The following is a 541,256-nucleotide window of genomic DNA, read 5'->3' as shown; positions in this document are numbered from 1 at the left end:
GCCCTTGGGCAAGGATGGTGCTTGGGACAGGGATCAACCCTCCCTGCTATGGGGATGCAGAGAGGGGCTCTTCATCAGGGGCTGCAGTGATAGGACAAGGGGTGATGGGTTCAGACTGAAACAGGGGAAGTTCAGGTTGGATCTAAGGCAGAAGCTGTTCCCTGTGAGGGTGCTGAGGAGCTGGCACAGGGTGCCCAGAGAAGCTGTGGCTGCCCCATCCCTGGCAGTGCTCAAGGCCAGGTTGGACACAGGGGCTTGGAGCATCCTGCTCCAGTGGAAGGGGTCCCTGGTTGGGCCTGGATGAGCTTTGAGGTCCCTTCCAGCCCATTCCATGGTTCTATGTGAGCACTGAGGTGCAGGAACCACGGAGCTGCTTTACATCCCCACTGCACCTCCAGGGTCTATCTGAGCTCCCCCAGCTCCCACTGCCCCTGTTGATATGGGGCAGGTTCAAGAGCATCACCTCTTGCCCACCCTCCTGTGGTCCCTGCCCCATTGCTGGCCCCACAGCCCCCGCGGGGCTGTCTCCCTCGGTGCTGACACCGGGGCAGTTTCCCATCGTAAAACTTCCTCCTGCTGTGCTTTTAAAGCTGGAGAGCCACAAAGGACAACTTAATGAGGCTCATCGTTTTCCCAAGCAAACAAACCTGCCCGCTGTGTGTGTGTGGATGTGGGGGGCAACACTCGCTGCCAGGGAGGCCGCTCTTTCGAAAGCCCAACAAATGGAAACCATCAGTATTCCAATGGAGCAGCCGCGACTTCCCAAGCTCCAGCAAACATCCTTCCTTGCCCTGTAGGCTTCGAGCTCCAGCAGAGCTTTGGCATTAGGGTCCTGCTGTCCCCAGAGCCCTGCGCCTGCCTCCCAGCTCCATCCCAGCTCCATCCACGGCCGGTGGTCCCTTGCTGCTGGCAGCAGTATCACAATGGGGGTAGATGGTCTCTCCCCTCAGCTCAATGGCTGGGACGTTGCATTCTTCCTTCCTTTGGCAAAGGGTGATGGGTTGGAAACACTGGGCAGAGTCCCCAGCATTGGAGCCAAGGGTGTAATAAGGGAAAGGACAGGATTTGGCCCATGTCTGTGCAGCAAGACAAAGGCTGCAGCAAGCAGAGGGAGCAGAACAGCACAGACAGGCAGGGCTGTCCCATCTGCACCAGTCCCCAGGCAGTGGCTGGCACTGGTCCTGTGCTGTCCCTGGGTGTGAGTGCTCAGCATCCCTCTGCCACATCCCTCTGCCACATCCATGGTGCTGTGGCCCAGACCCACCAGGACAGCATTGAAAAGCCTGGAGACAGGAGTGCTGTCATAGCACATCGTGGCCCTTCCTTCAAAGGATCTGGCAAGAGATGACGTGACAGCATCTTGGTCTGCAAAAAGCATCCCTCCTTTCCGGAGGCGAAGCACACACAGTGCAAAGGTGGGTGTTTGGGAAGGACCCAAGGAGCGCAGGAAGGGAGTGGGAATGATTGGAAATCCAGATGTTTTCCCCAACATGGAAAGCTGGCAAAGCAGGAGCTTTTTCCGAGTGGGGATCACATCACCACACCCATGGAAGCAGGGATGAGCTCAGGCAGGCTGGGGTGCTGGCAGCTGCATGCATTAGTGGGTTGCTGGCAGAGGGCAAGAGGTGTTATAGGGGCAGGCAGCAGTGGGATCTGGAACCCACCTCATCCTTCCATGGAACAAGGATGGGACAGAGCAGATTGATGCAGCTCCAGGTGAGAGGGACCCACTGCTCTCCCTCACTTCCCCACCTCACCCTGGACACCACAGAGCCCTGTCTGTCCATCTCACATGTGGCAGATCCCTGCTGCCAACACAGAGCCATGGACCCCAGCCCCATGTCCCTCTCTCCTTTGGGCATGTGCATGGTGGAGGCATGATGAGATGAAGATGTCCTGGCCCATTCCCAAGCTGGATATTGGCTGGAAGAGCCAAGGAGAAGAATGCAAGCAAGAGCATTTGCTCCAGAGCAAACAGATCCACAGCCACTAACTCAAATGAGACAGCCCTCTGCAGTATGTAATCCGAGAGGGGATCGGAGGAGGGATCCCTCTTTCTATCCCAGGGCTGGAAGGCAGCAGGGAAAAGCCAGACCCATGGATCGTGTGCATTCCTCCCCTGGGCAGTGCCTGCTCACTCCCCATTGAAAGGGGCCTGGGGTGTCCTGGCAGCCCCTGTTCCTTCCCAGCTCCTCCATGACTCACCCACTCCAGGGGGAAAAGCCAGTCATTCAGCACACATGGAAAGGACCGAGGGCAGCATTCCATGGGAAAGGGGATGAGCGGATGCTTCTCGCATGCCTCATCCCAGCGTCTCGCCCTTGGGTCTCTGCCTCTTGGCTGGCTGTGGGAATGGCACTTGATTCCCTTCCTGCTGCACGGTCCTGGACCCTACAGCACCAGTGGGGATCAGGGTTAAGCTCTACAGCCCCAGAGCCCTCAGTGCATCCATAGCCCAGGTATGAGGTGCTGAGTGTGATGTGGATGGGATAACTGGAGAAGAGACCAGTGGGTGAAGTTCCCTCTGTGGATGTCACCCCAAGAAGCAAGCACCTCCAAACTGAAGGACACGGGCAGTGCTGCTTTGCTTGGGGACCATCCCAGCCTCCCTGAGGTTGTTCACTTCCCTCTCCCAGCCTGTGCTCAGCATCTCCCCATGAGAGGAATGGTCAGCTTGACTCAGCTGGGAACAACAAAATGAGGAATTAAAGTCCTTTGCTCCAGCACAAAAGACTCAAAATAGGAGCTATTTTCCACCCTGGGAAGAGGAAATTCCCCAGCTCCCCATGGAGGAGCTTGTGCTGGATGGCTCTGCTGACTGCCTCAGTGCCTGGATGCCCTCTGGTTCTGCCTCTCCATGACAGGATGCACAGGAGCTGGGAAGGATTCCTTCCATAGATAGCCATGCTTGAGGACCCTCATACTCATCCTGCATACGGAAGCATCGGGAGCTGACCATGGGCCTGTTGACTTGAGCCCTATCACTGTCTGGCCACCCCTGAGCTGTCAAGGCTTCACTGACATTGCATGGATCACACAATCCCAGCCTGGATTGGGTGGAAGGGACCTTAAAGCTCATCCTCACAGGAAGAGTTGTCTAAGAGCTCATCTCAGTCTCCCCTGTTCTGGCAGGTTAAAGCCATTCCCCTTGGCCTGTCCCTACAGGCCCTTGTCCTAAGCCCCTCTCCAGGTATCCTACACCTTTAGGTGTTGGAAGAATGCTGTAAGGACTCCCTGGAGCCTTCTTTCCTTTATCTGTATGGCTTCTCTCCTTTATCATATGTTTTGCCCCCAGACACTTCAATCCAGTCCTCAGGTAGGTACCTCAAGTGTCCCCTTGTTACAGCCTCCCCTAAGATCCTGAAGTATCTGGCTCTAAGGGTCTGATACAGTGGGTTTCCCACAAGAACAACATCTCTGTTGCCCAGACATGTGCAGGCTGCTCTGTGGCATTGCAGGGGAGTTCATTTCCCATCCTCATTTACTGCAGTCCTGTCCTTTTACTGTCCTGTTGAAGTGCTCTGAACATGAGCTGCTTTTCCCCCATCAGACCAGATCCTCTCCCTCAACCTCAGTGAGAGAGCCAGGCTGAAACATTGGGGCTGTTCAGCCTGGAGAAGAGAAGCTGCATGGAGACCTCAGAGCAGCTTCCATGTCTGAATGGGGCTACAAGGATGCAGAGAGGGCTCTTCATCAGGGACTGCAGTGATAGGACAAGGGGTGATGTTTCAGACTGAAACAGGGGAAGTTCAGGTTGGAGATAAGGCAGAAGCTGTTCCCTGTGAGGGTGCTGAGGCGCTGGCACAGGGTGCCCAGAGAAGCTGTGGCTGCCCCATCCCTGGCAGTGCTCAAGGCCAGGTTGGACACAGGGCTGGGAGCAGCTGCTCCAGTGGAAGGTGTCCCCTGCCTGTGGCAGGGGTTGGAGCTGGATGAGCTTTAAGGTCCCTTCCAACACAAACCATGCTATGGTTCTATGAGCCACCTGCTCCTGCTCTAAATACTCATTGACACTGCCGCTATCAGTGCCAGCATCCTGCTTCTGGTACGAGGAAGGAACAGCATCTTTGTCCCATGCATATCTCTGTACTCCAAGAGCTGCTCCAAGTCCTACTGGAGCTGAACATCCCCTCTTTAACCCTTTTCCCATCCCAACTCACAGACTCCAGCTCCCTGCCTGTTTCCAGGTATAACTACTGGAAGTGAGTCAGGAAGCACCACAGGCAGGTCCTGGGCACCACTGTGCGGCCGAGCAGTCCATATACACCTATACATCTCTATATATGGGTGAGCTTGACCTCCTGCCCAACCCTGGTGATGGGAAACCCATTCTCTCCCAGCACTTCAGAGCTGCCTTTGGCTCGTCTTCACTTGCTCAGCAAACGCCCCTGTAACAGGTCAGCACTTTCTTCCCAGCAAAGCTATGTGAGGAATGTCTCCTAAGGCAGCTGGAGCCTTTCCAAAGAGGGGGAGCTGCCAAACACCCATTTCCCCCACTCAATCACTGAAAGAAGGTGCAGACTTGGCCCTTGAAGCCTTGCTGGGCACTTCCACTTGGGCTCCTGTGCCCTCCTGAGCTGGGAAAGGAGAGGTCTCTTCACTCCCCTCCCATGCCTGCCTTGAGTGCCCTTAGGGACAGGGCTGGGTCTGCCATATCTCTCCCACAAAGAGCTTGAGGTGCAGCAGGTAGAAGACACAGGTCAGGGGTTGGAGGTCCCCAGGCATCCCTCTCCTCTGGTACATGACAGCAGGCAAGAGGAAGATCCTGATGTGCAGGCTGCATGGGGCTCCTTGGCCACCTGCTGGTATCCTTGCCTGCTGTGGTTTAGTCCTGCCTTTAATCCCTTAGGCCAGGCCTTAGGTTCACGTGACACACTGGGATTTCCCATCAGATCCCAGCCCTGCGGGCATGGAAAGATGTTCACGCATGTGCTCCCTTGGGCCTGCTTTCCACCTGCTCCAATCCAGCTGGCTGGGCTCCTGCAGAGCTGTTGCCAGCTAAGCCCACAGCCCATCTCCAGCCCTGCTGGCACTGGGAGCAATGCCCTCCAGCCAGGAATACCAAACCACTCCCTGCATGTGCAAACCCAGCTGCAGCTGAAATTGCTCATCCAGGCACCAGGACCTTCCTGCTCTTTAGGAGCACAGAATCACCGACAGGGTTAGGAAGGGACTCTCTGTTCCATCCCCATGATAGTGGGCTGGGGATGGCCTCGGTCTTGTGGAACAGGCAGTTTCCCTATCTCAGGTGTTGTGTGGACCTCACACGTGTATGGTAGAGAGCTTGTGCTCCAAGAGCTGGAACACCCTTGGGCTGATGATGGAGCTCATTGTGTCTGGCCCAATTGCCTGGACAGAGCCCTCACATCCACACTGCAGCCTTGCTCCTGTCTGGAGCTCACCCTGCTCCATCCTCCTGCTGTGGCTGCTCACAGAGCCTGGTACCCACACACAGCATGGCATGGACTGAGCTCCTGCAAAGCAGCTCAGGGCTGGAGCATGGGGGCACTCAGCCTGGGGAACATGTGCAGGGGCTGCTCTGCCTGCCTCTTCTTGTTCCCTCTCAGCCAAAGGACGCAGGCATTAGGCTGAGGGCAGGATCTCTGGCACCTGCAAGAGCACCCTGACCTCTCCTCCTCATCCATGCTGCTGGGCTGGGATGCTCCAAGGAATGATCCTCGCTCACCCTTGGGTGCTATTGCCCTGCCCTCTGCTGACCTCTGCAGCTGAGGAATGGGGCTGGCAGGCAGCAGCCGGCCTGGGCTCCCAGGCAACGGATGCAGGGCAGGAAACGCCTAAGGGTGCTTGAGGGATAAATACGCTGCAATTGCCCCTGCGCTGGCCATTCTCTGCAGGGCGCTCAGGTAGAAAAGCAGGGACCCTTTTCCCGGCCTCCGCATGGAAAACCACAGCATCAGAGCCTGTCAGGCCGCACACATCCCATCCCCACTGCAGGACTCCAGATGTGTTGTTTCCTCAGGGATATGTTTATTAGCTACCTCAGACTTGTATCAAAGAACCCAACCAGGGCTCAGCTTAATAGAAACTGGTGACTGCACCTACTTACAGTGCAAACAGAGCCCTCAAACACCACAGCCTCTGCCTGTCGAGAGCACCCCATGGGAACAACACTGGTCCTCCACCCCACTTCAGACTGGTCCAGCCTGTCACCAGCATCACTTTGCTCCCACCATGAAGCTGGGGTTCAACCATTCCCAAGTCCCATCTTGCCCTTCAGGCACCCCCAGCAGAGTGAGGCAAAGCAGGGCATGAAGGAAAGGATGCAGGGAGATGAACCACTCCACACCAGGACACTTTATTTTACTCACTGGCAAACCATACCTGCTTACCGCTGGTGTGAGAGGCAGAAGGGATGATGCTCCCAACCACACTGACCTAAGGAGGAGCTTGGCTGGGACTTCCTCACCCTCCTGACCAGAAAGGTCTCAACAGGTTGGTCCCTACCTCTCCCAGAAGTCCATGTTGAATAGCCCAAACCTGGCTTCCTCTGCTCTCACCAACTCCATATCCCATAGAGACCCTGCAGATGCTGCTGAGCTTCTCCAAGTGCTTGGTAGCATCCCCTTTTCCAGAGGAACAGGGAGAGGAGATGAAGAGTGAAGGACATGGGGAGCAAGCACACTCAGGCAGGCTGGAATGCTACAGGGAGCCCAACATAGTGAGGGTGATCCTCATCACCTCAGTTGCATTGAGAAACAGCAATCCAGTGCTACATTGCACATAAAGCAGCAGGTCCATCTGCACAAGGTTGCCATGAGCCCATAGGCCAGCAAACAGTGTGTCCTTCCTTGGATCCTAAAAGTCTGCCATCCTCCTTGCTGCCATGGCTGCATCTCCCTGAAAGACCTGTTAAAAACCCAACTAAATGAACAAACAAAACACTTCATCCTAGGCTGCCTGAAAGCTCTGCATTTCAGACACTGGAAAGACACAATTCCTGACACCAGGAAGCACAGGGCACCACTCAGAGGTATGCATGGCCACAATGCTCCCAATTGCTGGTGGCTCTTAGTTCACAGTGAGGCTTCAAACCCAGGCTGCCCACAAAGGATGCTGCGCCTGCATCCCCTGGGTACCACTGCTTGCTCCATCCATGAGAGCTGGGGCACCCCTCAGGTCCTGCAGCCCTCACACCTCACCTTAAGCTGGACCTCACAGGCACACGGAGGTTGCTGATGGGAAGCCAGGACCCTGCTCAAGTGCTCCTGCACCCACCTTTGTAGGGAGAGATGCTGAGAACCTCAAAACAGAGCCTGGTGATGCTCCAGCGTGGCTTTCACTGGGGCAAGGCAAAGCAACAGGATGCTGGGGAAGGGATATCTTAGGGGTATCCCTAAGGAAGTTGCTTTCATGTCTAAAAAGGCTATTTCCATACTGGCACTCAGGCAGCACAACATGGTCTGGCAGTGTGAGACCAACATTGGATCCCAGCAGGAGGCTGCTGTGTTGTGCTGGACCTGCCCCACTGCAACAAGGAGGTGTCCCAGCCTGCAGCAGCCACTGCATGGACCAGTTATCCTCTTGGAACACTGCCTGCTCCCCTTCCCAGGACAAACTGGGCTCTAGGTGGGATATATGGGGCTCTTTGGGAAAGCCCCCATCCTCTGGTGATGCTCTTGCAGGGAGAACAGCCTCCTCCTCATGGAGGTCCCCATGGGAGAGCAAGGGCTCATGCAAGCCCTGTGCAGGGTAAGGAGCAGGCTGGGAGGGCAGCAACCACAACTCAGTCCCTGGGAGGCTCTCGGGGCTGCCAGGCAGCACAGGCTGGGGCTCCAGATGTGCTCCTGCTGCTTCCAGATGTTTTGGAGCTATCCAAACCTCCGGCTGGCAGCCTCCAGAAGTGCTCTGCCCCAGAGCATTGCCTGGGTTTGCCTGGACAGAGACATTGTGCCACTGGGTCTCTGGTGTGTTTGAGTGCAATGGTGGTGGGCAGGCTGAGCCCAGCAGCTTGCCCACAGGCTGGATGTCATCATTAGGAACAGCGTTATCCATAGGAGCAGAGGTGGGAACTCCTGCTTGAAACCCTTGTCCTGGCTTTGCCAGCTCAAGTGGGGCATCCAGAACAGTGCCCCCCACCAGCCCAGCTGGGTTAGACAGAACCTGCTGGTCCAGTTGAGCAGAGCTGATGGAGACCAGAGGGACCACAGCATCTTGGCCTTGGGCACTGGGTGCTTGGGGCTGTGCTGGGGCTTGAAACACTGAATGAGCTGCCCAGCAGTGCTGGAGATGACCTATAGCATCATCTTCCCCATTGCAGGGTGGGAATGCCATGCTCTTCCCAGCATCCTGCCCAAGGAGCATCTCCTCCATGTAGGATGTCACTTCTGTGCCAACCTCCTGAACTGTTGACTTCTCCACACCCAAGCTGAGCAGAACATCCTCCCACCACTGCAGCTCTGCAGTGTCCATGTTGAGGCTCTGCAGGGCCTGGGAGATGCTTCCATCCACCTCACTCTTCTCAAAGAGGGTCTCAATAATGACCAGGAGGGAGTCACTGTCCTTGGCATCACTGATTCCTTCATCCTGGCTCAGTCCATCGAGCTCAGCAATGAGCTGAAGCACATTATCAGCATAGGAGCTGTATATGGATGCATCCTGCTTCATCATGGGCCCAAGAAGAGGGTTGGGGTCCATCAGGCACTGCTTTGGGTGAGATGGTGCTTGTGTCTGTGTCTCCTCCTTAGCCTGGAAGGAGTCCAGGGGCTCAGGAAGGTCATTCCTGTATAGGATTGCTTCCCCCGTCACAAAGGTAAAAGGCAGCTGCAGGTTTCTCTTCCACAGATTCTCCTCTCCTTCTTCATCCCTTCAGAATGGGGGATAAACAATGGGAAACAGCATGAGCATCTCCTCTACAAGGGACCAGACCAAACCACCCTCTCAACAGTGAGACAGGCTCACAGCCCTGCCCTGCCTTTCTAAAGCACATGGACTGGCTACAATGCTGCTGGTGGAGGACGGGGGCTCTAGGAAGGGCTTAGGGAAGGGCTGTGTGTCCATAGCTTATCCCAGGCAGGAATGAGTGTAGAATCATGGAATGGTTTGGGTTGGAAGGGACCTTAAAGCTCATCCAGTTCCAACCCCAACTTCTGCCTAAGGTCTAATCTAACACTGAGAGCACTGAGGGCAGATGGAGACCCAGAGATACTCACGAGAGGACTCGCTGCTGGGCAATGATGCAGTCGGGTTTGCCCCCCTTGTACACCAGCCAGGCACTGCCCTGCACCCATACCCAGGCACCTTTCTTGGTCAGCAGCCGGAAGACTATCAGCCCACTCTCCCCTGTCTTCATCACTAGGGCAGGCAGACAAGAGAGGGAGCAGGGACATGGTTATTGCGTATGGATAAGGTGCCAGAGCTTGAGCATCACCTCATGCCCATGCTACAGGGGCAATGTGGGATGCAAGCAGCACGGCACATCCAGCGCTGTCTGCACAGCCCCATCGAGGAGCAAGAGTGCTGGGGAACCATAAGAACCCCCCCAAGCCCCCTCATCCCAATGTGTCTCTCCCCAACACTCACTTCTTATGTGGCTCTCGGCACAGTACATCATGTCAGCGGCATGCACAAACTGGTACCCGGACCCAATCCTGCAGAGCTCCGTTTCCGAGTACCCCAGAACAACTGTTCCCCTGGAAATATGGGGACCAACAGGGATACAAGGGATGGACTCCCCAGTTGCATCCCACCAGCCAGATGTGATCCCCTACCCAACAGCTTCCCACTCTGGGTACCACAGCTCTCCATCCCTGAGGGGGATGCTGACCTGCATCCCTTCTCCCACAGAGCCACCCCATGCTGGGTTGGCTGGGCTAAAACCCAGCAGCCAAGAAGTGCTGGCACCCAGTTAATCTGCTCCTCATGGCACTGGGGGACTGCAGTGGAGGGACAGAAGCATCGGACACCTTGCCATGGGGGTGGGGTCAGAAGCACCCTGCTCCCATGGGCTCTGGTTTTCCATCCATTTTGCCATAGGGAAGGTGAGATGCCTTACTGGGAATCACAGGCCACAGGGGTGAAGTCCAGCTTGTGCTTTGTCTGGAAGATGAGCGTCTCGGTCCGGAGCTCCAGGATGGAGAATGGCTGAAGGACAGTTGCGATGGCAAAGAAGACAAATGGGGACCTGTCTGATGGTGTCTTCTGCTGCCCAAGGAGGCATTTCAAGCGCCCATGGAAACGCAAGGCCTTGGATGGGGTTAGAGAACAGGGGTGTGAAGTGAACAGGGTGATGGGAACTGGCTGCGTTGCCTCCCATAGGACACCAGGGGTCTCTCGGGAACACCACAGAACCATGGAGGGTATCCCAGCTTTACCAGAAATCCCGAGGAGTTATCCAGCAAGCAGCGGAAGCGGCAGGTGAAGCTCCTCTCCATGAAGAGGGGCTCCTCGGGGCTGGATGTGGTGCTGCATCCAGACAGCAGCTCCATGGGAAAGGCTGGGAAACCAAAGGGAAGATGAAACCTTCCAAGCTGTACATACCTCAAAGCCTTCTGGAACTGTTCATGGGGGAGACTTTGATGCTCAGATGAGGCATGGAATGGTGTGGGTTGAAGGGACCTTAAAGCTCATCCAGCTCCAACCCCTGCCACGGGCAGGGACACCTTCCACTAGAGCAGGGTGCTCCAAGCCCCTGTGTCCAACCTGGCCATGGGAAGGCAAAGTCCTCTTGCCCCTTCACACAAGAGCAAGGCAACAACCTGCTCCCATTGAAATCAATAGGATTTCAAACCCTAAAAACCGAAAGGGTTTGGAAAAGCATCCCCATCCCTATAGCACAGCACAAACCTGTTGGTGATAACCATGGGATGGCTGCCAGTCCCAGAGGGAAGGCTATGGGATGCTCCCTGTGCTTGGTGGCTCTAAACACCAGCAGGAGGGTTTTCCTGCATGGAATGGCCATGCAGAGGGATCACCCTGGCACTCACCATGCTGGCTGCTGCTGGACACTGGAGCCCTGTGCAGTTGGTGGTGGAAGGCAGCTCTGTCATCCGCATGGATCAGCTCATACACGCTCTGGTGAATGAGATCCGACTGGAATGACATGAGGAGAGTGCTTGTTGAAGAAGGGCCTGGAAGAGATGTCTGGAGAAGGATACAGTAGGAGCCTTTCCTTCATGGATATGCACAGGGATAGAGCATAAAGAGGTGAACACAAAGCTCTGTGTGCCTTGAGAGCAAGGACCAGGAGCCTGCTGGCTATAAAGAAGGGTGGCTCAGGAAGAAGGAAAAGGGAGCAGAGAGGGGGAAATGCCTCTGGCACTGTGGGAACAGCTCAGTGGTTTCTATAATGGAAATGGCAATGTCCAAGGAAGTGCGGCGGCTCAGGAGCATCACAGTGCCTGTATCCCCAGCATCTTCCAGCCACAGCTAAACAGAGCTTTCCAGCCTGCTCCCCACAGGTTCTCCTGGTGTCCCCTAGCCCTTTCAAGGATGCCACACACTGGCTCTAGCTCCTGATCCCTAACCACAGTCCATGTGGAATGGACTCCCAGCCTGCTCTTTGGGAAGCTTTGCTCCCCATCTGCGGGTGCATGGTACCGCAGTGGCATTTACCTGGCATGTCTTAGGCTCTAGCATCACCTGAGGACCAAACCAGACCCAGGGCCACAAGGGTTGTGGGTTGTCAGAGGGGAATGTGTTGGTGGGGTACAAACTGCAGCCTCCTGCAGCACACAAGCTCCCTCTTTGCATTGCCATCCCTGGCTCTCTGCTTTGTTCCTCCCACAGGATCAATGCACAAAGTCATTCCAAGGTGGATCAAACAACATTGACCAAACTAATCTATTTTCCTCACCCACTTATGCAGAGGGGTTTGGTGGCTGAAAAGGTAGGTTTGTATGGGGTTTAACTCCCAGCCTGTGGCAATCTGTATCCCAGCACAAACCAGCTTCCTGAAGTGGGTCACAGCAAAACCACCACATCTGCCTCCCAACACAGCCCCCTTCTTCTAGGGCCATGCCTTACCCATCCTAGTCCTGCACACTGTGATGGTCAGCATGGTCCTGACCATCCATGGGCAGCTCAGGGCACTCCATTAGGACCGTGCCAGAGCAGAGCATCCTGCTTAACCAGACACCCAGGTACATTGAGAAGATCACTCCCTGCCTGACAACTGCCCTGGCTTTGGGGCATCAGCCCAAGGCACAAGGAATGGGACAAGAGAAAACAGCCTCAAGCTGCACCAGGGCAGGTTTAGATGGAGCTGAGGAACAATTCCTGCCCCAGAGGGTGCTCAGCCATTGGAACAGGCTGCCCAGGGCAGGGCTGCAGGCACCACATCAGTCCCTACAGGTACACCAGCACCTATGCAGGTTTGGCAGCCCCACAGCCCTGCTGTGGGCTCAGTCCTTTGGCCAGCACTGGAGGTAACAGGGTGGATGTGGGCTGAGACCTGCTTGTCCTTGGCATCCATGTAAGCCGTGGTACTGACCCTGATGCCAAGATGCCCTCAGAGCACAAGTGCTCAGCAGTGTGATCTGAGACAGCCCTCACACTGCCCTTCCACAGGGAGATAAGAAGCTAAAGCCTGTCATTGCTCAACTTGCATCTGGTCCTAAATCACAAGCAGCCTTGTTGGCTTTCACAGCCCCCCAGAGGACGTGAGTCATGTGAAAACATACATCCAGAATGACCCAAGGGAGCTGGGAAGGAAGAATAAAGCCCTGGCATCGCTTTTAGCATCACCTCCTTCCCAGAGCTGGGCTGCATCCCTCCGGTTACAGCCATGGTACCCACCTGATGAAAGCCCAGGTAGTCCTGCACAGTAGGGGAGATGTAGAGGATACAACCATCTCCTGTCACAGCGATGACAAATCCATTGAGTGCCTGAAAGCAGAAGTTGAACCCAGAGTTACTCTCCCCAGCTCCAATGCAACTGCTGAAGATGAACTTCTCCAAGTGTTTCTTCAGCATTTGGAGACAGGATGGGACCTTCTTCCTCAGCAGGATGATGGAAGCACCTTGGGATCATGCAAGGCTTTAATCCTGGTAAGTTGGTGGATTTGGGGGGGGGGTCTTTGGTGTTAGCATGAGCAATGACCCAAAGCAGACTGACCACTTCTAGACCCATCACTGCTATAGAAAGTATAGCTACGCTCTTCTGTGGCAAACATGGACTTTGCCCTTACTGCCCTACTCAACTGCACTGAGCTGCCCCTGGGGGGGACCATAGGGACATGATGTGGCATAGAATGGTTTGGGTTGGAAAGGACTTAAAGCTCATCCAGTTCCAACCCCTGCCATGGGCAGGGACACCTCCCACTAGAGCAGCTTGCTCCAAGTCCCATCCATCCTGGCCTTGAGCACTGCCAGGGATGGAGACCAGGCTGGAGAGAAGGCTCTTGCCTCCCAAGCTGCTCCTTTGGCTCTGTCCCTCCTGGCAAGAGGAGGCAGGAGCAATCTGATGCTGCAGCTCATGCACTTGCCCATTTACAGTGACACTGAGGCTTGTGGGAGCTGGCTTTATTTAGCAACTGGGATTACATGAATGGGGGCCTGATCCTGCACAAATCCAGCCTGCAGCAGCACCAGTCCCTTTCCCTTGTGTCCCAAGAGTCCCTGACTCCGCAGATGTCAGTATGTGACTCATACACTCTTCAAAGCAGAACCAACCCAAAGCATCAGGCTGGGGGATTTGTGCCCCATTAACACCCCACAAGCTGTCCAGATGCCTCCAGTCACCCAAAGGTGCCAATGCTCAACAAATTGCCATCATATGGCTCAGTTCAAGCCTCCAAAGAGCTGCTCCATCATGGGACTGGGGCAACCACAGGCTCCCTCCTGGCTATCATAGAACCATAGAATACTTAGAGTCGGAAAGGACTTGAAGATCATCAAGTTCCAATGGGTTGGAAGGCAACAAAGGCAGAGTTTAAGGAGAGCCAAACACCCATCTGCTGGTGGAAGAAGAGAGAAGATGACTGAAGGCCCATAAAGCACAGACACGTGCGGTGTCAGAAACAGCCATGGAACAACTCCAGGTCTTGCATGGACTTGTCCTGCAGCCCCAAGGAGTGGCACATTTAGAGCTGACATGCCCAGATGTTTGTTCTGTAACCAGCTTTTCCTTGTGACTTTGCCAACCTCATTTCCTTCCCACTTCCATTGGCAGCCCAAAGGAGCAGCATTCAGCTGAGTCACCAGCTCCTCTGAGGGTCACTGACAGCTGTTTCATTACACTCACATGCTCTGGCCTCTCTACAAAGCAGAGCTCCCATCACCCTGTGATTCTGTCCTCCTGTCTCTTCCAAGACCCAGCTTTCCATCCCCAAACTAAACCATCTCCCATCCCAGGAGCTCATCCTAAGGAGTTCATGCAATGCCTCAGGTAGAGCAACATGCTCCTGGTGGATGTTTTACCCTACTGCTATCACCATTCTCCTCTTGGCATTGACTGGAGCATAAGGAACCCATCACCTGAGACACTAACCAGGGATCTGCAGGATAGGGCACAATCCACTACCCCAGGCCCTGCTCTGTTACAGATGCAGTTTATGGGACAAATACACTGAAAAGGGGCACCAAATTGTGTGGGGTGAAAAGAGTGGGTCCAGGGCCCCATCCCAGCCAGGCAGGGTCACTGCTCCCTGCCCCAGGGTGCTCAGTACCTATGGAATAGCAGCAAAGGTAAAGCAGGGTCTCCTTGCTGATGGAACCATGTGCTCCATTGCATGGGACCATGGCTGAGTGGCAGGAGCCAGGGGAAGAGCCCACACAACCCAAGCTACAGCATCATACCTGGAGCAGCAGTTCCCCCTCAGGAAACAGCTCCCTCTTGACCTGTGGCTCCATCCATCTGCTCCCTTCCAGGGCTTGGGGCTGCTCCAGCACATGGTCACCAACATCTGTAGCTGTGGGTAAGAGGGCAAGTTAAGGAGCATGGAAGGGATAAACTGGGAGCCTCTTCCTCCTTCTCCTCCTCATCCTCATCCCAGCCTCAGGATTACTCATGCATGGCTGCACCACTGCACATGGATGCAGCCTGCAGGAGGATGGGAGCAGTGGGGACTGGAGCAGAGCCCCTTTACGGAGACATGGAGACACATGCCAACCTTGCCCAATGCTTCCTCCAAGGGATTATCATCCCATTGCTTGGAAACCTCATTTCTGCCAAGGCCTGAGCAGAGGTGCAAAGGATAGGAGGGAGGAAACAACACCCAACACAGCAAGTAACCTCCAGGTTAGAGCCTGGAAGAGCTGAAGATGCCTTTAGGCCACCCCACTGCCACAGCGTCTTCTTTCCTGCCTTCCATGGATGACAAAAGACAATGGAAAACCTTCCCAAAGCATCCCAGATGACACCAAAGCATCCACACTTCTTCCTGCTGCCTTTGGCTGCTCGGAAGCAGAATGCCATGACATTCCCAATGAGACACTGAGCAGCTCTTGGCTCCCCATTGGCATGACCTCCCCATGCTGCTTCGCATGTCCTCACCGGATGCCTTCAAGGCAGCACCCATGGTTAGAGGACCTGAAGCATCCCAGGACACCCAGAACTGGTCGCTCAGGGCACAGGGAACAGGAATGAGGACAGCAGCTCCCCAGGGATATCCCCAATGTGGTACTTCCTCAGCTGGGGAATCCTCATTGAGCAAACTCAATCCAGACTCAGCTTCCAGCAAAACCTCAGGCATGGCTTTGCTCCACCTCAACCAAAACCACACAGGAGAAGGCTCAAAGCAGCTCTCACATAGCGATCACCCCACTGCTGCAAGCTTCTGCAGCAACCCACTGTTGGCTAGAGCTCAACATTGGCCCTGGTTTTCCAATGGTGCTGCATGGCCTTGGCCGGATCCAGAGGGAAAAGGTCTTTGGAATTGAGAGAAGTGATGGGAAATGAGGAACAAGCACAAACCATCCCAAGTCTGACCAGGCAGTTGACTTTTAACATGGCAGAAGCTCTCACCTTCCCACTGAACAGCTTTCAAGGTTTGTTGGTCTATTTCCCAACCCCAATAGCCCAGCATTCAAAGCCAAAGTAAACCCAGACCAAACCAGGTTCCACCTGAAACTTCTGGAATGAGGCAACCTGCTCCTCCAACCGTCACCAGCCATGTTTGCATTAAAACTAGCCCCAGGGCAAAACATTGATCAGAGCTATTGACAAGTGGAGCCCACAGGCTCACGGCACTGCCAGTAGCCAGGCACAGGGTTAAAGACACTTCCCTGGAGGTCTTGCATAAGGTGGCACAGAGCAGAGGATGCTCTGAGGCCATTAAGCAGAATTAACCTCAATCTCCATCACTGATAGAGCCAGGCTACTTCATAGAATCATGGAATGGTTTGGGTTGGAAGGGACCTTAAAGCTCATCTGGTTCCAACCCCTGCCATGGGCAGGGACACCTTCCACTGGAGCAGGGTGCTCCAAGCCCCTGTGTCCAACCTCATTTCAATCTCCCCTGTGCCAGGTTAAAGCCATGCCCCTTGTCCTGTTGGTCACTTCAGCCTTCCATCATGAGCCTCCATTGCGCCCCATATGAGCTCCCATTCCCTCTGCACAGACACTTCCTAAATCAGCAAAAGGAGGATCGGCCCATCCAGGTGATGAGAGACCATTGGGAAAGGCTGGGAAAGAGGAGGATCAGTGTGAGGAAAGCAGTCTCTGTGCTCAGCTTATCCATCAGCCAGGGAAAAGCACAGCAAAAGGCAGGTTTGAGGCACCCACCCAGCAAAAAGCCTCCTCGCACCATTGCCAAGCAATCCCCAAGGACAAACATCCAAATCCCATCTGGATCACGGGTATGGCTTCAATTCGCACATGATGGAGCAGAATAGTTTTGACATGAGACAGCAGTTCTGCCTTTAAACCTTCTGGATTCTTTGGAAAGGCTGACTCGTCTCCAAAGCATTTCAATGGGATAAGATGGCAGGGTGATCCAAAAGGAAACCAGCTCTTCCAACTCTAAGCTCCAAAAGGGCAGAGAGCATTTCGCAAGGATGCACATCCTGAAGGCACATGGTCTCCAGCTCTCTCCCAGTGTCCACCAGGAGCATTTGTGCAAGGAGAGCTGCTCTGGGCTTATAGGATCCAACAGGAAACACCTATTTGCTATATGACACTTCCCAGTAGAATGACTGCTTCCAACTCTCCCACCAATCTTAGCAGAGGACTTTTCATCTTCCACCAGGGATACCCCCATTTCCTCCTCTCAAACACAGAGTGGTCCATTCCTGAGCTAGGAAACCTGCAGACTGTATCTCCCATAGGACACAGTATGATGTCCTGGCTTGGGGAGAAAGCCTGGAACACAGGGAAAGGGCAGGAAAACCAAAGAGATGGTGTCTTAACTGCTTTGCCATCAAGCATCACTGCACAAGGGTTACAAGGTTCGAAGTGCAGGGCATGTCTTGTAATGGTGCATCTGAGCATTGGTGGTGCAGAGCAGCTGCGTTCACATAAAGCCCAGAAGCCAAGGAGATGGTCACACGTCCCTCTCCCATTAGGATACATGGGATACCCTTACTTTCATCATGAATTCAACACATGGTGCCTGGCCTTGTTCTTGCAGAGGGGTACAGAGACTTTGTGGCTTGAAAAGGGGAAAACAGTGCCTTTAAAGGGCAGAAAGCAGCCCCCACCATGGGTAACCTCATGGGAGGGAGGAATCACGCCTGAAACATTCCCCATTCGTTTGAGAAGCTATTGGTCTCTGTGGGATTTCACCAGCACATAAATCCACACACACCAGCAATGATCACACCATGAGAGCCCATCACAGGGTGATGGCTTTGAGCATCCTGCTGCCTCCCCAACACAGCTGGGTGAAGGTGATGCAGGGAACATCTCCAGGATGTGCTGACACTGCAGAGCAGAGCTTGGCCAAGATGGTGCCAGCATTACCAGGAACAGGGAGGTCTAAGGGTTCTCCATCCCAGCTTTGTGGTCACAGAATCCCAGCCTGGACTCAAGAGATGCTTGGAAAAAGCAACTCTCCATCAACATGGCAGCAATTCGAGTTGCCTGGAGACAAGGCAATGGGCTTGAGCTGCTGATGGAGGCAGCAGAGCACAGGGATGCTCAGGCAATGTCATGCTCTCCTGCTGCAGGAATGAAGCCTGCACAAAGCAGAAAGCACAGCCCAAGGGCTTCCACCATCTCCCCTTGAAACCTCTGATGTGCTATACCATGAGTAGGCTGCAGATGATACAGGTCTTCATCAGGCAGGGCTTGAGGCTGCCCTTGATGAATCAATGGGATGATGCGAAGTCAAACAAGATGAGCTTCACAGGAGCGATGCAGGCAAAGAGATTGGAATGAGCTGGGAATCACAGGCACCATGGCCAAATGGGAGTAATTGGCCTAGCAAGAAGGGGCAAGGGGTGAAATTGAACTTGCCACTCCACATGAAGCCATTCAGTGGTGATTGCTTCTCCATAGCAGCTCTCATGCTGGGAAGCACATGCTGAGCGCATCCCAGCGGGAATCGCATGCATCCCAGCTGGAGAGCTTGGCATAAGGGTCTCTTATTGGCAACCAGCAACCCCAGCTGGAAAAGGTCCTGGTACAGTCCCAACAGGCTTTGTATGGGGCAAAAGTGAAGGCAGCCAAGTTTATTCAGTTATGGAATAGGAGGCAATAGGATGCCATTAAGTATGTTGATGGCTTCCTGCCCTCTACATGCTGTGCCTTCATCAGGGCCCATCTATCGCCCATGCCATCAAGCCCAAGGCACTGGAGATGAAACCTGTCCATACCGCCATGCCAGACACAAACACACACCAGTCCATTCATCCCCAGCCCTCAAGCACTGCTCTGCAACAGCATTTAAGCCACTGCTGATAAGCAGGTTGCAAAAGCAACCCCTGGCTATGTTGCAGGCTTCACCTGCACTCCCATTTTCCCCCTTCAGCACCAGAGATGCTCTGGGTGATGAAGAACCTGGTCCTGTCAGTTAAAGAGCCCATCAAGGTGCCTCTTCCTGCCCCATCGCATCCTTTGTCACCTAGTACTAACACAACCTTCAAGCAGGCAGGAACTCCAGTGATGTGCCAGAGGTAAAACCTTGACCAGGGCTGAGCTAAGACTGGATTCAGCTGCACTTAGACTCCTAGAGAGTAATAGGGCCTAATCTGAACCTCATGCTTCAACAGGAGGGTCTCCCTTATTCCTTTGTACCTACTTTAGGGAGATCTTGGGTGGAAGCTCTTCCCTGTGAGGGTGGTGAGGTTATTCTATGGTTCTATTTCTGCACATACTATTTCAATTCATCTCTGTATAAATCACTGTAACCCAATCCTGTATGAATCACCAGCAATCCAGGCACCTTTTAGTGTGGAATAGAGTGGACCTTGCCATTGAATGCTGTTAAATCACACATTCATAGGTTTCTATTAAAATTACTGTATTAATAGCTCAGCATGATTCTTTAAGTGATGCTAAACATTCAGTTCCATGACACCAGCAGAACAGCAGCAGTGTCCAGCCACAATCCTACTGTGGTATCCAGGTCTCCATAGTTAGCAAGGAGGCAAACCTAAGGAGCTCAGTTCTCCAGGTGTATCAGCTCAATGCTCCATCCCACAGAAATTAACTGGGATCTCTGGGCATGAAGCATCACCCTCCATCTCCTGGAAGCCCTCATTAGAACAGACATCACCACAGCCGAGCCCAGCAGGACCAGGGTGGGAAGTAGAGCACTGAGCTACCAACGTGACACACACCATCCCCACCTTGGCCTGTCCCTACAGGCCCTTGTCCCAAGCCCCTCTCCAGGTATCCTGTAGCCCCTTTAGGCACTGAGAGCTGCTCTCAGGTCTCCCCTTCAGGAACCTTCTCATCTCCAGGCTGACCCAAGCTCAGCTCTCTCAATCTCTTGACCTGTTTCAGCTGAATTCATTTAGCTATAAATCACAGTTCCAGCTAAATGAGGGAGATGCCACTGCTCAATGTAGTTTTACCTATTGGCCCTTTTTTCACTCCAGGCTGGTGGGAGCAGGACACAGGAGGCACTTTGGGCATAAAGGAGAGGAATGGTTGCTAATGAGAAGCAGATGGAGAAGCTGCCAGACCCCCAACTCCTACCTACAGGAGACCCAACTTCCCACCCCCAAACAAGCATGGATGGGGGTGGGATGCGAGCTGCTCAGTGGGGATTGACCCCAGGGGCTTTATCACCCTTCCCAACGCATGGACACTCACCCAACAAGTAGCTCTTCACCTTCAGGTACCCAACAGCCAGACGTAGAATGGAGAGCTTGTCGAGCCTGGCACGCACATCCTCAGGGAAGGGCAGCAATCCAGTCAGCTTGCTCAGCTCCTGGTTGAGCCGGTCCCGGTGCCGCTTGGAAGGGTTGGACTTCACACCCTCAATGGGTGGTGGTTTGGGGCTGAAAGAGGCAAAGGAGAGGTTAATCCAAGTGGGCTCATTCCAGACTCATGTTGGCTTTAGAGTGGCCACAACAGTAAAACATTAGGAAGCCAAGGGGAAGCCATGTGGCAGCAAAAGGCAACGGCTGGAAGAGTAATGGCCATGCCAGCAGGATACCTTGGGGGGCTCTGGGTGTGATGCTCATATGGTCACCTCTATGTGCAATAGAACTGGGATACTACAGCCTTGCTCCCACCACTGAGCCCTAGCAGGGAAAGGGACACAGAGGGCAGAGACCTACGAGCCATGAGAGCATCTCTTGGCACTCTGGTGAAGACTTTTCCACCCATCCTCTGCTCTGTCCTTCATCATCTTCTTCCTCATTCCACCCACCCTTCCTACACAGCAGGTCTCTCCATGGCCATGTTCCACATGCTCCCACCAGGTCCTCACCACAGAGGCAGGGTCCACACAAGCAGCTCTTTAGCATCTATGGGGACCTGCCTCCATCAGCTGCAGTTATTTCACACACTACAATTGAAGCTCCATCCACAGGAGGAAGAGGTTAGTTGATAACCTTATAATGAGTCTTGGGTGTCACCTTGTCTCCTTTGGTTGTTAATGCCAGCTTAGTTTCTGTAGCTTGAAGCAAAACCCTTCAGGCTCTCCTTTCTCCCTGTATTTGGTTCAAGTGCATCCCCTACCATACAACTCATTGCCTTGATGTAATTCCTCTAACCACAACCTCCCTCTCTGCAGGCATCTTTGCTTCCTAAAGTAGCTTCAGGTAACAGGGTCTGCCAGTGGTTAGCAGCAATTTAAGCTCTCCCCTCTACTCCCACCCTCAAATCTTGCCTGTCAGGACTGCTCCCATGTGTGACAAGGGAGGAAACGAGCATTAAATGAGGTGCTTGCACTGCCCAAATGGGCTTTCAAAGCATGAATTGGAGCATTGCTCCAGGAAACCTCAATCATGTTGGTTTCTAATGTAAGCATCAGAAGGGATATACCCTGCTGGTATCAGAGGGGCTGGGTACCACCCATCACTGAACTTGTCCCTTTGAGCTGGGCAAAACACACTAGCATCAGTGCCTTTATTAACCAATGGCCTTGTTGAACTCTATGAGGTTCTCATGGTCCCACCACTCCAGCCTATCCAGGTCCCTTTGGATCCCATCCCTTTCCTTCAGCGTGTCACTGCACCACACAGCTCAATGCCATCAGCAACCTTGCTGATTGTGCATCAGTCAGTGCTGGTCCCAATAGCAATCCCTGAGGAACACCACTCCAAGGTGTCCTTTTATGGGTGCTGGGGCCCTAATGCAGCACAGCCTTAACACATGGATACAGCACAAAGCTCAGCATGGCTGTGCCATGGAGAGTTGCTCTGACAAGCCCTGTGCATTCAGGCTGGAGCAGAGCCATAGGGAAAGCTGTGCTCCCGGCAGGGCAAAGGCTATGCCACTGCATACACAGTTGTTTTCCATCAGCTGCCCTTTGAACTGGTAACACAGTGGGAAGCTGATCCCTTTGGAAGGTATGGAAGGACATTAACCATGAACAGAGATGAGGGTGCCCCAGCTGATACATTGCCTCCTAATTACTATTAATTGGTTTTGAACAAGTAACAAGCTCTGAGCAAACAGCAAAGGGACCAGAGCATCCCCCAAGGCTCCATCCTTCCCTCCTCAACCAGCTGGCTGCAGATCCCACCATCCCAGCCCCACTCGGATCTCCCAGCAGGACCCTGCTGCAAGATGTGCCCAGGCACAGAGGAAAAGAATCAGTTCTGATTCCCATGTTGGCCCTGCAGTACCAGGGATCAAGGTCTCTCCTGCTCCAAAAGGACACCTTCTCCCGCATGCAGCACCACACAGATCCAACCCAATCCCTCAGTCTGGCCACACCACAGGGCTAAATCACTGCTTCAAAGTGAGCAGGTGGAAGCATGAGGAGGAGCAATAACCATTTGCATTCGCACACTTCAAGACTCCCTAGGAAACATCCAAGAGAGGCTCCAGCTCACCTTCTTTCCATAGGTTTGTTATGGTGATGTTCACTCCTTTATCCCAGCCTTGGGTTCAGCTCACCTGCCTCTGAGAAATACACACCATAGAGTGGTTTGGGTTGAAGGGAGCTTAAAGCTCACCCAGTTCCAACCCCTGCCACAGGCAGGGACACCTTCCACTGGAGCAGGGTGCTCCAAGCCCCTGTGTCCAACCTGGCCTTGAACACTGCCAGGGATGGAGCAGCCACAGCTTCTCTGGGCACCCTGTGCCAGCACCTCAGCACCCTCACAGGGAACAGCTTCTGCCTAAGTGCTCAGCTCAGTCTCCCTATATTGACACCTTCATGTCCTATCCACACCTGAGGTAACCAGGCTGATGTGACTTCAGAGCGAGGAATCCCAAAGCCAGGAAACTCCAAAAACACATCTGAGCGTTGTGCAACAGCCACTGAGCAGCATGCAAAGTCACCATTAAGCAATAGGGATCTTTAGGTAAGGAGTCGGTGTGCATTTGACTTACACGGGCACTGAAACAGAAACCAGCCTACACCTCAAACTCGCCAACAAGCTTTCCCAAAGGAACACTGGGCATCCAGGACAATCAGCACTGGGATCGTTACTCCTCCACCAGCACGCATGCCAGAGCCTACAGAGTATCAGCTCCAATTAACCCTCATTAAAACACAGCAGCCCAAGCACGCTGCCTCCCTATCTCTTCCCCTTCTTCAACGCTCCCATCAGCGCAGCTTCACATAGCTCCACCATAACCAGTTTGCCTCTCACTATCAGTTTTCACGCCTCCCTGCCCGGTCCCGCACAGCGCATCCCACATTCCCCATCATTCCCATTTCCCATAGAGGAAAACGAGGGCAAGCCAACCCCCCGCCCCGGACCGACCCTCGCTGCACCCACCGCTTAGGCACCGGCTTCTTCCTCTTCCTCCCCGCGTACATCCCGCACGCCGCCGGCACCGGCCGCAGCCCGAGGCACGGAGCGGGCAGCCGCGCCCGGGGCGGGGTTTAACACGGACCGCGACGGGGCGGCCCCGGCCCGGCACCGCCCCCCGGGACCGCGGCCCGGGGGCAGCGTCCAGAGGGAGCCAATGGATCCCTATGGGAACAGCTGCTGCCGTCCGTAAGGGGTGGTCAGAGGCAGGGACAGGCCAAGGGGAATGGCTTTAACCTGCCAGAACAGGGGAGATTGAGATGAGCTCTTAGGCAGAAGCTGTTCCCTGTGAGGGTGCTGAGGCGCTGGCACAGGGTGCCCAGAGAAGCTGTGGCTGCCCCGTCCCTGGCAGTGCTCAAGGCCAGGTTGGACACAGGGGCTTGGAGCAGCTGCTCCAGTGGAAGGTGTCCCTGCCCGTGGCAGGGGTTGGAGCGGGAGGAGCTTTAAGGTCCCTTCCAACCCAAACTAGGCTGGGATTCCATGATTCCCACCTGCATCACTTTACAGTGGCCTATAGTGAACAGGACCTGCTGCTTTATTGCTGTATTCTCTAACATAATCCCTAAGATGTGTAACTGCCACTAAACACAAGTCTGCTCCCATTCACACCCTATTCAGTACATTGGTGTCAAACACCAGAGCTTGACCTGCTGATGCTCACTCCCATACAGGTCCATGGAGCCATGGTCATCAAGAGTCACTCTGGTCACCCCTTCAGCATCCTGACAGCCCTACAGCCTCCACTACTGCATTGTCCCTACCCTCTCACTGGGCAGACTTGCCTGAAGTGCCAGCTATGATATTCAGAGCTATTAGGGACAGCAAGCCAGACCCAGACACAACATACATGGGTTGTTTGGGGTTGTTTTCAAGCTGTTTGCAAATCCCAAGGATGAATTGTTGAAATGAAACCTGATCGCTTCTTGCCAAGGGGCAAAGCAGCAGCAGCAGCTAATGGCATCAGAAACAGCCCAGCTCAGCAGAGCTGATGGCAACTTGATGGGAAACGTGTTAATATGTTCGGTTGTGACCTCCACAGACCCTATAGAAAGACCTCATCATTTAGTCATGTCCTTCAATAAGGCAGGCAAGGATTCAGCTCAGCCCTGGAATCATGCTCCGGTGTCTCCATCACATGGAGAAGGAGGCTGCAGGAGCAGTGTCTCAGCAGCAGAGCCCATGGACACCCCCAGGTTTGGGAAGGACACACATAGATCAGCCTTTCTTTGAGCCCAATGCTCTCCTCATGGATTTCTCCTCCCCAGCTTCTACAAACGCCTTTCCAAAGCAGTTCTGCATCACTCTTCTACATCTGCTGCCTCCTTTCCTTTGGGAAAACCACCTAATTTACCTCTTTCCACCCATTAGGAATGGACGTTGTGTCAGAGATAGAGCAGCTTTGAGCATCTACTGTAAGGCACAGCCAGGCTTGGGGCACTGCACATGTTTCCAGCCTGAAAAGCAGGAACCTTTCAGGGGTGTCTCTGGCACTACTGAATGCAGCAGGAATGGGGCTGTGAATGTTCTACCTGAGCTAAAGGCCCTAAATTCGTATGCCTGGAGCTGTATTGAGCAGGTAAAGCCATGCAGCTATAGCTGTATTCTACCTGTTGGGGATGGAGAAGTGAATCACTGTGAAATACGAATCCACTTCTCTAAACAAGATAACAAGGTTTTATTAAGGGACAAAGTCAATAAAGCAAAAGCAAACAGCGCTGGGAGCATGACCATAGCCAGAGGCGCGAGTGATCAGTGTTTGTTACAGGTTTATATACTTTCACAATTCCATTAATCACATGCATATTCATAATTATAATTAAGTCCAGTAATTTATTATCATAAGTCTCCTCCTCTTGGCATCTGCGCACTGCTCTTCAATGATTGTGGGCAGGGGTCTTGAGGATGAAGTAAGCAGTCTTCCTCATGTGTGCTTTTCACCTTTGGCCCAGTTGGATGTCCCAGTAATTACACAACTCACTAAAACCAGCTATATCTGTAATTATTGTGATAACTAACAAAGATTTGAAACAGTGTGACCTTCCTGCACAGTTTATAGCAGGACAGGAGCATCCCAAGCTAGCAGATGTTTGGGAGGCTCTGTCTCTAAACTAACTGATAAGTGGAAGGATGGTGTGAAATAACTCATTCATGTTTAGGTCACTAAATCTTGTTATCTCACCCCAGACTTACAACACAAACATTGTTCTTTAAAACTAAAGGTACTTTAGAGGACCAGTGTGAAACGATTAACTCACATTTAGTGGGGGCACTGAATTCCACAGGCTAACAACATTGTTCTCTTTCTACAACCTGAGTTAAGCTAAAAAGTACTTTAACTCTATATTTTATAGGCATTAGCTTTTCTTTTATCAAGCATGCAAACCCCCCCTCCCCTTTTCTTCTTTTTAACTTTACAGATTCTTCTACTATATGACTCCAGTTTACTCATCTTATGTCTTTATTGAGTTTTGGTTTTGTTACTATGAACTTGTATAGTTATATCCCCATAATCACATCTATGATTTGTGAAAGCCAATACATTTATGTATTTATCACAATCACTTATCAGGCAGAAGTAAGAGCATGGTTATTGATGTAAAACAGTGATTTAACACAGTTTGATAGTGAATGTGACAGTGGTTTAACAAGATTCGATGGTGAGATTTGGGTTAGACCTAGGAAAGAAGTTCCCAAGCCAGAGAGCTGGGAACCACAAGCTTTTGCCTCCTTGGGCACTCAAGGAAAGGATTAGCTTGAAGGTGCATGAATTAGCACCCGAGTTTGACATTTGATGCTTTGGGATTGAATTCCAACACTGAATCATGGAATGGTTTGGTTTGAGGGGATCCTAAAGCTCATCCAGTTCCAACCCCCTGCTATGTACAGGGACACTTCCCATTAGAGCAGGTTGCTCCAGTGGAACTGGATGAGCTTTAAGGTCTCTTTCAACCCAAACCATTCCATGATCCCATGATCCCGGACACAGGGATGCTGTTTTGCAGGGCACAGCATCCAGTAGAGACTGGGATAGGAGAGAACACTCCTCACTCTGCCTGGTCCCTGCCTGCAGAGGGGGCGTGGCCTACGGGAAAGGGCGTGGCCTCCGACCATGGAGGCGTGGTCACAGAGCGATACGCCCCGCCTCCCTTCCTTGACGTCATCCCCTTGCGCCCTCCCTTCCCGTCGCGCCGAGGCCATGTCCTTGTGGCTGGGGAAGCTGCGGCCTGCGGCGGCCGCCGCCGCCCGGGCCCGGCCGGGGAGCGCTGCGCTGCCGGCGGTGAGCGGGGCCGGTACCGGTACGGGGGGTTCATGGGCTCTGTGCCGCTGCCATGGCTGCTGCGGACGGGGCTCACCTTGGGGTAACCCCCGCGGGGGTGGCGGCGGTTCGGCCCCCGTAGGAGCGGGATTGCGGCTCCGGGGGCAGTGTCGGTGGGGCTGGTTCTGCTTGGGGGAGGCATGAGGTGAATGGGGTCTTTGGTGCGAGCAGGGTATGCAGTCAGAGGTGATGTGTAAGTGAGGCCTTTACGTTGTTTAGGAAAAGGGTTATTTGGTTGTTCCGAGGCTGGCATCGCTGAGCGGGGCTCAGTGAGGATGTGCCTCCGGGTTTACGGGCCAGGTGGATGTGTTTGCACTCATAAGGAGCTGTGTTGTGCACAGCTGAAGCTGTTTCCCTCCTGAGAGACTGGAAGAGGGGTTGGTGTTAACATACACCCACCAGGAAGCAACAGTAAGCAAAAGCCTGCTGCTCCCTTTAGAATGGAGGTCACATCGTCTATCCATGGTCTTCAGTAAGCCTGGGGAGTTTCAATCACTGGATAGGCTCCAGAGCAGCGTTCTGGCTTCGGGTTTAAAAGCACTGGAAATGGTTGTTCTCCTCTGTTCTTAAAGAGCTTCCCAGCCTAAATACAGCCTCAGCTGCTAAGCTGAAGTGGCAGCACCAACTTCCTGTATGGAAACACCTTGTCTTTGGTGTGTGAGTGTTTATCTGCCTGCAAAAGCCCCACGTTTGAGGTGAGAAAAGTGAAACATGCTTTACTGTTTGTGTTTTCTTGCAGGCAAGAATCCATCTGAGCCCCCTGCGGAACCTGGAGTATGGGTGGCTGGCTTATATGTTGGGAGACAAAGCTACAAAGAGGTTCACTGAATACAGCAAGGTCTTTACGGTGGAGGGGAACTTATCTTCTGGGAAGGGCAAGCTTGCACAACAGATAGCAGAAAAACTAGGTACTGCTTTGGCCTGTTTCCCTAACAACTAATAGGACTTAATAGGAGGGGTTTTGTGTAAAACAAGTTCACTGAACCAGCAGTTACTGACTAGCAAGTTCTTAGGGAATACCATAGTTCATGTGGAGGGGAGAATGTTGGTGAGGCTTTAGATGACAACAGGTTGTTTGTTGGATCTGTGGGATATTTGTCTCACTGCGCTCCTTGGGAGGCAGGATTTTCTGCATGAGTCCATGCAGAGCATCAGGGTGGCAAAAAGCTTTGGTTTAGGGCAGAGCTCAGCTCTCCCTGGTGAGGTGAAAGGTGGCAATAGTTCAGATAAGGGTTTGTCTGCCCTCCATGATGTGATTGACCAAAGGATTTTGGGCTGTTCTCAAGAGCTGTTTTGAGACCCAGCCGTACATTTACATCAAGTGAATAGATGCTTACTGTGAAAGAGGATTTCTGATGTGGTGGTTTCTGTTTTGTCAGGCATGAAGTATTTCCCAGAAGCTGACATCCATTACCTGAACAGGATCACAGGAGATGGAACCCTGCTGCCTGAGAAGTTTAATGGCTTCTGTAACCTGGAGAGGTTTTACAACGACCCCAAATGCTCTGATGGACACTCGTATAGGCTGCAGGCCTGGCTGTTTGGCAATCGTGTTTTGCAGTATGCTGATGCCTTGGAGCATCTGCTGAGCACAGGTTAGACTTCACAGCAGATAAATTCTAGTTCTAAACTAACTTCTGAGTACAAGGTGTGAGTAAGCTGCTTTGAAGGGCTTAGTACAAGTTAACAGCCCATTTAGAAAACCATCTTGCACTTTCTCTATTAAAAAGTATCCTATGTCCTTTCTAGCAAAGGAAATGCCAATTACCAATTTAGTTAGTACTTTGGCAATCATAGACTGGTTTGGGTTGGAAAGGACCTTAAAATCATGCAGTTCCAACTCCCTGCCATGGGGGGTTCTCTTCTTCAGGCTGAACAGCTCCAGTTTTCTCAGCCTGGCTTTATATGGGAGGTGCTCCAGCCCTTGATCATCCTCGTGGCCTCCTCTGGAAAATAAAGCTTAATCCATGGTCTTTCTTTTCAAAAAGACATTTTAAATGTGCCAGGATGGCTGTGGGTTGTACAGCCCTTCCAAACCTCTCCCTAGGCTTGGTTCCTGGTGGTGTCTTTGGTTCAGTCTTTTGGTTTCTATTAAGTACTGTATTGTCATTGTATTGTTGTGATTTGAGTGTCTTCTTGTGCAAAGAGATTTCCTGTGCCAACCCTGATTTACCTGCTGCTTGTTCTTTAGGAAGTGCTTTCTGAAAAGGGTCGAAAGCTGTGAATGCCAGAAAGTTTCAGGCACATACATAAATATACTCCTTAAATAGAGTAGTACATGAGCACAAAAGAATACATGAGTGAGACAGGCATGTTCCACACATGTACCCAATATGTTTCTGTGAGCCAAAACCTTGTTCTTCTATTTGGTTTAACAAAGACATTCAGAAAATAGACTGTAAGAGCAGTATTGTCTCTATTTTTCCATGTCTTTGAGCTGTGCTGACTGGAAACTCCCTTCCATTGCAGGACAAGGTGTGGTCTTGGAGCGCTCTCCCTACAGTGACTTTGTGTTCCTGGATGCAATGTTCAAACAAGGCTATATCCACAAGCGATGTAAGTTCCTTGCACTCATCTCTGAAGTGTGTTGAGTTCTCCAAAAAGGAATAAGAATGCCTGCTGGGAAGATGGACTCCTTTTAAACATTCAGAGTTGTTCATAAGGTGCTTAGCATCTTGCAGTTGCAGGCATCAAGGACTAATCTCAAGCCATGAGACTTTATTCAATGCTTTCCTTCTGCTTATCATAGAATCACAGGATGGTTTGGGCTGGAAGGGACCTTAAAGCTCATCCAGTTCCAATCCCTGCCACAGGCAGGGACACCTTCCACTGGAGCAGCTGCTCCAAGCCCCTGTGTCCAACCTGGCCTTGAGCACTGCCAGGGATGGGGCAGCCACAGCTTCTCTGGGCACCCTGTGCCAGCGCCTCAGCACCCTCACAGGGAACAGCTTCTGCCTAAGAGCTCAGCTCAGTCTCCCCTGTTCTGGCAGGTTCAGGCCATTCCCCTTGGCCTGTCCCTACAGGCCCTTGTCCAAAGCTCCTCTCCAGGTTTCTGGAAACCCCTATAGGCACTGGAGCTGCTCTAAGGTCTGTCTGGAGGGGACTCAGTCCAACAGCTCCACATGCTTCCTATGTTGGGGGCCCCAGAGCTGGATACAGGGCTGTGGGGAAGAGGAGTTGTCTCTGTATGATAGAACCACTCAGTTGCACAGACCCAATCTATTCCTGTTTAGATCCATTTTTCTGTATGGGAAGATGAGGTACTTTATTTCTGTCCTCCAAAGTGGAGTCTGGTGGTTGTGGTTTTGGAGAGATCTGCTGTTGCTCAATAGCTTTATGGTCTACACGAGCAACAAAAAACACTCCAAAAATGATTGTAGATTCATAACCCAGTAGGTTATAATTTTAATGCTATTCCTATTGCACTTGTCCTCATTTGCAATAAATCTTCAGCTGGGTTGCCTTTAGCTCTGCAGTGTGTTTGGTTTTGTTTTTTTATATAGGTCTTGATCACTACAAGGAAATCAAAGAGATCAGCATTTGTGAATTCCTGCCCCCTCACTTGGTTATTTATATAGATGTACCCGTTCCAGAGGTGCAGAAGAGGATTCAAGAGAAAGGCGAGGTAATTTTACCTCTTGCTGCTACTGCTGCCTCTTACTATTTGTTTGTAGTTGTGCCTTGTGCTTTAGTGCTCTGGGTTTTTATAGAATCAGAGAATGATTTGGGTTGGAAGGGACCTTAAAGCTCATCCAGTTCCACCCCCCTGCCACAGGCAGGGACCCCTTCCACTGGAGCAGGGTACTCCAAGCCCCTGTGTCCAACCTGGCCTTGAACACTGCCAGGGATGGGGCAGCCACAGCTTCTCTGGGCACCCTGTGCCAGCGCCTCAGCACCCTCACAGGGAACAGCTTCTGCCTAAGAGCTCAGCTCAGTCTCCCCTGTTCTGGCAGGTTCAAGCCATTCCCCTTGTCCTGTCCCTACAGGCCCTTGTCCAAAGCCCCTCTCCAGGTTTCCTGTAGCCTCTTTAGGCACTGGGAGCTGCTTTAAGATCTTTCTGTAGCTTTCTCTTCTCCAGGCTGAACCAGCCCAGCTTTCTCAGCCTTGCTCTAAGGAGAGCAGAGGCTCCAGCCCTTGGAGCATCTTCTGTTACTGAAGTTGCTAACATTGAAAAGCTGTGGTTTTCCTATCAGGAGCAGTATCTTGTTTTGAAAGCACAGACACATTCAGTCATTGTCTAAACTGCTGGAGGGCGGAAGGGCAGAATCACTGAAGCAGCAAACTAAGCAACTCCAGCCACGCAGATAATGAAGCAGCAAGGGCAACCTTACATCTATGGCTTTGAATTCACATCAGCAATCACCAGCTTCCCTCTTAAATGAGCAGGAAACTGCAAACCAAACTGCTACAAGCTCACCCTAATAAGGATCATTTTATTACACTAGCCAAAAAGCACCCTGGATTTTCTGTCTCACGGATTACCTCTAGAACATTAGTTTTAAGTTTAAAGTGGGTTGTTTTGCTGTGTTAATACAAAAGCACCAAGCAGTAATTTTATTCATCTAAGAAAATGAACTGAATTTGCTGATCACAGGTGACCCACACATTAATATCAACACAGGCCTGAAAACCCTGGCAACTGGGGAACCTGGAGATGGGGACCAAATCTGGGACTTCTGTCTCTCAGGAAGTACAGATGATCTTAGAGTATTGTGATAGAACAGGGGGGAATGGCTTTAACCTGCTAGAGGGGAGATGGAGATGAGCTCTTAGGCAGAAGCTGTTCCCTGTGAGGGTGCTGAGGCGCTGGCACAGGGTGCCCAGAGAAGCTGTGGCTGCCCCATCCCTGGCAGTGTTCAAGGCCAGATTGGACAGAGGGGCTTGGAGCACCCTGCTCCAGTGGAAGGTATCCCTCTTTGTGGCAGGGGTTGGAACTGGGTGAGCTTTAAGGTTCCTTCCAACCCAAACCAGGCTGGGATTCGATGGATCTGGGAGTTCTTGTGAACACAAGTTTTGATGGGAATTTTGAGACCTTTAGGCAGAAACTGCTGGTGTAACTTTTTGGGTCAGTGTTATTGCTAAAGACTGTAGTGCTTGTTTGAGGCTGGTATTTTGGGGAATTCTGTCTCCTCAGTGAATGGAGTGTTGGGTATTTAGTATACTGGTGTTGCAGAGCGGTGGAAAAGGAAAAGCCAACTAACAGAGCATTCCGATATGATGGGCATCTTGGATGAGCATCTCAAGCAGGAAAGGTACTGAAATTTTAGGATTGAACTGAAGGAACACATGGTTCATTAGAGAAATTCTTGGTATTTTGCATTAAACTACACTGTGTGGAAAAGAAACCGTTTGACAGTAGGTATGATATCCGTGTAATTAAAAGCTTTTGGATGGGGTGGTTGCCCACTCGCCTGGCCCCTCTAGGCACTGGAAGTTGCTCCAATGGCACATTTGCCCGCTTATTGGAAAGGCAAAAGTGAGAGTTTCCAGTTTTCTGGATATGACTTCCTTGAGCATACAGGTAGGTAGGGTTGCTCAGGCCTTAGAAAGCTGGTATTTTCGGTGCTGGTGATGTATGGTTCTCTTATCTTATGTGAATTCAAGGAAAATGAGATGTTTCCTGTTACAAGCTGAAATTGGAAGAAACCTTTTCACTTTGATATTCTTTTCTTGAACCTGCTTTTCCCTTGCTGTATTCACAAGCATACGAGAAGAACTGTACTCCTATGGCTAATCATTCAAACCGTGGCTGTAACGGTGCAGGGCAAAGCAGAGATTAACACAAACTGCCTTGATTTTTAGGGCACTTTCAATGTTTAATGCCACATAAGAGATTCTGAACACTCCAAATGTCTTAATTCTCCTAACGTCCATTAATGTGTATGTGGTTCACTTGGATGTTTGACTGCTAATACAGGGCAAGCTGGTGTAGCAGCACTTTCTGCTTAGGCTGGTGTCTGTACTGGGGGGAGAAGAAAGAAAGCTCATTTTACGACCTTGTTTTCTGCTTCCCTTTTAGCCATATGAGAAAAAGGTGTCTCCTTCCTATCTCCAGCACATTGAGGATGCTTACAAGAAAACCTTCTTACCAGAGATCAGGTGAGCAAACCCGAATGTTCTGTCTGTTAAACCTTTGAGTAAAACATGTGCAGATCCTCAGATCTCTGCCAGTAGAAGTAAGTTATACTCATGTCATGCGAGAAATCCTCCTTGTGCCGTGTACAATGTTATTTCTTAGTGATGTGGTATCACATTCATGGCATCATAACTGTGTTCTTGTGTGTAGTTACCTCTGGCACTAGGAAGCCTGATGCCACTGTTACAAGGTTGGAAGCTTAAAAATGAAGTCATTTTAGGTGTAAGCCTTCTAAAGCAATGCTTTGTTTGATTCTTAATGGGTTCAGAGTGGGGAAAGTGTCATGCAATAGTAAATGAATTGGATTTCATTGATTTACATGTTACAAAGCTGAAGAGCCTTCATCTGCAGTAAGGTGTCATCCTGCTGGCTTGAGGCATTGCAACTTTGCTGTCACAGAGTCAGATACAAAGAATCATCAACTTGTTCATAGTTAAAAGAGCACTTCAGGAGCAAAGCTGGTCTGTTTGCCCTGCACAACCAAGTTCTGTCTCTCTGACAGCACTCAGCATGTGCTTGGCATCAATACCTTTCATTCTGTTAGCTTGCAGGAGTGGCTGGAATGCTCTCTTGGCACGATGTCCAAAATGCCATATCTGTAGCTGTGTGTTTGAATGACCTTAGGAGAGTGTGATGCAATCCAAGGTCTTTTGGGAGCATTTGAATGCTTTCTTTCCTAAAAACTCCTTTCAGTTGGCATAGCTTTGGCTGGTTTCTTGGTAGTGGTGTGGAGGAATGGGAAGAGGATTGTCAGGGAAGGGACTGTTCCCTCTTCTAGCTTTGGTTCCCCACCTCCTGAGGCATACCCCGATAGCCTTCCACATTGAAAAGGGTTTGATGGACTTTTTAGTGCTGGTAATTAAAGACTGTGCTGCTACCTGTTTGTTCTGAGAGACTGAAGATGCTTTACTCTGGGCTCCCCTGGCTTTCTCTTGCTCCCGTGTTGGAATGTGGTCCCTGTGGAGTGGGGATGACACTACTACAGTTTGCCAGTTCTCCCAATTGTTATGAAAGAGCTCTATTCAGAATCAAATAATCCTAAAATTCTTAAACTAATAGCTTTGTAGGAAGGGAAGCTCTTACAGGTCACAGAGCCAGGCCTACTATACATGAAAACAATCTGTAATCACTCAAGGTTCATGTGTGCATGAAGCTGACCAAGTTACACTTAGGTGTAAGTACATCTTCGGGTATGTTGTGGCCTGCTTGTTTCCCTCTTGCTTTTTTGCTCCATCTCCCAGTTTAACTGCACTGTCAGCAGTTGACTGAATAACTTTGTACAGAGCTTGTCATTCACATAAGGTGGTGTGATGTCTGGTCAGCTGCATCCCAGTGTGCTGGCGGCCAGCACATGGCTCTCAGGAGGGAATGACTGGGCCTAAGGGTGGAGAGGAAGAGTGAGAAGCCTTGAGTCTGTCATCCCCCTTAGGGGAGAACTGGTTTGAATGTATTGGTGAGGAGCAAAACGCTGCTTGTTCTTTGAATCAAATCAAGTGGTGTTGCACGAGGCTAAAGCTAGAGCTGGTCCTGCTGTGATTTCAACTCTTTCCCCTTTGTCTCTACATGGTCAGTACACTTGGAAAGCAAACACCTGGTCGGCACCCTCCTCAGCAGGTGGGCTTGCAGGAGCTTGTCAGATCAATCTTTGTGCTTGGATCTGAAGGATGCCTCTGCCCTCCTGACGTAGGGGAGTTGTGATGGTGTGAAGCTTGAGCTTTGTGCATCTCTGGACCTCACTGCTGGCTTGTGTATTGGATAAATGTATCCAAGCTTCAACTGTCTTTAACTGTTGGTTTGCTGAAGTGATCTAAAGGCTGTTAGTCTTTGGGCAGACAATGTATTTTATTCTGTAACTCTTGAGAATGACCAAAAGCTGATTAAAATGGGCTTTCCTGGACCAAAGCCTTAAGATTCCTAATGTTCTTTTCCATAGCCAATACTGCCTCTACTGAGCAGCTCTTTGGTCTTAATGAAAGCTCTAAGAAGCTGCAGAGTCAAAACAGGAGCTCAAATCAAGTAATTATAAATGAGCTTTCTTATCAGAGCAGTTTTGACTGACCAATGTCCATGCAGACCAGCAATTAGTTTGGCCTGCTGCAGTTATGAGTTGTTTGATACTGTGACTACTTAGAGCAACCAAGGTCACTGGCTTTAATCTGATTGAACCTGGGAGTGCTTGGGCTAAGCAGAAGCCTCCATGCTCTTCAGCTTTTCAGTGTGTGTCTGATCCACTGCACATTTGGCAGCTATTTTAGTTTCTCTTCAGTTTTTGTTAGATAAAGGGAAGGTTTTCCAGGGCAACGGGTGCAGGTTTGGGATCAGCTCTTGGAGCAGCTCTGCTCTGGAGCCAGGCTGAGAGAGCTGGGCTGGGTCAGCCTGGAGAAGACCAAGGCCCCTGGAGGGGAGAGTTTAGAGCAGCTCCAGTGCCTAAAGGGGCTGCAGAAAACCTGGAGAGGGGCTTGGGACAAGGGCCTGTAGGGGCAGGCCAAGGGGAATGGCTTTAACCTGCCAGAACAGGGGAGACTGAGATGAGCTCTTAGGCAGAAGCTGTTCCCTCCACAGGGTGCCCAGAGAAGCTGTGGCTGCCCCATCCCTTCTCTTAAAAATTACCCCCAAGTACTAATGTGCTTTTAAATAGGAAGGTCTGTGGCAGTTTGGAGTTAGACTGGTTGGAAGTTTCACTTGGCTTCAGACAGATTGGGAATTGTAACTGTGGCCAAGTATCCCCAGTAGTGAAATGGAAATAAAGGAATAGGTGGGATTTTGATCAATTTTCAAGTTTGAACTGGAACTCTGTAGGTACCATAAGCCATTTGTCCTTTAAAAGCTATTTTCCACCAGGAAAGAAGCAACTTACAGGTCTAAGAGGAATTCAGTGACAAGACCTCCATAAGTACTCTGAAATAATGGTTCTGGTTCTGTGTTTGGGCCCTTTCACTTCATTTCTGCTTCATTTTGAAGCAGGGGGAGAGGATGGGTAGAGCAATGGGATCAGGGCAATTCACTCTTTCTCCTCTTTGCAGTGAGACCAGTGAAGTTCTGCAGTACACAGCAGGTGAAGCAGAGGATGTGGAGAAGGTAAGAGATTGTTGTGTATACCGATTAGTTGTTAAGCTTCTAAGACTGGAATGTAAAGAGGACACAATGGGAAGAGGTGAGTCATCCCCAGCGTTCAGCTGAGACTTTGTCTTCCAGTCTAAGGTCTGTCTGTCTTGGCTTCCATCACTGTGCAGCTTCCTGTGATCCAGGTTGGTGCAGAGGTTCCTATGTGATCAGGTAGCTGTTATCTAAAAGCTAGTCATGATTTGGTTATAGCAAAGAGCTGGATATCCAAAGCTGCTACTAGCTCTGTAACCTTGGGTCATTCATCTGTATGATGTAGCACATGGTATCTAAACTGCTGTTCTGTCTCCAAATGGTTTTGCCATGCACTTTAGCCCTGGACCAAGCCAGATAAATTGCCTTCTCACTGCTAGAAATGAGCCATCTCTTATGTGGCAGGATTTACATGAGATCAATGCTTCCTCCTACATAAGTGTGTTAGTTTTTGGAGTATATGTAATACATTTCCCTTATTTCAGCAAACATTCTTGTTCATGGAGAGTTACTAATGGTAACAGAAGCTTTTTCCTTCTCCACTGTTAACTTTTCTGTGTAGCTGCTGTCCCCTGCTGTTAAGAGCAACAAGCTTTGTGTAATTTGGGATAGGTTTGTAGGGGGCCTCTTTCAGTTCTAGGGATGAATGGTCCATGGTGAATCCCTACTTGAATTCTGTAGTAGCAATAAGGATCTCAGCTTGCACTAAAAGTACCTTTTCATGTATGTCTTACTGATTCTAGTATTTTTATCCTCTGTTTCTTGTTTGAAGATTGATAATCCTTCTAGAGTCCACTTTGTGCTCTCCTTTCTTCTGTTAAAGGGGAAGAGAAATATGAGGCTGGTTGTATTGCTTTAGGATATTGGTCCATCCCCCAGTGTAAGGGAGGTGTGTGTTAGAGTGAGTTCAGAGAAGGGACACAAATATGCCCCGAGGGCTGGAGCAGCTCTGCTCTGGAGCCAGGCTGAGAGAGCTGGGCTGGGGCAGCCTGGACAAGAGAAGGCTCCTGAAGGGGAGACCTGAGAGCAGCTCCAGTGCCTAAAGGGGCTGCAGGAAACCTGGAGAAGGGCTTGGGACAAGGGCCTGTAGGGACAGGCCAAGGGGAATGGCTTGAACCTGCCAGAACAGGGGAGACTGAGCTGAGCTCTTAGGCAGAAGCTGTTCCCTGTGAGGGTGCTGAGGCGCTGGCACAGGGTGCCCAGAGAAGCTCTGGCTGCCCCATCCCTGGCAGTGCTCAAGGCCAGGTTGGACACAGGGGCTTGGAGCAGCTGCTCCAGTGGAAGGTGTCCCTGCCTGTGGCAGGGGTTGGAACTGGATGAACTTTAAGGTCCCTTCCAACCATTGCCATTCTCTGATTCTGTGGTTTTTGTTTGCAACCTATGATGGTTAAATTTAGACTAATTCCCATTCTCATTCTGCCTTAGCATTGGGGCTCTCCCTTCTGTCTTTCCTTTCAGCCCCAGCAGCAGTTTGGAGAAGGTAAGAGGGAAGTATTTGGAAATAAGGCACCTCTCAGGTGATGTGTTTGCTGCCATCCTCTGCTGGCCAGTGCTGAAAGCACCAGCAGCTCTGGTGCTGGCCTCTATGTGCTTGCCCAGGGAAGAAATATGACTGGGAGATAATGTGTTAGCTTCAAATGTTGGCATTGTGAATACAGCTTTAACAGCAAAGTGTCTCTGCTGGGTGACTGAATAGGAGATTTTTAACATCCCACTGATTTTGGGGGGCGTGTTCATTGATGATCATGTTCATGATCAAACCATGTCTCAGATGTGACTTTTGTTTACTGATTCCAGATTGTTGAAGACATCGAGTACCTGAAATTTGACAAGGGGCCATGGCTGGAGCAGGATGATGTTTCTTTCCATCATTTGAGACTTTAGTAAGTATGATGTCTGGGCTGCATCAAAAGGAGTGTGACCAGCAGGTCAAAGGAGGTGATCCTGCCCCTCTACTGTGCTCTTGTGAGACCTCACTTGGAGCATTGTGTGCAGTTCTGGTGTCCTCAACATAAAAAGGACATGGAACTGTTAGAACAAGTCCAGAGGAGGCCATGAGGATGATCAGGGACTGGAGCACCTCCTGTATGAAGACAGGCTGAGAACATTGGGGCTGTTCAGCCTGGAGAAGAGAAGCTGCAATGAGACCTCAGAGCAGCTTCCAGTGTCTGAAGGGGCCTATAGGGATGCTGGACAGGGACTATTCATGAGGGACTGTAGTGATAGAACAAGGGGTAATGGGTTAAAACTTAAACAGGGGAAGTTTAGATTGGATATAAGGAGGAAGTTCTTTACTGTAAGGGTGCTGAGGCACTGGAATGGGTTGCCCAGGGAGGTGGTGAATGCTCCATCCCTGGCAGTGCTCAAGGCCAGGCTGGACAGAGCCTTGGGTGCCCTGGTTTAGTGTGACGTGCCCCTGCGCATGGCAGAGGGGTTGGAACTGGATGATCTTAAGGTCCTTTCCAACCCAAACTATTCTATAATGTCTTCCATGAACTGCACGTGACTTAGCATCAGATCTCATGGAAAATGATGAAAGCCTTGAGTTTCTAAAGGAATGCTTATATTTGTATCCTGACTTGGTTTTTGTCAGAAGGTAGCAATGATAATAGCAGGCTTTTGTAATATAGGTGCTTGGCACTATAATATGCTGTGGCATTTTGCTGCTGCTGCTAATCAGACAAGAGACTCTTGATGAACAGATTCCATCCCATTCACAAAGCACAAGAACTCTCTAGTCATTTTCTCTGTGCGGTGATCTGTGGCCCTTAGGAAGGTTTTGCTGTGAGCACTTCTGTTCCTGGGTAATCATAGAAAAGCATTTTAAACCAGAACACCTCTATGGTTGCTTTATCTGGAACACATGGATGAAAGTGTAGGTCAGAGCCCTCTACATACACATCAGTGGTTTGGTTCAACATGTTTTGGAGTTGAAGGACTGGGGGTATTTTAGTTTGTGAGCTTGCAGCCCACAAAGCCAGTGATATCTTAGGCTGCATCCAAAGGAGCATGTGCAGCAGGTGAAGGCAGGGGATTCTGCCCCTCTGCCCCAGTGAGCCCCTGTCTGTAAAATGCATCCAGCTCTGAAGTCCTCAGTACAGGAAAGACATGGACATGTTGGAGAGGGCCACAATAATCAGAGGATTGGATCACATCTCCTATGAGGAAAGGCTGAAGATTGGGGTTGTGCAGCCTAGAGAAGAGAAAACTCCAGGGAAACCTTATTGCAGCCTTTCAGGTGAGAAGAGGCACCTATAGGAAAGATGGGGAGAGACTTTTATCAGGGCCTGTTGCAGCAGGATGAGGGGTGATGGTTTTAAACCAAGAGAGGGAGATTCAGGTTGATGTGAGGAAGGAATTCTTTACAATGAGTGTGGTAAAACACTAGCACAGGTTGCCCAGAGTGGTGGTGGATGCCCCATCCCTGTAGACATTCCAGGCTGGATGTGGTTCTGAGCCACCTGATGTAGTTGAAGATGTCCCTGCTCATTGCAGGGGGGTTGGACCAGCTGAGCTCTGAAGGTCCCTTGCAACCCAAAGCATTCTGTGACTCTGGGGTGCGTTTTCCATATGCTGGCACGTGCTGCCCTCTCGTGGGTGTTCCTGGAATGCTGTACCCCGTATTTATTGTGTTCCTCTTCACTGCTTCCTTCACCGACCTCATCGTTTTGCACAGCCCACTGCTGCCTTGGGCTGTCTCACATGTGATGCTTGGCAGAGGAGCAGTATGCTCTATATGAGAGGGTGCTGCAGTTGTAATCCCACTCCGGTGCTCCTTGGCTGTTGTCACTTTTGCCTCTTCGACCTTCAGCTGGCTGCAGCATGTTTGGGCAAAGGGATTGATCAATGTATCAGAATAACCTTTTCATTGTGTGTTCATAGGCTCTAATGTGTACAGAAACAAGGCCAGGTTGGACACAGGGGCTTGGAGCAAGCTGCTCTAGTGGAAGGTGTCCCTGCCCTGTGGCAGGGGATTGGAACTGGATGAGCTTTAAGGTCCCAACCCAAACCAGACTTGAGCAGGGCTTCTGACTAACTTTGTAATGTAAATAAGTTAAACTGGTGAGGCACACCTGTATAAAACTCATTTACACAATGACACCTTTCATCTCCCTGCCTTGCTCTCTCTTTCCCTAATAGAATAGTGTGTTTGTGGGGTATAACATTCCTTGGTAAAAGGTTAAACGTATTTGTGTATGGAAGCTGCAGGGAATCTTCCAGAGGATGCACTTCACAATCCTCCTTTCTCTCCAAGTGCTGAGCCCAACAGAAGCCATTCAAGGAGTTCCTCTGTTGCCACTGCACTGTCTCAGGCATGTTTCTTACTGTGCCCTTGGCAGTGAAATTGGGTGTCTGTCAAAGCATTGCAAAATCAATGGCTTGGAATGAAGAGCTGTAGTTGGTGTGGTGTTGCCTTTGTTACTTTACTAACTGTTGGAGGGACCTTATTGCATTGGACTTGTTTCATCAGACAGAGCAGAACATATTTTGTATGGGCCAATCTCTGGCTTTTTTCAGCCACCACTAATTTAATTAACAAAAGAAAGAGGCAGGTATTAGCATTTGTTTCAGCTTGATGAAGTAGGAATCTAGTTCCATTTGGAAACAATCTAGCCATCAAATAGCTTGCCATTCTCATCTGTTCAGTTGTGTTTAGTAAGAACTGTTAAGTGTGCCCCAAACCCTGTGTATCAAATCCTCCAGTGTTGTATTTGATGGGACATAAGGTGTAGATACTGAGGTTGTTTCTGCAGTAACTTGTAATGTCTAAGTTCTCTTAGTGTTTCTTTAGCTTCTTGGAGCTATTGCTGACCCCTGAGCCTTACTCCTGTTCCCTTCCTCTGCGTTTTGTTCTGGTTAAAGGAAATCTTGCAACAGGGAAGCATGGGAGGGAATGAAGGTGACCCTTCAGTGCTGTTTCACTGTGCCATCAAGCACGCTTAGCTAAGGGAAGAAGTGTCCAGGTGTGAATGTCTGTCGTGGCTGATTTCAGATAGGATTGTGCTTGCCAGAGGGAGACTTTTGAAGCTCTTCATCCTGGAAACTCCAATATCTCATAAAGCAATTGTAAAACTGACAACATTGAAAACAGCTTCATAGAATCCCAGCCTGGTTTGGGTTGGAAGGGACCTTAAAGCTCATCCAGTTCCAACCTCTGCCACAGGCAGGGACACCTTCCACTGGAGCAGGGTGCTCCAAGCCCCTGTGTCCAACCTGGCCTTGAACACTTCCATCTCTGTCACCCAGCTCTAGGTGCCCATAGCATGAATCAGGAGCATTTCTCCTTCCCCCTGTTCTCACAGACATGCACAAAATGGAGAGGATATCACATGCTGACAGGCTCACTTCCATGTGTTGGACCTTTCCCATGGGAGGCAGGGAAGCTGATGGCAGCAGCGGTTGAGGAGCTGTGGCTGAGGTGATAAGGGTGTGAATAGCAGAGGAATGAATGCCACCCACTTGCTCAGATTCCAGCCTGGAACACAAGAACCACTTAGTGGGAACCTGCTTTCAAGGTGTGCAAGGGAACTGTCTGTTTTCCAGTGGGATTTGCTTGCCATTTCTCAAGTTACTTTCATGTATAAAGGCAGGATTTAACTAGATATGTTTTTGTGTCTAGGCCTCTCAGACCAGTGAATGCTTCTAGGTAGGAAGAGTGGTTTTCTTATCCTGTGTATTGTCACTTGAGGCTTTGTGACTATGCCAACATCATCAGTTGAGAAATCATGGCTCAGGCGATGTAAGCTGTGCTTTGTTTGGCTGAGTGGTTTGTTTTTCTTCTTCTTTCCAGTCCCTGCTTCCTTTACCCTTCCTTGTTCAGAAGCCTTTGCAGTGTCCTTAGTGGCAGGCAATCTTGGGACATTGTTTTGTACATAGGTGGAAGAATAAGCTGAATTATTGGTGGGTTAGCAGGTTTCTTCAGCGCCAGCATCCTCTAAGCTGCCTGGAAGGGAAACAGGACCTGCTTCCCAAAAGGATGCAGGAGTGCATCACTCCCAGTTCCTGCTGCCTTCACATGTGTGTACTGCTCAATGTAATGGATGCAGTAGGTGTGTGATGGGTGCTTTTGGAGATGAGCTACCCATTGCTAAAGCGTACTTACAAATGGGATTCCTGTGTAGGAATGGGAAGAACCTTTCCTAATAGGATTATGGATGGTTGCAATGATCGTGAGCTGAAATGTAATGTTCCTGCAGCGTTAGGATCACGCAGTCACTTACATGCTCTTTAAGTTTGAAGTGTGACATAATATTATGGGTATGTAAAGCATGCTCTGGGAAGCTGTGCTGCTGCATGGGGAGAGCTGCTTCAAGAAAACACAGTTAGGTGCCAGGAAAGGATAAATAGTGCTCATTTAGTGCTGGGAGAGATTGAAAATGAAGGAAACAAAAGGTGCCTTTAAACATTTCCTGCTGAACAATGAATTAGTTCTGGCAAGCCAAGGTGCCTCTGTGGTTAAAGGCATTGTTGTGGCAGGTATCTTTGGGTGGTGCTTTCAGTTAGTGTTCAGAGTTACTTAAGGTACAGAGCAGAGCTGAATGTGGAGGAGCCCCCTTGGGTTGCACTAGGTTTGTATGTTTTTGTGGTGCAGTGGTTGTCAGAGCAGTAATGTTTTAGGAGCAAAAGGTTTCCCTCCTTATCATTATCTGAGCTATATTACGCCTGGGAATTGGCCTCTCTTGTTGTCTTTTGGCTGAGGTTCATGGAAGAATGCATTAATTGTAGACTGGTTGACTAGTGTCAGGTTCTGCTTTACATATGCCTGGACACATCTGCTTTCTCCTACAGACTTGGAAGGTCTAGAACATCTGCTGCTACTTGGCAGGGAAGAAGGGCTGGAGATGTTTATTCAACTGAGAGATGAGTGGATCTGCCACAGCCTGTGCTGTTAAGCCTGAGCTCAATGAGAGGTCTTCAAGCATTGCCTGCACTTAGGGAATGAAGAGCTGGTACCTGAAGGGCTGCTTTCTACTGGGGCCTGTTTCTTGTAGTTCCAGGTTCATCAGCAGTGTTAGAGCTGATACCTGCTCAGCAAAGCCCCAGGAGAGGAGACTTTGCAGGGGCAAAGCTGCTCTTCCTGAAGGATGCTGGCATTTAGAATACAAACCAATTGCATTGTCACATCACTATTCTGGGCTATTCCAAGCTGGCATGGGGTGGGAAGGCTGGCGCTGGCCAACAGGAGGAGCAGTGCTAATGAAAAGAGCTCTTTCTGTGTTGGAGAGGAGGCAAAGGAGGGCTCATTTCCTTTGCTTGCAGCATATGTGAAATATAGATTTAATGTTGGTGAAGATAATGTGCTAGTTGATGGGAATCCTCTTTGGTGTTCATCCTGCTCTTGTAAAAGGACATTTACTCTTCTCCTATCTCTATTTCCACTAGATTATTGCATTTCATTATTAATTTGTCTGTAGTAGGATAAGTTACAGTGATTTATCCATCAGGCTACTTTAGCAGACAGAGTTTACCTCTTGAAACTCTTCAGTGCTGTGAGATAAGGTCCCAAAAGCTGGGATTTAGGGGGAAACAATGATTTGCCTCAAGATGATGAAATGTGTGTCGCTGAGGGTGTTTGCGTTGTGTGTATGTGTTTGTAAATGCCATTCACTAAACCCAACACAATTTACAGTTTCAAGTGCTCAGTTTGATCACTACTGATTGCAGATGGATGTACTTTGCCCCCAAAACATGCAGGTGGCACTGTTGCTCTATGCATAACACCAGAATGCAGAATGTGGCTTTCTAGCAGTTTCTCAGACATCTTAAATGGGGGGATGTTTGAAACGGCTGGTGCTGTGCAGGATAGAGTTTTGGTGACCCCTGTTATCTGTTTTGATGCAGTAAGCTTCTCCCAGTTAGAGCCAGGGAAGATGCTAGAGGCGCTGCTTCCAAAGGCTGGCATTGCCTCAGTATCCAGCCATTTAGGCTGGGAATGTGGGGAAGAGCATCACCTTAAATGAACCCTGAAAAGGAGTAAAGCGTGCTAGTTAATCAAACAGGAGGGAATGAAATGAAGCTGATTTAGCAAGATAGTGTGTGGGATTCAGCTTTTCCTTTGCTTTTCTAGGAAAGCAGAAAGCTTAGAGGTGCCTTAAGGAGAAGGCTCCCAGGAATGACAGTGTCTCTATGGAGGGAAGGGAGAAGCAGGGAGAAGTTGGGACAGGAGCAAACTGGAGGCAAGGCAGAAGGGAAGAAACGCAGTATCTGTGTGAGGAAAAGGACCAAGTATGCATCATAACCAGGAAAGAGCCAAACCTTGCACAAGTACTTAACAAAAAAGGGAGTTCTTTAATATTTGATCCAACTCAGAATTGATGTCATTTTGGGGCAGGATGTGGACTTAACTGCTCCTTTTCCTTTCTTTTCCTTCTTGTTTCCCCTGCAGTGTTCAGGACAAAGACAAAGTTCTGGATCCTGCAGCTGTCCCCCTCTTCATTCCAGAGATCACAATTGGAGGCACTGAGTTTGATAAGATCTACTATGAGTATCGCTCGGTAAGTGATCCTGGGAGTGATGAGAGCCAAGGGATGAGCCACATGTTCCTAGCTGGCCTGTGCACATCCTGGCTCTCAATCCCATGTACAGGGATACCCAAAGGTGTGGATTTTGCCCAGATCCCCACCTTTTGAAAGCCTGGCTTACTCACAAGGGGATTAATGAAGCAGGTTGTGTGGAGACCTCAGGGCAGCTTCCGGTGTCTGAAGGGGGCTACAAGGATGCTGGAGAGGGACTCTTCATCACAGACTGTAGCGGTAGGACAAGGAGTGATGGGTTCAAACTGGATCAGGTTAGATGTAAGGCAGTTCTTCCCTATGAGGGTGCTGAGGTGCTGGCACAGGAGCTGCCCAGGAAAGTAAATGCTCCATCCCTGGTAGTGTTCAAGGCCAGGTTGGACAGAGCCTTGGGTGACATGGATTAGTGTGAGCTGTCCCTGCCCATGGCAGGCTGTTGGAACTGGAGGATCTTACGGTCCTTTCCAACCCAAACCATTTGATGATGCTATAAGCTGTTTTTTTGGTTTTGATCTTTAGATGTGGGTTAAAGGATAAGTGGCTTTCATTTGGTTCTGTTTGTCCTGCTCCGATTAGTCTTTGACCTCTGACATGTAAAATAATCCTTTGAGTCAAAGAAAAGAACTAAAACTTCTATAAAGGGCACTTCTAAAATCCTGAGGGATGCATTGTTTTTCCTGGAGTAGGCTGTGAAGGAATGAATGTTACATTGCTTCCCAAAATTGGTGCTGCTTTAAATAGTGGGTTTCTCTAGGAAAAGCCTAATGTGGCCCAGTGCTCCCTTACATCTCAATGTTTTAACTACCTGCTTGCCTTTCTGGTTCTGGAGACAACCAGTCAACCTGGCTTCCAGTTGACTTAGGACTTTGCCCTATTGCTTACTGTTATTTACATGGGATCCTCTCATACTGTGTGCTCAGGCATGGTAAATTCTCATTAGAGAGCTTGTGGCACTGCTGACAGTTGCAGGTGATGGTCCAGCTCAAGTTGGGTTGAAATCTCTGCTGCTGCATTGGTTTTTCCTTCCCCCTCTTGAAGCAATTACTGAAGACAAATGAAGATCTATATGAAGTGTTGTAAACTATGATATCCTTAGTCAAAATGCTCCCATTTTTTCTGTTCCTGTCACTATACAGTCTCTTCCTGAAATGAAAGTCATAGAATAATAGAATGGTTTGTGTTGGAAAGGACCCTAAGATCATCCAGTTCCATGGGCAGGGACAAATCTGCACTAGGCAGGTTGGTTTGGAAACTCTGACCTACCAGTGTGTTCCTCTTGGAATATCAGTTCAGAAATCCTCATGGATATGTAACATAATTTGTTTCTCTTCATTTAGCTATGTAATAAAGAGGCTTCTGAATTCACCCTGTTCTGCCTCAATCCAGGTTTAGTCTTTCCAACTTGCAAACTGGGCTCAATCTAAAGGTTGGAACAGCAGGAAGCATCTCAGCAGTCCTTGAGGTTCCCTAATGGGTCTGAAAACTCCCTGGTCCATGTGGGAAATTGCCATCAGAATTCCCTGCTTCTTGCTACCACGTTTTGAAGTCCAAAACCTGAAGCTCAGACTGAGGGTTTTTGGAGCCCTTCTCTCCAAGAGACGTCTGTGCTTGTGCAGCACATATTTCAGAGGGATCTGCTACATGACTGGTTGCCAGCATGCAACATCCATCTGTACTGGCAGTGCCTTTCTTCCTGAAGATGAGAGGGTTTGGGGGGCTGGAATAGCACTTTGCAGTGGAGCTGGGAATTGTTGAGGCTGCCTGACACACAGCTAGATGTGACCTCGGTGCTGTGTGCTCAGAACCAGTGGTAATACTTCTGACAGCTAGAGGCTGTACAACAGCACGGTCCTCTTTGTCCCCTGGCTCATCAAATAGCTGCCTTCCAGGCAAGAACTGTGCCTTGCCTTGCAGAGGTAGCAAAAGGGATGCTTAGGAGGAGGAATGTGGCTACCTGGGATGGAAAGCTGCACTCTTGGATTGTTCTGCTCCATGCCAGTGAGTTGGCAGCGGAAGCTGAGTGCTGTCAGTGCAAAAAGACTTGCCAGAATTTAATCTCCCTTCTGCAGGCATGCTTTTAGGCCCTGGATGAGGAAACTACTGTGGAAAGTGATAATGTCCTTTGGAATAAGGAGGAGTTGTACACTTTATGAAGCATTCTGTTCAATTCAGGCAACACTAGCTACTCACTGGATGCTTAGACACTTGAAATCCTTCAAGGATGGGGAATCTGTAGGGATGCAGTACAGTGCAAACAATGCTGAGTTTTCCTGCTCCTATAAGCTACTGGAAGGGGAAGCACAAAGGCAGCCACACACACTGTGTCATGTTCTAGGAGTTAAATTCTTTGTGTTGAAAGGTCTTAAAGCTGCTCCAATGCCTAAAGGGGCTTCAAGAAACCTGGAGAGGGGCTTGGGACAAGGATCTCTAAGGACAAGACAAGGGGAATGGGTTTAACCTGCCAGAACAGGGGAGACTGATATGAGCTCTTAGGCAGAAGCTCTTCCCTGTGAGGGTGCTGAGGCGCTGGCACAGGGTGCCCAGAGAAGCTGTGGCTGCCCCATCCCTGGCAGTGCTCAAGGCCAGGTTGGACACAGGAGCTTGGAGCAGCTGCTCCAGTGGAAGGTGGACAGGGATGAGGTTTAAGGTCCCTTGAGCCTAAACCTGTCTGGGATTGTATGAAACTTTGATGATCTATGTTTTTCCCTGCAGCTTTGTTTAGCAAATGAAGGTGGGGATTTCTTTGTAAGACAAGCCCTATGTTCAGAGGTGATACAGCATGAGACCAACTGGTGCAGGATGAACTTCTAGACATGCAAATCTTGGCTATGAGGTTGCTGGATCTAACAAGAGGGAACCCTAAGTCCTTGTAACCTTGTCTATGGTTACAGCAGTGCAATTGGAGACAGTGGGATTATAACTCACATGACTTGTAAGTGAAGCCTTAATGATGGTATAATTACAGAACTTTAAGTTTTCCTTGTGGGAAAGGCGTGCTTTGAAAGTGCCTGTAATGATGTTTACCCCAGAAACACAATGCTTTGCGGAGGGGATTTTTGTCCTCTAACTATTCATAAACCCTTGATCATACCAGTAGGCAGCAGAGTGCTGTGTTTTGCAGAGGTGCATGTACACACTTCATGCTGTCTAATAATGGTGCTTTTCAGGGATCTACAAATTCCAGCAGAAGCTGGGTTTGCTTCGTTATACTCATTAGTCAGGAGCAACCAAGAAGGAGGAGGAGGAGGAAACACTCTTCAGAGTCCAAGGTTTGCCTAATGCGTGCTTTTACACAAGCGAATGAGGTAGCCACAGAGAGCTCTGGATCCTAGAAACGTGCTGGTTTGCAATGTAAATCCTCTAAGTGTTCTGTTTGCACGCAAGGAGGTGGCTTTCTGCAGCCTTCCCTTAGCATCAAGTCATCTGGCAGGGTTCAGCTGCTCTGCTCAAGCAGTTGTAAACTTCTAAAGATGCTTTTCTGGCAAGGGAAGAGTAACCTTTTAGTCAGGATCTGTAGATCAGAGATAAGCATGTTCATTCCTCACTGAAGCAACAGTATTTTAGGAACTGTCAGACTAGTAAAGACTTGACTACTCCCTTCCACCCCCCCTTAACAACTGCTGTATCTCTGCTTTCTTCCAACTGCACACAATCCCTATGGATAATGCTCCAAACTCCATGTGCGCCCTGCGAAGCTGGAGCACTTAAGCAGATGTGTTTGCAGAGTGGATGAAAACAAATGGTTCTGTTTAATGGAATCGGTGTACTTAAATAATGTACTTATGTACTTCACACTCCTGAATGCTGTTGGCAAGTCCTGCTGCATCTCCTAGGGGTGCTGAAAAAAGGCTTCTTTGACGTGTGCAGGCTCTTTGCTGTATACCTAAAAGTACAGCTGTGCTGTCTAAGGTTCATATTCAAGTCATCACCTCTGTCTTTAGCTCTGAAAACAAAGCTGGAGACGTTTAAAATAACCTTTGCCACTTCCTTCACTGCACAACATAAGGAAGTGATCAGCTTATCACAAAGTGTTCCACAGCCTGGAGTCCTGGACATCACTTTGTCCATAGGAATGGGGAACTCCTTCACTTTGAAGAGCTGATAGCTTCCTTCCTTATGTCACTAGAGAAGCTGTGGCTGCCCCATCCCTAGCATTGTTCAAAGCCAGGTTGGATGGGGCTTGGAGCAGCCTGGTCCAAGGTATCCCTGACCATGGCAGAGGGTTGGAACTGGATGAGCTTTAAGGTCCTTTAGGATTTGGTTGTTTTTCTTACCTCGGCTTTTCTCTGATGTGGATTAGATTGTGCAGTAGGAAAAGTATCCCATCCTCTTTAGAGTTTGATGGGATTGTGTAAGTATATGTGCTGAGGTGTATATTAAAATGCCCAAATGCTTGGGCACAGATTCTTCTTCAGACAGGCCTAGGAATCTAAAAGCTCCCTTTGTGCTAAGGCAGATCCTGTATCAAAATGTTGTATCTTTTGTTAGCCTGACTTCCAAAGGAAGTGAGGGATTCGTACGGATCCTTGAAGCAGGCAGTCGAGATGAATCCTTTGAAGGATTTATTCCATCCTCTTGAACTACCTTCAAAGTCTCTTCCTATCCCAACATGACTTCCAGCTCCAGCGAGTGCCTGTGCTTGTGTGTGTAGGGCTTTCTTACAATAGCTTTAGTTGGCATCTTTCAGCCTCAAGTGCTCTTGCCCTGTTGAGCCATGTGCTTCCCTTGCTTGCTTTGCCCTCTCCCTGCTTTTCCCTGCTCTGCACTGGCTAGTTGCTGATCATGGCACACTGTAACTTTGATCCTCTGACTCCCTTCCTTAATGATTCTCATTGTCCTCCTTCAAACCATCTCTTCGTGCAGTGTCACTTGCTGTGGTGAGCTAAACTTTGCATGTGGACTATATCCCATATGTGAGGAAAGCAGAGCCTTATTGAGCAGCAGTAATGATCCTGCTTTGTCCATCCTTGTCAGTGCAGCTCTGGATTGAGCAGGGACAAAAGGAGTGGCTTAGATTTTTCCACCTAATATTTCAAGCAAAAGGTAGAGAGGCTCTTATTTTGTTTCCCTGCCCTTTTCTCTTGATGGAAGACTGCTTTTGGATTATAGGGATGCTGACCGTGTGGCAAGGAAAGCCTGAGCTAGCTACTGCTATGAGGTGCAGCCCTGCTCCCATAACTGTGTCTCTGGCAAGTCCCTTCAGCTTGCTAACCTAGCAGAGATACGGTTTTTATTCCTTACATCAGCTCAGCTGCCTTGTTATCCTGCTCCTCATCCTCCTCCTTTTGGCCTCAGGACCTGGGAGTGTGGTTGGCAGACCCTGCAGCCTTGCATAGCAACCAGTGCAGAAGAGGCAACAGGTTAGAGGGGAGGAGAGTCCCATGCTTTTCCCCAGGCTTTTTGTTACCTTCTTTTTCATAAGGATGCAACCTTAGGAGGGGAAATCCTCACGTGTGCAACATCTGCCAGGCCTCCAGGTGTTTAGGGAGATGCAGAGAGCTACCTGTAACACAGAGTGAGCTTTTGAGTGATGGGAAGGTTGAGCCTGCAACATCTCTTAGCCTCACAATCACCTCTTAGCCTCACAACCTGAACTCGTGAGTGTTATAAGAGCATGTGAAGATCTTAACTAGCCCAAGAGGGAGAACATTAAGGGCAGACTTCCTCCAGAGTGCAGAGCACTCCTGGCTTGCACACAAATCTCCCATTTAAAAGACCCTGAACTACGAAAGAAATCCTTGAGCTTTGAGGAAGCCGAAGTCTTGCTGAGCAGCAGGGAGTGTTTGTGTCCAAATGATGCAGTGTGAGGTTCAGTGTGCTGATGCTCTGTGCATCACTTTGGCCTTGGACTGTTGTATTGGGTTACAATAAAAGCTACAGGCTTCCCTAAAAAACAACCAGTTTGACTAGTTATACTTGTATGCACAGGTGATATTACCCATGCATGCATATAAAGCACAGCTTCTCTTCCTACTCTGCAGGAGTAGGGAGATTGGGATATCTTTGTTCTCCATGCTTATGACTATTACCAGAGTGGCTGTCTTTGATACAGTCTGTTTTCTCTCTTTTGCTATCTTGGCTTGATGAAGATCCTTTTGTTTAGGGTCAAGGTCTTCCTTTCTAATTCTTATATTACTGGAGGGATCTGACAGCTGTAATAGCCAGCTCTCTGCTCTTGAATCCAGGGAGGAATGAAAACAGCCCCATGATAAATAAGGAAAGGCTTAATTTAAGTTGTTCTTTTTAATCTGTTTTATCTCTGCAAAAATATTTTTAGCCCTTTCTAAAGTAACAGGATGCTGCCTGGCTTAATATTGGTAAGAGCAGAAGATCCAGAAGGATAACTAAAACCTAGGAATGACAAAACTGGAATAGGTTGCCCAGAGAAGCTGTGGCTGCCCCATCCCTGGCAGTGTTCAAGGCCAGGTTGGACACAGGGGCTTGGAGCACCCTGCTCCAGTGGAAGGTGTCCCTGCCCATGGCAGGGGTTGGAGCTGGATGAGCTTTAAGGTCCCTTCAACCCAAACCAGGCTGGGATTCCATGAACCTAAGGAAAGGTATTGTAAGAGACTTGATGCATTTTACCTGTCCTGTTAGAAAAGCAACCTTGTGGTTAGTGTAACACTTTATCTGGCTTGGATATACTTACTTGGCTTTTTCCTGTAGTCAGTTTGCTGTCTGTAATGGGTAATGGGTATTTCTAACATATTTGTTAAGGAAAAACAAAGTACAGGTTATTTTGGACATACTTGGACATATATGGACATATTTGGACATATATGGACAATAGTCTTAAGGGGAAGTAGGCAGTGTGGAGGAACACTGCAATAGAATATTTAGCTGGGCTCTGTTGCTTGCTTTGTCCTACAAAAGCAAGGCTAGAGATACACCTTAGATTGCTTGTGGTATCCGTAGTTGTCCAAATTGTCACCCATTCACTTGTCCAAAAGGGATTCCTGCTTAAGCTCCTGTGTCCCCCTTATGGACAGTTCTCTTTCCAATAGGTTTCTATTGTCTTGCTTGTCTTTTCCACTACCTGAATGAAGGGTTAGGCCAGCATTCACTGAGCAATTTCAGCAAATTGGATTGGTTTTAAGTTCAGTTCAGTACAGGTTTGGGGTCCTCTTGTTACTTGGCCCTTAATGAATGTTAACAGCCTGAAGAGCTTTTGTGTAAGTAAAGAAAGGCAGGAGTGAAGCTGTAAACAAGCATCATTCCAATGCTGTGCCAATCCTTTGGAAACCGAACCAGATCCACCTTGAATGTGTGTTTGGGGAGTGTTACACTCCCCTGCCCTTCTTTGGAGCTGTTGCTCTGTTACACAGGACCCAAACTCTTCCAGAATACAGCCAACACATGAAGCTACATGCTCCTAGATTATAGGTGTGTGCCAACAGCAAACACTGACAACAAACATCTGGAAGTCAGGATTTCTACTGGGAAAAGCAATAGCCTTAGTTAACAGCAGTGCTGGAAGACTCTGTTATTGTGCTCATTAGAAACAGCCACTAACCAAAAGGATTTGGTTATTGATGAAAGAGCCCATGCTTGCAGAGCAACGACTCTGGTTTCAAGTGCTCTTTGATCAGTGCTGCTCCAAACATGCTATTTATAGATCTAATTTAGCCGTTAAGCTCAGCCATGAGTAGAAAGCAGCCTAGGAACAGAAGGAAAAAACCTAGGAATTCCTTGTGCTCCTGGACTCCTGGCAAACCACAGACTCTGCCCTGATGGATGGAGACCTTTTCAGGTTGTTGAGACTCTCCAGAGCTCTCCCTGTACCTGTCTGCTTGGCAGTCACTGTGAGGAGCTCCGAAATGCAGGCGCAGCGTGTAGCAAACAGCCGGCTGCTGCTGTGTGCTGCTCTGCAGCCTGAACCACTTGATAGTGCTTTTCATCATGTTTATAGCTTTGAGAGACACTTCCATGGCAGGGATCTTCATTTAACTGAGGAGAGGATCTTGTTTTCATCTTTTTCCTAATGCTCTTTTTCAAGTTGAGCAGTTTCATTCCTTTGAGCTGGCTCTACCTTTGGGTACAGCTCATTTCATTAGTTTCATGCTCTGTGTGGTAGATTTTATCACATCCTTTTGGAGCTAATCCTTGCTGCCAAGTGCAAGTTCTGCCCAGTGTAATGCAGCAAAGCAGGACTTGAGTCTCTGTCTCATCCATTTCCATGGAGTGGAAAAATGTGTGACCTTACAAGAGCTCACATTCGCCTCCTGCCATGGAGATGTGTGTGAGCTGTTGGGTTTGTCCACTGGGATCTCTGCTCTATTTGCTGCTTTGAAGAGCAGAGACTTAATTCTTGCATTGCAAAGCATGTGTCTAGGTGGCTGCTGTGATAATAACATGGCTTTTCTTGCTCTTCCTGGGAAGGATGGTTACGCTTTGGTGTGATGGTCAGTGATGGCCTTCTGTGCCACTTGCTGCTGGACCTGTTGGTGGCTCCGTAGGTCTCTTTGGGCTGATGTTAGTGCAGGACCTTTGAGGTTTTGAAGGGATTTAGTTGACCCTGTATTCTGCTCCTTACCTGTGGAGATGTGGTGTTAATAATTGATCATGCATCATAGAATACACTACTGTTATTATTAACATGGCCATTAAGTCACACCTTTTCTTTGGTCTTATTCAGGTGTGATTTGCAGGTAACGCATGTGGAGTGTTCCTGTGAATGTGCCAGCCACTTGCAAATGATGAAGTGATGTGGCTTTGATGACTGTCATTATAGTTCTGAGTTGTAAAGCATAAGGCTTGTGGAAGAGCCAAGTCTCTTCCAAATCCCTACTTGGTTTCCCGTAAAACCTTCTAGTTTTGTCAGTAGTATCCTTCGGTGAGGAGTCCTTCAAGCCATTGACTACCTGGATCTTGTTCTCAGGGCTGGCCACTTGGTCTGTGCTAAGCAGCTATGAGCAGAACAGGCTGGGAACTTAAGCTTTGTGCCCTTTGGAACACCAGTTTAACCATTTCCTGTCACAAAAAGCAGCACTTTCTCCATGCCCACATCATCCTTGGTGCTCCCACCACTCTGCAAGCTCAGTGAGCCAAACAGATACCAGGCCACTGCAGAGCCACCTAAAACTAACCTAGCCAGGAGAAGTGAATAGCTTCTCCCTGGGCAAGGGGGTTGATGGAGCTTGTGCAATGATCCAGCCTAGCTGCAGAGCTGACTTGAGCTGTGCAGCAGAGAGATAAGAGGATGGGTACTGTAGGAGCTGCTCTTGTAGGCATTGTGCTCTTCATTCCATTCGGCCATGCTGGGCAGAGTGTTTTAATTTGGCTGGTTTAATCCAGGCTCCTTGTGATGTTGGGCAAACGTTTGTTCTGGCAGGAGGAGGCAGAAGACCTCAAGAACAGGAATGAACCCTGCTCCAGTAGTTTTCCACATCATAGATTCATGGAATGGGTTGGATTGGAAGGGAGCTTAAAGCTCATCCAGCTCCAACCCCTGCCACAGGCAGGGACACCTTCCACTGGAGCAGCTGCTCCAAGCCCCTGTGTCCAACCTGGCCTTGAGCACTGCCAGGGATGGGGCAGCCACAGCTTCTCTGGACAACCTAATGCTCAAGAAGTGCTAAAAGATCCCCAGCTTCCTCCCCTCTGGAATGACTTGCTCCTAGTAGTGCAGCTTCTTTGCTGCAGTACATAAGTGAGCTTTGAAGAGCCTCTTCTTGGGAACTCATCTGTTCCTTGTACCTGATGCAGGCCATAAATTCACATCCATCTGCTTGCTGGGTAATATGGGATTTGCTTATTCTGCCTTCCTCTTCCCAGTTCTTTTTGGGGGGGGGCTGTTCTGAAAGCTTGGGTGTAACATACCCCCAGACTGGACTGCTGCTGCCAAACCCCACTGTGAACACTGGAATATGAATGAATACTTATTCTAAAATTGGCTTTGATGTAGTGCATGTCTTTAAGCAAAGGCACATGGGGGGTTTGTTTTGGACAATGCCTGGAATTCCATTGGGATTTGTATTGTGCCTCGTAAAGAGGGCACATTTACCCAAGAAACAAAACTGTCAACTCCTGTGTTTTCCCAGCGAGCTCCTGTTGCTTTAATTATGCACTTATCTGGGAGTCTCTTCAAGTGTCAAAAGGCCAATCATGTGGTGCCTGGAGAGGCCCAGGGAGAGCTGGGTTTGTGCTTGAATTAATAGATACAGGCTGGTCACAGCGGGTCTGATGTCCTCCCCAGCTCAGCACTGTACTTGCAGGGCAGAGATAGCAATCATTTGCTTTCATCTCTCATCTCCTCTTTGCTCAGCTGGAGGGGCTCTTAGCAGGGCTGCATGGGTTCTGCTGCTGTTTAGACAAGGCATTAAAGGCAACTTTAAATGAAACCCCTTGGGAAGAGCAATCAGGAATGGCTTGTGACAAGGCAGGGAAGGGGATGCCTCATGAAGGAGGTGGAATGTGTCTTTTAGGCTGATGTTTTAGGGCAAGAAGTGTCTTGTTTTCTGACCTTCAGCTGAATAATAAAGCTCACCCCATCAAACATCACTCCCCCCTTTTCCTCAACCCAACAGGCTTCATCCTGGATTCAATAGCTGGGGTTGTGGAGTTGAGTATAGATTTCATCAAGTTGAGCTTTGCTTCTCTCTGCAGGGGCTGCTCACAAACAGGATCCTCTTACAGCCTTTTGAAAGGGGAAATCATCAGGCCAAGTCAGGGGTCCTGTGTGAAACCAGCACTTATGTGGAGATGAGCAGATGATCTGTGCTTCATTATTTGTAAAGGCTGCCAGTGGAGAGCTTATTTATAGAGGAAGAGTTTCATTAGAACAGCATTGCTGGCTTCAGGCTTTCTCCCAAAACTCATTTCCTTTTGCTTGGTGGCTTTCTTCTTGATTCCACGTTTGTATCTTGAAGATGAACACTGTGTTATCCTCCCTGGAGATAGGAAGGAGAAGAGGCTCTGGATGTAGATTCTGCTTTTGGAGCTGGGACCTTTGCAGCTCTGACATTCAGGTCATGGTCAGTGCGGTCTGAAGGGGATTGCTACAACACCTGAGACTCCATAGGATCCCTCAGCTCAGAACAATTGTCAGAGCAGCTCTTTCATGGTGCTGGCTGGGTTGGTTCCCATGGCTCTGTTATGTAGTGGGTACAGAGCCTGGTTTCTGTGTATTCAGGCTGAAACTGCACTGCAAATGTGTGTTGCAAAGCAACTTGTGAGGAGATGGTTTGATGACAGCATTGTTGGCACGCTTGTGGGGAGTCTTCTGTCGCAGGAGTGGGTTTCTGCTGACCCAACACAGCCTGCCTTGCCTGGAGGAGCTCTTCCATCCCCTGCAGAGAGAGCCCATACACTGTGTTAAAGGAGCTTGCTATTTCAACCATCCAGGCTTTCTCTTGCAGTCCTGGGTGTGCTGGGTCTGTAACCTCTGAAAATGGCCACTACTTCAACAGCCGCTTTGCCTGCATCCTTAAAGCTGGAGGTAGAACAGCTTGGCCACTGGCTTTTGTGTCTGGAACACTCCCTGGATGCTTTTGCACTGTGTCTGCATGTGGCAGCAGGCTGAGAGGGCCAGGCTGGGCCTCCTGTTCCTATGCACCATCCACATTGTTGTGTTGGCCTGATGGACCCCTCATCTCAGTGATAACTTGCTTTGCCTCTGTGATGAGAGTGCAGGCTCTCCAGCTTCCCTGGTACATCTAATGTCCCCCTTCCAGTGCTGCAGTACATTTAATGTCGCCCTTCCAGTGCTCTGGTACATGTGATATCCCCTCTGAGCACTCCAGTCCATGCAGTAGGTTCAAAACTGCTCCTTGCATGCCAGCTCTTGTAACCTGTACCATCAGCCCAAGCTGCTGAGATGCTGCCAGAAGGAAACGCTTCCTGCTGTGCTCCCCAGCCACAGTGAGGTGCAAATAAGCTGTCCAGAGGGATAACTTGGTGTGGCATTACTGTGGTTCATCATGCCCTGGTTTGGGAGCTGTGGCTAAAGGCATGTCCATGCTGCTGAGTTTTGGGTAGGGGGTGAGTAGTGGTTTCTGGCCTTGCTTTTGGAGACAGGCAGATGATGCTTTTGCTCTAATGAGGTTAAGTTCAGCTCTTGAAGCCTAAAGATGTGATTTCATTTGAATGGTTTAATTTAATGTTGTCATTAAGTCAGTATTTCGTGCCTGAAATATTTCATGTATTTAATAATGTATTCCTATTATGGCATGAGGTTCTAGTGAGTGATTGCTGTGTGCTGTGGTTAGAGGTGTCATCTCTTCCTAGAACTGGGGACAAGGGTATGTAGGGGAGAAGAGCTGGATGAATCCAGGTGCTGTTCTGCTGTAGAGGTTATCAGCCTAGTTTTAGTAGCCATTATAGCATAGTGAGTTTTGTGGGTCCCCCCTACAACTGCACAGCTTGGTTCTTTCAAAGACTGAAGTTTCAATCATTGTGCGGTGAAAACAAATGTAAAGGTTTCCATAAAGAGCCATGTTTCTGACTGCCCTTTCTGCTTTCTCCAGCTTCCTGGTCGCAACTTCAGGCAAGGCTACAATGCTGATGTTGGTGACAAGTGGATCTGGCTGAAGTGAAGTCCGCTCCCTTCGGAGCCCGAACAGCGATGGACCACAGCACTTGAGTGAAGCAGTCGAGTTCAGTGCGCGCCTGCTCTCCATCAGTTGTGTAGCATGAAGAGAATACTGCTTAAATCATCTTCCAGCTTAAGAGAATAAGCTCTTAGAAGGGAAATCACTTTATTCTGCTTGGTTCTTCCCTGATGAATTTGGGGGGCTTTGAATGTTGGCTGGTTTATGTGTGATAGCAAAGTGATCTGGGGTTACAGGGGCAGACTGGAGATCAGCGCTGGACTTGCTCTTCATCAAGGCTGTGGTTTTTTATCCAGGATTCTTGTTGTTTTGCTGAATCAAAAGAAATTAAACCTGTCTCTTCCTGGCTCTCACAAGTGAATTTCTTGCTGTGTCATGCATGGGGTTTTCTTAGTTTCATTAGGAGAGTGCACATGCTAAGGAACCCCAAGCTTGGATCGTGTTCTGAAGGCCTCTTACTGGACATCAGCATCAAAGGAGGAAAGCAGAGTGTTCATTGAGAGAAGGGAATAGAAGTTGATCTCAACTGAAACAGCATAAACCCCCCTCCAAACCAGTTGTACTCCGAGCTTCTTCCATTGCATGGGTATGACAGGAAATGTTTGTTGGGTATGAGAGACAAATGTAATTATTATTTTTGCAAGCCCCTGAAACTCCAAGTTGGAATTCTTTGTGAAGAGATGATTCATTTGGTATGAGTTAGCCCCAGAGCTGAAGCATCTTGGCACGGGTTCAAGCAAGGCTGTCCAGAGTTAGGCTGCAGTGATTCTGTGTTTCCAACAAGGGGCTAACTCCTTCCCTCCCTGAGTACAAGTGCTGCCAGGCATTCTGCTGCCTTTGGATTCAGCTGAGCCTCTTTCCATAGCAAAAAACTTAGGATGAAAAGGTTCCTTCCTTGAGGGCCTGCTTGGATACCGGAGCAGTGGGATAGAAACGTGGCTCATCCCACTGATCCCTTAGCATTTTCTTTCTGGGTTTTATGGCTTTAAGGAAGCCAAAGGGCCGATTGCTTTGATGCCACAGGGCCAATCCTGCACTAATGCAGCTGGTGTCCTCACAGTGATGAGCAAGTGCTGGGCTGCAGGTGAAATCACAGCAGAACTGGTGCAGTTCTATAGTCCTGTGTGTTTCTTGAACTGCTGCAAGATGATCTGTGCCTCTTCACCTTCCAGAGGCTGGTTCTTGGTGCAGCTCAGCAATGGGCTTCCTTATCCCATATCTCCTACAGGAAGGTGCATCTTGGTGCACTCATGCCTGAGGAGCTGCCAGCCCCACTGTCTGTTGTCTTCTGTGCAATGAGGTCCGGAGCAGTTAGTGTGAGCTGTTCTTTCCCTATCCAGAGCAGCATCTCCCAGCAGTGAGTCATGAGCATGGAGATGAGAGGACCATCTGCTGTGGCTTGAGGTTGCCTTTGGAGCAGCCCAGCTCTGTGTTTACAGGTGGCCTCCACCTCAGCCTTGCTGTGTCCTCCAGGTACTGTAACTCACTTGGGTAATGGATCTCCTAGGAAGGTAAAAGCACTGTTTGGGCTGGGTGTAGTGCTGAGGAAGCTCTTGGCTTCAACGTTGCCATAGTGGGGTGCAAGAGGGGGTGCAGAGCACTCCTAAAAGCCTGCTCCAGCAGCACACTGAGAGCTGACCTGAGCTTTGGATGGGAAGGCCTTGAATTCCAAGCAGGAAAAGCAGTGGGATAAGACAAACTGCGTGTTGAGATTCCTTTTTTGTCCTAATCCAGGGTTTAACTCTGCTTTAGAAGTAAAACTGTTTATAAAGTGAATCTGTAAAGGAAATGACTTTGTGTCCCCTTGCTGTAGGAAGGAGCTGTGTTCTTCCCTCCTTCCCACTCCAACACCTCGGAAAAACCCATCCCTCAGCAAACCAGCTGTGAAGATTCTGCCTTTGGAGGACTGTGCTGTGCCAGTTGGATCCATCTGTCTTCATGGGAGGCTGGAGAAGCTAAAATGGCCCAAGTCCTCTCTGCTCTTCCGCGTAGGTGCGCGTGTGATAGCATCTGTGGTCTGTCCTCTTCTCCCGAGTTCCCACTGCTTGTGTTAATGTGTGGGGAAGTCTCCCTCTTGCCTATCACATCCCATGCTTGGTTCTGCCTGCTTTACAAAGGCAGATCCTGGGGGAATGGTGGTGGTTCTGTTACAGCCATCAAACCATAGGCAGAACCATCGGTGTTCGTGGTGGCTGCAGTCCTGCAGGTGACTTCACCTTGGATTTGCTTTTTGGTGGCATAGAAAGGGGAGATGGGTGGGAATGGGTTCCTACCACTAAGATGAAGGCTTGACATGCTACAGCCTCACATGAGGTGGTGAAGATTGCTTCCAAGCCTCGGGAACCTGGGAGTTCATGCCAACACCCATCCCACTCCAAGGACTCTGCTTACTGCTTTTTAGGTTTGGTCTCTTCACCATCCACCCATTGCCTTTCCTAGGGTTGAATGGTGCATGTTTGTGCTTTCCCAGTATGTCCATTACAAGCTTCCTTGTCAGCTGGGTGGTGAGGATGTGCCATACATCCTTGCTGCAGTAATGAGCAAAGCCTTGGCTCCCCAGCAGCCTGCTTCACCCTGCTTTGGTGGCATGAGTTGGGATTCCTCTTTCACACTAAAGGAGCTTCCATGAGCAAGGGAGATGATTTCCCAGTGGAAAGCTCTTGGAAGCCTCTATTCCCCCTGTAAAGAGGTCTGCATTCACTCCATAGCTGCTGCTCAGTGTCACGGCGGTGGCAGGATGCAGGGAACAGGCAGGTTTTGCTCCGGTTCCCACCTTTCCAAGTCTTTATTTGCCAAATCCACATTCACAGCGAGATCAAACCAAGCCTGTTGCCTGTTGTGATTCTCCTGCAGGTGCTGGAGCCCAGCCTAGCTGCTTCTCTATCTGATGGGCCCACTCCTGGCTCTTTGATCCCTGCTGATGTTCTCCACGCTCCCAAACAAAAGCTGCAGGTACAAATGATACCTGAACTCGATGTGTCTGAGAGAGGCAGACACCACACCTCATTCCTCCACCTGCTTGTGGATCACCTCTGATCCACATGGAGCATGGCCTGGAGACACAATCCCAGACACCGGTGCTGCTGCATGGGGGATGAAGGCTGCGTCAGTTGGCATGCAGGATGCTGCACCTCCGGGACAACGTTCCTGTGTCTCCACACATTGCTGTATGTGGGAATGTGAGTGTGTGGTCAAGGAAGGGTTGCTGATGGATTGGGCTGTGTGTGTTATCTTTGTTGGGTGCAGGTAGAGCTTGGGCTCCTGTTGTCCTCAGTGGCCAACTGGAACAGTCCTGGGAGTCAGGCTGGGGCTGGACCTTCAATGAGGATGGGAAAGCAGAGCCACTGTGGTCCATGAGAGGTCTCAAATCCCTGCTGACTTCTCCATAGGGATGAAGTGATCACTTGGGTGATGGATACTGCAGCTTGACAGCAGAAGGGAGGTGAGGGACTCAAGTGGAGCCAGACATCCAAGGTTAGGGGGATGAGCAAACCCTGCTGGCAGGGCATTGAGCTCAAGCATTGCGTTCAGCGGACTCACTCAAGTATCCAGATAATCCTTGCATCAATGTGTCCCAACACAGCAAGGATGGTCCTTCCCAGTGTTGCTTTCCATATGGTGATGAAGGGTGGAAGACTGTGCATTCAGTATTGTGGGTGCAGCTTACATGAGCCAGCGTGTCTGATGGCTCCTCATGACCTGCCCATACATTAAGCATCTCTCAGGAGATGAGCTTCCAGATCCTTCCACCACTCCAATGGATAGCCCCAAGTGTTCCCTGTGCAAAGCAAGTCCCGGTTGGTGAGTCCTGGGGTTGCTCCCATGTAACTTTCTGCTTCCCTTTGGGCTGGTGAGGTTGGGTGAAGCACACCTGGTGTTGCAGCAGGCACAGCACATTGATCTCTGTGCTTTGGGGCACAACCTCTCCTCTTTATCCCTGGCCATGGTGATTCCCACCCCATGGACTGCTGTGGGGCTGGTTTTCCCCTTGGTGTCTGTTATTCCTCTGCAGGGCTTCAGCCTGCCTGGGAGGAGCTGAGCTTCACACATGGGCCTGCAGGTTGCTGTGGGGTGGGCTGGGCAGCCAGGCTGTGAACATGGAGGAGAACAGATCTTTGCTCCATGCTTTTAACTCTGCTTTGGCTGCTGACACCCAGAACAACCCCAGAATTCCCCATTTTATAGGATCATAGAATCATGGAATGGTTTGGGTTGGAAGGGACTTTAAAGCTCATCCAGCTCCAACCCCTGCCACAGGCAGGGACACCTTCCCCTAGAGGAGGGTGCTCAAGCCCCATTCAGCCTAGCCTTGAGCACTGCCAGGGATGGAGCTTTGAGGTGCTCAGTAGCACATGGTCAGCTTGGGCCAGCCCCACACAGGATGCGGCTCCTGCTCCCCATCCTTCCCAGCAGGCTTTCCCAGGCTCTCAGAGCATGAAGGAGGCACTTGCACTGCCCTTAGCCACGATGCTCCAGCTCTTGCTCAAGAAATGGGTGAGTAAAGAGCTCATCTGGCCAAGGGCTGACAGGCTGCTGGCCAGGGGACTTCCAGCATGGCCACAGACGGCAGTGATGCAACAGGGAACCACAGAGGAGCTGTGGCTGCCCCATCCCTGGCAGTGTTCAAGGCCAGGTTGGACACAGGGGCTTGGAGCACCCTGCTGTAGTGGAAGGTGTTCCTGGGGTTGGGAATAGATGAGCTTTGAGGTCCTTTCCCATTCCATGACTATGAGCCATGAGGAGCATCACCTCTGTAAGTGCCCTATGTAGTGGTGGTGAGGAACTGCCTGGATGTCAAACAGCCTAGGGGCTGCATGGGCCCCCCCAAGGGAAAACACGAGGAATGGGAAGACCCCATATGGTTGTGGATGCACCCAGCTGTAGCCCTGTGCTCCATCACCTGCTTCCCTGTGCTCTGCTGGGGTCATGCACCCCATTACCTGCCTCTCCCTTGTTTAGGTAGGATGTTATCGGGAGCTTGCCCCGGATCTGCAGCAGAGCAGCATTCCAAAGGGCAACGAAGTGATATTGGAAGTGCGATGTTTCATTGCTGTGTAATTAACTTCAGCTCCAACGCATCCCCCTCCGAACCCGTGTTCGTACCAGGGAGAGCTTTGACCTGGGTTAGCACAGCCCTTGTGTTGTCTGGGAGGCTGCTGCCTGTGTGTGGGTTCCAGCCCCGCTGGGACGGGTGTGCCAGCACCCCGGAGCTGTTGGCTGTGATTAACCCTTAATGGAGAGCCCCCAGGCATGGGAAACCACCGCAGCATCCCAGAAGAGAGAGCCTTTGCCTCCTCCTTTGGTGGCTTCCCTGCTGGGCTGAGGTGGGTGGGAAGGGCTGACTGCTTGGAATGGTTCTGCCACCATCCCCAGGGTGTCCCGTGTTGCTCTGTGCAGACTAATTCGGTTGGTTGGGAGAGGGAATGCGGCTTGAGATGCAGCAAGAGCTGTGTGAGCAGCAGGTCAGAGGAGAGCATCCTGCCCCTCTGCTCTGGTGAGACCCCCCCTTGCAGCACTGTGTGCAGTGCTGGTGGCCTCAGCATAAGAAGCACATGGAACTGTTGGAGCAAGTCCAGAGGAGGCCATGAGGATGCTCAGGGGCTGGAGCAGCTCCTGTATGGAGCCAGGCTGAGAACATTGGGGCTGTTCAGCCTGGAGAAGAGAAGCTGCGTGGAGACCTCAGAGCAGCTTCCAGTGTCTGAAGGGGGCTACAAGGATGCAGAGAGGGGCTCTTCATCAGGGACTGTAGTGATAGGACAAGGGGTGATGGGTTCAGACTGAAACAGGACAAGGTCAGGTTGGATACAAGGCAGAAGCTGTTCCCTGTGAGGGTGCTGAGGCGCTGGCACAGGGTGCCCAGAGAAGCTGTGGCTGCCCCATCCCTGGCAGTGTTCAAGGCCAGGTTGGACACAGGGGCTTGGAGCAGCTGCTCCAGTGGGAGGTGTCCCTGCCTGTGGCAGGGGTTGGAGCTGGATGAGCTTGAAGGTCCCTTCTAACCCAAACCACTCCATGGTTCTGTGACAGCTGCACAAGTCCTGCCGCCTGTAACCACCTGTTCCCAGATTGTATTCCCAGGAAAGGAATTTTCTCCTTGTGAAGACTTCTCCCGTGTGGTGCCTCCTGTGCAGGGCAGCCCAGGTGGGTTTGATGTCTGTGTGTGGCTCCCTCAGCAGCTTTCCCCACTTGTGTTCTGGAGTTCAGTGTTTGGTTTGCATCACAGGAGCTCAGCAGCGGTTTGTTCCCTGCCCTTGCCTGCATCAGATGACATTGAGCTCCCCCGGAGGCAAATCGTGTCAAAAGATGCTTTTTCCTTTCCACCACTGGTGAATTTACTGTCTCTGCACTTGTGCTGAATGCCCCCTTGTCTGCAGAGCATCAATACAAGCCCTGTCCCTCACCGCAACCATTGGGCACCAGAGGAGCCTCAAAGATGCATGTTGTTGAATGCACTGATTTTCAGAGGCAGCGCCATTGCCCTGGCTTTGTGCAGCATCCTCAATGCAGGAGGTGACCCAAGAGGAAGATGGAGATGGAGGAAGAGCTCTGAGCCCTTTGTGGTGCTGCACTGTGCAGCAGTGACCCCGTCCTTCCTCTGCCCTCCAATGGTGTGATGCTCATTCCCTCCTCTGCAGGCTGCTCTCTCCCCCTTTGCTTCTCACCGGACTCTATCTGTTCATCCACTTGGAATCTGAGTGCTCTCTGCCTTTGCTCCAGCACCGAGAGACCAGCCCCTGAGCCCCACAGCATGGATGGATGGATGGATGCTCCCTGGGGCACACAGCCTGCTCCACACATGGCTTGGCCCCATTCTGTGATCAGCTCCTGCTTTGGTACCTCCTTGGGGACCACAGCATCCCCTCAGCTGCTCTGGGAATGGCTGCCCTGGTTGAGATGCTCTGTTTAGTGCAGCTCTTGTCCATGCCCCATTGCTGGCAGTGTTCAAGGCCAGGTTGGACACAGGGGCTTGGAGCAGCTGCTCCAGTGGAAGGTGTCCCTGCCTGTGGCAGGGGTTGGAGCTGAATGAGCTTTAAGGTTCCTTCAACCCAAACCAGTCTGTTCCATTGCTGACTCACCTGAGCAGAAAGGGAATCCTTCCTCCTGGTGACACAGGAGCAAAGGGCGATGGATTCTTCAGAGGAGCAACATAAGGCTCATGTATTTCCCACCTCTTGGACTTCAGCAGGTACGTGGGCATCAGGAGGGGGCTGCACTGTGATGGGGACCCATGGGCAAGGTCAGCATCCTTCCTGGTAGCCTGTGGCCAGCTCTTCGTCCCTACCCCCTTGATATGGGGACCGAGAAGAGTCACTAGAGGTCACTGCCGCACTAGAGCCGGAACCTGCTCCCTACCGGAGCTAAGGGGGGGGCAAAGGCAGAGAGCCCCGAAGCACTGGGACCATACTCCATAGCCTGGTGCAGGAGATGCTGGCACGGACAGAACTCATGTCCTGGAGGTGCTGAGCAGGGAAGTGATGCTGCTGGGCACCCTTGGGCCGTGTCCCATCCCATTGGAGCTCCAGGAGCCAAATGTGGCCCCTCATGGCTCTGAACAGAGAAGAGTGTGGAGAGCAGGGAGCAGGGGATGCGCTGCCTCTGTGGGCATGGGGAGTGAATGGCTTGTTGCTCTCCTCCTTAGGGAAGGAGATAGGGCTAAGGAGCAGCCGGGTGTCCTCCTGCGAGTGAGGGTTGGGAAGAAGCTGGATCTGGTCCATCTTTATGGATAAATATGGGCAGAGTTAGGGGGAAAACTGGGAGCAGACAGGTTGGATGTGGCTGTAGTGAATGTTGTCCCTGCTTATGGCGCTGGATGAGCTTTAAGCCCCCTTCCAACCCAAACCAGTCTGGGATCCTATGATTCTGTGTAATAGTGTTATGCTCTAAGTATTGGGAGCCCATGTAGGGCTGGGTTTGCTGTGTTTGTACAGTTATCTGCTTGTAAAGGGGGGGAGTTTGTCAGTTCTTCCTTCAGCAGCATCGAGGTAAAACCTCTCCAATGCCTTTGATCCATGGGGATTCGGTTGGTTTACCCTGATGTGTCTTTTACCTTTCAGTCCCCTGACAGAGCTGCAGTCACAGGTGGGATCACATCTCCCTTGTCCCACCTGCACAGGGATGCTCAAAGCAGCATCCAGCTGGATGAAGGACAGCGGGTACCCACTGAGGAGCATCCTGAAACCGAAGGCATGTGAGGAGCATGATGGATGGAGGAGAGTGGATGGATGGAGCTGTCGCTCTCCTCTCCTTGTGTCTCATCCCTGTGTGCTGCTTGCTGTCACCAAGGTGAAGCCATGGTGAGGTTTTGGAGGCGTTTCTCACCTCTATGGAGACAAACAGGGCTCATTTGTTCCTGCATTGCTTGTCCAGGGGAGCTGAAGGGCTCTGTGTGGGGTGGGAGCTGCCAGCTTTGCTCCCTTTGATCGGGTGCTCTTTTGCCCCAGCTTCAAAGATCTCTTTGCTTTTCTGCCCCCTTTTACATCCCATTTCTTGCCGCTCCACTCCTGCACTAAGGCACAAGCCCATGATGGCTGAAGGTTCCAAATGCAGGGTGTTTCAACCCATCAGCAGCTCCTTCTTTGCCAGGCAGTGCTTTGCTTTTCAGCTGTGGTATGTGTTGGACATAGGGATGCCAGCTTGGGAGGATGGAACAGGGCATCATTAACTGGGATTCAGCCTTTGGATGGCACTCAGTGCAGCTTTTAACCCAGTCAAACAATACTGTGTGAGCTCATCTCGGTTGGAGGCAGCTGCAGGTTGGAGTTTGCCATGTAGAGACGAGTTGTTCCATCCAAGGAGTTGCCCTGTGCAATGGGAATGCCAAGTCCCAGTGTTCGGAGCGGGAGGAGGGTTGGCACCGAGCATCGGCTCATAGGGTTTTTGTTCTAATAGCCTTTTATTTATGCAGCTACTTCAGAGGCTGATTCACTCGCTTTGCTCGATATTTATTAGTGCTTCACCTGCCCTGAACTGGGAACTGGGAGCACTTTGATAAATGGATTGCATTTCCTGGAATGAGGGCCCAGCATCAGCTAATCCATGTCCTCAGCGTGGCTGCCAAAGCACCACTCTTGTAAATCAAGGGTGGCAAGGATGAAACCCCCACGTGCCAGTAGCACAAGGCAGAGGTAGCTGCATCCCCATATGCAGGGCCTGGAGCACAGTGTGATGGGGAATGGGTAAAGGACCTGGGGGGTCAGATGGAGAAGAGAAGGCTCAGGGGGGACCTGATGGCTCCCTACAAGTGCCTGACAGGAGGATGGAGCCAGGAGGGGCTGGGCTCTGCTCCCAAGGAACAAGGGATGGGACAAGAGGAAACGGCTCGGGATGCAGACAGTGCCAGGACTACTCAGTAGGTGCTTTCCCATCCTCCTTCTGGAGGTGGGTAAGCAGGAGATGTGGTACTCCCTGTCTGTGGTGAGGGGATGCATCTATAGCTAATGTCTAAGTGTTGCTATGGTGAAGCTGGATGGAGGCCACCAGGAAACAGCACCTGGGTGAAAAGGGACCAGGGCCCCACGAGGATGCTCTTGTGCAGCTTTCTGCTTGCCAAGGGGCTGGTGCTGGTCCCCCAGGGCAGGGGTGTCCATGCAGGTGTGATGCAGGCCCCGGTGCCCTTGGTTCTAGGTGCTGTGGACTCTGATCAGAGAGGATGGGCAAGCAGAGGAACTACAGACACATGCCAGGAGCATCCAGTGACAGCAGCACAGCACCCATGGCTGTCCCCTCTGCATGCTGAGCTTTGCTTTAAGGAAAGAAATCTGTCATTTAACACAACTGTTTCAGGCCTTTGGGGTTTTTCCCTGTGATTAAGTCTAAGGAGAAGAGACAGCAGAGCATGTATCAGTATCTGCTCACTGACTTCAGCTTTCCCTCTGTTGTGACATGAGATCTAATGCTGTTATCCCTGCGCAAGGACTTCATGTGATGTGATCGCAGCCCTGATGGCAAAGCAGTGTCCTAACCCTGTCCTGCTGCACCAGTGTGGCTAGGGGGGAAATGAGGATTTGGGATGGAGGAGAATGTTATCTGGACCTTGGCAGCATTGCCATGGTAACGGGGGAGCTGCCAGCAGATGCTGCAGGCTGGCACTGTGGGCAGCATGGCACTGCGGGCAGTGTGGCACACTGTTATCCGGGCTGCAGAGGGATGGAGGGATGGGGGGAAGCTGTGATTTCCCTTAGGGGACTTGGGAAGATGCTCTGGGAGGTGATGGCAGGGGGGGATGAAGGTCTGGGATATCATAGACTCATAGAATCCCAGGCTGGTTTGGCTTGAAGGGACCTTAAAGCATGGTCATCCCCATCTCCTTCCCCACCTCCCTGCCAGGCTTTGCTTGAAGGCAGACAGGCAGAGGAGTTCATATTCCTAATGGACCCACACAGTGCCTTGGTTCTTGCCCTGCTGATGGCTTGTGGCCAGGCTTCAGCAATGAATGCAGCCCCTTTGGCTTGCTCCAGCACCCTATTGCCTTCCTGTGTGATAGAAGAGAGGGTCAGCATGAATTGTGCCCCTTGGGGTGGTAGTGTCAGGATGGGAGTGCATTTGGCTGGAGGTCTCTATCAATAGGGCTGGGTGGTGGTGGCTGGAATAACCTCCCTGTATTCCCAGTGGGAATAACCCATGGAGCAAAGTTGCAAGCAGCAATTGATTGATGCTGCACTGTAATTAGCAGCACATTTGCCCCCAGCCCTGCTGTGCTGTAGAGGGAGAAAGCGCCCTTCCATCCGCTCCTGTGGGGTGGGGGATGCTCCCTTTACAGCCATGTGAGAGGCAATGTAGGAAAGACTTGAAGTAAAAATAAACCAGGGTAAAAATAGTCCCACGTGTGCTGCTTGCCACAGGAAACGAGGGGAATGTTCGTCTGAAGCAGAAGAAAGGAGAGCAAAATTCACCCTCTGGATGCAGGGGAGAAGTGGTCCACAGCCCTTGGGTGATGGGCAGAAGCAGGCAGCATCAGCTGCAGTGAGTGTCCATCACTGCATGTGGGGAGCTGCACCCCAGTGATGCAGGCAGCACATCTGGGCTGATGTTCCCCAGGTAACTGCTATGGGTAAGGGGCAATGAGAGCTGCATCAGGCACCTCTTGTGCAGTGCTCCTGGTACACCTGAGCGCATCCCTATTGATGCGGCCAATGTGAAAGGCGGCTCATGGGCAGTTTGCTCAGGTCCTGCCTTAGCTCCAGGTGGATGCAGGCTGCACTTTGCAATGCAGGCAGTGCTGCTCTGTCCTGAATACAGTTATTACACACCCAAATAGGACAAGGTGGAAAACCTCTGCTATTAAGGTAAAATCTGGGGTGGTTTCTTAGGAATTTCACATCGGAAGGTGCCAAGTCTGAACTGAGGATGCCACAGGGGAAAGACTCCATCTCAGCCTGTGCTAATTCCTAAGGTATGTGAATGCACCTCTCCCCTCTGCCTTGCTGCATCCCTCTTCTCCCTAAGCTGCTGTAACCTTCCTTTCTGCCCAGCTGAGCTGTCTTAAGCAATGCTCCTGGACTGACCTAACTGTTTTGTACTAAAGGAAACATCAGGATTCATCCCTAACTGCACCACTGGGAAAAGGAAGTGTGGATGGTGTTATAATGGCAACAACCCTGCCTAGGTTTGTATGCAGCCCAGGCAACAGAGGCTGGGCATACAGACAGTATTGGTAAGGTGTTAATAACCCCAGGCAGAATTCCCATCCCAGATCCATGCAGGATAGTTATGCCTATGTAGGATTGCTGGTTTGCCTTTTGCTTTGCCATGGGTTGTTTCCTGGGTATCTTTATTAGGAAGCAAACATCACCATAGACTTAGATAGGCTATGCAGGGAGTTATGGGGGTACCCTGAGTGTCCTCAGTCCCTTTGTTCCGGGTATGATGCAGATGCCTCCAACTTCTTGATAGGTGCTTGGATCCCACATTATAGAATCCCAGCCTGGTTTGCATTGGAAGGGACCTTAAAGCTCATCCAGCTCCAACCCCTGCCACAGGCAGGGACACCTTCCACTGGAGCAGCTGCTCCAAGCCCCTGTGTCCAACCTGACCTTGAACACTGCCAATCCCTGGCCTTCCAACCCAAATCAGTCTGGGATTCTATGGCCATGCAGCAGCAAATCTGAAGCCACTTGGGCTGAGTAATGGTCTGGGTCCCTACTTATGCTAAGGTGGCAGAGATGACTTTGCAGTGAGAACCATGACAGCCTCTTGCTGAGGGTACCTTCAGTACTGCTTCCCCCCATCAGTGTGCCCTCCAGAGACACAAGAGCTTTTGTCATCCCATGCTTTGGGATGTATGAGCCTGCCCGCTGCCACCAGATGGTCCTAGCTGTGTGTGGCTGGAGACACGTGCCAAGGATGCCTGATGGATGCTGACCTAGTGGTTTCTTTCTGGTTCCTAGCTTTAAAGCTTTAGTTGCACCCTGTAAGGAGTTGCCTTTGCTCTCCCTTGGGGTCTCCTTTTGCAGGCAAAGAGAGGGATGCATTTGGCCCCATTAAGAAAGAGTTGAGTAGGAATTCCCATCATGAACCACAGCACAGGAATGGCGCCCCAAAATCATATCCCCAGCTCACACGGAGGAAAGGCTCCTACAGTTACTTACCTATGGGCTCATAAAGATGCTCACCTATCTACCTATCCATCTACCATCTAGCAACCGTCATGTATGTCCCTTTGGTTAGCTCAGCAGCAAACAAGCTGGTTTACTCCTGGATAGCAGTAGCTAAGAACTGACCTCAGTGAGGGATTAACCTTAGGGTTTAGAGATGGAGGTGTTGTCACAGCTTTGGGGGGGGAAACCCCATTTAAAACGTAATGGGGAGGATACCCTGCCCCAGACAGGGGGTATTTTTGCCCAGAGGCTCTAATCTGAGGTTTGGGTGTCTTAGTTTAAGCTGGCTGAGCCATGGGGGTGAGCCTGTGCCCTTCAGCTTCACTATGTTTTGGGCAGAGAAAGTGTGTTTATCTTTAAGTCAATAAGATAACATACATCATCCATGTAGTTCCTTATGTCCTCAGCCTCCCTGGCAAGCCCAGCCCCATTAGTGTGTATGAAAACCATTTACAACCCTTTGTTGCTGGCATCTTCTTCCACATTTAGTGCATTACCCAAGTATTTTATAGCTGTTCAAAATAAGCTAAGGGCTTGGGAAGAGCTGTGGGTTATATTCAAGGCTTCTGAATGTGTGCAAATGGGTTTTATTAGAACTGGAGGGTTTAAAATAGAATTACTGCTCTCTTCTCTGAAGGCTCTGCCCATGGGAGGGCATCCTGTAGTGGGGTGATGGGGGTGCTGTCAAGATGTGCTCTTACATCCACTTCCCATGGCCTGCATGGGCTTGAATGTGGGCTTCACAGCTTGATGCTTTAGCCAAGGCAAGGGCTCAGGTTAAATAGTTCAACCTCCTGTTGAAATAGGTTCATTTTCCTTCCTTGGAATGATGGGGGTATGACAGAATAGGTCGTTAAGTGAATGAATTAAGATGCTTGGGTTATTTGTGGGCTTCCTGGGGTCAATCCATGGTCTCAAAGAGCATCCAAGAGCTCTATACCTTTGAAGCCTGGACAGAGCCATCGTAGTCCAAGCTGCCTGTTGGGAAGTCCAATGGGGAACAGCATCTCTTCTGGGGCAGCCAATCTTCACCTGAGCAGGCCACAGTGTGCAGGCTTTGCTCCCATCTCTTGTGCCAGGGTACCAAGGATGCTACACTGCAGCTTGTGGGGTGGCTTGTGTAGCCATATGCCCTCACCTGAGCTGGTGCTGTTCTACACACAGAGCATCCCTTTTACCTTTTCCAGCATGGAAAGTGTGATAAATCTCTGAGCTCCTCTGCCTGGATGCACAATGCAGATGATCCCACATCGCCTCCATCCAGCCAAGCTGCTCTTGGGATGCTGTAAGCCCTGTGTGAGTGGAGGGCTGCTGGGAGCACAGCTGTGGTCCAGATCTCCCCCCACCTCGTCTCGCTGGCACGTGTCCCTGATAAACGAGCTGCTACAATGGGGAGCAGAGTGGGGAGGAGGATCCATTGCTCAGACCTCACGCAATGGCTGTGATCTCGACACGGGCCCCCCTCAAGGCTGAAGCACTCTCTCTTCATGGGGGTCCCACTTGGTAGGGGACCCGCAGCCTCCCCTAGACCTCAAATCCCCCAGTGTGTTGGAAGAGAGGGTGCTCTCCCGCAGAGCTTGGCTCCATCATCAGCTGTGGGTCTCTGCTCTGTACTGGTGCTGAGGCTCTGCACTGGGTTGCTCTGGTTTTTCTGCCATTCAAGTAGCTTTGACCCAGGCAAAAGGGTGCAAGGGACAACTTGTGTCCCCTAAGGCTGGTTCATTGACCCAACTGATGGCAGGCATCGGCTGAGAGGAGCGGGCAGGTAATTTTCCATGTCCATGATGTGGATATCCATGTGGATAAAATTAGGGAAAAGAGAAGACTGGAAAAGAAACAGGCTGTTTCTGCAGGAACAAATGAGTGTATTGAAAGGGAAGGAAGGGGAGGGAGGAGAAACTCTGCCCTATTCCCAGCTCCTTTGCAGATTGAATAAGATGACCAGTGCCCTGAGTACCGAATGGTCTCAATTTGCTCCTGCGTCAAATAGAGCTGGGGCTTTGGCAGGGCCGTTAGGATGCGTTTCATAACAGCAGCTCTTGTCAAGAACAACAACAACAGCATCAAAAACCTGTTGAAACTGTGCTATGCTCGGAACAGAAAACACATGCAAAGAGGGGAAAAAATCCCTCAATGAGAAGGCCAATGCAATTAGCCCTGACAAGCTCTGCAGGCCAGAGGCAGCCAAGTGGTAGGAAGAGGAGTGGAGAAATAACCCAATGTCGTTTCATAGGCAGATGTGAATGGGTCATTAGCTGTCTTCGAACAAAGTGTTCCTTGGTGGAGAAAGCAAGGGCCTGGCTGTAGGGAACAGTGCAGAAAGCCTGGCAGGGCTTCCTATGGAAGCAGCTTTTGTGGGATGCTGGGTGGAAAGGTTGCTCTCGTTGCAAGGAGAGGGCCTGGGATCTGTGGTTTGGAGCTAAGGTTAAGCATTTGGAGCATTAGGTGAAGGGGATTGCTCTAAGCCTCTTCACATGGTGTTCTCCATCAGTAGAAGTCTTAACCTGCTCTAGGGTCTCCTGAATGACTGACTGCAGGTGAAGGTCCTCCTGATTGGGATGCTGTGCTGAAGATCTCTTCCGATGTTTGAGCTCAGCTGGAGCAATGTGAGAGTACTGGGAACAAGAGGAGGATTGCATCCAAACCCAATGCATGCTTGTCCAGACTCTGACTCAAAACCCACCTGAATGAATGGGACCTGATCCCCTGCAACCCACAGCTCTTCTCTCCAATGGAGACAGGACATCAGTGCCACAGCTTTCAGCTTCTATTTCTATGCCTAGCAAGGAGGAACCTTTAGGCTTTTTAGCTGAGATCAAGCTCAATCCCTGCTTATGGTCTCAGTAGAGAGGCTGACGTTATCTTTCCATGTTGTTAACAGATATACCCTAGGAAGAGTGACCCTGGTGGATTCTGCTTCTCTTGGATTTATCTCATTTCCACCTCAGTGATAAAGGCACATTCAGGAATGGTTCCAAACTGAAGAGATGGACTTGGTTGCTGTACATCTATTCAGCCTGTTTGATACATTATCTAACCTGTGTGGTCCTATCAAGGCCACCCAAGCCAGCATCTGAAGCCTTATATAGCAGAAGCATATCTAAGACTGCTGCACACTATAGCTTCCAGTTCAGCTTCCAGCATCACTCTTTTGGGGGATGTCCAGGCCTGGAAGTTTCCATCAGATCCCAGTATTTAATAGGCATTGTTAGATCTATTGTCTTCACATGGGTTTAATTCTTATTGAGCCCTCTTATATTCTTGATTCCCACAAAGTCTTGTGGGAATGAGTTCTGCTGTTCAACTGTGTGCTGAGAGAGATGCTTCCTTTTGCAGTGTTAAACCCATTGCCTGATCCTGGCACTGTGGGTCCCTTAGGCCTTGGGCTGTATGGAATAATGACCAGCTTTTGTCTCCCTTCAGAGCTGGTTTTGGTCTCTCTTCATTCCCTTTCTGTTCTTATGTTCTCCAGGCTGAAGAACAGTATCCTGGTAACACTTGGGTTGGCCACCATTGCATTTTCTACCATCTCCTCCCTTTATGTGTGGACCTTAATTTAGTTACAAGGATATCTCCCTGCATCTTCCACTCTGCTCTCTTGCATCTCCCCCTGTCTAGCTTGACATCAACTACTTATAGTGCCCAAGACTTCTCCTGAAGCTCTTTGGATGGTCTAGTGTGAGGCATCCCTGCCCATGGCAGAGGGTTGGAACTGGATGACCTTAAGGTCCTTTCCAACCCAAACCATTCTATGATCCTATGTTGCATTTGCCACTTTGGATGTGGGTTTGATTCAACTGTAGCAGCACTTCCCATTTTCATGTCTGGGGTCTATCAGAGCTCTTTGGTGAGCCCACACCTTGGGTTCAGGCAGCTCAGGTCTCTCGTGACCTCTTTACCACCAACACAGATTACAATTACCTTTCCTGTGCTGGTCTTAGTTCCCTGGGTGTATTTGACAATCAAGTGTCTATCACATGCAAGTGTTTGATGCGAACAGAGCCAGCATCTCCTTGGGTGCTTTGCTTCTGGTGTCCCCATGGGTGATCTGAAAGGTTCAGTTTCTTTGGCCTGCAAGGAGGATGCAAGAGCTGGATTCAGATCATCGCCTCTTGAACTGACCCATACACCTTCCCCTTTGTCATGGTGCAGGAATGCTGATGGGTGGCTTTATTCCCATTTTAAACCTCAGCTACTTCTACTCGCCTATTGCAAACAACAGATGAGCTGCAGGTACCAAGCATGACCAGTACGAACACCCTACTGACCCATGTTTGGAAGTACACAAATGAGGTGCTTGCACTAGCATCACTTCTGCCGTGGTCAGTGATGTGCCTGGATGCTTCCTGACATCTGGAACTCTGGGAAATCTCCTGTGCTCCCCTATAGCCACAGGGAGATGTTGTACAAACTGATCTGGCTGAAAGTCTTGGCTGGAGCTTTCCAGGAACACAACCTGAATGAACAGGGCTTGGCACCAGTTTGCACCTGAATGTACAGTAATCAGGCAATGAATCCTGCTTGTCAAGGGAATAAAAATTCCCTTCAATGGGGCAGGAATTTCATTCCCAGGTTTCACGTGTTTTAACAATGACTTTGAGGACAGGGAATACTGGCCCTAGGAGGTCCCAGCCTAATGCCAGTGAGAGCAGTGGGAACTGAACAGCACCACTGATGTGTTGTCCAGGCCACATGCAGCTCACGTCCCACCTTGGCTTGTTGTTGGGGTTTTCCCATCCCCATCCACTGCCAGACAGTGCATCCCAAGGGAAACAAAGAACCAATGAACCCACAAAGAAGCACACAAATAGATGAACATTGGTGAGCTGCTGCTTTTATGTGGGCTCTGTTTCTCTTGGGTTTCCTTCTTGGGCTTCCATTCCTTCTTCCTTGGAGACTTCTACTGCCTGCAAACAGGTCTCAGTTGGTTGTTTTCATGCTCCTACCATGTTGCATCTTCTCATAGCTCATTGAAGGAGCCCGTTGTTTCCTATGGAACTGCTGGAATGTTGAACCATCTGGTTCCTCCTTCCAGCCCATGCAGCCTCAGGATAGGACATTGAGTGAAGTAGCTTTGGGTGAACACCATGTTCAGATGGTGTGCATGATGCTGCCACTGTGGCATGGCTTCAGGGGGGTGATTATAGTGGCCTAAAGAGCTTCTGGATGCTTGCTTATTCCTCCCTATGTCTTTTCATCACCTAAAGCTTAAGGTTTGTATGAAATACACCCTCTTGCCGCTTCATCTCGCCTGCACCTCATTCTGAAGACCACTGGGAATAGCTTGATTTAAACCACAATGGTGATGTTTGGCTCCAAGTAAGAGCCTGCCCATTCTGCCCTGAGGGTTTAGTCTGTTGATGTTTTGCTGTCGCAGGGGAGGTTTTCCTAATGCTCTCCAGCTGAGCCTGCTCATACCCCGATATTGGCATGTGGCTCTTGAGGCTATAGACTTCCAGGAATTTGTAGGTGGGATTTGGACTTGCTTGTGTTATCAGAACTTGGTGCTGCTGGTGGTGAACACAGAGGATGCTGCTCAAGCTGTGCTCTGCTAGCATGGGATGCTCCAGTTTAATAACAGCTTTGGAGTCAAGGGGAGAGCAGCTATTGTTCTCAGGGCTTTTTCATGCCTGCTCCAAGGTTTTCCCCCCTCCTTTCAGCTTAAGTACTCGGGGATGGAGGAAAGAGGGAAGCAGTGCTGAATGTGTGTTTCTTGGAGCAAATGGGTTGGTTTATTTTGTTTTAAACAGCTTATTGCAAATGCGGAGCAGCTGTGGATTTTGTGATGACTTTGGGGAGGTTTTGTTTAGGGAAACACAGGGTCATCTTCCTCTTATATTTATAGCATGCCTGCTATAGGGAAACCTCTGACACTGAAGGGTTTCAAAGCAGTTAAACTCAACTAACTGCTTTATGTTCTTCATTCCCTCATCTATTCAAGTCTACTCAGCCTGGTGAGGAAGGATCTGGGGTTTCCTCAGGACTCCCTCCTGCACTTCCCTTCTGAGGCTGAATTAAGACAGCTCATGGTTCCACAGGTCAGATCCATAAAGGGATTTAGGTACTTGAGTCTTGGCTCTGAATATGGTCTCATTTATGTAGAATGGTTTGGGTTGAAGGGACCTTAAACCTCATCCAGTTCCAACCCCCTGGAAGGGAAGAGCTTCTGCCTTGTATCCAACCTGACCTTGCCCTGTTTCAGTCTGAACCCATCACCCCTTGTCCTATCACTGCAGTCCCTGATGAAGAGCTCCTCTCTGCATCCTTGTTACCCATTTCAGACACTAGAAGCTGCTCTGAGGTCTCCAAGCAGCTTCTCTTCTCCTTATCTCCTGTTCTCTTCTGCAACAGGGAGGTAACAGTGAGCCTTGCAGGGCCAGCCATGGCCTGTGGACCTGGGAGCCTCGGTGGTTGTTAAGTTCTGCAGCACAGGAGATGTGGGAACCCCCACTTCCAGCTCACAGCACCTCTCAGAGCTGTTTCCTAAAGGAATTTAATCTGGATCTGAAGTGACGGCTGCTGCAATCACTGCTGTGGACTCACCTCCACATGCCTTCTGCAAGGATGCTCTGGGGATGCCATGATCTTAAAGGTGTTTTCCAACCTTGTTGGTTCTATGCCTTGCACAAGACCTGGGGAGGAGGAGGAATGGGACAGTTTGCTCCCCAGGGTTCACATCAGCCTTCATAAATCCTTTGCCACCCTCAGTTCCGTGATGCACTCGCCTCCGAAGTTTGGGAATGCTGGCCTCTAACTTCTGACCTCCCACACAACTCCAGTTCCAAGAAACAATGCCCTAAATCTGCTTCATTCCTCCAGCACGGCTTGTTAGGAGATCTGAATCTCCTAATAGGAGCTGGCCTGATAAAAGTGGCTGTTTTACCTCCCCACTTAGCAGCTATATGCAGCCCGGGGAATCTAGAAATGAAGTTGGCTTGGCTTCAAACCTCTTCTGTGCACCAGAAACGGGTCCCCTGCAGCGCAGCGCAGTGTTTCCAATTATATTCTGGGGCATGTTGCTGAGTTTTGGCAGGCAGAAGAGAAACAGGCCAGGCAAATGGCAGGTGGCTGTTTTCATGGGGGACGGGAGAGGGGAGAAGGAGCTCGGAGCTCTCTGCTGAGAGCTACGACCTAGTGTGAGTGGAATGGTGTTGGCACATGCTGTGGGATGGAGGGATGGGCAGGAATGCCTGGGCCCCGTTTACATAGGGAACACGTGTGCACAGCACTGAAATTAGCATGTTGATGCTCCACATCTGGATTTGAGCATCTCTTGGTCCATGTGATGCTCCACTGATGGGGATCGTGGCGCACACTCGAGATGCAGCATCGTCTGTGGGGTCGTGCTCCACCACTCTGCTGTTATGTGTGTCTCCTCTGCCTTCACCACATAGGGAGGGAAGAAAAAAGGAAGGCTTGGCTTTTGTTCATTCATTTGTTCATAACACAGCTAATGGGTTCAAGATGGCACTGTCTCCGGAGGGCCTGGATGGTTTTCCAAACCTATTACGCAATCTGCATCTATGTGCATGCAAATGTGGAGCGAGGGATTTAATAACCAGAAGCTAGTACCCAGGATCTGAACCTATTCCAATGTGTCTTCTCCTCCCCTTTAGGACAGTGAATGGAGGAGCCAGAAAGGTGGCTGTGGTTGGGAGGAGCAGTCAGAGCTGGCCTGTCTTCAACATGGATCAGGAGCAGAGCATCCAGTGATACCCCAGCACAGGAGGACTCTGGGGGGCAAAAGCACCAGGATTTGGCATGGAGGCTTCTAGGTGCTTAATTTAGGAGATAAATCCCCAAAACAAAGTGGAAAAGCCATGAAAGACAGTTTGGAGATACCTTAACCCAAGATTTCCTTGGGCTGGATTTATATTGGTGTGGATTGTGTTCTCATTGCTGAATTTGGGGTTACTGCAGACAAGCAGAAGTCTTTCCTTTTGGAAAGCCTGTAAGGAGAGACTGGATATGGGAAGATGGGAAAAACATTGGTGAAGCAGGCATGGTGTTGCCATTTTGTTTTGGTGGAATTGCATTTTCTGTAGGGGATGTGCTGAAGCTTTATTTCAAGCTGGCTTTGCTCCTGTGTGCTTACATGATCTATTGTGGAACTGGATGAGCTTTAAGGTCCCTTCCCACCCAAACCAGCCTGGGATTCTATGTCAGCTCTGTCTACAGTGGGATGAGGGGAGCGTGCCTGGCCATGTTTCCCTGTTTGTAGTAGGAAAACCACCCTGCAAGCTCTTCGGTTGGGCCTTTTAAACAGCTCTTGGAGGTCTATAGGGATTTGCAAAGCAGTGAGTTCCCAATGATGCATCCAACCCTTGCGCTGCCACATCCCCTTCTGGTTTATTCATCCTGGTGATGGGATTATCCCAACAAACAAGATCCCAACAGCTCACTGCTGCCTATTCAGTGACATTTTATCCTCAGCCTCCTTCTCCTGCTGCTGTTTTGCCTTAGGGACAAGGCTGGATATTTTTGGCACCGGTGCTAATGTTCTTGCGATGTCTTTGAGCTGATGGCAAGCCAGCTAGTTAGGAACTTGCAGGCTTCTCAGTGACCTGATTTCAACCTGTTAATGTGCTTCATCCTGTTAAATGCTGCTAATGGTAACGTGGAGGGCCTGTAAGCTGGGGTTCTGGTCTGCTTAAAGCCTGGCAGTGTGCTTGCAGGAGGAGGTGCTGCCTGGGCATGGAGGGATGTTGGTATTGGCTTGTTCCACTGCTGATGGGAGCGTGGTTAATAGATTGCAACCTTCTGTTAAATATTTTCCAATCACATGTCTGGAATGGGATGACAAACAGTCTGCCATTAGACCTTCTGTATAGTTATAGGCTAAACCTAGCTCTGGGCTTCACTGGTTAGGTTCAGAAATGCTCTATTGACTGAGGGATGCGGGAGGAGAAGGTGGGTTTGATGCTTTATTGTTGAGTCTGTCTCCTGTAATCCATTTGCTGTCAGTGCTGAGGAGCAGTGTTGTGGTATATGGCCTATGTATGGTTCTCTGAAGGGAATTCAGCCCTTTTTCACTTATAGAGCTGAAAAACCTTGTAAAAATCTATGGCCCATCTGCTCTGGCTTTGGTTAGGGAGATTTGGCCTTTTATATCCCATCCATACTGTGGGAATCATGCCTGTGACAGTGGTTCCAAGCCATTCCCCATGGTCCTGTCCCTACAGGCCCTTGTCCAAAACCCCTCTCCAGGTTTCTAGTAGCCCCTTTAGGCACTGGATACCCCACCACAAGGTGGTTTTCATCTGGGAATGGTCTATGATGGAAGGTGGAATATACCAGATGTTCTGGAAAAAGACTTCTGGACCTGATGAGTCTGATGTATGGAGCCAAGTGGTTCCTTAGGGCTGGGGCAATCGATCACCCCCACATATACACACCCATGTTGGGGTCTGTGGCTTGAGATCTCCAACCTGCTGGTGTCAGAATAGTTATGGTTGGCTTCAGAGCTGCTGTTCTCTCTACCCTTCCCTCTGCCATAAGGGAAGGGTTTGTGTTACCAATCCCTATTAGCATACATTGAGCCCTGGCGAGCCTGATCCACCGCCTGCAGTCCTTCCCAGCCTCCCAGATCCATTTGTGTGGAAGTCTTATCACTAACCACATATTTACTTTGCTCTGCTTCCAAATGGTAACCACTGATTTATAAAGCCTGTTTGATCCTGAAGAGAGGCTCAGTGCCACTGAAGGCTTTGCCTTATCTGCAGGGAGGACTGTTCTGTCCCAGCCATAAGGCCTGTTGCACATCTGGACAGCATAGAGATTGCTGGCCAGCATCAGGCTGTCTGCTCCCATTTCCTGTCTGTGACAGTGACCTGCACTAGACTCTTTAAGATTATCCACCCCAAGGAAGCCAAATCCTTATTCCTAATCAGGGTTATTCCAAATCCTCAACCAAAGATGGAAAAGATAGGTTCAGTGAACGCTTAATTAGATGTGAAGAGTGCCATTGTCCCTATGAATGGCCAATGCAGCTTCAAATGCATCCTTCCTTTTCCTTTCCTTTGCAAAGGTATAGACTGAAAACCTTACTGTCTTCTACAAGCTGTCTTTGCTGCTCTGCTCTTGAGGCCATTGGAATTCACTCAGGACTCTCAGGCACATTTGATCTCCAAAATGCCTTGAATTCATCAGCTTAGCTGCCAAACCCCATGATGCTGTGCTCAGTCTCTACTTCCCAGCATCTTTATCCCCTTTCCCCTTGCTCATTTCTGGAGTGAACATAACCAAATAGCAGCATGCTTGCACTGATACCTGGAGCCTTGTGACCCAGTGGAGATTGTATTCCGTTTGCTTAGGGAGCTGCTTGTAATAGCCTTAGGAAAGAAAGGCAAAGCACTTGGAAATGATCAGGGGAGAAGCAGGATATATCCTCAATTCCTCCTCCTCATGAAGATCTTCGTATCTCTCTCCCTGCACCTATGGTTTGCAAACCTCTACCAGTTCCATAAGGAAACTGGGGAGCTCCCCATCTGCAGCCTTTTTGGGTTGGTTTTCTTCTTTTGCTGTAGTTTCCAAGCTGTGATTGAAAGTATGAAAGCTTCAGCTCTGCTGCCTGTGTTTGTGTTGGCATTTGAGCTGGAATCGAGTCGTCTTCATTAGGAACCAAAGCAAAGTTGTGGGGGGGTGTAGGGAAGGGAATATACCCCTGGAATGATAATAGCTAAGCACTTGCAAACTAATAAATTTAGGTGTTAATGCCTTGGGTTTGTGCTGTTTGGTTGCCATAGAGATGGGCCCTGACTAATGGGCTTGTTGTGAGAAGTTCAATGCACATTTGCCAAGCGTTCTGTTTCTCCAGTTACCTCTCTGCTTTCTTCCCATGCAATAAGCAAATGGGTTTGGAACCAGACCCCTTCTTGCCCTCTGTCAGCTGGGGGTGGGTGAGAGCATCCAAGGAAAGAGGGATTGCTGCAAAGCTATGGAAATAGATGCAGGAAACATCAGGGAGCAGCCCTGTTTACTGTGCAACCCTGGAAGGCTATTTTGGAAGCTGGCATATATATTTATAGCACATATTCCATGAAAGGCTGCAAATCAATGTCAGTATGAAGGGAACAAGCAAGGGGGAGTGTTTACCTCGCAGGTAGGGGCAGAGATTTCTCCTCCTACTCCATAAGGACCTGCAGTATAGAAACCTTGATGGATCCACTGGGAAGAAATTCCAACTACACTGGGGTAGATCTCGTTGCATGTACTTGGTATTCCCTCTGTTTTGCACTGTTTCTTGCTCCTCTTGCCTAAAAAGAGACCTCTATAACGTGGGTCCCAGCCTGCTCGGATGCCTGTGGTGAGCTGATGCTTCCGAGTTGGATGCTTCCATGTGATGACATCTGAGGTTTAGCTGCAGTCATTTGGAAAAGCCCTTCTTGATTCTGGGAGTGAATTTATCCAGTTCTTGGGATGGATTTTTATGGAGATGAGGATGGCAGCTTTCTGGGTTTGTTTTGAAAGGCCAAAAGAGGTTGGTTTACCCCATTCTATACATTACACACAAAAGAAGACCAAGAGGTGTGCCAGGGGCACCTTTCTTTCTGCACCCATTTCATTCCTACACGCAGCGTTTCCATTGTTCACCTTAGCTGACGTATGGAATGCCTCATTAGGAACAGTGTTTGTGCCACGGAACACTCACCATGAGCATTTTCCTTCTGACAGCCTTGAGAAATGAAATAAATAGGTGCTTATTCCTTGGAACAATGACTTCCCTGTTCCTGCTTTGTGATAAACCTCATCCCTGCTCTGTTTACAAAGCTCCATTTCCACTCTAAGGTTGGAGCCGCTCTCTGCCCACTTATCCCACAGCCAAAAGAGGCCTTGACTCATTCATCTCTGCTGCAAAGGAAACGGTGTTCCAGGGAATTGGGGAGTGTTGCAGGAGAAGGTGATGGAGGAGGTGAAAGGAAGAGGAAACCATTGAGATGTTGCTTTTGTGGGTCTCTGACATCCATTTCAATGCCCTTTGGTGCACGCTGGGAGGTATCTGTTGAGGGGGAAATAAGCTCCTGCAGCTACGTGTGGTCCTCATGGCAATTCAGGCTCAGGCATTAGATTTACATATCTCTTGACTTAGAAATCCCTGCCAAATCACTGCACATTCACTGCTGGTGAGTTGTTGTGGGCTGGTTTTTAGTCAGAACCTCCTCCCTCCCAACGTGTGTTTAAACAGGGAGGGGGGAAAGCAGCAGCAAGATCCAAAGCTCTGAAACAAGTTCCCAAAGCTCAATATCCGGCGGCTGCCAAGCACTGAGCTCAAGGGTTTGTTGCCAAAAGATCCTGTTCCAAACTCGCCTTCTTTAAGTTGTTTTAAAAACCCAACAACAACAACAACCAAAAAGGACATTTTCTGATGCAGAACGTTCTCCGCATCGTTTCTTCTGCTGTGCTTATCATAGCGTGTCTGCAAAGCTTGGTCCAAAAGCAGAAGATGTCTTGTTTTAAAAGCTATTTTGTTCTAGTTGACATCCTCGGTGGTTTTGTCCCTGTTGGAGGCATGGGGTTTTTTGTGTGCTTGGGGAAGGTTTTCCATATCTCCTGGTAAAAAGCAGTCAGTGCGTTTTGGTGCTAGGTTAAGTGATTCACTAACTGATGCAGGGTGATGGGGCTGAGCGCTGCCTGCTCCTGCCCTTTGGCTTCTTTGGGAGCATTTTTGGGTTGTTGTTCAGCTCTGTGGCTGCCCGGAAGCCCCATCTGCAGTCTCATAGAGAAAAAGACACCACCCAAAGCAATGCCTGAGCCAGCATTGCTGGATGCAGGATGTCCACACGGGTCTGTGTGCCACCAGAGCAGGGAGTCACCACCTCAACAGCCCCAGTCAGTTCAGCCTTATCAATGACCAGTGAACCAGGAAGCAGGCACAGCATCTACAGGACAAACAGCAGGGGAAGATAGGGCTGATAGCACAATGAACTGGGGGTTAACTGCTGCTGGGGGAGCTCATGGGCTGTGTTGGTAAAGGGTTTCAATAGAGATGGGGACTCCAACAACAGGGTCCTTTGAGCTGGCTGGGGACAATACCAGTCCAGGGAGGGACTGGTTGCTTGGTGCATGTCCATAGGCTGGAGGAGGGAGGAGACCCAATGCCAATACAAGCAGAATTGCTCTCTCTTGCCTTACAGATGCAGCACTGGTGCCATTATGTGACCCAGCAAGGCAGAGGACTTGCAGAAGGACCTGGGGTTAAAAACCTGGAGGCAAACACTGTGCCCTGTATCCTGATTTGAGGATGCTATGAGGAACTGGGGCTTGAAGATGGGTTGTGCTGGGCTCAGTCTGTGTTCCCTTGATGTTCCAGGCCACCTCCCACGGGAATTTTAGAGCAATATCTCTAAAATCCGTGGCTTTCCTGGGATAAAAGGCTGGCTGATGTTGGTAACGGTGAGAATGGGAGTGAACTAGGTAAGAGGACAATTCCGGATGCCAACAGATGTGCTGATCATTAAGGTGTGTACCACACAACTTGCTTTCCCTTTCCCAGCTAAAAGCAATGCTTTTCAACCAGGTTCTTTCTTTGTAGTGGGATGTTTCTGACCACTGGTTAAGGTTAATTCATCAGTGGCTTGTGAGGGGTTGATGGGATACGCTTGTTCCAGATGCCATCTGAAGCTCCTGATACTGCCTCCTTCAGCCCAGAAGCTGGCGGTGGCAGCACATTCCCTGGCCCAGGATGGGATTTGTTTTGGAGGCAGAGATGGGGAAACGACTGACTTGTCAGGAAACTTGGCTTGGGTTACTTGAGCAAAGCATAAGGCTGCCTGGAAAACAACAGCCCATGCGGAAAGCAGAGCCTTCACTCTGCACTGACAAGATGGGACTGAAGAAGAGTCCTCTCCCCTGCTTTTCCATAAGGAGAAATGCAACAAGGCATGACTGGGAGCCTGGGAGGCAGGGACCTGTGGTCCCTCATGCAAGCATCCTAAACCACAAGTCAGTCTCTTGAGGTCTCTCTTCCATCAAGAGTAACAGCAAGCAAAGTGATGCCACTCCTTGTAAGGCTGGTTCGGAGTGAAACTGGAGGCCAAGTGCTTGCTGTGGTTTGAAGGCAAGGTTAGAAGGAGTAGGTGAGAAGTGACCTCTGCTTTTAAACCCCTTTGTATGTAAGTATATATAAATCAAATCAGATAAACCCAAACTGTCCAGTCACGCTAAGGCCTCAGCCAACACTGTGCGAAGCCTTTGACTTACTTCAGATGGTAGATGAACACCTAATAAACTTAATTAAAGCTTAATTAGTGTAAGTAGGCTGAATGTGGTAGGTCAGCAGGCGCAGCAGAAGCTTGGATCCTTTTGGAATAGCCAACCTGACCAAAGCAAGGGAGAAAATTCCCTTCTTACAAGGGGACTTGAAGGGACTAGTTGAGACGAGCTGCTTCGTCCCTCAGTGTTCTTTGGGGTTTCATTGCCTTCATCTTTTCTTTCCCCAGGCAATACTGACCAGTGAAAAGCAAAGGCTGTTTCCTCACATCAGGGCCTAAAATCTGGTTTCATCCTTCCCATTCCTACTGCTCTGTGCTCTGGAATTTTCCCCAACCCAGGCTTCTTGAAGTCTTGGCATCTGGCATGGAGAGGTATGTGTCACTGGTTTCTGCTGTTCTTTGCTCTCCAATGAGGTGCTAGATGATGAGAGCTGTGGTTAGACAGCCCAGCTGCATCTATTAAAGAGCTGATAGTCATTTATTAAAGGGCTTAAATGAAATGAAATAAGACAGAGCCTCACCATTCTTGCCAGCCATGGTTGGTTAGGGTGTTCTTCACAGCTAAGGATAATGTGTACTTTGCTTTTGGGTTTAATGTGTGCATTTTGTCATGCAAATGCCTGTGTTTGGCCTATGGTGATCTCACCTTTTTGTCCTAACCCTAACTGGGCTGCTCACTGGGTGCTGGTAGGCAGCACAACTGAGCCAGCAAGGTCTGGTGATGCTTACTTGGCCTCTTCAGTTGATTCTATGTGAAGGTGGATTCTTGTTGGCCATAAGAAAACTTATGGATGGCAAGCTAATGAAAGGAAGCTTGCCCATGGCTTGTTGGGCCAGTAGGTTGTATTGTCTTTCATACAATACAACCTAGCACCACCAAGAGCGTGATCCCAGTTGCTTTCAAATGCTTATTTGGACCGGAGTATTGGGCTGCCTATTGTATCCTACCAACATCAGCCTTTGTGCATCAGCACACACATCACCCCGCTGCTGTTCTTCAGCTCAGCTTCCCATTCAGAGCTGTTGCACATTCTCTTGAGAGGCCACAGGCTGCAGGGAATTCTCTAGCTCATAAACAGGACATACCTGATACCCAGGAAGCAAGATACCAGGGAGAAGGTCTCATTTGATAGCATGGTCTGAGAGCTGCTGGGTTCAAGGCCCCACTCTGAATGAGGTCCATCAGGAATATGTGTTCATCTTTCATGTCCCAGTGATCCCACTGTGGCCAGGAGACCAAGTGCTGGTAAATCACAGTGTTTTGCAGTCAGCCCTAGCAAAGATTCAGCTCGTTTCTTATTTTATCTGTCTTGATTTGATCATCCCTAAAAATAAGCTGCAAGGCAAGATACCGCAGTGCTGAATTCCCCAGCTGAGCAAGTGGAACATGCTGAGAAGAGTTTCTTGGATCAAAGTCCTAGGAGAGGAGCCAAAACCAAAAGTCAGGCTAAAGTTCAGGAGTATCCTTCAGATATAGAAAGTAACAGCACACAAAAAGCTGTTGTTCTCATGAGGCTTTATTAGGTGCTGGAAGAGGCAACGTGAGTCTCCGGCTCTGCTGCAGTGAAGTCGGAGGGAATGTGAAGTGCCCTTTGGGATCATATAATGTCTGGGAAAAACGAGAGGAGGAGGAAGTATTTAGGGCAACGGTCTCAGACACAACAGATGAAACCCTCTGCCCCCAAAAGCCATGTGTCAGACACAGGCTAAAGATTCCAGTGACCAAAGTCTGCTCTTGTATCACGCTAAAGCCCTCTTGTTGAGTCAGTATCATTAAGCATAGGGGGGAGAAGTATCAGGTTTTATTATGGATATTTTTTTATTATTTATTATTATTTATTTATTATTTTTAGTGGTTTTTATTATGGATAATTAAAGGAGTCTCAAATAAACAGAAATCTCAGCCTTCAGAAGCAGACAAGGAAATGGATGGGTTGTGGGCTATAATCCCTTTTAAAGTGTTCTTAAACTTAAGCACAATAAACTCCCATGGCAGCTGGAGATGTATACAGCCATACAGCTATTTCCCAGTTGTAATGATGGGCAAGGGATGGTGGGAAAGCTGCTCTCTGGGATGCTGGAAGGGGCTGAAAGGAAACTGCAGTGTGGGAGATGAAGTAGAGCCACTAATGCATTAATGCTTCTCCAGGTGTCCTTCTCTAGCAAGTGAAACCATAAGCCCTGGTGCATTGTAGGCTCTTCCAGATCAAGCAGCAATCACTGGACTCCAGCTCTTGTTGTGTATTGTGGAGCCTTTCCCTGTTTACATCTGTTTCCTTCTGCCTTGCCATCATTTGAGTTTACTTCTGCAAGCATCAGCTGAAGAGAGCATTTATGCTTATCTCCAAGTATCTGATGAGTATACATGTATCAGCCATGTCCCACATGCCTACCACCAGTATTGTCACACAGTCCCAGACTGGTTGGGTTGGAAGGGACCTTAAAGCTCATCCAGCTCCAACCCCTGCCACAGGCAGGGACACCTTCCACTGGAGCAGCTGCTCCAAGCCCCTGTGTCCAACCTGGCCTTGAGCACTGCCAGGGATGGGGCAGCCACAGCTTCTCTGGGCACCCTGTGCCAGCGCCTCAGCACCCTCACAGGGAACAGCTTCTGCCTAAGAGCTCAGCTCAGCCTCCCCTGTTCTGGCAGGTTCAAGCCATTCCCCTTGGCCTGTCCCTACAGGCCCTTGTCCCAAGCCCCTCTCCAGGTTTCCTGTAGCCCCTTGAGGCACTGGAGCTGCTCTGAGGTGTCCCCAGAGCCTTCTCTTCTCCAGGCTCAACAACTGCTCCTTAAGGAAGGCCATTTCCTACCCAGGTATCACCCACCCTGTCCATTTGGCCAAGGAAGAGATGAGACATTCAGTGTGAGCACAGATTGATGCTCATCTATCAGTGCTTATGATTGTCACTTGCCTCAAACCCACATGTGTAAGTGCTTCTGCCCACCCTGCTCCCACCCACCATGAAATGTGGTTTTCCAACAGGGAAAACCTCATCTGGAAATGAACATCTTCTGCAAACAGCCTCCCCAGTAGCGCAGCAGGACACAAGGTCACTCGCTACTTAATGATGTGCTCCAAGGAAAAGCTTGGTTCCAGCATTGCAAATCCATCCTGAGCCTTGGGATGCCTTTGAAACAGGTTGAAAATGCCAAGTGGGCAGCTAACCACAATGGTATGGAATAGGGTAAAATAACCAAAGGCTTTTTATTCACAGTGTTGGGAGTCTTTCAATTTGTCCTAAGTGCTTTTCTTTCAAGTGAAATCAGTTTGATGCATATCTGCAAAGGACTTTCATCAGTCCAAACCCTTGCAAACGATTCTTGTGTTTCACATCTGTTTATTCCCTCCCAAAACATATGGCAAAAGTAGCCTGTTCTCTTCTGGCCCTTTACATTCTGCTGCTCACTTATGTCCTTAATAGCCTGATGAAAGTCCAAAAGCAGTTCCTCTTTGGAAGGAAGTCCCTGAAGCATGGAGAGACCGGACCTGGAACAACCTAACTGAAGAAGGAAAAGGAAATCAGCCATCTCTATTTCTATTTCACCATCACAGGCAAGGGCATGGTTGGTGCTGGTGAGGCCAGAGCTTTGGTGCAGTTAGCAAGAGAGAATCACATCACATGTCAGTTGAAATGTCCATTGCAAGACGTGGGGAGCCCATAGAGAGATGTGAAATGATGCATCCCACTTGTTCTGCTGGCAGGGCTCAACCTTTAGCTAGAAACATGATTTTGGTCAGGCTAAGCAAGTGCAAGTGAGGCTTTAGAAGGGAACAGATACCCTGGCTGAAAAGCTGCTTGTTTGAGATGCTCACCTGGAGCTGATACATTGCTCTAAGCAGCCTGCAGGGGATGAACAACCTCTGCTTGCAGATGGTTAGATGGTACCCAGGCATCCCAGGGATGCAGGAGAAGCATGAGTGTAAGTGTAGCCTGCACTTGTACTTTGCTATTTGAGCTGCAAACCTTCTCTTTACATCTTTAACTTGGCTGTTTCTGGTCATGATGGCTGGGATGCTGTGTGATGGAGCACAGGGGAACAGCACCATGGCTCAGTCAGAAGGAGAAATAACAAGCTGGGTTGTTTGTCTTTCTGGATGGTAATGTGAGCATCTCTTGTTTGAAGGCATCTCCTTGGATAGCTTGTTTTATGCTGCTTTGAGCCTGGCTTTCTGAGTGCCAAAAGCATACATGGTATAGAAGAATACTTACTTCATAAATTAAGTACTCAGTGCCCTATGCAGAGTAGTTACTTTCCATACACAGCCCATACCTATTTTCCTATTGAAGAGCTTCTGCCTATGAGCTCATCTCAGTCTCCCCTGTTCTGGCAGGTTCAAGCCATTCCCCTTGGCCTGTCCCTGCAGGCCCTTGTCCCAAGCCCCTCTCCAGGTTTCCTGCAGCCCCTTCAGGCACTGGAGCTGCTCTCAGGTCTCCCCTTCAGGAGCCTTCTCTTGTCCAGGCTGCCCCAGCCCAGCTCTCCCAGCATGAAGAGAGCTGCTGTGAGGGGACCTGGAGTGTTTGAATGTCTTTAGTGCTTTACATATAAGTTCTCAGCATTAAAGTGCATAAATAGAAGGCTTTGCATTTACTAATTCATTGCTCAGCCCAATAAGTGTACTGATACCTTGATCAGAATGATATGTGTTGTTCAACACACCAAAGCAGAAGTCACTGAGGAATAGGCAGGCACTAATGGCTGCTGTTCTTCCTCCCTTCCTAAGCATCTTAGATGGGACCTGGTGAAGGTCTGGTGACAAGGCAGTGAAATAAGGATGCTCAATGGGATGAACCAACCTCAGCTCAAGAGATTGCACTTGAATGATGCTCTAGCATGTATAGAGGTGGTGGAGAAGCTTCTATGTGAGCAGCAAAGATGGGCTTGGGAGCCACCCAAAGAACTTCAGCTTAAAGCTTGCTTCAGGAAGCATTTTGGGAACCCTGTCATGGATCAGGTCCGGATGATGCAGCTGGGCTCAGAGGAAGCAGCTCAACCCATGCTGTGAAAGACCTCTGATGTGAGGTACCTGTGCTAGGCACAGAGCCCCAGGGTGCTCCAGCATGGTTTCCACCAGGAATCTGGCCAGCAACATTCACTCTCCAGCGCATGGAACAGAGGCAGGAAAGAAAACCACTTGGGAATGAGTGCTCATGTACTTGCCAGAGTTGCTGTAGCCAAAATATCCTGGGAAGTATGGCACATGCCCGTGATTCATTTAACACAGCCCCAGGCTAAGGAGAAAACAGACACTGCCCTTCTGAAACCCACTAAGGGACCTTCTCCTGCAGTCTCCTGTTGCTGATAAAGCCCAACTTCATGAGCCACAGGAGATGTCATAAAACTGGTGTCACGAGCCCAGTGCTTGAGCCAAAGGCAGTTGAAGCCAATGGAGAGGATCTCATTGACTCAAGGGTACTGTGAAGCTGGAGCTTTGTGCCATTAAACCTTTACGAGGAAAGACAAGGGGAGAGGAAAATGTGTGGGATTAGGACTGCAAGTCCTCACTGAAACAGTTTGTTCCTTTATTTTCCCTCTCCAGCATCACTGGACACAGCTCATCTGGAGGTGCTGCCTCCATCCCTGCCCACCAGGCACCCTCTTCCTGGAGGGAAGTGGGAAACTTGCATTTATCCCATTATTTTTACCCATGCCAAAGTCTATTTAACATCATCTTCACTGTGTTTTGTAGGTGTTGGTCCCACAAATGCCTCCAGGGCAGATACATCTCCCAGCCTTCCACTTTGCTATGTCTTTGGAGCTTGCAGTCTCCATCATTCAGCCTGAACATCACTCCCCATTCGAGACTCAGATGGTGGGAGCATTCAAGCACATTATTGACAAACGATAGATGTCTGCTGGAGACACTGATTATTATCCTGGTACCAAAGGCTGCTGCATCCTATGTGATAATTCCCCTTTCTTCCCCTCCTTGTTGGCTTTGTGGTTTGGTGATTTAGTTGCGGGCTGGCAAGCGGCCACAGCCCTGCAGGAAATGGATGTCTGCTATTGTGTTTGGGGGGGGAACACTGTCTAAATGTGTCATTTTCCCACTACATTAATTATAGATGTTTCTCCCTCCCTGGAGCTGCTCCAGACCCTTTGGGTCTGGAGAAAGAACATTCCACAACCTAAGCTGTGGGTGTTTATAAGGAACCCCAACTCTGACATCCTCAGCTGAGTGGGTCATTCCTGTTGTCATTCCAACTTGGCCTGGTCACAAACACCATAGAGGGGATGCTCACTGGCTTCTTTACCTGATACTAATAGCTCCAGAATGGCAGCACAGCCAGGTTTTCCCTGGCTATTCCTCTTGCTGACACTTTGCTCAGGAATAAAAGTGCTTTGCCCTAAGAAAACGACTGGCTTCTTATGGAAAAGCAATTGTAGAGCGATTGAATTTGGAACAGCTATGCTGTATGTACGTATATACAGGAATATACTTGATGTATATACTTATTAAGTATGATATATGGATAATATATATAATATACATAATACATAAGGAATATACTTGATATATATATAAAAATATATACTTATTAAGTATAATACGATAATATAATATACATAATACATAAAGAATATACTTAATATACCTATACATACATATATATATATGTGTATATATATAGGAATATACTTAATTCCTGACTTCTGGACATAGACCCAGTTTGGAGCAAAGCCATTGAACCCAAGGCAACATTCAGGGTGGTTATATCAGCTTCTGTTCAAGAAAAGGATGGAGGGAGAGATTACATTGAGGTGTTCATTATCCCTGTGCTCTGCTTGCTTGGCTCTACACTGTCAACCAGGTCTGGTCATAGAGTTTTCAGCCTGAATGGGCTGGAAAAGCATCTGACTCTTTCTGTTTCTCTCCTAGGAAAATGTGGCTAAAATGAGGAATTCCTCAATGGAAACCTGCATGTGCAAAAGGCATTTTGAAAGGGGATTTTGTTAAGATCTCTGGCTGAAGAGCAGGTTTTGTCCCCTGCAAGGACAACCATGCATCACAGTGTCTGGTTGGATTCACAGCTTGTGCCTCCTATCTCACAGGACCCCTCTTGAGGTTCCCATTCAGGATGCTGTCTCCCATCATCACATTTTGGAGCAGCAGTGGAGCCCCATGGTAAGTATGTGCCTGCAGACTTAGATGGGAAATCATCCATCAAGGGATCCCAGAGAACAGAGGGTAACAAGGAAACCATACTTACAGCTTCACACATCCAACCTGGCTGATTGTGTTCCTATGATAGTGAGTTTTGGCTCATGGTGTCCCTTGCTTGTTTCTGACCCAGGAAGTGTTAAACCTTAGAAACACAACCATGCAGACTGGGACAGGGAGAAGCAAACATCTGCTCTTATTTTAGAGGGCATGCCTGCCAATGAGAAGGCTTGCTGATGAATCATGTTCTTCCTGTCTTGAGCTACACATAAGAAACCTGGCCATATCTATAGCAGGTGCTGCATCTCTGCCTGAACAGAGAGCAGCTCTGCTGAGCATCCCTGGAATCTCTGCAGAGAAGAGGTCATCTGATTTCCAGCTGCATGTACCTGAGTGTCCTTTGGCTTGTAATGAGGGTTCCCCATAGACTTCTAATGGAACACTGTGATTTCCCTTAGGCTTTGCCTGTAGGAAGTGGGCATGTGGTTCACACAGGGTATGCTGGCAAGTACAAAACAGGTTAGGTTTATCACAAGCAGATAGTCCGTGACCATCCCTGCATCTCCTATGGAGACAGCTGATGCACATGGGGTATAAGGGCACACTCAGTTACCACATGCCAGGGACTGGGAGCCAGAGCAATGGGAGATGGCTCTGACTCACCACTGCTCTCCTCCTTCAACACCCACACCACACAGACCCTCAGAGGGCAGTGAAAACCTGCTTCTTGCCTCAGCCCTGTGAATCTGAAGCACTTGCCATGCTCTCTCTTGCATCTGACCCTCGGAACACAACTGCTGCATGGTCCATGCAGATCCATGTGTGCAGATGGAGCGCTGTGGGCTGCTGTTGTGTACCTGTGGTTGATGCAGCAGGTTGGGACAGTGCTGTCAGAAGCCACATTTCCTGACTGAGCATTGCTTGGCTGAGTCTGTACATGCAGAGTCCAGAAGGTTGCAGTGTTATGTATACACATATATATGTATATATATATATATATATATATACACATGTAGTCTGGCCCCATTGGGTGATGGGAATCTTCCTGGATGCCCTCATGAACACTTGTCCTCTCTCCAGTTCTTCTCTTTTGAGAACAGCACCAGGAGGGAAAGGTCCCAGAAGGGGATGCTGCAGTGCCCAGCACCAGGGGAAACACAGCTCATCTCTTTAACAGAAGAAACACCCTTTACTTCCAGCTCATCTCTACACTGACCATTGACAAGGTAGGATAACCCTTAAGTGACTAAGCTTGTCCCTGATTCTTGCTGCTGCTGCCCTGTGGGGTGTTATGTGTGTCCAGGGGTGAGAACTGGCTGTGAGCAGTTGTTTGGAGTGGGGATGAAGGGCTGGGAGTGGAGCTGAACTCCCTTTTAGGACTCTCATTTCCACCCATAAGGCTGTTCAGCACTGCCACTGGCTCCTCTTCCCCATAGATTTGGGTGAGGAGAGGGGGTTGGGCCGTTGACTGCTTGCCCACCCTCCCTGGGATGCTGTTGCTCATCATTTTGAGCAATGGAAAGGCAGCATTAACAGCAAGCACTTCACAGCATGCCCAGCACATCCGAACACGGAGCAGTTCTGCATCTGAGTACCAAAAGCTAAGCAGCAGGTGAGGCTGGGTTAACAGCCTGAGCTCGGCAGTTTCTAAAGCAACGCCTGGGGAGCTCTAAACACAAACACAATTAGCAATAACAGGAGCTGTGCACTTAACTCCCTGCCCTGCTCTAAAAGCAGCAGCCCCAGTAGCAACCATCCTCCTCTTTAGCCTCCTGGTCCAGCTCAGTGCTCAGCAGCCCAAGGAGCTGGACCACCTGCTAGTTTAAATCTCATCCCTTTTCCATCCTGCCCTTGTTTGTCCATTTGCTTCCACGTTTTGGAGGCTACTCCCTGTTAAAGGCCTTCGTTTGACACACCACAAAGTTATGGATTCATGCGTGCCATGAATTTACTGCCCTTGTCAGCAGCAAGGAGGTGCTGCTGTGATGCTGATAGAGCCGTCAGCATGTGGCCAACAGCATCCATATGAATACTGGGGAAAGAATTGCAGAGGAGGTGTAAATGTGGGCCAGATAGAATAGAGGAGGACAAGTGTCTGCTTCCAGAGAGCCACAGAAAGAGGCTAAGCAGGAACTGCAGCAGGACAGCAAAGGTGGTGGAGGGAGGCAGAGCAACATCCATTATTTATGTACCCTCTGCAGTGAGCTCACAGCAAGTGAGGATTGGACAGGAACTGGGTCAGGATGAAGCAAACAAAACCTGAAGTCCTTGAGCAAGGCTCCCTGCTGAGCCTATGCTGGTGCCTTCGTGCTCTTGGCTGCTGTATCAGCCTCCAGCCAGGTTATCAGCAGCCACCACACTGTGGTAGGGCCAGTATCTGCAGCCCCAGCATGGTGAGTGCATGGAAACAGGGATGGTTACTGCACAGTAACACACACTGGGCACTTCTCAGATTAATGATGCCCATAAATGTTTTCATCTCATCCAGTTCTGGATTACAGAATAGCTTGCTGCATTGATTGTGTCATGCCAGGGTATTTAGCAAACCCACAGCTGATGGAGGGGAGTTGATGTGTCCACCATGGGTGGGAGGTGCAGTGAGTCAACAGAGACCTGATGCTTTGGTTCACCCCTTGGTCTCCCTGCATGGCTGGGGGGAAGATGGATTCATGCATCAGGCAAGGTCTGGTGCTCAAGCATGTAGAGAAGAAGCCTACGATTGTTCTACCAAGACATGCATGAGTGTGGTGGGACATTGGTACAGGGTGCCCAGAGAAGCTGTGGCTGCCCCATCCCTGGCAGTGTTCAAGGCCAGGTTGGACACAGGGGCTTGGAGCAGCTGCTCCAGTGGAAGGTGTCCCTGCCCATGGCAGAAGTTGGAGCTGGATGAGCTTTAAGGTCCCTTCCAACACCTATGAAATGCAAGAGTAGCAGTAAACTGAGGCAGAGCACACACGAAGTGCTGCAGACCGCAGCAGGTAATCCCACAATTGCATAGCACAGGGTTTCTTGGTTGGCTCTGAAACTGCTTGTTTCAGGCATGAAATAGGGAAAACACTGCCCTGGATTGACTTAGGTTCCCTTCAGTGCTGGCAATCTGCTTTATTCTGAAGAGAGGGGACAAGAAATGAACACTCACACACACTGCTACAACAATGTGAAGTGTTTCCCTCTTCAAGAGCTCTTCCATGCTATCCAATGCCTAAAGAATGGTGCAGATGTCAAGCAGAGCTGTGCATCATCCAGAAAGCACGCAGCACTCAACCCAAGCGCTCAAGGATTCCTAGAAGCCAGTGCTGCACAGGGAAAGCTAAACTGCAGCAAGGAACAAGGGATGGGACAAGAGGAAACGGCCTCAAGCTGCACCAGGGCAGGTTTAGATGGAGCTGAGGAACAATTCCTGCCCCACAGGGTGCTCAGGCATTGGAACAGGCTGCCCAGGGCAGGGCTGCAGGCACCGGCCCTGCAAGTGTTCACACAGCGTGGAGACGAGGCCTCAGTGCCATGGGGCAGTGGTGGCCTTGGCAGTGCTGGGAATGGTTGGACTGGATGAGCTTAAAGGGCTTTTCCAACCTGGTTGATGCTGTGAATCTATGATTTTAAGTGTGTGGCTGATTTTCCCATCCAGGGAAGCAGGGCTTGGAGGTGATGCTGGGGGTTTGCAATCTGGCAACAGGCACCTTCCACTTGGAGCAAAACATGTCAAGGAGAATTAGCGAGGTGACTGGAGACTGAGGCTGCAGTGGGAAGCAACTGCTGCTCATGAGCAGGCTGTGACTACTCAGCCTTGCTAATCAGATTGCAGAAGATGCTCAGCTGGCTCGTGCTGTAGGGTGCTCCCTGTGTGTTTTGCTCTCAATGCTGTGCTGGGAGGATCTGTATTTCAGTGAGAAAGGATGATTTAATGCCTGGAGACCTGGTTTTGTCAGTGTGGGAGGGAAAAGGCCGTTTGGAAATTACTCTGCTCCCTGCTCTGTAGGTCATTTAAAACAAGCAGGACAGGACCAGATGCTCCTCTGAGCAGTGAGGCTCCCACAACTCCCCCTTACCTGAACAGATCTGTTGGTTGGGGGTGACCAACAACAACCTGCCCATCTGCAGGGCAGCTGATGCCAGAGTCATGGTTGGTCCTTATGTGCCAAGAGGAAAAGCAACCACATCCAGCAGCTTCACCGCTGCTTGGCCAGCCCAGCTCGCTTCAGCATCCAATGCACTAGGGAGCACGGATCAGTCTTGGAACCAAGGCAAACATGGATCCTTTGCACCAGATCAAGGGTTTCATTAGGAAAGGATCGATTTTGATGAGGAAAGACTATTTCCTTGATTGCTATAAGGAATAGAAGGAGTTTTACTTCCATTTCCCATCCCTCGCTCCGTGCGGCTTCCGCTAGCGCTGCCTGTGCTCTCAACTGTGCTGTATATGGCACTGCTATTTTTAGGTACCAGGGTTGCCATAGCAACCCAGTGTAGTTTAAGTTAAATATAGCAGCCGTTGCAGGGAACTCTTGTCCTCGGGATGCAAAGGCTGTGGTTCTGCCCTCTGACAGAGCTCAGGGGATTAAATGCAGATGAGAAAAGGATGATTAAATAAGTGGAAGCCCAGAAGAAACCATGGATGTGTAATTACACAGAGGGGTTTTGAATGAAGCTGTATGTGTGTGTGTGTCTGCTGCTTCACAAGCAGCCCTTCTGCATTAGGAATGGTGTGGAAACAGGGATGTGGAGCTTTGCAGTGTGGGCTCCATGTCTCTCACCAGCAGGGATGCTCGCTTGCTGGCTGCCCAGTTCACCTCTCTTTTGCCCATCCTGGTCTCTGCCCCTTCCAAGTGTGCTCATGGCTCTACTCGCCAGAACTCATCCCATCCGGAAGAAGATGCCAAATAGGCTTTGCCATCAGAAGATTCCTGCAGGAAGGAAGGAGCCTATTTTTGGAAAAGCAAGTTTTCCCTCTACCCACACTTAAGGAGCTCCAGGAAGATGGTTGTGATGCAAGCTTAGGAGCTGGAGCTGCACCTCCACCTGGGTGATGGAGACCTCAGTGGAAGACGTGCCAATGCACAGGAGGAGATCCCAACCTTCAGTGTTTAAAGGGAAATAAGCAGGCCCTGTTTCAGCTTTATTCTTGTTTCTTTTACTTGGCTTTGTTACTTCTTCCTGGATCCCTGTCTGGTGCAAACACATCCCCTTATAGGGCTGCTTTTCACCCCTTTGGAAGAGGGAAAAGAAGAGGGAGCTCCCCTTCTGCTGGGTTCAGTCTCCATCAGCACAGCCTGTGCTTTGCAATTCCCCTTGTGCAGCCATAGCTCCATGCACAGGGTGTGGAGCATCATTACTTGGGCAATGTTTCAACTGGGAGATGGAGATCTTTGTTCACTGAACTGGTATTTGCCTCCTTCAATGCAAAAGGAAACCCAACAGATACATAGCAGGGCTTAGGGCCTTCAAAGGATTTCTTTATAAGGCAGATGCAACAACAAACAATGAAGGAACCGGGGTTAAAACATCCATGGAGGTCACTGTGACCAGGACTTTTGAGCAGGAATATCCTATCCCTGGGATTCTTATCTGTTCCCTGTGCTATCTCGAGCAGCATCTATTACTGAGGGTGTTATTGCTATTCTGCATTTAATAGCATCAACGTTGCTCAGGCAAGCAGGAAGCTACAGGGGAAAGGATCTCCTCTTGCACACTGCAGGGATTTAGGAGGCAGTGGGATGCACTCAGATGCTGGCTATGCTACCCACTGTCTACAGAGTCCATTCACTGCCTGTTTCCATATGTGCTAGGGTATCATGCTCGAGCTGAGGGCATACAAATAAGGGGTAATCCCTGAGGAAGTGCTGCCTGGAAGGAAGGAAGCAGAGTAGCTGGTCCATTCAATGTTCCCTCTCCCCACCCTGGCTCTGCTTAGCTGCATCCCTGGATGTGCACAGCTTTTAAAGGCAGCATCAAGCCCTCAGTAAACACTTTGGTGAAGCCCAGTCCCAAGCAGTTGAACCTAAATGATCCTTTGGAGTGACCTTGTCTGACAGACAAACCAAAGACAACCCAAAGGCTTAGGGCAAAGCTGCTCTGTGGCCTTCACTATGCCTCCTCCAAGGTCAGTGCTCCAGGACTTGCCATGGAAGTCTGCATTTTTATGGGCTCCTTTGGCTTGTATCTAGTCCCTCATCTAGTGGGAATGATGCTTCCTATTCCTCATGTTGATGCCTCTGACACAGAAAAGCTGCTACCCAGGACAAGCTCAGGGCTGTGGAAGGGGTGGACATGGATGGTACAGGGGCAAAGTAACACCGATCCTATACAGGCTTTGGAATGATGCTGTGTACTAGCAGCTGACCCTGCTGAGCTGCCCAGGACGGGACAGACATTCCCTGCCCACATCAGCCAGCATCCCTATACATTGGCTGTACACAGGGGGAGCAGGGCCTGAGCTCCATTCCTTCTCCTCTGTGGGTGATGTGCTGGTTCATCCCTCAGCCATTGGCAGCTCTTGGTGTGAGGAAGGACCACGCTGCAGCTGCAGACCATTGCCCACATTGATGAGGGTTTGGATTCAATCCCTTCCAGGATGCTCTCCAGGCAGTTAGGTTTTCCCAGCAGAGGTGGAAGCTGCTGTGAAGGATGGAATGCTTCTCACCTGTGCAGGAGGTGGGTAAGGCTCTCAGCTGCACCTCTGAAATACAAGCAGGCCATTCCCTTCTTGGAGTTAAGGGCTTGTTTGCAGCCTGTTATTGAAGCCACTTGCAAGTAGGTGTGTGTTTGGATACTTAACAGCCTGTTGAGGCAGGAAGGGGTTATTTATTGCCTCTCTCCTTGGCTTCTCATCACTCCTCACATCTGAACCATGGGTGAGAAGCTGCAGCTATCAGGAGCATGTCTGTGGGTCCCTGCCAAGGAAAAGGGGTGAGTGGCTCCCTGGAAACCCCTGTTTGTGGGATGTTTCCTTGCCTGCTCTTTTTCTTTCTTTCTGCCATGTTTCCCTATGGAGATGCCTTTGCACCCTGCAGCCAGTCATGAAGCTCGTGGCTGGGGCTGGTAAAGGAAGCTTTGAGCATCTCCCCTGCTCTGAGATGGGGAAAAGAAGGACTGCTGGGAGCCAACTTCCCACAGGCACAGAGGGAAGAGGGGATGGTATCCCAAAGCCTCTAGAAATGGGGCCCATATTGCCTTGTCATCAGGCATGTACCTAAATGGTAAGGATGCCTAGTGGAAGGTGTCCCTGCCTGTGGCAGAGAGTTGGAGCTGGATAAGCTTTAAGGTCCCTTCCAACACAAACCAGGCTGGGATTCTATGATCCATGACTGAGGACCAAAGTAGAAATCCCAAGCCCAGCGAATGCTGTCTCCTGCCTCGGTGGAGGATTCAGAGGGAGAGCATCCCCTCTATAGCAAGAGGATGGGCTCAGCAAGCTCCTTGCTACCTGTCAGGCATCATTCCCCTTCCCAATGTGTGAGAAGGCCCATGGAGAGCTCCAAGAGCAGGACAAGGAGTGAATTACAATCAGATTTGCCCACAGTCTATAGAGCAGCAGAGATTTCCATCACCCCCATAGGAATGTGAGCTCTGAACCAGAGCTGTGGCAGGAGCTAAGGAAGCAGCAAGCCCAGTTTGATGTAGGCTTGCAACCCTGTTTGGTAAAGCCCATGGCAAGCATGGAGGTGCTGCAACCACCTGTGCCTCTTGCAAGGAATGGGAGGCCAGAACAGAGGAGGTGAAGGGGATGATCCCCAGTGAGCCTTGTGTTTGTGCTAATAGGAAAGCCTGCCCTGCGATCCAGACACGACCACAGCCCATGTTTGCCTTGCTCTTGTTCCAGGTATGGGGGGCACTGGGGAGACAGATGCCAAACCCTCTCCTCCTCCCATCCCGTGCTCCTCAAAGGCAGCTGCATCTCTGTAGGAGAAGCAGCTGGAGCAAAAACAAGGCCAAATGAGACGATGCCATTGGGATTATTTCATCTCCCTGTTGAACAGGAGCCCAGAGCAGTCCCGTTGTCAGTGGTGCAGTTACAGCATCGCAGGGCAAGGGCCACAAACACATGCAAAGTCCTGGAGAGGTCCATGCTTCGGGAAGGACAGGATGTCCTGGAGGAATGGCCACAAGGGACTTCTTCATCCCTCTGTCATGAGGAGGATGCTGTGCTAAAACCAGGGTGCGTTTGACATGCAAACAGCTTGGCAAAAGGTAGCTGGTACCCCAGGGTACCCTGTTGGGATGCTTGGCTAAATGATGCTATGATAACATCATAACAATGATAACAACATCTCCCTTCCCCACAGAGAGTCTCCCATGTCCAACCTGAAACCTGCTGGGTTGGTTGCTTTCTTCCTTTCATTCCTTGGTTTGTGGTTTCCTTTGTCTCTCTGTTTTCCCAATGAGTGACCCCTTTCCTGGAGTCTGGCACAGCTGTGATGTCAGGGTGTCCTTGTGCTTCCCAAAAGGCTCATTCTTGTTGGGTTCTACCTCTAGTGCTTCTGGCATCTTTATTGGCTCCATCTGCAGGATGCAAGGGCCTGGAAAGGGCTTAGAAGAGGGAAGCATTAGGTAGAGGTAATTGTTAATGGTAATAAGAGCAACTGTGAGAGGGACCCTAATTGGGCTGCATTATAAAGACCCTCTGAAACCACCCACCCCTGCAAAGTAACCTCTGTGCCTGACCTGCTTTGTCTTTCATGCTCCTGTGTACCAATTACTTAACTCACGTCATGCTTCTCATTTCCCTCCCTGGAATTTGGATCGAGTGCCTTGTTCTGTGGGTCACGATGTGCCTCTTCCCTATGCTCCTCCTCCCCTATTATGTGCAAAGAGGAAGGAGGGGGAATAACTCCTTTAATCCCCTGTGAGTCCTCTGATGCCACTCGCTGCATCTTCTGCCCCACAAGGCACAGAAAGCAGCTCGGTTCTAAAGCTGGAGGCAGTTGTTACAGGCTGTTGGTAGGATGCACACAGTGAGGAATAATGATCCCATCTCTCCTCCCCTAGAGCCTGGGAAGCTTTCCCAGCTTCCCTGCCACCAACCCTGCCCTTTGCAAGCTCCCAGCATCTGGTTGCTGCCAACCCCCACTGATCCCAGTGGATCAGGCAGATGGGTCCTGCCAGGGATGCTCTGTATTTCCCCATGCAGAGGGTGGCTCACAGTGCAACCTCATCTTGACAGCATCCTTGCAACAGGCTCCATCTCTTGTTAGGGGATGCTGGTCCTTGGCACCCTCACCTCCACCTGCAGGCGGCAGAAAGCCTCTACAAAAGCCAAACGCTTCGTGGGAAGCACATCTCTGCATAAGCATCGGGATGGAGCCCGGCTGGGACCGATGCTGAGTGTGGGTCCTGGTGCCAAACTGCCCTCAGGAAGTTCATCTTCAGCAGCAAAGGGCTGACCCCGCAGGTGCTGTGTTTTGTTCGGGTGGGCAATCCCTGCTGTGGCCCATGGGTACGAGCAGGTACACAGCAGTTTCTGCTATCCTTTGAAGCCAGGGATGCTCCTCTGCTGCAGCCATCCCCAGTGCAAGAGGGACGTGGAGCTGCTGGATGAGGCCAGAGGAGGCCATGGAGATGCTGCGAGGGCTGGAGCAGCTCTGCTCTGGAGCCAGGCTGAGAGAGCTGGGCTGGGGCAGCCTGGACAAGAGAAGGCTCCTGAAGGGGAGACCTGAGAGCAGCTCCAGTGCCTAAAGGGGCTGCAGGAAACCTGGAGAGGGGCTTGGGACAAGGGCCTGTAGGGACAGGACAAGGGGAATGGCTTGAACCTGCCAGAACAGGGGAGAGTGAGCTGAGCTCTTAGGCAGAAGCTGTTCCCTGTGAGGGTGCTGAGGCGCAGGGGTCAGAGGATGCAGTTATGAACAGGGTTTCTTAGGGGAAGGAAGAGGAAGAGATTTCCTTCCTCCCTGTGTCCTGGATGGTTATTCTTGCCCTAACACTGCAGTTCGACTGCAGTCGTGTTGGTAACTCCCACTGTAGCCCCCAAAATGCACATGCAGGATGAAGCACTGCAATAGGCCAAATAGCAAAATCTGTCCAGAGCAGTTTATTATTGACTTTTAAAAGCAGATCCTATCCACCAGGGGATGCTATCCAGGAGCATATATGTCTGTGTGTATATATATATGTATATATATATATATATATAGTCTTAATATAGCTTTGCTACCGCAAACCCCAGCTATTCCCATGCCCCACACTCGGTGCCAGCCAGCATTTGTCAGTGGGGCTGTGGTCCAAGAGCTAAGCACACAGCTCCCATTCCTGAGGGCTGGATTTGCCATCACCCCCTTTGTGTCCTGGGCTGCTGCTGGCTGGTGGGACCTCTGTGTGATGGGGCTGTGGGGCATGCACACAGCCTGCATTGACCTCCTCATGCTGGAAAAGGGGAGGTGAGGATGTCAAGGGGATGCAGGTTGATGGGCTCTCATCAGGTGTGCCCAGGCTGTGCTCTATTGCTCCCATAGCCTCTGATGAAGCCAGACACTAAAACCTAAGGCAGAATGTGTCCCTGGAGCAGGAGGAAGGGGGACACTGGTGGGGCTGGGTGGCAGAGGAGATGGAGAGGTGCCACTTTACAGCCCGCATGTGCCAAGGCAGATAATAAAAGCCAACCCTTGGCAGCATCAGTTGTGTGCCAAAGGGACCATCTGCTCCCACCAGCCAGCAGACCCAGAGTGTGGCCACCCATAAAATGGGAGCTGGCAGGAACGGTCCCAGTGAGATCACATCCATTGGGGAGACCCCAAAACCACTGTGTGGTGGGGGGGGCTGCCACTTGAGGTCCCAGTCCTGCACTGACCCAAAGGAATCTCATCTATCAACTAGAGCCATTTGAGGGGAATTTCTCTGGTGCCTTCACTCAGTTACCACATGGAAATCTGGGATTATAGCAAATTCCATCCAATAGTTAATACTATTATTACCATACTTCCTGATTCTGCTGTAAATAAGATTGGGTCTCTTGTTGGAGCAGGATGGGTGTAAATCACTGCTCAGAATTGCACAGGAGAGACCATGTGGTCCTTTTCTGCCTCGGGTTTGGGACAGCAATAGACTGGGGTGATGATGGGTGGCTGAAGGATCATAGACCATAAGCAGTTGGGCAAGGAGAGACGGTGCTGCTTGTACTGGGTGTTGTGGATTGATGCTGCAAAGGCTCTATCACCAGTGATGGGGCTTGGTGACAATGACTGGTTCATCCTAGAGGATGGTTGAGCATCAAAAGGGGTCTGACCTCTTGTCCCCATCAGCCTGCATTCCATCTGTGTGCAACCCAGACCATGATTTGATGCATTGAGTTGTCCCAAAACTTGATGGCAAACATCTGTGAGCTCTGAAATGAGTGGCAGTGACCACTGTGGGATGGGATGGTTGCTACCGCTCATTTGGGACCCATGTTGCCTCATGGGAAGAGGCTCTCCATGTATTTGTGCCAGCTCCCAGAAACCCTAAATCAAGCCCTGGGATGCCTTCCACTAGACCAGGTTGCTCAAAGCCCCATCCAACCTGGCCTCATCTTGTCTGAGGAGCACGAGGGGAGAAAATCCAGCCACCAAGTGGATGCTGCAATGATCAAGTGTGTAATTGAGCTTTAATTGTTCATTTAAACTAATGAAACTATCAAGCCCAAGGCATTTGGATAGTGTCGTGAGGAGTCCATCCCTCCCTCCTCCCAAGCACATGTGCAGGGGACCAGGTAGCACAGTGACTGTCAGCCACAGTGACTGCAGCATCCTCTGGAGCCACTGAAGGTGCCTCGCATCAGGAGCACATAATGCAAGGCCAATGTAAATCTGCTCCGGCAATTCCCTTGTCTCCAAGCATCATTCCCCCCTCTCTCTCCTGGAAAACAAGCATGTTTAGCATTACCCGGTTTCGGCATCCGAGTTGCCTGACGGCTTTAAAAGGGAGTAAACATCCATCCTGCTGACAAGGCAATAAAACCGGTGCATCTGGAAGAGAGGAGTCAGCAGCAGATGTGCCCCTGCAAACTGCTTGCTTGTGATGAATGCTCTTCCCAGATACTGCTAATCCCTTTTCTCTTGCTCCTAGGCCTCCTTAATTGTGCTCCCTTTGATTCAACAGCTCTTTGAAGACATCACAAGAAGTTGTTTCTTCCACATGGGAATGTCACTCGCCAGGTTTGTAGCCTTTGGCTCTGGTGTCTGGAGCTTGTTTCGCAAGGGAGCTGGGGAGAACAGTGCCTGGGATGCTCTGGGGACCCCAAAGTGCTCTAGGGAGAAGCCTCAGGACCAAGCAGGAGGGTTAGTGGGCTTGGTGGAGATGCACTCAGATGCACAGCAAGAACCCAGGGATGCCAAATTCCCAGGGATTTGCTGCTTGCCTGTTGGGGCTTCCTCCTCCAGCCATTCAGGAAGACCAAGGGGCTCTGGTCAGTGAGAGCAGGGGTGCTATAGCTGGTGTAATGTGTTAAATCGGGTTGATTGGAGGTGGAAGCTGGTTTCCAGCCTCCACAGGGTTCCCCCTAAGCATGATACATAAAGCCTGTTCTTTGGAAGGATGCTGAAGCTTTGGTCTGTGGAGGGACTAAAGAGCCAAACAGGGGGTTCAAGAGTATCTGAAAGGCTTTGCCAAAATGAGCTTTAAGGCCCTTTCCAACCCAAACCAGGCTGGGATTCTAGGAACCTCTGATTTTCTGCTGGATAGGCCCTATTGTGGCAGGGAGCCGGCAATGGTGGTGCTCCATCATCTGCACCCCAAGCTCCCAGCCCCATTGTTGCCCAGCCTGGAGCTTTTGTGCTTCCCTGAGCCAGAAGAGGCAGGTCCCTATAGATAGAGGCAAGTGATTGCCTAAATATTCATGTATCGGCAGGCAAGCTACAGCAGGCCCTTGTTACAAAGTGCTTACATCCAGAAAGGAGGGAAATAAATAAACAGATGCTTGTTAATTGATTTAATTACCCACCAGCAAACAGGAGAGTGAGAGCACATCAATAAAAACTGGTTCAGAAAGCAACTCATAGTAATTCTGTTCCCTATGCAAACCATGCTGGTCTACTTCTGGCTCCAGTAGGTTCTCCAAAGAGAAGAAATGGATTTCCACTATGTGGGAAGGAGAGATCCAAGTCTGAATGTTAGGCTTGTGGCCCAAAATATGGCCTAAATTGATGCCCTCTTTGCAACCCAGGGCCAGTATTTAACTTACAGCAATGCCAGGAGTTATTGCACACAACCTTTCTTGAGCAAGAGCAGTCCAGCAGCTGAAGTGATCCTTGTTATAGCCCATAAAGGAGAAGAAGGCAGAGCTGTGGAATCCTTTTGGATTGATTTCTTTACTCCCCCTCCACAAAGATGCTTTAGGGAAATGGAGAAATGGGAAGACCCATTCCCCTCATTCCCCTCATTCCCCTCATTCCCCTCATTCCCCTCATTCCCCTCATTCCCCTCATTCCCCTCATTCCCCTCATTCCCCTCATTCCCCTCATTCCCCTCATTGCACATGGTTGTGTCCAACCTAAGAGTTCTGATGTGCTCCTGATGGGGCTGATGCTCAGTGTGGATACCCAGGGCACTGAGTTGGCAGAATGGGATGGATAAGTCAGTGTCCAAACAGAGGCTTGTGGCTGGACCCCTGAGCCCTGTCCTCAGGCTCCAGCCTTTAGCATGCCTCTTCCTGGAAGCCCATAGCCTTGCATGGGGAATGTCTGTAGGAGTCCATTGGAATGAGCCCAGCCTGGAGAAGGCTCCTGAAGGGGAGACCTTAGAGCAGCTCCAGTGCCTAAAGGGGCTGCAGGAAACCTGAAGAGGGGCTTGGGACAAGGGCCTGCAGGGACAGACCAAGGGGAATGGCTTGAACCTGCCAGAACAGGGGAGACTGAGATGAGACATTAGGCAGAAGAGCTTTAAGGTCCCTTTCAAACTCAAACCATGCTAGGAATCTCTGACCAGACCTGCAGCTGCTGTCACCTCCTGCAGCTTCACTTGATCATAACAGCACCAAAACATTCCCTGTGGGAATGGCTCTGAATCCTTCACAAACTTGAGGTTCAAACTCTTTCTCCTCCCTTTATAGCAGTGCTTCCTCCCTGCACATACAAATCCCTTCAGCAAGCTGCCTTGTGCACGCACCCTGAGCTCCACTGTCCAAGAGCAATACCTGCCCTTTCCCAGCCTCCTTTCTCCATACATTCCCTCTGTTCCCTGGCTGGTGGTGAGGAGAAACCAGTGTGGTTCCCCTAGGACTGCTTGCAACCAGCCTGCAGTGCAGTTATCGGTGTATTGTGCAGCTCCAACGTTTAACAAGTGCCCCCGGGGCAGGCAGGTTATGAAAGAAGCCCCATTAACATGCCCCTTGCTGCCTCCCTGACGTCAATGTGACGCTGTCACAGGGGCAAACCTGCTTGCAGAGCAGGGTACAGAGCCCTGAGGAGCACAGGGGGGTTTGGGTGCAACCTGGGAAGCAAGGGAGGAATGAAGGGGTGGAGTAAGCAGCAGTAGGAGATGAAGGGAGATTGCCTTATCACACAGCTGCAGTGAGTTTCCTTTCCCCTCTGCAGACTCTGCAGGTTTGGGTGATGTTCTCCTGTTGTGCAGGTCCTGTAGATCCGGCCCTGGGCACCAGGGTGGCTGCAACAGAGAGGGTTAGGTGCTGTCCTTGCTTAGATCTGATGGCATGTGGGTTTTAAAGTGCGCAGGGATGGTGTTATGTTGTGATGCCCTTTAATTCTGCACCTGGGTTTTGAACAGGGTTTAAAGGTTATTTGTTGGAGGATGGCTGCAGGAAACAGCTACAGCATCTGCATCAGCAGGAAGATGCTCAGATGGCTACATCTGTCCTGTTAATGGTGGGAAACTGTCTCTCTGACAGCACCTGAGCAGCAGGCACACTAGGGATGGTCCCACTTGAACTATAGGGTGGCATTATGCAGAAGACCTGATGTTCATCCCAAACTCTGCCACATCTGAGCTATCCCCATCAGTGCTTCTGGGTTTGTCTGTGTCCTGATGGGTTGGCTGGTTGGTTATTCTTTTCCCCTGGGGCTCACAGCAGTTGCTGAATGCAGGTGATGCTGGGCACATGGGATGGAAGCAATACTTGCACTGTGCTGACCTACCTGGCTTTGGGTGGGCATCACCCAGTGAGCACCATATGGTGGGGTTGAAAAGCATGGGAGCCAATCTGAGGACAGAGAGAGGCAGTGAAAGGCAATGGGGATGCTTTGTTACTCCTGTTTGGGAATATCAAGCCCACGTGTCTGCAGTTAGTCAGACTTAGCGATGGCATCTGGTACTTGCTCCATCCATCCCTTGGTCTCCCACTAAGCCTGTTGTGGGACACAAGCAATGATCCCCCTAAAGCTGAGGGCACGCTGTAGCCCCAGGGCTGGCCCTGCTCTGCAGCATGAAGGATGGAGCTGTGCACTGCACCTTGAGCCCACGCAAGGCAAGCAGCAGCACCATAGGCTCTCCATGCCCTGCCAGGCACAAAGCCACTCTGCCATCTGGCCTGGGGAATAGAATGAGAGGCTCAACTACAGGAGAGGGACTATTGCACATCCCTCCCTTCTGAAAGAGCTGCAGGAACCCACCAGGGGATGATGGGGAGAGACGCAGAGCATGACCAGGTGGTCACGATAGGAGCAGGCTTGAAGTGCTTGGTCATGCCCTGGGGCAAAGCAGCGTGTTTGAGGCTCTCTGAAGGAGCCCTGCCATCCTTGCACAACCAGTTTCCAAGCCCAAGGTGCCTTTCAGTGCGGTTTCACCACTGCAGGTTCAGGCCTCTGGCTGCCACCTTACCTCTGAACTGCGCCTGTCCGGCTCCTCGGGTACCCAACGTGCTGCTGCCTGCCCCATGTTCCTCCTTGGAAGCATCCACATTGCCAGCTATTTTTGGAACAGAGGCATCTATTGTCTTGTGCTGTTCCCTGCTGGGTTCACAGCTCCCCAGGCTCCTGTTCCCATGACATGAGTTCAGTGTGCCCAGCAGCATCTGTGGTACACGGCACTGCTGGAGCCCCACGAGGCAGGGCCATCGTTCTGTGGATGCTCTGAGCTTATCATAGCCTTGCATTGCCTGCAATGGTGATGGATAGCAGGACCTTGCAGAGATGGAAAAGCCTTTGGATTTCAAACCAGTATTTAAATAGTGTCTATTTTAAAAGGAGGCAGAGAGCTGGAGTCTTTCTCCACTGAAGAGAAGCATTGGAACTGAAATAATGATTTACCAGATATAAATCAGATATTAAACAGATACCATCTTCCACGAGACCTGAAATAGTTCAAGAGGTGACCGAGCCAACTAAGATGTATTTCTCATTTAAAGGTGGCCTCAGCATAAGAAGCACATGGAGCTGTTGGAGCAAGTCCAGAGGAGGTCACGAGGATGAGCAGGGCCTGGAGCAGCTCCTGTATGGAGCCAGGCTGGGAACATTGGGGCTGTTCAGCCTGGAGAAGAGAAGCTGCATGGAGACCTCAGAGCAGCTTCCAGTGTCTGAAGGGGGCTACAAGGATGCAGAGAGGGGCTCTTCATCAGGGACTGCAGTGATAGGACAAGGGGTGATGGGTTCAGACTGAAACAGGGCAAGTTCAGGTTGGATACAAGGAAGAAGCTGTTCCCTGTGAGGGTGCTGAGGCGCTGGCACAGGGTGCCCAGAGAAGCTGTGGCTGCCCCATCCCTGGCAGTGCTCAAGGCCAGGTTGGACACAGGGGCTTGGAGCAACTGCTCCAGTGGAAGGTGTCCCTGCCTGTGGCAGGGGTTGGAACTGGATGAGCTTTAAGGTCCTTTCCAACCCAAACCATTCCATGATTCTATGTCTGCCCCCTGTTGTCAATGGGGTCTCTAGGAGCCAAGTGGGATGGGATGTGTCCACCTCTACAGGCTGCAGCAGGCTGGTGGGATCCTGCTGTGAGGTCCAGCCAAGACGAGAGATAGCCATCCAGCAGCATGGGTTGGATAGTGGAGGACCAGGTTCTCCAGCTCTCCAGGTAAGGTCTGCAAACAGGATGGGTGAGAGCTGGATTTAGGATCAGCCCCTGCACCAGACAACACAGAGATTGCCAGATAGGCTGGATGCTATTGGCAGGTTGGAGGCTACACTGCAGCCCATGGGCTGTCGCTGCTTGCTATAGTCTTCAGAGTTGGGCTGAGCTCTGCAGCCATGATGTCCATAGCAAACAGGCTGGGTTCCATAGAATCATAGAATAGTTAGGGTTGGAAAGGACCTTAAGATCATCTCGGAGACACCATTAACCAAAAGGTACAGCTTTTTGTCCCCTTTGCTGCCAATCTATTTGTGCCTCTTCCAGCAAGCCAGTCAACAGCTTTCAGCTCTGTCAGCTTGCAGGAGATACAAGTTGGGGGTGGGAAGGAGAAACAGGACAGAGCTATTTCAGTCTAAGTCCATCTGCGTTGATAATTCCCCTTCCAGCCCCAATCATTACTGGAGCAGGATTTGCCAGGTGGCCTGGCCAAGGAAGGACCTTGCATGCTTTGCAAAGCTCTCCCATCTCCATGTGCTTGCAGCAGGATGGGGCAGCGTGTCCCTCAGCACCACCACTGTTCCATAGATAGGGGGGCAAACAGCACCAGCAGCTCCTTCCCACCACACGTCCCTCTCCCTCAGTCAGCTCCACATCTCAGGAAGAGAGATTTCAGCACTGATGGCCCCTCAGCATGTTAGGGAAGTTGCATGCAATCTGTTTACTTTTGGACATATGCTGTGTTCATGCTAACTGGAGGCTTGCTGCTTCTGATAACTTGGGGTGTCATTCCCTCCACTGATTGACCCCTATGGAAATGGGCCTCCAAGGGGGTGCAAGTCACCTTTGTTCCTCTGTGCTACAATAAATGGCACATGTTTGCCCCTGAGGTGCATGGGAATTATGGATCTTGTCCTCCTGAGGTGATCATCCTCTATGGGAAGTCAGAGGATGGAGATGGAAGGGGCAGGACCACACTACACTTCACCACCTTAGGAAGCCTGAGGTATCTGCATCCGTGTGGACCCTTTGCTCTCTACAACTGCCTGAAAGGAGGTTGTAGTGAGGTGGGGTCAGTCTCCTCTCCCAAGGGATAAGAGGAAACAGAGCACAGCAACCTGTGGTTTTCCAGCTTTCCTAACGTTCTGAGTGCTGTTCCATAACAAAGCTCCGATGGGAATCCCCTGAGCCCCCAGCTCTGTGCCATGGTGACGGACAGCTCTATGCACCCAGATCACCACCTTTGCTGCAGCTCAGTTGCACCAACAGGGATGATGCCAAATGAAAGCAGGTTTAAAAGAGCTCTATTTCAGGGCTAGGAAAACCAGGGGGTTTCCAGTAGAAGTGAAGCCGATGGGATAATGCTCTTCCAGCATCGTTTCTCATGGCAGGTGAAGCGTTTGGGCTGTGCCTGTACCCTGTGAGCCAGGTAAAGCAGCCTCCCACAGAACTGGCTGTTCAATGTATATATATTAGAGTGTATTTGCAATGTAAATTAATAAGTGCCATCTGCTTACCTCTAATGTTATGGGAATGTTGTCTTGTGAGTGGCTACAAACAAGACAACATTGAAGAGGTAACACCTGCTGGTGCATATTACTGCCATTTATTTCCAAACATTACAGGTTTATTTTGGATGGGAGAAATAGGTATAATCTCCTCTTGCTGTGTATTAAGTGCTAATGAGAGGCACGTGCGCGGGTTGCCTGATCCTCGAGGAATAAAGCAATAAGGATGGGGGAAACTGCATCCAAGGGCAGAGGGACCTCGACAAGGATGCATCTTCCTGCTGAAGATGGAAGGGGTGAGAAGCTGCTGCTTGTCAAATGTAAAGCTTGCTTGCAGGGATAGAGGGATCTCAGGCAAAAAGGGCCCAAGAGGGAATAAAACAAGGAGAAAAGGTCTATCAGAGCATCCCGCTTTGGGGATGGGTGGTCTGACCTTTCATTTCAAAATCACAGCCTGCTTTTGAAATGGAAATCGTTCTAATGCTGGGGCAGGGATGAAATCTTTCTGGTTTAGCAACATAAAATGCTCCCTTTCACCCCAGATATGTTTTTTCCCAGTTATTCCAGAATAGACGTAGAACAGACAGTAGATAAAACCTGGGATCCTTGCAGACCACCAGCTTTATTTCCTCTCCGATGTCCTTGAGCTGACATCCATCCTCCCATCACACCTCTTTCTTTTCCTCATCCCTTTATTTTCCTGCAGATAGGCATTACCACAGGGCAAGGACTCACAGGCTTTAATACCTGACAGCAGGCAGGTTATGAATTAGAGTGTGGCTATAGAGGTATTTAGGTAGGTAATTGTTATGTTGGTGACTAGCTTGTATTTCATGCTGCCTGAAGCATCCTGCGGTGGAAGGGCGGGAGCATGGTGCCAGTGTGTCCGATGGGGAAAAGCTCCATTGGGAAAGGTATAGCAGCTGAAATGCTCTTACCAGGGAGAAGGGAATGCTAGCTTTCCCAATTGTCTGCTTAGAGATGGGTGTGCAGGACATGGGGCTTTCCCCAGGGCAGAGCTAGGATGGATCTCCTGCCCTAACCTGCAGAGATGGAGGAGTTCCTGATGAGCATGGGAGGAAAGGAGCCAAGGTGGGGTTTAACATAGGAGTGGGCTTCCCTAATGAAGGGGCAAGGTGAGGAAAGGAGAAACTGGCTGCAGAAGGATAGGGGACTCACTGCTGGGAATAGGAAGAGTTGGAAACGTTCATGGTGCTGTCCAAAGAAAGGAGTGAGGGAGTTTGGGGATGCTCTGTGGAGATGGGGTGCACATTGGCTTCTGCAGAGAGGTCGATATGGGGATAAGTGTCCTGTAGGGACAGGACAAGGAGAATGGCTTTAACCTGTCTGAGGGGAGACTGGGATGAGATCTCAGGCAGAAGCTCTTCTGGATGAGCTTTAAGGTCCCTTCCAACCCAAACCAGCCTGGGATTCTGGGATTCTGTTATACTTGGTACCGCTTGGAAGCAGCAACTGGAGCAGACCCCTCATGGAAGCCAGTTGCACAAGTAATTGGAGCTGGAGGAAGCAGAAATGAACTAGAGCACAGCCAAATCCATCTGGGAAGAGTATCACTGTGTATTCACCTGGACATCACGGTCTATTCCTAAACATACACCCCTGCTATAGACCATAACTGGCAGAGAAACTGCCAGAGCCATTGCTGTTACACAGGCCCCTGGGCTGAGCAGATCTGAGTCAAGAATTGCTTTCTGTCACTGTCAGGAAAGGCTTTTGTGCTTATTCCTTATTTTAAGAAGCATTTTTACAAAGAAAAGGCACTGGTGGTAATTTTCTGCCATCTGAAGGGCATCCCCATGCCCATCCACCACTGCCCCGTGTTTAAAATGACACAGAAGTCACTCAGATGGCTGCTACTGTTGCTTTCACCAAGGTTTTGGGGCAAAGCAGAGAAGCCTGGAGCATCTGGAGCATCACCAGGGTGCTCACGCTTGCTGTCTCAGATGCATTTGAAGCACCATTGTCTCCTGGACATCCTTCCTTGTCCCAACTCACCCATGGCTCTTGGTGGAACAGATGGGGGATGAATTCATTGATAAAGCCTTTCCTGAATGATAAAGTCCTGTAAGTGATGTTCAGCTGCCTCTCTGCCCCTTGGCAGACTCAGATCATGGGCTGGGGAGGTAAAGGGGTGTCAATGGCAGCCTCAGGCACTGCTGCTCACCACTGGCACAGTCCTGCACCATGGGACATCAGCAGCTGATGCTGATGTGGAGGATGCTTGGGGCAGGGATGGGTACCACAGCTCATGGCAGAGCAGCAGGTTATCAGTGCTCCTCATCCCCAGGGCTGCCAGAAGGGGGTTGACCCCAGCTGGATTGCTGGTAAAAGGAACTCCAAGGCACAACCTTCCACAAGAGGAAGGGTAGAGAGCAGCCAGGGTCCGACTGCCTCCCTCTGCCACATCAGCAAACATCTGCCCATGAACCAGCAGAGGCTGGGGGCAAGAGGACTGAAGGGGGAGTGTTGGCACTGATAAAACCCAGGGGAAGGCTTTGGGGGCTAGAAGTGGAATAAACACTTGGCTGAACTGATTCACAAAGGGCCTAGCACAAGAGCAGCAATGGTGGAAAGGGAAAGAACAGAAAGGAGGCAACAAGCCTTTCCCAAGAGGAGTGAGGGAAGCCTGCCCAGGGCTGTGATGCTATTTGACTCCGTGGTATTTCTTTTGTTTTCCCTCTGTGTCCCAGCCACCCAGCAGGATGGGGCTGGGTTGCCTATGTGGCACTGGCATCAGCCCATCTACTTTGCCAGGGCACAATGGGAGCTGCTTTCCCACCCCAGCCAGCAGGCTGGAAGCTGCTGCCCCTCTTCCCAAGGGCTGCAGCAGCTCCCATATGCACAAGAGTGACTGCGGGCCATGGGGCTGGACCCACACATCCCCAGTTGCCATTCTCACCTTCCCACCAAGCCTATTCTCTCCCTGTGCTCTGCAGTGTTGGCAATCACCAGCTGGAGGATGCAGCCAGTGGGTTGCAGAGGATGCTCTTGGCCATTGTAGGGTGAGGTTGCAACCACGCAGCACCTTGTAAAGTAGGGTGATACCATTCAATCATAGAGCCATAGAACAGTTAGGGTTGAAAAGGACCTTAAGATCATCCAGTTCCATCCCCCCCCAAATCCAAGCTGAGAAGGGAGCACCACAAGCAGACCACACTCACTAGCTCCTTCTCTATAGGATATATGTAGTGGCAATGCTGCTCCATCCGGTGCTTCCCAGATCAAGCCAGCAGTTGATTCCATCACCCTGCCAAAGCTTGCTCGTGTCGTGGCAGCACTGGGAGGAGAAGCCAGTAATTTTCCACTATCCCCAGCATTGGGAGGCACAGAGCAAGCACTGAAAACCTGGCAAGGCTCCACAGCAGGTTCACACCTATTGCTTTCGCAAGACGTGCAACGATAAAACCCCGAGAGGCAAAGAAAGGCCATTGCTCTGATTCACTTAGCATGCTGCAAGCTGTCCTGCTTTATTCCCTCTCTTCTTTTCCCTCTTCTTACCCCATTTGGGAAGAGGGAATGGGGGCATTTCGCATGCCCAGGCTATCCCAGGCTGCTGCAATGTTAGTGGCTCAGGTAGCCTGCCCCTGGCCACACTGTCCTATCCCCAGTGAGCCCAGTATCCACACACTGACTGTGACACTTCCTAATTGCTCCAGATAGATCACTGAAGAAAAAGCCTTCCATATGGTCCACAGGATTTAATGTTTTAGCTCTTCCCCCCCTCTTCTTGCTTCTACAACTGTTCCAGGGAAAGATATTTTTCCCCATTTGACATAAATGTAATCTTCTTCTGATACACAAATGCCAGATGGCACTGCAAGGAAAGATAATAAATGTGTCTGCAGCCTTCGACAGGGAAGTCTGGGAACCTTGGAAATGGCTACAGAGGAGCTAGGGGCTTTTTTTGGGGAAGGGTGGTGAAGATGGAGCATTTAATCAAAGGCAATTAAGGAAACCTGGGAATGTTTCCTATATCTACTTCCCTGTGCCCAAGCCTTGCTGAGCATCCCAGGCTGGGGTTTGCACTGGTGGGCAAACCCAAGCAGCAGAGGGATGTTTTCCTTAACTCCACCTCTGGGAAGAGGCTCCGAGATGCAACAGGGAAAGCAAACTGCAGAAACCCAGTGACAAAGCTTGGTACAGCCAATGGGCATCTTACAGCTGGGTTTGCATTGGCTTTGGATGGGGTGCTTAAATCAGTGCTGTGAGCGTGGTCCTGCCTGCTGCAAGGTGATGAGCAAGCTTTTGGTGAGGAGCATGATCCGATAACCATATAGAATCACCATGTGAATGCTGCTTAATGTTAACCTGCTAACATGCTTTCTCTAACTGATCTAGATGAAGGTGTCCTTGCTCATTGCAGAGGGGTTGGACTAGATGGGATCCCTTCCAACCCAAACCATTCTTCAAGTCTATGGTTCTAATTAGGGGGATGGAAAACCACTGTCGTCTTGCTTTGTGCCCTGGGATAACCTTGGATATGTGTCTGTCACAGCAGCAAGGAGTTTCCTCCTGAACACTTGGTTTAACAAACAGGTAAGAGATCAAGCAGGATGCAAAGCACTTTGCTGCAGAAGGGCAGGTGAATGTTGTTCCCAGCTGATGTAATGGGGTCTGTCTCCCCATCCTGATCTCCCTTTCACACTTGGTGTGGTGATTCCATCCCCATCCCAACAGTGGATGTGTTTTCCTGCCAACATGGCTCATCATCAGCAGCCAACCTCAAGGAGGAGCAGCAGTGATGCTTCCACCAGCAGGGCCCTCCGGCTGCTGGGATTTATCCATGCCAGGCTTCTCCATGGGGGATGTAAGCAGGGATGAGGCAGGACCTCCCCATGTGTGCTCCATTACTCATCCCCCTGCTGAACCATCCCATCCCAAAGTCCTGCTTCTGGGCTGGGGCAATCCCAAGCACAAACACAGGCTGGGGGAGACTGGATGGAGCAGTGTTCAAGGCCAGGTTGGATGGGGCTTGGAGCAACCTGGTGTAGTGGAAGGTGTCCCTGCCCATGGCACTTATGTATGTGACAGTTCCAGTATTATGTCTAGTCCAGAGTAACTGCCTTTTCTGAGCCTGAGTTTAGCCTAATGCCTTTGATGTGATCTCTCTGATGGGAAGAGGTGGGATGCAACCCTTCCTGTGTGCTGCATGCATGCAGGAGCTGGTTTTGCTCCAAGACCAACTTGGAAACCATGCAGCTTTCCTGCAGAGCAGAGATGCTTTGGACATCACTGCCAGTTCATGGGTACCCTTCTTAGGCAGTGCAGGGCAAGTTTGCTGCACACCTGCATCTGTTGAAGGGCAATCATCTCTCCATCCTCCCCACCCAGCTGCTACCATCAGTTCTGCTTTGAGTTATGCAGTTTCCTTCTTGTTCCTTTGATAGCTGCACCTCTCCTGGCTCTCCCCAGGTGAATGAGTGGTCCTCTGGCACATGGTCATTGCACCCAGGTGCTGATTATTAACCTTGAGGGCTCTTAACCAGCGAATGAGAGGAGGGAATGGGAAAAGGAGTGAAGCATCCTGATGATGTTGCCTGCTTCCCTGTTAGCACTTGATGCTCGCACAGGGTTAAACAACAGCAAAGCCACTGGGAAAGGCGGTGTTGCTTGTATCAGCTAAATAGCTGTAGAGGTGGCAAAGTGGGTGATTTATTAGGTTTGGCCTTAAAGTGTATTAAGTGTGTGCATCTGAGATGTCTCTGCTGCTCCTCTGTGTACCATTGGCCTTGTCAGCTATACCAAGTCATCTCCAGTTATCCCCTCACCTACCAGGTAAGGAGGGCTCAAGCAGGGGGGTTAATTTCCTTGGGATAGAAAAAGAAGGATAAAAACAGCAGCTCAGCAACCCCCTATTTTAAATGGTCTTTGAATAGCAAATGTAAACTCTGCTTCAGCTCAGGAAGCCAAAGGAGGACACATACATGTGCATGCCAACACCACCCTGGCCAGCTAACACTCTGTTGCACCTTCCTGCCCTATCTTTGACAGATAAATCCGGGACCCTTTCAGGGTGGTTTTTCCTTCCTTTCCTTCACTGCTTCCAACAGTCTGGAGAAGATCCCTATAAAATGTGTGCAGTGGGGCATTAAGTTGGCAAAACATTGGCTCTTTGTGCATGATTTCACTAGGATTTCTCCTATGTGTGCCCTTCCTTCTTCCCCAGGCTCGCAGCCTTTGCCATACACAGAAATGAGGATGGGAAGGGGCATGCAGCTCTGTTTCACTGACCCATGTCTTAGGTGACTGAGGGATTCCTTGCTTGAGGAGTTCAGAAGGGCCTGAGGCTTGATTTCAGAAGGCATTTAGCTTCTAATAGGTGAATGCAGTGCTTAACTTCCAGTGAGATCTAACTAACCAGATTAAGTGCCTTTACAGCTCTCACTGGGCATCTATCTATATCTTTAGGTAGAGCAAGGGGGAAATCTGGCTTTTAATAGCTTGTGAGTCACGACAAGGCATGTCTGCACCACAAACAAGAAGCTGGGCTGTTGCACGACAGAGACAGACCCAGGAAGCTTTAAAAGCTCCCACCCCACCACCCATCTATAGGGGACCAGCCCAGGGCAACCTGCCCTGCTCCCATAGCCCTGTGGGCAATGCAGAGCATTCCACAACACAAAGGCAAGTGGACTGGCCTCAGGTATGGTTGGATGGGGCTTGGAGCAGCTGCTCTAGTGGAAGGTGTCCTTGCCTATGGCAGGGGTTGGAAGTGGATGGGCTTTAAGGTCCTTTCCAACCCAAACCAGGCTGGGATTGTGTGATTTACCAGTGTTGCTTTGGTTTGCTCTCCTGGATGAGCTCAGCAGAGATGTGGTGCTGTGGGGATGGGGGAGCACAGGGCTCACCAGGAGCTGCTGGAATCAGCAGCAGTAATATTCAGCTGACCAAGTATGCCAAGAATGAGGAGGTTTTGGTTACAGCAGGAAAGGTTCTGGTCAGACACCAGGAAACACTTTCTGCTGGTAGGAAAAGCGAAGCACCAGCTACAGAAAACAGCTTTGAGTCCATCACAGAAACCAACAGGCTGTGACAGGGAAACTGGGATGTGCCTGGTGCTGTGGTGAGGTTTGTCATGGCATGAGGGGAATGATGTGCAGCTGTGGCTGAGCTCAGCCCTGCAGACGGGCTCTGAAACACTGATGTGTGTGTGCTATAATCAGTGTTAGTCGGCATGAAGATGGAGAGCATGGATAGGCTGCTTCTCATAGGGAGAAGAAAGTAGTCTGGATGGGGATGGGGATGGAAATGGGTATGGAGATGGGAAAGCAGATGAAGATTAAATGGTGTGCGGATGGGGATGGGGATGGATGGGGAAATGGGATGGGGATGAGGACGGAAAAGGGTATGGAGATAGGGAAGGGGATGAGGATGTTAACAGAGATGGGAATAGAGATGGGAATAGAGATGGGAATAGAGATGGGAATAGAGATGGGAACAGGATGTGGATGGATGGGGTTGGGAATGGAAACCGGGATGGTGACAGGACACAAAAGTGACTGTAAGGCCTGGGAGAACACAGCTCAGTTCCCAGCTCTGCTGTACTCCCCACATGGCTCAAGCAAACCCCTTCGTTCTGAGCACTGCCATCCCTTGCAGTGTTGTTGTACACCAAATCAGCTGTTTAAATCCTGTAGCAAACAGAGATATTTGCTATTATTCCTGGTTGTGTGGACTCCAGGCAACCGATTATCATATTTCCCTATGATCAAAACGTTGGTGCTTATCATAAAGAATGCTTGAGGGTTTAAGACAGATACAGACTCTTTTATCAGCGCTTATTGCTGAAGAACGTTCATCTTTACTCTCCTGACAGCTGGTTTTTGAGTCAGGAGCTGGTTGCAATTACTTTGCCTCTGTAATTCCATCTTCCCCACACTCTTCCTGGCTTCAGAGCCACTGGAGGATGGTCACCTGTGTGGAGCCGTGCATGGAAATTGGATCCCAGCTGCAAGCAAGGCTCGGAGGAAGTGAACGTGGAGTATTTCAATCTAAAGTGTGTTTATTGTGCATTCTGCCACTGATTTGATGTAAAAACATTTGCATGCAAATGGCAGCAGATTTGCATCTCTCCTTTCATTGACTGCAGATGTGGGGGAAAAAGAAGTGTATTCGAGGGGGTTTTAAGCTTGCAAAACATCTTAGAAGAGATGTTGGCGCCTGCCCTAGTAAGGCATCCATGTAAATGTGCTGACCTCTCCTGAGCACAGCAGGCTGATGCCAGGGTGTTTGCTCTGTGGTCTTTGCCTTGCTAAGGTTTCCAGTATCATTTCATAGACTCATAGAACCCCAGCCTGGTTTGGGTTGGAAGGGACCTTAAACCTCATCCAGTTTTGGAGGCATCTTCCTTCCATTGACACCAAATCAAGGCAGGTTTGGGCAACAAGGGACAGGACTGCTCCTCCTCCCCTTGAGCTGGGTGAGCACAGCACTGGGGATGGGGTGACGGGGACTGGTCCAGATTGCAGTGACCATAGTCCTTGGGGTATAAACCCCTACTTGCATAAAGCCTGAGCCTGTACCAGAGGATTGGGATACATTTTGGGATATATACATGTACTGGGTACCCAGAATTACCTGGGGTGGAACACTCTGCTTTGCCTGTGCTCTTAAGAGCTCCCAGAGCAAACCTGCAGCCCCAGCAGCACTGATGAACAGGGCACGATGTGGGTCCCGAAAGTCATCCAGGTGGATTAGGTTTCCTCTCCTAATCTTTCGAGCAATGCCTGGGAAATTCAGCCTGTCCCTTAACTTGCTTTATTCCAGTCAGAAATCAAGACCTTTCTGGTTTTTGACCCAAAAATGACCAAAGGGAGAACAAAACACCCTAAAACAAGCAGCAAACACAAGCAGGAACAAGGCAGCTTCACTGAGGCTCCTGCCTCTATACCAGACACTGGGAAAAAGGCCCCTCTTCTAAAGATGTTAAATAAGATGCTATCCGTGTAGAGATGATTTTAGCATTAGCTCTGCGTCTGTCTTCGGTTAAGAGATGTAAATAGATTTATACCTTTATGTATAGATGCTTCTATCTATGGCTGTGAGTGCACATTAAGTGTAGGCACGTGTATGTGTATATAAAATATGCACCCTGGCTAGATAGAGCCATCCATCTATCAAATGATTGGCCTGTCTTGTGCTCATTCGAGAAGGAGTTTAAAAGGAATTGCCTAAATACATAATACATGCTGGGGTTTCTTTCTTGTTAAGAGACGAGTCAAGTCAAATGCTATGGCATCAATTTTTAATACCCCTCTGACCTGATTCTTTTCTTCCTCTTGCATGAGGAAGTTAACAACATGAGATGTCTTTTTGCTGTCTCTAATCATGGACTGATTTGGGAAGCTGGGATTATTATTCAGATGTGAGATGTGCAGCTTGGGATCACTGGGATGTGTAGGTTTATTCTTTATTATAAAAGGATGGATGCCGGGATTCTGCCAATCCATTTGCGTCTGAGTGATGCTCAAGTCTCTTCAGTTGTGGGTTTTGGTTCCTTACTCCATTGGAAGATTTGGAAAACCAGAAGAAATGGAAGGAATCCTCTTTATTGGCCTTAACAAACTCACTGTGTCACCTTAGGAAGAAGACTATGCAAGGAGTGACCATGTCACTGCTGCTGGTGTGGTTGTAACCACTCATCACCTTACCAGATAGAGCAATCAAAGGCATATGGTGAGCAGAGGCAGAGCTGGTATCCCCATTGTTATGGATATTCAGTGCTTTACAAGCACCTTGGCAAAGGTAAAGGGGTTTGTTAAGTGGGAAGCAGCAAACAGTGCCCTCAGTTGAGGATCAGTGTGTGTTTGCATTGATTTTGTCCAAACCCATAAACCTTTGGCTGTGCCAGTGGCCGCACTGAGTTAAACTAAATGTGTCACGCACAGGTGGCAAGGCAGATGCAGGCAGAAGGTGGCTTTAAGCCTCTGAGATGCCTACACACAAACAGGAGACTCACATCAAATGGGTGCCTAGCAAGGCAGTTTTAGCTTGGATGAAGGAAGGGTAAAGTGGTGTCTGCAGAGCCCTTTGCTGCTTTCAGAGCTGGATCCAGCATAGCATGGGCCAAAGAACAAAACAAATGTGTTTGCAGGCTACTGATTCATCTCCCAAATGATGTAAGTGCTTTGGGCTGCCCCACTGAAAGCCTTTGACATCTGTGGGTGTATGGGTGCAAATACATTGCTTGTTTGTTCCTATTTCCCTCCTGGAGTCAGAGCCAGAATTACCTTCAGTCATAACTCTTGCCTGTCTCCATAAGTAGAGACTGTCCTTGAAAGAGGGATGAGTACATCCAAGTAACATCCCTTCCGAAAAATGTGGGTGTAGGTTCCAGGAAAAGATGCTTTCACAAAACCCATAGCTGTAGGAGGCTTAGGAACACCAAAAAGAGCCCTGCAGCTAGAGGCCATGGCTTGAGAAACACAGGATCTGAATGAAGCCTGAGCTATCACTCAGTGGGAGGAAGTAAAATCAGCGTGCCCATGGCTTGCAGTAGGACTCAGCTTCTGATTCCCATTGCACTGGTGACTGACAGGAGCGCTGGTACTCACTTTCTACCCAAAGGCCTGTTGGTTGGTGGCAGGTTTGGGCCAGTGAGGCTTTAGGGAGTGATGCTGCAGGGGCAAGACAAGCTGTTCCAGTGCCATTTTTCCTGTTCCCAGTTTCCTCAAGTTGGATCTTATTTGTAACACACTCAGAGGGGCAAGGCTATGATCTCAGAACATAAAATACACACATCTCTTCCAACCAACCTCATAGAGACCCCTTATGCTGCAGCTTCATATCTCTCTATCTTCAGCTGGTTTGCATGTTAAAGGAGAACTTGAATTATCCAGTCCAATATGACCTCCAACAAACTACATGTCCTGGATCCCTCTTATCCAATGAAGACTACGCCAGACTCCATGTCTGCCAGCTCTCGAGCCCTTGCATGTTTTCCTATCCACCTTTTCCCATCTTTTCTTTCCTTTCTTCTACTAGGCTAGAGGTTTGAAGACGGGAATCACAACAGATGCCATTGTCCCTTCCCAGAGATGAACAAAGTGTGTTGTTATGCTCCAAATGGGATGCCTTCTTTCCCCTGTTCAGTGTTTTGTAGCTGCATGGACCAACCATTTGTGTCTCTTTCTCTCTTCCATCATTCAATTCTTTGCACGGTATTCAAATGAATTATCAATGAAGAACCAGAAAGGCTGCATAATCAAATTACAGGAGGGTAAGATGGTCACAGGAACAGAGCTCCTTATTAAAAGCCTCCAGACATTTCATAAGACAATAAATTCCTGATCTTTTCTTCTAAAGATGAACTTTCAGCCCCATAAATGAAAACAGAGCCACGCGTATCTCTTCTTGGTCATTTATTTATGAACACAGGAAATGACATTGGCTAACTCCCTTCCCAATCCAGATTTCAGATTGCAATCTTCTCCTCTCGGGTGTCAAACTAACCTAGATAATAAAACAGCTTGAGTCTCAACACAGTCCCCAGAGAGGTAAGAAAGGGGAATCTGGTTCCTATGGAATGAGGTGAGTTGTCCTGTGGTTACCCCAGAAAGAAAGGGGGGGTCTGTTTTGGGGGCAGAGCAGCAGTGCTAGCAGCTGTACCCTTGGAGCATGCAGTTGGGATGTGCCTCAGCATCCCTCTGGTGAGCAGTGCTCAGAGAGGGGAATTTATGAGGCTTGGCAGCGTGCTTGGCACAGAGGAATAGGCCTGGGGACGATGAGGATGGAGGAGAGCTGGTTGTGCCCTGTGTGATACCTGAATGGTTCTGGCTCTGACCATCTGCACAGTCCGATGTGCCTAAGCCTTTTCCACACTAATCCCTCTGGCTGCTTGGCCTCCTCTCTTGCTACAACCCCATCATGCAGTCACAAAGGTGGTGTCTGATACTTGGCTGTGAAAGCAGAGGTTACCCAAATGTAGGGCTGGAAGGGATCATGCTGTCCAGCTGTGAGCCCTAGGGGATCAAGCCCCATTGCTGCCACCTCTAATAACTCCGCAGCTTTCATTTTCAGCTGCAATTGTACTGATGGACTGGAGGGCAGTTTTGCAACCATGCTGAGAGCACAGATGCCCCTTTTGCTCTGGGGGAGCATCCTGAAGGGGCTGCAGCTTTGGTTTATTGAGCCCCTCAGGCTTGCAGCAGACGAGAGTAAAGAGTTTTAGTGGTGTAATTTAACACGAAGCCGACGTCATTTTTGTGTGGTTCCTGGAAAATAGCTCATTTCCTTCAGTATCACCCCCATCCTCCTTTCCCCCTTCACCCCTCAACCCGACTCCAGCCCCACAGAGCCCCTGTTCCCCATTCTCCTAATGCAATCACCATAACCAAGCGGTACATTTCCATGTCAGACTGAACCCACTGTCCAAGCTGCTCGCTCTGCTTCGCGCAGGGCTGTGCCAGGCATCCTCCAGAAAGGATGCAAATCACAGCACAGAAAACATATTCCGAGTGGCATGCGAGATCCGTGCCCACTTTGCCCATTGTGTCAAGAAAACAGAAATGCTTGTCAAAATACCAGCTCGAGTAGGAGCTCGCGGCTTCTGGAGGGATAAAAGCACCATGTTGGCAAGCACAGGACCAGACAGGCAGATGTCCTCCTCTCCACCCACTAGAATTCTATTGGCAATCGAGGGCTTAACAACCTCTTTGCATAGCAAAAAGTAGCGGCGAGGCACTGCTGCGGCCTCGCTGGCAGGAGACTTGGCTGCAAAAACCAGTGAGACATTTGACAAGGAAGCAATATGTTAGCAGCATCCCTTCATCCGTGTTAGCGGGGCCAAATTGCCACGGCACTTGCAGCCATGTGGAGGCATTAGATGCGAAGTGTTAGACGCCCTGCCATTCTTCCTTGTCATTCTCTCCTTTCTCTTAGCCCTTTCAGCAGAGCAGCCTGGGCCTGACACTTCTCTTCGAGTGGCTCCGGAGCCAATCCTGCCTTGTGTTGCCGTATAGCCTCAGAAAATAGGCTGCCAGGTGCTGAACACCCACATTTGGAAGGGATGGCTCATGGTAATAAGTGTTTCTGGGTGGGTATTTTGGTGGTGGTTGTGTTTTTCTTGTTTCTTTTGTGGGTTTGGGTTTTTTTTTGTGTGTGTTTCTGCTTTAGAAGCAATTCCATTTTCAAGCTTCCCTTGAAGAGGTCGCATCCCTGAGCTGATGAATGGGAGGGATACAGACAAGCATTGGATCCCCACATTGGATCCTTCTAACAGATTTTGTCCTCATATTCGCTAGGTTTGCAGGCTCCTGGTCTATCTATAGTGAAGAAGCACTTCCCTGTAGCAGACTGACAATAACCTTGCAGCATTGAGCTCTATTTCATAGCTCCCTGGATACTGCACTGTATCCAAACATGCCAGTGGACCCCCCCAGGACAAAGGTGCTGTAGAGAGCTTCATAAAGGCCTGAACATGCAGAGGAGTGTAATCGAGTCAGCAGCCTCAGGGTCATTTTGGGACCCTTTCTGCCCTTGTGTTTACCTGATGGGAGAGAGCAAGGGATAGGGAATACTGTAGGAAATCTGCCCAATCTCTCATCCCAGCCATGGAGCCCACCCCTAAAACCCGAGCCAAACAATGCAGCAAGGCTATGCAATGCAATTGTTGTCTCACTGGCTCCTTCCCACTCTCTTTCAAGGCTCATTGGGTTTAATGAGCCCTTGGTAAGTGCTGCCTGTGCAGCATGGAGGTGAGCAACAATCCCATTAAACATCAAGGAGTTGTATAACCAGAGATGTTGCCCCTTGAACTCCTAGGGAAGCTATCCCACTGCATAGCCTATGGAACACATGCCCTGGGTAATGGTCCAGGGTAAAAAGTGCTACCACAGTTTCCCATTCTTCCCTCATGTTTTCCTGTTCTGTGTAGTACTCACCAGAGCACATGGATTTGCTGTTGTCTTGTCAGGGATATTTCCAGTCTGGGATTCGGGAGCACAGGACCAGACATGCACAGCACAATTCTCTTTCCTCTGTCATATAAATCACAGTCATCACCTGAAATACTCTGGCATCCCTCAGCAATGGGATGCTGAGTTATTTGCCTGTAGGTGACTCCACTCTCCAAACAAGGCTGGAAAGGGCCCATCAGAGACATTGCTGCTGCTCTGCCTCAGGCTGGGAAGGAAATAATCACTTGCTCCTTGTGTTTTCCCTGCAGATATGATCCTTAGAGAGGACTGTGTGATTATCTGCTTGCCCTCAGTGGCTTTCCACCCCTTTCACCCCACCAGATCCACCTCATGTGATCAATGGGGTTACAATGCATCTCACCTTTGGAGGACTTGGCCCAGTGTTGTGTCACTGTTGTCAAAGACTCCTGCCATAGAAAGCCTTGCTCTCCATCAGCATTCCTGGACTCTATTTTCTGCTTAGGAATCTATTCCAAGTATCAAAGGCTCAAGGCTCTCTTGCTAATTCCCTCTGGTCAGGGAACAAGCATCTGCTCTCTCTGATTGTGGGTGGCTTCTGTCATGCAGAGCTTGATGGAGACATGCATGTCAAGGTCAGAAAGGCAGCTCAGCTTTTGGTGTTCACCTAAAAAACCCCAACACCAAGCAGCAGAAATAGAGATGACAACATGCCTTTAAAATGGATGTAGGGAATATGCCTTTTGTTGTAATTACGATGCAAAGAAGAGTCAACTGAGGCATTCTAACGTATTGCTTGCTAGTCGTTAGGTTCATATACTTTAGCTGGAAAGGGATGGAATACTTGGAAAGTCACCTGTTTGAAAGGTTGGGAAGATGAAAGGTTTAGGAAGAGGAAGGTGAATACAGTGTGATCGGAGCATGAAAATAGAGCCTTCCAAACCCAGGTAAAGAACCCAATTATCAGGTCATTGATGGAGAACAGCTTTGCACATGCATCAGAATGCTTGGAGGTGATGTGGCTGCAAAGTGTTTTGGCCTGTGAGGCCATAAAAACATGGGATTTGTCAGTTTATTCACCTGCAAGGCTGAAAAGAGGAGCTTGAAGAGCCACCACCTGCCTTGCAAATGACCCAGTCCTGGTGTATCACTGGGTGCAGCCTTTTCTTCCTTAACACTGAGCTTTCCCCTCTGCATGCCGTCCCACCATCGTTCCCAATGACAAGAACACGTCAGGTTTTCCACATCAAATCAATGGGAAAGCTCTTGGGGAAACAATTTCCTCCATGAAATCCAGAAAGGGAAGTTCTGCCTGGAAGGAAGTGCTGACATGGTGAGATCCTGCACAGCCCTAGATGCAATGAGCCGCTCAAATCCATTGCTGCAATGGGCATCGGGGGGCAGGGAGGCATCTCTCAAACACTTCTCTTTCCTTTAAATCCATTTTCCTTTCCCCCCCCTTTTCTCCTCACACAAACCAGTGTCTCTGATGGACTGCAAACAGAGCGTGGGCTGAACTCCATCCTCTTTCATCTGGATCCCGGAGGCATTCTCACCCCCACTCCCTCCACCTCCACACCCGATGTCCTTGCCAAGCGCATTGGGAAGAAGCTCCAATCTGGAGCACAACAGCATACACCCTGAAGCTAGCGAGCCAGCTTGAGAGACTACTGATGGGATGCCTCAGTGCTTCCCTTTCATTCCTGCCCAAGATTTGAGGCTCCATCTCTTTGTCCCAGCCAACTGGAGATTCAAGAGGCAGAAGAGGATCTCCACTGGTCTCTCCCATGCTGATCATAGAACCAGAGAATCCCAGCCTGGTTTGGGTTGGATGGGACCTTAAACTCATCCATTCCCAACCCCTGCCACAGGCAGGGACACCTTCCACTGGAGCAGCTGCTCCAAGCCCCTGTGTCCAACCTGGCCTTGAGCACTGCCAGGGATGGGGCAGCCACAGCTTCTCTGGGCACCCTGTGCCAGCGCCTCAGCACCCTCACAGGGGAGAGCTTCTGCCTAAGAGCTCATCTCAGTCTCCCCTATTCTGGCAGGTTAAAGCCATTCCCTTGTCATCATCCCCATGCACCCCTTGAACCACGAGTGTCTATGATGACAGAGCGAGCAAGCCACAGTCTGCACAGCAGAAATAACATGGCCCATGGGGATCAGTTGCCTCAGCTCGAGGGCTGACCACACATGTTCTGGTGTTACCCCAACGCCTGGTCCAGCTGCAAGCCCAGGCTTGCTTTGGTTAACATGCTGTGAGCAAGCGTGTTTGCCACCCACAAGGGCCTTTTGGCATCTGATGGTACTTTATGAAGCTAAGATCTCCTGATGCCTGTGCCATTCAGTTTATGACCTAATGACGAAAGAGGGAAAGCTTTGTGAAGGGAATTTAAAGCACACAAAGTCCTGGGGCTCTCCTGAGCCAAATCTACATAGCTCATCCCTGGAATGACTACAGAAGGAAACTCCTTGTGTTGAGCCATGAGATGCCGGAGATTGTATACTTACCTGCAAGGGATAATGTGCTTAGCCATTGACCACCTCCATGGCATTGCAATGCTGCAGTTTCTGGTCAAATCAAGCAATAGAAAACAAGAGAAGGTAAAATGTGTGTTCTTCCAAGGACTTTGCACTTTGTCCACTCATGTTTTGTGCTTCCTTAAATAAATACCCAGTCCATTGATGCTTTCAGTTCCCACATGAAAGGGTGAAGCAAACAATGGCTTGTGAAAGCTGGTTTTCCATATGGAAAAGGTATCTCTAGCCAGGAGGCCACTCACGAGTATTCCAGACACATTTACCACATTAGCCAGCAGTGATTAATGCGAGGGGTGACCACATAGCAAGGTAATGCATGCTGCCAAGGAGATGCTGCTCTACATCCACAGGGCCAGCCTGGGAAGCAGAGGAGACCCTGGAGCATCACCAGGCTGTAGAGCTGTTACTGCTGCTGCTTGTCCCATGGGTCATATCTTCTGCCTCTTTGATCTCCCTTTGACCTTTGCTGTTACAGTTGGGAAAGCTGATCCTATTGATTTTACATGGATTATGATTTTCTGGAGATTGCCCTGAAACCTGAGCATTGTGTGCACAGATATTTATAGGGAGTCAGAAGTTTGTGATGGTGCAAGAGGCTGTTTGCACATCCATCCATGGATGTGACACCTTTCCCTTAAGTGATGGTAACAGACATCTCTAATGAGACGTTTTCTATCTGATTTCAGAGGCTGCCAAAATTTTCCACCTTCTTTCCAAAGAAAAGACCTCATTTTCTCCAAACCTTCTGGAATTCCTTATTGGAAGAAGCCATGTGTTTGTGGGGAATACTGAACAGTAATGGGGTCAGTCAGGCCCACTGCTGGCTTGGGTTCAACACACCACATGCTGGGGCTCACCTCTCATCACAGCAGATAAAGGCATCAAGTCTGAAAGAGGAGGTTCAGCAGCTGCTCTATAACACAGCCCTATAGAGTGTGTATGGTGTGACTGTACTTCACCCTCTCTTTGGCTCTCCATTCTCCTGCATCTCCATCCCAGCTTTGGGACACCCATGTCTGCAGCAGGTTCAGGTGGTAAAGCAGTGGAATTCAATGGAATTGAGCTGGAATGCTCACTGCAGTCTTGGATAATCTGGTTATACAGTGATGATCACACCATCCTGCTGGCTCCCAGCTGCTTGGTTGAAACGTAGGTACTAAACCACCCAGCTAAAGCCTCGTCTTGTGCCTCCCTGTTTGTTCTCTGCATGTCCTGTGTGGGTTTCCCATGTCCCCTTTGCTGAAAAAGGAAGTAAAACTAATCTTAGATGCATTTAATAAGTGAAAGCTTGGAAAAAACCAAACCCAAGGGTTTATTAGAATCATCTCTACAGGATTTTGCACCTTCCCACTCTGGCCTCAGATGCCTCTGAGCTATTTGTTCCTTTCCTGCCTCCTTTTCTGCCTTTCCTCCTGGTGAAATCAAACAGGAGAAGCACTTGACCGATTTAGCCTTGTACTCTGCAGTGTCAGTAAATATTGGTTCAACAGCATCAATCCATCATAGCGAGCCCACTCGATACCCAGCCCCGACTGCTGCTCCAGCCGCAAAGCTACTGCCTCATCACAAAAGCAGCCCACTGCCTTCTTCACTAGGAGAAGAAAAGGCATTTATTATCTGCTCCCTTTGCATTGTGTTAAGTGTGTGCTTGCAACAGCCTGGAGCAGTCATTGGGAACGTCTCAGCGCGTCTTTCCTACTGTCTGCAATACCTGACACTGCACAACGGCCCAAAGTGGGAGTAATTGACTGCAGGATGATCCTATAGTGCCTGAAAGGGAAGTCAAAAGCTGTGACTGTGAACAGGGAGTCAGAGCCACGCTGGAAAGGTTTGTTGAGTCTTTTGGATGCAATTAGCTGCTATTAGCCAGGTGCCATGAGGCACTACTTGGGTAAATCCTATGTTGATCCGGAAATCATGGGCTAGAAGACAATAATGGAGGTCTGGGAGACTGGAAGCTTTGGAGATTTGCAGGAGCATGGTATTAGTCCTCAGGCAGTGACTCTTGGTGGCGGATCTCGACAGGGAAAACCTCCTACAGGAATTCCAGAGGAGTTCCCATGAATTTCAAAGGCTGGTGGTACAGGTCCTGCCTGTGCTGCTTCAGCGGCTGCAACACTTGGAGGCTGCGTGCATTTCATAACCTCAGTCGTTTGGAATGTTATCTAGCTATGGGAGCTTCCTTATGCCTGGAAGAGGGACCCCAGTGGTGTCAGGCCATGGCTGTGTCTGTGTTCAGACCAGCTTCTGAAACATCTTCCAGTGGTTTTATAGGGCTTTTTCTTCTTCTCCCAGTCAGATGCTTGTCTCCATTCCTCACTCATCCCTGAGAATGGGGCTAAGTCAGCCAAGGCTCCTAAAGGGATTACAAAACCTTGCTGAAAGCCAGAGCTCCTTGTAAAACAGAGGAGGTGTGGAAAGGGAAAGGGGGTGGGTGTGGTGAGAACATGGGAAGAGGAGTGTCTCATCTAGGAGGAGAAAACCAGCACCTTCTGCTCTGTAGAGGTGAATCCTCAATGAGGAAGGGAGGGCATCCATTCCTGGGGGTGGAAACAGGGAGAAGGAAGGACACCTGATGACACTCAGGGAAGGTAGATCACAAACTCCTCACTGAATCATAGAATGCTTTGGGATGGGAAGGATCCTAAGATCATCCAGTTCCAGATGCACTCCCTCGAGCACTAAATTAGGCTGAAGTGGCTTTGCTCCTCCTAGTTATGGTTACAAATAGCCAGTCATGGATGCAACCAAATGAGGACATGCTGCAGGATTGCTGGCTCTTCATGTGCTGCCTTGCCCCTGTGCTCTCACTGCTTGACTTCCAACACCATGCATTCCTAAAGGATTCTTTCTATAGCAAATGAAGTCTTTGGTCAGTGATGGTCAGCCCTGGAGCTGGGGTAGATGAGAGTAGCTCCTTAGCCCTCTGTGAGCTCTGCCATTTCACAACCAGCCTGCTCTGTTGTTTAGGCTCTATTTGAAGAGCATGCTGCCTGGACTGTAATTAGACGAGCATCTCATCTTCAACCACTTTAAGGCATGCATGTTTTCCACCAGGAAGCAGGAGATAGGTTATAACTGGAGGTATTTGGGGGTTTTGTCTTATTCACCACACTGCTTCCAGCTGGATCGGTCAAGGAGGGCTCTCTGCTTGGAGGTAGGAGCTTCAAAGGCAACCCATGTCCATATAGGTCTTTGGACACTAAACATCACGAGATGTGCCTGTGGTTGCAGGCACCACAGGGCACACATCTACTGCCTCAGCAGGAGCAAGTGGTACCCAGGGCCAGGAAGTTGGGTGCGTAACTGAGGGTGCATGTTTGGGGTGAGTGATGCTGCCCATGTGCAGCATCCCTAGGAGACTCTGAGGATGCTGTACAGAGGAGGTACACTGGGAACTGGGAAAAGGGATATTGCTGGACAGGCTTGAGGAGGAAAAGGGGTGTAGGCAAAGGTGGGTTTAGTTCCAGAGAGGCTGATACCATCAAGCCATCACCTTGCTCTAAGGTGCACGCTGAGACCATCATCACCTTTCAATAGAGCCCAGCTGCTCACAGCTCCAGGGACTAAGGGAGGACCAAAGCTCTGTTTCAGAATGCTCCTGGACACAGCAGGGAGGGTAGGTTGGACGGGGCTTGGACAACCTGGTCCAGTGGAAGGTGTTCCTGCATGAATGCCATTAGGATAACTAAAGTGTATAATGTTGGCAGTCTGGAAGCAGGCATGCAAACCGGCTCTGGAGATGTTTTCCTTGCAGGACAGCTCCTTCAGAACAAACTCTCTAGGAGGCACTTTGGTTTTCCAGGCTGTTAAAAGCCAATTTGTCAGGTAGCACTCCCTTTATCTTAAGCTCTTTCTCTTCAGGATAATGCTTTTATTATGGGCTTCAGGGGAGAAAAGCAGTGTAAATAAGGCAGATGTGACATCTCTGGTTGGGAGGGAGCTCTTACTTGACCCTGTAGCTTGATAAAAATGCTTTCAGTGATTTTCATTCCTTATTTTCCTAAGGTAGGCACTGCTCATTGAAATGTATGCAGCAGCTCCTGGTTTTCCTCGGAGCTTCCTGAAAGCAGGCTGTGAATTATTAAGGTGGGAGGTGACCTTTCTAACTGGAATGTATGTGGCTGTTTCATCAGTGAAGTTGGGGATCCCTCCAAGGAGGGAACAAGATCCCCATGGAGGGTTAGAGCCCGGAATGGTGAAGCTCTCATTGCTTTCCCCACTTCTCCTATGAAGTCTGCAGCAGCTTATAGAAACTTCAGCTTTGGGTTGCTCCATCCTGATCCAAAGTGGATACGAAGTCTCCGGGTTGGATGTTTTGACTTTTGCTGCACCATTGGAGCACTCAGGGCAGGAGAGCCCTAAGTATTGCTTTTTCCTTGCTGTCCCTGCCCATGGCGAGGGGTTGGAACTGGATTATCCTAAGGTACTTTCCAACCCAAATCATTCTATGGTTCTCCTTGGTAGCAAGCATCCTTCTGGCCTCCTTAATGGGTGCCTTCACCAGAGGCATTCACCAGGCATTAAAGGACTTGAAGGTGATCAAGGAGGATGCAACAGCAGCAAGAGTCCAAACCCCATCCTAGGGCAGCAAACCCCTGCCTGATGGGGCAGGCACCTCTTCAGCCCCGTTGCTGCAGTGATTGCTGCCCATGTGGGCTGACCACTTCCTCCTTCCCAAAACCTCTTGCTGGCCTGGGATAGAGGGATCTTCGGTGTCCTCCCTGTGTCCAGGCAAGCTTTGGGTACTGCAGCAGCACCAAGACACAGAGACCGAAGTTGGCAGCACCAGATCTCTTGGTGCTCCTCTGTAAGCACTCGTACGTGTGCGCTTTGAACTCCCCAGATCACCTTCTGGATTCATAAGGGAGAGAAACATCCAAGCCTGCATTAAGTCAAATCTGTCCCTTGGGCCTCGTAGGTGGTGATCAGAACATCACAGCTCCTGCGTTTATAGGCTCATAAATCTTGAGGAAGGTGATTTTTCCTCTCCTTTTTTATCCCTTTTCTCTCTCCCTCCTCTAATTGGAGCCACAGGCATCGCAAGGATGCCCAGCCGAGTGCAGGGCACACTCTCCTTGCCATGGCCAGAGCCTGAGCTCTCCAGCCAGCAGAGCAGAGCCAAGCCATGCTCATGCACACTGATATCCATCCCTGCAAAGGTTCCCAAGGACTCCAGTTATATCTGCACCAATCCTTTGGGAGAGCCAAGGGGATGCTGAGCAAACCTGGGCACAGAGCTGTGAATTCAGCCTTTTCCTGCATGGCTTTCACAGGGATGTCCCTTTCCTGATGTTGGTGTTTAATGTGCTTGCTAACAAACAGAGACAGGGATGGAGGAATAGAGATCATCCCCCTGACTTCCCTCTGTTGTATGCTGAGGTTGGCTGCTGGCATCAGTGTAGTAACACGGGAGCTGGCAAGGGTGGAATATCCCTAGGTCCATGCAGGCGCCGGGCTCCATCCCAGTGTCTGTGATGGGAGGCTGGCAGCAGGTACAATGTGCACCAAAGGGATCCTCGGTGATACACCATGTCCTGCAGCTAAAGCAAAGGACTATGAGAGCCAAAATGCAAGCTGCTCTGTGGAAAACCCCACTAAGAGGCTCAGGACAGCAGCCAGGCAGGATTTGCTGGAGGTGGACAGTGCTTCCCACCATCTCCTTCCAGCCACATCCCTTCACCCCACATGGGTTTTGCTTTGGAGAGCTAATATGTCAGGTTACCCATCTTAATGGCATCCTGTGCACTGTATCAGCCAGCCAAGGGCTGCCAGTGCCTCCCTTACCTCCCCTGCAGCAGGTACCACCCTGGACCTCAGCATCCTGATGCATCACTTCAAGGGATGCAGGCTGGTCCCCAAACCCCAGTGAGGATGTGCTGTGGTTAAAGGGAAGTGATGCATTGAGAAGCACCCTGTGCTGCTTTACTCTCCACCTCACACAAGTGAATTTAGAGAGGGATACACCTGATCTAAAACCCCTTTAGGATTTGTTGTCATGGGTTTACATTCTCCCTTCGCATGGAAGTGCTGTGACGCTGCAGCCAACCACTACAACCTAAAACCACCCCTAAGGAAACAGACATGAAACAAAAGCCCTGAACCCGTGACTCGGGTTAAATGAAGCACTCCAGAGTGAAACACGCTATAAAACAATAGCAACTCCTATAAATCACACTGAACCAACAGAATCAACGCACCGATAGCTGGGCTGCCAGCACATACTTCCCAGATAAAAATAAACTGCTCTTGGAATGAACCCCTGCTTTGATTTATATCTCGCAGTCCAAGTACACACACAGAGGAGGATGTAAAACCTCATATAAACACCACTGGTCTCAGGCTTTTATCTGATGCTTTCTACCAGGAAAGAAAAGGCTCTTCCCTTTCTTTCCCCCCTGCTCAGGTAATTACTGTGTTCCTTGGAGCCAAGCTCCAGTGTTTCCTCCTTTCCCAAAGCCGTAATCCTGGGTGTGGGCCCCACACAAGCACTCCTTGCCAGGGAACATCCCTAAGCCATGAGAGCAGCCAGGATCAGGGAAAGAGGGGTTGTTCCATGGGTAGCTAAAGGCACAAACCAGCTGCAGGGGCCAGAAAGTGAGATTAGAGCCACCTTGCATGGACTGAGAGCCCCTCTAGGGTCACAGTGTGTGAGGATAGGGGTTTGAGGGGGAGATGCTTGAGAAGCACCTGGAAAGAGAGCCCAGCTCTTCCTGTGGCTATCTGGGATATGTGGGATGGGAAGGAAACATTTCAGCATCCCAGTTTTGACTGTGGGGCTGGAGATGGGGAGAATACCCTTGAGCTGCAGGCACTGGTGCTTGCCCCTCATCTCACTCCTTGTTCACTCCTTGTTCACTCAATACTGGGCAAACAGTCTGTGATTAATAATGTATTGGGTGAATTTTGCCTCTCCGGCTGCAATCCAAGATATCCAAGCCGCAGACGAGCCAGGCTTTGGGAAGAGCACAGGAAACGAGAGGGGTTTTCTTCCTGCGCTCCCCATTTACCCTCTTCACTTGCATTCTCCTTGGAGAGGTGGCTGGGATCATGGTGCTTTTACCTGCCCTCAATGGAGCTGTACTCCAACTTCACCACGTCCACAGATCAGTGCTGTCTGCAAAGGTGCCATAGGGAATCATTTGTGCCCCTGAGCAGCCAGGGCAGAGCAGGAATTTGGGACACAGGGGCTGAAAAGGGCATCTCAATCCCGATCCACATTGTTCCCCATTCTTTTCCAGGTCTGTTCCTAGCTAATCCAATGAGAGTTTAGTGGTCAGTCCAGTAGCACTGGAAACAAACTAAGTGTCATTAGAGAGATAGCCCCTGGGTGGGATAATTCCCTCTGCTGGGCATTTACATGCAGTCCTGATGTGGGAAATAATGGGCATACAGAGCTCCAGAGACCTTCCCAGTGCAGCTCCACAGCAGTGTGGAAATGTCTGCACTGAGCACTCGGATATGTACATGATTCCTTCAGGTTTTAAAGGACTTTAAAGGCAACTTGAGGGACACAGACAGGACTGCTGTCTCTTCTGCCCCTTCCTCCCCTGCTTACCTTTGCTGGTTTATCCAGCCAAGTCTTCCTTGGATTTCTGACCCCAAACCGGTTTTTACTTGATGGGCTGTGCTTTAGCTCCATGATTTACAGTCACAGGAGCGACTTTGAAGCCCTGTTGATGGACATACAGTGATTGCCTATGGCTTCATGGTGTTTGGAGCAGCAGGGCACTATCAGTCCCATCCAGCCTTGGGCAAGAGCTGACTGCTTTGGGTCAGGTTATACTGACACAGCTGGGGCAGGACTTGCCTTCTGTGGCTTCTCTGAGTTGCAGTCAGCCAGTGCAGCCCAGTGATGCTGAGGATACACAGATATCCCTTTGCAAGGCTTTAATCCCTGGGCAAGGCACTGTTCCTGGCTATCCCAGGGGGAACAACAGTGGCAACACTGATTTATATGGGGTATGGGGGGTGATGCTTTGGAAGACTTCTCCTTTATGGTGGAATCTTGCCATAGGAAGCAGAAGCCTGAAGGCACATCAGGCTCTATCTCCCATACCAGCATGGGGGCAGAGACACACACAGATTATAGCCTGAACCCAAATGTCCTGCCGCTGCTAAGCTAAGAGCCCCTTGACTGTTCTGAATCCTGTCCTGATTAGCGATGATGGCTTTAATTGAAACTTCAAGGTTCATTACTGAACGTGGATTAATTGAATTGTGAGCAGGGATAATGAGAAACATTCCCTTTGGACCCATAAAGGAACATACACGTGTCCTAGAGGGAGCCTCATGCCCAGACCTGCTGCCCATCTCCCCACAGAGCATCTTCCACATGCTGATGTGCCTGCAGGGATGTGGGGAGCATCCCTCCCTGCTGAGCACCAGGCTCAGGGTCCTCACTTGGCACCTTGTACAATCAAGGCAGCATCGTCTCTAAGACAGACTTTGCTCAGGGAGAAGCTTGAAACCTGTGGGATTCCCTATGGGAAAGAGTAATTGAGAAACAGAGGGTGGGACCTTGAGATTCCCTGAGCTCCGGAGATGTTGGTCTGGCATCAGGGGACTCAGTGCTGGTCTGATGGGGATGTTCCCAAGCTGCATTTCCCCATTCCCTGTGGCATGCCTGCATCCCAATGGCTCCATTCCTGCTCTCACAAAGTCACCTCAGCAAGCTCCTGGCTCACAGTGCTTTGGGGCTGGTTTTAGGGATTGTACATGCAGAGGCAAAGCCCTCCCTGCTTTTGCATCCAGAGAATACCCGTGGAAAACCAGGACTGTGGTTGCTTGGAATCCTTAAGTCATGGAAGGGGTGTCCCTGCCTCTGCTCCCATGGAAGGGGTTGATCTTAGGGTCCTTTCTGCCCCCTTGGTGAAGCCATCTCCTATGGTGCTGCTGGGGGAGGATGGATGCCCCAGTGTGCTTGCTCTCTTAGCCACATATTCCAGCCAGATGGGGCCAATTCTACCATCCCTGGCAGTGTCCAAGGCCAGGTTGGACACAGGGGCTTGGAGCAGCTGCTCCAGTGGAAGGTGTTGCCCATGGCAAGGATTGGAACTGGATGAGCTTTAAGGTCCCTTCCAACCCAAACCAGGCTGGGATCCTATGGTTCCATAACAGTGGAACCACAGAGGTCTCTGTGACCTTTGGAGGGGTCTGTTTCACACAGAAAGCTTTGCTTGGGCTCCTATGGGCTCACATGGTAAAACCTCCACTGCCTGCAGCGCGATGGAGCAGATAAATCCGTACTGAAGATATTACTTCCTGGAAGCTGTTCTATTTCTGTCAGCTCGTTCTTGCTCGCTCCCGGCTCCCTGGAGGATGTGCTCTGCTTTCATACACCAGTGGGTTTTATTTTGGCCAAAAGAAGTGTGGGTTTTGGCAGCAAAAAGAGACAGTGCATCAATGAAGAGGGGAAACCAATCCCTTTTCCAGCTGCTTCAAAGCTACCAGTTAAGGGTTTCCAAAATGCTTTGGAGGAGAGACCGAGTGGATGCTGAAAGGGATGGGAATTGGCTCCTCTCCTGAATGATTCCCATTATTGCTTGAAAAAGCAACTGGGTTTTGTTGTTGTGTTTGTGTAGACCACTGTGCTGGAGCCTCCCCGCTGAGGGACAGGGTTGTTGTATCCTGATCCCGCACATAATACCCCCAGAAACACTGACATGAATAAACCTCATCAACAACAGGCATGCACTCCAAGCCCACAAATGCAGAGGAGATTGCCCAGACCCTGCCCTACTTGAAAGGCTCTTTCATATGGGACCAACAGCCCTAAAAGCAGGAGCATAATCGTTGCAGATGGCTTCGTGTAGCCTGGCTCCCTGCCATCCCCACAAGTCCCTCTGGAGCAGCAAGCCATGGGATTCCAAGGCACCAGGAGCATCCTGCATCCCACTGCAGCCCCAGCTTGAGGCTGAAGAGGGGACAGATCTGGACCCCAGCAGCTCTTCAGGACCTCTCAGTGCCCCCAGGAGCAGGTTTTGGGGGGACGCTGGGTGTTTCTGTGCAGTGGGGTGACCCTATGGGGCTCAAAGCAGCAGGGAGGACAGGACACAAGGGTGGTCCCCTGCTTGATGGGCTGCAAGGGGCATGGCATGGCTGCCTCAGTCCCCCTGCAGCCATGGGGGACTAAACCAGAGCCTCCTTCAATGCCCACATCCCACGATGCCCTCTCTGCTCTCATGCCATCTGGGCACCGGCTCAGGCCATGCAGTGCTGGAGCAGTTGGGGTTTCAGGCCAAAGAGGTTCTGTGGGGTTGTCCGTACCCAGCCATGCTCTGTAATGGATTATCCAACCAATAATCCTTCCTTTTCTTTATTTCTCCTCGCTTTCCCAGCAGGATGACCAAACCTGGGATACTACCGTGCAAAGCCCATGCTGGGGATGCTGCTGCATCACTGGGGAGACCCCTTCAAGCATCATTTCTATTTCAGTCCCCATCAAAGCCCAAGCCCCAAGTGCCTTTCTGATCTGTTAAAGCTTATCTCCAGGGGTAGGGGAACAGCTGCCTTTAGTATTCCATAGCCTCCACCACGCAGCATTCCTTCTCTTGCCATGGGTTTGCAGCTCATTAGTGAATATGCCAATGGGAATTGGGCATTGCTCAGTGCCTGGGGGAATGCTGCTGCCTGCCCTGGGAAGCCTTGGCAGCAACACTGATTTCCAGGGGGAATATAAGCCCTTCTGTCAGCAGCCCATCCAAATGGGGATCCTGGAATAGCGTTAAAGGTGTTGTAAACCTCCGTCTTCCCATCCATAAGGAAAGAGATTAAACCTAACAGAGCTCTGTGCTTACCATCTCTGCCCACTGGGGCTGGCTCAAGCCCCATATCCTCTGCCAGGGCTTGAGCACATTCCCTTCCTGCAGTGCCTTTGGATGTGCCATGGAAGCCCTTAGGTGCAGCGCTTGCTTCTTCCAAGCTGAGATGCCAGGGGAAGCAAGAGTTGCCATGTACTTAACTGGGAGCATCCCAGGGCTAGGAGCATCCTAGGAGCTCAGCAGCCTGTTTCCTTCCTTGGGCATCTCCAGCAGTGATCTTTGGTTCACTTGGGTGCTGTGGGAGCTGATATGGCTCAAGTCCCTGTTGCCTTGTTGCCCTGTTCCTGGGCACAGAGGACCCAAGGAAAAGGGGGTTTTCCTTTGCTTGTAGGGAGCACAACAGGCAGGAAAAGGGGATCCTTGAACAGCCACAACAAGGCATGGATGGACTCATTTAGTGCTGGTGCCCAATCGGGGGTTACCAGAGAGCATCATTACCCATGTCCCCTGAAGAAGGCCATTAGTGTCCGGAGACTGGCACCCAAAGCATCATCCCCTGCTTCACCCCCAGCCCAGGACACCAGCTGCTAGCCCCAGCCCCACGGCACTGGTGGGGAGATGCCATCCAGCTCTGGAGATGACACAGGCAAGCTGCCAGGCCCCTGGCACCACACTGTCTGCTGAGCTTCCTGAGCACTGGCAATGAGGAAAGCTCTTCCCAAGGAAAGCTGCTTTGTGCTGACTGAAACACACCAGGATGGAGTCTGAAAGCCAAGAGAGCAGGAAGCAAGATCTTGGAACTGGATGAGCTTTAAGGTCCCTTCCACCCAACCTACACTGGGATTCTATGGTTCCATGAAGTAGCTGTGGATGTAAAAACAAAGGCACTTTGGAAGAGACAAGGCTTCTTTCCATGGACCTTTGGGGCAGCAAAGTCTCATCCCACCAACATTCACAAGACCTGGAAGCTGGGAAAGCACAGGCAAGGCCATGGCTGCATCTGAGGCTGGGAATGCTCATTTCCCACCTCAGTTTCCATGGGTGTGAGGTTGAGTGGCACCATTCGTAGTGTTGTTCTTCTGCCATTAGATGTCTCTGTGTGCTGCATGGAGCTCAGACACAAGGTCGGTGGTTTGGGTCGGTTTGGGTTCTTTTGGGTTGTTTTGTCTCTATAGCTCTTGTCTGGTTTCTTTAATGAGAGCCTTTTGTGCAGGACTGCACCTGCACCGATGGGTTTGGGTGCTGTGCTCCATCCAGAGCGGGGTTAGCACTCCAGAAGGTCATTCCTTGGGCTCGCAGATGGAGTCCATAGGGATGCTGGGTTATAAACCCAATATGGGCTGTGGTTCAGTGCATCACCCGACACATCTACACATCTGGTACCTCCTCATCATGTCCTAGCAAGGCAAGAAACAATCAGCTGCAAACTCTCTATGGCTTTTCCAAGCACACTGTTTGCAGGGCTGGTTTGGGGGGGATAAAGTCCTGCTTTTGCTGGAAAGGGATACAGATACATCCCTCTGTTCCTGCAATGAGCAGGAGGCCTCGGAACACCTAACCAGACCCATATCTTCATTGCATCCATTGCAGAGACAGCCTCCAACAGCAAGGAAAGGATGCCCAGAGCGAGCTGCCAACACTGTGAGCAAGGGCTGTGCTCTAAGGGCTCTCCAGGGGACACTGGGAACAGCACACGCCTGTCTGTAGCAGTGTATGGTTTTTTCCACACTCCTAATTGCAGCTTTTTCCCCTTTTGGTTGTTATTAATGTTGTTCGTTTCCTCCAAAATTGCATCTGTTTAGATGTTAATTGAGTTAATTGTTACCATTCAGCAGCTGGAGCAGCAATTTAGCACCTGCTAATAAAGATGCTCAGTCTGATGGGGGGGAAATGACCATGTTCGAGGCTTGCTGATATCACTGTGGTGCCAAAAGGGAGAGCAGCAAAGTCAGGGCAGGGTGATGGGTGGTGAGATGTGCTGCAGGGTGGTTTCTTTGAGCACAGGGTCAGCTTCCAGAGACAGGGATCAGTGCAATCGGGATGCAGAGGAGCCAGCAGGGATAAAAGGAAGCCCCAACAACAGAGCAAATAGAGGTGGCAAGCACGGAGTCAACAGTAAATGCTCTTTTAGACTGAGAAATACAGCTCATCTGTGACAGGCTAATTGGGTAGAGTCAAAGGAAGGAAGATAGACAAAAGGACTGGCAGCACATTCCAAGAGCCCTTTTAGTGAGTGTTTTCATACCTAATTACATGAAGACCTTTCTATAGAGAGGGTGCAGGAGGTCCATAGGGAATGAAGAGGTTGGTACATGAGCAGAGTAGTGTGGGGTGAGCTCGATGATGACCATGCAAAACAGGGTGGCTGTTTCTCTTATGCTGGGTTGCAGAGGGACTCCTGCTCTATGGGAGGGATGGGGCTTGGAGCACCCTGCTCTAGTGGAAGGTGTCCCTGCCCATGGCTAGGGTGAGGTTGCTGGCAAGGGTGCAAGATTATAATGTCAGCTTAATTCTTCGTTGCTCTTCTTTTGCTGAGGGTATGACACCCATGGGATAGGGGTATCCCATACATCACATCTGCAAGGAGAAGTATGCAGGTGCTCCTAAGCCCGGTCTGGCTCCATCACCGTGACCTCCACCAAGTCACTGGAGGCATTTGGAAGAGAGGTGGTGTTTTGGGGAGAAAGCCCCAAACATGGCTCTGCTCCCATGACTCTATCCCACCTGAAGCTTCTCCTTTCTTTTTGCTCTATTACTGTGTTACACTATGGGGGGATGCAGGCTCCAGCACCACCAGCAAGATGCTGTGGGTTTGGGGTGAGGGAAGACCCCTTCAGAGCCCTCTTTAAAGCAAGAGGCAGAGGAAACAGCTGGTTCCATCCAGAGGAAAGGGTATTTTGGAGCAGTGGGTGACTCAGAACCGGCCTCCCTCCCACACAGCATCATTATTTTGGCTCCCAGGCTCACACACACACTCATAGGGCTGCACTGTCACCCCTGCATGTGGAAACAAGGCCATGCAGGGGCATGGTGTGTTTTGGGGAGCCAGGCATCCCCCCCAACCCTGCCATCATAGCCCTGCCATCAGCACCGTGTCATGGAGCAGTGCTGGGGACACTATCAGGACATTGAGTCATATTCCCTTGTTCTGGGGAGTACAGTGTTCCATGATGTCCTTCAGCCCCAGCCCAGCATGCCTGTGCTTGTCCCATTATATATGGTGGCAGAGCATCGTTCCATCCTTCCAGTGCCTAAAGGGGACAAGAAACCTGGAAAAGGGCTTCTGACAAGGACAGATGGTGACAGGACAAATGGGAATGGCTTTGAACCAAAAGAGGAACAGTCAGGGGGTTGGAACTGGATGAGCTTTAAGGTCCTTACCAAGCCAAACCAGGCTGGGATTCCATGATCCCACCTGGAAGGGGTTAATGAGGCCCCTCATTACTATCCAGCCTGTAATCAAGTGCCCAATTAAAAACTGCTGCAGAACAGGCTTAAAAGGAAGGGTAGAGCTGCCCCTTGGGTGTTTGCAGTGATGGCTGAGGGAGCAGGGGGCTGCAGACCAGCAAGGGTTCAAGAAGAGCTGTGCTGTTAATGCTCATGGGGCTGCTGGAGCTGCACGAACAAACCTGGTACAAAAGGTAAGGAGTCCTGTTGGGGGTTTTGAGGCTAACAGGGTGTTTGCTGTAGGGTGAAGTGTGTAAGTAAAGGTCTTCTCCCCTGCTGACCCAGCCCTTGTTCTGGCTGTGCTGGGGCAGTGGTATCAGAGACAGAGATGCAGGCAGAGCATCAGTGCAGGAGTGTGGCCATGCTCTGGGGTTTCTGCTGTAACCTGCCTCTAGCAGATCCTCAGCTGGGAGGAATGCTCCTTCTGTGTGTGGTGGGAGCATCCTGATCCTTTCAATGCCAGGACCCTTGTCTGAGCACCACAGCATCCTGCTTCCCTGTATGGCTGCTGGGGTGACCTGTTCAGTCTCCCCTGTGCTGGCAGGTTAAAGCCATTCCCCTTGGCCTGTCCGTACATCCCTTGTCCAAAGACCCTCTCCAGGTTTCCTGTAGCCCCTTTAGGCACTGGAGCTGCTCTAAGCAGCAGCAGGTCTGTGTGGTTCCCTGCCTTGCCCTCACAGAGCTGCACAGTCCTGCACAGCAGCATCCCTGGTATCAAGGTACTGTCATAGCTCTTATAACTGGGGATATCCCAATGCTTTTCCTTTGATTTTTTACATCCCATTAGCTTATGTATTGAGGATCCAGGCTCCAGATCCCTGTGCTGTTGCCTGCTGGCAGACATGGTGAAATCCAGCTTTCTGGAGACTTTAGGACAAGGTTGCAGGCTAAGGAAAGGGGAAATGCAAGCTCAGCCTTTGGTCACCATAGTGCAGCCTCAACTGTTTCTTTGGCATCCAAGAGTTGACCCTACAGTGCAATACAACCAGGGACTGGTTGAGGCATCCTCTGGATGCTCCATGCTTTGCTTCCAGGAGGTGGGCAGCATTGCCCTGTGATTCCTGCCTTTTCCCAGCTGGCAGAAGGTGTGGAGCTCCGTCTCCAGGCTGCTCAGTATTCCTGCTCAGTTTCAGTGCAGTGGGATGATAGGAATCAGTGTGCTAAACAGAATGGTGGAACTGAATATTCTCAAGCCCCTGGCATTCCAAACCCTGCTATGAAATCCCTGCTTAGGTTTAAATAAGCCTCATGTTTGAGTAAAGGATTAAGAGGTAGTGCTAGCCTTGTTTCCTGCAGGGAAGTGCAGAAGGGAGTCTTTGGGGAAGTCAGCTTGAGGAAGAGCAACCCAGGGATGCTTCCAGCAAGCTCCAAATGCAAGAGGCAGGGGAAGAAGCAACCAGTGAGGAATAACAGGGAATTACTTCTTACTCCTACCAGTTTGGGAAAGAAGATCCCAGATGCTTTCCTCTGATGCCTGGTGGAAAGGGCTAGGTTGGTTATAATGTAGTTGGTTATAATTCAGGTGAAGAACCAACCTGGGTACCAAGGATCAGAGCATCTCTGCTGCAAGGCCTGGTAATGTGATGGTGCCTGCATCTGTAAGATCCATCCCCTGGGTGGCTGTAGCAACAGGCAGGACCTCCTCTTGGTTCAGCATCCGTGATGAATGGAGGGCAGGCAGGGAGCACATGGAGAAGGAAGGCTTATAAATGGATGGACATGGAGTTTGTTGCTGCTGAGATGAAATGCCTTGACTCCTCCTTTTGACACCTGGAAGGGTTTGCCCAGTTCTCTACCCATCACCAACCTCCTCCATCTGTCAGCCTGCTCCTGCCTTGCTCTACTGCTACAATGGGGAGAAATCAGTGGGTGCTGTTATCCAGGTCTGTTGCTCTGTAACTGATGGCAGGACACAGGGTTGGAACTGGATGAGCATTAAGGTCCCTTCTAACCCAAACCAGGCTGGGATTCCATGGTTCTATGAACTGGGCAGGTTTCTGGTGCCACCTCTGCTTTACTCTGCTTCCTCTATGGTCATCTGAGGCAAAGCAAGCACCCTGCAAGGGCTTGGTAATTATGGGCTGTAATAAATGACTATAGTCACTCGTGGTAGAGGCAGGAGGAGCTGCCCCATGGCCTGCATCACAGCCAGGAAGAAAGGAGCATTGCAAGGGTATTTACCATGTAATTACATTGGTGCTACATGGTAATGACTCTGCAATTAAATGGCCAACAGGTACTGTGTAAACCAAGAGGACTTCAGTGACATCTCTGTCCTGAGGCTTAAATTATCACCTTGTGGTAAAGGGGGGGGGGGGGGGAAATAGCAAAGGTTTGATGGGAATGGGATGGATAGAACAGCCCCTTGACTTCTCCGAGTTGAAGGATGCTGGGAGGGAAGCCCCTCACTTGTTGATGCCACCTTGTAGAAGGGCCTGGTGCTCATTGCAACACCAGATTGAAGCTCAGCAGCGAGGCTGCATTGCCAGATGCTTCCCTTTCCTCCCTGCTTCCAGATGTGCACCACAGCACCGGGGATGCCCGCACTCACCTATTGAGCACCCAGCATGGGTGGGGAAGGGGAACCTCCTGCTTAGCCCTAGGTACCTGTCAGTGGTCCCTGTGATGCTGCACTGACTTAGAGCATGTGGGGAGGCCATTGACAAAGCAGCAGCCGTTCCTTCCCCCATGCTGCTGCTTGTGTTGCCTTGTCCTCGCCTGACTCCTGCTACAACTAATTAGCACCTTGACATTTACCCAGCGCGAGGCAGGCGATGCTTGCGAGGGAACAGAAGGCACATCTGTCTGGATGACGCTCCCTTTGAAGAGGAGGAACGTGGCTCCGTGGTGTTTATAGCAGGCACTCGGAGGAGGAATTAATTTGCAGGATTTCTGAATGAAAACAATTCCAATGGCTCCTGTGCCCTCTTCCCTCCCACGTCAGCTGTTTACAAACTGTTGAGTTGAATCTGTCCCACACGTCCTTTGAACCTACCGGCGACGGGAGGGGGGAGAAAAGCTGAAATGCATCATGAAAAACTAATTAAAAGGAGACAAAAATCCTGCCCACGGAGTTCAAACAACTCCTTTTGCTTGAGCTTCAACCCATCTTCATGCACCGAGACAAGCGTCGCCAGAACCAGGCTTAAGTGACTCTGTTTAGCTCTTTATCCTCATGAAAGAGGGATGCAGTTGTTCACTTACGTGTCCACCTGCCCCATGAAGGTGCTTTGGGTGAGCTGGTGATTAACTTAATGGGTTAATGAAGCAGACCTGTGGGGTTTGAGGGCAGCCAGGTGGGGTGGTGATGGAGCTGGGGGCTTTCCTCCTGGCTGGGGCCTTGCCATGTGTGTTTTGTCCTTGCTCCATAGGAAAGCTATGCCTTGTGCTTTGGACATGGAGGTTTTCAAGGGTCTTAAAGAGTGCTTTTCCAGATGTACCTGGGGTCTGGAGGGAAGGGGAAAGCCCACAGGCCTATGCTATCATCATCTGCTCTGCTTTCCTGCAGTCCAGACCCAGCTCTGGGGCAGCAACACAAGAGGGATGTGGAACTGCTGGAGTGAGACCAGAGTACATCAGTGTTCTATGGCAGCCTGAGTGTCAGATACAAGCAAGCAGAGCCCATCTGCAGCATCACTGGCACTGCATGGCAGTCTCCTTCCAACCACTTCTGCATTCCTCTGTGCTTGCTATTTACCCCCTAAATAGTGCCATTCCTACAGTCATGTGAGAGCAATAGTTGTCCCATCTGTGATGCATTAACACCTAAGGGATAAGTGCCAGACCTCAGATAGAATCCAAGAGCTGCTCTAAGGTCTCCCCTTAAGGAGCTGCCTCTTCTCCAGGCTGAACCAGCCCAGCTCTCTTAGCCTGGCTCCAGAACAAAGATGGGTACAATGGTACCCAGATGCTCCTAGGTGCAATGAGAAAGTGGCAGTACTTTGGGCATGCTCCTCCTCTGTAGGTGCCAACAAGCTTTCAGTGTGGCCCTTGGTTTGTGGTGTGTCCCATGCTCTTCCCATTGGATGTCCTATACAGGGATGCCTGCAAAAGGCTGTGATTGTGGTGTTCCTGTCCATGGCAGGGGTGGTGGAATTAGATGATCTTAAGGTCCTTTCCAACCCTAACTAGTCTATGATTCTATTCTATGATGTGGGATTGTTCAGAGCAAGGATGTGTACTGAGCTGCTGTGCACTCTGTCCCATCCCTCATTAAACATCTGTGTACACAATACAAGTCAACACATCTGCCAACAGCGCTTTGAGTAAGGATAAAGCTTTCTCCAGTGGTGAAAGGTGACTTGAGATGCTCAAAAGGAGGAAAGATGAGGGCAATAACACGTGCAGCAGAAGAAGAAGCTGAACACTGAAGGCTCTGGGACAGCTCCTCTCTATTCCCTACTGTCTTGGCTGCTCCTAGGCAGCAGTGCCCATAGCAACACTGCCTGGTGCAAGTAAGGCTGCAGTGATCCCACGGGCATCCCTATCACAAGAAGGACCTGCATTAAGGTGCTTTCTGCTGTGGCTTTCCCCCTAACCCCAGCTGAGCAGCATTCCTGCCGAGCATCCTGTAGGGAGGAGGTGAGGGATCCTTCATCCATCAGGGATGCTGAATGAGAGCTACACCTCTCCCGGCTGTGAATGCAGCACATCTACAAACCTTCCCCTTTTTTTATTAGCAACTTTCCCCATGTAACCACGTTCCTGTGGGTTGGGGTTGAATGAAAAGAAGCTCCTGTTTTAATTTTTGCTGTCAGGAGTAACGGGTAAGTGTAGGAGGAGGAATATTAATCATCCCCAGCAGGCATTTTTCAAACTTAGAAACAGCATAAGGAAGGAGCCCAAATGGTTTAAACATTGCGGGGACCATTTGTATGAGAGTCTCATGCTCAGAAACGTGCAGGATACTCCTTTTATTAATTATTTCTGTTCCCCAGGATTTAATTTAAAGGGAAAGTTGTTGCTTTTTGCTGTATTCCCTTATTCCCGCAGCAGGGACCAGGGCTGCAGTGTTGATGCTCCTCAGGCAGATGGGGGAGAGGTGTGCAGGGGATATCATCCCTCCAGTTGAAAGCTCCATCGAGTCAATTGGATGTTTCTTTTCCCAGTTCATTCCCTATCCATATGAGAAAGAAAAGGGAAGGAAGGATGAGGAGTTTGTTCAAAGCTTACCTGGGTGAACTGTAGCATAGAATCTGAACCTGGTTTGTGTTGGAAGGGGGGCTTAAAGCTCATCCAGCTCCATGTGCATTGCAGGCACACCTTCCACTAGAGCAGGTTGCTCCAAGCCCCATCCAACCTGGCCTTGAACACTGTTTTGTTCATCTTGAGCTGTTTTGTTCATTCATCACAGAATCCTTTCTCAGAGCAGCAGGAGGCTATGAGGAGCATCACTGCACTGATTGCCCTTCTCCTGCATCCCACTGCTGCTGACATTGGTTAAGAGCATCTGGGTGGGAACCATCTCCTTAAGCATACAGAGAAGACTGCTTGGTAGATTACACTGTGCCTCAGCTATGGGGAAAAGGACACCATAAAGAAAAGGGAGAAATGAAACATGGGAGCTGGAATCCTGCAGGGAATTCTCCCCAACAAAGCACAGTGGGGGCTGGTGCTGAGCCAGTTTGTCTCACTGGGCTCCCCACAAGGACAGCCCTCAGATAGGATGCTGGGGAGCTGGGCTTTCCCAGCAAGAGGGTTTCTGCTTTCCATCAGGGGATCATCAAAGCCAATGCAAGAGAGAAGTGTGATGGGTTTAAGAGACAGAACGTGGCTCTCCCAGCTCAGTTGGCCTCTTGGTGAAATTCCCATCCCCTTCTGGTAAGGCATCCCAGACATGATGCCTGCGGGAGGCTGTGGCATTCCTCACTCGCAGACGTTTGAGGCCTGATTCCACATCTGCAAGATGAGTTTATGCTTTTCCATCAGCTCGTGCAGCAGCAGAGGGTTTGTTTGGGTAGAGGAATACATCCCCTGGGAATGCTGGAGTTAAACAGTAGAGGAAGGGGATGAAAAAGCTCTTATGGAGCTTTGATCAGGTATTGCTTGACATGAAGAGCCAAAAGAGTAAGCTCCCCATGACCCATCAGTGTGTGCCTGAGGCCAGAACCCCTTCCATGTGCTGGGATGAACCCCCAGCATTTGAGCAGCAGCCCAGGATGGGATTCTGCTCTTCTCCAGTGCTCTGGGCAGACCTTAGAGCAGCTCCAGTGCCTAAAGGGGCTATAGGAAGCCTGGAGAGGGGAAGGTGTCCCTGCCCATGGCAGGGGGTTGGAGCTGGATGAGCTTTAAGGCCCCTTCCAACCCATTCCTACTGGGAATTCTATGATGAATTGTGGCATCCAGAGTTTGCAGAACTCCCCAAACCTGTTGTTTTGCTCAGAACATCTCTCTGAGAGCCTGTGGACCCTCCTTAAGTTGTGCCCCCCCTTGACAGCAGCATTCATTGTAGCAGCAAGACATACTGTGCCGACAGGGGCTGTGTCCCTCAATGAAAGCTTCCTACGTGTGTATCGGGATATTATCCAATCAAACCCCTTGCTGCTCTGAAAGGTGCGCATTTAAAACATGACTAACTCTGAGAGATGCTATTATTCCATTTTATTCTCCAGCTTGTGAGTAATGTCCCATTATAAATGGGGATGCATTCAGGAAAACATCATCTGCCTGCTGGAGCGTGGGCTCCTCAGCACGGGCAGCCTGCTGTGGCACGTGGCTGTGAGTGTGGTGGTTCACATCTATGGGTCAGCTGCATCCCATGAGTCTGGAGCTCTTCTTGCTGCCCTATAGCTCTGGTTTGGGTGGGTTTGGTGGCCATCAGCACCCTGCAGGGATGCTGATCTGCAAGCCCAGGCAGATAATGATGGGTAATGGCAAGCTCGTGCATGTTATCGCTGTCAGGCTCTTGCTATGAAGACAGTTTTATGGCCTTTACAGGGGATGTGCAATCCTGATGAATGCTCTGTCTTCTCAAAGCTCTGGGGTCTGCTCTAGCTGGATATCACAGAATTCCAGGCGATGGGAAAGCTCATGAGAACAGGGGATGAATGGGCTCCTCCTTGCTTTCCTGCTTCTCCAGCTGTGGGTTTGGGTCCATCTATGCTTTGCTAGTCCTCTTAATGCTCTTTACATCCTTGTCCAAGTCCTGTATATCTCACTATAAAGGAATCTCCTTGTGTGTGTAAGCCAAGGTCCTCTCTGCTATTGGAGATGTCTGCTGTCATCCAGCCATTGTGTTCTTTCTCCCGTGGTGCTGAGCACTTGAATTCTGGGGTCTTCAGCACAATGTGAATGGCTGATCTCCTTTTGCATGCCCTCTGGTCCAGGGCCACCTCCCTTGCAGCTGGTACAGCCACCACATCCATGGAGTGCTGGGGATGCTTTAAGCCACTGAGCAAACCAAATGCCTCCATCTCTAGTAAAAGCCTAGGTATGGGTCTGCCTGCTCAGGGTTATTGTGTCAGCTCTTTAGGAGATAAAGATGTCAGAGAGCAAGCATGTGATGGGAATTATGGCTTTGGAGGTGCCAATGGGAGATAGTGGCAGTCAGGGCTGGGGACTTTGGTGTGCAGACCTCTCTCCAGGTCTCCATCCTGAGCCCTTCCAACATTCCTTCTAAACAGAGATCCCAAAGCATGCCAAATACTCATGGAAATGGCCAGTGCTGATTGAGTGGCTCCTTTTGTTAAGTGCCATCTTGCCCAGTGTTTTGGGATGTTTGGCTTGGATGGAGAGTGGTGGCACTGTCCTTCCCTAAGGCTGGTGCAACCCGGCTACCCTGTGCTGCTGCTCACATCCCTGCTTCAGGGTCCATCCTCAACATCACCTCTCTTCTGCCTCATGCAAAAGTAAACGAGATGGCTTTTATTTCCCAGGCTTTTATTTTCCCTTCCCCTCCCGCTGCGGAGGTTTTGGATGGGAGGCTTTTTTCCTCCTATTTTTTGTGGTTTATATTGTTGGAACATACATTTCCTCTCTTTTCCCTGTTAAAAAGGGAAAGAGAACCTGCATCCATCCCCCTGAGGTGTTATTAAGCTGAAAGGCTGGTGATTTGACTGTGAGGCATGCTTGCACCTCCCACACTCGTGCAGTTGGTGACGCACGCTGCAATGAATGGAGAGGGTATGAATAAACCCAGCTTTGCTCCTTGCCTGCCATCCCCAGAAAGAAGGGGGTGGAGGAAAGAAGGAGGGAAAACTCTGTCCGGGCATGCAGTGTTAGGAGCTGTTCTCTATATAGCCAAAGGGATGCTTGCCAAAACAGCTCCATGCTGTGATAGGTCCTGTTTGTGCGGTGGGGTGAGGGTTGGACTCTCATGGAGCTGATGGGACTGCTGCAAGGCTGCCTTTGGGGTGTCTCATCTCATCAGTGTGCACTGCTGGACTCAGAGCAGCTTCCAGTGTCTGAAGGGGGCTACAAGGATGCAGAGAGGGGCTCTTCATCAGGGACTGCAGTGATAGGACAAGGGGTGATGGGTTCAGACTGAAACAGGGGAAGTTCAGGTTGGATACAAGGCAGAAGCTGTTCCCTGTGAGGGTGCTGAGGCGCTGGCACAGGGTGCCCAGAGAAGCTGTGGCTGCCCCATCCCTGGCAGTGTTCAAGGCCAGGTTGGACACAGGGGCTTGGAGCACCCTGCTCCAGTGGAAGGTGTCCCTGCCTGTGGTAGGGGTTGGGACTGGATGAGCTTTAAGGTCCCTTCCAACCCAAACCCTCCTATGAATGGTCCATATGGTCTCTCCACCAAATCATGCTTCTTGTTGACTCTGGATGGGTATATGATGCGGAAGGGATCTCCATCTCTGTTGTACAGCTCCTGGCACACTGTTGTATGGCTCCAGTGATGCAAGGTTAAGATTTTGAGCTCAAATAACCTGTCTTTTTGCTATAATGGTGAATGTCGTGGTTCTCCAACAGCACATCCCAGGCAAGGAGATTCCTCCTTTCCCTGGTGGATGCCAGTCCCAGGGGCTCTTGAGGAATGGAAATGTATGGTCCTGCATGGCAACGGGGGTATACATAGGCTGATGGGGTGGAAGTGATGCACAGGGAAGTGGCACAGGCTGAGCTGAAGGGTTTGTGCATCTCCTGCCTGCATGGTAATAGTCCCTGTGCATCCATAGAATCATATAATAGAATCCCAGACTGGTCTGGGTTGGAAAGGACCTTAAGATCATCCAATTCCAACACCCTGCTATAGGCAGGGATGCCTCACACTAGACCATGTCACCCAGGGCTCTGTCCAATGTCCCATGGCTCAGCAGGAGAAGGAAGTGGCATTAAAGATGCAGCTTGGATGTAGCTGGATCATAGCTGTGCGCCCATCACTCACGGGCAAGTGTGTTTTATGCCCCATATTTCGTGCCTCAGACTGTTTTTAATAATTGATATGAATACTTTACAGCAGAGGAAATGGACAGCAGGCCATCATTTACACACCACATCAATAATGAATGGAGCGGTGCCAAAACACATCAATAACAAGCTTGTTTGCTCTCTTATGTTTGCAGTGATCCAGCCCTAAGGAGGTAGAGCATGGGCAGGGGATCAGGTTAAGGAACCAGCAGACAGAGAGAGACCTGCTGGGGAAACACAGGGGAATAGTGTAGGACAATGCTGCCCTTAGGAAGCATCAGAGTTGGACAAAGCTCCATATAGTGCTATGTATAAGGTACATGTGTGCTGTATCGCTCAAGAAAACCTTTATTTTCTGCTTAATGCTGGAAACTGGGATAACAATTGAGCAAATGGTTTGTGGCCCAAATACAGACCCACATTGCTGGCATCATCCCAGCAATGAGCACAGCAGATGCTGGAACATCTGTGCTAACTGCACTGCTGGGGGCTCCCAGGTAGCATAAGCTTGGCACCGGGGCAGAGTTTGCTTGGCACCCATCTGTAGAAGCCACATTAAATGCACCCCACATTACGTGCACCCCACATTAACTATGGGTGCACTTAGAGAAACGCTTTCCTTCCCATCAGGCATGTAATGCATGAGCAGTGCTAGTAGGCATCCAGGTCACTGGCTCAGACTAGAGCTAGCCAATGTTAAACCCTAAAACATACATAGCATGGATATAGAGCAACTGAATAGCTCTACAAGCCCACTGCTTTGGTGCAGCACTGCTGATCCATGTAGATATAGATTGTACCTGCCTGAAGTCTCTCTGGTCAACTCATCAGCAGAGGATAAATGGGTAGTATCGAGCATAGGAAATTATCATCTTAGCTCATATATCTGTTAGATCTTGTAGTTCTTCATTTCTTGTGGTCTTTGAACCAGTTTCCAACTTCTTTGTGTGTGGTTGCTGTAAAGGAAGCTTGTGGGTCCATGTGCAATGCTCTCTTACTCTTTATTGCTCATGTAATTTATGTCTTTTCTCTCTGCCCTGCATCAAACCGCAGGCATTTCCTGGGCTCTTCTGCTTCTAGCATTGGCCTCAATCAAACCTGGCAATGTACCTGGTGCTGGTTTTCTCCTGTAGCCCATGAGCATCGTCAGATCTTCAGTAGCTATGCTGCAGGCATCTTTTACCAGCGTTCTTAGTGCTGAAACCATGATGCTCACACCAGCTGAGCTGTCTGTTGTCTTCCACATCAATCTGTGCCTTGTCCCTCCTGCATGAGTGGTACCTCTGTACTTTGTTCTCCTACCCTGGCTCTTTGGAGGCATCCCTCTAGAATTAGACCTCTGCATCCCTGTCCCTTTGCAGGAATCCTATCCCAAAGCCAACATCTCCAAAGAAGCTGTTTCAGATTCAGAATTAACCAATGTATACCTTGCTAACCCCACTTGGTGCAGTAAAGCCCAGTACCCCTGCAGCCTCGCTCTGCCTTGGCTACAAGGTGGTTCTTACCACAGCTGGTTGGTCAGGTAACACAAGAGCATCCCTTCTCATTCTGGCCCCATTGGCAGGCCTAGCAAACAGCTCTTTTCCACACCTCTGCTGCAGTTCTGGGTGTGTTTTGTACTCAGGCCCTTCTGCAGTAAGACCTCTGTAGAAACCCTTGGTGCTGGGGAGCTGAGCTCAATCTGAGCTGGTTTTTGTTCTGCTTTCTTAGCCCGCAAGCTTTGTGAAAAGACATGAAAAAGAGGAGCAGAAAATGCCTGGAGAAGGCAGAGGCAGCAGGAAGCCAGGCTTTGTGACCCGGCTGCTCTTTGAGCTCATCTGTTTTAATAGGCACCCCAGAGTGCTTGCTGTCAGCAAAGAGAGAGCCCAAGATTCATCCAGGCTTGTAACATGCATCAGGGCAGGTGATGCTGCTGGTGCTGCAACCATGGGATCTCAGGATGCCTCTGAGTCCTCCTGGAATGGTTTTTGACGTTAGTATTTGAGGGGGATTGATGCACCCTCAGCAAGTTTGCTGATGGCAACAACCTGTGTGGTGCAGGGGGGAAGGGATGGGATCCAAAGGGACCTGGGCAGGATGGAGAGCTGGGCTGGGGCAGCCTGGAGAAGAGAAGGCTCCTTAAGGGGAGACCTGAGAGCAGCTCCAGTGCCTAAAGGGGCTGCAGGAAACCTGGAGAGGGGCTTGGGACAAGGGTCTGTAGGGACAGGCCAAGGGGAATGGCTTGAACCTGCCAGAACAGGGGAGACTGAGATGAGCTCTTAGGCAGAAGCTGTTTGCTGGCAGGGGGTTGGAACTGGAGGAGCTTTAAGGTCCCTCCCAACACAAACCAGGCTGGGCTTTGTGACTGTGCTCATTGCTTCAGGGTGGGTGAGGTTTCTACACCAGAGGAGAAGCAGTTCCTAAAAGCTTCCTGGAAGCCGAGTCTGAGGTCATGATTTCCATGCATGCACCTTCTAGCTCCCCCAAACCACACAACCCACTGTTCCCATGGCAGTGTGTGTGCAGGAGCTGGAGCTGGCATCTTGAAGAGAAGAGCACCCTGAAGATCAGCTACTCCTGGCATTCTGCTGTGCCCCCTGCTCCTTGCAGCTTCTAACACCTGTGAGTGACTCTCCCGAGATTCCAATGGTAAGGGGGAACCGTCTTGTGCTGGTGTTGAAGTGTCCCATGAGTTCAGTTTGGCTGCAAGGAAGGGAGCCCAAGCAGATGTCCATTGGATGCCCACCTCCTTCCTCACTGCTTTATTCCTCTGGCTGCCTTCCCCAGCATCCCTCTGCTCCTGGGCAAGGTGCTTCTCCTCCCCAAGCTGACTGGCAGTGCTTGCCTCCCCTTCATAGCATCATAGAATCACCCAGGTTGGAAAAGCCCTTGGAGATCACATCCAACTGTTATCCCAAGGCCATGGAGAAGGTTTAACTGGAAACCCAGACCTCAACCAAACCCCCCTGAAACTGAACTCTGTCACCATCTCCCTTTGAAAAGGGAGTACTTTTCTTTCCACGTAGCTCTAGCAATGCCTCCCTTTGCTCTCTGCAGAGTTAAACCTCTCTGCTGCGATGCCCTGGTGAGGCCCTGCAGATCCGAAGCAGTTTGATGTATGTTTTCAGGCGTGCTCTGCCATTTCCTTGCCAAGGATATTTTTAAATCACCATTATTTTGGTCAGACAGAGGAAAAAGCCAAGTTCTTTCTATTGCTGGCTGTGCAAATCCTGCTCCCGAGGCTGTGCTGAACCGGCTGATGCCAGGATGCAGACAACGGTGTTTTTGGCACTGCTGGGAGGTGTAATTGCTCTTGGCAAGGGGAGCCCTGCTGTTTATTTCATCTCTGCTCATGGCAAGGGGCTAGGTGAGGAAGGGAGGGATTGATGTTTGCTACAGGGGACAGAACAAAAGGAGAGAAATTGACTCTTTTGGAAGCACTATAAACAGTGAGAGGAGGGGGAAAAGCCCATTGACCTTACCTTTTCTGCACATCTTTGTCTTTCTAAGGGCTCGTGCCTTCCCATCCTGTGCAGAATGGCTTCCTGTCTCTGAAAGAGCTCTTTTCCTTGCTGTGGAACAGTGGGATTTTCTGAAGGATGTTAGTGGATGTGGGCAAGCGAGTCAGATGCACAGGATTTAAATGAACCTTATAGCACATTGCACTCAGATAGGACAATTTTACTGTGGTACTGCAGGGAAGTTATGGTTACAGCTCATGTAACAGGCTGCAAAGTGATGGATGACACTGTGAGCACATGCAAGACAAAAGCATTGTGGGACCTGGGTGGTCATAAAGATACTGTTAGTGCCATCTGCTTATAAAAACAGCAAGCTGCTCTAGTGGAAGGTGTCCCTGCCCATGGCAGGGGTTGGAACTGGATGAGCTTTAAGGTCCCTTCAACCCAACCCAGGCTGGGATGCTATGGAAGAGCATCGCTACCTGTTGGACGGTACTTGGGCTACCAGTGATAGGGTTACTTAGGTTACATCCTGAAATGTCAGCACTATCGATGGCAGCTCCCATCTTCATGGTAGCCTTCTGGAAGTGTTATTTTCCAAGTGGTTTCAGATCATAACAGGGTACAAAGTGTTCTGCTGTCAGTAAAACATCGACACAGGCAGCTCTCAGCAGGTATCTGGTAACATAAGAATCAAATCCAAGTGGTTTTGGGGATCCGTGGATTCAGATTTAGCAATCTAGAAAGAGCCAATATTAGAAGATGCAAGTGTCTGCAAATTCAGGCTGTAAAAGGAGGCAGGTATGTGGTGTATAACCACTAAGACACTAGGACTGTATAAGAGTTAACAGGTATAGGCATTGATTACACAAGTGTTTCTGGCCAAAGGCTCTGGAAAGCAACAGTAAGGGCTGGTGGCTATGGGCTTAACAGCTCAGCTGAGCCGTGAGGACAGTATTCCCATGTGCATCCCATGATGGATCTCTCCTGTTCCTATCAGCTTCCAAAGCCAGACTGACTGCATAGGAGACTCCTGTGGCTGAGCTTCTTGTGCAGGTTGCCTGAGGAAATAGTTAAGCAGAAAACAGCTTTCTCCTATAATTAACTTGCAAGGGAAAGGCTGGTTTTCAGCTGTGCCAGTTGGGACCAGTGAAGGAGACTGGTTTCCTACCATCAAGCAATAACTGTTCACAAGAGAATCCATCTTAAACCAGCTGGGAAGAAACTGACTGGGAGGGAAGTGAGGGTGATGCTCTGCATCTTTTCAGCTTCTAAAGGGGTTTCTCTGCCTCATGGTTCAAGACCTGGCTCCTTAAAACCAGCAATTGCTGCAGCTGGTTTTGATTGTGGTGTGATGGTATCACCTTTCCATCCCAAAGAAACGCAGTCCCGTGATGGTTAACAAAGACTTTGTGTCAGCAATAACTCAGCTGAGTGTAACCCAGTGTACGTAATGACCCATAATACATGGCAGTTTTCAAGGCACAGAACCTAACGCTTGGCAGTAGATCACCAAAAGATATAGCACCTATTGTAATATCCTACAGCAGCTTCTGATAGAGCTAATGTGATCCTTGGGGGCATTTGGCTACCTGCAGTTCTGGAAGGAAATAGTCCCCTCACTAAGGTAAATCCCATCCTTTCACCAGAGCATCTCTTTTGGGCTTAGAGTCTTGTCTAGCAGTGGGTGTTTTGACTGCTCTTCTTGTTAGCACATGAACCCTTCACTGCTAGTCCAGAGCCTGAGTCCTGTGCTTGGCCACTGGGTTCCTGAGCCTGTTTCTCCTCAATTCAAGAGACCTTTTCCCTCTTGCTCTTCCAAACTGGGTTGTTATGGACCCATCAGGCCATCCCTCCTGCCCCAGAGGAGATGAGCTCTTTCAGCCTTGGCTTTCAGGGCAGGTTTGCCAGGCTTCAGATGGGATCTGTGCCTCTTCAGAGCTGCTTTCCAGATGTGCTCTCTGCACCCTTCCAGCCATGCTCTTGCCAAAGGGCTTTGATTTTACTGCCATACATCAGTATCCAAGCACTTAAATGAGCTTTCCTCCTGCAGGTTCCTGTAGAGCTTCTTCTTTGCCAGGGCCTCTTTGGTTGCAGTGCCCACTGAATGCAGCCCCTTGTCCTCCTAATGCAAAGTGCATCCCTGTTCCTTGCATTTGGCTGCCTGGAAAGAGACTCCTTGTTCTGTGGAGCCCAGCTTCCCATGTTTTCCAGATTGCTCCGCAGCATTGCTGTCTGTCAAGCTCCTTGCATTGCACCCAATCAATCTGACACCCGAGCCTTGCTTGCTGGGGAAGGGAAAGCATAGTAAATATTTAGGAGTCTGTGCAAAGTGAGTTGGCGTCTGCATTCACTTGCTTTCAGGCAGGTGTTTGCAGGCATTCCCTAAGACCATTCCAAGGTCTGGCACCTGATCTTGTGCTTCCAGGCGGGCACCGTGTCAGGATTTGGGGCTGGATCCTCTACCCGCAAGGCTCAACAGCAAGGTGATGCTCATCCCTCAAAGGAACCCATTGCCCCATGGGCTTCCTGCACCTGAGGAGGGGAGATGGGACCACAGTACTATGGCTGGATCAGAACACTCGGGAATGCTGGTGGCTATGTTGGGAATTACACCAAGGCCTTCAAGCAACTACCCCCGTGGTTAACTTTGTGATTGGATCTAAACACATTCCATGGATTCACTTGAGGGCTGTGCCAGCATCTTTTGATGGACCTCAGTGAGCACTGAAGGTATTTCTATAGAGCTGGACCTCAGTGACCTTAGGTACATAAATGCAGCATCCTCTTCCTTGAACCTATTTCACAGAGCTGAAGCCTGCTTGGCCAGGCAGCCTTCCACCCTAAGACATAGGACTTCTTCTCTATCCGTGCTGTGTTCACAGCAGCACCTCTCACCTTTCAACCCAGCTTCACCCTGACCAGCATCCCATGTTTTCTAAATGGAGGAATGAGACCAGGCAGCTGCATCCATCAGCCTCCAGCTACCCCCGGAGCAGACTGGTTTGGTGGGGATCCACAGCGTCTTGCTGATTGTAGACATGGATGCGGTCAGAATTTCTCCATTAAATGGATGTTCAGGGAAATGTCTGGCAAATCATAGAATCCCAGCCTGGTTTGGGCTGGAAGGACCTCAAAGCTCATCCAGCTCCAACCCCTGCCATGGGCAGGGACACCTTCCACAGCTATGAATCTGTGCATCTCAGTTCAGGTCAAAGCAGAAGTGAGCACATACTGACACATCCCGTTCACTCTGCACCACCAGCCTCAGCTAACATTAGCTTTGTACCTTCTGCTTTCCTGCTCTTTCTTGCTTTCCGTTACTTCTGATCTGTGCAAAACCCTTCCCTCTTATCCCAGATCAGTGGAAACATTGTGGGAAATCCAGAAAGATCAGAGCAATTGTCTCCTTTATCCATGAGCGTGCTGACTCCTTCCCCAGAGTGTGGAGAGGCAAAGCCTCCCCTTACAGGAATCATGCTGATCCCCCATGGCTACATCCCTATTCATCCATCCATCCATCCCCCCTTTTCAAACACAAGATTCCGGGTTCTAAGGCAGGTTAGGATGACTGGTTACACATCTGACAGGTAGCTCAAACATTCCATCCCTAAGTTCCTTTAGAAGGCAGAAATGACTTTGCTAATGAGAAATACTTGATTCCAGTGACTTGATTACTGCCTGTCCAGCCTCTTCTCCAGACACTTCACACACAGGGTCCTATCTCTGCCCCCATCATTGTAAGAAACACTCTCCTTGCTCCAAAGCCTCCTTTTCCATAGCCGCATGCTTTAGAAGTTACATCCATGCCTAAATCCGATTGACTTGAGTGGTTTTTTTTGGGAAGCTATATTTAGAGGAGCTGTTTTGAAGCACTGGCTCCACTAGGAACGCATGCTAGACATTCTCTCCCAGGCTTCTCTTCAGTGCTCTCCTTTCTGTACCAAGTATTCCCGGATCCAAAGTGAATCTGTGAACCACCAGAGCAGGATGGAGGCTCAGTGAGCTTTGTGCAATAGCTCTGCTAGTGAATGTTGAATGGAAGGAGCACAAACCCAGGTGTTCTGCTGGCTCCAGCAAACCCTCCTTGTGAGCTCTTAGTTTATTGAGCTGTTTCCTGTGTGTTCTGCTTACCTTCCACTGTTTTGGCTCTTGCTTGTCTGGCTTCTGCAGCTGGATATAGGACTAGAAGCATGGAAAAGTGCTTTCCTTTGGTTTTTCATCCACATCATGGGCCTCAAACAGTCCTGTGGGAAGGAGCAATGATGTGTTCCCCATCACCACACACCTCCTGGTCTGATGGAAAAGTGATGGAGATCCAGTCACCTCTTTTCAGGCAGAGAAGTAACCGGCCAGACATGAACTGTAACCTCAGGAGAGGGATTTCTGAAGCCATTCCCTGGCAATTCCTTATGATCTGTTCATCTCTTTGCTCACTGCTTAAGAATGAACCGATTATCTCTTTCCTGAGCTGCAGGAACTAACAGAGGGGCTATGGTGGGGTCAGTTTGGTTCTGTGCTACTGCCATGGCCTTTGGTCCTTCTGCAGCTCTTTGCAGAGAGCACTGACTCCTGCTACTTGAAGAAGTACTTTAAGTACTTTTCCTTTATCCTCCCCAAATCTCCCTCATATTCCACTCCCAGTTTCCTTAGGCTCTGAGAACAACCCATGTCACAGCCCAAAGGGCTGTGGGATTCCCCTAGGATTCCCGCAGCTGTGAAAATACCCATTTATTCCCACCTGTCCCTTCCTATTTCCTACCTGGTTGGAATTCACTTGAGAACCTTTCTTCTCATCCCAGGAGAGATTAATTTCCTCGGAGCCCCTGGTGAGGGAGCTTTTGAGAAAGCAGAGAACACTGCATCACACAAATTGCCCCTGCTCACATATGCACTGATGCCCACAAAGGATTCCCCAGGAGACGTGATTCCAGCTACCAAAAGCATGGGTTTCTTTCAATCCCAGGATACTAATTATTGATAGTGTTATTCCATAGCCTCTACTGCGTTGCTCAGTGTTAAAACTCAGTGGGAAGTAGCCCAGTGAATTCCCCTTTGGATTAGGTTGGTTTGGCTGGGGTTTTTAACTGGCAACTTCCCTTGTTCAGAGGTGATGTCGTGTTATTCCTGGGTTATCCCTCATCTGCCGGGAAAACATCATACCTGGATGTGAAATGATGCTAATCTGTCAGAACAAGGGAGACTGATATAAGGCAGAAGCTGTTCCCTGTGAGGGTGCTGAGGCGCTGGCACAGGGTGCCCAGAGAAGCTGTGGCTGCCCCATCCCTGGCAGTGTTCAAGGCCAGGTTGGACACAGGGGCTTGGAGCACCCTGCTCCAGTGGAAGGTGTCCCTGCCTGTGGCAGGGGTTGGAGCTGGATGAGTCCCTTCCAACCCAAACCATCCCATGGTTCTATGTTTCTATGACACTTAATAGTCTATTTCTTACTTTGGAATGAGGTGCTGAGGATTAACACCAACCCTGTAGCTGCTCAGTGTGTTTCATGATGCCAAATACTCTGTTTCTAGGACTACTGACTGTTTGCTGGGACAGGTAAAGAAAGCCTTTACAGCATCAGTCCTTCCCAGAAATGCAATCAAGCTTATTCCACCTTAATTAAACCTGGTTTTGCAAGCAGAGGTAGCCCCAACAGCTTGTGTGCTGCAGAAAGCTGTAGTCTCAGGATCTGTCTGGGTCCTCTGACAGCTGTTCCTTTCCTATCAGTGATGTATTTGTACAGCATGCTCTGTGGCCTTGCTTCGCTCTGTTTCAAAGGTGACTGTATGTCCCACGAGGTGTAGGAACACTGTTCATGTAGACAAGTTATCTCTGTTTCCAAGGAGCTGAGTTACTGAGTGCAATGGGCAGGCTGGCAGACATCGAAGTATTCCAGCAGCTTCCTGAAGCCACACATTTTGGGGCTTTCCCCCCCATCCTCATCCCCATTGTCACTCTTTGCTTCCCCCCTCCATGGAGGATATTTGCTGGTTTCAGGAGGGATACCACCGAGTGCTATCCCAGCATGGAACTGCCGCAATCCTGAACCACTCTCTTGTTGTTCCCAGGCCTGGATTCAATTGACGACAGGCTCTGCAGCCAACCCCCTTGGACTGCACATGTGTTTATTGCAATGGCAGTGGCCCACACAAGCTGAATACCTATTAGCTGGAGTATGCCTGAAATCCAGAGCACAGCTACAGTTCATATTTATTGTTCAAAGTACAGATCCCTTTATTGTTGTCATTTCAGTCCCCTTGTATTTATGGTATTATTCAGTCAGCTCCGAGAAGTTAACTAGCACTTTGCAGTGTTTCTTTATTGCAAGGGTATAATATCTGTCTATAATAAATATATAGGTAAGGGATTTGAAAGGGGAGGGGGAAACCCACCCCAAACAAACCAGCAACAACATATTGCATGTGAAAACTTTACTAGGCAAATAAAACCTTCCTTGCCAGAGCTGTGGAAAAAGCCAGCAAGCTGGTATCATCTGAAGCCAGTTGATGAGAGGGAGATGTATGTTTCCATTTGGGTTTTTAACTGTTTGAGGGCTTTTTGTCCTTCTCCAGCATCTCTGGACCTCACTCTCCTTAAAGCTCCTATGCAGACTTGGGAGGTATTGATACAGGTTTAGGAAGGCTGCTTTAGGAAGGGCTGCTGGGAGCTGAGGACTTCAAGGCATCTGGGCTGGGTGTAAGCACCGCTCTTCTGCTGGCTGGATTTGTGTATTCTTCACATACAGAAACAATAGTACTGCCTCCGGAGCTGGGCTAGTGAACTTGCACCAGAGGCTGTCCTGCTCGCCCATTGAAACACCCACAGAACAGGGGATGGATCAGGAGGAGCGATCCTTTCTGCTCGAGGTTGTTGGTTTGGATCCTGTCCAGGCTGGTAGCAAGGGAAGGCTGCAAACCTCCAGTGGTTATTCAGTAAAGGAGCTGGTGGTCTCGTTCCAGTTCCTGGTGGTCAGGTGTGTGCAGCACAGAAACCACCACTTCACTTGGCATCCCCATTGAGAGCCGGAGCAGACAGACCCACTGTTCAATGGGCAGTGAAGGGCTCTGAGCAGCCCTTCAAGGATGCTGCTGAGAGGGGCAAGCAAGACAGCAGGAGCCTGCTCCATCCCATAAGGGGTAGCAAAGGAAATCCAACACCAAATCTGAGTGCTGTGTTGGCTGCATCAGACATTAATGTTGATGGGTAGGTTACCTTGCATGAAGATGGATGGTAGAAGAGCTGCAAGTCTACATCCTGCCATGGAGCTGTACTTGTGTGCTGTACAGATATGTGTTAAAGGCTAAGGATGCTCATGCTATTCAAGTGGTTTCCAAGCCTGCAGGGTTTCTGTCTGAGGAGAAACCTCACGTTAGAGTTTTGGACTGTGACTTCTGAGGCAGTTTTGTACAGTCAGGCCCTTAATGAATAGAGCTGCCAAACTCCAGCACCCAAAACTGATGCATCCAAAAAGGATGCTCCTGGGAATGCAGCTTTGAAACATGTAAGAGCTCTTCACAACTTTCTTTCACAACAGCACAGGAGTCAACCTTCTTGCAGCAAGATCCATATAGAGAAGTGTGTCTGCAGTGATACAGTCACATCCGAAGTATATTCTTATCCCTGTGTTGGCCCCAGCTCCTTCCTCTGCTCTGATAATTGCAATTCCTTTAGTTTTGTGACCTTGAAAACTCTTCTTTTGCCTTTTTCCTGGTAAAGATAATCTGTTCCAGTTTTATTTCTGGCTGAGTGTAGAGCACCAGCATCTAGGCCAAAACTCCCTGGTAAATCTGTGCCAGTCTCTATCAGGAAGAAGAGGATAATGATCACACCCAGGAGTTTTATCAGCCACAGCTGTTACTCTGTTCTTTGCAGTATGTGACCAAAATAAATAGCATCTGTAGCAGTGTGGGCAATTTAACAAGTAATCACCTCTGAAGCAGTCGCATTTAACAAAAGCAAGGTGACAGAAAGTATTAAGTTTCAGTGCTGGAGAGAAGTGATTGGGGTTTGCTGGGCTCAGGAGAAAGTATGAACCTAAGCAACATCCCACTCCTCAGCCAGTGTTCTACTGCCATACCCTAACAACTCGTTCATACCTACATGCCTTATCCAATATGTGAGTTACTTATAAGTGTTTGGAATCACGTAACTTACTGCTTGCCCTTTGTTCACTTGTCCCTCTGCTCTGGTGAGACCCCCCCCTTGCAGCACTGTGTGCAGTGCTGGTGGCCTCAGCATAAGAAGCACATGGAGCTGTTGGAGCAAGTCCAGAGGAGGCCACGAGGATGCTCAGGGGCTGGAGCAGCTCCTGTATGGAGCCAGGCTGAGAACATTGGGGCTGTTCAGCCTGGAGAAGAGAAGCTGCGTGGAGACCTCAGAGCAGCTTCCAGTGTCTGAAGGGGGCTACAAGGATGCAGAGAGGGGCTCTTCATGAGGGACTGCAGTGATAGGACAAGGGGTGATGGGTTCAGACTGAAACAGGGGAAGTTCAGGTTGGATCTAAGGCAGAAGCTCTTCCCTGTGAGGGTGCTGAGGTGCTGGCACAGGGTGCCCAGAGAAGCTGTGGCTGCCCCATCCCTGGCAGTGTTCAAGGCCAGGTTGGACACAGGGGCTTGGAGCACCCTGCTCCATTGGAAGGGGTCCCTGCCTGTGGCAGGGGATGGAACTGCATGAGCTTTAAGGTCCCTTCCCATCTAACCCATTCCAAGATTCAGTTTTATTTTCCACCCTATTGCTTTCCTTCCATTCCTTATGGCCAGCCCATAACACTGTGGGGTTTCTTCTATCCAGTCTTTTACAGAATGTGAAGTCTGCCTTTCTTCCCTCCTCTGTTTCAGGGCAGAAAGCTGCAGGGGCTTCCTGTTCTTTTACAAGCCTCATCTTGCCTGTAAGCTCTCCTTTCTGCCCGTGTTTTATAGACACATACACAGCCATTTCTAAGGCTGCAGAGGTGTCAGCTCTTCCGACCTCTCCTCATAATCCATTCTGTTTCAACATCGACGTTTGGATATTCACACTCTACCTCTCTATTAAACAGCATAAGAGAGTCCTGGATTCAAAAGTCCCACCCACCCATTCAACAGTGCCAAACAGGGGCTGAGCATAACTCTTCAGACTTCCAAGACATTCCTTGCATGATTTTGATACCATTCTCCACAAGCCCGTTTCACTGTTGCTATTCTGGACACTTGTACTTCTGCTGGCACGTCCTGATCCACTGGGATGCTTTTAAAGAACTCAATGCAAGTGCTTGTAAGGAACACGAGTGTTTAAGGTACAAAGTGTAAGGCACAAGCAAGCGTTAAGAGGAAAAGTCTTCAAGAGGAGATAGAAGAATCTGAGCATTTACCTTCTTTAGATGCCTCTGTGTCTCTGCAGAAAGAGCTGAACCAGTAGATGATGCAGGGATGAGATGTTTCAGCACATCCACACCCAGCCTTCCCAGTGTGAGCTCCTGCCTTCTTATGTGAATGCATTCAGGTGTATTCAGCAAGAGATCTCGCTCCTTGCTCTCTTATCCTAATGCTCTACCCTGCTTTCTGAGCACACCCATTGCCACTTCTGTTCATGTATTCCTCCTTTTTGCCCCTTCTGTCTTGGATGTGCAACAGGAAGGTGTGATCTCAAAAGCTGATACACCTTGTGCATTGCTTCCCTATGAGCAGGTTAAGGGAAGTTGAGGCTCTCAGTACTTTCTAAAGGGGTTCAAATCCTAAGCTAGCTGTGGTTTTGTTTTTGCCATAGGAAAGGGAAAACCAAGATGACTGAGGTTTGCCAAGCACAAAACACAGCTGCCCAAGCCTTTTAATAGATAGAGGTATTCAGGAAATGCAGGGACTCTAAATAAGAAAGCTGTGACCCTTACGAAATGAGATTAAATAACCCTTAGAAAAACAAATGAGAGGAGGAAGAGACTGGGAATCTGAGAGGCCATGCAGTTTTGCTCCCACCCCTCATCCATCAGGGCTCCTTTTAGTCTCAGCTGCTTAAAACTGAAATCCTTTTCTTTTCTGGACCTTGGTCAAAACCTGCCATGCCTGACAAAACATGAGTTATTACCGAGCAGCACCGAGTTCCTGCCCTTGGGCACTGTTGGTATCCTTTGTATCAGGATTGGTCTTGGCTTCTGTGTGCATAAAATCAATCTCCTACCTAATGGGGCTTTGACTGACGTGTGCTCATCAGTGTTGATGTCAAGTGGCCATCTCCAACCAGCAGAGAGAATGAAGCAGTGACAATGTCAAAGCATACAGAAGACAACAGAGAATCCCTGTCTACTGGGCTTGTACTGCTGGGGTAGATATTTGAGCTGCTGTTTGCTTTCAGGTAGTAGATCTGCAGTGGGTAGAAATGGTCAGTGACTTGGTTAGTTTGCCACAACTTAGCTTTCCTTCTTGCATGCAATCACAAAAGTGGCTGGTGATGGTTTAGGGGTTTTCTGATGCTCTGCTGCATCACTTACAACTACAGGCCTCCCACAAATGGATAAGAGATTCCAATATATTTCTCCTCATTTTGTTCTTAGGAAGGGGAATGATAATATTCCTGTTTTACAGATGCAGGACCAAGGCACTTGGAGGAAAAAGGCCCCATGCAATAATAGTTTGCTTTCATTTAGTAACCTAAGCTCAAAGATGCTCTTCCCTAAGCTACAGGAGGCTGCTACCTTATTATAAAGGCAGCTATTAAGTGCTTCCCAGAGCTTAGCTCCAGAACATCTTGGTGCTGTGCTGCTGATCTAGTCAACACCAGTCTAAACTCGGATGTTATTCCAAAAGCTAAACATTCCTTAACCCTCTCTGTAGCAGCTAAGGACCTTAGCATCTTTCCTGCTTTCCCAGCTCATGCATCCTGCACATCATCTTTCCCTTCACAGCAGGAGGGATGTTATCCTATGCCATTATGAACTCAGGCATTTAGGGAGGAGGAATATGGGGGGGAGTGAACATGGATCCCCTCATTTATGGGGTTTTGAACACTGGAAAATGCTGCAAGCTCTATGCATCACTTAAAGAAGTGAAGTGCCTCTTGTTCAGAGCGAGTTATGGGTCCTGAGTGAATGGCAGAACCTCCCTGCAGGCCTTAGAGACAAGATGTATTTAAGATTGCTCCTATGCTCAGCATTCCCCATGGACCAGCTACAGGCAGCTGCATGGGGAACATGCCAAACTGAGGCCACTTGCCATGCTGGCCATTATGGATCCCATTCTGTCACCTCCTTTTTGCATGCTCTCCCACAGAGTCCTGGATCTGAGAGCCATGGGTTCCTTTCTAGGGGCTGTAACTGTTGGCTTGCCTTTTGATTTGAGCTTTGTCCCAAAGTAGGCTGGATCTGGGAAAGGAAAAGCTCCAAGAACAAGCTCTGCCAGCTGCTACTTGTCTGTTAAATGTGAAAGAGGCTTCTCCTTCAAGGCAGTTGCTGCTCCTGAAGCCAGGCATTTTCCTGTGCATGGGAAAAGCTGTAACTGCCCACAAGACAGCTCTGATCGGATTTTACAAGGATAGAACTAAGTTTCCCTGCCTCCATTTAGCAGCGAGCCATTCTCCTTTGTGCTCCCCACATTTTTGGAGAGCTGGTTGCCACTTTAGGTTGGCACAGACTAAATATAACCGAGTGTGTGTGTGTGAAAGAGCACGCTCTGGCTCACAGCACCAACAGCAGCAGCAGCAGCAAGAAGCATCCTGCCTTTCCCTGCAGAGCAAGGGGGTTATAGGCAAAATCCAGCTCTTCGGAGGCAGCTCAATGAAACACACACAACCTGAACAAAAAAGTAAGTATTCCATTCAACTTGTGAATGCTTGGGAAGCACAGGGCTTTTTTTTTCCTTGCCAGCTTTTACAGTCCACAGCCTCCTCATTCAATCTTGAATAATAGCTCTGAATTGAGCTGTAAAAGCTTCCGAAGTTTGACGGCTTTTGACAAGTTAATTCAGCTGTATGGTAAAAAGTTTTTCCCCCAGATAGAAGAAAGCCATCATATCATGAATGTAGTAGTCATCCAAGGGAAAGAAAACACCATTAGGATTAGAAATGATGGGCTTTATGGAGATAGTTTGTGGTTTAGTATAATCTACCTTCAATATTGCAGTAGCGAATCTTCTCCTCGTCATTCAGTTGGAAGTCAATATCTTCACGTCAAGCCAGCACCCAGGGGCCACAGTGCCTATATGTTTTATTGAAGAAGTAACTTGCTTGCTTGTCAGGGTTTTTTCCTTACATTTATTTAGGTTTTAATTGGTTTTCACGCTGTATCATGCAGGATGTTCTCCCCTCCTCAACCCCCCCCGTTGAAAAAGACAGAAGAGAAACATGAATCACTATTTCCTCTAAGGTTCCCTCTATAGAGACACGCTTTTCTCCCAGCAGCTGCCATGGGTGAAAACTCAAGGAAACAATCAGCAAACAATCACTGGTAAACCAAGTGTATCCAACAGTTCTTATAGCCACAGCTTCACAAGCATTCCATATTGGTGTTATTCTGATTCCTTGTTTAATCCTAGACTGGTTTGGATTGGAAGGGACCTTAAAGCCAATCCAGTTCCAACCCCTGCCACAGGCAGGGACCCCTTCCACTGGAGCAGGGTGCTCCAAGCCCCTGTGTCCAACCTGGCCTTGAACACTGCCAGGGATGGGGCAGCCACAGCTTCTCTGGGCACCCTGTGCCAGCACCTCAGCACCCTCACAGGGAACAGCTTCTGCCTAAGAGCTCAGCTCAGTCTCCCCTGTTCTGGCAGGTTCAAGCCATTCCCCTTGGCCTGTCCCTACAGGCCCTTGTCCCAAGCCCCTCTCCAGGTTTCCTGTAGCCCTTTAGGCACTGGAGCTGCTCTGGGGTCTCCCCAGAGCACAGCAGAGGGGCAGAATCCCCTCCATGAGCTTCTGCTCATGCTTTGGGAGTGCATCCAGCACACAGGAGGGTTCTGGGCTCAAGCACACACTGAAGCCAGGTCATGGGGAGCTTCTCCTTACCCAACACTCCCAACTCCTTCTCCTCAGGGCTGCTCTCAATTAGGCTCTCACTTTATGTCTATATTTAAGCCTTAGTTTGCCACTAAAATTGACTGAACCAAAATGACAGTTGAGGGGGAAAAGAGCTTTCTTTCAAACTCTTAACTCTTCAGCTTAATCAAGAGGGATGATGGCACAGTAAGAACTTTTTGGCAGTGTTTTTTAATGGCTGCAGAACATTTCTTCTCTCTATCACGGAATCCCAGCGTGGTTTGGGTTGGAAGGGACCTTAAAGCTCATCCAGTTCCAGCGTCCTGCCACAGGCAGGGACACCTTCCACTAGAGCAGGGTGCTCAAGGCCCCTTCTGACCATTGCTAAATAAGTGGTTTATAAAATCCATCAAAAATCAGTCAAAACAAATTTTACCAAGGAAATGTCTTTTACAAGTGTATTTATTGTACTTAGGCTAAAAGGACTGCCATAACAATCCAATCTGTCTTCACCAGCAGTCTTCATACCAGCTTTCTCAGGATGTCTGTCTTCCTTAGATTTGGTTTCCTAACAGCATCAATATGGCTTTTCCTTACTGCAGCTCGAAGAGGGGAGAGGTTGCATTGCTATCCAGGCTGCACAGGATATCCATTTCCAGGTGTAATTCAGGGATGGAATATGCTGGAGCTGAGCTACCTGGGTGCGGGTTTCCAGCTGTGCTGCACCAAGCTTCCACCAAACCTCCAGCACGGGCAGTTAAGCGTTGCCTGGTTTGTGGCTCTCTGATCTACCCCCACCAATCCTTGCGTTCCACTGGATTTGATGTTACTGAAATAAAGAGTATAATTTGAGAACCAGTTCATCTTAAGAAGCATAAATAACAAGAGGAGAGCAAATTTTACACTGTGACCTTTACTTTGAACTTCACTTGCTGGTTTTTTCTCCACCTCCCCCAAGTGGGCAACAGGGACTTGAGTCTGTCCAAGACAACAGCAACAACTTGTTTGTTAGAGACTGGCTCTTAATGCTTCAGCATTTAAGCTTTTCAGTCCTTGAGTGTTGAAGACTTGATGAAGTGTTGGGTCTGCAGACAAGCTGGAAAAATAGCTCCTGCAGACAGGCTTCTTCAGCCTCAACAAGCGCTCCAAGAAGTGGAGGAGAAGCTCCTTTACAGCTCACATTAAGGCAGACAGGATTGCTCTGCACAGAAGACAGATTTCACATGACAGCAAAAACCAGAGACGTCTCCTTCTGCAAGAGAACAAGATTTTACAGCTCTTTATAAAGATACAAGAAGAAGTTGGAGCTGAAGCAGAATTCACCAGGAAAAAACAGCCCCAAAAGGTACGTGGAGGAAAACACAAGAGTGGGGTGATGTAAATTTAACATTCTCTGTTCTATTACAGCTGTGTCTGAAGTGTGGTTGGTTTGTGGGGTTTCTTTTTGATGGCAGAAAAAGAGTATGCTGTTGGAAGGATGCAGAACAGATGGGAGTGGGAGCTATAGCAAAGAAGGGTAGCTGGCAAGAGAGGAATTTCAAGGGAGAGCAATGATGGCAACTAACTGATCAGGGAGAAGAAGAGTAAGCAATCGCCAGGTAAAAACTTACATCTAGGCTTGCCCCTCTGTAATGAAGCCGGTGGCACTCGAAGGAGGCTTTTTGGCTGGGCTCTAGAGGGAGATCCTGCTGGCTTTCTTCCTACCTTCTTCTTATTGGCCATGGAGGTGGTGGGAGAGGCAGGATTAGAGTGGAAGACTGAAGCATCCTCTGTTATTGTCACCAGCTCCCTGTGACTAAAGAGGGAAATTAGCTGGAGTGTTGTGAGGGCTGTGATTTCCTGCTTGAGAACATGAAGAGTGGAAGCATTCCTGACAAACGAGAAGACGAGTTGAGGTAAAGCCGAGGTGGAGGTAGGCACGAAGTTCTGGAATTGCATTTGATTTCAGACTTCATGCATTAGCTCTGCCAATTCCTTTTTTATTTATCTTATTTTGATTTCTTACTTCAAATGGCTTCTGAGTGAGTGTTTCAGCTGCGACGAAGGAAGAGCAGACTGTGCTATGTACAGTTGGGCTTTAGAACATAGGATGAACACTTGCTCTGGTTAATCTCTGCTCTCATTTACATGAACGATTACAAGGTTTAATTTTCTGTCATTATGCACAGGTTAGCCTAGACTGGATATTAATAGATACACATATTCACACCCACAGCCACTACTACTGCATCAATCAAATCCTGAAAACTTACACTCCATAGCAACTTTTAGGGCACAATCTTCTTCTCTTGTTTCCTCTCCTCACGCTACCTCATAAGCTCCTTAGAGCAGCTTCCAGTGTCTGAAGGGGGCTACAAGGATGCTGGGAAGTGACTCTTCACCAGGGGCTGTAGCGATAGGACAAGGGGTGATGGGTTCAAACTGAAACAGGGGAAGCTTAGATTGGATATAAGGAAGAAGTTCTTTACTGTGAGGGTGCTGAGGCGCTGGAATGGGTTGCCCAGGGAAGCTGTGAATGCTCCATCCCTGGCAGTGTTCAAGACCAGACTGGATGAAGTCTTGGGTGCCATGGTTTGGTGCGAGGTCTTCCTGCCCATCATGGGGGGGTTGGAAGTGGAGGATCTTAAGGTCCTTTCCAACCCTAACTATTCTATGATCCTATTTTAACAGTGCAGAAAGCATTGGAGGCAACTGTTGTAGCCAGGCAAGTAGCCTCTGGAGTTTGTAGCCAAGAGAATGGGTCTGCAGTACAACAGTACAGCAACCAACCGTTCATGTTGAGGGCATGGGTGACACCAGAGGTACCTCTGGGCACCATTAGTTTAGAAGCTGCAACAGGCAACAAAATGTTGGTTGTAACCCACATCGGTGACCAAACCATCTCCCAGCTGTACCAGAAATGGGGAGCCACAAGAGAAGGCAGGCAGCCTTTGTAAATAGTATCTTGTCTGCTCCACAGGCTGCATTAGTGACTTCTACTCCTAAAGCACTTCCATCTCTTGACAAAAATAACTGAAGATTATTTATACACACACACGAGAGCACACAAAGTGGCCATAAATAAAGACAGAACAACCATAGGAGGAAACCTAAAACCTCACCAACCAAAAGAACAACAAACAAACAAGCCCACAAGCCAGTATAAGCTAAATATGAAACAAAAAGGGCTTCAGCTTTATGCAGAAGTGGTGCTCTTCATGCCAGCAGTGCTCTTAGGTGCATGTTGGACTTGATGATCTCAAAGTCTTTTCCAACCTAGTTGATCCTATGAAGACTTCAGGCCTTCTGCATGCTCAAGCTTAGAATAAGCACAATGTAATGGTTGTAAGTTGTCAGTAATGAATGAGTCTCTTAAAATAAGAGTGGAAACCTGAAGTTAATAGGATGCTATCGCTGGTGGTACAGTCAAGAGTAACTGTGACCTCTGCCAAGACCAGAGCATGCTGTTCACAGCATGGGAAAGTGAGCAACTGGAGGGGTCAGATCAACATGGCAGGGATTTTGAGATGGGTGGCCCATTCAAATGGAAATGTAGTTGCTAAGCATCTCACAGTAAAGAAAAAAGGTGCTTCTATATTACTATGTCTCTGTACATTTTGAGGGAGGGCCAAAGTTGTAAGCAATTCCCTTCTGCTTCCAGAATGTTATGGAAATCCAGATGGCTGAACTACAGGAGTTCATTTTTCTTTAAGGCAAATCTGGATGTTTAAAAACAACTTAGCAAGAGTCAATAAATCAAAAGCAGCAGAAGTGTGCTGGGATGGCTGCCTACAAATAGGAATGTTGTGTTTCAGATTGTCTTATTCCATGGTGTTAAGGAGCTCTGTGAAAGCTAAGTGGGAGTCCCCCTTAGTGTACTGAATGGGCTATGAGCAGGCACAGTGACTGCTAGGAGAGGTGTGAGAGGAGACCACTGTGTCCCCAGGGCTCGTACCATGAACTATGGTAACTGTGTAAGCCAATGGCTCCATCTATGTGAAGTACAAGAACCCTCTGCAAACTCTACCTGGATAGGAGAGGTTTGAAGGCTGTGTGGATGGCATTAAACTCAGAATGGAACTGGACAGCACATGGGTCACCTTCTTTCTAGGACCACCATGGTGGCTTGTCTTCAACAAAAGGTTGAAAGCCATCATAAAAAAGGGAGTAATAATATTAGATGGTGTGACATGTGAGACTTGGACTTCCCTTGGCCATTGGCAATGTCTTCAAAGAAGCCTGAGATGGCATCTAGTGCATCTTGGGCAGGATGTTCCCAGCAGAGCATGCCTCACACGTGTCCCCTGGCTAAGCTTTCTCACACCAGCTAATAGAGATCCCAAAATACTTTGCTTCCCATAATATGGGATGTTAAGAAAGCTGGAGAGTAGCTTTTTACAGGGGAAGGGAGTGATAGGACAAGGGGAATGGGTTTAACCTGCCAGAACAGGGGAGACTGAGATGAGCTCTTAGGCAGAAGCTGTTCCCTGTGAGGGTGCTGAGGCGCTGGCACAGGGTGCCCAGAGAAGCTGTGGCTGCCCCATCCCTGGCAGTGTTCAAGGCCAGGTTGGACACAGGGGCTTGGAGCACCCTGCTCCAGTGGAAGGTGTCCCTGCCTGTGGCATGGATTGGAGCTGGATGAGCTTTAAGGTCCCTTCCAACCCAAACCAGTCTGGGAATGTGTGACTCACTTCTTGCATCGTCCTAGTCAAAAGTAAATCATCAAAACACAAGTGAAATGGGAGTTGTGGCAGCTCTGGGCTGGGCTAATGAAGAAAGTGCAGCTAGAGAAGACTTGACAGTTCAATAGAGTAATTCTTTAGAAAATAGCAAAATCAATTAAATGTTGAATGGTTGCTAGGAACACATGGGTAGAGGCAGTGCGCTGAACAATCCCTTTTTCTTTCTTTACTCTTGGTAATTGAGGCCAAGATTAGCAGAGATTTTTTGAAGTATGCTCTCCCCTTTTCGTGGAGTTTTTATATCTCGATTCAGCTGTTTGCTATTAAAAGCCGAGCACTCAGCAGCCATTTTTTATAGACAATACTTGACGGGTAAAAAAATAACACTTGGGTGCAGAAAACTGACAAAAAGTTTCATATTCTATGAAAATGATATATATAGACTCATAGAATGGGTTTGTGTTGGAAGGGACCTTAAAGCTCATCCAGCTCCAACCCCTGCCACAGGCAGGAACACCTTCCACTGGAGCAGGGTGCTCCAAGCCCCTGTGTACAACCTGGCCTTGAACACTGCCAGGGATGGGGCAGCCACAGCTTCTCTGGGCACCCTGTGCCAGCGCCTCAGCACCCTCACAGGGAACAGCTTCTGCCTAAGAGCTCAGCTCAGTCTCCCCTGTTCTGGCAGGTTAAAGCCATTCCCCTTGTCCTGTCCCTACAGGTCCTTGTCCAAAGCCCCTCTCCAGGTTTGCACTTATCATGGCTTGCATTTGTGCTGGTATTTCTAGTTAATCTTTCTCCATTAGTATCCTGAGAATCAAAAAAACCTTTAGTTTTTGCTATCTCGAACTATCCAAGGAAGGAAAACATCAGAACGCATTGCTTTCCTCTTACAAGTGAAAGAATTCACTTCAAACCATTCATCACCTCTAGCTGTCTTTTGACTGCTGCTGTTTACTTGATCTCAGGCAGAAGCTGTTCCCTGTGAGGGTGCTGAGGCGCTGGCACAGGGTGCCCAGAGAAGCTGTGGCTGCCCCATCCCTGGCAGTGTTCAAGGCCAGGTTGGACACAGGGGCTTGGAGCAACCTGCTCCAGTGGAAGGTGTCCCTGCCCGTGGCAGGGGTTAGAGCCGGCTGCTGCTGCGCCAACGCTCCCCGACATCCCAAACATCCTCCAGGCCTGTCCGTTCCTCCCAACCCGAGTGGGCACATCCGTCTTCGGAGCCCCACACCGTGCTCGGGCTCTCATCCGCCCTCGGGGCTCGGCCGCCGGCCACAGACCGGAGCTCGGGGCCTAGAGCAGACATGGCGGACCCCACCTCAGCACCCCCCCCCGCCCAGCACCACCGGGCGCGCCGTCGCCAAGGCGACGGGCCGCGCGCCACGGGGCGGTGCCGTGAGGGCGAGGGCGTGTCCTGATTGGTCCCCTTCTCCCCCTCCCTCGCCGGGCTATAAATAAATCGCGCCTCCTGATTGGCCGCGGGGAAAAATGGTCGCACCACGTGACTTTCCATCTAAAAATTCCAAGATGGCGGATCCCGTCACGGGCTGAGTCCGTCGGTGGCGCGCCCGCCGCGGTGTCCCGCGCACCGGAGCCATCGCCGCACGGCTCTCCAGCCTCGCCCGCCGCCGACACAGGTCAGTACGCGGCTGCGCACCGCTGCTTTCCGCACCCCCGCTCCCCATCGGGCCTCTCCGTGCCGGCCCCCGCCGTGGCGTGGGGCCCTTTCGGTGCCCGCCGTGTTGTAATGGCGGCGGGGACGCTCCCGGCCGCCGTGTTCTTCACGGGACCGTTCGAGCGCCGCCGGTTTTTGCTCTCTCTCTCTGTGTTCCGAACCGTGAGGCGCGGAGCGTTCTGGAGAAGGGAGGTGATGGGCAGCTGTTTGAGCCAATCACAATCGCCCTTGCAGCGGTGGCGGGTGTATTTGAGCCGCTCGGCGTTTTCTGCCGCGCTCCGATTGGTCGGCGCTCTCGTTGGGGGCGGAGCCCCCGCACGCCAGCGCTCGCCATAGGGCGGAGGAACGTGACGGACAGCTCCTCCGCCCAATCACCGCTCGCGGCGCCTCCCCTCCGCTCGCGTTTTTGTGAATGAGGAGGGTGGGGGGGGGGGCCGGCGCCGCCGCCGCAAGCCCCGCCCCCTCCGCTCGCTGCGGCCTAAGCCCCGCCCCTCCTCTCCCGGGCGGCCTCGGCTCCTCCTTCCCCCCCCTCCCTCCCCTCACGGCAGCAGCGCCGCCGCCTCGGTGCTGTGCGGGGCTCGGCCGGAGCGATGCGGGCAGCGGTGAGTGCTGCGGGCGGCGGTGGGGCCCATACCGGGACCCGGACCCGGCTCCAGCCCCGGTTCCAGCCCCACCGGGCCCAGGCCGTGTGGGCCGTGCTGAGGGTGTGGGCCTGGGGGCGTTGGGCCGCGGGTGTTGGCCGGGCTGGGGCGGGCGCGGCGGAGGGGCCCTGTGGAGCCGAACGGGGGCCGCGGAGCGGGGTCGGGGCTCGCTCGGTGATAACGGTGGAGTTGGGGAAAGTTTGTGTCGGTGGGGACGCGGCTCCGGGGCTGGAGCGTGGGGGTTGTCCTGTGCCCCCCCCCCCCGCTGAAAAACACCGTTAAAAACGGGTTGTTTTTGGCAACCGGGAGTTGAAAACGAGGAGTGTGTTCCTTAACATCACCGTGGTGTGGGGCTGCGAAGGGAAGATGACAGCTCCGAGCCGAGGCAGGGCTCCACGCTATGGCTTCTGCCCCTAAAACACGCGTTTTGGGGAGCTGTGCATGGATAAAAGTGCGTGAACCGCTCCGAAATGCAAAGAGTCGGCTTGTGCCGTGAGAAACGGGGCTAAAACAGAGAGGTTCTGGTGCGTTCGGAGGAGGGTGTTGCTGAGCGTTCGGCTGTGTGTGGGTTTTGCTGCAGGAATTTATCAGGGAAGATGCTGTGCAATCCCTCTGCTCCGTCGGGGCTCTCGGCTGGGTGCACGGCACCTTCGGCAAGCCGGCCGTGTTTATATAATGGCTGTTTGGCCATCGTCTTCCCCCCCTCCCCTTCGAAGGGATGGAAACCTGCCCTTCATGCACAGCCCTTGCGTAATTGTGCTGTGGCACCCGTTTGGGGAGAGGGGAAGGCTTTTTCGGGTGGTTGCTTGCTTGTCAACAGCCTGCTTTGGGAGCTATACATAAAGCGGGCTTGTCACCAAACGGCTTGTTTGGTGCCTGTGAAGCGAGGCTTTCGTCTTTGCCTGCTATTCCAGACTGGATTCCAGGTCTAAAAACGTTCCCAAGAAGTGGGATCGGTGTTAGAAAGCTGTGGGTGGATTCAGGATGTGAAAATGGCTTGTAAAGCTGGGAAGCAGGGTGCTGGAGAGGGGTAGAGGCGCTCGCTGGGTGCTGTGTGTTGGTTGTGTGCTCGTTCCCAACAGCTGTATTCTGTTGCCTTCCTCATGCTCATGGGAGCCTGGAGAGATGGAGCGAGCGTGATTTTGGCTGCTGGCGCTCCAGTCTCCTTGCCAGTGCGTTTGGATTTACTGCCCTTATACCCTGTCAATAAATGGGACTGTATTCGCTGCCATCGAAGCAAAAAGCTACCTGGAGTTAATTATATGAATTAGGGATGGGGTTTTGTTTTTGCTTTCTTTAATGGCAACATTTGTAAAAGCTAAGGAGCTGTGAAGTTTATATAATAATCTGCTTCTTGGCAAGGTTTCTTATTCCTATTTCTCCTTTGCTTTCCCTAATGTGGGCTGTCGCGGCGCCGGGTGTTTAGTCGTTGCTGATGTTCCCATCACCCCTCTATGGAGTTTTGAGCCTAAAAGCTGCTCTTGGCACTCGGCAGCCTCCTTGAAGGCACTGAATTAAGGAACCTCAGCTGCGTGTATACAAATATACAGCGATTACGAGGCAACAAAGTTAGTGCAGAATCCTCCTGTAGCCATGGCAATGTGCTCACTCCATTCCATTTAGAGATGTAAAATGCCACCCAGTTAGAGTAAGTTTTAGCAACTGCAGCTTCTCTGTATCGAGAGAAATGTGTAAGGCATGACTTTCTAGGATTATATGCTTCCTGTTTGGATGTTTTGGCGTGTGCATCTGACACGTTCCAGTTGCTGATATTAAACTATGCCCTTGGTTGCCCGAATTAAGGGGGAAAAAAAGAGTCCCCAAACGTTTCAATCTTTACAATTTCACTTTGCCATCCTGTAATTCTTTTGGGATTGATCAGGACTTGGCTGTAGAAAGGAGACAGATTGGAAAATGCATGAAGTGCATTTTGAAAATTACCTTGGAATACCAGAGGAATTTGCCATTTACTTAATGGGCTGGGGGCATGAAGGAAAAGCATAGGTATGGCATGAAAGCTTTTATTCCTTTGGGAGGAGATGTTTGCGGAGCAGTCTGTGTTGGTGTTGTGTGATCTCCAACAGGCTGTCCTAAAGTAGGAGATAACAGGCAGGTGTGAGCTGCTCAACCTGGGGTCAGCACCAAGGGAAACACATGAAGAAGTCCTCGAGGAGCCCAGGGAACATCCGTCAGCCCCAGGTTAGGAGGTAGCAGGTTGGGTGCACCAAGGGCCTGTGAACTCCATAGTGGAAGTTGGCTTCACTGATCACTTGCCTTTTCACGGTGACCTACTAACAAAAGGGATGAACCAGAGAAAGGAGTTTCTTGCACGTGTTAATCTGTGTTGGTCAACATGCAACATTTTGCTTTGCAGTGTTCATGTTACGGAGGCTTCTGTGTTCCCGTTAATGCAGGGGAGAACTTGGACAGGAGAAGGCTCCAGGGAGACCTTTAGAGCTGTCTTCCACTACCTAAAGGGCCACAAGAAACCTAGAGAGGGGCTTTGGACAAGGGCCTGTAGGGACAGGCCAAGGGGAATGGCTTGAACCTGACAGAACAGGGGAGACTGAGCTGAGCTCTTAGGCAGAAGCTGTTCCCTGTGAGGGTGCTGAGGCGCTGGCACAGGGTGCCCAGAGAAGCTGTGGCTGCCCCATCCCTGGCAGTGTTCAAGGCCAGGTTGGACACAGGGGCTTGGAGCACCCTGCTCCAGTGGAAGGGGTCCCTGCCTGTGGCAGGGGTTGGATCTGGATGAGCTTTAAGGTCCCTTCCAACGCAAACCAGGCTGGGATTCTATGAAAAGGGAAAACAAGAGGGCACTTAGAACAAGGGGCTTTGGATTGATTTTTGGCACTTTTGGATTGCTTGAAGTGCTCCTCCAGTGGTTGTTTGCCATGCTGAAAGGGTTTTATAAGGCCGCAGTACCTCCTCGTCCTCGTGTTTTCTCAAGGGTAACATGCATCTGTCTGGGTTAAGTGCAGTGAAGTGTCTGCTAGTGCGATGCTCTCTTCAGGCTCTGAAAACCTGGATGCTCACTGCCCAGCTGTGCCAACCTAACCGTGGGCTTAAAACACTTCTTTGGTGTCCTCTTCCAGTTAAAGGAGTGATTGTGTTACACTCCTTGGCATCGAATGGCTTCGTGTTTACTGGAAATAAATACTCTTGGCATTGTGTGTGGGTAGCAGAGTCTCGGGGCCATAGTTTTACTTGTCTTGCACCTATTGAGTACACACAGTAATATTACCAGAATAGTTCTGTTGCTTAGCCGGTTCCAGACAGCAACACTTGTCACAAACCACAGCGAGATGTTAACTGAATGTGTTATTTGGATACTGGTAACATCATCCATGGAATATTTGCCAAGTATTCGTGATGCCTCTTTTGGTGTCATCTTCATGGCTCCTCCAGGTCACCTCTAGCTTGTTTCCAGTTACCCCATTGCTTGTCTGTAGTCTTTTACCTAGCCTGAAGGATGGCTGTTGGCTTTGGAGGCTGTCAGGCTGCTGGGATCCTTTGGGTTTGTGCTTTTGTAGAAGCCTGTTTTGCTGCAGACAGAAGCTGGCAGGATGTGTTCTGTCACTCACTTCAAAGCTGCTCGTCGGTTTTGAGTCCTCATCCCTAATGCTTAGTTTCTGACTTCCAGGTTCCCCAGGTCCAAGCATCCTGATGCTTCAAAGCAATGAAAGGAGCCCAGTTCTCCTTTCAGAGGTCTGGGTACAGGTGAAAACCCCATGAAAATGCATGGGTTTGCTGCTGTTTAAGCTGAGAAAAGGCAGAAACACTAAAACTGACTGCTTTAATAACCAGAAATGTGGCCACGTTGTTACCTACGGAGAGGCTTGAGAAATGGGAGTAAAAGCTGTGTGTATGGGGGGAGGAAATGCATCTTAGCATTTTGACCTGATATCGATGGTCTCTGCTATGAGCCCTGTCTCTGTATTGGAGCCCTTGGGTAAGGGAACTCCTCAGACTGCTCTGGTAACTCGTGCCACCTGCCTTTTGATTGTGCTTTGCAGAAGACTGAAGTGGCCCATGTTGATAAGGCAATCCATAACAGATGAGTCGTGAAGTGATGCTTGTCATGGCTTGAATACAACAAGCAGATTTTGGGTGATGCTGCTTCACTGCAAAACACGGGCAGTTGAAACTGAGAGAAGAGGCAGCTATCTCCTGTGTTGGCTGTTTGGGGCTGGCTGCCTCAGAGTGTGTGGGGCAGGGAATGGGTGAAATAAGGGGGGTAGAGAAGCAGGAAAGCACACAGAGGTTGCATAACAGCTTTGTAAATGGGAACAATTAGGAAAAGACTGTAAAATCTCTTGGAAAGCTTCTGTGGTTTTCCCTTTGCAAGGAATTACAGCTTTGCCTTCCTCTATAAAAACTCAGGCTTTTAGTTTTGTTTTTCATGGTATTCATTGCTAGGCATGTCCTGATCAACTTCGTCTTTTTTCCCCTTGATGTTTTCCTACTGGATGTGACTTGATTAAAAGCTGCTTCAAGCTGCCATCTCCTAGTGCAGAGGAATGTTGTGTTGCCTTGTGGTCATGGGCACACTGAGCCGTCTGCCCTCATCAAGTGATTTCACCTTTGTTCCTCAGACAAGAAGCATTCAAACCCCAAAAAGTTGCAAGTTGAAAATGGGATCTCAGACTAATGAGAAACCTCTTTCTAGTTTGGTCAAGATGTGGTTTTAACCTAAGGAGAAGAGGCCTCAGTGCCATGGGGCAGTGGTGGCTTTGGCAGTGCTGAGGATGAGCTGGACCGGATGAGCTTAAAGGGCTTTTCCAACCTGGTTGATCCTGTGCTTCTATCATCATTCCTGTAGTTTGGACCAATCCATCAGATATGATTGTTACTCTGGCAGTGTGTTGCCCACGAGGTGATGATGTCTAGGAACACATTCAGCAAGTTCTTCTCTCCATGGTGAAGATGTGACTTGCTGAAGTGACAGTTTGAAGCCTGCTGTGTTCATTGCCTTGTGTTCTTCCAAGTCAGAGCCCCCATAGCCTTTCCTGGACATGTGTATCTGTGTGTGTTATAACCAGCCATAAGCTGTTGGGTGACAAGCTCTTACTGTAAGGGGGTCTGGTTTTGCAATCATAGGATACAATCATGCCGAGGAGATGCCCATCTCTGTGCTGGCAGCACAGCAATGTATTGTTTTACAGCTCTTCAAGCAGCTCACTCTTCTGGTGGGGAGCACTGGCATCCCATTGAACTGACCTCCATTTATCTTTTAGGAGGAGTGAAAAAACGCTGCCATTTCCTGCATAGGAAATAATTCACTTTGTGATTTTTTTCCTGGAGAACTGGTGCTTTAATGAGGTGTCTGTCAGCAAGACTTAATTACTGTTAAATTCTATGAACATTAGCATTCTGTAACCGGTTCTATGTGAAATGGAGCTTCATTTGTCAAACGCACACGAGGGCATTAGTTCGGTGCGGTTGGCGTTGAATGTGAGAAGCAGCAGTTGTGCAGGGCTACCCTGTCCCTGCTACTGGTGTGCAAGGTGTTGGAAGGTGTTGGACTGGTCTGAACCAGTGCTTTGTCCTGTATGTGAGGACATGGGGAGGAAGGTGCGTGTGTAGCATCACAGCTGCATCCGCACTAATGCCTTTGGATGTTTCACCTTGAGTAAGCAGTTACTTACATTGGCTCTTCAGGATTAAAGGGAGATGAGCATCTTAGGCTGGTCCCCTTTCACTCGGCCATTTCCAAGTTGTCTTCCTGTTTGAGTTTTCATTTTCCTTCAGTAAAAGCCAAAAGCTTGGATGATGTTATCCATAGCCTGTTAACATGGAATTCCAAACTGGTTTGGGTTGGAAGGGACCTTAAAGCTCATCCAGCTCCAACCCCTGCCACAGGCAGGGACCCCTTCCACTGGAGCAGCTGCTCCAAGCCCCTGTGTCCAACCTGGCCTTGAACACTGCCAGGGATGGGGCAGCCACAGCTTCTCTGGGCACCCTGTGCCAGCGCCTCAGCACCCTCACAGGGAACAGCTTCTGACTAAGAGCTCATCTCAGTCTCCCCTGTTCTGGCAGGTTCAAGCCATTCCCCTTGTCCCATCCCTACAGTCCCTGACGAAGAGTCCCTCTCCAGCGCTCTTATAGCCCCCTTCAGACACTGGAAGCTGCTTTGAGGTCTTCATGCAGCTTCTCCTGTGTTTTCCTCATATGCTCCAATAGCTTGTGTTGTGTTTGCTCAGCAGAAAACTGTTCAGTTAGGATGTGGCATGGACAAAACTTTGTCTTAGTGTGTGTTGCTCTAAGGAAATGATCCAAAATGTAAGCCTGAAACAATGAATGAATTCTGTTGGATGCTGCTCCCATAAGTACTCAGAAAGAAGTGTTAGTCAAAGTATTCAGCAAGGTGCATTTTCCCAATGGGAAAGAGTTTTCCAGGTTTTGTTGATGTTTGCTCCAGGTTCTAGGGGTCCTAGAAGGAGAATCCCTAAGTAAAACTGAGCTTTCCTGCAGGCTGGATTATCCTTTAGGGCACTGCATACCAATGAAGAGAGTTCCTTCTCTAGGCAGCATAGACTTACCAATAAATAAATACCTGGTGCTTTGGCTGAGTCTGGTGGGACCTGTCTGTGTTACGGTGGGGATGAGGCTGGCAGGACTCAGACACAGAGATTGATCTCTTGTGGCACAGCAGGAAGCCTGGTGTGTTTCTTTAGACTGTTTGGGGGGGGAAAGGGAGCACAGGCACCTGTGTGGGGTATCTCAGGATGTACAGGGTCATGTCTCTTGTGGAGGTCTTGTTGGAGGGGATGAATGATGGCACCTGTTATAAACCTGGAGAGGGCAAGAACACAGTAAGGTGCAGTTTCCTGCTGCCTCCTGCTTCCTTCCCAAGGATAAGGATGCAGTTTGAGTGTGCTTGGGGCTGTTGTAGTGCCTTCAGGGCCAGTGAAAGAAATGGCTCCCTCGGATGCTTGCAGCATCTTTATTGTGTGAGTGCCAAGCAGAGCCCTTTCTTGCTCCATGCACAGCTCCAGTGCTGCTGCTTCCTGCTGTTTGTCAACAACCCAGCCCCTGGATTTGTATAAACCTTCCCTTTGCTGTGGGTAGTGATTGCTGGCACAGATTACTGAGGTTCTCCATGTTTAGTTCGGTTGCTGCTGCTCTTACTCAGTGCCAGCATGATGAAGCAAGGCCACAATGGGTTTGGTAGTGAGTATGCACAAAACTTTACATCTTGCCTTCATTCTGTGATGGAGAGTAAGGGTAAAGCACGGTGAAGAGGTCACACAGTCAGGTGTGTTTGGATCTAGTGTTAAGGGATGCTGCTGAGTAACTGAACCTGCCAGTGGAGTGGAACAGATACTGGCTACTGTGAGCTGCATTTGCATTTGTGTTTTTCCTGACCTGCTTAATGTAAATGGACATAATAAATGATCTTCCATATGGATTCTGTGGTGCACTTCTACCCAAGGCTGATTTTCCTGTTTGAATCGAATGGCAATGCTTTGGTTGGGAGAGAATCACAGACGTGGAGAATGGTTTGGGTTAGAAGCGCATCCAGCTCCAACCCCTGCCACAGGCAGGGACCCCTTCCACTGGAGCAGCTGCTCCAAGCCCCTGTGTCCAACCTGGCCTTGAACACTGCCAGGGATGGGGCAGCCACAGCTTCTCTGGGCACCCTGTGCCAGCGCCTCAGCACCCTCACAGGGAACAGCTTCTGCCTAAGAGCTCAGCTCCATCTCCCCTTTGGCAGGTTCAAGCCATTCCCCTTGGCCTGTCCCTACAGGCCCTTGTCCCAAGCCCCTCTCCAGGTTTCCTGGGTGAGCTTCTCCTCACCCAGCATCCCCTCCCCAATGTTAAGGTTTTATCCCCCCCCATTTTTATCTGCTTTCAGGTGCTGGTAGAGGCTAAAGGATGCATTTGAGTAAGGAGGTTTAGTCTGGCAGCATGGTCACAGGAGGGAGAGGACTAGAAGTGAACAGCAGGGTAGTTGATGTGATTTCAGGGCAAAGGGTAGCTCTGTTTCTGGCTGCAGTATCCCTTGGAGAAGATGGCCTTCTGAGTTGTTCATGAGAGTTATGAATCATTGAACACAGAGAAATCTTTTACTGTACAGTCTTATGAGGAATCCATGCTGGTTTTGGATGGATTTACACAGATTACATGGTCTTGTTCACATCTGTGCCTGGATGGGGATAGCTTAGGCTGATGTTTCCTGTGCTTGTAAACAGAAATAGGTGGTGGTGGGACCTGCTGAATCTGATTCTCATGCCTGGTTCATGGCACTGCAAGTATAAAGATAGGTGGTGGTCCATGTAGGGGATGGATCAAACCCTTCTCAGTGCAGAACAGCTTGCACACCCATGAGAAAACAAAGCACAGTGCATTCTGTTGATGGGGGGAATGAATGGTACAAGTCCTTCATGGGCAGTACTGTGCTGAACTGGCCGGTGACCTGGTGGTGCGGTGCAGTTGGGAGAGTGCCGTGGGGCTGACAGTGGCCCTGGTGCAGACATAAAGACCATCAGACCGCAGTGTCGTGATGCCAGTTACTGGCAGTGTTAGAAGGCTCATCTGAATCCGGTTTGGCACTGAAACTGTGCTGCTTCTGGTCTTTGCTATAAAAATGCTGCTCTAAAAATAGCCTGCCATGGAGGGATGCTGAGAGCAAGGGAGTGGGTGAAGAGCTGGTGCGTGGAGCACAGGCACAGGGGATGGTGGCAGGGACGGTCATGCTGCTTGCACTGAGTGGGGTCAAGGCAGGCGAGTTTTGCACAAGGTAGTAATTCCATTGTAAGAGGAGAAGGAAGTAAGGAAACTGAGACTTGGAGATAGACATTGGACTCTTCCATAAACCTAGGGGCGGCTGGGCTGGTCCTTTCCAAAGGGTATGTGCAATAAAAGCCCAAATAGCAGTCGGGTGAGGAGTATTGCACTCCAGGTAGGAAATGCTGTGGTGTAACAGCTAAGCCAGGCTGTCCTTGTGCAGGTCCTGCTAGAAACTGGAATTAGGGCTGCAGAGACACCGTAAAGCCATTGCATTTCTGTTTAATGAGGTGCTTGCCTCATTTGGAATGACAGAAAAGCCCAAGCAACTTGATGTAGTTGTCTAATGCTAGAAATGAGGGCATCTTCTCTGCATGGGGCTTATCACCCCTCCTCGGGAGAAGGATATCCACTTATTGTGTACTTCCCATTCCTAGGTCTTCCCAAGTGCCATTCTGAATGACATTCCCCACATTCTTTCCTTTGCTGGAAGGTGCTGCTCAAGCCAGGAGGCACTGGAAATGGGGAGATAGCCTAATGAACTAATGCCTGAGCTTTCCCTTCCCTCTGCCGAGGGTATCCCCAGTGTGGTACCCCCCAGCCTGAGGAGCTCCATAGGGACATCTACTCCTTCTTGCTGCCTTTTTGTCCCAGTAAGAAAGCATCTTCAGTGTCTACGTTCACAACTCGTAAAGAGGAGCAAGTTAAGTCTATATTTAAATGAAAAGGGGGGGGGGGGGGGAAGGAAAGCAGCATATTCTTGGCAATAATTTCCTCTTTTGCTGTAAACTGTCTGCATTCCCTGGGGGATGAGGTCTCCCTTTGTGAAAATCTGTTCTGGATTCAGTCTGTTTGACAATCTCGCTGTGTGACTCCCTTCCGTTCTGTGTTTTGGTGATGGAAATGAGCAGTGTCTGCTTCTAGGTACGGGGATTGTATTTTCTTTCTTTATCAATCCAAATAACCTCTTAAGTATACCGGGGACAGATGAGGCTTGAATTCCTCCTCTTGCAACACAAGGTGTTCTCTGTTCTACACTGTAAATATTTATCTCTTGTCAAAGCAGAGCGGTTCCTATTGGGAGCTGATCTGGCATGCGACAAGGTTTTCCTTAAGGAATTTGTTTCCTTTTATTTACAGTGTTATCGTATATTTAAATTCCAGGCCCTCAGTGTATAGCTCTGAGGCTTGTTCCTAACACTGGCAACACAAATGGAAAGCAGCAGAGCCTCTGAATACAGCTAAATGAATTCTGAGCATATGCTGTAGCCAACCAACAAGTGTGGGTGTGAAATTCAAGCAAACACAAGGAAAGGTACTAATGTTTTCCTGCAGCTACAGGAGGATTCCTAAAGGAGAAGGGCTTTCTGGGCAGTAGAGAATGGGCTTCCAATGCAGTGCTTGGGGTGGCTGTGATGGAAAGAGCATGTTTCCGTGTTCCATTACCTGGCATTTTGCAGTTGATGATCTCTTTCCCTGCCCTTTATGGGGCTCTTCCCTCCTAGAGCAGGCCCTTTAAGACCCTTCCTATGGCTTCCTGTAGCTTCCCTGCCAGCGAAGATGCTTTGTCATAGCCTTTCTTTGGGAGCATCAGTGCTGGGAGCGTTCCCCAGTGTAAATTGCTGTTGTGTTTGCCACAGGTACGGAGCTTATGGGGAGCTGGAAGGTGCTCCAAGCCCTGCAGTGTCTCTCACATTCCTGGGTTAATGATTTCTGTTGTATTGTGCCGTATGTGGGAGGCTTATTCAGCCTGGAAAGGTCTGATTCATTGGTTGTTAACATCTGCCTAGCTCCAGCACACAGCTGGGTTTTGATGCTAGCAATGGATGAGTTTCTTTGAGCTCATTAGGTAGCTCACTTCCCCATGTACTTTGAGAGGAGAAGCCGAGGGCTGTCAAGTAGGTATCCTCATTGGAGTCCTTTCTTTCCCCCTCTTTTAGGAAACAGGCTCCTGGAATAACTTAGTGAAGCCGAGTTCAGTCCCTGCCACAATAGGGAAGAGCTGTTGCAGAACGCATGTCTGGGGCTATATCCAAAAGTGGCCTTTGAGCTTGTCTCTCTGATTCAGAGGTGATAGGCAGATAATAGGAAGTGAATATAAAGAGAAATGCTTTCTCTGGTGCTGATGTTTCAATACAGAATCCCAGTCTGGTTTGGGTTGGAAGGGACCTTAAAGCTCATCCACTTCCGATCCGCTGCCATGGGCAGGGGCACCTTCCACTAGAGCAGGGTGCTCCAAGCTGCATCCAGCCTGGCCTTGAGCACTGCCAGGGATAGGGCAGCCATATATGTCTCCATATATATATATATATATATATATATATTTACATATATATATTATATATGTATATGCACAGATATGTGTATATACACATGTATGTGCACATATATGCATATCGACACATGTAAATATGTCTAAATACATATATATATCCTTATTTCACAAATCTCTCTTTCATATAGATATAGCTGAACCATTTCTATATTTAATCCTCCCAGATAGATGTATTTCTGCTTGATGTGTCTCTCAAAACTTCAAGGACAGCAGATGGATGTCCCAGTATTGCCTTTCAGAAGCAGCTCTCCCGAGCTGCTCATCTGCTGTCGACTCACGTAAATGGCAGCTCTTGCTCTGAAGTATCTGCCTTCAGGGGTGCATGGTCGATATAGCCTTTATTTCCTTCTCTCTGGCATCTTGTGGGAAATGGGCTGTTTGTGGCTTTGGGGCAGAAAGCTCTTTCCTGGTCTGTGGAAGGATTTGGAGCTGGGAGTTGATGAAGCTTTGCTGGGGTCATTTACAGCTTCAGGTAGAGTCTTTTTGATGGTACTTTTTACAGAGCTTCCAAATGAGGGTGCTAAAAGGTAAATGTCCAAAACTACTTGCAAATATTCATGTTCAATGTGGGAACTTGTTTCTTAATAGAAATCTTGGAATCATAGAAGGCTTTTGGTTGGAAATGACCTAAGAGATCACCAAGGCCCTTGGTGCCATGGGTGGTGGCCTTGGCAATGCTGGGGAAGGGTTGGAATTGATGACCTTAAAGGGCTTTTCCAACCTGGTTGTTTCTATGATCTAGTCCATTATTTCCTTGAAGGGGGAATGAAAGCTGGCTCTGTCAGAGGGAACTCTCCTGCCTCTTGCTTTAACACAGTGAAGTTCAGCAGAACTGAAGGTGCTTTTGGATGTTCCTGGCTTCTTCCTAGAAGTGGCTGCTGATGAACGTATTTACTGGTACGTATTTACTGCCTTCGGTGCATCTGGATGTGGCAGCAGCCTCTGCTCCTTTCCACTTCAGTTTATCTCCCCATTCCAGCTTAGGAACAGATCCTGACAGCCTGCTTTCCTCTGCCCTGGTGTGCGCTGTGCTTTGCATGCAGAGTGATCTGAGGGAGCAGGGAGGCACGTTGCATTTACAGTGCTGCGTGCTCTTGCTTGGACAGTTCAAATGCAGAGGAGCTGTTTGGATGACCTAGCAGTGCGTGCAGGGACACACAGGGTGCCCAGAGAAGCTGTGGCTGCCCCATCCCTGGCAGTGTTCAAGGCCAGGTTGGACACAGGGGCTTGGAGCACCCTGCTCCAGTGGAAGTTATCCCTGCCTGTGGCAGGGGATTGGGACTAGATGAGCTCTAAGGTCCTTTCCAACCCAAACCATTCCATGATTCTATTCCTGTTCATGTATTTTAGAGCAGCAGTTCTGTAGCAGGTGATGAAGTGAAGGGACATTCTGCACAGCAGAGCTGTGGTGGCTAATGGCAGCTCAGAGAATTATTGAGGATGGAGAAGACCATTAATACCATCGAGTCCAACCATTCCCCAGCACTGCCAAGGCCACCACTAAACCATGTCCCCAAGCACCACATGGACACAGGGACAGCATATTCCAATGCCTGAGCACCCTGTGGGGAAGGAATTGCTCCTCAGCTCCATCTAAACCACCCCTGGTGCAGCTTGAGGCCGTCTCCTCTTGTCATCTTGGAAGCAGAGTAATTCTTCCTGGTGTAGCAGTTGAAGGTGTTAGTGTGAAGCTTTCGGGGGGATACTCAGGAGCATGCAAAAGTGCAAAATCCCCTAATCCAGCCTAGGGAATAACAGATCCTGAAGGTTGGGCGATGGTGTTTGGGAAATGGGTGGAGAAGGCTGAAGAGGGTCAAACCTTGGTTTAAGTGACTTGGCTTGATTCCTAACCTGAAAGAGGGGTGTATTAGAGGGAAGAATAGTATGTTTATGCTGTTTAGTGTGTAAAGCCATAAACAGGGGTATAATTTTACTCTAGATCATAGAAAGCCAACACAATGGGATCCTTGCACATGCAAGCTTGGGCTCTAAGGCTTCCTTGAGGATGCTGACTCGAAGCCTCTTCAGCTGGTGACTGACAGTGCTTTAAAACCTACCTTCAAAGCCTGTCTGTGACTGGTACTGTATCAGTCCTTGAAATACAGCCCAGTTTTTGTGGCTTTACCATCCAGTTGCCTTCTTTCAAGGACCAATTCCGATTTGTCTTGCTGCAAACAGGCAAAATAGGAGCTATAAATCCTCATGTAAACGGAGCTCTTCCTTTACTCCGAGTTCAGTAACAGCCCTGCTGCTGGAGCAACACCTGGGAAGTGAAGTCCCAAAGCTGGGTGGCTTCTGTCTCTCTATAGACAAGAGCTTCAAAGGGTTTTGTCCTGTTTGCATTGATGGTGCTATCCCCAAAGCCCCTGAAGAACGTGGAGTTCCATTTGTTCCTGCCTTGCTTTCCTTGCTTGTCAGCCACAAGCTTGCAGTATTGACTGAAGAGTCTGGTTGTTATTAAAGGCTGCTGTTGGGCATTAAAAATGCTTAGAGGCTTACAACACAGGAATTGACATGGTCCTGCTGATGGAGCTGAGTTGCTATTCTAGCCATGTATGTGGCTCGAGAGTGGGATTTGGGAGTTAAACATGGAGCAAGCGGCATTCCCCCTTGTCCTATCGCTCCATGCCCTTGTCAAAAGCTCCTTTCCAGCTTTCTTGCTCATTTAAAGGTTTTTTGATGTCAAAAAGCACTGTTGACTTAGCTGCTAGTGTTCTGTGTTATCTGTGTTTCAGTGTTTGATTGCCAGCTGTCATGCTCTTACAGGTGTATGTCAACATCACTTTTCATATGGTGATGAGGAGAGGAGGAAAGGTTTTGCCAACAAATAGCACAAAGAAATTTAGATTGCACTTTACCTTTAAAGCTGTATTTTTGTTTTCCTGTTCACTGCATTGCCCTCTGTGCTTATATGTGAAATCTGTGCTTAGGTGATGCTCTGGTTAAGATCCTTTGAGTAAGAAGATACGCAAATACATGATGCAGTGTGTATACACTGGGTAGAGATTAGGCTTTAGCAAAAGCTCCCAGAGAAGCTGTGACTGCCCCATCCCTGGCTGTGTTCAAGCTGGATGCAGGGGCTTGGAGCAAGATGCTCCATGGAAGGTGTCCCTGCCTGTGGCAAATGGAATGGGAATGGATGAGCTTTAAGGTCTCTTCCAACCCAAACCATTCCATGATTCAGACTGTTGTATGATTTGTATTGGCTGTAGGAAAACAGAGGCACGTTAAAAGAAGAGATGGAGGAGTGACACCACAAGTTCATGAGGGCTGTGGTCTGGATCGCTGTTGCTGTGGAAACCAGAGTGTTTTGGTAACAGAATTAGCATTCAGTGCAAGGCAGAAGCAGTCAAACACGCCAACATGTAAACGGCAGCTCCTGCGATGCTCTGCTTTGTGGGTGAGGCTGTGCTGTTGTCTCGTGAGCTGGGCAGTCGCCCTCGAGGCCTGCATGCTTTCCTGCAGTGGATATTTGCAGTCATGGCATCTGAGAAGCCACCAGCATCCTGGCCTGGATCAGTACCAGTGCGGCAGCAGGACCAGGGCAGGGATTGGGCCCCTGTGCTGGGCACTGGTGAGGCTGCGCCTTGAATCCTGGGTTCATTCCTGGACCCCTCATTCCAAGAGAGACCTTGAGGGGCTGGAGCAGGGCCAGAGAAGGGCAATGGAGCTGGTGCAGGGCCTGGAGCACAAGAGAGATGGGGAACGGCTGAGGGACCAGGAGGGTTCAGATGGAGAAGAGAAGGCTCAGGGGGGACCTGATGGCTCCCTACAAGTGCCTGACAGGAGGATGGAGCCAGGAGGGGCTGGGCTCTGCTCCCAAGGAACAAGGGATGGGACAAGAGGAAACGGCCTCAAGCTGCACCAGGGCAGGTTTAGATGGAGCTGAGGAACAATTGCTGCCCCACAGGGTGCTCAGGCATTGGAACAGGCTGCCCAGGGCAGGGCTGCAGGCACCATCCCTGCAAGTGTTCACACAGCGTGGAGACGAGGCCTCAGTGCCATGGGTTAGTGGTGGCCTTGGCTGTGCTGGGAATGGTTGGAGTGGATGAGCTTAAAGGGCTTTTCCAACCTGGTTGATCCCATGATTCTAAGCTTGCATCGTGCAACTGGTTTCAGTCTGTGCTGTCTGCATGCCACCGGTTGTTGGGGTTTTGTTGGTGTTCTTTCTGTGCCAACAACACTGGGACACCCTTGTTGCAGAATAAACCCCACAACCCCCTTGCAATCCCCCTGTTCTTGTGTCCCCTATTTCCCAGGGAGCAGCAGAGGGCTAAGCGGCCACTTGAAAATGATGCAACAACTTGTTTGTTGGGAGACCTTGAGGCATGTTTCTTTCCAAGAGCATGGCAAAGGTCAGTGCTTAAAAAGCACAGCGGTGCTGGTGGATGGGAACAGGCAGGTTCTCATCCTGCACTGAGCACCAGGATAGCTGAGAACACAGGGGATGAAGTTTCTGGTTCAAACTAGCACCGCACCAAAGTGGGTTCCAGAAGAGACTTAGGGAAATGTTTTACTTGACAGAAGAATGATGTGACAGGGCTTGCGTTAGACTTAATTATTTTTTGGTGGTAATCAGATAGCATTCAATTAAATAACAGGGGAAAAAAAAAGAAGGGGCCTAACCTTAAACAATGTTTGTTCTTGACAGAAAAAGTCAATATTCTTTTTGCAAGTTAATGAACTAACTCGCAGTGATTGATGACACATGTACTCAGCCGTTCCGTGCTGCTCGAGCAGATGGGTTGGGCACAGCGAGTGACCAGGAATTGTGCTGCTTTGTCAGAAGGAACAAGAAGTTCAGATGTGGGTTGTAGCAGCCGAAAGTACAGTTGGGGCTGTTGAGCCTGGAGAGGAGAAGCTGCATGGAGACCTGAGGGCAGCTTCCAGTGTCTGGAGGGGGCTACAAGGATGCAGAGAGGGGCTCTTCATCAGGGACTGCAGGGATAGGACAAGGGGTGATGGGTTCAGACTGAAACAGGGCAAGGTCAGGTTAGATATAAGGCAGAAGCTGTTCCCTGTGAGGGTGCTGAGGCGCTGGCACAGGGTGCCCAGAGAAGCTGTGGCTGCCCCATCCCTGGCAGTGTTCAAGGCCAGGTTGGACACAGGGGCTTGGAGCAGCTGCTCCAGTGGAAGGTGTCCCTGCCCGTGGCAGGGGTTGGAGCTGGATGAGCGTTAAGGTCCCTTCCAACACAAACCAGCCTATGTTTTTGTCCCTAGTTTTCCCTCCCTATGTATGAGGATTTGAAAGCACTCCAGGTAAAGAATGGTGAATTGTGCATTTTTAGCAGTTGTGAAAGCTGAGATAGAGTGAAAATGTGGTTGGCAAGTTTGGTGTTCAGTTGTTTCCCCAAACTAATTACATAAGGCTTGGGGTTTTGTCTTTATCAAGCTGTTTTAAAAGGGAAAGAAGGATTGTGCGTGCACAAGCAGTTGGAGAAAATAAGGCTTGTTTTGAAACCTGCATTAGTCATACAATCCCAACCTGGTTTGGGTTGGAAGGGACCTTAAAGCTCATCCAGCTCCAACCCCTGCCACAGGCAGGGACCCCTTCCACTGGAGCAGCTGCTCCAAGCCCCTGTGTCCAACCTGGCCTTGAGCACTGCTGGGGATGGGGCAGCCACAGCTTCTCTGGGCATCCTGTTCCATGTGTCAGCCCTGCACGAGTTTAGGGGGATCTCAGTATCTTGTGGAAGTTGTGTTTGGATCACAGACACCCAAAAGGAAGCTTGAGGTGCAGCTGAGTTTGCAATGGGAGCATTCAGTTGGTGTGAGCGAGCTTCCTGCTGGTCGCACACACTATTCCTGGCACTGAAATGTTGTTAGGGGGGTTTGATTAACAAGAATTGACCATTTTTGTTCACTTTTCAGTCAAGTATTTTAGAGTTTTGTGGTATTTTGTGCTTTGAATTCTTGTAGCTGTGATTTACAAGGAAGGGATGAAGAAATGAGGAGGAGGTGGTCCATAAATTCCCTGTATTCTTTTACCTTCGGTCCAGCACTGCTTTCAGCTATCTGGTTTGAACTCTTTCCCATGCAGAAATACTAGGATGGAGGCAGAACATGGGATGAGGGCAGAAGAGGGCTTTGGGAAAAGCCAAAATGGTGGAGTTTTATAGGTAACTGCCCAATTTATTCCATCTCCTCCAAGGCTTTGGAAGCAGCTGGAGCAGGCTCCTGAGGCAGACTTCTCTCCTTTCTGCCTCCCACGTGGATCCATCTGTGAGACTGCTTGTTCTTGCTGCTCTTGCTGAGAAACTGGATGGAGCTCAGAAGCATCCTGCTCCTTCAGACCCTCTGCCAGAGCCTTGCTGGTGAAGGAGGGCTCTGGAATCCGACGTATTCCCAGGTTTTTCTATACACAGGCAATTGCATTTCTCAATCTGCAGCTATTCCACAAGCCCTGCTCCCGCTTGACTCTAACCCCAGTTATCCAAGCTGTTGCTCACTCTGTCAAGTGGACCTCCCACAGAGTGAACAGGAGGTGGTATTTCCAGATTTGCTTATGTTCCTAAAGGTGATCCTGTGTTCCGAGACTTGGATCCTGCTTTGGAGGCTTCAGGTCCACTCATCATCCAATTGGTTGTTCCCAAAGCCTTGGTTTTTTTGCTTCCATGTGGATTTGGGATGCCTTCAATGCTGCTTGAACAGCAATGTGTATCAAGGCCTAAGAATAAGGGGGATACCAGTAGATCCCCATTTCATCTGTCCAGCTATTAGTGTTATGTATGGGGAAGTAGAAATGATGTTAATACTTCGTGTACTGGCAATGAAGGGCTGCAAAAACTGCATGGTATGCATCCAGAAGATCTTAATGTCATTCTTTTTAGGATATGGAGGCATCTTCAGCTTTCAAAGCAGCCATAACTGTTGGTCATAGTGGTCTGTAGATGGTAGGAGGGATTGGATGCAGAAGATGTAGGAAGTGTAGTTTTAGTATCCCAGACTGGTTTGTATTGGAAAAGACCTTGAAGCTCATCCAGCTCCGACCCCTGCCATGGACAGGGACACCTTCCACTGGAGCAGGTTGCTCCAAGCCCCTATGTCCAACCTGGCCTTGAACACTTCCAAGTAGAGTCATAGGATCAACTAGGCTGGGAAAGACCTGTAAGATCATCAAGTCCAGTGAGGAAAACAGACTTCTGCGAAGGGCAAGCTCTAATGGTGACATTATGTGTTAGTTTACCATTGAAATGGATGAAGAAATCTTTGCTTGTACTCAAATATCAATGTTTCTACTGAAAAATCAGGTTGGGTTAAGTTTGTCATCATGTGGATTGCACCACTAAGGTGGAAGGACTGCCACCAGTTGGAGCTGGTGACTCCACTTCAAAACCAAACTAAAGCATGGGAAAGGCAGCCTTACTTAAGGGATCTGTGTGCTCTGCCCATCACAGTGGGGTATTTCTCGACAGCAAGAAGCAAAAGGAGCTGGAACTGTACAAAGCCATTTGTCTTCCCTGTTTGTATGAAGAACGTGTGCTATACATAGTGACTTCTATGTATGTTCCTACCCTTGAATAGCTGTGGGTTAGTTCTGTGCTAATAAGGTGGCTCACAGTTAGTTACTAGTGTTGTGCCATTTGTGGCTGCTGTTGACTTTGTTCTCATGTCAGCTGGTGTCTTCAGTGCATGTATAGTGCTGCTTAACAAGCCACTGCCTAAAATAAAGCAGGATTGCTCCAAAAGCAACTACCAGGAACTGTCTAGCAATGTATTTTAGTCTTCCTTGAAGGAACTGTGTAAATACACAGTAAGTATTGGTTATTCTTGAAGTCTTAATGCACATAGACTGTAATTTAACACTTAGGACGAATGTGGTTAGAAAGAGAATCCCTTTCTGAACATTATAACATACAAAACCTGTCACAAAGTTAAAATGTTTAGTGTGAGCATCTAAGCAGTAAATGCTCCCAGTGTGTATCTGGAAGTGGAAGTTGAAGGGAGAGGCAAAACACACTATTTGTTCTGCTCTTGGCTGCTATGTGAGAATAGCTCTTGTAATGGTTGGCATTGAAATGTCAGCATTTGCTAAACAAATGCACTGTGGTTTAATTCCTTCAAGTACTGGGTCATGATTCTGTGTTTCTTAGGTGGTACATGTGAATCATTGTGTGGAGCTGTGGATCTTAAAGGTAGGGACCTTTGGCTGTGCCTACTGCAAGATAAGAGCGTGGACAAAACAAGTAGCAAAGATGGGATGCTCCAGTAATAAGAGCCAGACTGGTCAGTCTGGATCTGTGCTAACTGTGTGAGATGCTGTTTGTACCAGCGGTTAGGTTGGGATTTCTGCTTAATTATTAGTTACACCCTTCTAACTGTAATGAAGGCTTCAGCTACTCCAGCTCCCTCTGCTCCCTGTTCTTCTGTGTGGGTTCCTGAGTGCTGTGGAGCTACTTCCAGTTGTGGATGCTTTAATGAACGCAGGCGTGCTTACTACTAGTGTGGAAACTCAGGAGCTGAGTTTGCTGGGAGACTTCAGTGCGAGGGTACAAGGTTGTAAGGTTGTGCAAAAGGTGAGACTGTCACATCCCAACACGGGATGGGTTTGGTGACTGTAGAGGGGTTGTAGGTGTTTTGTCTTTAAAGGTGCTTCGATGGTTGTGTTCTCCAGCAGCATCCAAGGTGTACCTGGGCAGGTGTTTCACAACAGGACATGCACCCCTCTGAAACACTCTCCTGCAGCCCAGGGACTTGTCTTGTAAAGAAGCACTTGGTGATTGTGCCCTTTCCTATGGGTCTATCCATTTGCTTTTGGACTTCAGGCACTTGTGTATGTCATAGCGCAGCTACGAAGGAGCACGTGCTGCTCTCTGCTCCAGCTTTCCACACAGAGTATCTTTTCTGATCTCTTTCTTCCCTTCTTTTCCACCCAAACTCTCTGCCAGAAAAAGAGTGGGAAAAACTTCTTGCTCTGAGAGAAATGGATGGAAAACAAAGGGACTTCTCTGCCATGATTCTGCATCACTCTAATATCTTTAAGTCATCTCATGATCTGCTTCACCTGCATGAGGAATTTGTACCAGAGACACAAACGCTGCCTACAGAGACCTGCAGCTCTTTGAGAGGATGATGATGTGCAAATGTGTTCGCTGGGAGAGGTCTGGTTTGAGAATCCCTGCAGGAAAACCAATGGGCAGCGCTCATGGGACTTGGTCTCCAGGGAGAGAGTCAGTGAAGCTGTTTTGTGCTTGCAAAGCAGAAGCTGCAGTGATGTTGTCAAAGGCTTGTGTCGGGTCCTCAGGACTGCTGCTACTGCTCTTGTCAGCCTGCAAAGCACTGGCTCTGGAGACATGGTCCCTAGAGAGAAGAATCAGCCCTGGAGACTGTTTCACACTTCCTCTGTGCTAAATAAAGATGCAGGAAATCATTTTGTGGTCACAGGACATCATTACTGCTTTCAAATAGCTATATGCCTTCCCCTTGTCTCCTCCTCCTTTCATATATATAGATCCTGTATTGGCAGGGTTTCATAAGCAAGCACTGCAGAGCAAAAGCAGCTTCTGTCTTGTTCCTCTGGGTAAACTTTGGGGTCCCTTGTCAAACGAGATTTAACCACCAGCTCTCCATAGCTGTGAGTGTGTGCCAAGCATGGATGTGCTGCAGCATCAGGTTGTTCACCGGCTGCATGGTAGGAAGCCAAGCAAGCACCAGGATGGTGTCATCATCTCACATGGAGCATGTGGGATTCAGCTTAATAGTGGTTGTGCCTGTTAATACAGGAAAGGGCTTCATACCTTGGTTGATTTTCTTTGTTGAGGGGGGCGTGTGATGGAAATCTTGTTATAAGGATTTAATCTGCGGTGTCAGGCAGCAGGATCACACAGTCCCAGCCTGGTTTGGCTTGGAAGGGACCTCAAAGCCCTTCTCCAGGTTTCCTGCAGCCCCTTTAGGCACTGGAGCTGCTCTCAGGTCTCCCCTTCAGGAGCCTTCTCTTGTCCAGGCTGCCCCAGCCCAGCTCTCTCAGCCTGGCTCCAGAGCAGAGCTGCTCCAGCTCTTGCAGCATCTCCATGGCCTCCTCTGCCCTTGCTCCAACAGCTCCATGTCCCTCTTGTGCTGTTGCTCCAGAGGTTTCTCCTGTTATAATGCTTTTGAATGATGGGTGTTTCCATGGCTTTTAGAGATCCAAACCCAGTGCTGCTACACAAGTGCCAGGATGCAGAAGGCACTCTCCTAGCATCCTTTCTGCCGTTCCTTTCACAGAGCTGCCTCCTTGTCCTGCTAAAAGGCAGTGTCTTTTAATACTCAGGGGTCTGAAATGCAGCCCAGCTTTCTCTGGACATAGAAATAACCTTCAGAGCAGAGCAATGAGTATCGTAGGTGTATGACTTACACCATGTTTTGATGCATTGAATCAGCGAGCTGTTAGGTTTGTTTAACTGAGGGTTTCAAGTGATCTTGTCAGCTGGCTGTAGTGTTGCCATCCGGGGGTGGTGGTGGTGGTGGCATGCCCTGAGAGGGCCTGCAGATGAAGCAAGCTCATTGATGGTATCCTGAAGCAACCAGCCTGACTTGGCTTAAAACAGCCTTGCAAGTTCACCCTTAGGCCAAGATGTTTATCTTTGGTTGAAGTACCGCAGCAATTTCAGCTCTGGAAACTAGAGCTTTGCAAAGAGAGCTCGCCCAGGACTTTAATGACTGGGTACTGCACATCTGTACTTAGGGCTTGGAGGGAGGCACATCTGGAAGAGGCTGGGGAGGGGAAGGTGAGCATGAACTGGTCAGAACATTGGTGTGGCGGAACTGGAACGTTTCTGTTCCTTGTTACTAAGGCTTTTGGTAGCTGAGAAATGTATGGAAACAGACTTGGAAAACTGCTGGATTAGTTGTATTTCCTAGTTCACATGCAGTTCTGTCTCTTAGTGGCTGGCAGGATACCCTGTGGGCTAAAAGTGGCCTTGGAAAGTGAAAGGAACGGTGCAGAACTGAGTTGTGGAGTGGTTTGGGGGGGCAAGTCTGGTCATGCAGTTGAAGTGGACAAAGGTGGGGACCTTTACAAGGGCCTGTAGGGATAGGCCAAGGGGAATGGCTTGAACCTGCCAGAACAGGGGAGACTGAGATGAGCTCTTAGGCAGAAGCTGTTCCCTGTGAGGGTGCTGAGGCGCTGGCACAGGGTGCCCAGAGGAGCTGTGGCTGCCCCATCCCTGGCAGTGCTCAAGGCCAGGTTGGACACAGCGGCTTGGAGCAGCTGCTCCAGTGGAAGGTGTCCCTTTACTCTTTGTGCTTCTGTTGTAGAGTTTTTCCAGCAGGAACCAGACTCAGGAAGGAATAAGCTTGATCATACCAGTCCTGTTTGCTGCGCCTGGTTAACCAAGAGTGTGTGTTTTAGACTCCTGCCTGGTTTAGCCTGCTGTTGTACTCACCCTTTCTGCCCTGTAGGCTGAAACGTGCCATCCCCACAGGCTTATGCACGAATGCTCTTGGGCTGTACCTAGGGGAGGCCTCCAGGTGAAGTGCCAAAGCTGGAATGGTCAGTGTGCCACTGCTTGTTGGATGCCAAGACAATTCCCTAAGCCAACAGGCAAGCATGGCACTCACATGGAGACAGCAGGGATGCTCCTTGCACCACTCCTGTACCTCCCATCCCGCTCCCCATAGGAAAGGAAGCAGCTGTCTGGCCAAACTGATTCCGAAGTTACTCATGAGAGTCTTGTGCTGCTGTAAACAAACACATCCCATCACGTACAGTGTGTATCTGGTTAGTAGTGGGCAGGCTGCCCGAGCAGCTCGTCATGGCCATGATTCGGTCCTTGCCCATGCCCGAGGAGCTCGTGTGCCACCAGACGATGCTCTTCCCACTGCTGTGTGTGAGGTGGTTGCTTTGGTCCTGGGAAGCAATGGGGTACAAGTAGAACAACCTCTGTTTCCTGTTTTATTGTTTAATGAGGGAATTTCCTTGCAAAACCCTATGGAACTGCAAATATAGCAGGCATAGGGGTAACCAGCGTTCTGCTGCTCCTCATTGGAGAAGTGGTTTGGTGAGGTAGTGGCAAAATGACAGATTTACATAAGAATTGTGGCAAATTGGGGCCTGACAATAACTTCTGACCACTTGGGAAATGTCTCATTAAAGAGCATTTACACCAGTGCAAGTGGTGGCTGAATGTTAGTTTGGTGGTGACACCAGTAGGGAAATGGCTGCTGTCGTTATCCTGGGAGATCTGGTTTCCTTATCATGGAATCCCAAATGGATTTGGGTTGGAAGGGACCTTAAAGCTCATCCAGTTCCAACCCCTGCCATGGGCAGGGACACCTTCCACTGGAGCAGGGTGCTCCAAGCCCCTGTGTCCAACCTGGCCTTGAACATTGCCAGGGATGGGGCAGCCACAGCTTCTCTGGGCACCCTGTGCCAGCGCCTCAGCACCCTCACAGGGAAGAATTTGTGCCTAATGTGTAATCTAAATCTACCTTTTGAGCAACCTGGTCTAGAGGAGGCTTTCCCTGCTTAGGGCAGGGGCTTGGTCCCTTCCAACCATAACCATTCTGTGATTCCATAAGTGACAGTGGGTGGTAGTTAAAGTCTTTGACCTGGTTTTGCTGCCTTATTGAAATGGAACATGAATATCTGAGCCTGGTGAGAGCTCTTCCAAGAATAGATGGTACAGATAAGTTGCGGACAGATGCTCATTGTGCAAGCAGCAATAGTAGTTACTATCATCATCATCATCATCATCATCATCCCCCGCCCAAGCCATCTCGCTGTCTTCTTGCTGGAGGTCACCACACCCTTGGATGTGCTGGTGGAGCAGTTTGGGGTGCGTGCTCCCCATTCTGCTTTGAGCAGAGTCAGCTGGATTCATTGGGATGGGGTGACTGGTCTGCTTCTGCCGGCAGGCTGACTTCATGTGTGGAGTGTGTTCGGGAGTGCTGGTTCTACACTGGGTTTGTTCTCCAAGCTGGGAGGGCAGAAATGCCCTGTCAGGGCTGTGAGGAACCCCAGGTACCGGCTGTGCATCAACGCATCATCCTTGGGGTCCAGGAGAGGTTGTTTGTTTGCTGGGAGTCTGGGGAAGAGAAGGCTCCTGAAGGGGAGATCTTAGAGCAGCTCCAGTGCCTAAAGGGGCTGCAGGAAACCTGGAGAGGGGCTTGGGACAAGGGATGTAGGGACAGGCCAAGGGGAATGGCTTTAACCTGCCAGAACAGGGGAGACTGAGACAGAAGCTCTTCCTTGAGTGGATGAGCTTAAAGGTCCCTTCCAACCCAAACCATTCTGTGATTCTAGGACTTTTTGGGACAAAGAAGGGAAATAACCTGTGGTAGTGAATACTTTGCTTAAAGGACATACTTTACTTTCATAGAATCCCAGACTGGTTTGGGTTGGAAGGGACCTTAAAGCTCATCCAATTCCAACCCCTGCCTCAGGCAGGGACACCTTCCACTAGAGCAGCTTGCTCCCAACCCCATCCAGCTTGGCCTTGCTGCTGTTCTCATTTCATGGGCATGGGTACTTACTCAGTGGTCTTTTCCACCCCCTTTTCCTTCCTCCCTCTAATAAGCACCTTAAAACTAGTAGGGAACGGTGGGTTTATTTTTTCCCTTGGGGCAACTTGAAGTTGCTTCTTAATAATGTGCTGGAGTGGGAGTGGATTTGCTTGTGTGGGATTTTTTTCCTTCCTGCTCCAATCCTGCTTCTTGGCACCGAGGAGTTTTTCTTTCCACTTCTTTGGGGAACAGATGCCTGCAGTACAGTTACCACTCATACATATGGTTTGGGAAATATGGAAGCTGTTGGACCGAAGTGACTTCATATGGTGCTGCTGGAGGCTGAGAATTCGCATGCAAGTTTGGGTTGTTCAGGCTCCAATGTGGAGTTGGAGTTTTATTGTTGAAGTCTTGCTTTTGAATGCTGTTAACATATTAGGCTCCAGTTTTATGGTTATTAATCAGAATTGCCTCCCTACGTGAAAATTGCTCTCTGCAACCTTGAAAGCCTGCAATAGTCTCCTAGTTTGAATCTGCTGGGGATAAATACATTGTCTAGTGTGTAATTAAATGGTTGTAAGTCTTAATTCTCTAATGCAGGCATCCTTTTCTTTAATTGCAGGTTCCCAGTTTGAAAGCCATTAGAAGAGACTCTGCCACCCCATTGGATTACTTCTCTACAACTCAGCATGTCCCTGTGCCCTGGATTTTATAAGGTGGCCATGATTTAATCCTTACTTCCCATTTCTATGTATTGGTGAAACATTGGAGCTCTTTCGAGCTGCTGGGACTTGCGTGGAAACTGCTCCGGCTCCAATCCCGTCTCCAAAGGACTTGACGTCACCAGCAATGAGCTCCCAAAGCCATCCAGGTAAGGGTGAACCCACTTGAAATGCAGTTACAGCAGCAAAACACCATGTGTTTCTTGCATGAAGAGGCTTGTTGTTGGGTTCCAATGATAATCCAGTTCCTTTCCTTGTGCTTTGTGTAAAACTCTGCCTTGGCCTTTCGATGGAGGACTGGGATGCTGTTAGCAGAGTGCCAAGGAAATCCTGCCTTTTAAGGGTTCTGACTGTTGCATTACACGTCACTGAACGTTGGAGGTGTCTTTGGAGATAACCAGATGTTCGGTTTGTTAGGTCTATGCTGATGAGTCTTTATGGTCTGTAGTGTACCTCTAAGGAACGGTCATGGTTCTGCTGGTGCGTCTTTAGTGATACCCAAGGAAACTCTTTGCCTTTTAAAGGACCTTTTAGTAGGGGAGAATAGTTTTGTTGCAACAAGAGTCAGTTGATCCATCTCAGTGTTGTCTGGGGGAGAGCATCCCTTATGTGCCTTGTAACTTAAAGTCATGATTCATCACTACAAAACTGCATTCCTGTCTGTCAAGAGGATCTGGAAGAGCCTCAGTTACCTGCTTTCTTGCTTAAAGTTGCCCTCTATGTTAGTGTTTAGTGAGCTTGGGGTAACTTTAGGCAGAGCTTTGTGAGGTAGTGCTTTGGAAGAGGAATGTTTGCTGTGCTCTCATGTGCCTGCTTTGACTGTTGCAGTTTATGGTAGAAGAAGATGGCTGCAGGGAAGCAAAGTAATCCAACAACAGGCATGTGACAGGACTCAACTATGCCTTGGAGAGATTACTTTTGTGACTTGAGTTTAATCAGTCTAATAAAGCTGAAGTGTTAAAAGCCAACAAACAGCTCCTAAGGTTCAAGGAACTGTTTGTGGGTAACATTAGCTTCACAATTCCTTCCAGCAGCCTGTTTGGGTTGGAGAGCTGGGAAGCAAGAAATGGGGTGGCATAGGTGCAATATATACCTGTATTCAAACCCCAGCAAACTTGATAGTGCTTTACTTGTTCAGGAGCAGCTCTCCAGGCACTTGGGAAAGGGGGATGTCCTTTGTGAGGCTGTTCTGTTGATGCAGGACCATTGGAACTGCAGTGGATCTTGCTGCTATGGCTGGTGTAATCCAAACCCAGGGAGGTGCTGGGTGGCCTTGGACCAATGTATGCTCTCCTATGTTTCTCTTTCTAAACCTTCTTGGCCCTTGTCACATAAGAGCATGGAGCGACAGATGCGATGGCTCAGTAAGGATTGCAGGTGTGATTACTGAGTGAGTGGTAGAATGTAAGACTACTAATAGGGGAAAGGCTTGCCTGCTCTTGTAGTTAACCCTCTCAAATGTAAAGAAACTATTGCAGTTGTATTTGGAAACACAGCTTACATTTCCTATAGATGTGAAGGGAGTGCGATAGAAACTCAAGGCCCGTTGTCAACTGCTCCACTGGAGATCATTTAAAGGGTCAAAACGATGATTTTGAACTAAAAGAAGGGAAATTGAGGCTGGATGTGAGGAAGAAGAAATTCATTACAATGAAGGTGATAAAACACTGGCACAGGTTGCCCGCAGAGGTGGTGGAAGCCCCATCCCTGGAGACATTCCAGGCCAGGCTGGATGTGGTTCTGGACAAGCTGATCTGTTTGTTACAGAGCCATAGAATGGTGTTCTGCAGGTAGGCTTTGTCTGAGCATATTCTCAACCTCCACAAAGTCTTAAATCTCATCAAATGCTGTTGAGAAACATTCACTGTGCCCTTCCTATGTGTTGGGTTCTTCCTTTGCCTGTAGTTCTAAGCACTGAGTTGAAACTAGTGTATAATGATCAGGTACCCAGTGTCTTGTGGTATTCTGGCTGCTTGGTTCTGCTTTAGAGCCAGTTGTATAGTAATAGGTAGAAACAGTTTCCAAGCCTTGCCAAAGCTGATGTCTGAACTTCGCCTGTCACTTCTGATAGCTCTTTTGATTACATGGCTACAGGTAATCCTTGCTAATGATGGCCATGGTTTAAGAGAAGGCTCTGGCTTAACTTGAGCCTGTTAAGCCATGCTTCAGTGGGTACAAGCTTTCTTCTCTAATCTCGTGGGCTGTTTTAGGAGCCATGCTATCAAACTACTGCAGTGGAGATGAATGGAAGTGGGGTGCTCTTCATTTCTTTCCCCTTTTTTTCCTGCCTTCTCATGTGCAAAACTCAGTGGTGAGAAATGGTGGGTCCCGAAGGGTTCTCACTGAGCAAAGTGATATGGAGATGACTAAGTTACCTAAGTATGAGTTTGCCCCCTCATTCTGCCCCCAGCACTGCCCCTTCTTTTGTTCTGTTTGGACTATACTTTCTCAGAGAGTAAGACCTAACTTCGACAGAAGTAAGAATACGTAGGTGGGAAAAGTTAGTCCTCAATAACTTCCAATAGGTAAATCAATCTGTCTTGAGCCACAGATGTAGGATGTAGATCTATAGAGCTGCTCTCAGGTCTCCCCTTCAGGAGCCTTCTCTTGTCCAGACTGCCCCAGCCCAGCTCTCTCAGCCTGGCTCCAGAGCAGAGCTGCTCCAACCCTCACAGCATCTCCCATGGCCTCCCCTCACTCCAACAGCTCCAGGTCCCTCTTGTGCTGCTGCCCCAGAGCTGGATCAGGACTGCAGGGGGGTCTCCCCAGAGCACAGCAGAGGGGCAGGACGAAGGGGTGGGAGGCAGGATGGGCTTTCCCATGCAGCTGCATAAGACTTGGTCGAGATGAAGCTCAGAGGCATGATGCGCCCTTTGGCTTTTGGCACAGCACTGGAACAAAGTGTGTGTGGGGGGGAACTACACTGAAATCACGCTATAAAACATCAAGTTGCTGCAAAGTATAATTAAGAAAATGAGGCTAATTAAGATAACATGGAGGATTATGGCAAAGCTCAGGGGAAAGCATGTTTAGTTTCACTGCTTAACCTATTCCGTTGCCCAGAGTTTATGCTTACCTTAGGTAACCTGTGGTGCTGATGCTGCTCATGTTACTCACAACCCAGTCAGCGCTGGTATGTGTGTGTTCCCCCCACTGACCTTAAATGATTTCTTGTGGTCGCCTTGAACTTCCCCCCCCCCCCCTTTCAGTGCCTTGAGTTTCACTATCAGTTGGTTCTTTAATCAGGAAAGATTGTTCTGCTGATACTAGTTCTACATAAAGATCAGCTTAAAAAAGCCCAAACACTTGAAGTTAATCACTCAACTGATTTGTATTTGTTTAAAGTTCACTTTCCTTTGTAAAAGCTGCAAATCTCCATGTTCAATGAAGCATTTTGTTTGTGAAATGTCATCTTGCAGGGATTAGCCAGTGGGAATGCAAATGCTCCATTCTCCCTTCCACGCTGCTCTCATGGCGCTGCACGTTTCATTTCCATTTGGAAGTGCTGAATGTTTGATAATTAGGAATATTGAAGCTGGAGAATGAGCTGCCTCTCGGATACACACAACTCTGCAGCAGCATCATAAAGCCTGAGAGGAGATACCAGAGGAAGCAGCACGCTCCCTGCTCCCACACCATGGGGAGCCGAGCATCTCACGTGCTGTGATTTGCTGGGCTCATGAGTACTTGTGTGTGGTGGTGATGCTTTATCTGCTGTATGCAAGGAGCCCCTCTCCTTTCCCAGGCCATGGCTCAATGAGGCGTGCAAAGCCATTTCAGAGCTTGCCTTGGGAGTGTCTCCAATAGTTTGCACCAGGCAATAAATATTTTATGCCTTCTCTTTTGGAAAGATGAAGAAGTTTCAATGCAGATGCATTTCAAAGCGGCTTTAAATGACACTGACCTACTTTCTGGCACTCAGGATGCCTCTTCTGTAAGTAATCCGGGGGCAAGAGCGTTCTTTAAAGAAACATAAGGACTAGAGGAGTCCTTTCCAGGCCTCCTTTAGCAAGGCTGGGGCACAACTGATACCTGGTGGCTGTCCTCTGGAAGAACATCTGGATGGTGTAACCCTGCTGCTTCTACCTGTCTGCTTTATTATGGCTGGGTTATTCTATGCTGGGCATTCAGGCTCTTAGTAAAATATTACTGGTAGTGAGCATAGGCAGAACCTCGTGATTTCTGAGGCTGTCTTTACATTAATGTTTTAGTAGAAATACAAAGATTTCTCCAGACCTGTTCCTCCTCTCACACTGCCATGTGTGTGCTTCATGGGGAGCTCAAGTCTGGGGGTAAGGTTCAACTCTTTGGCAGGTTCAGCAGAGGTAAGAGGAGCTCCTTAGAAGGAATTCTGATGCCTGTTCTTTACAGCAGTAGGTTAAGTGTTCAGCATATGGACTAGGAACTCAATAGCACAAGCTGCTGCTATACCTTGACGCTATTGTCTTCAGCAGGTTGGTCCCCCAGATTTGGGGTTTGGTTGGGAAGGACACTCAGCAACAAGGTCTTGGCAGTAAGAAGCTTGGTTAGAATAGCTGAAAGCCCTTGTAGATATGAACAGGGCACGTCTCTGTATGCTTTTCTTTCCTCAGCCTATGATAGAATACCTATTCCACTTGCGTTCTGCTGCTTATATATCATGGGATCATGTAAGCGGAACCTGTCCTGGATTTCCTCTAAGAACAGTTGTATCATTTTGAGGACCTTGGAAGTTTTAAGGCTGATACCATGAAACCTGTGAAGTTTTCACTCTTTGGAGCATCAAATAGGTGAGACTTCCTGTGCAAGGGTTTTTATTGTATCCTCAAAAGAGAAGAGTTGTTTTGTGCTTCAACTTGAGGTTCAAGTTAGTTCCTCCTAGGTCAGTGTCCCTGCTAAGTATGCTCCTCTCACTCCTACTTTTGCTTTAAATGCAGTTCTTTGCACTTTGGAATTCTTTAAAAGCCCCTTTCTGAAGTAGGTGTTTTAGCCTGTGATGTGTCCTGCAGTGCCAAGATGAGAAGCAGGTACTGCTGATGAGAGGCAGAGAACTCTGGCTTGTTTGGAATGAGGTACAGGGTAGGAAAAGTATATCAAACAGGTTGCGCTTTTAAAGGTGGATGATGCTGTTTGAGATGGTCCTTGGGACCCTGCACCTCGCTTGGAAAGGAGAAGAGCCTTTTTCTATACAGTTACTACATTTCGGTTACTCACTTTTGGTCAACCTGAATTTGAGCTGTATCTCATATCTTACGTTAGTTACTGGACTGTACCAAGGTGGATATTCTCAGCATGTCTTTCAAGGTATTTAGTTTGTTGCCTTCACGCCGGGCTCTCGCACTGCTGAGCTTGGTTACGTGCCTTTGATGTGGTCAGCTCTGTGAGGACAGAGCTGGTGGTGAAGGAACGTTTCAGTCACCCACTGGTCCTGAAAGAGGTTCAAGAGCAGGGGCAGAAAATCCACTTCTTCTCAGAAGGCTGTCAGCCACATGTGGCATTTGTCATCCTTTAGGACTTTGGCTGTGTGCTTACCTGTGCTTTGGCAGGTACTGCTTTACCCTCACTGCTAAAGGAGAACATACTCCGTTGCTTCTGAGAGCTTCCTTTCCCTTGTGTTTGGGAGCTGGAGGCTGGCTGGGGCAGGGGCCATGGCTCCAGTGACACCATTGCAAGAAGAGAACAGACAAGTGAATCTCCGTTAGCATCTTTGATACTGAGAAATGAGGCATGGAATTCATTCTTCCTTTTAGAAACCTAATTATAGTCTATCAGCAGATCTTTAAAAGGTTCTGTTTCTATTACCGAGATCAAAATAGTGTTCATCAGTTACTGGGGAAATCAGCTGCTTTACCTGCAGTGCCCTTGTCTGCTTTGGAATACCCAACATCTCCCCATGATTCCCCTGGGAGCCACTCTCACACTTGATGATAAGACTGTGATGTTGAAGCAAGGTTTGAGTCTTTCCAAAGGGTGAAGCTAATATTAAACTTTGCACCCTTTGAACATGGATTTACATGCACAGAAATACTCATGGGCTTTTCGGAGATCCCCTTGTCTCCCCGTCATCTCTTTCAAATGGAAGGCAATCAAGATGACTTAATATCTACTTTGAACCAAAAACAGCCTGTGCTGACTGTAACAGTTTGGTCTTCAACTTCAAGCATGATTCAAGCTTCTATTTTAATGCTGAAAACCCAGAGAAGCACTTTGTAAAAGCCCTTTCAGGACTAGACCCAGCCCAGCAATACAATCAATACCCTGGAACGCTATCTGTGCAGGTTGTGAACCTTCTAGCACGGGCATGCTCTGCCTTCACCTTGCTCCATAGGTTATGGGTTCCCTGGCATCCTACCCACACTACTGTCTGCTGAAGGGACAAGTATCTTGTATATCAAGACCATAATTGGGAATATTTGCTACTTAATACATCTGTATTCAGTACTTCTGAAGCTAAGTCTCTTCATAAAGTGATGCTGAGCTGCTTCTCTGTGGTTATTTCACTTTCCTAAGCAGTGGTGCAGTGTGTCCTTATGACTGTGAAAGCCTTTCCTTGTCTGCCTGTCAGCCAGCGTTGATGGAGAGACTCAGCTTGAAGGTGGTACAACTGGTGGCACCAGTTCTTCTGAGTGTTACCATGGGGGGGTTCAGTGGGGCACTGTTAATCCTCCTTGGCTTTGCAGGGAATCCACAGGCTGGGTTTAATCGTTGCAGTGTTTGTATCTGATCTACTCAATTTTGATGCAGCACCATCAGCTCTGTTGTGAAGCCATGCATTGTAGAGGACATTATGCAAGGATCTTAGAATCCCAGCCTGGTTTGGGTTGGAATGGGCCTTAAAGCTCATCCAGCTCCAACCCCTGCCATGGGCAGGGACACCTTCCACTGGAGCAGCTTGCTCCAAGCCCCTGTGTCCAACCTGGCCTTGAATGCTACCAAGCCTATGGGTAAGCTGGAGTTGCTTGTGTAGAGGGGAATAGTGGAACCCTTCACTATGCCACAGCTCAGTGGTGGGGCTGCCATCACGATGCTGGGGAAAGGAGAGATTAGTTCAAATAAACCACTTAAAAATCAACTCCTCTCAATCCTGACTCTTCCACTCTTTGGGAATCTCTGTATTCATGGCATCTGGAGCTGTTGGGTTGCCAAAGCACAGAAATAGCTTTACAGGGAGAGTTGTAAGTGGAGTGAGGTGTAGTCTGTGAGCTTTGAATACCAGCCTTGCTTCCAGGTAACCACTTTGTCCTGGAAGGTGGCTGCTGGAGTGGTGTAACCCCATCAGGCTTTATTGAATAGGAAGAATCATGAGCCTTGGGGTGAGGGTTTGTGCTGCTCTTGGCACTGGACTCGCTGGGCTGTGTGTTTTGCCATGCTTCACTCAATGGTGCTGTCCATGAACTGCTGTGTAATGACTCTTTGCTGCCAGGTTTCACCTTCTGCTCCGTAGACCAAGATCAATGCAGCTATTTGGACATGTGGTCACTGCTCTGCTTCCTCAGCTGGTGGAGTTGTGGAGATCCAAAGGCAGTTTTACCACTTCTATAAAGTTGGTTGCAGTATTTCTGATCAATGGACAGTTCTTCAGGCAGCAAACCCTTACAGTGGTTTGAAGATAATCCACTGAGAATGAGGTTTGGTTTGGTTTTGCTTCTTATGTTTGGGCATTCAGAACTTGAGCTTTCCAGTTAAACAACCTGCCCTCCCTCCTTTAACTGTGCCCTATGTTCCATGCTGGCTGTAAAGAGAAACATCTTAGTTGAAAGCTCTTCTCACACTAGTGTGCTCATGGTCTATAAACCACTTGAGCTGCCCTGGGAGAAGGCAGAAACCTGAACTAGATTAATACTCCATGCAAAAATAACCCAGACCAAGAATAAGACCCAACTCTGATAGTCCATCCAAGTATTGCATCCTTGACATCTTTCCCTGATCCCGAAACCTCCGAGTACTCGCTTTATTCGCAGTCAGGTACCACTGGTCTCACCCAACCTTTGCCAGGAGAAGGCATGTGATTCCTACAGCTTCCTAAACCTGGAAGAAGGGCTTTGGCATCTCTTCCCTACCAGCAGCAACTATCAGATTGGCATGAGATTTGTCTTTCCTTCCTGTCTACTTTCTTTCCAGCAGGTGGAAGGCCTGTTCTGCAGGCTCCTCACTCTTGACAGGTTTAGCATGATGGCTTCTTGGCAGGTAGGGGTGATGCTGTTCATTCAGGCTGCCATAAAGGTTCTTGCCTTTTTGGCTTTGTTCTCAACTGAAGCTTCCTGCAGGAGCTATTTGAAATAGCTCATGGGACTTTGGCCAGTGGTTCACTTCTTAATACCCAGCATTGCAGCAGGTAGAGCCAACTTGGAGGGTCACCACTTCTGCCTGCCCCACATGTATGTGAGACAGGGTGAGCTCAGCAAACGTAGCAATAGTTCACGTTGACAAACATTTGGGTATGCTCTGAATTAGAATCACAGCATCCCAGCCTGGTTGGGGCTGGAAGGGACCTTAATGCTCATCCAGCTCCTAACCCTGCCACAGGCAGGGACCCCTTCCACTGGAGCAGCTGCTCCAAGCCCCTCTGTCCAACCTGGCCTTGAGCACTGCCAGGGATGGGGCAGCCACAGCTTCTCTGGGCACCCTGTGCCAGTGCCTCAGCACCCTCATAGGGAAGAGCTTCTGCCTGATGCGTTTGTGTGTTCACAGCTCTGAGCAAGCCAAATGCCTTTCTCACCATACTTCAGTTGCTGGTATGAAGATCACCAGCCTGCTTGACCCTGATGCTCAAGGCTTTGTGGGTTTTCTTCAGTGGATTTAGGTGCTCCTCACACCTCCTTACCTCTTGCTATCCTGATGTGTATCCGTGATTTCAGTGCTTGACTGCTGCAATCCTCTGCTCCAAGGCTGCTGTTTGAAGAGGCCGCTGAGCTCAGAAGAGCATCTGCGATGTTCCATGGCTGTGTCTGCTTGGTGCTCCCCACCTTTGGGGTGGCTTCTGAGCCAGTCCGAGACCTCACATTTGGTCCCTTTGGAAAGGCTCACTCCTGAGCTGCTGCCTTTCTTCTGGTCCTTCTTCCAAGCTGAACCAATGTGTGCTTTCCTTATGGAGAATATGGGTGGCACTGCACAAAAGAACAGGATGGTTTGGGGAGAATTGCCCAAAGTCATTGGGCAACAGTTATTTGATCTTTAGGTGTTCTAGCACTTGGGTAAAAGCATCTTTCTCTAAAGCCATTTGAACAGCTCTTGTGCAAACCGGGTGCTGAGCCCTTCAAGAACGTAAGAAACCTGGTAAATGACTTGGTAGATGTTAAAGATAGGGTAGAGATGAAGTTTTGGGCAATGCAGTGCCTGTATTTATTAGGTAGGAGGATGAAGACACGGATTTAATTGCCAGGATGACAGCGCGTTTCAGGTGTATCCATCACTGCTGTCTGTGCGCCTGGCTCAGGTAACAGATCCAGTTGCTCTCCTTTGAAAGGAAACCAAAGCTCAGTAATGCAAATACTCCTCTTCAGGTTGCTTTTCCTGTTGCAAAGAGCAGTGAGGTTTTGTTGGGTTGGATTTGTTTGTTTTCCTCTGTGTAAATCCCTCTCTGCAACAAGTTTGCTATTGGTGGTGACCAGGATGCCCCAAATGTAACCCATGCCTTGCTGTCCATACTGGGATAAGCTGTGGCAGAAGGTGACACATTGTGACACTTGGGTTGTGGGGTGCTGTGGGTGCCTGCAGCTGGGCCAGAAGAGCTGCTGCTTTGCTGGAGCAGCTGGCTTCAGCCATTGCAGAACGCAGCAGTAGGGTTGACAGTGTTCCTGCAGGCAGGAATGGAGCCAAGTGGAAATGGGAGGTGTTTGAAATGACTGAATGCTCTGAAGTGTTGTCCTGCTGATGGAGGCAGGACTATGCACACTATGTACACTAAATTAGTGTGTAGAGATGATGGACTCTAGGTTTAAAGACTGTTTTGCCCATCACAGTAACTGCAGTCTGACTATACAGACACAGTCTTGTTTTGGTTCTTGCAGGGAAGTTTCAGCCTGGAGAAGAGAAGGCTCCTTAAGGAGAGACCTTAGAGCAGCTCCAGTGCCTAAAGGGGCTGCAGGAAACCTGGAGAGGGGCTTGGGACAAGTGCCTGTAGGGACAGGCCAAGGGGAATGGCTTGAACCTGCCAGAACAGGGGAGACTGAGCTGAGCTCTTAGGCAGAAGCTGTTCCCTGTGAGGGTGCTGAGGCGCTGGCACAGGGTGCCCAGAGAAGCTGTGGCTGCCCCATCCCTGGCAGTGTTCAAGGCCAGGTTGGACACAGGGGCTTGGAGCAGCTGCTCCAGTGGAAGGTGTCCCTGCCTGTGGCAGGGGTTGGAGCTGGATGAGCTTTAAGGTCCTTTCAACCCAAACCATTGTATGATATAATGGTTGTGTTCCTGTAATGAGCCTGTGCCTCGCCTGAGTCAGAGGATCTTGGCAGAAGGAGCCTGCTCAGGAGTATCTGATGCTGTTAGACAGAGCAAGGCTGTTTTGAGTTGGCTGGGGGATGTAGGGTTGTGTGTATTCACATGTGTGTATGTCTATCCTAATTCCACCTTGGGTATGACAGCCTGAGCTTGTGAGAGAGTTGTTTGACGATGGCATCACCTTTTGCTTCAGAGACCTCCTCTGCAGTGGGTACAGACAGCTCCTGTTTGCCTCAGGGTGTTCCTGTCTCTGCTGGCTCAAGGTCATTCCTTGGGGCTGTGCAGCCCTATCAGGGTGTTGTATCCTGCTCATCACACTCATTTCCCCTGTTTCATGTGTCTAACATGCCTTTGGGTAAATGGAGTAGTATCAGTGTGGTCTGTGGTATAGGTGACAAGTGATGTTGGGCTAGAGAAGAGCTCAGTGATTGCTGAGTAATGCTGTGTTACATCGAGGTGGGCTTTGCTTTCCTCTCCCCAGCAACTGGTCACTGAAGAGCTGGAGATTAAGCACCCATATTAATCAGACCAGGACATGGTATGGTTGGTTCTGGGAGCTTTGGGCAGGGATTGAAGGTGCCCAGCACTGGCCATTACACATGAAGTCATTTCTTTGACCTGCCTGAAGTCCAAGAGGTGACCTCTGAGAAGTACTGCTCTGTCTGATGGCTGCTGTGGAACCAGTCTTCACTGGAGCATCCAGCATGCTGATAGTGCCATCACAGCATACACAGTGTATGGCAGGGTGCTTCTAGCAGTAGCTGTATAAACTTATGGGGTTTGGCCAGCTAGACACCAACTAGAGAAACAAGACTTGCTGAATAAGCAGGTTAGAACTGGACACACACACAATACAGCCTTTGCTTAGCTAATGAGTTAGTAGTGCATTGCTCTGGGTGTGATGGGCTCAAAGCAAGGGTAGATGACACTGCTGCTTAATAGATACCTTCCATTGAAAGTCAGTCCCTATAGAAACATAGAATCAAGATGGTTTGGATTGGAAGGGACCTTAAAGCCAATCCAGTTCCAACCCATGCCATGGACAGGGACACCTTCCCCTAGAGCAGCTTGCTTCAAGCCCTGTCCATCAGCCACAGGAACTGGGCTCTGCCAGCCCATAGTCCCTCCTGGTGCAGGTGAGCTGGGAGCAGGGCTGGTGGAAAGCAGTGTGCTTCCAGTGTTGTGGTTTGCTCTTTGAGCTCCTCAGTGTGCCAAAGCTCTGCAGAAGGCTCTTGTTTTTGTAGTGAAATAATGATGCTCGTAGGTGGTTTAACATAGGATGTAGTTGTGGCTTTAGGAAAGTATGAGTACAATTACTCGTCATGCTAGAAACTCCTTTATTCTCCTGCAAGTAACAAGTATGGGACTACTTGGAGGAGCTTCCCCCTCCAGTGTCTTCAACTGGAATGATTTTGCACTAAGTAGCAAGTGGCGTTTAGAAACTGCTGGCACTGAGCTTGGAACTGGCTCTTATTCTGAAGGAGGCAGAATGCTCATTATTCACTCAATGTTGGGTTTTTCCTCCTGTTTCCCTGCAAGACTGTATTTTCATGGTGTCTGTGAGCTCGCCTGTTGTTGTCACATTTGCAAGTTGTTAATAACATCCGGGTTTGTTAATGCATGCTTTGTATTGGCAAAGTCGAAGTGATTTATTGTCCTAATCCCCTTTATTTACCACTCTGCTGCTTCCAAGCCGGCGGTTCTGCTGACTCAGCGGTGCAGAGGATACCTTTGTGTGCAGGGAGGAAGAGTCAGACCTGGGTGTCTCCTCTTCCCAAATGGGAACCAGTGGAGCCTGCTGGACACTTTCACTGGTTGCTGATTCCTTTCATTACAAAATACCTGGCTTGGAGTTTCCCCATGACCTGATTCATGTCTCAGATGCGGTCAGAGGTGTTGGACACCTTCAACACAGGCAGCCCTGCTAGTGAATGGTGGGCTGCAGGCACTGTGCTACTCTCCACATCCTAATTCAAGCCCTTCTTTAGCTGCCAAGACGATGAATTCAACAGTGTGGGTTCCCCCAACCGCCTTGCTGCTGTGGACCTCTTTCCAGGAGAACAACCCCTGAAACATCCAAGTATGGAGCAGTGTCTCATTCCAAGCATCACCTGCTCGCAGGGCTTTGTGATCCCTTGTGCAGATCCTTCAGACCGCTGACCTTTGCAGGATGCCCTTGGCTGTGCCGGCGGAGGAGTGTGCTGGCAGCTTGAGGATGTTTTGTCTGGCGTTGGAGCAGAAGTGAACACTCAGTGCTGGTGGAAACAGATGAGAGGGCAGAAAACATTGGTCTGATGGCCAATGGTTGTGGCACTGCTGAAAGGTGATGGTCATGGGGAGGGGGTTAAGCACACATCAGGCAGTCTGTGACAGCCGTGTTGTCACTGTGGTTTGCTGGCTCCCTGTGCCTTAGCCTGGCCTATAGCTAAGCAGTTGTACAGAGCATCACACATGCAGCTCATCGCAAGGCTGCCGCTGCGGTGCCGAGCAGCCAGATGTCACAACGCGCTCCTGCTTGCTCTCAGCAAGTAAAGCTATGGGAGGAAAACACCTACAGCTCTGCAAGACACAATAGCAGAGTGGAGGGAGCCCGGGGGTGATGCGTGTGAAGGATCTGTGATTTGTGATACTGGAGGCTTAAAGGCAAAAATAGCATCATTCCTAATAGTAAAAGTGAAGGCTTCTGCACTACGCATTTGCATTCTGCCAGTCGGGAATGAATGGAGGAGTAGCTTGCTTGCAGATGACAAGCAGGAATGAATAAGCACTTAAAACTTGGGTGCCGAAGGAGCAGCTTGTTCAGCTTGGCCTCTGGAAGAGTCGGAGCCGCAGAGCCCCTCTTCTCATGCTGTCCTAAATAAACATGCCAGGAAGCATGGGATGGAGCCTCCTCCATCCTCCCTGTGGAGTTGCACTGCTCTGCCCTTGGTGTGCTCGAGGACTTGTTATGACTAGGGCTGTGTGCTGATGCTTTGGAGAGGACCCCCCTTTGCTGCCTGCTCCCCCCTGTGTGCAGGAGGGAGGTATTCAAAGCAAACGCACTGCTTTGAACTCCTTCACCAGCATAAACATCAGCACAGGGCAGGAGATAAGGCAGGCAATGATGTCTAAGCAGGAGTGAGTAAATCTGGGCCAGGTTGGATGGGGCTTGGAGCAAGCTGCTCTAGTGGAAGGTGTCCCTGCCCGTGGCAAGGGGTTGGAGCTGGATGAGCTTTAAGGTCTCTTCCAACCCCAAACCAGGCTGGGATTTCTACCTCAATTGTAAACTTTGCCTTAGCAAAGTACCAAAAAACACCGAGCAATACCCCCAACCTCAGGGATTGCTTACATTCGTAAGGGAGCTGGTGCAGTTCAGTTGGTTTAGGCATGTAATGCAACCCTGATGTGGAAGTGGTGTTGGTTTGGCTTTTGTCTTCCCTTTGTCCTCCCTTTGCTTTCTGTCTTCCCCTAAACCACTCCTTCAGGTAGTTCCTCTGGGCTTGCTAAGAGCCTCGTCCAGTGTGGATACCTTCAGAGGGTAAGAAGTTGAATACACCTCATCCAGTCTTTATGTTCCAAGATTAATGCTATTAATTGCTTTGCTCGGTGCTTCATGTTAAAGTAGTTCAGGTATGGGCAGAAGGGGTTCTCTGGCCACCAAAACACCCGTTTTGCTTCTGTGTCAGCAGGTACTTGTAGCACCTGAGGGATCTGCTTCTTAAAACTGGTATTTGGGAGTAGTTTTCCACTTGTCTGCCTGTTCCTAATGCCTTCAACACTTCAGACGCCCTCTGCACACTATGTAATGTCAATGGGTGCGTATGTAAGAGTAAGGTGAGGAGAAAAGCCGGTAACTGGCCTTTGGAAATCCAAAGGGATTAAGGGGATTATCTCTCAAGGCTTTTATTATATTCCTATTTGGCTCCAATTTAAATGTCACAAACCTCCTCCTCCAAGAGGTCCCATCTGCAGGGAGCCTTGGCAGCTCTTTCCCAAGCCAGAACATGGGCATCTTGTAGCTGCTCTTATCAGGTTGGTTCAGATGTCAGGGCTCCCTGTCCTACAGACCAAACCCAAGCTGTTACGGAACAGACAGGGTAAAGAAAAAGTCATTTTAGAAGGTTTTTTGTCATTTGTAAATGTGGAAAATGAGCATTTGGTCCCTTCTCAAAGCACCTGCAAGCCTGACAGTAGGTGAGTACGCAAAGGAGTGAGTTGCATGTGATTGAACCCCTTTTAATAGGGTGCTGGAAAGAGGAGCTGCCTGCGGTGTTATTCACTGCAGTCTTCAGGTATCAAAGGGTTCCTGCATCATCCAGAATTTCCTGTGAGTGGGCTTGTGCAGAGGAAAATGGTAATTAGTTCTTGTGAGTGGTTGTGTGTGATCCTGTCATAGAATCCCAGTCTGGATTGGGTTGGAAGGGACCTTAAAGCTCATCCAGCTCCAACCCCTGCCACAGGCAGGGACACCTTCCACTGGAGCAGCTGCTCCAAGCCCCTGTGTCCAACCTGGCCTTGAACACTGCCAGGGATGGGGCAGCCACAGCTTCTCTGGGCACCCTGTGCCAGAGCCTCAGCACCCTCACAGGGAACAGCTTCTGCCTAAGAGCTCATCTCAGTCTCCCCTGTTCTGGCAGGTTCAAGCCATTCCCCTTGGCCTGTCCCTCCAGGCCCTTGTCCCAAGCCCCTCTCCAGGTTTCCTGCAGCCCCTTTAGGCAGGATCCCCTCCTTGAGCTCATGCTCTGGGGGTACACCCAGCACATAGGACGAGGGTTCTGGGCTGCAAACACACCTGTCCTATTCCCGTGAGCCATGGAACAGGCTTTGTGCAGGGAGGATGGAGTGAAAGCTCACTGCTGCCTGCAGGTCACCTGCGTTCAGCTGAAGCAGCTTCCTCCCAGCTGCATAGCTTCCTGAATTGCGGTGAAGGAAGGATGTGCTGTTGACTCAGAAGGCTCATAATGTGGTTTTAGGGCCAAGGTCAGCAGAGTAGGTGTCTGATTTAGGAAGTTACCTGCTTGCTGGATGCTCTTCAGGCTGTGAATCACTGTGACAGCAGAAGTGGCTTAAAAAGAATCACTTTACAGACCCAGAGTGGAAGGTGGAGGGGGGACATGGGCAATGTGGATTTGCATGTGGTTAGATAAAAGTAATGTGACAGGGCAGGGTGGTATTTGTGTTTGCATCCTTACATTTGACACTTACTTAACTGTTACACCAGGGTGTAAACTGGTGTGTTCCCTGTGGCTTGTTCACATAAACTGTCCACAGTCAGTGTGCAGAATCAGTGTCTAAAACTGGATTGTGCAACGGGAGATGTTATATACGGATTTAAACCCATCCGTCCTCCTCCCCCCTCCAAAAATACCCATCCCTGTGTTACTTTTCCCTTTGAAAACTGCTTCTTTGGCTTTGATGCCTTTGCTGTGTGTGGCATAGCTGACATTTCTATGAACAAGAATGTAAACAGCGAGACTCGCAGCAGAACTCTGCGAGCTCTGGTGCATCATCTGTTTGTTATGTCATCTGATCTAATGGGAGCGAAATAGAAACCAGATGTCAAGGCAGAGCAATTACAATCCTTCATCTGTGAGTATTACAGTAAATGGACTTTGTATTCCACCCCCTGCACCCGAAATGGGGAGTTTTATTAGTTGTTGGGGGGGTGGTGGTGTTGGGAAAGTGCTGCAGGGGATGCAGAGCTCTCAGCGTGCTTCTTGCTTAAAGACTTTGTTATTCAGTGCTTGTGTTCTCTCATGTCATTAAAGCCTGTGTGTGCCTCTGGATCCACAGCTCCAATTGAAGATGAGCTGGACAAGCTCTGTCCCAGGAGAACACCTCCGCGGGGTGTATGCTCCGAGCTGTGCACTTACCAACCTGGAGCTGCTTGACTTACCCTTTAGAAGGAAAACCCCATTGGTTTGGGTTGGGTTGGGGCAGGCTCTGCCTTGGTTTCTCGAGCTGAAGAAACATCTGGGAGCAGAGCAGATGGGAGCTGTGGTTAGCTCTGTTTCTTCAATTCACCGTGTGAGTAGGAGGATAAAAGAGAAAATGGATAAGCATTGATTCTTTCTGTTGGGGAAATGGCTTCTTCCACTGCTCGTTTATCCAGGGGGTTTATCTCTGCTGGCTTCTATTAAATAAGGCAACCCCTTGGTCAAGGAAGAAATCGATAAACAGCTATCTTCACCTTCACAAGTCGAGGCCTGTCTGTGATCTCACTGAATGTTGGCTGATAGGAATTTGCCTCCATCCTTCTCTCTTTTTCCCTAACCTCCTGGTTGTTGTGCTGCATCCTGCAGCCTGGGTTTGGCACCCCTGATGCAGAGCTCCTCTTGGCATGTTGCTTCACCATCCACTCTATATGTTACGGATGAAGCTTTGATGTTGCACTGCATGAGCATCAGTCTGTTCTGCACTGACAGCTTTCCCTGCGTGGCTGCTGTGCACAGCACCTTGGGTGCTAAACAGGCTTTTTCCCTCACAGAGACCAAGTACCATAAGTCTTTAATGAAGGCAGTATCCTCATGTACCTGTTAAGTATAGATAACTTCAAGAAATCCTTAAATAGAATCATAGAATCCCATAGAAGGTTTGCATTGGAAGGGACCTTCAAGCTCATTGAGTTCCATCCCCTGCCATGGGCAGGGACATCTTCCAGTAGAGCAGCTTGCTCCAAGTCCCATCCAACAGAGCTGAAGGCAGCATCAGGCATTCCTGGTTTGAATTGCTTCTTTTCCAAATGGAGACCATAAAGCCCAGTGGGGACCGTCCCCTTGGGTTAGTTACTGTGGATGTTGGTCCAGCTCACTTACAAAGGCACCTTTCTGAAGGTAATGATGTTCTTTCTATGCTGGTACTCTACAAGGCCAGGAATTGGGAAGCTCTGTGGCTTGGTCCATATAAACCCCTTGTGCTGTGCTTGCTCTGCCATTATGGAAACTGGATCCTGTGCTAATGGGGCTTAAAACCATGGGAATGTGTAACGGGAATGTTGGCCAGAGTGTGCTGCTAGACAACAATGACTCTTTGCAATCAAACCTGGTGGACGCCTCGTTTTAAGAAGGCACACAAGTCAATCCAAGTGGATGTTGGGCTTGATTCCCCTGCTGTGGCACTGCGTTGGTTGTGACCAACCTCCATGACCATAACTCCCAGCCAAGGGAACTGGTTGTACGGTGTTTGCTGGGAACACAACTACTATGACTCCTGTGTCGCACGTCTCCAGCAGCTCTAGCTCCAACAGCAGTTGTGCTGGCAGCGACCTTCAGCACAGCCCCAGGCCTGCACCCTGTTATTTTTAACCTGTCTGGGTAAGTTTCCAATACAAAGTATCTGGTAGTGCCAATCTGGGCTGTGCACGTTCCCAAATCCTTATCTTCTGCTTTCTAGTGCAGCGCCCCATGGCCTGGGATGGTTTCGGGGGCTTCGCTTTGATGTCTGTGGTTCCAGAGAGGAAGGAATCCTCTGGTTTAATGCTATGGAGACTTTGCAGAAGGGGATTTTTGTGAGGATGAGTTTCAGTGCTGCCTTTTTTTGTTGGTATTTTTGAAAGAGAAAAATACTTTGGGGTTTAAAAATAGCCAAAGGCTGAACTTTGATTAGGCTGCTCCGGCACTGACGTCAGCCTGTGACATTTATCTCGGTACGGGTTTGTCACCCTGTTGACTAAGGCTGTATTTACACAAATGGGGATATTTCTGGCCGCTGTGAGAGGAATGAGGAACATCTCTGCTCAGCTGTGTCCTTGTCCTTCCTATTCCTGAAGCCTGGCGTGCTTTTCTGCTGCTCTGCTTTGATACTGAGGGGCCAGTGGGGCTTTATTTTCCATATGGTTGGAAAAGCCCCTTAAGCTCATCCAGTCCAACCATTGTCCATCACTGCCATGGCCACCACTACCCCATGGCATTGAGAGCTTCATCTGCACTGTGTGTGAACACTTGCAGCGATGGTGACTGCAGCCCTGCCCTGGGCAGCCTTTATGTTGCCATGAAGGTCCCTGCGGTGTGATGCTGCCTTGGTGGAGAAGAGCACTGGCACACGGTGCTGAACTTCCCCTGGGGAGTCCATCCATAATGTTAAGGCAACCATAGCATCAGGTATGAGCCTGTATGGGCCTGCACTGGATGCCTTTGTTAAGAGGCAGGTAATGGATATTCTACAGAGACAGTATGGAAAATTGCCCTGTAGTTTTCTGTAAGTGCTCCCATCTAAAATCTTTTCCTAGAGCCTAAGATTTCCCTCAAGTAGCTTTTATAGGCCATGTATGCAGTTGAAATGAAGGGTCAGAGAAGCAATACTTTTCTTTGAAGTTCTTCTGTTAGGAGCAGTGTGTATTGCCAGTGTAATTGTTTGTATCTGTATAGAACTGGGCTCTTGCTCTGGTGCAGCTACATAAGGGAGTTCAGTAAAGCAGGAATGTGCAATGTCATTCCTTAACTCTCCATGTTAGTGTCAGAAACCAGGATCTGCAGTGGCAGGGCTCTGGCTCACAGGTGGAGGTTACAATGGTGAGACAAGAGGGGAGCTTTGCTGTGAGTGCAGCTGAGCACACTTGGAGGAGGATCCAGAGCAGCAACAGCTCATTTACAGCTTAAAATTCCCCCTCTTTATGTTGTTCAGACTTTGGGCTATAAACTGCTGTGGTGTGGGAAGGGTTTTGCAGGGAAAAGATCCCTCTGTGGAATAAGGCAGTGCAGTTGGTTTGGGATGTTTTGGGTACTGGGTTGGATGTCTGCTCTGGGCCATTGGGATGCTGTGAGGGCTGGAGCAGCTCTGCTCTGGAGCCAGGCTGAGAGAGCTGGGCTGGGGCAGCCTGGACAAGAGAAGGCTCCTGAAGGGGAGACCTGAGAGCAGCTCCAGTGCCTAAAGGGGCTGCAGGAAAGCTGGAGAGGGGCTTGGAACAAGGGATGTAGGAACAGGCCAAGGGGAATGGCTTGAACCTGCCAGAACAGGGGGGACTGAGCTGAGCTCTTAGGCAGAAGCTCTTCCCTGTGAGGGTAGAGTTGGGACTGGATGAGCTTTGAGGTCCCTTTCAACCCAAACCAGTCTGGGATTCTGTGATTAAGGGTATGCTTATACCACCCATCTCTCACGTGAGGATCTGTATGCCTTGGGGTGTGTTACTCAGTAGAGCATGGGACAGGCTTCCACAAGGTGAGGCTGTCATCTATGCATTGGATGCCCATGGCACACCTGGCATAGGATGAATTTGGGGCCGTGATGTACATTGAGGGTGTATTGGAGAGCTGTCACATGGGGAGCAGGTAGGGACATTCTGCTGTGGGTTTTAGGAGATGAGGCAGTATGATCCCAGACCAGTGCTGCTTTAGGCTTTGGTGCTGTTTTGCATCTCGTGGGGGTTTTTTCCTTAGAGATATAATGTATTGCCTGTGTGCACAACCCTCACATTTATAAACCTCTTACTCTGCATTCATGGAGTGCAGATGTTCATAAACCAGACATTCATGTCTTGCAAGCTCCGCTCGCCTGTGGTGAATGGGAAGCTTTCCCAGGTAAGCTGGAGCTCTCTGTACTTGGGGCCTGAATAAATGAACCTTTCATCATCCCTGGAAGAAGGGGGGAAACCCCACCTTGCTGGGATGGATGCAGAGAGCTGTCTTCTGCTGCTGAGCTCAATGGCCTGAGGAGCTGAGAGCTCCCTGCAGCAGCTCTGCAGGGCCAAGACCAGGAAAAGGATGTGGAATGGGGCGGTTTGCTGACATCTGTGCAAGCTGTTTGGTAAATACAAGGTTCTGTCTTCGAATTGAAGCCTTATCAGAGGGTAATGGGGTTTTTGTGGTACATGGGAATTACTACTGCTTATATATACAAAATACACCGACCCACACAGCATCCTTGTCCCTAAACTGGAGAGGCATGGATTTGATACATGGACCACTTGGTGCATAAGGAACTGACTGGATGGTCACACTCAGAGAGCTATGGTCAACAGCTTGATGTCCAAGTGGAGCCCAGTGATGAGCAGTGTTCCTCAGGACCATGGAGATGCTGCAAGGCTGGAGCAGCTCTGCTCTGGAGCCAGGCTGAGAGAGCTCGGCTGGGGCAGCCTGGAGAAGGCTCCTTAAGAAGACCTTACAGCTTGGAGCACCCTGCTCCAAGGGTTGGAATTGGAGGAGCTTTAAGGTCCCTTCAACCCGAAGGAGTCCCTGATTCTGTTGATTCTTTGCTTATTTTTCTCCCCCCAAGGGGCTGGGGAGGTAAGTGGGGCTGTCAGCATCTCATGTTGCTTGGGGAGTGGTGTTAATTGCAAAGGCCCATTTAGCTCTTGTTCTGGTACTTTTATGTTATCACCGAATGGGTTTATCAGGTACCTTTGACCACCTCACCCCTTGATCTCTGCATGGTCACCAGCTCTTCCTGGTGCTCCAGCCTGAGCAGCAGCAGTCTCTTGCACAAAGGGGCTCATCTTCTTTCTCCTGGTGTGGATTTCCAGAGCCTTAAGAAGTGAAACTCTTCTCTCCACATCCAAGGTTTAGTCCTGCACAAGGCCAGGCTGGTTCACAGCCCCACAGAGGAGGATGTTACAGTCCTATGGCACTGAAAAGAGAGGGGTGGTCAGCTTTGGGCACACTGTGCTTGCTCCCTGGGGACAATATTGCTGTGTCTTCTATGTAAAGGTGCAGAAAGGTAAGGATAAATGTATAGAGTAATAACTTAGTGAAGTAACAGCTTGGAAAGGAATTGGGCTGTCTTTTCTGAGAGCAGAGTCTGGATGCCATGCTTACCATCCAGATACCCCAAAAACCAAGGATACAGCAAGGGAAAAAGAGAACTGGCTTTGTGGCTTTTTCCTATAGCAGCAAAATAGTGTGCAAAGAGATGACAGCTCATCTGTGCCCGCATCCAGCTGCATGTGCAAGCTCTGCAGCTGCATCCTCTGAGCATCTTCCCCAGCCTCACCTCCAGCTCCCTGGGACAGCCCCTGCAGCTGCTGCTGGTGCTGGGGAGCAGCTGCTGCACTGACAAGTGCACTTCCATCAGCGGAGATGCAGGAGCAGTGGGAATGAGCACGGAGCAACTGTGTGTAACCAGGCTGTGTCGATCAGGTCCTGCGGGGTGAGTGACTGGCTGAGTGCAGTGGTGGGTACCTTGCACTGAGCTGCAGCATCCAGAGCCTGAGCCCTGCCGTGTGCTGGGCTGTAGCCCCAGAGTGAGCAGCAGGTCGGAGAGGGGATGCTCCCCTCTGCTGCGCACTGGGGAGACCTGAGAGCAGCTCCAATGCCTAAAGGGGCTACAGGAAGCCTGGAGAGGGGCTTGGGACAAGGGCCTGTAGGGACAGGCCAAGGGGAATGGCTTGAACCTGCCAGAACAGGAGAGACTGAGCTGAGCTCTTAGGCAGAAGCTGTTCCCTGTGAGGGTGCTGAGGTGCTGGCACAGGGTGCCCAGAGAAGCTGTGGCTGCCCCATCCCTGGCAGTGTTCAAGGCCAGGTGCTTGGAGCAGCTGCTCCAGTGGAAGGTGTCCCTGCCTATGGCCGGGGTTGGAGCTGGATGAGCTTTAAGGTCCCTTCCAACCCAAGCCGGTCTGGGATGATGTTCAGTAATGATCTTGATTGGGAAGCAGTGAGGGACAAAGTCATCGGGATGATATTGAGCAAACTCTTGTTTCACACTCAGGAGGGTGGCTTTAGATTCCTCAACCTTAAACTATGGTAGCAGTGTTTTCCCTCACTCCCCACCCGGGAGCATCACTTGTGTGGGGTTTAGGTGTTAAATATGGGGACAGCAGTTTAAATGGTCATCACTTCTCATTCTCATAAATCTTTCAATCTATTCCGATGCTTTTCTTAAGGGTAGTAACCGGGCTATGTGAAATTGCATTGAGCAAAGTCAGAATCCATATTGCCCAAATGGCCTTCCCTTTGATATGCTCCTGCTGGTTTTCCAAGTTAGAAATCCTCCATTTGTTTGGAATATGACAATACGTATCCCTTTAGGACAGTAGTTTGTCACAGCACTTCATCTCCATCTGTGGTCATGGGTGTGCATAGTACAGTCCTTAATGTGGGCTAAGCGATACAAAGAGGTGATGGAGTTGCTTTGAAATGGCTTTTTTATTGTCTCCTTTCAGGAGGTGTCAGGGAATGCTGGAGCATTCTTTGCAGCTGGGGAAAAATGGTTTGGTTTTAATTTTAGCCCTGCTAATAAAGTCTTGTCATTGCTGTCAATGAAGCAGAAAGCAAATCACTACGGAGCTAACTGCAGGTTGTCATTAAAGCTCATTTCCTGCACGAAGCCAAAAACAATGCAAGATTCAGTTCTGGCCTTCCTAAATCTGTTCGGGATGCTGATGGTTTCCTAAACCTCAAAGAGCTATAGAAACCTACTGTATTTGCAAGCATTTATTCCCTCTTGTCTATCACCTTGTCCTGCTTTTCAAGTGTTCATCTTCTGTTGCCCTCTCTATTCTTAATGTAATGTGCTTCTGCTTCCAGCTGCTGCCACTTGTGGACAGCTGCTTGTAGGGTCCTGCCTGCAAAATCCCTTCCCTCTCCATTGAGCCAGGGGAATAAGAAGCAATCTGTTGTTGGGAGAGCACAGCTGAAGCCACATCCTCCCATGTACTTGGGCAGCAGTGGAACCAGGGGAAAAACCCCTGCCCACAACTGCATGGGCACACACTGGGATGCTTGGAGCAATAGGGGATTCCATGCTAGTTAAAAGAGCACTTCCAACCAGAGAGTTAACAGAGAAAGGGGAGTTTCCTGGGAGCTAAGTGGAACACAGAGAAGTTCTTAGGTTACTGAAGCTTGGATTGAATGGTTCTAGTGCTGTCCCTTTGATAACATCTTGTCTTCAGGCTTTGTTTTGACCTACTCTCAAGTAGTTTTAGGGGCTTGTAATACTTAGAGCTTTAGAGGGTAGTCAGTGAGGAGCTGAATGTGACCTGGCCTCAGTGTGTGCTTGAGCCCAGAACCCCCCCATGTGCTGGGTTGCACCCCCAGAGTGTGAGCAGCAGCTCAGGGAGAGGATCCTGTCCCTCTGCTGTGGTGAGACCCCCCCCCTTGCAGCACTGTGTGCAGAGCTGGTGGCCTCAGCATAAGAAGCACATGGAGCTGTTGGAGCAAGTCCAGAGGAGGCCACGAGGATGAACAGGGGCTGGAGCAGCTCCTGTATGGAGCCAGGCTGAGAACACTGGGGCTGTTGAGCCTGGAGAAGAGAAGCTGCATGGAGACCTCAGAGCAGCTTCTGGTGTCTGAAGGGGGCTACAAGGATGCAGAGAGGGGCTCTTCATCAGGGACTGCAGTGATAGGACAAGGGGTGATGGGTTCAGACTGAAACAGGGGAAGTTCAGGTTGGATACAAGGCAGAAGCTGTTCCCTGTGAGGGTGCTGAGGCGCTGGCACAGGGTGCCCAGAGAAGCTGTGGCTGCCCCATCCCTGGCAGTGCTCAAGGCCAGGTTGGACACGGGCTTGGAGCACCCTGCTGCAGTGGAAGGTGTCCCTGTCCATGGCAGGGGTTGGAGCTGGATGAGCTTTAAGGTCCCTTCCAACCCAAACCAGGCTGGGATTCTATGACTCTATTCAGGTTCACTGGCTTGCAGTTTTTGACATAGGTCTTAATAACACGTCAGGACTGAATGTGTGTGTATGGAGAAATACTGAGTCAAATCAGCCTTTAGTTCCCTTCTCAGCCCCACGCTGCAGTGCTTCATCAACCAGCTTCAGAAGGGTTTTGTGCTTTGCCTCGTGTTTGTTTTAATGGTGACTAAAGCAGAACCTGAGAAGTGGTGACAGCTACAGTGCTGTGACATTGCACTTGTAATTCACTCCTTCATGGGAATGTGTTCCTGAGAAATCAGCTTTCCTTGTTTTCTTCTCTGTTTTCATCCTGGTGAGTTAGATCTGGCACTCCGGGGTTGATGGAATGACTTCTCCTCATGCAGGTCCCTACTGCAGTGATGGAGATGTTGAACTCCATTACTCCAGCCTTTTGGACTGGGTCCTTTTGAGCCAGCTGGAAGGGGGGCTACACCTAAAGCTCTTTTAGGTCTCACCCTCTGTAGCGGAGCATCACTGTTTACATACACCAGTGACTAAGGGGCAAAGGCAGGAGTGGGGCCAGGCTGTAGAGGGGCACTGATGGGAGCAGACCTGGTTTGTGTGCCAGAAATGTCTTTGGGTTATAAACTCAAAGGTGTTTTAAGTGGTCTGAACTAGGAAATGCCTTTTCGAAGTACACTGGCCCAAACTGCAATATTGATGTGGATGTCACCTGTGTCTAGGGTATTTGTTCTGTTGTTTCCCAGGATCCTGAATGCTGCTCCCACCTTGGTTTAGTGTTTTTTTTCCAGCTAACTTAAAGTAAATGATGGGAGGAGGTGAGTGTTGTGCACTGAAGCTGGTGGGCACTTCCATAGCCTTCCCTTTACCCATTTCTGAATGGATTTCCTTGGGTCATTGCAAAGCAATGGGGTGAAGACTCAAGCTGGAAGGGGAGGTGAGGGGCTGGAAAATACAGGTGATGATGGAGGATACCTCAAAACACCGGGAGCCAGATGACTGTGGGTGATGTATGGATCAGGAAGTCTCTTCTGGGAACTTGAGTGTGGAACACGGGCTTGTTTCAGCAAAGCCAGCTCAGGATACAGAGCCTCTGTGCTTGGATTGCCATGCTAGCAGAGCTGAAGGTTGAGGAGCATAGGGTTGGTGCGGGCCATTGGGCACATCTTGCCACCATTCTCCATCCCCTCAGAGAGAAAGAGGTATCTCATTTAGTCAGACTGATGGAGAAGAGTTCTGGGGACCTTCAGAAGCTGAGCATCATCGAGGTGCATCTTGGATGTATGAGTTACTATAGAACTTAGGCTTGTTTGAATCCTCCTACCTACAGTGGCGTTTGCCTTGAGAGGGTTAATGAAAAGCTGAATCAAACAACACCTCCACTTTGGTTTGTGGTGTTGGCAGCACCTTTGTGCATTCTTTTGTTTCCTGATTGTTTGCAAGACCATAATGGTGTCATTGGTTGTAATGACAGAGGGGGTTGTAGTCTGTGTGTGGTGGGGAGAGCAGCACAGCACCAGCCTGCTGCTGCTGGTGAGGACCCTCCTCATTCACCCATTCCCAGCCTCCTCCAGCAGGATTCCCAGTGGGCTGCTCTGAGCATGAAGGCATGGAGTGAAATCAGGCTTGCTGCTTGTGCTGTCTCCTTTAGCTGTGTCATGGCAGGAGTCTAGGCAGCAGCTTTCCATCCGGACTGCTCTGAGGTTGGAGTCATGGGCTCAGGTCACGTTTGCTTTTCAGTCTGTCTCTTCTGGGTAAGTTGGACTGAGATTCATGGGGAGTACAGAAAGATCCCAGCTTTGTCTGCATAGAATCCCAGATTGGTTTGGGTTGGAAAGGACCTTAAAGCTCATCCAGTTCCATTGCCTGCCACAGGCAGGGACACCTTCCAGTGGAGCAGGGTGCTCCAAACCCCTGTGTCCAGCCTGGCCTTGAGCACTGCCAGGGATGGGGAGTACATCTGTGATGAGTATATACCCGTGCAGATCCTGTGCAGAGCCTGCAGGAAGTGCAAGGGAAGTGGGACCAGTGCAGGACCAGCAAGAAGAGCTGTAGCAGGGGGTCAAGGCAGATGCTGCTTTTGGCTCTTTCCTCCAGAGCAAGGGGGTGAAACGTTTGTCCCCAGCCACAGAGCTCTTTGCTCCTGCTCTTTGTTCTCCGGTAAAGCTCATGGGGAAGAAGAGGAAGGAAAATGTCTTTGCCATGAAGAGAGAGAGGAAACAGACTTGGATTGGGAACGGGGAGCTCGAGCACATGTCTGGCAGTGTGGCAGCACTGCAGGTCAGTGGGCTCTGGTTATGGGTTATCCTTTAACTCCAGTGTTAGGGGCTGACAAGGATGAATCACCCGCTCGGCTCCTGATTTGCGTCAATCAAACCACATTTAAGAGAGGCTTTGTGTGCACTTTGGAATGCCAGGCCCAAGGCAAGCGTGTGAGGCAGTGCTTTGAGCAGATGCTCTTCCAAGGGGGTTCAGTGGGCTCAGGCTGAGGGCACAGAGATGGTTTTCAGTGGGAGATGGGGAGCTGCTGTTCTTTACCTTCCATTCCCTGAGAGCTCTTCCACTGGTGTCATGAGTTATCACTGATCTCTGTGTTTGGCATTGTGCAAGGTTTGGGTTTGAGAGCGACAGATACAGGTTTCCTTGTGGGAGCAAGGGGTTTATTCCATAATAAACCCCAAGGTTTTATGGCTGTTGGGTGTTGTGCAGAGGAAACAAGATCCTGGAGAGCACCGACGCTGTCCGCATCCCAGCTCTGCCATCGCTAAGCCAGGAGGTTGCTGTGATGAGGCTATTGAGGTAAAGGGACACGGGTTTGTGTTTCCATCCAATTCTTTACCTTTCTGAGAAGAGCTTTGCTCAGTTAAGCCTGGTCCAGACTCCTCATTGCAGCTCTGCAGACGTGGGAGGCCCTGCCTGCAGAATCCTCTCTACTTTTAGCCATGGAGTCTGTACTTTGTGACCCAGAAACTGTGCCTGCAGCGGGATCGCAAGCCAGGCAGCGTCAGTGCCAAGCTGGAGCTCCCACCTCGACACACGGCTTGTGAGCCCAGAATAAATCCCTTTGGCAAACCCAGCCTTGGGGTGGGACACGGCTTCACGCTGCTGCTGTGAAGTCTTTGGGAGAGGCGTTACCAAGAAAGCAGCAACCCCAAAAGCCACAACAGTCGTATCTGCCCTTCACTTAAAATAGAGCCACGGAGCTGTTCCTGGAAATCCACAGAGCTTTGGTTTGTTCCCTTTTGGAGCCCTTTCCGTGGAGGTTTTCCTTGCAGGATAGGCACTCTGGAGGTATAAATAGCGTAGCCAGCAGGGCCAGGGCAGGGATTGCGCCCCTGCCTGGCACTGGGGAGGCTGCACCTCGAATCCCATGTTCATTCCTGGACCTCTCACTCCAAGAGAGACATTGAGGTGCTGGAGCAGGGCCAGAGAAGGGCAATGGAGCTGATGCAGGGCCTGGAGCACAAGAGAGATGGGGAACGGCTGAGGGACCTGGGGGGTTCAGATGGAGAAGAGAAGGCTCAGGGGGGACCTGATGGCTCCTACAAGTGCCTGAGAGGAGGATGGAGCCAGGAGGGGCTGGGCTCTGCTCCCAAGGAACAAGGGATGGGACAAGAGGAAATGGCCTCAAGCTGCACCAGGGCAGGTTTAGATGGAGCTGAGGAACAATTCCTGCCCCACAGGGTGCTCAGGCATTGGAACAGGCTGCCCAGGGCAGGGCTGCAGGCACCGGCCCTGCAAGTGTTCACACAGCGTGGAGACGAGGCCTCAGTGCCATGGGGCAGTGGTGGCCTTGGCAGTGCTGGGAATGGTTGGACTGGATGAGCTTGAAGCACAGCATCATTCTATGATGCTATGAAGGTGGATGCTGTTTTGGTGCATGCAGGGTCCACTGTAAGTGCTTCTCCTTGTTGCTTCCCAGCTCTTGGTATGCTCCTTTCTCTTGCAGGTGAAAGCAACCGTATGTCTTCTTTTCATCCCCCAGCCTTCAATACCCATGTCCGACATCCCGCTTAGCCCTGCTGTTCCTATACAAGCACACTCTGCTTTCCCTTGTCCTTAAACCCACCCTTGACCTAGTTCAGTCTCAAACCACCTCCCTGCCTCTTCCTTGCTCCTCATTGAAGTCTCTTCTCCTCTTTCCCGTCCCCCTTTGGCACCAGTCCTTGTGCTCATCAAAACATTGATCTCATGGGCTGTAGGCTTGCCAGCATAATAAGACCATTGCTGTTCCAAACAGTTCTTTTCCCCCCTTTTCCTACAAACACAAAGCAATTTATTTCGCCTTCATTGGACTTGCTCTCACTATTTTTCAGGCTGGAATGAGAGGATTAATTCCTGCTTTCCTGCTGACAGTCATAGAAACAAGCTCATTTCCAAGTGTCAGGATGATGATCCTTATCTCACTCAGTTCCCAAAGAAGGTAATAAAATAGCTATAGGAATAAATTGCTGGAGCAAATGCAGCACATGGGCATATGGCAGTCTATTAATTCCTCCTGTTCTCCCAAACTTTTAAAGGAGACCTATAACTGTTGATGAAACCCTAGAGACCATGCAGGTTTGGGGGTTCTCTACCCCTCTATTCCTCCTCTGGCCTTTTCTAATGGCAGATTTGGGGCTGGTTTTCAGTGGTTTTCGGACAAGCTCAATGTTTCCCTGTGGAAATGAGCACCAAGAGGCTGGCTTGTCTCTTTCTCCAGACTTGGGGGTGTTGTTGCTGGCTGGTTTTCATCCTCAGAGGCAGACTGGTGAGGAGGGAGCCGTTCTGGCAGCTCCTAACATCATGTGTTTGCAGGATGGGAGCTCACAGGGATATGGAATTGGGGAGATCAGTCTCCCTGAATCACACAATTGGAGACTGGTTTGGGTTGGAAGGGACCTTAAAGCTCATTCACCCAGGGAACAGCTTCTGCCTAAGAGCTCATCTCAGTCTCCCCTGTTCTGGCAGGTTAAAGCCATTCCCCTTGGTCTGTCCCTACAGGCACTTGTCCAAAGCCCCTCTCCAGGTTTCCTGTAGCCCCTTTAGCTATTGGAAGGATGCAATAAGATCTCTCTGGAGCCTTCTCTTCTCCAGGAATGTTACAAAGAACCCTCATGTACCCAACTGTTACCAACTCTTTTCCTTACACAAATACCTTTGCTTAGTCTTAAGTTGTTACAGCGGTCACCCCCATGCTCTTCCGTATCCTTACTTGTCAGTGTGATGGCCTCTTCTTGCCTGCATCAGGTGTGGTGGCAGAGTATTCCGTGCATTTTCTAATGCCTATGGATTATACGACTGGAAAACTTGCTGGTAAACCAGAAGTAGTGTGATTGAAGAGCCTGGTTGTACTACTCTGCTTCTGGGTCCTCTTGTCCTAGTGGTGGCAGAACAACGGTGATGCTTACCATGGTGCTGCTCTCCTGGATCTTGTTTCCTCTGCGGAGTTTCTCCTCCTGTTGCATACAGGAAAGGTGAATGTAAATAGATAAAGGTAAAAAGAGTTAAACCATCAGATTTCTCCCAAAAGAGGGGGAAATGGGTCCTTTTCTGTTGGAATTGTTGTGTTGATCCCTTCTCTTTGATTAAAGATGTGTCAGAGTGGGTGTTTGCAGTGTGTGGGACCTGGATCTTTGCTTTCTTGAGGCTTCAAAGTGACAATGTCCTGTTTTCACCTGCTTGAGGAGGACAACAAGAGGGGGCCTGTTCTATCCCTGTGTTGTCTGCATGTGGCTGTCTGTAGGAAAGAGATCTATGTAAGGACATAAAGAGTTGTTTAAGGATTATTCATGTGGATTCCTGGTACCTTTGCTACCTCCATGTCTTGCAGGTCTTCATGGGCTGACAAGTAGCTGTGTAATCTGTGGTCCTTTCACTGCTATTAGAAGCTAACCCTTGAGAATACAGCCAACAACCAGAGTAGTTGCTCAGCTGCCTCCACTGCTAGGAGGGTATTTCCCTGCTAAGGAGTTACCCGCGTTGTAAAGATCAACAGTCACCAGCTTGCAGCGACTGAGTTGTTTCTGCAGCATCTTTTGGACTTTGCTTTATGACCACGTGCATTTCGCAATTAGGAAACGGCTGCAGGTCAGGCTGAGGAGGGAGTGAAAGGGCAGAGAGCTACAGAAGGCTTTGAACTAACCTAACAGGGGCTGGGAGGGGGCATTAAGACCACATGCGACTGGTTCTGTGGTCTATCTCCATGTATCTTTTACCCTTGTAAGCTTTGGAGCATCTCAGAGTGCAGGTTTTAGCCCAGCAGCTGCTTCATGCTAACATAGATGCACTCACAGTGTCTGTCCTCTCCTGAGCGTGTTTTGGTTGTGGCTTTACACCATGAACTCGGTGTTGGCAAGAGGAGATGCGTGGCTGGTGGTGCCTGCTCAGTTGGAAGAGGGAGATGAGCTGCTTATTCTCTGTGCAGCATGGAAATGGGGGCCTTGGTGATATGGGATGGGCTTCCTTCTGGTGGGGAGTTTGCCCTGGCTTGGATTCTGCTCCATTGCTGCTATAGCAATAATGCTTCTGCCTCCAAAACAGCTCAGGATTGCTGCTAGAGCAGGCTCTTGAACCAGGTTAAAGCCATTCCCCTTGGCCTGTCCCTACAGGCCCTTGTCCCAAGCCCCTCTCCACGTTTCCTGTAGCCCCTTGAGGCACTGGAGCTGCTCTCCGGTCTCCCCTGTGCCAAATGTGTAGAGTACACACATAGGAGCTGAGCTACATAACACCAGCACCACGTTATAGTGTATGGGAGAGCACCACGTGCAGAGCCCCCTTAAGAGGGCAGGTTCCTGAACCGCAGGTAAACAAGAGCCCCATTGATCCGTGCGTTTCTAAACTGCATGTTCAAAGTCCTTGTTGATGACTTTATAGGATCTACTTTCGAGGACAGATAACAACGTTCTGTGCCTAATAACCCCCATCACATTGCCCAGAATGGCTTGTGTCTCTGCTGGTGGTCACGGGGGTAAAAATAGCTTTGCCTTATGTGGTTTGATGAATCAGTTGATGGGTGTTTAGGGCACCTGGTGTGAGGTGCTGCCACCATCGATTGAGTGCCCTTCCCTGAGAGCCACCAATGTGATGCATTGGAACTGGATGAGCTTTAAGGTCCCCTTCCAACCCCAGCCATTGTGTGATTGTTATGGGATGTGTTCATGAGCTGGTCTGTATGAGGCTAAGGGCAGGTCACTGGGCTGTGCTGCAGGGTGTCACTAGAACAGGGCCTTTTGGGTAGGGGTCCGTGAGTAGCTACACACAGCAATTTCTTCCCACACATGACTCTGGGGCTCCAGTTAGCCCCAGATGGTCAAATACGTGTTTTGTGGTGGGATTTCTGACTTAAGAATGAATAAAATGACTTCATTCAGTTGATAATTTGTTCTTCTTGGTGCAGTACAACTTTTTAATCCCTTGGGAATGGACTATCAATGGACAATCACTGAAGACTTAAAGGTGCTTTTTCTGCTTCCTTAGGTGCTTTCCGGGGCTGTGGCACTGGGATTGTGACAACTCCATGTACAGTGTACCCAGGTTGCCAGAGGAACCCCCACATCCTCTTGGCTCTTGGTTTTGGGAGGGCAGGGGGCTGTAGTACCACAGAGCAACTGGGGTGTGGGTCACTACCCCTCTGATGATGTCTCTTCTTTAGCTGCTTTGCTTAGCAGCTGATGGATGTTGTGAGCTGTTCTTAACCCCATGCAGCGCTCTCAAGGTCTGTGTCTTATTCTCCTACTTCTTTGCACCTTTCCTAGAGTCTTGTGCTGCTCATCTCCCTTCCGACAGTAATTCCCATGTCCTCTGTGCCATGAGCTCTCTCGTGCAGGGAGCTGTTTCTTGTGGCTCTTTCCCTTTTTGCTGCATTTCTGTGGCTGCCCCTGATCAATGGATTTTATTGATGGGGACCTTGATGGATAGACTGTGCATGGTCTAGTCATTTAGGAGAACACTGCTAAAGAGAGACAAGTGCTTCTGATGTGTAAGTGTTGTACGCACACGTTAGTGCTTTTACAGTCTGTTCAGTGTTAGAGTGCTGGGAATACCCACAGGTGATTAAATACAAACCACTTTAACCCTCACCAGTTCATTCTACGTTGCAGACGAGTTGGTTTGGATGGAGGATGCTTTTGAGCTGGAGCCTTTTGTAGGAGGCAAGGATGGCAAGTTCCAAAGTGAGGTGTCAGTGCTGGGGTAGGGACTCTATGGAGAAGATGCTTGGGGGATGCTGCCATGCTTCAGCTTAGCCCATCTCTTCCTCTTCATGCTCCCAGTATTCAATTATAGTAATATGTAAGGGTTAACTTGGTTTTTAGTTAAATGACCAAGAGGCTTTCTCCTCACTTAACTTTTCCATGCTATAACTCAATATTGGTGCTGCTGGTGTATTCTGTTCTCTGTTTCTTGTTTGCCCTCTTGGCCATGGGTGCTTTATAGCACTGAAGAGCATCTAGGACTGAGGAAGCTTAAGTTTGCTGATACTTTGAATAGCTAAGCCCAGAGATAAACCTGCCTAAGAAATGGGCATCAATATCCATGAGCATCCTTATCCCAGAGCCTGGTTCTGCACTGATACGGTCACAGAGTAGGAGCACTGCTAAATGTGGGGTCCCAGCGTGTATTACAAGTGTTGAACACTAGGAAAAGCCTGTGCACTTCCGTTTTGGGACTGGTAGCGGAGAGATAGAACTGGGGGTCCCCCAGAACACACTGTAATGCTGGTACTGAGGCAGCTGCATGGATTAAATACCCCATTAAAATGAGTGTGGCATCTGCAGCACAAAGGAAAAGGCGGGATGTACATGGTGGGACACATTGGGAAGTAAGTGCCTGGCTTTTCTTCACTTGGAAATACAATTGCTGCTCTGTGTTCTTTTCCCCAGCTTCATTCTTCCTTTGGAGCATTGTTTGTGCTGCCATTGAGCATGAACTGCTGCAGCATCTTCACTTCGTGGGGGCAGCTGTGCAAGTCTGTTTTCCATCTTTGAGAGGATTCCAGCTCCTTCGGTTGCTTTTGTCATTCCATTTTCTCTTGTTTACCAGGGCATTAGGAAGCTGGAACACAAGCACTGTGTGTTTTGCCCTAGGAAACATCAGGAGTCCGGTTGCCCATTCCAGAAATTCCTCTCTGTTCATTTTTCTGTGGCTCACAAAGATTGGGAGCTCTGGAAATGTACATCTGAAAAGGTCAAACCTCATGTATGCCAGAGACAGGAGGACAGGCTGACAGCCATGCAGGGCCACAGAGGCGTTTTGAACCACGGATTCCGAACAGGATGTTCGGAGAGCGCTGTCAGGTACATGCCTTGGGTATTGAGGAGGAGTTTGAGGTAAGGCTTTCTCTTGCTTTACTCTCTGACTTCTTACTGTGTAGCAGAGAGGGATCGAACTGCGTGATTTATGGCTGTGAGGAAGGGTAGGAGATGGAGAAAGGAGGGTCCTTCCTACCTTCCTCACCCTTTGCCTGCAGTCCCGTTCTTTAGAGCCAAGGGGAATGGCTTGAACCTGCCAGAACAGGGGAGGCTGAGCTGAGCTCTTAGGCAGAAGCTGTTCCCTGTGAGGGTGCTGAGGCGCTGGCACAGGGTGCCCAGAGAAGCTGTGGCTGCCCCATCCCTAGCAGTGCTCAAGGCCAGGTTGGACACAGGGGCTTGGAGCACCCTGCTCTAGTGGAAGGTGTCCCTGCCCATGGCAAGGGTTGGAACTGGATGAGCTTTAAGGTCTCTTCCAACCCAAACCAGTCTGGGATTCAATCCCAGAAGCAGAGAAGTGACTGAGGTAGAAGCACATGAAAGAGTTTTCTCATTGCTGGGTTGAGTATAGCCTGATGCAAAGATCTGTTTTGTTCTGCAGGTCTGTTTGGGGGGGGGGAACTTGCTGGGGCTGTGCTGAAAGCCTCTCCAAAGGCTTTAGTTTGGATGAAGTCCGTGTACAGCAGTTGGATAATGGTGGGATCTGCTTTGTCTTGATGTATTTCCAATTCAAGAAGTGAGAAAATGTTCACGGTGCAGAGGGAAATCTCATCTAGAGGAACTCAACTGACACAAGTCAAGTGTTGTCAGCTGCTCCTTTGCTCTTGGGGTACAAAGGATGAACAGTCCCTGCTAGCAGGGTGATCCATGTATCCTAAAGTGGGCCAGAATGGATTTCTCAAGGAGGCTGTTGTATGGCACTGTGATTTGACAGGGCTGTCACTGCCACGTGCCTCGGGAGGCTGCTGTGCCAGCAAGAGGCATCACGGCAACATATGAGAGATGTAACAGGGCTGGTTTCTCCATTACTGGCTGGGGGAAAGGAAAACAAAAATAGCTGCTGGTGTAAAACACTGGAAGGTGCAGCCAAAGCTGATGGAAGCATTTGGCAAAGTGTGAAATCATAGAATCATGGAATGGTTTGGGTGGAAAGGACCTTAAAGCTCATCCAGCTCCAACCCCTGCCACAGGCAGGGACACCTTCCACTAGAGCAGCTTGCTCCAAGCTCCTGTGTCCAACCTGGCCTTGAACACTGCTGTATTGCTCCCTACAAGCGCCTGAGAGGAGGATGGAGCCAGGAGGGGCTGGGCTCTGCTCCCAAGGAACAAGGGATGGGACAAGAGGAAACGGCCTCAAGCTGCACCAGGGCAGGTTTAGATGGAGCTGAGGAACAATTCCTGCCCCACAGGTGCTCAGGCATTGGAACAGGCTGCCCAGGGCAGGGCTGCAGGCACCGGCCCTGCAAGTGTTCACACAGCGTGGAGACGAGGCCTCAGTGCCATGGGTTAGTGGTGGCCTTGGCAATGCTGGGAATGGTTGGACTGGATGAGCTTAAAGGGCTTTTCCAACCTGGTTGATTCCATGATTCCACAATGGCACTTTAACATCAGGTCATTACTAATTGGGAGCCACTACAAGCAGCACCCAGAACCCGAGGGTGATGCAGTCAGAACTGCCCACACCACATGGGAATACTCTTTCTCTCCCAAGCTGCTGCTGAGTTGCATTCCTGTTTTTCCCCTACAAACAAAGACAAATCCCAGATCCGAGTCTGTGTGTTACCCTTCTGGCTCTGCTAAAGAGCCATGAAGATGAAAGGGCTCCAAAGTAGGGCAGCCTGGCCAAAACCAGCCCGTGTTTCTCAGTTCAGTGATTCTCGCCCTCACAAGCAATGCTGCTTTCACAAGAAGGACTGTCTGGAGAGGAGACTTATGCTGCCTGGAGTTATGAGCTCATATCTTCATGGAATAGTTTTGTTGAATGCTTAATGGACCTTGAATGCTCTCTCTTTCAATGAATGTCAAAGGAACGCCTCTTCCTTGGGAGCTTCTTTCCAAATCTATGGCATATAAATTGAATATCATAAAATAGAATCATAGATTCCCAGACTGATCTGGGTTGGGATGTCCTATGGACAGGGACACCTTGTTGCTCCAAGCGCCATCCAACCTGGCCTTGAACACTGCCAGGGATGGGGCTTATTATGCCGAAGATAACATTATCACATCAAGAAACACATCTAGTTAAATACATGTGTATGTATTGATGACATGCATGGAGATACATCATTGTTCTCCTCATACAATAAGTTATTTGAGCATGATTCAATGAACCTAAGAAGTCTTCTGCTGGCACACAGGCTGATGGGACACTGCTGCTGCTATCTTAGGCTTTCTTCAGCCACCAATAGGGACTTCACTGTTGGTCCAGTGCCTTTTGGATGGTGTGATGTTCAGGTGGTTCATAGGATGCTGCTTGCAGTCCATCAGTATGGTTTCCCTGCTTGTGAACGTGAAACCTGGCAACTGCATTGGTGCAAGCTGAGCAATGCCTTTGGGTAGGAGGGGGATCAGAGGTTAACTCCTGCAGCAAACCCACCTGCTGTCGTGTTTGGAGACATTTACATAACACTGTTTATAGGCATTTTCCTTTGTAACACACAGGAGCTATTTCATCACGCACTCATCTGATTCAGAGGCACCTCACAGGTTCCAGACCTCACCGAGGTGTTAAACCTCCTGAGATCTGTCATCATGCATTAACACTGTCTGTGGACAGACCCTGTGCACTGGGCACATCCACATGGCCACAGCATTTGTGCAAGTGGTTTGGTGCTTGTGGGTACCCTGTGAGACTCCAGGTTGCAGGTAAAGGGTGAGGTGGACAAATATTACTCATTAATACTCTTTCATTTCATAGAGTCACTGTTTTGTGTTGGAAAGGACCTTAAAGCTCATCCAGCCCATCATTAAACCCATCACCCCTTGTCCTAGCTCTACAGTCCCTGATGAAGAGTCCCCCTCCAGCATCCTTTCAGGCCCCCTTCAGTTGTATGTCAAGGAAGCTGTGGCACAGAGTGGATTTGTGCCTCTCTTGTGCTGAATTTTGCATGCTAACACATCTTTTTGTTGTTAGAAGCTGCTCAGCACCATCAGTCAGGTGAGTCTAAGGATCTTGCAAGCTTTTCAGAGGGAGAGGAGCCTGTCCCAGTTGCATAAGGAGGAGAAACTTGGGCCTTATTGGAATACCTGGCATATGAGTGAGCATTTTAGCTATGGGCAGCAACTGGGTACCAGGGACCTCCAGGAAGAAGGGAGGAAGGTGGCAGACAGCACATTTTGCATCCCCTGGTACCGAGGGCCTGGTGTTATATGGAACATAGTCAAAGCCCAGCATTTTGGGTTGGCTCCATGGTTGCTTCTCCTTGACTTGGAAAGAGGAATTTGCTCCTTAACAGACCAGGGATTAGAAATAACTGTTTTGAAATGTGCTATCCTCATTTACTGTGTTTAATGTGATTTAAAAATGCTTTTACTGTAGCAAACCTGTATTGCTATCTAATGCTACTGTAACAGATAACAGTGGAGTAACAATCCACGGTGGTAAAGTGATAAGAAAACCCCATGATTATTCCGTAAGTCTTTCAGCTTGTGTTAACTCCTGTTTGCAATAGAGCAGGGAAAAAAAGGAATATTGAATGCAAGGGAGATGTCAATGGGCTCTTTCTCATGATACGAGTGAGGTTTTTCCTGTGCCAGATCTGTTGCTTTCCATCATCAGGAGGAATCAAAGCAGGAGCTGAGGTTAAGTGTTAGGAGATGTCTTCTGGGTGAGTCCCATCTCTGAGCCACAAGCTGAAGCTGGTTACTGTGAGCAGTCTTGGTGTCATGAGAATGTGATTTCCATCTACATCAACAACAGGGAGTCGTGACAGTGTAAACCAGCCTGGCTTTCACCTAGACAAGAGCAGAGATCCAGGGAGGCTTGGGTGTATGAGAAATGGAACAGATTTTGTGCACAGAGTTGATCCAAATGGAAACGTGTGTCCCAGTGTCTTTGGTCTCATAGATCTGAGTGTACTGAACCACCCTGAGCAGATTGGAAGAGGCTTTAGATGTGAAGAACCTATAGAGCACAAGGAATTGCTGCAGTGGAAGGGCCTGACTAGTAACTCAGACCTGGAATCATGTGGGATGAAGCCTGTGTAATCTCATGGATGAAAATCAGAGGTTCCTGGAGTGTAATGTAGAGGAACACATGGCAACATCCATGGATGCTTGTCTTGCATCCTCCAAACCATCTCTTTATGCTTCTGAGGTGACGGTGTTCAGCTTTCTATCAGGTCAGTTCTGCTTTCCTTTCCCATCCATTCCTAGCACCTTCTCCAGTGTCCAGCTGTCCAGCCAGCAGTTAAAACAGTGCATCCTGTTATGAGAAGCAAGCTGGAGAGCCTCATTCCAGGGAGCCTGCCTCAGGGGTTGGTTGGCAAGCTCAGGAGCAACCAGGGCTTGTGGCACAACCAGTGTTCAACAAGAAGGTCAGGTACTGAGGAGCTTTCTTGGCTTTCAGTGGTATAAGGGGGTAGCACTTGTGCTTTCTGTGTTGGCAAGTGGGGTTTTGGGAGAGCCTGAGTGATGATACTTCTTCCTTGCTCCAAGTTAATGGCACAAGCCTGGAAATGCCTGCCAGATGCATGTGCTGGTGCTGAATGCAATAATAGGAAACATTAAATACTTTCTTGGAACAGAAGTATCTGCATGTTGAAATGTGCCTAAACCCAAAACAAGACCCTCCATAATCCTGGAAAGATGAGCTGCAGCTGTGGTGTGAGCTGGGGAGAGCCAGCTGGGAAGAGCTCTCTGGACTCTGTTGATGGACCACTACCAACATGCACTCAGGAGCGGTTCAGAAGGTACATTAATGCCTTCCCTCTTTCTGACAAGAAGCAAAAGGCCTCTTCTTGCTGTTGCTGGTATCATGCCAGCAGCAGAAGCTCTTTGCTGCCCTCCTCTTGTGTGAGTGTGGGCAGATACACCCTGAGCTGGCTTCTGTGGGCTCCATCCAGTGCTCTCCATCCAAAGCGTGTGTCTCTTCACTGCTTCACCAGCATCATTTTGGGGTTGAACTGCTATTTTTGATGAAACAGTTGCCTTTTGCTGGGCACTGTCTCCATTGGCTCTTCTGGTTTGAGCAGCCTGAATGAGGATGTTTGAAAGGATTTTGACCTCTGGACATGGGTAATTTTGGGGGGATACATGGCAGCTTCACTGTGAATTCAGTAGGTGGAAACCCTGGAGCCTGGAGCTTGTTTCTTCCATGTGGATGTTCCTTCACACACTGCTATTGCAGCTCTTCCTCACTGGGCTATTTCTGGTAGCAACTACTTTGTCTGGATACCCTATTATATGACTGCACAGAGATATTGGCCTAGACTTCACCAGTTTCCTGATTTCATGTGCTGGTACCCAAAATACAAGCACAGCAAGGAAACAAAACGTGTCTTTTTGCCTTTGAGAGAGGTGGTGACATCTTATATGTGATTGCTGTCTTCAGTGAGCTTAGGGTGGATTGCAGGTTAGGCTGCTGGTAGGTCAGCTTGTCTCTCTCATCCTTAAAACAGAAGGATTTCTCACTGGTGCTCAGCAAGATCATGGGCATTTCCATAGATTTCCGTAGTTTCTGCATGGAAACTGTGCTGAGGCACATGGACAATAAAGGGGTGATCGGTGACACCAACATGGTTTCACTAAAGGCATATCATGCCTGATAAAGGTGGTGGTCTTCTATGACCTTCTACTTTGGGGCTCTGGCATTGATGGATGAGGGAGGAGCAGCTTATCCTTTAATAGCATAGATATCATCATCTACCTGGACTTGTGCAAGGCATTTGACATTATCCCACATCACATCCTTGTCTCTAAACTGGAAGGGCATGGATGTGATGGATGGAGCACTCAGTGGATAAGGAATTGGCTGCATGGTCATACTCAGTGAGCTGTGGTCAATGGCTCAATGTCCAAGTGGAGACCAACGACAAGTGGTGCTCCTCATGGCCTCAGAGATGCTGCGAGGGCTGGAGCAGCTCTGCTCTGGAGCCAGGCTGAGAGAGTGGGACTGGATCAGCCTGGAGAAGAGAAGGCTCCTGAAGGGGAGACCTTGGAGCAGCTCCAGTGCCTAAAGGGCTATTCTGGCACTGGATAGGTGGGAGCAGGCTGGTCTCCTTCGGGATGGGTTCATGATGGGTGGTCTGATGGATGCATGTGAAGATGCAGGGAGCCAGGTTTAAACAAGTCGCATTGTCCTCCATGATTCAAGCCTTGGGGGAGAGGAGAGCTGTGGTTCCTGTGATATATGGGGGATAAAGTTGCAAGGCACCAGCATCCATAGAACTGCTGTTGTTTCCAACAATGTCCTGATGCACATTGAGTAACATTGGCGTGACAGCAGGGAGGTGAGAAGAAGCCCTCTTGAGGTCTCACTCAAGCTGGAGGTCTCTTACAGGCTGGGTGGAAAGCAGGAATGCCCATCCCATGTCCTGCTCTGTTTGCTGATGGTCCTGTTCTGTCTTTCTGTTTTCCTCAACAAATCTCCCTTTTTTCCTCTGGTCTTCCCAATTCTGCCATCCACTCCAGAAGCTTCAGCTTGTAAGGAGACAAAGCATCTGCTTTGTAGTTCAATAGGAGATGATTCCCATTGCAGTGTCCAGGGAGCGATCCAAGAGTGAGTTTCCTTTGCTTCTTTTCTCCCTGCCCTCTGCTTCATCCAGGAATTTTCCCTGGGTTACTTTGCTTTCTGAAAGCATCAGTGTAATGGGTTGCTGAGTCATTATTATCCCTTCCCTTTGCTGCTGTGGAAAGGCTCAGAGCCTTTGGACACAGCCTGCTTTGGGACTTATGGAGAAGCCTCATTTCCAGTGTGTGCTACCTGAATGCAGGCTGGGGTGAGGAAGGACGCCCACAGTCATGTTCCCATAGAATTCCTTCCCTCTTTAAGGACACAAAGCCTTTTCTTCACTTGCTAAGTTATTAGCTTGTACATAGCATCCTATGAGGGCAGGAGCTGGAGGCTTGTTTGAACCTCTGCAAGAGCCAAGCTGTGTTTCAGCTGGATTTCTTCCTGACAGCTTATTCAACTGAAGAGAAGGGGAAATCAAGCAGGTTATTGAACCTTCTCCTCCTGCCTTTAAAACGTGCTTCTTAGGTCTCCACTTGCTGACAATTAGAGTTAATTTCAAGGTGGCTTTTTTCTTTCCTTGCTTCAGTTTTGTATCCCCAATCAGTTCTGAAAGCCTACTGGAGTGTTCGTTTGGATTCAGGCGGCATTGTATCTGGGAATGTGTAGCTATCAACCCTGAATTCATGTGTTCTGAATAGGCTGTGATTGGGAAATGGCCGGGTGCCAGCAGCACCTCTCCTGCTGCATGCCAAGGGGATCCTGTGGAGTTGGCTTCTTTTGGTGGGCTGAAATTCCTGGGGTCTGGCTCGGCACCTGAAGGACCTCACATTGATAATGCTGATCTCCTGTTGAAATACTCAGCAGTGATTGTGGAATATTGACTTCACCGTAGCCACATACCAGGAAGGATCACAGAATGGTTTGGCTATGAAAGGACCTTAAGCGCATCCAGTTCCAACCCCTTGCCATGGGCAGGGACACCTCACACTAGACCACGTCACCCTGTCCAACCTGCCCTTGAACACTGCAGGGATAGAAAAGCCTAAAACCTCCCAACCAACCCAACCCCAAAAGCCAAATCAAACCCAACCCAACCCCAAACCCCTTCCCTGCGCTTAGCAGGGAACGAGGAACATTTTGCAGGGCGGCTCTTGGATGGAATCTGTTGGTTGAACACAAGATTCCAGTTTGAAGCTTGGCCTGTGCTGATTTCTCGAGGACAGGCACCTTTTCAGATGGAGAGCACCCTGCAGATGGTGGCAGATTGTCCCCTCCTCCTCTCCTGCCAGGAGCGTGTGCTCAGTGACAGAACAAAAGCCGGGAAGGATGGAGCTCTCCGGAAGAGCCGATGAATCTCTTGCCTTGAAAACTGAAGCACTTCGTGCCAGCAGAAATATCTATGGGTGTATTTATAGCAAGAAACAGCAGAGTCTCTGCTCCTCTGTTGCAAAGGGGGGAATGGCTGTTCCACCAAGCCTGTGGAAGTGGAAGCTACTTTTAGATGCTTGGAAAGGATGGTTTGGGCTTTTTTCCCTTTCCTTGGGATTTAAAAATATATGAAGTCTAAAGTTTAGAACCCTGTACATTGGATGACGTGAAGACAGTGCATATGGACTGTCTTCATGGCTTCAACCTGCCAGAGGGGAGACTGGGATGAGCTCTTAGGCAGAAGCTCTTCGCTGTGAGGATGGAGTTGGAACTGGATGAGCTTGAAGGCTCCTTCCAACACAAACTATTCCATGAGTCTGTCTAAATCTGGTATTTGTATGAGGAACGGGTAGACGGGGACAGTTTTCCTGCCTCCTGGTGTTGATAGTCATTGACTTTCTATCTGGTAGAGCTCGGGTAATGGGGAAGTGCCATACAAAGTACCAGGCTGGTTCTGTGTGCAGCATCTCGCACGAGATGGATTGAACATTGGGACATAGTGGGATCCCGTGGGATCCTCCAGGCACTCTGGAAGACATGGACACAATGACGTGTTTTATTCTTCATGTGATGGAAACCCTGAGCTAGGTTTCCAGGTAGTGCTAAATGGGAGAGGGTGTTGAATGCCCATCACCAGTACCTTCTGAAGAGAGGCTGCTGGAAAGGACTGGGTAAGCTAAGCCTAAAATAGAGGCTTTGACACAGCGCTGTCCTGGTATGGCATGCTTGACTGTGACTGTGTGTAGGGAAGGAGATAGCAGTGTCTTCTGCCTATAAGTGGAGATGTAACATGGTTGGATGTTCAGGTTGATCAGTGCTTGTGTGAGGAGAACATCGCCCATGGGAGGTGTTGAAGTTCTCAAGCGGAGGCTGAGCTGGCTTCTACCTTCGGAGTCAGGGTGTGTTTGGGAACAGTTGGGACACTGGTGTTGGATCCACCGTCGTGGTCGGCAGCATTTGCTGGGTGGGTGTTTGGTGTTGGGTACAGGCAGGTGTGTTTCTTGGGTTCCTATCTCACCCGAGTGGGACTGAGTAAGCTCTCGGACTACCAAGGTGCAAGAAGTGCTCAGGGTGTAGGATGCTGGCTTTATCTCTGCTGTGTGAGTGATGGAGCTTGTCTGTGATTAGGCTTTGTGGTTATTTTCTGTGTACCATGTGAGCTGATTTGGAAACTTGTTACAGAAGAATGGAATGAAAAACAACATTAAATATGGGTAGTTTTGGCTATAAAGAGAAAATATCAAGTACAGTGCCCTTTTTATGTCTATTTCCTGAATGTGGTCATTCTTCCCTTTTTATATGTTCCTCTCCACCTAATGCTTTGTCTGGCTGGGATATGGGACTGTATTTGGGGAGCTTTCTCTCTTTGGTCTAATGAAGAGGTTACCACAGCCCTTCGGTTCCTTGCATTTGCATGGAAAGGATACTTTTATTACCGTGGATTTCCAAAATGGCATTGAATCATTGAATTGCAGCCTGGTTTGGGTTCAAGGGACCTTAAAGCTCATCCAGCTCCAACCTCTGCCATGAGCAGGGACACCTTCCACTGGAGCAGGGTGCTCCAAGCCCCTGTGTCCAACCTGGCCTTGAGCACTGCCAGGGATGGGGCAGCCACAGCTTCTCTGGGCACCCTGTGCCAGCGCCTCAGCATCCTCACAGGGAACAGCTTCTGCCTTATCTCCAACCTGAACTTGCCCTGTTTCAGTCTGAACCAGCTTCCATATCTTGTGCAGATCAAGTCATTGGAGTCTGCTGAAGAGACCCAATGTCATCGTGTGTCAGGTCCCTTCCAACCCAAGCCAATTGATGGTTCTGTGTTCAGTAGGAGTTGCGTTATCCTCCCACTGCAAGGAGTAAAGACAGAGAATGGCACAGAGAACTTAACACAAAGCCTGTATGCTTTTGGCATTTGGAAAGGAGCATGTTGGCATTTGGGTGTTAATCTGTGAACACCTTGAGGGACCACAGTGTTTCCTGTTGTGATGGAGCTTAGGTATTTCGCTTCTAGGATAACTTCCTAGTAATACATTAAAGGTTACTTTTCTTACTGCGTGCTTTTTACTTTGATGGTACCCAAAGTGGGATCTGTTGGGTTTATCTTTACTGTGTTCTCTATAGGAAAGTATTATGAAGCTCTTGTAGATGTTACCATCTGATACCATCGTAGTTCTTGCTCACAAGGTATTGAGTGCTGTGGTCAATCAGCTGCTGGCTTCAGGGGTACGTTCCACCTGACCTGTGGAGCTATGGATGGCTCTGGAGTCATCACTGTTGTCAAGGGCAGGAAGGAGGTTTTGATTCCAGCTACGTCAGCCTGTTCTGGAAGCGAGGTGGGCATTGGCCTTAGTTTCTACTGCATCAAAAGTAAGGATTGAATCACAGCATCAACCAGGTTGGAAAAGCCCTTTACGCCCATCCGGTCCAACCATTCCCAGCACTGCCAAGGCCACCACTGCCCCATGGCACTGAGGCCTCATCTCCACACTGTGTGAACACTTGCAGGGCCGGTGCCTGCAGCCCTACCCTGGGCAGCCTGTTCCAATGCCTGAGCACCCTGTGGGGCAGGAATTGTTCCTCAGCTCCATCTAAACCTGCCCTGGTGCAGCTTGAGGCACAGGGAGAAAGAAGTAATAATTACAGCAAATGAAATACATACTGGACTATGCTGCTGATGCTTTTGTGCTGTATCACCCATTGACAATGGCAGGTGGCTAACTTGGGTGTTAGATGTAGTAGTAGTGCTAAGAATAACTAAAACCCCCAAAGTAGAACACAAACCCCAACCCTGTATAACCAGGATTGGATGAGCTTTCGCCGAATGGGGCCTTTGATTCATTAGACTTGCAGGCCTAAACCTAACATATTGAGAGCCCAATTATAATGTCTTTATTGTCTCCTCTCCACTGTTCTGCCTGCAGCGTTTCCTTCTTACCATCCCCACTTAAAATACGAGTAAATAGTGCTTAATCCATAGGTTTGTTTCTGTTGTATCCTATGGGCTGTTGTGATGCTCTGGGGTTTTCTAGCAGCCGATCCCAATTGAAGCCAGGATTGGTATTTCGCCTGTAAATCTGAAACGAAGGCAAGAGAAGGATGCTCTCATTTTGTTAGGCTGCTTCTCTTTTGGATGCACAGTGCATCTTCCAGCTCTCTGGGCTAATTAAAATGCCATTACAGTACATGTGGTGCTACAATACAGTCTAGGGAGACTTCCAAAAATAGCTCCTTGAGTGCAGACAAATTAGAGAGGAAATATGCACTGAGCATTTTCTCATAGGTTTAAAGAGAAATAATCCATTTGCTGCTTTAATTGCTTTCTTGTAAATGCTAAAGTCTCTTCCCCCCCCCCCCCCCCATGTATTTCAAATGAGTAGACAAATAAATAATAGGTCCCTGATAATTCCCATTCTCAGAACTCCTATTTTCCCTTGGTGTTCCATGCTGCAGGCGTTAAAATGCAAGTCAGGATGGTTGAGTAGCCTGTGCTTAATGGTCATGGTTGGAGGCTTTTATTCCTCAGTGATCCTGTTTGAACTGCTTGGCATCCCACAAGGGTAGTGCATAGTCTGATTGGAGAAATGCAACGATACCAGAAGCACTCACTCAACCACTCAAACAGATAAATGCTGTTTGCATGTTGTTCAGCAAACCAACCCCTCCAATTCAGGTATAAAATGCAAAGTAACTTTCTATAATGGGATTATGGTACATTATATATCAGTAATGGGTCAAAATCTAGATGTTTTGGGCCTGGACTAGGTCCATGGAGTTGTTGTGGGCAGTGCCAGTGAGGAGCTCATGTCAGAGGGTGTACCTCCTTGTAAGCTGCTGACAGCAGCCTGATTACAAGGGCTGAGGCTCGTGCTGCCTTGTAGACCACTAAGCAGCCTTCATCAGAGGGATGGAGCTTGTGATGGCAAGTACCACACAGAGGAACAGCTCTGTGGAGCACAGCAGATGATGCTGAGGAGGTGTTTGAACCTGGCTTTAGGACTTCATTCAGTCCAGTCACTGAATACTGGTTTGGGTTGGAAAGGGCCTTAAAGCTCATCCAGTTCCAGCCCCTGCTATGGGCAGGGACACCTTCCACCTTCAACTCCATTAGTGTCTCAGCGTGTTAAGTGAGTTGAAGGGTGTTTTGGGTTGAGTTTCAAGTGTTTCCCCCCAAAAAAGTCCAGTCTGTGCTCAGATGCAACCAAAACCAGAGGATATGGAGAAGGATGGGAAGCGGGGCAGCCAGGGGCTTGCTCCAAGAGCCTGCTCCCAAGTGAAAGCTGCTCTTGGTCTAGGCTTTAAGAGTAACCCTGGTCAAGCACACAGGAGGTTATTTCTCTCTTGAGTGAAGGTAACTGTGAAGCTCATTGTGCCTTGGAGCTCTTCCCTCAAGTGCAGTGTTGTTGTGCTGATGTGTAGACATGGGTGGAGAGAAGGGGAATGCATCTTTGTGAGCCAGCTTCCCAGTTTTACTAGAAAGCAGCAAGGGGAACAAGGAAACAGATTCAGGGCTCAGTGATCCACAAACATCCCTTTTCTTCTGGACCTTAGCAGCAGCTTACTTTTAGTTGCATGCTCTTGAGGGATGTGGTTGGGATAACATCCCAGATGCCAACTGATGGCTCACTCTATATCCTGGGCTTGGCTGCCTTGTCTTGTCTGAGGCTTCTTATCATTTGGGCACTGAGAGATTACAGCTTCTGTGTTTTGGCTCTGAAGGGAGGGGGCAAGCTTTTGAGCTGCATCTTCCTGGCTTAAAACCAGCCCAAATCATCTGTTAACTGCCTTGCAGTGAAACAGCCCTTCGGTTCATCACTCCGGGACTGTTGCTGGTGGGTTATGGCTCAATGACTTTATATTCCCATGGTTTTATCCAAGAACTGGGAATAGGGAAGCAAAAAGCTCTAGTTCCCCCTGCGTGCCTGAGGACAGTGGAGTCCATTGGAGGTTGTGTGCCAAGCAGCCTCTGAACCAGCTTGGAAAGGGACATGAAGCAGTGAATGGTTGTGGCAATAGCTTGTGTGGAGGACACGGATGGCAGCTCACTGGCAAGGTCTTAGGTTTTGGGACATAATTCCTGCCTTCTCAGAAAGAACCAATTGCTGCTGTGGAGTGAAGTCTTGTCCAGCAAGTGTCGGCATAAAGAAGACCGGGAATCTAGTGGGTTGCATATGTATCTGTTAATATATCCTGAATGAACTCCATGTCTTGGGAATCACTGCCCTGGCACAGGGTGCCCAGAGAAGCTGTGGCTGCCCCATCCCTGGCAGTGTTCAAGGCCAGGTTGGACACAGGGGCTTGGAGCATCCTGCTCCAGTGGAAGGTGTCCCTGCCCGTGGCAGAGGTTGGAACTGGATGAGCTTTGAGGTCCCTTCCAACCCAAATTACTGTGTGATTCTAGGGTTCTTACAGATGTGCCCCATGTAGACCCTCAGTGTGGATTGGGGAGAGGTTTGCTTTTGTTTTCATGCCTTTTTATTCAACCCAAGTGAAATCCAACCTTGTTTGCCAGCCATTCTGACAGAGAAACACAGCATTTGCCTGCTTCAGCTTCCCCTTGCTTTTCCTGTTTCCTGCTTATTTAATTGCTCATTCTGTCCCTTAAACTTCTCCTTTCTTTCAGGAACCCCAATCCTGGTCAGTAATGCTCATTTTCTGTACCTCTTGCTCCTGCCTCTCCTGAAGTTCACCTTCCACATCCCTATACAACTTTTCCTTTACTCCAGGTGCCCTTTAGAGAGACCTGTCAGTTGTTCAGCACTTTAGCCAAGGCATCCAAGCAGGGCAGGGTGATTTGCATCGGGTTGAAAGCTCTGAATACATGGAAAACCATTTGAATAACGTCTCCTTTCCCAGTTGTGCCCTGCGTTTTGAAGCTCAGCCCTTAACGGCAGTCAGGCTGCTTCCAGTTTGCTGGAAGAGCTCACTGAATGCTCCAGCCTCCTGGGGTTGTTCATTATTTGTCTTTAGTAATACTTCCTCATCTGGTTTTGGATTTGCATGGGATGTTGTTGTTCCTTTTGCTGCTTTGTCTTTTCAGAGGGGTTTTATCCATGATTATGGCTTATTCTAGTGCATCCTGGAACCATCTTGTCTCGGCTTTGCTGTTTTCCACAGGTTTGAATCCTGAAATCCCAGCTACTTCCAAACCTGTCCTGCTCTGAGGTTTTTAAAGTAACTTCAGGGACTCTTTGGAACTGACTGGGATAAAAATAAAGTGTTAAGATCCCATCTATTAATAATGGCTTCATCTTATTAATTAATGAGAAGCAATACCCATCTGGAAATGAAGCTACACTAAATGTCGAGCCGTACATCAGACAGGCTGCTGTCTGCTTCCTTCCAGGCTCCGTGGGTGCTGCAGTGTGTCTTGGACTGCACACGCTGCAGGCGCTGCTCCAGCACCAGGTGCCGGTAACCCTGAGATGGATCTACCCAGTTCAGCCCAACTGGTACAGCTGGGACAGTTCACCCCTGTGCTGCTCCAATGGTCTTGGTGCAATCATTACATTGAGTCATAGAACCAAGGAATGGTTCGGGTTGGAAGGGACCTTAAAGCTCATCCAGTTCCAACCCCTGCCACAGGCAGGGACCCCTTCCACTGGAGCAGCTGCTCCAAGCCCCTGTGTCCAACCTGGCCTTGAGCACTGCCAGGGATGGGGCAGCCACAGCTTCTCTGGGCACCCTGTGCCAGCGCCTCAGCACCCTCACAGGGAACAGCTTCTGCCTAAGAGCTCAGCTCAGTCTCCCCTGTTCTGGCAGGTTCAAGCCATTCCCCTTGTCCCATCCCTACAGGCCCTTGTCCCAAGCCCCTCTCCAGGTTTCTTCATACAAAATCAGTTCAAGAGGACATTTTTCTGACAAGTAGTTTTAGTGTCTTAGGTAAAACCTTGGCCAGTAGAGAGCTGGAAGGTTTTTAGTGGGTATTCTGGTTTGTCTCAGTGCTATTCAAACCAGGGCCCGTGAAAGACAAACCAGGAGTGCATCTTTTGACCTCTTTGCATTGTGTTTGCCTCTGCAAGGCAGCCAGCCAAACTGCTTCCAGTCCCTGTCCACTTCCTGCGAACTGCAGAAGCATCCATGCAATCTCTTCTGGGCAGGAACAGGGATCCATGTGTGGCATAGATAACTTGAGTGCTTTCTGTGTTTTCCCTTTAGTTCTCTAATTGCTGCAGCTCTCTCTATAGCCACCTGGTGAAGCAAGGAGAGGATTGGAGCGAATGCTTTGTGAAGGCAGGAGGTGGGGATAAAACTTGTTTGTGATGGAAACTGATTGCAGCCAGTTTGACATTTGCAGACCCAGACCACTGCTGGCATAAACCATCGTGCTTTTCCCTTATCACACAAGTTCAACTGCACACCAGCTGCTTTAGGAGGGAGCCTGCAGTGCTGGTGAGAAGAAACCCCACTGCAGCAATAGCTGAAAACACACCTGGCTTGAGGCTCAGATCCCCCCAGGTGACCAGCGTATTGTATCATCGGTGTTAACAGTGCAACAGGAGCAGTGAAGCAATGCGGTTGAATATGCAAACCATAGGGTTGGGTTTTCCTCCTTTGAAGTTCCATGGAGCACAGAAGCACAACCTCGGCCTCCAAACTTCATCTCTGTGCTTGGTTCTCAGGTTTGTATCAACAGTTTGACATTGGGTTAGCTCATCTATTTGGGAGAAGGAATCGATCAAAGCAAGGGCTCTGTGGGCAGCAGCATTGCTGAGCTGAGCAAGGAGGAATCCTCCTCTCTTTGGTGTATAGATTTTAGTACTTAGTCACAATGTAATGGAGCATATGTAGGGTTTTCACGTCTTCCTTGTCTTGCTCCTTTCAGAAGGTATGTGGTTGCTTTGGTTTGGGGGTTGTTTGGGCAGTATTGTGTTGGCAGCAGATAGGATGCTTCATTAAATGCAGTGCTGTTTCCAATTTCCTAACACACTGATAGCTTAGGCTCTTGAGATGAAATGATTTCTTTGCTTCGAGTAGCATCTTTAGCTTGTAGGAAGCGGAGGAGACAACAGGAGTGTTCAGTTGCTTCAAGAGGTCAAGTTGTGTTTTGGGGTTGGTTTTGCTTTGCTTTTGAGCTCAGAAGCTCTGTCTGTGCACAAAGGTTGGAGTCCAAGATGCTCAGTGTTTCATTGAGTGAAGCCCCTCTGGCAGGTTAAAGCCATTCCCCTTGTCCCAAGCCCCTCTCCAGGTTTCCTGTAGCCCCTTTAGGCACTGGGAGCTGCTCTAAGGTCTCCCCAGAGCACAGCAGAGGGGCAGGATCCCGGAGCTGCTGCTCACTCTCTGGGGGTGCATTCAGCACATGGGGGGGTTCTGAGCTGCACTGAGCCAGGTTTGTCCCATGAGCACCCAGGCTGCTGGTACAAGGCTCTGTTTTGGAGATAGTTCCTCCTATGAAATAGCTCAGCAATGATGCTGGAAATACTCTGCTCCCAGGAAAAACCAGGAGCTCCTGGAGCTCCTTCTCCGTGGGTGCTCCTGGTCCCTGGACCATGCTGGTGTGTCCAGCACAGGAACAGTGAAGCTTCAGCAGCAAGTAGGGATGCAGTTTGCTGAGGAACTGATGATATTTAAGTGCTGGTGTCTTGCTCTATTACTTCAATCCAGTTCCCTCCTCATTTACTATCATTAGCTGCTGCTGGTGCCAAGTGTCATCCCACCACTGCAGGTTGGCCACTCTGGTACATCAAAGCCTGGAAGTAACAAAGCAAAAGCCCCCCAAATTATAAAGTGAATAAACTAAATTACTTGTTTGAGAAGGAGAACTCAATGTAGTTATCATTTTAAGGCTTTGTTGTTAAGGCTGCACTGATCCTTGGGTAAGGTCAATGGAGACAAGTGATGGAGAGTCAAGTAGGCTTTCTCTCCCCAAAGCTGGAAGGCAGAAAATAAGTGTGATGGGGATGGTTTTTGGTACGTTTTACATGTTCCACTGCCATCTTCACATTGTTATAATCCTTTGCTTTGTCTGGGAAGAGATGGGGTGGCTTCTTTGATGTCTCCAGACAGGGTTTGGCTTGATCCTATCTGTGCGTGTGGAAAGGCGTTAGAGAAGAACAAGTGAGACTGAACAGGCAAAGGTGGAGAGATTTCCAAATGGGTTTGAGAGAAGGTTTCTATCTTCACAACTGAAGCACTGAAAACATCATTTAGCTGCTTTCTTTTGCTTCCACTTTGATTGTGTGTGGGGGGTGCAGGCTGGGAAGGGAATGGGGGACTAGAAAATCTGGTCGGGCAGTCTCCAGCAGCAGCTATGGTGTTCGTCTGTTTTAACTCTACCTGCATACAAGATACCATCTTTGAAATCTTTTAAATGGAGAACTGCTTCAGCAAGATGGATTTCTGCATATCATTTACAAAGTATGTTTTTAATGCCTTTCTGAAATCCAAACTTATGCAAAACGGGGCTTGTTATGCATGTCTCTGCATTTTAATCTCCTGCAGTGATTTGTCAGGTTTCCTTAACATCTCCCTGCCATATTACAGCCATTCTTCAACCCTGCTTCACAGGGCTGCCTCTCTGTCTTAACTCACTCAGCTCTTCAAGCAAGAGGGATGAGTTGCAGTGTAGTTATTGTATGGTAAGGTTCATAAGCCTTGGGGATGGGGATCAGGAACAGTTTACAGGCCAGGAAAACCTGAGTGTAATTTGGGTTACGGTAGCTTTGATTTCATGCTTTACTATACGCAGTTGTTACATTGTAAGCTGTCCTGTTCGTGCTCTTGTTTCTATTGATTTGTGCTACTTGTGTCTCTGTTTTACATTGATAATTGGTTAGTGATTTTTATGGTTTCTAATCCTTGCAATAGCTAAAAATAGCCTTGATGTGATTTCACTTTATTTTCTCTCTCTTTCCAGATGGGCTTTCTGGCAGAGACCAGCCAGTCGAGCTGTTGAATCCACCTAGAGTGAACCACATGCCTAGCTCTGGTAAGAAGAAACTCTTATTAAATGTTGTTCCTATTCTGGGAATGCAGGAAAATGTTCCTCAGCTCTCTCTTGCAAGTGGGGAAAGCACAATGCAAATGCCAAACGCTGCAACCAAGTGTGTTAGGACTTGCACGCATTTACTTTCCCAGGCTGGGTGAGTGGGACTTGGGAGTCGAGGGAGGATGGAGCAGCCTTGAGGAGTCTTAAACAGCTTGGCAGGGGGCTAAGGAGGGTTCAACCTGGTTGGAACTGCTTGGGTTTAACGTGGAAAGGAGAGGACAGCAGAAGAAAGCAGAACCTTCTGAGTCCTTTTGCAGCCTAAAAGGAGCACTGTGTAGCAAAGGAGGGTTTTGAATTGCTGCTCCCCTTAAGGGGAACTCTTGTGTTGAAATGATGAGGCAAATACAGGCTGATCAAAGTGTATTGTGCTGGGCTCTGGGCTATTTGCTTTGCTTGCCTCTTCATATGATCCAGCTTGTTCTGGTAGGAAGCAAGCACAGCAGCCACTGTTCATCCTTATGGAGCTGAGAGAGGTCTTCCAGCTCAAAACTGCAGCACTTGGAATGCTAGAAATCCAGCCTTTTGGTCACAGTACATAAAATGCCACAGAAAGCAATCTGCTGCTGTCTTCTGTGTTTTCCCTGTTCTCTCTTCCTAAAGGGCTTTGTTTCCAGGTTCAAACAAAGAGCTTTACGCTAGGAATGATAGGCTATATCAAGCGTCGTCTACTTTCCAGGTAGAAGCTTCCAAAACCCCAACTTTCTCTTCTGTGTTGCCTTCCAAAATGCCCTCAGGTCCTTAGATATTAAGGAAGAGATCTCCCAGGAGATCTAAGTGCTTCTGGTAGTGCAAGTTGGAAAGATGTAGATGAAGCTTATTCAAAACAACTTCAGTTGATTATAGGGAGGGGGAAAGAAGATGGGCTGTGACCCAACCTAGGTTTTTGTGGACTTCAATGTGTATCTGGGGAAGGAAGCTTTGAAGGAGGGACACTGATTGTGTTGATGGGGGGGAAAGGAAGAGATCCTCATTTAACAAGGCTTAAGTGTTTGGCTTTGGATGCTGAGAAACCTCTCTTCCCTGCTTTGTGTGCTCCAAAACGTGTCTGTCAGGTAGGGGAGGTTCTGTTTTCCTGACCCTAAGAGAGGTTCTCATTTTAAGTCTACTGAAGGTACCACAGCTCAGCTTTAAGTGTTGGAGTCCCCCTTTCACATCCACGTGCTTACATGCGTTTGTAGCTCTGTAGAAGAGGAGGCAGCTCTTTTCTATCAGGAGATCAATGGCCACTATTGTGAATAGTGCATGTGATGGGGTTTCATCTTTTCCCGTTGTGGTTCTGGTTGGGCTTTCTGGAACCCATTTGCTTTTTGTTTCTTGTGTTTAATGTTTCCTTCTGAGGTGTTTTAGGGCAAAGGCTGATGCTGGTTAACAACTCAGGTAACCTGATGGTAAAGTTCAGGGTTCTATTTGTCCCTGGGTGAAGAGAGGGGCTCTTCATCAGGGGCTGTAACAATAGGACAAGGGGTGATGGGTTGGAACTGGGTGAGCTCTCAGATCCCTTCAACCCAAACCACTTTGTGATTCTGTGATGAGAGGCAGCAACATCTGTGTCCGATGTCTTCTGCCAGTCCTTGAGCCATGGGAATTCCTGTGTCCCACTGGAAAGCTCAGGCTGGTTGTGCTTGTAATGGGCGAAGGGTAGGACTGGCTGGGAATGGAAGTGAGACCTTATCCAAGGAGCAGCATTGGCTCTGGGTGGGAGTTGTGCAGTTCCTTTTGTCACTCAGGACCCTACGTTTGCTCAGTTTCTGCTGTATTTGGGGGCAATCTTTTCAGCCCTGCAGTGCATGCACAGGCTGGAGATGTCCATCTCCTCTTTGGATTAGCAGAGGAGGGTATAAAAGCTGTTTGGCCAAAAGACGTTTCAGCATGTTTGTAAATGCAAGCAAATGTCATTTGGCTTGGAAGTGGCTCCTCAGTTGGCTTTCAAGTGTCGTGCCAGCCTCTACTTACATACCCTGATGGGTCTTTGAAATGCCTGTTACAAGCTGCTGTCAGGTTGTGGGAGTTACCCACTTGGGAAAACCATTGCCATGTCTGGGTTTTATCATATTACCTTTAGGAGTTTGCTGCACATCCTTTGGAAAGAAGAAAGGTGAAACATGACCAAGTCTTGCTCTGGAAAAACAAGTTATGTGTGGGTTTGTGGGGTGTTGGTCCAGGTCTCAGGCATGGCTGAGATAATGGTGGTGAAAAACAGCTTAAGGAAATTGCTTCATCATAGCCTGGGATATTCTGTTTAAATCCTTATCCCATCCTGGCCATGGTAAAGTGACTGATTTATAGCACTAGTGTGGACAATGTACAGTCATCCTCAGATCTGCAGCCAGGTTGGACACAGGGGCTTGGAGCACCCTGCTCTAGTGGAAGGTGTCCCTGCCTGTGACAGGGGTTGAACTGGATGAGCTTTAAGGTCCCTTCAACCCAACCCTTTCTGTGATAAAATCATTGTGGTGTGTTTGTAGGAACCCAAAACAGTTTCTCTTCACCATGAACCATGTGTGGAAGAGCTTTAACCCTTGTTCGTCAGTGTAAAAAGGTGAGAAAGGAATGTCCGATACCCAAGCCCTAAACATTTCTGTCTTCTTTTGCCATAAATTAAGGATTAATCCGAGGAAGGGAAGCATTTTCTCTGTCCAAAAATGTATCCCAATTGGAGTTTCTGACTGTCTTAGTTGCCTGTAGAAGTAAACCAAGGCACCAACCCACATCTTGCCCAGGAATATCCTATCTGTTGGATAGTGTTGCTTTCTCTTATTCCGGCTTCAGAACGTTCCTGCATCTTTGGCTCGTGGGAGGGAAGGGAATAAATCACTGAGGTTATTGTGCAACCTTGCTTGGCCTTAACCTTTCCTTGCTGAATTTGGAGATCTTCAGAGCGAGGATTACACATTTCATCTTACTTCGTGGCACAGGGAGGAATCGCTCCATGATTAAGAAGCTGTGATTAGCAGGAGGGAAAGCTTCTCAGCTAAGGGAACACGGAGGTGGCAGTGCCTGGTTTGGATGGATGGCAAGGATGGGAATTGTCCCACAAGTTTGGGTATTTTGGAATGGTTTTCTTCTTTATAGCACTGAACTTCGCTGCTGTCTGCATAAGGGGACTGATTCCTATGTAAGGAGGGATGGACAGAGCTCTCTTGGCCTCTCACTCTTTCTTCCTATGAGTTTTAACTGAGAGATGTTTCAAGTTTCACTAGAGTAAAGCTATTGGGCCAGTCTAAAAGACCTTGGTTATGTAGAGAACCAGATATTTTGTAGGTAATCTAATATCTAGTAACTAATAAGCAGCCTAGTTCATTAGATACTAGCCTAGTATCTAATAAACAGGTGTGTGCTGTTGATAGCATCCTTGAGACTCATCACATAGGTCTTCATTTAGCGTGCTTTGTAGAATGAGTTTCCCTTTGTGTAAGCTGTGTTTCATATACTGCAGATATGCCTGTGTTAGACCAGTGATCAGTGGAGGTTTTAGGACAGGTTTTTGAGGGTGATAGTAGTGTCCTGCAGAGCCTTATGGACCAGGGAGTTAAAGCACTGGCGTGGCTGCTGCTGAGCAGTTTCTAGAGCAACAGGGGCTTGATATGTCTTAGTGGTGCTGGTGATCACAGCATCATAGAACCAACTAAGCTGGAAAAGCCCTATAAGCTCATCCAGTGCAACCATTCCCAGCACTGCCAAGGCCACCACTGCCCCATGGCACTGAGGCCTCGTCTCCACGCTGTGTGAACACTTGCAGGGCTGGTGCCTGCAGCCCTGCCCTGGGCAGCCTGTTCCAATGCCTGAGCACCCTGTGGGGCAGGAATTGTTCCTCAGCTCCATCTAAAGCTGCCCTGGTGCAGCTTGAGGCCGTTTCCTCTTGTCCCATCCCTTGTTCCTTGGGAGCAGAGCCCAGCCCCTCCTGGCTCCATCCTCCTCTCAGGCACTTGTAGGGAGCCATCAGGTGCCCCCTGAGCCTTCTCTTCTCCATCTGACCCCCCCAGGTCCCTCAGCCGTTCCCCATCTCTCTTGTGCTCCAGGCCCTGCATCAGCTCCATTGCCCTTCTCTGGTCCTGCTCCAGCCCCTCAATGTCTCTCTTGGAGTGAATGGCCCAGGAATGAACCCAGGATTCGAGGTGCAGCCTCACCAGTGCCCAGCACAGGGGCTCAATCCCTGCCCTGGTCCTGCTGCCGCACTGGTGCTGATTCAGGCCAGGATGCTGGTGGCTTCTTGGATGCCTGGGCACAAGCTGCTCCTGCTCAGCTCCATCAGTCAGCAATCAGACTGCATCTTCTATGTTAAGCTGCCCAAAATGTCTCTTCTGGATGTGCCAGTGGCAATAGCAAGGGCGGTGTGGCAGGGACGACCAGAGGATTATGTATGAGCCTGCAGTTCTCTGCCTTTTCTTCTTCTTCCTGGGCTTAATTATCCAGTCTCAGTGCCACATTCATTTGAAGAAAGAAGATGTTGATGTATGTATGAATAAATGGTTTGCAAGAGCCTCTGGACTAATATTGTTACATGATTTTACAGGCTTTTGAAACCAGAGATTAATCCCTGTTCCCAAGAGGGAGGAGTGGTAGCCCGGTTGGTCTAACAGAGCAGAATCCCATGCCTTTGTTCATTTACCCTTTCAAAGGAAGGGGATGCCCTCTCCCTGCACTGTGTTTTCACATCCTTCTCTGCTTTCTATAGTGTCTCTGCTTCAAAAAGCTCCTTCAGAAAGGTACCAAAGCAGCGTGGTGCAGTGGGGCTTTGAAGCAGGTTCACATTGCTGGCCCATGGGCCACGACTGGGACTCCCCATGGGTCCACGCCTCCTTGTTCACACAGGATGTGTTAGTGCAGGGACAGTATAGTTTTATCATGCTCCACAAGTGTAGTTCACACATAGGAAGGCTTATCCTTTAATAGCATAGATACCCTGAGCTATTCTCCCAGGGGGACACACACACAGCTACCCAAACCCCTAAGTTATCAATAGTAAGCATTGGTGGTTAAAATCCAGTTAACCTGCGCTAAGCAATGGGTATTATTTGATATAACACTCAGAGCTGGGTGTTCAGGATGCAGCCCATGCAGTGACAACAGGACATGTTTGCCCAGCTATAGATGCTGCTAAAGGTCACCCTTGCAGCCTATTGCTCAGCAAGGAGAGCTTTGCCCACCACTTCAGTCTTCAGATTTGCTGTATTGTTGTGCTTTACTAAAAAGCCCTTTGCAGAGTGTGGTCAGCAAATGTGGGGTTCTTTACGCAGGACAGGGGAGGGAATTACCACATCTAAAGGTTCTGGGCAGCTCCATGCGGAGCAGTGGGGAAGTTCAAGCTTCCGGAGCTCTTTGTTGGACTAATGCACCCAAAGTCATGTTCATAGGATAATCGAGCTCTCCATCAGCACGTGTGCCTTGCAGGGTTGTGTGCATGTATGGGAATATAAGCAAGAGGTACCATAGAATCCCAGACTGGTTTGGGTTGGAAAGGAGCTTCTCATCTCAGTCTCCCCTGTTCTGGCAGGTTCAAGCCATTCCCCTTGTCCTGTCCCTACAGGCCCTTGTCCCAAGCCCCTCTCCAGGTTTCCTGCAGCCCCTTTAGGCACTGGAGCTGCTCTCAGGTCTCCCCTTCAGGAGCCTTCTCTTGTCTCAGCCTGGCTCCAAGCATCTCTTGCCTGAACTTCAGCATCTGTGTCCTGCAAGGAATGAAACCACTTCTCTTGCAGGATGGGGTTTTCTACCCAGAACATGGATGTCCTGATCCCGTGGGATGGGAAGAGCAGGAGCCTGCAGCTCATAGACTGTGCCTTGGTGTGTTTTGCCTCAGCAAAAATGTTTAGCTGTCACCGCCTTCCTAACCCACAAGAAAATGGATATTAAACAGAGGAGGTGGGATGAATTATTAACAACTTGTTTCTCTTCAGAGCTGAAAGCAGCACTTACATCTTAAGCACTGGAATACAGAGCTGTTTCCTTAGATGAAAGGCAAGCGGCAGGGAAGTTTGCTTCACTGCAAGGCCCAACTTGCTATGCTTTATTCTTCCCTCACCTTGTTTGGTTTATTAATTCACACTGATAAACGATATAGTGCACTGGATTTGCTTAGCAGATACCTTACTGATTCCCTACCAAAGGACAGGTTGTTCTGTGCTTTGCTTTTCTCTATAAGCAGCTGATGGAGGGGAGAGCCTTTGGATACAGTGAGGACTGTTCCTTTAGCAGCGTGTTTGCTTTTGGTCCACATTCCCTTTGTTGATGTTCCCTGTATCATGGAGCAACCCAGAGAGCTTTATGCCTGCATTCACCTGGGGTAGTTTCTTGCTAAAGGGGAAATAGATACCACAGGTCCGTGCTCTGTAGCCAGCTCTGTTCCTAGGATTTTAGGGATTCCTCTTCCGACACAAGATGCATTTGTCAGCATCCTAGAGGCTCTTTCCCAGTGTCTATTGATTTCCAGGGCTATATTTGGCTCTACTTTGTCTTTGAGCAGTGGAGGGAATATCAGGTGAATGGCTTGTGCAGTGATGCCTAAAATCCTGCAGCGCTCTCCAGATGCTGCCCTGGAACATTGCCCTCGGTTGGTTAAGTAGACTTTTCCTCTCCCTTTTCATCACCTTTTCCCCACTATTTCCCTACCCTACTCCCAAAAAAACCCTGCTTCAAACCCAAAAATGACTGAGGCTGAGACACAAGTCACCAAGTGTATGGATAAAAGCTGTAACCAAGGTACTTTCAGCCAGACAGCCCTAGCAACACTGACGCGCTCAGCTGATGATGTGTTATGGTTGAACTTTGGTTTGGCTTCTGAAGCACGGAGGCCTTGAAAGATGGGATGTTGCCTTCAACAAGGAGGGTCTTTGAAGAGCTGGACTGTGTGGTTTTACTTCAGCTGTACCAGCATGGTTTCCTTCTGCATGCTCATGCTTTCCTACATCATGAACTCTCAAGGAGGGACCGCACAGGGTTTTCCTTCTCCATCCTCACCTAATTCCTGTCGCCACCAAGCTGATGTGAAACCAGCATTTTCTGTGCCTTGGATACAAGAGTAAGTTCATCCACACTAAACCTATCTCATGCAAGTTTATGGTTGGTGCTGGCTTGGCACTTCCCCCTTTAATGGCTTGATTTGAGGTCTGCCTTCGGCTGGTGTCTCCTTTTAACTTGAAACGACTGCTTAGGATTAAATATCTGCTTCTTTGGCTTCACTTTACATCGTGTGATTTAAACCACTCTGTTCCTTACTACTTTTCCATCTGGTTTTTGTTCATGGAATTGTTTCATCTCCGATGATTCATTCATATTTGATTAGAGATTTCATTATAAGTGGGTCTCAAGTTTTTATGATTTAATAAAAGGTGTTGGAATCGTTGGCTCGGAACTGGAATTGTAATATAGAGAATAAATGTATGGCACCTCTTAATGCTACTTTTGCCACGTATTTTTCAAGCTGTTACACTTCTTGCTAATGAATTCTATATGGGGGATTGATTTCCAAGTTTCAAATGAAATCCAGTGAGTGACCTTCTCCCCTGGCCAGAGGAACTGGTCCCAAACCATGGGTGGAATTTGGGTCAAAACTCGCTTCACTTGACACGTCTGTAGGCCTGCTCATAGGCTGTAATGATATTAATGAAGGCCTTGAAGATCCTGTGTTCACAGGGTATCATGTGCATCAGTAAAGTGACACCCAGAAGGCTTTGATTGTCACTAAGGGCACTGATCTGGTTTCTCTTGAGCAAATGAATACAGGCTATTACTCAAGCTCTTCTCCAAGTAGCTTAAGCTGTTACAATAAGGTATTGATGGAGGGAAAACCTTTATTCTCTATATTTTACTATTCCAAACCTGCCTTAAGCTTTCAAGTATTTTTCTGTTGAATATAATAGGAGCTTCTCTTTGTGCTTTCAATATTTGGGGAAATGGTTTTATTAGGAAAAGCTCAGCCCAGGTTATTTTCTGCTATACTTCCTTTAACATTTGATGCCTGTATAATGTATTAGGAAAGGAATATATCATGCAAAACTAGTCAAAGCAAGCCTATCTACTTGCTAATGTACCTGCGAAGGCAGCATTACCCGTGTTCTGATTGAGTGATTTCCATTCCATTTTGCTGGGTAGGCTGAAATACCTCCAGTTGAGGGCAGGAGCAATCTGTCATGAATGAAATTAGCAGCTTTGGGTTGTTCACACGTTCTGGGGGAGGGCTGGACAGCCTCAGTTTTGAGGGGGGGGGTTTCGAGTTCATTTTGCACTTGGGAAACGATAGCACCTCAGCGGTGCCATTCCCGAGGAGCCTGTTGGAAATGCTGCCAAAAGCTTTCATTGCAGTCTTAGACCGGAGGGGTGATGTAAGTTGGCTGGTTGCACAGCCTCCCAGAATGGTTTGGGTTGGAAAGGACCTTAAGATCCTCCACTTCCAAACCCCTGCCATGGGCAGGGCTGCCTCATGCTAGCCTGTGTCAACCAAGGCTCTGTGCTTGACTGTAGCAGGGTAAGTAGACAAGCACCATGTTCAGTGATAGCGCTGTTGTCTGACTGTTGCAGGTGGGTTGTGGGTCCGTGGTCAGTGTCTCACCAGGGTCCTGACATGGTAACAGCAGGAGGAGTCAACTGAGCAGAGCAAGGGAACTAGTGAGGATAGGGATATTTGGTTGTGAAGGTAAAGGGATGTGGCTGAGAGAAAGCAGATCAGGACCCTTTAGGTGTCGTGCTGATATTGCAGGGCTTGCAGGATGAGGGAGCGTGGAAGCAAGGACTCGTTCCTATAGTCTTAGGAGGTGTGGAGACCTCAGAGCAGCGTCTGAAGGGAACTACAAGGATGCTGGAGAGGGGCTCTTCATCAGGGACTGTAGGGATAGTTTGTCTTCATGGAATGATTTGTGTTGGAAAGGACCTTAAAGCTCATCCAGTTCCAACCCCTGTTGGAACTTCCCCTGTTTCAGCCTGAACCCATCACCCCTTGTCCTATCACTGCAGTCCCTGATGAAGAGCCCCTCTCTGCATCCTTGTAGCCCCCTTCAGACACTGGAAACTGCTCTGAGGTCTCCACGCAGCTTCTCTTCTCCAGGCTGAACAGCCCCAATGTTCTCAGCCTGGCTCCATATAGGAGCTGCTCCAGCCCCTGCTCATCCTCGTGGCCTCCTCTGGACTTGCTCCAACAGCTCCATGTGCTTCTTATGCTGAGGCCACCAGCACTGCACACAGTGCTGCAAGGGGGGTCTCACCAGAGCAGAGGGGCAGGATCCCCTCCTTTGACCTGCTGCTTATGCTTCTTTTGAGCAGTAGGATTTAGGTTAGATCTTAGGAAAAGGCTTCTGCTGCTGCCCCATGTATCGCAGTTGTGCAGATGCTGTTCTGCCTTCCCAGAGCATCTTGGTGGATATTGACTTGGAGATTATGACTTTAATCACAGCATTGTGCTCAGCACCTTGTACGATGCATAACGTTTGCAAGGTTGGGTGCCTGATGGGTTCCTGTTCCTGCCTTTGTTTCACTCCTTGTGCTATATCAGTTTCTTTTCCCAGCTATGCCCTTCTTTTTATAGCAGCAGCATTTAGGGCTGTGGGAAAGGGGCACAGAGTGCTACGGGGGTGCCTGCCTGACCTGCTTCCCACCAAGTGCTGCTCCCACAGATGACAGCTCAGCAGGAAGTTTGCCTGAATGGATCGGCAGTGAGGAGAACATGGGCTTCCTTGGGATCTGCAGCCTTCTGCAGACCTGGTGCTCTCATGGGCATGAGGGAACAGCAAAGGGAGCCTGAATGGGAACCCAGTTTCCCTTTGCTGGTTCATGTGTGGGATTGGGCACAAAGCTGACAATGCCATCGTCCCTGCTCCTTTTGTGTCCTGGGGAAGAGCTGTCTCAGCTGTGTTGCTTGCTTTCCATTCAAAGCCTTCAAGCTCCATGTACCAGGAGCCATCCAGGAGCATAGTCCCCACTTGGGGGATTGGGACTGGCTGAGCTTTAAGCTCCCTTCCAACCCAAACCAGGCTGGGATGCTGTGACTGAAGCATTTTGAGTTCTTTGCAGCTGGCTGGGTACTGAGTATGTGCTGTGCAAGCGTTGTCTTGCCTCGCTATGTATTGTACTTGATTGCGTTCTCCTTCACTGCCCTCAGGTTGCTGACAACAGCCTTGAAAGCCATTTCAGGTAGGCACAGACAAACAAAGCTGCTCCTAATCTGCAGAAGGAGGGGGGATTTTAGGGGAACTTCATTAAAAACACCGTCCCCCCTTCCCCAGGCAGTCTCTTCGGGATGCCAGTTGTACATTTTCAGGGTCAAACCCGTGGTTTACTCCTATTGAAGGACACATTTGTTGGATAAACTCCGTTTTCTCTTTACACGAATCCAATTTCATCACTAACTGTGCTCTTTTGCACAGAGCTGGGGAGCTTTGAAGTTGTGCTGCTCTTTGCTGGCTTGGCAAAGCCTTCCTGCCCTGCCACATCAAGGAGAGAAGCAGACAATGCGGTCACTTGGCTAACTCCTCTCTGTGCATCATTGAACCCCACTGAGCTCCTAAAGCTTGGAAATGGTCACTTCTGCCAAGCAATAGCTCTTTCTGTGCTGTTTCCTGGTTTTCTCTTAGGGATTTGAGCCTCAGTGTAGAGGTTTGGCTATGTGGTAAATGCACTAATCCAAGTGCTGATGCAGCATTAGGGGCAGGAGCTTACACCTTAGAGCTGTTGCACGAGAGAAAGAGCACTTTTGAGTGATGTGCAGGAGGGGACACATGAGTAAGAATGACAGAGGTGAAGATCACCAGAGGATTAATTCTGGTCCTTTTAAAGCAGCTTTAATCAAGGTTTTCAGACAGACTTGGAGCACGTTAGATGTTAGTTGGTGTGCAGTTTAAAATGCTCTTTACTCTTTATCCCATAAAATAAGATCTTGCATATGACAAAGATTTCAACTTCTAAGTAGCTGTTCTATAATGCATAGTATTATTTTGCACCTTTGAATTACACTGTTAGCTGCTATTTTATATCTAAGCACTACTTTACATCCAGAAGACTAAGCTGTGCATCTCTCGGTGCATATAACTGTCAGAGAGTATTGAGAACATGTCTAAGTGCAGCATAGATGATGATGATGGAGGTTAAACCCTTCTTAAAGGTGTCACCTTGTTAATGAATTCACCACCATCTATAATGTGGTTATAGTGGGTTTCTGCCTTGTTGCCTGCCCCTGTCAGTCCTGTTGGGCAAAGGAGAGCTGTAATGTTAGGGGTATCATGTTATCTGAGGGCCAAGTGCAAGGACCTGCCCCGGGGTTGGGGCAGTCAGAAGCACTGCTACAGGCTGGGGGACACTGGATGGAGCAGCCCTTAGGCAGAAGCTCTTCCCTGTGAGGGTGCTGAGGCGCTGGCACAGGGTGCCCAGAGAAGCTGTGGCTGCCCCATCCCTGGCAGTGTTCAAGGCCAGGTTAGACACAGGGGCTTGGAGCACCCTGCTCCAGTGGAAGGTGTCCCTGCCTGTGGCAGGGGTTGGAGCTGGATGAGCTTTAAGGTCCCTTCAAACCCAAACCAGGCTGGGATTCTGTGATTGAAGCATTTAAGTTGTTTGCAGCTGGCTGGGTACTGAGCATCTGCTGTGCAAGCATTCTGTTGTCTCTGTGTGTTGTACTCAGTTCTGTTCTCCATCAGTGCCCTCAGGATGCTGACAACAGCAATGAAAGCCATTCTGTGATCTGTCTTTCCCAGGTAATGAGCATCTGGAAGAGTTGTGGTTGCCTCCCACAAGTGGGATATGCTGGGTCATTGTTAAAGCTCTTCCCAGCAGCCAGGTGCTGTGTTAAGGCTGTGCACAAGTCCAGCACTCCTGAGTTTCAGTGCCTTCCCTTTCTGCTTTAGCTATGAACATCTTTAGAACTCCTGGGTCTGGAAGAGCAAAGTGTTTTATATGAAACTGAACTTTCCTTTAAGCTATTGTAAACCAGATCTTAATGCACACACTAATTTTAAGACATTCCTTTTCATAAGCGGCAGACATTTAGTCTTACATGTGCCAGTATGGCTGGAAAAGCTTCTTCAAGCATCTGAGATGGGCTCACAATGAGATGAGGCATCTCTCTCACCACAGGTTTAGTTTCATAGCATGCAGTGGCATGTGGCTGCACAGGAATTCTGCTCCAGTACATGTGTTCTGATGTGACTTGAAGCAATAAACATGGAACTGCCTTTAGAAGGCTTACTTATAGTGATGGAGAGGTACCTTTGGTTCTCGTTTTAAAGATGTGGAGGAAGCAGGTTACTATAACTGGAAGCAAATACAGGGAACAGATGCGTATAGTGGGAATCTTCAGAAAGGATTTCAGTCTGGTTTGGTTGAGTAACTGCTTCTTGGGGTTTATTTGTCATTGTAGAGCATTGCCAAAGTATTACATAGGCTTTGTCCAAAGCTACCTCTGTGCCCTCGCTTGGTTCATGTCCGTGCCCGCATCAGTAGGCAGAAGTGTTGAGTTCAGGGTGAGCCAAATCGGTGTCTGCTTTTACTTACAGCCCAGGACCAGTATTTCCAAGCACACCATGATTCTAAGCTTGAAAAGGTGTTTCTATGGAAGTTTGGGGGGGCTGATGGGAATGAAGGACAAATACCTCTAAATGCCTTTGTACATTTCTTGTTCAAGCTTGTGATGATACTTCATTCCATTCACCATGACTGTCTGCAGTGGGATGATACAAAATGAAGCTGCTGCTGGTTTACATCTTTCACCATTGCGTATGATAGCAGGGATTTCAGGAGCAACACTGTCCTTAAGCATAAATCAAGGCAGATGGCAAACCAGGTGAGCTGTAAACTAGGTTTGCTCACCAGAAACATACAGTACAGACAAATGTACGGTCACCTAAAAACACTGAGATGGCATTTATGAACAGTAAGGAATACATAAGGAAGTCAAAGTTTGGGTAAGGCCAAAAAGCATAGAATCACAGCCTGGTTTGGGTTGGAAGGGAGCTTAAAGCTCATCCAGTTCCAAACCCCTGCCATGGCCAGGGACACCTTCCACTAGAAAAGGATGCTCCAAGCCCTTTCCAACCCAGCCTTGAATTTTGCATGCTCTAAACACACACTGGTGATCCAAGTGTAAGGTATTTCTGTGTCATGTTTCTTCCTCCCTTTGATGGGGTTTATCTACATCTGGTTTCTCTGTAAACAGCTTTAATACAACAGACCTTGTAAAACTGCCTCTTTCCATGGTCAGATGTAGCTTTGTAGCCTCATCTCACAGAACCGCATCCATGTCTCCCAGTAACCAAGTCCTCTGTACTGGTGCATCCTGCTCAAAGCCCTGGCCAGTTGATCCAGCATCAACAGGGGACATGTGTCAGGAGCTCCTCAACCCACCCAGCCATTGAAGATGTGGGACAGCTTTATCCCTCCCCGTTTTCAAGCATCACTCCTGGACCATGCATGAGTAGGCAAGCCATTAATACATCTCCCAGGCTCTGCCCAGCTGGGGATCAGTAGAGAGGAGTTGTATGATACCCCCCAAAGCAGGGCTTTACACTTCAAACCTGCTGCTTTGAGCAAAGCAAACGTGAGGCACATCAGTGGTGAAATGGAAACATGCTAATGAAAGCAGGCTAAATCATGGGAGGATTAGGCTGTAGTGATTTAAACCAGCTTTATTTCAGTATGGAGACACTGACGCAGGATTTAGCGTACTCGAAGATACGCTGGTTATCTTTGTAGTTAAGATGAGTGGTCTGACACACAGGCACACAGATTATCAACCTCTAGACCTTTCTGTATACAAAGATACTGAAACAGTGGCATTTGGAAATGCAAAGTGCTGTTCTGAGGGTTGACCCCTTGTGCTCATCAGCTGGGAGAGCAGAGGGGCTGTTGTTGGCTTTGTGGCCTGCGGCGGCACAAGAACTTTAGTGTGCTCTGGGGTTTGAGTGGCAGCTACAAGCATACACAAGCTGTCACTCCCGAAATGCCATTAGATCACCTTGCCAGGCTTTCTGCTGTGTCTTAAGTGCCATTCAGAGGCATTTAGGTCAGTGCCTTGTGTTTTGCCAGAGATTTGGTGAGAGCTGGGAAGTGGGAGGGGGAAGATCAACTGCTTCTCTTCATAGTTATTGTGGCCTTTAATCATGGAATCCCAGCCTGGGTAGGGTTGGAAAGGACCTTAACGCTCACCCAGTTCCAATGCCTGCCATGGGCAGGGACACCTTCCACTAGAGCAGCTTGCTCCAAGCCCCTGTGTCCAACTTGAACCTGGCTGCTGTAAAGTCACCTTGGCAATTAGCTTGGCCTCAATTTAACTTGCTTCTCCCAAGTGAAAGAAAGGCCTCTTGTTGCAAGCTTGGAGCTCACAGGCACATGATGCTACCTCTTAGCATGTGCTTACACGTTGTAACCCAGTGGCTTTGTAGTTTAGGTGGGCTCATCCAGCCGCCATCCTTTATGGTGGTTCATTCCCTGCTGTCTCCCAGCCACTGGACTCTTTCTCTGCAGTTGTCCCAGCTCTTCAATGCATAGCTTAGAAACCCCTTACTGCATCTGTAGGTTTTTCTCAGAGCTATCTAGAAGCAAAATTCCCTTTATGTCCCCTCTCTTGTTTTAGGTTTTATGAACAAGAGTTGTCTTTTCAGAGGATGATGCTCTAAAGAGAGCTGAGCTGTGCATCTTCATGCATGCCCTTGTGTTCTATGAATGTTTCAAATGGTCTGCCTTTGCTTGCAAGGCTGACTTGGGTCCTTTAATCTTTTGGGTTTATGTTTTGTTGAATAGATGTAGTCCATAAGAAAAAACCCAAACCACGAAACCAAGCTTAAATTCAGAACTGCTTTAAATGCCTTAGCACATTAAGAGAACTCGACATTCAAGACAAGGCAGTCTATGAAGTATTTACTCCAAATGGGAAAAGCTCCCTGATGTTGTTCCCAACAATTTACTGTGTTTCAGAAACAAAACTTATGGCACTACAAAGGCAATAGGGAGGGATGGAGGTGTAGAACACACAGTCCTTCGTTAGTGGCCTACAGGTAAAATACTCTTAATGTAAAATGTGATTTGCTTGGTGGAGAAGGCATTTAGTGTGTATTGTTTGTATGGAAAGGTTTTGGGTGTTTGGGAGTGCTGATCTTGTTCAGCTTTGGATACCTTCTTTGAGACAAGTTGTTGTGTAGGAATGTTGAAGTGAATGCAAGAATGGAGTGCCCCATTTTCCTCATGTTTCAGTTATTGCACGGTGCTATAAAAAGAGAGATAGGATCTGGAAACAAACCTTGAGGAACCACATCATCCTTGTGGTACTTTGTGCATTCCTTCATCTGGAGAGAGGTGAACTTCCATTAACATTCACAGTCTGTTCCAACAAAGATGTGCTTCCTGCTTCAGGCTGGTACCTTCTGTGCTCACGTCCAGCCTCTGCTCTTCTGCCACCATTCTTCATATGGTGGTGGATGGATGGGGAGCTTCATACCAGTTCTTCTCCAGACCTCACAAGGGAGATGCTGGTCCAAGTTCTGCTTTATGCTCAGCCTCATCCTCCTATTGTTGTTCCTCAGCTGCATGTCTGGATGTCCTTTTTACCTCTTTCTTCTAGTTTTCTGAATGCCTTTTGTCTACTCTTCCCTTTCATAACCAAATATCCTATTAAGACTTGATATTTGAATCACTGAACCCTCTTCAGGTTCTTTCCAAAGTCCTTTATCATTTTTGTCAGTCAGTTTAGGTAAGGATACAGATATGATCAACATCCGTATATATATATATATATATATATATATATATATATATATATGTAAAGTCTCTCACCTTTGGGCTTGTCATAGCATCCTTTTGGGGGAAGAATCAGGCTACAGTCAAGCCCCAGCAGCAGAGTTGCTTGAATACACACTGGGGACCACAAGCACAATGGGAGCTCCTGATGGCAGAGTCTGTCCCTTCCACACTCCAGTCAAGCTCAGCTATGGGTTCCCAAACTCATTGATGTCTATCCTGTCCTTTAATCAGCCCAACTTGCACTAGATGCTACCCTTTAAATTCCATGCAGTATTGAATGCACTGAGCCTCTGCCACTCTTCATGATGGGTTTTACCACTTTGGAAGTTCTTTAGCTGTGATTTAGGTTTCATTTGCTTCCCTCATCGCCCTGTGGTGAAGGTGGGTGCTGTGCTCACGCTGAAATCCAGATCTCTGAGGAGCAGGGCATTGTATCTTCAAAGGAGATGCTTTGCTATTACAGGTTTGGTTTAAGGAAACATCTTCCCTTGATGAACCTGGTGAGCAAACCCTCCTGGCTTTTCTTGTGTTCCACAGCAGAAAACTAGCTCTTTGGGAAGCGTTTTGACAGGGTCAGGTTTAGCTGCGATGTCGTTTGTAGTTAGTTATGTCATGACCATGTTTCTTTTAGTAAACCCCCCATTTTTGCATGAATTAAATGGAATTTGAGGCTAAAAGACTGACTCGTGGTTTTGAGCAACATAAACCAGAATTGCCTTATTCGTCAGAACAGAGAGGGAAGACTTGCTGACCTCTTGCTTTGGTTATAGTAGACATAGAGGAGATGTAACCCACATTTTACACAGCTGTGAATGAGTTGTCTTCAGCTTGGCTGCTGCTTAGTTAGGTAGTTCCCAGTAGCACGGTCAGAATAAAGCTGATTCTTCACTCCTGTATCCAGCTGATGCTGCTCTTTCTACTTTTCTAAGCATACTCCCAAGTCTTCCAGAGTGATGGATGCTACAGAGAAGGTGAAGCAAGTACAATGAGGAAAATAAGAGGGGAAGTGGGAGTTGTGTGGGTGTTCCTCCTCATCACCCACCCTTGCTTGAAAAGGGGTGTGCTGTTTCTCTGGCAATACACATCAGAGTAAGAGAACGCAGGCTGTCATCCTCTTCCATCTTCTCTACAGAGCCCTGGAGGGGCCCAGGAGTGTCACGGTCATAGTTCTTCAATTGGGTAGCTCATCCAATATAATAAGGATGCAGGGAAGAGGTAAAATGTTCTACTTGTTCTATTATTTCCCCTGTTTTGCACAGTAGTTTTTGGTTGCAGTGCTCCTTACTCTATTGAAGGACAGTCTTTGGGGATAGGAGGATTAAGACATCTTGTGCTCCACCTTTGGTTGATGATGTGAAACGTGGGAGATGGCTGTTTTAGAGTGCTCCATCTACCATTGATAGAAGCAGTGTTTTAATATAATCAGAAGTTGTTCTTAATATCAGGGGCCTTTCAATTGCACCTGATTGTGTCGGATGCGTTGGGTGAGCAGCAATACCTTCTGAAATGCTGCTCAACAATGGTTTGTGAAGCTGCTCCCCTCGGGCAGGTTCAAGCCATTCCCCTTGGCCTGTCCCTACAGGCCCTTGTCCCAAGCCCCTCTCCAGGTTTCCTGCAGCCCCTTTAGGCACTGGAGCTGCTCTCAGGTCTCCCCTTCAGGAGCCTTCTCTTGTCCAGGCTGCCCCAGCCCAGCTCTCTCAGCCTGGCTCCAGAGCAGAGCTGCTCCAGCCCTCGCAGCATCTCCATGGCCTCCTCTGGCCTCGCTCTAACAGTGATGCAGCAGGGTAGGGTTTCTTGTCATCATGTGGAGGTTTCATCTATAACCTCAGATGAGACTCTCAGGCTCCTTCTTCGTCTGCTCCATGTTTAATTCTCTCTTCTGAAGTCCCAGTTTCCCTTGGATGAAGTTCATAATGAGATTAGAAAGAGGCATAAGAGGGATCTGGGTGGGTTTGTCTCTTCAGAAGTATAGCAGAGCTTCCTCCAACCTGCCTTTTTTACCTTGTGTACCTGATAAGGTGAGGAGTTTCTTGTACCAACAGTGAGACAGGTGGATCAAAGAGGTTCACTTGCTGGATAATGCTTGGAACAAGGAGGCAGGGGAAATGATATTCCCAGGAATGCCTTTTAAGAAGGGATAGATACCCTTTTCATTTGTCTAATGCTGTATATTATTACTTATTTAGATGCCTTTTCCTGTGGAAACTCATGTGGGTTTTGGTTGTCTGTCCCCTAGAACACAAGGAAGTGCTCACCACAATTGTATGAAGTCTAAAGTCAGAAGTAGTCCAGGCTGACTCTTTTGATTCCATGATCTTTAATTCCAGTAAAAGCACTGGCATCTTCCAAGAGACTCCTTTGAAAGATGTCATTGAAGGTGAGGTAGGATAATGAATGAGAAGGAAGTGGTGGAACTGAAGTGTCTCCCTTTGGAGCTTCTCTATCTGCACAGCCTCATCTTTTGGAGACATCTGTGCAATGAAAGTGTTCTTCGTGGCTTCCTCACAGGCACTTTGACATGAACTCTTCACAGTCTTGTTTAGGACTTATTACATGGTGTGTGCTTGGCAGTGCCCTGTTTGTGAAGCGCTGGGCTTCCCTCTAGGCAGGACATAATGCTGATGGTGCTCAGGAGATGAGGGCTCTGCTGCAGCCCCTGCTCAGGAGCACTGAAGTGTTTTCCAGGTGATGGGACCATCAGATGGTTTCTGAGATCCAGAAACGGCTCCTTGAGGGGAGACCTTAGAGCAGCTCCAGTGCCTAAAGGGGCTGCAGGAAAGCTGGAGAGGGGCTTGGGACAAGGGATGTAGGGACAGGACAAGGGGAATGGCTTTAATTGCAACCTAGGATAGAGTAAGTGAGGGTGAAGTGGTTGCTCTTCAAGGTTTGGCTTTCTTGTCACCACGACTAAACTGCGTATCTAGGTCTCCAATAAATGCTGATAGATCTTTCCGGGGCAGGGATTAGGATCAAAGCAAGCTGGTTATAGAAATCCAGCATCACTGCACCCTTATTATGTCTTCAGCTCTCCGTAGTAATCAGCAGAAAGTTTCATTGCCATGAATGAGTGAGTGACATTTAAAGCTCCATCTGTTGCCTACGGTGCAGTGCCTCACGATGCCTTTCAATGGGTGCTGGGATGATTAATTTTGGTTCCCATTCATACCGCAGGAAATCTTCTCCTAGCGGGGAATGACTCCAGCCCTTTGCTGAACTGCAGCATGTGTGGTGCTGGTTGGAAACCTCAGCTGCTGTTTACTCTTCTCTCGTGTGCTGAGAAGGGAGCCAGGCTGCGTTTGCATTTACCCACACCTCCCTTGTCACAAGCACTGCAAATACACTGGCTGCTGTGGTGCACGGTCCTGCCTGCTTTATACAGGGATGGCTCCATCGCCGGTGCTTCCATCCCATTCCAGAGCTGTGTCATCACACATCTGCCCCCATAGGTGAGGACCACCTTGTGACATCTGATCTGGCATCTCCATCCTTCAGACTAGCTGCACTGTGATGCTTAAACTCATCATGTAATTCTAGCCCCAAAGTAATCCCTGCTGAGATCCTGGTTCCTACCTTTGGGAGGGCAGAGGTAAGAGTTAAAGCAGAGATAATGAAGTGTTGCTCCAGGCTGCCCCACACCACCCCACTTCCCCACCTCTGCACGTGTGTACTACACATTGATGGAGGAGTATGGCAGGAGCATACCTTCATCCTGCCCCTGGGTGATGCTTGTGATGTGCCATGCAGGACTGGTGTCAAGGAAGCTGCCCCTCAGAGACCTCCTTTATGGGGTCCTGGACAAGTCTGCGGGCTCCTGGGGACATCTTCCCTAGAGAATAAGCTGAGTTTAGATGGTAATGTGGGTTCCCCCCATATCTATGGGACATGTAGCATGCGCTCTGAGGGTGCTGTGTCTCTGTCCGCTTTGTTCTGCTTTACACACAGAATACACTGCTTCTCTCCTGGCGCTGCAGTCAGATACTGCAGTAGCTTGTTTCTATTAATAGCTCTGATCTCACCCTCGCTCCATGTTTCGGCGAGTTTGGGCATTTTTGGGAGTGGGAAGGAGCATCCTGGCTGCCCAGCACTGCATGGGATGGGGGAAGGACACTGGCACCAGTTGCTGCTGGGCAGGGACTGGATCCATAATGGTCTAACAACACCCAACTAACATGAGCCATCCTTCCAGAGTAAATCACTGCAAGCACTCCCTGGGTTGATCCTTGCTTCCTTCCTATGGCTTTAACCCCATAGAATCCCAGACTGGTTTGGGTTAGAAGGGACCTTGAGGCTCATCCAGTTCCATGGGCAGGGACACCTTCCACTGGAGCAGCTGCTCCAAGCCCCTGTGTCCAACCTGGCCTTGAACACTGCCAGGGATGGGGCAGCCACAGCTTCTCTGGGCACCCTGTGCCAGCGCCTCAGCACCCTCACAGGGAACAGCTTCTGCCTTATATATAATTCCTTGGAATTAGATATAAGATTATTAGGTATAAGTCCACTCAGATATAACTCCTCAGGGAAGGTGTCCCCTGCACTTCCCATGTGAAGGTGATGTCGTATTTGAAATGTGAGAGGCAGGTTTCTGTTCTGCTTCAGTCTGAACACACACAGACCCAAAAGGCAGGTCTTTCTGGCAGCAGCATTTGGTTTAAGGGAAAAACAAGCAAGTTTGAGCAATGTTTCTTAAGTTCAGCTTAAGGAAAGTTTATGCTGAAGCAAGATTTGAATGTGAAGCTGTGCTTAAAATATCCCAAATAGATTTGGGTTTAACGTCCGTTCTAGTGTGTTTTCAGGACTCGGCCTTTTGATGTTTTCATCCTTTAAGGACCTGCATAGAAATGCTGTATCCGAGAAAGTAAGAATATACAGGTTTTCCTGTTCAGTTTATTTCAGTGCACGTATTGAAGTAGTGTCACCTTCTCCTCATCACATCCAAAACACTTGTGGAGGAGTTCTTTTCTGCTTGGGAGCATGGGAGAAACTCACCGTATGATTTCTCTGACAGTGTGTTTCTATGCAGCCTTGATGGGCAATGATTGTCATGTCCAGCATTGCTTCCAGGTTGGAGATTACCAGTTCATGTACAGCAAGCATGTTTAACAACGTCTGTGTCTATGTAAGAGCAGGCTGTGAGCTGTCACATTGACACACTCAACCAGGAGGCTGCTCCATGCTGGTGAGCAATGGGGATGATGCTTTAACATCCAACACAGCAGACTTGGATGGTGTGGGAGAGACCCATTGAGCAGAGTGTTTCTAACATGGTACAATGGTAACTTGAGCATGGAGAGAAGGACTCCTTCCGTGCTTAAGGTTAAAACAAAGCTTAACAAGTAACATCCCTCCTGTGTTCTCCTTCTGGTCCTACGGGGAAGGAAAAGGCAGAAGAGAACACAAGATAGCTGAGGATTCATAATCGCGATCTTGTCTTCGAATTCATGGCTTTGGCATTTCACGTCCAACCTCTGAATGTGGTCTTTGTGCTCTTGCTAGCGTCATGAAGCCGATTGTATTAATGTGTTCTCAAGGCAGAACCTAGAAAAGCAATTTTCTAGTCTACCATAAAATATTCATAAGAACACAGGCTTTTTTCTGTCTTGAGGATGCGTTCATAAGGCAGAGAAGGTCGGATTGTTTTCGGGAGGTCAAAAGCACTCACTGCTTCTGTGCGGAGCTCATGGCCTTTCAAAGAGGGGGGTATTTGGAGACGGAAATAGTAAGAGCCGAGGATGACGCAGCCTCTGCTGAGACTCTGAATGGGAATTGTGGTCGTGCTCTCCGCAGCTGGTGCCCCGTGTGTCGGGTGTTGTGGGGGGATGAATCCCTTTGGATGGGAAATGGAAGGACCGGGAAGTTTTCTTAGGACTGTTATCCAACACGGTGCAAGTTCAGGCTCTGCTTAGGGTGTACAAGGATGCAGAGAGGGGCTCTTCATCAGGGACTGCAGTGATAGGACAAGGGGTGATGGATTCAGACTGAAACAGGGCAAGTTCAGGTTGGAGATAAGGCAGAAGCTGTTCCCTGTGAGGGTGCTGAGGCACTGGCACAGGGTGCCCAGAGAAGCTGTGGCTGCCCCATCCCTGGCAGTGTTCAAGGCCAGGTTGGACACAGGGGCTTGGAGCACCCTGCTCCAGTGGAAGGTGTCCCTGCCTGTGGCAGGGATTGGAGCTGGATGGGCTCTAATGCCACTTCCAACCCAAACCGGCCTATGGGTCTGTAAATAGCATTACCAAACGCAGACAGCTGTATTGAAGATAAAGAGATTCACATGGAGAAGGGGTAAGCAGCTTGAGTGACTCCTACTTCTGCATTAGTAACTCTGACCTTTGGTCCACACGTCTAAAAGACGGGAGATGTTCATTCCGGGCGCTCAGAAATCTTCATCTGGATGTGAAAACAGGGACCACGTTTAAAAGGTTTGTGATTCACGAGGCCCACTGTGCTGCTTGCTTAATGACTCACTGCGTCTGATCCTCTACCATTCCCTGGTTTGAGCTCTCCTGGATCTAGGGAGGGGACTCTGGGCAACCTGTGTCAGTGTTTTACCACCCTCACTGTAAAGTTTCTTCCTCGTGTCCAGTCTGAATCTCCCCTCTTTTAGTTTAAAACCATCACCCCTCATCTCTTTTCCAGCACTCATCCCATTTCCTACAGCCCTTGGGACACACGATGGGTTTCAGATGGTACCTTTCACCCCATGCACCATGCTGCAGGGGCAGTATCACATAGATATGGAACTGTTATGGGGTTGCCTGAGTTTGAGTAGTATGGGAGGGATCCAAAACGTTCTTTTGTCACTCTGAAATGCTGCTTTAAATCTAATTTAAAGCATCACATCTAAGGTGAGAAGTTTCTGAAGCGGTAGTCTGTGAAATGAGAGGGCTGGTGTCGAGCCATCAGCTCCCACTGAAAGGATGGAGGGATGCTTCTGCGCAGCACTTGCCATAGGGATGCTCTGTGGGCAGAAATTGGAAGGGTTTACCCTCAGTTCCAACCACGTAGGAAAGCATCAGCCATTCCCAAGGAGGCCTTAGGAACACGATTAGGTGGGTTTGAATGGTTGAATGGCTCACCCCAGAATGCCCTGGAGGGAAGGAATCCCAGCTCTGGTCCTGCGGGGGAGAGAGGGGAGCAGGGAAAAGGCTACAGGAAGGAAAACAATAGGGAAGTGGAGGGAAGAGCTTGTGGGTTGAAAAATAGCAACACTTCCAGTAATGTGACCTTTAGCAGAGAATGTTTCCATCCAAAAGGGAAAACCAAAGAGAAAGTCTCCTCCTCCCCAGCATGAGGAGGGGGAAGGACACTGCTCCTGCACACGTAAAGCTCAACTCGGATGCTCTGGTCTCTGTAGCATCCTCCCCCTGCTTTTGTGCATCTTCGTTTTCAATGAAAAGCAATGGATTTGGGTTTGGTTTTCGCTGTGCTTTCCATTTCCTATGCTAATCTGCATTTCTGTACTTCAAAGTGATGCTCTCCTGCAAACTGGGCTTGTGTAGACCAAGCAAAATGTCTGCATTCCTCTCTTGGAATGGGATTTGGTGCTGCTCGGTTGTTCTCTGCCTTCAGCTCCAGCAGCACTAACCTGGCTTTGCTTTTGAAACCCCACCACTTAGCTCCACATCCCCCTTTCCAAGGAGCTGCCATCCAGATGGAATTGCCTTTCCAGTGGTCCCTGTCCCTGCTGCTGTTGGCAGCAGAGCACTGCATTTTGGTTTACACCTTCCAAAACACCTGGATCTTCAGGAATGACTCCATTATTATGGTTTCTTTTCCTGTTTGACCCTGTTTTAATCAGACTCAGGGTTTACCAGCATCAAACTGGGACAAAACCCTATGAAAACTCCTTCCTCTGGGATTGATGATACTCATGTCCTGATGGAGGCTATGTGTGGGCATCACAGGGGATCACAGTGGCTTCCTCTGGGGGATGGCATAGAAGGGTGGCAATGAAGTGGCTTGTATAAGCAGGGCAGGTTCAGCACAGGGTCCTTGTAGTGGGGCATCATGTCTACCCCTGTGAGAGCCTTCTCTAGGCAATCCGTGCATAACCCTGTCATATGGAGTAGGTACCTTGGCAGATGTGTGACTGGTCCAGCTTCAGGGATGCTGCAGAGTTTGTGCAAGCTTGCACAAACATACCTTAAAGAGAAAACAGCAGCTAAAATGAAAACCTCCAACCCAACTTTCACTTCCAAGGTCGTGGAAGCTCAGTGTTTTTGAAGGGTGAGCCTTTCATTCTGCAGAGGAGACACTGAGTGATTGTAGAGAGAGGCATTAAATATGGTCTGTGTGTGGAGTGTAGGAGAAATGCAGAATTCAGGTGGAATTTAGGCATTTGTAGTCATCAGGTGATGGCAGTGGTTTTCTTTTTTAGCACAAACAAGCTGAGTTCAGTTATTGCAAAGGGATTTTTCACTGTTGTTTCTTGCTGCCCTTTGTTACCACGATCCCATTGTCTTCAGGGAGATGCTTTTTGTGCAAGCAAAGGACTGATTTCTACTCCACAGATACAGTGATAGTTTTCCCCTTTTTATTCTCTTAGCCTACACCTTTTAGCCCCATAGGGCTTCTTTACCATTTAAAAGATGGTGTGAGTTTATAACTGTTGTTTTTGATTCAATCCATGGTTCCTCAATGTCTTTACTGGACACGATGTGAGAGCTTGATCCCTGTGTGAGCGAGGAATACACTCATCTCTCCTCTTGTTTTCATGTCGTAGTTGATGTGACCACAGCACTGCCCTTGCAAGTTGCACCGACTTCAGTCCCAATGGATCTGCGCTTGGACCACCAGTTTTCCATGCCCGTGACAGAGCCGACGCTGCGGGAACAGCAGCTGCAGCAGGAGCTCCTGGCACTCAAGCAGAAACAGCAGATCCAGAGGCAGATCCTCATAGCTGAGTTCCAGCGGCAGCACGAGCAGCTCTCCCGGCAGCATGAGGCCCAGCTGCACGAGCACATCAAAGTAAGTGATGAGCAGCCCCGCGCTGGGCACTGTGTGGAAGCATCCCATCACCTTGAGGTGATCCAATGGATGTGCTTTGGGGTAGGAATACTGGGCTGCACTTGGTAACCTCTGCTCAGAGAATACCTAAAGGGGCTGTAAGAAACCTAAAGAGGGGCTTTATGCAGGGACAGGCCAAGGGGAATGGCTTTAAGCTGCCAGAGGGGAGATGGAGATGAGCTCTTTGGCAGAAACTCTTCCCTGTGAGGGTGCTGAGGCACTGGTACAGAGTGCCCAGAGAAGCTGTGGCTGCCCCATCCCTGGCAGTGTTCGACACAGGGGCTTGGAGCACCCTGCTCCAGTGGAATGCTCATGGCAAGGGTTGGAACTGGATGAGCTTTAAGGTCCTTTCCAATCCAAGCCTTTCTCTGGTTCTTTGAATGATCTTTTGTAAAGGGATGCAAACACCAAGAGTTAAAAAGGGGGACAGGGTGGAGGAGAAGAAGCAGGGTAAGCTGGTGTTAAACATTACCCCTACCTGTATTCATTACTGCTGTATCCCACTGCCATCAGGTGCCTTGTTTTGCCTGGATTTGGGAAATGTCAGTAGAATTTAACCCAACAGGAGGGCTTTTAGGCTATCTTTCCACTACAACCACATACATGGGACTAGAGGGGCCCATCAGTGCCCACTGCACATCAGCACAAGGTGCAGAGCAGCTGTTTGAACCTTCGTGTCTCGGCAGCAGCAGGAGCCAGGGCTCTAGTGGGTGTTAGTGCTGCTCCAGTGCCCAGGATGGAGAAGCCACATAACCCACAGGAAAAGTAGGAAGTGCAGTTCAGAAGATGGCTGTTGCATAGTGAAAACCTTAGACATTATATAAATATTTCCCAGTGATAGACTATTGCTATGGTAACAGAAGCTTTCAGCGTTGCTAAATATGCTCTCCGTTGAAACAGGGATTAGCGCTGCACATGGTAAATAGCGTTAATGTCATATTAAAAAGCAACCTCAATTCAACCTTATATAACTTTAGTTTTAATACAAAATACATGTCAGAGTGAGGAAGATGGGATTAAAAGTTAATGGTGTATTATTTACAGAGTTTCCAAACGCAGGGTTTGGAAGAGCAGGCGCTCCTTGAGGAATGGTTGAATATCTCTGTCCTTGGTGGGTTCTCTGTGTTCTCTTCAGGACAGGGATGTGAGGAGGTGCATGATCAGGGGCTGGAGCAGCTCTGCTCTGGAGCCAGGCTGAGAGAGCTGGGCTGGGGCAGCCTGGACAAGAGAAGGCTCCTGAAGGGGAGACCTGAGAGCAGCTCCAGTGCCTAAAGGGGCTGCAGGAAAGCTGGAGAGGGGCTTGGGACAAGGGCCTGTAGGGACAGGCCAAGGGGAATGGCTTGAACCTGCCAGAACAGGGGAGACTGAGATGAGCTCTTAGGCAGAAGCTGTTCCCTGTGAGGGTGCTGAGGCGCTGGCACAGGGTGCCCAGAGAAGCTGTGGCTGCCCCATTCCTGGCAGCGTTCAAGGCCAGGTTGGACACAGGGGCTTGGAGCAGCTGCTCCAGTGGAAGGGGTCCCTGCCTGTGGCAGGGGTTGGAGCTGGATGAGCTTTAAGGTCCCTTCCAACCCAAACCTTTCTATGTTTCTATGATCCTGAAGCAGCTCCTCTGTGTTTTGGACGGGCATCTGCATAACCAGCATGGCTCAGTTACAGCCAGCAGCGCTACAGAGGCTTTAAAGCAGTTACTCCATTGACATGTTAAACCTCAGCGAGTACAGGAGGAATCAGGGTTTGTTTGTTTTCTTTCTCTTCCTACTCTGGTGTCAGTGTGAGCAGAGAACCTGTTCTGACTCCATGTGAGCTAAGAGAGGGGAAGCATCTCTCCCTCCCACCCCTCAACAAAGCCCTGGTGTAAGGAACACCTTAAGGTTGTCTTAAGTAAGTGTAATTTGGCTTGGAAAATGCTGGCATGTCTTCCTTGTTTTTCTATTCACGTAGATAACTTTTTCCTATTGAAATCTGATGTTTGGGCATTTTCCAGAGCTTGGTTTCATTCCAACAGCCCAGTTTGAATCATCTGACCTATAGCGCAAGAGGAGAAGATGATGGGATGGTCACAGCCCTTCTTGCCTGCATGTGCAAATCCTTCCCTTGTCCTTTCCCCCCTCCTTGAGCAGTCCTTGCTTTATAGACTTTGGATTTTGAAGAAGTGGGCTCCAAATGTAGGTGGAATATCCCAGAAGATCCTGGAATTTGGAGCGCCAAGCTCCGAGTGAAACAGTATTTGTGGAAGTGGACACAGTTAGTGCTTGGCACATGATGGTAGCGGAATTACTGCCATCATGGAGTAACAGGAAATCCCTGACTTGTTTAGGGAAAATGAATGGAACCTGATGAGGACTTCATACAGAAATAGGGAAAAGAGCTTTTGATAGTGATGGTGCAGCTTTGCAGGTTGCTGAGATGCGAGAGCATCATGGAAAGGAAGCAGGAGCTGGTGAGTGCTGGAGGCAGAGGTGGCAGCTCCTCTCTCCTGTAGCCGTTTACCTTCAGTGAGATGGCTTTTCCACTCCGCCAGATGTGTAACAATATTTATAGCCTTCAAATCTGCCTCCCTAAACAGAACCAAGGATGGAATAAGGAGCCTGGTGCCCGGGCCCTTGCGATGGTGGAAAGCCTCTCGGCAGGTCCCAGTGTGAGCTTTGCTTGACCTTTGATTGTGAAGGAATCGGCAGGGAATTTTTTCCTTTGTGAGTCATTCCTTCCCAGCCAGGATCAGCTGGAAGTTACCAAAAGCTTTTCCATTTGCCTTCTGGTCAAGAGCCGGAGCGAGGTGGTTGAAGAGGGGCAGGAGCTCTGGCAGGGCAGTGTGAGCTCAGTGAGCAGTGGGAGTGAAGGACGCGGTGGGTGATGTGGTTCATCCCTGCGCTGCCGGAGCTCGGAGCAGGGCTCTTCCCAGCTCTGGCTGGTTTATAGAGAAAGCCAGGAACTTATTCAGGATGCTGACGCATGTTGGTGTTAGCACATGACAGCAGACATGAGAAGGAGTGAGGAAGGCGATGGGGTAGCGAGACAGGCAAGCAGCTGAGCCTCACAGCTCCTCATGGATCTCCGATCCGAACCTGGAAGTTCGGAGTTGTTAATTCCACAATGCTGTTCCTGCTTTTCCTGTTATCTGAGAAAAGGAGGTTTGTGTGCATCGGGAGCAGAGGGAGGATGAGGCTGTACATGCAGTGTAGACAGGGTGGGCAGAGGAGCCCATAACAAGAGCCAAAGGAGCTCTGTGGTGAGGTTTGATGAGGAGTGATTCCCAAAGTGGTCTCTTTTTCCGAATGCAGTGATTTGTGGAGCAGTGTGCTGTGCTGCCTCATGGCTTCAGGCCAGTTAATAAAAATACATGGAATGCTTTCAGACATCAGCTTTATATACATAGCAGTGTTGAGATAAAGCCGAGGAGATGGCTTTGGTAGGTTTTGGCTGGTTTCAGATGGCATAGTTTTAATCACTGTAGCTTCCAAGCCTTGATGGAGAGGTGGTAAAACACATCCGAGGTGTCAGATGGAGATATCTTAGAGATACAGGTTAAAACTCTCTGGTCATTCCTTAGTTTTGTTTTTGGAGAGCAAAAGGCTGACAGGGAATCTTCCAGACACATCTTGGAATGCTGTAGAGGTATCTAGACCTGACAGGTATCACGCTGATCCTGCTGTTGCTTTTATTTGGAGGCACCTGCCCTTGGAATGGCAGGTTCGCTTGCAGGATTGCTCCTTGGGCACAAATCTCATCCCCTCTCAGTTGTAGCCATGCCAGTGCTTAGAGCCTCTTCTGGTGGCCTCTTTGTGTCAATTCCTGCTTCCTAACTTAAATCCCCATCTGCTGATGGGATCGATGTCATCTGCTTCTCCCCTTTGCTGCGTGGCACCTTCCCCATGCCCCGAATCAGGACTGCCGAAGGTACCCATTTCCCCTGTATTCCCATTGAACTCTGGTGAAGGCAAACTTCCCTTTAACCCCCCCAAACACCCCAACTCCCATTGCTGACTGTGTCTGCTCCATCCTTCCTGCCTGCAGCAGCCCATGCGGAGAGGCTCCCTATGCTGCTCGTCTGCAGAGCAGCCGTTCCTCACAGGCTGCATTGTTCAAGAGCAGCTTCAAAAGCCCAGAGATACCAGGTGCCCGCCTCTGTCTGCCTTCTGACATGATAAGATTATTCATCTTGGGAAGGCTGCAGCTGGGTACAGTCGGTGGTAAGGAAAAAAACCCCCAGACTGAACATTTTGTGCCTTCTGTCTCCTCGCATGCATTGTAATGGGCTCCCTTGCTATTTCTAGACAGCTTCCTGTTCTTTTTTGGGTGACCTTGCCTCGGTTTTCTGATCCACGGAGCTGCCTCCAAGGCTTATACCTGGAGCCTGCAAAACTTCACTTCTGATGGAAGTAACCCTGAGGAAAGCTTTTGTACCATCAGAGCATTTGCTGTCTTTGAAGGGCAGGGAGTGACATTCCTCTGCCTCAAAGACAAGCTCTTTCCCATGAGCGTTGAAGGCAAATCTTCACACAGAGGGCTGGGGACTGTCAACTGATTCATAGAGCAGCTTGGACACCTCTAGGCCCCCTCTCTTGGTTGAATGCATGCAGCAGGCTGGGTTCATTTGGGGGCATCTTCCTCCTTAGTGCTGATGGTTTCTGGGCTGAAGCTGGGTTGAGCAGTCTGGAACATTGGCTGCACTGGTCCTGCTCTAAACCTGGTAAAAGCAGCATGATTCCTTTGGGCTTCTGAGATAGGCCACGGTTTGTTGGCTGGAAGGAGCTGAATGGGAACTCCAGGTGAGATGCAAGAAGTCAAGCTGCGAATCTCATTGCAGGCAGTGGGTGCACATTGCACTGTGAATCCATGGAACCTGTGTGCATGGAGTGTGGTGGTACAGCCAGCCTTGTCCTCCGTGCACCATTCCTCAGTCTCTTTGCTTTGGGCTTCACAGTTTTCCAGCAGGATATGGAGGTTTTCCAGTCCATCAGCAGTGGGAGATGGAAAGCCTGTGGCCTCCTGTGCTCAAGCCACTCCATGTTCCTTCGTTGAAGTCAAAGAACAGACGATCACCCACTGCATGTTCTTGTGAATGAATCTCCTGAAGCTGAGCTTAAATTGGGCAGAGTTTGGGTGTTCTGAAGGCTCAATGGCTGATGGCAACAGCAGTCCAAACAGCTTTTTCAAGTGATCAGATTCCTGTTCTTCCATCCTTTATAGCGTGAGCTTGTCTCCCAGTACAATGTGTGTGGGGCGCAGTGATTACTTTAGGTGATTTTCCTTTACAGCCTAAACCTTTATGGTCTCTATTCAGTTTGGAATTGCAGGAGCAAGTAAATGGCAGGAGCAAGAATGTTTTGCACTTCACACATCCGAGTTTTCAACTTCCATCTGATTTTGGTAGTAGATAAAATAGATGGGAAGCAGTCTAAGAGAGCACACAGAGAATCAGGGCAGGAGTAAAGAGAGAGCCAAGTGGATCCTGCAGGAATATTGACCTGTTAATGTACACTGTTGCTGATAGATTTAACCTTCTTAAACTTGTAATTCCTGTTGATGCGTATGGTCTCTTAACAACATTGAGCTGGTATGTGGGTGAATGACGTTGCATTTGAAACATAACTCATGTTGTGAATAGCTTCACTCAAGCACACGCAGTATGAACAGTGGTGGCGGATAAATCTCCGTGTTTAAGGTTCCTGTTTAACTGGTGGTGGTGGGTATCACACAATCCCAGCCTGGTTTGTGTTGGAAGGGACCTTAAAGCTCATCCAGCTCCAACCCCTGCCACAGGCAGGGACACCTTCCACTGGAGCAGGGTGCTCCAAGCCCCTTTGTGCAACCTGGCCTTGAGCACTGCCAGGGATGGGGCAGCCACAGCTTCTCTGGGCACCCTGTGCTAGCATCTCCTTCTTTGCCATGACCAAAACCTGGTGGTGGCTCCTACATCTCCACTCCTGATCCTGATTTTAACATAACATTCCCATGCCAGTTCATCTACTCCCTGCACCCCATAGCAGTTCATAGAGGATATAACTGCTTCTCCAAGGACTGAGGTCTGATTGCTCATGGCATCCTAAAATCTCACTTAGAATTAAACATCTGGGGCTCCTTTTACAGGACAGTTTATATGGATCTTTGATTTGTAAAGATTCCTTCTTGTCATGCATGATTTGGATGGATGTTCCCTGCTCCTGGTGCAAGGATTTGTCCCCTCCTTCAGTAATAACCATGTAAAGCAAAGCAGAGGCAAATGCAAGGGAGTTTTGCTCAGGGTAAAACAGGAGGTGGAGCTGAGCATGCTGGATACTACAAATGGAGCTCGGTGCTTTCTAAAGAGGCCCTTAGATACCTTCTGGAGATAGGGTGAAAACTAGCCTGGAGTGGCAGTCAGGGAGCAAAAGGCATGTACAAATGCATTCCCAGCACAGATATCCAGGACTTAGAGGGATGAAGCTGCTATGTGAGCTTCCAGCCTTTTAGGGGAAGTGAGCAGTAATGGCATAGGAAAGAAACAGTGATCTGAAATTATATATCCATATGGAAGCTGCCAAACTAATAGTGTAGGATCTTGTCACCTAGAGCTGGCTGGGAGGGAACACAACCCTTGTTCCCGTTCCTGGAGACATTTGAGCCTCATAAACTTGAACACCAGACATTCCCAGTAGGATATGTCTAACCGGGATCAGTCTCCTGCCCGGGAAGCTGTCTGCTGGGCAGTGTTGTTTCCCTGTGTAGCAAAGGGATGCTGCCTCATAGCTGGAAGGGGATACAGCATATCTATGTTCAGCTGCTGATGTGTCCAAGAGAAGGATGATAGGCATTTGTTCTGCTCAGCTGGGCTTTAGGATTCCTGTGTCTTGGCTCCTGCTGGAAACCACAACGTTGTTTTCCCCCCTCCTACCTCCCAATACAAGTCAGTCGTTCTGAGCAGCCTCCGGTGCTCCAGGAGTTATCTGAAACACGTCGGGATGGAGCCAAGGGAATGAATCCTGAAACTGAAGCCACAGCTTGAGACTTGAGTAAACAGGATGGGGAGACCATGAAGCAGTCTGGGCAAAGGAATGGCCAGGGTTGAGAGTGCTCTGAAATCACCCAATACAACAGTTCTCCCTCAAAGCTGACATCCCTGCTTTGCTTCCACCCATAGCTAGTGATTGCTGGGGGGTCTTTTGATGTGTACGTGGTTTGGCTGCTTCTTTGTGGATTATTTTGAATATCAGATTTAATCCCCCAAAATTAATGGAGTTTTGGCAAAGCCCACGGCAGATGATTTGCCCTAAACCCCACTATTTGCACCAAAACCCCAACCTCACTGGCTGCTGAGGGAGAGGACTAAGGTAGGGAGAATATCATGAAGAATGAAAGGAGATGAGCCCAGCTTAGCTTCTCAAAGTGCTTTCTGGGTCATACCTCAGCTTGTGAAGAGGACAAGTTCAAAGATCTGCTTTGTTGGCGTTGGTTTTGGTCTTGTCTAGCACTAAGATGTTGGGTTTGAAGGTAGTATTTTACCTACACATCCTTACGACTTCCTTGAAGCTATTGCCTCCATCAGAGGCCAGCCTCTGGTTCTGAGGTGGCAAGGGAAGTAGTTGTATAAAGAACTCCTCAGCCTGCAATCTTATATCAGCAATCAGTCTGCAAACTGTTGGTCAGCCAGGCTTGTGATTACCTGCATGAGTAAGGGTGAGCTGTCTGGGTACGGATGGTTTTATACTGCCTTGCACTAATTACAGTAAGCTCTTCAGATATATATATCTAAAACCCTAGGAGCCATAGTCTGGGCTTCAAAACCTCTCCTGCTTTGGAGATTTTGGTCCATTTTGTGGAAGTAAATGACAGATGTGCCTTTAAAGTGATGGTTGGATGGGAAAGAAGCAGCACAGAGCAGTGCCTGGCTTCTGGGGGAAGAATAAGGTAGTGTCTGCAAGGTTTTGGGATGCAGGATGGGCTCGCATACTTGCTGCTCATTTAGCAGCTTGAGGAGTCATTCTGGAAGCCTTGATGTGACATGTCCTCATGGAACACATCCTTATTCCCGCTGGTTTGCCTCCTGTTGCTTACAAAGAGGTTGCTTTGTGCATTGGAAGTTGACAGCGGGGTTAGTGGTAAGGTGTCAGTCCCCATTGTAGGTTGACATGCTGAAGACAATGGATGAATGCGATGGCAAAACCCCACTGCAGCGGCGAGTCCTCACAGCTAGCTGAGCGTTGGGAATGCTCTGCGCTCTCCTGATGGCACTGGTTAATATTAATGTATGCTAAAGGAGCACCAGCAGCACTGACTCCAGGTACAGTCGAGCATTTGTGCCGTTTTCATAAATAGTGGAAGCAGTGACATTAAACATATGCAGGAATCCCCATAGTTACAAATATTGACAAACATTTACTTTGGCAAGAGCACCTAATTCAGATGTTCCGAGCTGCGCTCCCTAATGCGGTGTGCCTGGCTGCCACACACTGTGCTCCTCCAACTGATAGCTGAATGCAAAGGGATTTCCCTTGGCATAACTCTTTGTCTTTCACGGCTATTCCAATGGCATTACCGTGGGGAATGGGAAGTTTCAATGCCAAACCAAGGCCACAATGTATGGGTATTACCTTGGCAGAAGGAGCTTTGTGCATGGTGCGGGAGGGAGGATAGGACTGCGCTGTTGTTGGCCACGTGTGGGGCTGGATGGTCACTGACTGTTAAAATGAACCTGGATTGCTGTAGATGAAGCAGAAACTCACCTTCTTGTGAAGCTTCAGTTCCTTTTGTGCCCATGACAGCTTTTTGTATGTCCTCAGGTTCCCTGCTCCTCCTGTCAGTTGTTGTAGGTGGGTCCTCTTGTGCCTTATGGGTCTTTTTGCACAAAGCATCAGCAGAAAATGCTGTTTTTACATGAGAAAATTAAACTGGAAACCCCCAAAATACAGAACTGGGGCACAGTCTGGCTTTAAAGCTTATGGTTTTAAAGCTAAGAAAGGCCTTTTTGCACTTTTAATGTGATAGTTACATTCCCTCTGGCTTTATTAGAACAAGATGGGTACCGGTAGCAGCAGGGAAGAGCAGCACCATGATGTGGCTGAGCCATGATAAGGATTTGGGGTGCTCACCTTGGATCAGCACCCCAAATCCTTCCCAGAAGCCCTTGTGGTGGTTGTGGAGCCTGGATGTGGTCTCTCATTAGAGCTGGTAAAGGCACCACATTGCCTGTGCCCCTGAATTGTGCTGAGCCTGAGCCATGTATTTCCTATGCAGTGCTGTGTGGTTTGTTTTCAGCCCTGGGCTTGGAGATGTGTTCGTGCTGTAAGAAGACATCCCAGTTCAGACAGAGCACCCGGATGGGTTTTCTGGAGTCATTTTCTGAGGCTCCAGCAGACACCAACAAAGTGATTTCTTTCCCTTTTTCATGGAGATGATTGGAGAGGTTGCTTCATTACTATTTATTTTTCCAACTTTGAAAAGATGGGAAAACTATATTAAGAATAGGCTTTGTGGCAAGTGGGGTCCAAATCAGCAGGAACAATACCTCTCTAATGAAACCTCTATAAGCCATCCAGATACAAATTGGTCTGTCATTTACATTTCACTACAGATGTCAATGAATGCACAGTTCCTTCTGAGGCACCCTAATGTATGTAAACCATTGCAGGAAGCGAGGCACGCGGAGCCTAGGAGACTGCAGATGGAGAGAAAAGGCTCCTGATTTCATAAAAATAACAAAACCTGTTTTAACATATTGTGCATTAAATATTGTTCATTTGCATACTTTCTATGGCTAGGTTATAAAAGCCCACCATGTGGTGGACTTGTTGGAAGCCTGAAAAGATCCTCTTGCTCCAAATGGAGATGTGTTAGTAGAAGCTGCTGCTTAATTATGAAACAAAAATAACTACTTTTGTCAAGGGTTTTTTTGGGGGGGTTTGGTTGTTTTTCTTCTTTAGGTTTTGAGAGTCTGGGTTTTGGGTGGGTTTTTTTTGCTGTTTACATAAAATTCCATAGGATGAGGAAGGGAAGCATAGGTGCAATCATCGCGAATCCCGCTATAACTGGGGTTGGGTGTTTTACAACAGTCTGCCTGCTTGGAAATGGCAGCAGCAGGGACTCCTCCATCCAGAGTTGCCAGCAGATAGCCAGGCAGATTGGAAAGTGCCTCTTTCCATTCCTTTCTTTGCATCTTTATATAGAATGGTTTCATTGGATGCCTGTGGTCTAGAATGTATCCGCGGCTGCAGCAGGATAGCACAAATGGGCAGTGGGAAAAATCAGTGCACGTGGAATGTGTCTGCTCACACTGTTAGGGGTTGGAGAGGGATAGGGTGAGACCTGTTCTCAGAGGGTTCCCTCACCCTGAAGTAACCAGTGTTTGATGGAGTTAAGAAGATTGGGGTGTCCATGGGAACTCATGTCTGTACACAGACAGGGAGAAGGGCTATTGGAGAAACCAGAGTCATATAATAAGAGGCTTATTCAGAAAAGCACAAGGGAACTGGTCTGCAAAGCCCATGTTGATAATGGTGTATTTTACTGGGAGTGCTTGACTTGGTGAGCTCAAGCACGCCCCTTCAGTATAGAATGGTTTGGGTTGGAAGGGACCTTAAGCTCATCCAGTTCCAACCCCTGCCACAGGCAGGGACACCTTCCACTGGAGCAGGGTGCTCCAAGCCCCTGTGTCCAACCTGGCCTTGAACACTGCCAGGGATGGGGCAGCCACAGCTTCTCTGTGCACCCTGTGCCAGCGCCTCAGCACCCTCACAGGGAACAGCTTCTGCCTAAGAGCTCAGCTCAGTCTCCCCTCTTTTGGGTAGAAGCTTTGTGTCACTTTCTCAGATGAGGTGCTTCCTGAACAGGATGCTCTGCTTGTAAACAGACTGTGCCCTGAAGCCTGGAGCACACAGTCCCTATCACTTAGCATAACCCTGAAATGGAAACGGGGTTACATAAAGTGAGTCATGGTGCCGGAGCCTCTAGACAAGGAAAACACCATTTTTGCTCTTTCAATGAATTAAGCAATGTTGTTGTCACCTGACAGCAGCTTCTGGGTTAGCTCTGGGAACTCTGCAGTGTTCACTTACTCCTTTTCCTCTCATCCCTTCTCCACAGCAGCAGCAGGAGATGCTGGCCATGAAGCATCAGCAGGAGCTGCTGGAGCACCAGAGGAAGTTGGAGCAGCACCGACAGGAACAGGAGCTGGAGAAGCAGCACCGAGAGCAGAAACTTCAGCAGCTAAAAAACAAAGAGAAAGGAAAAGAGAGTAAGTAGCAAAAAGCTCACTTGTGTCAGTGCTGACAGGTAGGGCAGATGAATGGCAGCCATCGTGCAGCTTTATAAAGCTGGAGAAACCTTCCTGATGGCCTCTCTTATAGAGCCGGGCTGCAGGAGGAGCTTACGTAAACTGAAGCATTGAGTGCGGAGAGAAACGTATTTCTCTGCTTTATCTTCATTTTTGTCTTAGGAAATGCCATTTGAGCGTTTTTCAAAAGGAAGCCTCTCATCTCTTTACTTGATTTAACATTTTTTGAAGTATTTTTGGCAGCATTCCTAATGGAGGCAGAATATTAAGCCCATAAAATACACCAGATGCACACTGCATTGCTGCTGCTGCTTCTTCTTTCACTTTAATTCCCCTCTTTTAAGATGGAGCCGAGTTCTCAGTCCTTCGCTTTTGAAAGTGTTTTCATTCAGAAAGTACTTCTTTCATGAGGTTACAGATTGTGGCTGGCTTTCCCACGTGTCATTATGCACTTGACAAGATTCAGTGGAGTGATTATGGCCTCACAATTTCCCCCTTATCAAAGGCACTTTGGTTGCTTGTTCGGTTTTCTTTTGGAAGTGAATGGGAGGAAAAATACCTCACCAAGTTGTACTATCCACTCGTTAGGTCTTCAGCTCAAATGGAATAAAGCAGCCTGGGAGGGGGCTGGAGGAGATGGGATGTTGTCTGGGAACCGGGAATGAGATAAAGGTCCAAAAAGAATTTTCTAGTAGGAATAAGCATCAAAAGGGGCTACAAGAAACCTGGAGAGGGGCTTTGTGTAGGGACAGGGCAAGGGGAATGGGTTTAACCTGCCAGAACAGGGGAGATGGAGATGAGCTCTTAGGCAGAAGCTCTTCCCTGTGAGGGTGCTGAGGCGCTGGCACAGGGTGCCCAGAGAAGCTGTGGCTGCCCCATCCCTGGCAGTGTTCAAGGCCAGGTTGGACACAGGGGCTTGGAGCAGCTGCTCCAGTGGAAGGTGTCCCTGCCTGTGGCAGGGGTTGGAGCTGGATGAGCTTTAAGGTCCCTTCCAGCCCAAACCAGGCTGGAATTCTAGGGAAGGACTGGTGTGTAGGAGACTAAGAAATACACTATGTGCAGGTTGAATTCCCCATTCCCGGCATGTACATCTTGTAGAAGTAGGCTTTAAGCTGGAGCCAAACAAGGGAACACACAGGCCTACCCCAACACCTTTGTAAAGCAGTTGTTAGGAGATCCAACATGTTTTGTGTATTTGGTTTGGTTTTCTTTCATTTTTAGGTACTAGACAGACCAAAGGATCTGAATCTATTTAAGGGAAGCAGTTTAACATTCAGGAGTGAGTAAAAGGGATGCTAATGCAGGTTTGCTGCTCTGGTGCCTGGTTGGCTACCAGCTCCATTGCTTTCCATTTTCCTCTGGCTGCTTTATGTTATTGTCCAAAGTAAAGGCAGTGGGTTTGAGGTGGATGGAAGCTATAAGCACTTCCACTTCACCCTGCTGTTTTATCATCAGCTGTTGGTACCATGTCAGTGTTTTGCTGGGCACTTCTGTAGTTCTGGTATCTGGCTCTTCTCCTTAAAGTCATTTGACTATATAGCAAAATGCCTGAATCCCTGTAATCTTCAAAGGCATCAAAGCACCTTTTGGCTGAAACACATAGGTGTAGAGGAGAAAACAGATTTTGGGGATGGTGAGTTGAAGATCCTGTTCCCATGGCTACAGTTTTATTTTTAAGTTACTCTCTATTGAAGAAGTTCTATGGTGTATAATCATTATAGCACCTCAGCTCTTCAGAATACTGCTTTTTCTCACATCAGAAGATTTTGCTAAGTGCAACACAGCTAAAATTGTCCTGATCTGAAATATAAAGCGTGTTTAACCATAGAATAGTTAGGGTTGGAAAGGACCTTAAGATCATCCAGTTTCAACCCCCTTGCCATGCGCAGGGACACCTTGCACTAAACCATGGCACCCAAGACTCCATCCAACCTGGCCTTGCACACCGCCAGGGATGGAGCATTAATAGATGTGTGTAGTTTATTTTCCTCCTTCCTCCATCACTGTAAGGCCCAAAAGAATTGGCTTGTATCTCTTAGAAGCAAATCACAAACCTATTTAGTTTAAGCCAATATCAGCTTGTTGTGTTCTCATTTTGTGAGCCTTAACTGATACGTGCTGTCAGAAAGGTTTGGATGAAAAGTATGACTTCCCTTAAAGGAAGGAAAAGGTATATGAAGGTGAAGGTAGTTTTCCTGCAGGGTAAGAAGAAATACTTGGTCATCCTGCCTTTCCAGTGCTCAGATTGAACCTGCAACCTGTCTGTGCATCAGTGTTTCCGGACACTTCTGGGCATGGACCATTCAATCCCTTGTTGCTCAGACAGTCTTGGACTGTGGCGTGTCTTGGACTTCCTCATAAGCAATGATAAGCCCACACCATCAGTTAAGAGTTCTGCTCCTCTCCTCTTGCATTGTGCAGCCTCCTCCTTCTACAAGAGCCTGGTCTTGCCTCTGCCCTCCCTTAGTCTCTTCCCACTAACCCTGCCTTAACCTAGATTTGGATGTGCTGTATTTGGATATATCCAAATACATCTTTTGGGCTCTTTCCTCCTCCTTTGACTCTGCCGTGCTTTTTGCTGCCATTGGGGTTGAGCATCTTGCTTCCTGCCTATGGACTTAATCTACACATGGGCTTTCTCTTGTCCTCTTTGCTTATACCCCTGCACGGTGTATACTATTGCATATGTGACAAGGTTGTCCCTTTCAACCCTTAGAGTCCTGTTTAACATCTTTGCTGGATATTGTGCAATGCTTTTGTGACTGGGTTCAACATAACCCAGCGTGGTTATTTTGTTAGTGAGCTATTTATAGTGACTTAAAGCGGTTTATAGTGATTTAAAGCGAATTAGATCATTGGGCTTGGGTTTTCTTTCTTTTGATCTTTCAGCTCAAGGTTCAAGAGCTGAGTAATGGCCAGAAGGTCTTTCATGACAGCTTGGTCCATGGCTCCAGCATTCCTGAGGGAAGGCAAAGCCTCCATGTTTTTATCTAGCTATTGGGCCTTTCAGCTTCTCATTCCAGAGGAAGACAAGCCAGGAAGCTTTTGTAAATCTCAGCATCGAAAACTGTTTCATTTCAGATGTCCTAAATCATGTCAGAGTGATCCCAAACTCATGGAATGCAGCTGTGTTTGATTAAAGATGCCCATAGATGAATGATGACACCTTTTGGAGAGATAAGGCCTTTAAGCATGACTTTGTTCACCTCTTCTGCTCTAGCCCTGTGGCTCTCTACACTCATATGAACTTGTCTCCAGCTCCTCAGTGGTACTTCCCGTTGGGCTACACACCACACCTACGTATGTGGATGTAGTGAGAAAGGCAGGGCTCAAAAAATGTGACTTTCCAAGCTTTTAAACACAAGTCGACCAAGTTTCAAGGCAGAGCTGTAGAAAACCAGTGCAGTTTTCTTCTCTTGGAGCCATACAAGAAGTGTTTCCCCACTCTGTCAAATGGCACCATGTTGTTGAGTAGGGTCCAAGAGGCAAAAGATTACCCTGTTGTAGTTGGAGCTTTTATTCCCAGGAAAGCAGACAGCTTTTCCTTGTAGCCAGGCTACTTTCCTTTGGAATTCTTGCTTTCCGCCAAGGTATAGATGAACCAGCCTTTTCCACACGTTCTGCTTGCCAAACTTCCTATGCATTACTCCATCAGGAACTCTCTGCCCGCGAATGGGTTCTGTCAAGCAAATGATAGTTTTAATCCATCATGGTAGGAAAACAAACCGGTCTCTATTGTGGAGGAAATCATGGTTAGAAATTACACAGTTGACATTTTCACTCCGAGCTGCAAAATTCCTTACTTCTTTGAACTGGGAGATTTTCTGTTTGAAGGAAGAGATTGCACACTTGTAAATGAATTGGAATATTATGTAGGTCTTATTGGGCACAGATACTTGGGAACAAAGAGGGCCCTATTTACAAGAGTTTTCAAGACTAAATCCCCATATGAGATGTTGGTCTCATTGCCCTTCTGCTTGCAGATGTGACATTTAAAAAGCTGAGTGTACACAAGACCCTTTCTCTTAACTACCTTTGATGGAAAACAAGTTGGAAACACCTCGTGCGGGGCCTTTCTTCTGCGTGTGCTTCCCTACACCAGAATTGGTTTATGGTGAAATGAGGAATCTCTGATTCAATCCCTGTTTTCAAACCGGAGCTGTGATTATAGGCAAACCTAAAGGCAAAGAGGGGAACAAAAGGAGAGCTTCTTACTGGAGATAACGTTGTTCTTTTCCTCTTTGAAGTAAGAAGTTCTGCTTTTAGACTGGAAATCAGAGATTGAATTGCGGATCCTGATAGAAATTCCAACTGTTTCAAGCATGTCAGTTGATTAAATGGCCTTTTTCTTATGTGCTTTGACATTTCAGGTGCGGTGGCAAGCACAGAAGTCAAGATGAAGTTACAAGAGTTTGTCTTAAATAAGAAGAAGGCATTGGCACACCGGAATCTCAACCACTGTATATCCAGTGACCCTCGCTTCTGGTACGGGTAAGTGGTACTGGGCTTATCTTTATGATTCAGCCTGTGCCACCTTTTTTCTCATTGCTGGAGATGTGGGGCATGGACCTGATGTGTTTACTGGCTAATGCAGAGCAGAGAGGGCCAGGGTTTGACTGTGCTGTATGTGACCAAAATGCATTTTTCAGAGGGTTTTGGTGTGAATTGTTTGAACTTTAATAAAATGGATAAATTACTTTTTATGTTTAGTGCTTTGCAACTCAGGGTAGCTGGGCAAACATATATAGAGTCAGAGAATCCCAGCCTGGTTTGGGTTGGAAGGGACCTTAAAGCTCATCCAATTCCAACCCCCTACCATGGGCAGGGACACCTTCCATTAGAGCGGGTTGCTCCAAGGCCCCATCCAATGCTGAGAGCTTTCCCAACATCAATCTATTTGTTAGGTTTACTGTGGCACATGTTAATCAAAACATCCCTTTCCTGTGATGCTGCAGGATGTTAACAGATAGGGACATATAAACTGGTGCCCAAGGGGCCATCCGTAGGGATTTAAATAATCCCCCTCTCTTCCCTCCAGCTGCTTTGTGGTGGGTACAGGATCAATATTCTTAGATCTAACACAAGATGTGAAGGAGGAAGAAAGCCCCAAAGGTCTCCCATGGGTTTCTAAGGGTCTGTCTTGGTAGTAAGATGCAGGCAGGCATGAGCTTGTTGTGTTCAGCCTCTGAGGAGGACAGATGGCAGCAGGGCTGTGTGACTGGAGTGTCCTCTCTAGTGCTGGAGGAGGATTTATCAATGCACCCTTCAGCTATTAAGGCAGAAGTCAAAGATTCTTCATTTCCATTCTATTTAAAAAGGATTCTTTAAAAAGAAGAGAGAACCTTTGAAATGAAGTACATATTAGTGTTTATTTATATGGCATCTCAAAGGTTAGCAATTCAGTTAGAGAGATATTTATGTCCTCACATACTTGTAATGTGATTCAATTGGGTGGTGTTTGGATTTAGCATACGCAGATGAGGCTTGCAGAAGATAGACTGGATGCTCCTACTGTGAGCAGGCAAGCCAATTAAGTGGTAACAGATGCTGAAATAGTCTTTTAAATGACACGCCTGTTTTTAAGCACTTCTTTTGGTCTTATTAAGGTTTGTGAATTCCTTTAAAAACAAGAATTGAAAGCATTGCTTGGAAACAACAGTTCTCCTGAGGGTATTGGACACCACAGCGGCTCTGCGTCAATGGCCATGACTTGAAGTGTGTTCCACTGACATGTGACGTAGCCTTTGGGCCAGGCTTTGGTTGTCCTCTGAGATGTCCAAATACATTTGCCTTCAGTATCTGCCTCCAACACAAGAGGGACGTGGAGCTGATGGAGTGAGGCCAGAGGAGGCCATGGAGATGCTGCGAGGGCTGGAGCAGCTCTGCTCTGGAGCCAGGCTGAGAGAGCTGGGCTGGGGCAGCCTGGACAAGAGAAGGCTCCTGAAAGGGAGACCTGAGAGCAGCTCCAGTGCCTAAAGGGGCTGCAGGAAACCTGGAGAGGGGCTTGGGACAAGGGCCTGTAGGGACAGGCCAAGGGGAATGGCTTGAACCTGCCAGAACAGGGGGGACTGAGCTGAGCTCTTAGGCAGAAGCTGTTCCCTGTGAGGGTGCTGAGGCGCTGGCACAGGGTGCTCAGAGAAGCTGTGGCTGCCCCATCCCTGGCAGTGCTCAAGGCCAGGTTGGACACAGGGGCTTGGAGCACCCTGCTCTAGTGGAAGGGGTCCCTGTCCATGGCAGCGGCTGGAACTGAATGAGCTTTAAGGTCCCTTCCAACACAAACCAATCCATGATTCTTTGATCTTATATCTGTTTGAACTTCATTCAGCACTGCTGGTTGCTGGTACATTGAGTGTTTATAGCTAGTGAGTAGTTCCTAATGAATCACTGATGTTAAAGGGCACAGTTGCATGTGTGCATCAGCCCTTGAGATGACAAGGGACCAGTTTTAGATGTTTTTAAGCAGGATGTAGTTGTAGTCCAAAGGATCTGCTAAATGAGAGAAAGAGACTTGGTAATTCTGTTTCTTGTGGGCTGTCATGGAGGTCTTGCTCTGTCTTCAGCTCTGTGATATTCAAGCCACTTGGTAAACTCTGTTGAGAGCTACATCTGCAGTCTATATGCAATTGTTTAAAACAGCTTTGTGGGTCTGATTTTCAGTTTATGTTGCTGATAGGCAACAGCAGAAGAAATCCTTTTGACTTGCAATGTCAGGCTGTCCCTCTGAACCCATTGGACAGCCCTGCTCACAGGAGGCTTTGCTTTGCAAGACCATAGAATCCCAGATTCGTTTGTGTTGGAAAGAACCTTAAAGCTCATCCAGTTCCAATGGGCAGGGACACCTTCCACTAGAGCAGGTTGCTCCAGCCCCATCCAACCTGGCCTTGAATGCCCAAGGTCCTTGTCCCAGTTCTAGGAGATACCCAGGGCAGGACTACCATGGAGGCTCTGATCTCCAGAGCCCCAACACAGGGCTGGCCCCACTTGACACGAAGGTCTGCAGAGGAGGGGAGCATCACTGGACTAATTGTAGAGCCATGAGACATACAGGCAGAACTTGTATTTCAGCTTTGACCCATGTGTGTCTACTGTGGCTGTTCTTTTTGGCCAGAGGAATGTCTCATTGCTGTTTCTCTTATTAAATCGTATTCTAAACATCAATTGAACAAAGTGGGGAGTTAATCCTAAAGAGGCCTGGGCAGATCTGGATTGGAGAACTCACCATTTAACCCTTCATTAAATGTTCAAGTGTTTCTTGGGTAGTAAGCATTCATGTGTTTGAAAACCTTACTTAACATAAGGAAGAGTGGCTTAGCAGGAACGCAGACAGAGCGCCTTGGGCTTAGCAAACAGGGCTATTACTTCCCTGAGAAGCTGTTAGAAATGCACTTGGGTAGTAACTACTCAGTGTGGTAGCAATCATGAAAGCCGAGTGTTTGCATGGGAAGGAGGTAGAGAGATATAATCACACGTTAAATTATACCAGTGTCCGTAGGTGTCTACAGGCTTGGTACACAAAACATTCTAGCACAGATACATATGTTTGAATATATATCCACTTTGTGTCCCATGACTGTGGTTGAAGTCTCATGCATGCTTTGCTGTGCACATGGAGATTGAAGGCCTTAGGGAAGACCTCAGAGCTCAAAGAGCAGGGGATATGTTCTGTGAAGCTATGAGCTTTCGGGAAGGCTCCCAAACTCCATGTAATGTACAACTTCATCTCTTTCAAGACCTCTGAAAGGCTGGAATGGGCATGCAGAGCGGTGTGTTTAGCTCCAAGCAGGGTAGGGGTGTTCGATCCCAGTCCTTGAGCCGTATAATGTATTCCTGTTTGCAGAGTTTAAATATCTGTCATTCAGCAACCCCCAAGCACATCTAAACAGGCCCTTTGAGTTACTGCACATTCCTTAACAAAGCGATGAAAATAGCTTCAATGTACATGATTGTGCAGCTTAAGTCATGACTTAAAGAGAGGGAGAAAGAAAAGCCTCTTGCTTGTATAGGCAAAAAAATGTCATTGTGTGACACGATGGGTTTGAGGGCTCTTGGCTTGCAGCATCCAAGGCTTCCTGTTTGTGAACCATCTCTCTGTGCTGCCTTCCCCTGCTAGGAGCAGACCTGGGCAGAGAAAGCACCCTCTGTTTTCGGGAGGGCTCCAAATATTTGTCCGTTTGGTTGTGTTTTGATTGCAGGGGATGATTAAACTGCGTGTGTGCAGGGGCATTTACTGGTGTGAATGTGCAGGGGGTACGTGATGTGCGCAAACGCTCATGAAATACGCAACTGTGTGAGAGCCCGCAGCATCGTTCTGCCTCCATGGTTGGGATAGGAAGGGGGGAGGATTGGAAACCACAGTGAATCACATTGCTTGGGAAGAGCTGTGGCTATAGAAAATGTTAATGTAGATGTTGAGCTAAACTTGCAACCAAACCGTGTGGAAAATGGGATGTGTTTTCCTGCTGCCTCATCAGCCCCTTCCTTTTGAAAGGTATCACTTGTAGTGGAATTGCTGCAATGTATCTCACCCAACAGCCTCCTTCGGATTTGAGCGTTCAAAACAGGTACTGCCAAAGGAATGGGATGGATTGGTGTCATTTTCAGCTGGGAATGGCTCATTTTGGTTTCCATAAAGAACCTTTCGTAGGAGAACGTTTTTAACCCAGGTCTCCAAAATTCTTGGTTATTAGGCAATGTAATGTCTCAAATACTCACTCCTTTTGACAAAGTGCTCCCTTCGTCCCATATTCTTTAGTATTTGGGAGAAGTAATACAGGGTTTAAATTGTGTTTCTTTAAACTTGAAATGTCAGCTTGTTTGACAGCTCCGAGGCTGTTACCTATATGGCTAAATCAGTCATTCTATGGATGGAGCCACTCTGCTAGCACGCACAGCTTGGAGACTTCCCAAAGCCTGCGCTGATTGGGATTGGTCTTGCTCCTGGGAAATGGCAAAGCTGGTAGGAAAGATGCAGCCAACAACCTGGTAGGAGGCTTAGCAAACTCATTCATTATTTAATATCCATAGCAAACAGAGTGCAATTTACTTCCAGCAGCCTGCTCAAACAAAGCTATAAATTACCACCTTTGAGAAGTTAATCTGGAAGGGTGTTGAGTACTTTGGCCGTATCTGTGCTGAGTACTGGGGTCAGGAGGCAGGGAAGCCAGAGGCAGAAGACCACCTATGCAGCATGGCTCCATTAGCCAGTTGTGGCACCTCATGCTTTGGTTTTGTTTCGTTCTTGGGCTTTGTCTACTGCGTCTGCCTTGCATTCAGTGAAGGGGGATTGTTGAGGGGGGTAAGAGCGCTGATGCTGAGCTTTGAGAATATGACTTAGCAAAAGCTGGTCCAAGGGGATGCTTGACATTGTAGTCATGGTTAAATAGCATCATGGGTTGAGCCATTCTCAACAGGGTCATTCTTCTACTGAAAATCAAGCCTATGTTTAGTTATCTCCTCTATATTAGTCTTGTATGAGTGTTTAGAAGGAGAAAGATACTACCAGGATGTTTTCCTTTGCACTGTTCCCCACTAACTGAGATAACCAAGGTAAAACTGCAGTCATTCTGTGTATCACTGGTGTAAAGCTTCTTCCTTCTCTTTCTCTTTCCTTCTGTGCAGGAAGACCCAGCACAGCTCTTTGGACCAGAGCTCCCCACCCCAAAGTGGCGTATCCGGCACCTACAATCACCCTGTACTGGGGATGTATGATTCCAAAGATGACTTCCCGCTCCGAAAAACAGGTACCTCTTGCACTGATTTTCTGTGTTGCTTTGTCCTTGTTTGGCCCTCTTTGTTTTGTTGTTTTAAAGGAGTTCTGTTACTCTAAAGCTGTATTTCATGGGGTGCTTTATTCAACAAGCACCCACTCTGCTGTGCTCGCCCTTCATCTGTCACCATGCTCAGTGTGAGAGGGAGCCTGGAGCTGCTTCAGGTGTGCGGTTAGGAGACAGCATGTCCAGGTTTGTGAGATGTTTTCCCAGAGTCAAAGCTAATACAGAGATCTGGGTGTCTGAAGGCCAAGCGTGTTCTGCTGAGTGAGAAAAGGACCAAGAAAAGTTCATTTCTTCAGGGATTTGCATTTTAGATCCAAGTTTATCCTTAAAATAAATAAATCTGGTGGTGCCCGTCAGAGCCGCGGGACTTCCTGCAAAGGGGTTTGGTTCACACCTAGACAGTTCTTTCTCAGTTAGGATTTTCCCTGCACGGTGGCTTAGCAGGTCAGTTATTTCTCAGCTACATATTATGTATACCAGGTTGTTTTGGTTGGCTCTCATCCTCAGCTCCATCTTGCGTGCCTATAAGCCAGCACAGCCTCAGCTCGTGATCCTCGCCTGCTTTCTTTGGGGAATCATGGAATCCCAGCCTGGTTTGGGTTGGAAGGGACCTTAAAGCTCATCCAATTCCAACCCCTGCCACAGGCAGGGACACCTTCCACTGGAGCATCTTGCTCCAAGCCCCTGTGTCCAACCTGGCCTTAAACACTGCCAGGGATGGGACAGCCACAGGTTCTGAAAAGGTGGAGTGGAAGCACTGGACTTCACAGCTTCTGCAGGTGCTGCCGAGCTGTTTCTCAGGGATGGATCTTCAGATGTGGATGGATGAGCACCAGGAGTCCAAAAGTGTGTCATCCTTGTGATGAGGGATGCTGATGGTGTGTTAACCCAATCTCCTTGGGGATTTACTGCAGGCTTTGCTCAAATCAGCTGCCCTACATCAGCTCCCAAGAGCTGCAGCATCTCCTTTGCCTTCTGGGAGAGGTCTGTAGGTGTTCTCATGGCACTTCTCATAGAAGTAGAGCAGATTTCAGGTGCAGTGAATGGTTTAACACAGTTCTCCTTACCTTTGGAAACTTGGGGGTTTTCTTCTTTCACTGCCTCCCAGCCCTGTGCTTTAAAAGACCTGTTTGGGAACTTCTCGCTGGGGACCATAGCACCTGGCCCACCGCATGGATCTGAGGATGGCTTCCCATCTGCTGTGCCTTCCCTCTTGGTGGGTTGGGTGACAAGTGCCAGACACTTCAGCTGCACAAGAAGTCAATCACAACTTGGCAAGCCCACTCCAGGATATGGGGTTTTTCCTGAGCACTCCCTGTACCTTTGTTAGGGGTAGTTTTGATTGTACCCTTGCTGGAGAACTTCAGAAGTAGAGCTAAGAAAACTGGCTTTGCTTGAAGGGTGAAGCATCCTCTAATCTCTGCTTCGAGGTGATCAAACCCCCATTAGGTGTGTGGCAGATGCTGCTGTATCATCAGTGCCCAGGGCAGATGAAGTGATGCTGCCTGGGCTTTGGGACTTCTGGTAGGGAAGCAGAGGACTGGTGGAGGAATGTCCTCAGAGAAGACTTCCTTCAGCTCTAAAGCTGGTGAAGCACAAAGATGTGCTCAGTGTACACATCTGCCTGGGAGGAGGAATGCAAGCCCAGGCTCTATCAGCCACTGTTGCTGTTTACTCCTCTTCTGTTGAAGGCTTTCAGGCTGCTCTGGGAAATCACAGCATTTCCATGTAGGGAAACATCCCTTGGCACCATTCCTGTTGCTTAGGGCCTGTGGACAGCCTGATTCCTAAAGATATTTAGCTCTTTCCTATACCTTATAAATGCAGGTAATCCATTTCTAACGTGGTAGCATTCCCAAGTGGAAATGGGCTTTGATGTGCTCCAGAACCCCCATGCTCATCATTCAGGGGACCTTACTTCATAGAATCCCAGCCTGGTTTGGGTTGAAGGGACCTTAAAGCTCATCCAGTTCCAACCCCTGCCAACCTTCCACTAGAGCAGGTTCCTCCCCTCTGTCAGGTTAAACCTTTCCCATTGTCCTGTCCCTACAGGCCTTTGTCCAGAGCCCATCTGAGAGGGCATGCAGGCTTTTCTTGTTGCTTGGGTTTGAGGATCAGCCACCCTTCCTGCTCCCAGTGTTATGGAAGGGGATTTCTGCAGAGCTCAGCCCTTTGCTGTGACCCAAACTGAGTTCTCAATAAGACTCTGGCTGAATAAAAGCCCTGTCAGACAGGGGGAATTAAGGATGATAAATGTACTTAATCACATTATTAAAAATGGAACCAACCAAAATCCCTGTTGTTTTAAAGCAGGAAGACGTCGAGCTGATTTTGTTTTTCCAACGTGCTGATGCTTATTCTTTATGAACCCCAGCATTAACCTTTTGGGGACTGCTCTGTAACACAATCGAGTTCACTCACAAGGTTCAGGAGAGAACTATTGTTGTTCTGATTTGTTTTCCCTTTCTTTCCCTTTCAACGCAGCAGCACGTCAGTCTCTGGCACCACGTTCCCCTGCAGAATTCCCCTTGCCAAGAATGTTAAGTTGCTTGGAGAAGAAAAGCTCCTGAACAGTCTGGTGTAAACAAAAGACAGGGAAGGCTGGAGCCCATCCTAACTGAAGTTCTTGATTATGGGGGAGCTTTCCATGTTATTGGCACCAGGCAAAACCTTGCCTTTGTGTTTGTAATGTAAAACTGCCATCTCCTGTAGGCCAGTTTGGTTCAATTTGATTCAATATTTGCACTTCAAATAACAAAGTCCATCACAATACACTTCTGGTTACCGGGCCTGGAATCCAACCAACAGCATCGTTAGGGATAGGGTGAGGTAGGGGTCTGCGGGAAGACTGTTTCCCCCTTGTCCTGTCCCTACAGGCCCTTGTCCCAAGCCCCTCTCCAGGTTTCCTGCAGCCCCTTTAGGGACTGGAGCTGCTCTCAGGTCTCCCCTTCAGGAGCCTTCTCTTGTCCAGGCTGCCCCAGCCCAGCTCTCTCAGCCTGGCTCCAGAGCAGAGCTGCTCCAGCCCTCGCAGCATCCCCATGGCCTCCTCTGGCCTCACTCCAGCAGCTCCACGTCCCTCTTGTGCTGCTGCCCCAGAGGTGGATGCAGGACTGCATGAACTGACAGACCCCAGGAGCTGTTTGTCAGCAGCTCTTGGAGCTCCTGAGGTTTGTGTTTAACACAGCTTTTCAGTTTTGCTGTACTGAAGAATACTCAAGGTTAGACAGAGCCTTGGGCAACATGGTCTAATGTGAGGTGTCCCTGCCCATGGCAGGGGTTGGAACTGGATGATCTTAAGGTCCTTTCGAACCCAGACTGTTCTGTGGTGTCCTTATTTTCTCCCAGGAACAAGGCTGTTAGTTGATGGGGTTCCCTGCTTTCTGAAACCTGAGCAATGTGTGTATTGAAAGATGCCGTTCATTACAAAAGCTGACACAGCCACTAGCATTGAGATGGGTAAAAAGAGAACAATGCAACCTTTTAACATGGTTTTCCTCTTGCTTACATAGGGGGTTTGGACACTAGCTTTTCCACTTCCTCCTGTGTAAAGGTAGGGTAAGGATTCCTTGTGTTTGTTGGGCCTGGACAGCTCATCAGGATTTCAAAGGAAAGCCACAGCATTCCAATCAGTTGTCATGAAAATCAGGAGGAGTTTTGCCAAGCTCAACCCCTGCTAGAGCCAACACACATTCAACTCATTGCATGCAGGAGCTGGAAGTGGTTGCCCATATCAATACTTAACCTGACCCCAAAGGGAGAAACCCAGCTCATTTGAAGTACTTTGGTCTTCCAACCTTTCTCCTGTCAGCAGAGGTGGGATCTGGGGCCAAGCTGATGGTAGCAAATCCACACTATTGTTTTGGTTTTGACTTGTGCTTCTCCAGCCTCTGGTGTTTGCCAAACTGCTGTGGTTTATTGTGCACCAGAAGACCTCCTGAATCTGTTAAGAGCTGGGTGTTGGTGTCTTTGGCTTGGGTACTGGGGCTGCTGCAGCCATTGTCACTGTTCTCTGAAGCATCGCTGATGCTCTGGGTCCTGGCTTTGCCTTTACTCCAGCATCACAGCTGGCTGCACTGGGGGGCTGAACATCAGAAGGAAGTTGATGGCCATGAAGATTTGAAGGAGGCAAAGAGATTCCTGTGGTCCCAAATATGTTTTCACTGCAGAGCTGTGGGATAGCATCTCAGGGTGTGAGTTTCCACTATTTCCAAAGCTAGACGGAGTTGAATGCCAGACTGGGAGCTTACAAAGACATCTTTGGCAAGTCTGTGTCTCTGGGTTTCCTGCCTAGATAGTAAATGTGTGTGTGTGTGGTATGGACTTGGGCAGAAAGGACGAGGAGGAAGTGTCACAGACCCCTCTTTCAGCTCCTGTTCTCTGGAGAGCAGGGAAGAACCAGCATCCTACCTGAAAACCTCCCATCCCAGCAGTGTCTCTTGCCCTCTGCATCAGTTGTGATGGAAGAGAACTGGTTATAGGTCAAGTTCTGTGTCTTAGGGCTTGTGGTAAAGGGAAAAAAGCTGTCCTCAGCCTTCCCAACCCACACAGTTAAGAACTGGCAGGAAAGGTCCAAGGAGGAGTATTTAGCTCAGCATTGTCAGACCATGGCTTATGCACTTCTTTGCTGCAGTGACTTCCCTTAAGGAATAAAGGGATGCAACAAAAAGGAAACCCCTTTTTGGACCTTTGGGACCTACTTCAGAAGGAATCTGACAAATATATTGCCTGTGTTGATGATGCCAGCAACCAATAGAGTTTCCAAAAGAAATAGAAAAGGTGATTATGTTCTTTGGGCTGCATCAAGCACGAGCAGATTGTGAGCAATGACTTCTTCTAAGCCCCAGCTTGCACTTAGATGGTGACATGTACCTGGGCTGTCAGGGTCCTGATCCCATGCTGCCCATAGAGAGATGCCATGAAACAGGCAGCATGGTCCATCCCTGCCTGCCAGGCACCACGAATCAGTGCTTGTGCACAGTGTGTGCTCACTGGTTCCAACACAGATTGGTTTGAGTATTGTTTGCAGCTAAGCAGGTGTAATGGTGCTGAATTCCTTGTGTTTTGAAAGGAAGCAGAGAGCAAAAGAAAGGGTTTGTCAGTGATTAAAATGCTGCCTTTGTCAAGAAAAGGCATAATACCTCCCTGAGTTGGTTCTGATCATTGGAATGCTGTAAGTGGTTTGTTTTATCGCGGAGATTGTTTAGAGGAAAATAGAGTAGGCAGAAAGCCTGGTGTAGTGTGGGAGTATGCTTTAGAGAAAACCATTGAGCTCTCTATGGCATGGAGTGTCTCTCCAGTTCCAGAGCAGCTTGGCTTTCCCATCAGCACTGCCCTTCCAGCCGATGGAAGTGGAACTCTGGCTTTCCTGGGGACCCACGCACTGTGCCTCAGTGCACTCTGCTGAGAGGAGCCTGAGAAATCCCTGTTGTTCAAACAGCCTCTCCTGCTGCGAGGAAAGGTTTTTCCAACTTAGTTGATTCTAGAATTCTATGACATAAGTGTCTCTAGTCCAAAAATAACTTCCTAAAGGCAAAAAATTGCTTTATGGCAGTGATGCTGCAGAACAGCTCTTCAGAGGAGCACACTGACATTTCAGGGAGCAGCAACAAACCAATGTGCAGTCGGAGGACCAGCAAGTAATCCCTTCATTTCTAAGTGCACACGAGGGAATTCTTCAGTCCCATGTTTTTCTTCAGCACCAGCAGCTTGAAGTGTGTTCTGTTCCAAGGCACACCTCTCCCATGTTGAGGTTTGCCTTAATGCCCCCTTTTCGTCAGGTAAAGCAGGGGCTTTGACAAAAGAGCTGGGAATCCATGGGGAGAAGGGCAGTCCTTCCCATCAAAGCTCTTCTTGAGGAGTACCATCAATGGTGCATTGAAGAAGAAACCTCTTCTGATAGAAGACCAAAGTCTTCTGGTTTAGTGTCACCACTGTGGGGCAGGGGCTCCAGGGGGCCCAGGGACAAGCTCTCAGTAATTCAGTGAACCTGCCCTCCTCCTCGGTGCTCTTCTCAGCTCCATCTCTGCTTCAAAGGGACATCCATGCTTGCAGCTCTACATGGACTTACGTATCAGAGGGCTGCTCTGGAGCCAGGCTGAGAGAGCTGGGCTGGGGCAGCCTGGACAAGAGAAGGCTCCTGAAGGGGAGACCTGAGAGCAGCTCCAGTGCCTAAAGGGGCTGCAGGAAAGCTGGAGAGGGGCTTGGGACAAGGGCCTGTAGGGACAGGCCAAGGGGAATGGCTTGAACCTGCCAGAACAGGGGAGACTGAGCTGAGCTCTTAGGCAGAAGCTGTTCCCTGTGAGGGTGCTGAGGCGCTGGCACAGGGTGCCCAGAGAAGCTTCCTTAGATCTAATCTGAACTTCCCCTCTTCCCCATCATCCCTTGTCCTATCCCTGCAGTCCCTGATGAAGAGTCCCTCTCTGCATCCTTGTAGCCCCCTTCAGACACTGGAAGCCGCTCTGAGGTCTCCACGCAGCTTCTCTTCTCCAGGCTGAACAGCCCCAACTGTCTTAGCTTATCAGATGGCATCACCTGAACTAATGTGTCTATGGACGTAGGTACATGGATAGAAAGGGCTGGATAAAGGCTTTGCTGTATTTTTAAGAGGTTTATATTAAATTTGAATTTCAGATTTTTTAGATTTTTACAAGATATTTGCTATATTCTCAGCCTGGAGAAGAGAAGGCTCTGGGGAGACCTCAGAGCTTTAAATGGCTTTAAATTGGTCAGGTTGCTCCAAGCCCCTGTGTCCAACCTGGCCTTGAGCACTGCCAGGGATGGGGCAGCCACAGCTTCTCTGGGCACCCTCACAGTGCCCAGCTGCTGAAACCAAGGCATTCAAGGGCTGGGATGAGGGTTTTCATGGTGCATTGTTGGCTGTTTCATCAGGAACGTGGATGTTTAATGGGAACCTGGCAACGTCTGCCCAGGACGTTGTGTTTTTGCCTTGCACAGGCTTAATGTCCCATTAGTTCAGCAGCTTAGGGGATGCAGTTCTAGGAAGAAAACAATGGGAATGACATAAATGTTGGCGAATTGGATTACATGGGTCCTGCTGCAATAAATGATGTAGAAGAGGGGTAAGTTGGGTTTGAGCCTGTGCAAACTAGGGAAGCTTTTGGCTTCTGCTCCAGTTATTAATTTCCGTGGAGGAAAACAAAATATTCTTTGTATAAATCCTTATTATAGGCCAAATTAAGTATGTCACTGCTGAAGAAATCCCACTGGCTTTGTGGGAGCTGACTCAGACTTGGCATGGGCTCCATCTGTTTGCTAAACAGGAGTCAACCTGATTTCTTTCTAACTTCCCAGTGTTTGTTTCTCAGGGTTTCACCTTAAGATGCAGGAGACCAGTAAGTTGTGTAACGCAGTCTTAAGCTTACTGTAGGGTAGCAGGGATGGGTTTAGTTGGCTTTATTTGGGCACGTTGGCTGACAGGTTGAATACTGGAGATTCTTAGTGGGAGAACATCTGACCTGTGCTGAGTACCTGGTGTTGATAGTTACATGTTGCTTGAATTCCTGCTTTCTCCATTTAAAGGACATCTCTCTTCAGCTTAAAACTATTGGCTAGTATCTATTAGTTTAAAAACCATCTGAATCAGCTTAAATGATTGCTTGGAGGTTTGGAAATGCCTGGTTAAAGCTACATCTTTTCTGATAAAAGATGCTCTGTGTCAGTTCCTTCAGTTTAAGGCTGTTCCGCACTGCCTGCACTGAATTTGAATTCATTGGGCTGTATAGCACCCAGTTAAATGTGGGTTGGGATTATGCTGTCTGAGGCGTTGATGACAGGTTAGATTTGGGATTAAAGCAGGGTGGTGGAGATAAAACCACAAGCAGAAGGAGCTAAAGCAATACACTTCTTTCAAGAGACTTGTTTGGTGTTTCAGAACTCCAGCTGAGGAAGCAAAGGAGGGATATATGGGATGGTTTAGCCTGAGAACAGTTTTGTCTGACATTTGTAATACCCTGCTTTCGCAATAACCTGTCCTCAAGGTGTTTTCTCTGTTAGGGCTGGAATTGTCTATGTTCATTCCCTTCCTGTTACATGGAAGGATGTGGGGATTGTGGCTTTGCGCAGGGGGCAGATCTGGTCGTGTTGGCTAATCTGTGAGCCTTGGATCTTTTGTTTCCCTGCCCATTTTGAAGGTGTTCCTAACCAATCCCTTCTCTGTACATAGAAAACCTCACAAGTGATTGTCCCCAACAGGAAACATACTTCAGCTGAGCACCATGCAGGGTCTACATTGAATAGGAATAAAATCAGTGCTCGAGTACAGCTTTTAGTGCCCCGTTTTGCTTTGGCAGAAGACAGATCCTTTCAACAGCTGGGGCATAGGCTTCTATTTCATTTACTAGTTGGCAGTGCGGATGTATCCAAATCGGATGCATCAGCATCTAGTTCCCATTTGTTCTTTAAAGTCCTGACTGGAGCATCTACCCTGTTACTAATCCTCAATATCTGGAACCAATTAAAACTGGGAATTAAAGGCTGAGGGATGAGGCACTGAATGTTCGTGTACCTAAAGGCTACTTTTAAAGCACGAAGTCAACTTCTGTTTTGAAGAGAACTTAATGAAGTAAGTAGTTAGAACCTATGCTTGTATTTTAACTAGTCCACTCTTGCAGTACTGCCCTCCAAGCAGATGACAGATTGGCATTCAGTCCCCTGCCACTTTACATGCAAATGCCCTGTGAGATTATTTCCCCTTTGCTAATGCACTTCATCCTGCATTTTAAGCATCATCTTGTGGAGTCTGACACTTTTAGTGCTCCCTTTATCTCTTGCTGGCATTTTCCTGTCCAAAACGTTAATGAAAAGCTCTGTTTTTTCCCCCCCTCCCAAAAGTTTCATCAAAGAACTGTTTTGATGGCTTAACTTCAAGCATTTGATCTTGAATTCAGCAGCTTTCTGAGATCTGAACCCTGCAATTCATGTTGTCAGGCTTGAGTTTTGACGTGACCCAGTGGTCAAAGCCAACGAAGGGAAAATATATCTTAGTTAATTCAAATCAGTTTGTAAACCCTCTTTTGATTCTCCTAAAGCGATATAGCTCATTGTGCAGGGAGCTGAGTGCATGGGTAGTTAATGGGGAGAGCACAGGATCTGTTTGTTCAAAGGGATTAAGCTGCAGAGTTGTTAAGAGGCTGAGGAGGGGAAAAGGCTGGGCCAGTTCTCAAATCTCCTAACATAAAGCACCAAAGCAGGTAGTTCATGTCTGCTGAAGGGATCAGGAAGTTTACAGAGAAAGCCATCTTGCAGGAGGAATCTTGACTTACAGCTTCATTACCTTTATAAAACCTTGCTAATCTGAGCCATACAGATGTGCTCTGTGTTGCTGTCATTAACCCAGAGGCATTAGGATAGAGCTTCCCAAGAGCTCTGCTTTGCCTTTTGGAGAAATGAGATCCCAGGATTTAGATACAGCAGAAGTGTTGAAGAGGCTGATGTACACAAAGCATCTCCATGATGTACACAAACATCTCCAAAGGCTGATGTACACAAAGCAAGTCAGACTGTGGTCTCAGGAAATCCATGCACACCTACCCTTGGCAGCCCTGAATTCTCAAAGCATTTGATGTGGGTTTAGATAGGGTTCAGTTTTGTGCCTGTGATGATGCAAACCAAGTTGCTCCCCAAATAAACAACCCTTCTCCTCCCTGGTGCTGGCTTTGGCCTTGGCCACGCTGCTCATGCTTGAGTTAACACTGGCTACAGAGGACACAGGCTCATCTCGCTCCAAGGTGGGTTGGTTCAGGGAGGTGAACCAGCAGGAAAACACTCTCCTCGTTTGGTTGTGGGCTTTGATTCTTGTGTTTTCTTCCCCCTGCCCTGGTGTTCCTCCCTAAGCCAGCTCACCCTGGGGTTGGATGACTCCATGGGTGGGAAGCTGCCCATTTCAGCAGCAGGTTGCAGATGCTGCCTGAGCCCCACAGTGATGCTCCATGCTCGACCGAACAGCAACATCTCAGTTGTCTCACCAGTTCCCATACTGCTGGGTTTGATCCTGTAGTTTGGCTTTACCACTGGCTTGGAATCAAGTTGGGAAGCTAGGGAATGTGAATTATGCTCTCTGCAGAAGTCTGAGTTCACAGTTGCTTGTAAATCTGTGTCTTCCGTTGAGAGAAGAGATTGCAGGATGATTATTATCAATTAAAATGCTATTGACTTTCATTGCCAGTGAATTCAGCTGTCTCATGGGCTGAGACCTGCTCATTCTATTCAGTCTTTCTTCCCCATCTATGCTACCAAATGTCTAATTCCATTTAGGCTTCTGCAAATGCTGAACTTGAGCCCAGCCTTTGCGTTAAAAGCTACTGAAATAGGTAAAATATTGAACCAGTTATAATTAACTAATTAATATGAAATGAACCAATCAGTATTAACCAAAGCACTCTCTGCTTTGCTTTATCCCATTCAGCATCTGAACCCAACCTGAAGTTACGATCCAGACTAAAGCAGAAAGTTGCTGAAAGACGGAGCAGTCCCCTCTTGCGCAGGAAAGATGGCCCAGTGGTCACTGCTCTGAAGAAGCGCCCGCTGGATGTCACAGGTAGGTGGGTGACAACACATCCAACCTGCAGCCACACGCTCCAGGTGTTCCCATTCCCAAACGAATCCCTGCATTCAGCCTGCATCTTTCATGTGCTGGTGAAACCGGGATGGAGTCGGCAGTGGGGGATGTCAGTGTGCGTCAGCAGCATCGGTCCATTAAGTACCGATCTGCTGAGATAACATTACCAACACCAGGAGCTTGGGTTTGGTTCGAAGACATGGAAATAAGCCACCAGAGTGGTGGGTTGGTTTTGATTCCCCCAAGCATTTCTATGATGTTCAGCAACAGGTTGAGAAATCAACTTTCTCCAAGATGAGCCTATTAATATCCTTGGGGAGGCTGCAATTCACGGCTTTCGGCCTCCAGCAGGAAATGCTTTATAACCCCTGTTTGTTTAAGCTTTTGGGCAGACTGCCATAGTTCCTTGTTAGGTAATTATAGCAAGGTTTTAAAGCATGTAAGGCATTGTTATATATATATGTTATATATATATATATATGGTATTTTGACTACTTATTTGACAGTTTCTCATTGAAGAAGAGTATTCTTCTGGGAGTCAAGTTTATAAGGAGGAATCAGGGTAAGGTGGATGGTATAGATTACCATAAAGTTAATTCTTAGCACCACCTAGGGATGCCTGTGTGTAAGTACCACTATGTAACAGCGTTTTCAGACTTGGCTCCCTTCAAGGCACAGTAGCATCATTCAGAGAAAGTCGGTGCCTCCCTGTTTTGCAAGGGAATAGATGATTTCAAGAGCTAAAGCATCATTTATAGCAGGTCTGAAAAGCCAATCTGCTTTACTCATGTATTGCTGTATGTCCCATGGCTTTTAGGCTAAAGAAAAGGTTTAGAATGTTATTTACCTTCCAAACTAAAAGGAGAAGCAGTGGAAGCTCATGCCCTGCGTGAGACACATTCTAAGGGAAGATTTCAGGCTGTTGCCATTTCACACGCTCTTTCTGTTTGTTGTTGCTTCTGTGTTGTTGATGGGAGGCTTTGATTTCAGGATGGGCACCTCTGTGGTTCTGGGTAGTGAGTTCAAAGGGAACGTATTGATGAAATACACAATATGGGGAGGGGTTTCTGATCGAGTGATTTAAAGGCAGTGATAGGAAAGGCAGTGATTTAAACAGAGTTGGACCCCATAGCGTTTTGCCTGATTCTGGTGAAATATGCTCAGACACAACCATGGCCTGTGGTCCATCCAGCCCCGTTTCACTCATGCAGCTTTTAAAGCCCTTCAGACAATTGAATCTGCCACCCAGGTAGATCTTGGTTCTTTGAGGACTGGGCATGATGTGGGCACTTGACAGGGGATAGGGATGTGCCCCATGCCCTGCACTGGAAAATCTCAGCGCTGTGCTCCAAAAGCAAAGGTCAGTTCTCGTGCCCAGCATGAGGGCTCGGTGTTAGTGGTGCCTGTCCAGTAAATCCAGATGGACCAGAAGCCTGCGTGGGAAAATGTCAAGGCTGAAACACTTCCCCTGCTTATTCCAGTGTGAAGTCTGATGCAATACATGAGTAGAGGGTGTCGTTGGGGTTATAGGCGAAAGAGAGAGAGGCACTGCTTGAAATCTAAAGCAGGACAAGCTGACATCCTCCACTTTGGCCTTTTCCATGTCTTTCATTATCTTCCAATTGTATTTAAAGTTATTATTACACTGTAAGAGAAATCCCCAGGAGGAGAAGGCTCAAGTATGGTAAGTTGGTACAGCCCATTTGAAATCAGTTGTTGGTATTTTTAGAGCCCTGGGAAGGTTTAGGCAGGGGGAGATGGGGAGGAGGAAGGTTGTTTTCCTCCAAAACAAAACTTAAAGGGTTGTTATCTGTTTAAATACCATCGTGGAGATTGTTTGTAACGCTGAAAGTTGGTTTTGGATGTGTTTTTAGACTCCGCATGCAACAGTGCTCCTGGATCTGGGCCCAGCTCTCCAAACAACAGCTCCAATAACATAAGCACCGAGAACGGGATTGCAGGATCAGTCACGAGTATTCAAGCAGAGGTACAGAGCTCTTCCTCCCTCTGGGTTTTAACACTCGGGTTTCCACTCAGGTTTTGCAGAGGTTTAGGAATCGAAGTGGACAAACCGGTGTGCACCATAGGAACAAAAGGCTTGGGGCAGGCTTTGGGAATTACCTCTCAATCTGGCATGACAGGATGCATTATCTCTTGATTACATCTCAGCCAGCTCACAAGGTGCTTGTGGTAACTTGTAGAGGGTTTGTTGTGAGGAGAGAGTCAAAATACAGGGATTCAACAAGGTTTCCTGGTCAAATGGGAGTATTTTGTCTAAGGGGTGAAGTTGTGTGCAGTAGCTTGGTCTAAATATGAACAAACCAGAACTGTATTAAAGGGAATGGATTTAACCTTTTCCTCCCCACATGGGCATACGAAAGCTTGGTGCCTCATACCAGCATGCTAGTTGATAATGGTTTGCATTGGAAGGGACCTTAAAGCTCATCCAGCTCCAACCCCTGCCACAGGCAGGGACACCTTCCACTGGAGCAGGGTGCTCCAAGCCCCTGTGTCCAACCTGGCCTTGAGCACTGCCAGGGATGGGGCAGCCACAGCTTCTCTGGGCACCCTGTGCCAGCGCCTCAGCACCCTCACAGGGAACAGCTTCTGCCCTGTATCCAACCTGACCTTGCCCTGTTTCAGTCTGAACCCATCACCCCTTGTCCTATCACCCCAGTCCCTGATGAAGAGCCCCTCTCTGCATCCTTGTAGCCCCCTTCAGACACTGGAAGCTGCTCTGAGGTCTCCATGCAGCTTCTCTTCTCCAGGCTGAACAGCCCCAGTGTTCTCAGCCTGGCTCCATACAGGAGCTGCTTCAGCCCCTGCCCATCCTCATGGCCCAAAGCTTCCACCATTACTTGAGGCATCTGCTACAGATGCAAGGGCAGGGTGCTGGACTGAGTGAACTGGGAGATAACAGCTCCTGTGTTCAAGGTTACTGAAGCCCACCTTCTTCCATGGGCAGATATTGGGGTGTGGGCCACATTAACTGGATCTCACTGTAAACCCTGTATGAACAAACCCAGTGTCATTGTGTAATGTTACTGGTGCATGTCTTTTCATCCAGCTTACCATTAGCCGTTCTCCTCATGAATGTAGATTCTGTCTTACCATCAGGACTGTAAAAACAGGCCTGGGCTTGTTCTTCCCAAATTGTCATTTAGAATTGAAAAGGGCTTCTTGCAGTATAAATGTGAGCCCTTAATGCTTTCTAGTTATGTACAGGTTTTCACTTTTATTTTTATACTTTATTTTTATTCCTTTTTATTCCTAATATTTTTTATTCCTAATATTTTATTCCTAATGGAGTATAACAGTATTTAATATGGGGAATGTGTCTCCTCTGCCAAATTATCCAGCACACCGTTACTTTCACTCTAGTCTGCTGTAGAACTGACAGGATGTAGACAATTACTGTAAAGATCAAGACAATCCCAAGCACAAGCAGAGGCTGGTGGAGAATGGATGGAGCAGCCCTGAGGAGATGGACTTGGAGGTGCTGGGTGAGGAGAAGCTCCTCATGATTGGCTTCAGTGTGCATCTGGGCTCAGAACCCCCTTGTGTGCTGGGCTGCACCCCCAGAGTGTGAGCAGCAGCTCAGGAAGGGGATCCTGCCCCTCTTCTGTGCTCTGGGGAGACTTTAGAGCAGCTGCAGAGCCTAAAGGGGCTACAGGAAAGCTGGAGACAAGGGGACAAACTTCTCCAGGCTGAACATTGCCATTGCAGTCAATGCAAGGCTATATAAAGTACTTGTCTACAGCCCAAAACCCTGCATGCTGAAATTGTTCTCTTCTGTGCAATTCAGCAAATGTTTGTGTACACCCTGTAGATGGGAGCTGTATATTTAAAGTGATGATAATGCTGCTAAATACCAGATGCTGATAGTGTCAAGCTGTTGCGTTTTGCTCTTTGCTGTTTTTCAAACAAATCCCCAGGAGATACTTTGAGGCACAACTCCGGAGTATTGATTGTGCAAAGGGAAAATGGATGCAGTTTTGTTTCATTTATGATACCAGGAAAATATTCCATTACTCTGCTGACAATAACTATCTTCTCAATGTGGCACGCTACCATTATGTCATTTAACTTAAAGCCAAATTGCCACTGGTGCTCATGATTACTTGGCAGAAGCAGCGTGTGGGTATGCACAGCGCATGTCCTTACCCAGGTACCGCTCAGCAGCAAAGTGCTCCCTGCAGATTCCTCCTTTCCAGCTTCTGAAGTGAGGCCTTAAAAACACATTTTCTATGGAAGAAGTGACAGGCTGAGAGAGCTGGGCTGGGGCAGCCTGGACAAGAGAAGGCTCCTGAAGGGGAGACCTTAGAGCAGCTCCAGTGCCTAAAGGGGCTGCAGGAAACCTGGAGAGGGGCTTGGGACAAGGGCCTGTAGGGACAGGACAAGGGGAATGGCTTGAACCTGCCAGAACAGGGGAGACTGAGATGAGCTCTTAGGCAGAAGCTGTTCCCTGTGAGGGTGCTGAGGCGCTGGCACAGGGTGCCCAGAGAAGCTGTGGCTGCCCCATCCCTGGCAGTGTTCAAGGCCAGGTTGGACACAGGGGCTTGGAGCAGCTGCTCCAGTGGAAGGTGTCCCTGCCTGTGGCAGGGGTTGGAACTGGAGGAGCTTTAAGGTCCTTTCCAGTCCAAACCATCCTATGATTCTATGAAGCACAGACCAAGTGCATGCCCTGAACACTGTTTTATGGAGGGGTGACAAGGCGAGGATAACCAACACAGGGATGATCTCACCCTGCCACTGCCACCAACCTCTCTGCCCTACAGAGAGACCTTTAACAGTTTATTTGGTCTTTCCTGGAGACTAAGGATCCCCCCTGCATCCTCCCCAGCAGGATCCCCCCTGCATCCTCCCCAGCAGGATCCCCCCTGCATCCTCCCCAGCAGGATCCCCTCTGCATCCTCCCCAGCAGGGTCTCCCCTGCATCCTCCCCAGCAGGATCCCCCCTCCATCCTCCCCAGCAGGATCACCCCTGCATCCTCCCCATCACTCTGCTGCTGCTCAGGCTTCAGGCAGAGTCACTGCAAAAAGCTTTTGCAAAGAGATTTAACAGCTTGCTTGTCCTTCCCAACTATTTGCCCTTTTAAAGCTAAGAGAGATTACCTTAAAAACCAAAAGGCATTACAATGACTGTTGTTCTCTTTAGCAAATCACAGACAATTTATGCTACTTACTAGTGTGCTTTAGCTTAAATCAGACTTTGGCATTTCATCCAAAAGCCTGAAAGTTGCATTTATAGAGCTGTTTCCTCATTTACTGAATTATCTTATGGCCATTTAAGACAGGAGCACTTAAGTAAAAATACCTTTAATTTCCAACCCAGATTGATTTATGTGCTAGAAAAGCCATTATGAAAATTACAATAAACTGCCTGATTTTCCTGTTAGGAAACAAGTGTTCTAAGCATCCTCAATTCTCTAAAGGCTGCTTTCTGACTTAAATAATACACAGTTTAGGTCTAAATGACTTTCTATAGAATTTCAACTGTTTAACTCAGGTGCTATTGTGGGAAAAGGGATTACAGTTAACTTCAAGTTACTCTGTGGAACAATCTGTATCGATGTAACAGATATCCTAATGCATTTCAGACTTCAGTTCAAAGTCCTGTAAGTCAAGGAGACTTTGCAGGTTGTTTCTTTGGTTGCAGGACTTGGCTGGCTCTGGATAATAAATCCCTGCTTTCCTCCCTCAAAGACTGCAAAGAAACCCTCTGGTAACGTGCTGGAGGGAAGCACAGGAGAAGTGATGCTGAAAACCAAATATTTTCTATAGAACAACATCCCAGACCAATCCCACCTCTTTGGTTTATCAGTATTTAAGGGGAGCAGCTGGTGTGGCTTTGGCTTTAGAAGAACACCCCATCCCTGCACCTGAGGGTTGTGCTGTCTGTGCAAGAAGGACAGGAGGAAGCCTCCCCTATGTGTGTCACTGTTCTCAGGCACTGGACTACCTTTAAATGCAGTCTTTGACACACCATTGACTTGCCAACGTTCTTCCCATGTCCAATTGTATCTCAGTTCCAAGTGTTCAACAAAGTCTCCCAGTTTTCCTACAGTCTGGTGCAGAGTGAATTCTTGTTTCCTTTTGCCTTCTTGTGTGTTCATTAAATGCCATTCAAGCTTATTGAAAATATCATAGAATCATGGAACGGTTTGGGCTGTAACGGACCTTAAAGCTCATCCAATTCTAACCCTTGCTATGAGCAGGAGCACCTTCCACTAGAGCAGGGTACTCCAAGCCCCTGTGTCCAACCTGGCCTTGGATGCTGCCAGGTCTCCCCTTCAGGAGCCTTCTCTTGTCCAGGCTGCCCCAGCCCAGCTCTCTCAGCCTGGCTCCAGAGCAGAGCTGCTCCAGCCCTCACAGCATCTCCATGGCCTCCTCTGGACTCACTCCAGCAGCTCCACGTCCCTCTTGTGCTGCTGCCCCAGAGCTGGATCAGGGCTGCAGGGGGGTCTCCCCAGAGCACAGCAGAGGGGGAACTTGGTTATTTATGCTGGGTCTGAAGCACAGTTTAGTTTCCCTGTTCAGTATTCCCAACACGAGCAGTGATGTTACACACTCTGTACACTTGTCATGTGTTCTCACAGTGAGAGGACTGTGTCCTTGATCCGATCTCCAGATGCTTTCTCACCAGGTCAATGTTCTTGCTTTTGTTTGCAGACCAGCCTGGCTCACAGACTTGTGAATCGTGAAGGCTCCGTTACCCAGCTTCCACTCTACACATCTCCTTCTTTGCCCAACATCACGCTAGGACTGCCTGCAACTGGCCCTTCCAGTGTAAGTGGGGAGGGAGGATACAGCCTTTGGAATGTTGTAGTTTGCCCTCATTTATCCCTTAATGTGGTCGCCATCCATTGTGCAATTGCAGGGAGGATCAGCACAGCAAGATGCAGAGAGACTTACTATCCCAACCTTACAGCAGCGGATCTCTTTGTTTCCTGGCACTCACCTCACTCCCTACTTGAGCACTACAACGTTGGAAAGAGATGGGGGAACTGCACATAACCCTCTTCTGCAACACATGGTCTTACTGGAACAGCCAACTGCACAAACTCCCTTAGTCACAGGTGAGTGATCCATAGGTAATGTGCAAAACTTCAGTCCCTAAATGTAGGGACAGCTTAAGAGAGAGAGTAAGTGGCATCTGTTGTTTGGTGATAAGGTCTGTCTCTTGCACAAAAGAGACACAACATTCCTGTTTATCACCTCTGGTTTCTATTCCATATAGGAAAAGCACACGTTTGAAAACTCACAGCTTGAAATACTTGCTCTTCATCATGAGTTGAAGTGGTTAAACCACGGCAACATCAGCCTCATTCCAACAGATTGTATTTGTTTGTGTCTGTTACATTTTCAGGGTGCTAATTGCTTTGAATCACTCCCTGTGTCGTGTTTTCAGCATGGAGTACCTGTGGGAAGGCACATTTCTATAAATAGGGTTAATTCAAAGCAACAATCCTCAGTTGGGTTTGGTTTTACAGCGTGTAATGATGGGACAAAGGATGTTCTGCTGGAGTTCTAATAGACGTGTTGATTTTGCTTTCATTTATTCCATTTCTAATGGGAATTCTTGAGAGATGGTGGTCACTGAAGCATTGCAGCACAGCTCTTTGGCTTCTCTCTGGTTTCACATTCAAATCCCAGGGATATAAGCTTATCAGAACCCCATGTATAAGTGTGTTCAGTGAGGCTTGGAACAATCAGGACTAGTGGAAGGTGGCATGATGAGGTTACTCAGAGTCAAGACGTGGCTCTTCACCAGTTACCCTTTGCCCAAGGTGTATTGATGGAAAGCCATTGGAGAAGACTTCTGCTCTTACCCTGTCACCAAAACTTCTCTGTGCTGGTGTTTGCATTAAAGCACACATAGGGAGAAGTGCAGTTCTGCTTCTTATGCAACCTCTCTCAAAGCTTCCTTCAGTTTGCAGTATGTAATGGTTGCTTCCAAGTGTATTCCTTCTAGTCCACCTGCTACATGGGGTGTTCTCGGAGCGAGTACAACATATTGTGAACCAACACTCACAATACAACAGAGCAACAAGAAGAAACACACGTTCCAGATGCAGGGACTGAAAGAGAGGAAACCAACACAAGTTCTCTAAGGTATCCTATGCAAACTGTATAGGATCCCTTCCTCTGCTGGTGAGAGGAACTGTGCTACGAGGGAAATGGAATGCATCTTTCCCCCTTATTCATCTATTCATGCACACACAGACGTATATGTGTATATGTGAATTTATAGACATGCATTTACAAGCTAAGATGCCCTTCTACATTATTCTTTTCAGAAGAGCAAAGGTGGGAGAAAGTCAGTAAATCTTTCCCTATGCAGAGAGGCTTTTAAATGAGTCACATTCTCCCACGTAGGGCAGTTGGTGAATCAATGGGAAAATGAGGTAATGTCCTGGACAGAAATGTCAAGGTGTTTCTAAACTGCTGCATTCTGGCTGAAGAACTCTGGGCAGCTTCTCACTCTCTTCTAAACTAAAGACTGAAGACAGAGAGAAGATGCAACTCCTCTGCCCCTTGAACTGGGCAGTGTTTCTGAATGCTAACACTTGCAAAGGCTTTACTTGCTTTTATGCAAGGAGGTGAGGCGAAAGAATACTCCTTTCCTACAAGTGTGTGTAGGCTGATCCACGTCAGGGAGACAGCAGTTCACAGCTGCAATGCCTTTCTATCCCAAGTTGTAATGAGTAAAAGCAAATGCTTATCCTCAGCTCCTCCACCCTTGGGTTGGGCGTTGGGTTGGGCCTGACTCCATATCCCAGCTTTCTAAGAAATATGGGAAGGTGTTTTTGGAGAGTAGAGCAAGAACTGGTTTACCTCAAGAACAGGTCAAAAGACATGACACTTCCTAAAGACATGCCCTTACTGGAGCTCAGATAAGTGTTTCACATGGTAGTCATCACCCAAATTGCCAGGGGCATATGATTAACTCAAGTTATCCCAAAATAACCTCCTGTTTTCATTAAGTTGCTAGCATGTATGCACAGGACAGTGGTGTAAACAATTGTAGCTCTTTGTCATCCTGGGTTCTAACTTACCTTCTTTCTATAGAAATACTGAAGCCTGATTGCTCCCATATACCTGAAATACTTCAAGGAAGTGCTTTTTCCCAGTGCAAACCCACTGAGGGGTTTGTCACATGGAAGTTTTCATCCCTGGTCTTTCCTACAGGAGGAGATAGAGCACAGCTAAGGGCAACCATGCCCTGTGTGGTGTAGAGTAAGCAGCAGCTTCATCATCATCCCTCATCATTCAGCATATCCAATGAGCCCCCTGTAAGGTGTAATTGCTGGATGCTGTGAGGTGGCAGCTTGGGTTGCTGCTTGCTCAGAAATGAGCCTTGGGTTCCTCCCTATCCTGAGACTTAAAACTTCTCCAGACTACCACTGTGATGTTCATCCATGTCACCCATGGAGTGATGGGAGCTCAGTGAGCTATTGCTGGGTTTAAGAAAGGAACCATTTGCCTATGGGCTTCGAGTGACCAAGAAAACAAAGGTTTCAAAGGAAAGCAAAGTGTTTCTTCACCCGGTGGTGATTAATTGCCTCTTTTCTTTGAAGGATGCTTCAGCTGTAACTGGCGAGGTGGCTGGCTTTAACGTTCGTTATATGTCATTGTCACCATCAGCGTTACTCAACAGCCCTTTTCTCCCTTCCTTTCTTCTTCCTTTTTTTTCCTTCTCTGCTGTTTTTTCCTCCATATTATCTTCAGACTGGTATCTTTCAGGACTGCCCCTCCATGCACAGTCCCTGGTTGGTGGAGAACGGGTCTCCCCTTCAATACACAAACTCCGGCAGCATCGCCCGCTGGGGCGCACGCAGTCTGCTCCCCTTCCCCAGAACGCCCAGGCTCTCCAGCAGTTAGTGATCCAGCAGCAGCACCAGCAGTTCTTGGAGAAACACAAACAGCAATTCCAGCAGCAGCAACTGCACATCAACAAGGTAAGCACGGTGCTTTTAACGTCTGGTTTTGCCTCATACAGTGTTGATAGCAGCTTTGGGCAGCGCTAGTGGAGAGTTTCTTGTGTGGTAATGTGTATATGGTCTTTACCTCCATCACCAAATGGCCTTCATCCTTAAACCTCTTCTTCATGAAATACATCAGCAAGGATGTGAGCATCCATCGCCAAAGTTTGGGGCTGCTCAGCCTGGAGAGGAGAAGCTGTGTGGAGACCTCAAAGCAGCTTCCAGTGCCTGATAGGGGCTGAAAGGATGCTGGAGAGGGAATCTTCATCAGGGACTGCAGTGATAGGACAAGGGGTGATGGATTCAGACTGAAACAGGGGAAGTTCAGGTTGGAGATAAGGCAGAAGCTGTTCCCTGTGAGGATGCTGAGGCGCTGGCACAGGGTGCCCAGAGAAGCTGTGGCTGTCCCATCCCTGTCAGTGTGCAAGGCCAGGTTGGACACAGGGGCTTGTAGCACCCTGCTCCAGTGGAAGGGGTCCCTGCCCATGGCAGGGGTTTGGAACTGGGTGACCTTGAGGTCCTTTCCAAGCCAAACCATTCCATGATTCCATGAAGGCGAGGATCAGTGCTTCTGTGGCACAGTGGAAAAGCAGTACAGTTCAAACTTGTGGCCTTAATACTGAGCATTGCTGTGCATCCTGCAGAGGTTGTTTTAAATAGATCAGCCAATTCTGATCCAAAACATGCTTTGAAGGAAGCTAGCACTACATTGATCAGAATCCTAGAACAGTTAGGGTTGGAAAGGATCTTAAAATCATCCCATTCCAACCCCCCTGCCATGAACAGGGACACATCACACTAAACCATGTCACCCAAGGTTCTGTCCAACCTGGCTCACTTTCTCTAAATCCCTTGGAGGACATTCCATTCTATGACATGGAATACATGTATTCCATTCCATTCTACGATTTGACAGCAGATGGACATTGCAGAGCACCATTCACCAGAGCATGGATTTGTGCAATTGCTTTGTAGCCAAAAGCATCTGTCTGGGCATCCCAGTAATGCAACGAAGCTGCAAGAAGCTGCTTTGAGATCACTGCATCCAGTATCCATTTGAAAAGACAAAATCTAACTTGATGGTTTAACCGATGGGAAGGTAAAACTCACCTTTTAGGTACAAGAGCTCTGCTCACAAATGGTATGGATGGAGCTGTGATGTTTTACCCGGGCTGAGGTTGACCCCTAGGGTTACAGAAGGCACAGTCTGTTGGTAGATGTGCACTATGAAAAGGCTGTTGGGGAAGGGGGAGATAGTTCCTAATCAGGGTGATGTTTTTCTGCCTGTGGCCTGTGCTGTTTTGAGCCTTTCTAAAGGCTTTTCTGAAGGGGTTCCAGAGGTGGTTTTCTTTCAGAAGCAAGCAGTGGTAGATTTCAGGCTTGGGAGGATGAGTTTGGTGGCAACAGGACCTTCAGCATCGCTGCGCTTGTCATTGATGGCAGAGATTCCTCCAGCTGTTTCCACTGTTCCAGCCCTGTGAGAAAACACAACTCCTGCGATGTAAAAACCCCGCACAACAAAACCCCACTCCACACAACCCCCCCCAAAACACACTTTGTTTATAGACTCAAGCTAAGGCAGGATGATTACACAAGTTACTGACGTCAATCATGTACTTCTGGAGAGCTGCCACCGCGCACCGCTTGTGCCAGCCCTGGCCCTCATTCAGCCCCGCACGCTGGGCTGGTAGGGAGCTGTTGCTGCCCTAGAAACCCCCTTTGCCCCCCCTCTAAATGCTCTTTGTGAGCTGTGGGGTGCTAGGTAGGGTCTCTTTGTTCAGCAAGAGATGTCTAGCTCGGCGGGTGGTTTGTTTGAGGTTTCGGAGGTGAACGCCGTTGCCAGCCCTTGTAAGAGGCCAAAGCCTTTGCCATGACGTACCCACTGAACTCATTGAGACTTTCACTTGGACCTCCCAGGCGCTGGAGCCCTGCAGCCCTCTGAATTTCAGCTTTGTTCGAGCCGTGATCCATCACATCCATAAGCAGAGGCAAGGCAGGAAGCAGGGGGAGCGTCATGAAACCGGTTGCACAGGGGCGATTTTCCCCATTGCTTTGATTTATAGAACCAAGGAGTTAAAACCCTTTTGGTCCCAGCGCTGTGTGCGTGTGGCAAATTTATCCCGTGGGATAGCATCCAAGTGCTGACATGGAAAAAGACTTTTCCCAGATGCGCGGATATTTTAAGAGCCTTGTGTGTAGGAGAGTTAAGGGCACAACTAAAAATAAGGGAAGAGATTGCTGCCTTTTAATTATTAGCAGAACTGTCAGCACTGTGTTAAGGTTGGGGCTGGATTTCCTGTAAATAACACGAGGCTGCTTTCAATTGCTTGTGGGTTTTTCCAAACTTGAAGGTTTTGGCCTTAAAACTTCCCCTTTTAGGTGTCAGCATCAGATGACATCTTTGAGAAGATCGCAGCCAAAACAAGTCTTGCTGTTTCCAAGAAGGCAACGGAGGAAAAATGGGTTGTTTTCTTCCTGATTAAGAATAATCCTAATGGGGATTTGGCTGTGAAGACTCCGCAAGAACTTGGAATTGGACACATGAGGACAGGGCGGGTGGCTGGGTAGGGAAAGAGAGCACAGAGGGATGTATTGCATAGGATGGGTCCAGAAGAGGGACAGGGCTCCTTGGGGTGACTCCCATGGGTGCAATCCCTTCCAGCACGGGGTCTGAAGTCCCTGCTCTGCCACTGTCAGCAGCAAATTGGGGATTGCTTGAGTGCAGTGAAGCACATGGTTCATCCCATTCAGGATCTCCTTGCTGATGGTCCAGGCTGGGATCCTGATTGGTGGTCTTGTTGTCATCTGGTGGTGACATTTGCTTTAAGGAGGGGGGAAGAACACCATGCACCCATTCCCTTCAAAAAATGGGGATGTGTAGCATGTGGAAGTGAAAAGAGCATTATTGAAGTTGTCAAGCTGAGCACTCCAGTTAGGGCATGGGATTAGAGAAGTTTCCCATGCAAGTCTTGCTTACATTGTCTTCTTTCTGCATCTTTTTGATGCAGTTTTTGGTGATTGACTGGATTCTGAACTTACTGCAGAGAAGGGTAAGAGTGAGGCTGCTCTTTGATGGTGTGATGCCTTGGAATTAGAGTGGGAGAGAAGAAGAAGGGACCTTGGGGCTAATGCCAGCTTGACACTGTGGCAGGGAATTGGCTTCCTCCCCTCTGCCACAGAGCCACATCCCACCGAGTGGATCCAGCTTGCAGTGGCACACTCATGTTCTCCATATTGTTTGCAGGACAAGGGAACAGAGCTGTGAGCTGCAGAGGTTTGTTTGCACACCTAAACCATCGCATCTTAGCATCAACCACATCATATGGAAAGCTCCATCCAGTGAGGTTTCATAATCTCTGCCCCAGCTGTGCATCTGATGGCATGGAGCAGCTTTGCCACCAAGTCATCACCAACACAGATGTGCTGATATTTGCAGAGCACTCACGTGCTCACGCTGCAAAACCCTGTGGAGAGATCAACTCTTTCTGCAGAGCCAGGGTTTGAGACATGAGATGAGATTCTAGATAAGATAGGGAATCCCTGCTTGCAAACTGAGCTCTGTGCAGCCTTTGATCGGAATGAGGAATGTGCCCTAAACCAGTAAACTCTAAACAGCCCTGAAAATGAAAGCTATACATAAATCATAATCCCAACCTGGCTTGGGTTGGAAGGGACCTTAAAGCTCATCCAGTTCCATCCCCTTACCACAGGGGTGTGCTGCTGTTTCCCACCTTTTTGTGTTTCTAATGTTCAACCCTCAGGAATGGGTTTTTCCCATGGTCAAGAGGGCTTGTTTTGCCATAGGAGGAGTATATGAGGAAATCCTCTGTGGCATTTAGAGTCTGGCATTCTGTTGTGACTATGAACATCATAAAGAAAGACCTTGTTCTCTGAGGTATTTTGAGTTACAAGTGTCAGCTTTGCAGCATGATAGGTCTTGAAGCAGCAACACCCTTCCTAAAGAGAAATGCTCAAGAACACTCAACTTGACGTAGTGAAAATGGGTGTTTTGGCTTTAGGCTCCTGGATGCCTTCACAAAGCCTCCCTAGAACAGGTAATCTCCTGCTTAGCCCTGAATTGTATTCTTAAGCTGATTAATTCCGAGCTTCTGTGGTCAAATGATGTTTCCTCTGAGTAACCCTTATTTCCAGCGTGCTTTGGGAAGTGAGGTGTTTCTCCTGTTAGGCCACATACATATATATGGCAACATATATACATCACGCTATAGTGCCTGAACTTGTCTTATGCAGCAGCATTGGGTGGATACATTCTTATTAACACCTAGAATTCCATTTTGCTGTTCCCTTGTTTTCTTTTCCTTGGAATTCATGAACTCCTTAGCTTCGAGTGACTCCTTTGCATAAGTCATTTGTGATAGCAGAAAAATGCAGTGTATTAGATTGTGTTAGCATTCAGGTAGGGCTCTTCCCCTTTGAACGGTTTAAGGGAGTCTGCTTGGAATTCCCCAGACATAACCTGGGATAGAAGAGGTATTGAAAATGATCTCTGGAAAAGCTCCTTCAGCATTCCTGCTATCTCAGTCGGTTGAACATGAAATGCCCTCCAGCAGGACATGAGGCACTTGACATTCACGTTGCTCCGTGCATCAACGCACCTACTATTAGGGTGAAAATGCTGTTCAGGGGCATTGCCAGGAGCTGTTGTTCTGTGGGGTGTCTGTTGCTGCAGGGCTGGGGATGTGTAGATGTGTAGCTGATACAATCAACACACAACTCCAATTACTTAGAGAAGGGAAAGCAAACAGCTTTGGCTGGTGCCAAGGTGTTTCCTTCTCGCTCCCTCTCCTTCTCCCATCCAGGCAATCCCTGGTCTTTGATTAATTCCACTTGGGTTGTTCCCTATGGTCTAGCCAGCACCCTCTTGGTGCTTGCAGCAGGTAGGCTGCCTCAGACTGATAGCTTTTCCTGCTGTCTCCTCTCTTCAGGGGCAAAAAAACCCCAACCAACCAACTGATAACAGATTATTCTAGGCTTGAGCTGCTGCAGAAGCCTCTGTCAGCTCTTTACTATGCCCAACTCAGCCTCTCCCCATCCTCCTTTATCAGCTCTTGGTTTTTCTTAGTCTATACAAGTTAAAAATGAGAATCCAGGGGGTACCTCACATGGGAGGAATCGTGTTGATAGTTGTGCTGATAGCCAGAACAGCAAGGCGTTTGTTTTAGCTTTCCCAGCATTTAATTCAAGCCTCCAGCAATGTTTCCTGCAGGTGCCTTATGTCTTTCTGCTATCTCTTGAGCATCTCAGCCAGAGTACCAGCCCCCCACCACTGACCTCTCCATTCCTAGCCATGTGCTTGACTCAAAACCAACACTTTTTTGGCTGTTTGTCTCTGGATGCCTTTGAGCTGAGCCTTCAGCATCTCATTTATTCCTGTCATTCTCATCAAAGCTGTGTCTCCAGTTATCCAGGGTTGTTCTGCCCCGAGTTCTCTTTCATCTCCAGAGGAAGATGAGGTTTCTGATGGGTTAGGCACAACATGGCATGGTCAGGGCCAAGAGACAGTCTGGTTGCTGGGATGCAGCCCAGCACATGGGGGGGTTCTGGGCTCAAGCACACACTGAAGCTGGGTCATGGGGAACTTCTCACCCAACACCCCAAGTCCTTCTCCTCAGGGCTGCTCCATTCAGTCACCTGAATAGTGTGTTTGTGCTGAGGATTGCCCAACCCAGGGGCAGGACTTTGCCCTTGGCCTGGTCAAACTCCATGAGGTTCACATGGTCCCAGCTCTCCAGCCTATCCAGGTCCCTCTGGATCCCATCCCTTCCCTCCAGTGTATCAACTGAACCACACAGCTTGGTGCCATTAGTAAACTTGCTGAGGGTACATCAGTCCCACTGTCCATGTGCCAACACAGATTTTGTTACCTTAAATTGTCTTAAATTACGTGAACACATGTTCATGAGATGGCAAAAATGGAAGGGTTTTAGGGAGTTCAGTGGGCCTGGAATGCACATGCTCATGTATTGTATGGAATATGTTCCTACCAATGTGCTTGCTTTGCAGAATTGTCCTTTTAGAAGGACAATAAGGTTGCAGCAGGTAGAACAAACACCATACCAAGAGATTCACTTTGTACTGGGAGAGCAAACTGAATGTTTTAAGGTGTCCCTGTCATTGACCACTTGAACTTTCAGCCTTCAGAATGTGTTTCATTTCATTCTTACATTTATATGGAGTTGGAATAATTCAAAACCTCTAGGGAATTACACTGCTGCTCATTTCCATTGCATTTAACAAGGACAGTTTAAGTTCTTTTCCCAGCAATTACCTTGTGTTGTTCCTAAGTGCAAAAGGTCTGAAATTCAAAGCTGGAGACCTTGGATCCAAGCAGGAAAAGAAAGCAGCAGAAGATAGTTTATCATGATTTAATTAGCTTTAAACCAGATTCGATTCATCAAGCCTAAGAGAGTTTAATATTGATGGAAGAACTTCCTTTAGCTTAATGTGGTTCAGTTATCCAATGAGTACCACACTGGATGGGCGGAGGTGGGTGGGTGAAAAGGTACTTGTCACCTTGAGAAGTCTGGATCCCTGAATCTTTTAGGTTGGCAGAAACCTCATGAGATCATTTAGTCCAATGTCCCTGCTTGAGCAGGATCAGCTGGAGCAGGTTGCCCAAGACCATATGCAGTTGGGGTTTGAATATCTCCAAGGATGGAGACTCTACAACGTCTATGGGCAACCTGTTGGACCACTCTCACAGTGAAAAATGCATTTCTTGTGTTCAGAAGGAATTTAATGTGGTTTAAAATGTGGTTTAATTGCCTCTTGTCCCATCATCTGAGTGCAACCCATCATTCCCTATGGATTCATGTACACCCCGGAGTCTTTGAGTTCTCCCCAAACCTGGTGGTGGTCCACCAAAGGGTAAGTCTTCCTTGCTCCAGAATTTCCTCTGGGATTCGTGAGGGATGGCCTTGCTGGAAGAGAAGGCTTTAAGTACCATGGCCTTTTCTATGTCATTTGTCACCGGGTCCCTTACCCATTCAGCAGCAGGCCCATGAATTTCCTTGTCTTACTCCTTTCTTGATACCCTTCGCATCCCTTGCCAGATTCAACTCCAGGTTGCCTTTGGTTTTCTTAACACCATGCATACCAGATCACATAGCAACTCTCTACTCCTCTTGGGTCACCATTCCTGCTTCCAGCTCTTGTACAGTGCCTGGTTATATCTTGAGTTCACGTAGGAGCAACCTGCTCATCCATGCAGGCCTTCTGCACCTTGGTTTCTAACTAGTTGGGATGGATCTTTCTTGATCCTGGACCCCACTAGTCTCCAGGGATGTATCCCATGGGACTCTTCCAAGCAGATCCCTGAAGAGGCCAAAGTCTCCCAAAATCCAGGCTTGTGGTCTTGCTTTTTGCCCTGTTCTCTCCCCTCCATATCTTCAGCTCTATCATCTCATGATGGCTGCAGCCAGTGCTGCCTCTTGTGACTTCCATATCCCCACAGAGTCCTTCCTTGTTTGTAAGTGTCGAGTCCAAGGAGGCCACATTCCTCATTGGCATCTTGATCACCTGTGTCAGGACTTCACCATCAATGCGCTCACATCTTCTTGATGGCTTGATCTGTCTTGTCCTTTCAGCAGACACCAGAGGGGATAAAGCCCCCATCAAGACAGGACCTGGGAAAGTGAGGCTTCTTTGCATGCTTGATGAAGGCCTCATCTACTTCTGCCTTCCTAAAAAGCCTAAATGGGATGTCAATCAGTACATAAACGCTGGCTCTCGTTACTAAAAGGTGGATGCTGGGGTTGGGGGGTGTGAAAAGAGGGATGGGCTGAATCCCCTATCTGTGCTGGAGTTGGGGCTGTGAACCCTGTAGGGGCTTGCCTTAAGCTTCTAGGCAAGATAATGCCCTTCTGCATGTCCTGCCCCTCTCAGGAATCGAGACATCCAAGATGCAGTAATTCACTGAGTGCTGGAAACCTGTGTCCCAGTGCTCCAAAGTTAAAGGTTTTGAGCCTCAGTTATTTGAGATCATCTGCTGGAGCTAGTAACAACTTCTTGCTGTCCCCACTGTGATCCATGAAGGCAGTTAGTCCTTTCTATTGCCACTGGCTGCCTGAATCTGCTTTGTATGGGGCTGCTGAAGTTATATGGCAGAGTCTCTACCCCTGCGCTTGGGGACAAGGGCTTAGTTTCAGGTTTGAGCCATGGTTCTTCAAAGAGCAAGTTAAGTAACTGCTTAAGTAGTCCCTCTTTCTGCATGTGTTCAGTAACTGTGTTTTGATTCAGCTTTATTAGATTTAAAATCAATATTGCTTTTCATACCAATGGCCTAAACCTTACTAAAGCTCTGCCCTGACAGCTTTCAAGGTTCAGCAGTTTCTTTATAAGCCTAGGAAATGGGTTCAGGCTAAACTCTTTTCAAGCAAGGAAACAGTGCTGGATTGAAAGACAATTCATGGGTTTGGATTGGGCTTTTACCCAAATAGGAATCAGGAGCAGTCTGAGAGTGAGAAGTGTCAATTTTACCTTCAGTAAGTCTGAGCCTGTGTGAATTATAGGGAAAACCCTGTTGCTCCCTTTGGTTTAGCAGCTGCTTTCAGGGAAGTTCACCATCTCTAGTTAGGAAAGGCTGGCTGGAATGGGTGCTTCTCTTGTGGATCACTTCTGTATGGACGAACAAAGCTGAGTGTCCTCAGCTGCCTCTTAACTCAGAAGAGTGACAAGGAGGAGTCCTTCTGAAAGCCTCTCACTTGACAGGTAAAATTGAGGGGTGATTCAAAGAGAAGCTGGGAAAACAAGGTAACAGAAAGCCTCTTAGAGGGTCTATGGTTCTCTGTGCGTCTGTAAATGGAGCAGCATCCATAGGTGTGGAGGCACAAGAGGTTCTTACTTCTTAAGAGGGAAAATCAAGTGGAAAATGAAGCCTTGTCATTACCTGGGCGACAGGAATTCATAGCGCTTAACAGCAAGGTTACCCTGACTTTTCCCTTGAGTAGTTGTTTTGGACCTCATTTATGAGCTAAAAGCTGTAATTCCCAATTGCTCTTCCATGAATTGTGTTCTTTGAGGAGAACAGAGCGAACTTTACCTGTGGGGAGTTGCAGTTTATTTATCACCTTCATCTCTGGGTTCTTATTCTCAGATTATATCAAAACCCAACGAACCAGCTCGCCAGCACGAAAGCCACCCTGAGGAGACAGAAGAGGAGTTACGGGAACACCAAGCCCTTTTGGAGGAGCCATACACCGACAGAGTTGCAAGCCAAAAGGAGGCCCCAGGCTTGGCCAACGTGGTGCAAGTGAAGCAAGAACCCATCGAGAGCGATGAGGAGGAAGCAGAGCCGCAGCAGGAGCTGGAGTCTGGGCAGAGGCAGGCTGAGCAGGAGCTGCTCTTCCGTCAGGTGAGCTTGCAGCACACCATGCTTGGGGCTTGGTTCTTTGTAGAAGGTTGGTTGGTTCTTGGTGCTCACCTTATATTGCTCTAGGGTGAGAGGCCTTCTTCCCTGTGACAGTGCCCAGAGAAGCTGTGGCTGCCCCATCCCTGGCAGTGTTCAAGGCCAGGTTGGACACAGGGGCTTGGAGCACCCTGCTCCAGTGGAAGGTGTCCCTGCCTGTGGCAGGGGGTTGGAAATGGATGAGCTTCAAGATCCCTTCCAACCCAAACTATTCTATAACTCTATGATAAGCTAAAGGGAACCAGCTTTTGAAGACTGGCTATATAAAGAAACATGCAGGTTAAATCAGGTGGCACATCAGCTCAGAAGTCCCAGGGAGAATCTGGATCAGCTGCACCAGATGCAGACAATGTGTTTGCAGCCACTGAACTGCTTTCTGTTTCTTTGGGAAGACAAGTACGGTTTAATTGCAACAGAGGATTTTAGCTTGGTTTTATGTTTGAAAACAAATGGAGAAAGGCTAATGAAGGGAAAAGGGGACAAGATCCATGGGAGGGGGTTCCTTCCTCAGAGCTATTGATCCTAGACCTCACTGTTCTCACTTTTGAGGGTAAGCCCTGGAGGCTCGTGGATTGCAGGTGATAAATCCAAGAACAACATAGCACAGAGTAATCTTTCCAGTTACATGGCAGTGTCCCAAAGTCTGCCTGTTGTGGTAGCAGTAATGAAGGTGATTCTCCTCCAGCATCAGTGCTCTGTTCATCTTTACAGCCTTCAGCACTGACAGCCCTGCATAACCCCTGCCCAGGATCTGCAGCCAAGAGCAGATTGCTGTAGCCATGCCAGGGTGTAGGAGCAGCCCTTGGCTAGGGAAAACGGGCTTGTGCCAGCTTTGCAGTTGCAGTGTTTGGGAATCAGGTGCAAATGAGTTGCTCCATGAAGTCATCTGCATCTCACTGCTCTGCCTTCTTCCCAGTACTGTAGAGCTGACTCGTGGAGCTGCTGTTGCTCCTCAGAGACTACATGTTTGGTTCCTTTATCTCCATAACAGCGCTGCCTTGAAGGATCAATGCCATGGATAACCATGCTTGTTCGAATTGTTATTTGATTTATGCAGTCACATCCAAGCCTCATTGCCTTAGTGAATAAATAAATACATAAACCAAATGTCATTTGAACAGGAATAATGGAAGGTATCCCTGCCTGTGGCAGGGGCTTGGAACTGAATGAGCTTTAAGGTCCCTTCCAACCCAAACCATTCCATGATTCTATGATACCTCCTTCTTCTCCCCACAGCAAGCCCTTCTGTTGGAGCAGCAACGGATCCACCAGCTGAGGAACTACCAGGCATCGCTGGAGGCAGCCGGCATGCCTGTCTCCTTTGGAGGCCATCGGCCCCTGTCCCGTGCCCAGTCCTCACCCGCCTCGGCCACCTTCCCGATGTCTGTACAGGAGCCCCCCACTAAGCCAAGGTTCACAACAGGTAACGTTTTGGGATGCTGGTGGCTGAAGCAGTGGGGTTGGTGTTATCATTTTGCCTTAAGGTTGTGATTTTCTGCCATATCCCTGCAAAGTCATCTGTGTCTCGGCTGTGTTTGGGGGTTCCATAACATCCTGTCGTCTTCAAGGATAAGAGTCAGTTGTCTTACACCCTGTTGTCCTGCTTATGCATTCTGCAGAGGGACAGGCAGCTTACAGTCCAGACAGCAAATAACAAGAGAAGCAAGCACAGTACTTTAATTATGGATCGCCCTCCAGAAAAGCACAAGTCATATGCTGTGACAGAGCTGATTTAGATGCAAGGCAAGAGAGAGGCAGTGTACTGGCAAAGGACAATGTGCCAACTGCAGTATCTGATGGCTGTATCCTGTCCCTGTGCAGCCCCATGCCATAAGTTATCCCCTCCAGGCTTTGTGCCAGTCTACCCGTCCTTCTGTAGCACAGCCTCTGCCCAGGAGTCTGTGTCTGTAGGTTAGCACAAATGAGATTATCCCAGTTTTAGCTGGGATAGAGGTATTTTTTCCTTAGTAGCTGGTGCAGTGCTGTGATTTGGCTTTAGTCTGAGGATAATGCTGACAGCACACTGATGTTTTGGTTGCTTCTCTAAATCAAGGACTTTTCAGTGTCTCATGCTTTATCAGTGAGGAAGGGAAAAAGAAGCCGGGGGGACCCAAACTAGCCAAAGGGATATTCCATACAACAGCACATCATTCCCAGTATATAAACTGGGAGGAGTTAGCTGGGAGCCACTTGTTGCTGCTCAGGTCAGATGGGTATAGGTGAACAGGTATTGGTATATAGGTATTGTGCATCGCTTGTGTTTATTGGGTTTTATTTATCTCTCCTTTTTTCACATTACTGTTATTATTATAGCAGTCATTGTTGTTAGAGCAAGTCCAGAGGAGGCCATGGAGCTGCTCCCTGAAGGGGAGACCTGAGAGCAGCTCCAGTGCCTAAAGGGGCTGCAGGAAACCTGGAGAGGGGCTTGGGACAAGGGTCTGTAGGGACAGGCCAAGGGGAATGGCTTGAACCTGCCAGAACAGGAGAGACTGAGATGGGCTCTTAGGCAGAAGCTGTTCCCTGTGAGGGTGCTGAGGCGCTGGCACAGGGTGCCCAGAGAAGCTGTGGCTGCCCCATCCCTGGCAGTGTTCAAGACACATGGGCTTGGAGCATGCTGCTTTAGTGGAAGGTGTCTTTGCCACAGGCAGGGTTTGGAACTGGATGAGCTTTAAGGTCCCTTCCAACACAAACCAGGCTGGGATTCTATTATTATTAGAATTCATTTCAATAATCTGTTCTTAATCTCAGCCTGTGGCCTTTACTCATCCATTTCTCCTCTCCATCCCACTGCAGGGGGCAAGGGAGATGTGAGTGAGCAGCTATGTGGTACTTAGTTGCTGGCTGGGGTTAAGCCACAACTGCAAAGCCCCATCCTGACAACCAGCATTTTTTCCCTCAAAACCCTTTCTGTCTATTCAGTAGCCTTAGTAAGAGGTGAAGTTAATTTATGTGCAATTTTACAAGTCCTATGTTGGGTGATTAGGAGGATGTGTTTTGAAGTCCGCCTTCTTCCCCAAATGTCAAGCTCTATTTTGTGAATGAACATGTTGCAACGTGATGTGTGCCCTGGGAAAAGGAAAAGGAAGAAAATGCAGAACACTCCAATATGAGCAACTCATGGTTTTGTTTCTCTTTACTTAGACATTTCTTTCACCCACACTTCTTGCACTGTTAAAATCAGTGCTGTGAATCGGGTTTATTTTCAGATACTGATGAAGTCATAGGGTAGTTTGGGTTAGAAAGAAACTTAAGATCATCCAGCTCCAACCCCCTTGCTATGGGCAGGGATGCCTCACTTTAGACCATGTTGCCCAAGCCCCTGTGTCCAGCCTGGCCTTGAATACTGCCAGGGATGGAGCATTTACCACTTCTCTGGGCACCCTGTGCCAGCACCTCAGCACCCTCACAGGGAAGAGCTTCTACCTTATCTCCAACCTGACCTTCCCCTGTTTCCGTCTGAACCCATCACCCCCTGTCCTATCACTGCAGTCCCTGATGAAGAGCCCCTCTCTGCATCCTTGTAGCTCCCTTCAGACACTGGAAGCTGCTCTGAGGTCTCCATGCAGCTTCTCTTCTCCAGGCTGAACAGCCCCAATGTTCTCAGCCTGGCTCCATACAGGAGCTGCTCCAGCCCCTGATCATCCTCATGGCCTCCTCTGGACTTGCTCCAACAGCTCCATGTGCTTCTTATGCTGAGGCCACCAGCACTGCACACAGTGCTGCAAGGGGGGGTCTCACCAGAGCAGAGCAGAGGGGCAGGATCCCCTCCTTCAGCCTCTGTATAGTGGGTAGTTATGTAGATCTAGTAGATAAGTATGACTTTGTTCTTCAGCTCCTAGCTGGAAGCATGTGCAACCACCTCTGTAAATGCTCATTTTTGCAAATCAGCCCTTTTAGCCTCTATTTGTTGTTAATATTGAAACCTTGAATTTCAGTAAAACTGCATTTCTAATGCACCCAGTTATAGCTAGATGATTCTAGACTTTGGCTTTGCCAAAGGTGCAAAGATGGGTAGTTCCCTGGCTCACAGTCAAACCAGATGGTATTTGAGCATCTAATCCACTTAGACCCAAATCTCGGTGCTTTAAAAACAGGGAAGTCTTGCCCTACTTTAAGAGATCAATCATTCCTCCTCTTCTTTCCCTTCTTCTCCTCTGCTATTTAAGTTGCCTTGTCAATCGTATGCAAGACTTGGAGCGTACAATAACATTTCCTACCAGAGGATGTACTTTTGGCTCAGATGTATGCCTCTAAGTTTCATTTCAATTACAAGTAACTGTAAGAATGCAGGTGTTGAGAACTGTGCTTCTTTGAAAAGACACTTTTGCAACCTTCTGATTTCTTTTCCTTGGGTTTAAAAGAAGAAAGTGGCTTAAAATAAGACGTAGAACATCAAACTGCTTTTATATAGCACCGCACGATCCCGTGCAATGATATGGAGGATGCTTAGTGTAGTTCACCTGTAAAATATCCTTTTCATGGCATTTATTCATGTTAAGACTCCAAGGCTCTTATTTTGCCTCCTGTCTAGTGCAGTTCTCTACGTTTTAATGGTAGGTGAATGGAGGAGGGAAAACACAATAAATTGCCGTCAAGGGACGAATGTTTCCCATTCACTGGCACTAATAGAGGTGCAGTGCATTAAAGGTGAGAACTTTAGTCCTATAAGTAGTCCTTCATCTCACATAAAAGGGAAGCGTACAACTCTGGGCGTGCAAGCATGGAGAGGAAAGGCAGGCAGCTCAGCTGCTGAGCATGTGTGCATGAGTTCAACTGCTCATATCTGCTTGAAGTTGTCCATGGTGTGTCGCAGATTGTGTCTTTAGTGGGTACTAAAGCTTAATCACTAGGCTTGAGCTATTCTTTGAAAGGCAGGAAATGAAAGTCTTGGGTGTTTTTCAAAGCAGGCAGTGCTGAAGTCCATCAGGCTTCTTTTTCACAAGGCAAATCCATCTGTTTGAGGAGTGGCTGCTTTGGAGACTGATCCTCACAGGGTTTCAGAGGAATTCAGATTTGAATTGTTGTGATCATTCCGTGAGAGGGCTGCAAAAACCAGACCTCCTTCAATGGCCCTAATGAAGCCAGCCGTGAGCACTCTAGACATGGATGCGTCTCTTAAGAGATCGGTTATTGTCCAGCACACAAAGGCATTGTTCATCACTTTCATATTCAGGATATTCTATAGCAAACAGTAATGCTTTCTCTGGACAGAGTTAGGAACAGACAGCCGGGAATTCTGGGCTTTATGGGTAATTTATTTCCCTGTCTTTCTGTGTCCAGTACCTGTGACTTCAAAGGTATGTGTAGGAAGACAACATAATGCGCTTCTCAAACATGATGTGCATTACTCCACATGAAAGCGAACACAAGTGCCCTTGCTGACTTCTCCAAGCACTCAGGTTTATGTCCTGAAGCATGACATCTCATTTTCCTTCCTACTAGCATATGAAAGAACACTAGTCCTTGAACTTGCCTTCGCTAGCACAAGTAACCCCCTTGTCTTTAATGAATACTTCTGCATGCACTGTTCTACACACTTGAATAAGACTTCCCAGGTTAGGCCATTAATTTGCATAGCTCCAATTATCCAGTCTCTGATCTCCTGTAAAAATGGATCCACAAATTATCCCGATGTTCTGCATTAAGGTATTTCTCAGTTCTGATGAAGGCATTTATTCTCTCCTGTGCAGAGCAGTGTAATTATCTGAACCTCAAATCATATGTTTGCTCTGCCAAGAAAAGCACGTTGGTTATGCTTTAGTGCTGACCTTTAGAAATGATTGTGCCCATGTCTTAGAGGGTTGCTTCCAGCACCACTTAATTTAACTTGTAATGGCCAATGTAGGTTTGTATTTTAAGCTTAAATCACTGAGCTTTGCTTTCGGTGTGTGTCTTCAGCTGAGTGTCCCCAACCACAGGAAGGACCTTGGAACAGATCCCTTCTTCCCAGTGGGTTAGTTTGTTAAGAAGAGAAGTGGTGAGGGCTGCGGGATTACAGCACAGAATTTCATTGAGACACTGCTGTTATCATTGAAGCATTGGGAAAGAGAAACCTTAAAGGTCAACCAAATCCTATAAACCCCACTTGTAGCCTCTGTTAGCAAATACAGGCAAGCAGGTGTCCTGAAAACCTTTCCTTTAACCCCCTCTTCCACCTCTGCTGAATGGCCTCAATTCCCAAATCCCATTTTGGAAGTATGGATGTGTTCTAAGCAGGTGTAGCTTCCCAGTGCCTGCTTTGTGCGGTGGGGCATCTTGCCCCTTGTTCCCTGTGTTTGGTCTCTCCAGGGCAGGTCTCGTAGGTGGCACTGAGCAGGATGAACTGATAAATATCACTGCCTGCTTCTGGGCTGACACCAGACTGCCTCTGGAAGATCTGCTGCACTGTAGGAAGACAGGGGAATAACAGGGGGAGGCAAAGGAAGAGAGACTTCATACAAGGGTTTGTAGGGACAGGCCAAGGGGAATGGCTTTAAGCTGCCAGAACAGGGGAGACTGAGCTGAGCTCTTAGGCAGAAGCTGTTCCCTGTGAGGGTGCTGAGGCGCTGGCACAGGGTGCCCAGAGAAGCTGTGGCTGCCCCATCCCTGGCAGTGCTCAAGGCCAGGTTGGACACAGGGGCTTGGAGCAGCTGCTCCAGTGGAAGGTGTCCCTGCCTGTGGCAGGGGTTGGAGCTGGAGACTTTTCATCTGCCTGGCCATTGTTTTCCCTGTTGCACCATGATAGTTTTCCAGGAGTTAGTGTTAAAACCTTAAAGGACTTGTGGAAAACACCCTTCTGAGGTGCACCCTCCTGTCTGTGCTCCATGCAGTGTGGTTTCCCATTGCCCATCTCTTTGGCCATCACCTGAATGTCTTGATTGCACCATCCTTGGTCTCTAAGGTTGGTGCCCTCAGAAGGTGCAGTCGTGGCCCTGCTGATGCCAGCAGCAGAGTGCCCGTGAACTGAAAGGAGACAGGGTTGTACCCAAACAGGTCAGCAGGTACCTGATGAATGACTTGCTGCTTGCTTGTTTAAGTTCAAGGCTGTTGACTGTGAATGCCTGTGTTGAATAGATATGCATTCATCTTTTGGCTTTAAATCTGCAAAGCCTGGCTGTAGTCCCTGGAGGGAATCAGAGAAGGCAGAACCACTTTATGCCTTTCTTTAATGTGAATGAGTTAGCCAGACAAGTGCAGCCCCATATGATCTGAGAGGACATCGATGTGGGGTTCTTTTGGGTAACAAATGTTATAGGATTGTCACATCCCAGCCTGGTTTGGGTTGGAAGGGACCTTAAAGCTCATCCATTCCCAACCCCTGCCACAGGCAGGGACACCTTCCACTGGAGCAGGGTGCTCCAAGCCCCTGTGTCCAACCTGGCCTTGAACACTGCCAGGGATGGGGCAGCCACAGCTCCTCTGGGCACCCTGTGCCAGCGCCTCAGCAGTATTTTATGCTTAGATGATGTCCTTTGAAGACTTTCCTTCAAGAACAAGTCGACATGAATGAGGTTACTGCAGACCTTGCACTGGCTTAAATGAGCTTAGACTGCAGAGTTCTTACATATAACCAGCCTTACCTTTGGGCTATAGCTTCTCCTCAGGTAACAATTACAGTGCCTGCCTTTGCCCAGCAGCTCCTAATGAAGTTTGATGCCGTGAATCAAATGTGGGAGAGCTCGACAGAGCTTTGCAGCATGAGCTTGTTTAACTGACCCTTGGCTAACCCAATGGCAGTCAGTTAGCCAGTGCTCTGTTCTCTTCCTAGAACTGAACGTGGTTTGGGGTACTTTTCCCTTTGCACTCTCACCTACAGCGAAGTGAGGAGCTGTCAGATACCTCCCCTAAGGCTGAACACCCGCCAGTGTCAATGCCAGGGTTTGCCTCCGTAGGGAAAGCCAAATTCCTCAGTGGCAGAACATGCCTGCACTCAGTCCCAAGGTGTGATTGCAGCTGGAGCCGAGCTTGGGTACGTGCCGCAGCACGGCACTCGGCTCCAGGCTGCGTGTCCATGTCTGTTCTCCAGGTCTGGTTTCTCACAAGCCCCTTTGAACTCCCTGCATTGGGAATTGTGCTGTTTATTGGTTGCTGTCGTTGCAAACCAGCTCTGGTGGGTTCACATCCCCTGCCACGGCATAGGTGTGCTCAGCTGGGATTTCAAAGGACGATAGTGTTTGCTGTTACAGAGCCTTTCCCACTGGGATCTGGGAATATCTCCTTCTTTCACTGCTAATTCAAAGGCCTTGGATTCTTACCAAGACCTTTGGGTGCTGAGGCTCTGGCACAGGGTGCCCAGAGAAGCTGTGGCTGCCCCATCCCTGACAGTGTTTAAGGCCAGGTTGGACACAGGGGCTTGGAGCAGCTGCTCCAGTGGAAGGTGTCCCTGCCCGTGGCAGGGGTTGGAACTTGATGGGCTTTAAGGTCCCTTCCAACCCAAACCATTCCATGATCCTGTGATAATTTAAACATTTGGGATGTCTTGTTTGTTTGAGTGACCATAAAAAAACCGAACAGGTCTTTTGTCCCTGGGACTGCAGAGAGTTGTGGAGGACCTGGAATGTTGCTATGAAATCCTAATTCCCCTTCCAAAAAACATATCCGGGCAACTCTGGAGCATGAATCCAAGTTTCTTACGCTGTTGTCATGCCATAAATACTTGATAATATAAAGGGATTTAGCTGCCTGACTCCCACATTCAAATGAAACAACACTGCTAAATACCTACATATTGTGCTGAGTAATTATGCCCAAGTGTGTGCTAATAGCCCTAATTAGTGCGTTGTCAAATAATGTTGATGCAAAGACTTCAGCACAAACTGTGTAATGAAGCATAGTGCCTGCCAATGACTTATTCCTTCTGGTTTTTAATCCCAAACCCTAGAGTCATTCTTCCCTGTGAGGGTGCTGAGGTGCTGGCACAGGGTGCCCAGAGAAGCTGTGGCTGCCCCATCCCTGGCAGTGTTCAAGGCCAGGTTGGACACAGGGGCTTGGAGCACCCTGCTCTAGTGGAAGGTGGCCCTGCCTGTGGCAGGGGTTGGAGCTGGATGAGCTTTAAGGTCCCTTCCAACCCAAACCAGGCTGGGATTCCATGATTTTAGCAGCAACATTAAGTACCCTCACAGAGAAGCTGCAGCTCGGTCCCCTCCTAGATCATGTTCCTATAGCAGCATCTCTGTACTTAGAGTGATGCTTTCAGTTGTCACCTCCTTCTGTCACTCACAGCTTCAGCCTGCAGGGATACTGGTAACTAATTGCTGGTGAAGGTTTCCACAGGAAGCCAGCTGTTGCAGGTTTGGGGTTGTCTTGGCTTTTAATTCCTTTAGAGCTTGGTGGCTCCTGGAAAAACAGAGTCTTTGTCTAAAACTACTCAGTTGAACAGAAGGAAAAAGAAGAGCAGGTTTTGGTCCATCTAAGGCACATTCTTTATATATCTATTTTAATTGAGAGCAATTTTGTCACCTCTGCTGCAGGCCTTGTATATGACACCTTGATGCTGAAACACCAGTGTACCTGTGGAAACACCAACAGCCACCCAGAGCACGCGGGCCGCATCCAGAGCATCTGGTCCCGGCTGCAGGAGACAGGTCTCCGTGGCAAGTGTGAGGTCAGTAATATACCAACCAAAGGGGATGAGGTGGTTGGAGGGCTGGGAAAATAGAGAATTTGGATTTGCTTGGCTCATCCAGCTGCTGGATTATGAGCATTTGGGGTTGGGAGGGGTTGATTCCTGGTCCGGATGGTTTGTACCGCGCCTGCTGCTCAGGCTGTTGACTGCTCGCTGGATGTGCAAACTTTACACTGCATCCTGGATGGATGTTTTTATAGCTCCTGCTCTTGGCAGTGTTTTGCCATATGTGGCCTAAATTTAATCCATTCCTCGATGACTGCTTATGTGTGTGTGTGTGTGTGTGTGTATGTCAGGAGTACTTTGCTAGCGAGCTGACTGTTCATGGAACATTGGGGAAGGCCCTTGCCCAATGATGCCGTGAAGCTGCTTCTGTGATTTTCAATCTGAATATATTCCCAGTCCTACAATTTCAGTCCTGGAATTCCCAACCAAGCATTGGATTTTGGAGCAACCAAATATAAGAGCAGTGTATGAAGCAGCTGTGCTATTTATCACTCCAGTCGTAATGGGAGAGGCTGTGGAGCAATAAGTGTGTATTTCTATGGTTTAATAACTTTATTAATACTCTTCGGTATGTAATGGTCAACCTATAGTAAAGCTGCTGTAAAAAGAGTGAGGGTGGAGGGTGTAATTAAGCACTATTGCATCACAAGAGGCTAAATTAATAGATACATTTTAAGAGCAAGGCGATACTAAAATACAAAGATTAATGATTAATAATCGTGATTAATAGCTATTAATATTGATAGCTAGAAGCGATGGTCATAAATTAATGGTAGTGTGTAATCAATCAATTCTTTGCCATCTGAGGGGCCGGAAGCACGGAACGTGTTTGAGTTATGGCTGGGAATATTCCCTGAGCAACCAGAAAAGGCTTCCACAGGGTGGCAGCACTGCCCCTGGCTAAAGTTCCCCTTCGAGCCCTGCGGAGAGCAAGGAAGAACCTCAAACCTCTTTCTGTCTATGGAGGCCCTTTTCAATGGATTTTGGGATTGTTATTTGGGACACACAGAAGGAAAACGTACCCCCCAGCTGCCTGACTTCTCTGTTCAGGAGCAATATGAGTTGCCTGGTCTCCTAAATGTGTGTTCTGGATGTTGTCTGATGTGCGAATTCTTCACTGTGTGATCCCAGGCAACTGTTATTTGCCTGGATTTTGGGTAGTGCTCCAACTGGAGTTGTTCCTGACGTTCACCTGCTTCCCACCCGTGTTCCCCTTCTGCTTGTTGCTGACATTCAGCCTCATTTGTCAGAAAATAAGTGATAAAATCCTAGAACCCCAGACTGGTTTGGCTCGCAAAGGACCTTAAGCTCCTCCAGTTCCAACCCCCTGCCCCAGGCAGGGATACCTCCCACAGTGATGTTAGCTTTTCTGCCTTAATTCCTGGCTTTTCTTCCCTCAAGGTCGAACCTGCCAGCTCAGGTTAAGCAGCTGCTCTAAATGCACTCATTTCTCTCTCTAGTTAACTTTTCCTTTATACCCACTATCTCCTACTCCTGCCTTACATTACCTGTATCAAAGTTTCCTTCTTTAACCTTTCCCTGTTTCTCCATCTCCTTCCTACCTCCACACTTCATTCTTTTGGTCTTGATTTTCTTCTTCTTCTCTCTCTTTTCCTCACTTTCTGCTGTTCTTGACTGATGCCATTCTCTTCTGTGCTTGCAAAGCCATTTGGTCACTTCCCTGCCCTTCAGAGGCTTTCTGAAGCTTTCCGGTTGGAACCTCTCTACCAGCAGGCAGAGAGGACCATACAGGTTTTTTCCTTCAGTGAAGATTACCTCCCCATCAGATGCACTTGCATGGCAAGGGGACAGCTTTTAGGCCCAAGAGATCTCTGCTGCTTGGTTTAGAGTATGAGCCTGAGCTGTTGCCATTGCCTGGGACCAAGGATTTACTACAAGGATAAGAATGCTGTAGACTGGATGTGCTGGGGCAGCCTGGACAAGAGAAGGCTCCTGAAGGGGAGACCTGAGAGCAGCTCCAGTGCCTAAAGGGGCTGCAGGAAACCTGGAGAGGGGCTTTGGACAAGGGCCTGTAGGGACAGGATAAGGAGAATGGCTTTAACTTGTCTGGGATTCTGTGAAAGCCTAATTCCATGGGACATATTCCATTACATGACCAGATTTAAAGGAATTTTGACATCTGGCCTATTAATTGTGACTACACTGAATAATTCTATTAGTTTTTCAAATTCCTCTTGTCCCGCATAAAGCTTTGCACAGGCAACATGACCTATGCCTGCTATTCCCATCCACAATAGCGTGCACATAATGTATGAACTTAACTTTCTATGAGGAGGGTGACACTTCCCTACCAATGCAGCCTGCTATGTATCTACATTGGTTTTGATGGATTAGAACTGCTCCATCTGCGTAACAGCCCTACAGGCACTTGGAAAGAGGTGAGTATCTTCAGTGTTAGTAGTAGGTCTGCAGCAACACCTGGATTCTAACACTCAGATCTTTGCCAAGCTGAACACTGATGTGTTTGCTGAGCCACTGTTCCATTCTGTGTTCTGTTCTTAGCTGGGTTTGCTAACACACACATCTTCACTGTCACAGGTCCCTTGCCCTGTGCCTCAGATGTGAAGAGTCAACTTAAGTAAACCCAAAGGGCCTGATGTGAAATTGTCATTTATGCTGTTTCATCCATTCCTTGCAATTCATGTTTGTAAAAGGACAGTTTGACATTTCCTTATTGTCACGTTTCCCCTTCCTTCCTTAGCAGCCCTTTGCTGTGGTCCATGCACTGGCACAGTTTGTTTCTCCTGATTGCAAGTAGTTGCTTGGTCCAGATTAAAACCATAGGAAATAATCCCATACACACAGTGTGGGATCAGATGAGTCTCCCCTGGATCCCTGTCATCCTAACAGCTCTTGTTTCCCCTATGACTGCATGCTGTAAAGAAAGCCCAGCTCTGCTTTCTCTTCCAAGCTCCAGCAGTTCTGGGTGTCTTGTCTCCTGGGAATGTTCTTTTGGTGTCTTTCGTTGCCAGATTTATGGTGTGATGGGTAAGAGTTGGCAGAGTCTCAGGAGCTTAAAGAAGTCCCTTTGGAGTGAAAGCAGTTGCCCAAAGTTGGTGACAGCTGCGGTTTAGGGTATTGCTTGTTTAATTAAGTTCCATTTAATCAAGTAGCTTCATAAAACAATTACTCTGGTGGATGTTCAGCGTTTCAAAGCAACAATTCTTGAGGCAATCTCCATTGAAGACTCTGCCTCCCAAAATGCAGACCCGCACTTGTGGTGTACTGGGATCCTCCCACCAGCATCAAAAGCAGGAGGAAATCCATAGGGTTTGCCATGGTTTGGATGTCACCAAATCCCCAGGTCCCTCAACCGGGATGGGGAAGAGCAAGTTCCTCAACTGGGGTCCATCTCCAAGCACTGGCAGCAATGCTGTTTTCCCATCATAAGTGTCTATGAGGTGGTGGCAATGGGAAGTCAGTCTCTGGAGAGAAGCTTATAGCTGTTTTCATGGCCTTTTGTGGCTTTTGGAGAGCCACAGATGGGACAAGATGTGGCTCACGGTCACTTGAGGTTAGGCAAAGGGGAGGGTGTCATAGGGAGTAAGCAGGGTCCAAAGGCAATGCAAAGCCTCAAAGATAAGAGCATCAGGACTTAAGAACTCTTAGAAAGCAAGGAACTGCTTGAATTAGGAGCACGGGCAGCAGGCTGAGCTGTAGACTGAGGTACAAGTCATGATGAATCTGGGAACGGGAGTGAGGAATATGATTTCCATATATATGTTCTCCATATATGTTCTCCAACTTTATTCGGGGGGGGATGTTAATTCATTTTCCAGATCTCTTGTGTTAAAGCCAAGGACAAAGTTTGTGGCCCATGAGCTGGGAGATGAGAAAGGTGCAAAAAAGCCTCTCAAGCACCATGGTTTCTAAGCAGACAGGGTTTGCTTTGCTGTTTGTGATACAAAGATTTGGTTCCATAAGTAGTAGCTTTATCCTTGCGTGTGTTTTGCTTGCAGCACGGCAGGAAGCTCTCCATCCACTCCTATTTCCTATTTGTCACGTGCAGGGGAGGATGGCATTGAGAACGCTCCTAAAGAGCATGGATGTCTTGGTAGGGCCACCTCCTTTAAACAGGACCTGAGGAGCTGAAGCTGTTCTTGTCCATGGAGGAGCTGGCATCTTATTGGGACAGGCTGTCATTCTCCTGATGCCTTCACATAACCCCAAGGCATACAGAGTGCTATTTCTGTAGGTCCCCTAAATGTAGTAGCTGAAAATGGGTCAGTACATCTTGTTCAAAGGAACAGAGCTGGCATACAGGTTAAAGGGAAGCTGTAAAAGCCTCTAAGGGGGGGATTGAGGCAGGCTTACCATGGACAGAGAAAGAAGACAGGATGAAAGTTCCTGAGGGATTTGATTTGCCAGGTATTTCTGTCCCTGCTTGGATCTAGGATTTTTGTGGTTATTGCCTCTTTAATGGGGTGCTGCAGTTTGGCCTCATCACTGGCCTCAGGAAGCCTAGGTAGTGGAGCAGAGCATAGAGGGGAGGAAAGAGGAAGTGGAGAGCAGGAATGCCACAATGAAGAGCAGCAGAGTGCATGAACATCCCGCCGGGCTTTGATTTCTGCTGCCTGATGCCTCAGACAGGTTTGCACCAGCTCTCAGGAGCAAGATGCTCTTGACCTTCTCTTCAGAACAAGTTTCCCATTTGAAAGCCTGTTCTTCGGAGGAGCATGATTCCTTTTTTCCTCCCTTTTTGCCTTTGAGGTATCAGTTTTTGTTGTTATTAGAACCTCAGCTTCTCCAGGAAGGTGGAAGTCTGGCTTGAGGTAGCCTGAGTGAAGGCAGTGAAGGAGGTGCATGTGATCCTGCATGGATTGCATGGATGTGAGCTGCATGGCAAGATGCTCAGTCCTCAGACTTATGTTTTGGGTGACCCTCAGACCTCTATAAGAGGCTTTCAGAGCCTTCCAATGTTGTGCTGTTAACTAGTTATATTTTGTTGTTGACTGATCCAGAGGAGGCCATGGAGCTGCTGCAAGGGCTGGAGCAGCTCTGCTCTGGAGCCAGGCTGAGAGAGCTGGGCTGGGGCAGCCTGGACAAGAGAAGGCTCCTGAAGGGGAGACCTGAGAGCAGCTCCAGTGCCTAAAGGGGCTGCAGGAAACCTGGAGAAGGGCTTGGGACAAGGGCCTGTAGGGACAGGCCAAGGGGAATGGCTTGAACCTGCCAGAACAGGGGAGACTGAGATGAGCTCTTAGGCAGAAGCTGTTCCCTGTGAGGGTGCTGAGGCGCTGGCACAGGGTGCCCAGAGAAGCTGTGGCTGCCCCATCCCTGGCAGTGTTCAAGGCCAGGTTGGACATGGGCTTGGAGCACCCTGCTCCAGTGGCAGGGGTTGGAACTGGATGAGCTTTCTATGTAAAAAGATGACTTTCTATGTGAAGCTAATATTTTGAGTAAGGGACTAAACCAAAATCTGCCTTACAATCAAATTTTCCACATAAGAACCCATTTTAGCTCTTTGCTGGCTGTCTTTATGATCTCCTAAGGAAAAAGTTCTTTGATGAGAGTTAAGCAGTGATTTCATCACTCCTTTTCTTTCCTCTTTCAGTGCATTCGTGGAAGAAAAGCAACTCTAGAAGAGCTGCAGACAGTCCACTCTGAAGCCCATACGCTGCTGTACGGCACAAACCCTCTCAACAGGCAGAAACTGGACAGCAAGAAACTTCTAGGTATTGTCTCCTTCCTCACCTCTAGCATTCACACTGCTGTCCTCAGCCTTGCTGGGCACCCCCTTGGTGATAGCAATATGAAAGCATCCCCAGGCAGTTCCCAAAAGAATCCTTCCCATCTCCGTTCAATGTCTGCTCAAGAGCAGTACAAGAAGCATCTCCCTTACTTCAGGTGGATCCCTGAACCCTAGATAGCCAAAACTTTGATGTCTTCAAAACCCAAAAGGAGAGTTCCTTTGAGGAGGAAAGATGATTCAGATGTTTTCTGTTATGCTTGGACACTCTTCTGTGCATGTTTGAATGTTGCCCATTGCTAGGTAGGAGCTGGTGCACCATAGTAAGGACCTGCAGCACCAACCAGCTGCATAGACATCAACAAAAGGCTGTCAGTTTTCTATAAACTGCAAGAGAGTAATAGTGGCCTCTTAGTCTTGCATTTGATTTGGCTTAGGTTTGTTTATCCCTTTCACTGGCCACTATCTCTTCCTGAAATAGGGCTGCATTTATCATAAAATACAGGCATTTTCCCTGAAGAAAACATAGGGAATGGTTGTTCAGATAACCAACACCCCCCCAGCAACCAAACCACCTCACCTCTGTGGGGTCATCATTATCATCATCATCTCCCTTTGTGCCTTTGTGATAAGCTGGGGGGGCAGTTTGGGAAGTTCTCATGTGAGGGTCAGCATTTTTGGAACCTAGAAGCTGAGGAAGTTTATTTTTGGGATTAGCTTGGCTTTGGACAATATAAAAAGAGGCTTAACTCGATGGCCTGCAGGATGGAGTAGTCACAGCAAAAGAGCTGGAAAGATTCTGCAGTGTATTCAGTACGTACATTGGATCCCCAAAGAGGAAAGCTATTAGCCTGTTGGTTAAACATGGAGTTAGCACTGTATTTATAGTTGATTTACCACCTCTTTAAAATCCAGAGAAACAAAAAGCAGATACATGTGGCTGAAAAACTGCACAATTCATATGTAAAGCTTAAAGCATTTCTGCTCTCATATCCTTGGTAGTGTAAAACTCTAGGCAGAAGGTCAGGTCCCCAGGATCTCCAATAGGAGGGGCTTTCCAGTAGCTCTTAGCTAAGCTTAGACCTTGTTTCCCAAACCCATTTGGCAGCATTTTAGCCTTGAGCTGCTAGCAGTGGGACTGGACTCATTGCCAGCTCACATGACTGTCTTTGCCCAGACAGTGATGGAATGCTTCTTCCCACTGCCCAGTTCTCCTCCTGTTGCACACTGAGCTGTGCATGGGCCACACTGACACTTGCATTGAGCACAGAGCTTGCAGGGAGAGCAAACAGCTTCACACCATTCAGTTTGGCTGACAGGCAGCGAGGCAGAAGAAGTTGATGGCTTGAAAGACAACCAACATTAAGGCTTTGAGAAAAACAGAAAATCTGGAGGGCTCATTTTGCATCTGTAAGAGGTTTCACATCACTTTCTGGGCTTGCAGATGAGCAAATCATCCTCCAAATCCTGCAGGTTTGGATCCTGAAACAAGAACACACTGTCTCATGTCCATCACCACCCTATGTGTATGATTTGTACATGAGCCTGGCTTAGATGTGTGCATAGCACCCAAAGAGAACTTCTGCTTTGGAAGCAGGGTAGGAAGGGTGATGCTGTCCCTAAAACCAGTTTGTTAACTTGATGACTTCCACAGTGCTGGAGCTGAGCAAGGGGAACAGCCAGTGATGTGCTGGTGAAACCTCCCTGAGCAAAAGAGGTGAGCCAGCCTTCTTCAGCCTGTTGAGAGTTTAAAAGGCTTTTAAATTTACAAACCAGCTTTCCAGGGTTCTTTTAAATACCTTAGAGGTTAAATGTATGGCAGGTTTGAAGTCTGAGACCAAAGCTTTGTGTGAGGCTCACATATGCAAATACAAGTTTGTTAGACCTGAGTGCCTTGAAGTATGTACCGTTCTGGTGGCTGACTCCATGTAAACTCTGCCTTTGATATGTCTATGAGGAAGAAAAAAGCATGAGAAACCTCAGCCTAAAAGGAAGAGCTTGTAAAGCTGGGGGATGAAAACAGGAGATGTTTCTCCTTAAGCTTCTGCAAATGCAAAGGGAGATGTCTCTTCATCTGGCAGTTCTTTAGGAGAAAGCAGGAAGGGAATAGATAGGTCAGGGGGTTCAGACTTGTAAGCAGGCTTCCTTGTGGCTCTGCTGATTCCTTTTACTGCTGCACTTGTCCTGTAGCTCCCTACTTCTGAGTCTTACTCCTTTCTCAAAGAGAAAAGTCTATAGAAGAGACTTTCAACAGAAGCCCAGCTCTGATGTTGAAGCTACTTTCCCTACATGAGCCCTGAGCATCACAAAGATGTGCTTTGCTGTGGTTTATTGGCTGGGTTTGAACGTGGCAGCCTTCAAGGCAGGTTGCACAGCTCTACCCCTGGAAGTGTTGCTAAAGCCTTTGGAAGTCTGATGATGGAAAATAGGAATCCATCTCTCACTTGGCGGTGTAAAGCTTTGGAACCTGTTGAGCAAGTTTAAACTTGGGCAAATAAGGCTGCTTTTAATCAGAAATTGTTTGCAAGAAGATAAATATCAAAGTAATGGCTGGATTAGCAGTGAAGGATGTGACAGGAGGTCCGAGGCAGGATGATCTAAGAACTTTCATGTGGATCTAATCAGAGAGTGAATCTTGCTGTGCACTCAGATTAATAATACAGATGCATTCACTCTGCTGTCAGTCACAGGGGGTAACGTATGTGTCTGCAACACGTTTGACACCAGCATGGTCCTCAGCAATGTCTGTCTGCTGTCATGTCTAATTCATGCTCTGCAAAGCTGGTACTTAGCATTTAAGGGAATTCATTCTTTCAGTATAGACACGACCAGGACAAGAACCTGGTTTGGTGAGAGAAAAATCCAATTCAACCAATTTATTTCACCATTAACTTTAAATAGGTCTCAAGTCTATCAACCTCGGGTAGTGTATTCCACATCTTTTACAGGGTCTGCACACACAGGTTTCCTTCTCCCTCTTGGCCTGGGGTGTGTAGGCAAGTGCACAGTCGTACACATAGGTCGGTGATGGATGTGAGACAGCATGTGCTTGTTTCAGTGTCCGGTTTATAAACCATGGAGGGTGATTTGCTCATCTGCAAGTGATGTGAAAATTGGTACAGATGCAGAATGAGGCCTCCAGATTTTCTCTGTTTTTCACACAAGTTTTAGTGTTGGTTTTACTCTTGTAGTTGGGACATGTTTGCTTTGCTTTACCACTGGTTTATTTTCTTGTCTTCCTCTTCCCTGTGCTCCAAAGTCTCCTAGGAACAGCTGATGACAAATAATGAGGGGGGGGTTATGATTTCCTATCCTCTTTCAGTTGAAAGGGGTTAAAATGTTCATGCTGAGCAGTCGTTGGTAGCATCTCAGTCATTTATAGGCAGCGTGACTGCTTGAGACGTAGGACAGCACACAAACCTCACGTAAAAAGCAGTGATTTATAGAAGGCTTTTACATAAGCCCAAGTGTGTACCTTGTGTATGGATGCATTGCAGTGGGTTGGATGTGTGCTTCCTGAGAGCTGTGTTTGGAAAGATTGCAGCATTGCCATCAAATTGGGGCAAAATGTGGTGAACTTTGACTTCTTGACTTACAGGGTCCCTTTTTTGGTTGTTTCCCTACAGGTTCCCTAACATCGATGTTTGTCAGGCTCCCTTGCGGTGGTGTCGGGGTGAGTCCTCTCTTTAATGTGTAAATAACGTCCTGTTTGTTCTCCCCAGTCCCATTGGTACCAAACCTCCTTGCTTTGCATTCCAGCCAGTGGGTAATTGCAACCAGATGTCACCCATAAACAGGGTCTGCCTGGGGTGCGGGGTTGCAGCGAGAGCCTCACGTGCCTTTCTTCAAAAGCAGCGTGAAGATGTTGGAGCTGTTTTGGAGCACTGAAGTGTGTGTGACATTCATAGGCATGTTTTGTCTCTGGCTTTTAGGAGGAGAAACCTCATTTCCCAGGCAGTCGTGTTTTAATGGCTTAGAGGTTACTAGATTTGAAGGCAACCCTTCCATCCAAAAATGCTTTCGGCATAGAATGCAGGATGTGCTTTTCATGCTGCTCGTGCCGTGTAGGTGTTTCATCTTCAGTATTTGTACTTGAGAGCTGCCTGCCTCCTCCTGCAGGTGGAAAACATATTAAGCAAATAGTGATATTGAAGGACAGTATTGGGGAAGTGCCTGTAAATAGCAAGTTGCTGCATTTGGGTCTGGGCTACATTACTGTCCTTGAATGTAATGTCTCGCAGGTTATGCAGCACAAGGGAATTGCAGGCTTCAATATTTGACATCTTCCTCCAGGACAATTACACGTGGATTCGGAAGGAGGTGACTAAAATATCCCTCCATTCATCACAGCAAAGCTGAGCATCAGTTTTGATGTGTCAAGTATCCATCTAAGAAAGCAACTTTCCCTTGTTGTTCATTCCCGTAAGGCTGAAAAACCCCAATGCCATGCAAATACTTTATGTCAAAGGTTTATGTTGTTGTCCTTTGAAGCCTGAAAGCTTGAAAGTTTCCCTTTCAAGCCAGACTTTCTGCTCTAAAGTTTCTATGCAGGGTGACAGTGGAGAAAATCCCAGAGAGCAGAAAGAGGGAAGAATGAGAAGAGACAATAAAAGGCATTGTGTTTGAAAGCGCGCAGTGGTGGTTCTCAGGCATAATTGTAGCTCGTGAGCTGAATGTGGAGGTCTGGATCCTGTTATGGAAATGAAACAAAATTGTTTTCTTCCTGAGTCTTTGCAAAATCGCTGCTTTGAAAATTATCCCGTCAAAAAAGGAGGGGGAATAGAAAAGAAAAGCCCCAAAACAAGAATAATCGGCATTTATTCCTACCGCCACGCGGGCAGAGATCTCATTCTGTATTGTAAATATGCTGCAGCCTCCTAATTCATGGCAAGTTTTTGGCTGGAGTTTCAAAGGGCTGCATTTACTCTGCCCTGCAGTCAGGCATGCCATTCAAAGCAGAAATTATCATTTGCAAATGAAGGCTGAAGGGTAACAAGTCGAGACAGTGCCTGAGCTTAGCGCGGGCCCACAAGTCTTGCATTAAATCCCAAATCAAAGCAGGAAACGCCACAGTGCTGGTATTAGCAATATGCTCCTAAGGAAGATAGAGTTTGCAGTTAACTTGCTGGTTAAATATTCAATATTCGCTATTAAATAAGCCATTTGCTGTCTTTTGTCCAGTGCTTTAGCAGTCTTAGTGGATAATTCACAGGTTTTCTGTGTAAAGCTTTTTAAACCCAGTAGTTTACTACTAATAATAGAATGGTTTGAGTTGGAAAGGACCTTAAACTCATCCAGTCCCAACCCCCTGCAGGCAGGGACACCTTCCACTGGAGCAGGGTGCTCCAAGCCCCTGTGTCCAACCTGGCCTTGAGCACTGCCAGGGATGGGGCAGCCACAGCTTCTCTGGGCACCCTGTGCCAGTGCCTCAGCACCCTCACAGGGAAGAGCTTCTGCCTTAGATCCGACCTGAACTTGCCCTATTTCAGTTTGAACCCATCACCCTTTGTCCTGTCGGTACAGCTCCTGATGAAGAGTCCTTTCCCAGCATCCTTGTAGCCCCCTTCAGACACTGGAAGCTGCTCTGAGGTCTCCACACAGCTTCTCCAGGCTGAGCAGCCCCAATGTTCTCAGCCTGGCTCCATACAGGAGCTGCTCCAGGCCCTGCTCATCCTTGTGGCCTCGTTTACGTGATAGTCAGATTTATTCATTAAAATGGCTTTCTATTGCTCTGCTTGCATTTCCTTCCCCAGTTACATCAATGACTGTGTACTGGCGCTGCTTGCATGGTTGGTGCAGGAAAACATCATCTTCACTAGTATGGGGATAAATATTCTACTATAAATATTTAAATATTATATATGATACAAGTATTATACAGTATTATCTATAGTATATAATATATACATCCAAGCTGTATATTTATAGGGAAAATAAGGCTATGATACCAAACCATTGGCTAGAGCATGGTGTGCTTCACTTTTGTATGTCCCATGGATGGGTTGGAGCATAGACCATCTCCTTTGGGGTCAAAGATCCATGCAGTGGATGGGTTTGAGATGAATATAAAGATGGATTTGAGATGAATATAATTTCTCTTTTTTTTAGGAAATCAGAAAAGGGAATTTCAATAAATCAGAGCTAAGGGTAAAGCATCAGCTAGGAAGGATTTTAGTGGGAGAGGAGGTGTCATGTAAAAGTGAGAAGTTTCAGCATGCGGATGCTGCTGGGAGCTGAAGTGCTTGTTGGGGTGTAATGCAATGATTTCAGATTGTTCTAGCAAGAGAGTTTAACTGGTGTGTTTTTGCTGTTGCTTGCCAGGCCCTTTTCAGGCTGCAAGGTGGCCAGATAGCTTTTCTATATGGATGAGTTTCTATATGGGTGGGTTTCTCTATGGTTATGGAGTCTTATTTAGAGATCACCATGTTAGCAGACCATTACTCATTGCTGAGCAGTCATCAATCCCTGTTTTCTCTTCTGCTTCAAAGCTGAGAAGGTTGTGGAGAGGCAGCCCTGGTGCCTGGGGAAGTTTGTGTAGGCTCCAGTCGCTTTGTGGTGGTGCTTGTTTCCTGGTAGTGAAGGACATGAGGTGTAAGTGATGATCAGAGCGCCTTTAGGACATCAGCTTGACCACAAATGGGTTGCAGCCTGGGTTTGAAGGAGAAGAGATTTCTTTCTTCCCTGTGAGGGTGCTGAGGCGCTGGCACAGGGTGCCCAGAGATGCTGTGGCTGCCCCATCCCCGGCAGTGTTGTCATAAGCAAGTGTTCTTTGCTGGTGTTATTAAAGCAAATGCTGATGGTCATCAAAGCAAAGGCTGCCTGCAATGAAATAAGGGTGATGCTATGATAATGAGAAACTAAATAGTGATGTAGCACATGAAATTCAATGTTGGATGCAAAATAATGCCCGTGGGTAGGAGAAGGACTGGCCTGGAGCAAGTAAAAGCTCAATGATTGCTGTTGCTTTGTAATTCAGGAGCTGAAAGTGGCAGGTAATACGGTCTGGAAAGCCTGAAAACAGGTTCTTTTATCTGCCCACAGTTGAACACAGTTGTCTTCCTTAGGGACTTCTATGTAGATTAAAAGAATAGATGGATCTGAAAGGCAATGGAGGGCAGTTCATGGGGAAGAAGCCCATGAAGAGCTGTTAAGAGCCAGGATGGGGGATGAAGTCCTGAGTCCAGCCAGCAAGGGAAAGCAACTTAAAGAGAGTGAAGGAGCAGGGAAAACTTTAGAGCAAACTGCTTCATCACACAACACTTTTCAATCTCTCTCTAAAACTGAAGTCACAGTGCCTTGAAATCTGTGAGAAAAAGGGTAAATGTGTTCCCTGGTGCTTGGAAACTCTTGTCAATTCTTTCTCCTCACTGGTTTGCTTAATACAAGTGAAGCTTTGACATTGCTGTAGCTGACACTGCCAAACCTCCTCCCATCTGCAGGCTTCTGATCCTAGCAAGAAGGGAATAAAGCACAGAAGCACTTATATCAACAGATGTGAGCTCTGATTTAAGCAACAGTAATTTATTCCTACTGTTCCTCAGCAGCACCTGCAAGTGCACTACTTGGGATGTTACCTTCACTTCTCTGCTGCACACGCTCTTTCCTTAATGTATGGCTTACGTGCACCATTACCTAATCCAGGATAATTAGAAGAAGATTTTTGGGCAAGGAGTTCAAGCTTTGAAAAGCAGATTTGCATCCAACTGCTTGGAAACACTCAAAGACTCGGTGTTATGGTAGCTAATAACTTAGTTTGGTGTGAACATTTTCTTCTTCTATGGAATGGAAATGAGAAGAAACTAATGAGCAGGTCTTAGAAGCACAAAATAGGAGTGTGGTTGTTTAATCAGTGCTGAAGAGCAGGAGGGGATGTGGTTGGGTAAAGACACCTCACTGGCAGCACAGATAATGCGTGCTGCTGTTGCCTCAGTGTGATGATAAGGAGGAATGAGGGAAGAGCACAACTCCTTTGCTTCTCTTAGCTTCAAACACTGCAAAGCAGTGCTACAGCTTGTCTCTACCTGTCCCCAGGCTTAATTTCTTATCTGCATAGCTCTTCAGCTAAAGAAATAATGAAACCTTTTATAAGACACTCATTCGCTTTGAAGGAGCTGCACATGAGTGTGTAGAAGGGGTATACAGTGGGAATAGGAACCTCATCATGTATATTAATGAGGACTTCCAGTTTATAGGGAAGGACAAAGTCTTTTGGTTTTCACCTTGAAGCATCTTAGGCATTGCTCATAGGAGAGAGCCTGTGTTAAGCTGTTGACCCTTCCTGTTCTGCATTCCCTCGTCATTTGCTAATAATGATACATGCTGTGAATGTTAAGAGCCTCCAGGAGGTCTATGGAACAGAATTCTCTCTCCCTGCCTTTAAAGGAGCCTTCTCCTGTGGGCTTATCAAACAGAAACAGCATCTTCTGCATTAGAATGAGCAAGGCATTATTGCTTTCAAGAAGAGGAGTGTGCTGACCAGGACAGCTGCTCCTCATCCAGCAGCAGCAGATGTGGAAGACTCAGTATCTCTGACACAGTTGTATCCTCCAGCTCAGGAATAGAAAGAGGAATATACACTGTTGGATCCACACAAGGCAAGAAATATGCTTCCCCTTTCTGTAAAGCCCTTCCAGATGGTAAGGCTTGATGTGCTGTCCCAGCAACAACTCCTGTGATGGCAGCTACATCAAAGAGCTCATAGGCAGGGAAAGCCAAATAGCGTCTCGCCTGTAATGAACTTCAGAGTTCAGGAATGATGGAGGGGTCAACAGCAGCCTGTGCACCAAACAGCAGCAGCTTCAGAGCTGGAGAGCAGTCCAGCTCAGGGCCACATTAATAACATTTTCCACCATGGCAGAGCCTGCAGCCCCCCCCCTGCTGTGGAGCACTGATGGCTTCAGCGGGACTGTTCAAACACTTACAGCCTCCCAGATGATGAAGTGCTGCCTTGGAGGAGGGCCCAGTGGTCTCCAGACATCCATTCCAGGGGAGCTGGCTGGGTGTTAGATCCTTATCTCGGAGATGCTTGCACATGGGATGGGGCAGTGGAGAGCTTGCGGGTAGCAATGGACATCTCTGCATTGGGAGCTGAGTGTGGGGGCATGGCAGAACTCCTGCCTTTGGCTTCTGGATCACAGCTGGAGTGCTTTTATCCAAGTACTTCATTTCTTTCTGGCCCTTTAAACCCACCTTGTGTTGCCCTCCATCAAACCAGGTTTGGTGCAGGTTCTGCAGGCATCAAAGGGCCTGAACATAGCAGTGCTTGCCTCAAGCACAGGTGGTTTCTGCATGCTTTATAAAGGGGAAGGCTGGCACAAACTGATGTCTGAGGAGATCCAGGGGTCTGTTGGTCTCCTGTGTAAAGCCATGCTTTGGACATGTGAATTGTGGTGTTCCGTTTCCATTTCTCTGGTACCTCACAGTGAATGAGGATAGCCCTCAGCAATTCTGCATCCATGGAAGGGGCCTGATACTTGCTGTAGCCAGGCAAAAGCTATGGGTGTCCTGCAGCATTTTCTTTCAAGACCAAGATGAGTTAGATATGCTTAAAGATGGGTTAGGTACGCTCAAAGATGGGCTAGATACATTCAAAGGTGGGCTAGATAGTCTCAAAGATGGGTTAGATAGTCTCAAAGATGGGTTAGATACTCTCATACCACAAATAGTCACTGTAGGGCTTTTCCACCAGTGCTTTCCTCAGGCTGAGACAGAGCATATATTGACAGTATTGCTGCACAGAGATGGCATTCTGATGTCCTTCAAATGCTTTCTTGGTTTACTGTGACTTCAAAAGCATCCTCAGGGCAGATGCTGCCAGAAGCCATCCCTGATAACAGACCTGGGACTATTTCCACTGGCTTTAGCACAGCCACAAAGTGGGACCAGTCTCCTATGGGGCATCTCCAGTGAGTAGAGTGGATGCCAGACAAAACAAATAGTCTCTTTCTTTCCTTCTCTGTTGGCATTGTTTCCATAAATAAGCTCAACACAGAGTCATAGGTGGGAAATAGCTGGTGATCCTTTGCACTGAGACACGTTACATGGGTCTGATGACATGGGTGAAGTGAGGAGATTCAACAGCAACTGCAACCCAGCCCCTGCCCCAAGGAGCCCTCCTTCCCCCTCTGCTCTCTGCAGAGTCACAGCTGAGTGGCAGTAAAAGAAAGAACAGTCATTTCATGATGGATCTGCAGGCTTCCCTTGTTGGGATGAATGGGGTAAAAGCCAATGCTTCTCCCTTTGTGTTGGAATTAGGACATGATCTCATAGAATAACAACCTGGGGATGTCTGCAGAATGCCCTGCCTTGCCTCTGGCCTGGTTTGCATGTTTTTTGGGGGGGAACCATTGAGGATAGTGGTTCTGTCAAGTATGGAGCATGGAAGTAAATGTATTCAGTAGCTCAATGATGAAGGTCTGTTGTTAGCTTTGGTGAGACAGGGTTGAAAGGATGGCTCCTCAGGGAAGCTGCTGGCAGCATAACCTTATCCTGGCAGTCCTGGGCAGGCATCTTTTAAACATCCACTATTAAACATCCTTCTTTATTGTGTGTGTTTTATTTTATAGAATCATGGACTGATTTTGTAAACCTTTTTATTTCACCTGGGTTTAGTTTCCTTCTGCAATTAAAAGAGAAATACTTATACTGTGGTGTTGGTGGGAGTTCCTGGTTGGAGACACCTGTGACTTTACAGTGCTGGAGATGCTGAATTTGCTCCTCTGTTACAGCATTGACCCTTTAGCATTGTAGAGCTGTTGGAAATTATCATCTCTCGAGTACCATTTGGTTGGATGGACACACAGCAGTGGTGATGTTATGCTCATGAGTGGGGTCCAGCCCTGGTACTGCCTAGACCTGTCCTGCAACCTAATGCATTTAAATTTAATGTGCTTAGTGCATTGATGCATTCAGTACAGAAGAAGACCTTTATGAACTGTGGGTCTCTGTTTCCTGGCTGTCCTTGTTGCTCCTAAACGTGTTTCCTATGTATCTCCCTTAGGTTGACAGTGACACCATTTGGAATGAAGTTCACTCATCTGGTGCCGCTCGCCTGGCTGTGGGCTGTGTCATTGAGCTCGTTTCCAAAGTAGCCACAGGAGAACTGAAGGTTGGTATGAAAATAACACTTGGCTTTGATATAGGCTCTGTACAGGACTCTGCTCAGGGCTGTGATATGCAGGAGGTCCAGTTAGCTTCGGTTTAATGGCACCATCTGCCTTTAGTCATAAAAATCCTTGAGGATATCAGTAAGTGAACAGTCTCCTGGAGAATGTTCTTAGAAAAGAAACCAGAGCAGCAAAAGAAATCACTGTTCCGCTGTTATGTGAGGGCCTTATTGTCACCTTCAACCACCCCCTTGGCTGTTTCAGTGACCTCATGAAGGCTTTCCCTTAAATAAAAGGAAATGCTGCACCAATCAGTTTCTGTACCATTCATGTGGATGTTTCCCCCCGTCCAGAACAAGGGAAAGTGAGAAAACCATCAAGAACAACTACATAGTTCCAAAGCAGAACTAATGCTTCAGTTCTTGCTGCTCTAAACCCTCCTTTCTGTCTCTTCTTCCTTACGTTTCATGTATAGAATGGATTTGCTGTTGTTCGGCCTCCGGGTCACCATGCAGAAGAGAGCACACCCATGTAAGTATGCATATGTGCTTCAGTGTTTGTCTGTTGTGGGAGCTGCAGCTGGAAATCAGGGAGTTGGTTAGGTTTTCCTTACAGAATGTCTTGCTTGGTGGTATGTAAGACAGTTTAATAGTCAAAGCTCCCAGTAATGCTTTGGAAGAGGGCAGGATCCTGCTTAGTGGTTTTGGATGGATATTTTTGGGCCAGAATCAGCACTAGAGGCATGCTTCAAAAAAAGAACTGATGCTTTTATTTGCTTTAACCTCTTGAATTGTTTTGTATTCAATGTTGATGGCTTGTCCGATGTGAAGAGAGCAAGGGTACCAAACTAACAGTGGTAACAGCAAATATAACTGTGTCCTGTGGTCACAACACTGAATTAGGAGAGTGCCAGAGTAGGAAGGCATAGCAAAGGCTAATGTTGACTGTCTTGCATATGTTTACTATAGCAGGGCTTTTGCCATCAGACTGTTCTCAAATCAAGGTCCTGTGTATAAATCATGTTGGCTTTGTGTATCTGGCTTAACATGTGATGAAGTTTCATGTCTTGGGTGCTTCAGCACTCTATGGTGGGAGATGAGTGCTTGCCGTTGCGTTCTTCTTGACCCAGCATTGAGCACTTCTATGTTCCAGGGAGGAAAGAAGAGTTAAGAGCAGAAGCAATCTCTTCCAAATGTGTTATATGGAGATGATAGATGCACTGGGACCAAGGATATGTAAAATTAACACCTCTCCTTTGCCTCTCATCACCTCCAGGGGCTTCTGCTATTTTAACTCCGTGGCAATCGCAGCCAAGCTGCTCCAGCAAAGGCTGAACGTTAGCAAAATCCTTATAGTGGACTGGGTGAGTAAATGCCTGTTTCTACCCTCCAGGGGGTATTGTTGGGGGGGGGGTTTATCTTGCAAGGGCAGCCCTGGGTTTTTCAGACAGGGAAAAACAAGTGTTACGTATGGTCTGCAAGCCAAAATTTGGGTTTTTTTCCAAGTTTGGAGCTTTTTTTTCATCAAAGTGTTTTAATGAAAGAAAAGCTCCATAGTTTTGAAAATAAAATTGTAATTAATAAGTAGTTGCTTTCCAAAACAAGCCCATAACGCTGTGTCTAGGATGGCTAACCAAAGCATGCTGCATTATGGTTATTTATTAATGAAGGTTTTGACCCAAAGTGTTATGATCCATCCCAGCGTTCTCTTCAAGATGTGAGGACCAGTTACTGAGAGGAACAGGCTGTCTGCCATGACTTGACATGGAGCTGGATGGTCTCAGTGTCCTGCCTCTAGGCCAGGCAGTCAGAAGTGATCACTGCATTGGAATGAGATGTATTTATATGATTGTGAAGGCATTTGAGTTGCTGGGTATCAGCCATGAGTTTGATGATATTGCCACGTATCTCCCATGAGCTAGACCCACAAGTTGAAATGAATGCCTTTGGCTTTTTGACTTACTGGGTGGACATCCTTTTCCTCACTTCCCACCAACTGGTTTTCATGTCAGGAAGGGGCATTTTGAAGACCTGTCTTGTTACAGACCACATTTCTGTGCCAAGCTGAAATGCAATAGGGGATCCAGGTCATAGGTTTGTGTTGTTCAACCTTGCTGGGTCCAGCACAAGTTGGCTGGGCACTTGTATCAATGGTCTCCCCACAGACCCATTAAAGATGCAAACTTGGGGTAACTCATGAAGCATCTCTCCACCCCCCAAGACTGATGTGAATCCAGTTCTCTCCATCCAAATAAATTGAGGCCATCCTCAGTTTTGATACACATTTAAGATTGTGTTTACCCCAATTTATCCCATGTGTTAAGCAAGGAGTGTAACCTAAAGCCAGCTGTGTAAAGCAGGTTACTTTCATGTCCAATCAGCTACTTCAGCTATAAGAAAGAAGCAGAGCAGCAAAGAAAACCCCTCTGAATCCCAAGTTTGATGGCTTTAATCTGCATTTTGACTAAGGTACTAACCTCCCTCATATAATGCAATCTTTGTCCCTGAAGGATGTTCACCATGGGAACGGTACTCAACAAGCTTTCTACAATGATCCTAATGTTCTTTATATTTCACTACATCGCTATGATGATGGGAACTTCTTTCCAGGCAGTGGTGCTCCCGACGAGGTAAGAGCATGGATTGGCACAGCATCCATCTGTCTCTAATAGGACTGGCTATGGGCTGTGACTCAGGTGCCTCCCGAAGATGCTTCTGCCACCCCTCCCATGCTCATGCTTGTTAGTGCCCGTTTGGGAATGTATCTCTTGGGTTTGTGTGTTTGGTGCCTTCTTGTCCAAGTCCTAGCAACCATGAATGGTGGGATTTGAGCACTGGTCACTTAGGCTACTAGACCAGTTCCATCAGTCCCTGGTGGTATCCTCAGAGCCTGCAGCAGAAAGGCTGGGCCATTGAAGTTAGGAGGCCTTTCTCCTTGAACTCTGGATGAATGCTCCTATATCCATCACATCCTTCCTTTCCCTCTAGGTTAGCAGGAGATACTGTCCTTCCAGAGTGATTTTCTCAAAGAGAAATGATATTAAATAGTTTTGGGTACTGTGATGCACACCAGGTTACACCTGATCACTAGAATTCTGGCCCTGTCCCTTCTATGTTTTCCAGTTCAGCAAACATCCATGTTTCCATTTTGATTCCTAAAGAAACTCAAACGTAACATGATGATCTTAAACGTCTTTTCCAACCTAGTTGATTCTTGTTACTGCTTCATTCCCTTGGTTGTGAACTGCTGTTATAGTGAATAAACAGCAGTCCTTTGCAGCAGGCTTAATTTCTGCTTCAGGATATGCAAAAGACCTACTTTTTGGCTGCCCTTTAATGCTCTCGTAATCTGTCTTCCAAAATACCTACTGTCATGGAAGAAACACAAGACTACACCATCCCATCCAGATTTAACCATTTGTAGTATTTTTGATGTGTCATTCCAGACCAAATGAAGCCAAGACTACAAACCAAATGCAGTTAAAGCAGCAGATGGCTAAATAAGCCACTGCGGATGGGTAAATCCCTGGGGTTTTTGTACCAGTGCCATTTGCACCAATACAAGGGAGAATGTGCGCTAACAGCAGCTTTATCTAGCCTGAATCAATACCTGTGCACTGTAGAACACCTTAGGTTTTGATTTTCAGTTTGAATTCTGTTGCCATACACAGAGATATAAAAGCCAACCCCACAGAGCACAAGCAGGGTGTGTGTAGGAGCTCAGCGCCCCCTGCTCAGGCTGCTGCAAGGTCCCCACTTGATGAAGGGACTGATTACTTTGGGGTTTCGATGTGGATGGGGAAAACATGTCCCTGCTTCTTGGCAAACAGATTCCTGGAAACAAAACCCCTTGTTTATGTGTTCAGTTTTTCCCTTTCTCAGGTATTTTCAGTCAGTGCAGACAGGGATCTGTGCAGGACAGGCAAGGATGGGGATGTACGGACATTGACCACCCTGATGGCCCTCAAGCAGTGAGAATATCTGTCAGTCATCTTTTTCCCCAGCAGAGGGGGAGCTCACTCTGATTAAAACTGAGTTTTCTTCCCCCCCCATGGCAACTGTAATGAAAGACAGAATATGCTTCTGGATGAAGCTCAGAAAGGTTATTGCATGTCACACACTCTCCTGCAGGCAAGGAAGGAGGCAGCTGATGATAAAGTGGGTCCACAACTCCTATAAAGACCAGAGCATGGAGAAGCTTTATTTTCACTCATGGTTTTGGGAACCAGGTTGCTTTAGAGGGAAAAATTAACCTCACTGCTACCAAGCTATTGAACCAAACCCCATATTCAACTGGAAGGATGTTAAGACAGCTTCCATATTTGTAATCCACAGTGCAATCTCCCTTTTGCAGGTTGGCACAGGAGCAGGAGTTGGTTTCAATGTTAACATGGCCTTTACTGGTGGCCTCGATCCACCGATGGGAGACACAGAATACTTAACTGCTTTCAGGTAATATTGAAGTTTTCCTCTTAGAAACTTACTGTTTTACCTAAACTGGGTTTCTTTTGCCTTGTACGGTCCTCCTTAATCTTGTGTTTCTCTCTTGCTAGATTTAGAAATAGGAGATTTAGATCCAGTTGCGGCTCCTTTTTGAGTGCCAGCCTAAAAATAAAGCTGAATTAAGTAAACAGGCTATTTCTGGCCCTCAGTGTGGCTGTGGCATTAAGGGACTGACACACTTGCTGCTCAGCACTGATTAATGTATGAATGTAAAATGTCAACTGATGTGAATAAGCTCTTCTGACTTTAGCCCAGAAGCTTTTTACCTCTTTGGAGTGTTTGTATGGGTAAACGCAGCTGATGGAGAGGAGAGTCCAGAAGGACTTTACTGTTCTGTCATCATCAGGAACTGTAGAGATAGGACAAGGGGTGATGGGTTCAAACTGAAACAGGGGAAGTTCAGGCTGTATATAAGGCAGAAGCTGTTCCCTGTGAGGGTGCTGAGGCGCTGGCACAGGGTGCCCAGAGAAGCTGTGGCTGCCCCATCCCTGGCAGTGCTCAAGGCCAGGCTGGGTCTGTGCTTTTCTTACTGGGTTCTGGTTTCTCCTCAGAAGCATCATGTTGTGTGTTCTGAGTAAAAACACAACCATCTCTTTACTAAGTGTTACTCATCACTCACTGTCAGAGTGTGAATGAAGGTAAGCAAAGCTGTGGAGCTGAATTCCTGTGTTGCTGGGATATCCTTATTGCTGAGCAGTAATAGTAAAGCCAGATATAAACCACTGTGCTGGGTTGTACAAGTATATCCAAGCATGCTCAAAAAAACCCTGGCATCATTTGATTCTCCAAATGGAGATGGGGATGAGGCCACTTATTGATGTCTTCCTCATCTTCTTGTTCTGCTCACAGAAGCATGTGATACCTGAGGATCACAGGGAGGTATCTGCAGGGAATCCTTTGGTCTGATCCTTACTTTCTTCCTCATAGCAGCAGCATCAGAAGAGGTGAATGAAGCAAAACACACATTAGCTGATCTATGGTCATGGACACCCAGGTTGTGGTCTCTCTGAGCAATGTCACTATGGGAGCACTGCAAGAGTGTTGGCTGAATGTATCTTGCTGCTTTGAGTAACTAGTGGGCAAAACACCCCAATGGGGCAGTGCACATCTGTGGCATTCAGGGGCTGTGATGCACTTGCCAGAGCTTCAGAGAATGGGAAAAGGAAGGTATTAAAACTAATGATGGAAGCAGCATTAATACCAAAGTGAAATGAGAGTGGATCTGTTGGTAGAGGAGAACTTGTAAGTAATGCAGTAGTGAACAGAGGCTGCTGTGAGACCACACTTTCCTTTCTGATACTCTTTCCAGGAGAACAAATCCAATTCCCTGACCTGATGGATGAAGAGGCTTTCTTTTTCTTAGGCTGTCCAGTTCTACCCCCACAACCCCTGTGCTGTGGGTTCATCCTCTCCAACTGGCCTGTCTTTATCAGCTATGGGTTGAAGTGGTTTTCAGTCCTCAAACCAGATTTAGTGCCCTTTTGGCAACCACCCTGCATGCATTGACAGAGACAACGCACTTGCCAGAACATGGGATGCGAATGAAGGCTGGCCTTCATGGAAGAGCATTAAAATCTGGGAGCATTATTTTCTGTCCTTCCCTGGGCACGTATTTGTATTCCATTATAGGGAGCAAAAAGAGCTTTTACTCTTCATCCTGCCATTAAAAAGCCTTCAAAGAACGTGTGCAGTTTAAAATCACATCTAGTCAAGTAAGTGTCATTTGTCTCACTGTTTTAATTCCTGCTACAGGAAAGCAGCACTTTCCTCCAAAGTGGAAGTCTGTTTATCCCAGCAGTCAACAAGACTGATCTCTTCATTAGAAAGAGAGCAGTTAGAAGTATGTTGACAGAGTGACATACTCGCTATTAAACATTAATCGAGTCTCAAGGCTGCTGGAAAATTGCTCCGTCTGCACAGTGAGACCTTTGCCAACCATTCCTTAACAGGCACTGGTGTCTCTTTGCCCAGAGACTGCAGCTATTTGGGGAGCATGTTTTGGACCTAGTCACAGCCCTTATTTGGGGGGGAATGTTGGGATGTTGTGACTCATCCTCTTAGGTAGCACTTCCCGTAGTCTGCCCCATGTGCACACCTTCAGTCAAGAAGTTAAATTGAATGGGTTTTTTCATCTTATGCCAAGTCTGCTCGTGATAATACATTATCAAGTGACCTTCTTAAATCTTAACCAGCTTCTTTGAAAAACGTTTCCCCCCATCCCCCCCCCGAATCTTTCTATTGATTTTAATGTAAAATAATGCTTTGAAGTTTGCAATTTATAGTCCCCTGAGAGTTAGAAAGTGAAGGGAATGGGTCATATATCCTCTTTCCCCCCCCCTTCTTTTCTTGTGTTAGCCCCTTGAGACAATGCATGCCTTCAAGGCAGCACCTTGTTATTCCACCCCATCGAATGCCACGTTGCATTTGCTGGGGATCAAACCGAAGATGAAGAAAAGATAAGAAAATTGGCCATAATGAACTCCAGAAGCTGCAGGCATTTTCACCATGAACTTGGAAACTCACAGCGGAGAACGGAGCTTTAATTCAAACCAGTCCAAATGCCAAACTGTGAGGCTTTGAAGTCTGCAGAGGAATCAGTGGAAATCCTTTGAGCCAGGCAAAGATACTGATAGACTTTTCTTCAGCCTTAACTCTTGACATGCTTGTCTGCTTTTAGGGAAGAAATCCCTCTTTTTCTATGTGAAAAACCAAGCAACATGCTTTTCATTTTGGGGGTTGTGTGTCGAGGTGAGCTGGTGTATGGGTTTGATAAAAGCACGTGCTCACGTGAACTAATAATTGTCCTCAACAATAAGCCTTCTGATGTGTGAGTAAATAACCCCAATGAATTATATCATCCCCGCACTGGAATCCTTTTGCAGTGTTGGTTTACTCTGTCCGAAGAACAGAGGGTAACTTGCATCAAGGGTTCTTGCTACTGACAAATACCCTACAGATACAAGCTTCCCCGTGCTTGCAGTCCAGCATTGGGCTGTTCAGGGCAGCCTGACCTCTTTATATTCATGAAGCCCACTAAGCCATTTCAACAGTGAGAACAGGAGTTAACACAGAGCAGAGAACAGCCTCACATGCGCTTATTGTCGCTTATTGTCTTCATAACCAAGGGCTGAAATCACCGCTGCCCTGTCTCAAGGTTGGGGTGATATCATGATTACTGTATTGGGGGGGGATATAGGGTGGAGTCACCCTGGTCACTAATAGGAAGTGCAGAAGGGATTTGGGGAGTTTGCTTGGCGTTCCTCCATCCCCATCGTAGCTCTCGGGCTCTGCCTGCCCGAGACAGCGTGACATTGTAATGCAGCTGACCACTGGCTGGGCTAAGGTCCCATGGCTGAACTCAGCACTGAAGTATGTGGGCAATACAGATTGCACAGATTAGGCAGAAATGTGTTAAAACTCTTAATGTGAGAAGTGCAGGGTAGATGCTTTTGAGGCTGTGTTCAGCGCTGTTATGCAGTAGTTATAGAAACAAACAGTTGTAAAATGCAGTGTGTTCGGGAGGGTTTTCTTCCTGCTTTTTACCAGGGTTTGTTGTTCCCTCACTTGTTATACATGCAGAAAGCAGGTTTGCTTTAGAAAGCCTCGGGAAGGCTTCAGAAGCAGTGTGCAAACCCAGCTAAGAGACCTGCAGTAAAACCACGAGGACGGCAGCTCTGTTACACCCTATTACACTTAGAACCCAGCAACTACTTGGTGAAATTGAATGGTATTATGTTATTGACAGGGGTTTTACTCTGAATTTACTATAAGCAGGTTTTTTCCTGCTGATTCCAGCAGTTGTGTTATCTCATAGAAATTTTTTTCCCCCTACCCTGAGGTCTTGTCCACAATTACAATCCCAAATACAGCTTGAGTCCATGGTGGTTTTATTTCAAGCACCTCAACCAGAAGCAAAAGCCAGGACTATGTTTGAAAGCTCCCTCCTCCTGCCTTTAAGCATGCAATGAATTCAGGAACCAATTTGGAGGGGGGATTTAGTTTTTCTCTTCAATCCATAAACCATTTCAGGAGTGAGGAAAAGGGAGGAGGGAAAGATGATGTTTTGCCTGAAATGGTTGTTTCTGTCTTTCACATTTCATGCTCTCCTGATGCTGATTTTGTCCTCCAACTCCTGATCCCTTTTGACATAGTAAATGGCCGTGGCAATGGCTGCTTAGAGAAACAAAGAGGGAGGCTTAGGGAGGTAGGATTAGATGTAGGAGCAACAGATAATGTGTTGTTAGATACAGATGTAGACACAAATACAGATACAGATATAGATACGGCCAACAGTAGGGAAAAGATCTCTGGAAAGAAAGCCTTCTAAATCTCACCAATTTCCTCGCTGCAATTGAGCATTTAAAAGCAAGAAGGAATCCTCTGTAGGATTGTTTAATCTGCCTGTCGTTTATTAGGCATTTAATTGGTGAATTGGCTAATAGCAGCCTAAAAATTACCCACTCTTCTGGAAAACACATCAAAAATCATTGTTTGGGTTCTTTTTCTCTCTCCCAAATGACTGCAGAACACGAGGGGTAGGTTTTGCTTTCTGTTGAGCTGTTCGGCTTAGCTGCAGTCAGAATGAAATGAAAGGATTTAGTGTATTTTAAGGAAGCAAAACAACCCTTTTACATTAGGATGTGCATTTTAACATTTAAGAAATAGAAAGCTGTGTGCCTCTAAAAAATTCTATGTGGCTTGAATGAATATTGAGTGTTTCAAATCCTTTCATTCCTCAGTGAATAACTACAGCTGCCTCGGCCATTCATTAGAAGATGCAAAGTCACTCACCTCCTTGATAGTTATTGATAGGCAAAGTGAGGGACTGCTGAGAGGCCGAAGGGCTCTTGCCCTCCTGGGTCAGGTTTTATGTCCAAAGATAGAGGTGCTTTACGTACCTGGAGAGCATCAGAGTTGGGACTGCAGGTTTGGAGTCCTGGAAGTAGGAGAAAGTCAGAAGCAAGAGAGTTTGGGTGAAGGAAAAGGTTCAAGTCTGGTTTTGAGAGTGCTTGTGTTTGAATGGGTTTGTGATGGTCAAGGTACCAAAAGCATCATTAACTTCTTTATCCTGACACCTTGTCACCTTGCACTTCTCCTCTTGACACACATAGCTCCTGGGTAGGTTCTGTCTGGGATGGGCATCATGCAGCATCCATCCATGGGCACAAGCTGTCTGTCTGTCCTGGCTCCTCTTGGATGGGGAAGCATAGGGACCTGTTACCCATGTTTCTTAAATATCTGACGGACCTGTTAAAACCTACTGTGTCTATACAGACCACCACTAATCACTGCCCAGAGCTGAGGGTACTTGCTGCAGTAATCAGTTGTAGCTGGAAGGTCGCCCCATCCAACACTGTAAAAAACTATGGACATCTCTAAACAGCTTCTTTTACCTGCTGTGGAATATCCATGGATTCACTTTTAGGACAGAAAAAGCAGCAGTTGCTGGTTGGAGTTTATACAGCTTTGGCTGCCGGTGAAATCTCAGTGCTGGCTGTGTGTTGGCTGTACCACTAGAGGGTATCTTTGAACCGCTGTCACCACGCAGGGACCTTCAGCTGAGCATCACCAGTACCACTGCACTGCTTCCAGGGTCTCCCTGTTCATTCATGCTTGGCTATCAGCAGATGAGCTGATAAGAGCTTGTGAGACCCCCCTGCAGCCCTGATCCAGCTCTGGGGCAGCAGCACAAGAGGGACGTGGAGCTGCCGGAGAGAGGGCAAAGGAGGCCATGGAGATGCTGTGAGGGCTGGAGCAGCTCTGCTCTGGAGCCAGGCTGAGAGAGCTGGGCTGGGGCAGCCTGGACAAGAGAAGGCTCCTGAAGGGGAGACCTGAGAGCAGCTCCAGTGCCTAAAGGGGCTGCAGGAAACCTGGAGAGGGGCTTGGGACAAGGGATGTAGGGACAGGCCAAGGGGAATGGCTTGAACCTGCCAGAACAGGGGAGACTGAGCTGAGCTCTTAGGCAGAAGCTGTTCCCTGTGAGGGTGCTGAGGCGCTGGCACAGGGTGCCCAGAGAAGCTGTGGCTGCCCCATCCCTGGCAGTGTTCAAGGCCAGGTTGGACACAGGGGCTTGGAGCAGCTGCTCCAGTGGAAGGTGTCCCTGCCTGTGGCAGGGGTTGGAGCTGGATGAGCTTTAAGGTCCCTTCCAGCACAACCCAGGCTGGGATTCTATGAGCTGTCCCGCAGCCCAGAAGTGGTTACTGATTTGAGGTTGTGGACAGACCATGCCCAGAGCTCAGGAGTGCAGGTTTGGGCTTGCTCTGCAGCCATCATACAGTGATCCCACACATCACTTGAGCAGCTCCTGTGGCAATATAATTTCAGGGGGTGGGGAGGAAATCTGGTTCCTGTAGCAGTTTTTCTTTGGTTAGAATTCAAGAGCTCAGCAGTACTTCAAAGCCTGGGGGGGGACAGAACTCTCCCATGTGCACTTGCTCCAAAACTGCTGCTTTAGTCCTTTGAAAGGAGGTGGTTTCTCCTTGAAATGTCTGTGGGTTGCACTCAACAGATTTATGTCGACCGTAAGGAAAAGAGTTCCCAATCTTTCAGCTTTTGGTAGAACTGACAGAAAATCAGGTTCCTTTTTGTGTCTGTTACATGATGCCTGAGTGCCTTAACCAAGCCATGCAATGTGTCATGGCCTTGCTTTCCTGCTCAGTGGTGGCAGTGGAAACTGCTTGATGGGCTTGACCGATGCTAGAAGAAGCTCATTGAGTGGTAGATGTTAACACTCCATTTAAAAGGAAACCCTGGGCATCAGCTCAGTGTTGGGGCTGATACAAGTTGCTGACACCAGCAGATGCCTTGTGGCTGTTTAACAGCATTCTAGCGAGAGATGTGAATTTGTATGGGTGTCTTGGTAGCCCTTGAGCAATCTCAGCACTAAACAGACCTTTTTCGGCTCATTCTTGGTGTTTTGGAGTTACACATAACAACTGGACTCAATAAAAGTGAATGCAAAGATACTTACAGGTTCATGCTTTGGTGTATTAATAACTCCATATATTAGACAGTTAACCTTGCCAGCAGCTCTTCCTAGGCTGGGGAAGGAGGGAAAGGTCTTCAGTACCAGCAAGGGATGGCACTGGGCAGGTTGCCCTAGGGATACATTCAAGATTCATTTCCAATATGGTCAGAGCACAGTGTGGGTGTCTGCATCTTGTTCATTACCAAGCTCCCTTCCTTTGACATCTTTAATTGCTGTAGTTTCAGTTCTGCCATGTTGATGCTGGAGCTGTTAGATGAAGAAGCAACTGCTTGTTCCTCTGCTCGGATTTCCACTTATGTGATGTCTCGTCTTGGGAAGTGGGGTGTTTGCAACCTTGTGTTGGTTTTGAACAGAAATTGAGTAGATTGAAGGGAGAAAGCACAAGGAAAAGGCCTTTTGCTGAGAAACAACAGGCACAGACCTCTTGTTTCATTTAAATACCAGCCTTAACAGCTGATGGTTTATGGATGCTCAGCAATTCAGGCCATTTTTTGCAGTGAACAAAATGTCAGAGGATGGGGAACTGGAGTTTGCAGAGGTGTATTTGGGTAGAGCATTTGCCTCTGAAAGCTTTTTGTCCTGTGTGACATCCCCAGCCTTCCATTATGGTCAATGAAAAGTGCAACAAGGGAAAAATAAAGAGCTTTATAGATGCTGCAAAGGCTAAAGGAGGAATTTCAGAGGAGAACATGGAGACAAGGACCACGAGCCATTGGACCGCTTTCCTAGGTGGATTTGCAGCCTGTGCCAGAGGCCCTCTTGTTTTCTCCTTACCCCTTTGTGCAAAGCAAGATGTGATCCCAAATGGGAAACACAATGTATGACAACTTATTTCCCTGGTCAAGATGTGATGCTGTTGAGGAAATAATAGACCTCACTGTTAAGACTAACATGAGGTTGACTTTGAAACTGTACTGGATGGTGTTTTCTCCTTGCCAGAAGGTAGGAGATGGGCTTTCCTCCTGTGGAATGATAGCACAAGGTTCTGTAAGGGGTTTGTTCAGCATGGTTTAAGTGTTTCTGAGCCAAAATAACGTGTCTGCCATTGTTAACTTTGTGTTGCAGAACGGTAGTAATGCCCATTGCCAATGAATTTGCCCCAGATGTTGTGCTGGTGTCATCTGGTTTTGATGCGGTTGAAGGCCATCCCACACCTCTTGGAGGATATAATCTATCAGCAAAATGTAAGTTGTGGATTTACAAGGGCAGAGAGCTGAAACTGCTCTCAACTGCTGCTGTCCTATGGACTAAAGTGCACTATTTGCAGGTTTTACATTTTGGGGTCTGTCCTTCAGCTCCTTCATTTCCATGTCAAACTTTGCAGCCTTTCCCTTTGAATTTCAATGTGTTTTGTCACTCCACTGTGTATATTTTGGTCTGGCTGAAGCCTTCATCTCCTTGAAGCATTGAATATTTCAGTGTTGAGTGCAAAGAAGTTACCAATTCATTTCTAGTCACATCTCTGCATGTGGGAGATGGATGCTGAATCACAGCGTTTCACTTGTTCTAATGGCAAACTGCAGAAAGAGGCAGTGCTAGATGTAAACAGGGCACCTTGCTCTGAATGGTAGCAGAAGTCCATTCCTTCCTCCAGGATACCTGGAGTATAATTAAATAATCTATAATTATATTGCATTATAGATTATATAATAACTTATGATAAATTATAAAATATAAATTGCACTATAAATAATATAAATATAACAATAATAAATGAGTTGAACATTTTTTGTTCTCCACCTTTGCAGCAGTGATACAGGCCCACAAGAACCTCCCTTTAGCTTTAGATCTTTAGCTTTAGATCAGGAGATGCACTGAAATACCTCCCTTTGGTTATGCTGTGCTTATACACCCAGTACTGATTCATTCCAGTCAATGCAGAGGACAGTTTTTCTTGCAAAAGGATTTTATTATTACTTTTGAAGAGTTTGTTTCAGCCAGGAACCTTCTTCTCTGCAGTGAACTTGAGAACCTTGTAAGGTAGCTGAGCCTATAAACTTCCTATAGGAATAAAGTGAGAGAGATTGACATAAGTTGTTTAAGGCATCCAGAAACACTGTAATGACAAGGTGTTGTTTACCTGCTTGTTGAATTACCCATGCTCTGCTGCTCTAAATGCTGTTCTGACACTAAATGTTATGGGCTCAGCCATGAATCTTGATGCCTGGCTTTTAATTTACCAGTTCACAAAGGTGGAGGCTGCTACAAAGCAGAAAGCAGGGAACATGGATAGGGGGGAGAAATGCCCTGGATTTCCTTCTGTTTGGATGTATTGAGGTTTTTTGGAGGGGGGGATGCTGCTTTGAGACTGTTCTTTAAACCCTCGCAGCTTGGTTCTGTTTTGTTTAAAGGGTAGAAATGTATTGTGTGTCATCTGATCAAAGTCCCGCCTGCCCCAGGAATTTTTATAGCGTATTATATATGGGAAGAAATGTCTGTTAAGAACTAGATGTCAAATATCTCTGGGGCACTGCGATGCTGCTATCGCAGCTGAAAGCACCAGCAGCAGTTTGACTGATTTCCTTTTCTCCTCCTCCCTCCCCCATGACCGCTCTGACTGCATCTTCCAAAGAGGGGCATAAAGCTGCCTCCTTCCAGCTTTCCTTCCTTCCTTCCTTCCAAAGGAGTTATTCACTGCAATGGTTATTGTTTGTTTTATATATATTTATTTCAATTATATTGATTTTTCTATATTTATTTCATTTATGTTCATTTTTATGTATTTATTTCAATTATATTTATTTTATATATAATCATTTTGATACCTTAAAAGGGCTGCTAAGAAACCTGGAGAGGGGTTTTTGACAAGGGCCTGTAGGGATGTGACAAGGGGAATGGCTTTAGCCTGCCCAAGGGGAGACTGAGCTGAGCTCTTAGGCAGAAGCTGTTCCCTGTGAGGGTGCTGAGGTGCTGGCACAGGGTGCCCAGAGAAGCTGTGGCTGCCCCATCCCTGGCAGTGTTCAAGGCCAGGTTGGACACAGGGGCTTAGAGCACCCTGCTCCAGTGGAAGAGGTCCCTGCCTGTGGCAGGGGTTGGAGCTGGATGAGCTTTAAGGTCGCTTCCAACCCAAACCAGGCTGGAGTTCTATGATATTTAAGTTGGGACACTGAGGGGAGGTAGGAGCGATGGTGCTGCTTCTCACCTGGGATAAACTCCACTGCAGCTCATGGGGGAGATACAGATCCATCCTGACACACACATACACACACGGCTGAGGCAGTCCAGCAGGGAGCCGTGGCTGGAATTCTGCAGCGAGCATATTAAAATCCAACCTGGCTTATATTATGCGTTGAGTCCTTTCAGATCCCTTGTGGTTTTTTAATATGATGTAATTCCTCTCTATAATTCTTTGATCCTTTGCCAAGAGCCTGATTCCAGCCGCAACCTTTGCCCTTCTCCTGCATTTCCTCTTTTCCCTCGTTCCAGGCTTCGGGTACCTGACGAAGCAGCTGATGGGGCTGGCTGGGGGACGCGTTGTCCTGGCTCTTGAAGGAGGCCACGACCTGACAGCTATTTGTGATGCCTCTGAAGCTTGTGTTTCTGCTCTGCTGGGAAACGAGGTACCGAGACATGCAAAAAACCAAGAGCCACAACCTATACCTCTTTTCTGCCCTGATTCTGGGGCCTTTTGATTGATTTAAACACTGGATGCTTTATTTAACTACCTGGGTTTGGTAATGTGTATTTATAAGGCTTGGAATCATTAAGAATTGAATTAGGGTTTATTCGTTATGCAAATGGATTGCTTTCTGCTCCTTTGAGAAGAACTGTTTGCTTTCTGAATTCACTGTCCAAGCTTGCTGCTCTTTTTGCAGACCCCCTCTAATACTACAGTGTTAAAGATCACTTTTGCCCCTACCATGACTTAATTCACACCAACAGCCTGTGCCTGCTCTGTTAAGCAGCTTGCTTGACATTGTTTTGAAGTGTGATTTTAGCTTGATGTTGTATTTTATAGCTCTGTCTATTGCTGTATTGGGATATAAGGCAGAAGCTCTTCCCTGTGAGGGTGCTGAGACGCTGGCACAGAGTGCCCAGAGAAGCTGTGGCTGCCCCATCCCTGGCAGTGTTCAAGGCCAGGTTGGACACAGGGGCTTGGAGCAGCTGCTCCAGTGGAAGGTGTCCCTGCCCATGGCAGGGGTTGGAGCTGGATGAGCCTTAAGGTCCCTTCCAACCCAAACCACACTGGGATGCTGTGATAACAGCAGAGTGTGACTCCATAGAGCTAAATATTTCAGCCCTGGGGAGAAAGCAGCCAGCCCAATTGGAAGTGAGAGGTGGCTGTGAAACCTCAGGCACCATTAATGGCCTGTTTTGGATACCCACCTTTGGAGGTCTGTGACAAACTCATGTTCTTAGTGGAGAAGCAAGGGCAGCGGAGGGGAAAGAAGTACGTGCGTTTGAATGTTTTTAGGCTGCCTCTTTAGGTAAGAGATTACCCTGCATAAAGAACAAATCTCAGAGTACCAAGACATGAGCAGGCTGCAGAGGTGACCTCTGAAGGCAGTGGTCTCTTCCACAGGGCATCTCCCTGCCTGTCCTGGTGCTTGAAGAGCACATCCCGGGTCTTTCATCACCACCTTTGCTACAGAGCCCCTGGGGGTAGGAGCTGAGGGAGGATGTGATCAACACCTAAAGGTGCAGCACCGCAAAGAGGAGAGGCCAAGCAGTGTTTCAGCTCGGGGTCTGCTTCCAGCAGCAGCTGGCTTCTGGGGATGGTGGTGAGCCACCACAAGCAGGGAGCAGGATCTGTGTGGAGGTGCAGATCCTGGATGTTTTACTTCCAGCCTGTTGTAGAAGTGCTCTGTCTTGTAGTATCCACACTCCACATGAAGGACAACAGTGCCTGGGGAAACCTCACTAACCAGTCCAAGAGGTAAAACAGCTGGGATCCATCAAAAGCATCTGTTTCTATCATCCAGCATCCCATCTCTAAGCATGCAGAGAGCATCTGCTCCTTGTGCTTGGCCAGGCAGCTCTCAGCACAGGTAACTGATCCAACAGGCCAGCCTCAGGACAGTCAAAAGCTCAGGATACAACTGCTACATCAGCATGGAAGCAGTGAAGTCTTTATTGCAGCACCCATCTCTCTTAAGGTGGCAGCTGATGGCACGGTTGTCACCACAGACAATTCCTCAGCACCTCTGGATGCAGATGGTTTTAATGCAGGATGCCCTTTGAAGGGGAGACAGAACAAATACCATGTGAATGATGGTATTTCTCTTGCTTAACGTGCTCCTGTGATGCGGGCAGGTGACTGCAGTGTGGTGTGAGGATCTGTGTGCAATAAATAAGCGCCCGATCCAAGCCACAAACACGTTTGGAAGTGCGAGGCTTTAGCCTCTCAGCACTCACAATAGCTTGGATGCTGCCAACTGCTTGAGTAGTTTCACTTGGAGTTAATAATGATCCTTCAAGGTGAAAAAGCACTTTTATTCATCACTGAATCAGGACAGCTCTGAGGGACTAGAATACTTGGAGACGGACCTGTTTCCACTTTTCCTAGGTGGGCTCTAAGGCTGTGCAGGGATCACAGTCATGTTCTCTGCCTTACCCCCACATCAAACAGCAGGAAACGCTACTTTTATCAAGCTCTTTTATACCCTCTTTTTAACACAAGGAAGCTGGAGGGAACTGCTGTTGCTTTGTCCCGCGGCCCTTTGATGCAGTTTGATGTACAGCGTGTGAGAGGCTCTTGCATGCGTGCACATGGACAGCCAGCTGCGGCCGCGACGGGCTGCGGGGAGCTTTGCTTCCTGAAGAGCCATGCTGGAGTTACACAGGGAATGGTAGGAAATGAAGGGAATGGTGCCAGTCCCCAGAGCGTCTGCGTTCACCGGCGGAGATCAAAACTCCTGCGTTATGCAGCGTTAGGCAAAGGCAAGAGCTGTCTTGTTCCCAACTGTCCAGGAAATTAAACCAGAGCTTTAGCTTTGCAGCAGATCATTTTAATGTGAAATGAGTTAGTGCCGGGTGAGGTGGCTTGCAAATGAATGTACATGGCTTTGGTTGCAAACTCAGCTGTGCAACACGAACACGGCTTCAGCTGCGAAATCAAAGATGGGCTGGATGTGGTTCTGAGCAACCTGGTCTAGTTGAAGGTGTTGTTGGACTAGATGAGCTTTGAAGGTCCCTTCAATCCAAGCTGTTCTATGATGCAGGGAAGATGTGCTGAGGGTAATTTAGAGCAGTAAAGCATCATGACTTAAAGGAGCCTCTCATAGCAGGGTCGGAGGGCACAGGAGGCAGCAACCATGAGGAGGTGAATCCAGGCATCATCCCATATAAACAAGAAGGTGAAAATAAGCAGTGGCATAAAGCCTTTGCCTAATGCCTGGAGGTGTTTTCTCCCTTTTCCAGGAGAGCTGTTGTCTGTTCAAGGGGAGGAGTGTGCAATGGGAATGATTCACATGTGTGGCTGGGCTGCCTGATGTTGCTTGCTTTCTATCAAATTGACTAAGAGGCGTTAGAAAGCTCTTACCTAAAGATACATCCAGGAATTGCTTTTGCCTTCACTTCTGTCGTACAGAAGCCAGTTTGGACCAGCATTATGGTTAGAGAGGTATAAAAAACACCATCTCTGATTATTAAATGTGGAGTGGAGCATCTTCCAGTCCTCATCAAGAGCTAGCGAATGGCTGCCACGTGGTCATAAGAGCACATCTCTTGGCTGGAGCTTCTCTTGGCTTTGAACACAAGTAGCAGTTGAACTTTGCTGTTGGTTTTGTCTATTTTTAACTCTTCAGCTGTGTCTGCTGCTTTGCTGGGGAATAGCCCTGGTTGGGCCTCAGCCACTGTTTTCAAACACAAGGATATGCCTTGTTTAGGATACGCAGATTTGGAAGTCTGTGATGAATTCATATTCTTAGTGGAGAAGTGGTGGGGGGAAAGAAGGAAACAAAAGATGGACATTGGAGAGCATCAGAACTGCTGGAAGTTTTACCTTGAGGATTTCCTTGGTTGTGAGAGGTCTAATCCAAACTGTTGGCCATGTATGTGAGCCAAGTAGGGTTACTCTACTGTCACATCTTTACCTACCAAGCAGACACCCCTGCTGTGCCAAAAGAAACTAGGAGGCTCCGCACTGTCACCTGTTGAAAGCAAATAACCCCATCTCCACCCCTTGGAAGGCCTTTTTATCATTGCTGTGCTGCTGCTGCTGTTTCCAAAGGATGGCAGGAGCTGTATGAAATGGATCTTAGGGTCTTTGCTGGGTCTTCAAAACCAACCGAACCGCAAGTAGCTGTGTGTTAGTTTGATTTGAGCCCAGCTTCCTTGCCTCCTGTGAATCAAAGCATCGTAACTACAACAGTCAAAGGTTTACTCACTTCATAAAGGGCAACAGGACAGTTGGCAGAAGAATACAGTTGTCAGGGGGTTGATCTTATTTCTCTCTTTCTGTACTGACTGAAGGCTGGTGGGGCTGGGATGGATACAGACAGAGCTTTCTATCTCCTAGAAAACAGGAGGGAATGCTGTCGAGCAAGAAGAGGGCTTTTCTCTTGCTCTTTCCCTTTCCTCCTTCTTATTCCTTTCCCTTGCTCTGCCTGCCAGAGCACTTCTGTGCCTCTGTAAAGAAATGGGAAAAGTGATGTCCTTCATTGCTGAAGGGAGTCAGTCACCATAGGCACATTTGTCCATGCTGATGTAAAGATGAAGAGGATCCCTGGTAGGGCAGGAGGTAGTTTTGTAACCTCCTGACCACAGACTGAAAGGACAGCTCTGTCCTGCGTGGTAGGAGAGCCTGTATCCAAAAGCAAGCAATACAGGTTGGACATTCATTTTCTATATAGCAAGTCTCAAATCTGCAGAAGCTTCTGGCTTTTGAGTGCTATTAACTTAGGAGCAATTTAATGTCTTTATTTAAACCAGCTGTGCTAATCAAAGCGTGGGCTCAGCAGTCTGCTACCACTATGAACCAGCACCACTTAGTCAGCAGAGGTGTGTGTTCCCTGACTGATCCCACTGGGATACAGGGACCTCTGACAAAGACATAGATCCAGAGGCAAAACCACCTCGTCGCCAGGAGAGCTTAATTCACACCTATGGGCTGGAGCAGTCTGGTTTCACAGCACTGGCAAGCTGCTCAGTGATGCTCCGCATCTTCAGAATGGGAGGGGGATGTTAAGAGTTAATACACTGAATTAGGTATTTATATAATAGTAATAGTGGCCTTATTTTATCTGGCCTGTGTAATACGCCTCTACATTGAGCTTACATCAGTGGCTGCAGCAGGTTCAGTGCTGCATGGCTGCTGAGCTGCAGCATTTTATGTGTGGGGGAGACTGCATTGAGTATCACAAGGGCACTTGGGAAGTCTGTGTGTTTTGGCTATTTAACTGAAGGTGGAGAAATGGGAAGCATGGGAGTGAAGTGGAGGTGCCTGGTCTCTTGAGATAACATTACTTTGGTGTTCCTCTCTTTTCCCAGCTCGACCCTCTTCCAGAAAAGGTTTTCCAGCAGAGAGCAAATGCTAATGCCGTGCATTCAATGGAGAAAGTAATCGAGATACACAGTGAGTATGGCCCCAGTCACCCAGCTGGGTAACCCTGTGGGACACCCATTTGGCTGCTCCATCATACTGGCAGCTCTGTGTGCTTTTGGCCTGGTTTATGGGTGGTCACTGCCCTTGTGAGCTGGGTCTTGCTATGGCATGCAAGAGTGGATCAAGCAATGCACGGCAAGCACTTGATTCAGGGAAATGCCTTAGGATTTGGGGAAGAATTAGTATTAAAACCTCTAAAATCTCAGTAGGGGACAGGCTGTCCTGCACTTAGAGCAGGCTCTTACCCCTTCAAAAGCAATTCGGGTATCTCTGAGTGATGTTAAGTCTTGTTGGATGTGGTGGCACCCGTTAGTTATAAATGGATAGTTCAACAGCGTATGGCCTAAAGTTGCTGATATTTTAGGTTTATTTAGCTGGGGAGGTTGAAATCATTGTAGTTGAACCTTTCCTAGGGACATTCCTGGGAGGTGGAGTAACATGGGAATCCCACCGCTATGTCCTCATGTCTTCCCACTTCAAATGTTTGTGGTCTAAGGCTGGAGGGGGCTAGTCTCCCTTCATTCTCTCCCTCTGAAGCTTTCCTGTGCTCTTTCCACCTAAAAAGGGTAGCAGACTTCCACCATCAAAAAGAAATGCAGCTTAAGCTTCTTCAGTCTTGGGTGATTTGGCCACAAAAGAATGGGGCAGTTAGCACCCGAATGCAGATATCCAGCCCAAATCTGGACTACATCCATCCCCTCTTGCTTATTTTTCCTTAGGTCTAAATGTTTCTGAGGGTTTAGAAGTGAAAAAGGAAATGTCATTCTATTTCAAGCACCTGAGTACCTCCTTTCATCAAGGCAGAGGGATGCTCTGCACCTCTGTGCAGCTTGGATCCGTACCTCTGACACTCCTTGTGCGTTCTGCATGGAGACCTCAGAGCAGCTTCCAGTGTCTGAAGGGGGCTACAAGGAGGGACTCTTCATCAGGGACTGTGGTGATAGGGCAAGGGTTTAAACATAGCAGCTCCTCTGTTGATAGAACAGCATGGCATATAGCTCACAGGGTTCTCTCTGTCCTTGCCTCACAAGCCAAGGGCTCCTTTGGCACACATTCCCAGGAACCTGCAGCTTCCTGGGACCTCAAGGTAGTTCTTGAATTGAGAGGGCAGATCAGGGATGCATTTTGCACAGGCACGATGAGTCTTTCCTAGGTAGCTCTCAGCTATCTCTTGGGCTTGGGAATGTGGTGCTGGACCTATAACAGTGCAGGTGACCTTACTGCCTCTCTTCCCACCTCTACCCCAGGCAAGTATTGGCATTCACTCCAGCGTTATGCCTCCACGGTGGGGTACTCCCTGGTTGAGGCTCAGAAGTGTGAGAACGAGGAGGCAGAGACAGTAACAGCCATGGCATCTCTGTCAGTAGGCGTGAAGCCAGCTGAGAAGAGGTGAGTTGCTTTCCTTCTCATCTGTCCTCCCATCTCGCAGTCAGGATGAGCTGTGGTGGGCAGCCTTCTGGGTTAATACTCCTCTTTCAACTACTGCCCTTATCTCCTGTGCCTTGTGGGTTCTCTAAAGACCTGCTGGGCTGCAGGAGAACAGCAGTGCTGTGAGCACTGTGTGTGACCTTAGTATGAGGCTTACTGTGCCTGACCCTTCTGCTCCAACTGGAGCTGAACATGGGTTTAAACTGAGAGGAAAATGATTTTGCTGCAGAAGATGTTAACATGACCCAGATTGCCTAAAACCCCTTCTTGGTGTCAAGTTGTAATTGCAGGTGAGGCAGATGAGCACAACTGCCTGGGTGGGAAGGGGATGGGAACATAAAGCAGGAAGCTTTGTACCACACGTTGTCCAGCTCTGTGTGCTCAGCTCTCTTTTCTCTCTTCCCTCCCCTTCCCATCCTACCTGTGAAATCACCCAGACCCGATGATGAACCCATGGAAGAGGAACCTCCCCTGTAGCATTCATCTTCCAGCTGGAGTTCTCCTGTTTGTTCGTCTTCTGTCTTGAAGCTCTGCCAAGAGGCTTTCTCTTGTTACTCCTGCGTCCTGTCATGGTTTTCTCCAGAATACAGAAGGACAACCAGGTGTAAAACAAAGCAACCGAAAACAATCTCTCCATATCTATATGCGTCTACAGTATCTATTTGCTGAAACAGAAACATGCTGGTGAAGAGCAGTAAAGGACTGACACTGGGTGCTTTTCCTCTGGTCCTCAGTGGGAGCAGCAAAGAGGAACAAAGCCCGTGAAGTCTTTGGCACAGTTGCCATAAAGCGAAAAGATAAGAAATCAAAGATTGAACACCACAACCGGAAAGAAAACGCAACCTTTACAGTAAAACTGGTGCTTTCCAAGTTGATCACCCACGATTCAGCAATCTCCGCTTGAACCACTCGAACCCATCGTGTAGTTTCATTTCTTGGATTTTTCCAATGGCTCTTGCCTGCCTGTGAGTCAACGACGTGCTTGGCGAAAGCAGGACAATGGGAGATGGTGTCTTTTTAACGGGGAGGGACAGGGAAAGAGGGACTCATCTTAACAGCGAAAGGAAAGGGAAAGAGAAAGGGGGGAAATGGTAGCCCAGATGGAGTCGGCTTTATTGTCTCCAAAGCCATCTGAAGATGAGTTTGTGCCTTTTTTTTTAATGGATGGATATGGTGCAGCTGGATTTTCTGAAGTTTGAGGAACAATGCCTTAAGTAAAAACACACACACACAAAAACACTCACAAAGAACACAGCAGTTCATCAATAGTTGGGGTTTTCTTTTTTTCCCTCTGCTTGGGAAAGCCAAGAACTGCCATCAGGAAAGACGACTTTTTTGGCTTGTGCTGGCATGGTGGTGGGAAGCAGGCATCAACTGAACAGAGCGTCTCCAAAAACTCTCTCCAAGTTTGGATTTGTTTTGGTTTCTTTCATTGCTGTTTAAAGAGGCAAAAAAAAAGGATAAAAAAGAGAAAAAAAAAGAGAAAAAATATTAAGGTAGTTGCCAACAAAGTGGCAAATACTGTTGGGTCTTTGAAATTCAGCCATTTTTAAACCCACTTTTCCAACGTTTTCTCTCTTCTACGTTATCTCTGAATTGAACTTCTCAATTTGGTCGTTGAAGCATGTATTAGACTACAACTGCAGGATTTAAGACTGGAATGCTTTTTATGAAAAGCAACTAGCATGAGATAATTGCTTAAATTTTTTAGGTATAACTCTATCTATGTGTATAATGTATATTCCAAATGTATTCCAAGCTTAGAAAACCGGATTCTTACGGAGAACAAAATATTTATGATGCATTTATAGAAAACGACGGTTAATAAATGCATACTCTTTAACAGTAGCCATTGGAAAGCTCCTTAGAGACAGCTTTGTGAATTGGAACGTAAGAGGTGCTTTTGGAAAAGGATCCAGGTTGAAAGTCTTGAGGACTTTGGAGATGACGAGTTGGGAAGTGTTTCAGAAAGCCAACACGTTAAGCCACTGGGCAACTACCCTTAAGCATTTGTATTTTAATTTAAGGTTTTTAGTTGTGATCCTTTTTCTAGCAAAACAAAAAGAGAGAAAAAAAAGAGTTTTTTATAACAAAGACTATGAATTTGATGTTAATTTTTATATCAAAACCCTCCAGAAGCCTTGTTTGTGTGACTCTGACATTTCCTTTCCATTTGGCAGGTTTCGTTTCCGAACGGCAATAGCATCGAACCCCCTTTTTTTCCCTCCCCACTTCCCCCTTTTCTCACTTCCACCTTCTTTTTTTGGCCTTGTTTCTTTTTCCTTTGGGTTTGTCTTATTCCTTGAGTCTTTTGGACAGTGAGCAGCTTTCTGCAGGCATAAGGAACCGTGGCAGAGGTTTATTTTCCGCAACGGGTGCGTTTTCACAAGGAAGAGGGAACCGGGATGGGCTCTTTTGTATAATGATACCGCCGACTGTATATTGCCTCAGTTCTGTTATAGTAGCTATGTAAAGACAATAAGAGTTTTTCTTACCTTCAACATAGTAGTGTTCCCATGGGTGACGTCTTTGTCCTCCACATGGATCGGAGCCAGGATTACAGGCGGCTCCTGGTGCTGCCTACCATTGGGAAAGGCTTGTGGGACACTCATGGGACAAGCTGGCATTTTCTCTCCGCCGGACAGACGGACACACAGACATGCACGCACACCTCCCCGTGTCCTCTTTCTCTCCCTCTTTTCTCTCCTCTTCTTCTTCCCATCGCTGGTAGGGCTGGCGAACTTTTCCTGAAGGTATTTTTGCCCCCCTCCCATTCCCACAGATGGGAAGGGGAGAAGCAGCAAAGCCCTGCCGCGAAGAGTTGGAGCAGCTTAGAGGAGCCCGGATTGACACGCGTGCCTTCTTACAGCAGTGTAGGATAGCACACAGCCCTCCTCCCAACAACCAAGTGTAGCTTCTCTCTTTAATTCTCCTTTGATTCTGTTTCAATGATGACTGACGGGGTCGCTTCCAGTAACTTCCTTCCTTCCAGTCCTCGAAGCAGCCGTTTTTATTCCGTTCAGGACTCGCTCTCATGGGAGGAATTGGAAGCGTTGTGAGCAAATGCAAGAGGTGTTTGTGTTTTTCTTCCTTGGTTTCTAATGCAATTTACAAACCAGACACTACTGTATTTGAGGTTTGCAAACCCAAGTACGTGCTCGAGTTATGAATAGCTTCGGTCGTGTAGGACCATCCTCAGCATAGTCTAGAAATGATCTTCCTGTGTCAAAACAAGAGGTACCTGGAGATGTGGTGGTTTTGGGGCTTCATTTCTTTCAACTGACCACTTTGCTGCTGTGATCTAAAGTGAACCTGACTGCTGAATCTGGTGAACTGACTTTAACTTCTCCTTTCGCCCCATACGCGCTGTGGGCAGTAACAACCATGTTTACACCATCCTTTCTCTTGTCAGCTCTTCCCCGGAGGGGCTTTGTTGTAGCTCCTCCTCTTGGTTGTGGCAAAGCTGTTGCTTTTCTTTCCGTGTTTTCCGAGAGCCGCCTGCTGACCATGCTGAGCCGGTTTCTTTATGGGAATCAGAGGAGCTTGTCAGGAGCATTTCTTTCCATCGTTTTCACTCAGCTTTTGGCCAGGGATGGAAAGATTTCCCCCCCCTCTTCCCCAAGACATCAAAGCTCATCTCCTCCTAACTCCCACCTACGTGAATTTGTTCTGCAGCGGTGCCCGCTCCCTGTGCAAGGGAGGATGCTCCTCATGGCCATTGCAGGCTCAGAGAAGGAGGGGGAAGAGCCCTTGTTTTGAGGTTTATTCACCTTTTGAGCCATTAGCTTCTTCATTTCAGATGACTTTGCTGTTGGTGGGAGCCCGGGATGCTCCTGCATCCCAACGCGGTGCTGCCCCCAGCGCATCCTTTGTACCTGCTTGGAAAGAAAGGAGCATCTTTCAGTCCTCTTTACAGAGAAGCAAGGCCCAGTTTGCAGTACACAAGTAATCATTGGGGTTTGGTGGTTTGTTTTTTTTGGGGTGGGGAGGGATTTGTGTTTTTGTTTTTTACTTTCGATACAAAACATTCCTTTTTTTAGCCGTCACAGCCATGTATTCATTCCATTCTTCCTTTTGTAAACCTTTTTGGGCCCACGTCTTTTGCGGGCATTGCTATATATAAATATATAGATAAAGATATATATGAATCTATTTTTTTAAGTTTCCTACACCTCGAGGTTGCATGGTCCCTAAGGTTGGCATGTCTTTCTATTGTACCCAGATTTTGCACGCCAGACGTGGCAGCTTTGAGAAATGAGAAAAGGATAAAAAACGTGTGGTTTTGGGGGTTGTTTTTGGGGTTGGTTTTCCTTTTTTTCCCACTATTTCTTTTGGAGGTGGGGTGGGAGGGGGGTTATGGTTTTCCTCTCGTGGCATTCGCGGAGACGAAAGGTCGGGATGTTGTTGTCACACACACACACACGTGCGCACCCACACAGCTACACACGAAGGAGAGTGGGAAGGGGTTTTTTTTGCGTCTTACTGAACTTAACTGAGAAATTGTGCTTTTTGTTGTTAAAAATACATAAAAAAGGAAAAAAAACACAAAAAAAAGATGAAAAAGGACTACTTAAACATTTCTCATTTTAAGAAGAAAAAAAAAGATGTTTATCTAGCACTTGTAACTTACCAATAATAGAGTTTATTGTATTTATGTGGAAACAGTGTTTTTAGGGCGACTACGCAGAACACACCAAGTCAAAACTGCCTGTGTCATTTGGGGAGGGGAAAGGGGGAGGGTTTAGTTTTCTCCTTTGCGTTTGGGTTGGGAGGTTCGCTTTGCTTTCTCAGCCGGGTGGGAGGTTGGATGCAACAGCTAAGAGTCATTCCATCCGCGGAGGTGAATGAGGAGGACTTTTGACGCGTTAACTCTTCAGCGCAGCTGCGGGATCTTCCCGAAAGCTTCTTTTCCATGATGTGTATCCTTGCTGGGTTTCCCTTTCAAAGCAGTCGTGTACTGTTGCAACACTGTGGTTTAAACACGAGACTTTACAGCGAAAGGAAAACGTGTTTCTTCATGGCGGCGGAGGGACGGGACGGGGGGGGCTCGTTCTCAGCCCTCCCTTCGCTTTTGTCTTTGATATTGATGAGAAAGAAGTATCCTATTGAAAGAAAGAAATAAGTTAACACTTTTCTGTGCTCCATAGTGGAGGCGCTATTTTCCAATTTATGAGGATGACAAACTTATATATATAATATATATATATATAAAAAGTGGGGTGGGGAGGGCGCGGGGGGGGGAAGGGGTCGAAACATTATTCACCCGAGAGCTTATTACAGATATGTAGTATCAAACAAAGTTGTAACTATATTATATTCTACTTTATACCTAATCCATGCTCAGTATGACGTCACCATTGGTAGCAGCTCCCGGTTTACGCTGTAATTTAGACACAGTTTCACTCTTCAGATTGTATGGACCCTCCTTTAAGTGATGGTAGCATTCCTCGTGCTAAGTTTTCTGACGGTCCTTTTCTTTTCCCTCGGTGGAGTTTGGAATGTTTTCCTCCTTGTTTTCCTTTTGGATTTTGTTGGTTTTGGGTTTTGGTTTCTTTTTTTGGGTTTTTTTAATGATTATTTTGCTCTTTTTTTAGGGTTTTTCTCCCTTTTTTTCTTTTCCTCTTTCTTCTTTGTTTCGAACTGGCCAATGGTGTCTTTCTCTGACAGTACCGACTTCGATTTCAACTTTATTAGGAGTCCAGTATTTTGTACCACATTATGACAACTTGTTATTCTTGTGGTGTAAATAAAAAGACAAAGTTAATTATAGAACCACCCTGGTTTCTGGTGCGGAGCTTCTTTTGGTGGGGAGGGAGGGGAGATGTGAGCTTTCAGCTGCTTTAAACAAGGCGGTTTCTTGGGGTCGGGAATGAGGCCTCGGTACTTGAAGTGGCTTTTTGGTCAAAGGATGCTCACGGTAGAGGTTCTGCCCTGTTTCCTTGTGTGTTGACACCTGCACGGAGGGGTTGTAGAGTGATGGAAAAACAGGATTCCCAGCAGGAAATCTCTGGGAGCAGCTGAATTCCCCCCAGAAGCCACCAGTGAGTGAAAACCAGGAAAACCAATGGAGAGAAAACCTGACATTTGGTTTCTGCCTCATGGAGCTGGTACTTTCCTTCGCTGTAGCCAGAGCTGGGTATAGACCTGCCGGTTCCCAAGCTGGTTCCTTCACCTCCCAAGAAGGGATAAGTCCCATTTCCATGCCTCATTATCCAGTGCTGCTCTCCCCCAAACCCACAGGTCATTCCGTGCCCCGTCTGAGCAGATCCTTTGTGCTTGCCCACATACTGTGGCTCAGGAGAGGTTCTCAGCATTGCCTTCAAGCTAAGATGGGAGAAGCAAAACCATGGAATGGTTTGGGCTGGAAGGGACCTTAAAGCTCATCCAGTTCCAGCCTCTCCAGTAGGGGAGAGCACACAGAAAACTTGTGATCTTGGGAGCATCCCTTGGCAGCAAAGCATCGCAGGGACAGGAATGGCCAGATGCATGTGCCTTTCCTCTTGGAAAAGGAGGCTCATGGCCAAAGCCCATCTAAGCCACTGTTCTTGAAGAGGACCTAAGCAGTGATCCCATGCAGTGTCCCCCGTCCGGACCCATGGCAGCAACAGTGGCACTGTGCTGCATGGCACCGACCATCACCTGTTGCTCCAGCTGTAGCCTGGGAAGGTCTGAGCAGGCAACGCCTGTACCTGTAGGCAGGGTGACAGCCTGGGATGGGGCTTGCTTTAGGATCAGGAGTGACATGGGCCAGCATGGCCATGGGGGTGTTCTGGGCAGAACTTTGGGAAGGGTCTTCCAGTTCATCCATGGGTATGGAATTCCATTGCCAGGCTCCAGCTGGCTCTGACAGCCGGGTAGGGCTCGTTCTGGGGGGGGTGATGGTTGTTTCCAGCACAGGTCCAGGCTCTATGCAGTGCATTTGGGCTCTGATGGACACTCATGGCTGAGTGGTGGATTTGAGACCCTACAAATGGGGGGGGGGGGGGGGGGGGGGGGCTGGTTAAGCACTGGGCTGGATGCCTTTAGCATCCCCAGGACCTGCAGGGCTGGATTATCCATGTCCATCCCAAAGGAAACAGTGTTGCTGCTGCTGTGAACGTGCCCCGGTCCCTTTGAGGTGGTTCCCTCTGGTGGGAGCCTGTGTCTGGATGCAAGGGATGGGATGTCCAGGCTACTGCTCCACACCTTCCCATGGCTCTTCCCAAGTGAGATGGGTTTGGTTTTAATGTTGTTACTTCATTTCTTTACAGGAGAAAGAGGCTGTTTCTCACTGTGGGTTTGTGCCTTAAATCAATGGCTCTGTAGCTGAAGGGGAAAGAACAGGTCCAGTATTAAATACACAGCAAGGGGGGCAAGAGTTCAGCCTGTGCCAGCAAAACATCCTGCTTTTCCAACAGGATCTGGATGTGTGCTGAGTGGAAGCTTCCTCCTAGGGCTGGTGGATGGTTCATCTCTTATGGGCTGCTCTGAGCATCACCCAGGGAGCTGAGGACCAGTTTGTTCCCCCTGCCTGCATCTTGTGGGCAGAAGCATCAATGCAATGCACAGGGGTGGGTTTGCTGCTCAGGGGAGGGGGTTAGCTATAAACACAAGGCTGCCCAGCTCCAGACTGGCTCCAAAAGCTGTTTCCTCTCATGTGGCCCTTTTCCAAGAAGCCGGACTGCTCTTTTCCAGGTAAAGTTCATCTTTGAATGCAAAAGTGACTGTTGCTAAGCAAGGAAGGATTGCTATTGAAAACCAGTAAGTGGGAATTGAAATGCAGTTGCCTTTCAGTGGTGATGGCTTTAGGGGAAACACGCGGCAATAATGGTGCTGGAAAGAATAGGATTTGTGCGACAAGCTGGGTGCTTTGGGATGTTGGTGCCCTCGCAGCAAGGGAATGGGGAGCTGAGCTTGAGTGCCTGTTGGGGAGAGGCTGGGAAGTGTTTCACACTGTTTCCCCTGGAGCAAAATGGGATAGATGATGGAAAGGTGCAATAGCAACAACCTAATGTGAGCCCTGGATGTGCCTGGTGAGGGTAAGTGAGGTTCCCCAACCTGGATGGGAGAGAAGGGGAAGGGTAGAGGGTGTTTAGGAAGTGAAAGCACCGGGAGGGTTGAGCTGGGCAAAGGCTTGGATAAGAATGCAGTAAAGCAGAAAGAGGAAGGAAAACCAGAGGAAAGCAATGGGAAGCATCCCTGAATGGTGAAGCTGTTCCTTCAGGCAGTGAAGTGCAGGAAAAGCTGTTCACAGGAGAACAGGGAATGTATTGAATAATAGTGAGGGTGATTACACCCCGACTCTGCGTGTTGTGGGGAGGTCACAGTCTGCCTTCCTTGACAACAGCATCACTCAGCACAAGCGGCTCCTGCTGAGGCTCGACAGCGTGTTTGTATTTCGTGGCTGCGCAAACAGCATCCCGCAGGCTGTCCTAATGAAAGGCTTCAGCAGGGATGAAGCAAAGCTAGAGCTAATTACAGGCTCTGGGATAAGGGGATGGTGTCTGAGTTTGCTGAGGGGCTCACTGGGTTGGGCTGTGGAATTCCAGTGTGATTATAAGGATGTGGGAAGCCACCCAGGACTTGGGTTTCTTTCCTGTACTCTTACACTATCCAAACCTGGGGGTGCCCAGAAAACCTCAGGGGCTGGAGCAGCAGCAACCGGTGCTTGCCCAGGGGACCCCCACATCACTGCTACAGGGACCAGCTTGAGGGCACAGGAGCAGCAGCAGCAGTGGTCCAGGAGGTGAGCTACCCTGTGACAGGTGAGCATCATCCCCATGGCACCCTAATGCCATCATCTGAGCTCGGAAGGGGAGCACAAATCTCTCTGGCAGAGCCCTTGGGTTTGTTGAGGGCAGTGAGAATGGAGGGGTCTGCTCTCCATCATGGGCACCTGCATGTGTACCCTTTGTCTAGGGGATATTTTATAGGACAAGGAGTAAAGGGTTCAAACTGGAACAGGGGAAGTTCAGGTTGGAGGTAAGGAAGATCTTTACTGTGAGGGTGTCCCTGCCTGTGGTAGGGGTTGGAACTGGATGAGCTCTAAGGTCCCTTCCAACACAAACCAGTTTGATTCTATGATTCCAGTTGCTTTATTATAGGACTTTGGAGTCATTTTCATCTATTTTTTGCATCAATTCATTCCCCTGCAGCAAGGGGGAAGTTTGGAATCTGCAAACTCAATGCAGTGTAGTAAAAAGAAAGCATTTTACTGTATTTAGGAGGATGAGGGCAGGGGCAGCATCGTGCCCTTTAGTTTGTGTTCCATCAAGGCACCATTATCCAGTGGTCAGCAGTTTCAGAGGGCCTGCAGGAATGAGAACCCTGTTTCCCTTTAAACCAAGAAGGGAATGGGGAACAATTCCTGTGCTTTAAAGGCATCGGATGCCCGGAGGCCTGGAAAAAGCTTCCCAAATCTCACTCTTCAATGAGATGTTTTCCTTTGAAAGAGAACAAGGAAGAAATAACAAAACCCAAACCCTCTTCTCCCCTGCTGTATAGAGCAGTTCCTGAAATCCCCCCAGTCCCTATGGATCATGCAGCCAGCGCAAGCTTAGCAACCACCTTTTAGCCAGCTGGGCTCATTCGGTGGTGAGTGATAGGAATTCCTGGAGCCTATTTATCCAGGAGGTGGGTCTTGGTGCTGATGGGGGTTCCTGCTTGGCCCTTAGTAGGGCTGCATTGGGTCTGGTCTCAAATGGTTTCCTGCTGCGAGAAGGAAGGGTCCAACCAAAGGGAGGAATCTTTGGGAAAGGTGAGGAAAGGAAGAGAATTGAAGCAGAGATGGTGGAAAACATCCAATGGGAGCCCCAGGCATGTCCCAAACCCATCAATAACCCTGCCACCTTTGGTGCATCCAATAGCAAAGGCTTTGCTCATCTCCACCCTGACCCCCAGCTCTTCCCTGGCCAAGGTGCCATGGGGATGGCTGCATCCATGGGATGCAGCTTGGGAAGAGGAGGTGTGCATGAGGCTGCAAACCCAAACCACAGAGTGGCTTCTCATGGCTCTGCCTGCAACCTGACCGGGGCTGCTTGGTTTCCTCTGGGCTGATTGATGATGGCTTCTAATACATTGCTATAGTTCTCCATTTCTGGGGGATGGTTGATGCTCAGCATGTGGCTGGTGGAATGGCTGTGTTGGGCAGGATAACAAATCCTCTTGGCCAGCTCTATCTGTTGGGCTTTCTTAGGGAACCTCTGCTGCGCCAGATTCTGGGGGTGCTGAAAATGAGCCGGGAATTGAGTTATTCCTTGTGGGTTGCAGGCTAATGCTTCTTTCATCTAAAGCCTTTTCAGAGCTGACCTCTCTGCCCCTTATCTGACACGGGTAATTCGATTCACACTGTTATCCCAAAACAATTCCTTTCGGTTCCCTTTGTGAGTCCAGAAATTAGGACTCAGGACTTCAGTACCGCAGGCTGCTTCCAAGCTCTGTTGTGCAGGGGGAGGCCAGGAAGAGCAATCCAAGCAGAGCTCTAAAGCATCTGCTGACTTCATTAGGGCTCCTCCGATGAGCATCTTGGATGTGCTGTAGGAGAGAGCTTGGCACCGGCAGGCAATGGATCACACCACGGGCTGTCAGAGCCCTTGTTCCTAAGGATCCCTGCTCGGCACACTGGTGCTGCTGGTCTGCTGAGCCATTTATCCCTGGTGCAGAGCCACACAGCTCCTCCGGTTTAACCCTGCTGCAGTTGGTTACTGAAGGGAGGCAAACAGCACCCAAACACACAACCTTAGTCAAGAACACGGAGCCTTGGCTTGTACCTTGGGCTCTGATGTAGCTGCTTCCCTGAGTCCATTGGCAGCCCTCTCCCAGCGGAAGCCAGTCCTGCCAACCAGGCAACCAAAGGGATGCTGGCAAGGGGTGTGCAGTATAGGTGGATGTTGAACAAAGCCTAAGGGCCACCCTGTTAACACTGGAGGTGCTGGAAAGAGACTGTCAGCAAATGATAGATAGCAGGCAGACCTCCTGCTTGGAATGTCTGATGTACACATCACCTGCAGCACCCAGGATGGGGGTGAAGAGCTGTGTTGTTCCTATAGTGTTGAGCATCACCCTCTGGAACTGACTAACTGCACTGGCATAGATGCACTAGGGGGAGAGGGCTGGTTTTGATGGCATAGAACATCTATGGAGATCAGAGAATGGGTTGGGTAGGAAGGGACCTTCAGAGCTCATCTGCTCCGATGCCCCTACAATGAGCAGGGACATCTTCAACCAAATCAGGTTGCCCAGAACCACATCCAGCCTGGAATGTCTACAGGGATGGGGCATCCATCACATCTCTGGGCAACCTGTGCCAGTGTTTTACTCACATCCCACCTGAATCTCCCTCTTTTAGCCTAAAGAGAAGTCCAGGTGAGTTTTTGCTCTTCCTGTTCTCCCTTTTCCCACCATAGAACAGGTTTCTTCTTTTCCTTCCCTTGCCCTGTCTGACAAAGGTTTGGCCTCTCTTGTCCTCAGCTTTGGGACCTTGGGGAATTGGAGTTTCACAGCAAAGCAGCTCAGATGCCAACAGAGGAAATGAAAAGTCATGGCCAAAATGCCATGAAAATGCTGACAGTGCTCAATGGCAACTCCCAAAGCAAGGAAATCTTCCTTGTTTGGTGGGAATTGAAGCTATTGGCTCAGAATAACCCTTCATGTTTTGGCTCCTTGCTGGGAAAGCCGATTGGAATGGGAAGAGGCACCAAACCCCTGCGTTGGCTTGAGCCTGCCCTGCAGGGTGGTTGTGGTTGATGGGAGCCAGTGCATGGTTCATGTGCTTATTGAATTTGTAGCTGAATTTCGCCTTTTCCAGACAACGTGGATTCCACTTGGAACCTGTCTGGCAGGATTTGGCTTCCAGCCTGCTTGGAGCCAGGGCCCATGGAGATTAATGACATGGAAAATGAGGAATGCTGGCTGTAAAACTCCCGAATGGAGGGGAAAAGGCAGCTTAGAGCCAGCCACTGGTGAGACCTGTTGGGGATGGTGTTGGGAGAGGCAAAGGCAGCTCCTTCAGGGCAATAGCCTTGTATTCAACAAGGATGCCTTAAAGGAAGTCCTCTCCTGAAGGAGCTGGAGTGCCTTGGGTACAGCAAGTCCTTTCCTTCCCCTCCTCAAGGGTGTGATCCACAGGTATGTGTCCATGGAAATACAGGGCAGCACAGGCTGCGACAGGACATCAGCCAGAAATGCAGGTCTCTGGTGTCCTCTCCTGATGCCAGGAGGATGCAGCCCTGTCCTGCTCCTCAGGTCTGGCCATGGGATGAGGGAGAAGGTGATTTCCACCTCTTTGTGTTTGCCTTTCTCTTACAAGGATGAAATGGGACCACAAAGCCACGCATCCGAGCTGGAGATGGAGTAGCAGTGCCACAGCTCATCTGTGCAACACACAAAGGTCAGTTTGTGCCCAGGGATTGTAGTGCTTGTGCCTTCTGAGACTTCCATCTCCATGTGTTCCCATCCCCTAATCCCAGTGGAGAGGGAAACCCTTGTTTGTCCCACTCTTCCCAGAAGCATACAGCAGTAGTAGGGAGCAAGTCAATGGTGCAGAGCAAATGGCTTTGGGGTTTCTGCACTGTTTCCTTTCTCCAAGGGCCCTGTTGCTGCGGGGTCCAGCACAGAGGCTGTTTGCTGTCCCTCCTGCTGCACTGATGTGGACCCATCCCTGGGAGGAACGATGATGATATGTGTACCATCATCATGGTATGCGATGATGGGTACCCAGTAAATCTGTGTTTCTCAGCATCCTGCCTTGAGCAGGGATGGCAGACACAGGCATGAGGTAAAGCAGCATGATAGAAGCTTGGAGAGCAGTGATTTAGGATGCTGGTGCACATCCCTTCCTGATCCTGACCCTGCCAAGGCAGTCTCCACCATGACTGTGATGGGGGTGGAGGGACAGCACTGTTTGAAGTCCAAACCACCCACCTCTCCTTTAGAGCCTGTTAAGCTGGAGCTGAGCTTGATTGAAACCAGAGCAGCCCTGAGGAGAAGGACTTGGGGCTGCCCCATCCCTGGCAGTGTTCAAGGCCAGGTTGGACACAGGGGCTTGGAGCAGCTGCTCCAGTGGAAAGGGTCCCTGCCTATGGCAGGAACTGGATGAGCTTCAATGTCCCTTCAACCCAAACCAGCACAACCCAACCACCCCAGGCATCCACAGAAAGAAGCACCCTAAAGCATCCCCACCTTGGAGGGGATGGGATGGATGGAGGCTTTAGTCCTTCAGTTTTCTTTAACCCAGTAGGGCAAACAGTAAAAAACCTGGGGAGTAGGGAAGATGAATGAGGATGATTGAGTCCTTGGATGGGGAAAGGTGGAAAATCACCTGGAAAGAAGAAGAAGAAAAAGATATATGTGTTTTTATAGAGATATATAGATATTGTGTACATAAATACATATAAAAGTCTGACCCAGCTCTGAACTCTTCTGGCAGGGAAGTGAAATTCATGAGGAAATATAGCACCGCCTGCAATTCCTCATTATATCAGTCTGAGCGACGTTCCTGCGGCCAGTAAATCTGCCAGATGGCAATGGGGGGATTAGGTGGGAAGGTGGGACCCGCAGGAGGGTGTTGTGTCTCCCTTCCCCCAGCTCCTTCCTTAAGGAATGTTAACCATCCCGGCTCCCAGAGTGCTCTCCGAGGTTTGTTTATGCTGCTTAGGGGTTTGCTTTTCCCTTTCCCCTCTATATATTGTAGGATGCGTGTGAGGCTTGGGAGGGATGGCAGCTCAAAGCAACTGTCCTATAGGTATCCATGGGGTCTCTCCAGCTGCAGGAGACTTGGAGTGAGGAAACTCAGTGCTACAGGCTCCTGATGTGATCAAATGGGATGAAATTCACACTGGCAGGAGGCTGCAGTTCCCTGTTCAGCAATAGGAATGCATGGAATCATAGAATCAGCTAGGCTGGGAAAGGCCTTCCCGTGGTCTGTGTGGCATCACACAACACTAGCAGCGTGACTGGGGCAAGGTGACCATGGGCCACCTCCTCTTGCATTGCTCTGAGCATCCTGCAAGCCCTTGGTGGGCTCCAGTTTGGTGGCTTTGGCCATGCTGGGTTAAGCTGGGCTGGGCTCAGACTGCAGTCAGCCCCATCCATCCGCCAGAGCAGTCTCAAGGCACCGTGAGGAATTGAATCTTTCCGAGATCACTGCCCCCATTTAGGTCAGTCCACAAGCCAGGAATGGGCTCCAAAGTCAGCTGGAGGGAAGGGGAAAGGAAGCAACCAGACAGATACACATGCCTTGCTCATCCCCAGAGCCCCGTTTGCTTAAGTAAGCAGACCAAGGCTGCCAGGTTAGGCTCGGTCCCAGCTGGGTGTTGGCTGCCCCATGCTTTGCAATGCTTCTGACACAGCAAGGAAAAGCCTTTTCAACAACCAGCAAAAGGAAAGAGCTCTATAGACTCAAGTGAGTGGCAAAGGACCCAGTTGGCTCCTTCCTCCCTGGCTTTGTTTGCTTTCCATAGTTACCGAGGTCATCCTCACTGCTCCATCATTCCTCGCTGCTCCATCCCCAGCCCTCCTCCTTTTCCTCCTCTCCCTGCCCAGCATCTCGTGTGAGCAGTGAGGGATGGGCCCTTTCTCTAGGGGGGAGGAGGTAAAGGAATTGCTTCCCTCAGGGCCCTATGTGATTCCTTGTGAGTGTTTACAGGATTCATCCTGGCAGGAAGCAAACAGGCAGGGGCTGTGCCAAGGGATGATATCACTGGGTTGATGGACTCCAGAGCTGCACAGACAGATCAGGGGGAGAGATAAAAGGGGGAAACTATCTGCTTAGACCAGAGCCCAGGCCGGTCACCTTGAGAAGATATATGGGGTAATGCGTTTGGGGAGGGGGGAGAGGGTAATAAACGCTGCAGTGTGGAAAGGCAGTGCTTTGAGCTACCCTAGCCAAGCTGGACCTCTTCAGAGCCTGCCAAATCACACTATAGGGCATATCCCAAGGGGGGGATGCATGCACATGAGCACAAGTATTGACCCCTTTGCTAGGGATGAAGCCAAGCATCCTGCTGCTCAGCTGCAGAGCTCCTGCTTCCTGTTGGGCAAAGCTTTCCTCCATGGGGAGGGATGGGGACTTGAGGAGCACAACAGGGCTTGTGTGCAAAAGCCAAGCATGGAATCTTGCTTTCCTTGCCTTTCCCAGGGGGGTGCCACTGGTTCCTCAAAGCCTGTGTTAGTGAATGGAGTGCGATGCAGGCAAAGAGGAGCAGGGATGTGCAAACACAGAGCTTTTTTGGGGGGGGGAAATACCCTGGAAAGGTGTTTCAGTGATTGCCTTTCCTCCAGCTCGCATGGCTTTGCTTCTGCTGTGCTCCTAAGGACAAATACCATAGTAATGCCTGCCCGCCATGGTTCTGAGCTTGAACTGTTCATCTTCTTTGGTATTTCAGTATCACAGTGCATCAATAATTGCTTCATTGTGGGCTGGGGACCTCAGTCAGTAAAATGTGGCTTCCCAACAGCAAAACCAGACAGGTTTCCCATGTCACAGGTCTGGCACTGTATTTCCTGTATATAATGTATGTCTCCACTGTGCCCAGCATTTGCCAATGACTGGTGTGCTGTGCTCCAGGAGGAATGCCTGGTCTGGTTGCTAACAGGAAAAGAAGAAGCTCCAGTGCCCAAGATCGGTGAATATATATGGCAAGATCTCACTTGCCATGTCCCACGGTGAGGGGAGTACTTGGATGTCCTCATGGTGTTATCTCTGATGAGGGACCACAGGGAACTAGGACCCTGGAGAAGCCACGGCTGTCTGCAGTGAGCTAAGCAGTATGTCTGTTATAGCCCATGCATCTGGGATGCAACCACTTGCAGCACGGAGTTTTGGACCACATAACTATGGAACAGGGTAAGTCCAGTCTGGGTTTCATTATAGAATCACTGGCACCCTAACCCTAACCCTAACCTGGACTTCCCTTATTTCAGTTTATTCCCATCATTCCTTGTCCTATCACCCAGCTTTCTTTACCACCATTCTCCAAATGCTGCTCCAGGACATTGCTGGTGGCCTATGAGGTGCAATAGCCTCTTAGTCTCTTACATGATGGGCTTTTGCATTGGGTTTGGATTTATTTCCTGTCACAGAGGATTCCTCACAGGAGCATCCCAACTGAGAGCACAGCAGAGAGGTTGCAACCTCTCTGGAAGGGGGCTGAGGATAGGTGATCACATGCATCTTGAGTTAGGATACTGCCTTTAACTCCTCCTCACACTGCCCCATCTCTGCATTCCATACCTGTTCCTGCAGCTCTCCAACCTGTGTTTTCATTCATTTTCCCTTCTCCAAAGGGAGAACTCCAAAGGGCTTCATTCCACAGCCAGCATTGCAGCAACCCCACTCTGGAGAACAAGTTTGACACCCCACATGGTTCCTCCATTGGGAAGGTTGCTTCAGCAGCATGCTGATGCCGTGGATGATGGGGAAAGCCTTCCTCATGTGGATGCTGTGAACTCGGAGTGGGATGGACATCCATATCCTACCCAGGACTGCAGAACTCCCCAGTCCCCCTGTTGTCTATGTTTCCCAGGAGGACACAATAGGAGGAAATCATCTCCTCCACTAGTTACCTTCCACCCCCCTCTAGTGGCTATGGGACCGGCTGGGTCTGTGGTGGGATCAGGGAACACAGTGCTGCAGGCTTGTCAATGCCTCATTTCCTCCTTAATGCCATCTGAAGGCCGCATGATGGGTTCCTGCTCAGATCTAGAGTGATGGGCACCTATGCAACACATCCCTATGGTCTAAGCCATGGTGATGGAGATGGGGGGGTCACATCCTGCAGCTTCTTTTCTTGCCTTCTTTTAAGTATATATATATAAATAATTGCTTAAAGTCATTTTCTCCTTAAAGAACTGAAACTATAATTGGGTACAAGGCTTTAAATCTGTCATCCCCACCCCCTGCCTCTGTCTCAAGCCTAGACGATTATAAGGGTTTAGGTTTTATTCATGGGCTGAACCAATTCAAACCTGTGGCCAAAAGCCTGGAGAAGAAAGATGTTGTTAATCTGATGCTCTGGCTTCGGTTTCCGATGCTGTCAGCTTCTCAGCGAGTTAAAAAGGAGTAGATGAGAACGGAGCTGAGATGGGATAATAAATATCAGGCAAGGACCCCCCTTAGTTTCTCTGCTGTCACCCCTGGAGATGTTTCAGAGCTGCAGTAATCACTGCTGAGCAAACATCTGTGTGTGTGCATCTCCTTGTGTTAATGCTGGTATGAGGGAGCTCCTTCCCATGCAGGAGCAGAGTGGAACACCTGAGGCTTTACATGGGGTCTGTGACTTGGTTTTCCCTCTGTGGCCCAGCAGACCTGAGCTTCATACAACACAGAGCTGGTGGCTCCATCCTTGCTTCCACAAGTCCATGGCTCCAGCTTTGCAGGGCTTGGTGACAGGGGGGTGGCACATTGCTCCTGCCTCTGTCACCACCTGGTTTCTGGGTGCCAGGGAGGAGAAATGTTCTACCTAGAGCAGACCTCAATGGACTTCCCAAGGACATCCCTGGTGTGAGATGGCAACATCCCTGACTCCAACTGATGGGATGAGCACTGAGGGAAACAACTGCCCTGCCTGCATGGATGGGGAGACCCAGGTAGATAGATGGCAATGGCAAACCCAGGCCCAGAAAGGAACCCCACAGCCAGGTACCTCCACCTCTCCCCATGCCCCCATCCTCTTGGTGGCTTCCCTGCCAGCCTTCCTTGGGAACATTCCTGACCTTTCTCCCAGGTCCAGGAACTGTCATGGTTGCCTGAGCACTGAGATTCCTGGTTCCCCCGGCTCCTTTTGGAAGTTGGGAAGCTTCCAACATGAGTCACTGTCCGCCTCTTCTCCATAAGTAGCGTGCTGGGAGTTGCAAGTATGACTTTGGTGTAATCTACTAGAATTAATCAAAGTATATCTTACACATTCAATGCAGTAAAACCATCATCCGGCCAAATCCCTCCTGACTGGCACAGCCTTAGCCCCAGTCCTCTCCCTCTGCTCTTTCCTCTGGTCTCTTTTATCTTCCCCTTTCAGCACTGTTTCCCATCGATGCTCCCAACCTCTTTTCCCTTTAACTTTGGCAGAGCCCTTCTCAAGGAGGTTTATTTTCCCATGTAAGCCTTGCAGCCTTGTGTCCATGAATGTCCATGAGCCTTGCTGAGGTAGGTGTCGGGAAGTTGGTGCTTTGGGCTTGGTTTGTTTGCTTCACAGGTGTTTGACATCTTAAAGAAGAGAACAACTTTACCATTTAACAATAGGAATGAAACCAAGTGACCTTCCTTACTGCTTCCTCCAACACCCCATTTTAAAGCCTCTTCCTTTTGCACTGATTTGGAAGTTTGGGTTGGATATAAGGAAGAAGTTCTTTACTGTGAGGGTGCTGAGGTGCTGGAACAGGCTGCCTAGGGAAGTGGTGGCTGCTCCATCCCTGGCAGTGTTCAAAGCCAGGACTGATAGGCCTTGGGTGACATGGTCTAGTGTGTGATGTCCCTGCCTGTGGATGAGGGGTGGAACTGGATGATCTTTAGGTCCTTTCAAATCCAAACCATTCCATGATTTCAGGAGTGACCAAACTTTCTGAGGACCAAAACCAAGTGATTTGGGCATTTTTCCCCTCTCTGTTTGCCATCTTGTTCCATGGTAGCCATAGGAGGGTAGGTTTAGAGGTGGGATGCTCCCTGGATGCAGTCTTGGTGTCCTTTAGAGCAGCCTTGAGGCTCTGGACCAGTCTGGGCAGGAAGGGAGGCACCACAAGCAGCTTCTCCTGAGCTGCCATCATTGCTCTGCTCAGTGCACTGCAGGGGCACAGTGCTTCCAGCTGTGTGCTCCTGCATCTTCCATCACAGCAGCCTTTCATAAGGTCTTTGTGCTGGGGCAAATCACACGTGGTCATTAACCAAGACACTTCTCTGCCTGCTCTCTGCAGCTAGAAGGTTCTGCTATGGTTGTGAAAGGTCTTGAACTGAAGACCTCACCTCAAAAAGGCAAGGGCTGCTTGAAAGAGGGAAGCTGCAGTCACCCATTCCCCATCTCAAACTTCTCCTGCAGGAACCACACTGCAGGTTAATGCCATGACTGTGTTAGAAGTGTGTTGAAACAGAATATAAGCTTCCTTTCATGAGGAGAGTTGTGCTGCTGAGATAAAAGGCATGCTGCAGGAGTGGCTTGATGTGGGGATTTAGCAGGGCAGGTAGGAATGCTGGAGGCTTGGGGCAGCAGGAGTGTGGGGAGAGGCTGGTCTCCATCTGGTATTCTCCCTTGTAGTGATGAAATGCTTCTTTCCTGAAAGCAGGATACAGATTTCCGTGTCTTTTGATACCCACAGCGTGTGTGCCATAGCTTGAATTCCTCCCAGCTGACTGGTGAGTTCTTAAAGACAAACTTCAGCATTGGCCTTTCGCATTCCCTCTTCTTTTACCCAGCTCTGGTTTCAGTCCTCAGGATATAAGTAGATTTCAAAACCTGGGGAATAAAAAATCTCAGAAAGTTGGAATAATGATCTGGGATGAATGGAAAAATGAAATATTGGGCATTTCAGGCAAAATACAGAAAGAAATAAATGGAAAGAGATATTTGAGCCAGCCTGAAGTGAGATATTTTACTTGGACGCTGACTGCTTTATGTTGTAGAAATTAGGAAGAAGAAGAGATTTCGAGTCAAAGTCTCTTTGGAGTTCCCTTTAGGAACATCAGAAATATGCCTTCCGCAGAGTTTGCCAGATTTTGTGGTTGTTAAAAGCAAAAACTCCCTGAAATCGCTGCAAAAGGTTGTATGTTTAAAAATGTCCATTGAAAAACATCACCCACCTCTACTTACTTTGGGTTTTTATGGCTTCCATAAGCCCCAACTTGCAATCCCCACATGTTAACTGGGCTCTGTATTGTGGGAGCTGCACATCTGCAACCCAACTTCACCTGGAGGTGACTGTCAATAAAGCTGAGGACAGAACCTGAGAGCCTATGAGTTAACACAGAGGAAGATGGGGTTTTGCATCGATTTGGGAAGCCATCACAACAGCACAGGCCTTCAGAGTGTGCTTAGATACAAGTGTGCGCTCAAGTCCTATTTGGCACGCGTTTGAAGTGTTTTCCTGAGTTAAGGCCTTCAGTTTCAACCTCCTAAAAAGTTCTGGCAAAGCATGAAATGTGCTTAAAGACAAGAAATGAAAACACGTCGTAGTTGGCAATAACCTTTTCGGTTTTGGGAGATGTTCATTTTATAGGTCAAAGACATATGGGAAAGAACCGTGCACTTCCCAAATAACAATGCATAGCGTTGGGAACAATTTAATCTGAAACAGCAACATGGGCTTGGGTCATTAATGGATCTTGGATGCAGTCAGCCCCATGCTGCAAAACCTGGCTGGAATGGGATGCCAGCTAGCTAAGGATGGATGAGCCCTGAATGAGATCCCACCTGCACCTACAGGCTGGTGGTCCAGCTGATGACAACCACTCAAGCATGGGGTGTCCGGGCACATAGGGTTGAGCACTGGCCACTTGTATGCCCCTTACACCTCATCCTTCACAGACTTCCTCCCCTTGTGGGAACCAAGCTCATCCCCCCTCCTTATCCCACAAGGATTGAAGCATTGAGTCAAGGCAGGTTGCTCTCCATCCCAGAGGATGGGGGTTTGGAAGGAGCCCATCGGAGTTCAGCCCTCCACTCTGCAGGATAATGGGAACATCCCAGCCAGCAGGACTTGGCTTGGGATTTTGACTGTACAAAGGAAACCCCAGGCTCACAAGGGGATTCGTTATCCCCCCCTGCTCGTCACTTGGCTCCGTTTCAGATCCAGCCTATAAAAGGCATTGGAAAAATTAGATGAAGGAGCTTGATTGCACGTCCGCTGCATCAGTTGACCCCGGAGTGACAGGGCCCCATGGACCCTTTATTTTTATCCTGGGCTGGGATTGCTTTTCAGTTTTGCATGAGAGTTGGATGCTGGGGACTGTGTGGCTTCCAGGACAGGATGCGAGCCCAGAGCAAAGAGCCCACCCTCTGCCACTAGCCAAAGCCTGATTTTCCTTCAGGTTCATGGTTGTGTTGGTAGACCAGACAGTCGTGGAGGGGATGATAGATGCATGAGTGTGCTCCAGCCTCATTTCCAATGGGAAAGCCTGAGTAAGGTAGGCAGAGTACCACTCACAGCTTCATTTCAGCTTCGGAGCCTTTCAAGCACTGCAGACATCAATCTCTGCTGCTCTTTTCATTAGGGCATCACCTGGGAAAGCTCCCCCCTGGCGATCTGCTGTAGGTATCAGCAGGTGTGTTAGGGTGGGTAAGATGAAGGTGATGCATGCTTTTGCTGTTCTATTTACTCAACCTGCTGCAGGAAGCATTGTGGTCCCACTGGACTGAACTAGGCTTAGACCCAGACATGGACAACGCCAGATTTGTCCTTTTCCCAGCGTCCTTCCTCCCATCTCTCCTCCTCCTCATCATCGTTACAGCTGTATCCACACGATGGCACCAATCCACAGGCACTGTCCTTTGAGCTGAGCTAGTGGCGAGGTGAGGATGACCTAGGCAGGGGAAATCGTCCTTAACAGCCTTGAGTGGGGTGGAAAAGCAGAGCTGTGTGGATGCATACATTTCCTCCCTGCTCAGAGGGATGTATAGGTACTGAATGTAGCAAGTTCACCATTGGTTGTGATGAGTTGTTTATGTTATGTCTCATCAGGGTATAAATAATAACACTGGGCTATGTGGAGACAGCAGCAACTGCTGAGCATCATCACCTACAATAGCCTGAAATCACCCATTGGTTTGGAACTGTCCCTTTTCACTCTGGTCAATGGGAGCTGGGACCCAGCTGCAAGCATCAAACAGTGGTTTTAACCATGACTCTCCTGTGGGATGAGAACCTGCAGCTCCAGGGCAGAAAGTGCATTCAGCTCCAGGAAGGTTCACGTTATCCCAGTGGGTTTTCCACATGCAGCTGTGCAAAGGAGCTCCTTGCTTCTCCTTGAGCACCTAAATCCCTTACCCTCCTTTGAAACTGGCTGTCTCAATCACCTCCTTCGCTTTGCTTTTTGGACCCTGAGCTTCAGCTGGACTCCAGGAATAACAGCAGGAAACCTGAAAGCCAGCTGCATTTTTACCCTTGTTTTCTCTTCCAAGTGAAGCGAGCACACGAATTCCTGACCACGGGGTTTGGTTTTCCAGCCCCCAGCGTGTCAAACGGGTCACTGATGCTATGGGAGCACGGGTGGAAGAACCATTAAAAGCAGGCAGCTGGAATGCCAATCCAGCATCCCTGTCCCCTTTATCTTTCTAGTAGTCCTGACTACATCAATGGAAGCACAGGGCAGGATACCAGCCAAAGGGACACAGGGTAATAAGGAGCTGCCCTCTGGTTCTGGGGAATGAAATATCCCTCCTATTAAAGAGAATGGGATGGGGGAAAGAGTCATCTTGGTGGTAGTCAATGGAAATTTATGAGCTGAGCTCTTTGAGGAGGGAGGTAGAAGGAGGCCATGGTTTAGTTTAGAAGTGAAATCGTCTGCTTCGAGCTTGACCTTTGCCTCCTCCTGACCCCAGTACTAATGAAGGGGAAAGGGTCTGCTCATATAAACATGTCACAGCATGAGGTTCAGCTGATTAAGATCTGCTCACAGCCCAGCCGAGCTGTAGCAGAGGTAGCTGCTCCCAGTCCACACTGTGCTGTGGTGCTGGGGATGGACTCCGTATATCCTGCCTCGAGATGTGTGTGCTGCAGCCTCCGCTCAGAGAGCTCCTGCCTTGATGTGCAGTGCTCTTTCCCACCCTAATATCCTAATACACTGTGGGGAGGGTTGGATGTAGGCAGAGGAGACCCCATGCACCACATGGCACAGGATGGAAGCTGTTTCTTCAGCAGAAACACATTGTTCCTGCAGCAGTTGCAACAAAACCATTGGCATCATTGATTTAATTCTATTCTAATGCAGCACTAACAAGTATGGGCTCACAAGGGCAATGCTGAAGCCCCAGTGCTGAGTTTAGCATCAATCAAACTATGTAACCTGAGAGCAGTGCTTGATATGCAGAAAATGGGTCTGTGTTGAAGCCTGAGTGAGCTCCACACTGAGATACCCACATGTGGTCTGTAAGAACAGGCAGGTCTTTCCTCACTTCTTTTCTGTACCGCATGTCAGTTCTCTTCTTCCTCTGCACCCCTCTCTTCCTTCAGTCCCTCTTTTGTGCATGTGGAAGGTAGTGCTCAGTGTTGTTTTCCAGAAGGGATCAATCTTGCCCCACCTCAGCCCACTGCTATAATATAAGAAGGCTGGGACCCAGGATTTGATGGATACTCATTCCTCTGCTGGCTTTTAGGTGGTGCAAGTTCCCTCTGTTCTCAGCTTGTCCTGGCACCCTGATGAGACAAGGATGCTCTGTGATGACAACCAGTGACTGCAGCACAAGCCTGAACTTGAGCTGGCCACAAACACCCCAGCTGTTTCAATGGGGCAACAGTGATGGCACAAGTCATGATGCCTGGGTGCAGCTGATGGTGGTGATGTGATGGTGTAGCTTTGTCACTGCTGAGCGAGGGGTCACAGGAAGACAGCCTGTGGGAGAGCAAGCCAGGTAATAAACAAACCACATAAACATCTCTCCAGCCAAATCATGTATCCCAAGGGAAAAAGAAAATAGGGGGAAAAAAAGGGAAATTGGCTTCTTTCAAGGCCAAGATGTTAAAAATTGAGTGCAGGCACAAGTGCATCCACCTCTCCCTAATGTGGAGCTGCAAATGTCATCCCTGTGCTCACCTGTCCCCTGTCCTGGGAGGAAGAGACCCGAACTCCACATTACCCCCACTACATCACAGGGAGCTGTCTGAGAACAGATGTCCTCATGATCCCCAGGAGTATCAGTACCCACCAGGTAATACACCCCAGTGCCTGTCAGAGGGAAGGTGGCATTGGTGGGGTAAGGTTGTGGCCATAGGGCTGATTGTCACTGTTGTGTAGAGAAAGCATGGATGAAAGAGACCAGTGGAGAGTGATGGAGGTGTCCAGGGGAAAGTGATGGAGAGAAAGGAGAGCAAATACAGGGGTCAGAGGCCTCATTTTGGATGGATGCTGTGCCCATGGATCTCCCTGCCCAGCATTTTGGGTCCATCACCCCACTAGGGCTTGCCCTGACTGGATGGAGAGCCCCATGCAGCCTCCAGCTGAGCACCAAGAGGGGCAAGGAGGAGGAAGATGCTCAGCCAGCTCCTCTTGCTGTCCATAAGGAAGAGAGAGGTCAAGGGCAAAATCCAGCAGTGCCAATGCCAGGGCTGAGCCTTGGATCCAGACCCAGGCAGGCTGATGGATCATGGCACAATCCCCACCTCTCATGGTGCTCCCAAGCCGCTGTCCTGCGCATCGTCAGGACCATTCCAACTGGTCCCTCGCCCAGTTCCTGCTGTTTCCACCAGATCACTAATTTGGGAAAGCAAGCTGCAGTCTGGGAGGCCTCCCTTGAAAGGGGACTCTGAAACAGGGGATGTTAGGAAGTTTCATCATGGATCATGCAGCCATATGCGAAGCAGAGCTGTTTCTTCCCAAGTAAGTACTGGGACAACTCAAAGACGTGATGAACTGCAAATGACCCACAGAGCCCATTGTTTCCAGTAGCTGGTGGAAAAGCCACATTTACTGAGGCAGGCATGTCAGAGCCTGGCTGGAAACAATGCTGCTTGAAGTGGTGGCATGGAGCCGGGTGGGAGAGCCTCCTTCCACTGCATGACTTGGTGAGGGCTGGGGCACATAGGAGGCAAAACCCAATGCAAGGCCCCCAGCTTCAAGCTACCTTTGCTGAGAGCAGCTTCATGCTGCAGCATCATGCTGTCGAGTGCAGCATCGCAAAGACCCAACTAGAAGCACATGCTCTGGATGTATCCAAGCTGGATGAGGGAGCCTAACCCTGCTGTAAGTGTTGGCCAGAGGAAATAGGGTTTATCTGAAAGAAATGAATCATGTTTCAGCAAATGGGTCCTTGCAGAAATATCTTTCTCACAGCCTTTGTTAGGGTTTTGGCAGCTCTGGAGTTGCCAGCATTGGCAAAAGCTGTCCCTTCCGCCCACTGATCTTGAATAGGAAGTAAGAAATAAAAGCAGAGGGGATGTGGAAGGCTAAATCCATCACCATTGCTGCTCTGTGCTGCACGGGATACGGTGCTTAAAGGCAAATAGCAAAGGACATCCCCAGATGAAGGCAAGGGGAGCTGTGTGCTTGGCTGCTCTTGCAAGCATTCCTGTGCTGGGCAGGCAGCTTGGAAAGCTGCCTTTAGTGTGGCCCTGTACAAATCCCAGTCAGGTACTGAGGTTTGTTGGAAACCAGCCCTCAGTTGCTTCCTTCTTTCCTGGAAAGTGGTATTTTGGGAAGGGGGAAGGGGGATATCTCCTGTTGGCATTTCAGGAATGTGAGGTACGAGGAAGGGGAAGGCAGGGGAAGGTAGGCAGGCAGGAAAGAAGGAAGGCAGGAAAGAAGGAAGGCAGGAAAGAAGGAAGGCAGGGAAGAAGGCAGGCAGGTAAGAAGGAAGGCAGGTAAGAAGGAAGGCAGGAAAGAAGGAAGGCAGGAAAGAAGGAAGGCAGGGAAGAAGGAAGGCAGGGAAGAAGGCAGGCAGGTAAGAAGGAAGGCAGGTAAGAAGGAAGGCAGGAAAGAAGGAAGGCAGGAAAGAAGGAAGGCAGGAAAGAAGGAAGGCAGGAAAGAAGGAAGGCAGGGAAGAAGGCAGGCAGGAAGGCAAGCAGGTAAGAAAGAAGGAAGACAGGAAAGAAGGAAGAAAAGCAGGAAGGAAGGAAAGAAGGAAGGCAGAAAGAAGTCTTGGCTCAGGAGGGGTGGGAGGAAAAAGTCCATCTTGATCCTGAAGAACTTCAAATGTTATTCCTCCCAATGGCAGGGAATTTTTCATGGGAAGGCAGCTTCATTCCCCTGCCTGGTAGGCTCACTGATGGGTTTAAACTAGACCCTTGGGGGGAACATGGCCTTTAAAAGCTCCATTTGCTCCCAGTCATTTTATGCAGTAACCCAAGCTGAGGCCAAGGATCTTTATTTAAATATGAATTAAGCCCCAGCCTTACTCTTCCCTGTGTTATTTCCCTTTGAGGTTTACTTTGATATGATTTCAAAGTCCTGACGCTAACAAAATGCTGGGAATATTTAAAGTGACAGGAGAGTTCTGGGAAAAGATTTAGGAGGCAACTGAAGTCTTTCAGTGCAGGGCTCTGAAACAAGGCAGGAAATCATAAAAGGGCTGAGTGCACTTTACCATGCCCAGACCAAATCCTCAGACTCCAAAGGCCATCAAAAAGACATCAAAAAGACATCAAAAGCACAATAAGCATCGCGATGCAGCTGAAAAACCTACATCCATTTGGGTTATCCCATTAAAACGTGTGTGAAATGCTGGTAATGTGTGGTATTTGGTTATTAGTGAGGTTTGGGTGACCAGCTTATAGCTACTGATTTAGTGCTGATTTAGTGGGGGAAAGAGTTACAAATGAGACAAGAATTCATGGTTTCTCATGAGTAAATACCTCTCAGTACTCATAAGGTATTGAAAAGGTGTGGAGATGTAGCACTTAAAAGCATGGGTTGATGGTGAACATGGCAGTGCTGGGATAATGGTTGGACTCGATGATCTTAAAGGTCTTTTCCAACCTAAATGAAGCCAATGCTGTGAGCAAAGCTGGGCAAAACAGATGGAGCCCACAACCATACTGGAACAAGTTGTGCCATATGGGGGATGACCATCTGCAATGCTTTGCTTCTTCAATTCTGCCCAGATGATATACAAGAATAGTTTGAGCAAAAGATCCCAAGCAGCAGCACTTTCACATCACTTGTGGTTTCTGGGGGCAATTTGTATGTTTAACCCTGATAAAGGCCACTTTGTCACTCTGCTTCATAACAGCAGTAAATAGAAGGTTTATCATTGTCCTCATCATACAGCTGACTGCATCTGGGTGCCTCCAAAAGCTCATGGGCTCCCTCCTCTCCCATGCTTGGGTAGGATGCAAGCTCCCATAGCTGAGGTCTCAGTGCTGAGGTGATGCTAACCCATCAAGGGGGGGCTGAATTCAGCACCCCAGAAATGGTGTTGGGGTGGTCCCAGTTTACGAGCATCCCTGGGAAGCATTGCCAGTGCTTCTCCTCCCTTCCCCAATCCCACCTTGCTGTCAGCATTCCCTGCTCCCTTGAAGATGGGGTGACTATGGAAAAGGCTAGGGAGAAAACAGATCCCAAGGGATTCATTTGGTCCATAAGTAGGACTCAGGGTGAAAACGTGAGTGGCAGCAGAAGGCTTTTTGCCCCCTTGTGAACACAGGGTGGTTTGGTGGTGCTGAGCTGAGCTGGGATTGAGCCATTTAAAAGGCTATCAGTACACTTCACATCACCACCTCAGTGCTTGGCTTCATCCCAGTGACCATTTGGCTTTGTTGTTAGCTGGATTCCTGCACAAAACAGCATATCCTGGATGCTTTCTGTAGCCTTTCATGTACACAGAGACCAAACAGTCCAGGACCAGTATTTAACCACGCTCTATGTGCATGTGTGTTGCCATGGAGGAGCAACCCCATTGCCAGGAGCTGTATTAAGGGATTTGTTTGGTTTCATTCTGTTTTGCACAAGAGAGTCTGTCCCTGCCCTCTTCATCTCCTCATCTCCTATGGGGTGTTGGGCTTTCATGCAGGGGTGGGATTGGGAAAGGAAAACTCAGTCCCCTAAGGAGTTAGGGTGAATGATGTGATGAATACCACTTTATACCCCCTCCTACCATGTAAGAAAGAGAAGTAAATACATCAGTGTTATGTCCAGTGCATGACAGCACAGCTGAGTTTTACCTTTACTTCAGCTTCTGAGCTAACCCATGCTGCTGGCTCATGCAAGATGAACTCAGACAGGGCAAAAAGCCTTTTCAGCAGCTGACTGAGACGCCTGTCTCTCTCTTCATCAATCCCAATGTGTTTTCTGTTAGGAAACTGTTATCCAGAGAGTTTACAGCTCTCAAATTGTCAGGACTTTCTGAAGCATTTCATAGGGTCAGTTCTCCCCTGGGTAACTGCAAGCACTCACCCCAGTCGTGTGGCATAGCTGGGCTCAGAGCAACCTGCTCTAGTGGAAGGTGTCCCTGCCCATGGCAGGGGTTGGAACTGGATGAGCTTTAAGGTCCCTCCTAACCCAAACCATGCTATGATTCTATCTCTGGCCTCCAGGTCTGCCTCTCCAAGGCCATTCACCCAGAGGAGCCTTGGCTAACTCCCAGAATTGATGGAAGAGCTACCAATGGGTGCTTGTGAGCATTTGTTTGCACTAGGAGTTGCTAGTGTGCTTTGCAGAGTGAGATATAAAATGCTTTGATTTACCATAACAGGTCTTTAAATGCTCCTCCATAGAGCTCCATAGATCTTAAATGCTCCTCCAATAGAGCATTAAGGAAGGCACATGGCAGCTGTGACTGCACACATCTGACCTGTGGCTGTTCTCCTCCTGCTCCTGGTCATGTCCTGGGAGAGTAAAGCAGCACAACAGGCTCTTCTGACAAGCCATTGATAAGGCTGAAGTTGGATTTGGGGTAAAGAAGGGAAGGAAGTTCAGGTCCAACCCAAACCATTCTCTATGCTTCTATGGTGCAATCTGGAGCACCATTAATGATTCACCCAATGGCAGAAACCAAGGCACAAACAAGCATCCCCTGGGGGACAGAAAGAAAAGAGGGAGAATTCTGTTTGCTGCATTGCATGACATCTGTTAAACTCACCTTCTTAAATGGTGTTTTTGGCTCTGCTGGTACCAAAAGCCCAGCCTGAGATGTCATTGGCTTTTAAGCGAATAAGAGCTTCTAATGGATGAGATGTATTCTACTCTGCAACTGTGCTCGGTTTAAAGTAAACATGTGACGTTCAAGCTCTGAAACCTATCAGGCAATTAATGCATCTGATACACACATGGATGTTCTTGATTTGGCATGTTAAAATGTTTTTCTCTGAAGCTGGTTTAGATGGAATGACATGATTTATTTTTTAATGGCTCTAGACACCACAGAGTTGCCTTTTTTCCCCCCCTGGAGTCAATTATCCTTCACCATCTCTTCTTCCCCCCCTCCCTCCCTGCTTAAACATCACACCCTGCCAATTCCTGAGCAGAGCTCTTACAAAGACCTAGTTTGCCGCTTGCTTTGCACTGATCCCAACAAGGAACACTGTGGCTCCCAAGCTGCCTTCACCAGGGACCTGCCCTTCAATCAATCATCTCCCTCCATCACCTCAGTGTTGCAGCCTACATTCTAACCAGCACTGTTCATCCATCAGGGAAAGGGTGTGAGAACAAAAGGTCTTTTGGATACTTCATGCCCATGTTTCCAGCCCCACCACAATTGTTCTTTAAGGGGATTTGTGATTTTATGGTTTTGGGTTTGTTTTTTTTTAGGAATGATTTATTTTCCAACATGTTGTTTGCCACTTGGAAATGAAACCCCAGATGCAGCACGTGTATGACCAAGGGTCTGATGGGGCTCTGCAAGGCAACGGAGGGAGGTTACTGGGCACTGGCAAAGTCTACCCCAGTGTTTGCTCACAGGGTGAGCAGGAAGTAAGGTAAGTAGGAAGGAGGAACAGAGCAGCACCTCTGGGTGACCATTTTCATAGTGCAGCTGGCTTTTCATAGAATTAGACTGTGTTCAAAAGGACCTTAAAGCTCATCCAGCTCCAACCCCTGCCATGGGCAGGGATCCCTTCCACTGGAGCAGGGTGCTCCAAGCCCCTGTGTCCAACCTGGCCTTGAACACTGCCAGGGATGGGGCAGCCTCAGCTTCTCTGGGCACCCTGTGCCAGCGCCTCAGCACCCTCACAGGGAACAGCTTCTGCCTCAGAGCTCAGCTCAGTCTCCCCTGTTCTGGCAGGTTAAACCCATTCCCCTTGGCCTGTCCCTACAGGCCCTTGTCCCAAGCCCCTCTCCAGGTTTCCTGCAGCCCCTTTAGGCACTGGAGCTGCTCTCAGGTCTCCCCTTCAGGAGCCTTCTCTTGTCCAGGCTGCCCCAGCCCAGCTCTCTCAGCCTGGCTCCAGAGCAGAGCTGCTCCAGCCCTCGCAGCATCTCCATGGCCTCCTCTGGACTCACTCCAACAGCTCCACATCACTTTAAGGGCACATCTCCTCTAAAAGCAACCCTCCTTATCCAGGGTGCAAGTAAACAACCAGCTACCCCTGGCACAAGCAGGCAGACATCAGCCTGGCTAAATGACACTCACACCTTTTGCCCTCCATCACCTCAGAAACAGCTTGTAGCCAAACCAGTGCAGGTCAGAACACAGTGAGGTGCGAGGAAGTGGCTGCAGTCAAGAATGTAAATCTCGTACCCTCGGTAGCTGCATGACATCTTTATTTTTATTGGCAAGAGAAGCAGTATACACAGCAACATTGCAGTCTCTTAGCTCGTTAAAAATATCTCAATAAATAAAACAAATAAGCAACATATACACTGAAACGAAAAGGGGATGAGGGGGGCGAGCGGTAGCAAATCATGGAGCAATAAGGAAGAGGCAGTAGAGCGTGGAGGGCAGTCTGTAATCCAGGCTGTACTTGAAACAAATCATGCAGGGAGCTGGGGACACAGTGGGGTTTTTCCTTCTCTTTTTTGGGGGGGTTGTTTTATCTTACGAGAGCCTTGGTCCAGTTTTGCCATCACTGTACAAGGAATAGGGTGCTGGGTTTAAACAAACAGACAGCAAACAAACCCAGAAAAGAAGGCAGGTCCAGGGGAGTAACATCTGAACCCAACCGTTTCTCCTAAATGTGTTCCTGAATTAAGGCTTTTGAGAAGAGCAAAGAGCTAAAACCAAACGCACACACACAGACAGACACAACAATGGACACCAAGGAATGTCGTTTCTCTTTGGTCAGTCGCTTTAGGGAGAGATGTTGCAAAGTCTCAGACCATCAGCTTTCGGTGCTGTTTTCTGCTCAGTCCAAGTGCTCCGCAAGAGCTCAGAGCGAGGGAGGTCAAGAGGGGTCTTTTGGACCAGTTTACTTGAGGTTGTTAAGGTTTCAGAAGCTACAAACTTGGATACATCCCAATTCCACTTCAGTCTCAGGCATTGGACAGTCTGGAGAGAAGAGACAAAAAAGGAAGACAACAGAAATGAATGCACAGAATACAGGACATCTTTCCCAGGTATGTTGTCTGGTAAAGTTGTTTTCCCCTACAGATTATGGCTGTGGTTCATGATCACCAGTAACCACGTGCTGAAACCTACCCCTGGTCCCACAGCGTGGAAGCAGACAGCTAATCCAGCATCTGGGAGAGATCCAAGGCACCAGGGGCAGCCCCACACCACCTTGAGCAAGGGAAGAGGGGAGATTGGATGCTCGGGTGTCTGAGCTGGGCTTTGGGAACTCCACCTACAGTGACTCCAGCCCAACATCAGTCAAGCTCTGTGGGAAATGAATCCGTTTTCTTTCCATCCCTGGGTAATGCATTGATGCAATATCCAAGCACATCCAAAACCACCACTACCCACAGAAAAACCAACCTAGACTTTACGATTCATTTGGCTTTGGATGTACAACCTAAGTTCAGAGCGTGGAATGGTAAATCCATGGGCAGGAGCAAAGCATCCATCACAGAGGCCATCTGCTGACAGCAGCATCTCCAACCCCAAGGGATGTTGTGCTGACCTCCAGTTCTCCATGTGATTCCCAATGACTCAACCATACCATCCCTCTTCTGCCCCATTTATTGGGATGTGACAAGATGCAGCAGCATGTTGGGAGCCCTGCTACCTGCAGGGTTTGCTCTGATCCACAGCAACCTGCTGCTGGGTTGTGGGCTGGTGGGACAAACTGTGACCCAGCAGTGCCCATGGGAGACCCCATCTAACTTGGGGGAGGGATGGTTTGCGGGCGAGATGCTGTTTCTGCCTTCAGAAAGCCACCTCAGCTCATATATCAAAAAGCAGATATAATTATTTCCTCCCACTAAGGAAAGCTCCCATTTAGCTTATTTCCTTTCCTTTCCTTCTCAAAGTTATTAATTATCTAATTACAACCACATTCTGCAGACGGGCTCAGGACTTGACAGCCTGCCCAGGACCACTTAGGAACGCTTAACTACATGGTGTGCATGAGCAGCAGTGGTTTATGTATGTGCACATCTGACAGATGACAGGTTGGTCCTTGTCCTAATGCTGGTGCTGGGGAGGGACTCAGGAAAGGAAAACAAAATACAGGGAGGAAAGGAGATACCATGGAGGGATTTTCTGATGGCTTCTTCTAATGTTGTTTTCTCCAGCAAGCAGAAGAAGGGATGGAGGATGCTTGCTGCCAGCTACACAAGGTATCACCGTGCCCTGCTCTTCACCGACCCTGGGTGCCATGTAAAACAAGGTGGAAACAGGTAGGAGGTAATCCTGAGCTGATCTGTTCGCACTGGTGCTTTAAATCCCACTCAGGACTGGAGAGGTCAGCACAAAGCAGCTCTTGGAGCAGAGCTGGTGATTTGCAAGCTGATGGATTTAACCCCGGGTGAGACACCCTGCTCTGGCTGCTGCTGCAGTGCAGGATCTCGTTCCCACTGGTCCTTTCTGGTTTCCAGCAGCTTTTTTGGCTCTGACTGGAAAAAGAACGGGAATTTCACAACAGCTCAATGCTGTATTCCCTGTTACTGCGAGGTGAATGACTCTAGGTCTACCCTGTGCATAGCACTATGGCTGTGCCCCACTGCTCTTGCATGGCTCTGCCACGTCCCATCCTTTCTCATCCCACCCAGGTCACCAGAATGAGGTGTCATTGTGGATAGATGTGGCTGCTGCTCAGCCACTGCCTGGTTATCATAGAATAGCTTGGGTTGGAAAAGACCTTCAGAAGTCATCTAGTCCTACCCCTGGGTTATCAGCCTTGGCAGGGTAACCTGGTAGGTTATTTCCACTGCACATTAAAGCAGCCTGTCTGAGCTGATTGAGCCTTATTATGACCAGACATAGGGGTCACCAAAGGAAGCTGCTCTACCTGGCCATGAAGGGGTTATTCTCCACATCTTGACATGAACTTGTGTTTCAGTTCATTGCCTGTAACATTTTGCTCATTGTTCTTACCATGTATTCTATATACAATCCACATCAAGGAGTAAAACCCACTCGCTCACAAACCCCATCTATCAGCACAAGGAAAGTGCATGAGATGAGAACCCCTGTTGTGACCTGCTCCTTCCATTTCTTCTTCTGTGGACCTTTGGGATGTTGGGTGCTGATTGCTTTCAAACCCCTGGCTCTAAGTACCTGTTTTGAAAGCACATAAATGGTAACAGAAGGAGGAGGGTATCTGCTTGTGGCATCAAGGACACCTTGGTGGTGGGATGTGTGGCAACATGTCCACTGCAGGCAGAGAAGTGATGTGTGATGGCTGCTCCCAGCCTGTTCTTCTTCAGTTATCCCCCCTTTCCATGTCACTCATATAGAGGAATACTGTGCTAAAAACCTGCTAGCATCCCACATGGAGCATAGTAAGGCTGGGGGACTTCAGTGGCTTCTCAGTTTGCTTAAGAGTGCTATGGGTATTGGAGAAACCATACTCTGAATCCAGCTTCTGATCCTCATGTCAGAAACCCAGTCCTTGCTTGTAGTGGTTTGAGTCTTGCAGGGGGAAGGAAGATCAGCTCCTGGTTGAGAAAGGGGGATAATATCCCCCAAAACCTGCTGCTGGTCTTTCCTCCTCCCCTATACAGTACTGGCACACCACTGCAGCCAGACTGCCTCCTCCTGCCCCTTGTCTCTGGAGATCCCACCTCAAACTGCTCCAGTAAACCCAGTGCCTTGTGCCTGTACCCCCAGAAGGGCTGGTTCTGATCCCCCAACTCATCATGCACCAGAAGGGGAAGCACAGCCCTGTTTTCCTTCAGGAGCTATAAAATGAGGCAATGGGGCCCTTCAGGCTCCTTTGCCCCCTTAAATCATAGAGAGCTTTTCCATAATGATTTTTAATGGACCCTCCCAAGGTCGTGCTTTATGTTTATGATCCTGTAATCCCAGAGGGGCTCGGCAAGGAGCTCATCAAAGCCTGTCAAAGCGTTCTGCTGGCAGCTAACCCTATGGTGCTTCCCTGCTCTGCTCCCATAACTGGGACCCATGGAGGCTTCCTAATGCAATCCTGCAGGAACGGCTGCAGGTTTCCTATGGCAGCAGAATGATGAGGTACGGACTTAATCTTAAACAAAGCAGGAAAGCACACGGCAGGCTTCATAGGGAATGCCTTCCTGGCTCTAAGCTGGTGTGTAGCACAGCAGGACAACACAGAGCTTAGATTTAATCACATACAGGCTCGCTATGTGGCTGCTCTCTTTGCATGTGCCTCAGTTTCCCCAGTTGGGAAATGGCAGTACATCCCTTCCTCTCTTACCCTGCATGTGGGATTTAATCAACTGGTGCCAATAAGGCACCTTGTGATTCTCCAAGTTATAGCTGAAAGGCACAACACAGCATTATAACAAAGCACAACTGTAGCATCAGGACTGAGAGCTGGTGGATGGTGAAACTCTCTGCTGAACACAGCTCTCAAGCATTTCCCTTACCCTGTAGCTTGGAACACAGAATATAGTTGTTGTGCATTACTTTACTGCAGACCCAGTGCAGTTTCCTTTGCACGGTGAGTTGAGGGCTTGCTGCTCTGTTTCCTTTCTTTGCATTTGGAGCATTCCCCAACCCAAGAACACTGCATGGAAACCATGGGAGCTGAGAGCTGCTGGTTTGATGGAAGGTGGCAGCAATAGCACAGACAGGGATTTTGCAACAGGACCCCAAGGCCTTTGCTCATATAGGATTAGAGTGGTTTTGGTTACAATAACATAACTCAGAGTGCAAATGCAATAGGAAATGCAGTTGAACAGCTTGAGTTTGTTTGTTTGGTGGTGGTGTTCTGTTGTTTATTTCTTTTAAAGGATGTTTCTCAACTTACTTTACTGCAAGAAAATGCTTCTCCCACCAGGTCCCAGCCTCTCTCTGCCCACAGAGGTTTTGTCCATCCAAAATCCCTACCAGGAAAGTGCTGGCCTAACTTCTTGCCTTGTGTTTGGGCTGGGAATAGGGTCAGGTAGTGAGTAGCGGATGAGGGGTGTGAGTGGTGCAGCACACACCAGCTGCTCACCCTGCACCAGCTGGGACTGATTTCAGCAGTCACTGAGTAGTTTATAGACTGCTTCCTCCCCCCTTCAACTTGGGAAGTAAAAACCAGCACAGGTCAAAGCCAAGACCCTGGCCCTGCTCAGTGGGTCAGTGCAGGGCACACTGCCTGAGGCTGATGCTGCTGCCTTTCGGCATCGCTGGAGTGGATGAGTTTTCTGACTGAGCATCATTGCTGAAAGGAGTCTGAACTGCAATAACAAATCTCTTCTAAGGGACTCCAATGGGCACGTTCTTCACCCACCCCATGTGTGCTGCCTCGGTGGTCACAGACAGCTTCCCCTCCATCCCGTGCTGTCCTCACTGCTCTGCTGCCTTTGGCACCATCCCCACCACCGTGTTTTGCCCCCTTTGAAGTCTCCCATCCCAGACTGTGCTTGTTTAAAGCACCCCCACAACATTGATTTTAATGGGATGTTAACTTGCAGGCTCTGGAGGTTTGGGTTGGGGAGCAGCACTGCTGTGAGCCAGGCTGGTGTCAGGAGGTAGGATGCAAGCAGAGCAGGCAGCATTGCTGGGCATGGCTGACCAGAAAGCTTTGGCATCTTCCTCCCTGGGAAACAAACATGCACTGAGGAAACATATGTTAAACCAGCCCATGGCAAAGCACTGAACAAACTCAGCTGGAGATCCCCATCACCACCATCCCAAAACTTATCCTTTCCAAAATGAGGATACCAGAAAGGATTAATATAGTGAAACATAACAGCAAAAGCCTATTCAGGCTATCAGGGGTCCTTACTCATGCTTGCTTTATTGTGCTAGGTGCTGCACCATAAGGTGGTTACAGGCATGTTACCGGGTGAATGAGGAAGGAGAAGCCCCCTGTTGAGCTGGATCTGATTGGAGATGGGACAGAGCAAACATCAAGCCATGACCTCTCTGGTTGTTACCCAGGTGGGTACCTTCAGGGCTGGAGACCCTCTATATAGTCCTCAAGAGGAGGAAAACATGACGGGGATGAGCTTCCCTGTGCTAGTCCAACCACTGGGCTCAAGCAGCGCTGGGTTACAGCACAAAACGGGACCTCCATAAAATGCCTCAGTCGGCACTAAGTAGCAGCTGCCCTTAATCTTTTTGCTTCCAAATAAACCAATATGCAGCTAGTTTGGTTATTGCATTATGTCATAGCCCCGGTACGCCTGCCCGCCGCACCAGCGCCGCGTGCGTCCTGCCCCATGGGCACAGGGAATGGGGGAAAACAACAGTGAACAATGCGAAACGTGACTCGGGGGGCTCACGTGTTGGCCCCCGTGCCTTGGGAGAGAAAAGGTCAGCACGGGTTGGTGTGAAGTGCCAGCGAGGGAGTTGGTGTAATGCCAAAGCAAACGGCTCCAGAAGTGGGGTTGGTCCTTTTAAGATTAGGAAATGCCAAGTTGGAAGGGAGGACAGATCTCAGCGTCTTGATTCTCATGCCAGGAGGTCTGAATTTGGATTGCTTCTGGCCATGAGGGCTCTGTCTCGCCTGGCTACCAGGACTCCTGGTGAGCTGGGCTCTTGCAAGCACCCTGTGCTCCTCTCTTCCCACCTCTGTGATCCAAATTAACCCCAGATTTACTAACAAAGGGACTGTCACCAAGACCTGTGTGGCAGCTTCAAGTGCAGACATCTGAGATATGCTGGAGGATCTTGCTGAGGATACAGAACCCCCCTAATCTCATTGTCATCATCACGGGCAGGGTCCCTACATGAGGAGCTTACAGCCAAACACCCCCAATTCAACCCTTAACCTTGCTCATTCCTGAGCCTGGTGAACCAAGGACCATCATTCCCGGCTGTCTCGGGAACAACAGCTTAAAGAAAGCATATGGCAAGTATCAATGGTAACATCCACAGCAGTGTCTGTGTGCTTTGCCCTCCAGCATCCCGTGGTTTTTTATCTGCTCAAAACCTCCTAAAACCAATGTTTCTTGGGCTGAATTTTCCATGCCCAACAGTGATTCCTCTTTCTTGCCATTGTTTTTGTTTTCTGGAGCTGGGGCAAAAACAGTCCAGCTGTTCTGGAGCACAGGGAGAGTGGAAAACAGCCGCCCTCCAAAGTGCTGAAGGCTTCCCCTTGGCTGCGTATTGGAGGCTTGGACTGCAATGGGTGGGAAGCTGAAAGGCAGCATGTGTATCACCCGGCTTGTAAAGCAGCATCCCACCTGGGCCTGGAGGAAATTAAGGTTGTTTTGACCTAGTTCTGAGCCTCCCAAAATCACCTTCCAACTATGCACGGGCTGAGTGTTTCTGTGAGCCACATGAAGCAGACCTAAGGCAGGAAGCATGGGTGAGTTATTTTGCCTTGGCTTTTATCACAGTGCCATTAAAAACATGAAGCCCTTGTGAAAGCAGCAGAGGTTTGCTAGGATGGAGGCGAGCTGGTGGGCTCATAACCAGCAGGTTGGGATATGCACAAGCAAACCAGGTCTTTGCTCCCTGGATTAGGTAGAGCAGATGGCCAAACTTTAGCAAACCCTGGGAAGTGGGATGGGAGGTGGGATGCCTCTTACCTCCCTCCTAAGCTGAAGGTATTGAGCAGCAAGCTGAAGTTCAGGTATAACCAAGCACAGGCTGTGCATGTTCTGTTCTGTTTAAGGATGGGGAAACCCCATCTGCACACATGTCCGTGTTTATGCCCCGTTTAATATATGCTCAAATGTTTTTATGGCAAAGTTGAAGGAAGAAGGGAGATGCTGCTCTGTGTATAGCATCCATAAAGCTACACTTGCTGCAGGTGTTGGCTGGGTCTCTGCCAAAGGGGTAATCCCAAATTGTTTTTGGGAGTCGTCCCCAGGGCCAAGATGGACAATGATGTATAGCTGAGATTTAAAACATTTTTCTGATGTGGATGGTGCAAAAATGCAACTTTTTAGGACCATTTTCTGACCATGACCAGAGGCAAGCAGCAGGTAAGGGGAAACTGAGGCACGAAGGAATGGCACCTTAAAATAGCAGAAATCCCTTGATTTTCAGGGCTTTTCTCACCAAAAAAAGGTTAAAAAGATAGGGATGGGGAATAACTTCCCATCCTCGAGGTTGCTTTCTGCCCCATGGGGAGTGCTGGTCCTTGCAGCTGTGGCACACACCAGGAAAGGAGAGAGCCCGAATCCGCAGCTATCCCTCAAGCAGCGGAAAAGGCAGGCAGGCCGGTCTGCAAGGCTTCAGAGGGGAGGAAACAGCGGAGAAAGGAATTCAGATAATTGTGTACATGCAGTGGGGGGAGAGAAGGCCCAAATCAGATCTAATGCTGTGGGTACGGACAGACTGAAACCAGATACCCTGGCTTGTGTTTTTTCTGCCTTTGCTGGTATGAGCCCTTATCGACCATCTGCTCTTGAAGTCTCCCAGATGAAGGAAAGCCACAATTATGTGCATCTTCCAGCTGGGAAACCATTTAAAAACACATCCTTCCCAGTTGTTCATTCCTGAGTTGCAAACGCACACACACCCCACCGGCTATCACCGAATGTACCCCTCGTCCAGGGGAAAGCCTCTAATCTAATGTACCCCAGGCTTTCCAGACCTCGAAGGGTTTGTCTGCCCATGGGTGGTTTGAGGGAAAACATCCTCCCTGTGTCTGGTGGACCCCTGGTTCATTATGGTGAGTGTAACTAGCTGTTTGATGGGGATGGGGCATAAGAAAACAGAGATTAAAGCCTTTTCTTCTCCCTCCTTTCCAAGAAATGGCAATGGCTTGGTCACAGCTCACTGTCCGGGAAGAGCCATTCCTGAAGAGAAAATGCCAAAAGATGAAACCAAGAGGACAGCCCTTGGTGTTTTCCTCAGTGTTTTGGTATCTGTCTTCTTTCAAGCCATTGGTTTTTAAAGGTGCAAAGTGAGCTTTCACATTCTTCCAGCTCCAGGCCTGCCTCTGCAAGGCTAACCCGTCTGGAGTCAAAAAGGTGTCTCCAGCACGAGAGGAGGCTGAAACCCTCACAAACCACAGTAACACCTCTGAGCGCTCTGATCTCGGTTTCTCCTTAGTTCCTCATGACTGAGCTGTTGGGTTTTCCTTGGGGCTTCAGCTCCTTCCCATTTGGGATGAAGGAAGAGGGAAGCTGAAGGACTGATGCAGCCCCATCCTGGAGCTGCAAGCTTGGAGCAAACCAGCATCGCTCACCCAAGAAAGCCAAGGTGGCCTCCATCACGCTCAGAAACTTGCAGGCTCACCAGCTTCCCATGGAAAAACTTGCCCTTTGGGGTCTCAAAACACACTCCTTTGGCATGATTTTGTCCTGTGGCTGAGATAAAATCAGCCTCAGGGTAGGGAGGAGAAGGGAGAGCTCTGCAATGAAGCCTTTTGTTGCTGGGATGCTCAGAGTTTCTGTGTTATGTCCTGTCTCCCCGCAGCAATCTCAGGGCAGTTGTTAATAATATTGACTCTGAGGTGTCCCTCCCTCACTGGAAAATGAAGCCAGCGAAATAAAGAGCTTTAAAGAGAAAGGAGCCCCCTTGAAGAAGCATTTCCCCCAGCCCTGCACTCCTCCACAGCCTGAGCATCAGCCGCTGCAGGGCAGTGGGGTTCATTGCAGCTGGAGGAGGAGGAGGAGGTAGGTTTGTGGGAGCCCCTTATAAAGTCTTGGCAGCACATCACTGGGAGCTCATTTAGAAGTTGCCGCAAGGAGGAAGCTGCTAATGAGCAGTTGGAGCAGGAAAAAACAGGGTTGCTTTGGCGTTTGAAAGGCCCATCTAAGCTCTGTCCTCAGCTCTGCCCGCCTGCCTGGTGGGTGGCACAGAGGGACAAGTGCCTGAGGACACCACCAGCATCAACTGAGCATGAAAGCCAGGGCAAAGAGGGACAGGAGGAGGTGGCTACCACCAGCTCTCCTGGCTAATGGAGCAGCAGATAAAGCCCATCCCTGTTTCCTTGGGTTCATTTCCCTTCCCCAGAGGCACTCACACATAAGCTTGGCTTTAAACAGTGAGGAAGCAGAAGGAAAAAAGGTAGGGAATGGGATATTCTTGTTGGAGAGCCCAAATGAAATATACAGGGTTGGGAGAAGAGGTTGCACAGATGCTGACGTGCATCTTAAAGAGTGGTTCTGAAGCTGCTGAGGCTTGTGCCAGATATGAGGGCAGTCATTTCATGTCTTCCTCTGCCTCATGAGCACCATCCTCTGGGCTCAATCAACATGAATTCCAGCTGCCAGAACACAAGCAATTCCAGGCATGCACTTGGTTCTCCCTGCCTGAAATGCACGCATCAAAGCAGTGCTAAAGAGATAGAAATGTTATATGCAGACATCAGGTAAGGAGGGCAAAGTTATTATGGATGTGCCATATGCTTCTACTGAGATGCTCACACCAAAGACCATGTGCAAACCTTACTCTGCACAATCACAGCCTGCAAGCTAAGGCTTAATGTATTTTAGGAAACAGCTGCATGTTGTGTTATTGCTTAATGACTTATGCCATTGGCTGGGCTACAATGGCTGACTGTGTACCTGTGCTAAGCAGTTTGGGAAGTATAATGTATTTGTTTAAGGCAAACTTGTTCTTGTAGGCTGATTGAGGCTATCTTGGAGGAAAATATCAGTAGGAACATGATTCTTCTTCCTCTTGGGAATATGTGAAGACAGGGGCTTAGGGCAGCTGGCAGTATTTAGTTTGATGTGTGGCATGCTCTGATGATGCTGGCACTCAGTGTGAGATGTGTCTCCTGTCCCTGTCTGTCTCTATAGGGATAAACACAACTGAGATACGAAATGGGCTGTAAAAACACCCTTTGCCTCCTCCACCCTGTTTTAGAATAGCAGAGAGTATCCTAGGAAAAACACCTATAGATATATCTGTAGGTTTATCCTTTTTTCCAAGGGAATTCTTTTAGCCTGCCCTTCTCAGCCAGCAGCTTCCCTGTTCTCCTTATTTTTCCTGTGTGCAGCAAGTATGCAGCTGCAGTTTGCAAACCTCATGAGTAACAGCATCCCTGTGGGAAGTGACAACCATCGCTCTCTGAACTTGGCACTGCAGGTCCTACCCATTTCCCCACTGTACCTGCCCCTGCCCTGTTTAGATTAGGTACTTTGGGAGCAAGAATTGCTGTATCTGTGCAGAGCTGAGCACAAGGAGAAATAGGCTTAGCTTTTGCTTATCAGTGCAGCAGAAACACTGTAATAACACTGACTCCTAAATCAGTAAGTGGGTTATAGTTATGACTAACTCAACAGCATGGATTAATGCCAGTGGAATTAATAACAACAATAAACCCCCTGCTTTAAAAGCACCTATGGTTTAAACTTGTTACTTAAAAAAACCTAGAATTAAACAAAAAATGGAGCCACCCACTGAAAAGAAGAGGCAATTTGCACAAAATCAGTGGCATTTCATGGGCTTCTGTGAGCAATCCGCAGGACAGGGACGACTGCCTTATGAACTCGGGGTGCTTTGTAATGTTCGATACAGTCAGTGACAAATAGCAGCTGAAACACCTGTAGGCCAGATGTGCGCAGCTGTATGTGTGCTGCTGCTGATCAATCTTCAGATTACATCACGCTCCAGATGCCTGACTTCAGCAACGCTTGGAAGGCAGAGCTGAAGCAAACAAACTGCAAGCTTGGGCATTGCTTTCTTCCCCACAGCAACACCGTGCCCCTATGCACGCAATGGTGAACCCTTCTTCTGTTGTCACCTTGAGTGCACAGTGCAACCTCAAAGCAAATAGAGGGGAGACTCCACCCAGCCATTTGGGAAGACATTGGCATCCTATAGCCAGGAATGATGTCTCTGCATGATTAATGTGCTGGGGATGTGGGCTATGTACTGCCATAGAAACACAGAAGCAGCCAGGTTGGAAAAGACCTGTAAGATCAAGTCCAACTGTTTCCCAACACTAATCCATGTCACTGAGGGCCTCGTCTCCACGGTGTGTGAACACTTCCAGGGATGGTGACTCCATCACTGCCCTGGGCAGCCTGTTTCCAAGTACATTCCAAGACCTGTTCACTCTGGGTTTCTACAACTTTGAGAGCCCAAAGCCATCAGCATCAGCCTTTGAATCGGTTTATTTTGGTGTTTCTCCACACTGCAGCATACAGCACACCTTCACCATCTCTCCATGGCCATGTGTGTGGATGTGTAAAGGGAAGTCAAGCAGTTTTCATATTCAGTGGAATCATTACCTGCAAGAAGTATGGCACTTGTGCCTGTAACACTGGGAAGCAAACCTTTGTCTGCACTGAGAGAGAATGGGAGGTGATTGCAGAAAAAGGACCCCAGGTTATTTTTGCATCCAAAGTAGGGAAGAATGTTTTCCCTTTGGTTCATGAGGCTGTGTTTGCTCTTTAAAACTGGCAAACAGATGCTGGGGCAGATTCCCTGAAGCCCCGGAGATCAAATCTTCCATTTTTATGCTTATGGATAATAACATACTTAAAAGAGCATCACAAAAGCCCCTCGATCTGAAGAAGCAGGATCCCCATCTCCTTGCTCAATGCCCAGCTATGGCAGAGCCACATCTTGGGTGACATTCCCAGATGTCCGCAGAGGAAAAGGGGCTGTTCTGAAACTTCCCCCCTCTCATGAGGCAGTGTTTGAAGAATGTGCCCTCACTCACCACACCCTGATCCATAAAGGCAGTGATTGCAGTCCTTTGGCCCCAGCCCAGCAGCGTTTCAGGTGCAGGGTCTTGATAACCATGCAGGCTCTGAGTAATGGCTGTGATTCAGCCTCTGTGTTACTGGTCTCCCAGGGCTTTTGGAGGGGGTTGTACCAGGCTAGGTCTCCATCCGGGATTAACCAGCATAGCTTCATTGAAGCCAAGGGGCCAAACTCTCACTTGGAATAAACTGGCATAACTCCATTGCAGTCAATAAAGCTACTCTGATCTTTTATTTATGGCAAGAATAGTCCAATTACTTAAAATATGTGGGGCTACCCTTATGCAAAGGGTGTCACATTTCTATATGCCAAACAATCCCACCAAGGTAAGAAGTGCTTGACATCAAATCAGGCACTCCGGTGTGTGCCATTGACATTAATCATGCTTCAGAGAAGGCCAGCGGCTGATGTGCAGGGCTGGGGTGAGCACAGCTTGGGACAGGACACCCACTGCAAACCAGGTTGGCTGCATTTGCCTTATGACTTGGAGCAACCTGGTCTGGTGGAAGGTGTCCCTGGCCATGGGTTGGAACTGGATGAGCTTTAAGGTGCCTTTCAACCCAAACCAGGCTGGGATCTATGACTGATGCTGGCAGCATGCCTCTGGGAATGACGGCAGCAACTTTGCCTAAGTGTGCTGATAGACCATGGCTTGCTTTGCATTAGTCATCTGCTAGTGCCTGGAGGCTCATTATGTCTTCAGTGGTCTGGCAGCTACATTAACACAGACACAGGCCTAGCAAGAGCCATCCTCAGTCCTGCACCTCTCCTGGACCATTTTGCCAGCCTTTACTACAAGTACTGCATTGTACAATGCTTCTCACTAACTTCACAGCTTTTGCCTTCCTTGCAGATGGCATTGCCCACACTTAAACACAGCCTCTAGATCCCAACCTGAATCCTCTCACCCAGCTGCTACTCTTTAGGTTAATGAGTTCCTTCCTCTCCTGCCTTGGTGTTTATAATGAGCTCTGCCACTTTCTTTTCTCTCCCATAGAGAGAAGGGCTTTGCTTCAGTGTGTGCTCACAGCCCAGAAAGCCAACAGTATCCTGGGCTGCATCAAAAGGAGTGTGACCAGCAGGTCAAAGGAGGTGATCCTGCCCCTCTACTCTGCTCTCGTGAGACCTCACCTGGAGCATTGTGTGCAGTTCTGGTGTCCTTAACATAAAAAGGACATGGAACTGTTGGAACAAGTCCAGAGGAGGCCACGAGGATGATCAGGGACTGGAGCACCTCCTGTATGAAGACAGACTGAGAACATTGGGGCTGTTCAGCCTGGAGAAGATGCATGGAGACCTTGGAGCAGCTTCTGGTGTCTGAAGGTGAGCTATAGGGATGCTGGAGAGGGGCTATTCGTTAGGGGCTGTAGTGACAGGATGAGGGGTAATGTGTTAAACAGTGGAAGTTTAGGTTGGATATAAGGAAGAAGTTCTTTCTTGTGAGTGTGGAGAGGCACTGGAACGGGTTGCCCAGGGAGGTAGTAAATGCTTCATCCCTGGCAGTGTTCAAGACCAGGTTGGATGAAGCCTTGGGTGATATGGTTTAGTGTGAGGTGTCCCTGCCCATAGCAGGGGGTTGGAACTAATTTTAAGGTCCTTTCCAACCCTAACTATTCTATGATCTTCCAAAGGCTGACTTTGTTGTCTGAGGATGCCCAAATGGGCTTTGCAGGACAAAGGGCAGCAGATAAGGTTATTTGTATTGCTAGAAAGGATTTTGGAATATGAAGAGGTTTGAGGTTTTTGTTTGAATAAGCTATGCTTCATCAGGGTATCATTTACTGTTCTTCAAGCCTTCTAGCTGGCTGTGGTTGAATAAATGCTTGAATGTCTGTGTTGCTTTTCAGCTCTGCTTGAGCACCTTGGGCTGTGGTGGCTACTGGAGGGGCTCCTAGTTCAGATAATGGTAAAGGGGAGCAGTAACCCTGTTAGTTTAGCAGTTTCTGATGTTGCCATCCTACGTCAGAAGTGTGATCTCTTGAGGAGATAGATAGGCAGTAACCCCTGGTCCCTGTCTGTGCTCTGAGCATCCATGAATCACTCACTTTCCAAAACTCATAAGGCAGGTATCATTGCTTGTAATTCAGCTTGAGGTCAGCTGGTTGCTTTACAGCCTTTCCTGAAACTGCTATGTGGGTGATGCCGGGCAAGCCAGTAATGGGAAGCAGGAACAATCTTACTCACAACCTCTTTAGCCGCATACATCCAGCCTGGATGGTGCTGTGAGCTGCCCAACCCACTGCTCTGCTCCAAGAGCCTTCACTCCCATAAAGGAATATCCTGAGGGTTTTAATTTCCTCTGCAATGACTAACTAATAACTTCAAAACACCTTTTTATGGGCATCAGCGGCCTCGGAGTGGACACAGCAGTGTATTCAGCTTGCTGTTTGCTAGGCTTTCTATGTTGCTGCTTGGTTTCTTTCCTATAAATAAGCTCTCATGTCCATTTTTCATCACACGTCTGGAATTTATGGCTTCATAAGAGGTAAACCAAAGTTGATTGCTCCCTCGCTGCCCTTTTCAAAGGGGAACAAACAATCTCACTCCAGCAAGTTCGAACTTCTGGAGGAAGAAACATGCAGAGATGAAATCTCTGTGCTAAAGGAGCAGAAAAGTCAGCGTGTCCTTAGCTTGTCCAGTTAGGGAACTACTTAATCACATGCCTGAATGTGTGCTGTTAGCCCTGCTGAGCTGACTCCAGTGCACATCCACTGAGGATGAGCAGTCTGCTCTGCTGAATAGGAACAAATGACTCCCAAGAAGTTGATTTGTATGCAGCATGTACACAGAAGCTTGGAAAAAGCTCTGGAAAACTGGTTTGTGTGGGTTTTCATCCTGCAAAAGGCAGATAGATGCTTTCTTGTCTGCAGCTGTCAGGGGTTCCTGGGTTTTGGTGATTGACTGAATGGGTTAAGTCAACATTTTCAGCCCCGTTATTGTGGGTGACTCAGCTCAAGGCCAGCTGCCTGGTCTTGTTTAGGTTTGCCAGCTGCAAACTGGACTTGTTTGAACCTTTGAGCTTGAACTCTGCTAGGTTCCCAGTGAGCAAATAACCTGTGTTGCTGTGGTACTGATGCAATCTGGTTTCAGGGGGGAAGAAAGGCTCCTTGCATCCGTTCAAAACAAAGGCTCTGTGCTTTGCCTTTGGCCCTGCTGCTCCTCTCTGTATTTCACAAGCTGTCCTAGGCTGTGCAGACCTGAACTAAGCTCGTGCTCCTGTGAATCAGGGGCTTGGCTCTGAGGCTGCTTCTCATCTGACTGCTTGGGTTTGCCACTGATGCCGAGCAGCTTTTATGCTCTGTTCAGCTGAGGTTTATATACATACACTGCTGCTGTCTGCGTTTCATATTACCCTTGGCTCAATCTGTGCCTGTATGTTTGTGAAGCACGAGGGAGTCTGGGTGTTCCTAATTGAAATGGAAGATTTAAAGGCTCATTAAGAAATCAAATTGAATGCAGGTAGGGTATAGGAAAGCATTGCTCTGTCTAGGGAAGTGTGTGCATGCTTCTGTGTGCAATGCACAGATCACCTCTGATACCATATTTAGGCTTTAAATATACTGTAGGTGTTGGAGGATGTCTGTAGGGACTTAAGCTTTTCACTCCTCTGTGCTTTTTACAAGTTAAAGATGCTGTTTTCTCTTGCAGTTTCTGGTTGCCATTCTTATTCAGGTGCAGATGTCTCATCTATATATAGATGTACACTGCATAATTCCCCTACTCATGTGTGCACCTATAATACAGTACTTGCCTGTATCAATAAATATGGGGGGGGTGTATATACTTCCATCTAATACTTTAAAGTTGGTGTTCATCTAAGAGGGAGGACAACCATAGGGATACCACTGACCACCAAAGAGATACTGGTTTTTGACACTACATCCTGTGGAGAGATCTTCCTCTTCCACCTGATTCTTGGTTCCTAGCAAATATGATTAGCTGTATTAGTTACTACACCCTCACTTGAAAGGTAAAGAGGTTTCTAAGGATCAGCTGCTCCTTAGCAGCTTAAAGGCTACATAAAAGGAGCAATCCTTTAATCAACACCCAAAATGAGAGGATGGGATGAAGCTTTAGGGCTCAGGGAGACTGGCTGGTTCATGTGGCACATGCTTTATCCTTGAAGATGGCAGAAGAAATGCAAATGGAAAGGAACTCACAGGTTTCCCCTATTTAAGTGCTGCAGCTGAGGAAGGAGAAGGCCCTTACCCAGAGGAGTGTGCCTGGCTGGGACCTGGGCTTTGCAATGTGTCTGAAGCTGCAGCCCACTGGAACTGCAGCTGGAAACCTCGCAGCAATGCAATGTGCTTGTGTCCCTGCGGGACTGGCAGGAAGTCTGGAAACCAGCCCTCCCCATATGAAAAGAACACGTTTGCTTGTGCCATGCCTGCCAGCTGTGGAGGGATCCTCAGGCTGGGGGGGGCCTATTGGGCCACACTGGTTTGCTGGGAGTTACATGGATGCACCCTACAGGAAACCTAACCTTACATCCCACAAACAAAGTGATCTCTGCCCTTTCCATACTTATTTATATTTAGTTGACTGCAGAATCTGGCTCTGCAGAAAGTCCCTTCAGGAGGTCACGCAGCTGAAATAATAGCTAATGAATTTCTTACAATGATTTGGAGTTAAGTACTTTCTTCTTCCCTCCCTTCAGTCCCTTTCTGGCAAACGCTCATGGGTTATTACATCAGAGAATGGAACAACCAGGGCAGAGCCTGCTGCAAAAGCATCCTGATGTATATGAAGGAAGGACCTACACTCATCTCCAAGTATTTGCATGCTGCCCCCAGACTAATAGGGATGGGATAAGAAAGCTAGCTGATGTGTGGGGTATTGCAGCAACCCAAGAGACTAAGGAGAGATATTGGCATTGCTTTTCCTTCACCTCAGTTGATTTCATCCCTGGCTATGGCATCATCTTAAATCCAAGGGATGGGGCTCTTGGACTTCTCCAGTATTAAACCATCCAAACTATTTCCATCTATGTGTCACTAATGAAAGGAGCTGAGCTTATTCCTTTCAGTGGAGCTGTGCCTGGCTACACAGGCTAGGCTCTGACAGCAGGAATTGGTGATTTCTATCTGTTCTGGGGGAATCTGCTCCTCTATTTCCTTGTCTACAAAGATTCACCCATTGTACATGGGCTGTGGATATGATGCTTGGCTTTTGGGGACACATTGCTGTAGCAAGACATATAGGAGCTACACTAAAACAGCTCATGTGTTCTGGAATTCCAGGTGTATCTTCAAATGAATGAGAACATTGCTTTATCCCTTTTTATGCTGGTATTGTGTGTTATGGGTTTAAAAAGGGTGTTGCTGGCTTCTGGGGGTCTGCCTCCTCCAGCCTGTCTCTCCTTGACACTGGTGCCCATGGCAGGTCTGACTTCTCCCCTTCAAACTGGTCATTGTGCCCACAGCATCCATGGGATGCAGCGCACTTTGCTGGGTAACCACAAAGGAGATGCTGCTGTGAACAGGCTCTTGCCTTAGCCTGGTTGGTCTCAGCCCCCCTTGGTGATAAACCCCAGCCTAAGCTGCTTGTTCTGTTGCTTCTTCCCCAGTCTCCAAGGCCCTTTGCTCCCTTTGTGCTTTGCTCTGTCACTTTCCTCCTCCCTGCCTGCTGGGCTCAGCTCAATACCATCAGAGGACAGCAAGTCCTGTGTGAGCTGGCAGCTCTCTAGAATATCACTGACCACACTTCTTGAGGGTCCTGCTCACAGAAGGCTTCAAAAGCAGAATGAAAACCTCCTTCCATGTTAATCAACGTGGATTTGTCCTGATTTCAAAGAAGGTGATGCTTATATATCCTCTAATTCCCTCCTACCACCAAGCATCATCTGCTATAGTTACACTGGGGAAAGGTGCATCTTTCTAGGGTCCTATCCCACTCCTCAGGAGGAGAATCCTGCAGTTTTATGTATCTGAAACAAGCAAATGCCAGTGTTAGGATTTACAGCAAAATGGGGGGAAAGGAATAGATGGAGGTACAGAAACACTGCTGAAAATGCCCAAAATGTGGGAACATTGCTGGCCTAACATATGTAATGCACAAATCCTGATGTTTTCTGCTTGCTATCCTGCACCAGAAGCCTTTCCTGCTGTTGGGATGTTGACCTTTAGCCCTGCTTTATTGTTGTATTGTAATAAATCCCATGTAATGTTTTTAATAATGCTATTTAAGAGAACATGTAATATTGAATCAGTTGATGCAGTATTTTTAATAGGGAGGGTTTTTGGTCTGCAGGCTTTAGATGGAACAGCTTGAACATATGATCTTTGAAGAGTTCAAAAGTAGCAAAACCAGCTTGAAGAATGGTTTCTGAAGCTTTATCTCAGTTCATGTCTGTGGGGGGCAGGCAACTGCTTTGGAATGGAGAGGAACCAGGGGCACAGGCTGGTCAAAGCTGCAGGAACACAGGAGGGCTTTAACAAATCACAGCTACCTGTGACTTAAAGCAATTCAGGCTTGCATTCATCAGCTTTTATCACTGCTGTACAAATTGAAGGTTGCATCCCTGATCTAAGAAGCCAGGGGGGAAAATCAGCCCAAGAGATGTTTGGGAGTGAATTATCCATCAGGACTCTGCAGGCAGTTGTGTCTGACAACCGGCTGTGTGCTGACCGTCGTGGTGGCTCTAATGCATCACCGTCTCAATTAAAAACCTCTGGTGGTTTGTGAACCACAGCACTGCTGATTTAAAGCATGCCTGAGTGTTTAAGGAAAGCCTGATTTATGCTGTAAATGTTTGCTCATCAGTTTGCCTTTTAATCACTGCAACTGTTGGGACTCTCAAACCCCCTTGGCTCCCCTGGTCACTTTGCATGGCTTTATAGCTGTTCTGCTTTAACTGGAGACCCTGGGATGGCTCTGGCCCAAGTGAACTCCTTGAGATCCTTGTGCAGTATTCTCCTGGTGGTACCCTGAGATCAGCAGATGCTGGCCTTTCTCTCAACTCCCACTCAGTGCCTCAAATCCCAGGGAAAGCTCTCCTTCCGCTGCTACACCATGCGCTTTGAAGGCGGAAAATGACTCTACAAGAGATCACTGGGGCTTTGTGTGCTTCAGCTGCCTTCAGATGTTCACAGGGGTTTCCAAGGCTGAGATAAGGACACCTCCATGCACAGCCTGCTCTGTGTCTGAAGTTGCCATCCCTCTGCAGAGCTTCCTCAGCACTGATGTGTTCATACTCTCCATAGTAAGACTGTGGTAAAGCTCATTCTCCCATCAATGTATACCTGTATGTGATGCCTGTTTGCAGTTATGCAGCTGAGATGTCCTTTGCCCCCCTCAAAAAGCAGGAACCAACCCACTAATGGATAAATAATTTGGGATTACAATGGATGTGTTCAGTCTGTGCAGCTCCCAAGGGATAACTGGGTGCAAACCATTCTCCTGCACATTTTGTACTGGAGTCTTGCTATTGGCTTTAGCAAGGGCAGGGTTTGAGCTGTGTTTTCTTTCTCCCTCTGCTTGTTGCTGCCTTATCTGCTCTGCTAATGCCTGTTCCTGCCTCTTTGCTTTTCATATCTGCTCCCCTATTTTCCCTCCTCATTTGTTTCCCCCTCTTTAGGTCACTTGTTTTGGGTCACTCTTCTCTTGGTACCACTTCCAAGGCAGGGTTTTTCCAGATCCGCTGCTTTTCTGCCTCTGGGGGGATGTTTTGTTCTCATTGATTTCTTTTGCTGGCCAGAATACAAAAGGTTAAACAGCCTGGAGGCCTTTATTCTGCATTTACTGCTGAGGTAGGTTTCTAAATCAACAGTCGGTCAAGTATTGGAGTGACTCAGAGCTGCTTAACCTTTTTCCTTCCGTTCTTGTCTCCCTCCCGATCTGAAGAGCACATCTGCAATTTAGATTGCTGAAAGGAGAAGCTGTGAAATGCATACAAATTGCTGTAGATGGGCTGCTCAGCCTGGCCTCGATGCAGAGCCAGTTTCCATTTTGCAGGCCAGACGGAGAAAACCGCTTCCAAAAGAACCTAAAAATACAGGGTACGGAGAGGATGTTCTGTGCTGTGACAGCAGGGAGGATGGGCTGGGTAGGCAGGGAAAAAGCAGTCTGGTTGCATGTGCATTCCTCCTTTACATGCATTGCTCTGCCTTGTGGAGAGGTTGCAAGGCAGGCAACAGGCATTCAAAGGACAGGTATTCGTATTAACTCTTCATAGGGGAAACTGAGGCATCATCCATCAACCAAGATGGTATGGACAAGCTAGGTGTAAAGCTCAGTAGAGGTGAGTGTTCTTAGCATGGGCTATGGGTGCAAGCTGTGCCTGGTCCCCACCAAAAGCAGCAGTGCTAAATGGGCTGGAGAAGAACAGAGCAGATGAGAGCAAGTGTGGGAGCTCCTTCATCAACCATAATCTCTCTGGAGGCTCTCAGTGTGTTGTCCTGCAAAACACCCTATTTGCTAGCAGCCAAAAGTGTGGTTACAGACCTCTTTTTCTCTAGCAGCAAAGCAGGGGTGAAATCTCCACTCTCAAACTGCAATCAAAACCTCACTTTGCTTCCACTAGAAATCATAGAATCCCAACCTTGTTTGGGTTGGAAGGGACCTTAAAGCTCATCCAGTTCCAACCCCTGCCACAGGCAGGGACATCTTCTGCTTTGCTGGGACATCTCAGCTGGGTTTAGCCCTGTGCTGTAGTGCAAGACCTGTGGGTACAGCACCTCAGCTTGATAGTGTGCACCCCAATCCAAGGGTCAATGCTTTCTGGCTGACCTGTAAGTACCAACAACGGAGGTGATGCTTATCGCATCCTGTGCCTGCTGCTAGGATTGGGCTGGATCTGGGCTGGGGTTTGATACACCAGCCCAACCTGATCTGTTTAGGTGCTATTGCACATTACAAGTTGTGATGTCAAAAAGCATCGCTTATTCAGGGTGCAACCTGCTGCTCCTGGCTGTCAGCCCACAATGCTTTCTGCAGTGATGAACACCATGCTGCAGGGTGGCATGCTGTGGTTGCAGGATCAGGGCCTCCCGACAAGGAGGTCTGGGAGACTTAGGGGAAGTCCTTCTTGTGCTTAGACCATGAATTACCTTGTTCTTGAAGCCTGCCAGTTCTATGGGGTTTTCACTAATGAAAGGACTGCACTGCATAATCTGCTTGGAGTACTCTTGTGCAATTTGGGTTGTCCTTCAAGTGGCTGCTGATAAAGGAGTGGAGAAAACCTGGGCTTGGTTGGAGCTAGTCTAAAATCTCCTATTAAGATGAGGACAGTACAGATTTAATCATATACATAGGAAAACACACCAAAGGAATGAGACGCAAACAAAGTCTTTCTATATAGGAAGAATATGTTTACAACTCCTTGAACATCAGCTGATTGGGTGTGGAAAAAGCTTGTTTCTATGAATCTGAGACACAACACTTGCAGTGTAGCTTGTCCGTGCCTGCTGCGTGTATCTGCCAAATGGTTTTGAGCAGAAATGAGTGCATAAAACCCCACTAAAAGGGAAGAGATCCTTGCAAGGTCATGTCTGAAGCATGGAGCTTGCAATTACAGACGGCTTCTGATCAGAAACTGCCAGTGAATACTGCTCAGAGCATTCCCCTTGCAAGGCCAAACACTTCACCCTGTATCGTGTGGCTGGTAAAGCAGCAGGCAGCTGTGACTACAAGGTGGTGGAAGTGCCTCTGATGCCATTTGGGATTCTGATCCTTACTTAGCGTGGGAGGCTCTTGCCCTGATAATCACTGCTGTGGGATGTGCTCAGTGCAAGGGTGGTCCTTGCTTTGTGCAGTGAGGCAGCTCCTGGCTACTCCTAGACAGGCTGCATGCTTCCTCTTAGACGCATGTACCCCTTCAATGCAACCTCAGACACTCCTTACTCTAATAATGTGCATCCTACTCTCTAATAAAGGGTATCCTGCCCTCTAGTGCCAGCAGATGCTGAGTCAGCAAGAGCCCAGGAGCAAGCTGTGCTGTGTTCCTGTTCCACCTTTATTATCCAAGAGATCTCTTTGAGCTTGGGAAGCTGCTAATTATGGAGCTGGTAGGATAGGGAGAGCTCAGCATGGCTTTGGAGCAAGTACAGTTCCTTGGAAGACTCTTTTGGAGATGTTTCCAAGGAAAAACCATCCTTACAATGGTTTTTAACATGTTTGTAAGGAGCTTTATAATAGAAACAGGGATACATGTGTCAGGCTTTGTGAAAGAAAGCTTTTGGAGGTCAGAACGTTTGTTTCACTGAGTTTAACACAAACCTTGAAGCCTGGGGAGTGCTTGGCTGTTGTGTTAGGGCACGGATAACACCTAGAAATGGGTCTCTTGCTTTTCTCCTAAAGAAAAGGAAGACTAATTTCTGATTAAAAAGAAATCCAAGAGCTTTTCATTACATTACCTGCTCTGCTGGGAGCAGAGTGAAAGCTTCCCTCAGCTATGGCTTACAGCAATGCTCTTGGTGTGTATCTGCTGTGAGCCAGGCATGGGCCATCAGTGCTCCTTAAAGCTGCTCTGCACATCACATCTCTCTCCCTCCTTCAGATATAACCCTTCCCTTCTCTTTTAAGATCCCACCAGGCAAATTGCTTCTAGGTCTGCAGTGCAAGGACATGGGCTGGGGTGGGTTCTCCTGGCTGCCTATCTCAGTGTGGATGGGACCCACCGGGGCTTTTGCATCATTTCCTGGGTTATTCCAAGCCATTGGGAAGGTCCAGCCACAGGAGCACTGCTGGGAACATGAGGCTGCAGAAACGAGAGAACATTTGTAGGAACTACTCTCCTTCTCCCCTGTTCCCTCAGCTTGGATCAGAAGATAGGGAAAGGAAGGGGGGGGGAACACAAACCCTGAGAGGTCACCCATAGTTTTCCTCTGATGCACAGTGGAGTGCGAGTGCTGGCGTAGCTGTTAGGGTGGGTTTGTTTCTTTAAGGTGTCTCCCAGAGGGAGGATCAGGCAAATGCAATGTGGCAGCTATGGTAACTCCTCTTGGCTTTCAGCACGGCCCTTGCTGATCACACAACTTGCTAGTGAAGAAGGTACAGCTGTCCAGGCCTTGGCAGCCATCCCCACCCTCTGCTTGCTGCCAAATGCTGGGGTTTTGTTGTTTCTTTTTCCTTTTCTTTCATAGTTTCCTAAGAAAATGAAAATGGGAGGAATAGCCTCATCTGCCTCTCGGCCCCATCTGATGCCTCCTGCTGGGTTCAGGCCCCATGGTGCTGCATCCCTGTGTGATGCTGTGATGGTGACAGGGAAGTGGAGAGCACAGATTTGAGGGCTCCTGTCCTGCTGGAGTAGGGGGCAATGACCAGGGTTTTAATGGCTGGGGTCCTTGTTCAGGGCTAGTTTGTCTTTCCTGGGGTGGGCAGCCCCATTCCATGCCCAGCTCACATCCATACCTGAAGAAGGGAACCAGCTGGAAGCAGTGAGCTTGTCTGGGGACAAAAGCCCCCCAAGTTCATGTTGTACAACCAGGCCAACAACTTTCCTGAGTCGGTTCCCTGACTGTTCCTCAGCTGCCTCACCAGTCGTGGTTGCCATCCATAAAGCACAATGCAACATCCATTCCCCACATAATCCCAGTAACCTAATCACCTGCAAAGCTTTAGGTGTTGAGTCCCAGCCTGAGCTTCCTGCAAGAGATCCCAGAAGCTTCCCTCTCCTTCTCTCTTCCTCTTTGCATCCATCATGGCAATGTTGTCCCAAAGCACATGTGGGCTATGCTGGCCTTGTGCCATTAGAAAGGACCATGCATAGGTCCAGGATGTGACTGACATAATCGCATCCCCAGAATGAATGGCAGAACAGGTTTGGTTGGAAGGGACCTTAAAGATCATCTAGTTCCAACCTTGCGTTTTCTGCCAGTGCTGCTGTGTGGTCCCTATAGCTTGTCTTCACAAAGGGTTCCTGCCAACCCCAAAGGGACAAATCAGTGGTGCCAACAGCATGGACAAGCACCCTTTGCACAGGGAGAGTGTGATTTGCATGATCTCCTTAAGATGCAGTGTTAAGATGGGTTTGGAAGATGTCTTTAAGGTGCAGTGTTAACATGGCTTTGTACTGGGCAGCCTGACATAGGGTGCTGTAGCTTGCATTGACAAGCTGCATATTTGTGTTATGGTGGAGATTTTCTCCCTTTGGGGTACTCCAGATTTCTTTGTCAGGCTGGGCCTACTGGTGTGACATGGCAGAAATGACCCAAAAGCCCCTTGTTTTGGAACATATTGGGCACATTTTAAGGATGTGCCTGAAACAGAGCTGAAAGGCAGCCTGAACAATGCAGTGAATGAGTAATTCAAGGTGGCAGCCTATGGAATGCCTATCAAGAAAGGGGTTTTGTGTCTTAAAATAGTGCAAAATGTGGCTAGAGCTCTGTAAGATGGATGTAGCTATGTGTGTAGTAGCATTTAAGAAGATTAAGAAACAATAGCACTGGGGAACAAAGACATTGCAACTGATTTGCATGGCTGGTGGAGTTATGGCACTAGGAAACAGTGCTGAACATGCTCTAAATGGGAGGTGTATTTTCTGTAGGAGCAGGGATGAGTGGGCAGCCCATGTACTTGGGACTTGTACGTGTAACTCCTTAGGTGCTGTGGTGCACATGAAAACCTTTCTAATTGCAGCAGAAAATGAGCCAGTAATGATATGAGATCAAGAAACCAATATCAGAAAAGGGAAACGCGTTTGAGCCCTCTTGCTTTTAAAGCTGCTTATTCTGATGTAATTCAGAACTAGGAAACAGTTACAACTTCCAAAGCCATGTCCGTTCCCCTTAGGCTACTCAACCACTTGAAACCACCTTTTGCCACCCATTGAGAGGGGAAGTGTTGCCAGGTTTATGAAATAACAGTGCTTATGAGTGAAATTCTCAGGTTAACTCAGCCCCATTGAAAATCAGGGTTTTGAACTCCTGATTCACAGCTTGAAAATGCTACCCTGTATCCCCAGCAATCTGAGCACGTTGTATTGGCCCTGGGATACCTGTAGTTACTTTTTGGGGGGTGATGGAGTCTTTTTGTGTTCTCTCTACCACTAATTTCCATGGCAAGAACCTATAAACCGCTGTTGAGTTACTCCTTTACACGCACCGATTTATCCCAAGAAATACTGATTGCCGTTTCAAAGCTTCCCAGGGATCATTGGAAAGGGATGTTCTGATCCCCTTTGCTTTTTGAGGCACAAACTGTGCCTTGAGCAGTTCAAAACTCAGTGCTCCAAACCACCTCCCTGCACAGAAACCTAAGTGCAAATTCACCACTTCTCTATGGGGAAGGTGGTGAGAAGGCTGAGGCTCAGCCGTGCTCCAGCTCCCCTCCAACAACAAACATGTCAGAGACCAAGTATAAAGGAGATTATTTAGTGCTGGCAATAACAGGAACCTATTCAACAGCTTTCCTCATGGCAAAGGATGAAAAATCTCTTGCAAAATATCCCCTTGTCCAGTGCATAAAACCCCATTAAATGGGAAGAGATCTTTACAGGATCATGCCTGAAGCATTGTGCTTGCAATTACAGGCAGCAAAAAGGACTCGGTGACACTGTAAGTTTCCTGAGCTCATCAGGCAATGTAATAAATGCCTTTTACAGATGCAGAATAATCATCTAATGTGTAAAAATACACATTAATGTTGGGCACATAGTTTGATATTTTTAAGACTATATTATCCCATCTGGCCAGCTTTTATGGTGTAGTTTTATGCTCCAGTATTTTACTGGGAAGTTTCCATGGTGGTGATTCCCTGGTACTCCTAGAGACACTGCCACAACCAAAATCTCTATGGTTCCATATGGATGCTACTGCATAGGCTCAATTCCTGCTACCTACCTCATGCCATTGCATCCACAGATACCTGGTGTGCCACAGCCTTGTGCGTTTGGGGGGAAGAAAGGCTTAAGCTCACAAGAATTGGCTAAAAGTGCCTGTGGGATGCCAGCTGGTGTATATGTAGCATGGAGATGGTGCTCAGTGCTCAGTTTTGAGATGCCAAAGAACCATTTTCCCCATCCTAACCCATTTGATTGAACCATCTGATGGTGCCCCAGGTGCTTTTGTCCTGGGGGTGATGCCGCTATGAGGGTGCATTGCTCACACCCACCAACATGGTCCTGGGGAGGGTGACACCTCACTCTGCCCCTGTGCTTCGGGTGGGTGGCATTGCCACGCACTCACAGATACTGGGGCTCCTCCTGGTGCTGTGCTATGTGTGCAAATCACGCTGCAGAGTGGCTTTCCCATGGAGTCTTTGCTCTGAACACCCAGGAAGGAGCTTATAGCTTTCTGTTCAATGGGCAGCACTATATATATATAATATATAGTGTTCTATTATATAGAACACTATATATAACGTTGCCCTCAGCAGAGGCACGCAGAAGCTGGGATGGGGTTATTTGAGTGGTGAAAGGAGAGCGATGAAATGTACAGGATCAGCAAGGAACCAGCGTTTCCTTTCAACAACAAAATGCCATTTAATTGCTTCTCTGTCTTGAGCACATTCAGGGTGGGATTTTTGTGCTGCAGGGCGAGCATGCTCCTGACAGCATTTATGGGGTGATGGCATGGGGGCTATCAGGGTGCTGCAGTGCTCCCCAGTCGAGCTTTCTGCAGAGGGATTAAAGTCCTTTTGTTTTAACAGAGTGGTTTGTCTTTAGTTACCAATGGCAAATTGTACACTGACAAGCATAGAATGAATTAGGCTGGAAAAGACCTTTAAGATCATCAAGCATACGTCCTTTTGCCTTAGTTTTTGTTGTATTTCTTTAACAACCCCATGATTTTCTGAGCTTCCCAGGGCTGGGAATTTCTCCTATCGAGCCATATTCCACAGTGAGATTTCATCATTAAACGTGCCATAAGGGTCAGCTCTTAAATGTGTGTGTTTGTGGGTTGTGAGGTCCCTCTGGCAGATTAATTCTATTAAGAGGTTGGTGTTGGGAAACCCAAACACCCCAGCCATGCAAAATGCAGCTTTCTGCCCGAAAGCCTCTCCCTGGCACCATCCCAACTCTATCGAATATTCCAAGCTGGATCACCTGGTTTCTTAGCCATGATCCCCCACATCTCTCTTAGCTGAGCAATTAGGTTTATTTACATTGAAGCACAAACATATGGATGGGTTTTAAAGGAGGCCGAGCAGTTTCAACTGAAAGTGTAATCAGATAAATCACGGCGTGAGGATTTTGGGTGGCTAAATTCAGCTGAAGCCTAATTTATACATATTAAAGAGTGCATTTGGCAGGTCTAATATCTCTTACGGAAATGGTAAAGCTTCTTTTGGGGGGCAGCGGTTGAGAAAGGCAGAACTATTTTATTAGGAATTCAATTAAAGCTAGTACAGGCTTACTGGACCTCTTCCAGTAAATATATATCAAGCTGAACCAGTAGACATCTGTCTCTTCCTCCCCGTCCCACTTTTTCTGTTTTCCAAGCAAATGATGGGGAGAAGATGGGAGGAAGAGAGACTACAGCTCACTTCCAGCTTCGCTGTACAGTGCAGGGCATGAGGGTTATTATCTTTTTGATGCCTGATGGCTTCTGCAAGTTGTGCCGACTGCATCTGCTGAGCTCCCATCCCTTGCCGCAATGCGGAAGCCAAAATAGAGTTGGGAATTATGTGAAAGCTCAAACAAAGCCCTTGGGAGAGGTCTGGGGTGTCTGTCTGTCCCCTTCGCAGGGAGATGCCATCCCAGGCTGACAAACACTAGCTGCTGGCTCTTTCCTGGGCTCAGTTTAGAGAATTAGATCAAAACGCCTCTCCCATCCAAAGGGCTCAGACATGGGGGAGGATTGGCTGGAGAGATCAGGGAGCTAATGGCATCTTTGAAACCCTCTATTAGCAGTAGTGCTTAATTTTTGCTTATTTAACACTTTGAGAGTGGTACCAAAAGCCTCTGCTGTCCTGTTTGCACCTTCCTTCAGCAAAGCCCTCCTGCCTCCATGTTCCTGCAATGTGTCAGCTCATTTTCAGAGGAGATATGCTGATTCTTCCTCTTTTTGAGCCTTCCCAAGGGAAAACCCTCCTTGCTGCTAAACACTGTAATGACAATGAATAGTGGGAAATGTTTAAAGGGAGAGCCTCTCTTTTACCAGTCACACACACACCCCTCCAAAGAAAGCTGTGCCTTAATACAGAAGTACATCCCAAAGAGCTACCCAGAGCCCAAATCCCCACCTTGCATACCCATCTGCATGCACGCAACAGTTGAGCAGAGCCTAACAGAAAGCTCAGCTGAGTGGGTGCTTGCTTGAGAAGAGCCTCATGGCTGCTTAACTGGCTCCCCTTCCTGGGAGAAGGACAATGGTGTTGCTAAAGCTAGCCCTGATGGGACAGTTGCTGTGCCCCAGAATGGGCTGCGTGGACCGGCTGCCTTCATCCAGGTCTGGTGTGGAACCGGTTAAAGAGATGGGTATGAGGGAAGGGGCTGCCTTACTTTGATTTATTGGCTGGGTGAGTTAATTTGTTCTTTGTGTATGATTAGTTGTTGTTGCTGAGTGGTCATCTACAACTACAAATCTAATAAAGTGCTGGGGTGCCCAGAGCTTTGGTTTTGCCTGGCAAATATTCCCACTGTTTTAATTCTGGAGAACCAATTGTTAACTAGCACGAGGCTGCTTGTGTCCAGCTGGAGGGCTTCTTGGTTTTCCTCACTTCCAAGTTTGCCTTAGAGGCAAATCAGAAGCGATGGTGTGTAGGGCGCTCCAAGTCACTTATAGCAAGCCACTGAGAGGTCTGATGGGATCGTCAGCTAGCAAGGAGCAGCAAGATTCCTTAGGGCCAGTGGAGGATCTGGATCAGAAGGTGTTTCATGGCACAGCACTATATTTTTTCAGCTATTTTCCCCCTTTCCTAATCTGTAATGTCTGGGAAGGGGGGAGAGACTACCAAAACCCATGTGCTTTCCCCAACCATCACCTGTAATTCCATGTCGAGCTCGCTCTGCGCTCTGGGTTGCGGTGGCGTTCCCTTACATGCTCGTGGCCTCATCAAACTGTTCCTATGGCTCTACAGTGAGACATAAATTCAGGCTTGGCGATTTCAAAGCCGTGTTGAACCACATGGAAATGATTCTCAGAGCTACAGCTATAAAAATAATTATATTGCTAGGGGGAAAGAGTGACAAGAAATGTCCCAAAAAGAGATTTCAACAGCGGTTACAGGATCTGTCCCAGCTCTGTAAGCGGCTGCTGTGATCTCCAAGGCTCGTTTATCACTGCTACATATAACTCCATGAAATATGTCTCAAAAAGCACCGGAGGAAGGAATGTGAAGGGAGGTTGTGAAGGAGAAGCGCTGCAGTCTTCCCCTTTGTTTTTAGAGGATGCTTTGTGCCCTCTTACATTTAGAGCTACTCTTTGCAGATGACTGGTGTGAGGATGACTAATTTGGAGACAAATTAGGTGTACTTAGCTGAAATGTATGCCCTGATTGTTCCCTTAATGACCCTTCAACGCACATCTCTCCCGATAGCGCTTTTACCGCAGCCCTGCCGCTGGCAGATTAAGTAGTAACATGCTTTTGCCCCTCTTCCAAGCAGTCCTTCGGGCTTGATCCCACATTTTCTCTCCACCACGTGTATCCCTAACTCTTTATGATAGGTAATTAGTTTCTATGCATCTAACCCATGGCACATTCGTCTTTTGCGTGTCTCCTTCTCCGGCGCATTTTCCTTACACCCTCTCTTTCAAAGGTCCCTGAGCCCGAGTGTTTTCTGGCTGACTGCAATGTATTTGGTGTCTGCTGTGGAACAGATTTATTCTTTCCCAAGAAAAGACACAAAAGTAAACAGGAGATCCAAAACTGCATTTTTCCTGGGCTTTTAAATGCACTCCGATGAAACACACCCCACCCCCCCAAGCCTATTAATGTAAATACCAAACTTTACAATCCTTCCTGTCAAGGAAACATATTTACATTTTTCTAAGGATGCGTATGAAAAAATAGGGCTTTGGGGACAAAAAGGGCTTAGTTCCAGTGTTATAACACCCCCAGTTAACTGCACTGCTTTCGTATACTATAGAATTAGGTTGTTCCCAGGGCCAGCAAATATAACGTCTGTTTGCTGCTTGAAGGACAAAGTGAAATAAGATGATAGCGTTTTATACTGGAGACAGCCCTGGAAAGGCAATGGTATCAAATGTACACGTTGCATGAGGCTTCCCCAGCACAAAAATAAAAGATGGGAAAGGTGTTATTAGTGCCACTGCCAGCACAAGGGATGCAAAGAACTCATCCCAAGCTATACTGCAGAGAGTGGGAAGTGGGTTGCTGGCAGACTGGTTTTACTAGCACAGAGTTTAGGGCTGTATTGTCTTTTACACTTTGCTTCTGGCATCGCTGTTGGACAGGATTTTTCCTACTAAATGGAATAACAGGCAATGCTTTCTCTAAACTGTGAAATCCAAAAATCATGAGTATCTGGAGTGTTTTGAAGGAAAAAGAGAAAGGTGGCTGCAAAGGGAAGGAGCACAGGTGCTGGTGATGAGGATGTGAAGGGTTTTGGGAGGAAGGCTCAGCTTGTATCCAGCTGAAACACCCTATTGAACTCATTGAAGTACAAAGCTGTGCTTGTTTGTCTTGAAACTACTGGAGTAAGTTGTCTGTAATTACATGGACCAGAACAGGAAAACCTCTCATGGCCAGAGGAACGAGCAGCAGTGACCTGCTGGCATTTGGAGAAGCCAGGTGGCATTTCACCAGTTCCCAAGGCTCTGATATTGTTGCAGATGAAGGATTATGACTGTTCCTGCAAGGGGAAAACCTTTCCTGCTTTATCTCTCCCCAAAACTCAGGGAAAAGGGAGGACGGCTGCGGCAATCCAGCCTGAATGGCGTTCACCCCTTTTTGCTCACCCAATCTTTGCAGTGCTAGGAAAGGCAAGAGCTGATTCCAAATTCAAATAGCTATTTCTTAAGGGATTATATATATTATATATATATATTTATCACCAAGATTATACAGGCAGCTCCCACTATGCATAAAAACTCCTCTGGCCGGGACAGACCCATGTATAAGTCCGTGTCGCGCCGCGCAGCTAAATTTGCCCCTTTTAAAGTGTTTCTTGAGGATCTTCATGTATCTTTAGCTTTTCTTTGCTGGCAGATGCAATTTTTGTTGCCATAAACGATAGAATTTGACACCGCACCACACCAGGCCGTTTGTCAACAGCGTTTTCAACAGTTCAACCGCACGCGTGTGCATGCACACACAGGCACAAGAAAGGAGAAGCGCAGGGGCTCGGGGAAAGGCAAGTTTCTTCTCTAAGGCACTCAAGCACAAAGCAAAGAGCCGTCTCTAGCCACAGGGCTCGAAGTCAGGTTATGGCAAGGAGACTGAATACCAATTCACACTGAATTGGTGAAAGAGTGAAGTGAAAAGCACATCAGGATTTGACTCGACACCATGGTTTTTCATGCTGGCCAAAATGTCGCTTGCAATTGGTTTTGGGTAGGGGCAACCTGAGCATCAACACCTAAAATCTGTCTCATCAGACTGGTGCTAATAAATAATTCAACTGTCAGTGATTTTGAACTATGGCTTAAAAGAATAAAGCAGGTTTTGCTGCTCTAAAGCACTGTGATAGAGAATGGTTGCAGATTTGAGAGCAGTTTTAAAACCATCACTGGCTAATGGCAAGCACATCATTTGGGGAAACAACAGAATAAATGCTTTGTTCCACCCCAGCACTTTACTATTCAGCCAATCTAAACTGCTGAAGAAATATGTGTTTGGGACATTTTACATCTGTTTTTGACAAGAAGCCTGGGTTTTAGCCTGTGTGGCAGGGGTTTCTAATCTATTTGCTGCAGCTTTTTTAGCCAGATTAGCATGGGAAAAGGCACCCTGTTTTATAAACGGAGGGATGATCCTTTGAAAGAGCGGCTTTTTGCAGTTGAAATGAGGGCACAGCATGCAAAAAGTAGTAGCATAATGTAATGTCCGTAAAACACACACCAGCAGCATCACCTATTTAAGCAAAGCTAAACAACAGGCAGCTTGTACAACGGGCAGAGTAACTGATTTGTGAACAGCCTAACATTCGGGGTGTCACTTCTTCCATAGAACAGTGTGTGGTCACCTTAATTACAGTACCGAAGTCCAAACTGTGTAAGGATGCAAGGGAAACATTGGCTTGGAAGTGGTTTCTAATAGGATTTTAAGTCTCTGTGTTACACCATTAGTAAGTCCCAGTTGAAAACTCTCTGGCTGTTTTCAAACAAGGTGCTACAGTTGCCCCACGGTTGGGTTTTAACTTAAACGGGCCGTTTATTGCTGCTAAAACAAAGATGGATTTGCGCCTTTAAAAGAGCCTGGCCAATGGGCTGGGATAAACTCGATTTTCACCTTAAAGCAGCCGATTACTCTGCATGATGAAATTAATTCACTTTACATCACATGCGATGTGATGGGAGGGCGGCAGATTCCTCTCTGGGAGCTTGGTGAAATGGGTTCATGGGCTCTGCTTTATGTAGCAAGCCCTAGAGAGTAACCAGCAACATGCAAACTCCGGCTGACACAACGCAGAGCTGCTCAGCTTAATTGGCTTGAGATGAGGGTGTTATTAAAGGCCTTTGCCTTTCTTGCTGTTTATTCCTCCCTCCCCAAATATTACAAAGGCAACTTAAGAGGAAGTAGTTTCCTGCTAACGGAGAACTATGAGGAAGAGTTTAGTGTTAAAGAGTAAATAAGAAACTACCTCTAACAACAGCTTTTGCTTTACCGGTACTTTGGGGAAGGGAAACTAAAGAAATAGGAAAACTTGGTGAAGTTTCGTCTATCTTTGTTTGCTTTTTACTGGGGGGGTTTGGGGGGAAAGGGGCACAGCATGGGCTTGCAGCCGGCGTCTGCTGCCTGTTTCTTTTAGATGAAACACAACCTGGGCTGAACTTGTCACTGAACCCCACTTACATCCTGCAGAACCCCCCAACCGGGAGAGGATGCGGCCGCCCCAGGACCCTGCCTTGGCACTGGGGTTTTTGGGGCTGGGGTGGCAGCTGTTTCAGATCCCGCTGTCAGCCTGTTGCACTGATAGACTTTTCCTCTCTTTAAACCCTTCCCCGAAGCAGCGCTCTCTGGCAAATCTCATGCAGCAGCACTTTCCCCCCCCCATTCCTCATCAGCTAGCTCTCTCTCTGCTCCCCCATTCCTGCAGAGTACAATCATGCTGATTTCCATCCTTATTTCTTTCTTTAAATGGGGTATATCTCATTTTTTGCATGAATGGAAGTTCCTTTTAGTTCCTTTTAGTGCTTGCAGGCACAGGGGAGCAGAAGGGAGCCAAGCACAACCTATCCCACCTTCAACCCGGTGGCCCCCAACCCCTTGCCCAGCAGCATCCCCACTGCCTACCAAGTTGTGCCACTTCCCCCCAGGCAGGACCAATCCCTGCAGTAAAGCCAGACTGCGCAGGGAGCCACGGGCAACCCCATCCCATGATGAACGCGGAGCATCATTCAAGAGATAAGAAATCAGTACCTACCCTTTTGGCGGCTGGGCTTGCCTGGCCCGGGCGGTGGCTAGTGGGAGGCCGACATGGACCACGCTCCTTCCATCCTCCATACGGAGAAGGCATAACTCAGCCTCTCGTGAGCCACGTAACTGCAGCTCGTCATCTTACTGTCCATCTCGTCGCTCTGTAGCACCTGGTAGAGGAAGTCTATATACCGTGCTGCCAGCTTGAGGGTCTGGATTTTACTGAGTTTGTCAGAGGGCAAAGTGGGGATGATTTTCCTCAAGGCGGCAAAAGCTTCATTGAGCGACTGAGTCCTCTGCCTCTCTCTGACATTAGCCAGGATCCTCTGGCTCTGCAGTTCCTCATAAGACTGGGAGCTGGGACTGGACTTTTTCCCCCTCTTCCCTGGGTTAGGGCTGCCATCTTCGCTGGACTTCTTGCTGTATCTTCTCTTCCTGCCAAATCTCTTTGGCTGTCTCTCCAGCTCCTCTTCACTGGTCCCCAAGCTATCCACAGGGGAAACAGGAGAACTGGAGCTTTCTTCCATGCTTTCTGCGAGAAGGGGAGGGGAAGAGCTTTTCCCCCCCTCCTTTATGTTATATGTGTGTGTCTTAAATGTGCTTTAAATTCCTGAGACAGATCCTTTGGAAAAAAAACAGGAGGGCTTTTTTTGGGTTTTTTTTTTTTGGTTTTGCTCTTTTTTTCTTTTTTTTTTTCTTTTTTTTTGTGCTGACCAAACGTTTTCCAGGTTGCTTGAAGGGTTCTTATTTCAAGGACCGGGGTTGTGCAAAAAAAAACCGAAAAAAACCCAAAAAACAACAAAAACTTGAGGTCTTGGAGAGAGAGGAAGTTATTCCAACTTTTTGGAAACTTTAGCTGAGCTCAGTTGCTAAATAGTTGTCAGAAGTGAGGGAGGTGCAAGGCTCCCTCCTGATTGGCCGGCCAGGTCAGGGGGAGGAAAGCTTTTTCCCCTGCTAAACTTTCACAGTTTTATGTTACACTTAAATCTTGGGAACGCACCTCGAATAAAAGATAACTGGAGACCACCCTCCCCCCCCTCCCCATCAGTAATGGATTTGGGGCACCCCCTTTAGGGTGACAGCCCTGCCAGGGGGTGTTTTGGGGTGCTGAGCAGTCTCTGCCCATGGGTTCCACCTCCATAGCCAGGCTGCACTGGTACCTTGCCCAAATCAGGGTGTGCAGGGCTTATGAAGCCACATCATGCCCAAGAGGATGTCCTATATTTTGCACCCTTGGTGCTGGGGGGGGTTCTTGCACCCTGCTTCTCAACTGCCTTGCAGAGATGGGGACCCATGGGGTGATCTCAGGGTGGCAGAAGTCCCCTTGGGCATGATGAGATGTGGGATAGGTGATGTTTTGAGCTCCTCTACTTGTGGGGGAGCATGGGAAGACCCTCCAGGACTAACCCCATGGAGCCCCAAATACAGGTCATTGGGAAAGCAGCTAACAGTTAGTCGTGAACCTAATGGAGAGCTATCCAGCCTATTTTTCTCCCTACTTTTTTTCGCCTCCTGTCAAACACTAAATAGTACTTTTGGGGGAAGCAAGAGCAGAGGTAGGTAGGCAGGAGGATGTCCTTTCCTCCGGGATATCTTGCCATTGAAATCGCGGTATCCCAGCCCATAAAACTCATGGTAGCAGCTCCAGGATTTCTGATGTATCAAACAGAAGACAGAGGATCTCTTTTTCCTCTCCATCACACAGGGGGGAAATGCAGGGAAACTCTGCTCGCTTCCGTGGAGCTAAGGCAGAGCAAAATGGGTTTTGGACCTCTGATTTCAGTTAGAGCCCAAATTGCAGGAACAGATGCATTCCTGAGCGGCAAAGATCATGTTTTCAATAGGGAGCAGGAAAATGAAATAAAACAATAATAATAAAAATAAGGCAAAAGCAAACTCGTAAAAAGTCGATGTTGTATCCGAAGCATTCGTTTGGAGCGGATTTCTTTGCAAAGTTTTCCAGTAGGTATCAACACTCATTAATGGAAAAAATAATGTCTGGTTTGATTGGAAAGTGTTCCTTGGTAGGAGAAGGAATTCTTGGCTCGCCTGGGGCTGACTCCACTCCTGGTAGGTAATGTTTATAGTGGAAAGACTTCCCCAGGCAGCCCCTGGGGAGAGCCTGTGTTTGCTTTCAAAAGGAAAGGTTTTCAGGTGCAGCACAGAAGTCGGAAAGCGAGGCAGTTCTGCAAATAGACTTTTAATCCAATTTAAGACCCCGGCGATTCCGAACGGGTGCCTCTCCCACCCCAAAGCCCTGCTTCCAGAAGGGATAGGGCCTGGCAGCTGGGGCCAAGGGTTGGCGACTACTTTGCATCTGCAACCTGGAGGTCTATGAGTACAGAGGGCTAGGATGGCATCTACCAGCCCCATGGACCTGAAGCAGATGCCATCCTTGACTGGGTTAGGGTGGTTTACACTGGAGGAACCTGAGTAACAGCCCCTTGCCTGTCCTCTAAGTGTAATAAACTGCTGCCCATAGTGGTGCTGGTGTGGAGCTGTGCCTCGGAGAACTGAACACCCCTCGTCAGGGGTATTTGATTGTGTTTGAGGTACTTGGAAGCCTCCTCTTAGTGCATGAGGTCATTCCCAAGTAGTAAAAGGAGCCATCACCAAAGACCAAAGGGGCATCTCTGCTTTCCAGCTCTAAGGAGCAAACAGGTTCCTTCTGAATGGCACTGGCTTTTCTGTGTCTATGGGGGTAAGCTGCTGTGCATTTGCAAGGGTGTGTGTAATAAGGGAGGGCAGATGTGTCATGGGGATGAGCACCAGGAATATGCTGCCAAAGCTGCTATCTATGTCTGCAAAAGGCTGCTTGGGGAGGGAGCAGAGCAGTGGTTTGGGCTGTTTGAGAGCACCAGGAGCAAAGGGAGGAGACCTGAGCTTGCAAGAGAAGCAGAGTTGCTCATTGCTGTCTCATCTCCTTTGTGATAACCACTGTGCCTACCCCATACAAGTGCAACCGTGGATGGGTGCAGCTTAGCATCACGCTGGAGCCGTGGAGGATGCGGTCACTTAGTGATGAACCTGCTTAGCTCTGGGCATGTCATTCTGGGGTGCACAGTGCAGGGCAGGAACAGGCTTCCATGGCAGAGCAGCCCCTTGCTCCTCTACACACCGTAGTGATATTAACTAAATGAACAGCCCCGACCCCCTGCCTGGCTTCTGTGAGCTGAGAGTGTTTGCACAACAAAGCAAGGCAGGATTTCTGCCTATGGGGACTGTTGCTGTGTGTAACCTCTAAATGTGCAAAGCTTTTTAGTTTCAGACAGGCTTCTTTGGGGAAATTTATGACAAGTCTTGGCTGTATCATAATTATGAAGTCCATAAGCCCAGCTCCAACAAACATCAGCTCCAGAGCTGCTGTGTATGTGTGTATTCTTTACAGCCACCGAGTCCCCTAGCAGTACCTAGTGCCAGAGCCGAGTACAGTGTTGACAATACTGCAAATATCTTCCCTTGGAGCAGACCAAAGGCACGGTCTATGTGTGTGCAGCCCAGGGTGAAATGTGATCTGGCTTTCCTGAAGGAAAAGGGAGTTTTGAGAGGTTTGTGGGGGAGGCAGGCGGTATGAAGGTACCGCTGGCAAAGGATGGGGTGGACGCATCCTTCCACAGCAGGGTGGGAAAGAGGAGGTTATGAAATCAAAACTGCAGTAAGAAAAATCGTTCTGCTGAAAGTTTTAATGCCCTGTTTAAATGTGACATTCACTGTGATGATGCTGCTTTTCCACTGCCAGGCTGCTAAAATCCCTTGTTAGCAGGGAACAGTGAGCACAGGCTCGGCTTTGGGGGTAGTGCTTATTGTCCATAGGGAGCCTGTTTTCCAGCTGTCCCCCCAGCACAGCTTGGGCAGAAAATCATCTTTCGGCCCCTCTGCAGTGTGGAGGAGAATGGTTGGATTTCTGCCTCCTGCCACTCCTTTCCTCTGCCCACAGTAGGGAGTGGGGAAAGGTTGAGTGCCCTGTCTGTAAAGGTGATGGCATTTCAACATACTCTGTTAAGGGGGGTTGTCAGGAGCAAGCTGAAAGAAGAAAGATGCCGTTGACCTTACTGCTTTCCTCCTCCTCTCTATCTACTGCCATAGAGAAAAGCATCGTTTGCTCTTTCATACATATCCTAAGCTCAAGTAGTGCCCAGCAGTGAATAGCCTCTAGTATAGCCAGGTTTAATTAAGCTGATTATATCCTCCCTCCTTTCCCTTCAACATGATTTAGGTGATAATTCCTCAGTGCTTTTGCAGCCACCACTAATACCCACTTCCACATGCTGTCTTTGCAAAGGCAGTCACATTTTGCCTTGCAGTTCTGCTTTGTGGGCTTTGTTTCCTTAGTCCTTGCATTGCGCTGCGGCAGCAGCCAGACGCGGCAGGCAGATGCTTCCCAAAGCATTCACCCTGCAGTGACAAGTTTATAATCAAAAGCAAAGGAGCAGTGAGTGAGCAGCGCAGATAAGAGGCAGGAGGTAAGGAGGGTGAGGCTTTAGGGATAAGACAGTTGGAGTGGAGCACGGTTTCAAAGTAATTGGATACGCTAACGCTGGAGTTCTGTGCAGGAATGTACATCTGTTTCTGAACTGTTACCAGCTGATGTGCCCGCTCTTCCTTTCTGCTTCCTCGGTTATAAACCCTCAGAGCAGCAGACATAAGCAAAGGAGAGGCTGACCCGGGGACAGCAAGTCCTATTGCTTGCTAATCCTACCAATAAATGCAGTCAAGGTCAAGGCATGCTTTTGATTTGCGAAGGCATTGCTGGAGCAGCTGGGTGTGCTGATGCCTGCCCTGTGCAGAGCAAGGTGGCAGCTCTCTCCTTGGTTTGATGGATCCATCTGGTTTCCTCAGCTTTGGGCTGGAGGTTGGAAACATGGACCTTTCTAGGAAAGACTTTACAGGTGAATGACAGCAAAGAGAAGGGAATAACTTGGAGATTTTTCCCTGTGGAAGCCCCACAGGCCCTTTGTCCACCTTCTTTATGAATTGAGCAGTTCCACCCAAGCTTTAACCAAGCAAGGTGTGAATTGCAAGGGCCATTTTCCCACAGCTTTTCTGTGTAGAATGTCAGGACACACTGTCTACAGTGTAATAATGATAAATGCAAACCATGACTTTCAAAAGCAATCCTATGGCAAGGCAGATGGTTAAGACACACTATAATCCACAGCTTTTCCAGCTGAGGCTGGGATTCTGCACAGCACTGGAATGTGCTTTGGAGAAGAGAGGTTCATCTGAGCCCTAATAACTTCTGTAGGACATAGGCAGGTGTTCAAAATCATGGTTATGCTAAATACAGACCTGAATTTCTGATCTGAAACCCCTTTGAAATAGAAAGAGAGCTCTTCAGTGGCTTCAATAGGTTTTGGATCAGGGTCTCAAGCATTAAGCAAACAGAGAACCAGTTCACACCTCCTGGTCGTCCAAGTTCCGTTGTCAGTAGGACAGGGATAATTTAGACCAGGCACAGTTCTGCCTTGAATGCTGGGTGCAGTGTTTCAGGTCTGACTGTTGATTGCTGTCAACATTAGAAATCTGTGTAATTTCTCATGTCAATAGCATTGGAAAGAAAGTGTGTGTCCTGCTCTAGGAAGAAACCAAAAGGCAATGGCTTTGCAATTGTGGCTTCTATTTTTAATCACAGAGCAAAGCAAATAGAAGAACTGGCATGTGGGGGGAGTAAAAAGTAGTAGCTACCATGATTCCAAAAACAACATTTCTATTTTAGATCATTTACTCAAGGCCACCACTAATTGCAGATCAGAGCAGAATATCTCCCTGGGAATCCATGGAGAAGAGAGAATTTTCTTCCCCCCCCTTCTTTTTGGAAGGTGAAATATTAATTGTGGCTGCAGCAGTAGTAACTGTAGCTTAAAACCTGGGCTAGGAAAATGAAAATGTTGTTTCATGAACTAGAAAATCAAAGCATGAGAAATGATTTGTGCTCCTTGCCTTTTCCTCTCCTATTTCTAACCTCGTTACAAGGGGAAAGAAGGGTTTCCCATCAGTGTCGAGGAGTATCCAAAACCAGCCTGGTTGTTCCAACAGCAGTCAGGCACTGTGGGGAAGGGTCAGACTTCTATTCAGCCTTTTGGACTGCAACACCCACTTCAAGGGAGATACAGTCAAAACAAGATCAAGTTTGGCTTCGGGTTTTGAGCACTGCTTTGACAGCTTCTCTGTCTCCTGAAAATGAACTGCTTCCAATGAAGTGCCAGGGCTTGCTCCTGGGATCCCAGGGAGAAAACTCTTGTTGGGCACAGGAGTTCATTACCCTGAACCTTAGCTAAGTTTTAACTCTTAAGGGTACCTCTAGAATTTAACAACCATAACACCAATGGGCTGGGTGCGTTGCTGCTGAGAACAGGTCATTGCTGGTTCAAGCATCATGGTTCTCAGTGGGGAAAGGTCCTGCCTTTTGCTTCTCTATGCTCTCTGTGGGACTTCAGGCATTACTGATGTTCCCACAGCAGCAGGACAAAACACAGTATCCTAGCACCCAGCCTGCATTGCTTTTCATTTGAAGACTATGGGACTAACCCATAGCCCCAGGAGAGCTGTGGCTCATGCTCTTTGAAGGTTGATGGTGCTCTTTAATATCATCAGTGGTTTAGTGTCTTAGGAGGAAGGTGGGACATGGTGAAGATCCCTTGGATTTCAACTGAGAAGTGAGTTGATTTAGGTCCTTTGTGTCTTGCCTTTATGTCTTTTGGTGTCCTAGAAGAGGGAAGGAATATCACTTTGGAGAACTTATGGGTGACTGGTAAACTTCTGGTCAGGGAAATAAAAACCTAACAGAATTAGTTAGTTAGGGAAGACTGTTTTGTGAACAGACCATCATTCCTAGGAAAATATGATTTATTTTGGAAAACCAGGCACCCTTCCTCTGACTCCTTACCTGTGCCCAGGTATTTAGCTGCTTACTGCCCCTGCTCCCTGCTTTGGACATCCCTGATAGACCATGGCTGCTGAGCAGGATAGGCCTTGCCACGTCTTGGGTTGTCTGTCCACCAGTAAAGTGAACACACAAGGCCAGTGCCTCCCTTTAAATTCTGCAGCAGCAATGGGCTAGTACCCTCTGCCTGAATTACTTGGTTATCATCTGGTTTGGTTTCACTTTGGTGTTTAATTCAATGCTGAAAGATTTAAGTCCTTCCATTTAATAAATGATCACTGAATAGCTGAGAGGAAATGATTTTTCTTAGACTGAATAAATCTTTTTCTTTTCTCTTTGTCTTTACCCACACCTGTGTAACTCAGGCACCTGAATAAAATCCGAGGAGAAAAGACAGCTTTGTTAAAGACTCAACTGGACCAAGTTCCACTCGTGAGACCCTCAGCAAATCTGGGGAAACCAGGTTTTTTATATTCCTAGTGAGATCTGGGGAGAAAAAGCAGGAAAGCCTCATTGTTTCTTTCAAAATGATGAGGTAAAAAAGCCCCAAATACTCAGAATTGAAGATGGGTTGAATTTAAATGAAGCAATCATAAAAATTTGCAAGGTAGTATAATTTGGTTTGGATTTTTATTCCAGAAATATGAAGTTAACTTGGCTCTTTTCTCAAGAGTAACATCCTTTACCTATGCAGACCACATTGTCGTTCAGTGAGCGATAGCACAAGTCTTGATGTAGACCTGGTTGTAAATGGAATACTGTACAGACTCTAAAGCTGGCATAAAGGAACATGTGTGTAGTAGCTGAAGAACTGGAAATGAAGTTATCAGGAAAACAGCTGCACCCCTCAAAGGCACAGGAAGAGCATTCCAACAAAGCCTCTGTGGATTTGCATATGTAGAGTCAAGGAAGATGCATGGTTAGGTCAAGCAGCAGGTATTTTAACCTCCCAAGCCTGCTGTATCCAAAAGTCAGGGTATTCTTCCTTACTTCCACTGATGCTTTGTTCCATTGCACCCCTTCTGTTCTTCACAGGGCGAGGATAACTTGCCCAATATTGTCCTCAGCCTTACTGTGTTGGAGTTTGATGGTGGGAAGCAGTGTTCTGTCTGTACTGTAAGAAGCTGGGACTAAGTTTTCTGTCCCAGCTGCCCACATCCTACATCCAGCATCACAGATGAGAAGTGGGCTTGAGCAATGTTCCTTCTGGTGAAACTATAAGTTGCATTATGGGGATGGATGCATGTTATGTACACTCCACCACTCTGTACAGAGTGTGGCATGTTTTGGTCTCTGTAGGAATAGACAAAGTTCAAGCATAGAAGTCATTGCATTGAAATTAAGGGGTTGATGCAAGTGCTCAAACCTCCTCCAGGAGCACCTCAATTCAGGAGGTGACATGGGCAGCAGCTGCAGACAAAGAATATGGTCTAACTTCTATGTTATCTAATCCTAGAATTAAAACAATAACACTACATAGTAGCTCTCTTCGCCATGAAGACAAGCATCTCACCCTGCAACGGATTACAAAGTATTGCATTTTTGCATGTTTTAGCTCAAGTTCTCTTTAAACTTGCATTTAATTGTTGGAGGAGAGCTAAAAGCATACCTGTCCTCAGCCTCAGCCTCCCCCAGCTTTTTCATTATCAGTTGTGCTTTGAGATTTACTTTTTTTTCTGGCATCAATACTCCTGTGATGTTTCATTTCCTTCTCTTTTGGGCTTTTGGCAAAGCTAAAGTTTACTGTCGGTTGCACTATATACTCGATCAGGTGACTCGGAGTCTGATCCACAACATGCAAAGTCAGCAGAAAACTTTATGTTGCTCTCAGCAGGCTTTGCAACGACCTTTAATAACTCTGCCCTCCCGAGGGGGCTGGAGTAAGGATCCAGTAGGCATTTGTCGTGGCTCAGTCTCCTGAAGGGCCAATAATTTCTTGCAAGTTTTCTGTAGGCCTTTGATCCATCACTGTTGCTTGATTGTGCTTTGAAGACTTAATAGCGCCCCATATCCCACACTTATTAAATTCAAATTCTCCAGTTGCATTTCCCTGGAAGATACATAAAAATAACACATGGAGGAAATAGAGCTGGAAGATCCTTTTGTATAAGCTGGCTTACGTTTCGTATGCGGGGAAGACACTGAAACCATTGCTTTTGCACTCGTGACTGAACCATCTGTTGGATTTTGCTCTAGTGAAGTATATCTGAAAAAGCAATAATAGGTCGGGGAGCTGTGTGCTGGCTTCAAAGGCTTAATTTTCAGTATGCCACTAAGCAACCTTTCATTTAGAAAGAATTAGCATTGAAGGCACCTCGCTGTAGAAGTTGCCATGGACTCTGACAATGCATGTGTCTGGTGGGATTTTAGCACAGCTTGTCTGTAGTTTTACAGTCATTTGGAGGTAGTTGTTTTGGGGTAGGGAGAAGGAGGCCATTGAAGGCTCCCAGGAGTGCTCAGCTGATGGAAAGAGAAGGGTTTGATACATACTTTTCTTCAGGATGGTAGAGAAGAGAGTGGGAGATGCAATCAATTTCAACTGCGATCTCACATCCAGGAGGGAGGACAGATGATCCATTAGCTGCTGAAAGAACTTGGGAGGGATTAACAAGAATCCCCAGCTCAAGCTCTAGGATCCCCAGTTTAAGGTCCCTTTAGAATCCTGTTCATGTGAAATTAGAGTGAAGTCCTGGGGACAGGTAAAATCCACAGTGAAATGAGGGGAATGCTTCCCAGTATTCCCTAGTCACTAGGGAAAAGAGTCACTCTGTTTTCTGGGGCCTCAGCAGAAGGGACATTTCTGATAAATTCCAGTTAAATGATTTAATTCCCATGTGAAGTCCCTTGAAATCTCCTCATGCACATTTAGTCAGACCTCACCTCCATAAAACCATGTTCTCCACTGGAGAGCCCTTTTTTTCTGCCTAATCAGGGGGGAAACATGAGTAGAACAGACAAGAGCTTGGTTGCACTAGAAATGGGTGATGGAAACACTTCCATTGACTCTGATTTGCCCTGGGTCAGTCTCACCTTGGGAGCTGGGGGATTTGGGTGGCTAATAAAGAGCCATAAGCTTCCTAAACAATACATAAGCACAGACAGCCCTTTCTGAACCTTTGGCGGGGCTGGTGGGACACATACCTTCTAGCTTACGAGGCAAAGCCTAAATTAAAAGCTAGAAACGTCAGCGTCTCACGGCATGTTGTGCAACCAGAGCTCAGCGATGTTTCGTAATTGGAGTTGCTCCCTGGTTGAGTTTGCTTTAGTTTTCAGTGAGATCTAATTTTTTGATGGCAGCACATGCTGACAAACTGCTTCAGAAAGCAAGCGAAACAAAGGAATAGTTGGTTGAAAGCAAACGACTTGTTTTTAGGGAAGTTGAGGACTTCCCAAAGGGAGCTTTCACAAGCATGAAGTTTTCTTTGGGGGGAAGCAGAAGGCTGTGTGCAGCAGTGCTTCCTACAAGTATTACAAAAGATGAATCTTCAGTCTGACCTCTCTTATACAACAATTTTGAAAGCCCCAGAGTGTGACTGTTCTTTTAATACAGTCGTCTTTGTACAAAAATACTTCTGTGGACAAGGGTGGGAGGAGGTTTTAACCCAGAGGCTCTGCAAGATTGGTGTTGCCCTGGCAAAGGTACATAGAAGCAATTGAAGAGATGCATGGGGCCCTGGAGGAAATGACTTTTCTCTGCTTTCTTGTAATGTTTTGAGCTTGCTAACAGCAGAATAGGCAATTGCAGTGGCACTTTGGGTTCAATCAACAAGTCACATGTGCTCAGTCTGAAGAGATACTGTGCTCATTTCAGCTGGAATAGAGTTAAAGTCTGATGTTTTCAGACTCTTCCTCCCTGCCTTAATCCCCACATGTCAGCTTCATGCAGGAACTTTCCAGCTTGGGCACCTATTGCATTGGCATCTTCATTGTGCTGTGTGGCAGGACACCATGAACATAGAGGAATGAGACAGGATAGCTGTTCTTTTTTCTCCCAGCATTGTATCTCTGGCTGCTGCACATGTTTAACGGGAAGGAGGCAGGAGTGGGCAGGCGGCATTGCTCCCCATATGTGACGGGGTGAATGCAGCGGGAACAAAGTGTGGCTGGTGCAAAGTGATTTAGAAATTTGCAAGCAAACATCTGTCAGGCACTCAGCATAGATGAATAACAAAATCAGAGCGGAGCAGACATATGATGAAATCCTTCCATGTGGAGGGAAGGGGGAGGGGGACAGCAATCCAACGTGTACTAATATTTTCATTATAATGCAAGGCGTATCAGTAACACGCACACGTGAAGCTATGGAAATGTAGGGTATTTTGTTGTGCCATATGTTTTAAATATCATGGAGCAGGCCAGTTTTGTCGTACATTCGATATTCTGGCTCTTGTCGCTAGGACTGGACCAACCGGGTTCATATGGAATATGAATTGACCTTGAACTCGGTCTAATCGCTGACCCAAAGTGAGTTTTGCAAAATGCATTTCGAACCGGAGTAGCGATAGGCTAAACCTTGTGCGGTGGGAGGAGGGCGATTGGTCCTACACTTGACCTAGATACAAATCTCTGGGGTTAAGAATAAAGAGGCTGTTGGATAGCGGGGATCAAAACATGTCACTGATAAGATTTGTTTTCTTTAACTCATTTCTTGCTGGAAAACGCATCTCGGGCGATAATAGGGATCATCCTTTTTAAAGGTTGTAGTGTTCAGTGCTTTGCAGCAAGGAGGAAGCAATAAAATATCGTTACATCTATGTTTTTAACTTGGAAATCAGCATAAGACTCCCACTTTCTTTCCAATCCCCCACATTTTGTTCAGGGAACAATGAAAACAGGGAAGGACTCTTACTTCTCGATCTTTTTTATTTCTTACCTCTTCAACAGAAGGGAACCCCACCAAAGTCCTCATTTTGAAATACTCACATAGAACTTGCCTGCATTTAGAAGGAAAACCAGAGAAATATTGCTGGGGATAAGTTCTTTCATTGCTTTACTTTGCTCCCTTTTGCTTTTCCTTTGGGAGGGTCTCCCTGCCAGCAGATAGGGGATAGAGCAGAGAAAATCAGGATGTGGAGAATATTTATGTATTTTTTTAGTTATATTATCAAACAATTCCTGATTCTTTCAGTTCTTTTTTGGGTTCTTTTTTGGTTTTGCGAGTTTTTTCCCGTTTGAGGAAAATAAAGAGGAAGGAATCGGTGAGAAGGGTAGCAGGGAGTACCCATGATGACAGATCCTCTCCCCTCTTACCCCCACATCTTGGCAAGGAAATCGAACTCATGGCAAGTTTCAAATGAAAGCACTGAGCTTGGGGTGGGAAAAGTCCGCTCCCTTGTCTGGGCAGCCTTGGTGTTTCTTTGCAAGACGTGGGCTGGGACCCGAACATCTCGCAGGGCTCCTTCCTGTTCCCACGTCCGTGCCAGGAATCAGACTCCATGGGAGGATTTCGGATAACGTGTCCTGGGAAGACAGGAGCCAGAGGGGGATGGAGCTCCCTCTCCCAGAGCCGGCCAGAATCTGCAGCTCCAACACGCCCAAGAGCACGAAAGCTGGTTTTGTTGCTGGAGTTGGCAGATACGTGCACAAGGATCTCAGCTGATGACTCAGAAGGTGCTGTTTTTACAGACACTTTGCTTACAAAGTCCCTCTGACAGTTTGCTTTTACCTTGCAAAACCTGAATGTAAAATGCGTTGCCTTTCCCCCTCTGTTGCTTTCTGATTTGCTTTTCTTTGGTGCCATTGGTAAATGCAGAATTAGCTCATCATCGAAGCCAAACACTTTCAGAGAGATGAAGATTTGCTAGCTCCCTGCATCTTTCCTTTTCTCCCCTTTTCTCCTGCTCAGGGAAATAAGAGAGTGGATGCAGTGTATGGCAGTGCTTAGACTGTAACTCAGCCTGTAAAACCTGCATTGCCAGTGATGTAGAGACAGAAACAAAAGCATCCATCACCCTGATTTTTAGGCTCTGGGTTGATCAGCTGGGCTGCTCAGTAATTACATTTGGAGCTTGTCCTCTTTGCTGTGACTACTTGCATTTCATCTCACAAGTTCGTTTTATGTGCAGAAAGCGCCAAGAGGCAGAATTTGTGGGCACTTCTTTGTACAATGGCCTTCTCTTGAGCAAAACTGAGGAAATATGGGACAGGCTAAATCCCACTGATCCGGTGGAAAATCAGGCTCCCTCCTGGGAGCCATTAGTGCTCTTCACTGATTTAATCAAACATTCAGATGTTTAATTCCAAAAGGGACTGTCTGATTGCTTTGACCTCCTGTTCATGGCAGGCAGTACTTTGGCCAGACACCTGTGTTGAGTTTGCCTGAAATCCATCACTCCCTACCTCTTTCTTTTATCTTTCCTTTAATTTTACCCATTTTCCCCTTGTTTAGTCCTTTAAACAATGCCCCTCTGCAAGATCCCTAGTAAATGATGGTAACCCTGCCATGATTTCGCCCAGCCCCATCTTCAGCAGCTGCACAGTCTGCGACTGCATTTCAGTCCACTTACCAAATGTGACAAGAGCAATCCTGGCTCCTTCACTGCAGTGACTCATAACGACAACTTATTAAGATATTAAGTCCCAGGACTGGAGCCAAGAGGGTTCAGACACTGCCTGCATCACTGTGGCTGTCTCTGTCCTTCTCCATGGTGTGTTTATATATCAGCTGGAAATTTCCTAAATAAGCTGATTCTAACCATCAACAAATACCGTTCAGATAATGCACTTTTCATGGTAGTTTCCAGTATTCTGCCTACAGGAGGACATAAAAACTTCTTTTGTTGTAATATAGCCTCCTTGGCAGCTTGTAACTCAGTGGGAAAGGCTCTGGATTCCTGGAGGAGCGCACTGTGTCAGCGATTTTGGGTATTTCAGGGAGCGTGAGGCCTCACTGGGGAAAAAAAAGGAAAGCCCAAAAAAAGTATCTCTGCTCTCCTTTTAAGCTGAATCAGTAATCGAATTAGGTCTGAAATCAAATAGGGTGAGTAAGGGGTGTGAAAAGGCATTCTCTCTCTTGGCAAATTTGGTGGGTGGGTTTCTGTAGGAAGCAGGAGCCCTGTTGGGCATCTATTGAGTGTGTGTTTATGTCCTATTTCATTTCTAAAAGGAAAATTCAAGGGAGCAAAGGCTTCTATGCACACTTCTCCCAGGCCTTTTGTTAGCTTAGTAAGGTGTTGCTAGGGTGGCCTCCATCCCTAGGCAGGTGCACCCCGATAGGGAATGCCTGCTCGCATCCAGCACCCAGTGTACGACAAGTCTGGCCACTTCAGTGGTCTACCTCCCCTTTGAGACAAGCATCCTTCCATCCAGGGTGTTTCCCATTCTCCATTTTTCTGAAGAATCTTTGTATTTTCAATGAAGGGCTGTGGGGTTTGGTTGTTTTTTTCTGAATGCAGGTGATTCAACAAAAGCAAAGGTCTGAATAGGTTAAAGTTTTCTAGTGAAATAAGTCCCCTTCCCCCAGCTGACTTCATTACATTAGTAAAAGTTTTGTTGAGAAGCGTCTGTTTTCCTTCAAAATTTGAATTCATCTTTAAAAATGATCTCTAAGTGTGTGGGGGGAGGAGGTAAAAATGTGTAAAACTTAAAACCATTGCAAAATTATCATTTTTTTGCTGAAAATTTAACCCTCAACAGATTCCGGATCTTGTAAATCCACACAGAGCCTTGTTCTCTGCTTTATTTTCTCTGACCACCTCTGCAATGCATGTACCTCATCATGAAATGCATCACCTCCTTTTCTAATGATTTTTCTACAGAAATCTTGGTACCTCAATGGAAAAACAGTATAAAATACAGTGATGCAATGACTTCTTCATCTTCCTTCTTTTCCCCCTTCCACACAGTAAAACTGCCTTTCCAAAAGGCCAGAGGGTGTTTAGCAGGGTGTTGTGCATGTCCACCAAAGAAAATGTTGCTCAAATAGAAGGCTTTTCATACAAGTTGAAAATGGTAAGGGTTTTCTTAATGCCTCCTGTGTTTTTAACTTGAACCTGTGGAGTGAAGGGTGGACAATACCTTGGCCACTGTGCTTTTTGCTCTCCACATGCATAGCTCTTCCAGGAGCTGCTTGTAAGTGGGAAAGATGCAGGTGATCTCTGCTCTGAATAACAAGTTGAAAAGGACCTTGAAATGGCTTTAAAAGGTGGAAGAAGAGCCTGGGAGATGAATTGAGGATGGAGCTCCCTTAAAGGAGCCTTCTGAGCCCTCTGCTCTCAGAAGCACTGCAAAAAGCTTAACTTCTTGGGAAAACACACTTAGGAGTTGTTGTCGGTGGTGGTTGTTTTTAGATGCCACATGAAAAACGAAAGATCCTCCAAAATCTTTCTTTTCAATAAGGGCCCTCTTTCAACAACAACAACAACAAAAAAAGACAATTCAAAGGAATATTTCAGGCAGCTGCTTTTCATTAACTCACGTGATCAGCTGGTGGAAGAATTAAATTAGGGTTGTTTGATTTTATTATGGGTCCATTTTATCTACAGACCAACAAAGGTAAGAAGCAAAGTCCTCCATAGAAGGGCCTGATCCAGAGCCCACTGGAGGCTTGGAAAACCTCCCTCTGACTCCCAGCATCTTCCATCTGGGTGCACTGGTAATTTGAAAGCTGCCTCTCCATCTATCAGCTCCATATCTTGAACAGAGCATATTCTGCATGAATTGATATTTTCATCAGTGCAATGGGCTGCTTGGCAAAGAGGCTTCATAGACCCAACGTGTGGCTTTTTTGGGGAAGATAATTACACAAGTTCAAAGTCTCGTCAGCCAATCGTATTTTGGTATTCATGCAAGCTGTTTCATAATGCCGTTTTGAACCCTGTTGGTGGCATAATTAAGATTTAATTAAATACAGGAATAGAAACATGTTGTTCATTTGACCATCTGTGAGTCAATGACTACAGTGGTTTTCTAAGTTTCTACTCTACATGCTGTTAGTGAGTGTTTCATATTATTTTCCATCTCCCCAACCATACTTGCACGTTTTCAGAGCCACCGAAGAGCCAAAGCAGATATTACGATCTTGTGTTGATGATCATCTCTTTCTGCTGTTCTTAGCTATTGATCATAGAGAGCAAAGGCAAGCTTTTCAAGTGTAGCAAGAGCTGCTGAGATGGTGGGGAATGGGAATGCCAAATAAATGATAGCTTAATCCCAGGATATAAAGTCAAAAGGGGATGCTTTTTGTTGCCTGTGGGGTTTTTTTGGTACTTGAATGTCCAAACCAGCAGCACCCAGGCAATAATAGTAATAATAGTAATAATAATAATAACAGTATTAATAACAGTAATGGTAGTAATAACAGTAATAATAATAATCATAATAATAATACAGCTATCTTTTTCTCAGAGCCTTCCTACAGCACCTAGCATGAACCAGCCTTGTTCTCAGCTGCAGGACAGACATGAGATCAATGTTCAAACCCTGGCAGTAGTCAACTACCCAACGTTCACACCAGGGCCCCAGAGTAGCAGCTTCGACACAAAACAGAGCTCAGAAGATGTTTAGCTGATGTGCCCCAAATACGCATTTTTCGATTTGACAAAAACTGCTTGTGAGTTGGTGTTGAATATATGCTAGATTTAACTGAAAACTGTGGGTTTTTCCCTAATTTAAGCTGGGTTTTTTTTCTCAGACTTTAGAAGGGAAATATTTTTATTTCAACAAGATATTGTGAAACTAAATTTGGTTAAATGTTATGTTTTTAAATAGTGCAAAATTCACCCCAAGCCAAAGCTGAAGCGTTTTGTTTCAGATACAATGAAATGTCATGTTTGATCGCAACATTTATTTCCCTACTGTTTTCTGGTTTAAGGAATGAAAGGCAAAAAAGATGTTTAAGTTAACTCAAACAATATTTATGCTTTCTCGGGTTTTTCTTCGGGAGGAAGAAAAAGGTGGGATCAACCACTCACCCCCAAATAGGTGCTTTACAAAGCTTTCGTTTTAAGCACCTAGAAAAACATAGAAAAGGGATTTGCCTTGGTTCCTGTTGATTCCCTCTTTTACAATCTACCAAAATACATATTTTGTATATTTCCTATACATTTTCTATATTTTATTTTCTCACAATACAGCTTTTAAAATCAGGATTATTAATACATTGGACTAATTCCTTTGTATATTTATGTGCCTTTTATTTCTTGTTTTCACTCTCCCTTTCTCTGCTTAGAGGCACAGATGAAGGTGGTGACTGATCAGGTTAGCAAGAGTAGAAGAACACTTTCAAAAGCAAGGAATGTTTTCCTAGAAGGGTGTAAAGGAGAGGCAATAGGTGAAAAAATCCTTATGGGTTTATTTCAGCCTCAGCAAGAATGGATCCATCTGCTTTCACTGTCATGGTCTTGAGAGACGAGTGAGTTTGTTTCAGTGCTTTACACTCATGGTCCTGTTAACAATGTGCACATAAAGGGCATGGCTATACCCTCTCCTCTGACTCTTATTTTATCCCAGTTTCCACAAATTTCCAGAGCTCTAGATATTACTATTAGTTCCTCTATTCTTCCACCTGATTCCAGCTGCTTGTTAAACAAGATTGGAAGTGGGGAGCGATCCTGATGCTTCAAAACTTACTAGTGGGTGTTTTGGTCCCTACCATCATCAAGTGGTGACAATAGCCCTGTGATTTTACCCCCAGTTTCCAAACCAACCCTGCTCTTCCTTCAATAACCTGTTCTTTGCTGCTGTTCTTTGTGCCTTTATCACCATAGAGATCACATTGTGGAGATCTCATGGCTTCCAGTGAATTGTTAGTTTTTAGCAGTGCGTAATCCTCCAGGGAGCTGCAGGAATGGGTCTATGAGCATTTCACTCTTGAGACTGAAAGACATTGCTGAAAGAAGGCTCTAATGTACCAAAGAGTTGCTTTCATTCCTATGCCTGTCCCCTGTTTGAAAGTCCCTTCTGGTTTTGGTCCCACTCCTTGGAAATCCTAGGGATTCTGCAGGTGTTAGGACAGCAGAAGCTTTGAAACGCTTGCACTCCATCCCTGCTCCTGTTGAAACCACTGCTGCTAAACACCGCTGGGCTCAACAACAAGTGCATTGCAGAAACCCCACCTGTGTTTCAACAACTGCAGATCGGGTTAAAATGAGCAGGAAAAGGTCCGTTTGGCAGCTGCCCCCCTGCTGAGAGCCCTTTCTGCATGCTCGCTTTGCAGCCGAGGAGCGGATGGCATGCTGCTCGCCTCCAGCACTGCTCTGCAGCAGACGGAGATCCGGCTCAGTGCGCGGTGCCGAGCCGTGCCGCTGAGATGTGCCGTAGGGATGCACACGAGGCAAGAAGCTCTGATCCTCCCAGCCCCGCAGGTGCTGCCTCCTCTCCAAAGTGCCCCAGGAATGAAGTTTCACCTCTGTGAGTTGCTAGAAGCAGCTCATAAACACCTGAAATCATTTTGAAAGCCATAGAAACTGATGCGCTCCTATGGCACAGTGATAGCTGTAATTTATTTCAAGCGATCAGCCTATAATTTGAATATTATTTAGCTTTTTAATATCTTTTAATTTCAGATAGTTGCAGTGCATGGATATTGTTTGTTCTCAAAGTACTGATGTTTCATGGATATTTCTTGTTTTCAAAGTACTGATGTTTCATTACTTGACAAGTCTAAGTTGTCCCTGGAAATGTGCATTTACAATACAAAATATATGCAGCTTGTGCAGCCGTGGCTGTGAAACAGAATTTCCTCTGGTAGAATTTGTCTCTGGATAGATGTGTTTCAAGTCACCTTTCTGTCTGGGTTCCTATAGTCTCTGCCTTCCCTAGGCAATGTGAGAAATGATGAGAGAGACAGAGGGTAGACCTGCGTTTCTGCGTTGCTCAGGTTTGTGTCTCATCCCACTTGCTGTTAGAAATGGTTGGTGAGTTTTAATTGTTCTTTTTTTCAACAAAACTATTTTTTTCCATGGGGAAAGGTGCAGATTTTTCTCTTTATTTTGGTTCCAAAATTAAGAACGTAAAAATCAAAACTCCATTGGCCAGAAACAAAAGTAACTTCAGCTTTTATTGTGTATTTTTAGTGTGCGGTAAAATCTGTGTTTGGCTTTTGGAAGTATAGGAGGAAAACATTGCATTTATTTTCAGCACAGGTACATTGAATTTGAGGGTTTTGGCAATTGCCCGACACCAACAATGAAAATAGGAAAGAGGATTCACGTTTCCTTTGCAAACACTGTGATTTTCAAGCCGCTCAGCACATTTTTGAAGTTGTTTCTTCATCTTTGACCTAGTGGAGGGGTACATTTAAGCCTGGCTTTATTTAGGGTCCCTCTTAATCCTGTGCTGAACATGGAGGGTATTAAAAGCCCCTGTGAGCAGTACTGGGGTGGCAGGGACGTCGCTGAGCTTTTCCACTCTAACTACACACCATAAGGAGCTCAGAGGAGAATAAACCAGAGCACAGCAAATAAATGGCTGCAGGACTGGGCTGACTGTCACAAGCAGTAATGGTTTCCAGGCTCATGCCCTCAGCTAGCTGCAGCTATCTGCCGAGCATCTTTTTAACCTGTTTTGACTCCTGCAGCATTGTTTCTAACACGCAGTGTTTGGGGAGGAATATTTTCTTCTCATGTTTTACTTCTCTTTGCAGTTCCTTAGTGGAAAGCACAGGCGTTTTATTTGCAAACCGGTGAAGAATACTGGGGTATGTTCCTGCTTTCCTTTTAACTCTACATGGGCTTTTTGGCACAGCTAGGAAGGAATTCATGACTAAAGAGAAATGGTTGCAAATGCTTCAGATTCTGATGGTGCTGTGGTTCTCAGAGGCACCTCTCCCAACGGCAGCCCCCACTTGCTGTAACTGTGCCGATCTCTCATTTCCCTCTAAACTCATGCATGCAGCATTCCATGGAATTCGCACAAAAAGTGTCTTTATTATAAGCAAAAGGCAGGCGGGCAGGTACTTAACATCCTGTATCAATAAACATGCTGGTAGAAATGACTTTTCCTTCTCAGGGGGAGCTGGAGGGGTTCTGTTAAATCCATCTACGGAAGATCCTGAGGGCTGGTTTACAATGGAGGTAGGAAAGGGGGGGCAGGGGGGAGTGTATTGGCTATTTGTTGTCTCTGTAAGGAGATACTCAATACGAACATATCCAAACAGGCTTATATCCATGTGCCTGTATTTATCTGGGCTTCCCCTTGTGAATGTGAAACTTCAGGATCGCGGCAAGCCTTGCTTTAAAGCATTGTGCCTCTATCTCCGCTGATAAGAGCGTTTCCTGTATTTAGGAGTGCTTTGAACAGAGCTTTCCATGTGAAATAAATGGTTATTTCATAGGGAAACGATTCCTATGTCATGATACAGGTTATTTGCAAAGCACTCCATGGCCAAACAGGCAGAACTCTGTTCCAGATTCAGGCATTTTCTCGGCTGCCAGACAAGCAGGTCCAGGCGCAGTAATTGCAGCCATATCCTGACCTGACCATTTGGGAACACCAGCTCTTGTTCCCGAAACCTGTATTTACATCTGATGTATCCTGTTGGATGTATCATCAGAGAAGCAAGTGTGTTACTCAAATGTTATCTTTCACTTAACATGCCATTATATATTGTTGAGTGCGGGAAGTCTTCCAGTGAAAGATGACACAAAAGTACAAAGCGTTGGGGTTATGTCAAATGTGAAAGAAAAATAAAGGCTGTAGTATCTTAGCTTTTCATTATGGGAGGCAGAGGAAGGAGAGGTCTCCTCCAAGGCAAGTATTTTTATGCTCAGAATGACTTGTAACACAGAAATAAAGGGATGCTCTGTAGCAGAACGCCAAAACAAAATTCCTTTGCAGGCTTTCCCTGTAGAATATATATTTTTCTAATTTAATGGAGTTAATCCTTGTTTGTTTGCCTTCTTGATTATATTAACCAGCAAGGTAGTGATTAAAGGCAGGAGTGTAGCTCATGCTAATTATATTTAAACCCCCTGAACCTGTTTCTTTTTAGTGAGAGATGATTACAATAAACACACCTGCACTATTTTACAAGCAGGCTTGGGCCTGGCTTGGGATACCATGCTGTTGGGAAAAGCCAGGATTTAACCCTGCTTGGGATGCCTTGTACAATGCTGTCTTTCCTCAGCAATCCGGGAGCTGCTGCGTGGCAATGTGTAAGCACCCTGCATCCATGAGGGTATTGGTGGCAGGAGGACGGCCCTGGAGGGACCAGAGCAATTGGTTTGTTGGGTCTTTATTGAAAACTAAGTATTGATTAAATGCTACCATTAAATTGGTTATATCCCTCTGTGTGTATAGCAAAAGCTAAGTGTGCTGCTATGTTTGCAGCGGGGTCAGTGCTGAGTGTGGCAGTCAGCATCCACTGACTCTAAAAGACCCATTCTGGTGCTAGCCTAAGCCAGTACAAATCTCTGCCAGTTTATACCCACTCAGGGGCTGCTGCCTTGTTATCTTGGAGCATATAAATACCCTCATAGAGACTCGATTCTCTTTTTGTGTGTCGGGTTTAGATTGAGATGCAGCAGATTTATGGAAAATAAAAGAAAGAAAGAAAACCAGCAAAAGTTAATTCACCGCAGCAGAGTGGTTTGGGGAGATAACATCTTCTATTCCTGCTGTTTAATTAAACCCAGGTTTTTATTTGCTCTACCTTTTAATTAAAGAGGAACAAGAAATTTGCCCTTCTAAGGCATCTGGTTGATTTTATGAAACCTAAGGGGTGTTTTTCATTGTTGCTAGTTTTTAGGTTGAGGTTCTGCTCCACCACGGTTTTTATCGAAGGGCCAGAACTCCTCAACTCTGGAGGCAGGGAGACAGCCACAGCCATGAAATTCCCCTCCGGATTCAAGCTGTTCTGCTCACAAAGCAGAAAACAACAACAAAAAAGCTCTCTCTGCAGCTGTGAGCTTGAGCTAGCAATAAGTAGCAAGGTAACAGCAACTGCAAAGGAAAAGAAAGGGGGGGGGAATTTCAAGTAAGCCCCAAATCATTTCCATCACTGTTTATCCAGGGTCTTAAATTCATTTAAGCAGTAGGAAAGGGTATTTTTTAAAGTACTTATTTTTGCATCCCTTCCAGCACATGAAGAATTAAAATGAGTTTCCTGAATGCTTTTTCAATGCAGTTTTTGAACTGACTTTTATTGCTTGGAAAAGATCAGTACTCATGAATTTTGCCTCAGTCCTCACTATTTGTGATAAACACCTTCAGTTGAGAGGGTGCTCGGGTCTTCCTTAGATCATGTTTAATTATATGAACCCTCTCAAAAGGTAAAGGCAGCACATTTCAACACCAAAATAACCAATAAAATCAGATTTCACTTAAATGTTCCAAGAGCAAGGGTGCAGTTCTTCCTCCACGCTATTTAAGGTACCTTGAAAGCTGATAATTTCTAACCTGCTTTTGTTTTGGCAGCAAAACCTCACCTAAAGGGTTTGCCAGCTGCCTTCACCGAGTTAATTTCACACTTTTATGGGATTGTTAAGTTACTATTGATTTTTAACATTATTAATTCAATTCACTAGGAAGATACTAACTGTGTATTACTTTCATTTCGCGAAGCAGCTCAGTTTCGGCACTGGCTCAGCGTTGCGTGTTCTGCTGATGTTTTACCCCATGGAGAATAAGCTTGGCTGTTGAAGAGCTGCACCGGGATCAGTTCACAAAGATGTAAGAGTTGCTAGAAGAATATAACGTGGAAAAGGAAAATAAAGGTACTGAAAGAGGTTTTCTGGGTTTTATTTGGCTGGAGGATTATTCACCCCCTGGAAGCAGATCCATCATTCTGCTGGGTAGTGTAATGTTTCTAAGCCTGAAGTTTTTGTACTGTCACAACGTTGCAGAAATCCTAGCCCGTGGTATCAGCAGGAGAGTTGGATCATGTCTATTGGAAACTTACTGATAATATGGAATTACCTTCCCGGAAAAGGTTGATTTAAGAGTGCAGCACATATTTCAATAGCAGAAAGGAAAGCCGATAAGCTACTCGACGTAAAGTGTTGATCCATCAAAACACGAGTGTCTATCCTTCATACTAATCGCACCCTCAGCGCCACTGCAGCCAGCTCAGCCCAAGCATACACTTAAGTTTAAACATGTGCTTCGTTGCTTCCCTTGAATGCTGAAGTGGGATTAAAAGAGCATAAGTGCTGCAAACCAGGCTGTTACACAGGCAAAAATCTGTGCAAAGGCTTCTGCTAGCTGTGAAAGTCTGCTTTGCTACTGCAGACTTCCTATGGCAGGCTTGTCTTGTTGCATCACCCGAGACTCTTAAACACAGTGGTGACTATGGGTGAGATGGTGTGTACCTCCACAGAAGGAGGAAAATACATGCTGCAAAGGAGGATGGTGATAGAAGGATCTGATGTGCTTTAGACAGCATGAGGATGTGGCGCTTGCGATAGGAGTGGTGCAATTCACAAACCTTGGGAATCGCGGGGCTGAAATGCAGGTATTGGAATAACAAGAGAATCTGATGTTTGTTGAAAAGCGAGGTCTCAGATTAGCTCACTGGGCTGGGTCTGGTGCTCTAACATCCAATAATGGTTGCTACAGTTCATATAACTTTATTGTTCTCTGGAGAACTGTGTAAATGTTAGCTTGGGAAATCTCTCCCGCGTGCTCGGGCAGGATGTATGTGTGCATGAACGCCTGAGTGTGGTTCAATGTTGTGGGTATGGAGATCAGGTTCCCTTCTGAGGAGCTTTGTGGCTATTTAGCAAGATTCCCTCTCTGGGAATCCCAGCTTAGATCTCCCTTTGTGACCTAGGGAAAGGGGTTTTTGATAAGCCTTAGCTGTGAGCGTGACTTGTCGCTGGAAGGGCAGGCTAAAGAGGCACTGAACCACTGTGAAAACACTTGCTGCAAGGAAAGGTCCACGAGGTTGATGTTATTTCATGACTTATAACAATTGCTGATCTCTGTATGTGAAGTTTCATCGTTCCCTCTTCTCCTACCCCACATTTTCAAGAGACAGGGACACATACATGAGCCCATGTGCGCAGTCCAAATAGCTAAACCTGCGATTGCCCTTCTTGCTGCTTTGCTTCATTTTCATCTCTGCACAGCAATGATTAACGGGAACTGCTTGGGCTAAAATTTTCCATGCTCGGCGTCTGCCTAAGCTGGAGTATTTTTGGAAAGTGCTTTTGGAGGAGATGGTTTAGCCATTCGTGAGACTGTGATGAGAGGAAGAGGCGTCTTGCCGCAGCAAAGGAGCCTCAAGGAGGAGAGGAGGGTGCAGAGGGAATGGTGTGCTGCTTCCTGAGGATGTTCACCATCAATGGAAGCTCTGCCTATAAGCTTTGTGTGCCAGCTCGTGTTGTCTTGCCTCCCCTGGGTGCTGTGGGAGTACTACGTTGATATTTCTGAGCACTCAGATATTGTAGGTGGGACCATTGTGAGGCTAAACAATACTTCAGGCTCTTCCTATGTTCATGGCATGCAAATGAGAGGGGCAGAAAGATGCATGAAAATGTCTTTAGAAAGATAAAACCTAATGGATTTTGCATTAAGAGGCATAAACCACAATCTAATTGCAGAGATACAGCTATGTATACTCTTTATCTGCATTTCCTATTCAGCGGCTGCTTCTGCTCAGTGCTCCCCGAGGGGACCCTCTTTGCTGGGGCTGGGCTGGAGCAGGGATGCTCGCAGGAATCATCCTCTTGCTTCTGGAAGGGCGAGATTTTAATCCCGTACCACGAGAGGGCAGTGCCTGCAGCTGGATTCCCCTCTGCTCCCGGTGCACAGGCTTGGATTGCTAGTGCAAAGGATCTGATCTTATTCCCTCCCCCCTTTTCCCTTCTCCTGGCAAGAAATCACCTTTGAGATTGGAATCGCTTTGTCTCTGGTGTTTCCCTGGTCAATTGCACTCCGACTTCAGCAAACAGACTGGGTGGGAGTGGGAGCCATCTAAAATTAGACATAGGGGTTGTAATTGCACTTTGTTCCCATTCAAGGAGGTGATGCGGCTTGCGAAGCTCTTCCCAAAGGTCAGGGCTTGCTGGTAGCCCCTGCAGCAATATCACAGGTCCTCACACATGGATTTATTGAAGGTATCCAGTTGTCAATGTGTTGAACTGTTGTAAGGGGACTTCCATAAGGTGTTTAGGATACTTACTCTGTGTATTTAACTTTCTCTTGTAAGCCACTACAGGCTGCCTGTTTGCCTGCTTTCCTGCTAAAGCAGAACGACTATCTTGCTCCAAGGAGTGTCTTCAGGGAGCATCCAAGGTCTAGCTTTGACCAAAGAGTTGGCCCTGGCCAGACTGCTTATGGCCATGCAAAGGGAACAGGTTCATTTCCTTCCTCCCAAAGCCTGAGATAGGAGCAAACATCTCTCCTATAGATCCCAAGGCCCCACAGGACAACAGTAGCTATAAGAAACCCTAATAGCAGGCTTGCTGCTGCTTCACCAGCTGGTCTACAATGGCCTGAGATCCATGTGCAAAGACCTGCAAAGCTTTGTGAGCACAATGTAGGAACTACTATTAGCACCTATAGGCACCAGCTCTGGCTGCCATCCTACTTGCAAATAACAGACCTCGTGGTAGCACTCTCGAGGAGTTTCAGCCTGAAAGGTGCAGAGAAGCTTTATTCTTTCTTGCAACAAGAAGGCAACAAAGAACAGACAACCTGGGAGCTACTTTGTCAGCTGCCCTGCTCCCAAGGTGATAAATGTCCCCATTATTTGAGGGAAACATTGTTTCCTGACCAGCAAATGTTCAGCATCTGAAAAGGGACTGATGTGAAGACAAGGTGCATGGTGTTTGACTCATGGGAGTTTTAACACATCCTTTCCCTGTAGTTCAGCTTTCTCCTGCTGAACAGGCCTAGAAGGATGTGTATGGTTGTATCAACACAGATAACTACACCCTGGGGAAATCCATCATCGGGACAAGAGCTCTGGAACCATCAGAGACTGAAACCTGCAGGGATTGTTATGTGCTGAAACCAGTCACTATGGCTGATCTTAAGTGAGATTTGGAAAGACAGCCATGAATTGCAGCAGGATGTTGTGCAGAACGATGTACAAAACCTGTGTAATGCCACCTTCTCTCATCCACCAGGAATGAGGCTATGATGGGTGCTGTGACCTCCAGACTGCTTTACAGGATGCTGCTAACACTGTGGAGTCTCTTCTGCGTGGAATAGTGGCTGGCTACGGAATAAGGTAAAAGCCATCACTGTGCAGTTGAGCTGTTCCTTCATGCTGGGAGATTTCTGCCTATCAGGACCATGTCTTTGTTCATAACAAAATGTTGTGGAACTGCAACACTTTGCTATTGAGTGAGGTCTAGACTTTGTGTAGTCCCCATCCTGAGAACTTCAGTCAACCAGAGACTGGAAGAGCACCTTGCAGAATGTCCAGTTTCTGTACAGGCAGTATGGGAGTGACCCAAAGAGGATTTTCTTTATATCAGGGATCTGGGTTACTGGAAGGCAGGTCTGCCTCCATGATTTTGAGATCTTGAACCTCACAGCTCAAACTGCTTGTGCATCACAGATTCTTCAGTGCAGGAGCTCTGCTAACACTAAAGAAACAATATGAATTTGGCCAATTACTTGTGTTTTCAGGTGAAACATGAAATTCCTTTTCCCGTGCTGGAAAGTAAAGGTCTTGGAAATGAAGTTTGCTACTCTGGGTCTGTGGCAAGAAGAAAGGGAAAAACAAATTGTCCCTTCACCCCCAGGTCTGTCCTTTAAATATCTGCCAATGCCTTGTCAGTAGAACAACTCATTTCTTCACAATGGGGATGTGATTCCCTTTGTTCCAGAGTTTTGTTCCAGTTTCTTTTGTTCTTCTTCATCCATTCCAAGTGGATGAAGGAGAACCATGGTTTATTGTTTCAGAAAGGGTCAGTAGTTTAGTTCTGAAGGAAGGAAGGTGTAATAAATAATTCTCACTTTTCTTGGCAAGGACCCTGGTGAGCTGGAAACAGGGACCATATTTCAAGTGAACAATTCTTCTGCTGTTGATGGGCCTCTAAACTGGTCCTCAGAGGTTGCAATGTGAAGGTATCATTCTTCAGCACCTCCTAGCTTCCTGTCTGTTGAATGTCTGGTGAGAAGATCCTGCTGCTTTGTTAGGAGACAAGGGAAAAGCAAAGCTGGTCTGTCCTGCATTGCAAATGGAGCAGAGCTGAAAAGACCAGGAAGAAGGAACCTGATTCTCAAACCAGGGAACTGGGCAAACTGCTATCAAGTGTGACACAGGGAATGAGCCAGAACTGGCAGGAGAGAAGATGGATGGACACAGAGCATATCTACACGTAGTAGTTGCTCTGGATTGATGTGGAGTGTAAACGTAGAGCACAGGAATCATTGACTGCCTCGGTTTCTCTGCCTTTCAGCCCTATAGTCAGAAAAAGGCAGGCTTGTTTAAATCAAATGTGCCCAGACCTGGAGCTATTCAGAAACATCTGTCCTGGAAAAATATTTCCTCAAGAGCCAAATTGCCTTTGTACTGTTCAGCAGGAAGAGGGCCATAGCACTGGCTTGGCTTTCTTCAGACAGAGAGAGCTGATACCCTCTTTATCTGCTTTTATTCGTCCCAGATGAATGGGATCATCAGAGAAGATGAAAGAGAGACTGATCTGATGGCATGATATGTTCACCACTTTAGCAGCCTGTTGCATCCAAACAAGATATCATCCAAGAAGCATCCTTTGGTTTAGCACTTTTGGCTGGTACCTGGTCAGGCTTCAGGTGGCTTGGAGAGGGCAGACAGAGATGGACTGTCTCCTCCAGCCAGTACATATCTAATGTGTCTCCACTGAAGGTGTCAGAATGATACCAATATCAAAGCGTAGTGTGTGTAAGCAGAAAGAGTTTCACCAGTTTTAATGGTGGCAATAAACGTATTGACACTACTTACAGACTGAAAGCCCAGAATTAGAGTTTTAACTCCTGAGAAGAGCATTTCTCCTTCTGGCTTTGACTTCAACCCAAACCCCAGTCCTTACATATCCTGCTGCAGGATTTATTTGCTACAGTTTTTCCAAGTTTGGAGTCACCATCAAATTCCAGCAGCCTCTTCCTCAAAGTCCTGCCTCGTGAAACCATCCTTTGACAGCAGCAATGATAGGTGGGGGTGCCTTTGCAGCAGGGCATTTTGCATTGCTTGCCAGCCTGCAGACCACAGGCCAGCTGCACTTAACCAGCCAGCAATTCCCATAGGAACCCCATGGTGGTGTTGGTCCAGTTAGACTACAGAAACCGCAGCAGGTATTTCTGTCTTTCCTGTTATTGCTGCTTGACCATGGGGCATCAGTGGTAGTAGGACTTGTATCCAAAAGATCAAGGATTGTTGCATTGCTCCACTGTACTTGTTGTTTGGCCCCATATGGAATGCTTTACTGTTGCAGGAAAAACAGATGAAATCAGGATAAGCTGCTTGAGGTTGGGTTCCTGTGTGCTAGAACACACACTGAAGCAGGGACTCTCAGGTAACAAAAGAAGCAGCAAGAGGGGAATGTGCATTAGTGACATGTCCCACGTCATGCAGGTAAGACAGAAACAGGAACCTCAGCCCCAACCCCTGGTTTCGCAGCCAGGTCTGTGTCTGCAGGACATGTTGTGTTTCTAGTAAAGGAGGGAATAGATTTGGAAGAACCAATTATTTCACATTTTAGGAACGGTAGAGGTTGATGTTGTTATTAAAGTAAAATCTAATGGGTATTTTTGTGGTGGGTTTTGGTTTGTGTTTTGGGGTGTGTTTGTTTGTCATTTTTAAGACAAAATGAGTAGAGACATACATAAAAGTGGAAAACTGCGTTTTCAGGTATTTTTGTTTAAGGTTTTCACCTTTTCAGCCACTGTAAAATTCATCCAGGTGTCTCAAGTGGGTGAAACAGCAAAGAGTCATTTTCAAGAGGTGAAATGGTTTATTCTAATTTGACTGAAATACATTGTGGCATCTGAGATGAAATCCTCCCTTTTGTTTTGACAGGAGAATTGTAAAGGTAAAAAGGCTCTTCTCAGTTTTCCCCTCACAAAGGCCCCTCTTCATTTTCACTTCCCCTTAAAACCACCAAAGTTCAACCAGAGCAAAACCACAGCTCCTGATGTGGTTTTGCTCTGTACGGATCAAAGCTATGAGGAGAACTAATCAGCATGTTAAATACATTCTCTTTTATCTAGATCTAGTATCCTACCTGCGAAGAAATGTGATAAAGTACATCAAGGATAAATGGTTCCAGATCTCCAAGTACACTAGCAGGGTGTTAGTGAAGTGTGCAAGATGTATGATGGATCTTCTTTACCAACAAACTGATTCAGAGCCTTTACAGTGTAGGACTGACAAGGAAAGAAATGCATTCAACAGACAATGTTAGCTTTAGGGTGCACTCAGGTTATATAGGAGAACTATGTCAGAGACATAATAGCTATAGGTTTTTCTTCACTGTTTTAGTTTTTTTACCATGGGCTGCAGAATAGGAATGACTCTTTGGTCATCACTTGGCAAGCATGGGCACAGTGCTTTGTCTATTTTGTTGTGGGGGGATGTAAGTGACATTTTACATTGGAAGCATTTATGAAACCCTTCCTGATGGTTGCTGGAGCAGCATCAGGTCACTGGCATTTGCTCAGAGAATCACAAACCAGATGAAAATGTCAAAATCCAGCTGCTGTCTTTGCATGAGCATTCAAGCTGTAGAGGAGAGAGTGCTCAAGTGCTAGCAGCCATTGGTATCAAAAGACCATTGGCCTTAGAGTCAGACCTCCTAAAGCTGTCACACCAGGATGTAGGCATGAGAAATATTGGAGACACACAGACAGAAAGAGCTGTCTCTCACCTCCTGAAAACTGCTCTCTGTGCTTTAAATCACTGGCAACTTTCACAGTTATGTCTATGGACATCATAAACCAAGTGATAGGTTGCAGCTGGTGGTGTTTAGTTTTGTCTTGTGGTCAGGGGCAGGTTTTCTCACACACTGGGAATGTGATCTGGACATAGCCCTCCTCCCATGGAAGAGAAATGTTGTTGCTGGGGTTGTAATGACACCAATTTTTAACCTTTCAGTGGGTGAGAAACTAGAAGAAAGAGAAGCAGAAGGTCCTACTCAGCAATGGGTTAACACCAAAAGAGGCCGGATGCTGGACATGAGGAAAGGAAGCGATCCATGACAATAAGTGGAATTGTGAGTGTTCCTCTCTTTTACTTGTAGTACTGAGAATTTGACAGCCGGTACCCAGCAGTCAGGCCAGCAGGTTTGGCAATATGCTGCCTTGAAAGATCTTTCTTTTTCCTACTACTTAATCCCATTTTACCCAGGACAGGCGGGCTGTCAGATCTGCAGAGAACAGAAGGGAGAAAGGAAAACAAAGTGAAGACATACCACATTCATTTAAAGCATTTAAATCCCTGTTTAGCAAGCCAACTATTCTGCCTCTCCAGGAAAGCAGTCTCACTCATTTAGGTCTTTCCAAGTGGAGCTCTTCAGAAACATTAGTTAACTAGAAGCCTGACAAAAGAGGTGATCTCTATGAGAGCCAGTTGTGTTGGTTTAAAACCTGTTTATCTGTTAAAGCTGGAAAATACAATCTGGATGTTCTCAGTAGTCAAGAGAGTTGTAATCAGCAGCATATCAGGAGTCATTTTCCCAGTCATGTAGCAAATGGAAATTAATAGGAAAAGAGAAAGAATCAACTTTAAAGTAAACTGATTGCTTTTTCCCTGCAGGCTCTGTCCCTTTGACACTTCAATGGGAAATGAAATGGAAATATTATTCTGCAATAGACTATTCTTGCAAAAAGACTTTTCTCTCCTTATGCTGCACTTTCTGAAGGCTGATATGATTTAAAGGCCCATTTCCAGAAAGTGGCGAGATCCATCTTCTCCAAAGGGACAGTTAGAAAGGGGGTTAATTGCCTTATAATACAAAGTGCCAAGAACTACTGAAAATCCCCCTGTTCCTCCTTGTGCCACTAAGTAACACCAAAACTGTTGCTTTCTGTTTGAGACTTGAGGTCCCATGTTTGGCACTTGGACAATTTCTTATCTTCATCCTACAATGGAAAGAGGAAGCAACACAATCTGGTGGAAACAAGCACGAAGTTCCATCCCACGTAAGTCAGGTTAAAGCACAGGACAAACAAACAGCATAGCAGCCATTCACCTTAAAATAGCAATAATCACATAAGAATGTAAATTGTAAATATACATTTGCTCCCCTGCTTTGTGCTGAATTTAAAAGAAGAGTGAGAGACAGGGAAAGCAGCAGAGAAGCATTCTGCACATGCATTGTGTATGTTGTTATGTATGTTAGGGAGATTCAGGTTAGATGTAAAGAAGACCAGGTTGGACAGAGCCTTGGGCGATATGGTTTAGTGTGAGGTGTCCCTGCCCATGGCAGGGGGGGGTGGAACTGGATGATCTTAAGGTCCTTTCCAACCCTAACTATTCTATGGTTCTAAGTTCTTCCCTGTGAGGGTGCTGAGGCGCTGGCACAGGGTGCCCAGAGAAGCTGTGGCTGTACCATCCCTGGCAGTGCTCAAGGCCAGGTTGGACAGAGCTTGGAGCAACCTGCTCTAGTGGAAGGTGTCCCTGCCCATGGCAGGGGTTTGGAGCTGGATGAGGCTTAAGCTCCCTTCCAACTCAAACCATTCTATGAATGTGACAAGTGGTTATCCAAAAGCAAGTTGACCAATTCACTCCCACTGCCAACCCAACACAAACACAGCACTTCATTCACTCACCGCTTGTATTCCAGGCTGCCTGCTGTTGGCTTTGCAAACCATTCTTGAGGCACTGCTCCACGTAGGATTTGGGATCGCACCCAGAGAGGAGGATCTCACCAAGGAGGGCGATGTAGGCGATGGCCAGCCGCAGCGTGTCGATTTTGGAGAGGCGCTTCTCATACGGGAAGGTGGGTACGTGGCTCCGGAGCTGGTCGAAGGCCGAGTTGATGTTGATCATCCTCTTCCTCTCACGGATGTTGGCGGCGTGGCGCTGGCGGAGGTGGCCGGGGGGCCGCGGCGGTGCGGAGCTGTCCAGTTCAGCACCCGCAGCCGGCCCCGCTGAGCCGCCGGCCTCCTGCCCCTGGGCGGGCCAAGGGATGAAGGGGTCTGTTAGGGAGGAACAGTCCAGTAAGAGGGTGTCCAGCTGATCGCTAGGACCTGCCTCGTCCCAGAGGAGAAAGTCAGGAATGGTGTCTTCCTGCTCAAAGCTGTGACAAAGCTCCTCCATCTTCCGACCCACCAGTCTGAAGCAGGCTCGTGGAAAGGTTTGCAACTTGACTATCGAGCAAACTGGATTTGAATTTCATTAACACCCCCTAAAAATCAGGTTGGGGAGTGCTTGCTGTGTCCTTGAGGAAGGATATCGCAAAAGTTTCCCCAGTTGCATATCCAAGTGGGACTCATGACTTAAATACTTCATGGCTCCTCAGCAGGGGAATGATCCTATTCTTCCCCACTCAAAACTAATTAGTACACGTGTTTCTCCTTTTAGTAGCTGTCGACTACAAAACAATATGAATGAATGTAACAAGAGAATGAGTTTTCTATTGACTTTCTCCTGGAAAATCCATTGAAGCAATTATTGAGTTCTTCCACAAGTTCAGTCTCTCCGTTTGCTATTTAGAGTAGGGTTCACACAGGGATTTTGTTACTGTTTTGGGCTTTGGTTAGGAGTGGTTGAAGGAAGAAACAAAATACAGCCCTTTATCTCTTTGGTAAAGTGTTAATAGCCCCACATGACTGGACAAACAAAATGCTATTATAATGCTGTCAGAAACACATGATTCTGCCCTCTCTAACAACAGGGCTATCTTCTGCACTCCTAGAAAGAGGATGGTTGGGATAAAGATGTGGGATGCACTGCTGTGTTAATTTGCAAACACAGTGGCACCTCATACTAAGCAAGCCAACATCACTCTATTTGGTTATTACATTTTCTGAATCACACCTGAATGATACATTTTGTGGAGAATACAGACATTCAGTGCCTTGTCTCATACCATACTAAGCCCTGGAAAATAGCAGCAGCTACATTAATTGCAATGGGTGCTGTCCTTGAAGGGTGGACCAGGTCAGCCACATCTCGAGAAGTGCTGGAAAATGGGAGAGGAGCAGGTTTCCAGCATCTCTGTGATGCTGGACAAAGGGGATGGAAGCTGTTAAGCACCACCAGAACTTCAAGGCAAGTGCATAATCTAAGTGGGTGCCTCACTGTCTTTGATTTCCACAATACTTAAGCCAATGTTTAAATTCACTCAGAAGAAGCTTAACTCATATTTGAAGGACTTACATGAATGGAATGGAAACATGTTTAAAGTTAAAGAAAGCCTGAATGCTTTTCCTGAAGCATGTCATAAAGGATTTTTATCAGGACAATCAAATGCTTGACTTCATGTGCTCATGACTTGTGTCCTCCTGCTGTGGGAAGTTCCAAGAGATGTCTACTGTGAAGCTTATGAGCCACAGACAGCTCCTTGACAGTACAGCTGAAGGCAGAAATCTCAATAGCTTCAGATATAGGGCTAGAGAGCAGAAAATGACCTGCATTTTCAACGAATCCAGAAGGATGATTGGGTCCTCCACTTGACAATGACTTAGGGAGTCCTGGTAACTTTGCCCTGTAAATAGAGGGATTTATTTTAAGGCATAGGACATCTTCCTAGTAACCTGGGATTTTTACCTGTGGCAATTATTCCTGCTCCAGGAAGTTTAAGGCAGCAGAAAACAGGCTGCGGGAAACATGTTTGCAAAGAGCAAATGTGGGAACGTTGCAGTGGATGAAACACTAGGACTATCTTTTTTCTTCTTGTTGTGCGAATTGAACAAGAAATCTATTGTCTGTATATCTGCTTTACAAAAGAAAATAGCAAGTGAAGTAGTACAGTGCAAATAGTGGTCAAATAATGTGTCTTTCCTCCTCTGGTCAGTTCAGGGCACAAATGTTGTACTAGTTTGGTACAAAGTAAATAGATTCTCATGATATCAACATACTGAATAGTATAATATTGGTATTATGGAAGTCCATAGGGGCTGCAGTAAGGGTAGAAGGAAATGGTCATGGTCACAGGTAGCAGACTTGAACGTGGGCCAAGCAATGAAGAGTTCATCCTGCAATACTTTCCTTTAAATCGTATCACTGCATTCACCAATATCATGTACAAGCAGTGTTTCCAAAAGAAACAACCTCTTACAATCCGGATGCTTGGCATCATGGCTGTGTGTCTGATCCCAGCAGCCCCTTTTACACCTTTGTAAGCAGATTTGGGCTCAGCTATGCGGAAAGCAGGCAGCAGAAAAGCCTTCCTGCCTGAAGTCCCTCTCTCTGCATGCTGCACCATCGTTACCCAAAACACCTCTGCAGCTGCAATTTTGGCCTCTTTGCAGTTCCCAGATTTCATGTTCTCTTTTAGGTGCTTCTACAGCTCCTTGGTTGCTGTTTGGCTGAGTGTGGGGTAGTGTTGAATTGGCCACATTAGGCACAAACCTTAGACACTTAAAAATACCAAAATCAGCAAGAGAACAGCAGGTCTTCTCCTCAATAAGGCTCTAGAGGAGACACTTCTTGTCCACTAGGAGCAATAGGCAGAGACAAAGAGGCTCAGCAAACAACATGGGTTTATATGCTGGGTTCCTCTCTCTCAGCAGATGCTTCTTCAGTGCTTAATGTTCTTTTCCATTTCCATCACTGCTAATAGTGTTGCCTGTGTTGCCTGGGGATATGTCTGGCCTCACAGATGGAGAGCAGATGTTCCAGCAAGCCTACTTCTAGTGTGTTCAAGGGGAATTTGGCTCTCTTAGAGAGACTCTGAACAAAGAAGAAGAGGGGAGGATAAGGGAAGAAAGAGAGAAATGCAAGAAATTATTTCCCCCTAGAAAGCCAGTTTTTATGAGAGGTCAGGTCTCAGAAGAGAAGCTGAGGTTCTCACCCCTCCTATGAACAACCCTTACCACAACTTTAGACCTGCTGCACTCTGGTGTTTCTGCAACTCTATTCATCAGAGAGAGAAGGAATGTACAACCAATTGGGCTTATTTTACACTTGTTTGGAAGATGTGGGTGAAGGAGTCTCCAATAGGAATTGAGGTAGCATGGGTACCACACTGATTATGAAATGTGGCTTGAATTTTTCCCTAAAACCTCTTCAGACCCAGAGGGATGATCCATAAATAACATTTGGCTGCAGTCATTTTTAATTAATAGGGTCTAATGAAAGCAGACTCTTGAGTCAGCAGTTTTGTCCTGGGTTTATATCTATGATAGGCAATGGAATTATGGCATTTGGGTTTGAATTCTCCCAGCCCTAGATATCTATATCTTGCACACAGAGCATGTTTCTGTCATCCTTGATTGCTTAATGAAGGGGATCAGTCCTTGGCCTGGACAAAGAACAGATGTAGAAAGGACCAGATGCTTTACTTTCAAATGAGATAACTCCAAAATACAAGCCCATCGTGTCATTGCTGCTACTCCAACACTATGCTGGGCAGCTCATCATCAGATCTGGGAATGGGGTCCCAGATGAACACAGAAGGTCAGAAGAAAGATGCCAAAAATCTTGGGGAATGCAGTATCCAGGTGAATAATACTCAACATATATTAGTAATGGCACTGCCAAACTCTAGATGGATATGTAGATGGATATATAGATGGATAACCAGGATATGTAGATGCATATGTAGAGAGATATCCAGGACCTGAGCTCACCCAGTTAGGAGGACCTGTGGCCTCACAATTGGCTGGTTAACCTCCTCACAGGCATAGCTAAAGGGTGACCCTAAAGGGTTGCTATCCCTTTTTTTGAGCCACATGCTGTGCCTGGGATACCTGAATTACTGGGCACATTGTTTGTGAAGTGCTGAGGGCAAGAAAAGTGCAAGTATAATAATTTAAAAATGGAATGTGCTTCTTTTTAGCCTAAAACAATAGCAAATGTAATGATGTAATGAAAAGCAGAACAAGGATTTCCGGGGCAAGAGACTTTCAAAGGGATGATGGCTATTTCTGAGATGCTCAAGTAATTGTGAAATGAAACAATCCACCAGAGGCAGGATGTTGATTTTAAGTGAAAAAGGTAACAGGACCCTTATTATTTACAGGGTAGAAACATCAGACGTCAAAGTCTGTGGAGGAAGGCACCAGTGAATAGTTGTTAATATAACTTTGATTTATTCCATTATTGGTATAAGCCAGTCAAGACAGTCTTTGCTTTAAAGGTCTTTGGTGTTTAAGAGTGAACACAGACACTTGAACCTTTCTGCAGGGTGTTTGCAAAGTTACACAGAATTAATCCCAGTCTCTAGGAGAAGGAAAACGTTTTCTCCAATAAAAATACTCACTTGTGGTTTCCCCCTTTTCATAGGGATTTTTATGAGTTGGGTGGTGACTTCTGGACTGTTGCTGCCAAATAGTCCCTCATCCAAGTCACTGCACTGGGGTTTGTGACTGCTCACTAGAGTGAATGGTCATCTGTGGGAGACAACATGCACATCAACCTGGTCTTAGCTGTGCAGTTTTGATCTCAAGGGGAGGGAAGTGCTCATGGGAGCTGCTGAAGGGAAGTTGTGTTGCTCATGCAATGACCTTAGGAAGGCTGCTTGTCCTGAGTCTCTGTATGTCTTCATCTGAGCAATGCACTTCGCAGTCCTGAGGTAAAGGTTGGACTTGATCACCTTAAAGGTCTTTTCCAACTCAGTTGATTCTATGATCTGGAACATAATGCTGCACCCAGGGATTGCAGATAGTGCCCATGAATAACCCTGTCTCCATAACCGATGAGAAATAACTCTAAGGAGAGAAAAATCTGTCATTCATGTGACACCTAGTGCTCTTTTTAGTGCTTTTATCTGGATGTTTCAAAGTGGTGTCTTCAACCTTGCTCCCATTCATGAGTGACTCAGCCATCAGGAGCTAAAAATCATTCTACCCCTGACTTCTTGAGGAAGACAGATCTCAATGCCTTTGAAAAGCCACTGTACCAAACGTGTCTTCTGCAAGGTGCATGAACATCCTTTAAAAGGATGGGTTATCCATTCCTGCAGCTGCAGGTGCCTTTTCTTTGGGTACAAGAAATTTTGAGATTATCTGCATTATTTTTAGTCCTGATTTAATGAAAAATGATCTTTTTTAAAAGAAAAAGGTCAGCTTCTGCCTGCTGTATCTGTACTGAGGATAAACTTTTCTTTAGCCTGTTTTCCCTAAGGACAAAGCTGATGAGGAGACACAGCACCAGGCCAGAGAGCAGAGCCTGAAATCCAGGCTTGCATAGCTGATAGCAGGGCTCTGGCTGTGCCGGAGCCCAGTCCTCGGTCCCCTCAGCCCCACTCCCATCCTGCTGGCTGCACCTGCACAGTGGTCCATGGGACTTGTTACTCATGCAGGCAGCACCTCATAAACCTGCCCAGGGACCTCAGGTAGATTTACAGCACGATGTCTGTTTGACTGACAACTGCTGCCACTTTATGGGAGGCCAGCACATGTCTGCATTACAAACCAGAAGCAATAGTTTTCCCAACCTTTGCCTGTGCAGGATGCTTCAGCCCCGCTCTCCATGTGGGAGGTGGTTCTTTCTGTCTGCTATCAACTACCTTAGATGTGCTTTGGATGCAGTTTAGCTCCTCTTAGCCTTGGTTGACTCAGTGGACACAGTGGCAGGACTGAGCATGCACAAAACCTGGCTCTAATGGAGAGCATAGTTATCATGATGCTGCTCTGGGGGAGAGAAGAGTCTTCTGGTTTTGTTTTTGTTCCAAATGAGTTGTTTTGTTTCAGAAACCTCCCTAGGAAATCAGGAGAGAGAAAACAGAAATCTGGGAATGAGATCATGCACCAGCCACAATAACAAAGTGCTCTGGAAGAGCAAATTCCCTCCCAAACCTGTGTGAGGACAAAGATGATAACAGATGGGGACAACTGAAGGACTGTGGGGGACCCGATGTACTCCATGGAAAATGCAAGGATTAAGGCTTAAGAAGCAATTCTGGAACCACCTGGATGGCCTGTTTACTAAGCATGGCAAGGACACAGCTCTGCAGTTGAACCCCACATCAGTGTGCCCTGCCTGGGAAGCTTGGGATGAATAGCATCATGGTTCCCCTCTAAGGATGCTCAGGTGATGATGATCTCACTCTAGTTTTCAATGTCTCCTCCTTTTCCATGCTGGCAGGTCATTGCTGGACCAAATACAGGAGCCTGTGTGAAAGGTGAGTGTCTCACAGCACTAAGGATGGAGGCAGAGTCTTGGGCAAGGTTCAAGTCAGATTAATCATTCCAAGTAAAACAAAAGCTGAATTCCACCATTTCCCATCCTTCCCTTCCCTTCCCTGAATCAGTGATGGCACCATTTCTTGGGGAAGGTCTGCACAAGGGCAAGGCCATGACTACTTGCCTGCATGAGATAGAGGGGCAGTGTAAAACAGGACAGCATCAGAGTGAAAAGCCAATTCCAGCAGCACGAATGGAGTCTCCCACCACAAAACTTAAGGTGTTTAGATCCACTGTGGTAGCTGTCAGGCATCTTGGGTAGGCTCCCAAGTGAATTCCTGCTCTATGAACTCAGCATCAACAAGAAGTGAGGTTTTGAAGGATTTAAAGCCAGAAGGGAATCATTAAGATCCTCTGGTCTGATCACTATGATATAACACACATCTTTGGTTGTTACCCAGCAATTTTGGCCTGAAGGCCACTGGAGATGCTCTTGATGCAGTTGGGTATATTTTAGAAGGATGCATCCAATCTTGATTCAAAGTCTCTCGAGTAACAGACCATCAAAGTATCTGCATATGTTAGCAAACCATACTTGTCTTTGATGGAGGTGTGCATCTGATTTCCTGGCTGCAGACTTTGCCATGCCTGTATTGGCTGCTGAGTGCCCTGGTTGGAAAGGTCAGACTTGATGCATGGCTTGGCACTGGGGGACCAGCTAACAAAACCCCTGTAGGCAGAGGACCCCTTCCCCAGAAGCAAAAGCACTGGGAAGAGCCAGACCACACACAGGACCTCTGCTCTGGCACCCCTGGGCTGCATAACAGCAGTCATGTAAGTGAGCAAATGGAGATGGATCGGAGAAGCACAGTCCAGTACAGCTTCCCCAACAAGGCACCTAATTCCTACTGCCTGTATCTAAGGACCTGTGCAGGAAGCTGGATCACAAAGTCATCTTGTAAAGGTAACTTCAGCTGCCAGGGAAGGAGATACTGGCACTTAAACTGGCTGAATGGGCTGTCTTTACTGATGCTGGCAGGAAATCAGAAGTGGGCAATGGGGTGGGATGAGTTGCCTGTGAATGTGAGAAGGATGCCTCTACACCAGCTTCCAGGAAATGAATGTCACAGTGACCACAGTCTCTGGCAGTTTCTTAGGGCCTACAGACCCTAAGCTGGCTCTGTTTTGTTACCTGAGTGCTTATTCAGCAAGCATTGGGTATGGGAATGCCTGCAGATGCATGATTCTTTCCACATACCTATGTCTGTGTCCTTTGCTGCCAGGTTTATTGCCACCTGGTGATATTCAGGCTGCATCTTGAACCCATGGGGAAAGAAATCCTGACACTTCAAATAGTCACAGTCTCAAAATGAACCAGACACAGCTCTAGCAGTCCCTCAATTGCAGGTGGTTGGAAGCTGGAGGATGGCAGAGAAATAACTAACATGGCAAGATTCCTAGGCTCTCTTCATGAGCATTCAATACTGGCTACACCAGAGCTGGGGGAGTCTGGATTCCTGGCCACACTGCTCCTGGGAAACCCATAGACAAGTGTTTGTGTAGCAAACCTGGTCCATTAGGTCAATCAGCCTTCCTCTTTTCCATCTGAATGCATTGGTGGGAGAAACCTGAGCTTTTCCATGAAATGTTCTGTTTCCAAAACTTGGCACTCTGAGAAACTATCAAAAACTATTAGTCTTGCACTGAAATTTGAGTCAGGTTTCAAGGGATTTCACTGAAATGCCTAGTGAGGAAGACTTACATGGGAATTCCCTTGGGAAAGCTGCGTGCTCTGGGGAGTTCAGCTGCTTCATGGCTCTGGGCAGCCAGGGAATTGTGATGAGAGAAGGTTTTTTGCAGACTCTACCCTCACTGTCAGCTGGAATTGTGAGTTGCACAAGGCACTGATATGAATAACAATGCATGGGAAGACATTGCACAACACTTTCGGACCTCAAAGGCTCTGCAGTTCATGCCATTCATGGGCAAAGGAGAGGTTCATTCCTTATTTTAGCTGGAGAGATGCCTTTAACTGTGGCTACTGCACTGAAGGCAAAAGCATGTGGCTGGGATGTTTCTGGGAGGTAGGTCATTCCATGATGTGGCTGGTGCATGGAGTGCTGCAGCTCCCAGGGAGCCAGCTGGCAGCATGTAGCTCCCTCAGAGCACTTATCTATGTGCTGTGTTGGCCTTATAACATTCAGTTTTTATGGTGAACTTATGAGAGAAGAGCATTTTAAAGGTGCTGCATGAAAATCTCATTTTCAGATGGAGAAACCAAGGCACAACGTGGCTCAGGAGGTCAGCAAGCCAGTCACATAGAGGAAGGATTAAATCTTATTAGGCTCTGTCTATCAGGAAACATCATCGCCCCAGTTCCAATAGCTGTGGTCTTTGTGAATGCCCAGAAAGGTACTAGATGTTGTTGCACTGTCTGTGGAATATGTCCTTCCAGGAACATGCCATTCATTCAAAATAGTGAGCCCCTTTTTAAAGCATGGTTTGTGTTTTGAGATCAGGGCAAATAGCAGACACTTTGATTAGTGCAGCATCGAGGTCCTGCAACCACAACCAACAAAATCACATGCCTGTGACGGGGTGGGAAAAGGTATAAAGGACAAACATTCAGGACAGTTCAGCTTTGTGGGGAGGTGGGGAAAGGAGCAGGAAAGATCATACCTAAACTGAAAGCCAAAGCCAATGCTTGCAATTGCCAAGGCATCAGCCAAAAGGAAAAAACAACTCAGCTTGCAGTAAAATCATGTATGAGTCATGATGGGCCAAGAACAAGTTTGCTTTCTTTTCCCCCTCATTGAACAGATGATGATTAAAAGATAAATCATGCTTGGAGTCAAATCGAGTGATTGGATTAAAGTTTAGCAGAGTATTTAGGGACTGTTTGGGAAGCAATGGAAAGCTAATTGAAAACTTACAATTGTGAGACCCTTGAACTCTCCAGCTCTCAATAAAACACTACTGCAAAGTACACAAGTGTTCCCTGTGGGAGAGATTCCTCTCCACAAGTGCTTTTATTCTTCAGGTATGTGGAAAAGCAGTATTCATTTTCCCTACAAGTTCACCAAAGGAAAGCGTGTCCATGCTCGTAACTCAGCTATTGCTCGTGATGCAGTAACTCAATCTATTCAGCTCACTGAAAATCAGTGAAGCAAGACAAAGGAAAGTCATTTCTGTAAAAAAAAATGCATTTTTAAACACTTCATTCTTTTAACTAGTCTTTGCTTCTCTGAGCAGCTGGCATTCTGGAGTGCCTGCCTGCCTGCATTGGGCTGAAGGGACTCCGGAGCCTTAAGGCCTATGTAAAAATTCCTTCTAGATGTGCTGTAGTAGGAAATGTCATGCTTTATTTGTCCTAATAATGTAATTGCATTCTGGAATCACCCCCAGTTCTTAGGGAATGTACCCAGCCTCCAGCTTCAAAGTATTGTCCTTCTTGATGGAAATACCAGCGAAACCCACAAATAAGGAGAATAAACTTCCTCATGTCCACACACACACGCACGAGCACACAGAAATTAAGAGCTTGGTTCTTCCTTTGGCCTCTGTAACGAAGAACAGGTTTTTCTTGGTAAACCTTAGCAAGGAAGTGAAGCTGCAAGAAGGCTGTAATCAGGTCCATTTGCACTTACAGATTCTTTACTGCCTTGAAGGAGGGGAGATCGTAGGTGGCAACAGGGCATTTTTCAGCCAGAGCCCGGCTGTGTGATGATCCCCATGTTCTGCCTTTCTCTCTGCTTTTACCTTTGTTGGTGGGCTTAACATGGCTCCTTTTAACTTTTCCACATAGGTCGTGTGTCCTCAGCCTCCTGCCATTCCCTTTCCAGGGCTACGTTTCAGACCATGTCATGTAGTCACAGCAGAGCAAGGTGGTACCAGCAAGAGTATAACTCAAGCGACTCCAGCCTCTACATGAACTCCCTCACCTTTCCTGAGGTAAGCATGGGTATCCCCATAGTACATGGCTTTGTGCAGCTTGGCTGTATCTGCTGTTGACAAGGCATGTGGGGTTAATGTTCTGGATGAATTCAAGTTACCAACCCAGGTTAAAATCTGTTCTGTTGAGGAGTTTGCCTTATTGCCTAACCATTGCCTCCCACCAGCTTCAGCGAAGCTTTCACTGAGTGCATTGTTCTTCAGCATCAGCATCTCATATGCAACAAACAAAATGAACATATTAAAATAGGCTTAATGCAAACCTTCTATTTGTGCTAATTAATGTTAATTGCAGACATCAGAATGGGAAGTTCACTATAATAGTATTGTTATGTGACATGCCCACAAAAGCTAGCCTAGCATTTGCTTTTTCTTAACAGCTGTAGCTTGTTCTTTATTAGAAAGTTTTATTATGTCTTAAAGTGATTAATGTGTTCTGGGAGGACTGGGTAATAAGTCAGCATTCACAAACTATAGGATCTCCTTGGTGGATTGAGGGAAGATGGATCAGGAAGATTAATATGTTTCTAACCATTGCTGCAGATTCTGAGAGGTTTCATCTCAGAGCTGAAGAATGTGGATGCAGCACTGGAGGGGACACTAAGTCTTGCCTAAGGTCAGTTGCATGCAAGCGACTTCTCTGTGTGGAGCTGCCAAGGACATGTTAAAGTGATGAACACTTTAAAGATGCTTTGGGGGTGATGGTTCTTGCAGGGCATTGGGAAGAAGTGAGAAGGCACGTTTTTTAATGCCTGAGATGACAACTATGTGAATGAGCATCTTTCATTTGGAGAACCTGTAGTTTATAATGAGTTTTGATCTGAAGTATGATGGGAAGGTGCAGTGCAAAGGTATGTGATCATGCCTTCTTGAATGTGGCTATACTGGCAAACAGAAACACTTCATACCCATGTTGGCTGGGTGATGTGACAGGCTTAATTAGCACTCATTGGACTCAGTATAGTACCAGTCTAAGAAGTGCTATGTGTATGACAGATTAGGGGTTTGCTGTGCCTGCTTCAGCCATGAGCAGATGTTCACTCTGCCGATTTTGTAGCAATAGGACAAGAGGTGATGGATCTAAAATGAAACAGGGGAAGTTCAGGTTGGATACAAGGCAGAAGCTGTTCCCTGTGAGGGTGCTGAGTCGCTGGCACAGGGTGCCCAGAGAAGCTGTGGCTGCCCCATCCCTGGCAGTGTTCAAGGCCAGGTTGGACACAGGGGCTTGGAGCACCCTGCTCCAGTGGAAGGTGTCCCTGCCTGTGGCAGGGGGTAGGAGTCAGATGATCTTAAGGTCCTTTCCAATCCAAATCATTCTATGATTCTACTCTGACTCCTTTTGCTTCCAAAGATCTCCTCCCTTTGACTCTGCCCTGCAAAATCCAGCAGTAAGAGCAACCAGAGTAGGGTTTGGTGTGCAGCCTCTAGCTTCATGCTTTCATTTCAGTATCCATGGCATTTCTTTAATGGTATCTATTGATACCACAGCTAAACAGTTATTCAGTCTCAGGGCAGAACATTTGAATTGACTGAGCTTGCAATGTCAAAGTGTTGCCTTGCATGGGGAAAATGCCTTGCATTTCCTCCTTTCTGTGGGGAAATGAATGGGGTAGGGGGAGCTTGATCTGGTATAGAACAAAAAGGAAACCTACCCACTTTCTTCAGAACAGGCAGCGTTTTCTGAGGTTGGAGAATACCTCTGATGCTCTGAACTAGCAAGCTGCATATGGACTGGGATGCTGCAGCTCTGTGTAAGAGCTGTAGCTGGGAGTAGCTTTGAAGTCCCCTGTGTCTGAGGCCATGATACCTCATAATGTGGCATTTTATCAAGCTACGTGTAGGTCTCTTCTCATTAGAACTGCTGGATTTGATGAGATAGGCTCTCTGGGTGCTTTGGCTCAGACCACAGTTTGCACTGGGTGTCATAAAAAAGGTATGTATGATTTCAGTCTCTCCTCCCCTTACAGGGGTCTCTCAAGCCTCTGCTTTAATGAAAGTAATAATAATTATACCAATAAGATGATATGCATTATTCTAAGGGTCTGTAATCTGAGTGGTAAGCCAGGAGCCTTTGTGTCCCCCTGAGAGCTCCTCTGTCAACTGCTCTTAATATTCCTGTGCTCATTGCAACCATTATGGTTAGCAAACCTCTGTGAGGGGGGAAACTCCCCCAGCTACATGCAGAAAATAAGACCAAGAAGCTGAACAAGACCACATTAGGTGGGATCTGGGCACACAGGGCCCTGGATGAATGCTAGGAGGACAGCACAAATGCCTTCCTCCTCTCCTTTGAGAACAACTGTGTTTGATTACATGTTGCGCAAACTTGTTCTAGTTTGGTTTTCCCCTTTAAGGGCAAGGGCAGATGTCTTATGAGGCTGCAGTGGGGTTCCAGCTAATGTCCCTCAGCTGTATTTTAGATCTAAATCTCACAGTTAATGACACTTCTCTTGGAGGTAGTCAGGCACCTGAACAAAAGGGTGGATTATACATCACTATGAGAATGATGGGATACTGGCACAAGGTGCCCAGAGAAGCTGTGGCTGCTCCATCCCTGGCAGTGTTCAGGCCAGGTTGGACACAGGGGCTTGGAGTACCCTGCTCCAGTGGAAGGTGTCCTGCCTATAGCAGGGGATTGGAACTGGATGAGCTTTAAGCTCCCTTCCAACCCAAGCTGTTCTGTGGTTCTGTGAGTCTATGAATTAAAGCTGCTGGGCATCTCTGTGGAAAGCACAACAAGTGGGACAAGAGTATTCCAGGGGGTAACATGTGTTTGCCTTTGGGAAAGAAAAAATTCTTGTAGCAGCAGGAGCATGGAGTTTGTGCTGTATTCATGGGAGCCCTTTGAGAAAGCAAAGCACGTGTGCTGGCCATTTCCTCAAAGAAAATATTCCTTGTGAAAGCTAATAATTTTAGCAGGGATTCCTTTCTTCCTCTTGAGGAGAGTTAAATGAAGTTATGGGTCAGGGAGAGAGCATCTGTACAACACAGGAAGAATTACTAGTGCCTGCATGTAATCTCTTCATTGGAGAAGACCTGGTCAAACTGGCAGTCCAAAATGTTTTCCTTATTAAAGGTTTTATGGGTGCTTTTTGCTAGTTTGCAGAGGCTGTTAAGCCACTCTGAATTGGTAGGACTCAATAGAAGGAACTGATAGAAAGCTTATGATTTTCCTCCCACAAAACCAAACTTCCCAGTTATTTCCTACATACTTGTCCAGGTTTCTTGATGCAAATTCTGGTAGTTTCCAGCTGTGAGTGGCATCTTCCTCCTTACAGATGGTAAAAGGGCTTTGCTATCTAGGCCGATGAAATGCCAGGACAAGTCCTGTATGCTGTGGTCCTTCTTCATTTGTATTCTCAAACCCATCCCAAATCCCTTCTGATGTATGAGACTGGAAGCTCTCTGAACAACTTGATAATGTTCAGACCTCCTCTGTGTAGGAAATGGGCAGCCAATAGCTCTCTTTTGGGCTGTAATTTCCTCACTCAGAAATCACCTTAAATCAGAATTGAAACTCGATGAGGAGCATACATTCACAAGTGAAATTAATAACTGGTTGTTGAGTTTGTCGTTCCCTTGAATGAGGGAGCCCTTAAAAACGCACTGGGTAGAAAAAAGGACTCATGGTGGTACAGCAGGGGCCAGAAGCTGAAACTAATCGTGATGAAAAAGGATATTCAATGAGCGGCTGCAGGGCTGTAAAGTCTGCCTGCTCAGATCTCCACTGGACCATGCTGCTTTGCGTCCCCATTTTGAAAGCTCTGTTTCCTGAGAGATTGCATGATTATTATTTTTTAATCTAAAATGTATGGCTGAATGAAAAAGCATTAAAAAAACCAAAACAAACCCAACTGGCAATGCAAATGAGATCATTGAGCGGTCTCCTGGAAATGCTGTACATTGTGTTGCCCAAAACTTGGCATTTATGGAAGTGACCAGCAGGGAGGAAACAGAATTGTTCTCATGGCCAGTGTCAACTTGGATCGTCAAGCCACACCGCAGATTTGGCAACTCTGATGGAAAAGGGAGGCTTTCCAGTCCGGTACAATCCCGCTTCACAGCGTCAGCCCTTGCGTAGGTTGGGTTTGGTGAGGATCAACAGCTGGGTGGGACAGCATTGTATAAGTCTGGCGCTTTCTTGTCTCAGATTAATGATCTTCAAATATGGTTTTCAAGCACACAGACTCACTCACACGTAAATAAAAAACAGAGGGAAGCTTTTAAAAGACTCAGATGCTTGGTATTCCAAGCAACATTAATGCAATGCCTTGCGAAGACATCCCGTTGAGTGAGAACACAGTGGTCCTTCTGCACCTTACCTTTTCCCTAGTGTATCTCTGTGAAGGGATTCAAAGCTGCTTTTCACACTGAGTTTTTGATCCCTGTTTCCTGGCTCCGACTAAATATTTAGCCTGCCTTTAGCAGGATCCTGTAAAAGACAGGTGCCTTTGGACAGTGGTATAAACTGCCCAATGTCTGAATCAACCCCTGGAGTGGTCTTTCTATCAACAGATGAAATCTAAGCCAGCTTCTTTGACTTAGCTGCTGTAAGGAAGCACCCATAGCTAGGAAGGATGGGCCCAGGTCGGAGCAGCTGTGGTCCATGAGGATGCACCCATGCAGAGGTACAGCAGGCTGAATCTTGCACAGGTAAAGAAGATGAAGTTATTGTTGCATGGCTCCTCTTGCATTTGATATTTCATGAGCCTTTGCTGAAACAACCCCACCTGGTCTGGTCAGGCTGTGCCAGCACCACAGGCCAAGATTCAATGAGGTTGTTGTTTCCAATTAAAAACAAGCATACTACAGCTATAGGATCTAGGAAGCCCACATCTTGGCAAAGGATGGGCTTGAACACCATTTCAATGCAGTAACAACGTTAAAGCTCCATCCTGTTCCCATTGAAGTTGGTGGCAAAGGTCCCATTGACCTCAGTGGGAGTAGGATCAGGCCCCCATATGTAAACACGGATGGGATGGATCTGCCAGGGTCTTACTCCTGGTCTGGGGTCTGTGGATGTCAGCTGTGCTTCCACTGAGGCAATGCTAGCGGAGCGGTGGCGTGGGTCAGGACTGGGATTGCGTCTAATCAGTGCCCCGTGGCTCTTCGTGCATTTATCAAATGGAATTTCAGGCTGAAAACAAAGGGATTGAAAGGTTGAAAAACAAGGCAGGAATGTGCACTTGGCAGCTCTGCTAGCCAGATGTTTGTTTCTTTTTCCTTACTCTTAACAATGACTAAAAAACTCGTGAACAGTCTCAAGCCCAGCGCAAGGTCAGCCTGAAACTAGGTAAGAGGTGTCGCAACAAGGCGGAACGAACATCTGGGAATGGAAAATGTTAATTTATACCAGGATCCGGTCCTGTGGCTCAGAAAACGGGGCTGAGCCTTCAGAAGGCTGGGTACATGCGTGCTTTCCCTTCCTACAGCAAGCCTCATCGGTCGTGCGAAGCTCGCATGGAAGTTCGCAATATTCCCTTTGTGCTGTTGTGTGAACTGCTTCCAAGAGCAGTTCAGCTGTTATGCTGGAGTCAGAGCAGAAAGAAGCCAATATTAAAGCGAATATACACATCCATATAAATATATGCACCCATTTCCTGGGAAATACATCCCTAAGTGATGGAGCAGCAAGTTGTATGTTGTAGTTCGAGGAGCTTTCAGGGGAAAGAATAGCCCTTATAGAGTTAGTCTTATTTCATTACATTGCAAAAGTTGCCTTTCTGAAGAATCCTGCTTGCTTTTGGATAAAACCAATCCACAAAACAGGAAAATTACTGGGTGGGAAGCAGCAATATAATGCCCTGAGGCTTCAGAACAGTAAACTGTATCTCTGGCCTCTCTGCTGTGTCACCCCTGACAATATGCACTTCTTCTGCAGCATCTCCCAAAGACTGTTCCCAGGACCAACATCCTTTCACAGAAGAGCACCTCATCAATCAGTTTGCAGGATATCACAGCAAAGTAGATAAATTAAAAGAAAAAAAAAAAAAAGGAAGAAAAAAATAAGAGTTTATTAATTTTTATTAGTTGTGAAGCTAAGCCAAAGAGGTAGAAGTGACTCATTTGTGACTTATTCATTAATGATAGGATTAAGAGCTGAGCTCTTGTTATCTGACCAACTGGCTTATTTTCAGATCACATCTGTCTAGTAGTGACTGCGCGGCTAAGCAGCATGCTTGGCCAGGAGGCAGCATTTTACTAAACTGGTGTGTTTGAGATTGTGATTGCTTGACCTTATTCTTACTTAAATCAATGTGGCAAACAAATCACCTCTTGACAGCGTACTATCAGGTACAACCATTTTCAGGTCGAAAATAAATGGGTTCTATTTAAGCTCAAGTTCTATAGAAGCACTTCCTTGGGCTGTATCAGCTGTGTGTGACAGTGAATCAGTTTGGTTTAGGTCTGGAAGAAAATAGTACTATCGACAGGGTTAGGATTAGAGTCAGGTATGCATCAATACAACTCATGAAAGCCATGCAGCTCAATACGTGTGAGCTTGGCTTTAGTTAATCTGTGAGTATAACTGGACTGCACTGCCTGAGGCTAACCCTGGACAGCATCAAGCTCTAGTCTCCCAAATGATATGCTATGAGGGCAGTTTCAAGTGGCAGGAGCCTGGAGTATGCTTTAACGACAGCAACAAATCCCAGCAGCTCCTGGAAGGAGAGGAGGAAGCTATATTATGAAGTGATTTCTTCCTGAACATCTAGTAGCTTGCAGGTCTGCTTAGAGCTGGGAAAACCTGCCTCACCACAGGTAATGGAGCTCGCACAAAGAAAGGCTCCTTATCAGACCTCTCATCTGCTTTCCCAGCTCCGAGCTGATTCCTCTCTGTTTTCAGTGTAACAGGCACATGTATTAAGTATCATGGACTCTCCTTATGCCACCTACTGGGCTCAGGGATGTAGCTAGCACGTTCAGTGAAGAGCAGCTATTGTCTGGACCACTTCAACACACAGAAGGATAACAGAAAAGCATCATTATAGAAGAGCTCCTGTGCAAGAGTTGCTCCATTTTCATCCATGATCCAGCAGGATGCTGGATGTGCCTCCACACCTGGAAAAGCATTTGCCTTGTGATGTACCCAAGCCTGTTCATCCTTGTGGCTGAAGCAGCATGTTTCCTCAGCCTGTCAGCACTGACTAATGCCCTCAGCACTGTCTAATGCCATCAAGCAAGCATGTTTAGTGCACTCTGAAAGGGATCCCTTTCTCTTGCAATTAGAGCACTTTGTAATCTAAGCTGGATGTCTCGATGGTGGCATGCTCGGTTTTGCTCTGTGTTTGGGAGGAACATCCTCCAATGCTGAGGCTATAATCCTCCCTCCTCTTTCTGCTCGCCAGGTCTCTGGCTCTCTTCAGAGCCATATTGAAAAGAAGTCTTTGTTTATGGAGTTTCTGGAAGCTTCAGGTTTGTTTTCCTCCCTCCTCCCTCCTGCCAACAGTGGAAGTGCCAGAACATAAAAAAGAGCCATTTCTCTTGGATTTGCCGGCCATGGCTGGAAGGAAGAGTGCAAGAAATATGAGGAGAGATCTGCTCCTGATCTTCCCATCACAGCCTTGCAGAGTGGAGGGATGGGGAGAGTTCAGCAAAGCATCTGGGCTGCTGGATGCCAGCGCAGCCTGTTTTCCAGCTGGGGATGTGTCATTACTCCTTTCGATAAGGACAGTGGCACGCAAAGGAAAAGCCAGAGGAAGGACTGCTGGATGCTCCAGAGGTGGCCATCTGCTTGCACATCTTCTGCATGTGGAAGCGTTGGTTCAGTCTGTGTTTAGCACAGATGTTAAAGCCAAAGCCTTCAAATCCATGTTACAGGCTGCTTCAGTGGCTCTGCAGGCTTCAGTGTTGGGCTGCCTTGTTGCTGCAGTGTGTGGTCTTTACCAAGCCCCCTTCTGCCACCTGACTCAAATGTTTCACCGTACCCAAAATCTGCTTTGCATGCAAAGCTTCATTTCCCCTTTGAAGATCTGAGGAATGGGAGAGACACAGAAAATGAGTTTGATTCTGCCTTGATGCAGGTGGAGTTAAGCCTCCTTGTTCCCAAAGAGACATTGGTGGGAGCCAGTGAGACATCCAAGGAAAAGTGTTGAGTCCTTGCAGGAGACTTGTGGCTTAAGGACTTAAAAGGGTCAAAAAAGAGATGAGATTTTGTCAGTATGGCTTTTGTGTATCCAGGAAGACAATGGGGACACTGTAAGCTGATAGCAGCATGGTCTTCCTGTGTCTACCTATTGCTGAGGGCAGCCAGGAGGTGAATGGATTTCTCTGTGTGAATCTTTACTTGACCTCACTCTATCTCCTATTGCTATTATCTCATTTTATGGCTTTCCTTGGCTGCAGTCCCAGCATGATTCTTTTGAGGGGATCTTTAAGTAAACTGAGGCAGGAGCACCATCCTTAGAGGTGGATGTCCGGAGGGATTTGCTCTATGCTTTATTCCCTTGCAGTATCAAGAACTGTTGGGGTTGGGCTTCTGCCTTTCTCCCTTTGCCAGCCAACCCTCCTGCTACCTGCCCCACTGGAGAAAGAGGTTGTTATCTTTAAGCCATCATTCAGAAGGCTCAGAAAGTCATGGGTCAAGGCCTAGATCACCTTCTCTTCTTAACCCGTGCACAAGTAACTCCACTGAGCTGTCCCCCTGCAAGCTCCAAATGCCGTGGAAGAAAAAGGGTGAAAAGTTCAGCAAAACACAATCCATTTTACAGCAGACCTGCAAAGCACAAATATTAATACCAATAAAACAGGGAGGGGGTGATAGGGGACTTCAGTTGCCAGTGGCTGACACACCTTCGAATACTTAAACTGTGAGCAAGGCTTTTAATCCACACGCAATAAACTGCCCTATGTCCAGCAGCAGAAGAAAAGTGCTCCTTATTTAAGTTAGATTATCACAAAAAAAGCCAAAACTGAAAAGAAAATCAACTTTCCCCCCCAAACTTGACATTGCTGAGCTTTCCTGTAAACAATCAGCCCGGATATATTTTATGATGTGATTTATAGAGAGTTCGTTTCTTAAGACTCAAAGCAACATTGCTATTAAAGTATAAAAGATGCATGTTTTGGTGGTGGATGAATGCCATCGCCTTTTTTCCCTAGCAGGGAACCTGCTGAGTGGGTTTACACCACTTGGAAAGATTAATTCTTCATGTGTGGGCATTCATTGGCAGCCTTAGAGCAGCACAGATTACAATGCCATCATTCTTCTGGTCAAGGGTAACACCACAGCAGCTACTCAAGCTAAAAGATTCATTAACGAGTGGCAAGACAAGGATAATGTGCTTCCTTGGAATTCCAGCACCAGTTTTGCTGATCCTTTCTTCTGCAGACATTTTCACATCACTTTCGCAGCACAGATTTAGTGTTACTGCTCTCTGTTCAAGTCATGGAATAGATTAGATAATCCCTAGGCCTTTTCCACCTCTAACACTTGTGGTTCTGGTTAAATAGCTGTCAAGTTCTGAATTTAAAAGAGCAGAACAAGCCAAGGCTTTTGAGGTTCTGCTGGGAGGATTACAACTTGTAACACATTCCATATCCTTCCAAAAGTGCCTGCACTTCTGGTTTTCCGGACAAAAAGTGTTATTCAGCTTTCTGCAGAACTTCTTTGTAGTTCATCACACGATCCAACTTTTCTTTCGGCATGAAGATACCACTAGCCTGCTCTGGCTGGCTTCAGAGGAAATCTACCCTCCCTTTCATTGTTTCTGACTGAAGATGTTTGCCTGTTGCTGGAGCAAAACAAATTTCCTTACGCTAAAATATTGCATCTGCCAATTCACTTTTAAATGTGGCTCTTGGAATTTATAGAAGAGTAAAAGGTCCCAGGGAAGTGAATTGTTGTCTTGTAACCTTGCCAAGTGTACATAAAAGAGCTGATAGGTCTTTGGCCTACTTGCTTTTATTGTGATCTATAGGCTGCACATAACTGCTGTCTCTCGGATGGTGCGGTTTAGGGCTGTGGAGTTTTCAAAGTAGGTTAAGGAGCTTTTCACCTCCAAATCACTTCTCTGAACTTGGCTGGCTGCTGCTCTTTTGTAGTGAGTCATCACAGTGAAGAAGCAAGTGATCTGTGGTCTGAATGGGAATGCCAAGGAATTACCAGGGTATGAAAGACACGTCGGCAAAATATCACTGAATACAACAGGGTTGCACCAATGTAGCTGGAGAATCTGGTCTCTCACCTAGAGAGTCTCTCCAGGTGGAAATGATAGGGGGTTACAGAATAGACTTGTTCTCTTCCCTTGGCTTCCAAAAGATGTTCTCTTTTGGTCTGTCTTCAGATGGGGCCCAGGTAGTAGCCAACCAAGTGCTGCAATGAAGCAAGAAGCCATGTCAGGTCCTCTCCAACTCTAACCATTCTATGATTCTATGTTGTGATGCTGCTGTTTGGTACTGCAACACAAGTGTGACTTCTCAGAGGTCTGATCAACAGACTTGCCATTGGCCAAGTGTTGAAGTTTTTGTTATCTGGGTCTTTCTTCCTCTCCTGGTGTTGTTTACAGCAAAGGAATTTCAGCCTTGTCCTTTTGAGAGCATGCTTTCTGCTATTAGATCTTTGAACATCTTTAATAGCACTGGTTGCTCCTCCTTATGTGTATCATCTCTGATGTTGGAGCCCAGCTGCATTAGGTACACTATAAAACTCCACTGGTGCAAGAGCCATGTGTCTTCATTCCTTGGGAAGGAGAATGTGACAGAAAATTCACACGTGGGGGAGAAGCAGTCACTTTTTTAACACAAGAAGCCTGATATCTTTGTAGGTTTGAGCTTGGACTCAACTCAACTTACAGACTATGAACTCAGTGGAAATAGGATGGGTTGCCCTGTTGTAGGGATGTGGTTCTTGTGGTCAGATCTTTCTGTTCTATAAGGAAAACCTTGAAGAATTTTCTGGTGAGCCTTGGTCTTTGAAACTGTGCATGTCTGGGGAAGGCTCATTAATTTGGTATCTGGGTTTGAGGTTGTTAATGCACCAGAGGCTGTAGCCAGGCAGAGAGTGTGGTTTTGGGGAAGGAGAGGTTGTTGGTTTTGTGTTAGCAATATGCCATATTAACTGACATGGAACATATTAATATTAATTATACTATTTGTATTATATTCTACTATCATTCTTCTTTAGCATTGTTGTGAGCAGTTTCTTTGCTTGCACTATAACTACATGCTGTTTGCTTCTGATGGGACTGTTTTCTAGTAAGTAGCTTGCATCTATTGGGAAAATGGGGCTCTACATGTTTTTTTTCCTATCCCTGGGTGATCAGGGTGCAATGTGATGGGAGTCAGGAATGTTTAGGGATAATGTGGGAAAGATGCTTGCATACGTGACAGCATAATCTGTATGCTTGCCTTAGTTTCTTGATCAGCTAAACTTGCAAGGACCATGTTCTGGGTGACCCTTGGACAATCTGGACCATATTTCTATGCAGACATAAATGTCCACTTAGCTTTGGCTGCAAATCAGAGTAGCTCAGGACACTTAGTGTAACAGGAAACAGACTTGGGAGACACCAGTTCACAGACCTTAATGGTGGGCCTATGAGATATTCACAGCACTTCTCCCTCCCATCTCCATCACAATTGCAATTCTGATTCTTCTCCTAGACCACATCTGGGTTCTCACTCAGAATAAGGAGCTGGCTTCCCAGTTTTGTCCAAAAGCCCAGGATTGTCTTTCTCAAAATGAAAGCCTTGAAATGGGGTGGATATCCTGGCTAATTGTGTAAGTATACCTGCTTTCTATGGATCAGATCTCTGAAGCTGAGACCCTCTTTTGTGTCTCAAAGGATCCTGAGATGGGAAAACGTAGACTTTCCAGACTTGTGATGTGAGTGAAATTGTATTCTTGTTACTCAGAAGGAATGCATTGCAGAAACTGAAAGTTGAATTATAAGGATATTAACATTTTGGGATTATAAACACAGCAGATGTTTCTCTTACAGCCAGTTTGCATGCAACTACTCTGTAATTTAAACAACACAGAGAATGCATACGCAGCTTAGCTGCAAAGTTGCCTCATGCTACCTCATCTCCAGAGGTGTTTGGCATCGCTTTAACTCTTTTCCTGCTGAAAGCAATGGCAGCACAAAACTGCTTCTACCCTGCATTTCCTTGCTTATATTTTGTTAAAGGTGTTTTCTTCATTGACTTCAAGGAACGATGCTGGTTTGTTGCTCGGTCAAAAAGAATTGGCTTCTTCCTTCGTGCTTTTTTTCAGCAATCCACATGGATCACAGGGGTGGAGGAAAAATAATTGGCCTATAACTTTGCATAGCTCAGGGAAAACATACAATTAGCATTGCAGCAAATTGCTCCCGGCTGAAACTGGGGAGCTGACAAGTAGAAAAGCCAAAGAGCCTTTAAAGGAGGAACATTTCCCTGTTTGCCTGGAGGATGTTTATGATCTTAAGCCATCAGCTGTATCTCTGTGTCTTGTTTTCATAATGGAGCATCTCTTGAGATTTCTTCCATCGGCGTTGTCAGCGTTAGCATGGGAAACATCAAAGCAAAGCGAGATAACTGGCAAGTGGCACGGCAGCGTGGGGTAAAAGGTGAACGCTCAGTGAAATGGGGCCTGCAGGCTGTATGTTCCACATCAAATGCAAGCTCTCCTGAGCTTTAAAACCAGAGCACCATAAAACTCTAGGTGACTCCCTTAATGGGTTTAAAAATCATTCTCCCAGGCTTGCTCCCCGTTGTTCAGGCAGCCTCTCACCTGCGATGGAGAGAAGCAGCAGGCTGCAAGGAAGGGGTGAGAGGGGAGAGCAGACACAGAGCAGGAAGGAGATGGAGGCAGCTGGCAGTCCCACAGGATAACGTAATTGCTCCAGGGCCAAGGGCCAGGTGCAGTGTTCAAAGGAGGCTGAGGAGGGAGGTGCCCAAATCTCATGTAAAATCATTGCAAAATGGGCAATTATGTGCTTTAGGCTTCCATGCTTTGCAGTAATCGCTGTGTGGGGGAGAAAAGGAGTGTAGCTATCTTGGGCACTAAAGGGGGAGATGGTATTTCAACCTTCTCTCTCTTGAGCAGTTCGGTGAGCCCAGCTCTTTCCTTTACAAGCCTGGTTATGTTCCATGTGTAGAGTCCGAAGAGGTTCTATTGGCAGGGATCATGCACAAAAGGAGCAGTTCATTTGAGACACAGAGACAGTTTGAACAGAGGCTTATATGGGTTTCTTGAGGTCAAGGGGCTGGGAAAAAGCAGTCCCAAGGGGTCCAAATGATGTATTCACTCTGCTCTCCATTTGTACCCTGATGTGATGGGAAGTGTCCAACCCTGACTCACTCCGTGGCAGGGAATAAACCATACCCTAACCTTGACCTGTTCCCTTGTGCCACTATAATACACCCTAGAACAGTTGTAATGTCCCTTGTTCTCAATGAATGCTGCCAAAGGTCTCCCAAGAACAATAACCATGGGGAGCCAAGACATATTTCTAATAGAAACCGAGAACTGAGGACCTGCTTAAAGCTGGAGTGTGCTGCCAGGCCAGATGTACCTGAATGCTTATACTAGTGAAAAGCATCACAAAGTATAACTATTTCCCCCCTCCTTTAGCTTGTTTTCTCTCCTCTGCCTTTTGAAGGCAGATTATGTGTCTCTGGGAAACGAAGTAGAGGAGTTAGCAAGGTCTGAAGTGGTATGCTAAGTGTTGGCAGGATGGGAATAGATGTGGCACTCTGGGAATAGATGCATTAGGAAGCCTTCATTTCACTGCCCCAGTAAATGCTAGTTATGAGGAAAAGGGTTTATGACCAGGGTAGTTTGGGAGTGTGAGCAAGCAACCACTGAGTGCAGCAGTTCCTGGACAGTCAGTGAATTGGAGGTGATGCCAATGATAGGTACTCACAGCTCTGTGTAAAGAATGAGAGTGGTGTAATTGGCACAAAGTAACAAGTGTTAAAATCCCAAAGGCATGATCCTAAAACAGTCACGACCACTTGAAAATCAAATCCCAACCACGCTCAGAAGCATTTTTCCCCTTGCAGTTCTGCTTCCCTGGACAAGAACAACCCTGCGTTGTCTCCTCCCATGGATGTCTAATTGGGACTTTTCAGAGCAGCCAGACCATGACTGAGCCATTTACTGCTGACTTTGCCTAGGAAATGAGAACCATGCCCCTGTGAGATGGGTCTGCTCTGCCACTGCTGCAGCTCTGAGGACATGGGCAGAAGAGGAAGGAGCTCCTGCAAAGCACATAAAGACAGGGGTTGGAAGTGGATGATCTCAAGGTCCTTTCCAACCCAAACCATTCTATGAATCCATCATTCTATGTTGTGTGTGAGAGGTGTGGCATTGCCTTGAATCAGGCAGGAGGTACTTAAAATAGGGAGCAATAGCCCCTGCATAAGGGAATGAATCTGGCCCTAAAGAGAGGGCTTTCCACTGGCAACACTACTTGCAATGTAATGGCAATGGCCAGGGCAGCTTTTTCGGATCTGACTGCCTTGTGCTGCAATGTGAGTCACTGGGGGACTATGCCTACAAAAGGATGCAAGTGGAGGACTACAGTCTCCACAGAAGGAAGGCAGACAGATGGAGGTGTCTGATAGTTGTAGAGACATCTTCCTGTGTGATCTCCTTGTGTGTTGGGTCTATGTAGCAGAGGTTGAGAGGCTGCTCGTATCAGAGAGCAGGAAGATGTGGAAGAAGCTGGGGCATGAGCTGGAGTCAGAGCATCTCACCAGGTGCCTCATTTCTTACTTGTACATGAAGATTAGGCACATTAGAGCACTTAATTCCATATTCTTAATTGGGGTAGGATTCCCATCAAGCCTTTCTTTTTTTTCCACCTGCCTTTTATTTCATTTCTGGCTCTTTATAGCCTCCCTTTCCAGCTGCTTACTATTATCACCTACAATTCTAATCCCTCCTTAACTGCTCACATAATCACCCCTTTATTTGGCAACCTGGATTCATACCCTTTGATCCACAGGTTACCCTTGTATTTCCTGATTTAGTTTGTTCCAGGGCACCCAATGGTTTCCAACATCCTGGGATCCTTGCTTGCTTTAGCCTATCCTTCTTTGCCACAGCATGGGAACCAAGTACATATAATTGACCTCTCCTCTTGGCTAAGAGATGGGCTGCAGTTTTCATGGCCAATGGGTCGTTTGAATTTGGTGAATCCCCTCTCATAGGTTATGAATAGGCTGCAGTAACAGTTCTGCTTTAGCTGCTGGTTTTCTTCTTACCACTTCAGCTGTGCCAAACACATGGAGCACTCGGAAACTCACTCCGAAGTGACCTGATGAACATAGGCCACGTTCCCATAAAGGCAGAAGGAAAGCTGGGATCAGCTACCTGCCACCGAGGATCTGGGCAAGTGGGGCTGAGGTTTGGAGGAGTTTGTGAGTGTTTTATACAGCAGAGCTGCTACCTCTTGTTGCCAGTGAAAATCTCTTTCTTTTTACAGCTTCCTCTCTTGTCCCTTTGCCTGCATGGATTCTACTGGGGAAGTTACCAAACCAACACACTGCATCTTTTACTTGCTATCTACCCTCTCACATGAGAGGCAGGTGAGTGGATTGTTCACATTTTCCTGCTCATATCTTCCTTTGCTTTTCCCAGCCAGCTTTTGCTTGCCAAAAGCACCTTTTTTAATAGCTAAATAATGGAACTGTTGCAGTTGGAGCTGCCTCAAAATCTCAGTGAGTTTTAAAGGGGGAATCTTAAGGCAATGGGGGAATAATAAGGTATCATTTGAAGCCAAAGAAAAATCTGGTCTTTTTTCAAAGACCTGATCAAAGAAAGATCAGGTCTTTTACTAGAATCCTGGAGGGCTGGGGAGGAGCAGGCAGATTGGCCCATTTCTTTTATGTGAATGAAGGAACATGAGCTCCAAGTAGGGGAGATGGTCAAGTGATGCTGGTTTGGGATTTGGGAAGTCCCAGGTCACACTGTAGCTCTTCTAGGGACTTACTAGCATGAATTTAGGCTAGTATCCAAGATATGACAATTAAAGATACTATTCATGTAAGGAACTTGCACCCAGTGGAGCAGGGTCACCCATCACTCGTGAGTCTGTTCTGGGTCCCTTCAGCTCCTTTAAAAGAAAAGGAAGGAGAAAACACAAATGCAGCAGGGACACTGAATTTCCAGGCTTTCCAGTCTCCTGTGGCTTTTACATGGCTCTTACTGCTCTGCTTCCTCTTCAAATGCTTCAGGCGGCCTTAGCAAGTGGTGGCTGAAAGGGTCCAGCCACAGAGGCTGGCAGTGGTTCACTGTGTGCCCTTTTCCAGTTTGGATGTAAAAAAGGTGTTTGGCTTTTTAGCAGGGCATGTCTGCCTATGGCCAGCTCCCTGCAGGAAGCCAGGATCCAAGCTCTTGTACCATAACTAATGTGGATTCAATGAACCGTATCCACTCACAGTTGCATCTGTCCAACTGTTGTACTGAAACCAGTGATATTGCTCTTGTTGTAAGTTTAGGTTAACACTGAAGTCCAGCATATTTGACTTGTACCAGCTGATGCTTGGGCAGGCTTCAGGCACTGATTACATCAATGAGTAGTTGTCTCCTGTACCTATGTGGGGTCTTGTTAACTTAGTCCTAAATGTGGGGTTTGCTTTTGCTATGCAGTGGAGCTAAACTGAAGGCAGCAGAGAGCAGGAGGGAGGTAAAGCTCTTTTGGTTTTATGTGAGCATTATCTCAGGTCTGTATAAAGTAGGGCTTGATTTACCACTCATTAATATCAGTGCTAGTATCTGCTTTGTGTATAACTTGCACTGACCAGGTCTGGCTTCCCTCAGTGATGGCTACACTGGCTGCAGAGATGCAACATGTTGCCTTGCAGCATCTGCAGCTTTTGAGGTTTTGTAAGCAAAATAAGGAAAGAAAACATTACAACTACTTTCCCTGTGCTGCAAAAGGAGATTTCCTTGGTTTCTTGCAGTTCTTCACTCAGTCCAATGACTACAATATAAGCATTCACTGGACAGTCTCATCACAGAAATACAAGGGAAGAGTTCCAGTGAACAGTGACCTTGTGCAAGGGGAAGGAACATTATGCTGGAAAGGTGATTTGGAGCACACCAGGACTGTGAGAAATGAAGGCAGGGGCTAAGGGTCACTCTTGAATAGCCATGAAACTCACCCCCCGTTTTTCTCATGCTTCATCCATATGGTTCCAGTTTGACTCCTTCGCAATTCTCACCTTGCAGCCCCAGCTCTGCCAGTCCCTTCCAATGGCAACAGCAACTGTCAGCATCCACTCAGGCATGTTAAAGTGAACAAAACCAGGTACATCCTCCTTTGTTTTGGCAGTTGAAAGGAGGAGTGTGGGGGGAAGGCACTTAGTACAGGCTCTGTGAGAGCTTGGGAACAAGCATGTTTGTGGCACATGCCGAAGCTGGTTTCCCTTAGCAATGGGGTAGATAGCACCTGATGGACTGGGTTTAGGTTTATACCCATTCCTTAACATCCCAGTGGCTGACGGTGTATGTGTGAGCACTCGGGGTAGGACACCTGGTTACTCCACTGGGAGACTTGAGGTTTGAAAACCCTTAGCAGTGAGGGAAGTGCTGGCTGGAAGATAAAGCCAGAGGTACCTTTTCTTGTGGTGTGAGCCAAAGCCTATTGCAGGTTTGGGGTTCTTGGGCAAGGGTTTTGCAAGAGAGTGTGTTTTGCAACGTTGGTTTTAACTGTTTCCCCTGTAGACAAACATGCTTAGCTGGCTCATTACAGCATGGACCAAGAATTTGTTCTAGGGCAGGATTAATTCATTACACTGTCAACATGCCGGTTTTCCACCACAGTTCTGCTTCGTGGTCTCCCTTAGGAGAAAGGCATCTGCCCAGGGGAAAATGTTGATGGTAATACCGGCTGCAGTCTCCTTTTCCTCAGAAGCTGCAATTGTTTGAGGGAGGAAAAGATGTTTTCAATGCATTCACAAAGGTTTTAACCTAGAACGTTATGGAAGTGGTCGCAGTCTGGGACACTTGTGTATGCCAGCAGCAAAAGTCATTTGGGTTACCCAAACTCTCTGACTGGAGACAGGACCCAGGGAGGTGGCTGGAGAAAGTACTTGAAAGAGAACAGTAGAGGATGTTCAGCTTTGCTCATCCTTTCGAGTGACGTGGCTGAGGATAAACCAAGGCACAGGAAAAAGCATCAGTCAGCGTCTGGGGGACTGAAAAGCGTTGGGTCAGCAGGCAAGACTCGGATGGGATTGGCCAAGGAGTCATGGGAAGGACAGCATTTCTCCTTTTGTGGGTCAGAGACAAAGCCAAAAGCAGGACAGAGGAACTCTGAGTTTGCCTTGAGGCTTCTTCACCTCTGATAAGGCAAACTTGTTGGAGCAGTGGCAAGAGAACAGGCGCTGTAGCTCTCAGAAGGGAGGAATGGGCAGGAACAGAGGTGAGGGACCATTAGCTGTGCCTGGAGGACAAGCATGCTGCTCAGGATACAGTCAGGGCAGGGTGTTCATGCTGCAGTCATTCCTCTCCTTCCTAAACTGGAGCCCATGAGGGCTCTGGCTCAGAACATTCTCCAGTACCTAAAGCTTTCCAACACACCAAAGGGAGAGCCATGGGTGTCCTCCCTGCTTGGCTCTGTGAGGAGCCAAGTGAGCTCCTCAGGACAATGACACTTCACAGTCAACGTGGTATGATGAGGGAAGCAAATCTCTGCTTTGCTCCTGCCTTCTTGTGTGACTGCAGGCAAGCCAGAGAGGGATTTTCCTAACCCCTCCTCATGTGCCTGCTTTAGCTCCCTATGGAAAAATTGGAATACTTTGTCTCTTATCTTAAACTGAAGGTCTTTGCCTCTTCACATACTCTTGTTCCATGTCTGGACAGATCCCAAGAACATGCATCCCCATCGGAGCTGGGATGGCTTCCCTGTGATTTGTTCTCACCATCATGTGCAGTCAGGAGTGTCCTGGTTTGATTCATCTGTGCTGAGGAGGAAAGGGTGCAGTTCAGGGTGCTTGTGACTCGTGGTCCTGCTTGTATTTGGATCTGATGCCATGGATAAGTGGGTCTCTGGGGATACTACCTGTATTAGACCACTGTGCTAGAGTGCCCTAGATGTACAGATGCTGCATGCAAGTCTGGCTATGTTGTTGAGCCTGACAGATACCTGGTAGCAGCTGCCCCTATGATGGCAAGAGTGAAGGCTTGGAAATCTGGAATGAAAGGCTAAAAGTCACTAATTCTACCCAGTCTAAGCTCTGCAGAGGGCAAAGAGGACATCTCAGAAGCTTCTTGCAGCAGCAAACAACCATGCAGTGATTCAGCTTGCTGGACTTCTCTGGATTCTCCTCTGAAAATAGGTCTTTGGCATGATATCATCTAAGTGCAATTAATACAACTGCTGCTAATAATGGAGTTTGTTACCTGTTGGGTTTTGATGGCCATTGTTATCTCTTTACCACCCTCCCCCCTCCATGTATCTTTCCACATGTCTTGGACTATGAATGCCAATTGATATGTTTGTACACCTTCTGCCACCTTGGCTTAAGCTTCAAGGTATCACCAACTACAGGTGGCAGATAATGGTTATCTGTTGACCAGAAGGGAGGTGCAAGGGGCACATTAAAAGTTTACTGTTCTGTTGAATTCCTCTTCCATATCCTAGAAGCTGTGGGACATCTACTAGAAAAGCTTTATTTAAGCCATACATCATCCAGTCCCAGTCTTCACCCAAGTTTCCCACTTCTTTTCCACTGCACATGCTCTTTAACCCAGCTCTTCTGAAGTCTACTCTCTTGTCACATATGACTTGCATTAGCTCTAATGAGAGCTGTCCATGCAAATCTCCCACTCAGCTAGCAGTGATGGTTCCTGGTTGACAAGCTAATTTTGTCCATGTGGAGAGCTTTGCAATTAGATGGCTTTATAGCTCAGTAAAACTCACAAAAAGAAGTTTAAAACCATATTTGTGGACACTTGCTAACTGCTGCACTGTGATTGATGGCCCAAGAGAGGCCTGTCAGTAGAGACAGGTAGAGTAGTTAAGGAAGGAAGATCCTAAAGATGGCATTCGGAAATGCACAGCATTATTCCTGCCTTTTTTTAGGAGCAGAAAAGGTCCAAGTATCTGTACATGGCAAATGTCTTCCTTTATGGGTATGTTTGAGGGACTTGTCGCATCTTCTGCTGCATGTTGTGACATAAAGATCGGACATTGTCCTTAGGGATCATAGAATCATAGAACCCCAGCTGGAAGGGACCTCAAGGCTCATCTCATCCAATCATTCATGGCAAAGTATGACCTAGAGGAGATACCCAACACCCTGTGCAGCCAAATAGCAGCATAAAGATCCACTTCTTCCCCCAGCTTGCTGATAGATACCTCTCCATGTGGGCATGCAGGTGGACTTAGCCAGGCCACGTTCTCCAGCCATACCCAGCAGACATGCCCAGAGTGTAGCCAGGCACAAGAATCCCCTTTCAATGCTAGTGTGTGAGATGCCAAACTGCTAGCATGTTGGGAGTGAGAAAATGCAGCAGGAAAGCAGCCCAACTCTTACCACAAGCCCCCCCATCACATTACTGCTGAGCCTGTGTATTGCCATGACAGTGGCTGGCCCACTGAGTGCATCTGCAAAGCCTGCTTGGTCCCTGACTAAGGAATGTTCCCAGACGTGCTGCAGAGACTTTGCCCGTTGCGTGATGTGGGCAGCATTTAGTTCCCTTTGTTCCAGAGAGGAGCGTTTCGCCCAGGATTACTTGGACACATCGCAAAAATAGAAAGCATTGCGTTATGAGAGTCACTCATTTAGGAAAACCATGCAAAAAGTCATGTAAAAATGTGAAATAAATACAAAAGAAACCCTGTCTGAGAGCCAGCTGCCTGAAAATCACCATAACTTGAGCAGATTTCAGCGCTGAGATGAAGTCATGCAATCAGGAAGGTTGCGGTGCCTTGAGGAATGACACAGCCCAATGTGCAGCCCACACGTAGCTTGCTTGCCCTCTGCCACTGCAACAGGCAAAGTGGGATCTTACAACCAGCAGATTCTCCCAGCCTGAGCCCCTCACCTCTCATCAGGGCTGTCTATAGCATGCAGGGCTGGGGATGAAACTGGGCTTGTGGCAGGAGAGGGAATGCAAAGCCAGGAAGGCATGGTTATCCTGACAGTTTTCCTGAGAAATAGATAGAGCAATTGAAGGTTTCCACATTGATCCTTGTCATGGCACTCACAATGGCTAATTGAGATTACAACACTGCAGTTCTGGCCTTGTAGTGCAGAGAAAGACCCAACATTCTTTGCACCCCCATCCTCTTTCTAGTGGAATTATCCTTTCCTAGGTACCAAGAGGGGACCTTGCTGGTTCCCTGGCATCTCTGGGAGTACCTCTGTGCCCACACAGCACTAGGACTTACTTCAAGACTATGTTGTATATCTTGTCTATACGGATCTATATCATATCAGTAAGGGATCAGCTTTGCCTTCACCTGCATTTTCATCCCTAATGATTCTGCCTGATGTTTCTACGTGTCCCCTCTTCAGGGAGGACTGAAGCACATGTTTAAAAGTGTGAAGTGAACCCTTTTCAGATATAGAAGCATCCAAGGCAATATGAAATGTGTTTCATTCATCAGCATTAGGTGAGGGCCAGGATATTTGGGGTGCTGAATAGATTCCATCTCAGAGTGAAGCTGATAGTGCTGTTGTGGTAATGGTCTTCCTGAGTGCATCTGTATTTGCAACAGTACAGCTGGTCCCAGGCCCTTCTTTACTGCTGCTTTAGCCACAGGGCTATAGACATTGCTACTGGTATTGCTCTTGAAATGCTATGACTTTCCTCACTCAGCCCTCATGTTTTGTATCACTGTTGCTTTGGGGGGGGGGGGGAGAGGAATTTGCTTTCCATCCCCTGGATGCTATTAAGAACTGTCTGATTATTATTTCTCTGTTTCTTTTCAGACCTAAAATGCTGCAAGTAATGAATGTGCTAAACCTCACACCCCCAGCAACCCAAGGAGACAGAACATCTATTTATACAAATACAAACTGTCCCCAGCATTCATGCAGCAATAGACAGCTAACCCACGGCCCCAGAAATCAACCCCTTCAGTCTGAACTTGTGCTCGCAGCATGGGGAAGGGGATGTACTGAGACAAAGCCACTGTATCAGGAGGTGCATCAAACAGCAGCCAAGGCACTGCTGAACCTCTGCAGCTTGGAAACTCAGGAAGTGAATCAATCCCATGGAGAGCTTGAAGGTAATTAAGTAAAAAGGGTGATGGGTTTAAACTTAAGCAGGGGAAGTTCAGGTTAGGTATAAGGAAGAAGTTGTTCCCTGTGAGGGTGCTGAGGCGCTGGCACAGGGTGCCCAGAGAAGCTGTGGCTGCCCCATCCCTGGCAGTGTTCAAGGCCAGGTTGGACACAGGGGCTTGGAGCAAGCAAGTGGAAGGTGTCCCTGTCCATGGCAGGGGTTGGAACTGGAGGAGCTTTAAGGCCCCTTCAACCCAAACCAGTCTGGGATTATCTAATTCTATGGAAATCTCCCCAGAATTTCCCAGTTTTTGTCACTGGTGCTTGCACTGATTATTTGGGGGAAAAATAAGGAGGATGGTGAATGAAGGACAAGTTTCATCCCTTAAGCACCTTCCTGGGCAGCTGATGCTGGAGGCTATCTTGGACCAGCAGCAGCCTGTTTCCAGGGCTGAGGGGCTTCACTCTGCTCTGCCTCCCCGCACTCCTCCTTTACACCTTGGTTGAGCAGCCCCTGTTGAGTTTAAATGACACAAAGAGGAGGATGCTGCTTGCAAGTGCTCTGGGCTGCCAATTGCTTTGCTCCCCTGAAATCAACTTGTGCTCAAGCACAAGCAGAAGAGTTTCATCTGGCTGCAATTCTGCAACTTGATTGAAAGCAGTTAAGCTTTTAAGAACACAGCCCTTATGGCCACTTCTGTTCATTAGTGATGGAAGATAGTGTATGGTAATAAGGGAATGAGTATAGCTTAAGCAAATGTCCCTTTTCTTGTGCCTAATGAAGCTTTTTGATGTCTTTTCCAAAGGATCTGCTACGAAAGGAAGATAAACACCTGCTGAACGTGGCAGCAAGACAAAAGGGGTGGCAGGAGAAGTAAAACAAGAGCTGGTAAGGATGTATCTGGTTCAGACAGCTTCAGCCACAGCCCCCTGCAGCCCTGCCGGCTCAGTCTCAGGAGCCTCAGCCCTTGAACAGGGGCTGTAAAGCTGTCAGGTGCGGTAGGATCACAGCAGCTTCTACTTCCCAGTTTATATATAAAGATGAAAGGCAAAACATAGACAAACACACATGCATATCAAAAGAGCAGATGATTGCATCCAATGGCCAGCGCAGGCTGCTGCTTTCTTTGCTTTGCAAAGCAAGCCAAGATGCAATTAAGGTCTGATGACAATTAGAACCCTCAGAGTAATAAAATAAATAGGACTTATTCTGTGTTAGAAACAGCGGCTAAAACAGTATTAGACCTTCCCTGGGAAACAATCCCTTCTTTTCTTCCACTCCTCTCGTTTTGATTCGTGTTTCACCAGGCTTAGTGGGGTTCTGCTGTTCTATTGATGAAATGATGGAGTTTTCTGCTCTCCAGTAAACCCAAACAAAGGAAATTGAAAAGTGACAGCTCTGTGAACACTGTCTCAGGGGCAGGGTGGGAGGGCAAAAGAAGATGGTTTTCATTACATGTTGTGAATGAGCATTTTTTACCCTCTGCCTTCAAACATAGACCCTGTGGTCTCCCTCCTGATAGGCAACAGTGTAAATAAAGCCTTTTCCTTTCCCCAGCTTGATCCTCTTCTTGCTCCAGCAAACATCCAAGATGAGTGATCCCGATTGCTTGTTCTGAGAAGGTTCTTGAGCCAGTCTGTCAACATGGTCTGTTGATGGACCCTCTAACTGCATCTTTTAAGGTCTAGATGATCTTTTAAGCTACGTGTTTGCAAAGGGAAAGGACAAAGGCATTGCTAAGCATGCTTCTTCACATGGTGACCAGTGGCACCAGTGATGCTCTGTCCCAACCAAGTGAGTGCGGTCCTGTGATTTATGGTCCTAAACATACCCGGCGCAGGGAGAGCAACACCAGCCACTAGCTTACCATGGGATAACCACACAGGAAGGGCCAAAGTGATGAGTTTGTGTCCAGCAAATTTACAGCGTGGTTGTTTTCCAGATGCTTGCAAAGTGCCTGGTACCGCCCCCAGTGCTGCAATCTGAGGTTAAAAGGCAGATGCAGTGATGAGCTGCCAGGGGCAAACAGGCACATCCTGCTGCTTGCAGGCCAGCACCACAGATGACACTGGTGCTTCATTCTTCCCCCTTCTGTTTCTCACTGCCCAGGGTCCTGCTGGGACAGGCAGGAGGGTGGGAAAAGAGCTCCATTAAATTCATCCTGCTGCAAACCTCCTGATTTCAAAACAAGCAGATGAAAGCACAGCCAAGCTGCATGAACAGCAAAATGCTCTGTGCCTCCTGCACACCCAGGAACATTAACATTCCTGGGTGCTGTGAGAGAGATGCTCTGGATCTCTTCAGCAGCCAGATGACAACTTTCTTGATGCCCATTAACCCAGCTTTTTGAAATGCTTTTGCCCAGCCCTTCTTCAGCATTGATCAAGAAGAGGTTTGGTCTTAACTTGATGGTCTGGGTGACTGCGGGCAGTTCCAGCCATATCTCAGCACTGGTGAGGCTGCAGCTCAAATCCTGAGTTCAGCTCTGGGTCCCTCACTCCAAGAGAGACATTGAGGGGCTGGAGCGGGGCCAGAGAAGGGCAATGGAGCTGGTGCAGGGCCTGGAGCACAAGAGATGGGGTACGGCTGAGGGACCTGGGGGGTTCAGATGGAGAAGAGAAGGCTCAGGGGGGACCTGATGGCTCCTACAAGTGCCTGCCAGGAGGATGGAGGCAGGAGGGGCTGGGCTCTGCTCCCAAGGAACAAGGGATGGGACAAGAGGAAACGGCCTCAAGCTGCACCAGGGCAGGTTTAGATGGAGCTGAGGAACAATTCCTGCCCCACAGGGTGCTCAGGCATTGGAACAGGCTGCCCAGGGCAGGGCTGCAGGCACCGGCCCTGCAAGTGTTCACACAGCGTGGAGACGAGGCCTCAGTGCCATGGGGCAGTGGTGGCCTTGGCAGGGCTGGGGAATGGTTGGACTGGATGAGCTTAAAGGGCTTTTCCAACCTGGCTGGTTCAGGGATGCTGTGATCTCTGCAGATCTCTTCCTCCCTGCTGCAGATGAAGGCTGGCTGCTTGCAAAGCCCATTGCTCACAGTTGAGAGGTGATGGCAAGCTGGAGAGTGCCACTGTTTGCTCACCTATCTCTTCCTTTCAGCCTGTTTAGGGTAGAGCTAATCCACGCTCCCAAAGCGAAGGCAGGATGCTCAGGTCTGTCAGCACACACAGCTCCCAAACCCATGAATCAATCATCACGAGTCCCAAATACAAGCATCAAATATCTCAGATAAACTCAGTTTTCCAGTTTTGAAGCAAGGACTTTTTTATTTTATTTCTTTTTTTGTTCCTCATTTTACCATTTTTAAGTGTAAGATTTAGTGCTAAACTGACAGGCTTAACTTGTAAAGTAACTGGCAAACCTTGAAAGAATTGTGGTTTTCTCCTTCCCAAAGGACATTGCGAGTGACATGGTTTTTCGCTTTAGTGATAGATGGTACTTGCAGGCAAGTGTTTAGATATCTAAGTACTAAAGCAGCCACGGGTCTGGTTCCTATCAATAATACATTTTGTCACGCAGAAATTGAAACAGCATGGATACCACACATAGAAATGGAAGGGGGAATTATCCATACAATTAATTTTCCCCATAAAGGCACGCAGTTTAAGCACTCTCAGCTCACAGCAGAGTCAATGCATGTTCATTTCCCACCTCTAAGATTTACCTTTGATTTGGGGGTACCAGTGAGCAGCATCTGTCAAAGCAGCACATGGGAGGAGCCATGTGATTCTAATGAAATTAGGGGAAAAAAGGGAAAAAACCCAAAACCAAAACATCAACACACCCCGCCAAGCTAAACTAATGGAGCTGATCTGATTGAAGTGTGTTTAAATCGAAGCTTTGGGATCAAGATGAGCAATGAGATGTGAAAGCACACTCAGTGCCACATGCCCTTGTGTAGTAGGGGGAGTATTTTCCCTCGCTCAAGGTACCATTGAGCTCTTCCTCCTTGAGCTTTGGGACCAGAAACAGGAGTTAATGGCCCCTTGGCTATGCTTTGGGCAATGAGGAAGCAGTAACTGCTCCTCACCACAGAGGGAATCATCATGTTCTATGACTCAGCTCCTCCCTTTTCAGCTCTTTCTGGAGTTCATGAATTAAAGGTAATTTAAATTGTTTCTCTATGATCAACAAATCTCCTGCACCAAGAAGCATCACTGGGCTTAAGAGTGTTAACTGGTGCTGTTAGTGCCATGTGTGGCCAGTATTCGCTTACCTTCTCTCTTCATTAACAAGGAATGGTGCTGCCTTTCCCAACTCCTAGGGTGTCTTTCTTCTTCCTTTGTGCCATATTGAAAGACTTTTGTGTTTTATACATTTCATTTCATCTCTGGGTCTGAGGCTTTTCTGCCCTTAGTTTGGAGTCAGCTATTTCTAAGGGACACTTATAAGGCCAATGAGATGGTTTCCCTTTAGACAAAGGTGTTACAGGGGGACCAGAGCCAGGCAGAGCTGCTCTGTGCTATACTTATGATGGGTAAAAAAAGCCATATCAGGAAGGCAGCAGCTGCAGTCCTGATTGGAGGAATTTAAGTCCTTTTCCCTGCTATGCACTTTCTAGACAACCTTGGGCCAATTTCTTGCCATCTGCCATTGTTTCCTCACCTTGGAGGAGTGCTTGGAGGGCAAAGAAGCCTGATGAGGCTGAAAAGAGAAGTCCCATATAGTGCTTTTGGAACCCCAATAGCCCACTCTCACTGGAACATGAACATCAAAACCTGGTTCCAGCCTTGTCCTTTTTACTACACATTGATTTCTGTCTGCAAAGACATCAGTCTGTGCTTAGGGTTAGATAATACCAGGTGTTTTGTTGGCCTCACAGGACCACAGCTCACCTGTGAATGCTGGTCAAGTGAAAATAGCCAAGAATATCTTTTTGGAGTGGCTTAAATCATCATTTTTATCATTTCTGTTTAAATAAAAGCTCAAAAAAAACCAAAAACCCAAAAAATCAGAGCAGGTAATTGCAAATTTCAGCATGAAGTAAATGATTACAACCACCCTATAAACCCACAGGGATTTGGGAACAAAGCTATAGCGAACTCAGTGCCAGCACCAGAACAAGGAGCCCTGGGTTGCCTTTAGGAAAGAGTAAGCTGGGCACTGCTTTAAAAACCAGCAACCGGTATGGAACGAATTAAAAAGGGAAGCAGCAAACTCCTCTGGGATTGCATAATAGTTTAAGCATTCCTTTGGGACATCTGAAGTTTGGAGGAAAGGGGAAGAGGGGGGTGGTAAAGAAATGTTTCTAACTTATAAGGAATGTTCGCAATAAAAAGGCACCCATACGGGTGTGCCATAGCCTGGATTAGTCAGAAAGCAGATGTGTGCATCTGCAGTCTCCACTTCTTCCCCTTGTTTTCTCCTCTGTTTCCTTCCTCCCTCTCCCTCCTCTCCCTCACTTTTACAGCAGTTACACCTGCACGATGGAAGGAGCAGGGAGGAAGCAAAGCTTAAAGCGTTTGGTGTGTTAGGTCAGAGTACAGAACAATAGCACCATAAATCAATTTGGAAGGGGAACAGAGCTTGGGGGGGGGGTAATCCAAAAATAAACCATGTGTGAGTTTTATTTAGTTCTGTTATTGCTGAAGGGAGTTAACAACAGGGCAGAAATAACACAGTTTGGGGGGGGTTGCCTCTTTCTTTACCCTCTCCAGCAGCATGAGCTGTGGGCCATACCCATATGGTGCACAGGGTCCTCACCTGGTTTTGTCCCTTCCTTCTCTGTGTTGCTTGATCCCCTTAGAGGATGGCCATAACAACAGGAGCCAGGAGCCCAAAGCCTTCTCCCCTATGAGCTTTTAATGTATTCTTGGCTTGCAGCTTGGGCAGGAGGTAGTGGGCATCCATTTCACATAAGCCTATGTGTATGAGCAATGTGTATGCATTTGGGGGAAGAAGCTGAGGGGTCTTCTCAGCCTTCAGCACCAAAGCAAAGAATGCTTGGGTTTAGCTTGTTAAAGGAAGAAAAAGGCAAAGAACTAAAAACCCCCAACTGCCTAAAGCCCAAGTGTGACATAAGGAGCCTTGAGGCAACTTTCATCATGTTTTTAATGTGGTTTCCTTCATTTCCCTGCGCTCGCCTGTTTGCTGGAGCAGATTGTATTTAGATGATGTATTTACCAGATCATCAGGAGGATGCTCCCCCCCCACCTCCCCTTCAGATCCCCTACCCTGTAGCTGTGCCTAACAACAACCATAACAGAAAGGTCCGATTGTGCTTTAAACACACAGCTCTGCAGCACGGTGTCATTTTGTCCTCATTCCTGTGGCCGGTGTGTGCAGCAGGCATCCTGGCTCTCAGCAGTCACTGTTAAGCTCTCCCTGCAGAGCCTGGCTGTGGACGTGCTTAGAGATTAATGCTCCTTTCTCCTCATTAAGAGACAGTGATTCATTTGCAAACTGATCCCATTGAAACTGAGCTTTTTGTGTTGTGTACCACAAGAGAGAGGGAAACCAGGAGCTGTTAACCTTGCAGATAGACTGTTCTTCACACTGTGCTGGCTGAAATCTCTGGTGATGTTTATAAAGTTATGGACCAACAGCATTTGAGCCATTCCTATAGGGTAATAATGCTTCTCTTTCCGAAAGCTCCTTGCAAAGGGCTTTTGAAGCATTACCTCTGGTTTGAAGGTGGGAAAAAGAGAGTTGCAGAGATGAGGAGTGGACAGTGCAAAGAACAGCCTGAAACCTGAACCAAGCACTAATGCTGGGAAGCATTGTGAAGCAAATCACATCTCAAAGGAGCTCAATGAGGCTCCCAATGGCCCAAGAGGAGGTCCTCTGACATTAACTCTCAGCAGGGATGTATAGGTAGCGGCTGTGCTCTTTCCCCATCACAAGATAGGGAGCTGAGCAGGGGTGCAGCAGAGCTTGCCTGTGTTTGTGATCCAAGTGGTTCATTTTTAGCTCATGCTGATAGGGGATCCTAAACCGGGATAAGTCACCTCTAGATGCTGATGGATTTCATTCCCAGCAGTGTGATGTGATGGAGCTGCAGTAAAGCGAGGAGCTTTGTTTCTGCAAAAGGTAAAGGGAAACCTCTCTCCATGATGATGTGTTTTTAAGGCTGCAGCAGTGCAGAGATGGGTTGATCTGTCCAGGCTGCAAGGCGTGGGGTTTGGCCAGACTTTCAAAGGTGTGGGTCTGCTCAGCTTGGCACATAGAGCTTCAGAGGAGATGAGGGAAGGGGCACATTCAAAAGGCCAGAGAAGGCTGCATGAAAGCAACCATCCTCATTTGGATTTGAGTCCAGATGTTCCCTGTGTTTTTTAACAGAGAGACTATTATTCAAGTATGAGTAGGAAGAGGAGGGTGCTTTGGTTGAATTTGGACAGTTGCACTCAGTATTGAGCAGTTCTGGCTTTGGAAGACCTTCAGAGCAGGTGCTTGTCCTGCTTTGAGCCCAGATGTGCTTTGCAAAGTTGGTGGCTTGGCTGAAGCTCACGAACAAATGACTTCACCTAAGCTAATGTTCCATCCAAGGTCTGTTTACCACAGCTTGCTTACTCCTTAGCCTCCCAGCCAGAAAGCTTTGCCTTCCCTTTTTAAAGTGAGGAGCACCAGGTAAGTCAATGGATAGAGGTATTTTCATTGCCAGTAGGTTTGATACCACCTACTCTTTGTCCCAAGGATGCTCGAGCAAGGAGCTGACCATAAGCCCATCTACCTCACCTCCCACCTAATGAACCACTGTGTACCTCCTGCTCCACCACATTCCTCATTCACCCTGCCCTTTAAGGTCTTCTCCTTCCAGCCATCCCCTTGGCTTACCCCAGCTGCCACCCCAGCCCCACTCCATGCTGTCTCCTCACCCCTGTTAAGCACAATCTAGTGACTGCTCTGGTTCCTTTGTGCTCAATGCACAAGCAAATGAAGCTCCTGCAATCATGCCAGCTGTGGACATGGAAGGCAGTGCAGTGACTGGCACAATGAGGGAGTGCAGCCCCAGTGATGAGTGCAGTGATGAACACAGTGTCAGACAGTGCAAGCCCACCCGATGCCGAGACCAAAGTGTTGGAATTTCCAGGCACATTTGTCCCATGTGAAGGTAATTGCCTGCAATAAATAAACCAGCATCATTGGTTTTGAAACAGAAAGCAGATTATGATGTATGAGGCGTCAACTGTCACTGCAGTCATGGGCAAGTGTTGGAAATGCCATTATGGAAGTGCTCGTAAAAGTTTGGTGGGGTTGGAAAACGCTGCCTGTTGTTGCTATCTGCCTTCAAAGCCCCCTCCTTTTGCACACTGGATTTGTTCTGCTATAAAATACAGCAAGAAACACCTTGATGACTGAATAGGAAAGCATGTTGTTAGGAAACACAGGGATCTGGAATACAGCAGATAGATAGATGTGCAGAGTCCCTGTGTGCTGCAGTCGCTCTCAGGAGCTGAACCAGCAGCTTCTGAAGGTGGATTAACTGCAGACTGAGAGAGGAATGGCACTGAAATGGGAAGCATGGAAAACAGTGGGGCAAATCCTTATGCTCTGATCCCTGGGAATGCTTCACCAGCTCAGCTCTGCTCTGCTCTCCCACCCCAGGCATCGCTCTGAGTGCTGTCCCTGCATCTCCTCCTCCAGAGTGTTCATGGGGCTATGCTTGCACCATGCAGTTGTCTGGGAGCATCACAGGGCTGTACAGAGCTAGTTTGAGCTCTCTTGTCTGACTGAGCAAGCAGGGAGTCATTGCCTTACCTTGCACATCTCCACATACCATCTACTGCAAGCAGAGACCAGACAGCTCCTTTGTAAATGTCAGCACACCTTGGTCTGTAGGTCCTTTTGCAGCTCCTGGCCTGAGTTTTGGAGGAGCTGAGTTCTGCCAGCAATGACCATCACTGTCACATTAACAGGCACAGTTTTAGAGGTCTACTCATGGGGAAAAATACAGTAAGCAATGTGGCCCTGTGTGTTTTTTCAGGCTGCTTTAAATCATGTTTCTGAAGCCAAATGATGCCTGAAATTGCATATTGCAAGCCCAGCTTTCAGAGCTTTTTGTTCTCTTTCTCTCTAAGTGCAGGTTTAGTATCTTGACTTTCAAACTGGTTATTGCCCATAAGCAAGTGAGTGTCTTTTCTACTTCACTGGCCAATCTGAGCCTTCAAAACGTGTAATTCAAATGTCTGTTTAAGGCCGTTGTGACTGGATTCTGGGCTCCCAGTTCAAATGTGGATTACTGTCTATAAAACTTTTTATATCATCTACAGTTATATTAGAATCATATTCCCTTGACCATCCTTAGAAAAACAGTTCTTGACTGGGCTAAAAGGAGGGGAACACATGGTATCAGTAAAAGCAAAGTTAACATACCATTCCAAGCAATAACATTGCACTATATAGTGTAGCAACAAGCCAAGAAGTAATAATTATTGGGAGTAAGTGGAATCAAGAATTGCCCCCAGTGTTGCATTATGCTCCTTTCAGTGGAAGAACCTCAGGCACACAGTATATAACAACCAGTCCCATTGTCAATATAAAAAGGTTGATGGAACTTTGTTTCAAATCTCTCTTTTTCCCTGTTAAACAGAGCAGCAGTGATTTGTGCCAGGGCTGCTCAGTGGTCCAGAATGTGTCCGTGAGGTCAACACCAGTGGTTCTGCTGCAGTTTGTATGGTGGTTTCCTGTGATGCCAGTCCTTTTTGGCTGGCTGAGATCCCCATTTTGAGCCCTATTGCATATTCCCTGTGCACTTGTCCTGCTCTTCTGCTGGCTTCCTTCATCAGGACCAGCCCATGGAGCAGGAGATGAGTATCGCTGTGCCCTGCAAGAAAAGATGCTGCTCTGCACTGAAGCTCAGGAAGCCAGCACAGAGGATATGCCCTGAAGACAAAGCTTGGGACTCGAGGTGGGAACCAGGAATGCTTGACCTCCTCTCGTGGCATGCAGCAGTGAGCAGGTAGGCATCTGTGTTGCCCCTATCCCATTGCCATCTGCCCTGTTCCCCCAGTTCTTTCCCCACATTTGGCCCCACCAGGAAGCCCCATCCTTAACCTGCAGACCTCTTGCCCATCTCCATGAGGCATAGCCAACAAGCCCCTCTCTGAGCCCCTAGGGATAGAGCTCCCTGCCCAGGCACATCAGGGTGATTCAGCCAGCTCCCTCCTTTCCTGCTCCCCCCTTTCCATGAGTCATGATTTCCCCATAGCCTCCCTGTTGTGAAAGGGGATGCTCTCACTGTGCTGTCCCATTCCCCAACACAGCCTCCTTCCAGGAGATTAAATGGGGGACTTGTGCCTCATCCTTGCTCTCCAGAGCCAGATACCCCCAAACCATCCTCTTCTTCCATAGCTGTGATGGATAACAGAGGTTTCTGCTCCCATCTCACCTGGCCACATGCATCCTTGCTCTAATTCCCCCCTTTTTAAGCTCTGATGATGGCTTTTTCCCCCTTGAAGAGTGCAGTTGGGTGGCTGGTGGCTGGAAGGAAGCAGACACACACACCAGGAATGCAAGGTTGGGTTTTGCAGGGTACAGCTTCAAGTGCCTGGCAACATCCCCCTTCCATCATCCCCCTCCTGATTTGAGCCATGAAAAACAACTTCCTGTCAATAAACACGAACAAAAGCTTGGAAGCATCTTCAAAGTGATGAGTTATGTCGAAAATATGTTTCAGAGCACTTTGAATGTTCCTGTAAACTGGAGGGAAATGATTGTTCGTGGCGCTTTGGCATTCAGGAGGGTTTATAAATAACCACCGCAGGTCTGCAGGAGTTAGCTTTGCCATGAGAAAAAATGCAATGGAGCAAAGAGGGAGAGAAAGAACAGAGGAGAAAAGCCTAAGAGGGGAAATGAGTGAAAATCAGGTCCAAACCCTGGGGAATGGCATGAACTGTAAAAGCTAACCCATGATTGGTGAACTGGCATCACCCAGTGTGAACTGAGTCTGCCTTTGGGAGAGTGTCTGCTCCCTGTCCTGGTGGAGCAGGGCATGGATGCTTCTGCCTGCCTCTGTGCTGCTATTGCTGCATGGGACATGGAAGAGGGAAGCAAACATACGGTTCCCATTGGGTTCCAAAAGTGAAACCATGTGCTGGAAGCCCAGCCAGACGTGCTTCTTGTTATTTTAATGAGAAATTCCATAATTAGTGGCAAAAAATAAAAAGAAGCTACTCTGCAAGTGAAAGAAAACCCCTCTCCCTCCTCTCCAGCGCATGACAGACGCATCAAAGAGATGTGGTGCCTTTACAAACATACATTACTTGACAGGCTATGATGTTCCCTAATCTGTTTGCTTGGGGGAATTAAAAAGAAACAGGGGGGAAAAAAGCAACCAAATAAAACTGACAGGTTTTTTTACTTAAACAGTCCTTGTCTTAAAGGGGCAATGCGCTCCCCACCTGTAATTCATTTGTCAGCAGTTAAACATCATTACAACATTAACAGCCAATCTGAATGCAGAAGACCTGGGCTTTGTACAGCTATAAACTACAGGACATCAAACTGTACTTTATGGAGTAGGGGCCAGTCAGAAGTGACCCCGTCTAAACTTTTACAATTCTCTGCATTCTTCTGATTATAGTAAAGATTTATTTGCACTTTGATATATATATGTATATAAAAAAGAGCGTTTTATTAAAAACACTGCATCCCAGGTCTTTAAGTGAAGGAGGAGAGAAAAGAAATACAGCAAGACGTCTTAAGCCGGTAGGTTTTATCCATCTTGCAAAGTGGCCATAGATGGATTTGCTTGGATTCAGGTTCAGAAATAAACACATAGTATTGCATTACATCCAGTTTACACACTTCGCTCTCCAAACGTGTTTGACATCTAATTGCACAACTCCTTGCCTAGCTGGTATAAGTCCTTGCAAGCGGCTTGCTGAAAGCCAGGTTTTTGGGGGAGCAAAGGTGTTCTGGTGGCTGAGTGCTGATGGATGCCCTCTCTCACTGTGGTGTTTCCCTAGAGCATCCTTTGGAGCTGTTGGGGAAAGCATTTAGCAACTCACATCACAAAAACCCTCTGAAAATCCAATTCATCGTTCCTCAATGTTTCAGCTTGCTGCAAAAAAACCATGGAGCTAACAACTATGAGCAAGTATGGGAAAGATATTAATGGGGTGCTGCAAGCAGAGCTGTGCACTCGGGAAAGAAGAAAGCACCTTGGGTTTCCCTCCTCTTTTATGGGACCCTCATACCCAGCTCAGTGCAGGTGGCTGCTTTTCAGCACCCAGGCATGGACCCATGTAGCAGAGGAAATGCCTTGATGCTGTGCAAGTTCTGCTTCACAAATGATGCATGCATGATGCGTAATGATGCATACAAAATGATGCATACACTTCTATGCATACACTTCTATGCATACATGTACAGAAATACAATAGATGGGATGGGGGTCAATGTTTAGTGGAATCCTATTTTAGGCTCAGGTTCATGATGTCTGAAGATTGAGATCATATTGTTGTCTGCAGTGCATCTCAGGAAGCATCCTCTGAGCAGGAAGGTTGAGTTAGGGACAGATGCAAGAGGCACCTAAGCCATCATTCCCTAATTCCCAGATCAGAGCAATGGGCTTTTCAGAGGTTGTGCCTAGTGAAGTGCTGATAAGAAAGATTGTTCCAAGGAAACTTGCCACTTCCACAGATTTGCTGTTTCCCATGGGGAAGAAATGTGATTGTGCTGAAAACCTGCCGGGTTGTTCTTTTTATTATCATTATTGGGTTATTTTCTATTCTGAAGGGGGGGGGGGGAGACAGACCTGAAATGAAACACTTCATTTTGGTCAGTTTGACCTGATTGGGGAATATTTCATTCTTTTGATTGGATTGGTTTCAAATCAATTCAGAATATGCTTCAGCTTCCCTCAGGGAAAGTGCAGCTCTCTTTATTTATTATGGCTGTGCTTGTAGGAGGACCTCGAAGCCCAGGAGGCAAAGAGCATCTTTTGTGCTGGCTGAGTCCATGGGAATAGTGTAAACCTAGGGGCCTGGCTGCATGGTCCAAAGAAGAGCATCCAGCAACTGTATGATATAAAATGGGCAGCTAGCCCCATACTCTCAAGTTAGTTATGGGGCTTTGTGAAGGAGGATAATAAAGAGAGAAACTATATTGAGATACTTCTCCTGTGCCTCTCTCTGCTGCCAGCCACCAGCAAGGTTGTGCTCTCTTCATGAGACGAAGCATGCAGAGGGGTTGGAACTGGATGATCTTAATGTTCTTTCCAACCCTGGCTATTCTACGATTCTAAACCCAGTTTAATAATGCAATGGCTTGAAAGTCAGCATTTTGTAGTCATTTCAGCTCCTGTTCTGATCTTCACCATTTGAATCTACCTACACAACACTCCAGTGCTGACATTTCTAGATAATATTATATATTAAGGTCCTTTCCAACCCTAACTATTCTATGATTCTATATATTATATTATACATTATATTTTATTATATTTTATATTATGTTATATAATGTTATATATTATTTTAGCTAATGTTATATATTATAATATATTATCTACATTATATTATGTTATAATATGTCTATTACATTATATTATATTATATTATATTATATTATATTATATTATATTATATTATATATATAATTTGTTTTCCTGGACAGTATTCCTGGAGCACTATTTGGAATTCCAACGTTTTGCTTTGTTTCAAAAAGCATGGAGCAAACTGAAGCATCAAAGAGAACCTCAGAGTCCTCTTTCTCTCCAGTTAGCACCTGGGCATGGCAACGTGGCTGAGATAGGGAAGACAAAGAGAAGCTGAAATGAGCCCATAGCTGCTGATACTTTGGTGCTGAAGAGCTCAGTGATCACGAGTGTGAACAGCTCAGTCTTTTTGCTGCTTGTTGGCCAGCTCCCTCCAAATTTCTTTAGCTGCTTACTTTAAATGGGTCTGGTTTCCTCCATACAATTTAAAGCACAGATCAGCTTGACCGGGTTGACTTCCTTCTGTCCACATCTCTTTCAAAAGAACTGGTGTATTTTGAAAGGGAAATGTCCTAAAAATGCTGAAACTCAGCCTACTGTCACTGCTCTCCCTGGGTTCTGCAGCCAGGCTACACATGGTAAAGCAAAATATGCTATGTTCTAACAAAAGAGGGAGTCATGAGGCTCTATTGTGGGTGAATAGGGCAGGCTGGGGAATGTCACCCTGTTTTGTCCAGGATCCTTGCTCACTTGAGCATCTTCTGCAAGGTGTGATACAATTCACACTGGAAAGCAGAGTTTCTCCACCCAAGGATCTATGATGTGCTTTGGTGTGTATTTTACAAAGCTTTTGCGTTGCCAGTGTCAAAGAGGTAACTAGAGACAGGAATCTCCCCTGAATCATAGAATCATAGAGTCCCAGGATGGTTTGGGTTGGAAGGGACCTTGAAGCTCACCCAGTTCCAACCCCTGCCACAGGCAGGGAGACCTTCCACTGGAGCAGGGTGCTCCAAGCCCCTGTGTCCAACCTGGCCTTGAGCATCGCCAGGGATGGGGCATTCTTTGGGCCCCCTGTGCCAGCTCCTCACTGCACTTGCTGAATGCTCCAGGTCTGCCTAATGCCCTATCTCAGAGCAGGCACTGCTCTCCCACAGCAGGAAACGTGTCCTGTAGATGTACATGGACTTGGCAATAAACCCCCCAAAAGGCACAGCACACCTGGTTTCAGCATTTGCTCTGAACCTCATTGCTGAACCTTGGCAGCTCTTTCTGTAAACCTCGTCCAAGCACAGCGTAACCCCTGTGAGGAAAGATTTACTGCTTTGGACCGAAACCAGGCAGCATTTCATCCTTTTGGAGCCCCTGATCTGCTGGGTTTGCTATGGGGTTTTAGTGGTGTAGACCCACAAGACTGTGCAAGCTGGAAGGGACCTCCAGATGGCATCTGCTGCAGCTTCCCCATCCCAAAGTCTCAGGTACCATTTCTCCAGAGGCACAAGGCTTCTCCCCAGGTTAGAGTCTCCCTCCTTCCTCTGCGACTCTGTGACAAGGCTTTTTTGTCCCTTTTCTAATGTTCTTACCAGTCACACAACAAGTGAAGTCTAAAATCTGAGGTTTCTGAGTGTTTACTGTGAGCTGGATGGAAGCCTTGGTGACTGTGATGCTTAAAAAAGACCAGAGGAAATCAGGAATAACAAGTTTCGTTGCCATAACAAAGGGTGATCCAATACCTTCAGATCTAAAAATAGATTCTCCCTATTAACCTCTCCATGGCTCTGCTCAAGGATTGCTGCTCTTCTGGTTTTGAGCATCAAGAGAAAGGAAGAAAGAATTCATTCATGCTACAGAAAGGAGAGTTTGGGCCCAAATGCAGTGACCACACTTGACAGGTCAAGAAGCTGGGCTGAGGAGTGGAGGTTAAAGTTAAGCTTTGCAGTTAAATATCTGGGCTGAGATCCTGAAAGGCTCAGCTTTGTCCCATGCTCCTCTCATGGCACTGGGCTGATCCTTTCTGCTTCTGATTCCTCCTGGGCTCTTTCTCCCCATAATGTTTAGTAGAAGGCTGAGGGCTCCATCCCTGGCAGTGTTCAAGGTCAGGCTGGATGGGGCTTGGAGCAACCTGCTCCAGTGGAAGGAGTCCTGGACCTGGATGAGCTTTAAGGTCCTTTGCAACACAAACCAGTCTGGGATTCTATGACTATTCCCAAAATGCAGTCAGATTCCAGCCTTACTTGTCTCAGAAACAGAAATCCCAGGAAACACTTTTTAGGACCCCCAACCCCACAGCCTGTCTCATCTCATGCTCTCCACTCTCCAGCCCCTCTCAGTAGCTGGGAAATAGTGGGAATTTTCCTCCTTTCCTGAAGTTTTCCAGTAAAACTGAGAGCAGATCCCAAGCTGCCGTGCTGTGTCCATGCTCCACAGCTGGAATTGGGTTGGCTTCTTTCTCTCCCTCTAAAAACACACAAAGTTGGGCAGGAAGAGGAGACTTGGATGGATGGAAAAGGGCTGCCTATGTCTGAACCTATCTCATAGGTGTGACTGAGAGTTTGTTGTACAGAGTCCCCATGGGGAACAGCATGAGATGGCTGCAAGGCATGGACGTCTTCAGCTCCTTCCCTGGGCAGAAATAGTGATTATTGCCCTCTCCTAATGGTGTCTGCAGGCTACAGAGCTCTTGAGAAGCTGCTTACAAAGGAATTGAATAGGTAACTTTGTGCTCCCAACTTATGGATGTCTGTTACTTCCCTCTTGTTGTTGTTTGTCACTGTAAACAGGCAGAGCAATTGGCAGCATTGCTACTGGTGGAATGCAATCCCTGTCAATTGCAGTGTGCTCTTAAAACCCCATCCCTGCTTGTCAAGCTGCCCAGATAAACCTAAGGGCTGAGTGCAGGCACATCAAATGTACCCAGAGCTAGCAAAGAGGGGGGCTGCTTGGTCCCCAGGAGGTGACTGGAGAACCCTGCTCCATACCAGAGCACACAGAGCAGGGCTGGGATCTTTGTCCACTTCTTTTGGGATAGATTGGATACAAAGGAGGAAGTTCTTTACTGTGAGGGTGGTGAGGCACTGGAATGGGTTGCCCAGGGAAGCTGTGAATGCTCCATCCCTGGCAGTGTTCAAGGCCAGGTTGGATGAAGCCTTAGGTGATATGGTTGAGTGTGAGGTGTCCCTGCCCATGGGTTGGAACTGGATGATCTTCATTTCCAAGCCTATGATTCTATGATTCTATATCTGCAAAAGACCTCATCAATTCCCATTTCTGCAGTTCACACCATAGCAGAGCCAACGCCAAGCCTCCAGAAAGCACAGTTTATTTGGAGAGCAGGAGGACCTTTGGATCTGCAACTGCTACAGACTCACAGGAGATTATGCTTTATTCTTCAGCAAGAAGTGGGAAAGTCTCATTCATTTTGCCTGCCAGTTTCTGAGCTTTTGGGGTATTCCAGCATCAGCCTCAGAGAAGATATTGGAAACCCTGTTTCTGTGAAGACTGGGATTCATTCCCAGCAATAAAAGACAGGGGTTATTTTTAGTGGAGTGATGAACTTACCAGGGTCACAAGAAAATGGGAATAGAAGGGAAATGCTGGTTATAGAGTTGTTATAGGAAACCACATGTAGATGAGCCCTTTCTGCTCCTAGATCTGCATATTCCTGGTCTCCTTGGCTTTAAGTGCTCTGGATCTAGTGCCTAGTGTGGAGCTGGTGCTCTATCCCCATCCCCTCCCTGGGAAGAACTCCCAAACCTCTCCAGTCTGCTTCCAAGAGACACTGTGCTCAGCTGATAGATGCCGAATAGATTTATGGAAGAGAAGAACATTCCAAATAGTCTATGTTATTGCTGTTTCTGCTCATCCATCATGTTTTGTACAGCATTTAAACCAGAAATTGTCTTTATTACAGCTGAAATTTCTGCTTTTTCCTGAAAATGAAAGCTCTGATTTCACTGTTTTACATTAAACTGCATTTTGATGTCTTGTTCTGTTGTGGAAATGGGCAATGATAGATTTCAAATGGCAGAGTGCAGGTTGGAGATCAAACAGGGAAACTCCTCGTTCCATTCACTAAGGCAGGACCTTGAAAGCTGTTCCTGGAATGCCCTGCAGCTCTGTTGGCTCCCAACAGCAGATACTTGGGCATGTGCAAGCAATCACTGTTATACCAGAAGAGGTGAAAGAAGGCTGTAATCTGGTCACAATTGCTGAGATTGGGAATTCCACATCCCCTCTTCCATAGGCATGAGGCTGGCAGGAAATTCATTTCTATTCCAGCAGGTAGGACTGCAATCAGTTGATACCTATTAGAGGCACGTCCATAACATCCCAGTCTTTGGCTCCAAGGTAAGAACAGCTCCAAGGTAAGAACTGCAAGAAAATAGCTGCTTTCATCCTTTCTGTTTATTAAGTTCCTTTCCTAGACATCTCCTCTTGACAGCTTTAATGATGGGAATCTGCCTTTGGACTACTGTCGTGCATTTCTTCTGCACTGCATTTCTATCTCAGCATAGATGGGAACTGAGCTGCTTTCAGCTTCCTTTGGGGAAAATGAAGCAGATGCCATTGGGTAACACTGACCTGTTGATCAGGTCGAATTTCCCAGTTTGGAGGCAACAGGGCACACCTAAACTGAATAATGGAGCATGGTTTGCATGCCCATGAGCTGGGCAGTCCAGGCTGGAATGTAACCCAGGGAATCAGAGGGTTGCCTGGTTCAAGTGTTCAAAACCTACATCACTTCCCCAGTGGTTTGACCGTGTTGGCTGTGGCTTTTCTTGTTGAAGTTATATGGTGTGGAACCACCTCCACATCCCTCAGGCAATGATGCTGGCATGTATTGAAGGCAATTTGGCTGACATGAATGCCCTTCCCCTTGCTGAACCCCATGGTTCTGTTGTAAGTTGGTCAGCAGAAGTCCTCTACCACCACGACAACCCACATCTATGTCTATCCACAGCAACTGGATTCCAGTTAAAGACCAGTTTGGGGTTTTTAGTGACACCAGAAGCCCTCAATGTGCCAGCAAGTGGAAGTGAGCCCTCCAGGACCAGTCTGGTGCCTGGATTCCCTTCTCTACCCAAACACCATCTGGTCCATGGACATGAAAGGAGCTCTACTGTGGAAGTGATGACTGCATTGCAACAGGCTTCTGCTGCTTATCTTCAAAGCCATGGCATGGAATAATGTCTGCCTGGGAAAACAGGGCAATTGTTGGCCCAAGAAAAGTGTCTTTCAGATATTTTATAAACCATAAAACATGGCTCTCAAATGAGCTTTTTCCAAGCACGTTACTGCTACAGCCATTAATAACCATAGAGCTCCAAATGAACAAAAAAAATCAGCTGGGAAAGAGTTGAAAGAGAGACCTATTAAAACAACAAAAAAAGCCCATTTCCAAAAAAATATACCCAGTTTCATTTCCCATTTTTGCTTGTTTTTTTCTGGGTTATTTTCTGCTGTAACTCCAACTTTCAGTGACCTAAGAGTCCTTTTAAAAGACAGCTGCACAGAATAAAACTGGGCCGCTTTGTTCCTCTTGCATTGTTCCTAACAGCAGGACCCATTTTCCCTTCTCCTGATTGAATGCTTCCCAGAGTGTCTAGACGTGTCACCACTAGCACTGAGGAGCTGGGAGATACCAGGGTCATCCAAGGAGGTGTAAATGCCAGTTATGCATCCTTTTCCTCCTCCAGATTTGGGTGAAAATCTGGCTTATGAGCAATGAGATTCCTAAAAGGAAGTTTCTGTGTTGTCAGTTTTTAGGTTGTGCCTGGGTCATATTTTCCACCCCCTCTTTTTCAGCAGTGGGAAGCTGGGAATTCTGCAGAACAGGGCCTCTGAGCAGGGCTTTAGATGGCAGCACCAGGCTCTCTATGTCTGGAGACACACAGCAGAAGTTGGCAGGGAAAACTGGTACATACCTCCACAGCTACTCACCTTCTATCCAGCTTGGAGATGGTGCCAAGCCTGGGATAGCTTTGCCTGGGATAGCTTTGCCTGCCTTCCAGGGAAGCTTCAGATGCAGGTACCTGGCCCAATGCTCCAGATGTTTATCATGTATGAGATGTTTCACTCCACCATTTTCCGCCTGGTTTGTGTTGGAAAGGACCTTAAAGCTCATCCAACTCCAACCCCTGCCATGGGCAGGGACACCTTCCACTGGAGCAGCTGCTCCAAGCCCCTGTGTCCAACCTGGCCTTGAGCACTGCCAGGGATGGGGCAGCCACAGCTTCTCTGGGCACCCTGTGCCAGCGCCTCAGCACCCTCACAGGGAACAGCTTCTGCCTTGTATCCAACCTGAACTTCCCCTGTTTCAGTCTGAACCCATCACCCCTTGTCCTATCACTGCAGTCCCTGATGAAGAGCCCCTCTGTGCATCCTTGTAGCCCCCTTCAGACACTGGAAGCTGCTCTGAGGTCTCCATGCAGCTTCTCTTCTCCAGGCTGAACAGCCCCAATGTCTGATACAGGAGCTGCTCCAGACCCTGAGCATCCTCATGGCCCTTGCTCTCACTCCCACTTCACAGCACTCGGTAGCAGCTGCTCCTTGGTGAGAGATGTGGCGTGGCAATTCCCAGCCTTGGACTGCCTCCGGTCAGAATGAACCAATGGTCCAGTTCCCCCCTTCATGCCAAATGTGTGTTACCGCATCCATCCCACAGCTCATAGCTCATCTCCAGTCACACCCTTGGATCCCAATGGATCCCTGTGTGCTAAGGGCAGGAACCGTCTTGCTGACAGTTCAGAGAGCACTTGAGACAATAGGAGTGCTACCCAAATAATAAAGAGCAGTACTAATAATAGCCCTTATCCTTGCATCCCCCTGCAAGTCACACTAATTCACTAGGCCTTGGCCAGAGCCTGTAATCTGTCAGTTATAATCTATTTCAGTCCTGTGCAGAGGGATCTGGCTGTGTTTCCTGGGTTTGGGCTGCTAACATGACTCATTCCCAGCTGATCCTTTCGTGTCTCCAGCCAGGTGCTTCTGGGACTTGGTGTCCTCAGCCCTGCTGCTCTCAGTCATGAATTGATGCTTCAGGGCCAGGAGGCAGAAAGGAAAGGGTGGTGAGGAGCACACCCAGCAGGGCTCCCCTCTGCCAAGAAATAAGCCTCATGAGGCCCTAAGAGAGTATTTTGGAGGTAAGGACAGGAAAGAGGTGGGGTGAGAGTCTCCAAGAGGGATTTCCATGGGGATGAGGGAAAGGTGGAGTCACAGACACCTTGGGGAGATTTCCTGTGGACCCATTGCTGCAAATGCCAGAGAAAGGATGAGATGGAGGAATAACATCCATGGCAGTGTCTAGAGGATGAGGTTGGCTGTGGCTGAGTTGCAGGGTGCAGTATGGGAAGGATGCAGTTGTAGGGTGCAGTATGGGAAGGCATGGCCAGGTCTCAAGACCTGCTCTCTTCCATCATGTAGCAATGCACAGCTGGGTACAAGTAGTTGTGTCTTTGCTTGTGTGAAGGGAAACAGTACGCAGAGATTGAGTAACCCACTTTCTTGGTGAAAACCAGAGCTAGAACATGGCCAAACCCTTGGAGAGATGGAGCTGGAAGAGATCTTCTGAGCCCTGGCAGCATGGACCATTCAGTATTGTGCCCTGTGCAAGCTTATGGTGGGGAGAGAGTGGCCAAAGCCCTAGGAATGAGCCCTGACAATGTTAGGATCTGCACCAGTGTCTGTGAGGCCACTGCACATACATGGTTCTCCAGCCAGAGCGAGCATTGGCATCCATGGGCTTGTCTCCAGCACAGAGATGCTGCAAGTGCTGGTCCCTGCTGAGCTGGGGTCATCTGGGCTTGGAAGAGCAGCTCTGTGAGCAGAAAGAGGAGGAAAAACACAGGGAGAGATCATGTGTGATGGGTGCAGGTGGCCCCAGCCCAGGACCCTTCATCCTGAGGAAACATGGGGTAATCTCCTTCCCATCCAACCACTCTGTATACCACAATGGGATCCCAGTCCAAGCAAGCTGTGCTTTCCAAACCAGCCTGGAGCAGAGGGCTTTGAAATGCAGTGCAGTGGGGCCTCCAGCACCTCCAAGCCAGGTTGTGTTTCCCAAGCCCTATGGTAATTCCCACCTCATACAGCCAAATGGCTCTTTATACATCAGCAGATCTTCCCAAGAGCTTCACTCTTGGCCATGGGAGATGAGTCCTGGATGCTCCTGGGGAAGAGGGGATGGCAGAGAGCTACCATTGCACAGAGGATGGGACATGGGGAAGCCTTCCCTGGCACCTCTCCCATCTCAGCTCGTCTCATGTTTTGCACACAGAATAAATGCTCCAATAAATGCCAGCTGAGAAAGGAGAGGGGGATGGAGGGCAAGCACCATCCAAAACACTGGTGCTCGTGTCGGCCTGGAGGTGAAGCAGAGCTGAAGGTGCACTGAGATCACAGTGCAGAGCTCCAGGCTGGGAGAGACATGAAATGTGGTCCTAATTACTTGATAACTATCCCACATTTCACAAGTCATTTTAATGGCCCAAATGGATTGCTTTCAAGCTCAGAGTTAATGATGGAATGATAGGGATAGAGTTCTCTTGCACTGAGACATATGGTGCCAGAAAGCCCGCTCTGAGGAGAATATTATTATCTAAAATGACATTAATACATCCTGTTATTCCCTCACGCCATATCATGTGCAGGGAAGGGACTGTGCTGTTAAAATGTCAGCATTCAGGCAGCGTCTCGGCACAGTAGCTGATGCTGAGCACTCAGTCTGGCAGCCCTGGAAGCAATCCCCATTGTCCTGGCCCTTCACAGGAGATGGATGCTCCAGCAATGGGCATAACCTGGAGCCATCCCAGCTGCCCTGTGCTTCCAGGTGAACTGGGAAGGGATGGATGCTGGTTAGCCACCAGCAAGTGGGGTTTTCCAGGGTTGTTTCCTCCACTTTAATGTCTTTGTACCCAGCACTGTGCTGCTGTGTGTGTGATGGCATCTTTCTTGGGCACTGGAAGGTTATTACCACATTGCTTCTGGACACCTTAGGGAATAAGCTCAGTAACTTGTGGCTGCTGAAGCTCGCTTAAAAATGAGCCTTTAATTGCTAATAAATATTATTAATATTATTAATAATCCATAAAGTTTATAATTAATGATGTATTTTTCCTTTCCCTTTAGTTTTATTGGATTTTAAGTGGAAAGGTGAGAAGCCGGGTAGATGCTCTCCTGGTTTTGCCTGCCTAACGACAGTCTCTGCTCTGATCTTGTGGCTTAGCTGCCAAGGAAACACATCAGAAAAGGGAAAGGAAACACCAGCCCTGGGTTTTCCTCTGCTAATTATGGAAAGAATCAAAAGAAAAGATCCTCCTTGTTTCCTATGCACAGTATGGGAAAGCAATTAAAGGTGTGACAGTCTTTATTGCTCAGATACGTGGCCTGCTCTGCAGAGAAACAGGGGTTTGTTCAAGCAGACTGTTTGCCCCTCTCCTTACCTTAGTTTCTCACAAGCAAATTCATCCCTGGTGTGATTCTGCTGACAGCAGCAAGGCTGAAGCAGAGACGAATTTGGCCCCTGCATGGCTCCAGGCCAGATGTTGCTTTTTCAATGCAATAATGGGAAGAACAAGCCTTGTTTCCAGTTAGAAGCATGTTCAATAAAGTTGATGGCTCTGTTCTGTGCTCTAATGTGAGTACCCAACATACAGTGAGTGCACATGACCTCATAGCCCCCTCCCCGCTCCCCCCTTCTGCTTTTCTAATATAGCTCCTCAGCCTGTCTTGGCTTCCATCTCCTGGTGTAGTTTGTACTGAAGTCAAGCAGCAGGATGAAGATGGATGACCTCATGGATGTCAGGAGTGGGCTTTGCTAACACACTCGCCTTGGTAGCTCAAACCAGCATGTGCTGAATCCATTTCCTTTCCCAGGCTCCCATGCATCAGCTCTAAAGGTCTGGGCTTCGTTTTCAAGCCTAAAAGCTGACGTGGAAGGAGGTGCACCCATTCTTTCTCTTTGCTTCATTTTTCTTGCTTCTAATGGGAGCTGTTATCTTCAGTCCCAACCTGCCTGAACACACTGAATCTTATATCGGTGCTGCTATGAATATGCAGCATCACTGCTCCATGCTGTGCCTTGGCCGTGCTTGTTTCCAGCTGCTGCTCACTGAAGCCATTATCAGCAATACATTTTAAACATGCTGGGATGCAGTTAACAGGGAGCTTGCCTGGGCCCCGCTGAGGGAGTTTGTTGTTTCAGTTGGGTCTCCTCATTGTGGCCTGAGATCTGATGGCTGACACCCAGCAGTAGAAGGATGGAGGTAGCTCTTGGCTAGGGAATAACGTCTTCATTTGGGAGTGGAAACTGCTGCTCACAGCATTAACATGGGATTTATGATGTTCTCAGGGACAGGGGTTATGCAGCTTACATTAAATGACAGTCCATCCTCCACTGGATCATCTCAATCCCTGCAGCTCTGCCCAAGCGGTAGCCCCATTCCCAAACCCCACCATAACAGCCTTTCCATCCAGAAATGCTTATTGCAGCTAATGAGAGAGAGAAACCCCACGTTATCTAACATCTTGGTTCAGCCTTCTCACGCTTCCCAAGGAGCCCCTGTCCCATGGTGGAGATGAGATTTATCTCCCACGGTCCAATTGGCCTTCCAGAGCATCAAGCCAAGTTATCTCTCTTGCTCATGTGCTTCATCAAGGAGTCATCAGGATCAAATCAAAAGCTTAGAAAGCTCTTCTGGTGGCCAAATATGGACTCCCAAGTCGAGGGCTATAAAATTGTGTGTTAGTTGCCAAATGTACTGACAAAATGCGTGGTCATGTTGATTCAAACTTCCTTCTGGACTCCGTGTAGGAGAGGGATCACTTCTGGGGAGAAATATTAGTTCAAGGACATCCAGATGAAATGAAAGAGGTTCTTGACCAGTTTGGAGCCAAGGTCCCATGGACAAGTTTGAATCACATTCCTCTTGTGTGAGATTTGGTTCAGTTTTGATAATCTACTCCCCCCAATTCCAGACCAAGAGAAGCAAAGCTCTGGGATTCATTTGCCATAGATTTCTATGAACTACTGAGCAACTTGACATGCAGCAAACCAGATGTCCCCTGCAGAACTCACGTGCAGAGTATGAAAGCCAAATGGACTTGAGATGTGCTCCAAACATCCAACCATGATGGAAAAGGTACCACAAGATGCAACTCAACAGGGTGTTCAACTCGCAGGTTGAGAAAGGCAAACAGCGTGTACAGCTACGTGCTTTACTCCTCACCAACCTTAAAGATTAACTTCAGGTTCATGGATTTATGGGATGCAGTGATAGAAATGATTACTGGGTCTTAGACAAGCAAACAGCACTTCTTGGAGGAAAAACACCACTGTTCCTTCATTGTTCAATACATGACCTGTTTTCCTACTGACCCAATGTGAAACCCCTACTCTATCAGCCACTTGTCAGCCTCCAATGGGCAGTGATCTTGTAGGTGTTTGAGTGCATGTCTTGCCTTGCAGTGCTCAGATCCATTCCCACTGATCATGGAATCATAGAACCGGTCAGGTTGGAAAATACCTTTAACATCATTGAGACCAACCATTACCCCAGGACTGCCAAAACCACCACTAAACCACGGCACTAAAGGCCTCACCTACACCATTGGAATGACTTGCATTACTAGATGCCTACTTCATATATTTCCAGGAATTTTGGCATCTGGTTCTAAATCTAATTTTAAAGCCTTTGTGTCCCTGTCCATGGCAAGGGGTTGGAAACAGATGACTTTTAAGGTCCCTTCCAACCCAAACCATTCTATGTTTCTATCATTACCAAACACAGCCTTGATGTCTCTGCCACCTCCCTGGTTGGCCACCAGTGTCTGTGATAGCAGCTCACACAGAAGGCTGACAGTGGCTACCTACATAACCAGATGCTCAAAGCTTGGTGGTTTCAATTCTTCATAGCAATCTCTCTGTCTCAATCTCAATCTGTGTCTTTTCACCCCCAAAAAGAACCCAGATTATTCTGGAAACATGAATCAGTTATTCCCAGATTCCAATTCTTGTGCAGCAGCGAGCACAGCACTGAACAATCAGGGGATGCATGGGGTTTGTGTTTCAGCTGCATCCTCATGCTCAGGATGTGCTGTGCTGTCATCTCAAGAGCATCCCCCTTTGAGCCTCTGTCTGCTTGCCTCATCTCTCTGCAATGGCCTGAACCAAAACTGCAAGGCAAAATACACTGAAGACATCACAAAACCCCAGCACTTGTAACCAAAATTTCACCCTCTGTATATTACTTATTATAACTCTTATCCCAACCCAGTGCATCTGAGGGGGTTTGTAGCCCCTCTGAGTGAAAACTGCTTCATTAGAGTGCAAAAACGTGATTGAAGGATCAATGGTTCACATTGCCATGATGGCTGTAAATCAAAATGTCCAGTCCAAAAAGCTGAGCTGTCAGGGCACTCACAGGGGACCTTAGACCTCAACTTCTGCCACTGTCCACACAGGGATCACAACCAGGATTCACCTCATCTTGGGGAAGGCACCTTTGCTGCTGGCTTGAATATGTGTGATTGGCACCAAAGGGAGGTGCTGGAGAGGTTCTAGTGTTGGCTCAAGGGGGAGATGTCCCATATACCCCTTCCCCACTCCAATGCAGCAGCACAGGGAACCATGGGGTGTGGGTTTTCTTTCTGGCTCATAAATACCCCATTATTCAAACCTCCAGGTTGGCAGGCAAAGGCAAGAACGAGGAGCTGGTCAAGACCTTGAGTTTCAGAGCTCCCTTGCTGCTGTGTGATGCTCTGGCAGCCAGCTTCAGGCAAGCCAAGAGAGCTCGTGGAAAAGGCTGGTGGAGAGAAGAGAGCATACCCTAGAGGCAGCATGGCTCCAGTACAGGTGAATAGTGTGGGATTTTGGCTAAACTGCTCCTGGTTCTGGTTGGGGAAGCTGTGCCATATGCCTGAGGACTTGGCAAGCCCACTAGGAGCATCCTGCTCCAGTTGATGCAGAGCCAGGGGATGGATAGTCTTCTCTTGTAGACTTGCAGACCAGCCCCTTCTGGCCCTGAAACCTACAGTTTGGGGACAAGAGGCTCATTCTCTTACCCATCATTTTCCTCCTTGTCTCCAATAAACAGGATTGAGAGTGGACACAGTTTCCATGAGTGAGCAGTACAGTGAATCAGGGCAGAGCTGCAGAGGCTCTAAGTCCATATGCAAGTTGTGGAGGAAGATGGCTCAGAGGAGATAGGCAGGGAAATGAGGTGGACCAAGAAGATGAATGTAGCCAGGTTTGGGATGATTGTATTCCATGCATCAATGGCTTTACAAATGGCCTGGTTCAATACCAGTCAGAAGCAGGGAGTGCGAAGCAGGGCTTGGCTGTGCAAATGCAGTGGCAATGTCCCACATTCTGCCAGGCTTGGGAGCTTCCAGCAGTGAGATGGTAATCACACATGGGCATACAGCATGCACTTCATACCCTGCACACCCCTTAGCATCTCTCTGCTCATCCCCATGCAGGAGCTGTACACAAGGCTGCACTACAACCCCCAGTAGCCTGCACAGGGTTTTGGTGTCAGAACAAACAGCACTCACCTAAATATATGAAGTGCTAACGACCCTCGTTGGCTTTACTTGAGGGAACAAGGTTTCCTCAGCAGTAAATGGGCTTCCTCTTCCTTAAAGCCACCACCTTGGGAAGGGCAGCTTTGAAACTCATGCCTCACCTCCTCAAGCTACTTGCCAGGCTCTGAACACCAGAGGACTTTGTATGAAGGCATTAAAGTATGTCCCAGAGAGCTTTTGGAGAGGCCTGAGTACTGTAATAGGAGCAAGGGAGATACAGCAAAATCCCCCTTCAGCCACTTCTTTTCCTGTGTAATTATTACTTCTGGAATTCTGGGAATCAGAAAAGGCAGCAAATGGGAAGCTGTGATTGACATCTTGGAAAGGACCATGGAAGCTCACAGGTTGCTGTAGGAAGAGAAAGGTCAGCAGGTAGCAGTGGGTATTATGGACACATACCTGTGCCCTCAGTGTGGTTGGGAAGCAGTTCTTAGGAGAAAGACCACCAAGGATCCTTCCCCTAGGTCATGGCACACGTTTAATCCCAAAGTCTGTAGCAAAATCTCCTTAAGACCAATACAGAAGTGAGGCTGAAGTGACCAAATTTTCCATTAGCTTTTCCCTCCTTTTCCTAACCTTTACCAAAGAAATCTCGATGCTAAATTGGTCTTCCTTAGGAATAACTTCTCCAGATGGAGGTGGGGATGCTGGCACTGATGGTTGGCTGACCTGGTGACAGAAACAGAGTCAATCCAAAGGATGGAGCTGGGTGAAAGGGAGGTTTTCCTCCCCCAGTGCTCAGCAAGAAGGGATCAATTGATGCTGCCATTGCCAGGGGGGTGGAGAAGATGTTTTTATGGCTAACCCTGATCCAAAGGGGTGTCTGGGCCCATGGGGAGAGGGTCAATGCCCCACTGTTGTGCCAGCCCATCAGTAGAGGCCGGGAAAGGCCTGTGTTCAGAGGAGCAACCTGTGTCAGTGGCAACTTGGATGCACAATCTGTTAGAACACTTGCTTGGGGTACAAGGAAAACACCCAACACTTATTTCAGCATCACAAATAGGGCCAGGCTCATTCAGGCTGCCTTGAAGCTCACTCCAGAGCTGGCACCCTTCAGACAAGGGGTTCCTAAAGCAAATGACCCTGTATTTTAGTACTGGCACAAATGAATGTGCTGTGAATGCCTTGTGTGAATCCTCATAAAAGGATCTTAAAACCCGAGTCAACAAACACACACACACACAAGTCTTGATGCAAATGCATCCCGGTCAGACAGGTCTGGATCCCATAACTACAAAGGTGTTTTATTTCCTGGAATTCTGACATCAAAGGGTGGATTTTCCAAGACAAATAGCTGCTATTTTCATTTCTCTGGAGAAATCATATGATGTGATTGACAATTAAGATCAGAAAAAGAGATTTGATGGGCAAAAGATCAGGAAATAAATCTCCCCACACCACCAAACCCTGGGTTGTTATCAAAAGCTATTCATCCCCGCTCAGCACCATGAGGATCACAGGAATTTGGGACCTAATTTAGGGGTATTTTTTTAGCAACACTAACAGAGGATTGAGGAAATTTGGCTTAGTTTTACCTGCTACAGCGCTCGCTAAGAGCTAGAGTGAAGGAGCAGATACATTGAGCTGGATTCCCTGAACAATACAATGGAGACATGGGCTTGCAGCAGCCCCGATTGGACATTTTAACCCGTTGAGGCCAAGAGCCTTTCCCACACAGGGAGCAAACCTCATCACCTTCCTCCATCCACATGGAAAAGTTATAATAAGGGGTAAAACCAGCTACCATTGAAGATGCATTGGTAAGTGGCAATGACAAACATGTTATACCATGTGGTTACTAGCTGTGATGGGAGGGAGGGAGAAGGGGAGACACTAGCTCAGCCACCCCTAAGAATCAGGAGGGTTAACTGAGCCTTGAATCCACCCATCTCTGACCATTGGGGTGTCTGGGCTGGATTTGACATTGATTGACCATTTTATTCCAAAGAAAGGACATTTTATTTCCTGAGTCCATTATATTTGTGTGTCACAACCACATAGTCCAGCCTCCTCTGGTAACAGGCAAAGGCATATGGTTTTATTTCTCTAGTAAGCCTAATAGTGTGCAAAAGGCAAGGTTCTGATGCTGGGTTGGTTTTCCCCCAAGGGAGCTCACAGATGGTCCTGAGACCTGGTGCAAGCTCAACCCAAAGCTGGGTTTGGGTCTTCTGTCCTACTTCAGTCCTAGTTTGAAGGCTCTTTGAGAGATAACTTCAAAACATGGACTGAGGGTTAGGAGATCAGGACTGTATTGGAGGAAGTGTGATTGACCCTGATAGTCCCACTGGCTGCTATTAATGCATTTAATAAGGAATTAATAGGGAAGGAAAGGTGATCTTCTCAGTGCCATGATCAGAAGTAGCTGGGGCAGTCATGTTGAAATCTAACCAAGGGGTCAGATACCAAGGGGTAGGGGCTGAGAAGTCCTTCCTCCCTCCTACGTTATCCCCCCCTCCAGACCAAGCTGCTGTGCTGCTGTGTTCTGTCAAGCAAAAGATGCTCTCCCCATGTACCATCACCTACTCCATTACTCAGAGCTCTTCTGTGGCTCTTTGAGGTGTCCAGATCCTATGGTGCCAAGGGGATGCTAACATTGCTCTGCAGCCCAGAGATGCTGCCAGGTACACCCTACAGTAACAGGAGTTATCAAACTACAAGAGGAACTTGGCATCCCTTTGTACTTACTGTTCATGGTCTGGACAGAGTTAGATAAAACCACTTTCAGGTGGGAGCCTCTGCCACCGGCTGCACAAGCATGTGGCTTTCTTTCCTCCTTTAACTCCCCCCAAAACCTGCCCAAAGACAGCATCATTCATTCCCAATTGTTCCCCCCTCAATCCTTAAGCACACGCTTAGCTTTTGGTATGTGAGTAATCCCGCTCCTCTTTGGCAAAGCACTTAAGCACATGCTTAATTTTGAGGTTGTTCTTGAGCACAGTGAAATGTAAGCTGGTGTTTGAGTGCTCTGCTGGAGAGGAGCCAGGGCGCTCAGCACCTCAGTGGCTTCAGCTCCTCACAGAAAGCTTCAAGCAAGCTGTTAACTTTAAGTACTTGCTTCAGTTTCAGGTGTAACGGGGTATAAAGCCTTAACCTGTGAAGCCCTAAGTGAGCAATGTGGACAAATGCCAGGCAGCGCTGGTGAAAGAATGAAGGAAAGGTCTCTCATTGTTCTTCATCTTTCTCTCTTTTCACTGGTATTTTGCTGGTTTTGAAACATTGGCACCTCTCTGTATGACTTTAGAGTAGTCAAAATTGATTCAGAAAGCCCAAAGTTGGTCAAGATCTCAAAAGTGCCCATTTCCCTACCCACTCGAAGGACAGTGACCTCTCTTATAACTTTGTTATGAAGTCAACATGCACGTATGTTGTATAAATGGGTTGAAAATGATTTTAAGGAAGACATGAATATACACTGTATATACAGATATACTTCTCTTCCCATAAATCCGAGACACTTGCTTAATAAGGGATGCAGCTTTGCAATGGTATGGAAGGCAAAAGCCAGCTGCAGAGAGCATTTCAAACAATACCTGTGCCCTTTAAGGCTTCCTGCCCATCCCTGCACAAGGGCATGCATTAAATATATCCCAGTGTGAAAGCTTGTCCTCTTGGTGGGTTTCAAGCTCCAGTGGTTTGTGAATCATCAAACAACATCTCTGGCTCAGATCTGAACGTTGCCTATGTGAGCACACATGTCAGTAAGGTTTTATGGAGGGGGGGGAGAATTCCACGTTTTAAGGGGAAAAAAAGAAAGGAGCAGAGGTTTAGGTCTGGTTCTCTTTAAAATATGGCAGCTGTTTGAAAGCTGCCTACAAGTTCAAAATGTTAGAAGCTGGTATTAGGAGCTCAAACCTGGTGTTAACAGAAACGAAGGGATGGATAGCACGACCACATATGTGATACTGATGCAAGAGCCGATGGGAAGTCAAAGAGAGAATGCTCTTGTAACATACTTGTAAATGATATTTCAGGTCCTCTTCAGTCTTTTGTCCATAGAGGATAACTGCCTGCCATCCCCAGTGCGTGATAAAAGGCTTTCTCCAGCTCAAGCTGAGCTGGAGATGCTGGTGAAGACATTGATGAGGGAGCAGGGTTGATTTCTCTTGCGTGATGGCCACATGGACATGGAGGAGAGCTTGTTCTGACCTTTCAACAGAGATGGGAATATCCTATTTTCTCCATAAGCAAGCAAGCAAACACAATGAATGTGAAACAGAACTTCTGGTTTAATGAATTCTGGTGGATTTCGGATACTTTTCCAAGCCAGGCCACTTTTAACAAGAAAAATAATACCGATGGATGAATGGATATTAACAATGAAATAAAACGTTTGACAGTTGTCCAAGTAAAACCTTTTCATTTTTACTATGTCAAAGCACAGCATTTTGACACCTAAGCAAACTTAAACATACATTTTTCTCCTTAAACCTCACTGCCTTGCCAAGCCTTAATTCAGCACATGACTCTGCCCTACCCAACAGGCATCTTTTGGTGGTCGTAACTGTTCTGGCAATTCCTTTCCTACAGCAGTGGGAGAGGAGAGCAATGTAATGTAAAATAAGAGCAATATAAAAGAGGAGAGTAAGTAAAGTAATGCTACCTCTTGTAGCATTTGTTTCCCCAGAGACGCAATGTATGATAGGATACAGCTGCCCTAAAGGCATCTCCTGTGAAGATGCATCTAGATGCATGGAGCTGGTCCATAGCACCAGCAAAGCGGTGCCAACTTCTTCATTCAAGTCTCCCTCTCCCATGAGTTTCCAGAATACCCAGTTTCCCAGGGAAGAAGGAGCATTTTATACATATGTTTGCTCTTAACCCCTCTTTCGGTAGGAACCTGTCAGAGGAAGGGGTTAATACGCCTGCAAAACGGCCAAGGGAAACAGGAGAGCCAGGAAGCCCAGGTCTTCGCTGGTGTCTGTCATTGCAGGGTCTGTCTTTCAAAGCCTATATAAATAAACTCCCTAGTAAACTCAGCAGTTTTGTCATCATAAAGGCTGGCAGCCTTTCCTGGCAATAAAATAAACCCTAATCATGCCTTCAAATAAAACACAAATAGCAGCAATGCCTTCACAGGAGGCTCTGCCTGCATTGGTTTCTCCCCCCCACCCCCTTCCCAGCTCCTCCAGCCATCCCACCATGTGCGTGCCATGCCAGCCCATGATGGATGGAGGAATGCAGGGGCACAGTGCTGCTAAATGCCTAAAAGGAAACAGACTCTAGGTCTGCAACGTAAATCAGGAAAGGGCAAGGAGCTCAAACGAAATAAGAAACCACTCTGATCCTCCTGCTGCACAGCTCAACCAGAGCACAAATACTCCTGTTCCCTCCATGAATCCCAAGGATGCAGATCCCTTCCCTTCCTCATGCACATCTATCGCCTTTCCAGCTCTCTTTTCCTATGAAACAGAAGAGATTTGATTCCCTATCATCTCAGGAGAAGCCTGCTCTTGCCATTTTCCCTCTGTGGTGTGGCTGATTGAAACCTATGTTTCATAAAGAGTATGCTCAATGCACAACCAGCAAAAGAGAAAACCTTGAGTCAAAAATCTATGCCTACAGGAGAAGGGATGTCTCATCCCTTTTCCTATAGGAAGTTAACCAGAAAGCAAGGAAACACGAGCAGAAAGGATTGCAAAAGTGTATAAGACAGAAAGAAAAGTGAGGTGAAACTTGTTGTGTGTTAGCTCATGGCCATTGCTCCTTGTCCTGTTGCTGGGCACCACTGAAAAGAGTCTGGCACCATCCTCCTGGCACCCAAGTTTGAGCTATTTATATGCATGGATTTAAATACCCTGCTCTTTCGAGCCTTGCTCTGCAAGATGCATCAGAGAGCCAAAAAAGGAAGGTGGAAGTGGCAAAAGAAGCTGAAACTATCAACTTTTAACAACTTTTTATCTGTCATATTGTTTGCTTGATTAGGAAATAGATGATGGGGTTTATGAGGATGCAGATCGGGGGACATCAGCTCACATCCTGCTCTTGCACAAATTCACACAGATTCACTTGTTCCCCAGGGATGTGCATTGATCCCTTTCAATCCTAACCCTTCCTTCTGCGTGTTGACTGTTTAGCTGACTAAGAGCTCACAGCACACACTTGTGCATTATCTCCCTGGCCTCCCAGCTCAACTGCATCCCCACTGCAGCATACATGGCAGCTACAACCGCTATTAAACAGCACCGACTCAAACACCCTCGATAGGCATCGCGGCAGGGGGTGCTCCGTGACGCCAAAGAGCACTGTTTGGTTGTGCATCCATTTCAAAAACAAGCACAATATGGTCCAGTTTTAGTCATCTGTAAAATAGAGCTGCTGGCTCCTGTCCTAGCGCAGCGTCAGCCTCTCCAGATGATGAAAGAATGTCACTTGGGCCGGGTCTTTGGCACAGTCCATCTCCCTCTGCATTAGATCTAGGCAACAGAAGTTTTGCCAAGTGGTTTGTGTTTGGTGGAGGGGGGGGGGGGGTGTTTTTTGTAATGAAAATACCCAGTTCTGGAAACTTCAGCACGTTTTGCACAAGTTGTGCAGGGGTTTCACTGAGCAGCTCAGTAACATGGAGGAATGTTGCCCAGACCTCTCAGGAATGGGTTTGTTCTGATGTATAGTCACAAAGAGGACATCAGAACAGCTTCCAGGGCTACAAGAGAGGGGCTTGGAGCAACCTGCTCTAATGGAAGGTGTCCCTGCCTTGGAACTGGATGAGCTTTAAGGTCCCTTCCAACCCAAACCAGTCTGGGATTCTGTGGTTCTATGATTCTAAGACACTTGCCTTCAAAGTAGCCACTGACTCGCTGGCTACTGCCTCATCCCAACACATTCTCCCAGTTCAACAAACTCATCCCACTGTGGAAACCACACAACACAGCAAGGCCATGGTTGTGTTTCCTGCGGGAGCATTATTCCATGGAATAACATCCGCAAAGAACAAAGGCTGAAAGCCTGGGCAAAGCTTAATGCTGGGGGGGGGGGTGGAAAAAGGAGTCTAAAAAGCGAAGGGAAAATGCCTTCAAGAATCCTGTGGCATTGCTAATGAAAAATAAACATGCAGGGAAAGGGAAAGAAAATGAAGTCAAAGCGCAAGGTTCTTCTGTTCTAGGAATTCTCTCCATTGAAGACTGTCAAAGACTGCCTGCCAACACTTGGGAGGATGACAACAGCGTCTAAGTGCAATGAATCAAAGCCCCGGAGTCAAGTTTTATGGAACCCAAACTTCTATTCTTAGAAATCATCCCCAATCAAATAATAAACAAGTCATGGGGAAAAGAACCCTTCAAACTCAGGGGGGAGAGCAACTCTCATCTGAGGGGAAACAAAACCTCAAATGAGCCACATCGTCATTCCCACCCTTCCCTAATTGCAGTCTTGTTCAAGGGCAGGAGCAAGCAGTTGGAAGGCTGCGGAGCTGAGTGTGGTTTAGATGGTGTCTTAAGAAGATAAAGAGGTATAAACTAATGCCTTTTCCCTTGTGACAGGCTCCAAGATGATGCTTTGCCAAGGGCTAGGGGAGCAGTAGGATGGATGGGGAGGATCATCAAAGAGGGCACCAAAGATGTCAAAAGTGCAATACAGAGATGGGGACAACCTGAAATCAGGAACCAAGCTGTGTTCGGAAGTGGTTAAGGGAGTGCTCTGCAATGACTTAGGTCAGGAGCAAAAACCTCTCTGGTTGAGCAGGCAGAGGCATAAAGAGATGTAGCTTTTGATATAGGTGAGATACCCGAACACAGGGAAGCTCTTAGCCAGGTTTGGTGGGTTCTTCAACACAGAACAGCTAAGATTTGACATTTTATCCCTTAAAATGAGTAAATCATGAGACAAGATTTTAATGCCAGAGATACCGAGTGAAAACTCTACCTGTACCAAGCCAAAATAGCTGCTTTTAATGCACAGCAGATGCCCATGCACTTCCACCACGTGAGAAAACATAAAGCAGGTTGCCTTCAGCCTTGGAGGACCCCAGTTCTCCATTTCCAGCCCTGGTGTTGATGCATGTGGGGTAAGCATGTCTTAGCTATGGTGGGATTCATGTTGCACATAGGCTTGCCTCAACTTGCTCTTTTCTATGGGGATGAAAGCATCTTGGGATGGTCCCACCACCAAAGCAGGGGAGGGGCAGTGTGGATGAGAGGCCTTGGAATGATCTCATATGTGATATATATATATATATATATATATATATATATATATATATACTCATATATCTGGCACATATGTGTTGGTGGGAGAAAAAGGGATATTCATAAGCTGAAAGGTGAAGATGCTCTTAGGAAGTATCACTGAATTTACCCCTCTGGAGCTGCTTCAAATGTGAGTGTTCATGGAACAGGGTTTTCTGCAGTGAAAACCTTCATTTCACACAAAATATTCCTGAAGAAAAAGGCAAAAATCAAACAGATTTGTATTCTTTATGAATAAAACCAACAAGCTGCTTGGATGAGTCCCTAGAATTTCCCACTGCAACAGCATCGGGAAAAGCAAAAACCCCTGGAAAACCAATTCACCCCAAACAGGCACTAAGAGGCCTCTGTTACTCGCAGGTATATTCCGAGGGATTTCTTTCTTGGATCACACAAACACCAACAAAGTCATTAAAAGTCAGTTCTTTGCTTTTATTAGCAATAGCCTGGGCTGGATGATTCAAACCACATTCACTTTGCAGAAGGGAGGTTTTGATCAAAGCGTTTCTCAAATCAGATGAAAGACCATTATAAAATATGCTCATGCAATATGAGCCAGGAAGTGGGAATGGCTGTCCAGGAGAAGAGTTGGGAATAGAGCAAGATAAAACCCACCCAAACCCACACCAAACCCCCCAGCTGATACTACAGATAAGCACCTAAACAGCGCTGCGAGGCAAAGAAACCTTTATAGGAGCTGTGTTTCTGTATGTGTGGCATGAGGAATGTAAATACCACTTTAAAATAGGGCTGACTCGGTCGAGTTGTGTGATCCTTCAGTGGGATAGAACTAGGATTGCTTTGAATCTCTTCAGACATAGAATCATACAGTAGGGTTGGAAAGGACCTCAAGATCTAGTTCTAGCATCCCAGGTATGACAAGAATGGCCATTCTAGCATCCCAGATATGACAAGCATGACACAACCAGGTTCTTCAGGATGGGAACTTCCCTTCTCAGCTGTCCTCTATCCACTCTTCTAACATGGGTGGCCCTTTGTTGAGGAAGCCTTTTTGACTGGAGTTGCTGGTAAAGGTGAGATAATGGTCAAAGCTGGAGAAGGAAAGGGCATGGCAGGGGGTTGGAACTGGATGATCCTTTCCAACCCTGCCTGTTCTGTGATTCTATGATGGGTGATCAGAACAGGGAGATGCAGAAATAACCCTACGGGGGTGGATGTTTTCCTGGTGGGAAGCTCATCTGTGCTCAGCCTTGTGTGGTGCATGAAGAGTGCTTCCCTTCAGCATCTGAGGGAGCTAAACACAGAAACCTTCACCCTTGTTGATTCTAATGGCCTTTCACCCTTCTTTTGGCAGTGGGGAAGATGCTGAGTGTGTCTTATATACCCCAGCTCCATATGGGCCTTGAGTTCTTTCTGTCAAAAGGTTTCTGTGTGTGGACATACCTGCTCTAGCTTGAAATACACTCAAGTCTGGCCATGGAGCTTAACACTGCCTAATTCACTCTGTCAAGGCAACCAGAGACTGACAAGAACTTGAGGCAATGAGGCTGCTTTGTCTGGGGAGACCTTGGGTATCCCTGCATTCGGGTGCTATTATCTGTTGCATCAGCATTTTAGGGGGTGGTGAAACCACAGTGTATTTCCCACTAGGACACTGGTGTGGGTATCCTTGGTACCAGCCCCCTCCACCTCCTGCCTTTAGGGTGGTTTGGGATTGCTCCTGCTGGTGGAGCAGCATCATCCAGGAGGATATTGCAAAGGCAGGAAGAAAAGTGTGATCCTGTGCTCACAAATACCTTGTGTTGTTCCATGGGGAGCTGCTGCAGCCCCTGTGTTCAGATGGCTATGCCAGGGCATAGCAAAGTATCCACCAAAGCTGTGATTTGCAGCACCACATCCATGCATTCAAAGTCATCTGTCAAGAAGGAAAGGCTCATATAAATGATGATCTATAAATAGATTATATAAAGGCTCATATAAATGATGATCTATAGATCATATAAAGGCTCATATAAATGATGATCAGCTATTCTCTGGACAGCAGTTTCCCACTCTAAATGTAGGACATTTCCCAGCACACCCATCACGGTGGTTCCTGTGTCCAAGGTCAGCTCCTGAACAGATTTCTGTGGTTCCCATCCTGAAGAACCTGATTCCTAAGGAAGTGTCATTTCACATCAAATGGGTTTATATCTGTGGCTTTGGGTTGGGTTTGCTTTGAATCTAATGCTTCAGTTTAGGTGAATCAGTGACTCAATAATGCTCAAAAGAGAACTCCAACCTGAGCAGCTACAACCAGGCTGAAAACCAACCTGGAAAGAGTCAGTTTTCCTCAGTGACATGAAAGAAGTGTGATACTTCAGTATTTGTTGGGAATGCAGATGAAAATCCCAAGGAATGTGTATTTCTAGTTCATGGAAACTTCATAGCCCTCAAAATGCTGTTTTAAATCATTTCCAAAGAGAAACTGTGCAGATTTCAGTCAGACAGTTCATCTCCTCTCAAGACTTTAAATCCAGAAACTCTTCCAAGGAAGTTGTTCCCTTTCTTTTTGAAGCAACCAAAGTAATGAGATGTTCTCATCTACTCCTCTATGGCCCCTGCACTTCAAGCTGCTAAGAGTGTATAGAAGCCAGCTGCCAAAATGAATGGTTTCTGGTTCATTTAGCACCCATCATTCACCAAACCAACCCAAAATGAGAGCAATTCCAGGCCGAGTGAACCACTTGGGTACAACTTAGGATTGAAACACAGCCTTGCATTAGCTCTTTGCTGGCAGAACCTACCTGTGGGAAACCCCAGCACAGCCTGTACACACTGATACCACAGCAGTGGCTCCTAACCTGAAACCTGCAGCTTTTCTCCTATCTGATGTGACATTCAGCTTCTCTTCCAGCACCACAGGCACCTTTACCATGAGATTTAGAGTCATAGAATCACAGACTGGTTTGGGTTGGAAGGGAGCTTAAAGCTCATCCAGCTCCAACCCCTGCCACAGGCAGGGACACCTTCCACTGGAGCAGCTGCTCCAAGCCCCTGTGTCCAACCTGGCCTTGAACACTGCCAGGGATGGGGCAGCCACAGCTTCTCTGGGCACCCTGTGCCAGCGCCTCAGCACCCTCACAGGGAACAGCTTCTGCCTTGTATCCAACCTAAATCTCCTCTATTTAAGTTTAAACCCATCACCCCTTGTCCTATCCCTGCAGTCCCTGATGAAGAGCCCCTCTCTGCATCCTTGTAGCCCCCTTCAGACACTGGAAGCTGCTCTGAGGTCTCCATGCAGCTTCTCCTCCCCAGGCTGAACAGCCCCAGTGCTCACTCAGTTCTTTCAATGCCTTTTGACCTGGGGACCTCCATCAGAATCCCCACTCACACAACCCCTTCACCCTCACTCCCATGGGCTGCCGGTTTACAGACCGGCTCCCCTCATCCTTAACCCCACCAGGAAGCACTCAGGCTCTGGGGTGACTTCAGGTTCCTGCAAGTGCTCGAGAGCTTCCTGGTGGCCTGGAGCTTCAAGCCAGCACCCACCCACATTTGTGGTGCCTTTGAACTGCTTATAAATAGATCTCGCTCATGCGGCTGTTTCATGTGCGACCATGGGAGCGAGGGGAAGCGGCTCAGATCTCAGGCACAGTGTACAGGCTCTGGTGTCATCCCGGCCATCCATCACTGCCGAACGCGTTATGAAATCCAGAACAGATCCTGACATGCGATTTGTTCACTCCATCCATGGTGGGGGGGGAAGAAGAGGGCTGGGGAGAAAACCAGGGTGGGTTTTTAGGGAAGCGAGCAAGGGAACTGGCAGAATTCCTGCCACAAGGAATGAATTTGCACACACACTTTGATCCCTTTATGATTTTTTTATTTGTGTTAGCCACATCCTCTTCGCTGCACCACTCAGCAAAAGATGCTTTAAATTAGATGAGGCTTGGAAAACACTCTCTTTGTGGCTCCCTCCCCATCCCCAGCCTTGCCTGCCCCCAAGGCTCAGCATTGGTCTGGTAGCCAGAGCTTTGCCTAACATGAAACTGGCACAAATGAAAAGGCGGATAAATAAACGTCCAGGAATCTTGTTTGTCAGATCTAATCCATCACGTTTCCCAAGCAGCCTGGTCAGAAACTTCTGCAGCAGTGTTTACATCATCCTGATTGAAAGCTACATCCGTGCATATAAATACCATTCCTGGATGGAGCTCCAGTTTCACATGAAACAGTTATCGTCCCGTCTGCCCTCAGACATTGACAAAAGGAAGCAACCTGCCCTCATCCTGCCCAATCCAGCCTCCAGCACTTGTCCACTCCTTATTTCCCTTTGTTTTCTGGTACATGTTGACCAGTTCGGGGATTTCCTGCTACCCACAATGGGTGATGAGCAACTGGAACACGAGGAGATGGTTAATCACCATGCTAATGGAAGTGACACAGTGCATGCATTTAGACATGCAACTTGGTTGGGGTTTGCATCACCAGGAGCCATGTGTCTCGTACTGTGCCCTGGGGATGGGAGCAGCAACCCTGCTTTGAGGTGGGGAAAACCACGAGCAACACACGTCAAAACCAGTGCAAATGAGAGATTTTAGTGACTGGAAGAGGAAAGTAACTCTTTCAGCATGGGACCAAGGAGGAGGAGATGGTCACCGGCCCTACATACAGGCAATCGAGGGCAGGTGATCATGTCTGATAATGCTATGATGAGGGTGGTGAGGCTTAAAGCAAGCTGCTCTAGTGGAAGGTGTCCCTACCTGTGGCAGGGGGTTGGAACTGGATGAGCTTTAAGGTCCTTTCCAACCCAAACCAGGCTGGGATTCTACGATGGTGAGGTTTAGAAAGGACCATAGAGAGTCTGACACCTCCACATGCCATTGGCCACCAAACGTGTTCCTTCAACAGATTAAGTCCCTTAGCTAAGGGACTAAATAAAACAAAAGGCAAAGGAAACTCTACCCTGGTACATTTTCTCTCCTCAAAAATGATGTTTTCTGTTTATTTCATGGGCTACTCCTGTTAAAGGAAATTCAAACCAAAATGTACTTTTCCATTCTCACCTTCCCCATTCCCCATTTTTCTATGGCAAAAAATTATTCATCACATGGATGCAAATCATCCCTGTAAACCACATAGTTTGTGGTAAATAGTTTCATCACACAATGTCATGCAATGCTGCCTCATCCCACTCTGCTACATCTATTGCTATAACTTACACATACTTTGCCCACTCAACTTCCCTTACAGAGTGTAGGGGATATTACAATGCACTTGGACACTACCACATAGTTCAATCACTTCATTTTGTA

The 541,256-nt window shown here is 48.1% G+C and overlaps 5 protein-coding genes and 1 pseudogene across 11 annotated transcripts in view; 3 read left to right on the top strand and 3 right to left on the bottom strand.

Moving 5' to 3' along the window:
• The window catches only part of LOC101877534 (neuronal PAS domain-containing protein 2-like), a 30,026-nt gene extending 6,721 nt beyond the window's left edge, over positions 1–23,305 (bottom strand). Inside the window, 11 exon segments of the mRNA XM_034065769.1 lie at positions 7,158–7,194; positions 7,196–8,821; positions 9,168–9,309; positions 9,538–9,647; positions 10,010–10,200; positions 10,329–10,450; positions 10,941–11,046; positions 12,751–12,840; positions 14,752–14,864; positions 20,147–20,340; positions 23,242–23,305. Coding sequence (XP_033921660.1) covers positions 7,158–7,194; positions 7,196–8,821; positions 9,168–9,309; positions 9,538–9,647; positions 10,010–10,200; positions 10,329–10,450; positions 10,941–11,046; positions 12,751–12,840; positions 14,752–14,864; positions 20,147–20,340; positions 23,242–23,282 — 2,772 coding nt within the window. The 5' untranslated portion in view covers positions 23,283–23,305.
• Positions 23,306–26,438: 3,133 nt separating this feature from the next.
• On the top strand, positions 26,439–57,236 carry NDUFA10 (NADH:ubiquinone oxidoreductase subunit A10). 2 transcript variants are annotated; one of them, XM_034065849.1, is made up of 10 exons: positions 26,439–26,551; positions 27,330–27,498; positions 27,970–28,185; positions 29,060–29,146; positions 30,094–30,215; positions 32,610–32,689; positions 35,750–35,804; positions 37,620–37,705; positions 44,209–44,317; positions 56,800–57,236. In XM_034065849.1, exons 1-10 carry the CDS (start codon positions 26,471–26,473, stop codon positions 56,866–56,868), a joined length of 1,074 nt encoding a protein of 357 aa, XP_033921740.1. In that variant the 5' UTR covers positions 26,439–26,470; the 3' UTR covers positions 56,869–57,236. The 2 variants fall into 2 exon arrangements, with proteins under 2 accessions (XP_033921740.1, XP_033921739.1); XM_034065848.1 differs by having other exon boundaries at positions 26,439–26,560.
• Positions 57,237–171,846: 114,610 nt separating this feature from the next.
• Positions 171,847–377,224, top strand: HDAC4 (histone deacetylase 4). Of its 6 annotated transcripts, none has more exons than XM_034065128.1 (27): positions 171,847–171,942; positions 197,728–197,976; positions 248,924–248,995; positions 273,483–273,727; positions 284,825–284,975; positions 289,385–289,505; positions 294,633–294,754; positions 305,211–305,342; positions 307,238–307,350; positions 312,036–312,152; positions 312,244–312,442; positions 315,096–315,325; positions 324,465–324,722; positions 326,013–326,199; positions 334,226–334,359; positions 339,959–340,079; positions 343,720–343,766; positions 351,093–351,200; positions 351,674–351,729; positions 352,474–352,561; positions 353,708–353,827; positions 355,552–355,649; positions 363,754–363,872; positions 366,115–366,248; positions 371,119–371,203; positions 372,481–372,622; positions 373,099–377,224. In XM_034065128.1, exons 2-27 carry the CDS (start codon positions 197,955–197,957, stop codon positions 373,136–373,138), a joined length of 3,261 nt encoding a protein of 1,086 aa, XP_033921019.1. In that variant the 5' UTR covers positions 171,847–171,942; positions 197,728–197,954; the 3' UTR covers positions 373,139–377,224. The 6 variants fall into 6 exon arrangements, with proteins under 6 accessions (XP_033921019.1, XP_033921022.1, XP_033921020.1 ...); XM_034065131.1 differs by lacking the exon at positions 171,847–171,942 and adding an exon at positions 172,530–172,582 and having other exon boundaries at positions 289,385–289,499; positions 315,111–315,325; XM_034065129.1 differs by lacking the exon at positions 171,847–171,942 and adding an exon at positions 172,530–172,582 and having other exon boundaries at positions 289,385–289,499.
• Positions 375,178–378,850, top strand: LOC101879939 (uncharacterized; annotated as a pseudogene).
• A 24,100-nt stretch (positions 378,851–402,950) lies between these two features.
• Positions 402,951–437,584, bottom strand: TWIST2 (twist family bHLH transcription factor 2). Its single transcript, XM_005152713.3, has 2 exons — positions 436,763–437,584; positions 402,951–403,692 (listed from the first exon to the last, which is right to left on the bottom strand). Exon 1 carries the CDS (start codon positions 437,280–437,282, stop codon positions 436,800–436,802), a length of 483 nt encoding a protein of 160 aa, XP_005152770.1. The 5' UTR covers positions 437,283–437,584; the 3' UTR covers positions 402,951–403,692; positions 436,763–436,799.
• A 29,253-nt stretch (positions 437,585–466,837) lies between these two features.
• LOC115947073 (helix-loop-helix protein 13-like) lies at positions 466,838–468,770 on the bottom strand. Its single transcript, XM_031052148.2, has 2 exons — positions 468,281–468,770; positions 466,838–466,875 (listed from the first exon to the last, which is right to left on the bottom strand). Exons 1-2 carry the CDS (start codon positions 468,768–468,770, stop codon positions 466,838–466,840), a joined length of 528 nt encoding a protein of 175 aa, XP_030908008.2.
• Positions 468,771–541,256: the final 72,486 nt, after the last annotated feature.

This window comes from Melopsittacus undulatus, chromosome 8 (assembly GCF_012275295.1).
Source record: "Melopsittacus undulatus isolate bMelUnd1 chromosome 8, bMelUnd1.mat.Z, whole genome shotgun sequence".
Lineage (NCBI taxonomy): Eukaryota > Metazoa > Chordata > Aves > Psittaciformes > Psittaculidae > Melopsittacus > Melopsittacus undulatus.
Note: the sequence above shows the minus strand (reverse complement) of the source record. Positions and strands in the feature narration are given on the sequence as shown.

Excerpts from the sequence above, each read along its gene's own strand:
- LOC115947073 (XM_031052148.2), bottom strand. The coding sequence starts at position 468,770 with ATGGAGGAGCTTTGTCACAGCTTTGAGCAGGAAGACACCATTCCTGAC. Across the intron at positions 466,876-468,280 it reads GGCAGCCTGGAATACAAGCG|ATCTGACAGCCCGCCTGTCC; the intron begins GTGAGTGAATGA and ends TGTTCTCTGCAG.
- HDAC4 (XM_034065128.1), top strand. The coding sequence starts at position 197,955 with ATGAGCTCCCAAAGCCATCCAG. Across the intron at positions 294,755-305,210 it reads CTTCCCGCTCCGAAAAACAG|CATCTGAACCCAACCTGAAG; the intron begins GTACCTCTTGCA and ends TATCCCATTCAG. Across the intron at positions 326,200-334,225 it reads TAAGCCAAGGTTCACAACAG|GCCTTGTATATGACACCTTG; the intron begins GTAACGTTTTGG and ends CCTCTGCTGCAG.
- NDUFA10 (XM_034065848.1), top strand. The coding sequence starts at position 26,471 with ATGTCCTTGTGGCTGGGGAAGCTGCGGCCTGCGGCGGCCGCCGCCGCC. Across the intron at positions 29,147-30,093 it reads AGGCTATATCCACAAGCGAT|GTCTTGATCACTACAAGGAA; the intron begins GTAAGTTCCTTG and ends TTTTTTATATAG. Across the intron at positions 30,216-32,609 it reads GGATTCAAGAGAAAGGCGAG|CCATATGAGAAAAAGGTGTC; the intron begins GTAATTTTACCT and ends CTTCCCTTTTAG.
- TWIST2 (XM_005152713.3), bottom strand. The coding sequence starts at position 437,282 with ATGGAAGAAAGCTCCAGTTCTCCTGTTTCCCCTGTGGATAGCTTGGGG.